The sequence below is a fragment of the Lissotriton vulgaris genome, chromosome 4_1 (genome assembly GCF_964263255.1).
Source record: "Lissotriton vulgaris chromosome 4_1, aLisVul1.2, whole genome shotgun sequence".
Classification (NCBI taxonomy): Eukaryota; Metazoa; Chordata; class Amphibia; order Caudata; family Salamandridae; genus Lissotriton; species Lissotriton vulgaris.
This window is the reverse complement of record NC_141691.1, coordinates 1608002452-1608579167: the sequence shown is the minus strand read 5'-3', so window position 1 is coordinate 1608579167 and position 576716 is coordinate 1608002452. Positions and strand designations below refer to the sequence as shown.

The 576716-nt window shown below is 42.9% G+C and overlaps 1 protein-coding gene across 9 annotated transcripts; it reads left to right on the top strand.

Annotated features, from left to right (window-relative positions):
• The first annotated feature begins 198250 nt into the window (after window positions 1-198250).
• On the top strand, window positions 198251-547555 carry EYA1 (EYA transcriptional coactivator and phosphatase 1). Of its 9 annotated transcripts, none has more exons than XM_086965869.1 (18): window positions 198251-198884; window positions 255148-255197; window positions 256916-257043; window positions 288062-288136; window positions 294380-294446; window positions 296860-297005; window positions 301078-301215; window positions 339209-339291; window positions 345670-345856; window positions 392761-392903; window positions 393304-393387; window positions 451055-451144; window positions 501868-501926; window positions 502047-502207; window positions 517635-517749; window positions 518322-518443; window positions 537275-537375; window positions 544919-547555. In XM_086965869.1, the coding sequence occupies exons 3-18, from the start codon at window positions 256920-256922 to the stop codon at window positions 544997-544999; spliced, it is 1776 nt and encodes a 591-aa protein (XP_086821995.1). In that variant the 5' UTR covers window positions 198251-198884; window positions 255148-255197; window positions 256916-256919; the 3' UTR covers window positions 545000-547555. The 9 variants fall into 9 exon arrangements, with proteins under 9 accessions (XP_086821995.1, XP_086821993.1, XP_086822001.1 ...); XM_086965875.1 differs by having other exon boundaries at window positions 198818-198884; window positions 296863-297005; window positions 301093-301215; XM_086965874.1 differs by having other exon boundaries at window positions 198818-198884; window positions 301093-301215.
• Window positions 547556-576716: the final 29161 nt, after the last annotated feature.

Below are 576716 nucleotides of genomic sequence, written 5' to 3'. Positions count from 1 at the left end.
AGGATCTTTTTTTAAATAAAAAACTATATATAGCACTCATAGACCGGAGATATCAATTTACCAGGCTATTGGGTCTCAGCTCGTGGTACCTCTGGTCGGATTTATACAACGTATTGCTCCACCAAGTAGTTCACAAGAGTTGGGTAACCAGAGACACGGAATAACTGGTCTCTATTAGTTGTATTTTCTAGATTTAAAGGAGAGAGGTAACTGTATCTCTGTTCTTTATAGTTAAAGAGGCACTTAGCCCCCCCTGTAGAAAAACAAACTGACAGGAAGGTACCTTCCGTGATGTTATACTGTCGATTGTTCTATTGTCTCTTCAAAACAGTCCTGTTGGTCAGGTTGGAGGTAGAGCCTGTCACGTCGCTATCTGTAGCGGCTTTAGCGATAAGGGGTAATCCTGTTAATAACAACGCACAGTGAAAAAAAACCATTAGTTGCACGAATACCCTTATTTTGTTCCGTAATCGACAAAACTTTTTTACCCTAGATCAATTACCTGCAAGCACTGATACTATGCCTTCAGTGCCGCGGGCGAGGTCGGAACAAAGAGTTTCGGTAGCTGGTAAAACAGGGAAACAGATACAAGGTTTTAAGCATGCGTAATCTTCTAAGGTTGTTGGTTTATTACTTTCAATATAGAGGGTGTTCCCCTCAGGGCCATAGCCTGGTTAGTTCGTAGTAAATAATCCCAATGGTTACATAGAATTGCCTGAGATTATGACAGGGGACCGATCATTACAGGTCCCAAGATGGAAGGGGTGTGAAATGTCCACTGTTTAGGGGATTGTGAGACCCTTTAAGCATGTCGAACAATCGTTCGAGGATACACAGTAGAAGGACATAAGGGGGATAGCTCTATTCGTCTAAAGAGGTAATTACCTTAAATAAACCGAGACGGGTTTTTTCATTGAAATTCCACCGACTCAGACGTGATCAAAAACGGGAACCGCTCACTCGTATTTCTAAGGGCGAACAAAGAATTACATATTGTCCGTTGCGTGGGGACATATACAAGAGCCGTATGAGATATAGTTACCTTGAGAGAACCGGGTCGGGCTTTTTAATTGGGGTTCCACCGACTCAGGCGTGGTCAGGACGGGATACCGCTCACGCGCATTTCTAAGAACGAACAAAAGAATTACATATTGTTCGTTATGTAGGGGCATATACAAGGTCCGTTCAAGGACTATGGAGGTTGCTTAGCTCTGCTTACCGTCAAGATGTCGGTCGTCGTCTTTCTATGGGGTTCCGCCGGCAGCCTCGGTCGGCCAATTGCATGATACAGGACACTCGCCTGTGCGCCCTTTGTTGACGTTTAACTAGGCATTTTTCCGCGCTTTTTTTTAAACTAATCCCAGCCGTGTCTCACATTTTAGAGAACACTAAAGAGGGACTTCTAGCTATAGGGAAACATTCCCCGCCATGTTGGTTAAGCTGTTTAATATTGACCGAGTTATTATTAGAGTATCTCCTCATTTACAAGGGCACCGGTTCCACCATCTTAAGAGTACCAGTGATTCTAGTTTTTTGAACTATCCCCAGCCATGTTTCCCATTTTAGAGAACACTAAACAGGGACTTATAGCTATAGGCGAACATTCACCGCCATGCTGGTTGAGCTATTTAATAGTGACCGAGTTACTGTTAGAGTCTCTCCTCATTTATAACGATACCGGTTCCACCATCTTAAGAGTACCAGTAATTCTAATTAGAAAAGAGTCTTATGGAAGTTGTTACGGCTAAGTGGTGAGGCCTTGCTATGCCAATCCAAACAAATAATATGTGGAATAAGATAAAATATAGGGGATGATTGCGCTCAGAACAAAGACATTCTGCGCTCAGAGCAAAGACATTCTACTCCCCACATCTGGGTATAGACGGTCTAGATGCGTAAGTTATGTCAAGGTCACCTCTCTATATTCTCACAAGATATTCAAGTAGGTATCAGGTTCATTCCTTTATATTCACACAAGTTATATGTATTAAAATTCAGCTTTCCAGCATGTTTTTACAGAATTGCTTGGTGCCAAGGGCATTCTTCGTTGAGTCCTTTTTCCACTGCATTTAGATAGAAAATCCAAAATACCTCCCGTTTTTTTCGGAGGTTTGTGGTGTTGGTTCCTGGACAGGTGTTTATTTTTTCTAAGATAAACCACCGAAGTTCTAACTCTGTGTGATTTTTCTCAACCCAGTGGGCTACCAATGGGGCTGTTCGCTTTTGGTTCCTGATATTGGATTTATGCTCTCCAACTCGTGCCCTACATTCCCTGCCAGTTTCTCCAACGTAAGGAAGATTGCACGGGCACAGTATCAGATAAATTATATTGCTGGTACGACAATTAGTCATGTTAGCATTACGTCGTACACATACTGTACGGGTATTTGTACTGACTGTATCTCCAGTAATGGCCTGTGGGCAGATATGACATGTCCCACATTTATGGTTGCCATATATTGGATCCAATCCAGTAATGGCTGTCTGGTTGTTTACAATTGTCTCTCTGATCTTACCTCGAACAAGATGGTTTTTAAGGTTGGGGTTCTTTTTAAACGCAAAGATGGGGCGATTTAGATGTGTCTTTTCATTCTCCAGATTCAGGATGTGCCAGCTAGAGTTGATAGCTTGTCTTATTTTGTGGTTCATCTCAGAATGACGGGTCACACATACAAGTTGCTTTAGTTTCTCCGGCTCTCTTTCCACAAACATAGCCTCCCGGTCGGTGTACCTCGCTCGTTTAAACGACTCTTTAATGAGTCTAGGTGGATACCCTCGGACACTGAGTTTTTCCTGTAAAATATCTGCCTGGATCAAAAAGTCATCCAGATATGTGCAGTTCCTTCTAATGCGAAGGAACTGACTGTATGGGATACTATCCCTTTGGCTCCGTGGATGGTAGCTGGCATATTGGAGTAGAGTGTTTCGTGCCGTTGGTTTAGTGTATAGTGAGACTTTGATGATGTTATCATGGTGCTCGATCCAAATGTCTAGGAATTCTATCTTGGTAGTGCTTAGGTGGCTAGTAAATCTCAAATTGGCATCCGCCGCATTGAGCCACTCAATGAATTCCTGAAGTTGTTCCGTGGCCCCCTTCCAAATAAAGAAAATATCATCAATAAACCGTTTCCAGCTTTTGACGTTTTCATAGAAGGGGGCCATTTCATTGAAAATGTTTGTTCTTTCAAACTCCCCCATGTACAGACAGGCAATGCTTGGGGCACAACTTGCTCCCATACTCACTCCAGATGCCTGCCTGTACATGGTGTCGTCGAATTCAAAGTAGTTCTCAAATAGAACTATCTCAAGACATTCCAAGATGAATTCCTTATTAGTGATCTCGGTGTTTCTGGAGATGACGGTTTCAATGGCATCATATGCTCCTTTTTGGGGGATATTGGAATACAATGCTTCCACATCTAATGTGACCATAACTTCAGAGTTCTCAAAAAATTGAGTGCCTTCCACCTGTTGAATAAAGTGTCCTGTATCACGCACATAAGATTTTAGCTCAATCACCATTGGATTTAAGAATTTATCAATATATTTGGACAGAGGCTCGGTAGCCGAGCCAATTGTCGAAACAATTGGTCGCAGGGGTGGATCCAAACTACACTTGTGGGTTTTAGGAAGCCCGTAAATTATGGGTATTTTAGTGTTGCTAGGAGTTAGGAATTCTGCCTCGTCTTCACAGATTTGATTCTGTGATACAGCTTTCTGGACCATTTTTAATATGCGCTTTTTTAAGGCGTTCTCAGGATTCCGGGTGATCCGTATATAATGGCCTGAAGAAGACAATAGCTCAGTCATTCTCCTTTTGTAGTCAGATGTGTCAAGTAATGTGATTCCTCCCCCTTTATCACACGGTTTTATTGTGATATTTGGGTTCGTTTCAAGTTCTTTGAGGGCTCTGTTCTCTATGGTGGGCATGTTGGCCTTAGGAATGGGAACGTACTTAGTTGTTTTGTTTATTTTTCGCATGACTGTTTTTTAAAAAATATTGACCTCAGGTCCCACCATTTCTAAGGTGGGAGTAAAGGACGAAGGTGGTTTGCAGCCTGATCTGTTATGGTCATTATCTGTAGGTGGCGCCTCTAGGAAGAATTTCTGAAGTCGAACCTTCCTGAAGAAAAGCTGGAGGTCTCTATTCAGTTCAAATTTACTGAAGTTTGCAGATGGAACAAAGGACAAACCCCTTGATAGGAGTTTAATGGCTGCTGGATCTATCTTCTCACTAGAGAGATTGAACACAGGGAGCCCCCTTATGTTCGCCAATATTGATGATGGCGGGTCTGCACATACATTTGCGGTTGACCTCGACCCTGATGGTAATTCCTCGTTTGTGGTGTTCTCGACGGGGGTCGGGAATTGCCCCGGCGGTTCCCTAAAAAACGGTTCTGTTGATGGTTGCGCTCAAACCCCCTTCGAACAGTAGCAACATTCCCCCCCAGCACCTTGAGACCCTCACTGGTATGTAGTGCACTTTGTAAATGCTATGATTGATTGATTGAATGTGTGCCTCAGTCCCTATTTGGGTGTGTCATAGAATATTTAAGGACGTATGTTGGAATATGACTGGCTGTCAGAGTGACTCTATGGGTCTATGTAAGGGTCTGGTTACTAGCGGAGTTCGAGAGTATTAAGAAATGTAACCCTGTGTAGAACTGACTTCATAAGGCCTACTTGCATAAGAGCTGTGTGTGTGTGTATGAGTGAATGTGGCTGTGTGAGTGCGTCTATCCATATGTAAACAGGTATGTGGGGGATTTGTTACTGGGGCCTCAGTACATATCAGTACATATCTGAATGTGTGCCTCAGTCCCTAATTGGGTATGCTGATATATGACCGGCTCTCAGAGTGACTCTATGGGCCCCTAAATGTGTATGAAAGTAGCTTAATGTATTGTTTACTGGATGTGTTAGTGAGTTTGGGGGTATTTACTGTGTGTGCAACTGTGTTTCTGTGTATGTGTGAGTGAATGTTTACCTGCCTTTGTCACTGTCTGGCTGACAGTATTAGTGGCTCTATCCTTTTACACATATGTATGTGAATTCTAGTATTGGTCGGAGACTGAATCTATACCTGCAGATATGGGTCTGTATGTGTGTATGCAACTCAATCAAACTTGAAACAACATGTATTATCTTTCCAGCTGATACCTCACATTCCTATAACCTACCTATACTTCTCACTATCTCAGGAGTGATTTGTTTATAGTAGGAAAGGAGTTTAAGGCTTAGCAACATGTTTTGTACATCAATTCGGCCTAGTAGATAACCACACATCAATTGGGACACCTCTTGGACCCTATTTTTTGTAATTGGGATACCATAGATATTGAACTTCCGGTACCAGTTATATGGTCTGACCATTTCCTTATCCCCTTCCAGGTTACTGATATAGTAGATAAAATATCAGAGGAGACGGGAAGTAAGAGGAGACAAAGGAAGTGGGCGAGGTTCTCATATGAGAAGTTTGAAAGGGCCATGATAGAAGGTGGTCCACTCAGGGAAATCAAGATGGACTCAGCATGCGAGGCATTGGATAGGCGTATTTTGGAGGCTCCTGACAGTACTGCCCCTTGGTCAGGTAAAAAGCCTGAGAGACATACTAAATCCGCTCCGTGGTTCTGTGCAGAGCTAAGGGAGGTGAAAGCAGCTTGCAAACGCCTCGAGAGATGTTGGAGGAAGGATTATTCGCCCATGGCGAGAATGGAATACAAATCCAGCCTGAGAGGCTACCATGCTCTGATTAGGAAAACTCGTACCTCCTACTACACAGCGAGGATAGAGAAGGCTGATAGCTCAATGAAGGAGATGTTCCTGGTTTACAAAGAGATATCCTCGCTGTCCACTATTGAAGTACCAGTAGTGGGCTCCGTGGCTTCTTGTAATCAAATAGCAGAATTTTTTGCTAATAAGGTGGAAAAGATCTACGCTACCTTTCCGGCGGACGTCAGGGAGGGGCTGAGTGGTGAAGGGACGATTAATAGTGACCTAACTGAGACGGAGTACCTGACTAGGTTTAGGGTGCCAGTGGGTGATATGCTGAACAAGATAGCTTCCAGCATTAAGTCTGGCTCACCTAAAGACCCTGCCCCTGCTAAAATTCTTCGAGGGGGCAGTGTGATTTTAGAACCTTTCATCAGTCATTTGCTTGAACTCTCGTTTGGTTCAGGCAAGGTACCTAAAACCTGGAAAGAGGCAGTGGTGCTCCCTTTGAAAAAAAACGAATGTTAGCATAGAGCACTTAAACAATTTGCATCCCATTTCCCTCCTGCCCTACTTTGCCAAGATTGCTGAGAAGATGGTCAATTTACAATTGACCGCACATATTGAAATGAACAAATTTCTCCATCCTACGCAATCGGGCTTTCGGGCTTCTTATTCCGCTGAGTCTGCCTTACTCTTTTCTACGGAAAGCCTTCGCAGACATGTGGATGGAGGTCAAACAGCGGAGCTAATTCTTCTTGACTTGAGTGCCACTTTTGACACTGTGGCACACCATACCTTGCTGCAGTGTCTTAGTAGAGGAGGAGTGGTAGGCATGGCATGGAAATGGCTGGAGTCTTTCCTCCAGGACCGCAAGTTCCAAGTGGCACAGGGGCCCTTCCATTCTGATGCCTTTGCTCTGAAGCAGGGGGTCCCTCAGGGGTCTAGCCGCAGCCCAACTCTTTTTAATCTTTATGTGGCACGGGTGGCCATGATCACCGAAAAATATGGGGTGGAAGTTGCGACATATACCGACAACACTCAGCTGGTGTGGCCCTTACACAGCCAGCAGAGAGTTCCGCCTGTAACTTCTCCTCCTGCCTTCAAGACCTGGCGGTCTGGATGGCTAATAACTGCCTCTGACTTAACGGTGATAAACCCGAGGTACTGATTGTGGGAAAGGCTCCCTCTGTCTGGACGTCTGCTTGGTGGCCTCTGACACTTGGGCCTCTCCCTGTACCCAGTGATCAAGTGAGGAACCTAAGGGTATGGATAGACTCCAGGATCTCATTTGATTATCATACCAGCCGTGTAGCGGGCATCTGTTTTTGCATCTTGCGGGGCCTAAGAAAGATCTTGAATTTACTCCCTATAACAGCTAGGAAATCATTGGTCCATGCTCTGGTAACTTCCTGACTGGACTATGGTAATGCCCTTTATTTGGGAGCCAACGTGAGATGCCTACAAAGGCTGCAGCAGATTCAAAATGCTGCCGCCCGGCTGGTTTTGAGGCTACCCAGGAGAGCTCCCTCACTCAATGCTTTGGAGATGTTACACTGGCTTTCAGTCACGAAGCGGGTACAGTTTAAAGCCTTATGCGTCATCCACCGGATTATTCAGGGGAAAGGCCCTCGCTTTCTTCTTAATCTTTTAACGCCCCACATCCCGACTCGGCAATTTAGATCCAGCGGGTCGGGCCTTGCTCAGGTGCCCAAAGTTCAAAAGGGCTGAATGGGGGGGGCGCTCATTCCAGTTTTTGGCTGCCCGATTGTGGAATGGACTGCCCCCTATGCTGCGGCTGGAAGCCTCGGAAATGGTATTCCATAAAGAATTAAAAACCTACATTTTCCCTAGAGGCTGCCTTTAAAGTTTGAGTATGTGGGGTGGGTCACCTTGGGATGTATGTGAGTCGACACACTAGCACGGGACACACTGTTAGTGTAACCAGGAGCTTTAGAAGCTCAGTTTACTTACTTACTTACTGTGTACACATGCTCTACTGTAGCAGGCCTGAGAAATGTTTAAAGGCCTATTTGTGTGGATGGGCAACTTGTTAGTGTCAGTGCTTATGTGGGTGTGTCAGTGGAAATGCAAGTAAGTATGTTGATATATGTCTGTGTCTGTTGGTTACTGTATGGGATTCTGGAGATATGTATCTGTACGCTCTACTGTAGCAGGCCCGAGACATGTTTAAAGGCCTATTTTTCTGAATGGATGATTTATTAGTGTCACTTCTTCACTACATACCCAAATGAGTGTCTCTGTGTCCATGTGAGTGTATCATTGTATATCTACTAAGTATGTTGATATATGTCTGAGTCTCTTAGTTAGTCTACGGGTCTCTCAATCTGTATGTAAGGATCTGCATGGATTGCTTGCTGATGATGATGATGAAGCAACTTCTATCGCGCGCAGCTACTCCTAAGAGTGTCCCAGTGTGGAGCTTCAGGCCTTACATAAGATCTAAAAAGATATTCATTTTGAACAAAAAGCCAGGTTTTTAGAAATGTTTTGAAGATTGCAGCATTGGTTAGAGCTCGAAACTCCATGGGTAGTGTATCCCATGCAACAGCTCCTTGATATGCAAGAGATCTTCCTCCTGCTCTAGTTTGTCGAATTTTAGGAATTGTCGCTAAGAGTTTATTAGCTGAATGCACAATTTTGTGTGGGTTAAAGAAGCAGATCCTAGCTCTGAGATAGACAGCCACCATCTGATGCAAGGCCCGTGTACCAGCACAAGAGCTTTAAAAAAGATTCTTTTCTTGATAGAAAACCAATGAAGATCTCGCAGATGGGGAGACATCCATGTTCTAATCAGCAGGTTAAGATGTAAAAGGGCTTCAGCATTTTGAACAACTTGAAGTTTGCCCAGCGACTGATCAGATAAACTCAAATACAAGTACACATTACTGTAGTCTAATCTGCAGGTGATCAAAGACTGAATCACCAGCTTCTTTGCTGAGAATGACAAAAAGTGTAAAGATTTCCTCAAGGAATGTAGCACCCCAAGGCAGGTGTGAGCTGCTTATCTAATTTGGGGTTTGAAAGACAAATTCTCATCAAATCTTGTCCCCAGGTTTTTCAGCTGTGCACTGAACACTTGCTTGCTGTGTGTTAACTGTGTTCATCTGCCTCCATTACTGCTGGATACAGAAGAGCTGTATGTATGTGAGTGAATGTTTCAGTGCATTTGTCACTGTGTGACTCGGTGTGTTAGTGACTCTATCCTTTTACACATAGGTATGTGAGTTCTAGTATGGGTAATAAGGGGATCTATAACTCGACATAGGAGTCTGCAAGCCAACCATCAAGCCATCCATGCAGCTTCTTACATATAGATTGAGATTCCCATAGAATAATTAAGACAGTCAGACTTGTACCAACACAGTTACGTACATTTCCAATGACACACCCACATAGGCACTAATACAATGATTAAGGTATGTATGAAGAGGAGTCTAAGGCTTAGCAACATGTTTTGAATGTCAAGTCAGCCTAGTAGGAGACCAGTGACTGTATAGATTGCTTACTTGCTCTGGTAGTGACATTTGGAATGTGTAAATATATGCTCAAGTAGCTCTGTTAGCACTAGATACATATGTGCTTTCTGAATGAGTAAATGAGTGTATAAATAGTTCTGGCAAGGATTCTAAAATATTTACCCTACCAAGCAGCAGGAATGCACACACAGGCTGTGCAGTAGCAAGCCTGAGACAAATGGCAACTTGACTGGATTGGTCACTTCAATATGCGAGCATTTGACTGCATATTTGAGTGAGTATACTATTTCCTGTGTGCATGTCTCACTGAATATGTAACTAACTCTGTCACAATATGAGTTGCTGGTTTAGAAACAATTTTAATTTTGAAATGTGCATGCACATAGTTGTTTAGATTGCTTGCTACCTCTGTTAGTGACTCTTGGGATGTATTATTATGCATACAAGTAGGTCTGTGACTGCTCTGTACGTAAGTACTATCACAGTCTATGAGTGAATGAGTAAATGCCCCTGTCACTGTCTGACTACATGTACAAATGGCTCTATAGTTTTCTAAATAGGTATCTCAGTGATGCATACATAGGCAAGTGATTGTACTACCACATATATTGCTCACTAAGAATCTTTCTAACTCATTAAAAATTCAAAGTACAAATGTTACCTTCCGACTCTATTATCTGCCTACAACTTACCTTACCGGCTATTTATAGTTATTAAATGGAACACGTAAGACTTTCAAATGCATTATAAATGTGAATTCGACATAGCAGATAAAACTGCAGACACAGGCTCTGGAGTAGCAGACCGTACACATATTTGAAATCCTTTTTCTCTGTGTTGCACAATCATACATACAATACATCTACTAGTAAATTAATTACAAATCCAAGCACACCTACAGCACTGAACTTCAGACTTCCAAACATTAAATATACAAATTGTGGATAAGATAACAAAACTATATGTAGAACAGAAAAATATTCACTTGATCACAAATTTTCCAATCAACTAATTCCAACTACATGACCCAGTATTTGTTACTGACTGTTACATTATCTAAAGGTTTTTTTGTCACACTGTTTTCACGTATATACTAGTTACTGTTCAAATGGTTTACTAGTTGCATGAGCACTTTACTTCATATATAATCAATTATTTTAGATTGCTTTAGATAAGTTATAGGATATGTAGCTGATATTCATACTTAATAACTCACTACATTTTTCTATAAACACATTGGGCCAGATGTATCAACATTGTACTTTGAGAATCCTTAATAGTGAATTTTACCGATTCGCTATTATGGACTCGCAAAATGCAATGTATGTCGGTTTCGCAAATAAAATTGTGATTCCTACACATTCCTTATTTGCAACTCGCAAATTGTGAGTCGCAAATAAGGAATGGCTTCCCATTCATTTCTATGGGCCTAGAGGCCCTTAGGAATGAATGGGAATAGCATGTAGCATGCGCAATTTGCTAGTACCCAATAGGTACTCGCAAATTATGCATGCAATTTCAAGGGTGCAAGGGGACCAAAGGACACCCTGTTGCACCCCTGAAATATGCATGTGTGCACATGTGGTGCACATACATACCACAAGTGCATATATATACGCCACACGGCACCTAGGAAAAAAGGGATTTTTTCTTGGACTTTGCAAATTACCCCAACTTAAAGTCCTTAAAGCCAGGTTGCAATATTTTTTTGTTTCCAGCATTGCATTTAACCCCTTCCGTGCGGCGCATGTTCAGCGGACGTAACGCGCACTACCTCGGTAGTGCTGCGCAAGTCCGCTGAACGTTGCGGCCCTGCCCGCGCAATAGAACGTCCGCACCAGCGCGGAGGGGTTAAGGAATCACAAATTGCGATTCCCTAAATGCATTAGCAAAATAGGTAATCGCAAAAAGTGCAATTCTCTATTTTGAGAAATGCCTTTTGTGATGATACATCCCAAAAGGCTTTTCGTCGTTCGCAAACGGGCCAATTCTGTGAATTGGCCCTTTTGCGAACGGTAAAAAACTTGATACATCTGGCCCATTATCAATATGCTAATTTTTAACATACCTCAGAATTTGCTTTGGAGGTCCTCAAATGTTAACATACTCTCACTTCAAATTCCTTCTCACGGAAAATGATAAGTACCACTCTCTGCAAGAACGAATCAGTAATGGCAATTCTTCCCTCTCTTTTTTACAGATGTATTTAGCAAATCAAAATGACCACTTAATATTTTCTTGTTCTTACTCCAGTTTCCATTGGTCATTTTTTTTAACCCTTTATTATTCTCCTCATAAGAAACCAAACATGGTACTGTCTGTGGGTAATTTTTCAACTTGGTTATGATGCCCAGCACTGCCCCCATGTACATTTGTAACTGAGTTACAAATTCATCTGGGAGTCCCAAAAGCATTTACAATACTACTACTACCATTTTTCAACTACAATTGACCTCCTATCATAGTACTGAATTAAAAAAAAATTGTATTTCACTAAATATACCATCTCTAAACTACTCTGCTTTGTGGTTTCAAACTACAGTGTATTTAGAACCTTTCCCCTACACTGCTTTATCTCTATTGACATAGCAACCTTCTATGAAACACTCCCCTGTACTAGTAAGTCAAAGGTTCAAAGCACTTTCTAGCAGCATCATGCCAGCTTCAAATTCAATTGTAGCAGGTGCCACTGACTGCTTGAAACAGCATATCCACAATAGCATAACTTCTCTTAAACTTATCCAGAGCCAATCACAAATCTACTTTCTTTCCCCGTCTAAGAGCCATCATATTACCAAACATTAAATAATTTTCATTTTTAGTTAATTTTTTCAGATTTGCGATGCTGTTTCAAAACCGCGAAGCAAAAGAACAAATGGAATGCATAACAGGACATTTAAGATGTATAACTCCCAGTTTGACTCTATGTATGTGACAATGACCTTGTACAATTTTGTGAGTGTCTAAGTGTGTGTGTGAGTGGGTGCATACATTTCTCAGTGGGTCTGTGAGTACATACATAACCTTGTGAGTGGGTGTGTGACTGGGTGCATAAGTGTCTCAGTGGGTCTGAGAATGAATGTGTCAGTGTCTGAGTGTATCTGGGAGTGGGCGCATAAGTATCTGAGTGAATCTGGAACTGGATGTATAAGTGTTTGAGTGGATCTGTGACTGGGTACGTGAGTGTCTCAGTGGCTCTGTGAGTTGATGCATCAGTAACTTAGTGGAAATCTAAAAGGTATATGACTGACTGAGTGGGTCTCTGAATGGGTGCATAAGTGTCTGAGTGGGTTTGGAAGTAGGGATATGAGTGTCCAACTGAGTGTGTGAGTGTCTGCATGAGCCTCTTAGTGGGAAAGTGAGTGGGTGCATTGCATGGGTGACTGAGTGGGTCTGTAAGTGGATGTGTAAGTGTCTGAATGAATGTGTGAGTAGGTGTGATAGTGTCTGAGTAGGTCTTTCACTGTCTTTGTGAGTCTCTGAGTGGGTATTTGAGTGGATGTGTGAGTGGATGTGTAAGTGTCTAAGTAGGTCTGTGACTGCATGAGTGTATGAGTGGGTCTGTTAGTGGCTGCATTAGCATCTGAGTAAGTCTGCGAGTGGGTGCATACGTCTGAGTGGGTTTATGAGAGGGCGCATGAGTGTCTCAGTGGGTTTGTGGGTGGTGGCCTGAGTGTCTCAGTGGGTCTGTCAGTGGGTGTATGGGTTTCTAAGTGGGTCTGTGAGTGGGTGCATGAGGGTTTGGGTCTGTGAGTGAGTATGAGTCTCTGAGTGGGTCTGTGAATGGGTGCATGAGTGTCTGAGTGGGTGTGTAATCTTTGAATGGGTTTATGAGAGGGTGCATGAGTATCTGAGGAGGTCTGCAAGTGTGTGCATGAGTGCCTGAGTAGGTCTTTGAGTGGGTACCTGAGTCCCTGAGTGGGTCTGTGAGTGGGTCTTTGAGTCTCTGAATGGATATATGAGTGGGTCTGTGAGTGGTTGTATGTGTTTTGAGTGGAACTATGAGTGGGTACTTTAATCTCTGTGTGGGTTTTTGAGAGGGTGCATGAGTGTCTGAAAGAGTCTTCGAGTGTATAAATGAGTATCTGAGTGTGTCTGTGAGGAGGCGTGTGAGTTTCTGAGTGGGTCTGTGAGTGGATGTGTTTGTCTCTGAGTGGGTCTGTGAGTGAGTGCATGAGTTTCTGAGTGGGTCTGTGAGTAGGAGTGTTACATGAGGGCCTGAATGGATCTCAGAGTGGGTGCATGTGTTTCTGAATAGATATATGAGTGGGTGTGTCAGTCTCTGAGTGGGTCTCTGAGTGCGTATGTAAGTGTCTGAGTGGGTCTGTGAGTGGGAGTATGACTAATGAGTAGATGATTGAGTAGATACAGGAGTCTTTGAGTGGCTCTCTGAATGAGCACATGAGTCTCTGAGTGGGTCTCTGAGGGCATGCATTAGTGTGTAAGTAGGTGAGTGAATATATATTTCTTTCAACAAGGTTTCCAACAACACTGCAGCAATTAATGGGGGGCTGTGCTGAGAATCACAATGTGTCTGCAACCCCCTACCACATGAAAAAAAATGGTTTGAGACATTTTCATACTCGCTAGAGGTTGCTCAGAGACCCCTACAATGCATCGATGGGGCCAGGGTACCCCCTATACAAACCCCTTCTATAAATTCCAACCTTTACTTCCATCCCATGGGCATGGTGCCGGTTTACAAAATGGTGGCTGCAACTTCCTGCACAGGTTGTGGCCAGACAATCACAGCACTCTTGGCATCGTGAAGGATCTGCCTCCCTATATATATACACATGTTGATTTGTTTTAATATGCCAAAAACTACTGAACTGATTTACACCAATTCAGAAGGTCACTTTTCGGACCAAGAGCAACCTTCCTGCCAAATTTGTTGTAATTCTGTTCAGCAGATCAGGCTACAGTCTAAAATCCCTATGGGAAATTGCATGGGGAGTATGATTTTTGGGACCCTGTCTTTTCTCTACCCTAACTTGTTGAATCACTGATGAGATCATCTACAGAACAACTCACACACCCACTCACACCCCCATACAAACTCTCATACATCCACTCCCACTCCCATACAACCACTCACATACCCATTCACAGACCCATACCAGTATTCACACACCCACTCCCAAGCATCCACTCCTCTATATATATATATATATATATATATATATATATATATATATATATATATATATATATATATATATATATATATACACCCACTGACTCACTGATGCAGCCACTAACACAACCAATCACTCACTCATGCAACAACTCATATTTCCAGTCACTAACACTGTACAGCTGCTCACAGAGCCACACACTCATCCATACAGGTACTCAGACACCTACCTATTTATCTAGACAGTCACTCACATATCCTCTAAATCATCCATACAGCCTCTTAACAAAGCCACTCACTCACCCAGAAAAACACTCACACACCCACACAACCACTTACATACTCTTTCACACATCCATACAAGCACTCACATCTGCTTATTCACGCATACAGCCATTCACACAAATACATATTCTCCAATACAGCTACTCACTCACCAACTCACTTAATCAAACACCCACTCAAAAAGCAACTCACTCACCCATACAGCCACTGACACAACAACTTACTCACAATACCACCAATCACACAGCATGTCACTCACCCACACTGCTACTCACATACCCACGTATATACCCATACTGCCATTGACACACATACACACAAGGATACATACATTCACTTAATATACATTAAAGTAGTATCACTCAGTAGTAGTGCACCTAGTATACGAATGTAACTTTTGTAGTAGTTTAGTATATAGATTTAACACCCATAAACACTTGAAAACCCTTAAAATTAATTGATGATGTCATGAGTGATGTAATTTGAGATGCCATGAGTGATGTAATCAGTGATGTCACTGACCATGTCATGAGTGATGTAATATGTGAGGTCATAAGCAGTGTATTGCGGGGGCGTAAGTTAAAGCTAGCTCAGGTTACTATACTGCTGAATTTCACTGGCTTGGACGAGTGAAATCCCTGCCTAACTATAACATCTGTGTAACCTTTGTTTTTTCAGTAAATAAATATATATATATATCCTGAACTCCGTTTGTCTCCAAGCTCGCGCAGCTCGCACAGCCAGCAAGCAGACTCCGGACACGGACCTCAAGGTGCTTCACAGATCTTTATTTAGCAGAAAGAGTCACAGACGTTTCGGCTCAGCGGAGCCTTGATCACAATATATATATATATTTATGCTCCAACTCCCGCTTCACCTCCAGGAAAAAATGATCGTGGCCCCGTGTATCGTGCAATATTTTTAGTTTACTGCCAGTCTCACATGACGCGTTTCGGGCGATCCCGCCCTTGATCACGTGACATATACATAGGTGCATGTGTGTGTGTGTGTATATATATATCCTTGGCATGCAGAGTCTTTGCAGCTATATAGTGTAAAAGGAGTTGTTTCAGGGGTTAGAGTCTTGATGCTGAAGATGAGCCATGAGGAACTGCTTGAAACATGTTGACACTTAGAAAGGTAGATACATGGTTATCTACACTGTCTTCTTACCTGTTTTTAACCATGCAAACTAGAGGCTAGAATAAATAATACTTTACCTACTAGGCAGCTATTGTTAATATTCACTTTCCAGATACACCACCCCCACTCCTATTTTTCATCATATAATATTCACCTATAAGTGCACCCCCAAAATTTGTAGGTCACAGCACTGTCCGTTCCACAGCGGAACAGGATGGACCCGATGATGACGCATGCCACCAAGGGGCAAGCCTGGTGGGTGAGGGTTATATAAGAAATGATAGCATTTTATTTACTTTGTGGAGGGTTAGTCCATAGAAAATGGATGGGCTACTTAAGGTTTTGATATTTATCAGTAGGAGGACGAGCTTCCCTCCCCTTCTATGTCCCTCTTTCTCCCCTTTATTTTGGAAGTAATGTGAGTTGCTATATACATTTTTGAGGACTTTGAAAAAATAAAGGGACAAAAACTGTAAATGAATTCCCCAATTGTTAGACCTGGCATCTTTTGGTGTGCTTCCCCCGGCTTTTTTCTTTCTCACCTCCTGTTTTGGATGGTATTCCGGACTTCATTTTTGCTGGTTTATTGTTTCCCCGCACTTTCGCACTGGCTATTCAGTGCTAAAGTACAAGTGCTCCTACTGTAAAATGTGTTATGATCGGTGTTCCATAATTGGCATATTTGATTTACCAGTACAGTGCACTGTGTGTTCCCAGGACCCGTAAATCAAATGCTACTGGTGGGCCTGTTGCACTGGTTGTGCTACCCACACAAGTAGCCTCTCAAGGGTGTTTCCGACCTGCCACAGCAGTATTTGCTTGCAATTTTCACTGCCATGTCAACCTGGCAAGGGTACACACTTCCCAGGCCTTTTCCTACATCTAAGTCACCTCTACAGTAGGTCCAAGGAACCTCTGTGGGCAGGGTACAATATGTGTGAAAGGTAGGACATATATATGTAGGCTTTACCTGTCCTGATAGTGAAATACTGCAGATTTTGTTTTTCACTATTGCACGGACTGGCTCTCCCATAGGCTATCATTGTAGACCTGCCTTTTAACCTCCTACAAGTCTAACTTTCAACTGTGAACAGCTAGAGATTTAGAGTTTTGGCCCCTAGAGCTCAGCATTAGTAAATCATCTTTTAGTAAAGGCGGTTGCTAAATTGTGCTTCTTTGTAAAATGCCACTTTAAGTAAGTGGGCATTTTCTTGTTTAACCATACTTTGGGCCTCTGTCAACTTATGTATTCAATGTCTGGCTTTAGATTGACAGGGGCTGTTTGTGCATTCACTTCAAACAGTCACAGGAAGGGAGCTCAGGCGTGCCCTGCACATGCTGATAGGCCATCCTGAGTTAGAGTCATGTAGGAATAAAAAGTTGTCCAAATAATCCACCACATCATCAGATGACACCAAATCCCTCTCTGCTCACTGCAGGAACCTACTGAATATCTTAAACGCCGAGCACACAATGGGGCACCCAATTGCCATGCATACATTAAAAATACTGCCCCTAAAATGTGAAACTAAGCAAGCGAGTATCATCCGGGTGTACAGGCAGAAGACGGAAGGCCACCTCTATGTCCGATATGGCCGTAAGGGCCCTGCTCCCTAGCCTCTGCAGTTTAGCAGTGGCCTTGTCAAAGGAAGAATACTACACTGTGCATAGCTTTTGGTCCAACCCATCGTTGAACCGACAACCCCCATAGAATAGGAGAGAATGTGTATCAAGTGGCATTTGCCTGGCTCAGCTTAGCAGTGGCCTTGTCAAAGGTAGAATACCACACTGTGCATAGCTTTTGGTCCAACCCATCGTTGAACCGACAACCCCCATGGAATAGGAGAGAATGTGTATCAAATGGAATTTGCCTGGCTCCGTTTTTAGGACCAGACCCAGTGGTGAGAAAACGAGGGAAGTGCAAGGATGGGAGCTGAATGCTCCCACTGGGAAACCACCTTAACAACGTGGTCAAAACACCGCACTACATTTACATTGCTGCTTTTACCACGACTTGCACTGGACGTAGGCTGGAGTTGGAATAGTAAATCATACTTTCCCTAAAACCAGCACCCTACAGCGCAATTCGTTGTAATGACTTGCATTGTAAAAACAGATGCAATGTACCTCAATCTAAATGATCGGGTTGTAACATCATACATCCCTCACGCTCACCTCTTTCATAATCTTTTCTCGTGCCACCTCAGGCTGTTGCAGCACTGACAATTGATTCTTGCGTGAGACTGAGGTAGGAGCAGCTTGGGAAGGAATGCAGAACCCATACCTAAACCCGCAGTACAGGGTGTGTGCATTCTTACCGTTTTTATATTGCTGAGGAGATGAGTCAGTACATTGAGGCATATAGGTGACTGGAGTTTTCTAGCATTAGTTGGACTGACGCCCTTTTGGGGTTGTTTACTATCTCTGTTTCCCATGTTTTTTAAGACAACTGACCTCTGGGTGCCCTTGAATCCTGCAGACGGAACAGATGTAATCAAACCTACATGCTGCCCCCTTGGTGCATTCCTTTTTGTTGTACTGACCTACATGCTGCCCCCTTGGTGCATTCCTTTTTATTGTACTGCCAGCAGGCCAGTTTTTTGTTCCCCCCCCCGCTTTTGTCAAAACGAAAAGACTGAACAGATTTTGCAGATGACGTAGACATGTTGAACTCAGCGTGCCAAATATTGATCTCCCTCTAGTCCCACGCTATCGCCGGCTTAATCACCTTCACCTGCCTAAACTTGTTGTAGTATTGCAGCCAAGCCAAACCCTGCAACTCAGAGGCTGCCACATGTATCAGGGACATGTATCCAAATAACGGTGGGGCCAATTCTGGGGATTTCTCCGTCAAAATTGATGCATAGATGGATAACACTGTCACCTAGTTCCTGAGGACCATTTCACCTACACTGTTTTAGGCTTCTGCTCACTCTCCTTCCCGGGCCTGAGCCTGTTTGAGACCACTCCTGCACTGATTAAGTTAAAGACATTAACAAATTCTCCTTCATTAATCTTCTCTCTTGTCTCTGTGGGCACATGCCATGTGATTTCTGAAGAGAAGGCCAGAGCCTGTGAAGTGGACCAGAAGATCAAAGGGGTCACCGTGTGTGGCCACTGCACTGTACCCGTCCCTAATATCACTGGTGCCACCACAGTCAGTGCCCACACTTCCGCCACCCCCTTTGCACCCCTGTCACAACTGCTGGTCCCACTGGTTCCACTTGCAGTCTGGTGGCACCCCCAACCACTATGGGGCCAGGGGGAAGATGTGCTCCCCACTGTTTTTTTAACTGTCAGCTCTACCCCTACCTGTGGCGAACCCACACTTGCTGCCATCGAGGCAATCATTTCTATGCTTTGCCCCACCATGCCCCCACTTGTGTTGAGTTCCCGACTCCCATGTGCCTGGTCTGTACTGCGGAGGCAGGTGCGGTTGACTCACACATGACTGGCTGTGCCATTTCTACTTGCAAGCTGGGCTTGTCCTGCTGACCATCCCTATAGCACACTGGTGCCTTCTTCTGCTGCTTAGATGTAGGCATGTCTGGCTGTTACTCTTTTTCCGGCTCACCTGCCAACCTTTGAGGTACCACCTCCATGCTGTGATGCTTTGCTGTTTTTCACAGCTCACAGAGGGCACAGAAATCTTCCTTCATCGCTGAATTCTGGTTTTGGCACAATGCTGCCACTACCTACTAAGGATGATATCATGAGATAGGTACCTGTCTCTGTTGATGCTAGCTGAAACAGAGGAAACCACATGTTACTGCATTGATAAACCACGTATTCTTGTTATATCTGCCATTGGTTTGCTGAATGCAGAATGTTGCTTTGGAGATGATCTCTGGGTGTTTGTTACTGCACACAGCTCCCTCCTACATATGCTCTGGCACCCCTGAGTAAAGTTTGCGCTATAGACTCATTCGTAAATACCACGTGCTGAGGGAAATTCATTGAGGGAAACTTCCTTACTGGCCCTACAATGCCCCGGAAATCACATTGTACTGCACTGGGCAAACAACCTTTACAACACGGTCATTACATCACACTACATTTACAATGCAGTCATTACATCACAACATCCTTTACATTGCATGTCACTACAACACATCCATTAAATTGCATGTCACTACAATGCATGACACTAAAACGCAAGACACTACAATGCAGGCATTACATCGCATGTCATTACAACGCATACCATTGCAAAGCATAGTACCCCTACACTATCCAACACTTACCCTACTGCTGCACCCCCTGGAGTTAGAATAGTAATTTTAATCCTACACTATCCAACACTTACCTTAAATGCAATGTAATGGTATGCATTGTAATGGTACGTGTTGTAACGGTATAATGCAATGTAAAGAAATGCGTTGTAAATGTTGTTTTAAAAAATTCGTTGTAGTGATATGCAATGTAAATGTATGCGTTGTAAAGGATTTCGCGATGTAAAAACTGTGTTGTAAAGGCATGCATTTTAAATGTATGCGTTGTAACGTCATACATTCACTGCACTGGCCCGAGACCCCAAACCCCTTTTGCTGAGGTCACTGTGGCTTAAGCACTCTCCACCCCGAGCATCCCATCAGCATTCCCCACTTGTTACTCAGTGGGCATCCATATTATTTCTGAGTAGACGCCACGTTGATGTTGTCTCAGCTTCCAGGTGGGATCCAAAGGGACGAAGATGGCACGGACCCTGGGGCACTTCCTTAATTGGCCCCCAGGTTCTCCCCATGACTCTTGATGACTTAACTTCCCCATCCCCATACCTGCACTTCCTGTGCCAGAAGGCGTTCAGGCCTTTGGCGCGACTAAGGGCGCCCCAACCCTAGGCGCCTGTTCAATATTGGAAACTCCCATTGTAATCAAAAAGCTGAGGAGAAAAACAAAAACAGCTCACACCATAAAGGTAATGAAAAAACAGAAATGGCACATTTGGTAAAAACGTCGCTTTACAAGCACTCAATCCGTTTACTTTTCAAAATATTATCATAAATCCCAATAGAAGATGTCCACAAAACAACACGGTAAAGCACATACTGTTTTTAGTGTGTTTAAGAGTTCCGCTGGAATCATGGAAGGACCTGTGGAGTTTTTGATTAAGTAAATACTGAAGTACACTTTCAGCACAGAATTGTTTATCCGGATTGCTATTCCGGAAGAAAGCCCTTCGCAAAGTGAAACATGGGCATCACATATTCTTTTAACCAATGCTGGCAGCGAGCTTGTTTGCACTGCACGGTCTGTTTGAGGTGTGATTGGCGGGGGAAACATTATTCCTGCAGTTATGTTTTTCCCTGTGCATGTCAGGAGAGGCTGTAAGTCGACTATAAGCCATACGAAAACAGATGGCTTCTTATTTAAGAATTGTAAATAAATATTCGCAGACGCTTTCTTTCACATATTTTTGAAGAACTTGAAATGCTTTCATTTCTTTATTTGTGTATATATTATTGTAATGTCCCTTCCACCCTAGGCAACAATGTTGTACTTTAAACTCCTTTTGCATTACAAGACTCCCATTTCAAATTAAAGGCAAGATTTGACCAATGGTTTCGTTCTCAACAACAAACGTAGTTTTCTAACAGGGTCTGTTAAAAGTCATTGGCCCCAATGTATCAAAGTCATAAATAAGAAATTGCAAAATGCAAATGATACTGATTCACAATTCGTGATTTCTTATTTTTAATTTATGAAATATATCTTCCAGTGATAACGAATCGTTGTGTTTTGCGTATTACAAATTAAGTAATCGGGAAAACAGAATTGCAAATTGTGAATGCCATTTGCAAATTGTGACTGTCACCCTGTCTATTAATGATGACATCAGCAATCCAGAAAGTAAAAGCCAGAGTATGCAGTAGACAGGCATGGAGTTTTGTCTTGTAGGTGTTTCGCTTCAAACTTTACAGGAAAATGGCATGAGAGGAAGGTTTGCAGGATGCCAGCTGAAAAATAAAGGGAAAGGTCAGCGAGGCTCAGGCTGATCTTGAAATCCTAGTTGAAGAGTGTGTGGCAGAAAAGGCTGAACTATTTGGAAAGGTTTCATTCAGTGTCCCATAGCCCACTTAAAAGTGTATGTGGACTCAAGTCAGGGACTGTATCAATGCGACTGGAGTCACAAAATGTACCGCAGAAGAATAAAGGAAGAGATGGTATGACCTCAGATTGCAAACTAAGGAGATGTTGGCATAATGACAAAGGGACGCAACTAGGACTGGAGGTGGTGCCAGTACTGAAACACTATCTACTGCGTTGGATGAACTCATTGCAGCAGCTTTTCTTACCAAATCTATCAGTGGAGTATCTATAATCTTCAATTCACACTTCTACCACTGGAGTCACTGGAAGTGTAATATATGACTGTCAGAAATGAAGTATTGAAATTTTCATATGTGTATAAAGAAAGACGAGCACTCACGGGGAGCAAATCCACATACAGGTTTATTCGTACTCTTTACAAATGCGTTTCGGTGTTTCGCCTTCTTCAGTGTCGGTAACCGCAGCGTCAGTGCCTCTTTTATTTCATACAGATCAACCACTTTCATTGGAGGTCAGGCAGTTACTACATCGCCATATTTGAATGGTGGTTCTTTAAAACAAATCTTATCATTTCTCATTTATTTATACCATTCTTGCAATGTCATAAAAGCAGGCAATTGTGTTATTCAAACGTAATGCATGATGCTCCCACTTTTAAAATGAATTACATTTCTACATGATTAAGATAGATCATCAATATTTCATGCAGGTTCCTGCCATATCATAGGAGTATATAATTGTCTCCTTTAGTGCATTGCCAGATCATCAATAATACATTCCACATTGGTCATCAAATGCCGAATTAAATAGCCAAAATTACCATTAATTCTGCCTTGAAAGGGCAAAGACCGCTGATTATTTCTATGCACATTAATCACTCCCACACAATTCTGCCCTGAATGGGTTATCAAAATCAGCCTAGTATAATCTATTATTACATTCACATAGACTAAATCTGGCTAACTCATAAGTCTGGTCATTCATCCTTATACTGCCCTCCTCCTTCTCAATTATAGGTGCATCCCATGTTCCTCCACAATATTCAGTCCTAAAAGTGAGTTAGTTACCATATTCAGTATGTATTGTGATTCTAATCTACGCAACTTTTTTCTCTTGCACCCCCTCTTATGTCTCTTGGTACGTGATCAACACAAAAATATTTAAGCAGGTTCCTATTTCTCTGATGATGAGTTTGAAAATGTCTTGCGACAGGGTAGCTGGGATCTTTATTATCAATCGCTCTTTGGTGCTCTAGAATGCGCATCTTTGCAGGATGAATCGTGGTCCCCACATATGTTAGGTTACATGGGCAAATTAAGCAATTTATTACAAAGGGTGTAATGCAATTCATAAACTTTGTAATGCAAACCGGGTCCCGTAGACCTCGCAACACATAAGAAGTGACTCTGTTACTGTTAGCACAGGCCTTGCATTTACTGCAAGGATAAAAGCCTGGTATTTGCTATAATCATTACTGCATTCTATCTGAAGGTAGATAGCTCCCTACTAACTGATCTTTTATAGAGAATGTCTTTCTGAAAGTCAGGGAGGGATAGGACGGTAAGTCTTTTCCGATCACTGAATCTGATTTTAATATGTGCCAGTTTGTCTGCATTATTTTTCTCACTTGAATGGCTGCATTCGAGAAGTTTTTGATCAGTTGAAAATTATCTTTCACATCAATCTTTTTAGTCTTAAACTCCTCTTTCAGAAGATAATATCTTTTTGTTTGCAGGTGAATGGTAATGGCAGAGACAAGTGGTGGTCATGGGCACCTGCTTCGCTCCCAGCTATGCAAACTTGTTTGTAGGCTGGTGGGAGAAGCACGTGGCCTGGGCCGAACAGAATGAGAAATGGTTAGAGAAAATTGCCCTATGGAAAAGTTTTATAGATGCCTTGTTTATGGTATGGTGGGGCACCCAGACTGAAGCTGAGGAATATATTAAGGTTTTAAATGAGAATGATTTGAATCTGAAATTCACCTGTGAAATGAGCAGAACAGAGGTACCGTTCTTAGATTAGACTGTGTTTGTTAATGACAACAAACTATGCACAAAACTGTTCAGAAAACCCACGGCAGGAAATGCTGTCCTGCATGCAAGAGTCAACATCCGAAGTGTTTGGTGAATAGTATACCTTATGGGGAACTCCTAAGATCTAGGTGAATCTATTTGTTAGCATCTGGATATGAAAATACAGAGAAAGAGGATTAGGCAAGATTTAGAGAGAGAGGCTTTTAAAGACTGCCAGTGAAAAAGCTTAGAGAAAGGACAAACAAGAACTTCTCATGTATGGAGGAATGAAGGAGAGGAGGGAAATTGAAGAGAATACTGAGAGAAGTCCAAGACTAATTATTTTTCTCGCGAGTGTAGAGAGGTGAGAGAAATAATTGAGAGGTATTGGGGGATTCGCCATACGAACTAGTTACTGGGGAAAGAATTGGACAAAAAGGCCAAATGTAACTTATAGGAAGAGTATATCTCTGAAAGACATTATGGTTCATAGTCATTTTCTGAAAAAATCTCCTCAAAATATGGAAGTCACAGGCTTTTATCCATACACTAAATGTAAACCTGTAGAAACAGAACAATAGTGAAGGAGTTTGAAGTGCCAGGCAGAAAAGAAAATCAAAAAATCACCAAATTACTAAATTGTAATTCGGATTTTGTAATCTACTGCCTGATTTGCACGTGTTAAGAAATATGTGGGAAGTACTGTTCATCAAGCAAAAAAGAGGGTTCTGGAGCCTATCAGAGCCATTAACAATCAGGATAGTACCAACCCAGTGGCAAGGCACTTTGCTGAATACCATGAATGCAAAGGAGATAAACTGAAATTCTTCTGCATAGATGAGTTACAACACAAAGAAAGAGGAGGAGATAAAGTCAGGACCCTAAGAAAAAAAGAATCTAGATTTATAGTAGACCTCCGCACCAGAATCCCAATAGGATTAAACACAGAGGAAGAGCTGTGGATACATGTGGGACGATGAGGAACCATTTGGGTCGTTACGGATTATATATATATATGTCTCATACCGCGTCCAACAGCAGAAAACGACTCCGCCCTGCCGGAAAGACACCTCGGAAACGGACCATCCAGTTAATGAAATTTTGTTCAATTGTTGCAGATATATGCCGCATGACAACTCGGCTCCATGGAGCCTTGCTCACCTGACAACGAAATTCTTGAAAGTGCTCATTTTTTTTTTTTTTATTTCAACAAGATTTTATTGAGAGAAATACGGATCCAAATAATAGTAGTCAAAATACAAAGAGGTGATACATTCCAATATGAGTAGAACGTGAAAAACAAACATGGATATCATTTGATCAGTAACTCAATTAGATGTAAATAAAATTGAAAAGAAGGGAATCAATATGGAGTTAATAATATAAGCCAATAATGGGTATATCGTTCAGAACGTGGAACATATCAGCCTCTGAGATGAGGGTAGGGGCAGGGGAAGAAAAAAGAGCAAAAGGCAGAAGGAAGGAAAGAAAGGAAAATAGCAGCGGAAAGAAAGAACGGGATGAGAGGACAGGAAAGAGGGAGAAAGAGAGAAGGAATCCCACAGGAATAACCCAATGTAACGTAACTAGCAGACAAAAATTAAGTAGACAGACCAACAGGAAATTGAGGGACTACACCTTGCGAGGAGAGTTCCATGTATTGATCCAGGGATGCCCAAACCCCATTCGAAATGGAAGGCGATAGGTGTGCTAGATCTACTCAGGTGTGAGCACTGCGTAAGAAGGAAACCCATGCCCACCACGTATGGTAGGAGACTGACGAGAAGATTTCCATTCCATAAGGATAACCTTGACCGCAATAGATAAAAGAAGATCTAACAGCTGTAATTGCAACAGATCAAGGGGAAGGGGCGTAGGAGCAGCCCAGGGACCTAATATAACTAGAGGAAAAGAGAGCTGGAGCTGAATGCCAAAGATAAGAGATAAATGTTGCTGAATAAGGTCCCAGAAAGGTTTAAGTAAGGAACAGTTATAGAACATATGAGGGAAATCCCCCGCCTCCAGGCCACAACTCCAGCAGAGATCATCTTCTTTAAGGTTGAGGGAATGAAGACGTACAGGTGTCCAGTGGAGTAGGTTAATCGAGAAAAACTTGGACTGTATTAGGGAAGGAGCTATTTTGTTACGGAGCGCAAATTTGCTAATGGATTGCCAAGCTTCAGATGATAAATGATCTGTAATATTGTGATCAAAATGACGCAGCCATTTTTGTTGTGCAACCGTCTGGTCAGGAAGCGAAGTAGAAGATAGAAACTTATATATGTGGGAGGCAACATGACCAGCTTTGAGCCAAATACAAAATAGCGAGATGGTAGGAGAGGAGGGGTTAAGACGAGTTTTTGAGATGGCAACCTTGATTTTAAGAAAGGTATAGAAGTCTAGATTAGTTAGAGAGTGTTTGAGCGCTAAGGTAGAAAAAGGTAAGGGCTCACCAGAGTCACTATACAGATGTTGTACAAGAGAGACACCTTTCGTAGCCCAATAAGACATGAGGGTGGGAGTGATATTAAGTTTAATTTTGGAATTACGCCAAATGGAAGACCATCTAGTTTTGTGCAGAGGAAATGCCAGCTTCCTGTCTACTCTCTTAATTGCGGCAATTGTATCAATAATTATAGAGCGGGAAAACAGAATGTGCAAAGTGGAAGTAGTACAGAGAGAGGCAATTGGTAGAGGTGCAGCTAAGTCCTGTTCTATGAGTAGCCATAAAGGAATATGATGGGATGGGGGAGAGAACCATAAGGCCCCCTGAGAGGCCAAAAAAGCCGTCTGGTATTTTTCCCAGTCCGGGAAATTACAACCCCCCATATCACAGGGTCTACGTAAATATTTATATGCTAATCGAGCGCGTTTGCCATTCCAAAGAAATTTGGCGGTGATACCATCGATTTCCCGAAAAAAAGAGTCGGATAATTTCATCGGAATCATGGATGAGACAAAATTGATAATTGGCGTGATCATCATTTTTAGGGTTTGTAGGCGACCCCACCACGAAATATGTTTCGGAGACCATGTATCCAGAAGACGACGAACTTTAGTAAGAGTTTGAGATTCATTATAGGCAACCGTGGTATGTAGCGTGGAACAGAAATAGATGCCCAGATATTTTAGATGGGTAGCTTGCCACTTAAAGCCAGCCGAACCCATATGAGCAGGAAAACAGTAGGCATTTAAAGGGAACATTTCTGTCTTATCTTTGTTTAGAGTGTATCCGGATACCTTAGAGAACAAAGAAATGGTGTCAGAGATAGCAGGGATGGCCAACGCTATATCATCTGAGAAAATGAGAACATCGTCAGCGTAGGCAGCAGTTTTAAGACAATGAGGGCCAAAAGAAAATCCTTTGATATCAGGGTGTAAATCAATCAGCCGAAGGAGAGGATCAATAGATAAGAGAAACAAGAGAGGGGATAAGGGACACCCTTGTCTCGTGCCCTGGGAAAGATTAAAAGTAGAGGATGTAGAACCATTAACCCTAATATTAGCTTTAGGTTGGGAATATAAAGACATTACCATGTTAATAAAAGAGTCCCCGAGGTTATGTGCACATAAGACAGCTCGAAGGAAAGGCCAAGAGACCTTATCGAAGGCCTTTTCCGCATCGAGGGCCAAGGCCGCGGCAGGTAGTTGGGATCGCTTAGCCGCTCCAATAATATGACAGAAAGTGCGGATATTGTCCCTTGCCAGTCTACCTTTAACAAAGCCAGTTTGAGAGGGATGAACTAGATTAGGAATAAAAGATTCTAGACGTTTAGCCAAGATTTTAGCAAAAATCTTCGCTTCCATATTAAGAAGCGAAATAGGGCGGAAATTCTTAGGATCTGAATGATCCTTACCTTCTTTCGGGATCACTACTATTGTGGCATCAGCAGCTGTACCAGAAACAGAACCATTACGAACAAAAGCGTCAAAAACAGCTTGTAGCTTAGGAACAAGTAACGGGAGAAAGGTTTTATAAAATAATATCGGGTATCCATCTGGACCAGGAGCTTTCCCCGAACGGGTGGCCTTGATAGCAGCCGCTATTTCCTCCGGTGAGATAGGAGCATTCAGAGTAGAGCGATCTTCTTCTGAGACTGATTGAATCGGAATTGATTTTAAAAAGTCTTGGCACTTGTCAAAAGAAGCCTGGTTAGAGGGGGTATATAATTTGTTATAGAAATCGCGAAAGACTTCAAGAATTTCCTCAGTTTGGAATTTGGTAGAGCCAGTGTGATCCTTAATAGAAGAGATCTGGGAGGACTTATAGGAAGAATCTTGGAATTTTAAGGTGGCAGCCAAGAGTTTCCCAGCGCGATTCTTTAAAAGTAACTTCTTGGACTTTGGCGCCTGGAAGCCAATATGAGCCCTTTTAGTGACAATGGTATTATATTTGTTTTTTAGGAGCTTAATTTGTTGTAGGGTAGTCGGATCTTTGGTATGTCTAAAGGAGGCCTCCAGAGCTTTGATGTTAGAAGATAAGTCAGTAAGTTCCCTCTTAATCGCCAAGTTACGTTTGGACATGCATGCTATAACTTGGCCCCGGAAAGTACACTTAAAAGAGTCCCATAAAGTTATTGGAGAAGAAACAGAATCCTCATTTTCACGGAAAAAAGTGTTTATATCCGTGGAAAATTTATCCACCTGGGAAGAGTCATGTAACACTTCCGTATTAAGTCTCCAGGAACGACCACGTGGTTTCGGCGCAAAGGTCGAGAGCGTAAAAGTGACCGCAGCATGATCAGAGATGACAATGGGATGAATCAGCGGAGAGGAGGAAGCTGAGACAAGAGAAGAGTGAACCAGGAGATAGTCAATACGAGAGAATGAGGAATGAGGGGAAGAAAAGAAAGAAAAGTCACTGCCAGTGGGATTATGGAGACGCCAAATATCCTGCAGTTGAGCAATGGAACACATGTTAATCATCTGTTTGTGTGCTTTAGGCGGACGAAACTGAAATGCAGAGTTCCTGTCCAATAAAGGATCCATTGGTAAGTTAAAATCGCCACCAACAATGAGATTGCCAGCATGAGGGGTGTCATGCAATTTTTTAGAAATGGATTTCCAAAAGGCTGGATTATCAACATTCGGGGCATATATATTCATAACAAACAAGTCATGTTGTCCATCCGACAATTTAGATAAAAGCCAGCGACCCTCAGAATCATGCTCAGAAGAGATAATTGATAACCCTGAATTCCTCGAAACTAACGTAAGCACACCATTGCGTTTACCAGAAGCATCCGAACAAGACACATCCGACACCCATTCTTTCTTTAAAAATAAAGCTTCTCTACTGGTAATCTTAGATTCTTGAAAGAGGACTAAGTCTGCCGAGAGCGACTTACAGTAATCCAAGATTTTAGATCGTTTCACTGGATGATTTAAACCCTTAACATTAAGGGATAATACATTTAAACCTGGCATGTAACAAAGGGGGATACAAACGGAGACAGCATTGATGACAGACAAAGAACAGGGTGCAAAAAAACAGTAGACCAGCCATTAAGCAAAATAGATGTTACGGGAGCAACCATGTGGGAGAACCAGGAAAAAAGAAAGGCCAGAAGAGAAGAAAGACAAGAAGAGAAAAAGAGAAGAGGCAGAGGGGGAGGTCTAAAAGAGACCCATATCATGCAAGGGAGAACGTGGAAAGGGCGAGTAGGGGAACCGTATTAAGAGCAAAAGTTGGTAAGGAGAAACAGCCCATTATTAGAAAAAACCTCATTAAGATAAATAAACAATATGAAGAAAAAGACGAAATCAGTAGAAATACATTTTGAAAATGAAGAGCTGAGTTGCTATAAGAGGAATAATACACTTCAGAGTAGACTAGCGATATCATAACGTGAACAAGAACATATAGTGAAGAACAATAGAATAAAAAAATGCAATAAAAGCCTAATTATGCAGTAAACAACCTAAATAATATGTTACATTCATAAATACAGTAACGAATATGTATCGAAATCGCACATTAATAATAACAACACTTACATATAACTATACTATAAAGTGGAATCGTAGAGGGAAAAAAGATAAGTGCAAGAGAGGAGCATGTAGAGACGAGGAAGAAACAGAGATGGAAGATGAAAAGGAGCAGAAACAGTCAGGAGAATTCTACCCGGCTATACTAGAACGATACCTAGTATAAGGTAAAGATGAGAAAAAAAAAGTGCTAGTGAAAAAAGAAAAAGTATATTAATTACAACCAAGAAATCTGCACCCAATAACTATAACAAGGCAAGTACCATGTAATTGGAAATAGCAACAGTATAAAGGAGACACACTGGAACCAAAATATGTAAGAGAAAGAAAGAAAGGAAAGGAGAAAGAGGTACAAAAATCTAAAGAGGCCAGATAAGTCGAGTATGAAAGAAATAAGAAAAAAATTGAAAGGAGATGAAAAAAAGTCTTCTCGAAGGATAGACCAGAAAAAGAGGTGGAGAGGTCGGATCTGAGAAGGAAGGAGAGATTCAAGAGTAGTATGGAGAAGAGAAAGAAAAGAAAGAAAGTACCATAGCAGAGGAGCAAATTAGCGTGTAAACACTACTAGAAAGAAAGAAGAGGAATCTATCTTGAAAACAGCAGAAGCATAAATATAGAGAGAAACAAATCAGGTCCCTGAGGCCCCAGGAGCCTGCGACGTTGCTCTTTGAATCTCCATTTCTATTTCCTCCTGGTTGTCTAAGAACGTTGTCAAGTCTGCCGGTTCATCGCAGATCCTGGGACGTCCTTTATAAGTGATGCGAAACTTGGATGGACCTGAAAAGGAAAAAGAAATGCCCAAGTCGGTGAGACGTTTCCGAAGGTTCAAGAAGCCTTTCCGTCTTATGACTGTGTCTCTGGCAAAGTCTTGAGAAATGGATATGCGATGACCCTCCCAGTTGAGTTGTTTAATCTTGCGCATATGAGACAGAATCAGCTCAGTGTGTTGATGTCGTAAGGGCTTAAAAATGATTGCTCTTGGCTGGGTGGCTGCCTTGGAACGAAACGTTGGAACACGGTGTGCTCTTTCAATCTCAAAATCTCTGTGGAAAGATAGCTGGAGTGTATCCGGAATCCAATGAGATGGAACTCAATCATAGAGGAGGATGATTTCTCTGAGTCCTCCGGTAGGCCAAAAATACGGAGATTGGATCTCCTATTACGGTCCTCCTGCTCCGTGAGGTCTCTGCGCATCGCCACCATAGAACGCTCCAGTTGAGAAAGGGACCTGGATTGCTTTTGCATCCCATCCTCTGCGGAACTTATTCGTGTTTCTGTCACTGATACACGAAGAGAAAGGGCTTTAAAATCATTCCTGATAGCAGACACTTCCACTTGTAGTAAGTCAGTGTTAGTTTTTGTTGACTGCGCAATTTCATGAACTTCATTCAGGCGCGCCAAAATGGTGTCCAATGTGGAGGCATTGTCTGCCTGATGAGATTCAGGCGTCGGAGAGACTGACTTAAGTCTTTTTAAAGATGCGCCCAGGTCCTTAGAGTCTTTGCTGTTCGAGGGCCGACTCATAATGACAATGACGTAGCAGGAGCCTGAGAGAATACACTGGAATAGGCTAGAACACCAAAGTTGCGCAAAATATGCAGACTCAGTGTGAAAAAGTGGCAGTTCACGCTCAAAACACGCAGAGCTAGAGTAGCTGTTCAAGTATGAGCAAAGTTGCGTAGGAAATCACCTCACTGAAGCGAAATGGACACCTCCATGAAGAATGTGAGAGAAAAAATAAAAGCGAGCAGCTCAAAAAACCAGCCAAGAAGCAAGAAAGTAACATCAAGAAAAAAGCATAAATGTTACCATTTCAGACGTCGTGTGTAGAAACCCTCAGCCGAGCGCTGAATACTGCAAGTTTGTATCCGCTGCGGCGCCTCAGAAGTCCGATGACAGGAACGTCATGCGCGACAAAATGGCGGTCGCTCTTCAGGAATGCGAGCGCCTGTGAGGGATAATTCAGGAAGCATATCCTCGGTGGCTGAGAGCGCGGAAAAAACAGCGTCGTGAAGGTCACCACATGTTCCGCTGCTGGTGAGTGATGTTTCAGGTCAGAAGGGCACGAAGGAGCGGAAAGAAACGCTCTACGGGACCAACTCACCCCGAAAGTGCTCATTTTTAAAGTGACAGTGCCAATTTGAATTTCACCACGTGACAATAGCATTGATAGATATGGAGGAAAGGTTACATTTTAACATCACAACACAATTGACTTGTGTGCTTTTTTGTTTAATAATCAATCACATTACTGAATATTGGTCTACAATGAATGGGTGATAAATATCTGTCCCAAAACATTAATGATCATGTTTTGTACATAAACATATTTCATTGTCATTACAGTAAAATACATAATATCAAGTCTGAGACTGGTTCATGATGAAACACTATAACCCTTTACATATTGGTTGTTGTAGCCACTAGTACATAAGATTAGCCATGGCACCATTGTTGACATTCAGATTTGGCTGACGACATTTGATTACGTATGCCACTCAAAGTACTATCCAAACATATTAACATATAAGCCTATACGGTATGTTCGTAAAATACTGAGCATAATCCTAAAATAATTCAAAATGCTTTTATATTAAAATTCAATTGAGCCATATCAGCACAGTATGCATAATAACAAATATCTGTTAGAATAGCACCAAGTGCATATTTTTTATATTTCAATGACTATCATATAAAGTGCAAAACGTGCCAAATAGTGCAAATATGCAATGTAAACGTAACATCTCAATACCCTTGATATTAAAAAGTAAATTATATACAGGCATAATGCATTACTTAATTCAGCTCATATAGATATCCTCCTACCTAGGTATATTGGATTGGATATCAATCATAAATATAAACTCAATAAGCTGACATATAATGTACAAAAATGCAAAGTAGTGCAAATGAGCAAAGAATGTACATATGTATTGTTCAGGTATCATACTCGCTCCCTGTTGCATACATTATCAGTGTAACATGAGATGGAGAAAATGCCATAGATTCCAAGATAAATACTCCAATGATTCATATGATTTTCATCTCAACATCTGACATAAAATATAATTCCAATTGTCAATAGATCACCCCTTTGAGAAATAGCAGCATGGATTAACTCCATATGTAATAGGCTTATATAAAGTACATATATGCCACCAGTTCTACAGCTACTGAAAAAATGGCCATGATGTAAACTTCAACTAATTTCATGTTATGGTTATGTTAAAACCTTCCTCCTAAAAAATAATCATAATTTAAAGTGCTCAACACCAGTGTGAAAATACATACATGAGATTAGAACACATCCCACCTAGTATACTCAAAAATAAATGAAAAACAAGAAGGAAACTAATATGTTTAAAATTGTGAAATCTCATCACATAGCAGCAACAGTAATTCAATCCTATATTTAAGAGGCTTTCTAAATTAATTTCTGTTTCAGTTTATCAATGTGTGCAAAAATGTCAAGGGATCCACTGTCCCCTGCTGAAATTGCTGGATTAGATCTTATGGAAACTCATTTCAGATAATGATACCCCCAGCCGGGGATACCAATTACTTGCAAGGGGATGGACTAGAAAGTAACTACTAGGTAGCTCAGACTAAATTATTTAAAACTCTAAATAAAGATCACTAAGGACAAGCCATCCTGCTGCCTTGCTAAACCTAAAAATCAGTTAATGTCCAACAACCTACCAGAGGATACTATAATCTAGGGTAAACATGTGTACATATCCTCAGTAACATTGAGACCTCCCGGAGACTTCGTATCAATTTTTAATATATATCTACTCTCCAACCTACGAAGTTTTGCCTCCCTGTCTCCTCCTTGTCTACTGGCTTTGACTGCATCAATAACAAAATATTTGAGGCTGGTATTATCACTCTGATGTACATCACAGAAATGTCTTGCAACCGGATACGTATTATCCTGGTTGGCTATTGCTCTCAGGTGTTGAAGTATGCGTTTATGGACAGCTAACTTCGTGCTCCCAACATACCTCAACAAACTTGGGCACTGTAATACATAAATAGCGTATTCCGTCTTGCAAGTTAAAATTTGGGTGATTTGATGTTCATGATTACTAAAACCATCGGTGTAGGTTTTTTTGTTAATCCCATGTACACACGATTTGCAGGTTTTGCATCTAAAAAAGCCACTGTTATTTTGCAGCCATGATGTTTTTTCAATAGTTTCGAGACAGGTGTCTACCAGTTGATCTTTCCATGAGGTGGCTCTGCTGAAGGTGAAAGAAGCTCTACATGGTAAGGTGGAGCCAATAACAGGATCATTTAGGATAGTTGGCCAATTTTTGTTGATAATTTTGTAAATAGCCTTATGTTGTCTACTATAGGGAAAGGAATGGTGGCAGTGGAATATTCAGAAAAGCCAGCACCTCCGCTAAGTTTGCGATAAAGTCCGTTTGTACCTCTTTTCTTTTACAGCGTGCTCTATGTCATCATACCATGCCACCCACAGTATCCCATAATATATAACGGACCTCTCCGAATACATTAATCAACTTAGAAAAATAGACAGAGAACAGCACCAAGTATAAAGACAGCTGATTGATCCCAACCAGCAAAATTATTTTAATACAAAATACATAGAGTAGTTTGTGTTCAGCCAGCAATCTTCATGACAGTTGTTTCTGTAGTTACAATATTGATACAGCCACAGCCGACACGTGTTTCGTCGCCATTCGTGACTTTTTCAAGGCTTCTAATGAAGTGTAGTCAGAGTTCAGATATCATTTCTAATTGGATGGATCAAAGCGCCAAAAGTCCGGATATGATGGTCCAGAACAAGAAGAGAATTATGGCCTGGTAATTGTGAATCCCGTCCACACGTAGTTTTTTTCGTATTCCGAAGTCGATATGGTTGCAAGGTGGGAAAGTTTCTTGTCGCAAAGTCCTCAAAGTCAATTTTGGGCATAAAGAACTGCCAAATACACGCTCTCATAAGCAGAATTGACACGGAATCAGCATCCAACAATTAAGAATTGAGTCTATCAGCAGGGCACCATACCGCTAAAAGAGCCCGACCGTCCACAAGTGTCCTGACTCCAGAAAGATGTGTAAGGTTCGGTCCCCACCGGCTATGTCGTGGGTGTATAGTGGCAGACTCCCTTTCAGAATGTACATCCTTCCTTTATTTATCCAGCAGATCTTGTCTATTGTGCCCCATAGATTTAATGCGGACACTTTCAATACCCTGTCCAGAATACCCCCTCTCTAGAAACCTGCACCTGCTAGTAAATTGGTCCGCTTCCAAATCCTGGGTGTCACTACAAACCCTCCTAATGCGCAGCATTTCCCCATAGGGAATGCTGGCAATTAGATGGGCAGGGTGCGCACTTCCCGCATATAAAATACTGTTTCCTGCAGTGCTCTTGCGGTACAGTTTAGTTTCCAATTTGCTATTTTTAACATAGACCTCAGTGTCTAGTAAGGTGACAGAGGTTTGGCTCAATGTTTCTGTAAAAGTTAAATTCAATTCATTAACATTAAAATCCTTAATGAACTCCTTGGCTAGTTGTTCACTACCTCTCCAGATCACAAATAAATCGTCAATAAAATGATACCATCCATTTACATTATTTTCAAAGACCTCACAATATTTGGTTTGGAGGACCAGTTCCTCCCAAGCTCCCATGTGAAGACACGCGAAGCTTGGAGAGAAACTGGCCCCCATTGCCTCTCCTTGTAGTTGTCGATACAAAGGATTGTTGTACATTAATACATTGTTCTTTAAGCAGTACTCAAGCATCTGCAACAACATACTGTTTTGTTCAAGAAAATGATCAGACCGTCATGAGAGATAATATTCCACTGCCACTAGATAGTAGTATGTACAATACTGGTGAAAAGTGCGGTGAAATCGAGTGCCATCATCCAATCTCCTTCTGCCCACTCTATTTGCTGTATTTTGATCAGAAAGTCCCCTGTATCTTGTACAAAAGAACTTAAAGAATGTACATAACCCTGAAGAAAATAATCTATATAAATAGATGTGCTTTCCAATACTCCAATAATCATTTGTTTGGCTTTCCATTTTGTTAGCTTATGATGGTACTCCGCTTTGATGGTTTTTAATGTTGCTGTATTGATTCTTTCAAAGCAACGTCGATCATTCAATTGGAGGTATGCCTCCTTGTCATAATTATTTCTTGTCATTAGGTCGAAATTACCTCCTGTGTCACTCCCACGTACGATATATATATATATACAACACGCCAGTAGGTAGTTATAGTTAGGAACATGTTTCCATAGGAAAAGTTTTTTGACTTGCCTATATCTTCGGCACCGTTTGATGAATCATAATGAAATTTTCCAAAGAAGTGCACCAGTGATTTTTGTTGCACATGGAAAGTTTTGGGGCGATCCGTCAAACAGGGCTCGAGAAAATGGGGATTTAAAAAAAAGTGCATTTCCATATTAATTTCCATAGAAGTTTTAAACACGACTACAGCCCAAACCGCTGGATGGAATTACACTGAATATGGCAAAATATAGATGTGGTTATGCAGATCTAGCTTTCACTTATTTGTTGTAAATGTGTTCAGTAGTTATTGAGAAATTTAAGGGAAAGCAAATAAGGATATCTGTGGCTGCGGCTAATTTGTGAATATTAATAAGCTCATGCAGGAAATGCAGAGCCTGATTGGCTGCCAACACTTCAACCAGGAAGTGTTAGCAGTCATTTTGGGACTTGGCTTCAGACGAGTCCTGCAAAAAAACTTGAAAAAAGAAAAGGGGGCAGGGTAGACCTAACCTGAACACCAAAGCTTGGTCTTGGGGTCCCCAAGGATTCACAGCTGGGCAAAAAAAAAGCATTTTCATTAAAACTCATGAATTTGTGGCATAAAAGAGAAAATATATAGGATTGGGCTCCCAAACTTGTTTTTAAATGGTCCCCCGGGTGGGCAAGTCCTGGGGCATTTTATTAAAAAGTGAGGGGGCATATGGGGCCCCCTCCTGAGGCTCTTTGAGCCCCAGGGACCACCACCTTTATTAATACAAAATGGTGATACACTTAAAAAAATGGGTGGGGGGCTGTGTGGTCCCCCTTGGGCCATGGGAACCACTACCTTCCCAGGGCGTATGATAGTATGGTGTGGGGGTGCCACACAGACCCCCCACACCTCAGAGACCACCATGTCCTCTGGGCCACCTTTTTGTTTTTTTAAGAAGGAGAGGTGTCTTGTGTGGCTCTCCTCCAGGTCCATTGTCAGCCCCGAGGACCACCACCTCCCCAAGAGAAGAGGGGGCTGCACCCCCCCCCCTGCCTGGAGCCATACAAGTCCCTGGGGACCTCCACCCCCCAAGGGCCGGCTCCTGCTCTTTCCCGGGATGCCCACCCTGGAAACACAACTATTTCCTTTCGCCCAGCTCCCTCCAAGTGAAAGCAAACACTCTGGGTCCAGCAGGCGGGAATTGTGAAAGTGCTCCTGCCTTCTGGAATCAGATGTTTCATCTCTTTCCTGTCAGCAGACATGCGGGCAGGGAAGGAGATGAAACACATTGCACCTGCGCAGAGGGAGCAGCAATGCTGGTTCCCGCAGGAGGCGAGCAACTGACTGTGACGGCTGGACCTTAAGGCTCTCCCCACGGTCCCGGTGAACAGAGTAGAAAGAGTCCAAATAAAAGTAAGAAACGAGCAGAAAGTAGCAGAATAAAGGTCAGAAACAATCAGAAAGAGGCAGATTGAAGGCCAGAAGGTAGTAGAAGGAGGCAGAATAAAGGTCAGAAGTGAGCAGAAAGAGGCAGATTAAAGGTCTGAAGGGAGCAGACAGAGGGGAAATGAAGGTCAGAAGCTAGCAGAAAGAGGCAGAATAGAGGTCTGAAACTAGCAACAATAGGCAAAATAGAGGTCACAAATAAGTAGCAAGAGGCAAAATAAAGGTCTGAAATTAACAAAAAGAGTCAGAATAAAGCTCGGAAACAAACAGAAGGAGGAAGAATAAAGTTCAGAAATTAGCAAAAAGAAGCAAAATAAAGATGAGAAACAAGCAAAAAGAGGCAGACTACAGATCAGAAATTATCAGAAAGAGGAAAAATAGAGGTCGGAAATGAGCAGCAAGAGGCAAAATGGAGGTCCAAAACGAGCAGAAAGCGACAAAATGAAGGTCATAAACAAGCAGAAAAGGGGAAAATAAAGGTCAGGAACCAGAAGCAAGAGACAAAATAAAGGTGAGCAACAAATAGAAAGAGGTAAAATAAAGGTCAGCAATGGGCAGAAAGAGGCAAAAAAAAGGTAAGAAAGCAGCAGAAAGTGGCAGAATAAAGGTTAGAAACGAGAAGAAAGAGGTCAAATTAAGGTTAGGAGCGAGCAAAAAGAGGTACAATAATGGGCACAATGAACAAAAAGAGGGAAAACAGAGGTCAGAAACGAGCAGCAGGAGGCAAAATAGAGGTCAGAATGAGCAGTAAGAGGCAGAAGAAAGGTCAGGATCGAGCAGAAACGGCAGAGTAAAGGTCAAGAACAAGCAGAATGAGGCTTAATACAGGTCAGAAACCAGCAGCAAGAGGCAGCATAGAGGGCAGGAGAGAAGAGGCATACAAATGTGAAGAAATTTAGCAGAGGAGGCACAGACTGAAGGCAACAGAGGGTAGCGAACTTCAGGCAGGCTGGACAGGAGGAAGGTCTCCTGTGTTCCCCCTCCCAGCACACTCCTTACAGACCTACTCATACGTTCATGCACCCACTCACACACTCATGTACCCACTCATAGAGCCAATCAAGCACTCATTCACCCATACACGGACCAAATGGGAGTCTCGCACATTCAGCCACAGACCCACTATGAGACTCATACACCTACTCACACACGCATGCACTCACAGTTCCACTCAGACACTCATGCACCCACTCACAGCCCCACTCAGAGACTCATACACCCACTCACTCCCCCATGCAGCCTCTCATATACCCACTCACACACCCATACATCTCACATACCCATTCACAAACCCATATAAATACTCATGCCCCTACTAACTTATGCATAGAGCCAATTACATACCCAATCACTCACTCATATAGCCACTGCCACAACAACTCCCTCACCTATGCAGGTAATCACACACACCCTCACTTACGCAAACAGATAATAAAAGATAATAACACATGTTCCCTCTCACTCACCTATACAAACACTCATGCACCTGCTCCTCACCCATACATGCATCCTCTCAATCAACATTTACAGCCACACCCACACTCACTCACCCATAGAACCACTCATGCACCCTGTCATTCACCATTTACAGCCACTTATACATACTAACTTACTTACTCACCCAAACAGCCACTCACTTACTCATGCAGCCACTGACACAGTGACTTGCTCACCCACACAAAACCTCACACACCAACTTGCTCAACCATACAGCCCCACTCACAGCCTTTCACTCAAACATATACCACTTACACACCCACCCACCCACTCACTCACCCATACAGGCACTCACACAGTTACTTACTCACTCATACAACTCCTCACACACCCACTTATTCACCGATACATCCACACATATACACACACTCGCACACAGATATACACAGATATTCACCTAATCTATGTTTTAAAATAGAATCACTCAGTAGAACACAAACTAAACTTAACTTTTTAGGTACCTTAGTATATATGTCTAACACTCAGAAACTTTCAGAAACATCTCACAATCACTGGATGATTCATTGGTGATGTAATTTCAGATATCATCAGTAATGTCATGAGTGATGTCACTGACCAGGTCATTAGTGGTGTAATTTGTGAGTTCATAGGCAGAGCATTGTGGGAGGCTTGTTATAGTCATGAGAGGTGACTCTAACTCCTGCATTTTTATGGTTTTGTATGAGTGAAATGCAAGCCAAATTATGACATTCCTGAAACCTTTGTTTTTTCAGTGCATATATTTATGGTTTCACTTAACTTAATACTTACTATGTGTGGTAAAGGCATCTGTGTGGTAAAGGCACTCATTGTATTGACATACATCGTGTTTATCCCATCAAAAAGCACAATTGCTGTACTGTGTATTTTCCGCCATGATGCTGTGCATGTCATGTTGCATATGTATGAAAAATAAGTAAAATGTGTGCTTAAGCTTGAATTCAAATATCCACAAAGTCCACGTAGCTAGTGAGGGGCTTAAAATCAGTTGACATCCAATACGATCGTCAACTTTTATAGAAAGATTCAGCTCAACGGAAGAGAAAGCTTGAAAAATATAACGTCAGGTTTTTCAAAGTAGTTTTAAACCTCAAAAACGGTCGTAGATGACGGGAGCTAGTAGCCACATGTAGTAAAACAGTCGTTAGCTTCAGAGAGTAAAGGCTCTGGTTCTGAAGGAGTAACACGTTCCTTTATTACAGCGAGGTGTTTCAACAGGACAATATCACCAAGCAGGCATGATTAGAGCACGTGACAGCCTCACCCTCATTAGCATGGCTCTTTTCTTCCAGGCATACATTTTTCATTCAGTTCTAATTTGCATAAAATGTATCATGAGGGAAGGAGATTGATATAATTGTATTTAAAGAGGCTCCATTGTTTTAAGTATCATTAGCAGCTCCTGCTAATCCAATTTATGAAATCTCATCAGACCCTTTCAGAAAGTCTTTGTGAACTCATCTGGAGGATGCATTTATTCCTAAGTGTCCTATATTGCATTACAACACAGGAGCCAGTCACATGCTGCTACAGATGTTTATGTGAAATGTAATTAACACGCTGGCAATTTAGCTGTTCTAGGCATACAATCAATGTTGATTCACTTTAAATCTGGAATGCTTTCTTTTATCGTGCGCTGTCTGTGCTGATTATATCCCTAAACAAATTACTTTTGTGTATTTACTAAATGGCAATGTTAGGCAGAGCCGTGGGAGAGAAAGGCGCGCGCAGATTGTAAATGAGGTATTGACGACGATGACAATTCACCGGAATGTTGTTCCCTGCAAAGGTTTCTGAGGAAAAAAAAAATATATATATATATATATTTCCGTCATCTTCACTGTAGAAGACGGAGTAGGTGAATTTTTTTCCGTCATCTTCACTGTTGAAGATGGAGCAGGTGGAGGTGTGTTTTACAATCGTTTTGATTGTTAATGTGCCACCTTGAAGCGCCCGATCTACCATTAGTATGGTTGTGCAGGCAGCGCTTTTTGGCAGTCTAGGGTATAACTTTCGAAACGTTTCTGCTTTCACAACAAATACTTCGCAACAATGTAGGGGTTATTTTCCAAGCCCCTTGCGCCACCGGTGCGTCACTTTTCCTATGTTAAAAATTACGCAAAAGTGGCGCAAGAGGTGTGTAAATAAGCCCGTAGGGCCTTATTTATGAAGGCCTTGCGCCACCGGTGCGTCACTTTTAAAATGGGAAAAAGTGACGCACCGGTGGCGCAATGTGGAATTTTAGTTTACGAGCTGAACATCATCTGCGCCAGCTTGTCACCCACGTACAACGTACACGACAGCCATTTTAGGTATCATGGTGTCCCTGTCCACGATCGATCGCCAGCGCGCTCCTCTGACCCTGCAGGCGTCCTCCGCGCACCCTGGCTCCCCCCTCCCTCCCTCACATGAGCATAACCCTTCTCCTCCTGCATGACCCTGTCCTTGGGAGTCACGCCCGCGCCTGACCAGCACCTCCTCTCCTTCCATGAATACCCCTCTGTTGATAAGCCATCCCTCCGCGTTCAATTGTCCACGCGGCATGAATACCACTCCTTTGATGACCCCTTCCCCCGAGTCCGACTGTCCACACAGGTCCGAGGCCATCGCCTAAGCCGGGAGATACCATTTACTGCCCCTTATTGTATGGAGTCGCTCCTCTTCAAAGGACCCACTATTGATCATGGCCTCCCCACCCCATGGGATACGATCAGGCGCACACATCCTAAGAATCGGCGGAACACTCAGCCGCGTGATAGCCCCCTCCTGTTATCAGCAGGGTGAAGACCTCTATTGTGGATGTATGTGGGGGTGGGCTTGACACGAGGATTATGGGGATGTCATTTCATGAGTTTAAAGAGTCCTTTATGCAATAAAGAATGCTCACATGTCATAAACCAGGGTATAAGAGGCCAGGCCTCAGAGAGGCTGTTAGAGCACCTCGAGACGATACCTTGTTGTCTGATCTGATGTGTTCTGCTCCGTCGGAATAAAACTTCTGTTTCCTGCCTTCTGGTCTCCGGCACCTGCCTCATTGCTTGGTAATTTGAATGGTACAAAGGCGGTTAGCGCCGGGCAAATCTTGAAGAAGGTCATAGCCCTACCCTTTTTCAACAGCAAGGCCTTCATAAATGAGGACCGTAGTATTTTAGCAATAGATTCACCATGGGCTCAGTTCTACTACTGCAAATTTACAGCTGTGGGCGTTTTAAATCTTGGACTTGTTTTTGGAACCCCCTGAAAATTCCAGGAGTCCTCTTGGAAATATGCTGTTTGCCAAGAACAATTCTGCAATTCTTTTGTGAATTCCAGTGGTGTATGTTAAAACCTTTTCACATTTGTAACTGCGGAAGTTGAACATTCTCCTTGCATAGATGTGACGATCTGAAGTGGTTGCACTTGTTAACTTATTTTTTTGAAACCACATGGAATGATTTATTTCCCTTGGATCCACTGCTTTTTCTGCACTCTCAGTCTTGATATTGATTTACTCCTATCCTTCACAAGAGTAAATCTATGACCATATGAAGCGTGCTAATGAGCCTTGAAAATGTTCAGTGAATACCCACAAATGTACATGTTTTACAACTGGTATCATTTCACCTGTGAGTAAATCACAGTGAAAGAGCATATTCACTTTTTTTGTCTTAAAATGTGAACTAATGCAAACCAGGGCCTATGAACACATGGGATGAAACTACTGCCAGGGATATAGGTGCACTTGTTCCAAGACCTCAAAACTGCATTGGTAGTTTATCCATTGAAAACTGTGAGCTAGTACTGCCAGCTTCTCACACTAATGTGTATAGATCGCATATGTAAACTTAAGTTGATGTATGTATGTCTTTAATAGTGATATCTATACAGCAGGTACAAGTAATATATGACTTACCTTTTGGAATCCCTACTCGGTTACCTTACCTCGTCACATTAAAAAATGTTTCTAATGGAATTATTATTAGTGCTAAATAAATACATAAAATGGCTTTCAATTTCTTTTTCCCAATTGGCAAGTGTGTGTTATGGCGAGGTACCGGAATTACATTGTCAGAATATCGCCTGGCAAAAATAATGTGTCCGTAATATGATTTACAAAAATATTGCCATGTTGGAGTTTGGAATAGAAAATCTACACCCAACTGGACAATATTTCTGTAACCGGTATTTGGGACACTATATTAAATAGCAAACAGTATTTCAGTATTAGAAATGACAGACAACTGTGTCTTATTCCTAAAATTGAGGCGGTAGGCACAGTTACATGGAGAGTACAGCACAGCATTGTCACAAAATATGAGCTGCCACTATAGCACGGTGGCATGTCTCACTAGATGCCGCTATCCAAAGTGCAGCAAGAAACATTCAATAGTTGTCAGAGGCTAGCCTTTCTTCCGTTGTCAGCAGATGTGTGCCTTGAAAGTAGAACCAAAACATTTCATATTTTATTCCTACACTAAATAAAATGGTGGAGTAAAATAATATATTGACGATATGTAGCACGACTCGTGGTACTGGGGGTTTTTTATTTCAGAAAATGTAGCTCTGATCAGAATAAAATGAACAAAAATGTTTTTTGTGTGATTTGTTGGAGTTTATGAAAAAATAAATAAAAAACAAATGATACTTAATTTTTCAAGTGTGATAGATGGTGCGAATTAGGTGCAAAAAAATTGTCCTTTCCTTATTATACAAGAGGTAAAAATGTGTATAATTTTCTATCTCCTTGTTAGCTTCCACGCAGACAGACTTGAAAGAGTAATTACCTGTGCTTTAGGAAGTTATCACGCTAAATAGGACCAGGGTGCCTTAATGTGACTAGAATGTTTCCGAAGACCCAGGATTTCTATTCTTAATTAGGCTAAACTGAAGAATCATGTCATGTGAAGGAAGAGTGTAAGTGGATTATATCAGATGGGGTTGACTGTGGAAAAGGCTGTTGAACCCAGGCTGAAGTGCAAATTGGAAACCTACTAGAATACCAAGAGTGTCATTTAGATACTGGAGACAGCTGAAGATCCTCAGGTTTGTGGATGAAACTCTGAACATGGAGAACTGTCTGAAGGTCCTCCGTTTGTGATTTAGATTTCACAAATGTTTGTTTCCCTCACATTAGTGCCACCATAATGTTCCCTTAAATACATTCCCTAGTCTTTTTCCTTTCTAGTGGAGCTGTGACCACACTATTTGCCCGAGGATATGATACTTTCAGTAATCTACAGAATATTGAATATCCATGCTCTTTTAATATTCCAGATGTTTATAGTGTTGCTTGTTTGATTTCTCATGCAATACCAGTACCATTATAAAGTAAATCAAACAGAACAGGTGATGATGTGTTTCACAAATCCTGTGATCAAACAATCCATGTTTGAATCAACTTTACAACCATATTATCCTTCATATAATGTTGCCTAAACCCTTTATCCTAGATACTACTAGAATTCTCTGTGTAGGTATCTAGCCTAAGTAGTCCACAAAAGTAATTATCTAGACATATCGTATCTAATGCATCTTTTAGGTTAATCAGAAACTGATTAGGCCATTTACATCTAGCAATAAGACTACCATATTGAATTTTGCTATTTATTTTAAATGCAAATTGCATGATGTTTGGGATCATGGCCACAGTCTAATTATTTAAAATCTGCAATACCTGACAATCTTTAGGTAATGTGATGTACACAAAGTAAAGTCTCATAATAAATTGTCATTTACTAGGGGTTGGCTGCTCCAAACACAATTGTCCATTCAAATAACAGGAGTTCAGGCCGTTAAAACAAAATCTCTGTTTTGAATAGAATATATTGGGCTGGAAATGTCCCAATTGCCATTCCCTTTGGTTTATGCTTCAGTAATATTCCAATCATAAGAGATGTTTGCATTAAATCTGCCTCAATAATACATAATAATTAAGGTGATCATTATGTGCAAATTCCATTATCATATTTAGATCTTTTGGCATGCTGATCGTTACTGACTTCAGGTTTAAAATACCAATGTTATCTAATTAAATTATCACCTAAAGAGTTATTCCCATAACTTTATTTGAGGTGTTTATTTGGTGTCACACTAGGTTCCCATAATTCTGTGACTGATAAATCTACCTTTGTGAGATTAACTGCAGTCATTAGGCAAAAACTAGCTGGACCTTTAGTAGAGGGAACATAATCACTAGTGTATATTTCATATTATTCCATAAGACTACATCCTCAGGCATTTTCTGTAGCATAATAAATGTGTAAGTATTAAAAAGAATCTAAACATCAGTTTTCTAACTAGTGTAAGCAACCTTCAGTAGTCCAAGAAACTATCATTCAAACTGCCACATTATTTAGACCATCCATAATGTAACTACCTTTGTAAACAGGCAGTCAATGAATCATCCAATGCCAAATCATCATATCTGTAGTATTCTAGTATAAGTGTATTTTTCCTTATGCCCACCTATTCAGTGCAGCACTCACACTCTAGTCTAGGACAACCACAAATACATTGTTTACTATCTGGTTTTGACAAAGGTCCACGTTCTCCAAGGATGTTGCTCTATTCGATGCAGTTGTCATTGACCAGTTGGGATCTGCCTCTTCCGTTTCATAATGAGAAATTTTTACTTCTTCAACTACTATGTATTGTAGAGTGGGTGTGTATTTTAAGGAGACCATTAGGGTAATAAACTATAATAATTGTAAGGTACACTAATCAACCATATATTCATCTTAGTTCACAATCTGAGGTGTAACCTTATTTCTCACATCAGAGGATATTTATTGAAATATTGTAACTGCATGCCTACACAACAAAAAGTGATACATGTGTCATGATGAAAGTGGCACTGTTCTCAAACTGTATAATTTTGAGTGACAGTCAGGATGGTGCCAAGACTTTCAATGTGCAACAACAAACACTGAGCAAGGTTCAGTTGGTAGAATGCTCCATATGTGACTTATAAAAGTCAGGTTGATTGTTGACACTGCTGTACGAATAGACAAACATTAGGGGGCAGATTTATCAAAAAGTCACTCAATGCAGCAGGACAACTTACAGCTCTGCATTGTATGACAGAAAGAGAGCAGAAATGCGCCATGTCTACAAAAATATGGTGCATGCCTCCTCTCTCACTGCATTGGGAATGCTTAGTGCCATTGTGCAAGGATGCCTTCAATATGGGCAGGAGTGCGCATGAAGGGACACCTTCCTGCACAAAAACAATCCTTAAATGCATTTTCCTTTTTCAACGTGTGCTGTAGAGAAAGGAAATAATGAGGAATCATGAAGATATTTCTCCTCATTATGGATCTGATGGGAAGGTGTCCTATTTTAACACTATTCCAGGTTTACTAACCTTAGTAAATCTGGGATTGTTTCAAAATCCATGGGTGGATCCATGGGAACACCCATGATCCACCCAGAGAATGCCTTCCCAATGCAGAGGAAGGCCAGGCAGTAATTTGCACTACTTTGCCTATTTTGGATTTTCTCACCCACGCAGAGCCATGAAAAGTGGCATTGGTTGCTTTAGTGAATCTCATAAGAGGGTTGCGTTGCCTTGCGTCACCTAGCGTGATGCAAGAGCAAGGCAAGCCTTTTGTGAATCTGTGCTTAAGGCTTTAATAGGGCATCTCAGATTCACAAGGAGAAAATACATGTCTGGACAGTTGATGACTAATCACTATGTGATTCATTATTTACCTATCTCTATGATCCTGTTCAATTAATGAAAATGTGTCTAAGGTCTGAAAACCCACCTCCTCCCCAATTCATACATCCACAGTGGCAAATTCATGAAGTGCCTTGATATTGGCAATAATTTGTTGTCATTTCTTGTGTCAGAAAGCACTAACCTTTAATACCAGATCCAACATTACCAAATCATGTTTCTACGCCTCTCTGAAGATGCCAATGAATATGTTGGTTAGCAGTAGACCCTGAGAATGGAAAATGGAATAAGCAAGAAAACATAGACACTGGATATCACCACTCTGACTAGTCATTCAGCTGGACACTGAATTACATTTTCTCTTGTCTTATTAAATGAATAGATCCAGATCTTTTTCTGATGTTAATTTCGTTAAATTGTTTAAGACTTCCTATCACAAAAGATATACCATCAGCCCAGCGCTGTGTTTCCTATTCTAAAAGTTCCGACAGAACTGAAACTAAAATGTTACATATGACACTAAGGTAAAAAGGTACTTGGAATTATATTACTTCTTTTACTAAACATGTAACTACCTTCTATATTAAGAGAACACACTCTGATTTGGAAGAAAAATCAAGTTTGTTTTCTCTAACTACATTGTAAAAATAATCATTCAAATGATGCTCTCTCCTTGGACAGTGATTGTTTACTTTGCTGGGCAAACATTCCCTTGACTCACCTAAAAGTTGATTCTGGGCCTGTAGGACCTTTTGAGCCCCTAACATCTATTCAGTGTAAGTATTATGCTGCCTTCCTGGAATATTTCTGTAACACTGCACAAAAATGTAGTTGCTCCCTTAGTTACATTGACTTTTGAAATAGCCTTACAGTCCAAAAACTAGGTCCTTTCTGTAATTCCAAAAGAACGTGATGTGTTTTTACATTTGTGAAGCTAGAACTTCTATTCAGACGCAAGCCAAATGTTTTGTGTGTGAATTCCCCAGCATTTATTGCTATTATTTATCACCACACTATCACTGTGAACTGTGACCACTTTATTTGCTGCAGACTGAAATATTCATGTATTTGTTATTCATAATAAATACTTATGTATTGGCTAATTTTGTTTTGAAACATTAATTTTCAATGGTTGTAAGTTGTGATTCCTAATGCAATATAATCCAGTCACAAAACATTGAAAAGTTGACAACTCCCAAGTTGGGATGGCAACCCTTCTCTCCTGTGAACCTTAAAAAAAAAAAGTTAATTGGAGAGCACGCAGTCATCCAGGGAACCACTGCTTACTCTCAAATAAGTGTGTTTTTTTTAGAAAAGAACAGCTTTCTAAACACCAGACAGTTTCCTATAACCCTACCATTGGTGGTATAGGTCAGTGGAGGGTTCCCTTTTTTTCCTAAAGGGCGGGGGAGATGCGGAATCGCTTCTGCGTCTGCTCCCGACTCCTGTCCCCCCTATCTGTGGCACCAGAGCACTGCAAGGTGTGCTAATATAACAGATTCCACACTGGAGCAGTGAAAAGACAGAGACAGGTGTTCTCTACTGCTCCTGTGGGGACAAAGGCCCGAAAAAGGCTTCCCCGTGTTATGCCACCAACATGATTGCAGATCATGTGGTGGCATGATACAAGGCAAACATGTGCTTTTCCCGAGTAATCCATTTACCTCTACGGGACTGTGTAAGGAATTGAGTGGCCTGTTTCTCGTTGTTGGCTTTCTCTTGGAATTCTTTTGTATTTGTAGGTGTGACTACTTTCTCCACACAATACAAAGGTGTACTTCACCTGAATAATTTGTCTACCCAGCTGGAACTGTTTGACTAACATTATACATTGGAGACTCGGTCTTGAAATATTATTGCACATATTGCTTAGAGGATACCTTTTTGAAAGTTCAACGATGCCATGGTTTCTAGGGAACTTTAGTCCAGTGACTTTTGTTCTGATGTAACCTGAAGAAAGCTATGGGTCGAAACATTAACATCCTCTCCCTAATGTTGCCTTCAAAACATATTATGATCCACAAAGAGATAACATATATGAACAGACAGGATCTCTGCTTACGTTTATTTGATGTAAAATCCTATGCAACCTTGGCATCTGTTCAAGGTGTTATTCTATGCTGTTGCATATAATTGTTCACTGTATGAACACTGCATCGTTTGCACTAATTTGGATATACAATGGAATGTATATTGTCTTTATACTAAAGAGGTAAAAACAAACATCATGCAAGATAGTGTGCCCTACACCCTTTTTTAGTAACATTGGTTATGATCCAAGCTACTAATTGAGTTCTCACACTTTCAAATTATAAGTAGAAGCGTCAGACATTTGTTTGCCTTATTGTTTTAGGGAAATTAGGCAGCATTCTCCAGCATGTTTGCCTTAGTTTCAAAGGTAGATGTGCTCACTCAGTTCAAGGAATGAGGCCTCGGAGACATACTCTGACCACCCACCACACTTGCATCCACAAACTAGAAGGAGTTGGATTTAGCACAGTCGGTGTGCTGAAGGTGTATGAAAGACACATTTTTTTGAGATTCAAGTAGCTAGCAATGGAAGGCATTTGTGTAGTTTTACTTGGAAAGTATGCAGGATTAGTCAGGACTCGGACGAGAACAGATACATGAATGGGTAAGGAAAGATTAGGCTAGGTGTGCTTTCGCAGGGATATTGCACGGGTAGATCGCTGATACTAAAGGTAGAAAGAGGTACACTTGCCATCACTTCACTTTCACCTACGGATTCAAACCCTTTGGCATTACACTCACCTGATACTGAATGACTTCCTCACTCAACTAAGCAGATGAATTCAAACCAAATAGAATGCAGCAAGCAGCCTCCTCCCTCAACATCCGAACATGCACACACCAGACACCTGACACCTGAAACAGCTTCACTGACTCCCAATCCACAACTCTTTTCAAACTCCTGAACACACACATTTAAAGTCTTGCACAGCACTGGACCAGCATACCACGATACCACCTCCGGTTTCAGATCCTTACAGACATCTTTGCTAGGCATAGGCAGTACCAGAACAAGGAGAATAGACTTCTCGTAATTGGCTCTAAAAGGACAGACTAACCCGCCTCTACACATACACTCCATCTCTAAAACGAGTGCATACTCCACGAAGCTGAACACTTGGCTCTTCAACTAGGTTACTCCATGGATCAGCCCTGACTGCTCTTGCTTCAGCGACAGGAAAACCTCTCCGTGATGGTCCTTTTTTTAAAAAAATCATAACATTACAGAGAACTCTGCACCCAACGCTACACATATGGAAACCGTATTTGTTCTGCTTGCCATATTCATCCTCTGTAAGAACTTAATATATGTTCAATTTACTGAATGAAATTTAAATTATAGTCACAGCACTGCACATAACAGTAGACATCGTATATGCTATGTGCTCACTTAGTACCTTATGTGCCAAAAACTACCATTCATCGTAGTTCATGAAATTCTCTTTAGGGAACTTAGCCAGAATTTCCCGGCATGTTTGCCTTAGTTTTAAAAGTAGATATACTCACTCAAAGATTGAGGTCTCAGAGACATACTCGGACACCCCAAGCTTGCATCTACAAACCGCAAGGACTTGGATTTAAGACAGTGAGTGTGCCTTCCTGAGCTCATGTGGCTGATATGGGAGACATTAGTAAAGGTTCACTAGGCATGCGTTCAGTAATGTTCTGAATGGAGGCAGTTACTTCACATGTGGTAAAAATATAATCAAACTATTCTTTTTATTTGTGATGCATTGTGACTGCATCAATTGTCAACATGTCTGAACATCAGTGGGAATTTCATACTGTGAAATATGAATTGGTATGGGCTCTTGCATGGTGGCAGTATGTTGATGTAAGTACACTGATCTGCCGGATTGGGCCCCTGTCCAGTGATATTAAAGTCTTGCAAAGGCATGGGCATACATTTCCACTCTGCTCACTGAATTTACAGAATTCAGGAACTCGGCGTTCCATGGAGCATGCAGAGTTCCCGATTAATTCTGCATTCCGCCTCGTAGCAGAATTTATTTTCGGTTAGTGCACTCGAGCTGGGATTTTGTGGACCCTGGTGAGCGTGATGTGTCTTGCCAGGTACTCATGAGTTCCGGCAAGAATTGCTGGCTTCCTATGAGCACCAGCGAGACTTGCCAGCCAGCCGTGAGTGCTTGTGAGACTTGCCAGCCATTAGCATGGCTTTAGGCCCTGCCTGCCGCATTCAGCAACTTTTTTTTGAAGACAGCGATCACAACAAGATGCGAGAGAGTGCCTGCGACCACAGCTTCATTCTCAAGCAGATTTTCTCCATGAGAAGTTACTAAATCTACTCAAAATTAAATTTTTAAGTTAACATTCTTCTCCAATGGACCATTCAATTTGTTTTTCAGTGCAAGAAGCCTTTTTTTTATTTTAGTTTTTTCCAACAAGAAGGAATTGCCCCAGAGACTCCAACTTCCTGTTCCTATCCAACAGGCTCCTCCCACAGCTTTGTCCATCTACTGGTGACTGTTCTTTTGGATTTGGAGCTGGAAATATCACTCTCTTTGTCTGCTGTATATACAACATTGGATTTAACAACTTTGTTTTTGTAATATTACAAGTAAGTTCATAAATTGTTGTCTAAGGAGGTTTTTTGTTTGATAGAGGGCATGCACCAGGATTTATTTGTACTTTTATGCAATTGTTTTAATTTATTGTAGTGGGTGGCCTGCAGTTGTAGTAGGGGCTTAGTTATTGTTTTCCAATACATTTTTCTTCTTTTGTAAAGGAAAATGTTGCACGGGTCACTTCATTTTCTCCTTTTTTTTTAATACATTTGCAATATTCATGTATTTTACCATGTGGCCTAGTCTGCTAATGGGCCACCCAGCCAGTAGACCCAAAAATAGTCATGGGTGCATGAAACAACTGTTTCTGTGGTGTTCGTTGAATTGAAACATCATTTAGGCCTGCGATGGCGTTGGATTACATTTAAAAAAATAATTTGTTTTAGGTATTTCAGAATTTTTTCTATAAAACTGTAATATATATTTGATGCCTTTGAAGGATGTGTGTTTTTGTAAAATGTTACACCTTAGTTCATTTTTTGTTTATAGCATTGCTGAATAAATGCTGTTTTTTTCCTGTTTCACAATGCCTCCTTTGTTTAACGAGTGTCTCAGTGTCTTTGCCATAGGCCACCATTTGTCTTCTTTCCCCATGTCATGTGGCCTGGGATGTATTTTATATAGTCAGTGTTCATAGGCCTGCATATGTTCTTTGTTTTCCATGGCTCCTTGCTTGTTGTTTGACCATGTGGCTGCCGACCATCATCAGGATCATTGGTTAATATATACATTTCTAGATTTAATAACAGTTTTGTATTACATGCTTAATGCACTTTTCACCTGCACCTCCTTGCCTTTCAATGGTATTCTCATAGTACACCCGCAATTATTTATTGCTAATATTCTTTCATTGACATTTTCTTTTTATATTGACCTTTTCTTTACATTTTTTAAATGATTTTTAGAGTTTGCCACCATTCAACCACCACCTAACCACCAACCGTACAATAGCATTCATTACTGAAGGATGTTTCCACTTTCCCATGGAAACCCTGCCTGTTATAGGTGCACAACACACAACAGCATTCATTTTGTAAGGACTCTTCAATTTTCCCCTGGATACCCTGCCTGCCATAGGTGCACAGCACACACTAGCATTCATTTTTTAAGGATAATTTCAATTTCCCATGCACCTGCCTGACTGCCTCCGGTTTCTCCTTTAGATACATGCTTTTTACACAAAACAAACATTTACATTGGTATTCTGATTGGAAATTAAATATTATGTTCTGGTGGTGTGGTTTGACTTAGAAATGCACAGTTGTTGTTGATTATTTTGGATAATAATGATAAATAACCACACTAAGGGGGTCATTAGGATGGCGGACGGACCTGTGTCCGTCCGCCACCCCAGAGGAAGAGGAACCGTCTGCATGGGCAGCGGCGGTCCCTCCATGCAAATTAGGATGTGACCGCCGCTAGTTTAAAAATGCATGTTTAACATTTACATGCACAAAGCGGCAGGCCCCGCTTTGTGCCTGCTGCTTTGTGCATGTAAATGGTGGGGGGTACCATAGGTACCCCCCATGTGTACCCCCCTACACCCTGGGGGCTCGCAACAGACCCCCAAACACCAAAGACCACATGCTTTTCCATGGCGGAAAACCCGCAGTGGAAAAGCATGTTTCCGCATGAATCCTAATATGGCTGGCGGTGTCTGACAGACACCGCCACCATATTAGAGCTTTTCCGCCGCGGGACCGCAGCGGAAAAGCGGCAGACGGTCTTCATGTCCGCAGATGACCCCCCTGCCATCCTAATCTGGCGGCGGGTCTTTGCAATCACTGCAGTGGTGAATCCGCATCCTCCGGCCCGGCGGTGGCTTCCGCCAGCCCGGAGGATGCGGATTCACCGCAATCCTAATCGGCCCCTAGATTTGTACTTGTTCAAAATGCAACTATGCTATGTTTCACTAAATGTGTTTCTTGCTTGTTTGCTTTTAGGTGCACAAGAGACATCACCCACAGTACTGCCAGTCATGTGAGTCTTTCAGTATTTTACACTACTGCAACTAAGTACAGCTGCCCACCGACAGCTTCAAAATGGCCCAAAGAAAGGTGCTGCCAAGAAAGTGGTCAGTGGGGAGGAGAAGAAGGAGATTCCCACCAGGTGCATGCCCACACAACCTTTTTTGTGAGATTTGTGTTTGCTGGAACGTCCTCCAGTGAGGAACCTGGGAGCAGCACTCCTGCATCAACTTCACCACCCCAACCTAAGCCCAGGCTAATGTCTCTCAGCAAAGCAGCCATAGCAACAATGTCAACGCTGATGAGCTGTGACATTGAATTGGATTTATCTCCTTCCCAAAGTAGTACCTGATAATCTCCGGAAAGTGGGTATCTCACTGAAGTAGGATAATGACAGGACAATAAGCCTACTGCTAAGCAAGAACATCCTCTTTCACAACCATTGATTTCCAGATCTCCTACAAGAAAAAGGAAGGGTACTCCACCATATTCTCTAAGTCCCCCTTCTGCTGATCTGGACACATATTGGACCCCAGGTGAGTCCGAGACACGCCAGGAGAGACTCAGGAAAAGGAAGCTTCCTTTAACCCTTTCACTTATGGAAGAGGGTAAGGATGACAATGAGCCGCTTATTGTGGAAGCTGGCACAGAGGATACTGACATTACCCCTCCTAAACAACCTGCTCCAAGGGATGTTGCACCACCACCCAGCCTGCGCCAGCTCCCATATTTGCAAGGCCCACAACAAGACCTGCATAGTCATCGGCACACCCATCTACCTCCAGTTCTTCAAGCATTGGCAGTGGCACCAGAAAAGGAACTCCTCCCCACTTTGGGTCTTTTTTAGGGTTAGCAAGCAGGAGGACAACATCGCAATCTGCTCCATTTGCAATGCTAGTGTTTGTTGAGGTAAGCTTGCTACAAACTATGGCACTGGAGGCCGAACTAACCATTTGAAAAGGCATCACACACTCTGCTACGAGGTGCACCTTAATAAACTTTCTGTACTAGTGATGGTCAAGGTGATGTCAGTGGGGTATCAGCTCTGAAGCCTCCCATCTGTGTGGGAGGTGTAGGTGGTGAGGAGGAAGAACAGTGTGACATCTTTATTCAAAGCAGCGATGTTCTCAGCTGCAAACCAGTTTCACCAACCTCATCATCAGCAACATTACAATGACACAAGAGTCAGAGGAGGATTCACAGAAGACAGTTGTGACTGTCCCAAGATGGGCATTGAGCCTGCCGTCTCCTGAGCTTCCTCAGAAGTTGACCGCATCATCAGCACCATCAACCCAAAAAATCCTGCCTACTTTTATGATCATGTTTAGGCAGGCGGGGCCTTAAGACCGGAACCACCCAATGGTATGTTTGTACAACAGCTAGCTCTGTAAAATGTTAGCAATGGACATCCTCCCTATTTCTTTTGTGGAAGCAGTGGGTTCTTTTCAGATTGTGGCAGCCTTCTGCCCAAAAGGGAAGGTTCCTATCAAGACCTACTTTGTCAAAGTGACTGTACCAGAGCTCCATCACGATGTGCTGGAATTGATTGGAAAAGCTTTGCGGCAGAGTGCTGTTCAGACTATCCACCTGACAACATACATGTGGACTAGTTTTCAAGCCACTGATTACATATGTATCCCTGCAGACTGGATCGCTTTTGTGGAACTTAGGCAACAGATATCTACAGATCTCAGCGCTGAAGGAACTTTTAAGAGCGTTCAGGGCATGCAACAGTAGCCATGTTCATCATGGAGAAATCCCATACAGCTGCAAACATCTTGGAAGACCTTAACAGCAAGTTGTTTGAATGGCTGCAACCAAGAGTTCTCAGAATTTGACATGGATAATGACAGTAATATAGTTAAGGCCATGGTAGATAGTGGCTATTTCTGAGTCCTGTGTTTGGTGCATTGCCTCAACATCATTGTGCAGGACTTTCTAAAAAAAGAAGACCTAGTCAGCAACTTACTGACCATCTGCAGAAGAATCTGTACTAATTTCTGCCATTCTTTTAAAACCAGTAAGCACTGGAGGAACATTCAGCGTGTTAATAAAGTACCAGTTAAAGCTCTCATACTGGAGGTGCCAAACAGTTGGAACTCAACCTATTACATGTTACAACATCTGTTTGAGCAGTACAAACCAATCAATGAGTATGTCATGCAAAGAGGAGGGGATGTAGCAAAAAACATTACCATTGGAATGGACAAATGGAAAGGAGTCAAATGCCTGACAGACATGCTAGTCAGCTAGGAGGACAGTATGATCAGTCAAGTTATCCAGCTGTTGTATCTGCTAAAGGGGTACAAATGGGGGTGGTGATGGACGGAGCATCTGAACCAATCAAACACTCACACCTAGTCAACAGATCTGGGTTTAATCCATCACCGTTCTTTAGCCTACTCTGCCACCCCAGTTCAGACATGGCCATATGCAAATCAGTCTCACCCTGTGCCTATTGGGAACAGTCAAGCCCGAACTGCCAAGCCATGCCTTCCCTGGACCGGAAACAAGCTTCCTAGGACCGGTTTCTGGCATTCTAGCTGTCTTCAGCCAGACTTGCTTGAATCCAGTGGCAAAGTGAGCAAGGGACTCACTTCTGATCATACGCTGCCAACTTATGGCAAACAAAGCGGTACAAAAGGGGGTGGTGTTGGACAAAGCATCTGAACCACTCAAACACTCACACCCAGTCAACAGATCTGGGTTTAATCCATCACCGTTCTTTAGCCCACTCTGCCACCACAGTTCAGACATGGCCATATGCAAATCAGTCTGAGACTGTGCCTTATGGGAACAGTTCAGCCCGAACTGTCAACCCATGCCTTCCCTTACCGGAAACAAGCTTCCTAGGACCGGTTTCTGGCATTCCAGCCGTCTTCAGCCAGGCTTGCTTGAATCCAATGGCAAAGTGGGCAACTGTCTCATGTCTGAGCATACCCTGCCAACTTATGGCGAACAAAGCGGTACAAAAGGGGGTGGCGATGGACGGAGCATCTGAACCAATCAAACAATCACACCCAGTCAACAGGTCAGGGTTTAATCCATCACCGTTCTTTAGTCCACTCTGCCACCCCAGTTCAGACATGGCCATATGCAAATCAGTCTGACCCTGTGCCTCATGGAAACAGTCCAGCCCGAACTGCCAAGCCATGCCTTCCCTGGACCGGAAACAAGCTTCCTAGGACCGGTTTCTGGTATTCCTGCCGTCTTCAGCCAGGCTTGCTTGAATACAGTGGCAAAGTGAGCAAGGGACTCATGTCTGAGCATACCCTGCCAACTTATGGCGAACAAAGCGGTACAAAAGGGGCTGGAGATGGATGGAGCATCTGAACCAATCAAGCACTCACACCCAGTCAACAGATCTGTGTTTAATCCATCACCGTTCTTTAGCCCACTCTGCCACCCCAGTTCAGACATGGCCTATGCAAATCAGTCTGACCCTGTGCCTCATGGGAACAGTCCAGCCCTAACTGCCAAGCCATGCCTTCCTTTACCGGAAACAAGCTTCCTAGGACCGGTTTCTGGCATTCCAGCCGTCTTCAGCCAGGCTTGCTTGAATCCAATGGCAAAGTGAGCAACGGTCTCATGTCTGAGCATACCCTGCCAACTTATGACGAACAAAGCGGTACAAAAGGGGGTGGCGATGGACGGAGCATCTGAACCAATCAAACACTCACACCCAGTCAACATATCTGGGTTTAATCCATCACCGTTCTTTAGACCACTCTGCCACCCCAGTTCAGACATGGCCATATGCAAATCAGTCTGACCCTGTGCCTCATGGAAACAGTCCAGCCCGAACTGCCAAGCCATGCCTTCCCTGGACCTGAAACAAGCTTCCTAGGACCGGTTTCTGGTATTCCAGCCGTCTTCAGCCAGGCTTGCTTGAATCCAGTGGCAAAGTGAGCAAGGGACTCACGACTGAGCATACCGTGCCAACTTATGGCGAACAAAGCGGTACAAAAGGGGGTGGTGATGGATGGAGCATCAGAACCAATCAAGCACTCACACCCAGTCAACAGATCTGGGTTTAATCCATCACCGTTCTTTAGCCCACTCTGCCACCCCAGTTCAGACATGGCCATATGCAAATCAGTCCGACCCTGTGCCTCATGGGAACAGTCCAGCCCGAACTGCCAAGCCATGCCTTCCCTGGACCGGAAATAGGCTTCCTAGGACCAGTTTCTGGCATTCCAGCCGTCTTCAGCCAGGCTTGCTTGAATCCAGTGGCAAAGTGAGCAAGGGACTCACGTCTGAGCATACCCTGCCAACTTATGGCGAACAAAGCGGTACAAAAGGGGGTGGTGATGGACGGAGCATCTGAACCAATCAAACACTCACACCCAGTCAACAGATCTGGGTTTAATCCATCACCTTTCTTTAGCCCACTCTGCCACCCCAGTTCAGACATGGCCATATGCAAAATAGTCTGACCCTGTGCCTCATGGGACCAGTCCAGCCCGAACTGCCAAGCCATGCCTTCCTTGGACCTGAAACAAGCTTCCTAGGACCGGTTTCTGGCATTCCAGCCATCTTCAGCCAGGCTTGCTTGAATCCAGTGGCAAAGTGAGCAAGGGACTCACGTCTGAGCATACCCTGCCAACTTATGGCGAACAAAGTGGTACAAAAGGGGGTGGTGATGAACGGAGCATCTGAACCAATCAAACACTCACACCCAGTCAACAGATCTGGGTTTAATCCATCACCGTTCTTTAGCCCACTCTGCCACCCCAGTTCAGACATGGCCATATGCAAATCCGTCGGACCCTGTGCCTCATGGGAACAGTCCAGCCCGAACTGCCAAGCCATGCCTTCCCTGGACCGGAAATAGCTTCCTAGGATCGGTTTCTGGCATTCCTGCCGTCTTCAGCCAGGCTTGCTTGAATCCAGTGGCAAGGTCAGCAAGTGACTCACGTCTGAGCATACCCTGCCAACTTATGGCGAACAAAGCGGTACAAAAGGGGGTGGTGATGGACGGAGCATCTGAACCAATCAAACACTCACACACAGTCAACAGATCTGGGTTTAATCCATCACCGTTCTTTAGCCCACTCTGCCACCCCAGTTCAGACATGGCCATATGCAAATCAGTCTGACCCTGTGCCTATTGGGACCAGCCCAGCCCGAACTGCCAAGCAATTCCTTCTCTGGACCGGAAACAAGCTTCCTTGGACCGGTTTCTGGCATGCAAGCCGTCTTCAGCCAGGTTTGCTTGCATCTAGTGGCAAAATGAGCAAGGGACTCACGTCTAAGCATACCCTGCCAACTTATGGCAAACAGAGCGGTAAAAAAGGGAGAGGTGATGGACGGAGCATCTGAACCAATCAAACACTCACACCCAGTCAACAGATCTGGGTTTAATCCATCACCGTTCTTTAGCCCACTGTGCCACCCCAGTTCAGACATGGCCATATGCAAATCAGTCTGATCCTGTGCCTCATGGGAACAGTTCAGCCCGAACTGCCAAGCCATGCCTTCCGTGGACCTGAAACAAGCTTCCTAGGACCGGTTTCTGGCATTCCAGCCGTCTTCAGCCAGGCTTGCTTGAATCCAGTAGCAAAGTGAGCAAGGGACTCACGTCTGAGCATACCCTGCCAATTTATGGGGAAGAAAGCGGTACAAAAGGGGGTGGTGATGAATGGAGCATCTGAACCAATCAAACACTCACACCCAGTCAACAGATCTGGGTATAATCCATCACCGTTCTTTAACCCACTCTGCCACCCCAGTTCAGACATGGCCATATGCAAATCCGTCTGACCCTGTGCCTCATGGGAACAGTCCAGCCCGAACTGCCAAGCCATGCCTTCCCTGGACCGGAAATAGCTTCCTAGGAAAGGTTTCTGGCATTCCTGCCGTCTTCAGCCAGGCTTGCTTGAATCCAGTGGCAAAGTCAGCAAGTGACTCACGTCTGAGCATACCCTGCCCACTTATGGCGAACAAAGCGGTACAAAAGGGGGTGGTGATGGACGGAGCATCTGAACCAATCAAACACTCACACCCAGTCAACAGATCTGGGTTTAATCCATCACCGTTCTTTAGCCCACTCTGCCACCCCAGTTCAGACATGGCCATATGCAAATCAGTCTGACCCTGTGCCTATTGGGAACAATCCAGCCCGAACTGCCAAGCCATGCCTTCACTGGACCGGAAACAAGCTTCCTAGGACCGGTTTCTGGCATTCCAGCCATCTTCAGGCAGGCTTGCTTGAATCCAGTGGCAACGTGAGCAAGGGTCTCACGTCTGAGCATACCCTGTCAACTTATGGCGAACAAAGAGGTACAAAAGGGGGTGGTGATGGATGGAGCATCTGAACCAATCAAACACCCACACCCAGTCAACAGATCTGGGTTTAATCCATCACCGTTCTTTAGCCCACTCTGCCACCCCAGTTCAGACATGGCCATATGTAAATCATTCTGACCCTGTGCCTCATGGGAACTGTCCAGCCTGAACTGCCCAGCCATGCCTTTCCTAGACTGGAAACAAGCTTCCTAGGACCGGTTTCTGGCATTCCAGCCGTCTTCAGCCAGGCTTGCTTGAATCCAGTGGCAAAGTGAGCAAGGGACTCACGTCTTAACATACCCTGCCAACTTATGGCGAACAAAGCGGTACAAAAGGGGGGGGTGCTGGACGGAGCATCTGAACCAATCAGACACTCATACCCAGTCAACAGATCTGCGTTTAATCCATCACCGTTCTTTAGCCCACTCTGCCACCCCAGTTCAGACATGGCCATATGCAAATCAGTCTGACCCTGTGCCCGAACTGCTAAAGGAGAAGTTAAAAAATGTGTCTGACAGTTTTACTGCCGTGGGTGATGAATATGAAGATGCATATACCTTGATTCAGAGCTTAATCCTCGGCTTGATGTACTGTTTGAATAACAAAATGTCTCTTTGCAACCTTGGAAAACAACTGTTTTAGCATATCGAGTACATTTTAATTCCGTACAAAAAGCAACATTGCTGACCCCATAATTTTTCTGCACAAAAGGCAATTTCCACATAACACCTCTGCTTACCTTACTGGACCAATTCAGCCAGGCTCCCATGATTGATGGACAATCTGAGAAGAATGCAGGTGCACCACCCTATTTGGCAATACAGTATAATTTTTCTTTTTAAAATCATTTTTTAGAACTGTGTCTCGTCACCTCACTCCTCTATAATTATTTTTCAAACCTAGCTGGCAGAACAGTTAGATATATAAATAGCTTGCGTTTCTGGGTCTGAAGGATGATTTCTGTTTCCAATGGATTTAAAGGAACTGTGTCATACTCATTCCTTCATATCCTTCCACAACAGATTGATGATGTGTGGCTCATTGCCCCAATGAATATTGAGTTGTTCTGTAGTCTTTGTCTTGGACACACCTTTCCCAAGCCAATCAAACACCTAACCCTCTTCCCTCAGGATGATTCTGTGTTTTTGAGCTTTCTGCAGCCCTGATGATGTCCGTTGCCGGGCGAAACGCGTTGGCTGTATTGTGATCTGTATACTGTATGCTTTTGGATTAATTTGGAACCTTTGATTTTGATGAAACGCTGTCGCCATCATTTGATGAACTTGACTTCAATAAAGAACTTTGGGAATCAACAATTTTGAACCTGCGAACATTTTTGAATAACACGATGCTCCTTCTGCTGTAATAGTGACTTTCTGGATTGTTAGGGGTCCTAACGGTAGATCCCTTGTGGTTGAGCGTATGAACTTTGTGAATTGGTGGACAATTACTAATATATACATTTATTTCTCTGTGCTTATCCTTTCACCTATACCGTTTCTTATATTGCCTTATTTCAAGGGGTGTTTAGCACAAGAACATTTTTTGTGATATTAAGATATTTGTTTGCTTTATTACAATGGATGATCACAGAAAAATTGGCGGCAGATTTGTTCAAGATGAGCAAAATGCCTGGTACTTTGGGCAAAAAAGATACACCTGCCAATAGCTTGAGAGATACATTTCTGAAACTAGAGAAACTTAAAAAATCTGAACTTTCCAAATGGTGGGACGGAATGACTTTGCAGAATTATTTAGAACTTAAAAGAATTCCTAGAGGTCTTTGAATTCTAATTTTTCCTACGTTCGATGACCTAGACGTAGATTTGTTGAAGGACTGGGAGGAGAACTTGTATGCCTCCTCTTTTAACATGATAAATATTCTGATTAAAAATGCTAATAGGAAGTGGATAAACTGAAGCAACAGATTGCAGATTTAGAAAAGGAGATGAAGGATATGAATTTACCTGAGCTTACTGAGAAGAATTATGCCATTGTCGAAGACGTCATAATAGATGCAAATCAAAGAAAAGAAGACGACCAAAATTTGACGGGAAGAGAGAGACTACACACAGGGTAGAATACTTACTTTCGCTAGGGGCTATGATGAACCAGCTAAACAGAAGGTTCCTGCAAGTACGGGGGACAAAGTGATTTAAATTCGGTGAATTATAGCAGTTCAAGTATTTCCTCAACTGAAGAGCTGTCTGGAGGAGGAGCGGAATTGGCTGTACCACCTAAGAACTCGTCTTTTTAGACGAAATAACACGTATCAAAAAAGGAAGAAGAAAGGGCCCAGTGTAAGCAGGCGGGGCAGGAAACACAGGAGGTACGAGGATGGGAACCAGGAGTCAGGACAGTCTCATGAAATAGGAGATGCATTACCTGGGGATGACACCGTTGAATTAGAGTTGATTAACCTTTCAGATAGGATACTTAATGACAATGAATTACACGTTTTGAAAAGAGGTTTATCTTTTTGCCCAATGTACAGATGTGACTTCACTGATTTGGAAATCAGTCTGTTTCAGTTTGATATCAAACTCAAATTGAAAAGTTTTTCCGTGGATCATGACAGGCCTGTTGGCATTGGTACTACTACCATTAAAGATTCTGAAATGTCAATTAATGACTTACGCAATACTCATTTACTATTGTCTATTACTGAGGGTGATGTATGTATGTATGTATAGGCATTTATATAGCGCACTACTTACCCGGAGGGTCCCAAGGCGCTTCGACCGCTGCGAAACCCTTCCTGGCTTCCCTGAGAGATGGTCCCTTAATGGGTATCTCCAGGGTGAGACCAGGCATCCCCGGCGGTCTGGTGGGGCCGTTAGTGAAGATGAGGCAAGCTAATGCCCAGAGTTGCCGAGTGTGATCGCTGATCAGAGTGGGCACCGAGGCGAGAGAATTATCGAGTCCGCTGACCCTGGTGCAGAAACCTGTCGCGCCGGGAATCGAACCCTGGTCCCGGGCCGTCCTCTGCTCTCGGGTCTGCCGCCTCTAACCGGTGAGCCACACTACTTCACAGGGTGAGGACTTGGGGGAAGATAAAGTTGCATCATTGTTGAATATAGCCACAGATTACAGTTGCTCTAGTGGCCTACACCCCAAGTCTAAATTAATCCCACAGGGAGCTCAATATACAGCAATTGATTTATACACTAAAAAAACTTTAGAAGAGTTTCATGAAGTGCAAGATCTCAGTCTCGGTAATAAACATAGGTTGTATGACAATTTGATGAGGGGAGAGCGTGCGGCAATATTTAATTTGAAATCAGATACCAGTATTTTGTTTTTGAAAGTGAAAAAGTTTTAATTGTTTCAGTTAATTAAAACCACAACAATACATTTTAAAAATTGACTAATGTGTTTAAAATTTCTTAATATATAGGTGCAATCTCTGTTAGTATATTCTATAACATTCTCTGTGTAATACCGAGTTTGTTATTTAAAATCAAATGAAGTATGATTAAAATGCAGTCTGTATAGCTTAGTTCTAAAGTTCTTGATTTTTTTTCCTCTTTTAATGTTCCGTAAATCTCACTCCCCGAGCTACCACAGTTGTTTTATCCCTTTGTTGACAGGGTGCCGCAGTGTATTTTAGCGCTTGAGAGTGGGCTGCAAGGAACTTTAGTAGTAGGCAGTTCAATCGCGTGTCTACTGGGTTCAAGGTTGCTATAATTGCAGATCTGCACGTTCTTATACCCCGCTCGTTCATAGACTTTTTTAAAAGAGAACTTCGAGCTTGAGCTAGATTCAGGCAGATACAGACAAGGTGAATGAAGTCCTCGTTGCTCCTCCCGCATAGTCTGCAGATTTTCGGTCCATCATGCACCCAGATTGGTTGGTCCATAATAGATGGAAATTTCCCAAAACGGAGTCCCATTAGTTTCTGTTTTCTGTGAGCTGAAAATGTGATTGTTAGGTATGGGGCTGCCACAAGTGTTTTGTAATTTGATATAACCATCCATGCGTGTTTTCTGGTACTAAACGTGGCTTTATCAAGTACGAGGGAATGGAATTTTGTTGACTTGTTTATAGCCTGTTTGAATGCTGGGTAAGGCAGGTTAAGTTCCCAAAGTTTTCTTGTTCCAGTCTCAGTTATGGACTTTTCAAGATACTGATTGTATGGGGACTTAGCGTCAGATCTTATTTCTTCCCATAGTGCTTGGTGCAATTCCGAGGCTGACGTGTTCTGTTTCAGTGTGTACCAGTACTTAATACTTGCGTACTTTCTTCCCACTGTTTCATTTACTGTTCCGAATTCTAACCTCGTCTGAGCTGGTGAGGCTCCCTGTTGTATTTGGAAGGTGGATTTAAAGATGGCTGTCTGCATTTTGTTAAGTAGGTCTGCATCTTTCCCATGCAGTCCTACACTGCCATATGACAGGGTTTGAAGAACTTTTGCTTTTATTGTTGCCAGTAGAGGTTTATATGATGGCCCTGTGAGCTTTTTGGCCAAAGATCTAAAAGCAAATGAGAGTGAATTTGATCTCTGGGTGATGTACGACATTTGCTGCTGAAGGCTGTGTCGATTATCAAAGTAGAAGCCCAAGTACTTGAAGTTGGACACAGCCTCTAGCTTTGTTCCCTCCAGATAGAGGCATGTGCTGGCTGTCCGCCGCCTGGTGATAAGCATTGTTTTTGTTTTTGTTGTGTTTATCTCCAGGTTGTTGTTTGTTATGAATTCTGCCAGCCCTACTAGTAACCTTTGGATGCCAGTCTGCGTTAGGTTCAACAGTACCACATCGTCCGCATAGGATAAATGTGTTAGCGGAATGGAGCCAAGTTCAGGTGGATGGGATGGGATCTTATTTAGACTTGATGTTAGGTCCGCCATAAAAAGGTTGAAAAGATGGGGGGCTAGAACACAGCCCTGCTTGAGACCTTTGCTGGTATTGATTTTTCTTGAGAGCCGTGTTCCGTTCCCCAATTTAACTTCCATCCAGGTGTTGGAATAAAGGAGTAAGATCCCCCTCAGGATTTTATCCGGGATGTTCCAACTGTGCAATTTCCTCCATAAGATGTTCAGATCCACACTATCGAATGCTGCCTTTAAGTCAATAAAACATAAGTGAAGGGGCTGTTTTCTTCGGAGATATTTGTCAGCTAGTACTGAGAGCGACATAATATTAGTTAGTGTCCCAGTTCCTTTCCTGAAGCCTGTTTGGTTCAGCGGTATTCTCTTTGTGTTGTCGGACCAATTTATTAGATCTTCCAGGACGAGGGATGCAAAGTATTCGCCTCCACATCTAGGAGGGCGATCAGTCTGTAATTAGCTGGGGATGTTCTGTCTCCTCCTTTAAAGATTGGTGAAATTATGGAGCCCTGCCAACTAGATGGTATTTGGTTTTCGCTTATTATTTCTTCAAATAATATTTTAAATTTTCTGCACCAAAAATCCGGATCGGTTTTATAGACTATTGGAGTGATCCCATTCGGCCCTGGTGCTCCGTTGCCATGTGACTTCCTTATGATTCTTCTTATGTCCTCCTCGCTATACCATGTTTGTTTGACCTTATTTGTTGCGTCCTTCTTCTCCCATAGGTTAACCGCGTCGCGGGGAAGCCTGAGAGTTCAGGATGCCTCCCTTTATTTTTTGGGACACTCCGTTGGTAGTTTGTTGGATTGCTCCTGGGTTGGGCTGATCTAATATTGTCTCTGCGAACCTCTCTGTTAATAATGCAACCCAGTCCGCTTCTTGGACATTGGATGATGTTGGATTTGAAGGGCGATTTAAGCTGTTAATAATCCTCCAAAATGCGTTTGAGTTGGTGTTCTTGGCGGAGCAGAGTAGTTTTGCCCAGAAGTCATCTTTCAGAGATCTTTTGTATTCCCACATTTTCTTTTTATATTCTTTCTTGAGGTTTTGTCTTTGGATCCAGTCTTTGGATGACGTAGTTGTCTTTTTTAGTACTCTGGCGTTTCTCCTTATCTCTGTTTTGAGTTTTGCCAAGTTCTTAGGCAGACAATTTTTGTTAGTGGGAGGATGTAATTTATTTGGAACTGACGTCGTTGCAACTAATTTTCCCGTAAAGCTCTCCCATTTTTGTATTTGGGTACCTGTTGTAACCTCACTTTCTATTTTTAGTCTCTGCACATTTGCCTGCAGCTCCTCGATGTTAGACGTTGTCCAGTTAAGTCGTTTCATATTAGTGGTCGGCGTGTTATCTCCCACTATGTTACAACTGTGGTATTTAGTCAGTTTTAAATTGAAGTAAATGTGCTGCTATGAATGATCGCTTTTTGAAGTATATTCTATTGAAAATTGCTCGATGAATGGCAATAGAGACTGCTGTGTAATCAAGCCTTGAGGCCGTCCAGGTTCCTAGATGGGTATACTGCGGTGGATTGTCACCTTTGATTCTCCCGTTAAGGAACCACAGCCCGAGGAATTCCACGCTTGTTACCAGTTTGCGCCCAATTGGATCGAATCGCTCTGTTTGCAGGTGAGTTTGTGGTTTGACATTCCAAAATTTGTTATCAGTTGCTATAATCTCATCATCCTCAGGCGTATAGATAAGATTTGAATTAAAATCACCTGTTACGATGATTTCCCAGGAAGGGTTATTGTTTCGAGTATCCGTGATTATGGATACTAGCTGATCCATTGCAACTTGTTTCTCTTTCACCTTTGGGGGTGTGTAGAAGTTAACAAGTAGTATCGGAGTTGGTCTGCCTGGCATTGATAGTTTTATTAGTTGCATGTTTGGTCCATATGGGGCTATTTGTTCTGAGTTAATCTTGATATCCAACGCAATATAAACTGATAAACCCCCTTTTGATCGACCATAAGGTAGCTCCTCTAATGCCCATGTTTCTTGGAGGGCAATGATGTTGCATGTTGTCCAGTTGTGTTGGGGGGAGCCGTCTTCCATCCATTTCCTGGATCCGGCTATGTTCCAGGACAATAGGTGGAAAATTTCTTGGGTACTATCCTTTTGAAGTTTTTTCCGAGGTCAATTATTTTTCTGTTTATTTAATGTGTCTGTTAGCCAGCGCCAATAGGCTGCGTCATCCTTGGCGTTTATTTGATTACCCGTTGTGGTTAGGGGATAAATTGTCGGTGGTGGGCTGTTCCCTCTAGCGTTCCATAGTACTGAAATTGCCTGATCCGTTTTTTCTGTCTGTTTTTCTTTTTTCTCTTTTGTCACAGGACGAGCTTCAAGTGAGCCTGGGTAGCGTGGTTTTACCGGCCTGGAAAGTCTTATGCCCCATGATTCGAACCTCTCTCTAAAGGATAGTATTAACTGGGAGGTTTCTGCTGTTCGCCATGTTGTTAATGTTTGTTCCAATTAATTATTTGTACCTTGTTTGCAGAATTTGACTGAGAGTAGATCCGTGTTAGTTAGGTGTTGAAGCCCTTCAATGTTGGCGTAAAGTTTAAACAAATTTCCCCTGTTGAGGATGTCATGTTGCCCCTGAGTTTCGTATTCCGGGGTAAAAAAGAGTTGTTTGAGATGTAAATTATCATTACTAGACCAGTTCTCAGGTCCTTTCCCTAGTTCTGGTGTGTTATCTGGGCTGATTTTACTATGAGGCCGGTCCCGGCGGATGTTTGTGTTCCATGAGTATCGATTGCCTGTACGCGCTGGGATATCGTAGTCATTATGGTCTGGTTACTCTCTTTTGTTGAGTCTCCGATCATGGCTATGTTAGTCTGGGGGGCTCTGATGTACTCAGGCTCTGTTCCCCTCCCTGGCGTCGCGTCCTCGTTGCAGTTCAAGTTTATATGACGGACTCCGTGCCTTAGTAGTATTTTTATACCCGCAGTGGGGGGTAAACTTTTTCCACCCCAGACACTGCTTTTCCAGTTTACGGTTCTTTCATTTATTATTGATGGTTCCCCCTGGTTGTTAGTAGGTATATCCTCTATTGTAGAATATCGTGATGTACCTTGAGACCTGCTTTGTCTTAGTATTGATTCTTTTCTGCCTTGTGGGCAGTTTTTGGTTCCTTCTTGATGATTTTCTTGGGTGACGTCCCGTTTTTGTCTGGCTGGTGTTAGTCTATTGTTCTCGAACGCCTCTTGGTATTTTTCGGTGATCTCCGAGGTTATAAGTAGGCCCTGGGGGAACGGTTGGTTTTGATGAGCTGCCGGTTTCTATGCAGCTTCCTTTTTCCACTGTGTCAATTTTCTGTGTTCCATTGCCCAAGACTAACCTCGGCTGGGCGTCTCTGCTGTTTGTTTCGCCTATGGCCGTTAATAATGTGCATATGCCAGTGTTGCTTATCGTTCTCTGCGCGAAGGGCCTCCCTTTCTTTTTTTGTTCGGAGCTTTTGTCCTGATGAGTTGTACATTTGATCAAATGAGTCGTCAGATTGTAATGTCGTATTTGATGTTTCCTCCTTATTTATAACTGAGGTGAATATGGGGAATATTTTGATACCTTCTTCCGCGTCTCCTGGTGGTTGTTTATTCCTTGCTTTTCTTTCCCATTTATTTTGTCGTCTTGTTAAGCAGGTTTTTTTATTTGGCGTTGTTATGTTTACTGCTTGACTTATTTCTGCCCTGTTCTTTCCTTTAGATGTGTCTGTTTCTTGGATCTTTACGATATTATGGTCAGTAATTTTTTTGGTCAATTTGACTGTTTCTGGGATGTTAGCGTGGTTGTGATCAGTAATTTTCCTGGTTGAGTTTCCATTCGACAGATGTTGGTCTGATTTTCCTACAACCAGTATTTGCCCTATTAGGTTGGGAAGGAGGTTTAGTTCGTCTATAATGGGACCGCAGGTGCAGGGACTCTGTTCTAGTGTATACTTTGATTGAGCTGTTATTATCAGGTTATTTAGTTTGTCCAGTTTATTGTCGATCCCCGCAATGTAGTGGGCTATAGTGTTCATTAAGTCGACTTGGATCTCCATTTTGTCGGATTGCCAGTTTAAAGCCTTTACTGTTGATTGAAGTGTTTCTATTGTAGAGAGTAACAACCCTGAGTTGCTTACACTAGCACTCTGTTCGTAGTTCAGATTGAGTGAGAAATCAGCACGTTCTTGGGCAAGTGAGGAGTTACCCAGTTTTGAAGTAACAGTTCTTCCATCTCTGGGGTATTCCACTGATTTTCCTTTGCTTTGCAGTTGAGTAGATTGCCCATCCTCGTTTGTGTTACCTGTTTTTTTGTCTGAGATTTCTTCCCTTTTGTAATTGGTTATGCTTGTATTTTGCCGCATTTCTTTGTTTATTGTTGGACTTGATGCGAGGCTTGCTGTGGGGCTTGATGATTTTATTTCCCCCATGTTTTCCCCCCTTTATTTTTGCTTATGTCTTGCATTAATTCATTGTTTGATATTGGGCTTGATGTAAAATTTAATGTCTTCGGCCATGACGTTTCTGAAGTGTTCTGACTAGTCAATTCCATTTGGGTTGTGTTTTGTTCCCTGTGTATCTGGACTTTGAGTATTTATTGAGTAATTTCTGTATTTGCGGTACTGTTGGGGGGTTTTGTGTATTGGTTTCTGAGAATTTTTTAAAAAAGGTTAGTGCTGCTATTGGTGTTTTAAGTTCTGCATTGAATGCTGATTTTCCTGTGCACGTCGATACTTCCTTCGTCCTCTTACTATCCATGGTGGCCTCTGTTGTAGTTCCAGTTGCCTGTGTTTTACTCAGATCCAGGACAAAATTATCTCCTGTACTGCGTTTTTGCAGCGGGGAGGTTTCCTGGTCGAGACCCTCTCCCAGTACATCCTGCGCGTGGGCCATTGCTATAAATTCATCCTGGTACCTGTTTTGGCGAGGATGGTTTGATGAATTCGCCCAAGTAACTGGGGAGTTAGTTGCATGAATATTGATGTTAGGCCTTTGTTGCAAGAGACCTTCTCGGGAGTTAAAGGCGTAGGTAGGCCCGGAAGAGATTGTTGGGTCGTAAGGAGAGTGGCTCCTGGATTTTTCAGAAAGAAGAAAGCTTTGTTTGCCTCTAGTTTCTCCCTCTCGCCCTGTTTTTTTCTGAACATTGATGCAATTGGAGAGATAAGCTGGGTGGGTAGCACTTCTGTTAGACCTTTTTTTATATTTGTTTTGTTTGGTGGTGTTTTTTCCTGATTTGCTTTGCACTGGTCAACTGATAGGGAATTCTTTGCCTTTGGTGTCCGTTTATTTTGCTTTGGTGTCCTCCTTATCCTGCCTGATCTCATCCTTTAGGGGCTGTGTGGATGATTTCCTAGTATCCTTGTAGCCCGTTGTCTATACCCCCTGTGCCGTTTGCCCCGCAACAGCCTTTGCCTCCCACTCCACTCCCTCCCAAGCCCGTCTGCCCCCACTGAGCAGGAGCAAGTGCTGTCAGGGAGGATGGTGAGGTGTAACTGCAGTACGAGGCTCGCTAGGAGCGGCTATGCTAGAGCCTGGCCTCTGCGATGGCGATGGCGTAGAGATTTTGATGAGGCAGGGGTGGTTCAGAGGAACCGTGCAAGATACAACAACTAATAGTTAGTAGTCAATGGGAGGTTGTGGCGTCGCTTTAAATAATTTATCACAGTTGGTGCGAGTTAATTACCCCCTCTGATCTCACTGTGATGCGCCATGCCCCCCTCCTGGCAAGTGGTATCCGCGAACAATGGGCAGCAGTGTAGGCTGACCTGGCAGGTCGAGAAGGAGGGGCTTTGCTTGGATCCTTGACCCCTGTCTCCAGCCTCTGCCCTTATAGCCTCAGCTTAGTTCTCCCTCTGCCACTACTGCCTCTCTCTGCTGCCAGCGCCTGCAACCAGCAGCCCCCCAATGCCCTAGACCTGCCTGCAGTCAGGCAGTCCGGGGGTCTCCAATGCGGCACCCACCTGCCAAGAAGCTGTCAGTCAATCGTGCCAATCCTGGGCTGTGGCTCAGACGCCTATCCAATGCGGGCTCTCTCCGACCTGATCCTCTGTCCTCTGTCCGCAGCCGCCACCACACGCTGCCTTGATGGGGAGTCGGACCTCGCGGACCTCGCAGCTCCTCCCTCTGCACTCCCTCTGCACTCCGCACTCCATACGGCCTTCTGGGGGCGGGGCAGAAGCAAGGCAGGAGCGGGGAGCGGGGGCAGGGATCCGGGGCCGGCCGGCGTCCGGTGCATCAGTATCTCGGGAGAAAGCGGAGCCTTTTTGTACACCAATAGGCTTTTGGTTTTAGGCTTCTCTGCAGATCCGACTTTTCGTCTTGCCGCCCCGCACCAGGGGCCAAGGACCAGGGGCCAAGGACCAGGGGGCCGGGGGAGCGGGGAGCTTTTGGCAGGTATGAATATGGCGACTGGTGGCTGGTAACTAGCGTTTTGCTTGCTCGCTCCTGCTTCGCTTCTGCCGCTGTGACTCTCTGCTGTCAGATGCTCTCTGCCGCTCTCTGCTGGCCAACTAGCCAATTGGAGAATGCAGTATTGTAATTCAGCCAGCTGACAAAGGTGGAAATATTGTTGTGATGAACAGTCTTGATTACAGTGGTGAAATTAAGCGACAGTTGCAAGATACAACTTGTTATGTGAAGTTACAGGGCAATCCAATAATTGAGGCCTCTGCACTGATTAATGACAGATTGTTTACATGGAAGGAGGAGGGGATGTTGGATGAGGCAGAATTTAAATATCTTAAGATTGTCAATCCCACTTTTCCTTTTATTTATGTTCTGCCTAAAGTTCACAAGTCTCAGACCAATCCACCGGGGAGATCAATTGTCTCCGGTATTGGAAGCATGACGGAAAGCTTGTCCGAGTTTGTTGATGCCTTTTTAAAACCCCTAGTGATCAATCTACCGTCCTACATTAGGGACACTATTGATGTCCTCAACAAACTGGAAGATGTGACTTGGGAGAAGGGATACACCATGGTAACTATGGATGTGGTAGGGCTTTATACATGTATACATCAGGAGCAGGGAATTCAAGCACTAAAACATTTTCTAGGCAGCAGGAGTTTGAGCCTTAAGGAACACTCTGATATGCTGGTAGAAATGGCTGGCTTGATTCTGACAAAAAAATGTTCTTATTTGAGGATTCTTGGTTTCATCAAATCAGGGGCACTGCAATGGGCTCTAGGTTTGCTCCCTCTTACTCCAACCTTTTTATGGGTTGGCTTGAGAGGGGGCATGCTTGGAGCTGGGGTGCCATTAATTGGACAGACCATATTTTATTTTGGACATGTTTTATTGACGATGTTCTAATGATTTGGAGAGGGTCACTTGATGAGTTACGGGATTACTTTGAGTATCTTAATTGTAATGAGTACAATGTGTCCCTGACACTAAATCATAGTGAGACCAGCATAGTATTCTTGAATGTGGAACTTTTTGTGGAAGGGGATACAATTTTGAGCAAACTGTATAGAAAACCCACTGCCACAAACTCTATTTTAAGAGCGGATAGTCATCACCCTACATCAGTTATTCGAGGGATTCCCTATGGGGAAATGGTCAGGACCAGGTGCAATTGCAGCAAGGATACTGACTTTTATTCAGAACTGGATGCTTTACAAATGATACTGGGTCAGAGAGGATATAAGCAACATGATCTTGCAAAGGCAAGATCTAGGATTGAGAATGTTAGTAGACAGGCAACTTTGGTTCAGAAACACAGGGATAAATCCAGGGAACGCCTGGCCTTCTGTGACTAAGTTTTGTGCTCAGAAGGATGGTATTTATAAAGCCTTAGGCAGGAATTGGAACATTCTGAAGAGGGGTCCATCTCTGATACCATTGTTAGGGGAACGACCTGAAGTGGTGCTCATGAAAAGCCCCACCTTCAAACAAATGATCACTAGTAACTACTTAGAACCCACAAATGCTGTGGAAACGAATTGGTTACCTAAAGCGCCCATGGGTTTCTTTGTCTGTGGATCCTGTAGTGTTTGCAGGTTAGGAGTGAATAGAACTTAAGATTTCAAATTCAACACTAGTCAGAGATATGTCATCAAAGAATGTATCAATTGCAACAGTGAAGCAGTAGTATATGCGGTAATTTGTGAATGCAACAAAGTCTACATAGGTAGTACTAAAAGGAAGTTAAAACTCAGAATTTAAGAACACAACAGGTCAATCATCAATCATGATGAGCGATCACCCCTGTATCAACATATGAAAGAGAAACATCACGTGCAAACTAAGATCAAGTTTCATGGTATTCAGAAAATTCAGCCACGGAAAATAGGTGGCGACTGGGAGTTATTCCTCAGACAGCAGGAAGACAAATGGATAAGCAGATGTAGAACAGTGCAGTTGGGTTTAAATACTGATAATGAGTTACATTATTTTATATGACACACTTGTGTATAAATGACTGGGGTGTAGTGTAGTCGCGTTCTGTAGGTTTATTCATACAGGTCTCACAGAAGGATTAGTTGTTGTTGAGCATATGTTCTTTTTCATGTCTGAATACGTCTGTGGATCTTTAGCTAGTAATAAAATGATCATATTAAGTAATTGGAGGTTTTCTCATGGTGAGCAACCGAGGGTTGACGCAAGTATTACTCTTATTAGTACTATAATCTTGGGTCGTATTGATTGTTGACACAATAGTGTGAGGAGCTGGGTTGAGCCTGTGGAAAGTTATAGTTCTGGCACTAGTACAGGGATTGTCAGCATAGCTATTTTCTATGAAACTGCATATAATCACGCAGTGATAATTGGGGAGTGAATAGTATTAATGTTTCATGCCTGTGTCCGTATATATACCAGTACGCAGACTTTATTCGGCGAATGCAAGTGAAAAATTAGTGTGGATTGATTGATCAAAATGGCTAGCCATTATCAGCATAATGGTCGGACGTTTTGGATTCGAAAAGCAAACAGATTTTAGCTTTAAATGTTATACATGGTACATCGTTGGTTCATACTGATAGGAAGCGCTGAAGTAACAGTGGGAGAATTTAGTCTAAGAGATTGGCCTTGAATGCGGCACTTCCTTAATGGAGAGGCTATGTGACAACACGCGGTTAACCAGATAGGGGACTGCGGTTTTGGATAATAGTGTGGTGATTGGCTGAAGCCTACACAGGAAACAAACTGGTTCAACCTTTCCCCTGTTTGGAAGGAAAAACTAGATTACTGTTATTGGTTTAGTTCAAACAGGAAATATATAGGTTTCATTTTGTCTCCGCTCTTCAAGTAGGTGGAGAGTAGTTGAGGACCATAGAGGGAACCGCTTGGCTTGGAATAGGAGTGTAGTGAGTGGCTAAGCCTACACAGGAAATTCAATTGCTTAACTTTTTATTGGACGCCAGGTAAAAAGGTTTCCTGGATGAATTTTTTTGGTTACCAAGACTGGCGGACCCAAGAGAAGACTGTGGTTGCTCTGCGAGGTGGCAATGATTTCCACCACTGATTGGACAGCCTTGTATTTAAAAGGAGCTCCCGTGACACAGACCAGTGCACATTGGATTTGGAAATGACCAGTGTCGCCGGTCTGGATCATGCTTGGGAGAATACCCGTTTGGAATAAGGTAATGGGAAGTGAGTACTAGTACAGGATTATACTTAGTCCGGGTGGACAATCATAGTCTATTGATGATTGTCGTTTTTGCATTTTTACAGGCACAGAAGAATATTGGCTTTTTTGAGGTAAATTGTAATGTGGGTGATTGTGGAACTTTGGGGATAAGCTGCATATGACTGACGGATCATTTCTATGATTACAGGAGATGTTTTGATAACCGTGATTTGAATTAAGTGCTGGGGCATTTTACTCTATACTTGTCTGAGTAGAGGTAAGCAAGATGCTTGAGTCTTATGATATATTGTGAGATGGCTAACTAGGCCAGTACTTGTTTTTAATTTAAGCAGAAGTATGTAGGTTTGTTCTCTTCACTCACAGATTCTACAGTTTAAAATAGAACTAATTTGTGTATCCAGGCCTGATAAGGGTTTACATTATCGAAATGAAGGTGAGACCTAGGTTTCATCTGGTTTACATTTGAGTAATCACAGTGCTCTGCTAGAGTGCACAATGCAGGGTGTTAACAGATTTGGAATGTATTGAATGGTTGCAATGGACTTTTTGGGTTGAGTGAAAAGGCCCACATAGTATGGCTTGAGACCTGGGGGTATAGAAAGGATATGAGGAGGAACTTGTGTCAAATAGTATTGGAATATTTGATATGTTAAATTAAGATCAGTATTCACCCCTTACGTTTATATTTCTTTGCAGAATTTATTGAACTGTTGAACATAAAACTGGCCTCCTTTCCACTGGGTCAAGTGTTTCTTTTTTAAGGTAGGCCCTACAGCAATGAAAGCCCTTTATAAAAGTAGTGTTTAATAATGGTTGCGCCATGTGCTAGACCCATGATAGTATAGTTGGTGACTGAGAGATTTTTCATTGAATTATGAGTAGTAACTTGATATATCAGACATATTTATATATTTTTTCTGCATATTTTTTACTGTTCTTATATCCAGTTGTTCACACTTTAATTGGGAGGCCGGAGGCAGCTGCTGTACAGTACAGTGATACAGATCGGCATTGATTCTACTCTTATACAGTTTTTGTTCTTGGAGGTAGGCCACCGTGATTCTCTTTTTAGATATTTCTAGGAGAACATGAGCTCTGATATGAATACATTTATTATCAGAGGTAAAGATGTGTTTTCAAGTTAATGATTTTAGATTTGATGTCTGAATAGCATGTTAAATAGGCAGGTGTATATGGATGTGATATCATCAATTCTGGCTGAGCTAGCAATGATTATGTTCTGTTAAAATTAAATGTTATTATGTTCGACTGATTCTGTGTATTTGAATTTTTGTTTCTGCAGCCCTGATGATATCCGTTGCCGGATGGCTTATCCTTTCACCTATACCGTTTTTCTTATATTGCCATAATATTTTACACAAAAGTGATAACATATTTTAGATATAGAAAAATATCATTCATCAATATTACCATTCAGGGCTTCTGTTGCATAAATGCTTAACATTGTCCACTCCTGACTCTGACTCAACTCCTCCTGACTCTAAGATTGTGCAACTTTTGTACTTTAGTTTTAAAAACTAGCTCTCCACTGCTCAGAAGAAGCTCCTATGGCCAGTTTTTGCAATATCAGTTCTTCATTGTCATGTCATGCTTGTAGTCTGGTCTAAGTCTTTCTAAAGTTATGATGATGATATAATAATTTATAACAAGGGTAGATGAGACTGGCACCGCTAGGTGTTTGCCAATGTGATCTGGAATGGTTAGTTCAATTGCGTGCTCCAGAGGAATCGCTGTCTGAACCTCACAGCGTGGATACATGTGGTTGATCTGGTGTCACCATGTAATTCACATTTCCAGCCGAGCCGAGCACTAGTGATCACGCTGTCTCTAACATCACCCGTTTTAAAATGGTATACAAGGGTTTTATGCATCATTAAAACCTTTAATGCACCTATACGCACCTGCACACACCCGACTTATTTAAACATACTGCACACAGGCATGATTACTGTATATTGCAGCGTAACACCACGCACTAACTTGCATCGTGTCTCCTTAACCGTTTAACACACCACCATTGACAGATTTTCACTTTCTTTACTGCAAACCCCTGATGAAGGGCTGCCAGAAAGCCTGACATGCATTGGGATAAATGAAATTATCTGGGCATCATTGAGATTACGAGGACCCACAGGTTTTGGTTATAACCATGAAAACAATGAGTTATATAACAAAAGAAATAAACAAAGACCAATGAAAAACAATAAAAAACTTTGAATCTATAATCATTGTGAACACTTTATCAAGTTTTGGATAAAAAGAATAAGACTACCAGTCTTTAAAGCGGTGCACGGAGGAGTCTTCCCCTCTCCCAGGGGAAGCTTTGTATTAGTCTCTGAGATAATAATTTATAACCCACTAACTTTGTGTTTTTTCTTTCAAACTAGTTGCCTGTGATGGATAATACTTTTATGAATCCTATAGTTGTATTTCACATAGGTGGAAGAGGGACCTCGCTTATGATTCCTTACATGTTAGTGCACTAGCCTGCTTCTACTGCTACCACCATAAGAAAGCACCTTAGGAAACCCTGCAGTAAAAGAGGTAGCAGCCCTCGCTTCATTTGTTGGGGTAAGAGATATATTGAGCATTGTTGTAATATAGGCAAGGGCAATGGCCCCTAGTTGTCAATACAGTTACAAAGGGTAGTAGGACTAGGCTACTGTATGGTATACACTTTTTTAAACACGTTTATAAAACAGGCATCACTAAAAGGCAACAGTACAAAGCAAAACACCCCAAAATATTTTGAGGCCTAAATAAAGTAAAATTTATATTTATTTCCTTTTTATAACAATAAAACCCACCCTTTCTACCCAGAACAGGCCCACCTCCCTCCCCAAACAAATACCCCCGTCCCCAACTAATGTCCAAAAAATGTTCAACGAAAAAGTCCAAAAAACAGTCTTGGTTCCAATTCACATCATTCCCAGCCTCTCGACCCAAAACAAGTTTTTTCGACCAAAACAAATAATTAAATAGGGGCTAAAGAAGAGGGCACTACACTACATGCGGTCAAGTAGCTGTTTAAGGTACCCCTCCATGCTCACCTGTCTGTTTTCAATGTGCACCAGCCTCATTAAGGTGCAGCATTAGAAAGTATCGTTTGAGTGCAAGGGCGGCAGCAGTAGTGGTGTGACAGGCAGCTGCCAGCAGCAATGCCTTTAATTCTTGCTGGAAAATGGGAGCTGGTGGAGGTTGGCTGGGACCCTAGTCAGCAGCATCTGCATTCTCCTCTTCCTCCTCAAGGCCCACCAGGTACTGAAATTCAGCCTTTGTGGCCTTCAGACTCTGCTGCCGCAGCCAGGATGATATCTCTTGCTTAGTAGGTTGTTGACCAGCACAATTAGCTATATCAAAAAAGAAAAAGGACAAATTCTAAATAATGCTCTGTGAAAAGCACTTCTTCAAAAGTATACAGTAGTACAGGAGCAGTAGATTACTAGTCCCCTAGGGCCATTGGAATTTGATGTCATTAGAGTCACAGCCATTTTTTACCGACAGATGCCTCATATAAGGCTGAAACTGACTAAAAGGAATTGAGGCAGAAGAACAGCACACCTGATTTAAAAAACTGTTCTTTCTTTTTTTTTAAAGGATTTCGTAGCAAACAAATAAACAGACACTTTGGGCTAGATGTAGGAGCCCTAATACTGGTCGGTAATGGCCGAATTCGGCCGTTACCGACCGGTATTAGGGTTTTCTAATGTAGGGGGCCTATTTTTACTGATGCAGTAAATTTACTGAATCGGTAAATTTACCGATTTGTTAAAATACCGAATCGGTATATTTACCGATTCGGTACATCCAGATGTAGCTGGCACTTCAAAGAGTGCCACAGGCCCTTTAGGAGTCAGTATTTACCACCCAATCCTATTGGGTGATAAAATACCGAATTCCAGTGTACATGCACATCTATGCATGTACACCTATGCCATGTGACACACAGACATGCCCTTAGGGAATGTATGTGTGCCACATGGCACACAAGCCTGCAATTGGGGTGCTACAGGGTGTCAAAGTGACACCCCGTTCCCCCTTGCCAGGATTCGGTATTTACCGATTCGGTAAATACCGATTCGGTATTTCCCATTGATTCCTATGGGCTTCAAGGCCCATAGGAATCAATGGCAAATACCGATTCGGTATTTACCGAATCGGTAAATACCGAATCTTACAGATTCGGTAATTGAAAAAGAAAAATTACCTACATCTGCCTACTTCCAATTTACCTACTCTTAAATACCGAATTGGTATGATTCAGTATTTAAGAGTAGGTAAATCGAGATTACCTACATCGGGCCCTTTGTGTGGAAAAATAAAAAGAAATGACCTCTCATTAATGATTAAGACATTAAGCACTCTGGAGTACCGGTATTCTTGTTGTGCCAAAATAATGGATGCATTCTAGCTAGTGCGCCGGTAGTAGCTACTCTACAGTCTGCAACTGCAGCAGCTGCAATGGACAATTATCTTATCCAATGGCTATGTGCTTCTCCAAAATGTCTTTTAATTTTACTGTAACTCCAAGGCAGATAAATAATAATGATAGAATGTCACACACGTCAGGTAAAAATTTAAATGTGGATATCCTATGCCGTAAGAGATGAGGAGAAACAATAAACTGCAGTTCAGGGAAAGGATTAGGCAGAGGGATATATAGATTTTATTTGGTACATTTGTTACAGACTATCACACCCACAAAAACACAAGGAACTTAGTCCCACTTTACACCTTTGCCTTGCCCTCCACAACAATTCATATTTATTTCCAACACATACATTTGCTTGCCAGTATGGAAAGGAAACTTATCTTACTCAAACCCAGGGTAAGTTAGAGAGATTAGGCTGGGTAAGTAAGTAGATGTTTTTGTACAAAATACTAGTGGAGTGTTTCTGAACGGGCGTAAATCTGTTATGAAAGCCAAGAAATATATAAATAACTTGGACAGAAAAATGTGCAACATCCCAAGAATGGATTTTACAATTTTGTGGCCAGGCTGAGACTGAACTTAGGAAAGAAATTTAATAATGGTGCGAAGTACTAGAAAGTAACTGAGTGGGCAGTGGGAGACAAATGAAACACACTTTGTTTTTGCTTTGCTTTGCATTGTAAACTTTGTAAATGCAACATTAACTGAAGCAGACACACATTGCACAGACACACTAGAATGCTTAACTGAACAACGCAGCATTGAGATCATGGGCGGCATTGTCGAAATGCCATGTGAAGGGATTTGATGGGTTGGATACATATTTTCCTCGCCTAAAAAATACAGTGAGTCAAGGGACTAGAAAGAAGGTAAGCTTTGATAAAACCATTCCAAGCAAGCAAAGTAGGTGGCCACACCCCTCTCCAGAAGAACTCCCTTGTTTTTCATCTCACCAATTATCTATTCATTATTTCATTGTTCTAGTATTATTCACCGTTTTATATCCACCATTAAGCTTTAAATTCTCATATCCAGTCTTTCAATATTATAAGCCATCCATCCATCCATTCATTAACTTATCCACTGCTCTCAATCATCCTTTCACTAATACATCCATTTACCCACTCACGCAACTTTTTACGCATCCTGCTTGAACCCACCCAAGAACTCCTTCTACCCATTATCCTTTCACCCACCCAGGAAGTCCTCCTTTCAAACATACATACATCCTTTGCCCACCCATGCATACCATCACTCACCTATGCATCCTTTCACCTTCATTAATCCATGCAGCCTTTCACTCCTACTATATTTCACCCATCCTTTCGCCTTTTATCCTTTTTTTCATCAACCCATCATTTTTAGCGTTTATTATTAGTTTTTGTCTGCTGTGTTGCAGATAGAAGAGGCCATTAACTCTGCCCCACTGTAGCTGCTAAAGCAGGTGGGACGTATGATGCCCTTGTAGTGAGTATACTAGTACTTGTCAATAATAAACCATTGTAACTTACCACCAACCATCCCTGCTGCTGCTGGGACTCCCCATTCGACCGCCGCCACTCCTTCTACGCTGGTACCAGCAATGTTCTCTGAGGCTAGAGAAATATTACATATTTCAGATGCGAGATACACCTCCCCTTATTATTTTTTTAGCAAAATTCAACCACATTGCATCGCTACAGCTCAGTTGCAGTGTCTTCTATCACAAATATCACGTTGGGCATTTGTTTGTTGGCAATGTTTGAAAAGCAAGGTAGTCAAGCCAGCCAAAAACATTTTGTAGTGGAGGGGCAGAGCTATGATTACTCTTGTGTCACTGACGGGCAATCAAGACGAAGAATATTGGTCAGTGAAGGACATACAGTCTTGGTTAGCAAATACAATGGGACCATCTCTAACTAGCTTCCAGCAATGCTGCACTGTCAATGAAACTGTTGGTATACTACTACTGTATAAATTAATACATAAAAAACTATGTGGTGGTACACCCATGACCATGGCCTAACTAGTTTCACTGTGTGAGCATGAGCAAGAAAAAAAGGAAGCACTCTCAACGAACATGCGTATAAAAAGAATATCTTACTTGGGCATGCAACCTTCTCAGTAGAGTACCTGTGTAAAAATCAGTTCGCTTAGCCTTACAGAACCAATGCACAAGATATAAAAGAAGAGAGGAAAAGCTTACTGACAAAGCAGAAGAAAGGAAGCTAAAGACAGGCTAGTACAGACAGGAGTAAGTAAACTACAGAAACTTTAAATATGGAAAATAACTAGGTTAATGTAAGGATAACAAGCATTTAACAAACAATAAATAGAAGTTGAAGACAGAGGAGTTGTGGAAAAATGAATTAGGAGACAGGCACAGTAAAAAAAAAAGGAAAAGGTATTCTAAATGTGGAGTGGTAAAATTTAGGGAATAATAATAATAATATTAACAGGTGGACTTACTGGGGCCAGGACATCTACTGGCCTCAGTTGCAGCACTGGCGTTAGTGGTGGAGGTGGGCCTTCCCCTCACCATGGCACTGGTGGTGACACACCCGCCTCTCTGGCCCGCCTCTGTGCCAATACTACTGCTACTCCTAATTTATTCAGTCCTATTCCAAATTTCTGAAACTACATTTTGGAACAACTAATTCATTTCAATAAATGATCTTTGCTTCTCAGTCTCAAACTTGTTCGATGGGTCAACTCAATCTCACTTGTTATTCAATGCACAGATGCATACTAAACTTCACTGGGATATTGCCTGTGACTGTATGAGCTACATAAAGAAGGGCACAGAGAACGATAACTCACTAATATTAATACTACTACCTCTATCTTAGTGATAGGAAAGAGGAGTCTGTATCAATTCGTAAATAATCAGCCCAAGCGAGCGCTAATGAGTACTATTAGGTACAGTACCTGGCTGGATCACATAATACTTGTAATGTAAACTTAGCTTAACTCTGAGTGTAAGAAGCATGCTATTTGGAAGAAAATAATAACATAAAAAGAACACAACAAATAAATAGTTACTCACTGAGCCCTACAACCTCCATGGCCAGCACGTCCTGTTCCCAGTCCAGGATGTTAGCCCACTGATGCGTTAACTACTACTTGGTGAGCTGGTCTACAGAGCTCTGACGCACACACTGCAGCACTCTCACCCAGAGCAGTCGACACTCCCAGAGGCTGTAAACACTGCCTGCCTGCTGCCAACATGGAGGGTAGGTGGCGCTACACATAAAAAACTAGTGCAGCCACCTTGGCTTCTCAGATAATGGTACGGGCTGAACCCCTTGGTTGAGCCGATGGCCGCAAGGTTTGTGGCTGAGAGCCACCCTGATGCCGCCACTCCCCCTCTTGCCCTGCTATGCTTGGTACTGGAAGGTCAAAACAAAACAAGAAGAAATATGAGAAGGAAGAAAGGAGAAAGTAAAGACTTAAAGGAAAAACTAAAAATAGTTGAAAAAGTCACAAAATCCACAAAATGACAAAAACATAAATTACATAAACACAAAAACAAACATTGTGACAATAAAGGAAATGAGGTGTGGAGGATTGAAAAGATTAATGGCAGGTTAAGAAACAGGCCTCACTAGCATGAACAGAAAATAATAAACAAAATGGCCACACCCATGTGAACCGCGTGGTGCCATTAATGCATGATTTTGAGCGCGAGAATGTGCATCCCACTGCTGAATGTTAAAAATGTAGTGCAAACAGGTGTGTTGAGCAGCTCTGCCCACTCAATGAATTCTGCAGAGTCTTGCTGAGTTTTTGGGGCGTTCCATTGAATTCTGCTTGGCAGAGCTCCTTGAGCTCTGCCCAGGCCTAGTCTTGAATATAGTGTTTGAATGGAGTGTGAATGGACCATAAACGGTTGGTGCCTTGACAAGACTTTTTGGCTCACCTTCAGTATTCTTCATTTCAATACTCAGATACTTTGATAAGTATTTGTGCTTTACAGCTAGCATTTCTGGAGGTGCTAAAACCAATCAGTGTAAATGGAGGATTAACTTTAAAAAGTTAGTACCAGATTTGTATCTGTGGTGGTAAGGATACTCCATCACAATAGCAACAGATTATTCTTACTGAAGATAATGGTCTGGCCGACTGATATGTATGTGGATGAAGGATTGGTGTAACCGTTGAGAAGACTGCTCCATCTATGGCAGGGTTGTACCCCTCCCATGTCCCGCTTGATTAAGGGCCATCTGTGACTGACCTCTGTGTCCACCCACCTAATTTAGATGTGCAGACATACAGCTCAGTTTTCACTGCCTGTCACCACTTGTAAAACCATGGTGGCAAGGGGCAGTAATAATTGTCTAATGACCCCCTTGCTATGGGAGATACCTCTCATGGTGAGAAGGGCTTTTTTTTCAAAAAGAAAATCTGGCTTTAGGGTTTTGTTTTTAATAATTTAAAAAAATGATGAACTGCTCTGTCATATTGATGGAGTAGTGTGTCAAATGTAAAAAGGCATTGACAGGAACCGCCATTTCGGCTGCTCCTGTCAATGCTTTTAAATTGACCGCCACCTTGGTGGTCATTTTGAATTTTGATGGATGGAATAGTCTCAGCGTGGCAGATGTTAAGTCATCTGCCAGGGTAATGGAGTGTCAGCCAAAATGTAAATATGGCCCTTACTAAGAACCCCTCGTTGTTTGTTTATTTTTTCAATGTGGGTAGCTGTGTATTTTGGGACCTAGCTCAGCTCGCTCCTAGGCAAACCTGCACATTTTTTAAACTAGACAACCAGGGGAGTTCAGCAATGCATGACGTGCATGACTCTCACCAGGAAGTTTTACTCAGAAGCCCTTGCAAATGACAAACTTTGATAAGAAACACCTATCTTCCTCATATGTCTGTGACAGATAGACCTGGAATCTGTGGAGAGCCAGAGATTTCCTACCACCCTGGGGTCCCACACCTCTCCTGATACGAATGGGCGGTACCTCAATTGTGTGGGAGGGCCAAGAGAAAACTACACAAAAGGCCCTAAATCACTATTTTCAGAGCTAGGCAATAGGGCTAAGTCCTGTATTCGGGGCCGTGTTGTGGCTCTACTCATGCAAAACTACAAACCAAAGACATTTTTGAAAAATAGACAACCAAGGGAGTCCAGGGTTGTGTGCCTTGCATGGATTCCACAAGGTTTTCTTACCCACAATGCTCTGCAATCCTCAAACTACCTGAAATCATGTATTTTCCTTCCAGTTCTGTGATGGAAACTTTTAGGATCCACAACATTCCTACCACTCTTCATTGCCCCACTTGTGCAGATAAAAAGGCAGCACCACTTTTGTGGCTGGGCCTGGTGCCTGCTACAAGAACTACACAAACCAAGGTGAATGGGAGAACTTGCCCGGTGGCTTCCATTGACCTTGGATTGATCCATTTCTTTCACGGGCACTAGGACTAGCCACATAAATGAGCTACTATGTTTTGTATCAGGAGACTTTGGGGAATGCTGGGAGGAGGGAAGTTTCTGGCTCCCCACAGATTCGAAACTTTCCATCACAGAATTGTGAGGAAAATGTGTTTTTTAAATCAAAGTTTGAGGTTTGCAAGTGATTCTGGGTAAAAAAAACTGTAAGAGTCATGCACATCACCAAGCCCTAGATATTCCAAGATGTTTAGGTTTAAAAAATGTACAGGTTTGCTAGGTTTCCCAAGGTGCTGACTGAGCTCAGGTCCAAAATCTACTGCTAACGACATTGGAATTAAAGGGCCAGTTTTCAGTTGAAAAATGTGATGCATCCGTGTTGTTTTGGGCTGTTTTCTGTCACAGACACTAGGCCTACCTAGAAAAGTGAGGTACCATTATTATCAGAAGGCTTGGGGAAATACTGGTGGATGGAAGTTTGTGGCTCCCCACTGATTCCAGAACTTTCCATCACAGAAATATGAGGAAAATGTGTTAGGCAACGTTTGAGGTTTGCAAGGGATTCGGGGTAAAACAAAAACAGTGGGGCCGATTCACAGAACTAATTTGAGACAAAATCCTAAACTTACTACTTCTGGTATTCACAGAAGGTACTTATGATTTTTGGTATTCACAGCAACCACTTACGAATCCTGGACCCGATTCACAAAAGTAATCTGAGACAAAATCCTAACTTTACACTTTCGGTATTCACATAAGGCATTTAGGAGTACTAAAGTTAGGATTCCTAACTTTACTACTCCTAAACTGGGAAAAATCAAAACTTTACGTCTTTCGGTATTCACATAAGGCATTTAGGAGTACTAAAGTTAGGATTCCTACCTTTACTATGCCTAAACTGAGAAAAATCCTATCTTTATGACTTTCGATATTCACAAAAGGCATTTTGGAGTAGTACATTTAGGACTTTAGTACTCCTAAATGCTACTGTGAATACTGAAAGTCGTAAACTTAGGATTTTTCTCAGTTTAGGAGTAGTAAAGTTAGGAATCCTAACTTTAGAACTCCTAAATGCCTTCTGTGAATACCGGAAGTCATAAAGTTAGGATTTTGTCTCAGATTACTTTTGTGAATCGGGCACAGTGAGAGTCACATATGTCCCCACATCCGGGATACCCCTAGGTGCCTAGTTTTAAAACATGTACAGACGTTTTAGGTTTCACTAGGTGCCGGTTGAGCTGGGGTTCCAAAATCTATGGCTATCCACATTGGAATAAAAGGGTCAGTTTTCAGTGTAAAAATGTGATGCGTCCATATTGTGTTTTGGCCCATTTCCTGTCATGGGCACCAGTATACTATATACTCAATAAATACATATTGTAAAAATCAGCTCAGATGTTGGCTCTGGGTAACTTGGTTCTTTGGAGAACCTACAAACCCTATTTATCCTCACAATAAGAAGGGTCTAGTAGACGTAATGGTATATTGGTTTTGTAATTTGGCCGTTGTGACAAAATGTTTCAGATGAAAATGTTGTAACAAATGGCAGTTTTTCTCCTACTGATTTTCAATATTTCTTTATTTGAACAGTCATTTTCTTTTTGAAAACCTTGAGGCATCTGCACATATGACTCTTTGCTGAATTCAGACTTTTGTCTGTCTGCTTTTCAGAATTATAGCTTTCCTGAATCACCCTTGGGTTTCACACCAGTTTTCACCACTAACTTGAAGTACATTGAGAGCACAAAAAATCGGCTAACTCTTGAAAAATGAAAATAATGTGATACAAAATTAGGTTTTTTGATTCAGCTCTTCAAGTACTTGAAAGCTGGGAAGATGGTGACTTTAGGACAGGACAAGGTTCATTAATGGCATTTTTTTGAGAAATAACAGACACTTTTATCCGGAGCGCTTCTTTCCTATTTTTCTTCAAAAACGTACAAATGTTGATATATTTTGACTATTTTCTTGGCACCCTCCGGGGAATCCAAAAACCGTAGTTACCTTTTAAATCCACAGGATGTCGGAAAAAATGGACGCAATTTTGGCATGGATACCTTATGTAGGAAAAAAGTTATGGAGCCCTAAATGCAAACTACCCCATATAGCCAAATAGGGTTCCGCACGCAGGGGCTTGAGGGGGGGGGCTGCAAGGCCCAGCAGCTAAGGAAATGGATTTTGCATTTTATTTAATGAATTTAAAGAGCGATCACAGACATGGTGATCGGCTGATCCCAGCAAACCACCATCTCTATGAAGGCCACCAATCCGATTGAGTCATAAATTGCAAATTACCTCATGAATAGTAATAAGGAAGGTTGGATGGCAGCATCAGCATAAATGTGACATTTGCAAACCTACTTATAATACACAAATTGCTTTTCAAATGCCAACTATGCAAGTGCAGAAACATTTACATAGTGTACAATGGAGGAGTGACATGAAAAATCATTACCATTTGTAGAGACAAAATACAGTGTATGGACAATTAAGATGTCCAATAGCAGTGTGTGATACATGGTAAATATTATCTGAATATTATGGGGCCTATTAGGATGGCGGGCGGACCTGAGTTTGCCCGCCCGCCGCCATCAAAATATGGTGGTGGGTAATTCATGTTACCATGGCGTGAAGGTCGCGATCGTTACACCATTGGAATCACTCCCTATGTATTGTTAGACCATGATCTATCCAGTTTCCAAAATTTTCTCACATTGAGACAAGCTAGTTTTATCCCACTTTGTATAAGTATCAAAGGGATTTATAAAGTGGAGAATTTAGTGGGGCTCATGTTGCAAATAAGGATGGGAGCAGCGATTCTTAATGAATATTTGATCAGAATACAATGTTCCCCATATACATATTAATCAGGACATGCAGAAAAACGTATCTTAGGATGGTATTGCTGGAGAAATTACAGCAGACAAATTTTATTCTGCACTGTCAAATGTTATTGGCAGAACTCTAACATTTGAAGGATAGACTTAAAATGAGTGAATCACAGTTCCTCATGTCCACCTCCTAACCGATATGTGCTGCGAGTCATGAGGAACCTGGGTTCAAATGGAGTCTAGGACTGAAGATCGTATTTATGGACTGATGTATTCTGCTATCATGTAGCACACAATAGACCAAGATGATATTATGCACCACTTCTGGAGAGCAGCGAAGCACCCTCATGTGTGATCGGAGCTCATGAAGTTTGATTTCAACCTACTAAATGTCTGTTCTGTGATGCCTTGTTTTGTGCTTGGTTGTATCTCTTGGTTGTATCTTAGTTGTGGTACAATGATTGATTCAATGGAAAGTAATAAGGGGATGTAGCTGAATTATCAGTGTAAAGAGATACATTATGTGTGTCCAATGTAAAAATCTGTCACATCCCACACAAATTCTACAAATGTTTCATGTGTGTGAGTGCAATCTGTACATCAAAATCACTAAACTGCTCTTGGGTGCTCAGGTGGCTTCCTCGTGATGCTCAAGCCATGAGGTAAGGACTGTGCAGTCCCATACATAGACCCACAGGTTGCTGAAAACTTATATGGCTGCTTTTTTTGGTGAATTCACTCTTATAAATCTCATAGTCAGAGCATTACAAACCATTATCACGATCTCCCAAGAGGACGATAAGCCACATTTTAGAGCCTCAGGAACACATATCAATGCAAGATCACTGATAAAAAACTATATTAGCATTTCTCGACCTTTTAGAAACATATAAGCTTAACATGGCCTTTGTCACAGAAACATAGGCATTTGCCTCTTCAGGCCTGGATCTACCCTTGGGCCTACCACTAGTATATAAAGTCCATAGAACAAACAGAGCATGGGAAAAGAGGTGGGGCCTAGCACGTATTCTTAGAAGCAGCCTTAAATCTCATTTCAAAGATACCCCTGAAGTCCTAGACTTTGAGGTCTATCCTTTAAGATTGCACTAACTAGCCATTACTCCTTTAATAGCATATTACTCAACCGTTCTCCTGGGACTAAAGCATCGTTTATTGACAATATCAGCCATCTCTTGGACCAGAATTTGGATCTCCCAAACTTTTGCATTTTAGGGGACTTCAATTTTCATACTGAAAACTCTTTGGACTCGGAGTTCGGAATTCTTCTAGATCAAATGATCAGTGCTGGCCTTACAAGATATCTGGGTCTAGTGGCTCAGTGGACTAATGCGTCCACTGCAGGGGCCTGTGTTCGACCTCATGGTCCCAGGTTCAAATCCCGGTAGGTCCAATCAACCTTTTATCCATCTGAGATTGATAAAACGAGTACCATTGAGTTGGGTAAATAAAAACATCTGTTATTCAGCGCCAAGATTCCTCTGGGTGAACGTGCGCATTACAAATACTTGTGTTCTGTTATAGTCCAGAGCCCTACCCTGTCTCAATGGAATCTTTACCGACAATACCAACTTAAAATGGCTGAACTCGCTCCTGTTAGCCTGGCTGGACCATAATGCCATTATGTTCAAAATAAAAGGCCTGTTCAAACCCCCCTCCAAGTATTCTGACAAAACTGTTCCCAGCCAACCTTGGAACAGGATTAGGGTCGACCAACTCAATATTTACCTCAGCCAGTCGATGTCCGATGTCTACTTACATCATGACCTTGCTGTTTCAAATTAACGCTCCTGGTGTGAGTCCACAATAAAGGAACTAGCCCCAATAAATAATCGTCATCAAGCCACATCTTCTCAACCTGAATCATGGTTTATTGACACACTAAGATCCCAGAAACAAATATGCCTAAGGCTTGAAAATAAATGGAGGCTAGACTACAATGCGGGTGACAAAGACAAATACAAAGTTTCCATACAAATGTATAGAAAGTTGATTCTGCCGGAAAAAAACGTAATACTACATTGAAAAAATGAAAGCTGCTTAAGGCTGACCCAAAGAATTATTCGCCACAGTTAAAAACGTATCTACAGTTGCAGAAACACAAAATCCCATGACAAGCCAACAATTCTGCAACTCCTATGCATATTTACTTTCAAGATCAGGTGAAATCTGTCCATGACCCATTGTACTAAACGGCAATCATTCAGCCCTGGCCTCCAATTAGCAGCCAATTGTACCCAAACATGCAATTATTAAGGAAGATCCTGTCACTACAATCAGGAATACCCACTCGACCTTCTCCACATTGACAAAAGATCAGACTCTTAAACTATTAACCCTAGTCGAATCTGGTTCCACACGGGATCTCTGTCCCTCAAAAATCTCACTTATGACCTCAGAGATCATAGTTACCTATCTTACCTCGCTGTTCAACGGAATGTTCACATCTGTATTCCTCCCTAATAATTGGAAGAAAGCCTCTATACTCCCACTTTTAAAAAAGCCCAACATGGACATCGGTGATTTTCTTAGTTATAGATCGATTTATAGACTCCCATTTCCATCCAAGGTGGTGGAGAAAGCCACTAGTATGGAACTGACCATCTTTATCACAAAAAATCTATCTTAGATCCATCTCAATTTGATGTTCAGAATCATCAGAGCACAGAATTCGCCCTTATCATTGCCACAGAGGAACTCAGACAAACATTGGACAATGGGGAAAATGCGGCCTGATCCTATTGGATAAATCGGCCCCATTTGATATGGTCAACCACGATCTCCTTGTCAACAGTTTATTCAATAGCCCACACTCTCATTGTCACTGACTGTCCAACGCTGTTTCTCAGAAAGTCGCGCCTAGACAACCCAGAGTATTAGTTGCGCTCTATAAATCTTCATTTCATTTAATTATTAATCTACTATTTTTATTTTAGTGGTCAGGCACTAAGTAACATGAATATGGAAGACTGTGTACAAATACTGATCAGTCAGCCATGTCGCCATAGTTCCCAGAATGCACCTATGCAGCAATCATTGAAAATGTAAAGACAAAGCTTAAATATGTCCTTTCAAAATAGTTTGCATACATATGGGTGATTTATTCCCAGGCAATGCAAATAGTTGGCAATTTATTGAGTGTCAGTAATGTCACTTGTGATAGAAATGTGCAGTGTATTGGGGTGGCTGTAGCTGAACGTGTCCACAGTTGATTACTCAAACATATGTGGGAATTGTGCATTGCCATTGCCTGTTATGAAGAGAGAACAGCACAGTAATGCACTGCTTCACATGGTTGTGAAGGCAGTGCAGGACATGTAGCTGGCATTTAGATTTATTATGCTGAGAGATGCCACCTTAAAAATCATCCAGTTGGCACGGTATATAGTGCTGCAAGTTATGGCCTAGGGTGGCATTGGAACACGCAGCTTGTAATATGAATTATGCCTTCCGTTCCTCCACCACTTAGGTCTTCAGCCTTTTCTGTAATAAGAGACACTTCTAGTTAATGAATCTCACCCTGGGCTACTAATACTCTTAATGTTGTCATGGTGATGCTATCAGACAGGTTTATTTTAGTGGCCTCCATATGCAAGTTTACCTGCACTGAAGACCTCCGTGTACCAGACGGCGTTGACAGCAGTAATGTAAACAATTATTTGTTAATTTGGATGTATGTCGTTACGACGCATACTTTTACAACGCATACCTTTACAACGCATTTTTTACACCGCAACATCCATTACAACGCATTCCATTACAACGCATGCCATTACAACTAATTCTATGAAACTACCTTTACATCGCATTCCACTACGACGCACACTACATTTACAACGCATACCATTACATTGCATACCATTACATTGCATGTATGGTAAGTATTGGATAGTGTAGGGGTAAAAATTACTATTCTAACTCCAGGGGGTGCAACAGTAGGGTAAGTGTTGGATAGTGTAGGGGTAAAAATTACTATTCAAACTCCAGGGGGTGCAACAGTAGGGTAAGTGTTGGATAGTGTAGGGGTAAAAATTACTATTCCAACTTCAGGGGGTGCAACAGTAGGGTAAGTATTGGATAGTGTAGGGGTAAAAATTTCTATTCTAACTCCAGGGGGTGCAACAGTAGGGTAAGTGTCGGATAATGTAGGTATGCGTTGTAATGGTATGCGTTGTAATGACTGTGAGGTAATGACATGCGTTGTAGTGGTATGCGTTGTAGTGACATTTGTTGTAATGGTTGCGTTGTAATGGCATGCGTTGTAATGGATGTTGCGTTGTAAAAGTTTTGTATTAAAGGCAGTGCGTTGTAAAAGTTGCGTTGTAAGTGTTGTTTCCCGTTAATTTAGAATGGCGTTGCATGAGTAATACATTACCAGTACAGCTCGAAATGCCCCTGGCATGAAAGCAATAATACTAGTTATAAGTGCTCCGGTGATACATTGTTTATCACTCAAATATTAGCTTTGAATATATTTTGGAAATTCAAAAAAAAATCTCCAAACATCAGCTTGTGCGTTCTGAAAATATATACATTTAATCTCAAATACACATTTTTAAATATTGTTGTACATGTAATAATTCAGCCAGAAAATCTTCAAAATGAGTGGATGGGGCTGCACAAAGAATAGCTACTTACTGGAGGGCTACAGTAGCTCATGAGCTGCTCGTTGGAGAAGCCTGCTGTGACCAGTGTCTTAGAATTCACACTTCCCCCTGCTGTTCACGCTAGCCTCTAATATTCTAGCTGAGGTGGTGTGCCTACACCCCAGCAGTGGCAGTTACCCTGCTGAGCTATTTGAGCTGCCATTCAGGGAACTTGCAGAGGCGTTGAGTGAAGCAGCGTCATGAGATAACATATTGGAAGGGCAATTCGTCAAGCACATAATAAAAATTCCTCAATGGCAAATCGTTTTCACTTTGTAGATCTTGCAATAGAAAGATATAACAAATTATATAAAGCCGAACATGTATATATTTTTTGTGATAAAAAAAATAAAGATATTTGATTTTTCCAATGGTGATTGACGGCGATAAACCAAAAACCTGATCACCTGTAACCGAGATAACTACTTAGGCAACAGGCTTCAGTATCCAAGTGTGGTTAAGTGCTTCTGGAGACTCGAGGCAGGAACCTCTCTTCTTTGGAAAAGGCCATTAATGGGTCCCGCATGACACAGCCATCAATTTTTTAGTAACAGATATACATGCTGCTTCCATTATAACTTCCACTGGAAGGAGGACTCCGTCTGACATTGTAGTAACTTTGCGTTTTGCTGATTTTAACTCCATCGGAGGATTAAAAGCAACTGAAATTGCCTAAAACCGAAATATCTACAGTATATTTTTTTAACTTTTAGAACTTGACATGCTAGTTAAATAACTAAAATCTAACAAAAACATCTGCATTGTTTCTTTTCACTTGAATATTTCCCAGATTGTTTAAATGTGCTTTGTAAGCACCGCTGAAGTGACAAGTTAACATTGATCTGCCCTTTCTTCCACATCATGGGGACGTATTCAATAATGCATGCCCCCAAGTGAATTACCCCTCTTAACTATTGTATTCCCAGACCATTAGCCAAATATAGCAACGCCAGCATCTTCAACCCCTGGAAACCGACTGGCTTCCGTTTAATTAAATTATCCCATTATGAAATGCAGATAATTAGATTAAGTTTAAATATTTATCAGGCACTTATTTGCACTGGGGAGATTATCAATTATGCATTATGCATAGGAGTGCTAAACATTGTTCAACCCATCACCTTTTCTGTTGAGAAAAAGTGCCAGATATTAAGTTTCATTTATGCACATGTCAGATCACTACAGGAAGTTTAAACTAAGACCCCTATGGCCCATCTGCGTCTATGTTTCACTTGCATTTGTAAGTGTATCGCAAACAATTAAAAATATTTCATTTAATGAAGATGTAGTAAATTCCTTACCAAAATGGTTTTATTACCTATGTTCTCTTTGCTTTAAAAATTTGATCAACATTGCAACCACTGTATGCAAATACAATTTTCTATATTTTGCAAAATCCTTGTTACTGTATTTTATTTCTAATTATACCAAGCGCCTTAAATGGAATGACGGTGTAAATCCCAAGTGATAGCGCTGTAATGTCCTTTGCAGCTTTCTCTGCAGCGACTCATGCTTGGAGTCTTCGAGGAAGGTGGGTCTCTTCCCCTCACAGATGTGATGCTAGGGGGGAAGTCAGACGAGTCTCAATCTTGCGCTCTGAATGGTGTAACTGAGGTTCAGGCTGTCAGGGGGATGTGGGGCTTCTATACATTTATTTATAATAGGAACCATTATTTTAGCGTTTTATTAATTATTAATTTCATTACTCTTTGGATATTTGCAATGAAATGTGACATTCTTAGATATTTTTACGATTTTTACGATAAACCTGTCTTCAATAGTTTTAATTCCAAACATAAATTAAGTATAGAATAATTATTTAAAATAAAGGTATTGCTAATTTAATTAAGGCATTGCACGTTACTTACCCCCACCCGTTGCATTCCAGCATTATTGATGCACACGATTGCTGCCTCATTCAACTTGCTCATCACAGTCCTAAGTAAATGTAAGCCGGCTCCTGCATGGAGCCTAAAAGTTACACCCATTCTCCTTCAGTGTGATTTTCGGACAGTTTCCAAATGAATTTTGCACTTTCACATGTCAATCTTGCTTTGACTGCATTCTTCCTTGCAAGAAGTTAATCTTACATGCGGCTGTTGTCCAGACATCAACATTGACACTGCACACCTATCTTTCTCACTGTCGCTTGACAATGCGGGTGATACATTTTTAGACAATTAATTTGATGACACTTGGCATCGTTCAGTTTTTATTTGCCTCAACTAATGTTGCCGCTTGGCCTTGTAGGCCTGGTTGGACCATTTGTGGAACATTCTGCCAACCATTTTGTTTTTTTGACGTGACGCACTTGATCATTCCTCCGCTTTGCAAACCATCACAAAATGGTTCTCTTTCCTGCAGCCTTTGCATATATGTCCAATGGCTGGACATTTACCTTCCTGTGGAAAGGAAAATCCAGATGGAAAACACAACTTCTTTTTCTTTGGAGACATTACTTTGTGGACTTCTACCTTGTGTTTCTGCTTACTTGTCACACTCATCACTAAATAATTTTGGGCTGTTTTGGCCTCCATGTTAGCAGCTTGTCTGCCAGCTCTTTCTTCTGCTTTAGCAGCCATGGGTACTCGTTCTAATCTGAGTGTCTCTTTCAGTATTCATCTGAACAAATCAGAGAGACAATCATCTATTACTCTGATATGCATGACCTCTTCATCGTTGAACTTGCAGTGCTTGATGAGCGAATCAAGTCTTTCTACAAACTCATTCATCGTTTCACCAGCTTTCTACCTTTCTTGGCTAAAAATCTACCTAACATTTGCCATTGGGTTGTACTTGGTGTTTAACATCTCTTTGATTTGATGGCAGCATCATAACCTGTGGGACTTTCTGCTGTCAAGAGCGGAGCTGGCTCCAGCAGTATCTGCTGCCCACTGGGACAGGCACCTTCATTAAGCACTAGCTGTGTGCTAATATTTGGGCTGTGGTGCCTGCTCTCTGGTTGTGAGGCGCTGTCTTCCTCTTTGACGTTGATTAGCAGGTTTTTTTTGGAACGGGGTCTTTACCAATTTCACCTCTTTGCATTGTACCTGGTTTCTACTGCCTTTAGCATTTTTTTACATCCGAAATGTTTCCGCTTTTAGCGCTTCTTTGAACTCAGCTATCACTGCTTTTAGTGCTTCTCTGTACCTAGTGATTGCTGCCTTGAGCGTTGTCATACCGTATGCACGATGGCTTGTGTTAGGCTGTGGTGCAGTATTTCCTGTCTTGACTTTACCAGCAAATTTCTAGTAGATGACAAACAAACTTTCTGTAAGTCCTTCACTTTCTTCACAGGCTGTGCACTGGCTGGAATGCCGCTTTGTCTCCACATACGCCAGCAGTTGATTTGTCAGTTAGACTGGGATACATATGAGGCACGCACATGTAGTTTGCTGGACCACAGCAAACTCGTCAGGAGAGCACTCTGAGTTCCTCGAGTTGCTGGGTTTACGTAATCACTTACATTGTTGCCAGTTGTAGCATCCTCTCCAGCCTGGGTAAACGTAAAGGATCACACCACGTCCTCATTCTTCAGACTGTAACCGATAACTGCCCATGTGATGTAATGAATTTTCTTAACTACACCCAATCACTTATGTCACTAATCTATAAAGTCCATCAGGGACCAGAGTGATCCCACTATCTATAACACACACTACACTACAGAACTCTTGCAGTGAATATGCTCACTCACTCCAGAATTTTTTACCACTGAAAATGAGTGAAAATTTGTTTTGAAAAGCAATGGGGTATATCTGTGAATATGCACAAATTTAGAGTTGTGTGCATGCTCACCGTGCTCGTACATACAACACCTTTTCCTCTCATGTGAATGCCCATTTTCTCACCGCTAATGTTATACCTACAAGGACGTAAAAACTAATAGTGAGAGAATTTAAATAATTTGAAAAGCTGTACAAAAAATCTTTCAAACCATGTTTCTGTGATACAGAATTTGTGAATTTCGACCCTATATAAAACAATTGCAAATTGCATAACGCTGCTTTTCATTTTATATACTATATGGTAGCTAAAAAAAGGCCATATGCGAGCAATTCTAGCTGAACACAATCGGGTCTGCTAAGTAATGTTGTAGCTAATTTCAACAATTGCTTAACATCTGCCTACTTCATCCATTGGTAAAGCGTGTTTACTGATTACGTGCAGGAAGCAGCAAAATGCCAAGATTGTGATGGGCATGGACTGGTGCGAGCATGAACTCTGCAGAGATCATGTAAAGGTTATGATGTAACTTAAGGTCAGACAGGGGGATTTACTGAGCAGACACGAGATCAATAGCATTGCCTAATCAATTTTATGCTAAGCTCGTAAAGGATTTACATCCTTCGTCTTTGTAAAGCAGAAACAGATTTGTCAGATTAAAGCTTCCTAAACAATTGGTTATAAAACCACCGTGCATAACTTCAACCATGAAATTTAACAGTACGTCATAATGTCGGCTCAAAGTTCCTCTTTTATCAGTCACAAAATACAAAGAAGTTGCTAAAATTAGGATTATTGCAAAACGTGAAAATGATGAAGCCACCCTACTGTTTCGTTATCCGTTATGTCTAGCATTACCTACTTTTTATGTGGTGTTTGTCCTATGGCAGCTTGAGACGGGACAGTCACTGACTCAACATATTATAAGAAGTTTATATTTTTCACAGTGATGACACCCTAAGAGGAAGAGACCTGCAGGGCTCACTCTCCGCCTTAGCCTGAAGGGAATCTTTAAGTCCTCTGTAGTGAAGCGGGAGAACATTGGACTCTTGCATGCGGGTTGCCTGTGCTCAAAATTGTAACGCAAACCTATGAGAGTAAATGGAAACATCAATAATAAGCATTGGCAACTGGGGAAGTTGTCTCTTTTCTGATGTTCCTAGATGTATCAAGTAAGGTTACACTCTCTCATCAAGACAGAAGACCAGCCCCCATAACCAAGGCCCTAAACTGGAGCGCCCATTCCCATATTCTTGTAGGAACCCTTCTGATTTCCGCACCTGAGAGGCGTCGTCCCATTGCTCTCAGAGCAGAGCAACAAGGAAAAATACAATGCTAATAACACATTGTTATTATTATTGAATTTTTTCTGCACAGAGTCAGGTTGAGTTGGTTCACAGGAGGAGTGGTATGAGCACTACTAAGTGCGTATGATGGTGTGGTCAGCTGTCTTGGGCCAGCCAAACTGTCATGCACACCTAGCATTTCTCCATTCAGCTGGGTGGAGAACTGTCCTAAGGCCCCCAGGCATTGCCTGAGTGCCCAAACAGGCCTCGCAGACCAATCACAATGCTGCTGTCATGATTCTGACAGAGGCGTCATGATTGGCTTAAAGTGAGAGAGAAGGGCAGAGGAGAGGAGGCAGCCTTAACCAGGAAAGTGATTTTTTTTATCTCTCTCTCCCTCATTCTTTCATCACCATTTCTATCTCTATAATGCCACACCACATCTTCCTCTCTCACCTCCATACTTGCCCCAGTCCCACTTCTATGTTCCATTCTTGCCGTGATCCTTCCCATTATTCTTCTCACAAAAGGGTGGCCGCCTCACTCCAGGTCATTCTGGACACTATCTCCATTCTTTAGCTTTTTTGCGTCTTAACATTTTATCCCGTGTCCTTGCTCAGCTCTCCTCTTTCCTCTGCATCATCTATTTTGCTACTTAACTCCACTTCTGTTCTTCAATTGCATCGTTCTCTTCTAATTTCCTGTTCACCTTCAAATGTACCTCTCTCATTATCATGCATTTGTTCCATGTTCCCTTTCACCTCTAGCTAGATTCTTCTATCTTTTTCACCATACATCTATATCTTATTCTCTCCTGTGTCTCTGTCCCTGCAGGTGTCTTGAAAAAAACCTGGCGGAACCAGAAGACCCCGGAAGCACATAACAAAAAGATTGCCATGAAGGACTACCACCAGCGTATAAGGGACACCAAAAGAACTTTCATCAGTGATAAGGTCAAGACATCCAACATGTAGGAGCTATTCAACATCATTCAGCAGTTGCTAACCCCTCCTGCGCAGCCACTGACATTGCACCCTCCCAGGAACTCTGCGACAAACTCAGCTCCTATTTCCACCTTAAGATCAAGGCCCTCTATGGCAATTTCAGGTAGCTGGCAGAAGACAGCACCACACTGCCCACCACCGCCGAGAAACCGACTATCACCTCCTGGGACACCGCGCCCGTCAAGCTCATCACCTCAACCATGAAGAAGACACACTCAGGAGCCCCAACGGACCCTTACGCCCTGCACATCTTCCACAGGGCCGCCACTGCCATCGCTTCCGAACTAGGCCATACTATCAACTCCTCCCTCACATCTGGCACCTGCGCCGACAACTGGAAACACGCAGAGGTGAAACCCCTCCTCAAGAAACCAACGACTGACCCTACCGACCTGAAGAACTACTGGCCTACCTCTTCTCACTTTCACAGCAAAAGTCACTGCAAGACTCGTGAACGCCCAGCTTACCGCCTTCATCGAAGAAAACTGCATTCTGGACAGCTCCCTGTCCGGTTTACGCAGCAACCACAGCACTGAAACCGCCCTCCTCGCTGCCAACGATGACATCCGCATGCTGCTCGACCAGGGACACACCGCAGCCCTCATCCTCTTAGACCTCTCCGCCACCTTCGACACCGTCTCACATCGCACACTAGCCGCCAGGCTCCACAACGGAGGAATACAGGGATCCGCCCTAGACTGGATACAATCCTTCCTCTACGACAGAACCCAGAGGGTGAGACTCCCCCCTTCCTCTCCGACCCCACTGACATCGTCTGCGGAGTACAACAAGCCCGATGCTCTTCAACATCTACATGCCCCCCATCGCCCCCATCGTCAGACACCATGGGCTCAGCATCGTATCCTATGCTGACGACACCCAACTCAACCTCTCCCTCACCAACAACCCAGAAATCACAAGACTCAGCTTCCAGGAAGGTATGAGAAACGTGGCAGCCTGGATGAAGGACAGCTGCCTAAAGCTCAACTCCGAGAAGACCCAGGTCCTCATCCTCGGACCCTGCACCTCCGCCTGGGACAACAATTGGTGGCTCTCTGCCCTCGGGAGCCCACCCACCCCTACTGACCCCGCTTGGTACCTCGGCATAATTCTCAGCTCCTCCCTCTCCATGAACAGCCAAATCAACGCTGTCTCCTCCGCCAGCTTCAACTGCCTTTCTCATCCTCCGTAAGACTTTCAAATGGATCCCTCCAACTACAGAAAGACTGTCACCCACACACTCATTACCAGCAGACTAGACTACGGCAACGCCCTCTACGCCGGAATCAAAAAAACTCTTCTACGTAAGCTCCATACCATCCAGAACGCTGCCGCCAGACTCGTCCTAGGGACATCGCGCCACAAACATATGACCCAACACCTGGGAGACATCCACTGGCTTCCCATCAAGAAGAGGGTCACCTACAAACTCCTCACCACGCCTACAAATCCCTCAACAACATTGGACCCAACTACCTCAACGACCGAGTATGTTTCCACGCACTCAAGAGGAACCTCTGTTCTGCCGACCTCGCCCTGGCTGAGGTCCCCCGCATCCACAGAAGCAGGACAGGTGAGAGGGCATTCTCCTACATCACAGCCAAGACCTGGAACACCCACTCTGTCAACATCAGACGCACCCCAACATTGCACACGTTCAGGAAAGACCTCAAAACCTGGCTTTTCGACTGATCCAGAGCAGGTTTTTTCCCCCCATGGGTGAGTAGCCGCTCTATAAACCACTGATTGATTGATTGATTGGTTGATTGATGAATTAAAGTGCATCAGTTCAGCACAAGAACTGAGATCATATTGCTGGTGTAACTCTGTCAGAATTAAGAACTTGGAGTTGTTAGAGAGAAAATATCTCCTTTTCCTGAAATTGACCAAGATAATAAGTCTTTTGTTAGATAACTCTGGCCAAACTGTCTCGTGGCAATACGATGTTGAAAAGTGAACTTCAAAAACAAATTCTTCTTGGAGTCCATACATTTAAAAGCCAGAATTTACTACTGACAGTAAAACAGAAATGATCAATTAAATTTATATATACTCGTTAGTGTCAAAACACGTAACGGTATTGAAGTAAACCTTGGCTGTTACCTTTGTTTCTGAGTGTGCATCATTTACCCTCTGCTGACTTTAAACAATACGAACCGGTGTGCGGGGTTCCTGCCGGCGGATGCACCACCTGGCTACGGGATGGATTTCGGAAGGACCCAAGTGGAATTTTGAATATATATCAATATTAAAGTGAACTTTAAGAAGCGGCAAATGGATCAAAAACAAAGAGAGTTTAACCAACTCATGGACAAAATTAGAAAAAATCCTGGGGTCATCGTCAAAAAATCAGACAAGGGCGGGAATATCATTCTGTGGCCTAAAGCAGATTATGAAAAGGAAGTGATGCGCCAACTCATGAATACAGAATGCTATGAAAAGACATCCATGAAGGCATATACTAAATCAAAAGACAATCTAAAAAAGGAACTCCTCAAGTGGAAAAGTGAGGGATTGATTACCTCAGAGGAATACAACTTCATGTACAATGCAAATCCTGAGATACCTTTCATATACCTATTACCCAAAATTCATAAGGGGAAAATGCCTATTCCATGACGTCCAATCATATCGGCCATCAACAGCATGACAGAACGTGTTGGCCAATATATTGATTTTTACCTTCAAGATCTGGTAAGAGCCCTGCCATCTTATATAAAAGATACTGGGGATTTTCTCAGACACATCAATGATTTCACCTGGTATAACGACTTAACCTTAGTGACTCTGGACATAGAGTCGTTATACACAAGCATTCAACACGACTGTGGCCTACAAGGGGTGGCACATTTTTTGGACACTAGATCTGCAGATTACCTAATGCACAATAGAATGTTATTGTCACTTACTGCCTGGTGTCTCAATAACAATTTTTTCTCCTATGGTATGGACATGTACAGACAGAAGCAGGGTGTGGCAATGGGGGCTTGCTTCTCCCCGAGCTACGCGTGCTTGCACCTTGGGCTCTGGGAGAAGCAAGTCCTCATGGGCAAGCATAAGGATATTTTTTAACAGAAGGTTATTGTTTGGTTACGTTTTATTGATGACGTTTTTATGATTTGGAAGGGTGACAGCAACAGTGCTGAAGAATTTATTGATCAAATCAATGTCAACGAGGGCAACCTACACTTCACATCTCACAGTAGTTCGACTACTCTGGACTTCCTGGATGTACGAATACAGGTAGTTTATGGGAGATTGAACACTAGCGCCTTTAGGAAGCCCACTGCAGGAAATGCATTATTGCATGTGACTAGTGCTCACCCCAAACATCTGATCGCTAGCATTCCCTTTGGGGAGTTGCTACGATTAAAACGAATATGTAGCACACAGTAAGAATATGAAAAAAGTAAAAATGAAACCTTAAATCGTTTCATAAGAAGAGGTTACACTGAAAACGTGCTAAGTAAGGCAGTAGACAAAGCCAATGCAAGACCCAGAGAATCCCTGCTTCCAAATAATCATGATAGTACATTGGAGGAAGGAAATGAGATGGGAACCCCAAGACTAGTGACCACCTATAGTATGCAGGAACGCAAGATCAAGGCAATTTTAACTAAGAATTGGCCCATAGTACTAACAGATAATGTCTTAAAATACAGATTACCTGATAAACCAACTGTGAGATTTCGAAGATGCAAAACCATGGAAGCACATTTATCTAAATCCATGGGAGAAGGGACCTTGGTTAAAACTTGGTTACCAGAAAAGCAAGGGTTTTTTAAGTGTGCAACCTGCAGAGCATGTAACTTTGGGGTCAACACTTCGAAATACAGCACCCCATTCAGGGAACAAGAACTTAAAATTAGAGGTAACTTTAATTGCCGAACGGATTATGCTGTGTATGTTCTCACGTGCACTTGTGGGCTCAGGTATGTGGGCAGTACGAAGAAACAAGTGCACGTGAGAATCCTGCAACACATAAGAGCTATTATCAATTGTGATCCGGCTTATCCGGTAGCACGGCATTTTAAATCCTTGCATAATAAGGACATTAACTGCCTAAAGTATTTTGTAATTGATCACGTCCCTATGCCCAGGAAGGGAGGTGACAGGGAAACTCTCTTGCGACAACTAGAGACTAAATATATTCTGAATCTTAACTCTAAGTTTCCCCAGGGCCTCAACAATACAGAGGATTTACACACATTTCTGTAAAACAATTTGTTTTTTAGTCCTGTATTTTTGTTATTATTTGTTTCTGGACTTACAGCCTTGTGACTACCACCTTCTCTTTATATTTACATTTTTACTCTTTTTAGAAATTCTGGAAAAACCAGTGTAAAAGAAAATTAAAAAAGAAAAAAGAGAGGAAAAGACAGTAAACAATAACAAGTTCTTATATATCCATACAAACTACACAACATGTTCAGCAGGATTGCAGAACTTTGACTGACTTGGATAAAACTGAGGAAATGAGCCACATAAAAATGACTGAGATCATAAGGATAGAAGCCTTACAAGTGATATGTAGATATCCATTTTTTTTAGCTCTTTCTGTTCACTTCTTATAGATAATGTGTTTTTGAATATATGTTTATTTTGATGGATTATAGATAAGGCATAATAAATCACACAGTTAGCTATATTCCATACATGTATACATTTTTAATACTGTATATTTTAGCATCAACTTACTTTTTTTGTACAGCACTTAGCACTTTATTTGACATAGGAATTGAAGTGAGCTCTGTATAACAACTGGGACCAGTTGTTAGGAATTTAAGATAATTGAATCTAGTAATGTTTTGCACATGGATATATGTATATGGATATGTTTGCACATTTTTGCTTATTTGCACATGTGTAACTGTATTTACGCAGGAGATTTGCACAAAAGATAGTACCGGGTAGAGCACTACAGAATACAAAATAGTGAAGTTTACAGAATGGCATAATTTTGCACATATTTAAAATAGCATTCATGCTGTTAGAATTCATAATTATTTATAATTATGTGTAATAGATGTGCATATATTTTTCTAGAAATAGTATAAATTTTTTATATAGATATACATATTTTTATACAGTTTTTAAGATGTACATAGTAAATGGTTTTAGATTTCCATTTTAGAATATTTACAATGTAATATCATATGCCAAATTAATTAATTCATGTAAATTTATATATATTGAGTCCAGGTTTACCGCAAATGCATTTATGCTGTTATTATGTGTATAAGCTTGAAACAACAAAGGTTTAAAAAGAAATATATTACAGAATGTGCTTTAAAATTAATGAAATAGCCATTTACCCTATTTTTTTAAAAGTGTGTTTTCACTTTCCATTAATCACGTGGTGTGCTTAGCCAAAAAGTTAAAAAAATGAGTATTTAAAGGTTCTCTGTACCAAGGTACCGTTATGTGATCAAGGGTAGTTTCTACCCGAAACGCGTCATGCCAGGGAGAAACAGAAGGAGATAATAAACTGACCTTTTGAACTGGGAAAGCTGTGTGGTGGTCCTTGTGTCCTGCATGCCGAGCTTGTAGAAGCAGGAAGGAGTGGTATATTTTATATATATATATATATATATTTTCGCTCCTCTGCACCTTTTGAAAACGTATCACTCACTGGCGGATGCCACTTACACGGCGGTACCCCGTGTCAATATCCTGCTCCAAAGACCCTCTCTCCCAGCCTGGAAGAAAAGCAGCAGCACTTGCAGGATTTGGTACCAAAACTGTTTTATTCTCTTGCGCTTCACAAACGCGTTTCGGGGTTTCCCTTCGTCAGTGTGTTTACAAACTGTGAACCGAGGCACCATTTTTAAATACCAGAGTTACAGGTAATGTAATGAAGGACAACGACGCCACATAGATCTTGGGCGCCATCTTGGAGTGTGTAAAGTCCGCATTTTGCCATAAAAAGAGTATTTACAATTAAATTTGTACAGGTTCACGTGTAATTCATCAACACAAGTAATGCAAATGTGTATATACAATATTTACAATGGAAATATTTACTCCAATCTACACGATCTGGTGTGTTGTCAAATTCATAATTCATTTGTCATTATGGTCTAAAACACTTTGTTTTCACAAATCTTTCGATGGATCCTCTATTGGCGGTTCCCGTGTACGGTACCGCCCTGTCCAACATAACGCTCGCTCATTCTCGCCGTATATCGGATTAATGACACCCACCTTTCTCAGTTAGTTCAGGAAATTTCAGAGTTTTACAGTTAAATTTTTATGGATTAGCTTTTATTTCATCACCTTCCTAGGTCCGTAGGTGTAAAGTCAACTCCTCACCACTGTCCAGTCCATTTGGAGTTTTGGTCTGTAAATCAATTATAAATCTTGCCTTCAATCTTCCTAATTTGAGCACTCTATCCCCACCTCTAATATGCAGTGGTACATTGTCTAACCCAAAATATTGGAGTAGATCCCTGTTACTGTTGTATTTAATAGCAAAGTGCCTCGCCACTGGATAACTCATGTACTTATTAGTAATCGCACGCAAGTGATCCAGAATCCTCACTTTTATACTATGTATAGTTCTACCAATGTATTTTAACTTACAAGAACACACTAGACAATAAACTACATGTGTTGTCTGACATGTCACAAATTTACTTATCATTTTGCGATTTCTCATCCCTGTGATCTCATAACTTAGAGCCCTTTTGCTAAATCTACAAGCTTTGCATTTACTGCAAGGGTAAAAGCCTTTCATATCAGTGAATGTGCCTTGTTTGGGTATAGGATTATCTAGGTGGCTGTGGACCAATTTGTCTCTGAGTGTCCTTGCTTTCTTACATGTTACTTGTAGAACCGGCGGGATATCCATCCAAATAATTAAATCTGTTTTTAGAACATGCCAGTCCCTACGAAGGATGTTTCTTATAGCATCTGTGTCCTCAGAGTAAGTAGTGATTAGGAGAAATAAAATTTGCCCCCATTGATTTTGTCTTTCTTGTTATCTCCTAACAGGCTTTCTCTTGATATTTTGTTAACCTTTCTCATAGTGTTTTCAACCGGGTCAGCGAGCGAATTGTGACCTAACGATGGAATCCTGAAGCCCGCAATCGGACAAAAAAGAAACTGGCATGTTTGTTACAGAGACGATGCAATGCAAGGCAATTTTTCCTTCCATTAATAGTGGCGAGCCCCATCGCGGAGAGGCACCAGCGTTATCATGCGGAATCTGTGTGGGCCAAGGCTATGGAACTAACACACACAGGGGTTTTCAACCGGGTCAGCGAGCGAATTGTGACCAAACAATGGAATCATGAAGCCCGCAATTGGGCGGAAAAGAAACTGGCCTGTGAACAAGGGCGATCAATAGCCCGAAATGCGTCAGGACCTTAAGGGTTAAAGTCATCAAGTGATTACACTGTTTGTGTTCCTGCTTCTGACAATAAAGTGAGTTGAAAAACGAGTGTATCTCCATGCAAGGCAACTTTTTCTTTCCATTAATAACGGCGAGCCCCGTCACGGAGAGGCACCAGCGTTATCATGCAGAATCTGTGTGGGCCAGGCTATGGATCTGCCACACACAGGGGTTTTCAACCGGGTAAGCGAGTGAATTGTGACCAAACGATGGATCCTGAAGCCCGCAATCGGGCGAAAAAGAAACTGCCATGTTTGTTACAGAGACAATGCAATGTGTATGCAGAACTATGAAACCCATAATTCACCACTGGAAAAGGAGGTGTACATACTCTGGACAAAAATGCTTTTAACCTACCTGTAAACAAGGGCGATCAATAGCTCGAAACGCGTAAGGACCTTAAGGGTTAAAGTCATCAAGTGATTGCACCGGTTGTGTTCCTGCCGCTGACAATTAAGTGAGTTGAAAAACGAGCGCATCTCCATGCAAGGCAACTTTTTCTTTCCATATATATATAACTTACATTTTGTAAAATACATGCCTGTAAAAAAGCTAGCAATAAGATCCATACCAACCATACCAATGACTGCAACATAGGCAAAACAATTGGGGACGTTCCAGCACCGCAAACCATGACGAACCTAGCACAACAAATGCCACTCGAACTCACTAGCATGACCCTTGACCCATTCAATCCCTCACGCACATCTGATATAACAAATCTTTTGGACACAGACACAAACGCAACACCACTAACTGGGTTTAGAGCCAAATCCAAGTTTGTCCCTATAGTCCCGAAGGATAACATTGATGTATTCAGCAATCTAGTGGCCCAAGACCTATTATCCCTGCTAGGAAGGAACCCAGGCAAGAGCAATTTAACTAAAGATCAGTGGGAGGCATGAATAATCTACAAAAAGATCAAAATATTATCATAAAACCTTCAGACAAAGGGGATAACGTTGTCAATATGACACGTGAAATGTACCTCAAAGAGGCACATCACCAACTGCAAGATAAAAACTGCTATGACAAAGTAGGAAAAAAGTGCCTTACCACCCTCAAAAGTACATAAATGACAAACTGACTACGCGGCACAAACAAGGGCTCCTATCTTGGGATGAAAGACAATTCCTTAAGAATGACACACCGACAACACCCACTCTATCTTCTACCCAAGATGCATAAGAGCAACACTGACCCGCCTGGGAGGCCCATAGTATCCTCCAAAAATAGTTTACTGGGGTATACGAGTACATATGTGGACCACTTTCTGTTCCCCTCTGTCAAGGACCTCAAATCCTACTTACGTGATACCACTGACTTTCTACACAAAATACATGACATCAGAATAAGTGACAGGGAATGGTTGGTATGTTTGGACGTAGAGGCACTCTACACGAGTATACGGCATGAAGACGGGCTTAAAGCCTGTCGCTTCTTTGTAAAAAAGCGCAAAGCCGAATACCTACAACACACTATCATGTTACTTGATATGATCTCTATGTGCCTTAAAGAAAATGTATTTATATTTAAGAATGTCCATTATAAACAACTGCAAAGCACTTCTATGGGCACTTGCTTAGCCCCCAGCTACGCCAACCTTATGGTAGACTGGTGGGAGAAGCAGGTGCTCTGGAATGATCAAACTGAAAAATGGGTCTACAATGTTTCTAAATGGCTACGGTACATAGATTAAAGAAGGGGACATATGTATGTACCTCCCTCGTGCACAGCTTTATGCCGCTCATTTAGCGTCGTCTTATGCGTCTTATCGAGTACCATATGAGAGTTTTTAGCACGGAGGCAACATTTTTAGCGTCACTGTTAAAAGCAAGCAACTTTCACACGGACATTGATTACATGCAAAAGATGAATAATTGCATTGTGGGGAACCGAGTTTTTCCAGTAGATACGGAGCGAGAAAAGTGTGTTAGTTAAAAACAACACTGAGCCAATAGGTAGTCAGAAGGAGGGGTCTCGTGAGAGTTAAATGGGAGTTTGAAACGGGTGCTTAACACTATGGGAGTAATGGAGAAGACGGGAGGTTGTGAAAACGCATGGCAGGTACGCTAAGTAATTTGAACCTTTAATGTGATAACTAAAGGGTGTTTGAGTGGTGATCTTAATCAAAGTAAATTCCTTGGACTGTTTACAAGACTGGGTTTAACACGGGGAATGTTTGAGCATTTACAAGCACATTAGAAGGATAAGGTTTGCAAGAAAACACGATGTTATTAACGGTTTGAGGGGTTCAATTAGCGTGGGTACAGAGCTGATGATCTCAAGGTTAGATGGAATTGAGACAGGGTGTTAGTGGCATTGGAAAATGAAGGTGAATATGGGTAATATGCTCAGTTAAGAAATTGTGTGAATAACCAAGGGGAAAGATGAATTAACCGGTCTGTAGAGCTTAATGAAAATGTTGTTTATTCAAACATGTGATTTATTTAAACACGTTTTTTTGCATATAAGGAAGTTCTATGGAACTTTATAAAACATGTACAATGCCTGTTGCTTTTTTAATGAAATGTTTTTCTATGAAATGTCATTCACAATAATGTTGCCAGTTGAGACCACATAAGTAATTGGTAAATGTTTTATCATTTCTAGTGACCCCCGAAGAAGGGCTCTGAGCAGCCCGAAATGCATTGGGTTTTTAAATGAATAAATGCTGCCTGTGACGAGCCTTGCATCATTCGTATTTATTCAAGAGGTCCGGTTGGGCACAGTTTAAATATTAGAAATTTGAAAATAGGCGACGAATTCCGCAAGTGGATGATAATCACAGAAAAATAAGTAGAAAATGCTGAATTAAGTGGATCAAACAAAAATGATGAATTGGATCAAACCTACACGCATAAGACGACGCTAAATGAGCGGCATAAAGCTGTGCACGAGGGAGGCACATACATATGTCCCCTTCTTTAGTCTTATTGAATTCGGTGGCACCAGGGCAAGCCATCGTACCTCGTTGCACGCATACAACGATAAAATTGGACATACGTCAAGTTTTAAGAAAGAATTAAATAATGGTGTGCATTCCATCTCTTCTGATCGTATATTTACAAATTGCCCAACTTTGGGATTGCACCCACTTGGAGAAACATGGAACAAGGTTGAGAACTAAAAGGAATCTGATAAATCCACATTGCAGGTGAAACATCAGGCTCACCACAGACATTTGAATTCGAGTACCATATGAGAGTTTTTAGCACGGAGGCAACATTTTTAGCGTCACTGTTAAAAGCAAGCAACTTTCACACGGACATTGATTACATGCAAAAGATGAATAATTGCATTGTGGGGAACCGAGTTTTTCCAGTAGATACGGAGCGAGAAAAGTGTGTTAGTTAAAAACAACACTGAGCCAATAGGTAGTCAGAAGGAGGGGTCTCGTGAGAGTTAAATGGGAGTTTGAAACGGGTGCTTAACACTATGGGAGTAATGGAGAAGACGGGAGGTTGTGAAAACGCATGGCAGGTACGCTAAGTAATTTGAACCTTTAATGTGATAACTAAAGGGTGTTTGAGTGGTGATCTTAATCAAAGTAAATTCCTTGGACTGTTTACAAGACTGGGTTTAACACGGGGAATGTTTGAGCATTTACAAGCACATTAGAAGGATAAGGTTTGCAAGAAAACACGATGTTATTAACGGTTTGAGGGGTTCAATTAGCGTGGGTACAGAGCTGATGATCTCAAGGTTAGATGGAATTGAGACAGGGTGTTAGTGGCATTGGAAAATGAAGGTGAATATGGGTAATATGCTCAGTTAAGAAATTGTGTGAATAACCAAGGGGAAAGATGAATTAACCGGTCTGTAGAGCTTAATGAAAATGTTGTTTATTCAAACATGTGATTTATTTAAACACGTTTTTTTGCATATAAGGAAGTTCTATGGAACTTTATAAAACATGTACAATGCCTGTTGCTTTTTTAATGAAATGTTTTTCTATGAAATGTCATTCACAATAATGTTGCCAGTTGAGACCACATAAGTAATTGGTAAATGTTTTATCATTTCTAGTGACCCCCGAAGAAGGGCTCTGAGCAGCCCGAAATGCATTGGGTTTTTAAATGAATAAATGCTGCCTGTGACGAGCCTTGCATCATTCGTATTTATTCAAGAGGTCCGGTTGGGCACAGTTTAAATATTAGAAATTTGAAAATAGGCGACGAATTCCGCAAGTGGATGATAATCACAGAAAAATAAGTAGAAAATGCTGAATTAAGTGGATCAAACAAAAATGATGAATTGGATCAAACCTACACGCATAAGACGACGCTAAATGAGCGGCATAAAGCTGTGCACGAGGGAGGTACATACATATGTCCCCTTCTTTAGTCTTATTGAATTCGGTGGCACCAGGGCAAGCCATCGTACCTCGTTGCACGCATACAACGATAAAATTGGACATACGTCAAGTTTTAAGAAAGAATTAAATGATGGTGTGCATTCCATCTCTTCTGTACGGTACATAGATGACATTTTCTTTGTATGGAGGGGAGGGGAACTTAATGATTACATTCACTGTTTGAATTGTAATGATGTCAACCTCAGGTTCACAAGACACTATAGCCAAAGTTCTGTAGAATTTCCGGATCTGAAACCCACAATAGAGAAAGGGAGGATAACTATGAACCTCTTCAGGAAAAGCACAGCTGGGAATTCCATCCTTCATTCCACCAGTTCCCACCCCCCCCCCCCCCCCACCTTCAGGTGGGGTATCCCCCATAGTGAATTCCTAAGAGCCAAGCATAACTGTAACTCTGAGGAAACTTTCACACGGGCCAAACAAGAAATGAAAATTAGTTTCAAAGACAGGGGGTACACTAAGAAAGTTGACTTTCCTGCAGAGAAAGATGAAATAAATCTAATCTAAACCTTGGGTCTGTGTATTGCTTCGAGTGCGCTTTATATTGTGGTTCGGCGGAATCACGAACTGGAGTCAAGGAGTTAATGGCGCACCCCACTGTGCGCAAAGCAAGCCCCAGCGACAACGAAGCGCAACGGCTGGTGGACTTGTGTTTCTGAATATATATATATATATATATATATATATATAGGAGGGAGCATGACCCACACGCTGCCGCCAGTCCTACAAAGGAAATGCCAATGAGGTAAAAAAAATGCTGGCAGCGCTGGAAGGGATTTGGTCGGGGATGACGCCCCAATCGTTTAGTTTACAGATGCGTGAAGTGTGAGCAAGGTGTTTATTCCCGCATTGGGCTGTGACAAGGAACCCTGCCTGATTACCACTGGGACTGTATTAATGTTTACAGATGCGTGAAGTGTGAGCAAGGTGTTTATTCCAGCATTGGGCTGTGACAAGGAACCCTGCCTGATTACCACTGGGACTGTATTAACTTTCACTATTGCAAATGCACAAGGGTGATGAACAGCGTATTCTGCTGACATAAAAGCACAAAGGATTTGCCAATACTTACCCATATGACATGGTGCATTCTGGAAGATGTGTGCAATAATCAGTCAGGTGACCGGAACCATTTTAAATTTGGAGGCACAGATGCTATTGGTGGATTCTTACCCGTGATCAAGGCTAAAGGGGGCCGAAACTAGTTGGGACATTAAGAAAGCTGTGCTGCAAGCTCCATTAAAGGCTTTCTGTTCACTGAAGTGGGCCTCTTGTTTGGTGCTTCTGTGTGTGGAAATCGCGGGTCTCTCCGTGCCCGTTTTGGAGAGGCCGCCCTGAAGGGTCAGAGGCTCCCCTATCGGAGGTTTATCCCTGGATGTTTCAAGAGGGAGCATAATCCACACGCTGCCGCCAGTCCTACAAAGGAAATGCCAATGAGGTAAAAAAATGCTGGCAGCACTGGAAGGGATTTGGTCAGGGATGACACCCCTGCCAATCGCTCAGTTTACAGATGCGTGAAGTGTGAGCAAGGTGTTTATTCCAGCATTGGGCTGTGACAAGGAACCCTGCCTGATGACCACTGGGACTGTATTAACTTTCACTATTGCAAATGCACAAGGGTGAGGAACAGCACATTCTGCTGACATAAAAGCACAAAGGAGTTGCCAATACTTACCCATATGACATGGTGCATTCTGGAAGATGTATGCAATAATCAGTGAGGTGACCGGAACCGTTTTAAATTTGGAGGCACAGATGCTTTTGGTGCGATTCTTACCCGTGATCAAGGCCAAAGGGTGCCGAAACTAGTTGGGATATTAAGAAAAGCTGTGCTGCAAGCTCCATTATATTTCTGTTCACTGAAGTGGGCCTCTTGTTGGGTGCTTCAGTGTGTGGAAATTGCCGGGTCTCTCCGTGCCCAGTTTAAAGAGGCCGCCCTGAAGCGTCGGGGGCTCCCCAATCGGAGGTTTTCCCCTGGATATATATATATATATATATATATATATATATATATATATATATATATATATATATATATATATATATATATATATATATATATATATATATATATATATATATATATATATATATATATATATATATATATATATATATATATATATATATATATATATATATATATATATATATATATCAGCGCCAGTGATGACCAGGTCAGTTTGCGTGCAGGGGCTTCTGTTGCACATCGATGACTAGCCGTGCAGTTTTATGCCACGAATACATTCTCCACAGAAAGTCAGAAGCCACAGTAGGGGAATACAACGGAGTCTCTTTATTGAGGTTGAAACAGACGAGCATGGGCGTATGCATTTCGGCCGTGTGGCCTCTTCAGCGCCCCAGGTGTAACAGGTGAGATTTGCCGCCCAACAGATCTGCCCCAACTCAAATAGTTCTAGTTGGCTCCACCCACAAGTGGAGATCAGTGTCACCTACTTCGATGTAACGGGGTGAAACAAACTACATGTCCCAGCATGCAGTGGTTCTTGCCAGGATTGTTGCCAGTATGCGTGTAGGGCAGAGTCTGCAAACAGCTTTCACCCGATGTCTCCCACTGTCTTTCCACAATGTTGAAGCTCCTTGCGTCCCCACCTGCACAACCACCACAAACAGGTAAACTTCCATGGGGGAAAAAAATGCGGCAGTGCACTTCTCCCAATGCAGAGTTGCACCACTTCTGTTCCTCCTGAATGCAGTGGTGAGCCTGGTTCTGGAGGAACAGAAGTCCCATAATCCTTTAAGCTCGAGTCCCCGAGTCTTATTTACAATCATAAATCACCATGCCGATTTACCACCCTTGTTTACATTCCGCCCCAGTGGGCTTAAACCAATATTGAACATATACCGTCTCAAATGCGTCTGACTTCGCACATTCTGCAGCGCCCGTATGCTGTCAGCGCTGCATTTCACCTCCTTTCGCCCAAGTGGGCGTTGGTTCACAGCGCAACATTATCCCTCAACATGTCTCTTGGGCTATTATTGTTGCTATTTCATACAATGTTCAAAAGAATATTCGATTTTGTCCAAAATTGACAGAAATAATACCAAATCACCCAAGTGGGCCAGTAAAAGTCAGTATATATAATTAGCTATTGGTGACTTATTCAACCATACTGTGTGAGGTATCACATATTGTAAGCATTACAAGTTTTCAGCGATGTTTGTATCTTCCTTGACCTGTAAATGAGAGAGCAACCCATTAAAATGTATACTTAAATCAGATCACGTATACCTTAGAGTAAACAATTACTTGGGTTATTATCTGGTGATACATTACAGCGCAAACGCCAAACTCACTTGAGAAACACTTTACGAGCCAAGACTACGAATACCATGAGGCTGCGGGGCAGCCACGCCCATTGAGGCAGGTACTGTTTAAATGTCGAGCTCACAATTGGCGTGTTTGCATAGCTGTTCAGAAGTCAGCCTAAGACAAAGGGCAGGAGCCCGAAACGCGTCGGCAAAAGACTTTGATAAGACGGTGTTGTTTGCTTTGAACCTGTGGAAGCTGCAGCCTCGATTAAAATGAGTACAGAAATTCTCACTCGTGTGGGCTCCATCATTCGAGGCAACTCTGTGTGATTTATATATATATATATATATATATATATATATATATATATATATATATATATATATATATAGGTAGTTATAGTTAGGACCTATTATGCATAGGAAATCTGCAACATTCTATTGCCAATAACTTTGGCGCCGATTGATGAATCTTCTCGCCATTTTACAAACTCATGGCCAGCTCAGTTGCGCTCCTTCCCTGAAAGTTTGGGCGTGATAAATCAAGCAGGGGCTGAGAAAAAAGGGGGGTCCCAAAACGTGTTTTCCCCATGCAAGTTTCCGTTAGGCCTTTAGCCATGGCTTCAGCCCGAAAGGCTGAACGGAATTAGTAGTCCTCAGTTCAGACTTGTGCCTTTTGCTTAAATGGTGTTAATCTGTTCACTAGTTACTGAGAAAATTACGGTTAAAATCATTTATATATCTATGGGCGCGGTGGATTCGCGGATTGTGCGAGGATTGGGATCGTAGCATAAGCGGACTGTCCCGATCACGCGCTCAATGGTAATTGGCTGTCAAGCAGTTGTAAACATTCGAAACCAGCAACTGTTGGCAGCCATTTTGTGCTTTGGTAGAAGAGAGTCTGAGGAAGTCAGTAGAATATGTGTGCAAAACGGAGAAAGGGGGCAGGGTAGAAATGATTTTACCCTCTAGACATGCTTAGAGGGTCCCAGAAGACTGTGTGGCCCCCTTCCTGGAGCACTCAAGGGCCCCGTTACCCCCGGGGCTACAAAAAAATATGGTTGGGGGGCTGTAAGGTCTCCAAAGCCCCGGGGAGCACCATTCCCCAGGGCATTATGTATTGTGGGAGGGCCGGCTCCTGCAGTGTCCAGGGGTGCCCATCCTGCCCTCCCATAGCAAGGAAATCTATTCTCTCTTTCAATATCTAAATGACATTGATTTTCTACATGGAGAGCTTCATGTTAGTAGCTCCTTATGTGGAAAAACAATGGCCGGCTACCAAACGCGTAGAAGTTGTGCACCATAGGCGGTGGATTCGTGCACCCTACAGGAGGAACGGTTCTATGATTTGCGAGGTCCTGGGCCAAAAGGGAATGCGCGAGGCCCCTCTAATTTACTTAAGGGAATGCGCGAGGCCCTCTAATTTATTGAAGTGACCCCTTGCAAAGCCTTCAGAGACACCGCAGGAAGCCCATTGTACAGGACTTTAGCACCCCTATAGTTTTAACTACCAGCCCACAAGGAATTCTCACACCTCCAGCCTGATAGGTGTAAGAAGTGCTTGTGGGCTGAGAGTTGACACTGTGTGGGCGCTAAAATCCTGTACAATTGGCCTCCCGCAGTGTCTCTAAATGGGTCTCCTTGCAATTGGGACTAGGGGAAGGGTCTCCCTCCCCTAGGCCTCCAGACACCATCCCTGAGAGGCTCAGGGAGAGACGGGCCTCCCCTGGACTCTAATTGCAAGGAGACAGGGAAACAACAGGGCACACGATCGGTTCGGGCCCCATGCTGGTGGGCTGAGCACGAGGCCCTGGGCAGCTGCCCACTGCCGGGGATAAAAAAATGGTTGTGGGGGGCTGCAAGGTGCCCAAAACCCCAGGGACCACCACTCCCAGGGCTTTATGTATTGTGGGAGGGCCGGTTCCTGCAGTGTCCTGGGGTGTCTATCCCGCCCTCCATAGCAAGGAAATCTTTTCTCTCTTTCAAAATGTAAATAAGATTGCTTTTTCAATAAGATTGCTTTTTCACATGGCGAGCTGCATGTTAGTAGGTCTCCATGTGGAAAAGCAATGCTGGCTCCCAAAGGCTTAGAAGTGGTGCACCAAAGGCGCTGGAGTCATGCACCCTACAGATTATGAATCCTGCATCCAGCGCGTGCACACCAGGGGGCCACACTGAGCTGGGTGCGTGACTTTTAATTTTACCGTAAAAAAATAGCCCATGTGAGTAATTTTTAATTTTCCCAAGGACCCTATCCCCCGGGTCTTATAAAAATGTTGGGGACCGTGGGGGAAGCCACAATGGCACCCCAGGGTCCCGCCGGCTTCCTGCGTTCTTAGGGAGCCGGCATTGCTTTTCTGCATGGGGAGATGCTATCTTGCATGTGGAAAAGCAATCTGGTTTGGATTTTGAAAGTGAGAACAGATTTCAATGTTGTGTCTTTCAAAATGCAAACTAAGTTTGCTATGGGAGGGCGGAAGGCGCAAGACTCACGCCTCTCATAGCAAACAGCAGTGTCCCGGGGGTAGGCACCCGGGGACACTGCAGGAGGGTCTTCGAGGGCTCTAGACATAGGGTCACACAGTCTGCCTCGCACAACACACTAAATCCTGAGGGGGTGGTTCCTGGGGATTGAGGGGGGTCGTTGAGGTTCCCACACTTTTACTTTGAAGGGGGGGCGTTGGAGCCCGCACAACCATTTATTTTATTGCCTCGGGTGGTGGCTCTCAGTCTTGTATAGGAAACAGCAATGTTGAGAAAATCTTCCGGTAAGATAACAAAGGAATTTTCAGTGTTTTTTTTTTACTTTGTAGGCGTTAAAGCGACGACAATTTTAACTCTGGCTTTGTAAATATGACACTAAGTTTTGTAATGCCAACAATCTCGTCTTTCATTTATTGAAGTTCATTGTGAATCGTGAAACAACACTGTCTAATTGTGATCGATAAAGAAGTGAATGAGTTGTGTACTTGTTTTGGTCGTAATGTGCATAGGGGTAGATTTACAAGTTCATTGCATTCCTATTGCATCAGTTTTAAGATGGGAAAAGTGACGCGAAAGTGGTGCAAGTGTGGAAAGTGAGCCCATATTAGTATCGATGCCCGGACGGCTGGCGCAAGTCGCCTCTTAGTTCCCATTCTGAATAGTTACCAAAATAAAGAGACAGGCGCTGGAAGCAGGAATCACAAGAACAGGATTTATTACTCATGAGGAGAGCCTGTCATTTCGGACACGAAACACAGTGTCTTTCGGGAGGTGCTCTAACAAGTGAGCTGAGACATCGTCTTTTATACCTTACAAAACACTTGGCATTACAATCACGATATTGTGAAACAAGGAAAAGACATCCCCATTATCCTCGTGTCAATCCTACCCCACATATGTTCACAATAGGGACCCTTGACCTGCTGATAAGAGGGGAGGGTAATCACGCAGCTGAGTGTTCCGCCAATTTTTAGGATGTGTGCGCCTGATTGTAGCCCAGGGGGTGGGGTGGCCAGGATCAATAGTGGGTCCTTTGAAGAGGAGTGACTCCATACAATAAGCAGTAAACAGTATCTCCTGGCTTAGGCGATGACCTCAGACATGTGTGGACAGTCAATCGCGGAGGGAGGGTTTACTAACAGAGGGGTTATTCATGAAAGGAAAGGAGGTGCCGGTCAGGCGCAGCCGTGACTCCCAAGGACAGGGTCTTGCAGAAGAAGAAGGTTTATGACTTGCCCGTGTGAGGGAGAAGGGGAGGGGGGGGAGAGCCAGGGTGTGCACAGGGACAGAGTCGCACAGAGAAAGAGGTCTTATGACCCGTACATGAGAGAGCGGGGGCAGTCAGGTGCAGCTGGGGAGGGCTATGTCAGCCGAGGCGAAGGATGCTTCTTCAAGAGGAAATGGGGGGTTTGCGTGGGTCAAGCAGGAGGGTTGCCTTTCAGGGCAGGGTCGCGCAGAGGGAGAGGGTTTCATGGTCTATGGATGTGAGAGGGGGGGGTGTTCAAATACGCGCAGAAGGGAAGCCGGTGACTCTAATGAGCGGGAAAAAGGCCAGGGTGCTTAGAATGGCTGTCATGTACATATGGGTACGGGCTTTTACTGGCGGAGTGATGCGGTCAATATTTTATGGTATTCATGGTGCTTACAGGGAGAGGAGTGGGAAAAGGGAAATGAACGTCGCTTATGTACATCAATTTTTCTAATTTTCCACAGTCGCCCCTTTTTACATAACAGAGTTCATTTTTGTAATTGATGGGGGTACACATAAACAGGCGCTGTTGAAGAATTAGCATATGTCAATACTAACATTTGGCATATAATCATGGACAGTTGATGTGATGGGCAGAATGCAGCACATAGGAAATTGCATTTGTCGAGTTCCTAACATTCAAACGCACTACACAGCATAAATGCCTCTGACTTTAAAATGTGACCAATGAGCATTTTGACCAAGTAGTTGATGGCGGAATTCAGTTCAATACACAAGATCTCTTCGTCACAGTGTCTTTTTAGCAGTGAGCCATCACTGGTAGGCTCTAGTCCGTATCCTTCAGTTGGCGCTGTTGAGCACCGGCGGTGGAGCTATAGGTCCAGCTCGTATTTAACCTTTCGCGTTGCAAGGTGCGGTCTGTCCTCTGCTGTTAGACCACAGTCCTATTCCCTAACCAATCCTTTTAGTGGCGCCTTATGCTCGGCACCTATATTTCCGTGGCAACACCCTATTCCCACCTGAATGCTGTTCTTCCTTTTGGCAAGAAGTCACATGGAAAAGAGGGTGTGTGGTTCAAATAGTCGATAGGAGAGAGAGCGGAGTAGGGTCAGATTTCCTGGGACACACCAAAGGGACCAAGGGAGCAAAGGATAACAAGCAGGCAGGCCCATCAATCGGGCTTGAAAAGGGGGACGGAGGCTTCAGGCACACGTGGGTTAGCAGACTGAGGGCTTCAGGGCTGCCCGTCAAGTTTCATTTTCCACGTTTGGAATTGCTGTCTCGTCCCGTATCTTGTTGCTCTGCAGCTCCACTTTTGGTCGAGGTCACATGTGTCTCAAGATCTGCAGCCAGGCTGTACGCCACGTTCGACCCTTCTCCTCCGGTGATCTTAAATCTTTGAATAGGTACAAAACAAGCTTTTAGAGAACTGGCAGAAGAAGACATTTATGCATGTGAATTCCTCCCTCAATCCTACGCACTTGGGAGTTACGCTCATCGGTCACAGTCAGAGGTTGGTTACCAAGCAGTGCATATGTCGGCATTCCTACTGAGTTCATGCCAAGTTTATTCATCGTCTATTTATAACTCAAATAGAGAGAAATAAGACTCCTATCAACTGCGCATTTCATCAAATTCAATCATTTCGGAACCTCCAGCGGAGACTCGTCTTTCTAACCCGAGCCTTAACAGTCTAACATTTCCCTTCAAGGCTGGCTAACCTTTTCAAACAGGGCGGGGGCGCTATCATCGAGAGTCAGGGTAAAACAGGTTTTTCTCGAGGGACGACAGTTACTCATGGTCATCATGTTCATATCCGGGACAGCAGCTGGGGTCAATCAAGTGGGGCGGGGATGCTTTGGCCATTCGCGCTTGGGTGCAAAGGAGGTGGGGCAATCCGGGCATTGGGGGTCAATCTAGACGTTGGCGTTCGTCTCTGATGAACTAAAAAATAAGGTGCCATTGACATACAGTTTCCCTATAAAAGGCCAGATTGGGGGACCTTAGTCGTCTTACCTGTCCTTTCCTTCTCAGCCAATTCGAGTTCATTCATTTTGCAGAAAGGAGAGGTAGTAATATGGCGAGATACGATCATTTTAGTTTCGGTCAATTTCGCTGAACACCTTCGCGTTCAATAAGTATCCAATCAGACTGGTGCCGGCGGGGCACAATTTTACCATAAAAAGGAAGAGGAAATAGGGAGACTCTCATAGAGAGTGAGAGTCGTCCGCAATCTAAACGAGCCATTCGGTACACTTATGACATGTAGAGAGAGAGGGAGAGAGAGAGAGAGAGAGATAGACAGAGACGTGTACGAAAATAGGTCATTTAGTGCGCTCACATCACAGAACAGCAGGGGGTCAGGTAACGGAGAGACGCAAACAGAGGGAGGACATAAACCCCTACAGTACACACACACAAACTCAGACGAAGGAAGACAGTACATGTATTACATATATAAGACATTCACGACAAAAACATAAAACAATTATTGGCCAAAAAGATCTATTTTTACATCCTGCGTATCTTTACTATCCTATTTACCTACGTGCTTAGCTCTTTTTACCTTTCCCTCCTTTTCCCTCTCGCTTGCTATCTTTGCGAGCGTTCTCAATTGCCAATACTTACACCTCGGTCAGCCGGTCAGAAATTAACCTGGTCGGGCTATTTACCCACGGTTGGATCTTAAACCATTTTTCAGTTTCTTCCTTTGGTGGGAAGTTCTCCAGGCTGAGGCAACGGCAGGTATTGATCGGGAGAACAGTCGGACAGCTTGGTTATATCTATAAGAGTGTGAGAAGGAGGCGGTACATTTTGAACATCAGCAACATTTCTAACTTCCCAGACGGGTGGTGCCTTGGTAACCCTTACCCCATCACTTTTCTTTGTCCTTTCCCTATCTAGTCAAACGTTTAGTTACATTATCTAACGTGCTATTTCTAGTCAATTTTCGTCATACAGTACTCGTCAAGTTTCTATGTCAGTCCATCCTCCCAGTCGCTACGTTCTAAGGAGGAACAGTCATGTCTAAGTCTACGTCTTTCAAAAACTCATCAACATAAGGACTATGCTCATATTCCCTTCTTTCCTTTTCGTCGGTTGTTCGATCATCGCTCTTCCATACTTCAGCCGACGTTCCGACGCGACCTGCAGAAGGGAGGAGAAAGAAGGGGATGGGGGCAGCATTCAAACCACATCAGCATGCAGTAGTCCGAAAATGTTTTTACCTACCACATACTCGACCTATCTCCACGTAGTGCATTTCTCTACCATCTCGGCGTTTAAGCCCAGAGGGACCAGTAGTGTCAGATAGATAATCATTGACGATCTGCGTATCTACATGAGTCACTTGGTCGCGACCCCTTTAGGTTGCGTGCAAGGGTGGCGGTCAGGTGGCATTTTTGTGGTGTCGTTTAAGGGCGTCTAAAACACTTTTCCGGCTGCCTGTGACACATAATGTAGCTGCTAAATATCGGGCCCTTTTTAACCTTCAGCCTTAATCATACTTATTCTTCGCTCACAGTAGTAATACATTCAAAACTCATTAATGCAACCGCTACAATTATACTTTCTTTTTCAAAATACCTTTAATAAAAAGTGTTGGTGTACAAATACGGGCCTACAACCCAGTGGACCGGCCACGGAGCAGACTGGAACTGTACATAAGAGGAACGAAGTTGGTGGCCGTTCATTGCATAAAGTGCAGCAGTGCAATAAAATCGTATCGAACTTTCCTACAGGGCAAGCATGATGCATGCCAAGAATTCAGTTTTTCAATTAATTCATTAATTCATCATCCAAATGCTCACTCAGTGCCTACATTACACCAATTCATTGCTCCCAATCATAATTAGTACCCACCCTAAATCAGTTCATTGTCCAAACACATGATCAATATCTGTCTTACATTGCTTTCTTCTCTAAGCACATAATCACTATCCATCTTATCGACTTTCATTGTCCAAAAAATGCATACATATCTCAGAGCATCAAGATTTGAGCAATCCGGGTGAACAGGGAGTTTGAAATTTTCATTTTGTATCGGCGCCATTTTGGGCGAGGTCAGGCAGGTTCAAGTATAGTCAGAATGTCTCCAATGACTCGTGGTTGGACCAGAACCTCTTTTGGCAGTTCAAAAAGTTTTCGTAATGGGGTGGCAGACTAACAATATGAATCATCAGTCAAAAAGTGGGGAGGGAGGCAACAATCTTTTCCTACCGGGTCATTCTGGTGTTCCACCGGAACTGAACAAATCTTTATCTTTGCAGGATTTTAGTCATTTCCAAACTGAGGCTGGCGCCGGCAGGAGTGCGCCGACGTCTCGTGGCTCCATCGGAGGACGGGGCGGGGGGCGCCTCGTGGAGAGGTCGGCCCCCCGGGCTCTTTTAGAATCTTCAAGGTCGTGGAGTACAGGGCGTGTGCCCGTCCCGGGCAAGGAAACCCGCTTTTTGATATGGACCCCTTCTTCAAGCAGGAGTGTTGGGGTGTCGCTGGAAGCCTCCACCTGGAGGGAGGTGGGGGAGGCTCGTTCGCGCCGCCTCCCCCTTCCAGCGACCCCGCGCCGTTCTCGGCTCCAGCGTTTTGGTACAGCCGTGCCAGGCAACGAAGATGGGGGGGGGGGTCGGTGGCTTGAGGCAAGACATCCCCCCCCTTGACATGTGGCGGGACTACCTGAAACTATCCAGGGGTGGCCGTGTGGCTGGACTACCTGTCACTCTCAGGCGTTTGACATGTGGCGGGGCTACGTGCAATTATCCCGGGCCGAGTGCAGTTGCAGCCATTATTGCGCAAAGAAGCGCCGCCGTCCTCGCCTTGGCTTCAGCCTTCGATGAGAGCCGGATCAGGCGAGAGAGGGGGGGGGGCCGGTGGCTGAGGCAAGACAGCCCCCCCGTGGCCTGCAGGGCAGCAGAAGAGGGGAAAAGGAGAGGTCATTACGATTTTTGGGCCGTCCGCCCCACAGCCTCCCCTTCCGACTGCGGCCAGGCGAGCCCTGCATGCATCGAGGCCTCGCCTTCCGGATGGGCGTAACCACGGACCTGTTGCACTTCGGGAGCTTCCGGAATGAGGGTAGGTACCCATTGATTTGTATCTATTTCATGTGACCGTTATTTGGGCGTGGTGGGCAATGAGGCAGACATGTTTGGAGCAGGAGTAGGCAGTGGAACCTAGCTACCTCGTGGCTGTCTTGCTGTCAAATTTTTCGCCATTTTATATTTCTTATTACGAACTGTTTCTAATGTTTCTTATTTTTAGTGAAGTCGAAAGCTCATCAGGGAGTTACTGACTTAGCCCGATTTCTTTTTATTTTTTCCTTCTTTTCCTTAGCGTGTTTCAAGCTAAAGTTTCTGTTAACAGGGTACGGTGATCACTTCATATTTTTATGCGTCCTTTTCATTAGGGGTACTTCTGGACGGACCAGATGAGTTACCTCCAATAAATGGTCCGGGGTGGAACTAGATTATCGATCAAGGGGGAACATATATTCCTTCATTAGGGTATCATCCTGGACGGACCAAATGATGTACCTCCAATTACTAGGGTAGCCTCTTGGACGGACCAGATGGCCTACCTCCAATAAATGGCCAATGAGTGGGGAGCATATGTCCCTCCATAAGGGTAGCCTCCTGGGCGGACCAGGTGAGCTACCCCCCAAATAAATAGTCAATCAGTGGGGAGTGGGTAGGACTGATGAATCATAAAGGGGCATAACCTACCCTTTACTACTTGCAAAGACTAGACAGAATATTTCTATTCCACGTTGTTTGCAAATAGAAAATACCTCAAACAAACAATTCCTGGAACAACAATGTCCAGTCAATCAATCAATCAGTGGGGAGAAAAACAGGCATGACGGATTACAACGGGGACAAACGTCTGTATTACCTGCCCTTCGCTATCTGCAAAGGAAGACAGAATATTTCTATTCGTCTCTGTTTGTAGACAGGGAAGATCTCAAAGAGCAACAATCGATTATTAATCGATTTCAAACAATCAGTGGGGAGAAAGGTAGGCCTGACGAAATCATAAAGGGGCATAACCTACCCTTCTCTATCTGCAAAGAGGGACGAACGTTCCTATTCACCGCTGTTTGCAAACAGAGAATGTCTCGTTCTCGAGAAGAGAACCAATATTTCAAGTAGCATCCAAAGCTAAATGAACCAATAACAACAATATCAGTATTCAAATACCGATTCCAATACAATCAATCAATCAATCAGGTGGATAAAACCACCCTACCAATCTTACCCGGACCGGACCATGCGGATAGTTCTTCGTCTTCCCCTTCCAGCGCCCGATCGTTCTCTTACTCTATGCAGCATTCCTGTGGGATTCCAGTCAGGACAGTAGGTCACTAAAGAGAGGTCCGTTCAGAATCGGTGAAGTTCATTCAATCGGCAGCCGGACGAGGGCCCTCTCAAGGCAGGTATACTCCGATCATTTAGATATTCACCTCATCGTCTGGATATCTCTTACTGGACCTCATGTCACTGATGGACCCCGCGTTGGGACGCCAATTGTGGAAAGTGAGCCCATATTAATATCGATGCCCGGACGGCTGGCGCAAGTCGCCTCTTAGTTCCCATTCTGAATAGTTACCAAAATAAAGAGACAGGCGCTGGAAGCAGGAATCACAAGAACAGGATTTATTACTCATGAGGAGAGCCTGTCATTTCGGACACGAAACACAGTGTCTTTCGGGAGGTGCTCTAACAAGTGAGCTGAGACATCGTCTTTTATACCTTACAAAACACTTGGCATTACAATCACGATATTGTGAAACAAGGAAAAGACATCCCCATAATCCTCGTGTCAATCCTACCCCACATATGTTCACAATAGGGACCCTTGACCTGCTGATAAGAGGGGAGGGTAATCACGCAGCTGAGTGTTCCGCCAATTTTTAGGATGTGTGCGCCTGATTGTAGCCCAGGGGGTGGGGTGGCCAGGATCAATAGTGGGTCCTTTGAAGAGGAGTGACTCCATACAATAAGCAGTAAACAGTATCTCCTGGCTTAGGCGATGACCTCAGACATGTGTGGACAGTCAATCGCGGAGGGAGGGTTTACTAACAGAGGGGTTATTCATGAAAGGAAAGGAGGTGCCGGTCAGGCGCGGCCGTGACTCCCAAGGACAGGGTCTTGCAGAAGAAGAAGGTTTATGACTTGCCCGTGTGAGGGAGAAGGGGAGGGGGGGAGAGCCAGGGTGTGCACAGGGACAGAGTCGCACAGAGAAAGAGGTCTTGTGACCCGTACATGAGAGAGCGGGGGCAGTCAGGTGCAGCTGGGGAGGGCTATGTCAGCCGAGGCGAAGGATGCTTCTTCAAGAGGAAATGGGGGGTTTGCGTGGGTCAAGCAGGAGGGTTGCCTTTCAGGGCAGGGTCGCGCAGAGGGAGAGGGTTTCATGGTCTATGCATGTGAGAGGGGGGGGGGTGTTCAAATACGCGCAGAAGGGAAGCCGGTGACTCTAATGAGCGGGAAAAAGGCCAGGGTGCTTAGAATGGCTGTCGTGTACATATGGGTACGGGCTTTTACTGGCGGAGTGATGCGGTCAATATTTTATGGTATTCATGGTGCTTACAGGGAGAGGAGTGGGAAAAGGGAAATGAACGTCGCTTATGTACATCAATTTTTCTAATTTTCCACACAAGGGTGTTGTAAATCTGGTTTGGATTTTGAAATAGAGAGTAGAGTGCATCAGTAGGGTAAGTGCGGTATCAATTACTATTCTAATACCAGGGGGGTGCATCTGTACGGAATGTGCTGGATAGTGTATGAGTAACAATTACTATTGCAAATCCAGGGGGTTGCATCTGTGGGGTATTTGCAGGATAGTGCATGAGTAACAATTACTATGAAAAAGAAAGGAGTTAAAGGAGAAGGAGACACGCACTTTCACGGTGAACGGGGAAGAAGAGAAAGTGACGAGAGATAATTTGTGACGTGTTAGGCTTGAGAGCCTGGATAATACTTAAATGGGGTCTGGCAGTGAAGTGCGTACTTATTCTGGAAGAAGTCTTTCGGGGTCTTGCGAAAGCAAGTCATCTTTAATAATTGCCTCTTGTTGCGTGTACTTGCAAGGTTATCTGATTTGCTCGTATGTTAAAAAGAGAAACTTTCTACACCTCTTTTTGATTGGTTATGAAGCATTGTAAGAAGACGTATTAGCCACCAATCCCTTTCCTTGCACAGATTTTGAAAAACATTTGATTGGCTGTTTTGTGGTTAAGTCTACCATCCTGATCGTAATGTTGATTGGCTTGTTTTTCTAGGTGGCGTTACGATACACTCACCATGTACGTAGCCCATTTTCTGACGCACTTTATTTTACTATGTGTTTCAAAAACTAGTTGTGGTACGGTGTTTTTAACTTAAACTGTGTACTGTGCTTATGAGTTTGTTGACTGTAAAGGTATTTAAAAATATTATTCTATTTTCTATTCTAGCATAATTGTGCTGACTTTTCTACTTTAGCGTGGAGTATTATGTTATTTTATAAAATGTTTAATTCTTCAAACCATCCTTGAAAGAAAAATGCTCATGTTTTCAAAATATGTTTATTGAGTCTTTTATATTCATCATATGGGTGAAATGCAAAAATTCTTTTACATTCATTGGTATCACGCATTGGACCACATTTATTTTATTTTATCATAGGCACTCATTCCTTATGCTTACATTATAAGAGTGTTGACCCATCATCTTTTTATAAATGTTTGGGCTTTTTTTATTTTCAGATAAAGTAGAATAGAAGTGCTACGACAAACACTCCCTCACTACTTCATCTTTCTTTTTTTATGTACATTTCATATCATTATTACATTTAACAATCATTTTTAAAAATGGAAAGAATTATTAACATTTGAAGCCACAATTATATTCCTTTTTTTCAAAAAAAGTGCTTGTGAAGATAATCCTCCTGTTCTTCACGAGTGAAAATTGGGAAAAGCACTAAATATAAATACTTTTAGCCCAGTTTCACTCTAGAAGATAAAGAGTATTCTTTTTTATTCCAAAGTATTTCGTTGTTTCGTCAATAGTTTATTTATAGTACATTTTTCAATAATTAAGAAATACTTGCATACTAAAAAAATATTATTTATTAATTAATGAAATTCTCGGTTGTAAGTCATCCAACTGCAGTTGAAGGATCATAAAGTTATATATAAATTAAAATATACATCAATAATATGATCCTTCTATGGAAATGAAAGATACATTGAAGATTATGACATCGCTCCTAATCATTACTTTGCACGTAGTAATTCCTTAAATAACCTATATTTCTTGCAATGGTTCTTTAGTGAACTCGTAATTATATTTTCTTTAAACATAATCATACCACGTTCTATAATCATTTAAATATTTTTGCTTTCTTTTTTAAATATATAAAACATATACCCATTAAGATAATTTACCTCTCTATTCGATATTCTTTCCTTCCTACGTCGAAATTCATCCAAATCCTCTGGAGGGGACATAATGTTTTATGTATTTTAAATATCCATTAACAATATGTTCCCTTTGAGAAAATGAAAGATATTGTCAAGATGCTTCCGCAGTCCCGAATCATTACCTTGCTCGTAGTTTCTTCGCCCATATTGATTCTCTTAAACTAAACTAATTATCCCATGGGTGTGGTTTATATGCTTTTTGGTTACTTAACAGTCTATGGGATTAATGTATTGCTTCTCCCACTTTTAAGTCACATTTTTCAGTTGACAGGTGTTCTCATTTGCACTGTTTTAGTGCGTCACGTGTTTATGTAAACGTGCCTCTTTCCATACTTTTTAACTTTCGTATAATTTCTAAAGGACTTGATTTAAATTTGTTTTTATAATTAAAAAGCATTTCTATAGGTTACTTTTTTTAATACGAGTATTAAGATTCATTACCCTTTTTCTAAAACTTATTTTTCTAGTAACTTCTATTTTTTTGTAAAACTATTTTTAATATTCGTCATTACCCTAAACCCCTATTTTCCCTACATCCCGTGCAAGAGATACTCTGTATTAAACTTTGAATATTCTAATTTATATCAGAGTATTAATTTATTTAATTCCATTACTACGAGTTTTAATACATTTATTTATCTAATATTTTTAATCTTTCTTTATACACTGCAAGGGATACTGTTACTGTTATTTGTGTAGAATAACACTATGAATCAGTGTCAATTTGGCAAAATTGAGAGAGATTGATTTGGTTGGTTGATGTGTTTGCAGTTACATAAGTATATATACTCTTGCAGCAAGCCAGGCTTTAGGGAATGCAGTGCTTCAAACTCCTATGCATTATGCATGTAGTTGGGTAACCACCTTCACATTTGTGCTTCAGGCCTACAATTCCCCAGTCAGTATCCATATACTCCAGCTAACACAGTGTGACTCCTGTTGCAATTTGAAAATGACTCTTTTGGTACCATGTAGTAATTCATTCAGTAAAGTAAAAGTGAACCAATTAAGAATTCACTCAGTGTCTTTACTTATATTAATGTAATCATTCGCTCAGTAAGCATGTACTCATGCAGTGAGGCAGGCTTTAGGGAATGCAGTGATTCAAAGTGCTATGCAGTATGCATGTAGTGGTGTAATAACCTTTATATTTATGGTTGAGGACTACAATTCCCCACTCACTATACATACCAAGGGTCTCCAACCAGTAGCTCGGGAGCTACTAGTAGCTCAGCCTCACCCTGAAAGTAGCTCTGAGAGGTGAAGCCAAACCAAACCAATCTCAGAGATTCGGTGTATATTAAAGAAGGTAGCACTGCTCATGTCACTACCCTTAAGAGTTACAGACAGCCAAAGCAATGGCAGGGCCTGTTTATAACACTCAAACACAAACTGTGGTGGCGTATGAGTTAATTAGGGAAGTATAGAGCTCACTATTCACCTGTGAGGGTTACCAGGCGCTGGGGGAGTATGTGGGGGGGGGGGGATTTGTGCAGCTTTAGTCAATTGAAAAGGCAGGTGTTATGGCTCTTTCTGAATGCTTTCAGTGTGGGTGTTCATCTGATGCAGAGGGGTAGTTCTTTCCAGGTCTTGGCCATGTTGTACGAGAAGGGTGTGCCTCCTGTCTGGTTATGTGAATACAGAGGATTTCGGTCAAGGCCTTGTGAGAGGATAAGTCTAGCTGCGGTGTTCTGGACAGTCTGAAGTTTGTGGAGTAGAGTTTTGTTGATTCCGACATAGAGGATGTTCCCGTAGTCCAGCCTGCTGGTGATGAATGCTTGTGTGATGGTCTTCTTTAATTCGGGGAGTGGGTCTATTTGAAGGTCTTGCTGAGTATGTGGAGGGTGTTGAAGCATGTGGAAGCTGCAGCGTTGGCCTATGGGTCTGTCACATGAAACATGTTTATGCACTTTAAATCTAAGTTGGGAAGACTTACTGTTGTGGTAATACCATTTGTGGCACACTGTTTGTGGTGATTTGAATTGTACTCGATTAGAAGCATTTAATATTGATAAACGTTTTCCTAGCATTCTGCTGATAACTTTATCTGGAATTTTTGGGTGATTACTACTGACAAATGTGCTTAGGGTGGAGATAGTGTAATGTTAATAGATACCCCCAGCACAACCCCTACACTTCACAAATTCCACTACACTATTGTAAACTCTAAACACTATCCCCAGCATGAACCTCTACAGTACATAAACACTACTGCACTACTCTAAACCATAAAACACTACCAACTACAGTAGAAGAACACTACTGGACTATCCTAAACCCTACAACACTACCTTCAGAACGCCCCCCTACACTACACAAACAGCAGTGTACTACCCTAAACGCTAAATGTACCACCAACACGACCCCCTAATTTAGACAAAGACCTATGCACTACTTTAAACCCTAAATCTGTCCCCAACACAACTCGTTCACTACACAAACAACCCTACACTACCCCAAACCCTAAAACACTACCCCTAACACTTATACAAACAGCACTTCATTTATTTATATAGATAGGAACTCATAGTTAGTGTTATAAAATCACTAATACAAGTATACAGTTATCTATACAGTTACTGATGCAATCACTGAGTCATATGTATACTTCTTTATATACAAGAAATGTCACATACGTTGCCTTTTATTTTTGTACTTAATTGCACATGTACCATTGGGAGATATATTTGCTAATCACCACACCTATAAAGATGTTAACTCACCCAAACAATTGTTATAACATGTAGTCTTAACGTCATATACTTACTGAATCAACTATTCACACATCTTTGGGCAGTCACACATCCCCCACAGAACCACACACACATTCATTCTCCCATACATATACTTAGTTAAGAAATCAGTAAGTAATATAGATTTTCACATAGCTAGTAACCAACTAGTGCAGCAGTTTACAGAACAACTGTGAAAGTAATACTGATATTCACATAGTTTAGTCACTATTCAATATATTTAATGAGACAATATAAATTAGTCAATTAAACAATCAATCACACTGCTACTAAACCCTTTATCCAGATTTTTTTATATCCAATCATTCTTTAATGCAGATTGTTATATACTTATAATACATATTTAAATAACAAACCAAACCACATTCACTGGATGTTGTCCTCAGTGATGTCATAAATGATGTCATATGAGATGTCATCAGTGATGTGATCAGTGATGTCATTAACCATGTCATGAATGAAGTAATATATATATATACGTAAAGAGCTGCATATGAAGGGGCCTTACTTCTAAGGAAAGGAAAAGACACGCAAAGTAACTTTTTCTCTCTTTGTAAATATGGAGGAGGCACCTGCGCAACCAGTATGTCACAAAAAGTGACGTACTGGTGGCAGAGATAGCTTGTAAATCTGCTGCAGAATTGTTTTCATTTCCGCTCATTTTTTTCTTCCAATATATGCTACAATGCACAGCATAGATTGTAGGAGAAAAATGCCTTCACTGATTGCTTTTGTACAGGAAGGTGTATCTTCCTGGACAAAAACAAACTCCACACGACACAGACATTCTTGCACCATGGTGCAAGGGTGCCTGTATCACCACATGCCTGCAGTTTAAGCAGCAGTGCAGAGGGAAGGACAGACTTACAACATATTTATGTACATATGTTGCACCTCTGTGCTTCGGAAGTAGCTCAGCATGCTGTAGCTAAAGAGCTTACAGTATCATGATATAGCACTTCCTTATAGTTCTACAGTTATACATTCACCATATACTACAAATGCATTCTATAGTCAATTGTGCAGTATGTATACATTTATGTAAACTTTCACACACTAGCATATAAATGTAGCTCTTTCTTTATCCAGAGTAGTTTTTCTGAAAATAACTCTTTTTTTTGTTTTTTGTACTTTTATATTTTTTTTGTTTTTTTGTTTTTTATGTTTTTTTTTAAAAGAAAAAAAGTCAACAGGATTAACAAAACCATGAACTTTGAGGGAATTAAAAAAAAACTAGCATTGATGGTTATCAATTGCTCTGCAAACTAGGTCTACTGATTGCTCCCCATAACAAATTAAACAAAAGCACTTCACGCAGTGCATTCTAACTTTCACAAATTGGGGACGTATGTCTCGTGGCGATGTTAAAGGTGATGCCACAGAGGTACTTGGTATTGCCGGTGGTTGAGGTGTATTTTGGCACAGTCTTCTACATTCTTCGTGAGCATAGTTCACAGGATGCTAGGATTGTAAATGCTTGCACATACCAGCAGTGCCACAGAAGTATTTCTTGTTTGGATCTCCTCTGAACAGCACTGCCTGGCAAATCTTGCATGTTACCTTGGTGGCATTACATTTCTTTTGTCCCTCCGGAAAAGAAAAAGATTTCCATACTATGGATGTGTATATTTTGGGAGGGTGGGGTTCTGGTAGAAATTGTTCAGTAAAAAAATCATCAGAATCAGATGGTTCTTGTAGTGATGTAGCCATTTTTGAATCCAAAAAAGAAGTTCAGGTTTCCAATGATGAAAAAGTGAGGTTTTTCTCAGAACAGGTCTTCTCTTAAGGAAAGTCTAAGAAGAGTGATTATAATGGGTGGGGTTCTTCCATAGTTAGAACAGTAAGTGTTATAAACCAATGAAATCTCTTTTTTTGGTCACATGGGATGCTCTTTGGGTGCGTACACGCAGCACGCATCTAACGCCACTTCTCAAAATTGCATTTAAAAGTAATATACGTTTATTAAAACTAAAAGAATATTATTTTTTTCTCCTTTAAATTTATATTAAGTATATATATATATTTTATTTATTTATTTCTTTATTTTGAAGGTCTTATACAACGCGAACAAGATCCTTGCGTATATCAGAGCGCTTTACATTCAATCAGGCAGGGTATACAACTGAATAACTGTAGGCACATCAATAACACAAAACACATAATGCAAAGTGAGGCATTAGGGTACAGGAACAACAAAAAACCGTTGAGTTATGTCGCGGTCAGCGTGCATACCTAGAAAGTCTGGAAGGCCCCTTATCAATGTAGGTGTTAATGGTAAGGGGGTACTTGGTCCCCGCAATACCTTGGACTATGGGTAGGTGAGTTTCGCCATGTGGAACGCTTTTGCTTTCTTTTTTAATGAAATGGTAGAGGCATTTAGTCTGGTTTCTGGGGAAAGTGAGTTCCAATTCCTGGGCGCCATCCCAGAGAAGGTTTGTTTATATGTTTTTTTCCTGTTGAATCTTTTGGGTTTTAGTAGCAGGTTTTCAGCATTTCTTGATGCTCTTGTCCCACCCAAGATCGTCAACTTCTGTGCGCGGTAGCTGGGTGTTTTGTGGTGTAAGACCTTTTGAGTCATGCATGCTTTTTTAAGGTGAATTCTGGCTACAAACGGTAGCCAGTTCAAGGCTTTTAAGTCTGGAGAAATATGGGAGCTTCACTTTGAATCAGTGATGAGTCTCGCTGCTGCATTGAATGAGGCTCTTAGGGGTGCTGTCGTTGCTTTAGGGAGGCCACACAAAGATACACTTCCGTACTCCACTCTTGGGATAACTAGCGCTTGAACTGCCAACTTGAAATCGTTTCCTGGCAAAAATGGTTTCAGCTTATTCAGGGTGTTTATCTGGAAGTTTGCTCCCTTCATTGCATTACTAATATGTTACTGCATGGTTAGGTTGCTGTCAAGAGTTATTCCCAAGGATTTATCTGAGTCTACAATGTTAGGTTGAACGTTGAATGCAGTAATATGTTTGACCAGGTCTTGCATCATGGGGACTTTGGCAGGTAGGGCTATAAGGAGGAATTCGGTTTTTTGGGCGTTCAATTTGAGATGGTTTTCTGCCAACCAAATCTGGGTGTTCCTGAGTATTGTATTGAGCACTTTAATGTCTTCTAAGGAATAAATCTTGAGATAGAGTTGTGTGTCGTCAGCATATATATCATATTGTATGCTAGACGCATGAAGCAATTCAGTGAGGGGTTCCAGGAAGAGGTTAAACAATGTTGGAGATAGTAAGGAGCCTTGTGGGACTCCTAACGTGACTGGTACTGGATAGGACAGAATGCTGTTGATATTGTATTTTTGCGTTTGGTTATGAAGGAAGGAGGTGAACCAGTTTAGTACTGATCCAGATAGCCCCATTCTATGTTTTAAAATATCTATCAGATTCTCATGTTTAAACATATCAAAGGCTGAGGATAGGTCTAGCAGGATGAGAAGACATGCTCTGTTCTGATGCAGGATTTGTAGCGCATCATCAATAATGTGTCATGGCTGATTTGGTGCTAAGACCTGCCCTAAAGCCTGATTGGTGTTTGTTAAGCAGGTTGAAGTGATCAATATGTTAAGTGAGTTGGTGATGAGCGTATTTTTCCAGTAGTTTGGCCAAGGTAGGAATATTGGAGGTAGGACGATAGTTGTTTAGGTCAGAAGGGTTAGCTGTGGGTTTCTTTAGTATGGGAGAAACCTGTCCGATTTTGAGGGTATCTGGGATGCAGCCTTGTTGGATAGAGATGTTAATAATTTTGGTCCAGAGGGGCAAAAGTCATGGGGTCAAGTCTTTAACAGCGTTTTGCAGGGAGAGGGTCGGTGCAGTGAATGGCCGGCTTTAGTGTGGAAAGAATTTTGTCTGAAGCTTCTTCCGAATATGTATCAAAGGATGACAAGGCTCCGTTGTTTTTTAAATGAAGCTTTGAAGTGATTTGGTGTGGTGCTGACGGGGGTGGAAGTGAGGTTTTCACCAGCGGTCTCGAGTGTAGTACTAGGTCATTTAGGAACTCCTTCTTTTCTTTTAAAAAAAAATATTTTTATCAAAAGTTTTTCACATTTTCTTCCAATGATTATACATCATAGCACAGCTTTATACAGTACATCCAAACCATAAAGATGTATATACAGTATAAATTAATTGCAATTGAGCGGCATTACAATATGTTATAATAATATAAACAACAACCTAAGCCAATCAGAGATGGATTGAGCATTCCAACCTGGAGACACTCTTGTTATAATAAGAAAGGCAAAGAAAATATAAAGATAACTAAGAAAAGAGGCAAAAGAGAGATAGACAAAAAAAGTATATACGATAAGCAACAGAGGATTCAGTTATTACAGACGCTCAGGGCACCTCCAATCCCTCCTTCCATCTCCTAACAGGATCCCAGATTCTCAACCCAAGCTGCCTCCCTCTCCTGCCTTTCCGTGCATAGATTTATTTTTCCAAATTAAAAGCAGCCAGAAGATTTGACAACCATAGTTGTAATACCGGAGGTCTTTTATCCAGCCAAGCCCTGGCTATACCTAATCTATACACTGCCATAGCTACGAACATAAATTCCCGCTGGGGAATGTCGGCATCTGGGCTGATCCCCAATAGTATCAGGGTTGGTGTAAGTGCTACTTGAATGCCTATAGATCTATCTAAGAATAACTCCAGATCTCTAATAAGTGTATGCAGTTGAGGGCAAGTAGCAAAGATGTGTACAATATCTGCTTCTGGGAAATTACATTGTGTACAGCAAGTCCCCACTGTGCTATCCTTGCTGGGGTAAAATATAAAGAATAAAGTGTTTTGTAGTGCTGTGCCTGCAAAGGGGCTGAACAGAGAATTGTACGACCCAGGTCTAATGACTCCTGAAACCAGTGTGTTTCGATACTCAATTTCTCAGCCCATTCAGCGCCATATTTACATAAGTCATCCGGTTTCCCTGCTGCTAAGCTTACATAGAAACTACGGATTATGCAGTCACCCCCTTTCCCTATTTTGTCCAAAATGTAATTATTACCAAACCCTGCAGGCCCACCCTGTTTAGTATTCAAAAGGCTCCTGACCTGTAGATATTTAAAAAAGCTCCTGGTGCCTATACCGTATTTGTTTGTTAATTCTGTGAACTGTACAACCCCAACCAAGTCCATGATATCCCCGATCTGTACTACCCCTTTATCAGCCCAGCCTGCCATAGTTGAGTCCGCGAAGATCGCCTTAGGGAAAGATCTATTTCTGTACAAAAGCGTATACTTATTATATCTACCCAGACCATATTTTTTCAAAAAGGCAGTCCAGATCTTGGCGCTAACCGTCTTGAACCTTGTCCTCTTATAGTATAAGAAATCAATGCAATTTGGAAAACAGTTTTCCACCTCAACCCCAAAAACCTTTACATACACATCTGTGGAATTGTTAGTAATCCTTTGATCAAACCCACCGCCCCAATCAAACCCTGCATATATTTTAGAGCCGCCGCCCAATAGTATAACTTAAAATCCGGGGCACCCCACCCACCTCTATCTCTTGGGAGGGAAATAAACCTATATGCCCTCCGTGTTTTACCATGAGCCCAAATAAATCTGTTCAAAATTGACTCTAGTATGTTAAACCACCTATCCTCAAAGTATAAAGGAATGGCTCTGAAAAAAAGAAAGATATTTAGGCAAAATTAACATCTTAATGACATTGGTGCAGCCCACTAGGGATAAATGCAAATTATTCATTCTTTCTAGGTCTACCCTTATTCTGGCCATTAGAGGAACCATATTGTTCTCCACTACCTTATCCAGATCTGCTGAGATCTCAACCCCCAAATACACTGCAGAACTAGTGACCCGTGTATCACTACAGCATATATGGGTGTTTTTCACAATCTGGGTCTTAGTTCTATTAAGTCTATAACCTGAGACCTGACCAAAATGGTGAGCTTCAACTTCCACCTCCGTGATAGATATAGTCGGATTGGATGTTAAAATGGCCACATCGTCCGCATAGGCCTATTTTTTTTTAATCTCCTTTTCATTTATCCTTAGTGGTGGAATATCAGGATTAGCTTCCAGGCTACGCAGCAAGGGGTCCATATAGAGTGCAAACAACAAGTGGGAAGAAGGACAACCGTGTCTAGTCCCCCTGCAGATCTTGACCGCAGTTGAATACCCTCTATTAACCCTGATCCTGGCTGTTGGCTGTTGGTTCTCTATGCAAGGTCTGAATAGCCTTTATGTAGCCTTCTCCTATACCATACCACCTCATTACTGTCCACAGGTAGTCCCAGGAGACCCTATCAAACGCCTTTTCTGCGTCTAAGAACAAGGCTGCCATAGGGTCTCCCGGGTCTCCCATCGCATCAAACATCATGACTACCTGTCTGACATGCTGAGTAGTACTCTTACCATGGATAAAACCATGCTGTGATGGCCGCTGACTGATTGCAACGGATAGTCGCAGCAAGCTCACTCTCCTCCTAGAGAGAAACCTGACCTCTGAGATGCTGTAATACCAGAATGATTGGAGTAATCGTGCTCTCTTACCTCACCCAGGAGTCAGTTCTGCTTCTCTGGCTGTGCAAAATTAACGTAGCACTCAGGAAAGCGGTTCCAGCATCCCTCTGGTTGGAGGCTCCGTCATCCCAGAGACAGCAATCCGATGGCACCGAAGGGCGTTAGGCTGCAGAAAGATGCGGACCCTCTGAAGCGCCCACCACCAGCGAGCAGAGATAAGGATGTTTCAGCAGCCGCAGCCGCAGCCGTAGCCTTACGTACTTCTGCCCAGCAGCGGAAAAATCTTGGAAAGCAACCGGAGTCTCGTGGCAATGGCGGTGGAGGTAGCGCTGGGGAGCAGCGCAACACAAAAGAAAAGACCAGGGACTCCGGTAAGGATAGCGCTAATGCTAGTGTCCCAGCAAAACAGATGGCAAGGATATCCAGGGACCCGAGAGACCCAGCACTGCGCCAACCAACCCTGAAAGAATCTTTTTTGAAAACCCCCGAGGCTCCGCCAGGACGCGAGGCATCTCCGGCTGGAGGCGCCGGGAAAGCGGTTGCCGGGCAACAGCCTCGGCAGGAGCAGGGGCAGAACAAGCATACTGTCGAGACACCAGCTCGAACATCTCAGGCTCCGACAGAGGAAAAGCAAGGGTCGATGATGGCTGGAATGCAAGTAAGGAGGCCGATAACACACAGAGCAATGGTCAAATTTGGGCGAACCACTCTGAGGGGGTAAATGAAGAACCCTTAAGAGAACAACACTCATCAGAGGGTAGTGATCAGTCGAAAAAAGGGGCAACTGCCGAAACTGATTTGGTGAAGGGGGATGGCAGTAATGCTCCTGCTTACGACAGAGAGGGGGTCCCTGGAACCCCTGATGGTGACTGCTCTTTTTCGCTAAATGAAGACTCTGACTCTTATCTCTCAAGTGAGGAGGGAGATGAGAGCCTGTCTATAAGTACGGACTCTGATCCTGCAGCAAAGTCATCTGTCCAGAAAACCCCGTCAGGTCACAAGAACTTCCAGAAAACACAAAAAAAGTCTAAATCTAAATCAAACCCCTCAAATAGCCCCTCAATACAAACTTCAAATACTAAATTATGCTGGGACTATTCGGCAACCTCTCTCCTATACCACAAGGTAGCCGACGGGGCTCGCAAACAGAGGGTGAGAAGGGGGGGGCCCGCCTCAAGCCACCTCACTGGAACTTGTATACACGACCCTGAAGTAGATGCAATCTGAGGCTCGATCAGAGAGTCGGCGAGCTAAACTGACTGCTAAAAAAATGCAGAGTTCTATGAGAAAAATTAACAAGCTATACGAAGAAATGTCATACAGGGTTACCCATGTGGAAGAGCGGACTAGGCTAGAAGATGATGTTACCCGCTGGCAGGAATTTAAAGGTGTGCAAGAGAAGATGTCCGCCGATATTCAATGGAAACTTGAAGATTTTGAAAATCGCCAGCGGCGAAACGATATAAGTCTCTTGGGGGTGGCGGAGGGACTGGAAGGCCATGACGTGAGGGCATATGTAATTAAATTACTGAAGGGAGCATTTCCGGACGCTACAACCTGGATTTGGGAGAGTGAAGGTCAGAGGGCACATCGCTTTCCGCTGGTTCAGAGGCAGAATTATGGGGCAGTACAAGACTCAAAACCCCGAGCAATCCTTGTATATATTGGTAACTTTTTGGCCAGGCATGACATCATGGACAAGGCAAGACCAGAGGCAAGACGTACATTTGAAGGGGTTACCTTCTTCGCGCGTCCATATTTTTGTCACGCTACAGTGGAGAGGAGGTGGAGGCACAGACAGCTGATTTCACCCTTACAAAATTTGTGGCACGAGGCATATTTACTCTATCCAGCAAGGCTTAAAACCATTGTGAGGGGGCATGTCAGGATGTTTACCTCTGAGTTGGCAGCGCAACAGTACATTAATGAGATGAGCGAGAAGAGGGGCGGTTAACTAGAGTGTGGTTCAGATGTATAGCATCTGTGTCGTTATATTCTCTTTAATGAGGTCAGGAGAATGAAGTTGTCCTGTAAGGCTTGCACGGGAGGAGGGGGGCTGCGACTACTGCATTCAACAGCCGTCACACATAGGTCATGAGTGACCTATTTCGCCGTAGGGGGGGTAGCGGGGTTGGGGGGAGGGACAGTGGGAGGAGGGGGGTTGAGGGGAGGGGGGTAGGGGAGGGGCACCACGCACAGTTTGCACAGCTTTCACAGTACACACAATGCAGTATAAGAATCTTTTTTCCCGTTTTGTTATGTTTAATGAGTTGTTTTTACTTGCAAGCAAGACATTTGATGTATTCTAATGACATGCAGAATTGCTTTGATTAACATATGTGGGCTCAATGATGTTAACAAAAGAGTTAGAGTTGCTCCACTGCTTAAAACACTTCGGTTGGACCTGGTCTGCTTACAAGAAACGCACATAGAGGGGGCGAAGGGGTATCTCTTGGAGCAACTGGGGTTCTCACTATTGGCAAACACCAAGCAGGGGTCAAGAACCAGGGGAGTAGCAGTGTTGGGTAAAAGTAGGGATGTGGTTGTTAATAGAAAGAAAGAGGATCAATGGGGTAGGTGGCTCTACTGAGGATGATCCCGATATTTTCCAATTCTTAGACACAGAGTTGGATCACTGTCCTGAACCCATTGTCTGTTGCGGTGATTTTAATGTTCATGACCCCGCTAGTTCATTCATACAAGTAGGGGGGCGCTATTTAGGGAGGAAAAAGAAAACATATAGAGCACTGTCATTGTACAGCATAATTCTTTGGTAAATCCATGCATCAAGCTACACCCGTATATAGATGGCAGCACATTCTTTTCGGCTCCCACAAAGTTATGGTTAGGTTGGACTATTTTTTGATATCCAGCTCTCTGGTTGCTGGTTCTCAAATCGAAAAACAGCCCCGGGTTATTTCAGATCATAGTCCATTGGTCTTAACGATTAAAGTAGGCCAGGCAAAAAGACCGGATACACAATGGACATTTGAGAGAGCATTGTTGAAAGATGAGGCATATATTAAATTTATGGATGTATGGATTAGGAATTTCTGGGAAATGAACAGATGGAAAGCATCTCCAGGTATGGTGTGGGATGCTTTCAAAGCTAGTATCAGGGGAGAGACACTGAGCTTTACTTCATATAAGCAGAAGAGGGAAAAGGCTAGGGCTGAGGAATTGAGTAAAAGTCTGCTTAAGGCGGAAGGAGAGTTAACCTTAGATATTCAGCAGCAACTCCCATTGGACCAACACTTACTTAAAATTGTTGCGCTTAAAGCGAAAGCCTCAGAGTGCATTGCCAATAAAGCCAATAAAGCCGCAGTGAATTACCTAACTAAGAAAGAAACTGCATATGAGCTAAGTGAGAGAGTCGGCCACATATTAGCCATCCGCACTAGACAGAGACTAGCCTCATCTGACATTAAGGAGATCATTGATGGGCAGGGCAATTGTGTTTCAGAGCCTGATAAGGTGAGAGAAGTGTTTAGGCAATTCTACATGGACCTATATACTTCGGAGAGTGGAAGGGGGTCGCCATATATAGCAGGGTACCTTAAGGACATCCATCCCCCGATCCTGCCAGAGGAAGAGAAGGCGGATTTAGATTTACCAATTTAGCTAGAGGAACTAATGTTAGCTCTGGGCAGCTTCCCTTTGGGTAAGGCTGCCGGCCCGGATCAGATCCTGGTAGAATTTTATAAAGTGTTCCAGGGAGTGCTGATCTCTGACATATTCCACATCATGATGCAGGCACAACAAGGGGAGTCGATTCCTAATTCATGGGGGGGGGGTGGGCGGACACCATAGTGATATTGAAGAAAGGGAACCCCCAGTTAGGACTGGGGTCATATAGATCAATCACATTAATGAATGCTGACGCAAAAAAAATCTAAAATATTAGCGAAAAGACTAGCTAGAATTATTGAGAGCTTGGTAGGAACTCCTTCTTGATGTTGTCAGTTTTCAAGTCAAAGAATTCTTCACAGTTGGGTTGCAAGCTGGCTAAGTCTTGAAGTCATGGTGGAACGTCCTTAGATTGGGTTTTGATGAGCTCAAGGAGTTCTTTTGGCCGATTTCTTGCTTGGTCTAGTTGGTGGCTAAAGAAGTCAGCTTTTGTGCGCTTGATATATCTATAGTACGTGTTTCTTTTTTCCTTAGTGACTTGAGGTTATACAAAGATGGGACTGTTCTCCAAATGCGTTCATGAGATCTGAGAGACCGTCTATCCTTGTTAAGAAGACCGTTTTACCAGGGCTTAGAATCTTTAGAGGAGGCTCTCTTTAGTTGAAGGGGGGCTACCTCATTAATTAACGAGGTCGTAGATTGGAAGTAGTGGTTGGTGAGATCATGTACGTCGTAGGAGCCTGCGGGGGGCAGAAGACGGTTGGAGCAGGCAGAGGGTAAAGTGTTGGGTTGAGTTTTTTTAGGTCTCTTTTCCAAATCTTTGGTTTTGTGGATTGAACAGAGATCAATTTCAGAGTTTCGTTGATAAAAAAGTTGGTAGTAAAATGGTCTGAGCAGCCACAGGGTTGGATCGAGACCAACTGAATGGCGTCACTTTTGGAGATAATTTAATCCAGGATTGACCCCTTTTTGTATGTAGGGCTATTATACATTTGGGTAAGGGTTAAGTTGACAAGGAAGTGTTTGAGACTATTAGCCACTGCTCCCTAGCTTAACCGCTATTGATCGCATGCTCCAAAAAACCATAGTGGTGGTGGCTAATGCCATTGAAAGCACCGAGCGCCCCCCCTACTCCCTGTAAATGTATCAATGTTCTCTACCAATTCCCAGGATTCGATACTAGCACCATCCTTTGTTGCTCTTCCAGGTGGTGGTAATCCTGTGTTGGTACAGAACCTAACCCCTCCGGAGGATAACTCATTTCTAGAGAGTACCCCTTCCCTTGCTAGATTATCATTGACCCCTCCCCTCTTCCAATACCACGCTACTGTTGATTCTTTATCCCAGGGTCGGGTCCTTACTGATAATGAGAACTGCAACACCCCTGTTAATATTAGTTCAACCTCTGACTCGCAGACAAGTGTAAGCAGTGTCACCGCATCTGCTTCGGAGTTTCAATGGAGAAGCTGATGCGGCGATACTGCCCACACTCACTGAAGTAATGCGATTGTGCATTTTCCTACAGCTGGCACACAGCACCCAACAGGACTTTCTGCCATTAAGCAAACAGAATTGATCCTGCTGGTGCCAGCAACCCCCAAAGTCCAGATGCTGAGCGCCCTCGCGCCTATAGTGAACCATTGATTCTCTGCCACCTTAGAATTGTAAAAAAGGTGCGATACATTATTATCAAGACAGCAATGCATTATTTGTTTGTCCTGAAGATGATGCCCTATATTTAATGTTGGCATTGAAACGTCGTCGACACCCAAACACCCTATGCACCAGACTCAAGCTATAACACATTGTGCAACTGTGTTAAATGATTAATTTGTGTCTGTCTATACTGAGTACAAGTGTACAGACCCATTTTGGCTTGCCTTTTGGCCAATTCTGTGTTCGTTGTTCTGTCTTGTGTTCTGTGGGTCACGGCTGTGCCCACTTGTCATCTGAATGTTTTATTTGATACTACTTTTGAAAAATATTATGAAAATAAATTCTTGTCCGGCTGGACAAAAGACATACATTCTATTCTAGTGTATGGTTATCTATCACACTGTATTCTCCCTGAATAGGGACCACTGTTCTCTATAACATGAAATTGCCCAAGGTCCCTGTCTAAATTTCCTTTGGGTTCCCTTGTTCTGTATAATAGCTCTGCCCTTTATAGCGCAGAGCTTTGGGGCACATCCAGCACAGATTCATTGACAAGGTCTGAGAATACATTTTTGAGGGGTATTATGTCACTTCCGCAGAGTACCCCAATGATACCTCTGTTGCTTGACCTAGGTTGTAAACCCATTAATGATTTGGCAAAACTTCGACCGTTGCTTCTATGGGCCAGACTGTGGCGAGTCCCTGAACTCGCTAAGTACGCTAAGGGGCTAGCGGAGGTGATGTCAATAGTGGGTCGGAAAAAAATAAAATGGCTTAAAGATGTCAAACATCTCCTCGGTAAGCTAGGCCTTAGCGAAGCCTGGGATAGCCGGTCCTCTCCCCCGAAAGCTACCATAAAGACCCTGTACTGGAACTGGGTCACCAATAGAGCCAGTACAGACCCAACTCTTGGCAGGCTAACAGAAGAGTTCCTTAGGCATAAGGATGCCCCATTCCGGGAACTTTATCTAGACCTGGTTTGGAAACCTTATGACAGGGCCCTGTACTTTAGGTTTAGGGTTGGGTCTCTTCCAGTTCGCGCCCTAACTGCCCACTGGAAGCCCCCGTCTCAGACCATTCCTTTCTGCCCCTTTTGTCAAACAAGTGTAGAGTCTGTATCCCACATTTTGCTTGTCTGTCCGGCCTATGTGCGTCCAAGGCAAGCATGGCTTAAACCAATATGTCGGACTATGGGCACTAGGCATTCAAGTGAAGCACTCCGTATTTTAAAATCGGATACCCGGCCTCTGTATGTCTGTGGCCTCTCAAATTTTTTATCCTAGACATGGTCCATTAGAGTTAAAAGGCTAGCATCTAATGTTTAATTGTTTTTTAATCGAAGGATTAACCTTGAATTTTAAACTTTTAATTCTCTTTTTACTCTTTTGATATTGTATTTTAAGATAGAATTTTTTTAAGATATCTAAGAAATAATGTCAAAATCAATGGCCTATTTTATATTTGTACAAGATGTTCTTTCTTTGTATTACTGTGATGGTTTTATGATTTTATCTATGGAAATAAAGCCTTTGAACTGAACTGAATTAACCACTGCGTCGCTGTGGTCGTCCCAATGAAGATTAAAGTTGCCCGGGAATATTTGGGTATTCTGCCACTCGGTGTTCCAGGAGATGATATCCATGAGGTGTTCGGTGAAAATGAGATTGTCTCCAGGTGGATGGTAAATGATGTGTAGCGAGCAAATTGTTTTTCCATTACTGCTAAGGTCGAGGCATAAGTATTCGCATGAGGTGAAAACAGGGGATATGGCTCTGTTTACAGTAATGTTGCTCCGATGTATGCAGGCGATGCCACCACCTATCTTGTCGATTCTGTCTAATCTCTTGATGTCATATTTGGGGGGAACTAGAATGTCGAGGAGTGGAGGATTCTGTTAGCTAGGTTTCAGAAATTATATAATCAAGTCTAACTCCTGTGAGATGATGAGGTCAGCTAGGTCTGCTGCATGTCTAGAGGCAGATCTACAATTTTGGAGTATGCATTTGAGACGGGGAGTGGTGAGGGAGGGGGTGGGATCTTGAATGATAGGGACTCTTCTAAGGTTATTATCGATGATGCCTCTCTTGTTTTGCATAGAGGACCTGTAAGGGTTAGGAGGGATGGTAGGAATGGGCATCTGAGTAGGAATTAAGGTGTTCGAGAGTTTGGGTTCGTATGAGTGAAGAAGAGATAGGAGAGCGCTCTCGGAGAGCGGGTTGGTGCAACGCGTTGGGCGTGTTACTGTGTTACGAAGGGGGACTGTTTTACAGCTGAGTAGGGTAGATTTCGATATTAGAGTAGGGTGTTTTGGGCGTTCTCTAGCAATCAGAGTTCTTGGAAGAGTAGTGTGCCTGGATTGTTTCGAGAGCACCTCCTTAAAAGATTGGAGTTCCATTTTGATTTGGTGCAGGACAATCATAATCTCATCTAGTCTAGGGTCTGGTGCGCTTATATATGAGGTTGGTGACAGTGTTATGCATGTGGAAGGCTGCGTAGTGATTGGGTTGAGTGAGTGGTCGAGTGTAGGTAGGCGTAGTGTTGAATGGAGAGTTGTCATAGTGGGTGGATGAGTTATGAGTGTGGATGGATGAGCTAAGAACTTTGATGGTTGCTTAGTGTTCGGGGTGGGAGTGTGACGAGGTGCACCAACGGGTGTTGGAGTGGCTGTTATGGGAGTGGATGGTAGTGTTGTAGAGGTAGATAGCTTAATTGTAAGGGTGGTTGTCTGAGGTGTGAATGTGGGAGGGGGAATTGGGAGAGGGGTGAGTACTGAGAGTGGCGAGTTTTCAGAGTTGCAAAGGGGTGTTCTTTTATCTGCCAGCAGATGACTAGCAGGGGAGTGGGCGAGATGGGGTGAGGAAGTGTAATCCGTAACATTATGGGCAAGGCTGAAGTAGTGGGAGAGATGATTCTAGGGGGGATGTGGTTATGGATGGGGGGCTAAGATCGTGGTCCAATGGTATTCCATATCGAGCGGGTGGATGTATGTTGAATCTGATGAGCTGACCGGCGGGGGGAGTCATTAGGAGGAGTGAAGTGCGGAGCTCAGATCGTGGTCTGAGGGGGTTCCATAGCCTCAGTGGGTGCGTAAGCTGTGTCCAATGAGCTGACCGGCGGGAGGTGTGCGTTCAGAGGTGTGAAGTGAAGTGGGTTGGAGGAAGGGGTAGACTGGGTGGAGGTAAAGTATGAGTCTGGTATGGGTAGAGGATGGGGTGGTGGGGTGGTTGGGGGCATGGTTCTCAGATGGGGTGGGAGATGTGGCATCTAGTGTGTTGGAGGTGAAAGTCGATTGGGTAGGGGATTGGGGAATGGACACTCGTCTTTTAATGATGGGAAAGATGTTGTCTAGGAGAGGCCTGAATGAGGATAATACCAGTATTGTAAATGGTGATAGTTGCAGTGGCTTGGAAGAGCTGGGAGAGGGAAATACAAATACCAAACCCATGTGCGGTTTTCCTCATGAAGGAGATGGAAAGTGCATCTAAGAAAGCTTTCCTCCATTGGGGTCTTTGTTTCGTGTGGAAAATGCTATTCATGGTTGTAATCCTGCTGTGCAGTGAGAAGTAAGGGTCAGCGAAGAGAGTTTCTGGGTGAAGTTTTATGAAATTGTGTTTGAATCGTTTGGCCGATTTTTTAGAGAGGGTGGGGGATCATTACAACAGATCCATTGACCAAATTGCCCCAGCCAAACTCAAAATACAAAAAAGCAAACTATCTAAATCCTGGTTCAATGCCAACCTTAACAATGAAAGGCGAGCCCTCAGACAAACCAAACGCACTTGGAGGCAACAGCCCTCCTCCTCTAACCTTACCATCCTCAGGGCCAGCTATAAAAAAACATATTTTTAACGAAAAAGCATCCTTCTTCCGTTCACAACTAGACTGGGCAACTATTTACCATTATTAAAATTCAAACTACTTCTGCCTCCCCAATCTTCCAGCTTCGTTTGAAAGATGTGAGGAAATCGCTAGCTTCTTCTCTGACAAAATCACAAAGATTGACCTATCCTTCGCCGCTCCACCACCCCAACAGAACCTACCTCCCCTCCCTAACTTTCTCCCTGTACCTCCTGCCTTTCCTTTCCCCCCCTCGGACTTGGCTCAACTTTCAAACACTATCCCCCACGTGGGACCCTACCACACTGCTCCCCAGTGAAAGAACAATGCTTCCTGGAGTAACTTTAGTCCTATCTCACAAAGAGATATCCTTAGAATCATCTCCAAGTTGAAACCATCCTCACATTCCAGAGATCCCATACCGGCTCATCTAGTTCAAGATCTAAAACACGTCATCGCCCTGTATTGGACCGCCATCATCAACTCCTCCCTCGCTTCCAGTTTGGTTCCTGCATTCCTCCAACTAGGTCAAATTACCCCCGTCTTGAAAAACGCTTTAGCTGACCCAACTGACTTAAATAACCTGCGCCCTATCTCCAACCTTCCGTTCCTACCCAAGGCCCTAGAAAAATGCGCCCTGAGCCAGCTGGACAAACACATCAACTCCTTCAACCTCTTAGACGCCTCACAATCAGGTTTTCGAAAGGGCTGTAGCACTGAAACAGCCATGCTCAAGATCAATGACGACATCCATCGATCCCTAGACAAAGGTGAAGCCTCCCTTCTTATTCTTCTTGACCTCTCCGCTGCCTTCGATACTGTTGGCCATGCTGCCCAACTCAACATACTCAAAAAACGTTTTGGCTTTGACGGTACTGCTCTTAAGTGGTTCACTTCCTATTTCCTACACAGAACACACCAAATCAAAATCAGCAATTGCCTCTCCAAACCTCTTCCTGTTGCCATGGGCGTCCCCCAGGGCTCCATTCTCTCTCCCACCTTATTCAACCTCTTCATGGAACCCCTCACCCTCATCCTTAAACAAGCTAAAATTGGTTACCACCTCTATGCTGACGACACCCAACTTTACTATAGGATCAAATCCCATGCTGACATCCTTCATCTCAATGATACCCTGACTAGATCCAAGTTTGGTTCCATCAAAATCACCTCAAACGTAACCCTAAAAAAACTGAAATCATTCTATTCTCTCCCAAAAACAACCCTCTGACCATTCATCACTGGATCTCTGACATCAAAGCCCTTAACTGCCGTCTCGCCATCTTTAACTCTGTCAAATCCCTCGGCATCAGCTTCGATCAGAACCTCAGCCTCACCCCCACTTAAAAAATTCAGCCAAAGGTGCTCTCTTTGTACTCCAGCACCTCAAAAAAATCAAACCCTTCATTCCAACCGATGACTTTAAATCGGTCGTGCAGTCACTGGTCCTATCAAGAATTGACTACGGTAATGCCACCCTCACAGGGTCTCCCAAAGTCCACCTTGCCCCTATCAAAGCTGTCCTCAACCTTGCTGCCAGGTTGATCACTGGCTGCAAACGATTCGACCGCATCTCCCCCGTCCTCAAGGACCTCAAATGGCTCCCGATTGAAGGCAGATCCGCCTACAAAATTGCCTGTATCACCTAAACACCCCTTCTTACCTCACTGAAAAACTCCACAAAGCGGGCTGCACTAGAACACTGAGGAGCACCAACGCTCTTTCCCTTGTCCCTTCTCTACTAAAAAAGAAAAACTAAACAATCTCAATCTTTCTCTAGAAGTGCACCCTCTGTCTGGAACGCTCTCCCTAAAGAACTACTCTGCAATCTCTCCTACTCCTGCTTCAAAAAAGAACTCAAGCTGCTTCTTCTTAACAAATACTGGAACTCTTAAGTACCTGTTCACTGATCACTCTGCCTATCCAACTACATCTTTTCCTTCCTCTACCACTCTATCCTCTATGATCTGTTGTTTAATCCTTGATCTTACGTGTTTTGTACATTTAATTTATGCGCCACATGTGCAAATTATGTACTGTTTTGTCTCATTTGTGCCTATGCTTCATTTCAATCTGAATCTTTAATTTAATATTGTAAACCTCTCTGATACTCCTGGGTCCAGCCAGCGCAATATAAAACCTTTTAAATAAATAAATAAAAAAATAAACACACAGTGGAAGGGGGGGATAGGGCGCAGGGTGGGATGTGGCGAGGAGAGAGGGGGTGTAGGGTAGGGTTGGTGAGGCAACAGGTGAGGGGGTGGTCAGAGAGACCTGTAGAGATGGGGAGTATCCTGGTGAATGCCGGTAGGCTGGGAAGGGATGGGTCGCAGGGTGGGTAAGAGCCTAGTGATGGTGCGTAGTGTAACGAGGAGCATTTGGAGTGTTAAGAGACTCTTAGGGGTATGTGAGATGTGGCGAGGAGAGAGGAGATGTAGGGTAGGGTGGGTGAGGAGAACAGGTGAGGAGGTGGTAAGAGAAACCTGTACGGATGGGGAGGGGTATCCTGGTGAATGGAAGTAGGGTGGGATGGGATAGGTGGCAGGGTGGGTATGAGCCTAGTGATGGTGCGTAGCATGACGAGGAGTGTTCGGGGTGCGAACGAAAGGATGAGGTGGGAGGGCAGGGCTGGGGGCACGAGGCTTGTAAAAGACTAAAGTGGAGAATATATATGTGGTATATAGAGGGATGAGTGAGAGGACGTTCTGACTGGGATGACGAGCTATATATTCCTTTGTTAGTGTTCCTTACATGTGTAAGAGATCCTGTGGTCCTATGTCTCTGTCACTTCCATTAGTGAGTAGCTGTGGACTATCCGATGAAGTCCTGTTTCACTGGCTAAAGGGAAGTTGTGGAAGAATAGTCCTATTTCCGTTGTGATGACTTGTAAACAGAGGAGATGATGTAACACATAGTTGGGATTGACCAGTGGCTGGGGGAGATCTCTTGTCTTGTTATTTTATGGCTTGGCTATTTTGGGAACGAGAAAGAAAAAAGAAATAAAAAGAACCCAAAGCAAGTCCATTTAAAAAAAAAAAGTAAAAGTACGATTGAATGCGGAGTAGCAGTAATATGATTAAAGTCTGTTGAAACCAGCTGTTGTTGGCTTTACACTGCAATTTAGGGTAGGGTAGTTTATGATACAGAATAGGTAGAGCCGGTAGTTTATGGTGGCAACAGGTAGAACAGCTCGTTAAAGCAGGGTCCCTTTGTTGCATGGGGTCCGTGAGTCGTGAGCGGTGAAAAATTTCGCAGAAGTCGTGCGCCCACCACGTTGAACACTTACATGACATCATGCTGAAACGCGCACGCACGGTGTGGTGTGATACGCATATGTTGTGTATGCGCTTGAAGTCACGTACGGGTCGCATAGCAATCACAAATGAAAATACGCATGTATCGCACACCCTATGCGCATCCTATAGAACAATTGTAAAATGTTGGCTACGTTCTGCGCAGCAATCGAGAGAGGTGTGCCATGGTCGCGGGACTGCTCAAAACATTATTTTAAAAAAATATAAAAATATTTTAATAAATATAAAATATATATATTACATTTTTTTTATATTAAAAATGTGTAATGTTATCTAAAAAAAGATATCTAAAATAAAATATATTTGAAAAAAATTGAAAATCAGTATCAAATAAATAAATATAGCAATTAATAGATTTAAAAATTGTTATTGAATAAATCTTTCAAAATCATTGAAAAAAACCTTGGGTTTCAAGCAGGTTATACTTTGGAATTATCATTTAAAAAACCTTTGAAATTCACTGAAAAAACCATAGGTTTCCAGCAGGTTATAGTTAGGAATTAGCATTTAAAAAAACCTTAGAAATTCCTTGAAAAAAACATAGGTTTTAGGGGTATTATAGTTAGCTGGACATTTCACTCATACAAAACCATTGAAATTCCTCTGTTATAGTTACTTGTACCAAGTATGACTCGCGCACCCGTAATCCACTGCTGATGATGTCACATATGACATCATTCATAACATGGTCAGTGACATTACTAATGACATCACTGATGACATCTCAAATGACATCACTGATGACATCACTGATGACATAATCCACGTGACAATCTAATACACCTCATCATACACTAGTATAACCTTTCATCACTCACTGTAAAATACAGAGTACCATATTTGAGTCCATTGACATACCAATACAAGTTTCTAAAAACCCACTCAGTGATTCCTAGATCTACACACACATCTAATCACTTACCTATGGATTCACTCATAGATACTGTCAATGATCAATAGAACACTATGAAATATACTGTACACCTATATCGACATTACACACAAGCACACATCCTATTCACTTATGCAGTCATCTTACTCACTTGGATCCTACTAACATTTACTCAGCAACACACTTATACAAACACCACTTCATGTATTCATATAGATAGTAGCTCATACTTACTGTGTTATAAAATCACTATTACAAGTATACAGTTATCCATACAGTCACTCATACAATCACTGAGTCGTATGTATACCTTTTTTATATAAAACAACTGTCACATGCACTGCCTTTTATTTTTCTAGTTTGTTGGACATGTACCATTGACAGATATATTTGCTCATCACCACACTCATAAAGATATTCACTCATCCAAACAATAGTCATAACATGTAGTCTTAACCTCATATACATGCTGAATCAACTATTCACACATCTTTCGGCAGTCACACACCCCCCACCGAACCACACACACATTCACTCTTCCATACAAATACTCAGTTAACTAATCAATAACTAATATAGACTTTCCCATAGCTAGTAACCAACTGGTGCAGCAGTTTGCAAAACAACTGACAAAGTGATACAGATATTCACACAGTTTAGTCACTATCCAATATATTTAGTGAGACACTATAAATTGGTCAAGTAAACAATCACACTGCTACTAAATCCTTCATCCAGATATTAATATTTATATCTCCAATCATTCTTCAATGCAGATTGCTCACGCTACAATTGGTGATTTGGCCCTATGGTTGATGAGGCGTTGGGGACTCGAGGCTGCACCCTGTGTTTCACTCTGCGGTTACAGACGCTTTGCAGCGCACCTTTCCCTCTGCTAATTGCTTGATTATCTCAAGACCGCTCCACAGCCATACTAACCTGGGCGCCACTGCTGCATCCTGGGAGATGGAGTCCGCTGATCTACACGGACCCTTCTATTCGAGGACTTTTGTGCTGAGGGGCGGAGCCAGGACACTGCACCTATCACTGGTGGGTTGGGTGCCTTACTAAGCTGCAGAACGCCAGGACTTCCGCTTTCACCACCGCAGGCGCTGACGAGGCCACACCGGCCGAAATGCATACGCCATTAGTCTGGAATAAAGGTGCTGCTGCTTCTCTTCCCCACTGAGGCTCCTGCTTCTTTCTTTTGAGAGGAGGTGGTTTTATATATATATATATATATATATATATATATATATATATATATATATATATATATATATATATATATATATATATATATATATATATATATATATATATATATATATATATATATATATATATAACATATTTAATTAACAAACCAAACCATATTCACTGGATGATGTCATCAGTGATGTCACAGTACTGGAGGGGGATCGCGATTGTCTATAAACAAGAAATTAATGTTACTGTGCTGGACGAGCTGTGCACCCCCAAGTTAGAACTCCTGATTTTTAAAATTAACATTTCATCTAAAAAGAGTAGAAAGGGAGCATTGGTCTACCGTCCCCCCGGTCCTTGCACCAATCTATCTGTCACGTTGGTAGAGTCATTGGCACCCCATGTACATGGCAATACCGACTTCCTACTCTTAGGAGACTTTAATGTCCACAGTGAGTTAGAAAATTGTAACGAGGTGCAAACATTAATGGCGGACCTTAACTCACTGGGTCTAAAGCAGATAAATATCGGCCCAACTCATCAGGCGGGACACACCTTAGACTTAGTCTTAACCAACTCCCTACAGGTCGAGTGTTTGCCCCCCTATCAAGTAGAATGGACAGACCATTTTGTCATTGAATTTTATACTCCCACTTCCATTTCGCATGGTACGGGACAGATTGCCTTACCCAGTAAAAGAAGACCATGGCATAAACTGACCCAGGAAGCCTTTAAAAAGAGATACGTAGCTCTTACTCCCAGCACTAGTGAGAGTATTGAAAACGCCCTAAGCAAATATGAAGGGATGGTACTCAAAACTATAGATGAGATCATTCCATTAAAAACCTTTAAGCCCAGCCCTGCACACAAACAGGAAATCTGGTTTTCGGAGCATCTAAGGTCGCTCAAACAGGCTACTAGGAAATTAGAGAAGAAATCGAGGGCTTCCCGTCAAGACAGAGACAAACAATTTTACAGGAACAGTATATCACAAAGCTATTCGCGCTGCGCGAAAAAATCATTTTGCATCACAATTATCGGCAGCTGGCAATAACCCGAAAGTACTGTATCAAATCTTACAGACATTCACGAAACCAGCAGCTTGTGAGAGTCCAGAAGTGGCATCACAGCAACTATGTGATGACACCTCTCTGTCCTGAACAAAAAAAATTGATGCAATTTATGACAAAATTGTTCATTCTAACCAAACCAGTAGGAATGATAATGTCCCATTTTTAAGTATGGAAGTACAATCTCCTGCTACTCACTCTCTCTCTGTATTCCCACCTATCTCAATTGAGGAAGTATTATCACTAATCACACAGATAAAGAGTGGCTGTCCAATGGACACTATTCCTGTGAGTATTATGCCTACACTTGCGAATGAATTGGGACCTGCGATCCAGAGGCTAGTAAACCTCTCGCTGCGTACAGGAGAGGTTCCGCTAGGAAGGAAGAAGGCGTTGGTTAGGCTGCTCAGGAAAAACACAGCTATCCCCTGGACTGAGCTAGCCAACCTTAGGCCTATATCCCTGCTCCCTTTTCTAGGCAAACTTATTGAAAAGTTTGTTAATAGACACCTGTCTAAATACATCGAATCTGCAGGAGGGCTAGACTATTCACAATCGGGCTTCAGGCCTAAACACAGTACCGAGACTACCCTGATGTCAGTCGCAGACGATCTACATATGTACCAGGATAAAGGCCACTCCATTATCCTGGTACTGTTGGATCTGTCTGCGGCATTCGACACCGTGTCACATTCCATCTTGACTGCCAGGCTAGCTAACATCGGCCTGAAGCACGAGGCACTGGCATGGTTGAGGAGTTTCCTAACAAACCGCACCCAGCGAGTGACAATGGGTGCTTACCGGTCAGAGGAGGTTGAAATCTCCAAAGGGGTGCCACAGGGCTCATGTTTGAGCCCTACGCTCTTTAACATCTATGTGGCACCCCTGGCTAACATCATGAGAACTTATGGATTCATCCCGGTATCCTACGCGGATGACACTCAACTCCTCTTTCCCTTCAAGTCCCTCACCACTGAGGTTAGGAACTCCTTTTCCCAGGGTATGAAAGCAGTGGCACACTGGATGTCGTCCAACTACCTGCAATGCAACGTTGGAAAGGCAGAAGTCATGCTGTTTGGTGAAGTTAAACTCCTCTGGACTCCGGACTGGTGGCCACAAGATCTGGGCCCAGTACCCGAGCCCAAACAAATAGTTAAAAATCTGGGAGTCCGATTAGATCAAGAACTTACACTCAAACAGCATGGCAACCAGGTGGTGGGAGCCTGCTTTCATGTTATTGGCATGTTACGAAAAATCTTTCCCTTACTACCGGATGCAACTAGAAGAACGTTGGTACAGGCACTGGTCCTGAGTCGAATAGACTATTGTAATGGCCTGCTCCTGTCTGCTAACAAGGGAGTCACGACAAGACTCCAGGTGGTTCAGAACACGGCAGCTCGCCTGGTTATGAACGTCCCCCCCTCGTACGCCCTCCAAACCACTGCCTGCAAAATTGCACTGGTTATCAGTCAAACAGAGGGCCAAGTTCAAAGTGTGCTGCACAATACACCAAAGCCTTAACGGGCTGGGTCCAGCATATCTGACTAAAAAGTTTGTTCCCTATGTACCTTCTCGGTCGAGCAAGCAAGGCCTCCTCTGTGTACCTAGTGCAAAAAAAGCCAGACATGGAACCAAAGCGTTATCAGTGGCAGGACCCTCCCTATGGAATAGTCTCCCAAAGTCTCTCAGGCTACGTGTAGATCTTCTCCCATTTAGAAAACAGCTGAAGACCTTCTTATTCCAACACTAGAACAGCTGCTAAACTGGTTCTTCCCCAAACATATGCTGTAGATGCCTAAAGGCGCGGAGATACTCCTTCGGGAGTCGAATCTAGCGCGGTACAAACCTGCAAATAAATAAATAAATAAATAAAATGAATGATGTCATATGTGACATCCGGAGCAGTGGATTGCGGGCGCGTGAGTTTTACTTAGTACAACTAACTATAACGGAGGAATTTTAATGGTTTTGTACGAGTGAAATGTCCAGCTAACTATAACACCCCTAAAACCTATGGTTTTTTTAGTGAACGTATATATATGCATGTAAATTTGGTTGTAACAAAACAAACTACACTACTCCATTCGATGATTTCCCGGTTTCCATTAAAGGCAGCTATAACTACAAAACAGAATATGCTGTATATGTTCTGACATGCACCTGTGGCCTTAACTACATTGGTAGTACGAAGATGCAGGTGCATGTCAGAATATTGCAGCATATTAGAGCCATCCTACATAGTGAGCCGGCTTACCCAGTGGCACGGCACTTCAAAAGCTGTCATGTGAATGACATTAATTGTCTAACCTATTACGTGGTCAGTGCCATTCCCGAAATCTCGAAGAGGTGGTAATAGGGAACGCCAACTTAGACAATTGGAAACAAAATTTAACCTTGAGTTCGACAGCAAGTGGCCACAGGGTTTAAATAACACAGAAGATACATAGTGTTTATTGCATAGTGATGGTTCAATTCTTTTAAATATGTGCTTTGATCCATAACATCTGCTGCTACACTACATGAGATTCCCTTTTTTTTAACTTTATTAGACCTGTTTTTATGTTTAATGATGTTTTAGCAAGCAATTTTCTTTTAATATGAATTTTAATAGTATTTTCCCGGGGTGGAATTTTACTGTTAATAATATTGATACACGTTTTGCAATTTAATTATACTAAAACTAGTCTTTTGTATATACATATTTTGTACTGCACTTTATACTTGCTTTTTTTGCACAGTTATGCATTATATTGCACATTGGAGACAGTATTCACTTTATAGCTGCTTATTCACCAATGCACTTTATTCTGGAGTCATATCTTGGATTTATCCAGAGAGACATATGTTTTTTACAAAATGACTATAAAAAATAGTTTAGAATGAAAATTTTCTTTACATGTAAAAATGTCATTTATGTACTTATACATTCACAGTTATTGTCAGTTTACATAGATTTCATGTTTTCTATGCACTGATATGAAGACTTTTTATTGGCAAAACATGTATACTTTCCGGGTAAGGTATAAATGATTTTACTAGGAAGGCTGTTTTTTGCAGCGAGTCTGTTTTCCATAACTATTGTCATGTGACTTGAGTAAAGTGAAGTGGGTGGTTACCAAACACACATTTGCACATATAAAAAAAGGAATGGCGCAGTACCTAACCGCATGTGAACAAGGGCTCTTGTGGCCCGAAACGCGTCATGCGTGGGCTGTAGTGGAAAATAAAATCATCTTTCCTGAAGAGCTGTGGGGTCTGAGTCTCCTTCTTCGCTGCCGAGTGTTGGAAGTAGCAGGAGTTGGACTTTGATGATATATATATATATATATATATATATGCGTGTAACAAGAGGGAGAGCGAGGACTAGGTAGCTAGTCCGAGTCCCCGAGGGTTTATATGTGATTAAACAAAGAGGACTAGCTTAAGTTGACCAAAGTGTTGCAGTACTCAAATTAGTTCTGTCACGGGCACCTTGTTGGTGTATTCATGAAGCCCTCACCTACCAACCTATTTGGTGGCATGCTTCATCATCGGGCCCACCCAGTGACACCTAGTATGTCCCGGGTGTGCTATGACGCCTAACTTAAGCTAGTCCTCTTTGTTTAATCACATATATATATATATATCATCAGTGATGTCCTTTGAGATGTCATCAGGGATGTCAATAGTGATATCACTGACCATCTCATGAGTGATGTAATATGTGACGTCATCAGCAGTGCATTACTGAGGTGCGAGTTATAGATGGCTGAATTAACTATACCGGGGGAATTTCTCTGGTTTTGTACGAGTGAAATGTCCAACTAACTATAATGCCACTGAAACCTATTGTTTTTTCAGTGGATTTCTAAAGATTTTTAAATGCTAATTTCTAATTATAACATGCCTGAAACCTATGTTTTTTAAGTGAATTTCAAAGGTTTCTTAAATGCTAATTTCTAACTATAACGTGCCTGAAACCTAAGGTTCTTTAAGTGAATTTCAAAGGTTTTTTAAATGCTAGTTTCTAACTATGCCTACAGAAGTAGTCCATGTGAAGAAAGAAAAAGAAACGCACAGAAAAAAGCAAAAGAAATGCAGAAAGAAGCAACAGAAGTCCACAAGACAAAGAAAAGTGCAGGAAGAAGCAAGACATGTGAAAGAACCAGCAGACGAGCAGAAAGAGGCCTTGTTGTAAAATCATCCTGTGCACACAACTTTTTCTGACGGGTACTGGTGGTAACTGACTCGGACTAACCAGGCCTAGAGCCAGTGCTATGCTAAAAGACACTTAGAATACAATGAAAACACCTACATACACTAGGGAACACTATGTGTTGGGGTACCCCTGTGATTAGCATGACCTCCTCAGTAAGGCCCTAGTACATAATAGGGCAGGGGGATTAAACCTACCTCTAAGTCAGAGGTGCAGAAATATGCTACTTTAACTATTAGTCGCGTTTGCAGAGTGGTGGAGAAAGGGTGCTGGGTGTCCAACCAATGATCAGGAATTCCGCTGTGTAGGACTAACAGGAGGTACCAGGAGGGATTCTTGGCCCCAAACTCCCTTAGGACTAAATTGGACTTCATCCCCCATCCCGTAGTCTGCCACGAGGCATGTTTGCAGAGTGGTAGAGAAAGAGGGCCATGGCCTCCGAAGACGTCTTAGAAAACCCACTGTGTGGGACTTACTAGAGGTAACATGAAGGGTAGTTGACCCCCAAGGACATCCTTGGGGGCTAACTTCCCACCTATTGCCTCCAGTCAGTCCCACACAGTAGCATTGGCAAGTACTCGTGCCAGGCCACTTAAAACGTGCCACAGGACTTGTTTGCACACATGTCACCCCAGGCCCCGCTCCCTCCCTTCACCACAGTGCAAACGCGCCCCGTGGCGCGTTTTAAGTTGGGGGATTAAGTCCCCTTGAATCCTGAGGAACCCTGTGGTCCAGCAAGCCCACCAGGTACCTCCATTAAGTGCCACAGAGCTGGATTGCAGAGAGGTGTAAAAAGGGAAGTGGCCTCTCAACACCTCTCTTCAACGCAGCTCCCTGGTGCATACTGGAGATACCTGGTGGGCGAGTTAGCCCAGAGGGACCCTCAGTGTTCAAGGGGAATTAATTCTTTAACATCCATGCGCCAGGGGGTGCGTTTGCTGAGTGCTGCAGGAAGAGGGTGGGGCCTACACGAGAGATCGCTATTTTTTATTTATATTTTTAAGAAGTGGGGCAGTGTGGTCGCCCTACTCTTTCCTTTTTTTGGGACCTGGAGACCACATCCCCCAGGGCCTTGCCCCTTTTTAAATAAAAAAAAATGTAAACGGGAAGGGGGCCGCATGGCCCCCCTCCCGAGGCATATTTCTGCCCGGGGACCCAATCTCCGGGGCTTGGCCATAATCTTTTTATTATTTTTAAATCTAGGAGGGGGGGTGCACGGCACCTCTCCCGAGGCCTCTATTATTAGCCCCGGAGACCCCATCCCCCGGGGCTGTGCCTCTTTTATTTATTTTTATTTTTTATGGAGGGGGCCCCCCTCCTCGGCCACTTCTGGCCTTAGAGGGGATAGAAGTGGCCAGGCCCAAGGAACCCCAGGAACCCCATCCCCCGGGGCCTGGCCATCCTTTTTTATTTTTGGGGGGAGGGGGGCCACAAGGCCCTCCTCCTCAGGCCAAATTTGGACCTGGAGACCCCATCCCCGGGCCTGGCCTCTCATTTTTTTTCTTATACACAGGGGAGGGGGCCCACTTCTGGCCCAGTGGACCCCATCCCCCAAGACCAGCCTTCTCCTTTGGGGACTGTGGGGGGAGCCCCAATGCCCCCACGGTCCCTGCCGGCTCCCCGTGTCCTGCAGGAGCCAGCATTGCTTTTCCACACGGGGAGCTGCTGACATGCAGCTTCCTGTGTGGAAAAGCAATGTGGTTTGGATTCTGAAAACAAAAGCAGGTTTCCTGCTCTTGCTTTCAAAACCCAAACCACAGTTTGCTATGACAGGGTGAGAGCTGCACGTCTCCCGCCCTGTCATAGCAAACAGCAGATCCCGTGGTGGGCACCCCGGGACACTGCAAGAGCTGGCCCTGGGGGGTGGCGGTCCCCAGGGCCATCTCAGACTCCAGGAGGGGTGCCACGCTCCCATCACATGCACAGCCCCGGGGAGGTGGTGGTCCCCAGGTCTTGGGGCGCTCAAACCCCCCCCGACACAGGTGTAGGTTTAAAAAATAAGAACCTCGGGTGGCAGTCCCTGGGGAAGCGGGGAGTCGAGTGCCCCCGCAAAATAAATAATGAAAGCCCTGGGGGTGGCAGTCCCTGGGTCTTGGGGGGGTCTTGGAGACCCCAACCCATTAAAAAAATGGCTCGGGGGTAGCGGTCCCCAGGGCTGCTGGGGCCTGCCTGGGCCCCCGCAATTTCAATTTTGCATGCCCCCAGGATTTGACCCACCAGGGGGCTAAATAATAACAAAGCGCGGGAGCCCGCGCTTTGTTTTGTTTTTTGGGCCAAAATTCACGCTGGGTGCGCTAATTTCGCTGATTTTTTAAAAAAATGTTTTTTTTTGCCCTTGGGATCCTTGTGGGACCCCCTGAGCAGGCCTAGGGGGTCAGGGTTTTTTAACCCTGCCTCCTTTTCTTTTTTTTCACCTTTGTTTTCCTGTTTTGAAGCATAAGATGGCTGCCAACACTTCCTGGTTGGCGTGTTGACAACCACTTAGAATGAAGCTCGTGGTCGGGAGGGTGCGTGGATTCTCTGTGCCTCTATATATCGAAACTTTTTTGATTTTCTCATCAACTACAGAAAGGATTTACACAATTTAAAAAAAAAGGCTGCTTTCTGAACCAAGCACTACCTTTTTGCCAAATTTGGTGTAATTTCGTTCAGCAGTTCAAGCTGTAGCCGTGTCTAAAGTTTCCTACGGGAAGTTCAATTTTCAACCTTTTTTGTTTTTAATTTCTCAGGAGCTACTGAACCGATTTACACCATTTCTCTTTCTCTTTCTCTTTCTGAACCAAGGGCTACATTTTTGCCAATGTTGGTGTAATTCCGTTCAGCAGATCGAGTTGTAGCCGTGTCTAAAGTTTCTTGGGGAAAATAACATGGGAAAAACACATTTTGGGACCCCCCTTTTTCTCGCCCCCTGCTTGGCAAATCACCCCGAAACTTTCAGGATAGGAGTTGACCGGAACAGGCCATAGGTTTTGAAAATTTTGCAAAGATTCGTTCACCGGCGCCAAAGTTATTGGGAAAACAAAAAATGATTTTCCCATGGAAACTAGGTACTAACTATAACTATCTACTGGCGACCGCCAGTCGACAATATATATATATAGATGGGTCTCTCTGCATCTCACTGAAATGTATGTCTGTTTTTGAGGGGTCCAATTGTGTCTGCGTTTGAAGCTCATATTCAGATGTGCATATATGTGAGAGAATTCTTTTTTTGCCATCTGCAAGTGTTATACGTTTTCAAAACTCAGCAAGTATGTATATGGAACGGGATGTATTTATGCATATGTCTCTCTGTGTGCCTCTGAGCATCACCTTCTGCCTCATTCCTCCTGGTTTATTAATTTAAATGAATTTAGTGCAATCGGCACCCTGCCAGTTTCCTGCCACTGCTACTCCTGTGGCCCGTTCCCCGAATGCAGCCACTGCACCCGCCTCCCTACCTCTAGTCCCGCCCCCTCCCCTACTTACTAGCAGTTGCTGGCACATCTGAGGCAAGCCCATCTGCACCCGTACACGAACCTGGATCCATGACCCTCCATCACTACGACTCCAATGCCCTCCTCGCACTGAACCCTGGAAGACTCAGAGACTGCCAACAGGCCTCAACAAACTCGACCCACTGCCAGTTCTGCTGCCTCCACTGCCATCAGACCTTCACCACCACCCCAACCTCCAGCCCCACTGACACCTGAGCCGAATACACCCTAAGATGCATCCTCCTCAATGTGCGCTCCGTACCCAATCACTCCATAGAGATCTGGAACCTACTCGCCCAACATTGCCTTCTTCACGGAGACTTGGACCAACGCCGCTCCCGACATCAACACCGCCATCCCATATGTATACAAGATCCAGAGGAAGGACCGCCCCAACCACCCGGGAGGGGGCCTCGCCATAGCCCACAAGAGCACCCTCTGCCTCACCACCTCCAGCGAAACATTCCCCTCTGCTGAACACCTGCACTTCCAGGTCCAGACCAGCCCTAACACCACACTCCCAGGAACCGTTGTCTACAGAACCCCTGGCCCCTGGACACCTATCACCACCACCATCAGAGACTTCATCGCACCCCACACCATCGCATCCATGAACTACATACTCATTGGAGACCTTAACTTCCACCTCAACAACTCCAGCGACCCCAACTTTATCATCCTCTGGGACAACCTCACCAACATCGGACTCAACTAACTCATCCCCACACCTACCCACAGAGTGGGACACACCCTCGACCCCATCTTCGCTGCAGGTAACAGCGTTCACTTCAGCCAGACAAAGCAACCACCATGGACTGACCACCACTGCGTTAACTTCACTATCAACAAACCTAAGGCACCAAAACCACCCCCGCTCCCGCCCACCATGAAGGAACTGGAGCAAGGTTACTGATGCGCAACTGAACTCCACCCTCACCCAAGACAACCCCACCTAGGCATCCGATGCAAACATCGCAACCAGAGGACTCCACACTTGGATCTCCAACTGCATAGACAAGCTCGCTCCACTACGCAACCCGGGCAAACACCCCCCCAGGAAAGCCGCCTAGTTCACCACCGATCTTCAAGAAGCCAGGCGCACCAGCAGACGCCTGGAGAAGAACTGGAGGAACACCAAGACAACCGACAGCTACTCCACCTACAAGGACGCCATGACGGACTACCACATCCAAATCAGAACAACCAAAAGGAACTTTGTCTGCAACAAAGTCCTCACCAACTCCACCAACTCCAAGGAACTCTTCAGTGTCATTCAGGAATTCACCAACCCACGCAGCGAAGCCACAGACATCACCCCATCCCAAGACCTCTGCAACAAGCTTGGAACCTACTTCCACCTCACGATCAGAACACTCTTAGACAACTTTGTCACCCACCTACAAGATGCCACAGCCGGCCCTTCACCCCCCAGAGACACCAGCCAGCACACCATCTCCAACTGGACACCAATCACGACCGAGGACACCGCCACAACCATGAAAGGCATCCACTTGGGGTACCCCACCGACCCCTGCACCGGCACATCTACCACAGGGCCTCAGACACCATTGCACCTGAACTGCAATGGACCATCCACACCACCGTCACAACAGGCACTTTCCCAAACGTCTGGAAGCGCGCAGAAGTCAGGCCCCTGCTCAAGAAGCCCACGGCCGACTCCACTGACCTTAAGAACTGCAGGCCCATCTGGCTCCTTCCCTTCGCAGCCAAAGTGGCAGAGAAAGCAGACAACAGGAAACTGACACGATTCATCGAAGTGAACGCCGTCCTTGACCCACCCCAATCCAGGTTCCGAAGCAACCACAGCACTGAGACAGCCCTACTCGCCGCCACAAACAATATCCGCACCCTCCTGGACCAAGGCCACTCCACAACCCTCATCCTCCTCAACCTGGGCTGGATTCAATTGTTCCTCACCGAAAGAAGCCAAAGAATCAAACTACCACCCTTCCTCTCCACCCCCACGAAAATCACCTGCGGAGTCCCACAGAGGTCATCACTGAGCCCGACCCGCTTTAACATCTACATGGCCCCCTCGCAGCCATTGTCTGACAACACAGCCTCAACATCGTATCCTAAGCCGACAACACCCAGCTCATCCTCTCCCTCACCAGAGACCCCACCACCACAAAACTCAACTTCCAGAGAGGAATGCAAGACGTCGCAGTCTGGATGACCAACAGCTGCCTAAAACTCATCGCTGAAAAGACAGAAGTCCTCTTCCTTGGAACCACCCCTTTAGCATGGGACAACACCTGGTGGCCCACCGCCCCCGGAAGCCCAACTACCCCCTCAGACCACGCCAAAAGCCTTGGCATCGTTCTCGATTGATCACTCGCATTGAACCGACAGGTCAACGCCGTCACCTCCAGCTGCTTCAACACCCTCTGCATCCTTCGAAAGACCTTCAAATGGATTTGAATTGAGGTCCATTACAAATTGTGTTGCAGATTCATGTGACCGATCCCACACAGCAAAAACATCGTCAATATATCGTAGCCACGATATAATTCTGCCACTGTCCTGTATCATGGGTCTGAGGACCAGCTCCTCCCACCTGCCCATATGAAGGCAGGCATAACTCGGGGAGAAGCTGGCCCCCATTGCCACACCTCTAATCTGCTGGTATAGGATGTTATTAAACATGAACACATTGTTTGTAAGACAATACATGGTCATATCAAGTAACATTTTCTTATGTTCCAAGTTGTGGTTCAACTCCTTGTCAAAGTAATATTCGATAGCAGTGATACCGTGACAGTGTCTTATGCTCGTATAGAGAGAGGATACATGAAGTGCCATCAGTTGGTAAGACTTTCTCCACTGTATGTCTTGTAGTTTTTTGATAAAATTACTCGTATCCCGTACATATGATGGCAATGCCTTGACATGGGTCTGTAGGAAATGTTATGTTAAAAAATATTTATACAGCCCACGGACACCAAGCGATTTCATGGCGCTAGGGGTGGAAGGGCAATAATGAGAGATGTTATTACTCATAGGCTTGCCGGAACAGATGGGTTTTCAGGAGTTTCCTGAATAGAGTGTAGCAGGATGTTGATCTGAGTTCGTTCGGGAGTGAATTCCATAACCTGGGGGCCAGAAATGAAAATCTGAGGCCACCATGTTTTTTCTGCTTGAAAGCTGGGATGGTAAGCAGGTTATGGTGTGAGGAGCGAAGATCGCGGGAGGGGGCATACCGATGGATCCTGAAGGTGATAAAGGCAGGGCCCTGATCAGATAGTGCCTTGAAGATGGTACAGCCAAGTTTGAAGATGCAACGTTTAGCCACCGGAAGCCAAAAAGGTTCCTCAACAGAGGAGAAACATGTTGATGTTTGGGCTGGCGAAAGTTAAGCCTGATGCTTGATTTTGTACCAGTTGCAGGCGGTGAAGCTGGTAGGCTGGGATGCCGCCATAAGGAGCATAGGCATAAACGATTTGAGAGGTGACCAGGGCCATGATGACAAGAGTGAGGGCCTCCATAGTCAGGAACCTGCAGATTTTCCGGATTCTGTGAAGATGGAAGAAGCATGAAGAGGTAACTGCACTGATCTTGGGTTTCATTGATAGGTCTTTGCACATAATGACACCAAGACTCTTCACGGAGTCTGCAGGATGGGGGTGAGTGCCCAAAGAGGGTGGCCAAAAGCTAGAATTCCAGGGGTTAGCAGGCCCCCCAGTTAAGACAAGCTCTGTTTTGTCTAGATTAAGTTTCCGTTGGCTATGATACATCCATTTGCTAATCGAAAGCATAGTAGATTGAAAATTAATACTGGATGCAGAGGTGGAATCAAGGTCAAATACAAGCTTAAGATCATCGGCGTAATTGAAAATAGTGACTGGACTATTGCAGAGGGAGACCATCATCGGTTGCATGTATAGGTTAAACAAAAGGGGCGATAAGGCGGAGCCCTGGGGGACTCCGCAAGTCAAACTGGTTTGTGTTGCTGAAAAGGTGGATAGATGAACCGCCTGAGAACGCTGATATAGAAAGGATCTGATCCACTTAAGCGCCAGGCCCTGAATGCCAGCGTTGTTGACACAGTCGATCAGAAGTTCGTGATCGACCGTGTCAAAGGCCGCCCATAGATCCAAAAGCACTAGTGCCTGGAAGATGTTCTTATCGGCTCCATTCCTAAGCTTGTCCATCACAGCCACAATGACAGTTTCAGTAGAGTGCACTGGCCTAAAGCCCACCGCTGAGAGTCAAGAAACTGGGAGTTCTCAATAAATGAGCTTAGGCAGTTTGTGACATGGGCCTCTAATATCTTACTAAGGTAAGGAAGCAAGGAGATAGGTCAGAAATTGCTTAATACTGAAGGGTCTGCATTAGGTTTTTTCAGGATAGGAACCACTGCGGCACGTTTGAAGGTGTCTGGTACAGTGCCTGTTGCCAGAGATTTATTAAGAAGTGCAAGCAGGGGGTCAGGGCAAGCAAGGAAGGCCTCCTTTAGGATCTGAGGGGGACAACAGTCAATAGGCGAGCCAGAGCTCACTTTATTCAGTAGGGTCAAAAAGGCTGCTTTAGTAATCAAAGGAAAATGATCCAGTAAAAATGAATTCTTACAAGGTGCGACCGGCATGGTAAGAGGAGTAGGGGTGGGAATATTATTTTTAATAGCAGCGATTTTATTGATAAAGTAGGAGTTGAGCGAGTCGCAGAGTGTTTGTGAAGGAGCTGATTTAATGATTACCCGGTCCGGTTGTGTGAGTTCGTTAACAATAGCAAAGATGTCTTTGGCCTTTGAAGATGAATCAATGATTTTTTGTGAGAAGTATGCTGTTTTTTTCTGGAGAATGGAATTTTTATATAGTTTTAGCGAGGCTAAGTATACAGTTTTCTCCTCGGGGCATATGTGCGCCGCCAACTGCGCTCAACCAGCCGAAGGGCCAATTTATCCTTTTTTAGCTGTTCGGAGAACCAGCATTGAGCATCATGAGGGCATTTAACTTTTATTTTTTTTAACGGAGCGATTTTGTCGCTAGCTGATTCTAACCAATATTCAAGGCGAGAAGCCTGGCAGGCGATGGAAGCCTGACCGCTGGGGGAGGAAATAGCCAGTAAGGTGTGGAATTCTTCCATATTAGCCCGTTTCCAATTTCGGGCTAAAAGGTTGCTGGCAGGAGTCGATGGGGTGAAGGGGATGTGAGCCAGAGAGAGAGAAATAAAAGAGTGGTCAGACCACAGACAGGGAAAGATTAGAGGGGGAGTGATATCAATATTTGAGGTCCATACTTGGTCCAAAATGTGTCCCTTAATATGGGTGGCTTCGTGGACATGTTGAGAGAAGTTCATGCCAAGAAGGAGATCTGAGAATTCCACCGAAAGGTTGCTTTCACGAGTATCTGTGGGCCAGTAGTTGAAATCCCCAATGAAGTTAATCCTGGCATGATTAATTACTAGTTGGGAAATTAGGTCGCCAAAGAGCTGGGGAAACAAATGCATATGGTCGGGCGGTAGAAGAGGGCACAAACAAAGGAAGACTTTGGGGAGGAGAATTTCAAAATAAGGCTGTCGACCCGAGGAAGATTGACCCTTTCTAGGATGGTGAATTTATATTGTTGGCGAATAATAGCTGCGACTCCACCACCTGATTTGCCATGGAGCCTGTTAGTTTGAAGTATGTGATACCTGACGGGAATTGCTGCTAGGATGTCGGGGTGGAGTCATCCGTCAGCCAGGTTTCCGACAGAAGAAGAATGTCGATGTTGTTGGCGTCTAGTAACTAAAAGATCTCCAGTTGGTGTTTCACCATAGAGCGAGTGTTGAGATAGGTGATAACAAGAGAGTCTATATCCGAAGATTTAGGGTAGGAGAGTAGCTGGAAGGGCTCATGAGGCAGGTAGGGGACGCGGGGCGCATATGTAATGGAAGGGACAGTACGAGGAACAAAAATGCCAGATTTTATAGCGGCCCACCTGGCGCTAGGGTTTATGGGCCCGTTATGCAGTATAGGTGTTCAATTGGGCATTATGACTGGCCCCTGGTCCCGGCTGGGCGCGGACAGGTGCAGACGGGCTTGCCTTTGGCGCGCCACCGGCATGCCCGCTGCGCCCATCCGCTGTGCCTCCGTCTAATCTCCATCTTAAATATTCCCAGTGAGGGAAAAAAACTGGTCGATATATTGGGAAGTATGTTCTAATAGGCTCCTGCGGGCGGATATAATGGGTCTTCCCGGAGGCGTGATCGGATCTTTGTGTGTCTTGGGCAGAAAATAAATAAGGGGGATTACAGGGTGTTCATTCTTTAAAAACTTGAATTCCTGTTTCGTGATGAGAACTTTCTTAAACCAGGTATTCAATTTAAGGTAGTAGTTGTACTGGATAGCTTTGATGTTGGTGCTGGCCATTCTAACATAACATTCTCTATCGTTGAGTTGCTGAAATGCTTCTTTATTGTATTCGTCTTTCTTCCAAATCACTATATTTCCTCCCTTATCCGAACTGCGCACAACCACAGATTTATTTTCATTTAGTTTCTTCATCAGTTCATTATACTTACGATCTTGCCATCGATATTTATCATGTTTACCAAGCATCTTGTAATTCAGTTTCTTAATCTGCTCCACTATCTGCTCGTGGAAACTGTCAATGCAGTCTCGCACTGCTATGGGATTGAATTTAGATTTAGGTTTGAAATTTGTCCTATGTTTGTTCATATCTTCCATAGGTTCCATAGATATAATCGTGTTGTCCTCAGGTTCAGATGCTGTATTTTGAGGTTGCAACCAAAGTTCCTCTAAATTATCCATGATGAGCCCATAATTTTGTGTAAGGTTGTCTGTGATTTCCTTGTTACTTGCAATTTCATCCTGCCTCTGGTTATGTTGTGCAAGTTTGTGAAATTTCTTTAACTTGAGCTTTCTAACTGTTTTATAGATGTCACATCTCGTTGTTGCATAATTAAAATTCACCCTAGGACAAATAGATAATCCCAATGTCAGTATACGTTTCTCCTCATTGTCGATCTCCACGCCAGCCAGATACATAATGGTTTGGTCATCCTTTTTCATGTTGTCAGTTTGTTCTACCAGCGTCCCCCTCTTTTTGAATATTTTTGGGGCATTTCCTGTTTGCTTGTCTCCTATTGCGTCTCCTGTAGTTGTTATATTTCCGTCGTTGCTTTTTGGCTTCCTCGGGCGTAAAGTTTGTCTTCTGTCCTGGTATAAAAAAGTCAATCTTGCACTAAAGAGTTGCCTTGCCCTTGTGTTGCTCCTGTCACGCCTTCAGGTTCATTTTCTGAGCCACTTTCTGCAGGGGAGCTGAAATCTGAGAGTGTGGAATTAGACCCAGTATTTACTCCTCTCATAGTGTTGACTTTGGGAACTGATGGTTTGTTTTTAGTTATGGACCTTATTGCCTTATATATTTTGGCGAACGTGAATATCTGTCCCTTTTCATAGTCCATTTTATCTCCGTTAAATTTGAACTTTTTGCAGGCTTTTATTGTTTTGCCAATTTCACATTCATCTTTTTACGCAATTTATTTCTTTCATCCTCTGATCCCATTGTATCTATTTCCTCATTAAGTTTGCTTATCTCCTCCAACAAAGTTGCCCTGTCGATATCAGCATACTTGATAAGTATCATGACCAGGCGTTTTGATGAGTCCAAGTTACATTCAGCCCATTCTTGCATCATATTCACATTGGGGTTCTCGTAGCTGGGTGCTAAAAATATGCGGAGACCTCGCGGTATTCTACCTACATCAATATACCTCTGGAGAGAGCGAGACTCGCACCATTTGCTCTGTTCCGCTCTGCTCTTTTTCTCTAGTAGCCTGATTTTTTCAATTAGAGTATTTGGGATCGTTTCTTTGACCTTTGTAGCACTGTCATTTCTGCTTGCCGGTTGTTCGTCATCAAAGACGTCTAACGCTGCCTTTTCTCTATTCCTCACCGTGTCGTCGACATGGCAATATGTCTGCTGATTATTAATTGCAAAGGGAAGCCTGGATGTCCGTTTATGTAAACTCGGCTTTCCCTCCCTCAAATGATCGCCATCTTAGTAGTTTTCAGGTTACTTTACACATTAGTATGCATAGTGGTTATTATCGTCATACATAGGTGTTTGTGTCAATACATTATGCTTTTTTACACATAAATAAGCTGATGCCCGATATTAAATTCATATATATTGCGTAACCGCATTACAACAAACAGAAGACAGCTGCCATTAAAACTTGTCGGAATCTTTACAGTTCATACGTTATTTCTGAAAATGTATAATTACATCATTACATACGATATATGTATTATCTTCTAATACCACCAATTGCAAAGTTCATATTTACGCCATAGGTTGGCTTTTGCTCACAACAATGGTTCAATTAATTTCCTCCTATAACCTGTCCTGAATTTATCTCGCAGTGGATCGGCTCAAGTCCCTCATCATGTGACGCACTGTTACAAATTACATTTTCTGAAATACTATACTTGATAAAAAAATTAAGGGGAATGAACACCTAGCATTCTCAACCTCATGCCATTTCATAATATGAAAATATATTTTACAATTTTTTATCATATATGTATTGAAACACTGGCCCACAGTTGTCACTTTCTCATAATCTAATGCCAATGGCAAATGTTCTCTAATATTATGGCCCAATGTGTGATGCTAGTTCCTTTCCACTATTTAATCCCTTAGGGAATTTTGTCATTAGATCTATAATATATTGTGACTCAAGTTTTCTCAACTTGCGTAGCCTGTCGTCTCCACGAACATTTGCAGAAACAGAATCCAGACCAAAATATTGCAACTGGTTTCTATCACTGCATGCTTTTCATAAAATTGGCGTGCTACAGGGTAAGCTGTATCATTCTTGTCTATAGCTCTTAGGTGCTCTAACACTCTGATTTTCAGTTGGTGGATCGTGATACCAATGTAGCGTAGCCCACACGGGCATTTCAGACAGTATACTGCGTATGCCGTACTACAAGTCAGAAATGTTTTAATTTGCTTAGGTATCCCTATCTCAGGTATTTCATGCGATAGGACCCCTTTGCTGTTTGTGCACACTTTACAGCGGTTACAGGGATAGAAATCCTATTGTATGAAATACCTGAGATAGGAATAACTGCCTGGCTGAAGACGGCTGGAATGCCAGAAACCGGTCCTAGGAAGCTTGTTTCCGGTCCAGGGAAGGCATGGCTTGGCAGTTCGGGCTGGACCGTTCCCATGAGGCACAGGGTCTGACTGATTTGCATATGGCCATGTCTGAACTGGGGTGGCAGAGTGGGCTAAAGAAAGGTGATGGATTAAACCCAGATCTGTTGATTGGGTGTGAGTGTTTGATTGGTTCAGATGCTCCATCCATCACCACCCCCTTTTGTACCGCTTTGTTCGCCATAAATTGGCTGGGTATACTCAGACGTGAGACCCTTTCTCACTTTGCCACTGAATTCAAGCAAGCCTGGCTGAAGACGGCTGGAATGCCAGAAACCGGTCCTAGGAATCTTGTTTCCAGTCCAGGGAAGGAATGGCTTTGCAGTTCGGGCTGGACTGTTCCCATGAGGCACACGGTCAGACAAATTTGCATATGGCCATATCTGAACTGAGGTGGCAGAGTGGGCTAAAGAACGGTGATGGATTTGTGAAAAATTAGTACAAGCTTGGTGAACATTATCTGCGCCATCTTGCCCCCTTTTCGAGCCCATTCGTGCGCGTAAGCGGCAGCCATTTTGAGCACCATGGCCTCCCTGCCCCTCGCTGATAGCCAACGCGTCTCTCTCTCTCTCTTAACCTCGCAAGCATCCCCCCGCACACTGACAACCCCCGCTCTCTCATGCCCTGGGTCATAAACCCCACTTCAGCGCAGCTTCACCACAGAATCCCATCCTGTTCCCAGCGCGACACCTCCCCTCATTCCTTTCATGGCCTCAGATCCTTTTGATACAAACCCCCTTTTCCTGTATCCCCCCGTTTGTCTTCCTTGTTCCCAGGCCGCCACCTGGCCTTGCGGATACTGTTTATTACCCCGTACAGTAGGAAGCTTCCCCTCCCCATCAAAAGACCCTCGAGCCGATCAAAGCCCCCACCCTATGAGATCCGATAAACCCCATGCATTCCGTGAATCGGCGGAATGCCCTGCTGTGCGACAACCATCACCTGTTGTGACCGGGGTGGGGAATCCAACTGTAAATGTATGTGGGAACGGGCCTGAAGGGGAGATTCCGAGGATGTTCTTTCAAATACTAAAGTGTTGCGAGAATGTGTTATGTGCAATAAAGGTCATAAAACCCTAGTATAAGAGGCCAGGCCTCAGAGATGTGGTTAGAGCACCTCGTGACGATACTTGCTGTCTGAATTGATGTGTTCTCCTCCGGAGAGAATAAAATCCTCGTTTCCTGCCTTCCCGTCTCCAGCGCCTGCTTCTTCATTGGTTAACATTAGTGGGTCATAGAGGCGATACCGCCGGGCAACATAAAAAGGGTCTTTGGTTACTGGTTGTCTCTGGAACCCTTTTTTACAATTGGCGTCCCAAACGTGGGGCCCATCAGCGACTCGTGGATCCAGTGGGAGAGGTCCTGACGACAGAGTGAACGACTGCAACGATCGGAAGGTACCCTGTCCGATAGACCCTCGTCTGACAGCCGATCATCCGAACTTCACTGGTTCCGAACAGACCTCTCTCGAGTGATCTGCGGTCCTGACTGGGAACCTTCAGGAGTGCCACGAGAAGTACGGAGAGAAGAGGACGATCGGGCGCTGGATTCGGAAGACAAGAAACTGTCCATGCGGTCCGGGTAAGGTCGTGTAAACACGACGAATCGCGAAAGTGATAGATAATTGAAAGTGATTGATAATTGTTGAGAAAATACTAGTATTACTTTTTGTTAATTTATTGGAGATTCACTGTCTACAAACGGAGAAACAACAGGCTCTCCCTTTATAAACAGCGAAGGATAGGTACGCACCCGTCGGACCTATTTTTCTCCCCTACTGAACAATTGCCCCCCCCCCCATTGATTAACTGTTATAGATTGTTTTCTGGAGATTCTCTGTCTGAAAACAGGGAAGATTAGGTCCCCTCTTTACAGATAGTGAAAGGGTAGGTGACGCGAACCTTAGCGAGCTTACTTATTCTCCCCATTGACCATATTGATTTTTTATTTTTGACCTAACATTGATTGCTCAGAATTTGGTTCATGAGGTATTCACTACGTGCAAACAACGTAGAATAGAAATATTCTGTCTAGTCTTTGCACGCAGTGATAAGATAGGTAGTGCTGACTATTATCCCATTGTGATCCGTCATGCCTGTCTTCTCCCCACTGGTTAGTAGCCTGTTTAACCCGGACCGCTTATTAGAGATGAACCATCCGGCTCCGCTGGAAGGCACCCCTAATAAGGACATGTTCATGAAACATGGATTGATCGCTATAGCCTATAGTGAGCTGTGGCATAAATATACGAAAAAGGATCGAGAAAGTCAGTGGCCACTGAGAGGATCCTTTGATCTTGACAAAATAGAGACGGTAGAAATAGCCCTTCGTAGGAATGAAACAACACCTATTATGCTCGATAGTCTCGGTATGTGGCGCAAAGAAGCCACCCGACGAAGGGAAGACGACGAATTTAGGAAAGGTGAAGGGCCAGCGATGGCGCAGTCCCGAGGAGTAGATATGAAAGGAGAACGGTGTAAAGGGGTGTGCCGACAAATCAACCCCGGAACACAACGACCCGAAGGTAATCCCCCGACACTACGCACAGGACGAATAGATTTAAAACAGAACCAATGTGCTTTCTGTAAACGTCTCGGGCACTGGAAAGCCCAATGCCCGACTTTGCAGAGCATAGGTAAGAACGGAGGGTCGACAGAAAGGACAGACCGACAGAAAGGGAAAAGGCGCGAAATAAAAACCAATCAGACTAGTGCGGACAGGACAGATAGAACCACACCGTTTGATTATGCTCGATGGCACAGATTTCGTCAGACCAATTTTAACGACATGTTAGAGTTTTGGGACTGATTGCTCTCTGTTGCTCCCCCACTCTGAAAACCAAACACAATTGCAGATCAGTGTAAACAACCCCCATTAGAGAAAGGACTCAAGGAAACCAAGCGTCTATTATATAACTTAGGATTTAATTACGGTAAAGAAAAACACACAACCAACAGTAAATAGAATAACTAGTAGAACTCTCTAAAAAGCAAACTTGACTAATAGGAAAAATACAAAACATGTTATGCTCACTCCGGAAGTCCTCGAAATGTAACAGTTCGATGGTCCCGCCCATCCGAAACACATAGCACGTGTGGGGCGGGGCCTGCCAGCAACCATGGGCCAAAAAGGAGATTGCTGGCGAGAAGGTCCTGGAGGCTCCACCAAGCAGGCAAATGAAATGGTCTTCCCATACTGCCCTTCCAGGGATGGCGTCCCCCGGGCCGCGAGTAGGGAGGGGGCGGCTGCAAATGACCCCCTCCCTCGTATCTCCTGGTCCGGCCATCACGAATTCCTCCAGCGAACGGATGCAGGGTGGGCAGGGAGGAAGAGGCGACGCGGACGAGCCTCTTCCACCTCCACAGATAGGAGGCTTCCCTGCCCTGGTCCGGCGCCGATGTCCTCCAGCCGGGCGACGGCCTGGTATATTTCCGCAGAACAGGACATGCAATGCCCGTCTGGTATACTTCCATAGCACAGGACACACAATGTCCGACGGGCATATTACGGAGCACCGGATGTACAGTGGTCCCCCAAGAGTCGGAATCAGGGGTGTAGGGTGGTCATCATGTGCGCCCCTGATTCCAAGGGGCGGCGTAGGATGCGCCGGGAGAGGAAGGCGGCACGAACGAGCCTCTCTCACCTCCCCAGACGAAGGCTCCATTGCTGCACCCTGGCGCCCCGAACCAAAATGTCCTGCTCCAGCAGCATGATGCTCTGTCCTTCGCCATCACAAGAAATTTCTTCCACTCCCGATGGATACGACAAAGGTGGCTGCCACAGGGTCTCAAAATGGCGTCTGGGCCCTCGAAAGGCGGATCTAGGCCGCTGGAGTAACTTTGTCCGAAATTGCAACTCGGGCACTTGCCCACCTGGGCGCAAGCCCCCACCATCGACAAACATCCCCTCGACTTTGAAGATTCTACCTAAGTCCCAAGAGCCCTCAGCCCCTTCAGGCTTCCGGAGGGGAACAGCTGCATTGATCACTAATGAAATAACCACGGCACAGCAACAAGATGGCGGTGCTCTCGTGTCTGCATCAGCTTCCGTCTGAACCACCCAGGAACATTATGGGCTAACGAACTCGAGTAAGTTCCGGCTGAGCATCAACGTGACCCGGTAAGAAAGACTCTACCCCCTCCCTCTCTTGATTGACGGTCCACACCACCAGCCCCTCTGTTAGCACAGTTTTCTTTTGAACTGCCGAAAGGGACCCTGGTCCAACCGCCAATCGTCGAGGATATTTTTCCTCTGGTGCTACTTCCGGACTAAGCCGGCCTCGCCCAAGATGGCGCCGGTATCAATGGAAACTAACGGACGCCTCGTGGTGTTCCTTAACTAATGAAACTTGATGTACTAAGATATATATACGAACCATTGTGCACTCGAGGGGAAAGGGAGGAGGGTTCACTTGGCGAACGTTTGAGAGGGGTTCCGTAAAAATGTTGATTTCAATGAACGATTTATTTTTTTTGATATTTATTGTAACTGGTACATGACGTCGCCTATGATGCACACCCACGGTTTACATCTAGGAAATACGATTCCTATGAGCTTGACTGTGTTTCCATTTATGAACTGGATTGCCCCTGATTCCCTCGTCACACAATGAAATATTTTTAGTTACTTGCAAATAATAAATTAGGCCTTTTTACATGTTCTTGTGTTATAAAATAACCCCCTACTGTATGTGCTTCCATCGATGACATGTCAGGCCAAATTATGATTGTGCTCTCACATTTTACATACTGAAGGATTATACAAATAAAGGTCTTAACAACTATGAATAAGCATCGCATACTTTTGTAAATGCGGGTATCGGTGGGAGGGTTTTTCTGCGCGCAACCGTTCTGCTCCTTTTTTTAAGGTTATCCGAGAAATGATTGTCCGGCCCCGGATTGATGATCGGATCCCAGGTATGATACGTTGCCTCCAAAATATGCGACTAAGCTCAGGGACTGACATATGAAGAAGGACCTCGACGTCTGAGAATGGGTAAAGTAAAGCGGCGTGATTGATGAAATGTTATAAAGATATGGTGGTCGAAGGTACTGAGGTACCGGGTTGAATGAAGAACTGATATGCCTTAGGACCTCACAGCTTTGGGAATGATTTAAGGATCCCGATGGCCAGATACATCTACAAAACCGGGTACCTCACGCTAGGCACCTCTGATTCCTTTTTTTAGCGTCCCCCTACACACGATCCTTCATGCCATCCTCGAACCCCCCATGAACCACCTATCACATTGCCCGCCCCCCTTGACTGCAGAGACAAAGACCCTAAGGATTATATCCCGAAGAGATGAGTACGAGTATGCAGTAAGTAAAGCACTTTTCGTGCCCGTACATTTGATGTGTTCGAACGTTGTTCCCCCACCTCCCCCTTTTTCCCTCCTTTTTCCCTCTGCAGATTACATTGGGGTCCCGATTAGGGTACCGTAAGGAATCTGGAGCCACGTCACGCCCGATGCATGAAAACGGACTACCGCTACAAGACGACACAAAAAGGACGCCCTACCCAATGCACGACCTTTTTATACCAGATCTAATGCTCTTCTGTCCCAAAACTGCATGCTCTCTACATCCTAACACAGACCCGAAACGTCTAACGTTGGGTAACGCACTGAATAGCCCAAACAATACACGGTCATTCTCCATGTCCCATGTGTACTGTTTGGCCTATTGTCTCTCCCTCTCTCTCCCTCTCTCTCTCTCTCTCTCTCTCTCTCTCTCTCTCTCTCTCTCTCTCTTTCTCTCTCTCTCTCTCTCTCTCTCTCTCTCTCACTCTTTCACCTCTCCACACTTTCCCTCTTCCTAGCGACTGGCACCTAATTGACGAACCTGGTGCACCTCCTGATTGGCCCCAAATACCATAAGTATTTGCACAAATTTGTCCAAAGTAAAATTGTATCGGTACCACGTTACTACCTCTCCTTTTCTGCTAAATATGGATGAAATTTAAATTGACCAAAAGGAAAGGGACAGGTAAGACGACTGAGGTTCCCTAAATTTGACCCACAGCCAGGGAACCATTTGTCAGTGGCTTCTATGATAAAATATGTCTGTGGTAATGCGACCATCCCCATTCCAAATTGCCTCTACACCCCGAACAGTAAGAAATGATCGAGACACCTCCGTCATCCCAAAATACCCCCAGTTTGGTGTCAGCTGCCCTGAACGAGAGCCTGAAAAACGCCCCCTGCTCTAATTTCACTGTGTCCCTAATTGTTTTCCATAAGATCCCTCCTTCCCCGAGGATAAGTTCAATAATTACCGCAAACCACCCCCCCCGAGTTTTTGTAGTAACCAGGTTGCGAGGATTTATATAGAAAGTTAGAAAGATGTGTGCAAAGTTGAAAATTAGATCGAAATCGAAAGAACTTGTTGCAGTAAGCCTTGTTGTAAATAAGATGTTTTTATGTAATGCAGACTTGTTTAGCCTATGTTCACCCCTCAGAAGGATGCTCATCAGACTGTGGTGAATAGCACGTTGCACTTTTTGTAAAATACAAGGCCCTGAAGGCCAGCCTAGCCTTGCAAGACTCGTACTAGGGAAATGGGCCTCTACCAGAAGAACTGACATCTACTATAATAGACGTATGCAATAAATGAGTACCAGACCTCGTACCTATTACAAATGAACGTAATAACCATCAAAGCGCCAAAGAATTAGCCAGCAAAAGGAAGTTGTAAGGAATCCAGCAAACCCATCATCAATTGTTTATACGTTAACCGCAAGAATCTCCAATGTAGCGAGTGCTTACCCCAGTTGCTTGGTGTTGGGAGAGAAATAGATTTATGTAATTACCTTCTTCTGCAATATCTCTAAAGACTGTCTTTTCAAAACTCATTTAAGGGTATCACGGTCGGAGGAGAAAGAGACCGGATGTGGGAGCACGCGGCCTGACTGCGGATTGTGGAACATCAGCGACGGAGGCCGAGGCGAGACCACAGCAGTAAGGAGACGCAGGACGGGGCACTGTTTCAGACAAAGCTAAGGAAAGGGCTGACCTGAAGCCCCTGCTCTATGATCAACGTGTGCCAAAAAGTCCCCGCTCTCTGAACATGGTTACGGACCCGCCTGTCGCAAACTCTCCGTCCCCCTGATCTGTTCCCGACCTGGCCTTGCTCCATCCCCCCCTCCTCCGACCTACCATAAGGACCGTTCACACCCGCACCTTTCCACCGGAACTCCCAAGTTCCTCCAGATCCTACTGAGCTACCCAGAGAAGAGTACTCCCTGCGTCAGAAGGGAGGGAGCTCCGACTAAGTAGACCACGAACTATGTTAATCTTAGAACGGTGACCTAGAACTCCACCAAGGGTCGCCTCTAAAGAAAAGATGAACGAAGTATGCGGTTCTACCCGCTGCTGAACGCCTTGAAGATGATGGAAGCGACTGGAAATGCTCACCACACAGATTCAAGAAACAAACAGATCTCACAATTCAGGAACAATCGCATTTTTTATTGCAAATCTATGCTCTGCGTTACAAAAGAAAGTGCACCTGCTCCAAAACCGTAGCGCATTTCTCCTATGGGGTCTGGCGAAACAAAACAAAATGTACCCCTGCCCGCAGACCTCCAAAGACTCAATCCACATGAACATTTCTGCTGATAGGTAATCCAGGTGCTCAACAGTGCCAACAGAAGACGGCCTAGACACTGAGAACTCTGATTTTTATTTTTATTATATCTCATTTCTCTCCCAATCATCATTGGACTGACTATGCTCCCGCCGAGTACAAAAAAAAGAAAAAAAGGACTTACTTATATGATAACTTACCAGCTCCTATTTCGAATGACTATAAGTACCTATGATCTGTACCCAACGCCCTCACTACGTAATTCTAGTCTGATATTGCATTACGATGATTTTTCCTACAACCAACTTAACAATGAACCCGTTTACTAGATGATGAGATTTTTCAATGTGATGTTTATAATATGATGTATATGCACAATTCCTTTGCCTAAGTCCCCTCTCCCTTACTTATGACCGCTGCAATAGGTATAGATAGGAAATAGGCCAGCAAGATGTCTTGGAAATGTTAAAGGGAGGACTGTGAAAAATTAGTACAAGCTTGGTGAACATTATCTGCGCCATCTTGCCCCCTTTTCGAGCCCATTCGTGCGCGTAAGCGGCAGCCATTTTGAGCACCATGGCCTCCCTGCCCCTCGCTGATAGCCAACGCGTCTCTCTCTCTCTCTTAACCTCGCAAGCATCCCCCCGCACACTGACAACCCCCGCTCTCTCATGCCCTGGGTCATAAACCCCACTTCAGCGCAGCTTCACCACAGAATCCCATCCTGTTCCCAGCGCGACACCTCCCCTCATTCCTTTCATGGCCTCAGATCCTTTTGATACAAACCCCCTTTTCCTGTATCCCCGTTTGTCTTCCTTGTTCCCAGGCCGCCACCTGGCCTTGCGGATACTGTTTATTACCCCGTACAGTAGGAAGCTTCCCCTCCCCATCAAAAGACCCTCGAGCCGATCAAAGCCCCCACCCTATGAGATCCAATAAACCCCATGCATTCCGTGAATCGGCGGAATGCCCTGCTGTGCGACAACCATCACCTGTTGTGACCGGGGTGGGGAATCCAACTGTAAATGTATGTGGGAACGGGCCTGAAGGGGAGATTCCGAGGATGTTCTTTCAAATACTAAAGTGTTGCGAGAATGTGTTATGTGCAATAAAGGTCATAAAACCCTAGTATAAGAGGCCAGGCCTCAGAGATGTGGTTAGAGCACCTCGTGACGATACTTGCTGTCTGAATTGATGTGTTCTCCTCCGGAGAGAATAAAATCCTCGTTTCCTGCCTTCCCGTCTCCAGCGCCTGCTTCTTCATTGGTTAACATTAGTGGGTCATAGAGGCGATACCGCCGGGCAACATAAAAAGGGTCTTTGGTTACTGGTTGTCTCTGGAACCCTTTTTTACAGATTAAACCCAGATCTGTTGACTGGGTGTGAGTGTTTGATTGGTTCAGATGCTCCATCCATCACCACCCCCTTTTGTACCACTTTGTTCGCCATAAGTTGGCAGGGTATGCTCAGACGTGAGTCCCTTGCTCACTTTGCCACAGGATTCAAGCAAACCTGGCTGAAGATGGCTGGAATGCCAGAAACAGGTCATAGGAAGCTTGTTTCCGGTTCAGGGAGGCATGGCTTCGCAGTTCGGGCTGGACTATTCCCATGAAGCACAGGGTCAGACTGATTTGCATATGGCCATGTCTGAACCTGGTTTGGTGTGGTGAGCAAAAAACAATGGATTTAGGCCCAGATCTCTGTACTGGGGTGAATGTATGACATTGTTCTGCATTCTGTCCATCAACTGTTGTTTTTGCATTTGTCAACCCGAGTGCGACGGGTATGCTCAGACGTGAGTCCCGTGCTCTCCACAACACTGGAGTCAAGCTATCCTGGCTGATGACGGCTGATAGCCAGAAACCGGTCCTAGGAGGCTTGATTCCGGTCCAGGGAAGACATGGCTTGGCAGTTCGGGCTGGACTGTTCCCATGAGGCACAGGGTCAAGGCTGATTTGCATATGGCTATGTCTGAACTGGTTTGGTGTGGTGAGCAAAAAAGCGATGGATTTAGGCCCAGATCTCTGTACTGGGGTGAATGTATGACATTGTTCTGCATTCTGTCCCATAACTGTTGTTTTGACCATAGAAGAGACAACACCGCCGTCAAGGAAGCTCTCGATTCTGAAATAAGTGACTGTGGCACCACCTAGTGGGCGTGTACTGCCAGCGCAATCAAGGACGAGTGGTTTCATTTGTGTCTCCTCAAGGCTGCTCAGCAAGAGACTGTTGCCCCCCACAAGAAGCCCAAAGGTACCCTGCCAAGAGAAGTGTAAAATGGCCATTTAAGGTCCAGCAAAGGGAATGGGACTGAAGGCAGCCAAGCACCAAACAAGCCCCACGAAAGGTACGTAAAGATTGTGCACAGAGTGTGCAACCCCCAGTGGCTGTCTGACACCACCACAAGCAAGGAGACTGCGCAACCCACCCTCAATGGTGAACAGACACCACCGAAAGCTACAAAACGGGCACACCAAGTGCAAGAATAGGGCGCCTACCAAGAGGACGAAGCACACATGGTTAGAGATGCTCAGAGGACTGCACCAGCGAACCTGACAGCACTGGCAGGTGCCCAGGAGAGAGAGACCTCTCCATGAAGAAGCCATGCTGAATACAGGAGGGAGGGCCTCTACATCTCAACTGCACCAGAGAAGCCCCGCAGTGGGACAAAGACAGCAAAGTGTAAATATTTCCCCTAGGACCCTCCTTCCCCTTGTGTTGTGTTGACAGCAAGCAAGGAGCATGTCACACGAAGATACTAAACCCGCCAAGCATGCCTGAACGGAGGCAGGAGCAGGCACCACGATGGTGCAGGCTTGAGGTACAAGCACAACACCCTCAAGTGAAGAAGTTGACCTGCCATCCTGGTAGAGGAGCACTGCTAAAAATCCCTGAAGAAGAAACACAGAAGACAAGTGGCTGGACGCTACTCAGGAGGAAGAAGAGATAAGAGCGACTGGAAGTCTCACCCACATGGTCTAGAGACCATTGAAGGTGTTAGGCCCTGTTGGCCGGTTTGGAAGAAGGTGCATGCTACTGCCCCTGGAGGCAGCACCGCCATGAAGTGTGATAATCTTGTCACCATGAAGAACCGGACGACTACAGGTGCCCTGGAGAGACCAAAGGGAGAAGAATGAGGACCCGCACTGCCACAAGACAAGAGCACACCCAGAGACACCAGACAGCCAGCAAGGCGGACGGATAGCCCTGGAGACAGCTCAATGGAAGGACCAAATGTAAGGCACAGCCAGCGCGAATTGCGTACCTCTCCGATACTTCCAAGTGCGATCATTCATCCCCGAGCGTCAGCAGTCTAAGTCAGACTACATCCCTGCTCCTGACCACAGATGCCACGAGTGAAGAACAGCCTCAGCAAGATAAGGATACCTGGCTGCAAAGTCGCTACAGACATCCAATTTCCCAGCAAGTCACCACCACATGTCATCCAAGTTCAATGGCAACCACATCCTCATTGCCATGTGCATGCAACCGCACCCAGCAAGAAATATGGAAGTGTGACTGGATGGTCTACACGAAGAATTTGATGACTGACCAAGTTCAGGAGGGGAAAATGTGAGTGGCCGGGTCTGACATTGAAGAAAAGTCAAGCTGCTAAAGGAACGCATCCCGACACACCAACAGCAAGTGAAGTAGTTGAGAACGTGAGAATGACCTGGTGATCGTCCAGCGGGAGACCCAGAGTAAGCCGCAAGCATGAACGAACAGAGGCTCTGCCTCACGTTTCACAGTTTGCCCATCACACCACTTTTACTGATAGCTCAGCAGCCCATGACATCTAAGCGCGTGGATGCACATGCCTCCCCAAAGAAAATGGAAGCGCCTGGCCACTCCCACTCCAGGTGATCGACTCAAGAAACGAAGGCCTGTACCCACCATGGCAAGTCATTACCACATGTCGTCCAGATTCCCCACATGGCTGGCCATTCCAACATGCCAGTCGGTGCCACGTGTGTCAAACAATACCATCTCTAGAGTTCTGAACCCGTGGAACAGAGTCCCACACTGTTGCCGTGCCAACTGAGATGAAGAACCAGAGACTGCCCGCTACCCTGACTCGCATCCGAATTATGGCAGAAAGAGCATGTCTTTAACCAAGATCTATCCATCCCTGAGGTTGTGCGAGCGACTAGGCACTGGCTCCTCTGTGATCTTGCAGCTGCACCCATGTGAGCACACACGCAGCCCCAGCATAGCCAACACTCAGACAACCAGACAAGGTACCACCCCAGGGCAGGAGAGTTGGACTTGACATTGCCCCACTGACGGACTCCAGGATGCATCTAATGAAGGCTTTAGTTGATCAGGTAACACATTTATGTACTTTTACCATGGACTCCAACCACACTCATGACGCACAGTGTTTATGAACTGCTATGAGCTACCACAGATCATCCTCAACGTCAGCGGAGTGGAACAACTTCAAACCAATGGACAAGTTTCCACTGGTAGGCTGCCAGAATGAAGTTGATATCTCTAAGCCAGCATTTGTGTCCTGAGCCACTCAGGTTAAATTATGAGAGCAAGCGAATATGTCCTGCTGCAGTCCAAGTCACCAGCCCCATGTCTGCTGTCTTCCCGCTTCACGATTTTAAAGGCTGATGGACCCTGTGGTGTTTATTTGATTGTTGTTTTCCCCCAGAGGTTGAACTAGTGTTTGTTTTGTTTTTCAATATTGGTTGGTTGGGGGCAATGTAGTGTCCTGCTGGACACGTTCTAGTGTCTCAGCAGGCACTGAGTTTACCAGCCACTCCCTAGAGGGCTGGCCACCCATACATCCAACACCCATCCATCACAGGTATCACGAATGAAGTGACCCTGTTAATGAAAGGGCCCGGGTGCACGTGCTTGTGGACAGTTAACCAACTATGCCTATGGTGCCTGTCGTGATTCAACTAGCATGTGAGCCCAGGGCCCTCAACACTACAATCACTTCACACCTCAAAGAGCTCCACTGGCTTCCTGTCCATAAACGTGCACTTTTCAAGCTCCTCAACCACGCATACAAATCCTCTCACAATCTAGGACCCTCTTACCTCAACTGCTGAATCAATTTCTACACCTCAACCAGAAAATCATGATCTGCTGGCCTCTTGCTCACTCACAGCTTCACTGAGCTGGCAGCGGCTCCTTCTTGTACCTAACACCTGAATCCTGGACAAGCCTCCCCCTGCACTTTAGAGCTGCATCCTGGGTTCTTGAATTCCACAAGAAACCGAAGACATGGCTCTTTACCGAGATGGCAGACTCGGCCAAGGCAACTCAGTAACCTCATAGATAAGATCCCCTCTCTACAAGTAGCCACAATAATAAATGAAGTTAGAATCCTAATGTATGGATTTTCACATGATGTAGAGGAAGCACATGATATTTTAAAAAGGAACTGAAAAGGAGAATGGAAAACATGCATCTGTGTCTATAACAATATGTACAGTGTTCTTTGCAGCTTTCAGTGAAAACGTCAGAACGCCTCGGAGAGAGCCGCCTGCTAATAGGGCTTTGGATCACGTCATCTTTGGATAATCAAACGTCAGATTTGTTTTCAAAAGTCTTCTTTTAATAATCAGAATTTCAAGGTGCTGCACTGAGACTTTAATAATAGACTTTACTAATATGTACTGTCTTTATTTAGGTCTTCCCATTCTGAAACAAGCATTTGCAATTCAATAGGTCTTCCATGTTAGGTACTTTGACCTATTGATATTGTAAAAGACAATGCCTTTTATTATTGCAGGTTTTTTAAACATATAAATAAAAGGCATTGTCATTTACAATGCCAATAGCTCAAAATCTCACAATAGCGAGAACTATTGCATTGCAAATGCTTGTTTTCCTTGCTACTTGCACGAGTGATGGTGAACTTAAAAACAGACGAAGACATGCCACTCAGTTGTGGATGCAAGATCAGTTTGTAAAGTCAACACGTGAAAATTATTTAAGCCAAGCCTCTAATTGTGTTGACCACGCTCCTTCAAGAGGTTTACCATGCCCCTTTTAGAGGCCTCCAGTTTTTTCATCCCACTTAAAACCCTGGTTATACGTACAATAAATCACTGCAAGTAATACAACTGTGGGAAGATGCTGGTTGGGCCAGTCTCTATCTAATGAAAACTCACAGTATAATTGCTACAATTTAGTGTTCTGTGCAAAAAGCAAGATGGAAGAACATGGAATTAACCAACTTGGCACTAAAGACAAAGATAGTCAGTTCAGAGTAACTCAATGACTGTGATAAGGGTTCACCATTGCCTTTCTCAGGTACGAATAGTACTGGCCTCTTCCTTTGCTGTACGGAGAGGAGCGACTCAGTGCCCTAAGTAACTATTGTCCGCTGAGCTTCCACAAGCTTTTACTTCATTGCAGAAAGCAAGCAAGCCTCTGATCTTCTAATACCACTTCCTGATCAACCGGGAACCGCAAAAGTTTTTTTTTCAGTAACAACATATACTAGAATACCTGGAGTGTCACACTCCCGAAGCCCAAGTAAGAAAAAACTCTCTTGGAGCTAATATACTTTATAACACATATCAATCATTCCCAGTCGAATCTTTAGAACTAAATGTTTCTTAATCGATCTCGCACACACCCAAACTGTGGGCCCCAACAAACAACTACAAGCACATTGGTGAACTACTCAATAAGTTTGTAAAATAAAAAAAATTTAAACTTTTTTTTTTAAACATATAGAAATAGGTTGATGTGATTAAAGATCGCAATTAAAAAATACAAATTACAGTGCATCTTATTTCTACTACAAAGTTGGGTGCTGTGGCGACTCTTAATATATATCTTTTTAGCGTCAGCTTAGAAAATGTGGTTTTCTTTTGATATAGATAAATGGGTTAAACCTAACCAGGATAAAACAGAGGAGGAATTCTCTGTGGGTTCACAACAGGTGATTTAATACACTCCTGTATTGTGATAAAGCATTTGTTAGCTTATTTGTACATATGAGTGTTCGAGTGGGTGTGTAAGTGTATGTGTGGATTGGTTGTATAAATTAAATTGTGGACCCTCATCAACAATTTAGCAATCACATTGTACATGTAGTGATCTAATTTGTTGGGTTGTTCATGTTATGTGTTATATATCAACTCTTGGATTGAATATAAGAATTTTTAAATGTATGTATAAATACTTGATTGTGATTCTATGCTTATGTTAGTGTTTCAATTAGGTTATGCAAATTTGCAACAGAAAATATCTATTAAAGAGTGACAGTTTATCAGAGCGACCCTTGACCCTTCCAGGTAGGTCGCTCCCCCTCCGCACAGCACCGCCTGTGCCTCCCTGCCCAGCTGCCGCTGCTGAGGAAGTTCGAGGCCCCCCTCCACCCGCAGGCTACCAACTGCGCCTCATCCCTGGTGGCCAGTGGTAGGCCGTAGGTTTGCTCATCCTCCATTGTATTGCCTGTATTTTCTTTCATTGCTCCCGTTGTAGTGACTGCATTTTCATTGTTGCGACTGACTGCTGTTGTATGTCTCCCCGCTGCCTGTACATGGTCTGTGCCCGTTCTCTCCCTCTGTTCCCCTCGCTGCCCCTGTGTCTCTCTCTGCCCGTTTTTGCCTTCTGTTGCTTAGCTACCTCTGCATTTCTGTGACATTTCTGCCTTCTGTGCCACTCGTTTCCCCCTTTTTTTGTGACCTTTCTGCCCTTTCTTGTGACCTTTATGCCTCTGTGCCACGCGTTTCCCCCTGTTTTTTGTGACCTTTCTGCCCTTTCTTGTGACCTTTCTGCCTTCTGTGCCATTCATTTCCCCCCGTTTTTTGTGACCTCTCTGCCCTTTCTTGGGAGCTTTCTGTCCTCTGTGCCACTCGTTTCCCCCCATTTTTTGTGACCTTTCTGCCCTTTCTTGGGACCTTTCTGCCCTCTGTGCCACTCGTTTCCCCCCGTTTTTTGTGACCTTTCTGCCCTTTCTTGGCACCTTTGTGCCTCTGTGCCACTCATTTCCCCCCGTTTTTTGTGACCTGTCTGCCCTTTCTTGGGACCTTTGTGCCTCTGTGCGACTCGTTTTCCCCTGGTTTTTGTGACCTTTCTGCCCTTTCTTGGGACCTTTGTGCCTCTGTGCGACTCGTTTCCCCCTGTTTTTTGTGAACTTTTGCCCTTTTTGTGACCTTTCTGCCTCTGTGCCACTCGTTTCCCAATGTATATTTGTGACCTTTTGCCCTTTTTGTGACCTTTCTGCCCTCTGTGCCACTAGTTGCCCCCCGTTTTTTGTGACCTTTCTGCCCTTTCTTGTGACCTTTGTTCCTCTGTGCATCTTGTTTCCCCCGTTTTTCCTGACCTTTCTTCCCTTTCTTGTGACCTTTGTGCCTCTGTGCCACTCGTTCCCCCCTGTTTTTTCTGACCTTTCTGCACTTTATTGGGACCTTTGTGCCTCTGTGCCACTCATTTCCCCCCGTTTTTTGTGACCTGTCTGCCCTTTCTTGGGACCTTTGTGCCTCTGTGCGACTCGTTTCCCCCTGTTTTTTGTGACCTTTCTGCCCTTTCTTGGGACCTTTGTGCCTCTGTGCCACTTGTTTCTCTTGTATATTTGTGACCTTTTGCCCTTTTTGGGACCTTTCTGCCTTCTGTGCCACTTGTTTCCCCTGTCTTCTATGCCACTCGTTTCCCCCTCAATTGTTGTGCCCTTTTGCCTTCTGTTTCCTTTGTCGCCCCTCGCCGCTGCGTCCCATGCGGCTCCGCCCCCCTGACTTCCCCTTTGCTACCCCCACTTCCTGCTTCCCAGCTGCTCCTCCCTCCCACCTCCCCATATAGGCCGGCCGCTGCGCAGTGAGGTGAGCGACCCTTGAATCTTCCAGGTAGGTCGCTCCCCCTCCGCACAGCACCTCCTGTGCCTCCCTGCCCAGCTGCCGCTGCTGAGGAAGTTTGAGGCCCTCCTCCACCCACAGGCTACCACCTACGCCTCATCCCTGGTGGCCAGTGGTAGGCCGTAGGTTTTCTCATCCTCTATTGTATTGCCTGTATTCTCTTTCATTGCTCCCGCTGTAGTGACTGCATTTTCATTGTTGTGTCTGTGACTGCTGTTGTCTGTCTCCCCCGCTGTACGTGGTCTGTGCCTGTTCTCTCCCTCTGTTCCCCTCGCTGCCCCGTGTCTCTCTGCCCGGTTTCCCTTCTGCTCCCCTCACTGCCCGTGTGTCTCTCTGCTCGGTTTTTCCTTCTGCTCCCCTCGCGGCCCCCGTGTCTCTCTGCCTGTTTTTGCCTTCTGTTGCTAAGCTGCCCCTGCATTTCTGTGACCTTTCTGCCTTCTGTGCCACTCGTTTCCCCCCGTTTTTTGTGACCTTTCTGCCCTTTCTTGTGACCTTTTGCCTTCTGTGCCACTCGTTTTCACCCGTTTTTCTGTGACCTTTTTGCCCTTCGTGTGATCTTTTGCCTTCTGTGCCACTCGTTTGCCCCTGTACTCTTGTGACCTTTTTGCCCTTTTTCTGACCTTTCTGCCATCTGTGCCACTCGTCCCCCTCAACTGTTGTGCCCTTTTGCCTTCTGTTTCCTTCGTCGACCCTCATCGCCCCCGCTGCTGCGTCCCCTGCGGCTCCGCCCCCTGACTGCCCATTTGCTGCCCCAGCCTGCCTCCTCCCAGCTGCTCCTCACTCTCACCTCTCCATACATGCCGGCCGCTGCGCAGTCGCACCGCTGGTGCGCGGCAAGCCTGTCTGCGCCCATCTGCGCCTGGACCGCGCCCAGCACCAGAACCCCTGCCCCCAGCACCCGCCATGACAACCGCCGCCACTACGACGCAGCACTCTGCACGCTCTCAACCCCGGATGGACCGACAACTGCTTCAAGGCCACCCCGAAACGCACACACGGTCCCTTCACCTGCTGGAACTTTAGCTACACTAGCCACAGAGCCGACGAACCACCCGCCAAGAAAGACCTCAACCACCTTGGATGCATACTACTGAACACCCGCTCCGCACGTAAACATGCCGTTGAGCTCTAGGACCAGCTCAACACAACCTCCCCAGGACGTCGCCTTCCTGTCGGAGACCTGGTTGAACAACTCCTCCGCACCCGACATCGCCATAGCCATCCCAGACAGCTACAAGATCACCCGCAGAGACCGCACCAACAGAGTTGGAGGAGGAATCGCCATCATCCACAAGAACAGCATCAGGGTCTCGACTAGCACCGACGACGCGCTCAGCACCGCTGAACACATGCATTTCCAGATCCACACAGATCCCAACTCCACCCTCAGAGGCACCCGAGTCTACTGGCCCCCCGGACCCTGCCCCCAGTTCAGCGACTCCATTGCCGACTTCATCCGCACGCATGCCCTGACCTCAAGCGACTACATCCTCCTCTGAGACCTGAACTTTCACCTTGAGAACAACAACAACAACAACAACAACTCCATAATGCTGATCGATAACCTCGCCAACCTCGGACTGAGACAACTCGTCACAACGCCGACCCCCTCTTCCGGCCACATGCTCGACCCCATCTTCTCCTGAAGCCGGCACGTTTCCGTCAGCCACACCACCGAAATCCACCGGACCGACCACCGCTGCATCCACTTCACCTTCCAGAAACCCATCACACACCACTGCACCTAACAGATCCCCGCCGCCGCTGGAGCAAAATCACCAAAGACCAACTACATGCAAACCTCGCTCTCAGCCCACCCACCAAACCCTCCAACACCTACGTCGCTGCCCACAACCTCACATGCTGGATCGAGGACTGCGCCAACATCCTCGCCCCACTGAAGAAACCCCCCACAGAGACACCAGCAAGAGTGCCAGCTGGTTCACCACAGAACTCCTAGATTCCAAGCAAGCCTGCCGGAAACTAGAGAAGAAATGGCACAGTGAACAAACTCCAGACAGCCACGCAGCACACAAGGACGCCGTCCACAACCACCACCACCTCATCAGGGCTGCCAAGAAGACCTCCTTCAAAGACCGCCTCGACAACAACGCACACGACAGCAAGGAGCTCTTCAACATCGTGAAGGAACTCTCCAACCCCAGCTCCAACACCAATGACATCCAGACCGTTGCAAGCCCTGTACGACTTCCTCGTCAACTTCTTCCACTGCAAGATAGCAGACATCCACAACAGCTTCAGCACCTAGACAGCCCCAACAGACAGCACCACAACAGACCCTCCACACACCATCGATCACGTCCCCTTGCTAGCGTGGACCAGCATGAGCATCGATGACACCATCAAGACCATGAGCACAATCCACTCCAGCTCTCCGTCAGACCAATTCCCGCACCACTTCTTCAACAATGCAAGCAGCTCCATCGCACCCCACCTATTCAACGTCATCAATCTCTCCCTTGAGACCGCGACCTTCCCAGAGAGATGGAAACACGCCAAGATCAACGCCCTACTAAAAAAACCCAAGGCAGACCCAAGAGACCTCAAGAACTTCCGACCCATCTCTCTGCTCCCCTACCCGGCCAAGGTCATCGAGAAAATCGTAACAGACAGCTAACCCGTTACCTCGAAGAGAACAGAATCCTGGACCCTTCCCAATCAGGATTCCACAGCAACCACAGCACCAAGACCGCCCTCATTGCCACCACCCACGACATCAGGGCCCTGCAAGACAACAGGGAGACTCCAGCACTCATCCTCCTAGACCTCTCCGCCTCCTTCGACACCGTCTGCCACCGTACACTATGCGCACGCCTCCATGCCGCAGGGATCCGAGACAAGGTTCTGGAATGGACCACCTCCATCCTCTCCGGCAGAACCCAGAGAGTCCGCCTCCCCCGTTCCGAAGCCTCCGAGATCATCTGCGGTGTGCCCCAAGGATCCTCCCTCAACGGACACTGTTCAACATTTACATGGCCCCGCTTGCACACGTCGCCCGACGCACGATCTCAACATAATCACCTCGCCGAGGACATTCAACTGATCCTCTCCCTCACCAAGACCCCATCACCGCCAAAGCCAACCTCCATGAAGGAATGAACGCCGTCACCGACTGGATGAAGATCAGCCATCTGCAGCTGAACTCGGACAAGACGGAGGTCCTCATCCTCAGCTCCAACCCGTCAGCCTGGGATGACTCCTAGTAGCCAACGGCACTGGGGGCAGCCCCGACCCCCACCGACCACACACGCAACCTGGGAATCATCCTCGACTCAGCGCTCTCAATGACCAAGCAAGTCAACGCCATCTCCTCCTCCTGCTTCAACACCCTCCCCATGCTCCGCAATATCTACAGATGGATCCCGACAGATACAAGAAAGACAGTCACCCAGGCCCTCGTCAGCAGCAGACTCGACTAAGGAAATGCCCTCTACGCGGGAGACTCAACCAAGCTTAGCAATCTACTACAACGCATCCAAAATGCCTCGGCATGACTGATCCTCGATGTACCACATCACCCCCCACCTGAGAAGCCTGCACTGGCTCCCCGTCAACAAGAGGATATCCTTCAAGCTCCCCATCCACGCACACAAGGTACTCCTCAAGACCGGCCCAGCCTACCTCAACAGACGGCTTTCCTTCTACACCCCGAACCGTCAGCTACGCTCCTCCGACCTCTCACTCACCACCGCCCCGCGCATCCGAAGAACAACCACCGGCAGGAGATCCTTCTCCCTCCTCACCGCCAAGACATGGAACATCCTCCCACTGAGCCTACGACAGACCCAAGACCTGCTGACCTTCAGGAGGACACTAAAGACCTGGCTGTTTGAACAGTAGTGGCCCCCACCCCCTCCCCCCAGCACCTTGAGACCCTCGCGGATATGTAGTGCGCCTAACAAATGACTGATTGATTGATTGATTGCTTGATTGATCATTCTAGTCCTGTTGAAGGTAGTCTCTGTATAATCTATTGCCACCAAAACGCGTTGACGCCCTTGTTTGGATTTTAGGTTATATTCACAGAACTTTCAATATCCTACTTTGAATTTCATTGTAGGATTTGTCTTAACACTGATTGATACTTATGAAATAACCACCATATGATGATTTGAATGTTCTTTCACATACTTGACTGTCTCTTGTGCACTGTAATTTATATTTGTTCATTGTGATCTTCAATCACATCAACGTATTTCTATATGTTTTTAAAAAAATATTTTTTAATAAACTTGTATTTTTACAAACGTATTGAGTAGTTCAACAGTGTGCTTGTAGTTGTTTGTAGGGGCCCACAGTTTGGGTGTGTCCGAGATCGATTAAGATACAGTTGTTTCTAAAGATTTGACTGGGAATGATTGATATGTGTTAAATAGTATATTAGCTCCAAGAGAGTTTTTTTCTTAATTATACTTTCTGTACCCTGTCTCTTGGTTAGTGGGGTTACTCCCTTTTTTTTACATACACTCCGAAGCCGCCATGTTTAGACTGTTGATGGTATAAAACTTGTTTAGGTAGAAGCTGCGAAAGACTCGCTGTGCCTACCCACATGTCAAACTTTTACTTTCTGCCCAGCCATCACCAGGCTGCTTCAGCGACCCATGCCTAATTAAAGTGAAAGCGCCGATTGCGCCCTCCGTTTACAAGTAGCATCTGCCATTGTCCCGTGAGTGCTGTGTGTGGGGAGGGGAGCCACTATTAAAGTGAAAGTGTGCATTGTGCACTACGTATACAAGTAGTGTCCGCCATTGTCCCACGAGTGCTGTGTGGGTGCATTGCAAATGCAAGCGCTGCCATTGTCCCACATTATTCATTAAATAAAAATAGTGCTCACACTCCTAAATAAGGTATTCCGTGTAACAACCGAAGTACAAGGGCCAGTCGTTATCGGCGGTAACAAATGCAGACAAGGCGGCACCAAGGAGGGACTAACAAGCCTACCTACGAATCAGAAGCAAGCATTTATGAAGGACAATGACACAACAAAATTAACAAGGAGGGGAGAGAGAGTATATAGATTGATTTGTTCCCTCTAGTCAGTAGTAAATAAACAAAAGGAATCCACTAAGGAAGTGTTTCCCTACTTTGGTTGGGAACACCCTGTGTTGTAAAATACCCCTCACACACCAAAAGGACCCTTGGTGTCATGCTTCATCATTGGGGTCTTCGCACCCCTCTACGGGATGTGGCGTGCTTCGACCAGTGACTACGCGGGAGCACTTTATAGACTATGTGTGGTGTGTGTGAAGGTATTTATGTGTGTGAGTGGTGAGGTTATACGGCGAGTGATGTTTAAAAAGAGCCTGGCTTGTGGGGTAAAAAACAATTTTAATCTGCCCCTGGGCAGGCGCTATTAAAAACGTGCAGAAAATGGAGGTGTATTATGCAAGACTATGTGCACTACCTCCCCTGTGTGTGTGTCAACATGTTTCGGAGACTAAGCTCCTTCTTCAGGACAGGGTACACAAATCCCCACCTTACTCACGTATCTCTAGTTGAAACATGTAGTTATTTACAAAAGTGAAATCTAGTGCAGGTCGTGATATGTACCTACAAGATGATTCAATAGTCGCAGAATGTCGACTGTTATGGGTCAAATCCAATGCCTCATGAGCCTCAGGAACGTTGGGGTACATGTGCAGATTCGCTAGGAAAGTCTAGGAGACACTGCTGCCTGACTGCCCATACGCGGCTCCGCTGAGAGTGGAGCCGCTTATGGGGCAGTCAAGCAGCAGTTTTTTAACTAGAGATATGTGAGTAAGTTGAGGATTTGCGTTTTTAATAGCGCCAGCCTGGGGGCAGATTAAAATAGTTTTTTACCCCACAAGCCAGGCTCTTTTTAAACATCACTTGCCGTATAACCTCACCACTCACGCACATAAATACCTTTCCACATACCACACATAGTCTATAAAGTGCTCCCGCGTAGTCACTGGTCGAAGCACGCCGCATCCCGTAGAAGGATGCGAAGACCCCAATGATGAAGCATGACACCAAGGGTCCTTTTGGTGTGTGAGGGGTATTTTACAACACAGGGTGTTCCCAACCAAAGCAGGACAATGACACAAGCAAATGACAAATATGGGCGGAGAGTGGGAGGGGATTCCAGTGCATACCTTACTGCAGCATGCCTTGCAAAGCGAGCAGCCCTTAGTCGCGACCTAAAAACCACACAAAACTCTTTTTAAGATTTTCGATTTGTGGGCTAGGGCCACCGTGATTTCTACATTCAGAACGGGGCATTAAACCTTCGTGCAGTTTTGACTATTTAAATTAAAATTTGCTACTTTTCTACTTGGAGTATTGAAATTATTTTTAACAGATGCATTTTATCCACTGCTTAATGGGCAAATGTTTGCTTGCAGATCTCGTTTGCTGTAGTTACATGTTACTTGGCCTTGTGGTCAATAACACATTAAAGACATACAGTAACAATACTTACTTCACAATTGGTAGTGCACATGGTTTGATGAACCACTTACAATACACCGGTTGTAGGGCACAACACAGAACAGAAACTGCATTGGTCGAGGTTGTCGATAATATCAGACTGGCGCTGGATAAGCACCAGTCAACTATCCTCGTCCTGCTTGATCTGTCTGCGGCCTTTGACACCATCTCCCACTGCATTCTAATTCAATGGCTGTGGGAGATTGGTGTCAGAGGAAACGCCCTAAAATGGTTTTCCAGTTACCTATCCAATCGTACAACAATGGTCCAAATCGATAAAATCAGAGCAGGTGAAAGACCTGTTAAACTGGGCATTCCTCAGGGCTCTATTTTGAGCCTGAGACTCTTCAATGTCTATATGGCTCCTTTGGCTAAAGTGATCAGAGCCCATGGTTTTGATGTTCTGTCTTACGCCGATGATACTCAGATCTTAGTTACTCTAGATCCCGATCCTAACGAAACCAAACAACGTTTCAAAAACTGCCTGATACAGGTTGAGGAATGAATGACCACGATCACCTCCAAGTAAATGGCAGTAAATCAAAAATTATGCTCTTCCGCAAAGCGGAAGCGCACTGGACAAATGACTGGTGGCCAACTAATTTGGGCAGCTGCCCAGTACCAAAGGAATCAGTCCGCAATCTGGGTTTCCAGATGGATAATAAACTGTCCATGAATAACCAAATTAACAACATCATTGGTACATGTTTCGGACTAATGCGTCATCTGAGGAAAATTTTTAAGTGGATCCCCATTCAGCCCGAAAACCCTTAGTACAGGGTCTAATAATAATTAGAATGGACTATGGAATTGCACTCTTAGCTGCCATAAATGAACATCAGCTGAGCAGGCTTCAGGTTCTTCAGAACACCGCAGCTCGGTTGGTTGTTAACCTCCCTCGAAGAACTCCATCTGCTGCCTGTTTAAAAAGCCTTCATTGGCTGCCGGTAAAAAAGCATATCCTCTTCAAAACGCTGTGCCTGACCCATAGACAGATGTATGAAAAAGGCCCCAAGTATTGGTCCAAAAAACTAAGATGGTATCGGCCCCAAAGAAAACTCAGATCCAGAAACGAACTCCTGCTGACGCCTTTAAGAATACGAACCTCCAGAAATTGTGGTCGTGCGTTTTCGTTTCTGGCTCCTGCTTCATGGAACAAAATTCCCTTTCATCTCCGTAGCACCCCTGAACATGGCTGTTTCCGTAAGAGGTTAAAGACCTGGCTTTTTGCAAACTAACTGCTCTATTTCCCTCTGTCAGAGACTGCTGCAAGCGCAATGAGACTCCTAGGATGTGATGTGTGCGCTATACAAATGTCCCTGACTTGACTTGACTTGTGATATTTTATAAAACTTTTGAACAGAGAAGTTATGCTCTCAATTGACTTGCTATTAAATCTGTTTACTTGCGAAGACAAGAAAATGCAGCAGAATGTGTGTTTAGGTTTTTACAAACATTTTGCAAATATGTGTCTGTTTCATTCATAATACAATTCACAAATTACCCACCAAAAAGCACTAGCCATCCCCTTGCAAGTGCTGAAAATGTTACTGTCCGGTTTTACTTCTCCACTGTTAGCACAAGTTCTCTAAAGCATGAGGCACGATTGCATCGCCAATGCAAAGGGAAACAAAAGGGGTCAAAAGCTTGTTTTCGCATGAATGTGTTTACTTTACGCTATCCAGGTTATCTTGTAGCGAGCACGGTGCAAATGAGTAAGTGCACATGCACGTGTGATCAATGTTTGTAATCTGTCTCCATCCTCGAAGCTCCTCTCAGCCTATATTTTCACAGGCCGCTCGTTAGGGAGGGTGCCAAGGCCGTGACTATTCCGGCTTCCCCCATGCAGCATTTGCCCTCATACAAATACATGCACACTTGCAGGCAGAGGATGAATGCACAGCCCGTGTCCCTGTGGGTGCCGGCGTGTCTTCACTTCCTGCTCTCAAACCTCTCTGACTGAGGAGAACCAGCCGATCCAGAGCTTGAGTGCGTGGGTGAAAAGGGAGGGGGGGGGGGGGGCGGTCATTGAACAGACTCCTGACCGGGGTTCGTGTGCCACCGGCCGCTCCCCAGTCAGACAGCAGCTCTGCCTTGTGATGGAAGAGGGGACGAGGCCTTGTACAGGCCGTGGCTCATGACGTGAAGTGCAGCTCTGAGGGGAGGGCGGAAGACTCCCCTGCACCGATTTAAGACAGATAACGCAGTCTTATTTATTCAACATTTACGGATCTGCAGTCAGAATTGCGCGACTGTCAGCACCAGCTATGACGTAACACTGACGTCATTGCAATCATAGGCCGAGGGCTAGAGCTGCCGATTCGAGACTGGGGAACCAGGTTCGAGTCCCGGAGTCAGCTCAGCACCCTGTGATTCTGGGCAAATCATTTAACCTCCCTGTGCCTAGAAAAAATAGCCTAACCTTGTGCACTGAAATCTGGTGTTCATGCAAAGCGCTCTAATAGCCTTGGGCAAAGTTCTAGCTATGCAATACTGCAAAATAAAAAAATAAAAATGTGTAACAGCCTGTATTTTCAGGGGTGTTATGGAGTAATAAAGTTACCGTTATCTGTGGCCATACATTCCCGTATATGTTTTAAATGGGCCGGTACTGTCTGGTACTTTTTTTATTTTGAGAGGGAGAGTATCGGCACTTCTCAGGGGTGACTTAATACTTTTAATTGGAGAGTATCGGCACTTCTCAGAAACCAGCAGGTATTCTGGTACCGAGTACCTGCACTTCTATTTTTCCATTTCAAGCACTTCGTAAAAGCATCAGGTTTACGCGTATGCAAAGTACAGTTTCTTCCCTGACACACGCGCCCTGTCTTTGCTGTTGGCTTCTGTGGTGCTTTGTTGTTGAATTTGCGCACCCTCCTCTCCCTGATAGAACAGTGCCTCTGCAGCCTGGAGTGGTGACATTTCCTTCTGTTTGTAATTACTGCAGCTTGCGTTTTTGCTGTAACGCAGCCGTGGCATCGGGAGGCAGTCTGTCCAACACCCTGGTGGCTGGGATCTGTTGCTAGGCAACCGCTTGTCGGTGTAAAATAAAACCTGCTCGGTGACTCTGGAAGATGCTATCTGCACAAGAGGATCCCGCGCGGATCCAGCAGCAGCTACAGGAGATCCGACAGCAAGGTTACACGTTTCCCTTCAGCAATCTCTTCACATATGAGGACGTGCTGCAAACTCTACTCCTTTCTCGTATTTTCTGATCACGAAAATGAAATAATTACAGTCAATTCGATCTGGTTTGATTTTATCCGGGTGTCCGGCCAGTTGTCTTTGCTGACCGTGAGGTGTGTGCTTTTCATTAATATTTCACATTTCGATGCGATTGGAAATCTCAAACTGCTCCCTTGTTTCTAGCACAGCGGGACTGTTGCTTAGAAATATGTTCTCCTGAGCTGTTTACCCACGTAAAAGAAAACAAACAAATGCACAGCAAAGCGAGATGCGTGCATGGTCAGGATATGTGCGTGCAGAGTCAGCAAACATGCTCTTTGCCGCCTCCAACTTTATTTCTCCAAGTCCCCAGTGGATGATGGATTGCATGGACGCTCTGTTCATTGTGCCACTGCGCGTGACTGCTAAAATACCTGATTATTTTTAGAGGCGTATTTCAGAGTAACTGCGCAAATTTAATGGGAACTGTCTCTAAAAATAGCCAGGGCGCCGTTTGAAACGAGGGATGCGCAATCCTTTTAGTTGATATTGCTGACTAAAAGAATAATGCTAAATTGGAAGCAAAGCCGCCTCGTGGGGCTTGAAAATATTGTGCGAGACTTTGGGAAACCGAGTTGGGCAGCACGTTAACATTTGAATGTGTCGTGTAAATAAATAGACTTTCACCAACACAAGCTGTAACATAGGCTGGACAGTTTGCCAAATCAGGTTGGCCCTCGAGTTTGGTGTAGTGGGGGGAGTGGCATTCCAGGCCTCTTAGTGGCTAAAAACTACATTTCACGTGACCTTCATGTTTTCACTACACTTCGTCGATTTGTTTATTGGTTTGGGAAACAGGGTTTGCGCGAGGTAACGTTACTAGTATCTTGGCTGTGTTTGGCCTGGAAATATGGTTCCTGTTTTTGTTTATTTAATTATCACCCCCTGTGGTGCACGGGCCACTCACGCAACGAGACCGCGTTTAGACCCCGTTAGGAGCGGGCCTAGGCGCTGGCTTGTTTGACCAGCTCTATGGTGGTCTGACTGAACATGTGTCCTTAAGTGTATACTGTCTGTTGCAAACCCTGCCTGTATAATATTCGGAATTTTCGTTTATTAAAAATCTTTGACCGGGAGGGGGTTGTGAAAAATGACACAGGATTTGCAGTTGTTTGTAGGAGACTTTGCCTTCTTTTTAGGTATGTCGTTAGCCGCCCTTTTTCAATTTAACTAAAACTATATATACTTTTTACTTACAGAAGCTTGTTCAGCCATCCCTCTTCATTCATTGGTCTGCTGTTGTGTAAGCCATATTTGCTTTCCTCACGCTACAGTACGGGTCAAAGGGTCAGCACACTTTAGGCATTGGCTAACTGCACTTTGAGAGACTGCACCAATGCCAGACTGTCTGGCTTTACCATTGCTAGTTACTAGTGCGTCTGCTAAACAATAATATAGACATGTTGTTGTTTGTGGTCGGTTGCTTGTGACTGGTGTCTTATTCGTCCTCCCTTCTGCTGCAGTGAGAAAACACCCAGTACCCACCCAGCTGCTCGCTCTTTTACAGCACTGGCAGCAGCCTCGGGCCCACTTGCCCCTCCCTACCCTAGAGTAGCCAGTAAACACTACATGGCAGGCTCCATATGCCAACGGCAGTATTTCTTCTCTTTCCTTCCCCTTCAGTGATTGAACATTTGGTGACATGAACAGTATTCTGAGTCGAATTCTCCTACACTTTAATAATGTGTTTTCGATTGTTATCAGTGATCTAAATACCAGCATTTGTTTTTAGAACGAAAAATATTTTTTTTTCAAGCAAAAGCATGCCCAAGGAGTCTTGAGGCCAAGAAATTTGTGAACACTCAATACACAAATATAAAATTAAGTAACATGAGGTAACATTATATGATCAAATACACCAATGCGGTTATACAAAGTGTTTAAAAATATAACAAACTCATGCCATTGAATTTACTACACGCAGGCCATCTCAGAGATATAGTCTCGGTTTTATGTAAATAATGTCGTTAAGATATGAAAGCAACGCACTACAAATCCTGAAGGAAACTGGAGTTTTCCGATTTTAAATTGTACATTGCATTGTGTTGAAGTTATTAGGGTTTTTTTAAGTAACTGTTCACTGACAAGCACAACAAAGTTTTTCTGTTGCTTCAGTTTTTTAAAACACAGTTTTGTTATTATTTATACACATTCAGTGATAACACACGTAAAAGCAAACCGAAATGCACCAACTTGTAAAAAGAAATTATGTGAACCAAAAGGACAAACAACCACAAATATAATATATATTTCTGTTTATCTGCATTTTTTTTGTTAGCACCCGAAACAAAGCTTTTTTCTAATGAAAATATTAAGTTCGCCTGTGAGTGAATCGGTGCAAGGTCTTCGGCCTTCTAGAAGGCTTCTTTCACACGCAGATATGTTGCTGCTTATTGAAGGACGCGCTTTCTAACAGCATTTTCATTTTTGGACATCTACCCACCTGAAATGGCGGAAGTTCCAGTCACACCCGGATTTGGTTAGTTAGAGTGTATTGGCGCCGGCTGTGTGCAGGTCTGGTATTGCCAGAGGACTCTATGTATTGGATCCGCACCACTTGGTTTCCAGTCCTCAGTTTCTGTTTAACACATCAGTGCATTCTGGGAGATGCCGTCTTTGATCAGTTAATTTAAACCAATGGGAGTGATACATCTGGACTCGATGAATTGTGAAGTACAATTCCAGGAATTAGAGTTGTATATCCCAGTGGCTCGGGTCAGCAAGGAACATTAACAGGAGAGCTTCATATTTAGGAAGAATACCGAGTTTTCCCTCTGTGCTTATATGGTCCGATGTCCAAATTTCCCTATGCTACAACTGCATATAGTGAAAACCATTAATAAATGTCCCAATGTAATTTGTGCTTGTATCTTGATTTGAAAAATAATTATGAAATATTCAGTCGCAGACCTCGGTCCTTCCAAGGTTAAGGTCATTTATGTCTACCAGGGCATTGGTAGCTTCGAAGGGTGGCGCCCGTAAAAGGCAGGTAGAATGCGCATGCGCAGCGGGAGGAGTCCACTGAATGATGAAGCTCAATTCGTCGGGCGCTAAAACAAGTTTAGTTAATTGATTTATAGTTTCCCTGCTCCTGCGTGTCCTGATTAGAATGCACATGGAATAAAAAACGTATTAATAGCTATTTGGTGTCGGCTGGGCGCTTGCTGGCGTCAACAGAGTGCACAATTTACAATTTACAATTTACACAGGGGCTGTTACCGAGGACACCAGCGGCTGATTTGATGCTTATTGCTAAAAGTGTGCTTCTGGCACACAGGAAGTTCGGGCCCCACGGGTGGTGATGCTGGCAGGGCACTGGGTGCTAAGGCTCCGGTTTGGGTTTGGCATGTTGGGTGAGGTTGATAGTCTGGTACTGTTGCTGAGATGTTTGGGAATGACAGGATTTTTTTTTTTACTTAATGTAGACCAGATGTTGGGGGTGACGGGTCCACTCGTTTGCCTAACAAGGTACTTGAAGGTTGACATAAGCCTTAAAAATGGACAGTGTGCGCTGACATAGTCTGTGGGTCCTACGAGGGCCCTTCCAAAGGCAATGTTGATTTGCCTAAAAAGATAACTGTGGGTTGCCATGACACTTGGACATGCGTAGTTGTGGGGCTGACAAGGTACTTCTGGCAGGGAGCGGGGGTCACTTGGTGGCGGAACTGACAGGGTGTGGGGAGTACGCATCTAACAGGGATTTTTTGGTCCAACATAATGTTCTGTGTTGACAAGGTGTGGCTGATAAGATGCGCAAGAGCTTAGAGGGCGAGGCTGCTCACGTGTCCCCAAAGCTGAGGCCTGGCACGAACAGGGCTATGGTTGTTACCCTGACATGGTGCTTGATCCTCATTGGATGCGTGGAGGCCCAGGGTGCACTGTGGCTGACAGGAATTGCTGTTCACGTGATAATAGGGTGACAGGGTGTGGGAACTGGCAGGGCCGGGGTTAACAGGGTGCTGTGGCTGGCAGGGTTGCCTGGGCATAGCAGGCTGTCTGAGGCTGACAGGGGACCAATGAGTGCTTATGATCGCCTGGTGATGAGCGAGGTGGGAAGGGGGAACTGAGGCGCGGTTGGTAGCTGATAGGGTGCATAGAGGTTGACAATGGTGCTGTGGCCAAACTATACATGGAGGCTGACGTGATTAGAGACTGGCGCGGTGCTGTGGCTGAAAGGGTGCTTGGAGGCTGCCAGGGTGTGGGAGTGAAAGATGCAGGGATGACAATTTGTTTGGAATCTGTCAGGTTGACAAAATGATTGGAAGCTGACAGTGAGCTGTTACTGACAAGTGCTGTGTGTGCAGGTGCTGGGCAGCCATGGTGCTATGCTGACAGGGTGCTGTTGGTGACAGAGTGCTGGTACTAGCAGGTGCTGACTGTGGCTGACAGGGTTTTATGGAGGCAGATGTGGGTGAGGGGCAGCCATTATGCTATGCTGTCAGGTTCTGTGGGTGACTGCTCTAAGACTGGCTGCTTGCTTGGAAGCTGACAATCGGGGCACTGACAGGGCGCTGTGGCTGACGGGATGTTGTGGACGCAGGTGCAGGTCAGTCGTTGTGCTTTGCTGATTGGGTACTCTGCTTGCAGGGTGCTGTTGCTAAAGGTGTTTTTTTTGGTGCAGGTGCGAGGCAGTCATTGTGCTCTGCTCACTAGGTACTGTCTGTGGGTGAGGAGTACGGGGCAGCCATGGTGCTCTGCTGACTGGCGGGGTGTTGTGGCTTCAAGCGTGGGGAATCATTAGCGCTATGCTGACTGGGTGCTCTGCTTGCAGGGTGCTGTGGCTGACGGAGTGTTGTAGGCGCAGGTGCGGGGGCAGTCACTGTGCCATGCTATGTGCTGTGGGTAGTCAGGTACGGGGCAGCCAGGGTGCTACGCTGACAGCGTGCTGTGAGTGGATGTGAGGCATCAGGGTGCCGTGCTTACTTGTTGCCTCAGCGGCGCGTGGCTGCCTGTCCTCGAGGACAGCTCCAGCCCTCCTCATCTACATAAACCGTCGCTCTGCATCCTCGAGGCGGACGGACTGCAGCGTTCTGGCGCGTGACTGTTAGACCAATAAGGTAAAGCATACAGCAAGGCTGCGGTTTGCAGCGAGAACACCCCCAATGAGCCTGGGGCTGCAAGACTCAGCAAACACCTCGGAGTGCAGGCGCTTCTTCAGCTGTGTTGTCCAGGTGGCAGATGCTTATCTGGCCTGTTGGAGGTGCCAAGGGCTGCTGGAAGCCGGGCCGTGAGCAGCGCGCGCGGCAGTGCGGGGCTGGCGCGAGCTGAAGCAGTCCGGTCTCTCTCCAGAGTGCAGCGCGAGCCGCGGTGACCTTCTACCGGGGGAAGCAGCTGTGCGCCGGCAGTGCGCGAGCCTCACGCGCAGAGAGGGAGCTGCCTCGGCCGGGCAGGAGCCCCCGGGCCGCGGAGGACCCTCCGTCTGTCACGGACACGCAGCGCTCCATGCTCTTCCAGCGGAGGCGGACCCTGTCATTTCCCTGCTGATAGGGAGCGCACTTTATCTGGGAATAAAACAATGCGAAGAATGAGGCGCCGCTAAAGCCGAACCTGAGAGGGAAACCCATACCGGCCATCCGGCGGGGCAGCAACCCGATCACTGTGAGTACCCGCCTGGCTGCAGCGCACAGAGGGCTGGCAACAGGGCTGACAGCAGGGCTGCCGCTGCTAGGGGGCCACGGATCCTTTCAAGGGGGGTTGCAGCTCCTAAGAGGCTGCTTTTCGTTCACTTTGAGGCTTTCTGATGCTGGCCCAATGACGGCTGCTTATCAACAATGCTGCATGACACACCACATGGTGCATGTGTACTCTGCTGCAGGGGAGATCGCGCGTGTGGTTTGTGCTGCAGGGCACATGCACCCCATGGTGCACGTGTACCGCGCTGCAGGGCACTCCACGTGCTACATGCGTGCTGTGCTGCAGGGTAGAACCCGTGTGTATTATGCTGCAGGTCACTCCACGTGCTGCATCTCTTCTGTGCTGCAAGGAAGCTCGCCTGGGCACTGTCCTGCTGCCGGTCACACCACCTGGTACATGCATACTGTGCTGCTGGGTAGATCGCATGTGTGTGCATGTGCATTGCGCTGTAGGGCACACAACGTGCATGCATACTGTGCTGTAGGGAAGATGTGTATTGTGCTGCAGGGCACACCATTTGCTGCATGCGTACTGTGCAGCAGGGCAGATGTGTATTGTGCTGCAGGGCACACCATTTGCTGCATGCGTACTGTGCTGCAGGGCAGATCTGTATTGTGCTGCAGGGCACACCATTTGCTGCATGCGTACTGTGCTGCAGGGCAGCGCGTACCATTATCCCAGAACAGGGTACCTGCTGCATGTGCAGGGTGCTAAATTTGCACTTGCAGAGCGCGTGCGGTGCTTTGTAGGTAGCAGTGGTTTTCTTTGACTGACATGATACGCGCAGAGCTGGGATAACGCGTGAGTTTTTGATTCCTCGCATGGCTCTTCTTTTGATACTGATAGTGAGAGTATGGTCTCTAAACTCAACCTCAGTTTCGATAATCCAATAATGTTTGCATTTGTCAGACCAGCACCTAGAGGTGTATTAATGGACAGAGCGCTGGACACTTGTTCTTTTGCCCCGGTGAAAGGTATCACAAAGCACCTCATAGAAAGGGCTACTACACCTAAGACACACAAAGCTGACACATACAAACCCGGGAGCGCAGTATCTCTCTCCTGCTCTGGCTCACCAAATGAAACCACAAAGATGCCTCCTGTGACCCCTGGGGGGCAGACCCCTCCACACACTGGAGCCCTGTGGTGGCCCTGTGTCTGGCTGTCTGTCTATGCCTCCTGCTCTGATGTCTCAGGGGTCTGAAGATTCGGAAGAGCTTCATGTCCCCCTCCACAAAACCTGAACTGCCCTCACGATTATTTCTAAGTCCTGCGCATCAGCAAATATAGCATTAAAGCAGGCAGTAGAATCCCCTTCTCTCTGTTAGAGCATGATAATCAGATGTGGTCTGCGAGGCTGCACGAGACCGCCCGTGGAGCGTGTATGTCAGTCGAAGGTGCTGCAGCTGCGCCTGTTTCGCGCTTTGACGTAGTTAGGTCTGTAACATAGCGCCATGTTAAAGTTATCACTCGTCTAGCATAGCTCACTCACCGTGTTGAATATTTCGCCAGTTCTTTAACCCTTTACCTGGTGTGTGGCAAGAACAGCGAGAGTGCAACAGATACAGGGAGGAAGAAACTAGTTGAAAGGCTAGGAGGCAATTGGTGACTGTTTTTGATGCAATTGGGGAAACGGGACACCCCTTTGTTCCAGATATCTGCTTTTAGGAAACTCGACGAGTCCCTCGGGAGAGCTCAAAAGTGGGCAGAATAAACATGTGCACAACTGCACCGCGTGACAGCGAGGTGCACTCCGTGGGGGCCTGGAACCAGCTAGCTGCACTCGGAAATGAAAAACGGAAAATATAAAGCGATTTACTATGACTCAGTTAATAGCGGATGAGGCATTTTAAATCATGATTGGGGCATTATTAGAATCACAGAGGGTGTACATTCTGCCCCATTTTTTATCAGCTCATCAAATTAATGGTGGCTTGTTTTCCATTTCAGAAAAGTACTTGGTGAAAATGCCACTTACCCAGTTGCACATGGTTTTGACTAAACACAGATGCAGCATAATATTTTTGGGACACTGGAATAAGCCTGTATAGTTCATAAAAGCAAAGGAAATTCTCCTAAATAAGAGGATACAACGACTCTAGTGAGGCCATTAGATACCAATCACCAAACGAGTCCCTGCGGAGACGTCCACACCTCTCCTAGTGCATGGGACCGGCACACCTCTCCTGGTGCATGTGGCCTCCACATCTCTCCTGGTGCATGTGGCCCCCACACCTCTCCTGGTGCATGTGGCCTTCACACCATTCTTGGTGCATGTGAACTCTATACCTCTCTTGGTGCATGTGGCCTTCACGCCTCTACTGGTGCATGTGGCCTCCACCTCTCCTGGTGCATGTAGCTTCCATACCACTCCTGATGATTGTGACCTTCATACCCCTCCTGGTGCATGTGGCCTCCACACCCCTCCTGGTGCATGTGACCTCTACACCCTCCTGGTGAATGTGGCCTCCACACCTCTCCTGGTGCATGTGATTTCCACACCTCTCCTGCTGCATGGGGCCTCTATGCCTCTCCTGGTGAATGTACCCCCACACCTCTCCTGGTGAATGTGGCCTCCACGCCCCTCCTGGTGAATCTGGCCTCCACACCTCTCCTGGTGCATGTGGCCTCCACACATTTACTGGTGCATGTGGCCTCCACACCTCTCATGGTGCATCTGGCCTCAACGCCTCTCCTGGTGCATCTGGCCTCCACACCTCTCATGGTGCATCTGGCCTCCACACCTCTCATGGTGCATCTGGCCTCAACGCCTCTCCTGGTGCATCGGGCCTCCACACCTCTCCTGGTGCATGTGGCCTCCACACCCCTCCTGGTGCATGTGATTTCCACACCTCTCCTGCTGCATGGGGCCTCTACGCCTCTCCTGGTGAATGCCCCCCACACCTCTCCTGGGGCATATGGCCTCCACACCCCTACTGGTGAATGTGGCCTCCACGCCCCTCCTGGTGCATCTGGCCTCCACACCTCTCCTGGTGAATATGGCCTCCACACCTCTCCTGGTGTATGTGGCCTTCACACCCCTACTGGTGAATGTAGCCTGCTTGTCTCACCTAGTGTATGTGGACTGCACCAATCTTGTGGAACATGCAGCTTTCTAGCTCTACTGAAGAACGTCGCTGGTACCCCCCAGCTTGGTCCATGTGGCCTGCATCCCTCTCGGGTGTATGTGGCCTGCTCACATGTTTTGGTTTGTGTCACCTGCATCCTTTTCCCGTTTTTGTGGACTGCACTCATTTTGGGGGGCGCGTGGTGTGTACTCTCTACTGAAGAATGCCTCCTGCTCCTCCACCTGCAGCATGTGGTTTGCACCTCACTCATCTTGTATGTAATGCCCATCCCCCCTTTTCTCTTACATGTGTCCTGGCCCACTTTCCTGGTGTATGTGGCCTGCCCCATATCCTGGAACATATGACCTGCCCCCTCTCCCGAAGTAAGAGATCTGCACACTTCTGTTGCATGTGGCCTGCACCCCTCTTTCTCGTGTGGACTGCTCACGTCTGGCGGTGGCAGAGAGAGGGGGTGGGGGACGAGCGGCGCTGACAGGCCGCAGCTTCTTAGCTCTCTTGAAGTGCCGCAGAACCGGTTTCTAAACCCAAACAATCCTTGACAACAACTGACGGAGCAACCGGCAGCTCTGTTGTGTAAACACAACTATTGTTGCGTGAAGGGGCCAGTCCCCTCTGAATATTGGGCACCAAAGGCCACTAGCCTGTTCTGCAGCACCGTGCGCTCGATAAATTGTATTTAGTTGCATCTGAAGCATCATGAACATAGGAAGAGTGTGCACTTTTTTGTCTCGCGACCTCGCCATACTTTTCATTGACATATTACTCTGTGACCGGAAAGCCGTGTTTATATGTGACTGAAGTGGTTAACTAATTTAGCCATTTACATTCTTCATACCATGAGTTAAAACAGACATACAATTTGTATTTAACTTTTTTTTTTATTATTTTGCTCTTTTTATTTTTATTTTTGTGTCCGGAGATCCACAACAAAAAAGGCAGTGCTCAGTTTTGACCGTGGTTTACTTCTAATTTTGTAGCCTAATATGAGCACAGTGCGTAATTTTGCTGCGGGTCTGCCCTGGTGTTACATTGTCTGGTTGGGTGGACTATTTTAAACATTTTGTTGAGACTTTTCGGGGATGTCGTGTAAACATTTTGTATGATGAAACAGACAAACACGTCAGGTAAATAAATAACGACATATTTCCAAGCAAATTAGTTCAAAACTCTTTCCAATCGAAAGAAAGTATTTTCATCCAGATCGTCAAAAATGCAAAATAAGCCTGGCCTGAAAAAACACTCTTGATTATTTACACACGAGTGATACTTTCGCTTTACAATAGGTCGTTTCGCCTGAAGGCAAATATGTAAAATTATAGCCATTTAATTTAAAAAAGTGGTTAGCGAGGGAAAAAAAAACACATTTCGAAACCCCATAATTTAGACAAGTAGCTCGGTTTTGTCTGCTCTCCACCACAGTGAAAGTCCTCGCATTTGCAGTGTACTTTTTTTCAGAACAATATTAACTGTCTGGCTTGGCTCGCGGTGTTTCTCACGTGCTTTTGATTTGTAAGACACAGTGCCGAAGTGGCGGGTCGCGAGCTCTGTCTGTGGTGAGCAGAGTGCGATCAAACGTCTTCCCGGATCCCGAGCGAGGCTCTCGGAGCCGGCTGCCCTTCTGGAAGTCATTGGCGGGCAAGAGCGCCCCGGCCACAAATTGAACGTGGCCCTGCACGGCCTCGGCTCGGACCCTGTCAGCTGCAGGCCAACGAGAGGGAGACAAATTGTGCCTCACCGACCTCATCTGCTAGGAATTAGACTTTTAATTAGAGAAAGGCCAGTTTAAAGACCTCATTAACTAATCATACACTGTTCTTACTGCTTTTGGGGTTTGCTCGAGGCCTTTCTTCGCTTTGCTGCGGCCGCAGTGTAGGCTATTAATACCGTTTAATGTTCTCATTCCCGCGGACGCTTGTGAACAACGAGAACCATTTGGGCGAACCTTCAATATTGCTGCCACGAAACCGCACTGCCGCTGCACAAATAAATGGAGAAAAATTAACACAGCCGTACAATGTTGTAATGTGGCACCGAAGAGTAATTTGATGCAACTTAGCCTCACCCATTAAATGTATGTACCGTCCCCCCAATACACGGGTTCAGAAGAAATAAAGAAACGAAACAACAATATCACCCGTGTAATATTGTCCTAAACGGCACTTTGGTGCAAATTAACACCATCCACATATTTTAAATACCACCCTGCCCCCAACGGCAATGTCCTCGGAAGCAACACAATCGAGATTGTACAACATAACACCTATGTAATAGTTGCTAAGTAAATAGCACCATGGTGCAGTTTAGCAGAATTAGTGACTATCAGATTTAATCTAAACTACAATAACAAAAGTGAAATAGAGGAAAATGTCAGACCATAAATATGTAATAGGGTGAGTGTTCCTACATACTTGAGTGTTCCCCCCTCCATACACTCACACAAAGATTCAAGGTGCGTTGAAATACAACCACGAAAGGTAGTGGCACTAGAGAGCTGTGTGTATGTACACCCCCGGTGGAAGTATATGCCATGTGGCGACCCGGAAAATCCGTAAATCACATCAGCGTTTCTTGGAGCTGTGCCTCTGTGCAAATACTGTATAGTGTGGTAATGCGAGGGCTCTTATAACCGCAGTGGCGTGGTCAGGCGACGCGACACATCTTATCAGTGTCGCGGACCGGGTGGACCCCTATCATGCAGCAAGTGGGGGGAGGTGGCTTTCCGAGGGACTGCCACCCGTTTATTTTTCTACCCGAGTGTCATCTTTGACCACAGTCCTACAAAAAGAAAAAAAAAGAAAGCACGTGAAGTGTAGCATTTTGTAAACTGTAACTAATTTCGCCCACATCTGTGTCTAATTGTTGTCTGCTTTCGCATTCTTGAGCGCGGATTTATTTTTCTTGCGCCACCATGTGGATTCAGCTGACCAGCCTAAGTGAGGATTAGTTGTTTTAGAGTTATTTTGATTAAAAAGTCGTCTTTTTTAATTAGGCAAACTCGGACCACATGTTCTACGTGATCCACCGGACACAGAGGAAACGTGTGTAGGACACAAAATGAAAATAAGGGGGACAACGCAAGCACACGTGTAGCGAGGCACAAAACCTGCCCTCGAGGACGCATTTAGGATGTATGTGAGGCAGACATGTATTGACTCAGAGTCTTAACAGAACATGTGGAAATAACAACCGCCGAATTAGCGTAAAACAACAACCTAACAGCAATAGATAACTATAGAAACATGACGACATGCAGGTTCGCGTGAGTATATTAGCAGATGGCATGAGGTGCTGCACCAGGCCAAATTAAGAAAACGATACGCACATATATGAATATGTGTTTGCGTATTAATATATGTTTGTACTTAAATGTGCACGCATAGGGGCTACCATACTTGAATGCATGCTTGGATACAACCACACAACAGTAAACACACACACACACACACACACACACAAACAAACACATAACTGCATACATGCACATTCGTAGACAAGAACCCATAAATGGACAGACGAGCTCACTCACATACACATCCGTATATCCACACACGAAGTCAAAATGCACCGTCTCACAGTGAGGCTCACATAAAAATACAGACCAGACGCACAGAACTACATACTGACATACCCGTCCAGGAAGACACACCCACATACGCACACAGCCAAATACATACCATGGAAGACACACACGCACGCACACACATACACACAGCAAGGTAGTGATGTTGGGAAGGATACAAGTTGGTATACGTCCTCTCCTGCAAGTGAGTGACGGCGAGCCCTGCCCTGTGAACTACAGGGATGGGCTTGAAGCTGCATCATCATTGTCTATGTATTCTGTAAGTCATTTTGCTGTTATTCCCTTGTCACACTTAATTCCGTTTCTCTCCAATTTTCTGGTTGTGCCAGGTCGTTTTTGCCCACTTCTGTGTGTGTTTTTAACATTTTATAAGGGTGTGGATTCTAATATAGTGTCGTGGGAATTAAACGAAGAGGTATGCATGGGAGCCAAAACAAGGTCTCATTGGTTAGTTTTAGAATGCGCGCCCTCCACTGAGGAGTGAGGGGCGTAGCTTCAAACTGATTGGCTGTACATAGTTGCCCATGGACAACATTCATTTGCCTACTGCACAACATCTGATCATCTTGTACTCACCACAGCTACCCTTCCAGTGTTTTAAACACTCGATAAATATATATGTGTGTGCATATATAAAATAAAACACAGTTACAGTCGCCACTGTGAAGGTATAGTTTAGTCAAAGATTCTACAGGGAGAATTCTTTTGGTTGGCTAATAACTGTAGGGCTGCTTGACGAATCTGCTTAAAATTTTCCAATAACAAAGTCCATTCACCTCAATTCCCTCATGGAAAATTTTGCGCTAACCCATCAAGCCAGGGCCAAGAAAAAGGCAGGGTCCCAAAATATTGATTTCCCACACTAATCTTTGAGGCACTTTGCTTGCTGATACAGAAAAAACGTCTAAATGGAATAAGACTAAGGAGCATAGTTACAATGCCATTGCATCACTTTTACGCCGCTGGAACATCACTTTTGTGATGCTCTGGAGGCGCAGTATGCAGGTACGTATTTACAAGTCCACACAAAGTCACCCTGCGTGGCTTTTCTTGCTTGGCCCTGTAAATATGGAGTAAGGCAATGCCCTACTCTGCGTGAAATGGGCGTTCCATGGGTATTGCTATGGGTGTTCCCAGGCAACATGTTTTTGGACACTGCCCCAGACTTACAACAAAGCGTTGATCTAGTGCAGTGGCAGCTGCAATTTAACAGGGGTGGCAGGGGGTGGGAAAGGTGGCGTGGGGTAAATGAAAAAAAAATCAATTGAAAAAAACATTTACCTGCAGGCCAGCCACTGAATCACAGTCCTATTCTGCTCCTCGGTTCACTGCAGGAGAAGGAAGCAGGAACCTGGAAACAATCAAAAATGCCGTAGCGGCATTGTGATTGGTCTGAGTGCCGTGGTTCGGTGCTTAGAAATGGACTGGGAAGCTGTGCATTATCTCCACCCAGGCTGTGCATTAGAGCCAGTGGAGAACATGCAAAGTGCTTATGACTGATTGGCCAGCCCAAGACGGCCTGTCAAACAGTCATGCACACTTAAGAGAATGCCCACAGCGCCTTCCCCCGTTCCTGTGACAGCCAGCCCTGCCACTGGCCAGCTGAGCCAAGACAGAAAAATAAAATGATAATAACATTGCATTATTATCATTTTATTTTTCCTTTTCCAACTATTCACAGAGTAGTGGGGCGACGCTCCTCTGCCTTATTGTAGGTGCCGTGCCTGATCTTGAGCAGTGCCAAAACTAACGCCTTTCCAAAGCACGGCAAATGAGAAGAAATGTTTACATTTTTTCTAGTTTTTTTCCACTTTCCACATGTGCTGCATTCTGCAGCACACTTACAACGAGGAAAATACCTCCTTTGATTGTTTTTGTGCAGGAAGCTGTCCCGTCCAGCTCAAAAACAATCATGCAAACAACACGGACACCCTTGCACCATGGTGCAAGGGTGCCGGCTTTGGTGCTCAGTGGCCGTTTGTACACTAGTGCTGGCAGAAAGGACAGGAATGAGCCGTATCTTGAAGAAATGGCACATTTCTGACATTTTCTTTTGACGTAGAGCAGAGCAGCTAGAGGGCTTGCGGCTTTGCCCGAGTATGAAACATTACAATGCGTACTAATACCACGCGTGCCATTACAACACAGGTATTACTACGTGAATAATTTTACCACGGCCTACCATCACAACGCAATCTTTTACCACGCATGCTATGCTATGCTATGAGTACTTATAATGCGCGCAGCTGCTCCAGCAAAGGAGCGTCCCGGCGCACGACAGGGTAAAACACAGCATCGCTGAACGCAAGGAATGAAAAAGGATACCGCTACAGGGCAGAATTAAAATAAGAAAGTTTTGATAGCCTTTCGAAACAGCAATAGATCCTCCATCAGACGGATTTCTACAGGAAGAGAATTCCAAAGCGCTGCGCTCTCATACGAAAAGATCGGCCCCCAGCACGACTAAGCTTAAACCGGGGAACCACAGCGAGAGCTTGGCCAAAGGATCTGAGAGAGCGGGTTGGAATATAGAGGGACAAGAGGTTGGTAAGGATCTGAGGAGCGGACCCTTTCAAAATTTTAAAGGCCACACATAAAACCTTAAACTGGATTCGCATCTTGACCGGCAGGCAGTGCAAGGAGCGTAGAGTGTTCGAGATGGAGCAGAACCTAGGAAGGCCAACTACCGCTCTGGCAGCAGCGTTTTGAACGCGCTGCAGGCGAGTGATTTCTGCCTGATTGGCCCCCAACAGTAAAGAGCTGGCGTAATCCAGCCGGGAGCTCACCGTCGCCTGAATCACCAACTGCCTGGTCGAGGCATCAAAAAATGTAAGGACCGGTCTCAAGCCCCGAAGAACACCAAAACAGCAGGCCGCAGTTCTCTTAGTATGGCCAGCGAAACTAAGGGAGGGGTCCAGCCAAACTCCCAGATTTCTTAATTCCGTAACCGGAGTCGGGGACGGCCCAAGTTCCGGAGCTTGGTAAAAGTGTCTAAGGAAAGTTACTCCCCTGACCCTACCCTTAAACACTGGAACAGGGATATGATCCACACAAACTTGATTTGGCAATGAAAAAAGGTAATAGTAAAAACAGACTAGAACTTCTTACTACGACTCCGAAGGGTCCCAAAAATAGATCCACAGCAATCGTCTCAGTGGGGGCTGAAGAAGCAAAATCTAACACAGACCCATGTAGGTTTATATCTACATATAGTAGGCAGTCCCACACTATACAAAAAATCATTAATACTCAATGGCCGATTGTTCTTACAGATGTTGTTCTTCATGGTGTACTTCTGAGCAAAACTAAATTTACCTATAGAAAAGCGCATTCTATGCGCAGTGATCTAGTCAAGACAAGTCCTGAAATCTATAATAATGGCAACTGGCTTTCCCCCCAAAAAGTTTTTTTTAAATGTAGTACATGCCGTGCATGTAAGTTTGGGGTGAATACATATACATAGACTACAGCCTTTACCGATGTCCCTATTAAATTGAATGGACATTTTACCTGTCGTACAGATCACGCCGTGTATGTGCTTAAATGTGTGTGCGGATTACAAGACGTTGGGAGCACAAAACTTCAGGTTCATGCTCGTATTCTGCAACACCTTAGAGCTACCATAAATTCAGATCCAACTTACCCAGTTGCCAGACACATAAAAGCAGAACATAATAACAATCTGAATGTTCTGCAATATTCTCTTTATTTATGAACTTTATTAAGTGCGTGGCTACCCCCAACGGGGGTGTCCCGGGGCTGAGGACAACAGCGGCAGAGACCCTGCGATACTAGTAACTGGAAAACAGCAATGTCTTCAAGTTGCACCTGAACTGGAGTTTTGATTCAATCAATCTGAGTTTTAATGGTAGGGAATTTCATATCTTTGCAGTGACCACCACAAAATATCTGCCTCCTTTTCTTGATCGATGGAAGTGGGGAGGGAGCAGGAGACGGAGGTGGTTGGATCTGAGAGCGCGAGATGAGTGGACTAGCTTCAGCCTACATCTGAGATACCCTGATCATTTCCCATCCAAAGCCCTGAAAGTCAGGACCAGGGCTTTAAACTGGATACGAGAAGATATCGGGAGCCAGTGAAGGTTCTTCAACTGAGGGGTGATGGAGTGGCGATAAGGGATGTTACATATCAGCCTGGCCGCAGCATTCTGAACAATCTGCAACCGATGTTGAAGATACACTGGAGCTCCCACGTATAGTCTATTAGAATAGTCTAGATGAGAGGTAATGAGGGCATGCACAATCGTCCTCATAGAATCCAAGGGCAGGTAGAGGGAGATCTTTTTTATCATGCGCAATTTGCCAAAGCAGGCAGAGGTGACTTTATGGATTTGGGCTTTGCATGATAGCTTGTTATCAATTTGAAATCTCAGATTCCAAGCAGATATAACGGGAGATGGGGGAGGGTTCAGCTCGGACGGCCACCACATCAATGGCAGCAATGGGGATTTTTGGTTGAAGAACAACACCTCGGTTTTGTCGGTGTTCAACTTCAGGGTATTAGAAGTCATCCACGATACAATGTTAGAGAGGCAGGCTTTGAAATTAGATAGTCCATTGTCAGAGTGGTCTCTGAATGAAAACATTAGCTGTGTATCATCAGCGTAGGAGACCACTCTGACTCCAAAGGCCTCTACTTCCCTCACCAGAGGTGCTAGATAAACATAAAAAAGGGGGTTAAGAGCCGACCCCTGAGGGACTCCACAACTGAGGTTTTTTTTATCTTTAGACAGATAGGGCCGACACCAAACCTGTTGCGTTCTGTCTGTTAGGAAAGATGTTATCCAGGCCAGGGGAGTGTCTCGTATCCCTATATTATGGAGTCTATCTAGCAGGTTGAGTGGGAGACGGTGTCGAAAGCCGCGGACAGATCGAGGAGCACCAGCAAAGCTACCTCGCCTCTGTGCACGCTCTCCCTAATTGTCTCAGTAACCTCTAATAATGCTGTCTCCGTACTATACCCGGATCTAAATCCGGATTGCGAATCATGGAGGAGATTTCTAGACTCTAAGCAGTCGGCCAGTTGTTCTTGCATGACCTTTTCCAATATCTTGGCTGGTTTGAGGAGGAGCGATATGGGCCGGTAGTTGATGTATACTAACGGATCAGCCTCTGCCTTCTTTAGAATGGGGATCAGCATGGCCTGTTTCCATAATGTAGGAAATTGCCCGATGATAAGGAGGAATTCCAGATTTCAATTAGAGGGGGGATGATAAGTGGGGCCAGGGTAGTGAACACCTGGGCAGGAACCGGGTCAAAAGGTGAACCTGATTTGCACCGCTGCATTTTCAGTAGGGCAGTATCCGGTAGGATTGCTTTGAAGGCACCACAGAACATCATTTCACTGGAGGGGGTAGAGTACCAGGAGGGAGTCCCCTCACCGGACCCCTCAGTAAGATTAAAGGAGGAGAAAATGTCAGTAATTTTTTTGTGGAAAAAGTCCGAAAGTCCATCACAGAGTTCTTGACTAGATTGCGTAAAGCAAGAAAGGGCTGTTGGTTTAGGGAAGTCCTTCACGATTTGATATAGGGCTTTGGCAGAATTGTACGCAGTATTAATTTTATTGGTAAAATATACTTTCATGGTGGCCTGCTTGAGTTTGTGGAATTTTTTTAAGGCAGCTCTGTATATGTCTTTAGCAGAAGGGTCATAGGTGAGTCGCCATAGATGTTCTACCTTCTTACATTTGCTTCTTTCTTCACGCAGAACTGGAGAGAACCAGGGGGCAGAGGGTTTTGTTCGGGCCTATGAAAGGGGATGTAAGGGGGCAATAGCATCTATAGCTGTGGAGAGGTTGGTGTTAAACTTCTTAACATCAGCGTTTAAGTCGTCCGAAGGTTGCCAGTTCAGGTTGGCCAGCGTGGGTTCGAGCGCGTCACAGGTAACTTTCTACCACTTTTTACCAAGGTTCTCTACTCTGCTGCAAGTGGCCAGTGGGGGAGGGTTAGTCAAGTTAAAAGGGATTAAGAAATGGTCCGACCAGGTCAGGGGAAACAGTGGCAGGGTTGTCAGGGCAGATAGATTTGTGAATATAAGGTCCAGGGTGTGACCCGCACAGTGAGTGGGACCGTGTATTCTCTGGTCCAGGTTTATGCCAGCCAGAGTTTCCACCAGAGACATCGCTTTAGAACAAGAGATGTCGTCAACATGTAGGTTGAGGTCGCCTAAGATGGTAAAGTGAGGGTGTTACAGGGATAGGTCTGCTAGGGTCACTAACAACTCTGTGAGATAAGAAGGCTGAGTGCTGGGGGATTGTAGATCAGTGCTCCCGCAAGGATCAGATGAGTTGAGTCTGAAAAACTGAAATACATTGCTTCAATAGGGCCAGTGTTTGCTAATTTCCTTGAAGTTATCTTCCATTGGGGCCGCAATGTTATGGCGATCCCTCCTCCCACTTTTGTACCAGGCCGACTGATCCCGACACAGTGGTAGACCAGGGAAATCGCCAGGGTGATATCTGGATTGGACGTATCTTTAACCCAGGTCTCGGTCAGGAACATCATGTCCCAGGAATGAGAGGTTAGGGAAAGCCAAATGTCGCCCACGTGCCGTGGGAGAGACCTGCAGTTAAGGAGACAGGCTTTTATCTCTCTAAGAGGCTCTATGTGTGGCTCATCTTTGCTACCTTCTCGAGGGCTATCTAATGGAGGGGCGAGAGAGTGGGAGCAGTCATTACACACAAAGTGATCAACAAGCAGCCGGGAAGGGTTGAACTTGGTATTACTACAACTGGTCACAGGCCTCAAAGCTAGTAATTGAAACCTCGACCAGCTGGTTCGCCATGTCGGAGGGCCACCGGCAGTATGCCTGGTGCTGGTCACGACACAGGCACGAAGGGGCGCAGACGGGCTTGCCTATGGCACGCCAGCGGCGCGCCCGCTGCGCGCGTCCGAAAGTGCATCTCCTTAAGTGGCTGACGTGCTGATATATAATTTGGCTATATAATTTGCATATAGCCAGGTTTTGAGCTGGGATGGTGCAGTGAGCTAAAAAACGGTGTTGGATCTAGCCCTGATCTCTTGACTGGGTGAGAGTATTCTGCCTAATTCAGAAACTCTGTCCATCACCACCCCTTGTAGTTAAATATTTTGTCCACCCTAAGCGTGGAAGGTTATACTCAGATGTGAGTCCCTTGCTCATTGCACCATCAGGATTCAAGCAAGCTGGGCCGACGACGGCTGAAATGCCAGAAACCGGTCCCCGGAAGCTTGTTTCCTTCCCAGTGTAAGAGTTGGCTTGGTAGTTTGGTTTGCCCTGTTCCCATCATGCACTGGGACAGGAACAGACTAATTTGCATATAGCCAGCTTCTGAGCTGGGATGGTGCAGTGAGCTAAAAAACGGTGTTGGATCTAGCCCTGATCTCTTGACTGGGTGAGAGTATTCTGCTTAATTCAGAAACTCTGTCCATCACCAACCCTTGTTGTTAAATATTTTGTCCACCCTAAGCGTGGAAGGGTATACTCAGATGTGAGTCCCTTGCTCATTGCACCATCAGGATTCAAGCAAGCCGGGCCGACGACGGCTGAAATGCCAGAAACCGGTCCCCGGAAGCTTGTTTCCTTCCCAGTATAAGAATTGGCTTGGTAGTTTGGTTTGCCCTGTTCCCATCATGCACTGGGACAGGAACAGACTAATTTGCATATAGACAGGTTCTGAGCTGGGATGGTGCAGTGAGCTAAAAAACGGTGTTGGATCTAGCCCTGATCTCTTGAATGGGTGAGAGTATTCTGCTTAATTCCGAAACTCTGTCCATAACCACCTCTTGTTGTTAAATATTTTGTCCACCCTAAGCGTTGAAGGGTATACTCAGATGTGAGTCCCTTGCTCATTGCAACATCAGGATTCAAGCAAGCAGGGCCGACGACGGTTGAAATGGCAGAAACCGGTCCCCGGAAGCTTGTTTCCTTCCCAGTGGAAGAATTGGCTTGGTAGTTTGGTTTGCCCTGTTCCCATCATGCACTGGGACAGGAACAGACTAATTTGCATATAGCCAGGTTCTGAGCTGGGATGGTGCAGTGAGCTAAAAAACGGTGTTGGATCTAGCCCTAATCTCTTGACTGGGTGAGAGTATTCTGCTTAATTCAGAAACTCTGTCCATCACCACCCCTTGTTGTTAAATATTTTGTCCACCCTATGCGTGGAAGGGTATACTCAGATGTGAGTCCCTTGCTCATTGCACCATCAGGATTCAAGCAAGCCGGGCCGACTACGGCTGAAATGCCAGAAACCGGTCCCCGGAAGCTTGTTTCCTTCCCAGTGTACGAATTGGCTTGGTAGTTTGGTTTGCCCTGTTCCCATCATGCACTGGGACAGGAACAGACTAATTTGCATATAGCCAGGTTCTGAGCTGGGATGGTGCAGTGAGCTAAAAAACGGTGTTGGATCTAGCCCTGATCTTTGGACTGGGTAAGAGTGGTCTGTTTAACTCAGACACTCTGTTCATCACCACCCCCTTTTCTAAATCGATTTTGGCCACTATAGGTGTGGCAGGGTATACTCAGACATGAGTCCCTTTCTCACTGCTCCATCAGGATTCAAGCAAGCCGGGCCGAAGAAGGCTGAAATGCCAGAAACCGGTCCCCGGTAGCTTGTCTCCTTTCTGGTGAAGAATTGGCTTGGTAGTTTAGTCTGCCCTGTTCCCATGATGCACTGGGCCAGGGACAGACTGATTTGCATATAGCCAGGTTCTGAGCTGGGATGGGGCAGTGAGATAAATAACGGTGATGGATCAAGCCCTGATCTTTGGACTGGGTAAGAGTGGTCTGTTTAACTCAGACACTCTGTTCATCACCACCCCCTTTTCTAAATCGATTTTGGCCACTATAGGTGTGGCAGGGTATACTCAGACATGAGTCCGTTTCTCACTGCTCCATCAGGATTCAAGCAAGCCGGGCCGAAGAAGGCTGAAATGCCAGAAACCGGTCCCCGGTAGCTTGTCTCCTTTCTGGTGAAGAATTGGCTTGGTAGTTTAGTCTGCCCTGTTCCCATGATGCACTGGGCCAGGGACAGACTGATTTGCATATAGCCAGGTTCTGAGCTGGGATGGGGCAGTGAGATAAATAACGGTGATGGATCAAGCCCTGATCTTTGGACTGGGTAAGAGTGGTCTGTTTAACTCAGACACTCTGTTCATCACCACCCCCTTTTCTAAATCGATTTTGGCCACTATAGGTGTGGCAGGGTATACTCAGACATGAGTCCCTTTCTCACTGCTCCATCAGGATTCAAGCAAGCCGGGCCGAAGAAGGCTGAAATGCCAGAAACCGGTCCCCGGTAGCTTGTCTCCTTTCTGGTGAAGAATTGGCTTGGTAGTTTAGTCTGCCCTGTTCCCATGATGCACTGGGCCAGGGACAGACTGATTTGCATATAGCCAGGTTCTGAGCTGGGATGGGGCAGTGAGATAAATAACGGTGATGGATCAAGCCCTGATCTTTGGACTGGGTAAGAGTGGTCTGTTTAACTCAGACACTCTGTTCATCACCACCCCCTTTTCTAAATCGATTTTGGCCACTATAGGTGTGGCAGGGTATACTCAGACATGAGTCCCTTTCTCACTGCTCCATCAGGATTCAAGCAAGCAGGGCCGAAGAAGGCTGAAATGCCAGAAACCGGTCCCCGGTAGCTTGTCTCCTTTCTGGTGAAGAATTGGCTTGGTAGTTTAGTCTGCCCTGTTCCCATGATGCACTGGGCCAGGGACAGACTGATTTGCATATAGCCAGGTTCTGAGCTGGGATGGGGCAGTGAGATAAATAACGGTGATGGATCAAGCCCTGATCTTTGGACTGGGTAAGAGTGGTCTGTTTAACTCAGACACTCTGTTCATCACCACCCCCTTTTCTAAATCGATATATAATTTGGCTATATAATTTGCATATAGCCAGGTTTTGAGCTGGGATGGTGCAGTGAGCTAAAAAACGGTGTTGGATCTAGCCCTGATCTCTTGACTGGGTGAGAGTATTCTGCCTAATTCAGAAACTCTGTCCATCACCACCCCTTGTAGTTAAATATTTTGTCCACCCTAAGCGTGGAAGGTTATACTCAGATGTGAGTCCCTTGCTCATTGCACCATCAGGATTCAAGCAAGCTGGGCCGACGACGGCTGAAATGCCAGAAACCGGTCCCCGGAAGCTTGTTTCCTTCCCAGTGTAAGAATTGGCTTGGTAGTTTTGGTTTGCCCTGTTCCCATCATGCACTGGGACAGGAACAGACTAATTTGCATATAGCCAGCTTCTGAGCTGGGATGGTGCAGTGAGCTAAAAAACGGTGTTGGATCTAGCCCTGATCTCTTGACTGGGTGAGAGTATTCTGCTTAATTCAGAAACTCTGTCCATCACCAACCCTTGTTGTTAAATATTTTGTCCACCCTAAGCGTGGAAGGGTATACTCAGATGTGAGTCCCTTGCTCATTGCACCATCAGGATTCAAGCAAGCCGGGCTGACGACGGCTGAAATGCCAGAAACCGGTCCCCGGAAGCTTGTTTCCTTCCCAGTATAAGAATTGGCTTGGTAGTTTGGTTTGCCCTGTTCCCATCATGCACTGGGACAGGAACAGACTAATTTGCATATAGACAGGTTCTGAGCTGGGATGGTGCAGTGAGCTAAAAAACGGTGTTGGATCTAGCCCTGATCTCTTGAATGGGTGAGAGTATTCTGCTTAATTCCGAAACTCTGTCCATAACCACCTCTTGTTGTTAAATATTTTGTCCACCCTAAGCGTTGAAGGGTATACTCAGATGTGAGTCCCTTGCTCATTGCAACATCAGGATTCAAGCAAGCAGGGCCGACGACGGTTGAAATGGCAGAAACCGGTCCCCGGAAGCTTGTTTCCTTCCCAGTGGAAGAATTGGCTTGGTAGTTTGGTTTGCCCTGTTCCCATCATGCACTGGGACAGGAACAGACTAATTTGCATATAGCCAGGTTCTGAGCTGGGATGGTGCAGTGAGCTAAAAAACGGTGTTGGATCTAGCCCTAATCTCTTGACTGGGTGAGAGTATTCTGCTTAATTCAGAAACTCTGTCCATCACCACCCCTTGTTGTTAAATATTTTGTCCACCCTATGCGTGGAAGGGTATACTCAGATGTGAGTCCCTTGCTCATTGCACCATCAGGATTCAAGCAAGCCGGGCCGACTACGGCTGAAATGCCAGAAACCGGTCCCCGGAAGCTTGTTTCCTTCCCAGTGTACGAATTGGCTTGGTAGTTTGGTTTGCCCTGTTCCCATCATGCACTGGGACAGGAACAGACTAATTTGCATATAGCCAGGTTCTGAGCTGGGATGGTGCAGTGAGCTAAAAAACGGTGTTGGATCTAGCCCTGATCTCTTGACTGGGTGAGAGTATTCTGCTTAGTTCAGAAACTCTGTCCATCACCACCCCTTGTTGTTAAATATGGTGCTGGTCACGACACAGGCACGGAGGGGCGCATACGGGCTTCCCTTTGGCGCGCCAGGGGCGCGCCCGCTGTGCGCGTCCGAAAGTGCATCTCCTTAAGTGGCTGACGATCTGACCCCTGACTCCACCCTCCCAGCGTCGTGAGTAGCGATTGGCCACCCTGCCTACCCTCCACAGCAATCAGGCAAGCCTGTGGAGGACCTGGGTAGGGACGGAAGTAGCTGGAGTTACGGGAAGCACAGAGGAGATCAGGCACAGAAAAGTTATTTAAACTAAAAGCAAGCAATTTTAAAAAGTATCAGGGCAAACGTTAAAAGAAAACACGACCTGTAGCAGCTAGCGCGACATGGTACTTGCGCGCGTCCACAGCAAACAGGTAACAGCCTTTTCTTAAGTGGCTGACGTGCTGACCCCTGACTCCACCCTTCCAGCATTGTGAGTAGCGATTGGCCGCCCTGCCTACCCTCCACAGCAATCCGGCAAGCCCGTGGTGGACCGGGGTAGGGGTGGAAGTAGCTGGAGTTACGGGAAGCACAGAGGAGATCAGGCACAGAAAAGTTATTTAAACTAAAAGCAAGCAATTTTAAAAAGTATCAGGGCAAACGTTAAAAGAAAACACGACCTGTAGCAGCTAGCGCGACATGGTACTAGCGCGCATCCACAGCAAACAGGTAACAGCCTTTCCTTAAGTGGCTGACGTGCTGACCCCTGACTCCACCGTCCCAGCGTCGTGAGTAGCGATTCGCCGCCCGGCCTACCCTCCACAGCAATCCGGCAAGCCCGTGGTGGACCGGGGTAGGGGTGGAAGTAGCTGGAGTTACGGGAAGCACAGAGGAGATCAGGCACAGAAAAGTTATTTAAACTAAAAGCAAGCAATTTTAAAAAGTATCAGGGCAAACGTTAAAAGAAAACACGACCTGTAGCAGCTAGCGCGACATGGTACTAGCGCGCATCCACAGCAAACAGGTAACAGCCTTTCCTTAAGTGGCTGACGTGCTGACCCCTGACTCCACCGTCCCAGCGTCGTGAGTAGCGATTCGCCGCCCGGCCTACCCTCCACAGCAAACGGGCAAACCCGTGGTGGACCGGGGTAAGGGCGGAAATAGCTGGAGTTACGGGAAGCACAGAGGAGATCAGGCACAGAAAAGGTATTTAAACTAAAAGCAAGCAATTTTAAAAAGTATCAGGGCAAACGTTAAAAGAAAACACGACCTGTAGCAGCAATCGCGAGCGAGCATCCACAGCAAACAGGTAACAGCCTTTCCTTAAGTGGCTGACGTGATGACCCCTGACTCCCCCCTCCCAGCGTCGTGAGTAGCGATTGGCTGCCCTGCCTACCCTCCACAGCAATCGGGCAAGCCCGTGGTGGCCCTGGGTAGGGGCGGAAGTAGCTGGAGTTACGGGAAGCACAGAGGAGATCAGGCACAGAAAAGGTATTTACACTAAAAGCAAGCAATTTTAAAAAGTATCAGGGCAAACGTTAAAAGAAAATACGACCTGTAGCAGCTAGCGTGACATGGTACTAGCGCGCGTCTACAGCAAACAGGTAACAGCCTGTAGCAATACTATGTCATTGACAAAGTCCCACAGAACAAAAATGGTGACAACAGGGAAAAAATTCTTAGACAGTTGGAAACTAAATACATCATTGAGCTCGACACCAAGCATCCCAGAGGGCTCAATTTATGCGAGGATTTGCACTATTATCTTTAATCACTGCAATAGGTAGCTCGGAACTCACAACTGATATGCACTTTGTAGTAAATGATGTCCAGAGACAGCAGTTGACTTTAGTAGGTTTCTTTATTGTAGATAAGAGGTAGAGTAAGAGCAGACCATCCACCGCAGCAGCAACCGGTAAACTGCCACAGAGTGGAACATACAGAGAGAAGACAGAGTAGAATATAGAATATGGAATATAAGGAGTAAGTATTCTTAAAAAGACTAGAATGACAACCAGCAAAGAACTAACAATGTACTACACATCTTCTCCCTTTCTGTTGTTTGAGAACAAAAAAAACAAATGAATAAAGGAAACTTAACAAACAAAATCTTGCAGGTAAGCAGGAGGCCGCCGAGGCCTAAGGGGATGTGCAGAACCAGAAGTACTTTGAACAGGAGCAAGACCCTGCAACAGAGCAGGGGCATCACCCCCACCAGGAATATTGACCTCATCTTGTACAAGAGGACTAAGAGACGCACCATAGGAGGCCAAGTGGCCATTGGTGTCATTTGCCAACAAGTAACCACTAGTAACAGAGTCATCAGCACAAGGAGTGGGAGAAACAGAACCATCGGTAGGCAAAGGAGGCAACGGCAAGGAAAAAGAAGAAGAAACCTTTTGTCTCTTGTAAAGGGCAACCCTCCTGAAGTTCCAGCATTCTACATTATTGAGAATGACGCAATGGTTGAGCACCTTCTTGACCTTAAATGGACCCTTGAACTTTGACAAGCCTTTCTGTAACCTCCCCAACTTGATCTTGACCAAATCTCCCACGAGAAAAGGAGAAGAAGAAATGGTATTGGAAGAAAATTCAGCAACACCTGTTTGAAGATCAACTGGAACATTACCCTGAGCCTGCAGAGTAACAACATCCCTCATCCAGGACGGAAACAACTTCAAACCAGGATCACGTCCTCTCATCAACTGAAATGGAGACAAATCTCCACAAGCCAAAGGGGTGGTACGATAGGCCCATAACATTTCGTTCACCATTTTCCTAACAATATGACCACCACTGGATGCCATCTGTATAATGCCCTTGACAACTTTGTTGGCCCTTTCGCAAACAGCATTGCCCTGAGGGTTATATAAGGATATACGGTGATGGGAGACACCACACTCCTTCAAGAAGATCTGCATGTCCTTGGACGTGAGTTGTGGACTATTATCTGTAATTAAGACAGAAGGCAAGCCCTCATCCTTAAAAAGATTCCCCAAAAACCTGATGGTATTGGGAGCAGTAATATCATTAGTAAAATGAACAACCAACCACTTGGTGAAGACATCAACAACAACAATGGCAAATCTGTCATTTTCCCCTAATTCACCCATTGGGCCAATGAAGTCAAGAGAAATAGTATGCCAGGGCAAATTTGGAGAAAGAATGTGTGCATCAGCAACTACCTTAGGACCAGTCTTTAACCGCTTCTCCCCTTCCCTGCAGAGAGAACAATTTTCGACCCAATCTACAACTTGGGAGTCAACCCCAGGCCACCAAAAATGATCCTTAACGCGTCTGTGGGTGAGGGTCTGGCCCATGTGCCCCTCATGTGCCAAAGCCAATAATTTGGTCCTCAACCCAAAGGGGGGTATAAACTTCTCACCTTTAAAGAGGATATCTCCAACAATAGAAAGTTCATCTAAGACCTTAATGTAAGGCCGAACAGAAACAGAAACAGAGCTCTCACGTCTAGACCCCAATCTGATAAGTTTGATGACCTCCTGAAGAGTGACATCAACAGACATCTCTCTGGACCAATCACTGGAAGAAAAAACACCCTCACCCACAAAAACAGCATCTTCAACTGAGGCCACAGCTACATCATCCAAGTCTAAAGAGACAACTGAATTGTGAGGAGAACGCCAGTCCATAGACAGTCTCGAAAGACAATCGACCTGAACATTTCTCCAACCTGGAATGTACTCCATGGAATACTGAAATTCTTGTAACCTGGCCGCCAGCTTCATGAGCCGGGCCGAACCCTTTCCCGCCCCACCAGGAGAAAGGACTTTGATGAGGGGCTTGTGGTCAGACCGCAGAGTGAACTTCATGCCCCACAAATAAGTGCGGAAATATTCAACGGCCCAAGAAGCAGCCAGTGCCTCCCTTTCGATAACAGAATAGTTCTTCTCTGTATCAGTAAGGGTCCTGGAGGCGAAAGCAATGGTGACTTCTGACCCCCCTTTCAATTGAGACAGCATAGCCCCCAGACCATGTGCACTAGCATCAACAGTGACAATTGACTTATTATGTACATCAAAATGAGATAACATTTTGGCATCACAAATTTCATTTTTGATATTTACAAAACATTCTTGTTGTTCAGGACCCCAAGTGAAACCCACACCCCGTTTAAGCAAAGCTCTTATGCAAACAGTCTTATCAGAAAAATTCAGTACAAACTTAGAGTAATACTCTATTAATCCCATGAAGGAACGTAGTTGATCTTTGTCACAAGGTGAAGGCGCAGAACGAATAGCCTCACACAAGTCCCTTTTGGGCTTTATGCCAGAGGAAGTGATAGTGTAGCCCAAATAGTCCACTTCACCCACCCCAAACAAACATTTGTCCTTGCGTAAAGTAAGACCAGCATCAGATAACTTTTCAAGGACAACACTGAGAGTAGAATTGTGCTGGCATTCAGTAAGGCCATAAATCAGGATGTCGTCCTGAAAATAGACCACCTTGGGCACACCTTCGAAGATACCCGACACCATGCGTTGAAAAACGCTAGCTGCTGACTTGAGGCCAAACGGCAGACGAGTAAACTGGTAGGTACCCCAAGGAGTGATGAAAGCTGTTAAGCATTTAGAGTCCTTATGTAAGTCAATTTGATGGTATGCACTCCTGAGGTCCAATTTAGAGAAGAATTTTGCCCCATTGAGAGTGGTAACTAACTCAGCTATGTTGGGTAGCGGGAAAGTGTCAGCAACAACACAGTGGTTAAGGGACCTGAGGTCGACACAGAAGCGGAGCTTGCCGTCCGACTTCTTGGTGACGACAATGGGCAAAACCCAAGGGGAGGCCTCTACAGGTTCAATGACCCCAGAAGCTAACATGTCGTCAAGGAGACCCTTGACCTCGTCCCTAATGATAATGGGGATACGTCTCACCGTGTGTTGGACAGGGATTGAATTGGGTTTGATTATTATCCTATGTGAATAGCCCTTGAGCCGACCCAAATTCTCACCAAAAACATTCTTAAACTTGGAGAGTAAAGAGAACAACTCAGAGTCCTCCACAACCATGACCTGAGGATCAGCTCGGGGGTTCACTACAATGGAGAGGTCGTATTGGTGTAGCCAACCAAGAATAGCAGGACCAGATTCTGAGACATACACTTTCCCAAAAATTTGTCTTCTAGAGAACACAATGTTAGCCTCAAAGTACCCAAGTATGTTTAGAGGTTCACGCTGATACCCACCAGGAGAAATGTCCTTAGGAAAGAGAGGACCCATACCCCACAAGTCGACAAAGAGCGAGTTGGGAATAATGGTGTAGCGCGAGCCAGTGTCCACCATCAAGTAAACACTTTTATCATTTATAATGAAAAGAGCCTTAGGTCTATTTTTGCGTTTGTGGTCTTCATGTTGAAGACCACAGTCATTACTAACCACCAAAATCTTATCTGTGTCATCCTTAACCTCTAAAATGTCACCAACACATGAGACAGAAGAGCGAGCTTTGCTTCTGCAGACACGAGCATAATGCCCCAATTTACCACATTTCATGCATTCCTGTTTAGCTTCAAAGCAAAATTTTGAGTCGGAAGCATGTGCAAAACTGCCACATCCAAGACATTGCCTAGAAGAAAGAGGTTTGACAGTGTTATTACTCTTCACATTAACTGTTTTTTTGTTGAAAAACTTCCTCTGCTTAAGAAGAGCAACGTCGTCTTGGTCATCATCTTCCTGATTTGGAAACATGTACGAATGACAAGACACCTCACCAATGTCACTAGAAGTAGCTCTCCTTTCTAGTTCTTTCATGCACCCCTGAGACTGTTCGACAACCTTTGCCAAATCAATTGCCGTTTCCAGATTGGGATTCTTTGCTGCCCAAAGACGTTCCTGGATTATTTTGTTGTTGCATTGTACAATAAGCTGATCCCTGATCAGCTCATCAGTCATGTTGCCAAATTTGCACTTCACTGACATTTCGCGCAATCTAGAAACAAAGTCATCTATGCTCTCCCCAGTTCTCTGACTTTTGGTGTAAAATTTATATCTGTTCATGACAAGGTTTTCCTCCTTGGCGTACCTGACCTCAAGACGAGAAACAGCCTCTTTATACTCATCCAAAGGAGCTTGTGCACCAGCTAAAAGAACTTGCGGCAAGAACCTGAAGACACGCTGTCCCTCCTTACCAAGGGAACCCGAAAGAAGTGCCTTCTTGCGCTTAGCGGAGAACTCTTGGGCATCCAATGCATCTAGGTAGTTCTCGAACATGGGAAACCAGTCTTCCCATGATATGCTGTGCTGACCAGCGGAGGAAAGAAAACTGGGCGGTAGAACAACAGAGCCAGTCTGAAAGGCTACCTGTTCAAACATATTATAAGTTGTGGTGAGGAACACAGGAAGAATCAGTAACGTATTGATTGCACAAAAGAAAAAAAAACAATGGAAAATGTTTGAAGAAATAAGTCAGCAGTCAGTGAGAGCAACACATTCCAGGATAATCGCTACAAACGGCAAACAAAATAAATATTTACTTGTTGTGAATGCGCAAAAGACGAGCGCATCGTCGTTGCGTTGCTGGAGTTGAATCGGTAACCACAGTAACTCATAATGGCCCCCAGCGTGATGACGTAGACACTGCAATACGCCGATTGTCTCAGAGACGCCGCGCGTTTCAATGAGTCACACAGAGAAGGAGGAGCGCAAGCAGACGTCACAGGCACAATCGCTAACTCCTGTTGAAGATTCTAATGCGTCATCATTAGTGAAGAGACGCAGCAGGAGAAGTAGACAGCCACAGAAGAGACGGCGGGAGGACCAAGTGCAAAGAACGGAGAGAGAAGCAGGTAAAAACTTGCCGATTCCGTTGTGCAGTCCAGTGTGAAGCCGTCGGATCTTCTTAGGCAGATTGTGATCGCGTAGAAAGGATAGTAGAGGATTCAGCTCAAATCGGTCTGCTCTTAACTCACGAGGTGGAGGAAAGTCCAGAGGTTCGAGAAAACGTCGCCAAAATATTGTAGTAAATGATGTCCAGAGACAGCAGTTGACTTTAGTAGGTTTCTTTATTGTAGATAAGAGGTAGAGTAAGAGCAGACCATCCACCGCAGCAGCAACCGGTAAACTGCCACAGAGTGGAACATACAGAGAGAAGACAGAGTAGAATATAGAATATGGAATATAAGGAGTAAGTATTCTTAAAAAGACTAGAATGACAACCAGCAAAGAACTAACAATGTACTACACACTTCAATTGAATATGAATTTTATCTTTGTAAATCATGCTCTTTTAATATGCTTTCAATATTTTTAGGTCTTTTTGCAATGTGATAAATGTATGTGTATTTTACTGCTTATTTATATATTTTTATGAATGAATGGTTTTATACTATTTATTGGCGCATTTGCACAGACTGAATAATCCAAAACATTAGCATGATTAAGTACAGTGGGATTGGTGACCAACAATGTGGTGCATTTTGTCATCAGTGATTCAATAATCAGTTCTTTAGGCACAGTTTTCAGTTGCACGTTTTAATAACAAGGGGGCTCTCTAGTTAATATTCTGTGCTTGTGTTGGTTCAAACAGCAATGATTTGAAGTTATTCATTTGCGTAAATGATTGAAATAATTGTATATAGCTCGATTGTGATTAGACATAGATTTAACAAGCCTGTTCTTTCTCCCTGCTCAACATCTTCAGATCACATTTACAATTCCCGGACGGGAGGTGTGAAACGTTAGATACTTGTTTTTATAATTTAGCACTTGCACTTTATTCACTTATCTGGTTGTTCACCTTTAGTAGAGCAATGTTTATATTGCGGTCATTTTAATTAGTATTCATGGCCTAGCCATACAACATTACTATTAAGCGATCTGCTGTGGTAACATTTAGGTTAATGGCAGGTTATGAAACGGATTGAAGAAATGCCTATTTGTAGATAACCCGTGTTTCAATTGAATTTACCATCTTTGTTTTTACAAACATATATGTACAAATGGGATTGCTTACAAAATGTATTTGTACAGATATAAAATGTTTCGGAATGTTCAAAACGTTTAAAAAATGTTCAGCCTGCACAAACTTTGCATGAAAATATAAATGAACATTGCCAGTGCACAGTGATGGACTAGTGGGACGTGGAAGTCTGTCCACTACGTCTATCATAGGTCAGGTGACAACCTGTCACGTGATGCTTTGGGTGTTTTAATGTCTGTTGGGTACATGGCACAAGGGTTTTAGTGAACAAGGCGACTGGGATAGCCGAAACGCATCTTTCTTGATTTGCACATGCATTTCACTTGAAAAAATCAAATAAATTATAACCTTCAACTAAAGCGTATTGGAGTGTCCGTTTCTCCTTTTACACCTGGAAAGCTGTTTGGAGTGTAACACAATATATATATGTATATGACCGCCCGTGTCCCTGTATATTTTTATATATATATATATATATGTCAACACTCCGAGTTTGTCCCAAACTTGAAAACGCACACCAACTCCCACTAATCACGGGTAAAAACAGAGGCAACATGCGGCAAGTTGCAGCGGCATTAGAGTCTTCCTGTCTGCTCAGTTCTTAACGCCTGATGCGTTTCAGTGCTTTCGCACTTCATCAGAGGCGTGGTCATCACACTTCACATGCCCACCATTTGAATGTTCTGCATCCAATCAGCGATTCGGTTGAGCCCAGATGGAATTCTGGGACATGTGGTTTCTGTTGCGGCATGTTGTTCTGATAACTATCCCTTGTGGCAGTTCCCATATTGAGGCTCTGTATTATCAGGAGTCCCATGGGCCCCACTTTAGCAGGGTGGTGCATTTTCTGCGGCTGGACCACCGCAATTTAGCAACGCTCCACTGTGTTTATTGCACAGTTATAGATTTTCTGCATTTGTCACATAATCCACAATCTGCTGCATAATCTGAAGATGTTAACAAAAAATAGTGTCTTGCTCAAACGGTTCAAAAGTTATTGAAAGTGTAGCAACACATGCTGTTGCGAAGTGAAAGACCCTTCACAAAGCTTGACTGGTTGCCTTTCTGTTGGTTATTACTATATTTGAGCGATAAACTGGAACAAATGAGGTGCAACTAATGCCAGTGCAAACATGTGCAAAAATGAAAAAAAATAATGAAATAATACTGTCATAAAATGTACTGCATTACTTTGTATAATTTGGCTTTTCTTGCCACATAATTTACTCAACCCTGTTCTATAATTTGGCTGTCCCCTGCCGCATAATTCAAGGCAATGTGTAGTGGGCAGTACTGATCCGACATGGACAGCTTAAGGATTGTCTCACCACATGGTAGAGAAAGGAATGGTTAATCATCATGTGCTGTTCCCAAAAGAAACATCTTCCCACTGTTCTCTCATGGTGAGAACAGGGCTTTCTCACAAGGAAAAAGTGCACCTCAATGGTTATCAATAATCAAGGGAGGGCCTAAATTATCATCAGAGATATGGGAGCTTTCAGCACTTTCAACTGCCTTGATTTCACTTCACTGGTCCCTTATCCACAGTGCCTACAAGGGTGTGGCATAGACAATCCACAGGGTATGTAATCCTAGCTGCTCTTTGGCCTGTGGCTGTGTTTCCTATCCCAGACGTAGAGAACAAAGGAGCTTCAAGTCGCGTCTGTAGGGGGGGGGGGCTACAAGCATCTTCTCATGTGCTTCTTCCACTCTCTGCCAGGCTACAGGGGTCCCCCAATGGCAGTAAAGGGCATTATTAAGGCATTATCTAATGAGCTTCTCAGGAAGCAGACATCTTGAGTGTAGGTAGGCTCCACACTCCTCTGTATGTTGTCTTAATGTGATGCATAGAGTTTCTTCACTTTGTCTTGGGAAGCATTTTTCTTTTTCAGAGATATTCAGTACGTGTATTTTTGTCATACTTCTGTATCCTGGTGGTGAAAAGGGAAAGACGCTCAGTTTTTATTCCACTGCTGTCTTTCTTCTGTCACATTGGGTGTAGATCCTGAACTCGCTGGCTTTCCATATTCATATTTGTTGAGCTCTTTTGATCTCCAGTTTGTTATACCACTTCAGGAACTTATAGGTGTCTTTCTGAGCTGTAGATTCTTGATATATGTGAGGTATTTTTCTGGGCTGTGGGGAAACAGTCTATGCACATAACCACGGCATTGTTCTGTATGTGCACCTTTCGGTGGGAGATAGATTGACTTTCTTGACCTATCTATACTTTCTGCAGTGTGGCCTACTTTTGAGCTGGTATATTTATTTGATAGGCTTGGTTGTATAATGCCACCGCCTGTTAATTTTACTACACATGGCTACAGATTGGTAGAACTGTGACTTTGTGTCACGTTTAACCAGATTGACCATATTATCACTCCTTTAATTGTTCTCATTCTTTGCTTTTGTCTCTCTCTCTTTCTACCTTCCTGGCCCTTCTATGGCACTGCTGCACCTAATCGCTCAATATTTATCTCCCTCTATGTCTCAATGTTTGCCTCTTTCCTGCTCTCTTACTCACTTTATTACTCTCTTACACTAACATTTCCCCTATTCATCATGTTCAATATTTCTTTTTCCCACCCTGACTTTATCCAATCAATTCTCTCTTTCACAAACCCCATTCCACCGGCTCACTTTCTCTCCTTCAATTTCCCCATATCTTTCACCATCTCTCTCATTTCCTTTTATTCATTCTCCCTTCTCCTTTTATCATTCAGCATCCCTTTCCTTTCTTCCGTGTTATTTTCTGTTTCTCCCACCTTTCTCTTCCTTTCTTCCTCTCCCACTCTCAACCTCTGTAAATGTTTTCTCTTTCTAACCTCTTTTTCAAACACACGCCTTCTCTCCCTCGCTCTCCGTCAATCTCTTTTTCTTCAGCTGTTTTCTCTGTCTTACTTGAAGAAAGATGGGTCTTTGGTCATAAAAGGCCATTTTGCCAGTGTTAAATTAAGTCTCCCCTACTGAGTCAAAAGATCAACCTGGCTGCCATATTATGAACAATCTGGCATCTGGTTAAAAGATGTATTGGTATTCCTACATACAGCAAAGTGTCGTTACGCAAGCAAGTAGAGAGAGAGAGAGAGAGAGTAAACAATGTTTATTTAGACCATAGTCTTTAAAACCATACACAAACTTGGATCCTCATAATATTAACGTAGTTAAAACACATTTCATTTTAACACCATTTACAAATGCATAAATCCATAAAATTCTGATTGTTGGGAGAACATTCTAAGAAGTTTTAAAAACAGCATCCCTCTTTTAATTTCTCCTTTACAAAGCCCTGTGTCGCTTTCAAAAACTTCCCCAAAGCAATTGTAATATCAAGAGATGACATATCCATAAAAAGACAAGCAGCTTGAGCACGTGAATTCACCGTATATTTTAAAAATATTGGACATAAAAATACTTTCCGTATTGGTAAAATTAATATGGAATCAAGCAATATGTGCAAAATATCATTTCTTACTCCTAGGTCACATTTACAAATCCCATCCGTTTGAATAAATGTTGCTTTTATTTTCCCTTCCGACTTCCACGGGTTAATGCCCACATGAACACGTAGGATTTTGTGTCTTAACCATTTATTGGGCAAAAAATCTAGATAAGGAAACCGATCCTCCTTTTCCCATGCGCTCCTTACCCAGTTAACTGATTTTTTCACCTTCAGATAATCAAGATCTTGTGATCTGGAGTATTGAAGCCCTTGATCCCTAAGCATTCTTTTTGTAAAGACTATGTCCAGGGAAGACGGAGAAAGGCTCAAATTTAGGTGCGCCGCTACAGTCTGGAGGGTTTTCCTTACCTCCCATGCCCAACTAAGGTTACTGGTTTAGATTTCCTTTCTGCACCATATTGAGACCTTTTGCGCTCCACCTGGTTCCTGGCGTTTCCAGAATCTTAATAGGGACATCTGGGACTTTATATTCCATGCTATTAACCCTACCTCCATTCTGATTGCCTGAATCATGGAACTATTGGGTAATGACAACAGCATTTTAAAGATTTTTCCTTCTGCACGATCCCACCCCCTTTTGCTGCTCAAATAGAGTACTTCTACGCCATACAGAACTTGCGGAGGGATCATAGCTTCAAATGCATTTAACACTGGTCTATGTGACATGTCGCCGAATTCTTTATTACAATTTTTCAGGCCGCAGACTAACGAGAAGGCCTTTGCAGCTTGTGCCTCTAGATGGGTGTCCCATATCAAGGCACTATCAAACCAAAGGCATAGGTATTTATATTCACTTACTATTTCTAGTTTATCTTGTCCTAAAAACCAATTAACATTTTTATTTTTAACTCTTTTCCCAAATCATAAGACCTTTGTTTTTTCCATACTAACAGTTAAAAACTTTTTATCACAATAATTTTTTAACATATTTAATTTCCTTTGGAGTCCCATTTCAGTTTGGTCAAGGATCACAATGTCGTCAGCGTATAAAAGACAGAGCACTTTGTTTCTATTCATACGCGGACTCGCACTTTTTTCAATTTCTAACACTACGGGGAGATCTGCAAGAAAGATTGAAATTAGCAGGGGTGGCAAAACGCACCCCTGTCTAAGACCATTCTTTACAGGTATTTTGTGCGTTAGTGACCCCTTTGTGTCTCTAATGACCTGGGCCCAGTTGTCACTGTGTAAATCTTTTAAAATATTCAAAATGCCCACTGGTAATCCATAATTTCCCAGGACTTCCCAGAGGCTATTACGGTCCACAGAGTCAAAAGCCGCTCGGAAGTCGACAAAGCAACAAAACAGTTTGCCATTTTGCTCTATCGATTTCCTGGCCAGTGCCCACAGTGCAAAGCAGTGATCTATAGTGGAGTGGCCTTCTTTAAACCCTCCTTGTTCAACTGGCACAATAGATCCCTGTTCAGCCCAATCTTTTAATTTACTTAATATTATTTTTGCAAAGATCTTTTCTCCTATATCTAACAGGTTAATAAGCCTGTAATTCTTTGGGGCATATACATCCCCTTTCTTGTGAATCGGCCTAATTATTGCACCCTTCCAATTTGTGGGGATCTTACCTAGATCTAAGATTATTAAAAACATCTTAGAGTAAAATTCTGCCCACCAGGTCTGGTTTGAATTTATTATCAGGGCTGGTAAGTTGTCTGGGCCAGCTGCTCTCGTTAAGTTCAAAGTCCTTATTGTACAAAGCACATTTGCTGATGAGCAGTTTGATTTTAAATTCTCTACTTGGCCGCCCCAATCCCTCAATCTATCCTCTCCAGTTTCCCTCCCCGGGGAATAGAGTTCCTGTAAATAATCTTCCCAAGCCCCCTCTTCCACTACACAGTTCATTGGGGCAACAGAAGATTCTGTAGCTGATTTTATTAGCATTCAGAACTGGTGAGTATTTTTAGATTCTATCGTCTCCAATAATTTTCCCAAACATATTTATTTGTGGGCCCTTTTAGCATTGCAAATTAGTGATGTATATTCTCTCTTTATTTTGTCGAGGTTTTCCGCCCTAGCCTGGTCAAAAGTTTTGCGTAGACGACGCTCTTCTCTCCTTAGTTCTCGTTTCATATTTAAGCAATCTAGATTAAGCCAATTTCCTTGTTTAGCCAGCATCCTTTCTTTATCCTTGGGCGCCCTTACATCTGTTCTTAAATCTATACTTATACATTTGACCGCTTGGTCTATTTTGTCAACATACATTAATAGATTATAGCCGCTCACACATCCTAACTTAACATTTTGTTGCAGTCTAGTTAACTTTTTTATAAATACATCCAAACCCCGAGTTGTTATCCGCTTTGGGTACACTATCTCTTGATAGATGACTCTGTCACAATCAGCCTGTGGGGATATTACCAGCTATAATTTTAGTATAATATGGTCACTACATTCTGAAGGGCTAATCCTAAAGTCTAATACTAGTTCAAAGTTCCATGCCAGCATGGAAACATAATCAATAGAATAATTTTGAGTCCCATATTTGAAGGTTTTCTTTGCCGGACAAGCTTGAGCTAGCCTGCCGTTTAAGCAGGAAAGACTTTTTGATGCTAGATAACTTCCAAGTTTAGTAGCATCAGTCGGTATTATATTTTCAAAGAACTCTGCTTTTTATGTCATATGAGTCCAGAATTTCAGTATACAAAAGGTCTAACAATTTTAGGTTTAATTTATGGTTAAAATCTCCCACCAACAAAATTAAATCAGTACCATACTTATCACAAAATTAACCCAAATCATTCTTAAACTTTCCCAGTTCAACCACATAGTCTTCTTGCAAGCCCCATTGCATATAAATGTTTAGGATCAACATATTTTCATATTTTTTGTCAACAAACGTTATTAGTATCCTACAGGCCAGAAGCCACTTACATGTCAACAATAACTGGGACACCCTAATCACTAGGTTTGTAGATAATAAATTCAATGAGCCACCTGCTGCACGACCAGAGCTAGATTTTATCGCTGAACGATGGATTTGTCGAAACCCTTCAACTACAGGGGGCTCTCCACAAAGCCAGGTCTCTTGTGTACATATGATCTTGTTGTTTTCGTGAGTTTTTTTAAAGAATTCCTGCTTTAGCTGTGTTCCGAGACCATTTGAATTCCAAGAGACCAATTTTATGCTGTGTGGCTGCCCATTTTCCCTATTCTACATCGCTCAGTGGGCCAAGAAGATCTGTTCCCTCCATATAACGCTGGGAAGGGCCTGCAAGGCTTGCACTATAACTCCAGGTCTTCCAAGCGTCCATCATGTCTGAGTTATTTACTACTATGTTGAAGTTTTCCAACCCACAGTCCACATTACTTCCTGGTAGTTTCACTTGTCTTTTTCTTACGTCCGCATGGAACCGTAGGAAGGTTTTCTGTTGCGGAGCATTGTATTCTGGTACAACCTCTTCTTTGGGCACTAGCCTAATCCCTTCTTTACGTATCTCCTTCTCTGCATTTATTATTGCAGATTTAACCAGGTCAGAATAAAGCTGTACCCTAGTAAACTCCTTACCATGACAGGATGCTTGAAATCCCACTTGCCGAAGATCTTTGGATCCTATTCCTTTTAAATTTGGGCAGTGGCCAAAGGAGTTAAGGAGGTGGGATCTTCTTCATTTTTTCCCCACCCCTTCCTATTTTCACTTGTTCAAAGTAGAGCCACTTGTTCCCTTTACCCTCCTCTCCTTCCCACCTAGGTCCCCTAAATAATGGTTGAATGTTAATTCTATCCCCTTCCTCTGAGCTAATAGGGGGGGCCATTGGACCAAGTGTTCTTACTGCCTTGAGAAGCATTTGGTTTATATTGTTTTACTCCGTATCCTGGTAGTTTTGCTTCCTATTACAGAGCCCCTTTTTTACTAGCATCCTTGCAGATTTCTCTACACTTATTTTTGTCATTCTAGTTTCTCTCACTAATTCAAATTCAAAATAGCTTTATTTCGATATAAACTATGATATCATAAAAGCATACATTTGTTAAAAAAGAAAAAGAAACATGAAACAAGACAAATATAAGTCAAAGGAAGCCAGTACATTGTCATTTTAAAAGAAACAGGGGGAATATAGAACACTCATTTATACATATATATATACAATCAGAGTTAAAAACTTATTTATTCTTAAAATCTTGTACACTTTAAAAATTTCTAAAATGCATATAAACAGTATATATATTACATCGAATTCCTAAATGTAACCAAAAATTAAAACTTTTTAGCTAAAATGTAGATCACTTCCAGGGTTTCCATCCTTTGTAGTCTAAAAAACGCATCTCTACATGATCGGAGACCCCACTCCCTAAGAATTGGTTTAAGAACGATCTTTCTAGGTACCTGATAAAATTAGCAAAATAAAGTGCAGTGCAGGTTAGATTGAGGGGCGAGATCATCACAGGGACAAGGCGACATTTCTCTCGACCAATCATTACAGTTTGGGAATGTAATTAGACGAAAAAAAGAACCCAATCTGAACCTTGAAAGAAGCATTCTGGCATAGCAGTTAGTGTCACTAACAAGGTACAATTGCAGGCCCTGTACCGTTGTAATTTGTTGATAGGCTAGGACTGATTTTTTCAGTTTTTCAGAGGTCCATCTTTTGTTCGCTAGGTGGTCCAAAGCCAATTTGCGTAATACTTTCCTTGATGTTGTTTCCATGCTGGATGGGTTTTAAAAAAACTCAGGATGGCCAATATCGTTCAACATTTTTTCCACCACACACAGCCATTTAATTCGCTTTACACCATCAAGTTGTAAACAGTCAGCTATGGTATTACGATTAAAGGCTGTCTCTGGGGTTAGCCATAGCTTATGCCATAACAGAATGGGTTCAGTCATTATAATGTCGGAGATGTAGGGGAGACCGAGTTCTATATGTATAAAATAGTTAGGTGTTGATTTAGGGACCCCCAGGAGGTATCTGAGGAAGCGATTCTCAGTTTGTTGAATAGAAATTGGAGAATCAATCCCCCATATACCAGAACCATAGGTGGCCGTGGTAACACATTTTGCCTTATAAATAACAATCAACTCCTTAACGGGTCTACCCCCAATTTTAATGGCAAAGTTCTGCAATGCTCCAATCGCTTTGGAAAATGCTAATCTTCTGGCTTTAATTGCATTTTACCAGGAGCATTTCCTGTGAAAACAGATCCCAAGATAGGGAAATTGATCTATTGTCTCTATCTTTCTGCCTTCTCTAAAAAATGGGGCAGGGTATTTTCTTTACTCCCTGTTGGCAGGACATGGAAAAAGATTTTTAAATATTAACCTTAAGTCCCTTTTCCCTCATAAAAAGTGTAAACTTTGAGACAGCCCTTTGTAGGCCCAGGCTGGTCTGGGACATAATCGCGGCATCGTCCGCATATAAAAGGATGGGGACAGGGCGGCCCTGGACTAAGGGGTAATCATAACGAAAGCTCTTGAGGTGATCGCCAATCGCATTTATATAGAGGGAGAAGAGTAGGAGGGCTAAAATGCACCCCTGTCTCACTCCCCTCTTGATGGAAAATCTTGGCGAGCACTCCCCTCGTTGACCAAAACGCACCCTTGCTCCTGCATCCATGTATATTTCCTTGATAAAATTAAGGATTGGAGGGTCCAGACCAAGATCCTTTAACGTGGCCCATAACTGATTGTGATCAACACAATCAAAGGCTGAGCTCAAGTCAATAAAAGTAATAAAAAGGTTCCCTTTTTTTGCTTCGATGTATTTGGAAATTAAAAAATATAAATTTAGACTCTGCTCAATCGTCCCCATGCCTTGTCGGAAACCATATTGAAAGATCGAAAGGATGTTTGCCTCCTCGATCCATAGTTGGACACGTTTTAAAATAATACATCCAGCTACCTTCATTAAGGCATCAATAAGAGAAATTGGGCGATAGCAGGATGGATCATGCCTGTCCCCCTTTTTGAATATGGGGGCTACTATCGCTTCTGACCACGTTGGTATTAATCAATGGGTATTGGCACAATTCATCACTATAGTTAATAAGGGGGCCCAGAGATCGATTTTGGCTTTAAAGACATCAATTGGTATTGCATCCGGGCCCTGTGCCTTGCCAGACTGACTTTCTCTTATGGCCAGACTCACCTCCTCGCAGGTAAAAACAATGTCCAATGGGAGATTTCTCAAGGAAGATCCGGTATTATAAGGAGGTGAAATGTAGCCCTTAGAAGATGTATAAGAGGGGTCTGAGTTACCATACAGATTTTGAAAATGGGCAACCCAAGTATCCCCATTTATTGCTATATCCAACATCTCCGGTTGTTTTCCTCGTGCAAAAGGCAGTTGGATCTTTATTTTTAGAAGAAAAAATTAAGGCTTCCCAGGCCTCTTGTTTCAAAGTTTTCTCCCTACTCTTAATCGCACCGCGATATTGGTGTCTGGCCTGTCTAATCGCCTTTGGGGATCTGGGGATGGCATGCAAAGCCTTTTTTAGGGATTTTAATGCAGAAGTACAATTCTTATCAAACCAACCTCTGGGTTTATTAGGTCCTGGTTTAAACTGATGGGACAATAAGAGTTTTAGAGACTCTTGTATCTTTGAAAAAGTGTCCAACATTTTTAAAGGATCTTCTGAAGGAGATAGACAAATGTTAATCTCTAACTTTCTTTTGGAAAGTAAAGTGTCAAGTAACACCTCAGGAACCACCTTATCCCATTTGAGAGTGTAGCCGTTGGTGCATCCAATGGAAATAGGTTGTTGGTAGATAATACTTTTTTCCCTAGTTGGCTGGTATACTATATGCTTATTTATATTAAATATTATAGCATAATGATCACCAAAGATATCATCCAAGATTTTCCATGATGAGAGTAAATAAGCATGTGATTTAGAAAACAAAGTGAAATCAATCACGGTGTTTGAACCTCTTCCATGGAAAGTTGGATGGAAAGGCACGGACGGTGAGCATAAGTCGTTTATATAATCCAAATTAAAATAAAAAAGAAAACTATTTAAAATATCCCCTGTTTTGGAATGAATAAAGTGGTTCAAGGTATCATCCATAGAAAAATCAAAACCACAAATTCCCTTTGGACCATGCTGGCAAATATTACAATTGAAATCACCCAGCCAGGCGAGCATACAATCCCTGCCTATAGATTCTTTTAATGTGACAATTGTATGACTTAATTCATGAAACATAAAATGGAATAACTGTTCACCAAGTCCAGCCATGATTGTGAAGCAATTTTTGTTACAAGAGCGGCCACATTCCAATTGAGTACCAAATTTGGGGAATAAACGGGTATAGGTGTAGAGTATTTGGGCAAACCCCTTTTTCCCCCCAATATTTGGAAGCACGTTTTTCAGGAGGTGATACCTTATCGTGACTATCATGGGTCCCAGCATTTCCCCCCAGATTAGCTTCCAGCTGTTTTTCAGGCGAACTTGGGGAATTTCCGATGTTAAGGTTAACAGAGATAGACAGCATAGCAATACTATTGTATGACAAATTACCCCCCACAAAACAATCATTAATTTGAGGAGGTAAACAAGTCGCCATATTTTGCAGTTTCGTTGGACTCAAAATTGCGTTGCAAGTCACATTCAAATCTAGTTTTGCTACACAGTGCTTCCCCTCTTATCTTGTAGTGGCTCAAGGGATCTACTCGTAGATATAGGAGTAACAGTAAAAAATTAATTTGGTGTGTTACAATTAATCGTACACTCTCGAGTGATTCCTACGTAAAAATTAGATAAAATGAATCATTCATTTACGTCTAGGCCAGAGAGGGGTTCGAATAAGTTGTGTAGTGGGATATTCCAGCACTCATTTGGATTTATAGATTGGTGATTATTACCAAACGGAAGGAAATACCTGTTTGGGCGTTGAGATGGAAAAAAAGGGGGAAGATTGTTAGTGTACTGTCTGGAGGAAGTAGAGTGTGGAATACGATGGACAACATTTTGAGGATCAAAGCTGCGGCAGGTTGGTGGGTGATTAGGGGGCATCATCAGAGCTTCAGGGTAAAAATAGCTCAGATTACGAGATGATACGCCGCCCTCACTTCTCCCTGGAAACCAATCACTGATGTACGTAACCACCCTATGATCCCTAAAATTTACTATCACCACATTCCCCTCAATGTCTTTAGGGCGAGGACCCACCCAATTGCACCGTCTTACAGATACTATGTCTCCATTTAGATGTAATGGGAGAGGTCTGTTGTTTCGCAGCCAGTAGATAACTTTATTTTTAAGGCTTGTATTAGGTTCTATGTTTCCTACTGGCACGACCGGGACTCCGGTTAGAATGATAACGTAATTGGATGATTCTGGGGGTAAATCTACGATATTTCTGAAGTTAGATTTTACTCTATTAGTTTTGGTTGCCTTCGTTGGGGGTCGTTTTCTGGTAGGAAGGACTTTCGGGGGACCTGGTTTAACCTTCTCTTTGTGTGTATCTCGCGTGGCCACCGGTTTAATAGAATTTGTGTGGACGAGCGTATTTTTAGATACGAGGTTGTCCTTTTCTGTCCTAGATGGTTTCTGTATTGCGTGTTTAATTGTTGAACAGATTTCCCTTGGGTTGGTTGGTTTAGGGTTTTCACTTAGATTGGAGGCTGCCAAAATACAATCCATTTTTCCCCCAACCTTTTAACTCTCTCTATAAGTGGAAGTAGGAGAGATTTTAAAAGACATTCAATTGCCTCCATTGTCTCTTTAATCGGCAAGGCTTCTGGACACAAAGTGATTTTTGTTGGGGGCCCTTTTAATGCATCCTTCCCTAGCTGGTTAGGTGACTTATTTATTGGGTCCACAGGAGGTGGTGGAATACATGGGATTTTTTCCCCTTTTCTGACCCCTCCCTTTCTCCTTCTTTTTTTAGGTGGAGAACGATGTACTCCCAGGTGCTTCTTAGTTTGTGACTTAACTTTAGTTCCACTAACTGCAATCGGCAGTTGTGTCTCCATGGATACTACAGCCTCTACTGAAGCACTAGAAACTGGAGATGAAGCATTTATGTTAAACTGAGAGACTGCGTCTAGGACTATAGGGGAGTTTAAGTCTATTAAAGAGTTAGAAGTAGCAGGTGGCCCATTAATAGTAAGATCATTAGGTATTTCAATAACAGGTAATGGTGGTGTCCTATCTTGGAAAATTAATGGGATATTTTCAGTGCTAAACAGCTCTGCATCTGCATCTACTAGCCTGTTATTATGTGTAGTAGGTGCAACCTTCTGGGGCGAGATTAGTGGCTTATTTTTTAAGAGTTTGATAGAGAAACGGCGCTCCGCACGTTTCTCAGCCAATGTAATCTCTTTGTCTATTTCTCTAGTGGCCCTAGCAAAATACTTATCTAAAGGCCCAAGTATAGAAACCCCTACAATAGAGGGTAAGGAGTTTGGTACACCTGCAGACATCCTGGGTCCTCAGACTGATAACAGAATGGATGGTATTCTAATATGGTCCGGACATATACAGGTACAAAATAAGCCTAGTGGCTATGGAGTTAACATAACAGCAAATAAGGGACAGACAGAACATGGCTTACTATCACATTCTTCCAGCTGAAGGATAAAGTCCAAAGCAAAAAGTTAGAAGGGGGGGCCCGGCCCAGCCTCCTGCAGCCCCTGACGGCCACAGACAGCCCGCCCTTTGCCCAAGCTTAGCCCAGCGACCGCCCGCGCGTGTCCCACGAGTCGGGAAAGGCAGCGTGATTTTAAGCGCCTCCAGGCACGATGTGGGCGTTAGCAAAGTAGAGGCTCATGGGAGATGTAGTTTGTTCCTCCACTCGGCGGCTGCGCCTGCTCACCAATGCAGCGACAGCGGGGAGAAACGATTGCAGGAGCCAAGAATCAGTATTGCAGCCAAAGGGTAGGTCAGTCTCGCAAATTGCACAAATGGTTTAGGCAGCCCACTCGACCGAAGAGGCAGCGTGATTTTAAGCGCCTTCGGGCGCGATGTGGCCGTTAGCAAAGTAGAGGCTCATGGGAGATGTAGTTTGTTCCTCCACTCGGCGGCCGCGCCTGCTCACTGAGGCAGCGACAGCGGGGAGAAACGATTGCAGGAGCCAAGAATCAGTATTGCAGCCAAAGGGTAGGTCAGTCTCGCAAATTGCACAAATGGTTTAGGCAGCCTCTCACTATTTCTAGTGGTTCAGACTTAGGCCCTTGATCAGATACTCCTAATCGTTCCTGCTGCTCCCTTCTCATTTTCCGTAGTCTTCTTTTACCCTTTCTTTGTGCATCTCATCCTGACAATCTCACTCGTTTTGGCAACCCATAACTTGTATAATCACCCCATCTTTTTACCAACATCGGCCATCTTGAAACATAGACTTCATGATTAGTTGTTGGAACATCAGCTTCATGGTTAGCCATCGGGGATTCGACATTTCCGACCTCCCCCTCCCCTTCCCTCATCGAACCTTTCAATAAGGAGTCTGAGACAGGTCTTAACATTGATGGCATTTGCCCCCTAATGCTGTGTAATTCTCCCTCGATTTTGGAGATGTGCATTTTCTGAGTTTTAAAATGTCATGATTTAGCATAGTCACTTCCAGCAAGTCTTGTAGTGATTTTTGCAACATTAACATTAACTCCAGCATTGAAGAGGCGGGGGTTTCCAAAGATTCCATATGTATCTCCAGGGATTGATTTTCACCACTAGTATCGCCAATTTTGTCCACTAGCACTGATCCCTTGGCTCCATGTAAAACCGGACTTTCCATTTCATTTACTCTTCCATCTGGGGTTTGGGCTACTTCATCAGACGGATCACTGAAAAAAGATAGAATACAAAAATATAGAGGAAAAAAATATCGAAGAAAAAATAAAGAAAGACAAAATATCGAAGTCCTATCTACAAACAGGTAAGTATAAAAATATTGATTCAAAAATATCGAGAAAAAAATATATACTTAGTCAAAATATCGAATTTATTTAAATATCTTAAAAGTAATTTGAAACTAATGAAATAATAACTATAATTAATTAAAACATACTAAAATATACTTAAATAACTTAAACATTATTAAAAGTAAAAATACAGTTTGTTTTCAAACACATATATATATATATATTAACATAATATTGATGAACAATATACAATATTTTTACTGTAGTATAGCAAGAGGTTAAAATTTACTATTACCACTCCAGCAACTGCAACAGTAGGGTAAACGTTGGATAGGGTAGGGGTAAAAATTACTATTCCCACTCCAGAGAGTGCAACAGTAGAGAAAGCGTTGGATAGCGTAGGGGTAAAAATAACTATTCCCACTCCAGAGAGTGCAACAGTAGGGAAAGCGTTGGATAGCGAAGGGGTAAAAATTACTATTCCCACTCCAGAGGGTGCAACAGTAGGGAAAGCGTTGGATAGCGTAGGGGTCAAAATTCGTATTCCCATTCCAGAGGGTGCAACAGTAGGGAAAGCGCTGGATAGCGTTTGGGTAAAGATTACTATTCCCACTCCAGAGGGTGCAATAGTAGGGAAAGCGTTGGATAGCATAGGGGGAAAAATTACTATTCCCACTCCAGAGAGTGCAACAGTAGGGAAAGCGTTGGATAACGTAGGGGTAAAAATTACTATTCCCACTCCAGAGGGTGCAACAGTAGGGAAAGCGTTTGATAGCATAGGGGTAAAGATTACTATTCCCACTCCAGAGAGTGCAACAGTAGGGAAAGCATTGGATAGCGTTGGGGTAAAAATTACTATTCCCACTTCAGAGAGTGCAACAGTAGGGAAAGCGTTGGATAGCGTAGGTGTAAAAATGTCTATTCCCACTCAGGAGGGTGCAACAGTAGGGAAAGCGTTGGATAGCGTAGGGGTAAAAATTACTATTCCCACTCCAGAGAGTGCAACAGTAGAGAAAGCGTTGGATAGCGTAGGGGTAAAAATAACTATTCCCACTCCAGAAAGTGCAACAGTAGGGAAAGCGTTGGATAGCGAAGGGGTAAAAATTACTATTCCCACTCCAGAGGGTGCAACAGTAGGGAAAGCGTTGGATAGCGTAGGGGTAAAAATTAGTATTCCCTTTCCAGAGGGTGCAACAGTAGGGAAAGCGCTGGATAGCGTAGGGGTAAAGATTACTATTCCCACTCCAGAGGGTGCAACAGTAGGGAAAGTGTTGGATAGCGTAGGGGGAAAATTACTATTCCCACTCCAGAGAGTGCAACAGTAGGGAAAGCGTTGGATAACGTAGGGGTAAAAATTACTATTCCCACTCCAGAGGGTGCAACAGTAGGGAAAACATTGGATAGCGTAGGGGTAAAGATTACTATTCCCACTCCAGAGAGTGCAACAGAAGGGAAAGCATTGGATAGCGTAGGGGTAAGAATTACTATTTCCACTTCAGAGAGTGCAATAGTAGTAAAAGCGTTGGATAGCGTAGGGGTAAAAATTTATATTCCCACTCCAGAGGGTGCAACAGTAAGGAAAGCGTTGGATAGCGTAGGGGTAAAAATTACTATTCCCACTCCAGAGAGTGCAACAGTAGGGAAAGCGTTGGATAGCATAGGGGTAAAAATTACTATTCCCACTCCAAAGAGTGCAACAGTAGGGAAAGAGTTGGCTAGCGTAGGGGTATAAATTACTATGCCCACTCTAGTAAATTTAACAGTAGGGAAAGTAAAAATGTAATACATTAATACAAATAAATTAAATATCAATACCAATTAAAAATTATTTAAACTAAATTACAAATGTAAAAATTATGTAAATAATTAATCAAATAAAAATACAAATAAATATTAGTTATTAAAATTAATTTCCTATTAATACAATTAATCACCAAATAAAAGTTAATTAACAATTAAAAAATAATTAATTACAAATTAATAAACAATAATTCAAAATAAATATCAATAAATAAAGTAACATACTTAATTAATTACAATTAAATTACTTTCCACCCTATTCCCCTATAAACCCGCAACCCGCTACAGAAAATAAATTAATTAAATTAACATAGTTATCAATTAACAAATTAATAAAAATGTATTACCAATTACAAATTAACTAATTGCCAATTGAAAATAAATTAACAATTAATTCTAAAACAATACCAATAAATAAATTAACAGATTTAATTAATTACAATTAAATTACTTCCCACCCTATTCCCTTAAAAACCCACAACCGGCTACGGAAAATAAATTAATACAATTAACATAATTTTCAATTAATCAATTAAGAAATATTAATTACCACTTTAAATTAATTAACAATTAAAAATGAATTAATTACAAATTAATAATTAATTAACAATTAATTCAAAATAAATACCAATAAATAAATTAACTGTTGTAATTAATTACAATTAAATTACTTCCCACCCTTTTCCCCTATAAACCCACAACCCTCTACAGAATTAAATTACACAAAAATTAAATAACATAAAAAATACACTTAAAAAATCGATAATATTAAAAATGTGACATATCTTTATTACTATATTATATTCTTCGATATTTTAACTTTCTATATTTTAAAAATCGATATTAAATTACTTACCTTCAAAACGATATTTTTGACCTCTATATTCTGTTCATTCGATGTTTTGTCCATTCTATATTTTTACTTAGGTATTTGTGCCATTCTATATTTTTTAATCGATATTATGTCTGTATACCCATCAGACTTCTGAAATAGCAGTTGCGGTGATGAGGAAAGACGTGGTGACATTATTGCCCCCTTATGACCTATCAAAGACTGTACCGATTGGTTAGCCAGATTTGCGGAGTCCAGTGTACATTCATCAAAAATTAGGGAGGAGCCCGCTTTCCATGATACATCACCATCTTCTGCAACCAGGGTTTTAGCAGGGAAAAAAGACCCTTTTAAAATGCTTTCCCACAATATCTTTAAGGGAGTTTGATTCTATACCTCCCTTGCTTCCTCCTTGTTGTGATTCCTTGGAGGCTTGTCCTTTTTTCCTTTGTATACGATGACCGCGTTTTGATTTTGGCTTTACACCTGGACAGATCTGATTCTCTCCAGAAATGTTTTGCTCTTCTACTGTGGCCTTTTCTTTCTGTGCAGGTGCCAATGTGCTTTTATTTCTCTGAGGGGCCATTTAAGCACATGTAATTTTAATAAGCACAAAGTATTAACCCCAAAACTACCCCTTGATTAGCAGCACAGGACGGAGGGGGGGGGGGGGGGGGGGGGGGGAGTGCGACGGGGGAGTGATAACTGCTTTAATTTTAAAAGAAAAACTTTTTCTGTCACTTACCTCTGCTGTGCCTTGTGCTTGTACTTATGCCGTGCACAGTGCCCTTCTTGACCCTATTCCCAACACACTAATCGGTAGACAAAGTTCCTCCTTTAGCACCCTCGCTAAATTACTGCTGAAACATTGGTGCAGTTATATGGAGTTTTTATGGAGTTTAATTATGCTGAACCGCTTTCCTCGCAAAAAACACAGTTGATGGACAGAATGCAGAACAATGTCTTACATTCACCCCAGTACCAAGATCTGGGCCTAAATCCATCGTTTGTTTTGCACTCCACACCACCCTAGGTCAGACAATGGCTCATATGCAAATCAGCCTTGACCCTGTGCCTCATGGGAACAGTCAAGCCCGAACTACCAAGCCATGTCTTTCCTAGACCGGAATCAAGCATCCAAGGACCGGTTTCTGGCTATCAGCCTTCTTCAGCCTGGATAGCTTGACTCCAGTGATGTGGAGTGCCTGAGACTCACATCTGAGCATACCAGCCCACTCGTGGTGAAAATTGCAAAAAACACAGTTGATGGAAGAATGCAGAACAATTTCTTACATTCACCCCAGTACAAAGATCTGGGCCTAAATCCATCGTTTTTTTGCACTCCACACCACCCTAGGTCAGACAATGGCTATATGCAAATCAGCCTTGACCCTGTGCCCATGGGAACAGTCCAGCCCGAACTACCAAGCCATGTCTTTCCTAGACCGGAATCAAGCATCCAAGGACCGGTTTCTGGCTATCAGCCTTCTTCAGCTTGGATAGCTTGACTCCATTGATGTGGAGTGCCTGGGACTTATGTCTGAGCATACCCAGCCCACTCGGGGTGAAAATTGCAAAAAACACAGTTAATGGACAGAATGCAGAACAATGTCTTACATTCACCCCAGTGCAAAGATCTGGGCCTAGATCCATCGTTTTTTTGCACTCCACACCACCCTAGGTCAGACAATGGCTATATGCAAATCAGCCTTGACCCTGTGCCTCATGGGAACAGTCCAGCCTGAACTACCAAGCCATGTCTTTCCTAGACCGAAATCAAGCATCCAAGGACCGGTTTCTGGCTATCAGCCTTCTTCAGCCTGGATAGCTTGACTCCAGTGATGTGGAGTGCCTGTGACTCACGTCTGAGCATACCCAGCCCACTCCAGCGTGATATTTTCACCTTCCCTTTCCACTTTCATCAGACTTAACCAGGCAAGGCTTCGCCTCTCCCCCTCCGACCTTCCTTTGTACCCGCCGAGCTACCGTCTCCCTGGGCGGATGCTCACACGGGTACTCTGTGCTAATGTAGCACGATGACCAAGCTTCTGTTGGGGGTGGTGGGTGGGTGGGCGGGCAGCGGATGCGGCAGCAGACGGCCGGCAGAGGAGACAAAAGCCGTTCGAGGCACTCGCCAAGGGTTTACTACAGGAGATCCCGCTCAGCAGACCCGCGTTCCTATTCCAGGCTCCAGCTCCAGCTCGCTCTCGCAGCGAAACGTATTACGTCAGGGTCACGGGATCACACAGTGCAACGGCATCAGCAACAACAGAGGCCAAGCAAGTAGTTACCGCAGTTTCCTGTACAAACTTTTGGGGCAGTTGATAAGTAAAAGAAGAAGAATATTCCTGAGTTTGTATTACCATAAAACAAGAAGTTGTGACCCTAGTAATTTGAGCAATCAAAGACAACTTAGAGTCAAATAGGACGCCAAAATGTTTGACTTTATCAAGTTGAACTTGGATTTCCCCCCCAAGCATCTGGCACTTAGAATTAGATCAGCTATATGGTTTGCTGCCTCCTTCGAAGACTACTATCTTCCTAGAGTTGAGCTAGAGCTTGTTTTTTCTTATCCATTATATAGCCTCAGACATACCGTTATGTACCTTTTCCTGATCCTGACCTGGGTAACCACAAGCTCGCACAATCAGCTGAATGGAGAAAGGAAGTAAAACCAAATGAGCTGTTTGAGAAATACCCATGACCTTAAACCCACTCCATTGGCTGATGCTCTGCAGTGCCTGATTTACACTCATTGAATGTATGTGACATTTGCTTGTGTAGTTTTCATTGAATTCACTGTTATGTGATAGGGTGGGCTTCACCCTCCATTCATCCTGGGGTGGGAATTTCTCAACCTTATGATAAAGCATGAGCCATGCTACTCTTCCCCTCTTTGGCCTCTTGCTAAGTTGTGAGTTTCCTCACTCTTCCAAGGTACATCACTAGGCTTCCAAGCAGGACCAGGTTGGAGGCAAGGATGTCAGATTTCAAAATAGATTTACAAAAGGGGGTGGTGATGAACAGAGTGTCTGAATTGAGCAGACCACTCTTACCCAGTCCAAAGATCAGGGCTTGATCCATCACCGTTATTTATCTCACTGCCCCATCCCAGCTCAGAACCTGGCTATATGCAAATCAGTCTGTCCCTGGCCCAGTGCATCATGGGAACAGGGCAGACTAAACTACCAAGCCAATTCTTTACCAGAAAGGAGACAAGCTACCGGGGACCGGTTTCTGGCATTTCAGCCTCTTCGGCCCGGCTTGCTTGAATCCTGATGGAGCAGTGAGAAAGGGACTCATGTCTGAGTATACCCTGCCACACCTATAGTGGCCAAAATCGATTTACAAAAGGGGGTGGTGATGAACAGAGTGTCTGAATTGAGCAGACCACTCTTACCCAGTCCAAAGATCAGGGCTTGATCCATCACCGTTATTTATCTCACTGCCCCATCCCAGCTCAGAACCTGGCTATATGCAAATCAGTCTGTCCCTGGCCCAGTGCATCATGGGAACAGGGCAGACTAAACTACCAAGCTAATTTGCATACAGCCAGGTTCTGAAACTGGGATGGTGCAGTGAGCTAAAAAACGGTGTTGGATATAGCCCTGATCTCTTGACTGGGTGAGAGTATTCTGTTTAATTCAGAGACTCTGTCCCTCACCACCCCTTGTTGTAAATATTTTTGTCCACCCTAAGCGTGGAAGGGTATACTCAGATGTGAGTCCCTTGCTCATTGCACCATCAGGATTCAAGCAAGCCGGGCCGAAGAGGCTGAAATGCCAGAAACCGGTCCCCGGTAGCTTGTTTCCTTCCCAGTGTAAGAATTGGCTTGTGTAGTTTGGTTTGCCCTGTTCCCATCATGCACTGGGACAGGAACAGACTAATTTGCATACAGCCAGGTTCTGAAACTGGGATGGTGCAGTGAGCTAAAAAACGGTGTTGGATCTAGCCCTGATCTCTTGACTGGGTGAGAGTATTCTGTTTAATTCAGAGACTCTGTCCCTCACCACCCCTTGTTGTAAAGATTTCAAAATAAGCATTAAGTATGTAAAATGTCCATCTAAACTAATTTGATCAAAAGTTGTGAAATATAAAATATGGATGTCCAGATAATCTGGCATGCAACAGGCCCTTCTGGACTTCCTTGTCACACTCCTGGGGTGCCGCTTCGTTGGCAAAGGACTCTGCCACTTTGCTTTTGATACTGCTGGGGGTGAGAGGATAGCACTGTTGAGGACTCTGCTGCCTTTCTTTGGACACTGCGGGGGTGAGAGGAGAGCGCTCCCGAAGGACTCGCAGTCTCAGGAGCCTGTGCATTGCTGTCACCTGTGCCCGAGGCCCGCCCACAGCCCCCCACAGCCACTATATAACTTCTCGTGGCACCCGCTGCATGGAACGCGCGCGCCGGGAGAAGCCCGGGACAAGGGCGGGCTGTCTAAGGCCGGAGGAGGCTGGGCTGGGCCACCCCTCTTGGATTTCGCACTCACAAGTATTTACAGTCTCTTATTGGACATGTTTTGCATTTAATTTTGTGTTGACATCTGTGCTATTGATATCCTAAGGTGAGCTGTTGGTACTAAAAATCAGGGCGCATTTGAACAAAGAAGAAAGAGGTCACTAATTGAGAGCCTTGCCTAAAATTATAATTGATTGGTGATTGTTTCTATAAGGGACTGGGGTGGAAAGGAGAAAGGGAGTATATTGCACTGTTTATATAAGTTATTCAGTGTAGACCAGTGAAGCATTTCCATTCTGCATACTTGGGGGCTCTGATATATTATATCATTATGAGCAAACAAAAATCTATAGCAGGGACTCTGGATAATTTTATTATAAGAGCAGAGTCACTTATTACGCATGAAATTGCCCTTGCAGAAAGGAGATTGTCCCTAGATCCATCTAAACTCCCAACTTATAAGGAATCTGGTAAACCAAATTCATCTGACACATTGCAAACATCAAGGAGTAATTGTACCATACTTACCTCACCCACCTTAGATGGCCCAGTAGCAGATTGCACTCTCAATGTCGATGTCCAGTCAGAGGTGGCTCCATCAACATCGTCCATAGCCATAAGGCTTTGAGGCCTAAGACAGGGGGGCTCAGTAAAAAATAAAACAAAGATTACATCTCAGGGGAAACGGAATACCAACAAAATGGAGAGCCGGGCGGGTAGATGGCCACTAGAAAGGGCATATGGAAATGGCAGAAAGTATGAGGCCCTCAAATAGATCCCTCAGAACCCAAACTGACATTGATCTCCCTTTGTACTGGAATAGAGCAGATAGTATGGGTGAAACACTAGAACACATTGTTGCAGATATTTTCAAAACCACCCTAGAATCTGTCCAGGCTAAAATAAATGACTGAGTGCTAGAATGAAGGATCTAGATGACAAAATTACTGCTATAAATAAGACGGTATCTAAATTAGATATTATGCTTGGGAAAGAGAGAGATAATATTGAAGAAGGGGTCAAATTACTTTAAGAGTGTAGGAATACCTATTACGGAAATAAAAATATGTGCCATGAAGGGAACAGTTCAGATCAACTGAGAATAGATCGAACAAATGGTACTGAAGATCCAGAAGGCATAGCACAACCCCTAAGAAAAGATGTATCCCAGAGCAAGAACAATTGTCCGGGGGAGAGAGGAGTAGACCAAAGTATAAAAAGACCAGAGCATCTTGTTATTGGAACATAAGGGCAGTAGCATCTGGTGTGGACCTAACTGATCGGATTCCAAATCAGGACAATTTAAATTTACCCCCAGATGTATGCCCGTAAGTTTTAGTATGAGCTGGCGTGTCGGCTTTAAGGAGGAACCAAACTGAGAAATGGATAAACCTCAGAAATAAGGTTGTGGATTGGCTCCAAAGGTTTAAAAGATTTAGTTCATACAAGATGAATGAAATCATAATGGTACGAAGGGTAGGGTGGGTCGGGGACCATAGTAAAAATATTGAAGGTGACTGTATAGTCGTTAATTTCAGGCGTCCACATATGGTCCGCAACTTAATAAGAATACAAGCGGAGAACCTGACACAGAATACTAATATCCATGCTCTCCCCTTAGGGTATTTTTATAGACTGGACAAGGAAGCTATGTGCAGGAATTAGGATAATTCCTTCCCTCTTCATATTTCGAACAGATTCCAGGAATTATTCTCCCTGGAAGCTGTTGATTGACTGAATCAACTAATATCCTTGGGTAATGGAACAAAGTTTGCTCCAACAGTAATAGTAAAAAAGTGAAGGGGCAAACGATGAATTGGTTACTGTACCCCAAATTAATGTGATGATAGTGCAGGAGGTAGATATAGCCAGGGCTGGGTTAGTGACTGGAAAAATTCTGTCGAACACGTGTGATGATGTAGCATTATTAGGAGAAAACATATGCTCAAGTGATACCCTGCCAGATGAATATCCTATAGCTATGAGTGGTAGTAACTGCCCAGGAATTAAAATTATTTTGTGGAACATAGCAGGGCTCAGGAAAAAGGTCAGCGACCAAGAGTGGAATGAGTATATTGAAACGAGTGACATCTGTCTCTTGCAGGAAACTTGGATGCTAAAGGCCCCACATAGAGTGGGTTATAGAACATTAAGGGGTCGATTCCGATTCGGGAAAAAACGCTCTGAATAGCCGTTCGGAGCATTTACCCGTACGAATCGTACCCTGCAACGAACGTACCCCATGTACGATCAGTGTACGAGCCGTACCCCATGTACGATCGGTGTACGAGCCGTACTCCATGTACGATCGGTGTACGAGCCGTACCCCATGTACGATGGGGGTACGGCTCGTTAACCGATCGTACATGGGGTACGGCTCGTACACCGATCGTACATGGGTTACGGCTCGTACACCGATCGTACATGGGGTACGGCTTGTACACCGATCGTACAATGGGGGTTCGGCTCGTACACCCCATGATCGCAGGGGTACGGTGCGTACCCCTGCGATCATGGGGTGTACGGACCGTACGGTGTGTATGTGTTTGTGTGCTTTTCCGTACGACTCGCCTTTACTTGACGTGGACCGTACGAATTGCGTCCTCATACCGCGGTCCGTATCGTACTTGTCGGGTCGTACGGCATGTGTACGAGTCGTACGGCATGTGTACGAGTCGTACGGTATGTGTATGAGTCGTACGGTTCACGGTTTCAGCCTTGCAATACGTATGGATCGTGACGATTCGGACGGATTCACGGATTACGGATCGTACTTCGCGACTCGGACGGACGGGTACGATTCGTACGGAGAGGGCTCCGGATACAAATCGTACGGACATTTTTTTTCCCGAATCGGAATCGACCCCTATATATTGACGCAGTTCCCTCTGTAAGAGGTAGAACTTCGGGGGGGCTTGTAATTTGGATAAAAGTAACCCTTGAGATTAAAATAACTATGTTAAATATCGATTCCTTGGATATACTGGGTATAAGAATGGTTACAAAGGATCGAAGGGTCCTATGTTTATTAAATGTGTATAATAGACCAGGCCTACCATCAAAAGAGTCACCAACATTGGAAAAATTGGATACATTTCTAAATAGTTTGGATGAGAAACCAGGTATAATATTAGGTGGCGATTTGAACTGCAGTTATGAGCCAATTATAGGGCTGGGAGATATTTTTGATGATGAGGACAGTGCCAACAATATCCCTATGCTATATAATGGCAATCTGGTCCCTTGTACAGTATTGGCAGTCCAAATTATGAGATTGACAGTCAACCATGGACTGAAAGCATGTAATGGAAGACTTCCCTCAGATCTACAAAAGGCCTTCACCTTTTCTAGGAATAACTGCCAAAGCAAAATTGATTTTGTCATGGTCTCTCTTGATATTTGGTCTTACGTAAATGACCTCGAAGTTATGTTTAGGATTGAAAGTGATCCTCGCCCGCTGCAATTGCTAGTTTCCAGTAGTTTATTGTCTAGTATAACTGTGCGCAACGAAATAGCTAGCACAACTGATGAAATCAATGATGTTATACTAGTTAAGAATAATCGCCGTTCATTAAAATGGGCCCATATATTGGAGCATGGTGATAGGCTAGCTGAAATTTACAGCTTATTAGCAGATGTATTTGCAAGCCATTTACTCCATTGGAAGGGATTGCTTTTGTAGATCTACACAATGGTTACTTTAAATTATTAATTTCACTGGTAACTAAAATGCCAAAAAAAGTTACTCCAATCTTAAAAAATATCATAAACAAGAAACCCTGGTATAATAAGGATTGCCGTAATGGCAATGTAAGATTACTACAAGCAATCAAAACTAAGAACTATACTGAGATAAAGGAGGCTAGAAGAGAATATAAGAAAATGCAGAAGAAGGCGAGGACAAATTGGGATGAAGAAAGTTGGTCAGATTTGCTTTTGGCAGCTAAGAATAAGGACCAAATAAGGTTCTGGAGACTGGTGGCAAAGGGGAATCGTACTGGAGGAGTGGTCAGGGACGTCTTTCTTGATGAAATTACCTGGGTGGAATACTTTACACAACTGTATAGGGCACCAGAAAATACTGGGATTCTGGATAAGGACAGATTATTGTTTGATAACAGTGTAGCAAAACTAGAGTTCGAATTGGAGGAAACAGAATTAGCTATTAACGCAGTCAAAAGTGGAAAGGCACCCGGACTAGATAAAGTTCTGGGTGACCTATTTGAGCATGAAATTAATGTTTGGGCACCCTACATTAATTGCTTATGTAATGCCTTAGCAGGAGGTATAGATTTTCCGGATAGCTGGAGAGGGGCGGAAATCGTTTTATTTTTAAAAAGGGCAGTAGGATTTAACCAGGGAACTATCGCCCCATTAGTTTGATGGATATTTTACAAAAAATGTACGCAAGGCACATTTTAACACATTTGAACATATGGATGGAAGATAACTCTATCCTTACGAAGTTTCAAACGGGTTTCAGACCCAGAATCAGTACCATAGATCAAGTTTTTACATTTTGTTGCATATGCTGGAAATATGTGAGTATAAGGAAAGGGCATTTGTATGTCGCATTTGTTGATCTCAGGGCCACCTTTGATCTTATCCCACGTGAATTGTTATGGTAATCATTACATTGTCAAGGGCTCCCTGATTGCCTTTTACAGCAGATTATAAGGCTGCATGAAAATACCTTCGCCAAAGTAAGACGAGGTCCAAATGGTGAACTAACAAACGCTATTCCAATTAAGAGGGGAGTCCGCCAAGGATGTGTGCTGGCTCCCACATTATTCTCAATGTTTGTTAATGATATCCCATCATACTTGGAAGGTTGTAATAATGATGCGCCGAAATTGAATGAAGAAAAAGTTTCTGCCCTTTTATTTTCAGACGATAATATATTGATATCTCAAACACCTAGAGGCCTGCAAGCTCTCTTGCATTCATTCCAAGCATATTGCAACAAGAAGGGCCTTGAAATTAATGTTAAAAAGACCAAATATATGGCCATAAATCCTCACAAATCCTTTAGGGGGAATTTGTTTCATAACGATCAAAAACTAGAATCTGTGCAGAATTTTACATACTTGGGCATTTCACTGGATTCGAAACGCTCGTGAAAGACCCAAGTAGAAAAAAGTAGACTGATACTAACACATTGCGAAAAAACATGGGGAGAGCCTTAGCAAGGCTGTCACCCCGGCACTTGAAGTTTTTAAGTTCAAGGCCCAGTCCGCAGCACTATATGGGGATAGAATATGGGTGCCAATGTATAGGAATACCTTTTCGAATAGTGAAAATAAAAGTTATAGGGCGCTCTTGAGACTGCCGAGAAGCATACCATTAATACCCCTAATGCTTGATTTGAGCATGAAAAGCACGGATCGCTATGCCATTTTGAGGCCACTGTCATTATGGGTAAGACTTTAGTGTACACCAGAGCTAGTTGATTATAAAAATGGTCTCGAAGAAATAATGAGATTAGACTCTAATAACACAACTGTTTGGCTGAAACACATGCGCACATGGTTAAAAAGAATTGGTTTGGTAGAATTTTGGGAAGAGCCTCTAACTTTGACCCAAAACTCGAAACAAATGTTGAAAACTTCATTCTGGGTATATATTGAACACAGTTTTACAAACAATCAAATAGGTAAAACGTTGATAAGTAATTTTCTGGTATTTAAAGATAGTCCCTACTTTGAACAGTTTTTGGATGAGGTTCAAGCTCCTCTGGCTAAAACACTATGCATGAAATTCAGGTATGGGATGATTCTCAAAATAAATAAGACTATAGCCAGGTGGACGTGCTTATCTCAAGAAAAGGCTAGTGACCTATGTAATATTTTCACATCAAATGCGATATTTATCAGAGTTCATGTTATGAGTATAAGAACAAGAGTCCAAAATCTCGTCCAATAGCCAGTCAGACACCAGAGTCTTGTAGTACGATGATCCGTATTTTTATTCCAGATTTCAAAGTTCAATCCAGATTTCCAAATTCAATATTCAATCAAAGTTCAATCCAGATTTCAAAGTTCAATATTCAAAAACATTCACTGCAGCCACCCTTATTTGAGTGACAAAATATAAACATAGAAAACCTTTATCAGCGCTGCGTATTATAAGATCTGGGTGGTCAGTTAATTGACGGAGTGCCTCCATTTCATCTATTTTTAAATTGTCTGGGAAAGGTTTCTTGCGTTGTCGTTCTTTTTTAATCAAATTGTCTATCTCTAAGGTAACAGATTTGTAAAAAGCATCCACAACATTACCAGTGGACAACTGAGGTGTCCATTTTGATTTTTCTTTAAATCCACTTCCGGATGCTAAACCAGGATTAATCTCTAGATCTCTTAAGAGAATTCATAGTGATGGGGTCATCTTCTGATTCAGTAAGAGATAACAAAAGTTTCGTGTCATGAAGGTCTTGAATAGTGATCTCAGTCAATATTGGTTTTGTTAATGGTTTTCACCCTAACATTGTCTTTTTGAGAAAAGAACTTTTTCAACTTCAACAAACGTACAAATTTATACAAATCAATTTTAGTGACATACCAATCAATATTCTTGGTAGGACAATATCCAAGACCCTTCTTAAGTACATTACTCATACTCTCAGATAATTCAATAGAAGAAAGATTGATCACTTCAATCTCTTTAGTCTTAATACTGACATAGGTTACACTTACCATTAGATTTGTGCCAGCTAACGCATGTAATTTAAAATACTGACTTTGTTTGAATTTAAAACGAAGTGCACATCAATGTGATAAACGCTCTTTCAGTGGAGAAGACTTTGAGGATTTTAAAATTCAAATAGCTAAAAAGTTTTAGGAAGTATTTCTAACACGGTGACATATGGTGACAGAGCTAAGAGCCTTCTTATATCATTCCAGACACAGTCATTTTTCTTGATAAATATCCCCTGGAAGGAATTTCATGTTTATTAGTCTTCTGTAGGAAGCAAAATCAATCCATAAAGGAAAGCAGGGCACTATGGTGTGTTTGTATGTGTAGCAATCTAAAAATATTATTGCATGTACCACATGGATTCAAAATGGGAAATTTCTCAGTGTTTCTGACTGTCTTGGTGTTGCCTGGTGTTGGCTGCTGAATAAAGACCAGAATTCCCTCAAATGAATATTTCGTTAAAAGCTCAACCAACAAATCCCGAAATACTCCAAGTGAAGTCTGCTTGGCTGGTGTGGGTGGCACTTACAATGCCTGATCTCCCCTGCTTTGTTGTGTGAGCCTCAAAGAGGAGTCCGTTCAGGTTGAATGGGAGGGGACATCAAAGCTTCTAATGCAGCCCTGAAGACAATGCCTGCCCTCTGCACAGAAGAGTGTGTTTGTGCTTTCAGGCCGGCAGCAGCAGTCTCTCCCCACCTGGTCTTTGTCACCTGCTGGTGATATGTGGTAGCCGCAGAGGGGGGGGAGGGGGGGTCATGTCACTGTGGGGAAATGTGTGCCACTGGGGTAACTCCCAGGAAGGTCTACAGATTGTTCATGGAGTCTGGACTCCCTTCATTATTATGAGGGAGTTGGAGCCCAGGGAGAAATCCAACGTGCCCAAGATCACATGATTCTCTAGCGGGTGTTGGAAATGCAATTAAATGCTTATGTTATATTTCCACTGTCTACGATTTCGGCACTAGAGCGCATGCCTTTCATAGTCCATCGCCTCTTCAGTACAGTGACGTCTAAGGCAGAGTGATGACATGCTTTAAAGGCTACACAACGACCAAGAACGAGGCTTCATTCTTTGAGCAATCTTCAAGTTGCTTCAGGCCACAGAAAGAGAGGGCAGACTCAAGTCCACACACCCTTACATACCTGCCCTCAAAAGCCCTAGTAAAACGACTGTGGGACATTAACCTGACTTTACTGACCCGTTTCTCACAGAAACACAACCTACATTATGAGTTGAGTTGCTGTCGATAAGAAGGGTGTATTTATTTTATTTTTATTATCTGACTGTTATAAAATACAGTGCCTCGTGTAGTGTGTCTCTAACCCAAAGCTATTCGATTACCTAAAAAACATGAAAGCGAGGCACTGCTTGCGTTTTTCCTGCCGCTCTATCGTGGTTTCTTTTCTGCTGTGCGATGTCGTAGCTGGCACTTTATATATTCAAACACGTGCAGGGCTGGTTTGATGATTTCCCCACCCCCGCATCACCACCCTTTCTCTTCCTCACCGTTTACCTACAGTGCATTCTGTAAGCTTTTTTAATGGTGTCCGAAGTACTTATCTTGCGAACATAGACCGTATGGACGTCATAACGAAAAACGCATAAAGTTACATTCAAGAAATAGTCAATGCATTTGGAGACACTGATGTAATAAAATTAAACATGCTTAACGCCCTAAGACATCTGGATGGGCATAAGGGGTCGGTGCACAAGGCATTACAATAAAATCCAGAGCGCTGCACGTTGAAGAGGTAAGCGCTGTGAAATAGTCCGACGGGAGGCCTCCAGAGGTGAGGGATCACGGCAGAGGGGGCCCCCCTCTCGGGCCACCTCGCTGTAACCTGTGAAGAGAGCCGTCTGAAGGCACCTTGTAAGCACCTCAGCCGCGCAGCTTTGCATGGGGGTCGGGGGAGGGGTAATGCAGTTTGCAGCTGTCATAGGCCAGCGATGAATCACGGCCCCTGTCATTCCTCCCCCCTGGCCCGGGGAGGAGGAGGGGGCAGACCTGCAGACAGAAGCCGCAGCTCCAACCTCCACTTAAAGACAATGTGCCCTGCACCGAGGCCGGGCCCGCTCCCTGCTATCCATCCACTGCCAGGCCACTGGGGCCCCGAGCGCGCGCGACCCTTGCTCCGTCTGAACCCCGGTCCTCTGGCGGAGTTAGGCGACCCTGAGCTTTGTTTGATATTTGTTTTTTAAATCGCAGGCGGACACGTCTCCACCCCGTTCCGATGCTGCTGTTTCTACGAGCTACAGGTAAGGACCCGTCTCTGTGTGGTACTGCTACGCGCGTGTTGCCTCACACCCACACTCCCGGACAAGCACGGGGGCCCTGTAGCGCTTATTGTGCAGTTATTACAGTGGGATAAACACCTCCCTTCTCCTGTATTGTGCCCGTTTAATCCTCACAGCACCTACTCAGCTCTTCAGCCTTCCACGGTAGATATAAACGAGTACCTTTGGATGATACCGTTTTTTGTTCAAGCGCACAGACTCCATTCCATTGTGTGGATTCTGCGAGATGAAACGGCCATTGTATTATTAAGTATACAGTGTTTATCTTGGTTATAAACAAATTAAACACCATCTGACAGTGTGTTAGCGAGTCTACCTGGGCAGTAATGTGTACAATTACATTGACAACAGACTTTTCTATCGCTGTACATATTCATTTGTATGAGTGCACAACACTTCAGAAATATCTGTCTGTGGTGGAAATGCAGTTTTCGATTTTTTTTGTTGAGAGCTATGGTACTACTTCTGTTTTGGCACCAGGTACCGTAGTTGTAGAGGCACCTGGTACCGTATAGTTGGTTGAGGACGCACCAGGTACCGTATAGTTTGTTGAGGAAGTACCGTATATTTGTAGGTGCTAAGCAGAGCGGGCCTGCGAATGACCCTACGTGTGAATGGCACGCGCTCCAGGCTGCGCCATTTGCCGTCTGTGAACCTCAGCGCCTTTTGCAGCGTCCAGTGGATTTAGTCCCTGCTGATCCCATAAGTGCTTAATGTCCGCGTGGTAGTTGGTCTGTGCGCGGACACAGCAGCCCTCTGGTGGGAGCCAGCGTCGCCTTGTGCCGCATGTAGCCCAGTGACAGCTGTGCAGCCGTAGTGCTAAGGCCGTCTAATGCCTGCATGCATCCCCGCTCCGCTGCCGCCCTCATCCCTTTTCAATTCGGCACGCTTTATATAATCCCGAAAGCAAACATAATAATGTTTTAATGCTGCATTTGTTTCAACGGAAACAGAGGAACAATTAAGTAGTTTGCCAGGGTAAACACATGCGGCAGGAGTGTCTGGTCGTGGGCTGTCAGTGGGCCGCAGGCCTCAACAATGCCTTCAAGTGCTGTGTTTGCTTAGCTGAACCATTCAAAGGCAGTTGTATTAGAAGGCAGGGTCTCGTGCGTAATGCTCTTTGTTACTGGTGGATATTGCCCCAAGTCCCTCCCCTCGCAGCACCACCGTGTGTAAAATAAATAGAGCAAAGAAGCATGCAGTTAAGAATCATGTATATATATCTATCTATCTATATATGTGTGTGTGTGTGTATGTGTGTAATATATGTGTATGTGCTTATATGACGTGACGTTCAATCTTTTAAAGAAGCATGCAGTTAAGAATCATGTGTGTGTGTGTATATATAAATATACACACACACACATATATATATATATATATATATATATATATATATATGTGTGTGTGTGTGTGTGTGTGTGTGTGTGTGTGTGTATGTGGATATATGGCGTTCAATCTATTACCAGTATATAATATATAGGTGGTGTATGTGTCAATATAGTGACGACTGAGCTAGATTTAGGACAAAACGGAACCGCTACACGCAAACATGGACGTCCGACTGGTCCTGCGTGTTTGTACCTATTCTAAAAAGTGCCTGGGCCTCAGAATGTGTGCGCGTCTGAAGGATTCTAATGCACGTGTGACAAGACTGACGCGGCTCTTCTTCTGCCCAGGTCTATGGAAATGCAGGATCTCGCCAGCCCGCATAGCCGACTGAGTGGGAGCAGCGAGTCGCCCAGCAGTTCCTCTCTGGAGAACTCCCATATATGTGCCAATCCCATGACACCGAATGGCACCGAAGGTGAGTGGCCTGCTGCCGCCTAGGGGGAGGGTGAGGAACTGCAGCTGCATGGGGCTCCCAGGCACCCGCGGTGGGCGTCCTCTGTGGAAGCTCTCATTAATATTCGCAATATTTCACTGCGGGAAACATTCTGCATGTATTACCTGCGATGCACGCTTTCGAAATGGCCTTGGTTGTTTAATTCATGTGATTTGCTTTCAGCCACATCTGTGCTGCCTGTGGGGCTTGTTTGTGTCACAGCGTTATGTAAAGCATATTCAATATTCCCTGCCGCCTGTCGACATCCACGGTAGACTGGTTTACAGTGACGAAGATTAGACCAAGGGCGACCTTTTAATCATCGCTTTTGCCAGCATTTGAGCAACTTTTTACAATATTTGCACAGTGGCATTCTGCGGGGATGTGTCTGGGAGTGACCAGGACCTGTGTGGGGCCTCGTGCATCAATGTAACACCATTCTGCGTTATTTCTACCTCTTTACCGAGTGTCGCGGCCCACACAGACACCACTTCCCCGGCAGCCCGAGGGGCGTGCAGTCTGTCCCAGTGGGTGACATATCTAAGGAATGGTGCAGCTCCCACATTTCCTGTAGCAGGTACAGCTGGTCAGTACTGGAACACGTCAGACAGTCACGTGGGTCTCGATCTGCCATGCAGTCCAACCCGGCTGCCTCTTACATGTCTGACTCCTTTAATTGATCACCACGTGGTCAAACGTTTCAAGTCATAACAACCCAGTTGTCATACATATGTCATACATATGTTTTGATTTCTAACATCACATGTCGATTCATGTTACAACACACATTTACAAAAACACACCATTTGAACTCACTACACTACATGAAATTCAGTTCATTCATGTGCATGTTTGCAGATTTAAAATAACTTCTCAGTGGGTTACTCTCCAGCCACCAGAGACCAGTATATTTGGGTGCAACAGAGAACTTTAACTCCATAAAATAGCTAAGGCTACTCTTTCAGGACAGATCTGAGCTTACTTTGTTTTCTGGTAAATTAACTGTCCTCGGTGGTGAGGCCTTAGGTGAAAGCAGATGTTTTGATGCTTATTGTTTTTAAAATGCCTTCTTTTTTTACGGATAATGGTATTTAGCTTAAAAATGCAATTGGATGCTGTGGACAGTTTTTATAGAAATTAGCAACCTGTTCTTTCAATGTTTGCAAAGGTTTTGCAATCACACAATCTTCACAATCTCTAGAGAGTAGTAGAAAACGACCTTTGTATCTTAGAAGTGTAGTTTGCTGTCATTTTGTGGAATATGGTGCAGTCAGGTCCAGCAATAGAGCATATATTGGGAACACATAGAACAGGGTGTTCATTATCATATAAACATCTGTTAAAGACTGTACTTCTCAAATATCAGCACACATAGTTGCTGTTCCTTTCAACACAGGTACATAAGCACATCTTTCTGATGTACTCTGCACTTTACTAAAAATATGGGAATGATATCCAGGCTTTGAATTTTTTAAATGAAGAAACATTTGCACATGCCTATTTTTATTTGCTTTGTTTCTAATTAAATTGATAATTCGCAAATTAAATATCTGCACTTATTTTAAACAAACTTTGCAAAAGTCAACTTCACTCCATTATATTGATATGGTGACATTGAAAGGTACAGTTTGTGTAAATCTACATAATCCGCTAAGTGTTCTGTCAAAAAAAATCCTTATATACGAATATAATTTGCAGTTTGTAGATTTCCACAGTTAACCGCCATACAACAGAAGTTGCTTTTTGTTGCTGTCAGGAGATACTGTAATATATTATTAATGACGTGAAGGAACTGAGATCAGAGCTTGCTTGGCTTACCTCAAAGGCTAGAGTTCTGGATCCCAACCTTGGCCACACTATTTTATTAGTCATCATTCATAAAGCCTGAATAGCAAATTTACTCAGAATAGCAACTTATATCATAGAATCATTACCAAGCAGGTAGTGACGAGGCCGATGTATGTTGGTGAAACAGGAGAATCTTAAGGGTTTCTTGCGAGAGTCACACCAGGCAAGGAGAAGGGGCTAACTCACTGGGGTGCTCTGTGAACAATCTTGTCCATAGCAGACAGTAAGAAATCCCTAAGCCATGAACACATACGCATCATGGCTGTCTACACATCAGAAACACATGAAAGACACCATGGGAATGAAGGCTACTCCATTACTCAAAGAGTCATTGACAAAGTAGGTCTGTGAAGGGTTCTCATTCCCTATTGTTGGGGTTGATTCACGCCACTTTTAGCCTTTGGCATAGTGTGCAGATAAAAACACCTGCAAGATATCTGTATACCTAAAGGGCAAGATGAAAGTTAGGTGTCCCTCTCAGACACTTCAAAAATTCAATTCAGGGAGCAGCATTCATAAGACATCTAATAGAAATGTGTCAAACTTGTACAGGTTAAAGCAGGCATTGGATTTTAAATCACTGAAGCAGATTAAAGTAACTTGTGCTGTTTTCAAAAATAGTGCATACATTATTAATTTTGTGGCCAGGATCCCGGGAATTTAAAGAATCTAAAAACATGAATTGTGGAAGACAAACTAATCTTGCATAGAAAACCTCATCACCGATTCAGCCAATTTTATGAAAAAGTTTGTCTCTGAGGCATAGTTTGTAAACATACTGACACACTTTCCTGTGCTTTCCATGACGAGTTGTTAATGACCTATTCATTTCAAAAGAACAAAAAAGAGGAGCATGAGACGCGGGAGAGTAACATGAAACTTCTTACAAAAGCTGGAGTTAATCACCGCAGGACTGAAAGCTGAACTGGTGGGAAAATACAAAAACATTGTGGTAGCTTGATGCAACCTAGAACTGTCCTGAGAAAGTGGAAGTGCAAGTATACCTGACTTATCAGGGCAATATCTAATGCACATGAACATCTGCATCCTCAAAAGAAGCAGAATGCAGTGTTAGTTCACACCTGGTAATTTATTTAGCAAGGCATTGGAGGACTTGCAAAATAGAATACAGAAGGGGGTTTCTTTAGATGTAATGAAAAATAAAATAAAGCCTTATTCCGGAGAATCATACACTGAGGTTTACAGTAACTACTGTCATATATAACACTAAAGAAAAAGAAAAAGAACTAGCAAGCAGTATACAAATATATTATTATTATTAGTAGTAGTAGAAGTAGTAGTATCAACATTATTATTCGGTCTGATGACATAGTTGAATACATGGGGGCTTGTTTGTTTGCATGACTGTTTACTGACTGAATACAAGTGAAGGAACATTATAATTAAATCTACAAACTAATTGCCTTTGATGTTGTGTAGTTATGGTCACCGCCTCTGCAATAATAACCTTATATTCATTGCTATTTTCATTAGTGGCCGACTATATGGGCAATATGGTTCTGGTGCTTATCACAACAGGCCGACTTCAGAAGAGGATAGTTTGTAAATCTACCCATAACGTTCCTTAAAATATGTTTTGTCATTGGATTCCTGAGGATTTTCATACAGTTGTATGTGTCTTAAAAAAGTCATGTATATAACATATAAAAAGCGCCTTTGTGAGAGTGAGTGACTGTGGAAATGTAATAAGCCCTCAAATACTGCCTAGATGACTTCAAACATTAGAAGTTCACAAACTTTTTTTTGTGATGTTGGTGAACTTTGATACGGAATGACACATTTATTGAGGTAAAAGAGGAGTGTTCCACCCCTGCTGTATGAACAATCAGGCCCTCCATGGCGATTATACACATGCCTTTCACCTTTCAGGCTAAGTTTCCATTTTCTTGCGGGGCAAAGTTCAAGGACTTTCTGAAAAGTATTTGAAATGTAAACATGGCTAATTATGAAAGTGTTAATTTCTAAACATCCAAAACATCTGACTATTTCTTATTAAGTTTGTAGATGTCAGTGAACCTTTCACCGTTCCAGCCCAAAATAAAATTAACGTTTTATTTAAACATACAGCAACAGTGTTAAACAGAAGGATCACCATAAAAAAAATAATCAAAGGAGGTAGTTTCCTCGCTGGGCAGGTCACACCTGGTGGCATTCGGTTGATTTGTTCTTGTCTGCCCTTTGTAAGTGATCAGCATTGAGATTTCTTATACAACCACCTTTCACTCTTCACACCCTTGACAAATCAAACACAAGTGCACACGTTCAAATAAATTGCATCATGCTTTTATTGTGAAATTTTATTATGATTGGTCAAGCTATGTTTCATTTTTCAAGGGAACTAGCTATGTATGCTTGAGATGGTTACTGCATTGGATTCAGCTCGTATAATAGCATTTTTTTGTAATCACTAATAATACGTTTGTCCACATATTATGCATCTATACGAAGCTTTTCAAAAAGAAACTGGCACCTGAGAGTGATAATGTATAGTTTTATGGAGATTGATTAGGAGAGGGATTGCTTGTAAGGTTGTCTAAAAATGTGCATTTACATTTCAAAATCCACTCGACTTTGTCTTTCTTGTAAAGCACAATACCGCTGAAGAAGACTACACCAAATAAGGCATGAAGAGAAAGCGAAGTCTTGCGTAACCCATCTGCCTGGTTTTGTGTAAATCGGTTCAGTATTTAAGACATCTGAAAAACATAATTTCTTTATAAATTAATTGTTTGATTAGTGATCAATTGAATTTGATCATATAATCTGACTGGCTGAGATTATTTTGATCACATTGGCTTCTTTGTGATTTGTTTATCATATCTCCACCTTCATGTATCATGTTGAGAAATAAAATGTTGCTTGGGCAATGTATGGGCATGGTCAACCCTAACCAACTTCGTGAGAAATGTATGCACACCAAGAGAGAACAAATGCCCTTTCCTAACAAAAAAGTCTACAGTTAGTTGCAGAGTTAATAAAGCAAACTGCCCAGTTCCTGAACCAATGAGTAATGAACTGTTGCTCCAGGTTTAACAACCTTCGTTGTGAATAAATGTTGCTGGAGACATGTGCAGGCAAGGTTAGCACACCCTAACACCAAGGTGATCCATTGGACACTCAAGAGGTGTGGAAAATGACTTTCATACCTAGAACAAACGAACAAAACGAAGGCAATGAGTTCACACCAAGGGTGTTAAAAATCTAAGAGGTGCTGCAATAGGAGAGGAAGACTGAATTGAAGATAAGGAATGTATGTAGTGGCAGGAACGGGGTTTGCACTTTAAGCATCCCTTGTTTTCAGAAAATGCTAGGTATTACTGTCAAAGTGGATGACTAAAAGCTTTCACTTGCTTTGGCATATACTGTGAGAGGGGTGCAGGGCACACCCTGGGCCTGCTGAATATAGACAGAGGCACTGCTCTGCAGGAACTGAACATGCCAGACTCTCAGAGGATATCTTGTTGCTGACTCTGGTTGTTACCTAATGTGATGTCATTGGTGATATAATATATGATGTAATCTGTGAATTTATGTGTGGAGTCATTAGTAATGCTTTGGTGGTATTATGGATGCGTAGCTAAAGTAATCTGGAAATGTAGGTGTTTAATGTTTTGGATTGCGATTATAATGTCCCTTTAAATAAATATTTTTCTGAAATTATATGATTAAAATGTAACAAATGAAAATCATTGAGAATCACCAGCTGTGGTGACCTGCACATTCATAAACCCTCTCCTGTATTGCTCATGATTTTGTTTCTCAAATGATGTAGCATATAATAGCACGAATTACATTTTTAATTACATCACTGGTGACATCACATTTCACAACACCATTAAAATAATTGATTATGCTACTTTAAATGAAAGGGAAGGGGACGTAGTAGTACTGGCATCAACTATATCCCTGTATAAAGTTTATATGTAGGAAACCTACTACTAATACATATTGTCATACACATTTATTGTAGTGATAAGGTTGGAGTACCACTGCCGTGCATATGTTCTTTAAATTGACTGCTATGAAAGCAAGGGCTCTATGTCCTTGACTTCATACATTTGTGAAATGAGCAATTCTGGTGCAAATATTTGTAGAGAATTCTGTGCTTCAGAATTGCCACTCCAAGTGGCCAGGACACATGAGAGATGGTGCCTCAAGAGTGTCATGATAACCACCTAATGCTTAGGTAACCCAGGTACCAGGGCGCTCAGCAAAGTATAAGGGAAGTTCCAATATGCAAGTATATTTCTGGTGCTACTAGGGGGGAAAGGTGTGGTTACCTACAACACCCGCCTCAACCCACAAAAGTAGGTTTAATATTATGAACAGATCTTCCCGAGCACTCCATATATATTGGAGTGCTCGGGGAGATCTGTTCATAGTGTCATGATAACCATCTCTTGTCTCCATTGTAGTAAATAGCATACAACTCATCGCTTGTCTGCATATATGGTTTATGTCATGTTTTTGCATTGTAGGAGTTATAAACAAAAGCATTTAACCAGGACTAGAAAAAAAGCGTTCTATTTAAGCAGTGATATAACATCTAAATATCAAGGCTTTGTGCGTGGCTTCCCAGTTGCTATCCTAGGTAAAATCACTGTAATGAATATTGTTCTCCAGCTAACCATGCATGCATATATGTATAATATCACACTGTTGCAAAAGGCTTATTTTATTGGGCCACATTTATTATCACTGGCGAGACATTCAAAGATGGCAAACGTTTTTTTGATTGAACACGTGGTTCATCATCATTGGTAATGAATAAGGTATTTATTTGTAGAAAGACATTGGAATCTGTCAATATATTCTGCAGGATTGTAATTTACTCCCAATTTCATGACTTTAATACCTTTTTGCATGTCTTATTTTTTAAGTACTTCGAATCACTGATAAAATAGGACCCTAATAATATAGGTACATTTGGTCATAAATGTAAGTTTAAAACCTAAGGTAACTTTTTATGCCTGGAAGAAATCTACAAAGAGATTCTAGGGACCTTGCACCATTTATGGGGGCAGGAAACTTTGCTACGTCTTTGGAGATCTTGATACCTGTAAATCTCACTCAAAGGGTGGGAAGTGCGTGCTTCTAGAAGTTGTTTCCCTTAGAAGTTTAGAAGTGCCCACAAACTTAAATGTTTGTTGGCATTCCCGAAGTCCTCTCCCTCCCTATTCCACTCTGGAAAAGATAATACATTTACATCCAAGGACTCGATTAACACTCCTTCCAGGGTGGGATGGAGAATGGATCAGTCCCTGATTAGCTGGGAGTGTTGGAGAAGTGCTTCCTAAAATCGAAAACATTAATTCCCTATGGCGAAATAAATCTATGTTTGCAGAGGGGATTACTTTCCTCCTGTGCAGACTTTTTTTGCTATGTAGAATAGGAAAATGTAAGAAAAGTACATGCAAACACACATTAAAAAAAGCAAGGTATAGCATACATACAATATGGTATGTGTCATAAAACGAATTTTGTAGCGTGCGCTACAAAATTAATTTTATTTAATACATTGTTTACTTACCTTCAATTATCCATATTCCGGTTTTTAGAACCCCCCACCCTGCCCCTCCGCGCCCCACCTTTCTGTCCTACCGGAGCTCCCTCCACAGGCCGCGGCTGTCAAGAGGAGAAGTTCCCACTAAACTTTATTCCAGTTGTTACTCAAACAATAAACACCAAATCATCCTCCTAATTCATAGTTAATGCATGTAAAGGGAAAGATGTTTTTGCTTTTTTGCACAGTTTGTGCGTTATATTTGTTTTTTAGTTGTAGTGTACTTCTTTCAGTAAACAACATAAATGATAAAATGATAGATGGTTTCTTAAAGTAAGTAGACTCATATATAAAATATGCTCTGTCTTCAAATTTACATGCTAATAGTCAATATAAATCTACCTATCGGAAACTGAGTCGCCATAAAAATATCTGGTTTTGATAGGGTAGGTGCAGCAGGCAACATTTAAGCGTTTTGGGTAAATTGATCATTATATGAATAAGAAATTGCGGTAATGGGGTGCGCTGTTCCTCTCTGTGCTGTGTGCTCACTCTCACTTATGATTGCCCAGCGCAGATGAGGACACTGCACCCAAATTTGGAAACAATACGCTCGCCCTAGTTCAGGAGAAAACTCTTACAGTTCGTGCTGAGGAGACCACATACATTAAAGGCAGAGATTCTGTTTAAAACTGTAGCTCTGTCTTTCCCTGCCTCTGGACCCAGCCACATTTTTAAAACAGGGCAGGAATCCCTTCAAAATATGGTTGCTGTGAGTGACTATACCTACCTGCAGAGGAATTTCCAGGGGGCCCTGGGACCAATAAGTCACCTTCTCAAGCGGTGTCTTTTTGGGGTGGGTTTACTCTGACTGCAACCCACCTCATCGGTGGTCCACAATTAATGCAACTCACCATAGCTTGTTTAGCCCCTGTACATGCACTGGTGATATGGCTTAAGAAAAAGGGCCAGATCTTCCCTCATTGGAGCCATACCCCATGCGATTGTGTGAATGACCCCTTGGAATTGCACCGCTTCACATTTTGCATTGGCATTGCCTGTATTATAATAGAGATCTGACCGGGAGCTGCAGTCCCCTCAGCTACATCAAAGTTTCCTCGAACAAAATGAGGGCTGAATGCCTATTATGACTCTGGGCACTACGTGAAATATGGCCCCTGATGTCTTGTATGTAAGCAATAACAACTGAGCCTTAGGGCCTTCACAGGAAACTTGATTGAGGTGGTTTTATAGGATGTAAGCTTCTTATCATCGGCACCAAAGTTGTTCCCAGTCTATAAATACCTTATTACGTTGAGCATCGTGGACAATCAAATCCTTCTAAAAACAGATCAGACATTTTGAAGTAAAACTGTATGATTCAGTTATAAGGACCATCTGCCCTCTGTAAGAATCACAATATGAACTAGTTCTTGCTTCTTTTAGAACAGCCTGACCTGAAGAGAGGGCAAATTCCTGTTTTTCAAGTTAGCAAATATACAACCCAGCAGTACGTCTACAGAGAATCGCTCTCTTGAGTTGCACCCTTCCTACAGTGCGGCCAGTACCTGGTCAGATGAAGTTCAGGTCAGCACACATGTTTAAGTTTAACACTCTTTTCTCCAAAGCTTCATATGGTATTTTAAAAAACACCTGTGAGATTTCAAAGGTAACACATTTAATTTATATTTCACCTCAGAAAGTACGGCTAAAGGAGCAAAATATACAAAGACTCTGACACACCTCAGAAAGTCCTTCTTTTTCCATGGACAGTTTATGCATATTTATACTTCATATATTTTCTTTCCAGCAAATGGAAAGGTTTGTATAAATAGATATTAATCAAATGTGCAAGAAAAATAACCGCACATGTAATTGGGGTTATGTTTAGAAAAAGATAAGATCTGCACGTTTTAGACTTTAAAAACAGTCCCAAATTTGTTGATGTTTTAGGTGAGTAGTAATAGTGATGCCTTACTGGCCAAACATTCTTGTTGGAAACATCATAAAATTATAGCTTTCATCTAATATAATATTTTAAATTAATTTATCGTACTGCTTCCTTACTTAAACGCATATCATTGCTTATAATTGATTTAGAATAATAGTCTATGTTGTGTTCCTTCATAGCCAAAGAAAGACTTTGAGAAAAGCCACGCTGTGTCGTTTGTTTATAAATTCTATTCAGGTGTGCACCACTGCTCAATACTACAGTTTGGTTAAACGGCAGCTCAATTTCAGTATAAACCAATATTTACTTATTCAGATTTTATCGATAGATGACTAAGTTATAATTGTTTATACAGTACAGGCATGCCATTAACAATTTGTTGTGTGTGTTACTTAGAAAAGTGCCTTTAACATGTTGTTTTCAAAATAAATTGAGTAGCAGAGCAATGGACCTGTGAGACCCTTCAGTTTAGGTGAAGCTGCTTTTCTCAGAATAAACATAGTGTTTTTGGCCCCTCCACTCTATCGAAATTAACAGTTACATGGGTGTATCCTGAAATGACATATTAACCCAGACATTTGAGAATCTAATATCCCTGACAGAGAGTCCAGATATGTTTAACTGATAGCCATGCTCTATAATATTGTCCCGCCAGCCTCCAAGGATGAGCTGCCATGTTTCTCACAAAAAGAAGATGCTTCACCTCTTATAATATAACGAAAGCATTTTTTTTAACAGAATGATTTCTTTGGCACATTGATGAAGGGCATGGTTATGTCTCGGAGAGAGATATTCTTCAAATGATATAACTATTTGATTCTCTTTGAAATCACATTAATTGGCAAATGTATGTTATGCTACAAATTCTGTTGCAGAGCAATTACATGTAGCCAGACAGCACCCCAGAGAAATATTTCCCATATTTAAAATATATATATAATTCATGAATATTGGCATATTTGATTGGCTTCAGTAATTACAAGCCTATGAATAATCATAGTTGTAGTGTCATAGTGCCATGGGTGATTATAGTTCTTCTATTCTTTTCTTAATGGTGTAAATGAGAGAAAATAGCTGAAAATATAGCTCTAGCGTCAGTACACTTGATATACGTTTTTTAAACAAACACTGTCTAAAAAAACATTAAAGCCACCAGGTTTAGTTTTCAACCACTTCTGGAATGGCACCAAAGAAGAAGCATATTTCAAAGTAAACAGTTTAATTAGGTTGCCTTCAAAACAGGCAAGGAACCATGCTCTTATCTTCTATCAACACAGCTTTATTTTACTTCAGACGGACAATGTATATACTGCATGAGACTGGTACAGCATACGCAGAGCCTTGTCCAAAATCTAACACAAAGATACATGCACATGGGGACTTACAGAAGCATGCATGTTCTCCATGGCCTGAACTCCACTTTCACCTCTTTTGAGTAGAATAAAGTTGAGAATAATCAACTCTCCCAACAAAAATCAGAAGCCTTAGCAGAAAATTTAAAATTTGTGCTAAGGAACCCTTTAGGTGTTAGGATGGGACCCAGAGAAGACATAGGTAGCAGCATGAGAGGTTTTTCATCCAGTAGAATTAAAGATTCATTTGAGATTTCACATTCTCCAGGTTTTCCCTATAACCAATGAACATGAGCCCATGATTCACCATGTTTTGCGAGTTGCTGGTATGCTGATGGAAATGACACAGGAACCTAACATGCAGGAAGCAACCTCCAGTTGTATCTCATTAGTTAATATATTGATGGCTCCATAGGGATGAATTAAATGAGGGAAGGTTGTGATGCTAGGTTTGAGTATCACAAGGAGGAGGACGAATGTTTCATTTGTGGCATTCAGCAGCCCCTCTTCCCAATCTTGTCCACTCTATTCACCATAGTGGATAACATGAGCAAGAGTTGCAGAACATATTTTCTGGCAGATGAATAGTGGTTGTATTGATGCTGTACATCAACTGAAGATTTGTTGGTAATGTCCACAAATTCCCTTTCAGTGGTTTTATCTGGAAACTACACAATTATTGTGGTAACACACAAACACACAGCTACTCTGAGGTAATTCTAGAACAGTTGAATCATGACTTACAACCATCAATACCTGGGGCACCAGTTTGAGGTTTCATGGATGGACAGAATACTCATCACAGTGGTGGTGTATGTCCTGTCTGCTGTATTACAAGTGTTTTATAGTCTATGGTACTTGAAATTTGGTGGATGGACTAGCCTTCTTTTTTTGGTCAGAGTATCCTGTCTGCCAATCTCTAAATTAGGGCTTTGGTATCTTGAGCCCACAGATGTAAGAAATGTTAGGCTATACACATGCAGGAAAAATGGTGTAATCTGTACTTTTGAAATAAACACACTTGTGACAGCTTGAAAATGAAACTTTTTTAAGTAGCGCAGTCACTTTAAGTTCATGTTGACTTCGTTGTTTAACATTTACAGTAAAATACACATGTATTTCATTCCTCCTGTAGAGAATTGCAGCACTGCACTAAATAAATACATACATTTCTCGTTTTAAATTAGTGATTCAGGCACTGAATTTCTGGTGCAAGGGAGCTGAAAAGCTAACCATCCATTCAATTCTTAAAGTTGTTTAAGCGGCAGTTAGTGTTCTGCTCAGAATTTTACAGTTCGCACTGTCTTCTGATCTGGCAACCAGCATCCCGATGCCACAATTTAACTGTCACAGATGGAATCTTTGCTAATTAACGAAAATTAGGCCAAAGACTAAATTGCTTTATAAGGCCATGTAATTCTGAGGTGAGCTTCAAAATCCTTTTAGCATTGTCAGGAGGGTATTTTATTGCTAGGAAATCATTGTCGCACCATGAACTTTCCCAAAAAAAGCTTCAATCCTTGGACTCTTGTTCTCTCATATGCATTTGCATTGTTGCCAATATGTGGAAAATGTGGGGAATAATTGGTGTGTAATTAAACTCACCTTTATACAGCTAGTGATTTGTTGCAAAAAATGTTATACGAAGTTCAATTTAAATCCCTTTTAAAATCGCTATTATTCATGAAAAGCTATTTCTGCTTTCCTGTAATGAACTACAACCCTGCAATAGTAAACATGCTGCCATAAATGGATACGGTCTCCTAAGGACTCTCCATTTCAGGAAAACAATTCAGAATAGGTGAAAAGCTAGTTCTTGTGTTCAATATTGAAACATCGGGTGTAATTATGTTCTATGACTTGTAATTCTCGTCCATGACTTTGTCTGCTGGTGCTTACAACAGACGTTGTGATATCACAGCTCACCTGTAATAAGTTATTACAGTTGATCAGCTTTGTCACTTTATTTCTTTTTACTAATGATCTCAGTAGGCAGTAATAAAATTAGAGAAACGTTTTTTTCAGGAATGAAGGCTTCCTTGTATTATAAATTGATGCAGCCGAGTAGTGAATATGTTTTCGTATTACAGACGAGAGGTGATGTCACATTCCAGTGGAAGTTCATATACCTTAGTACAGAATTCTACATATTATACATTTTTGTACATCATTAGCTCTAAGAATGTCCACAACGTGATTTTGCACCGATGAGTCCTTTGTTACCACTTAAAAAACGTTAACTATCAGGTTTACCATTTGAGTAAATTATTTGACGGTTCTTTAAGAGCATAGTAAACACGTATGCACTAAGTTGCATTAACTGAAAACGGCGAATGCAGAAAGTGGAAACTCATCTCCTGTATCCTGTATGAGGGTCAAAAGTTTGGGCTACATCTCAAATGAGTATGTATTCAATGGCGACTCACTGACAGATATACTACGCTTAAATCATTCTTTTTGTAGACAGGGTCTCAAAAATACCAAATCTTCTTTGCACTATGACAAAATAACATGCTTTACTACTGTACGGATACGCAGGCCTTCATAAGGTCACTAAAAAGTCTCCTTAATCTAAAATAAGCATTGGCAAAGCCAATATGTCTGGCTTACACCTTGAACCTTTTCTGAAATATTTCCAAAACACCTGCTGCAGTGATAAAAAATAAAATGCTTGCTTTCTGTATACATTGCACATATGAGACGCAAAATGTAATACACCATAATTCATTATACTTTTGAAATGTTAAATAGTCATTAATGCAATCCAATGTAAGATTTCCACATGAGGCAGAATGATACACAAACACTCCAATATCACAACGATTGAGAAAAGTACTTCTGTAGGTTTAGTTAGTGCCCACTCTATGTGTATTTTACAAAACTGGTAGCAACAGATCTTGCATATAGCTGACCTTCTAGGCAGACCTATAAACAGTAGGAGTATAGTGTTTTCAGTACTCAAAACAAGCATGTGGAAGTTTTATGTAGTACTTTTTACATTCATCGAAAATCAACTTGGCTTCAGGCGTTTGAATAAGATCTGACTATTTCTTGGTCACAAACTAGAGCTCTCCTCACCAGAAAATGCAGAGTAGCATTGTAAACCCTCGTTAGTTAATGTAAGTCTTTATAAACCTAATGCCAAAAGGTAGACATTGAGGCCCATTAACAAAGGTAAATTTGGTTGATAACATAGTACTTACCTTACTTACACCTACTTGGAATTCACAAATGCCTAAGCCTAATTAAGTGTGCCGAGATCTCATCCACCAATGCATGCTTCTCCATACCTGTAAGTTACACGCATTGGGGGGGGGGATAAGTGGTCATTTCAAGGTGTCAAGACGTAGTTAGCCTTGGAAAGTTTTGAACACTCACAAATTTGGCTGTTGGTCTTCAGACTTCTCTCTTTCCCTTTTCTTTCAAATTTTTATTTCAGGAAGTTGCCATAAAAGTATATAATTAAAACCACATCCATAAGTAATGAAAATCTGCACTATGGATTAAACAGATATATAATACATATATCAATCTAAAACCATAAAACAGATGTGTTAACTTCATTTCATTATGTCAAATATATGATCTATACAAACATCATGGTGAGACTACAGAAATCTTGGGTTGTACCCTCACTCAGATAAAATATTGTAATTTATGGCAAAAGGAAACATCTAGTGCACAGTCATTACATCATAAGTCCCTATTGTACTTCTGTCTAATTCTCCACATCAACAACATATAACACAAGACTGCAAAAACTGCACTGTCTGATGTCGGATTTCAGTATTCTTAATGCTTCCTTATGTCCCTTAACATCCAAGTTTCAACACAATGTTATAATACGTGCTTCACTGTTTCTTTAGACTCACCACAAGAGGGGCACGGCCAATCTACTATCCTGGAGTTGCTTGCCCACTTAGTAGTGAAAGATAGGAGTGGGTGGGACCCTTACTGAAATTATAGAAAGAGCTATCTGGCAGCTACATCTCATCTAAAAACTGCTGCTCTTCAAATTTGCCCTTCACCATAAGGAAGGCATCAGTTAGTGAACATAATGTAGACTGCCCCTGCATATTTCTCCTTCTATATTGCCAGTAATTCTCACTCCTATCCCATAAGAGATTGATCTGAGGCCCATTTTTAACCTTTGAGGGAGCAAGGGGGTACTAACAGGGAGGACCATCAATTGGCGTATGTATCGGGTTTTGACTTCAATCAGGGCAGTCACATCCCTATGGCCCCGCAGGTGTGCACCATATAGGGCTGCGCCTAGGGCCTGATAGTTGTAACTTTGGAGTGCTGGAGAGATAGGGCAAAATTGAGTGCCTCAATGCATTTTCACAATTTCTCCAGTAGATTGTTCAAGTTTAAGCCTACACTGTGTTATGTGAATATGCCAGTCCAGCTGCTCTGTTAGTGTGATCCCTAGATAATCAAAGGTATGCACACCCCCCACAGGGGTCTCACATAATGTGGGATTAGGATTTGCCAAATAACAAGGGTTTAAAACCATGTAGTTAGTTTTCCCTATGTTGATCTCCAAGCCCCTTAGTCTGCCGAAACAATCAAAATGATCTAGTATTTTTTGCAACCTCTTTGGAGATTTGAAGAGAAAAAGCATATTGGTAAAAATTAAAGCGGGATCCCTGGTGTTTGCCAGACTTGGTGCTTCATTCTCACATTGGTTGTGGTGGGCTACCAAATCCTTAACATATAGTGTAAATAGATTGGGGGCAAGGACACAGATAACTTCTCTTTCAACAGGGAATGGATCGGCCAATTCACCCAGTTTGGCCACATATAACTAGTGCATAATTATGTTCATGGAGCCTGATAATAATGTCCAAAAGACATTGGGGGACCTCCAACTTCAGCCAGCAGCTGCCAGAATAAGGATTTGGGAAGAAGGGCAAACAAAGAACGTAGGTCTATGAATTCTACGTGCCCCCTAGAACAACTGCTTTCCAGAATCAAATGATGCCGAACACGTGATCTATATATAGTGCTAGTGCATTCTCGAAAACCTGCTTGCAGAGGGGACAATATCTCATTCAATGTTAGCCAGTCCTGTAACCTGCCCATAGTGATCATAGTAAACAGTTTTTGAGAGCTTTTTATGAGGCATATTGGCCTTTAGGTAGTTGGAAGGGAATGTGAGCCCTTTTTGTAGATCAGTATTATTTCTGCCCCGGCCCAAGAAGGAGGGATGAGTGCCCCTTTCATAATAGCATTAAAGTACTGCGAGAAATATGGATTCCAGATTTCGATCTCATCTAGGTAGAGGTCTCCTAGCATCTTATCTATCCCTGGTATTTTATTGGGAACTGTTTTTTTGATAGCTTTACTTATTTCCAGTGTTGAAATGTAGGAAGTCTCCACACATTCATTCATCTGATTAAATCTTACTGCCTTTGCGTCTGGTAGATCACTTTGGGAAACATTAAGCTCACCCTGCATAGAGTACAAACTGGAGAAGTGTGCAACCCATCCTGGTGCGGCAATGTGATTCTCAATGGGGCAGAAAGCATCTCAACTCCTCGTGGACACAATGTTCAAAAAGCATTGGTGATCCCCACTTCTGGCTGCAACAAGCATCTCTTCCCATTTCCCATGCTCCCAAGCTCTTTTCACTTTTTAAACAATTCTTTTACATGCCTCTCTTATAGCTTGTATCAGCATTCTATCTTGCTGCTTTATAGTCTTTATACCATGGCGCTTCTACCTTGTTTGTTGTACCAGAAGGAAGGACTTTTCCATCCTACTACCTGCTTGGTCTCCACATAGAAGGGTTTCTATGGTCTCTGAAACATCTGAATATGTATGTTGTTAATCTTAATCCATAATCCAATGACAGATCCAAGAGGAGCAAACCTTCATTACTATCAGCTACTTGTTTGTAGATCGCCTCAATGATCATAACACTCCATTTTACTCTACGCTGACTATCGGTCATTCTCAGCCTTCTATCGAATGGCTCATGGCAATTCATTTGGCTAATCCAAACTGAGATCCCAAGGACAAGAGTTAGAGCATTATGATCACTGTCTTGTCGGGGTATTACAATTATATCAATTAGATATGGCCACATCTTTATATCCAACAGTATAGAGGTGATAAGGCTAGTACTTTGGATATGATTTCCCATCCTAGAAAGGTTCAGAGATTTACTTCAGCCATGTGCTAGTGAAAATCTCCTTCCTGAATGGGAAGAGGAATTGATTGCCTCAGATTTGTCGTGGGTGTAAAGAGGAAGAGATTCCTCCATAGATATAAAATATCTTCCCCACAGGGCAAAAAAATGTGTGTTTGCACGGGGCATCCTCCTGTGCTGAGATTTCCGCTATGAAGAGCTGTATACAGTAGGAATAGTATCCCCTGTGAATGACATATGACTTGTCCAAGAATACCCATGGAATATGCGCCTGGTGCAATTTTCTATGTATATTCCTAGGAATGTTTGTGAATTCCAGAAAGTCAGTCATACATTTACCCCTGAACATAGGTTTAAATCTATGAGTACAGATTTATTACTTTCTTTGTGAATCGGGCCCATTGGCTTTATTATTGCAGTTTGATATGGCATTTATACCATAGCTTTCCATTACAGTATGGATATACGAATGAATGAGGTTATTGCCCATTTGCCTTTGTGAGGACCACTTCACCAGTTTTGTCATCTGTCTTCTCGATTGCAAACAGCATGTGATCTCAGAAAATATGCACATTTGTCATATAATGTATTTAGATGAACTGTCACAGGTATTTTACGTTAATTGGGCGGAGTATGCTGTTGCGGTTATTTTGTTTTTAGATGCCACGTGTAATGTGTTCCGGTGGGGGGGGGGGCGCAACACAGGCCCCCCGCAGCCCCCACGGTGCGGGAGACCCCCAAGCTCCAGGAGGCCCCCTCAGCACAGTACTCTGGCTGCAGAGCTCCTAATTGAGCCCAGAGGGGGCCCCTCCACGTTCCTTGCAGGGAGCCACCTCGAGTTTCGTTATGCCAGTGTGTGCACATGAAAGTGCTATTGACTTCAGTGGCAGTCGCACTGTTTGTAACACCAATTAAGCTTACATGTAATTCTGCAACGCCATGTAACGTTCACCTGGAACTCTTAATTGCAAAGCATAGATTATGCCTACGAGGCAAAAAGACCCCTGTTAAATGAAGTTTCTCTCATGACGGAGCATTTTTATTTATAGTGAATAAACAGTGTTCCACCATCGGCGGGGGAAATAAGACCCTCCTGGATCACTGTATCACTCTATCCAGCGAACCAGCAGTACTTCAGCATCTGTGAGCAAGTTCTGATCCAGATGTGGGTGGCACAGATGTCAAAGGCTCAGAGGTGTCCTCCTCTGTATACCGCCCTTGCTCAAAAGACCCGCACTCACAGGGACAATAATAAAAGTAACATGTCCGATGGTTCCTTGGGTTCCAAAGGGAGGCCAAATGCACTGTCCCATTTTTTGAACATGAAGTTTATGAGCCAAATCTATCACAGACCCAAAAAATGACAAACATTTGTAAACAGTCACCAAGAAGAACTCATGATCCCTATTTCCCTCCTACTCATTGAGGATCATACTTCATAACTACCATCCCCCTTTCATATTCTCTTTAACCCCTTTAGTGCAAAGGCAATATTATAATTTCCCTTTAATTTCCATTGAAATGAATGGTAAGTGCATGACGAGTTACCTTTGTCATTAGCATCGAAGAGGTTAAGTCATTTCTTGTAGTGTTGCCATGTGCTTAAATTTGATTTTCCATTCTTCAAAGCCCGAAGCCATTTGCAGTTGTGCGATTACATTATGCAAGTTACGAAGAGGGACACATTTAGACCCAAATATTGCTAAAATGTCTTTTGTTCGTTTATTTATGTTCCTGTGGATCTGATTATAGAAAATCGTCAGTTTCCGCCACACTGATTTTTCTGTCAAAATTCAGTTAGCAAAGGGGAGTTTGAAAATATATATGTGTTACTGTCCTTGAATAAGCGCCTTCGTAAGACATCCTCATGAGCAGCAGTTAAATCAATCACCCCATAACTGTTTTGAAATATCAAGCCCATCAGACGACCATTTCTTTTTGTTATCCGATAAGTTCTCCTGAAGATTTTGTTTGCTACATGTTGAGATCTTATTTTGGCTGAAAAATACAATTCTAAACTATAGTTTGTAGCAAATCAGACGTATTAGAGTTTCTAATCTTGTTTATAGTTCCTTATTCGTACAGTTCCATATGCATCATGAGCACTGAATAATAATGTTGAGTGTTTTAGAATACATCAATACACCAGCATGGCATACTCAAAGATTCATCTCAGTTGTACTTCATTTTTGACATCTACTTACCGCCCAGTGACTGATTCTATCTAGTACGGTCAGCTTAACTTTCAGATTCTAGGTGCACATATTGGTAAACAATTTAAATCAGGCCTACATTGTCAAGCGGAGGAATTATTTTAATTGCTACTTGAGAGAAAACCTCCTCTCTCCACCAGTGGCTAAGCATGTTCAGTTGGTCTTGGTGATCTAGACCACACTGCACCCACTCCCCTCAAATTTCTTATCTCCCACGGATCAGCGCCTACTTCCATACATATTGTCCGCAACCTGGATGCTATATTCCCACTCAGTTTGCTTTCTCTTCTAAAATCAAAACAGTATTGGATGATACAGTTGTCATGCTCCAAAAAATCTCTGCTCCTCATAGCAAACACTCTGGTGAAGATGACCACATCAATAGTACTTTTTTATTAGAATAATGAAATGCACCGTAAAAAAGGCATACTACTACATGACCTGGGGCCGTCTTACATAAGGTGCCCCGGTGGGCGCAACAAGAGCTTGCGCGCCCCCAAGGCACTTTGGTTTTATAGAAGGGGACGTAGACGCTTGGGCGTCCCCGTCTATGATACCGATAGCGCTGGCGGACTTAAAGCGCCAGCGCCCTCAACAGAGGGTGCCCCCTCATTTGCTTTGGGGCGTGCCCCATGCAAATGAGGGAATTTCTTTGACTCTGCACCCGCGCCATATTACAGATGCGGGCGCAGAGTCAAAGAAGCTCTCAAGAGGCGCACTGACAGTGCACCGTATAAAAGGTGGCACACTGTCAGGGCACCTCCTGACATCAGCCCTCTGTAGAGGGAAAATAAATCTCCTTGCAGGCGGGTGCAGTCTTTGACTGAACCCGCCTGCAAGGGGATCTCTAAACCCCTTTGAAAGTGCAGGCGGATGCCACCTGCACTGTGAAAACACGGAGCGGCTGCTCCGTGTTTTCACATGAATGCGCTGCCCTAGGGCAGTGCGAGTTCACGGCTGCCCGAGGCAGCACATTAACAATAATGGGGCGCATAGGCATTGTTTATTCCTGGCACACTTTTTCACAGGTGCACCGGGCGCAAACAATGCCAATACGTAAAACGGCCCCAGGTAGACCCCTGCAGAACATGAAAAATCAAGCAGCTAGGCTAGCCTTTATAAAAAAAGAGCTGCATTAACCCTGCACAGTAAACACTCCACATGCGCCTGACAGTGTTAAGAACCAAGTTCACAATCCTACACAATATTCACCGGTTCTTATGGAACAGGGGCCCAGGGACTTTCTTAAGCTGCCCCCTCGACATGGGTAAAGAACCCTAGGCATAGAAGACCAAAAGCTATAGAACATTCTTTGTGCCCCCCTAGAAGCCCAATCAAAATACCTGATCTTGAGAAAAATTCTAAAAACTGAATTAATCAAAGAAATATGAAACGTGAAGAAGAAGCATTTTCATGCAGCGGTTTTCATGCCACAGCCAAAGGACAAGGATTGACTTGGCTTTCTATCCAATATTCTGCCCCATGCCCTCAATCCGACAACAACACTCCAGGAACCGCCAAAGAAATCCTTCTGAAGCCCCCACTTTAAGTCTTGAACAATCAATATTTAATGTCCCTATATTAGTCACATCCTCCTTTTTTAGGTCGAGCCCAGCGGAGAGGGCCTATTGGAATCACTCCAAACTTCCAAGAGACTTCTCCGTGTGAGTCGGCCTCCACCCACACATTTCATTGGCCTTTGCGTGTGGCTTTCAATAATGAAAGCACACAAATGGCCAAAGACGGGTGCATGTCCCGCCTTTCCTCTAAACTTTCACTCCCATGGCCTAGGGGTCTCGGGAGCGAGCAGCAGCGCGCGTTGTGCAAGCTGCATTCCTCTCTTATCGTTATCTTGGCTTTGACATCCGCGCTTGTTTACACTTTGGTGTTCTCCTCCTTCTTTGATGCTAAGAGCTTCTGCCACTTCAAAAGGTCCCTTAAAAAAACATAAACACTAAAATGTTTAATGCAAAGACCAGCGGTTCAATAAGGATCTGTCTACACGCGTGGGGCAGGCGGGACACTCTCTATTACCACCAAGTAACCTAAGCCAGGTTAGTGCTTTGAAGCGCTTTGTGTAACATGTTCACGTCATGCAGACTCTCCCTGGTATTGCGCAACTGCCAAGTGGTGCGCCTTAGAAAGCGGATGCTCGGAGCATGCGTTATATCCACCTGTCTAATGCAGCTTATGTACACGCTGAGCTGTCACCGGGGCTTCATCCCGTCGGTCCTCTTCTAGTGCTGTGCATTCATAGGGGTGAGTTTGTTGTAGTGTTTGAGCGGATTAAAGGCTGGTGGAAGCCTACAGCCTAGCCCCAAGTGTTATTATTGGGTGTTGTGCAGTTTGCTTACCCATGGAAGGGGTGATAACCCCCTGAGTTGGTGCGACGATTTCTTTCTGTAGGTCCTCTTCTAGCGCATGCATGGCCTGGTGACTTTCTGTCTAAGAGAGGAGCTCTGCACATATCTTCCAGGTTCCCATCCTGCAGTGACCCACCAGGTCGAGGTACGCGTACAAGTCACGAGGTGCTAGTGAATGTCATGCGGGACCCACCTTTTTCCTGCAAATGCTCCCTTGCCTTTGTAGTTTTTATATACATAAAAGCAATATGCGTTTAATTAGTTTGTGATCCTTGGAGCTCCACCTCATGGCATCTTACATAAATTAGATAAAACAAGATCTGTTACCTTGTATATCTCACCCGAGGGGGCAACTAGGTGGCGGAGAGCGAGCCTTATTACTTTTGGTGGACGGGTGGGGTGCAGCAGCTCCATTCCTTTGAGATGGTATTTAGCGCCAAGAGTTGAACCACTCTCTGCCCTCGTGTCTACCTCATCAGTGTTTCTATGCACCCTTTCTTAGGCGTGCTGTGCCCTCTTCCCCAACGTAGCCCGTGGTAAGATGCTTCTAGGCGCTGAAGCCAGGGAACTCTTTGGATAGAGCTATGCAAAGGAGGATTGGTGCGGGCAAGGAAAAAGAACATGGGAAAGAAACCTTTGTTGAGCGGGGGGGGGGGGGGTTGCCGGCACTCCCGGTGAAGTCCGTGCGGCGGGCTCGTGTGATGGGACTGTGGCCCTGGTCTTTAGGTGGGCTGGATAAAAGTCAGTGACACGCATGGGCCAGGCGTTTACTGGCTTGTTCTTGAGCACAGGTCAGGCCATAATGATGTACCTTAACTAGCACTGGGTGCGTTTTTCATACTGGTGCATACGTGGTTTCACCACCCCACACACGCAGACACTTTCAAGTGCCATCTTCCTCTAATACGGGGCAGGCCAGGGCCTCAGACTCTCACTACACACTCCTCGAAGCCTCAGGCAGGATTAAATATATTCAGGAAAAGAACTGAAGACTGAACAGTTCAAAAGAGGGATCCCTTCTCAAAACTACCGGGGCCACCCTGTCCAGTGCCCCTCTATTGGTCGGAGCTGAAAGCTTCGCATGAGGCTCAAATACTCCCTGTATAAGCAGGGGGTGGTGAAATCACAGCTGTCCAGACACAGACCCAACCTGTGCCACCACAGTCCCTTCAGAGTTCTCTTTGTTTTTTCCCCCAGGTCTCGGTCTGTTGGCTCATTGGACTAATGCCCCCACTATTTCCTAAGTCCTATGTTTGACCTCATGGTCACAGGTTCAAATGTGTGCATGTCCACTCAGCTTTTCATTCTTCTGAGGCCGATAAAATAAGTACCATTGAGCGGGTTAACATTAAACGTCTGTTGTTCAGCACCATGTAAAATCCGCTGTTTTGTAGTCCTGAAAAGCTGTAGTTTGTCTCCATACCCCTTACATCTCTGCAGAGGGTCGGAGGGGCTCACGTTGTTGCTCTGTGTAATGCGGGGCTAGTGGTAACGCCCTTCCAATAGTCTCTCTAGGTGCCCACACAGCCCTTTCATATTACACTTAGCGTCAATCCGTGATACATTGTATGTCATCTTCCCGTAGGTCTGTCTCCATGGGTTACAGATACCAGCACGATCTGACGTCTTTACTTTTTCTCATAGTGTCTATTACCGCACTTCAGCCCATTCTAACTGCTATAAAGATGCTGTGCTGTTACCGATAAGTGGCATTGTTGGGCCTCTGAAGTTGTTGAACGATTAACTCTTCACCAGACCTGCTGAGTCTGTAGCCACCTCCACATCAATGCACCACCACCAGTGCAGCCCCAGCTCAGCACCTGCACAGCCCCACAATGCAGCACCACTTCAGCATCAATACAGCAATACCTCAACACAGAACAAAAAAAAATCACTTAGCATCAAATAAGCACCAGTTCAGCTATACAATATTGGCATAACTCATCACCAAAACATCACTAAGCACCTGAGCATCAACTCCACCACTGCTCACAACAACCACAGCATTACACCAAAAACTTGCAGTCCGTAAAAAAGAACGGATCTGGAGATCTAACTATTCTAAGCAGGATAGGGAGAACTACCGCGCTGCTCGCAAAGAGTATCAAAAATCCATCTCGTCACAGAAAACCATTTATTTCTCTGAGCTTATTGCAAATTCGCAAAACAAAAGCAAAGATATCTTTAAGATGGTGAACGAGTTGTGTGACAGCAATAGAACTGTTCCTCCTGTTGTCCCCACTCAAGATATGTGCGACTCTTTAAACTCATTCTTTATCAATAAAATTCTGGATATAAAACAAGGCATTATCAACTCCCCGGTCCCTCCTTCACTGGAGGACGCTTTTTTCAATCCTCACACACTTGAAGTCTTCCCACCAATTGACAACAAATTGCTGTCCCAACTGCTTACCCGAGTTAAATTAGGCTCCCCTGAGGATGTTTGTCCTCCACATATATATAGAGAAATAGGACAAACCCTGCTTCAAACTATTCTATCTGTACTGAATTCCTCACTGGTGTGTGGCATGGTCCCCCCCCCCGATTCAAACAGGCCCTCCTTATTCCTCTATTGAAAAAACCTGGGGCTGATCCTCAAGCCTTGGTCACTATAGACCAATCTCTCTACTTCCATATTTGTCGAAGATATTGGAAGCGCACATCTCCACATCTTTTTCCAAATTTATAGAGGATAGTGACTACCTTGAAACTAACCAAGCAGGTTTCCGTCCCTGTCACTCGACGGAATCCGTCATTTTGGCCGTTCAAAACACATTAAGATCAAATGCGAATAAAGGCATCCACCAGGCACTGGTTCTCCTTGATTTGTCGGCCGCGTTCGACACGGTTGATTTTTCTATTCTAATTAGCCGTGTCGAGCAGGCCGGCCTCAGGGGCGCCACCCTTGAGTGGATCACTTCCTTTATCTCGAACCGCACTCAAGCGGTTCGCTTAGGGCCTTTCACTGCTTCAAGAACCATCTCCACTTGTGGGGTCCCACAGGGATCCTCACTTTCCCCTTTGCTTTTCAATTTGTGTCTGCGCCCTCTTCTTCACCTTCTAAAACAATTCAATGTCACAATCTTTAATTATGCTGACGATTTACAGCTAATTTTCCCTCTGAATACTCCTGATTCAGTCGCCCACTTCCACCAAACTATGCTTATGATACAACGCTGGATGAGCTTAAACCACCTTAAGCTCAACCCGGGTAAAACCGAGTTAATTCTTCCCGGGGACAGCAGTATCAGCTGGGGCCCTCATTATTGGCCTTTGAGCCTTGGTCCTGCCCCAGTCCCTGCTTCTTCAGTGAAGAGTTTGGGTGTTACACTTGCATTGGATCTTTCATTAAAAGCTCAAGTTGGAGCAGTTGTTTCTGCTAGTTTTTATCAGATTAGAAAAATAAAAAAGATTGCACAATTTCTGACATACTCAGCCCTTATCCAGGTTACCATCGCACTGGTACTTTCCAGGCTGGACTTTTCTAACAGTCTGTACCTGGGCCTTCCATCTGGCCTTTTAAAAAGACTCCAACTAGTGCAGAACCAGGCAGCCAGACTTGTTCTTAAACAACCTAGGCGGTGTTCCATCAGGCCTGGTCTAGAACAATTACACTGGCTGCCTGTATCTCAAAGAATCATGTTTAAGTCCGGTTGTATCATATACAAGAGTCTACAAAACACAGGGCCTCAGTTCATCAATCAGTTGGTCTCCAAATATAAGCCCACTCGCAATCTTAGATCCATCAATAAAGACTTGCTGGTTGTTCCCTCTTACAAGAGAAAGCGTCAGGGCGGCAGCTGTTTCCATTACTTAGCCGCTGTCCTATGGAACTCCCTACCACTTTCCCTTAGGCTCAGCCCAGAGTTTCTAACTTTTAGACGTTCTTATAAAACTTGGCTTTTCAGACAGGCTTATTTTCAGTAAGTTGTTGTGTTAGGTTCCTACTTCAACAGCGCCATGAAGCCCACGGGCGTACGTGCGCTTTACAAAAAAACCCTAACATAACATAACATAACCGCACAACTTCAGTTTGACATAAAATTGTGGCATGTCTTAATTCTACACAAATAACTCTCCACTACTCCTATCTAATTAAAGTACTATTTTACAACATCCACCCTCCTGTTGTTTATATCCCACACCTAACAATAAAAACTATAACAAAAATGTTTTAAAACAAGCAAGGAAAACTAGACAGCATTGCATAAACAGACAAACTACAACACACTTTTGGTGTTAATTCTGGTTTTTAGTAGGATACTACCGTTGTATATATTATTTTTTAGGGTATTTATAAGGTGCCAGAAATGGTTATAACACTAATTTTTATTATAACTTATATATTTTCAACAATCTGCACTACATTCACAATGCTCTACAACACATATTAAAAACATTAACAAAGCCATTAGCTCTATCTAAACACTTATAACGCCCCAAAGGCGAGACCTATTGGCTATGCCAATGCTTGTCCTAAATAGTTGTAACCACAGATGTAAGTGCCAAGGTGTGGTGCAAGTCAATATGCAGCACTATTGAAAACCCCACATATAACGAGTAAATAAAATTATAGGGAAATGAAGAACAATTTTCAGTAGTCAACATCCCAGAGGAAGATACCAAACAGGATACTTGCTTTTAAACAGCTTGAGGCTTGTTTTATTAGAGACATGCTTTCCTGACGATTTATTGTCATGAATGTTTTGTTGTAATCTAGTATTCGAAAAGTCCCTCACAATAAAACCAGGAACACAGGGCTAGAGTGATCATTTATTTTATCAGGCATTTTGCCAGGTGGGGGAAGAGCAAGCTGGAGCCTTTGGGGGCCTGCTTTTAAATGACAAAGGCTGGCTCCCCTGGGTTTATGGCAGCAGGCACAGGAGGCAAAAAGCGAAAAAAAGAAAAAGAGAACACGAGAGGGTGAGATAGTGGCATAACAAAAGCCCCCTCAGCCCCAGCGGAGTAGGGGAGCTGAGCTCTAGGGGACTGCCTCTGTACTGTACATGGGTGGTGGCCTGAAAGCTCCTGACAGCGCCCGGAGCATTGGGGGGCGCATCCATGAACTTTGCAGTTCGGCTCACTCAAGTTTCATTATGCCACTGGGAAGAGAGTGTGGGCTGGGCTGCTTTTAGTTCCAAAGCTGGCCCTGTATGGAAGGAAATACAATAATTGTTTGAAAGAAAATGTAAAGCTGTGCCCGAATATCTTTAGTTTTCTTGGGTAGCAATAAAAAAAGGTGTCCTCCAATTTTGACCAATCTCTATATACTACAAGGCATGCCCAACAAGATCACTGTAAAACAAAAAAAAAGCTAGTACTAAGGGCACTCATCTTTTAATCTCTGAAAGGTATTGCACTGCTGCCTAAAATAGTCTCCGCTTCAAGTCTTTATAATTTAATAAAAATCAATAAAGTAGTTTTATTCACATTATGATTTGTTCATGAAGAACTTACCCTGGGGTATCCAAAGACTTTCCTAAGAATGGACTCGGCCTGAAACTCCTATAATGAGGGGAGGGTGTACAAAATAGTTGGCCTCTGTTTTGTGGTCATTATGTGTCTCTACAATTTAGAGGGAGGCGTGTAAACAAAGGCTAACACTTATGTACCAACAACAGGAGAGAAAGGTATAGGAATCACTCTTCTTATTTATTTATTTTACTTATTACCAGAGTTATGTATAGCGCAAACTAGATCCTTGACAGATATCAGAGCGCTTCACATACATATGAGAAGAGGACAATAGGAGGGATACTCATCAACAAAAGAGTGACTTTTGGCGCAAAGAAAACAATAAAAGTAACAAAATTTACAACTAAAATGGGGGTGTGTGTATATGATGAAAAAAACCTCTGTTTTTTTAAAAAAACGCTCACTCACCAACCTAGTTGGTGACATGCTTCATCATCGGGTTCCCACCATGGAGACCGAATGTCTCCCCGGTGTGCTACAACGCCTGAGTTACAGCTGAGCGGGTTAATTCGGGACTGTGTGATAGTGCAAAAAGCTGGGTGTAGGTATTAAAAGATGGCAGGCTGCTCCCAGAACTAATTTTAATAAAAGGACAGCATGCAATCATTAAAATCAGGTGAGGCGGACACGTGTTGGTTTTTAAAGTGAACCAGCTGTATCCTCGGTTAAATGTGGAAAATGGTCGACATGTTTCTGCTTAAGACTGCTAATTTAGCAAAGCTTTCATCAGGACCAAAGGGACACCCCGGCGGTGTACGCACTCTAAGGCGTACCCTAACCTAGGGAGTGTTTGTATGTGCAGTAAAACTCATGGTTTTACCCAAAAAGGGGCGCTCCCGGAATTTCCAAAGGCCCTAATCTGAAAGAGAAAAATGCAAACAGGAAACATCATCAAGGCATCCATGCGTAAATATAATTTTCTCTTACGATTCTGTCGAGGTATATATTCATCAGTAACCCCGTGTTTTTGGGTCACATGTTTCACACTTTTTTTCCCCACCAGTGCTCGTATATTATAACACTAGTGATCAAACCCCTGTTATTTAATCATGCAAGTGGTTTAGTTGTACATTAACTTAATATGTGAATTTCTTGATTATTTTATGAGCGTTTCCCCTCAAATAAAAGCATGAAGTGACTTTCAAGCTACACACATCTCTCTGGCATAGGGTTGTGTGCACCTTAGCATTGAAGAATATCGGTAAGTTTTTAGGCGTCTTACATGAAGACTGAAATGGCTTCACGTCATGGGATCCGCGTCAGTGTTTTTTTTCGCCATGTAATTTCTTAAAATAAAGGGAGACAAAGAAAGCCTCTTCGGTCAAAAAAAGTTAAGTTTAAAGCACCGCACAAACACTCATACGTCAACGCACACTACTTATTTTTAGGGGGAAACCCCACGTGACCTACTGTGTACTCGTCCGGGGCCCAAATGTTGTTGACAGGGCGCTGCACGGTAACAGAAGTATGATGCTGCGGTCACGTGGGTATCACGTTGTAAGATGTGCGGAGTGACATGTGGTTTAATTTTAAAGGGCCAGGACGCTTTCATAAGCTGGAAACTTTATTGAGGCATTGCTTTTGACACGAAAGTTCACGCGCCATAACACCTAAATTATATGATGCTTCAGAAATACCGTTAATGTGCATATCTGCACTATCGTATTTATTAGGTTAAGATTACAAAGACATGGGGGATCTTTTTTTATAGAAAACACCACCATCCCAGAAAGTGGAAGAGGCAAAATGATCTTATGTTTATGTCCCAAACAATATGGCTTTTACAGAAATACCATTAAGGCGCATATGTGAGTAATCGTATTTCAGTACATAATTAAAAACCTCAGGAGGCGATCTCTAGTAGAAAACCAAAAATGCCCTAAATTTGTTAAGGCAAGAGAGTCTTACATTAGTATCAGTGAAAACATCATGGTGGTGCAACGGTGTAAAGATCTGATTAGCGTCGCATTAGAGTGCCCCATGGTATATTATCATTCAGCCCAAATTGGTAGGTGGACAAACGGTATATCCACTGTTGCTCCTTCTCAAAGAGTACATGTTGTGACCCTGTATTCGACTGAAGTTGCTCAATGATAGTCCACCTGATGTCATTGGGGTTGTGATTAAATTGCAAAAAACGTTCAGTCAGTTTTGTGGTATCTTTGCCGCATCTTATGTTAAACTTAGTTCTGGGATCAGCCTGCCATCTTTTAATACCTACACCCACCTTTTTGCACTATCACACAGTCCTAGTAAAACCCGCTCTGCTGTAACTCAAGGTGTTGTAGCACACCAGGGAGACATCCGGTCTCCCTGGTGGGAACCTGATGATGAAGCATGTCACCAACTAGGTTGGTGAGGGAGTTTTTTTTTTGGAAAAACAGGTTTTCTTTCATCACATACACAAAACTCCCCATTTTGGTTGCAAATTTTGTTACTTCACTTGTTTTCTTAGCTCCAAAAGTCACTCTTTTGTTGATGAGTAGTGTTTATTAGGGAAAGAAGAGTGATTCCTATACCTTTCTCTCCTGTTGTTGGTACATAAGTGTAACGCTGGCAGGAGGTGTTTGGCAGTATAGATGAGTGATATTTTGCCAAAACCTCACTTCTGAGTTATATGAACTTATAAAGGAACTTGACCTCAGGCTTCGTTTCTTCATATAGTCATGCAACTCCTCAGTGACTTTCAATATCCCTATAATATGTTGTGGGGCGTTCTTTATCCCATATATCTTTCTCTGGGGATTAATAAAAACATATTAGTATCTAAGATAAAAGTGCTGTTGCATTTATCTCAGCTCTGTGTGATACTAGATTAACACATGGTTTAATTTGGTCAGCATCACTTACTACCCTTTAACAATTGACAAAGCTACTTTGTACAACGCATGTATTGACTAATATATATTTAGTTTTTGCATTTATCATTTAAAAAAACTTCAGCACAGTTCACTAAACACGTGGTCCACGGTTTTCTCCAAGTACATGAACCACTGTAAATATGCTTTCATGAAGAACGCATTTTAATTGATGTGTGCACTGATTGCACCAAAAAATGCCTATTTCAAATACAAGAGAAATCGCAATTTATTCTGTATTTGCTATTGCCTAATTCCTGTTCTACACAACCACCACTACGTTGCTGAAAGAAAGCAATTAGATAGTGGGAGACATATTTTTCTGAGGGCAACCAAAAGCATAATTTAAGCTTGGTTGGTCACATCTATAGTATGTAAAAGTCTGTTACCCATAGATGAAATCTTTATGAGGTGCAGTCACTATCTGACTTTTTCCTCTATCATTCTCTTGCTATTTTAATCCAGATGTTTCAATTGTCGGAACATATATGATTTATAAACACTAGGATAGCTTCTAGCCTCTGTGAACTAAGAACAAAAAATAGTTCCAAATATGTGACTCTTACTTAAGGTTAGGTTCACATTGTACTCTCAACTCTTCAGGAATGGATTTTTAGCATCGTAAAAGCCTGCTGGTGTCAAGAATGGGAGGATATTGGTTAACATAATTTCTTGTCTAAAACAGGAATATCATCACATTTATGACTCTGGTATTGTGGCAGAGGTTAAAAGACTGTGCTAGAACCTGGTTGTCATTTTGAATTGTTGACAGCATATTTGTAGACATTTCATAGAATGGGGCAGTTGTTTCAGCAGTACATTGGGTGCTCTATTAGTTGTATGCAGCAATGCTTCTTTAGGGATTAAAGAAAAACCTACCTCACATCAGATGAATGAAGACCACTTCAGATGGAAACTAAATCTGAAGACCAGTTCAGATGGAAACTGAACCTGTTGGTCAAAAAACAAATGATGTAGGAGCACTGAAAATGACCAGCAGGTCAATAAATCACTTGTAATTATTGACGGGCATCTTATGGTCCTGTAGAAAAATTGAGCATCTAACATTCTTTGCTTAGTATATGAACAATTCTTTACGTCAACCAGTCTTTTCAAGAGTACACATTTGTTCATGGAAGGGTTAAAAGGTGCGAATTTATTTAATTATAATATAGGATTTTAGTTCTTGCTACAATATAAAACATTAAGTGATAAGAAAGTGCACACATTTTTACACTAACAAATATATCTAATATTTTTAGTGAAAACAGAACCAATGACCAGCAGTGAGATTTCCAGGTCAACAGAGGAAACGTTAGACAATTTCTCGGGCACAGGTAAGAACCATTGATAATATTTACAAATATCGGTCTAGTTTGTGGACGCTTCCTCTAGCACATACTAGCATATATAGTAAATTCCGACACAGTTGATAAAGTCTGCCTCATAAGGCTATCTCAATATATTTCAAAATAGATTCGTACTGTGTCACCTGCTTTGAGAGTGCTGTTGAATGTGCTATCTGGCATGCAGAAAACTGGAAAGAAAAAATGAGCTCTTCAGGATTCCCCTGAATCTGTACTCTGACAATGCTCACTTAAGAGTCATGCACATGATTCATCGCGATTAGATAACTACAATTCGTAATCTCCCTGCTCGCATGCATATTGGCATCTATTTAAGAAAACCATAAGCACTAAAACTGCAAGAAACAGAATAACTCAAAAATAAAAAGGAGAGTCATTTAGAAGTAGTATCATTAATGATCAATTAAAGTGCAATCCTTAAGCCAATGTTCATAAAGTCTGCAGTGGTGCAAAAACAGCTTTTGCAGCACGTGTTTTCCTTTAATATGGAATGGTGCACAGTTTTCTGTCCATTTTATATTACAGAAAGATTTTTGTATCAGGACAAATATGGAAAAAAGACTTGAAAAACCGTATCTGAGTCATTTACTTCTATTAAATAAATCGCACTTCATAATTATTCCTTTGATAATTATAAAATAAAGTAAGAAAGTGGTATTTATAGTTTTTACTACTTATGTGATAGTGCATGTAACACACTCATTTTACCTAACTATAGTTTTATCTTTCGCATTTGAAAAGTAGTGAAATGCATTTTCCCACTTATTATTGGGTAACATAAAACATATTCTGAAATTAGTTGTGCCATGTTTGTCCTCATGCAAATACTGCTTGGTTCATTCCGTGTTAAACAAACAGCAAAATATATGCAAATGGACTGGACGTTTTTGCATCAGTACAAATGTTGTGTTTTGTTGCCTGACACTTTGCCAGATGTAATCTAAGGCATTGATTCCCAGAGATTTGCTGGCATAAGTCTGATGTACAGCTAGAAAAATGTGTCTCATTTTCACGCCAGATTTAGCTTTTAACAAAAATTATAAAACAGGTCAAGATACAAGTACAAACACATGTGTAGTGTATGTGTATATTATGAACTGATAGCCTTAGATTCACTCAGTGTCTGTGTGTGGGATAGTCAATGCATATACGATGTCACAATCACAGTGTAAATATTGTGGATATTCGAAAATGTTATAGTATCCATACCCTCCCTTATGGTCATCTGAAATTATATGGGAACATTTCAGGTGTAAGTGCAGCTGTATGTGTAGAAATGTGCAACTTATTTTATGGATACCGCAAAGTAGATGTAGGAGAGGTAAGTATGCCAGTGAATCATTTTGATTAAAAAAGGAACAGACTCTTATTAAAAACACTAAGGGGCCAATTACGATCTTGTCGTAAAGCCTCCGACCTTAGGTCAGAGGCTTTATGACCGAGATCCTCGGCTTCAATTCCAACTGGCTGATTACAATATGGTTGGTTGGAATTGAAACTGGGTGGTCATTCCGGCTGGATTCCAACGGGCTCCAGGAGCCCATCGGCCAGTCGGAGACCAGCCCGTAATCCCAGAGGAAGGCGATGCTCAGTTTCCCACAGGCTTTCCATGCCGTGCTTTTTGACATGAAAAGCCTGTCAGAAAGTGAGTTAGGGGGCCGCTAGCCGGGCTCCCTTTTCCTTGTGACCTCGATTTTTCCCTGCATCTTTTGGCAGGCACCTTGAGGTGCCAGCAACAGGGTACAGGGATTAACACAATCTCCCATTTCTCTATTGGAGCTTGTGTTACAGCCGCAACATAAGCTCCCATAAGGAAATGGGAGAATGCAACCGTACCATGTGCGGTCGCATCATTATAGCAGTGTAGGGACCGTCGGCTGAAGCTCGGTCGGTCCTGAGACCATGACGGTGTCGGGCGGACTCAAGTCCACCATGCATCGTAATCGAGCCCATAATGTCACACATTTTCAATCCCAAGATTTCTTTGCTTATGCACATCACATTAGTTAAATGGGGCGAAGTCAGCAATGATAAATTCCAATATACATAAATCATGCGTGTGTAAGTTGGAAAACTCCTAAATTGCTAGCATGTGCAAAAATAAATTGAGTAGTTCTTAATTTGCATGTTTTGTTGAGATGCAATACTTATTATTTTCCTATATCAACTGCTTCACCAGTTCTGATTTGACACAGTTGGCAAAATAATAGTTTTTCACAAGAATTATGATGACACTGTCACTACCTTCTTACCCACTATAGCACACCTATAATGTTCTATGGTTATCTAAGGACCAAGTGATATTGCATCCAGTGTAACATGAGTCCATATACTCATAGAGAGTCATTTGCAATGGCCAACAGAACCTAAAATGCAGTAATCTTCCATTTTTAAGAGAGAGCTCCATGAATGAGGGAAGAGGGGATAATGTTGCTGCCTTATTGGGATACCTGTTTTTAAGGATCAAGTATGTCTGAGTTGGGGAGCATGGTAAAGAAAAATGTTTTGCCTTTGTTTCCCTCAATGCTTTTTTCTTGGTAATATTGTGCCCTCCATTTTTTTCGTAGAAGTGCTATAGAAGTGCCTACAGGGGATTTGATTGGTGAGGACTGGAAACCTACATACAAACATTATGTTATGCATGGTTTCTATTGAGAATTTAGGACTCTATTCTCTACCTCTCTACCATAATGGAAATTGACAGATTGTGTTTCCAGAATTATTACTTCACCATTTGCCAATAACAGTTATCTACCTTTCTGAAAGATGACTAGTAATTTCAGATTTTTAGGTCGAAGCCTACCAGACAGCACAGCAGCCTGGTTTGCTAATGGCCGCTTAGGGACATTTGGAAAGCTATCCTAGGAATGCATTCTACACATTACTTATTGGCTTTGTGGTTTGTAACTCACATTTGCTTTATTTCTATTTTCTATTCTATTTGCTTTAGGCTGTCCTGCTTGAGTTTGCCCCTTTCATTGCCCAAACCATTTTACTGTATTCTTCCACCAGTACTTGATTTCTGCAAAGAGGCATTTAACTCTTTTTCTTATCTTGTCACATTTGCTGTGCATTCAAAGACAAAGGTCAAATATCAGGGTCTGTTTTCCAGGGAGCTTGGTGTATACTTTTTTTTCTCTGACTTTAAAGTGAGAGGATTTATGTGACAATCATGCCGGCAATTGGGGGAGTGCTAGAGGAAATGTTATACATTTTTCTAGCACACAGCAAAATGTAAATCTCAAATTGACTTGTCCAGATATTTCATAATTAGAAATGCTCAAAAGAAGCACATTTTTGGTACTTCTGAGGTGTGATGAACCAAATATTTCTGTATGATCAACACAAGTCAATACACTAGGTGATGTTATTGTTTGTGCGCTGTATACTTTTATCAGTAAAACCTTGTGTCTGTGCTAGTGTGATGGTCATTTCAATATGTCTATAACAATGGCAGTGTGCTACTACATAAGGCATATTCCACTCTATGCCACTCCCCTCTTCTCTGCACCACTCCACACTACAATACTTCTCTCTACAAAGCCTCATTTGCACTCTATTCCACACCACTCTACTCAATGCAACTTCACTCTACAAAACTCTTCTCTAACCACTCTACTCTTTGCCAATGCACTGTACCCAACACAACTCTACTATGAACCACTGCACTCTTCACCACTTAACTCTGCACCCCTCCACTATATGCCACTCTACGCTGCAACACTGCACTCTATACCACTGCACTCTACACCAATTCTCTTTTCTCTGTACCACTCCACTCTATGCCAGGGTGCTCTTTGCCAATCTACCCTACACCAATCTAATCATCCCTGCACTCTATGCCACTGTACTCTACTGTGCACCTCTCTTCACTCTACTGTGAAACAATCTACTCTTTGCTATTGCAATCGGCACCACTGCACACAGTGCCATTGTACTCAGTGCCACTCCACTCAGCGCCACTCCACTCTACTCTGCGCCACTGCACTCTACACCAATGCAGTCTACACCACTTTACTCTAAGCCAATGTACTCTCTCTCACTGCACTCTATGCCACTAAACTCTGCTCTGCAATACTTCATGCTACTACATTCCAGATTTGGAGACATATTACATAAATGATGCATTGAGGGAATTCAAGGAATTTCAATTTGCATCATTTTTGCAGTTTCGGTATTAAAGAATTGAGTACGCGAACGTATCTCCAGTTTATATATTATATAATAGTTTTGGCACTGGTAAAACCTTGAGCAAAAGTATATTGTGCTATGTTTACTGTTAGCACAATAAGATTTTAAGATCATTGACAGTGCATCAAACTTTGGACGTATGATATGCTCAACAGCATTTACTTTCCATGTTCCTGGGGAAAACCAATACTTTGTCCAGGCTGAGTTTGGAGCAACATCTCTTTGTCTCATTCTCCATTATGCTAGGAGCATTTAATGAGTTGTGATTTTATTTTCCCGCACCAGTAAAAAACCTTACGTAATGTGCTGTGGCAGTCGGCCGTATTCAAAGTAACATCATGCATCTAATTCACAAAGACCATTAAAGAGTTGGAAATCAAAGCGAGTACGTGTCGATTTCGGGCCTTAAGGAACTCACAATTAATGCACCACATGCCCCTACAAACTTGCAACAATTGTAGATGCCCAGGAGTCCACTTCTACTCCACACATCGGCAGGTTGTTCACTAAGTGGACAATCAATAAGACTGGATGATATGTGTATTTGTACAATATATATTTTTTACCTTTTCACCACACAGACAGTGCTTTTCTGCCAGTGAAACCCAGTCCCCTATTACTTTATCAAGTCATTAATTTCCTGTTCCATCTAGAATACACAAAATTATTTCAATCTTTTTCTGAGTAGCTTCTCATGTGTTTCCTGAATGCAGATTGCTAGCACAATGTTTCGTGAATAATCACACGTTGATGGAAATGTGTTTGTCACATGCTTTATTTTTGCATCCAGCCGCCATAATCTCATTGTACTGCCCCTGATTATAAACATACAACCGAAAATCTGCCGATATAGTGGATTGCATGTCGTAAGTGCCCTTTATTGTTAGAAAATAAAACTCCTCATGAACGCTTGAATCAGAATGTGGAAATTAGAATAGTGAATGCCTTTTTATGACCTGGGCAACGCTTAGGTCTGCAACATCTTTTCTGTATGTAGTCCTTCCTTCATATTGTCACTACAATAAAGAAATTATAGAAGTAAAACATTATATAATTATACGTTCAGCAAATATTTGAGACACTTTTCACTTGGCTGTCACAATTTCGATTAGTTTTTCTAAAGTTATTATCACTGCATGGCAAGCCACTTAACATGGTTTTCCATGGGTTTCAAACAAATACATGACATTTTCTTCTCCAGTTCTATTGGGATTGAATCAGGTTTCCACGGTAGCTGTCACCGGGTTCCCCATTGCGACTGGATAGAGCTGACTTTTGATTAATGCCCCCACTAGATAATGCTTCCATATCATATTGCCATTCTTTTCCTCTCAGATGGAAAGCACGCCTTTTAATCCAGTGCACACGGAAGTGAAAAGCCTTTTTTGGAGGCAGACCTCGGCCTCCTCATTTTCATGGTGTTGTGTTACCTTTCTTGGATGGGTCATACATGGAACTAGGGATCCTGGGAGAATGCTACTTTCAGTCTAGCAGTTTCGAAGATATTGAAGTAGGATTCATGAAATGTTGAGTTAAGCTTCAAAAGCTACAACAACGTTTTCAGTTGCCAAAACCCTTGTGTTTCTTGGTATGTTCCTTTTCTACATTTCCAATGACTGAAGGCAGCAGCCCAATTTAGCTTTGACTTGAACGCAGGCCACTGTACAATAATCGCTAATGTTAAACTGTACTCTCCACTAATTTTTTTCAATAACTTACATTTTTGGAGATCCTGGAAAAAGTTTTCTGATATTGTTTAATTGTTTTGTCTGATTATGTTCAGAAAAGGAAAATGTTAGTTTTACAAAGAATCCTGCTCTGCGTTAATGTTTGGAATGTGTGGTTTTAAATCTATCAATTGCATTCTTTTTAATTCTTGGGCTCTTGCTGAGTAGACGCTGAGACTATTTTAAAAAAGCAATTGCTGTAAACCTGAATTAACGTAGGAATTTTTTGAGCAAACAATATTCTGTTCTCATATCCTTGTTTATGCTGGGATGTGCATTCTTTTTGCCTGTGCAGTGATTGGAAGCAGTGGCTTCAGCCCAAGACAAACCCACCCGTTCTCACCACAGATCTATCCTTCCAAGTAAGAGTTTTTTTACCTTTTAAAAAGTTATATGAAAATAAAGCTCCTTCATAAACATCTCCTATATCCTCAGGCTGGGCCATCTTTTAATCATATGAAAAATGTGTCATTTGTTGTAAGGGGTGTGTGAATTGGCTTTTGAATCTGTGCTGGTGGCGAATGTAAAAGTGTATCATCTTAAAAAGTAGCGTACCTTTCCAAAAATGTGTATTAACTTTAATATGTTGTGTAGTGATTGACGGTGATGGCAAAGAAGAACTGCAATCTTTGTTAATAACAGTCCCAACATACGTTTCAATAATGTTAGTCTCCTTTACTTGCTTCCTCTCCACATATATCCGTTTTCATTCGTTAAGATTTATTTGACTCTCACCCATGGATATCCCCAACTTTCTTTTACCTCTGTCATTTCCTCACATCATTTGTTTGGTGAACTCTTCTTGCTTATTTTCCATTTCTAGCATTGCATTTTTTTTATTCGCCAGCATTGCCACAGCGAACATTTTCTTTGTTTGTATTGATGCATTTCTGTAGTATGTTAACTGAAAGTATGGTTCTCTGAATAGTGTTCAAATTCCTTTGCAAATGTGTCTAATACATCAAAACTGTCTCTTTTGTCAAGTTTAATGTTTTCCTCATGCTATGAATAGCCCATTGAAATAGGTTCTATCACCACTCACATGCTCTAACCAACAAAGCTCTTAGTGAATCTGGAACCCTCCCCTCACTTATCTGTATTTGCAATAAACAGTGGCCTTGATTGTGCCACTTCCTCATCTCTTCCTCCTCCTTTATCTATGTCTCATGCTTTATATTACAGGCAAAACCAAAAGGCTATCGTATTTTAAAGTAAAATGGTTACCCTTGAAACACAATTTCTCCTGGGAAGTTGTCTGATGCTTGTCCTCTCACATCACAGTCAACACCCTATACTCGTTGGGTTTTCTCCCAAAGACAGCATCTGAAAACACAAACAGCAGGGCTTTCCTTGAGTAAACCATGCTACATGATTGCCCCAGGCAATATCTTGCTGTCCTTCTATGGCAGCTGCCATATGATCTACTAATAGGTTTTTGCAACCTATTCTTTTCACTAAATTTTCTGATTGCTTCTCTCTCCTATTATGCATACACTCCTTTTTTGGTTTAAAAAAATACAGATACATCTAGCTGGACATCACACGCCAAAGAAAACCTAATGATTCAATACTTCTCTCAGACAAATTAACTCTTATCAATCTCTTCCATTGTGCCATCACTGCTAAATCATAAGCATCATCATCTCTGCTCATTTTTGCCCAGTGGATTATTCTACACAGGGGACAACCCTTACTTTTTACAATTTCTATTCAGCAGAGCAATTATCTGGGTATCAGTGCTCAATTCCTGGTCAAAGCACTGGAAATGGTTATTACTACTTCTTAATTTGAGCTTTACATGAAACTTCACAATTTGCTTGGGTAACGCGGGAAATGCCTGTCCGGGTATCACTTACATAGAGAAGATTAAGGAAACAGAAAAAGGTGTACAGTGTGTCACAGAGCAAATATTTTTCTGAGTAGATGATAAAAAAGTAAATTGTTGAGTTAATGCGTCAGTGAGAGAATGAGAAAATAAGTACATATTTTTTGATGTGGACCCAATGTTGTGGAACTGTCTATTCTCAGGACTGCAAGCTGACATTAATCTACTCTATTTTAGGAAACGCCTTTAAACATATTCAATCTAAATTCTCTGCTAAGTACCCTCTAGTTTTGAGCTCTTGGATACATGCAGGTTTAAGCATTATATAGATCCTCATTTAATGTTATCATATATCATATTTCTTGATCTAAATCCAAGCACTGCAGAAGTTCCTTTGCTCTGATTTGTCATTCCGTTCTCTGTATTACATCATCTTACTTACTTATGTGTGCCATTGCAAGCTAACAGACACGGAGCCTCCTACATTACAATTTTCTAACTTGTTATGTTCATATTATCCTTGAACTGTTGACAATTAATTACATGGCTCTCCGTTTATAAAATTCATATTACCTATGATGCTACCAAAAGTCCAAGCTCACATGCCATGATTCACTTCTACTGAGTCCTCACACTGTACTAATTTCCTTTCCTATTTACTGTTCATTTATGCCACAACATAATTATTTACAAGTCTACGTTACTCAATGCAATCTTTCAAATATTTTTTAGAGCTTCAAATAAATCTCTTTCCCCATACTATACTTGAAATATTGAAACAAATTGTTTTACATAAAGGGCAGTGATTGATGTGTATGAACATATATATTTATATAGATATTGAATTTTGAGTCAGCTCAGCAGTACATTTACTGCATGCTTTTATACACGGTATTAAACATAATAATAATAAAGGCCCTTTTATTTATTTTCTTGTTTTGGGCAAATAGCAGAGCATATCCACATATACTCCCCACCCCATCATCGCAAACCATGGCTGCATATGGACAGACACAGTTTACAACAGGAATGCAACAAGCAACAGCATATGCATCATATCCACAGACTGGTCAACCCTATGGTATTCCCCCTTATGGTAAGCTTTAAAAATAATTCACATATATTGAGTAGCACAGTGAACGTTTCATTAGGCCTCGACTGAGTGCCAAAATTTGTCAGTCAATAATATTGTAACTTGTGTTTTATTTGGCTTCTTAGTTGTTGTTTGTAGTTCTATTATTTATGGCTGTTTATATTAGCATGCCCTTGACTGTTGAATTTGAAATAAATATGCACCATTTTTTATATTGTATACACAAAATGTGGTAACTTTAACTTTGCTTTTTGTCTGAAATTATCATTTAATGTGACCAATATTTTGCATTTGCGAAATCAAGTTAGTCAGCTTCTAAAATAGGCAAGCAAAGGAATTGTCTGGAAGGACATTATGAGTGCCACTTTTCAAAAAGTGTGCCAGAATTTTTTTAAATTAATAGATGCATCATGTTACTTCTTTTCCATGATCTTTCTCATTCAGTAGTAACAAAATATACTTCTGTGCTCATACAGAGTTATCCTTTGCTATAAAATGCCAAGATATATCACTTGTGCACTATAACACCTTACGATTTATTGTGTCGGGTTTTTTACACAAATTACTTGAACTAAGGTTGTAAGCCAAGCCAGGTAGAGACAAATTCCAACATAAAATATTCAATTAATATCCTTAGTCATAATAAATAATGCGATGCAAAACCTCTATTGGTATGGCTCTGGAATATCACACTCTAAATTTGTGATACCGTTATATTTAAGCAAAACTGTGGCAACAAAAATATCAACAGAGTAGCTATATATAGGTCAGTATAGATAAACTATACTTAAATCCTCATATATGTAAATTAACTATATATCTACATATATATCTTTAAGTAATTTATATGGGCAGGGGAGGTGACAACAGTAAATCTATACTTACCAATAAATTCTTCCCTCCTCGATATTTTGGTTGTCGATATTTTGGCAATGATATTATGGAATTACAATATTTGTATAGTCTATATTCTGATATACATCCTACTATTTTTGTTAGAGTTCTCCGTTAAAATAAATAAGATCCATGAAAGAAATATATTTATTGCATGGATATTGTTTCAATTAAAACAGATACAAAAAAATAAACTTCGTGAAATTACACAATAATACATTAATCCATGAAGTTATGAGCAATGAGAACTCCCCCTTCTGTAGTTCTGGAGAATTGGGCAATATGACAGTAAAATACATCACTACAATAAATAAATGCAATCAAATGCTCTGCGGAGGATCTAGCTCCCGTACATGATGTCAAAAAGAAGATGGACCATGAGATAACACATTTTATAGTTTTTTTAGACTGACGTGTCATGTCCAAATGAGGGCATTCTGTTTAGAAGTGTAATTCAGGATAGCCCTTCAAAAAGCAGCCTGAAGCAGTAGGACCAGTAACAAATTTCCCAGGCTACACAACCTAAGCAGTGGGGATACTGAAATGAAAGCTAAGACAAAGGGTCTGACTTTCACAAAGAAGACAACCCATAACAAAATCTGGGGTGGTACTAAAAAGGGCAGCTGGTCTCCCCAGGTATTGTGGCTTTAGCTTCCCCTAGATGACTCACATTTGGCATCATAAAATGAGTGATGCTCAGGGCAGTTTTACCCAGCACCAGTCTGACAAAAACAGACCGCATTCAAGCTAAACTGCTAGTTTTATGACCAAATCCATCACTCTCAATTTTGGTATCCTGTGAGTGCTTCAGAATTGAAACGTGGCATATAAATAGAAGGAGGGGTATGAAATATTGTAAGGTCCAAGAAATGTGCAAGAAATTAAATCAGTATTCATACCCCCCCTCTTCCTTAAGTGATGTAAGCGTAGAAATTGGACAATTTTAGAAGAGCTGCTTTTTTTGAGTGTGGGAGACACTTGCTTTAAAGGAAATAGATGTTTTAGTGGTCTCCAACTACAATAATGGCCAAGCACATACATAGATGTAAAGGGCCCTTAGGCTGCACAGGAATATCGTTAGACATATACACATATGTACCATTAGCCATTTTAGGGATCTGTCGGAATCTAGAATGCCATTACTAAGGTCTGATGGACAATTCTGTATTTCCAGATAATACTCCTGGGATCCTAAAAAGGGAAAAAGACATCCAAGCAGGAGTGTGTGGGGGGGGGGGTGTCCTAGAAGAGAGGGCGTGGCATAAATGTAACAACCTAACAAATTTAGGATCGCAGTCACAAAAATATTAGTGCCAATAAGTGATATATAGGGTTCAGGGAAGTTGAATTTACATTCACAGAGTCCAGTCATGAAGCAGAAAACCATGTTATTGTTTCTAAATTCCACATATGACAGGGAAAACTATTCCATTATGGCTGATTTTTTAGAGTCATTAGTCCTTGCTTTAAAAATGAGAACAGGAAGGGGTAGATGGCCATGCAACATGTTTAACACACAGAGTTACCAGCTTACATAAGAACTTTATGGTAAACTAAAATAAAGATACAAATACAAAGGAAGAGTTGTACATACTTCCAGGCATATAGAGGGTATGAAACACAACCACGTTTCATGGGAGTGTTGAGGAAAGGGTTTCTTCATTTTGAAATTATAATTTTTTGGTAAATGGAGATTACTTACAAAGTTACCTGCAATAATGCACACTCTCATTAATTGGCTAGCTTGTAGTTGATCCAGGATGAAGGTGAGGAAGGCTTAGAAATGTAGATTTCCATACATTCTCTTGCAGATTTTTGTGAAGCCTCAGAACCTCTGAAATGTATCTCATAATAATTTCAGTTCATTAAACCTTTCTCGACTGTAAGGATACCAGAAATTGAGCTGGTATAAAATTAAATAAACGAGAAAAGATTTACCTCGGATAGCAAAAATGTCTTGTTTCACAATGTATATTATGCGACTATTACTAAACTAATAAACAGTTTTATGTTGTGGAATAAATTAAAAACGCTGCTCTATAAGGTTTACTTTAACATTTTAAATCAAGTGAAATTGGTACTCTATTTTTAACTTTCACAATTTCTATGAAACATTGTGTTGCAAAATATCTGAATGTTGTGTGAACTGTAAGAAATTGAAATGAGTGCTAGCACTAGTGTCATGTATACAAAAAGAAAACATCTACCATATTGCCGTACTGCGATGTTTGGTGTCATTTGTTAAGTACATTCTCATGTGTGAGCATACATTTACAAATGCAACTGATTTGACATTGGTGGCACCTTTTTTTCGTAACCAGTTGGACAAAGAAGTTTCTATCCCGGGTTTTGTAGAGACTCTTATCTACATTTTACACTAGCATAAACATAATATATGTTCATTTACACTAGTCCCTCTCTTTTCCGAGCCAATAGCTTTTTTTGCATTCCTGCGTTTGCACCATCATACCAGGGATGGCTCCATTAACTACCATAAAGCCACGGCTAGCGTTGTTACCATTATACACAAATATAGCATTATTCCCACCATTAAGCCAGGGCTAGCATTATGACGGGGTGAACTCCATCATGTTATACAATTCCACAATGTTTGCCTGATCTGGTTTATTTGACTTGATTTTTATCACACTACTTTAACAAGGAAGGATCGATACCTTACACACCATGGACATTTATCTCCTGACAACACTAATTACACAAGGACTTTTATCCACTCCAGCTTCAATATATATATTCTGTCTACCTGTATTGATGGATAGTTAAAAATTCTGGATCAAAATATGAAGATTCAACACATGGCCGTAGGAATAGAGTCACCTATGGAATTACAGATCTAATATTATTTCTCCGTACTGTACTTCCTATTTTACATAATACACTGTTATGCTATACTGAATTTGTTTGTAATATTTACTTTGACTATTTTTAGTATGCTTTCCACTTTTCTATGTTGTAAACATTCTGGGACTTTGTACTCAAATTATGTTATATTGTGGTAAAAATAGAAGGCAGTAGTTTTGATATAATTTTCGGAAATATTTGTTAACCAAATGTATGCACATCTAATACATACAAATCTGTTTTCCAAATTGATGTTTGATATGATGTATGTCTATGTTTAAATATAATCAAATGGATCTGATATCACTAACTGATTTAGGTACATTGTGGGCAGGCATCAAGACAGAAGGTGGATTATCACAGTCACAGTCACCTGGACAGACAGGATTTCTCAGCTATGGGACGACCTTCAGTACACCACCACCCGGCCAGGCTCCCTATAGCTACCAAATGCAAGGTTGGTATTGGCATATACACACAAAAATGTATATTGGGTCCTTCTGAATTTTGTGACACATATTTTTTTTATTTATTTAGGTTCTTAACCCCTTCCATGCTCATGACGAGCTCAGCTCGTCATGAGGTAGCCTGGAGCTGTGCTCATGACGAGCTGAGCTCGTCATGACACCAGCAAAATGGCAATTCCCAGCACAGGAGGGGAATTGCCTTAGCAGTCATAGTGTTAATATAGTCAGTCAAGATCGCTTGCACAGTATAACAAAGCACTTTAGAAATAATGACTTAGAAATAACAGTGAACAGGCAATACAACGATAGTCAGAAACATATTGGTATCTTTGTAGTACAGTTTTGGTGAGACCACATATCATAGGTGTAATTTAATTATGAAAAGTGTTTTAGGAAGTGCTGTTAGAGGTATCTTTTATATGCCAAAATTGGGTCATAGTATTTACCATATAGTGATCCATGCAAGTGCCATTATTCATATCTCCACCCTTCATAGAAATAAAGCTGTTTACGTAATCAGTGTAAGATGGAGCTCTTATGAAAGAGCAATGTCTGCTTTCTTGAGACAAGTTCTTAATGCCCCAGTAAGTGTCCAAAAGAATATTTGGTGTGATATATCTTACAAAAACTTTATTTGGGAGAGTTAGCCCTTCTCAAAATATAAAATATTGTATTGACTTACACATTTTCTCTGGCCCAAATTAGATAATGTATCCTGAATGTTTGACATCTTCTAACTGCCAGATGATGTAATAATTTAGGTCCATTGAGATAATCGTAGCATGACATACATTATGTTTATTTTACCTGCTCAATAATTTATATAGTGAGGAAGCTAAGTAAGAAACAGTATGATAAAAGTTAAACCATGAGAATGTGAATATTTATGTTTTTCTTGTTGAAATATACATTTTATTGTATTCATTTTCATTACATTTGCAGCAATTAGTGAAAATATTTTATCATGTCTGTAAAATCTCATGTATTTTAAACTGGTTAAGTCAGTGTAAGGTACTCAATTTAATAAAATGTTTTTAAAAGTATCTCAAACATAGCTTTATATTCATCAGTGCATTGCAAGTCTGTCAAAATATGATTGGCCCGTAGCTTCAACTCCATAGGAAATAAAAAAAATGATGGAACAGTTAATATTCATGTTGTACTTTGAGTCATATATGAAGAACAACTATCTTCAAAAAGATTAACACGTTTTATTTGTCTGAGTTTAGAATGGATAGATGCTGCTCCTTAATCTTGTTTGCCTTGACCTTATGCTGAATGTTTGTGCTGCAGTATGAATGACATCTGCCCAGAGTTTGTAAGTGAGTAATTATGGTTTGTCTGTCTCACAGCTAGCAGAAGAAGTGAACAACTGTTTTTATGTTTGTATGTCCTGATACATATGGTGTTTACAAACTAGCATCTCACCATTACTGTTAAGTTATTGTTCATTTCTACCCTAAATATGTCTTAATAGAATGTAGGTGGCCTCATACGTTAAGAGTGCATGATTGAAAGACATTTTAAAATGTTCTTACAATTCTTTATCCTTTTTCACTATGACATTTCGGTTAAATATTTTCAATAAAATGTAACTTTCTTTCAACTTTCATTAGGAATATTCTGGGCCTATTCATTTTTATAATGCTATCACAATAATACTATTGAGAGATAATGTTTTGCTATTGGCTGTTCCTTCTCTAAACATGAATACATATATCAATACACTTCATACTACCATATATATTCCACATTTCAAAATTATACTGTATTTCCAATAAAGAGTAAGGGAGGTAAGGAGAGGTTTGGAGAGAGATAGGCTACTACAAAACACTCACCCACAGAAAAGGAAGCTCATTGCTATTCATAAACAATACTTCTAAATTCACTAACTTTCACTTAAAGTTGACAAAACAGTAGTAAATATACTTGGAGCCAGTCAAGTACCACCTATGGTCACTCACATGTACTGCAAAACACCATAGAAAATAATAGAGGCAGGCACTTAAAGTAACACACCATAAGAAATAATGTTAAATAAACAAAAACAAATGATGTTAAAACATACATAAATATAACATAATTATTATATTATGTTAACATGTAATACTAAACATAATTTCAAAATAAATGTACATTACCTTTTAAAAAGTTTACATTTAAAAAATGTTTTACATAATGTCTGCCATAACTTTTAACAAAATGTTTATAAGTTTATCATTAATACTTAAACTGTTAAATTTTATATAAAATATTTAAAATATGTTTTATAGAATAATACACTTTAATACTTTTCGCTGTACTGTCCCACATGAGGTTCTCTGCCTCTGTGGTGTAGAGCTCCCCTTACTTATGAAAAGATATTAGTCATAGCTTTACACATGTCAATTATGTTGTAGAAGGGGTTGGAGAGATGTACATCTACACTTAAATGTAAATCTACACTCAGAAATGGTGAATAGCAAAAAGTGTAGATATATGCTTTGGTGCAGGAGTAAATGTACGCATCTAAATTTGCCTTTGGGAATAGGCTCCATTGTCCTAAGTTGTAATATCTGAAATGTTTTCTAACTGACAAGACAATGCCTTTGCAATTTATGGTGGTGAATCAGATCATCAAATGTGGACTGCATAGACCTTTAGGAATTGGGATGATGGGATTCACTGTAGAGGAATAGCCATGCGATGTCTAGAATAATAAGTACCCAAAGTGTGTTTAGTCGCAGAACTGATGTTGTTGCATGTTGTGGCAGTAAACACACCTCTTCAGGTGCACTACATTGTGGTTCTCTTATAATCAAAATATTTTCTGAGTTTATGACAATATAATTCATCAAGATGTCAGTAGTAATTGATTAGGGCATTAATAACTCTGCTGCTTTTATTGGCTGTTTTCAAAAATATACTTCACCTAGACTTGTGGTATTATCTTCTGGGGAAATGTCCACACTTGATCAACTAGAAGAAGGGAAAAAACTCTCAAGCAAGCAAAGTATTTATTAACAAAATATCGAAAATACTACTGTCCAAATAATTCCAGTTATGCATTGGAATTATGAACCTTCTTGCTCTCAATTAGTTTAGGTGTTATCCCTTTTACTGGACAAAACCAGTACATTTAAATGTTAGGGTACATTTACTGGAATATCTTGGTGACAACTAAGGGAAATTGAAAGATTTTTAGACTTGTCCGTAGCTTTTGTTCAGTTAATGTGATGGCAAGAATGTGCACCTGATTTAAAGCCTGAGACAAAGTATTAGAATGGCTACAGTCATTTGTAGTTAACATCGTACATCAAAGATAGCTTTTTGCCTATTAGTCTAATCGATGCTTGATGGATGAACAAAGTCCTACCAATTCTATATTACTTTTTAATATCTATTTGTACCCAGTAACATGTGTTATCTGCAGATAAAGGGCATATATTAAATTGCATGTGGTAGACACAAAGCAATAACACCTCAACTAAGTGGTTAGGTGCACTTCTGTAATTAGAACAGGTACAGTTTCAGTTTGTCTATGATACCTAGTTTTGAATAAAGGATACCACCTGCCAGAAAACAGGGTAAAAATAGACTTCCTGTTTTGGGAATGTGGATTTAATTGCAGCATCATTTTGATGGTCTGCATGGCATGCTTTCGGCCATCCTCTCCTTGTCTTTCAAATTCCTCCCACATCTTGCTTCTAATCAAGGAATACAATTTGGGTGAGACCATTTATCAAAAAAAGTCCATTGGGTAAAGAATGTATTACTTGGTGAAAGTCTATAACTTTTTGCTCAACCTTTTGCTTGGTAAAGGACCACACTTTATGGCTCAGTTGCACTAAGATAGAATTACCGGAAACACGTGATACTGTGAACTAAGCAACAGCATATAAGAGAACAGTCCCAACTCTAATACAAAATGTTGATAATATGGGGGTACTCTTTTATCGAGACATATATATATATCTCCCAGAACCTCTGTGGCTCAAAATGCCAACTTTCAGTTTTCCATCATTTGAAAGACCCTGACACTCTTACAAACACACCACCAAGCTGACTTCACTAGCTCTCTAATATGTGACTTCTTCAACATTGTTCACAAACGCCTGCTGAAAACACTTATTAATAGTGTTCTGTGGGTAACAACTAAGTTAAACAGCCATCCTAAGCCTCGATTTAAAAACAATGAAGGAGTATGAAAGCCTACTAAAAATCACTGAACTGACTTCTCAGAGAGCATTTGGACTCGGTTATGTATACCCATTTAAGCAGATAAAACAGTATTCAAGTTAGAGCCTGGTGTATTACATTTTCTCCTAGAATTAAGAGCGTTTCTTAACTCTCAAGTTGATGGTTCTGCTCCCAGTCCTGGCTGTTTTTTGCAAGGTGGTCGTCGAATATTTGGATTTCTCTCTGTACAGCTATGTAACTTCCCAAAACGAGGCGACCAGGGCTTTCTCGGGTGGTGTTAAAAGCTCCCGTCTCTGTTCTGTGGTGTTGTCATTCAGATGGCTTTTCTTGGACCCAAGTTGTAAGGTGTTGGGTTCCACTCCTGTACTGGTTAAGGGGTGAGGTAGTTAACGCTAACATAAACATGATGATGATGATGACGGGGAGCGGCAAGCATCCTGAAAGCACCGGGAACCGTCCTCGCAGCCCTTGCTTAAATCGGAGGCTAACATGTTTTCCTTTTCGTAAAGATTAAGATAAACATGGGAACATAACGTACAGCATGCTTTAAAAGGCATTTGTAAAAGTGGCTTTTACTGCGCGGTTTTCATGACGTGTGCTGGACAGAAAAGCAGTGACAGACAACTGGAAAATGCTTGCAAAGTGTTTTTAAACAAGGCAGTAAAAGCAAGAGGGAACCGCCGCGGGTTTAAAGAGTCCATCTGGCTGTCATCGACTTCAAGGCCCCCTCCGCCTCCCGAGAGAGTCGCACTGACTCTTGCGGGGAATAGCCTTCCCTGGTGATGGACACAGCCCATGGCAAAGTGGCTCATGGCGGGGAGCAAATGGGCCCGAGTAGCAAAGCTACAATTAATCAATGTGTTGTGTTTAGTGCTGCATGCTGGAGCGGCCAGATACCAAGTGCTAACCAATTACAGCTGACTTAAGCGAGACAGGGGAAGTAAGTGGCCAGATCAGGAATAGATCACACAGGCTGTCAGTGGCATTTGGGACTGAAGCCCGGGAATGTTTCTCTCCACTTGCAAAGCCAGAGCCAAGAGGTAACTCGCCCTCTCCCTTCTCTGCCCGGAGCAGCGCCCAGCTGACAGGACAGGGGCTACAGAAGACTTCTGCCATGGGGCAGGACAGACTAGGCCCGCAGGTATCGGCATTCTTTCCGAAAGGTCCAACATTCCTCATAAATCCTTGTTCATTCCTCGCTGGACCTTTGACCTGCACATTTGTTTTTTTTATCGCGTTTTATGTCTTTTCCTCCACTGTGTCTTTTCTGTGTGAAACATGGAGGCTTCCTTATTCTCTGGATGACAGGCCTCATGCTGCCGAGTTTTCCTACGATTTTAATGCTAGCATTATTCATCTCAGAAACACAAATGGAAATGTCAAATAAAAGGCTTTCAGTGCCTTAACGCCAAATGCCAAAGTGGCCCACACAGCAGCATGTAAGAAACATGTTTCAGGTTTGCACTGAGAACTCCCAAGAGGCAGGGGTGACAGCAAAGGAAGAAGGAATGTGCTGGCCGCGGAGACTATTGCTGTACTTTCCTCGCTCATATAAATCATTAAGTTGCAAATTGTAGTTTGATTGCAAAACTTCCTGAAGTGAAAGATGTGTGCTAGTTTAGTAGATCTGAGCTAAATTCACAAAAAAGTTTAAATCAAAGATATGCATGCATAAACCTGTTTCCCGATTGGCCGCACTCAGACACGTTGCAATTTATAAAGCATGTTCCTATTGCTTGCACTACATACACAGCGATCTCAAATTTGCCCCTGATTTGCTTTCCTTGCAAACATTTTTTTTACTTGAGGAATCCATACAGGTTCAGTTACTAAAATGGTGGTGGCGGCGTTCGTGTCACTTTATAGAATAAAACGTATGAGTGTATTTAGGGCTGAAAAAATGTATTTTGAAATGTTTGTTAATACCCCAAGTGTTTTGGCCTTTGAGTGTACCCCTCATTTCCGCTGGTGGCTGTTTTACCCCCTCAGAATACTTAATTTGAGCCAGAGGTTGCAGGTGGGGTCCAACTGCACTCATTTTTGGGGACTAGCGCATTTCCTCTTCAGACTTAGACTGCGAGTGAGAGGAAAAATTACACAAAAGGGAATAAAGGACGAATTACAATATAAATAAACCATCACGAAGGTAGAAAGAAGAAACAGTGCGAGAGAGAGATAAAGGAGCAGGGTTTCTGCTAGTGGATTAAAGAGGTGTGATGTGGTTTCAAGACTAGCATTTGGCACACCCAGTTTTAATAACACTGGCAACAGGCATGTGAGGAGAGCTTTTGGCACTGGCACTCATTTATTTACAAATTTACCACTGCCCCCTCATTGGAACATCCACTTACCTACCCATGTTGCTTACTGCTAACAATGTGGAACATCCACCAGTCTGGCTGGTTTTCCACTGCATTAAGGAGAACCTCATAGGCAGAAACAAATTCACAAATCGAGGTTCCTTGATAGTAATTTCAGATATAGCCAACCTTGTGGGACAACTACGGGCCACACACGTTTTGTGACAGAGGACCTTTATGTTTTCATGCATCGGGTATTCAACTGGCAATTTCATTGTTCCTTGAATTAAGCTCTACTACAGCTTAAAATTGCACAATTAGCAGTCTAACAGTTTTATCTTTATAGAGTGAAAACTGTGGTATCTCAGAGAAGATGTAATCCAATAAATTAGTCACCAATCTCGCCCATTTCAATTCATTCATAATTTGACAGATACAGGAACTGAGTTAAAGGGAGGGGAAGGGATTGGCCCAGGACCTTATAAGGTATTCAACTGAAGAACTGAGGATTAGGAGGCAAGTGTCCTGGGTCAATAGGAAACACCAATATCAGATGTGTTTTATTGTTAAATGGTATGTCTGAGGATTATATAAGGCTTGTAGCCTTCCTGGTATCCAAAGGAAATCTGGTTAGGAAATCCCATTGTTGACCCCAGTATAAGAACAAACATGCATGAAAACTGGGCAAAATTGCAAAGCGTGCAGAGAGGCATTCGAAATCAGAGGATCACTCTATTTCAAACAACTGTTATCCCTCAGTTTAACTGAGTGGATATGCCAGGATGCGAGATTACTGGTATCACCTGTAAACGACTAGAAATAAGAAGAGATAGAGAACTACAAAGCCCCTAGGTATGCAGGGGGCTGTGATGAAGAACAATGTAAAGTTCAGACTGAGTAATACAATCTAAAGGTTTGGGTGTGGCGGTTAATTAAGAACTCGAATAATAGGTTAACCATTACATAGAATACTTCATTTAGCAGATTTGGAAGGTACTTGATCTAGTTTTTTAATGTCTGGCATACAAAAGTAATCTGAAATTTCAAGATCTCATCTGAAATAGGCTTTAACCAAAATGGGTACATGTAGAGGATGCATAATTTGAGCTGGTGGGTGCAGGTGTGGCCCACAGGCTGCCATTTTTGGGAACTGGCACTTTTTCATAACAGACATTGACCGAGAGCAAAAGAGAGAGAAACAAACATGGGAAAGAAGAAGAAAGACAAAGGCTGAAAAACCTTCACAAATGGAGAAAGAGGGAATCTGCAAGAGAGAGATATAGGGGCAGCTAGTGTCTCATAGTGGCTCAGAGGTATGTGGTGGATTCAGGATTACGCATTCAGCTCACCGACATTTATTAGCACGGGCTTTGGGCTTCTGAGCAGAAGTCTGGACACCAGCACTCATTCTTTGATCAATTAAGCACTGCTTGAAGGTGTCTGTTTCTGTTGAAATGCAACCAAATGTAGGTGCCATTTGTTTTTGAGATGGTGGTTGTAGGACCACTGTGGACATTGGCTTTGTTTGGACAAATCTGCAGTTCACACAATTTAGTTTTCACGTTAATAAATGATGATATTAGGCATTCCTTATTGCCTTATTAAGCTACAGTTGCAAAAAATGAACATCAAGAAAGTACTTCTAATATCTGGAGAATAGCCAATGGCGAGGCAGGGGTAGTGCTCTTACGATTGGGAATCGAAGTGAAATGTTTCAGGATGCCTGCTCTCAATTGTGGAATGATCACATGGTGCATTGCAGTGATGAAGGTCTTGCCGGCAAGTGATTGTCTTTCTTAAAAAGCAAAAGAAATGCAAATAAGGCAAACTCTATATATAACCAATTGCAGTAAAATACTGCAACTTAACATTGTATGCATAATTTAACATACCTGGTATATATTTTTTCCGCGCATAGGGGCTCATTAGGATGGGGAGTGGATCACCACCGCCAGCAGAGCAGGAGCGATCCACCCGCAATCCGTCCATGATTCACCCCGCCACATTAGGATGGAAAGGCATGCAGTCTTCGCTGTTGGGGGCCCATAACGAGCCCCCAGGATGTTGGGGGAGTGGGGATGCACATGGGGGTACCTATTGTACCCCCTACATTGGCATGGACAAGGTGGCAGGCACTGCACAGTGCCTGCCACCTGTGCATGCCAATGCACAACATGCATTCCCAGCATTGTGGCGGGCGTGCTGTGAGCACCACAATGCTGGGAACGGAGGATGCCACCACCACCGTGGCATCTTAATTGCAGGTGCGGGACTTCCGCACTCCTGGCGGACGGTCCCGCATTCCGTTAAAGTCCACCCGCCATCGTAATTAACCCCTTAGTTTGGTTCAAACAAAACTCAAAATTCAACTATAAAACAAAGTAACTTCATTACTATCCTATGAAACATTTGACATCCCGATCACGAAGTGCCAATGTACCTAGCTCTAAAAAACAGTGCCAGACATGCGTCTTTAAATCTCTGCTTCGTTAAGAAAAAAGTAGAATGACGTGGTCAGAAAACATGTCTTTGGTAAAATCTACATTTTAGTCAGGACTAAAGAGGAGTCATGCAGAGAAACTCGTGTAACGAGGAATTAGGAGTGTATCAAAGGGAGGAATGTCCTGAAAAAAAACTGTGGCAGTGTTTACATACTTTGTGGCATGTACATTTGAAAACATTAATTATGCATCTTATTTTATGAGATCTTAAAAAAATCTTTTTTAAATAAATGTAAATGTACATGTATTTATATAGCGCAAATCGCCCACATCTATGCGCTTGCTTAGGGAACCCGTCCTGGTATTCCAGGGTATCCACAAGGTGAAAGCCAGGCATCCCGCCGCGAGGGGCCGTTGTGGAGATTAAGCAAGCTATTGCCCAGAGTCGCAGAGTGTGAACCCGTGAGTCGAGTAGGCCCCGGAGCAAGAATTATCGAGTCCGTGGAATTATTGAGCCCAACCCCCGTCAGGGCAGGGAATTGAACCCTGGTCCGGGGCCGATTTCAGTTTCCGGGTCTGCTGCCTCTAACCCCTGAGCCACACTTTTCCACAAGAACTAGGTACAGATTTTGGTCCTATTGGTTTCACCTTTTCTCAAATTATATTTGGGTCTTTTTTGTTCTGTGTGGATCTTCCACGTAGCCGAATGAGGCAAAATTAGATTTTAAATATTGTTTTCCATTTCTGCAATGTTACACCGGTGTGCAAAGAAAGAACCCAAAAGCATAGAAACATTACTTTTCACTACTGCCTGGTTCCCTGTAGCAAAGACCACAACTACCACCCAACACTCTTTCTATTTCTACTCTGGAAATAACAGTGCTGTTAGAAGTATCATTAATACCAGTAGCATAAGTAGTAGTAAAAGAGGGCTAGTAGAATGAATGGTAGTAACATGAGTAGCAGTTGTAATCGTCCTACCAGTAGTAATATTAGAGTTAGTAAATGAGTACTAGAAAAAGTAGTAGTATTACCAATGCCAGCAGGTATAAAAATGGTAGCTGATGATGTTAGTAGTAAGTTTATTGATGTAATAATGCACTTAATGTTGCAGTAGTAGTAGTCGTAATAGGGGTAGCATTGAAATATTAGTAGTGCTAGTCGTGTTATAACAACTAAGGTTAATGGTGTTAGTACTACAACTTATTTGTGATAGTTGAAGGAATGATGGTTCAGATAGTGCTACACTAGTGTTATTTTTAGCATGGGTATATCAGTAACCTCTTAGTAGTAACAATGGCAGTTATCCTAGCTATAGTAGTAGAACCAATCACGGTATTACAAGCAAACCTTAAGTCTCATAGGTAATTGAGAATGAGTAACTAAGTCAGTGCAGAGGGACAGATACCCTGAAAAGCAGGTGTTCAGCGAAATACAACATAGACTTGGCAGTATATTATCACACAGCTGTATAGTTCCATTTAGCATATGAACACACAGGGGGTTACTGAGCTTTCATTCTTCTGAGGTTTTAATATTCAATTTAAATGGGTAATAGCTGCTGTTACTACCAAAAGTTGGTAGAAGGACACATCAGGGTAAATTACTATACAAATAAATAGTAATAAAATGACTACATATAAATTAGTGGTAATGGCAATAAAGCATGCGTTCCAATTGTGCCACATATCCACTGATCCATGCATCCCATTAAAAGGTTAATTTGGTAAATTATGTCTAATACATCTAAAAAACCAAGCAGATGAAATCAAACTAAGCAAGATTCTAGAAGGTCTATTGTTGATGATAGTTAACAATGCAGGACTGCTTAAAGATAATATTTTTCCTTTACACTGGATGGCCTCTTTAACCTCCCCAAAAGCACAGAAATACAGGCAAAACCAACTCTGCCTTCAAAAGAATCTCAGCTGCCAGCAACACTCCACATATTCTGTTGAAGGAGCAATAGTCAACTAGAGTAGGTTACTTTGCTACATTGTTGAACTAGACCAAATCATATGCAACACCTTCAATGGCCTCACAGCTTCAAGTCTACTGAAGGAGAAGTCTAGGGTTAACAAGGCGGAGTGGAATGAATGTCTGCATTAGGTGAGTAGGTTTTTCCTTTAACAGTACCTGCTGGTGAATAGATGTTGGGCAGTGTCAGTTGGTGTCAAATGATGAGTGACATATGTGGAAGCTGAAAATCTCTGAATAGGCACAAGGATAATCACAGGCTGCAGAATGCTTGGTTACCCTCACATGATAAGCATTTGAGCTGGTGGATCCCTAGAGTCATGCGCAGCACTGAGGTGGGATGGACCATTAGTAACAGGAAACAACTCACAAAGGGTTTTTTCTACCTATTGCCCATTTTCGACATTGTTTAATGAGAAAATAAGGTTTTATCACCCATACATACAAATGAACAAATAATGCTTTATGAAAATATAATTTAATACACGGTTCAATAAATGCTTCAATGTTTTAGAATTTAAATTGATCTAGACATTTACTCTAGGGATTCACACACGCCATTTTTTAGGGCAATAGCAGGCAAATTGAAATGGGATGGCGTCTATATTTTGCAAAGCAGTGAGCATAATCTTTGCTGATCAATTAGATTCTTAATACAGTGAGACTAGAAGAAGTCAAAGATGGCTAGAGCATGCGATGGATAGGTACCCTGATGAGGGAAAATATTACATTGTCTAGAACCTGAGATTCCTAAAAGGCTGCCATGTGCCATATTTAATTTTTCTTTTTCATGTAAATCACAGTCTTATAAACTTCCTAGTACTGGGATATGTTCTGCTAAGTGCATAGTAATGAATTGTCAGTTCAGTGGTGGAATTAACACGTTATTTGGAATAACCAAGTTTACCATTTTTATGAAAGATTCGAAAGGATTCTTCTTGTTGTAATGGTATGTTCAAAGATTTCCAAAGACCCACCACCTGGGCCCGTAAAACTCTGCCTTTGTTTATTAATTCTGACGACGCCAGTTCGGAAGGAGGCATTTCTCATCAGAATATAGATTCTGGGGGCTGTTAGAGCTAGAATGTATTATCCTGCTCAACCACCTGTCTTCAACACAACATTGAATATCCTGAAAATCTTCTTGCGTGCTGGAGGTTGTTTAATTAAGGACTTGACGAAGTTACACCACATGAAATTAAGAAATGCAAGAGGAAAATGACCAGAAGATAGTCCTAGTCCAACTCTGCACCCAGGAACAGTAACCTACAATATCAAATTTGCTCCGCATCTGTAATTCAGAAAAAAAGAAGTCACTTCTTTCCAAAGAACTTTAACGCCCAACACCAAACGCAACCTGCAGTCTTCTTGCTTTTTTAAACATCCTTGAAGCATATCCATGTATGTTTGGCCATGTACAGTGCTCGCTTGCCTCCTAGCTAGTTAGAAACACCAGACTAATCTCTCACATGGCCTTTGACATGACAAAAAAAGTTGTGAACTCAATTTATTTCTACACTGCAAACCAAGGCAGGTTCATCAATGCCAGTGTAATATGATCTCACTAGTTGTTGATAATCAACCTGACTGCCACATTCTGTATGTGTGGTAACTACTGAAATAAGGTATTAGGTAAGCTACGATACAATCTATTACCACTGAGTCTAAAATGAAAGCCCATTGGGCCTTAGGAATATAGGGTGAGAATCTGAGAATGATCCTCAACTGGCCATGGAATTTATTTGAGGGACACGTTTTATTATTCAACCACACATCAGAATTAGTATTATTGGTAGAGGAGATGGCAACGCAAGTGTATGTCAGGCCAGGAAGTTCCACTACAGAAGGAATTGCTTTAATTTAGAAAAAAGGCTCTCTTGTAATCCCATTATGCTGCATGTAGTTGCTGAATTTTCAATGGGCCACCAATTCCAAGCAGGATTGCAATAAAATGTAAGCTAATGGATTAACAGAGTCAATTCATAACTTTAACCTTGCTCATCCACTTAGACAATGAGCCAAAATTGAAAATCAGCTTTTCAAGAGGTCTCATGAATATGTTGATATGTTGACTAAGAAAGAGCCCAAGGAAGAACTTTGTGGAAAACCCTCAAATGATATTCTGGGGAGCAGTTCGAAATTGTACTAGGGTCATCTCCCTGTGTAAGCAAATATCAAGGATCAATGTTATTCAGTGCAGAGGGCTGCTTCTAGGATCTGTTTCTTGAAGATATTCCAGGAGTACCAGGTGAACCATCCTATTAACTGCTGCTGGCAAAAGATATATGATTGTTGCTGAAGAAACCACCCCTGTTTTGGCAATTTTCGCAGATTATCTAGGCAAGCGTGATTAACGCTTCAGTGTTCCATGGGATTGACGCCATTTATTCCTTCAAACCATTGGAGTTGTTTAGTGAGTACTGTCTCCAGCGCTTTGACCACATATGGCAGGTTCTAGATTGGGGGGAACATTATCTAGATCCAAAGAATGCAGAGACTTTTAATGTGTTTGCACAAAATTGCAAAGCCAACATTTTGTATAATACTAGCATCAAAGCATACATTACTAATTGGCTAGTAAACAAATCTGCGGGACTTAGTTAGAGCCGTGGAGTAACATTTGTGTCCCGTAAACAAATCACATTTTAGGTTTTCCATTCACCAAGGGACCCGCAGTTCTAGCAAGTTGATTGTTTCTCAAGACGAGCAGTCAGTGTGGGAAGAGAAGGAGGGATAGGTTTAGGTGCACTATGGTATGAAATATACAGTTTAGCTAGTGCAATTCTTGTAGGTTTTAGAGTGCATATTGGTGTTAGAAGTCACTCAAGTTCAATCAATTTTCTACAATTTCCCTCTTCTAGAAGCAACACACGATTATCAGACACACAGACACATTGCCCAGACATCAAAAGCAGAAATGGAGGGAAATAAGTTATCGCACTTTCATTTGAGACCACCTTAAAGAAGGATCATCTATTCCTGTCGTCACGAGGGGCAAGCTACAATGTAAAATATATTAAAGCCTGAAGTATATTAAATAAAAAAACGTTTGCTCACTTTCCACTGCATGTATACATAGCGAGTCAAACTCAGTTCCATAATGAATATAACAACAAAACTATTGCACTGAAAAAAAGAAAGCCAATTGCCTCAAGGGATTAAAAATGCGACCAAGAAGGAAGACATATAAAAGCATCAGCATAGTTAATTCATTGTTTCTGTAGCTTGTCTTTACCCTCAATTCTTTCCCTTGCAGACACTATTATTTACGTCATGCAGGCATGCCTGTTATTAAGTCATTAGGTGAATGTGGTTTGCATGCATCTCTTGGTACTATTGGTATAAATTACATTTATTTATATCTGTCAACGGCGCCGAGACCCCTCTTTCCTCTCCAGTTTGTCTTTTAAGGAAGGAAAGCATTTCATCCATTATAGCATTTTCTTATTCCTGTTACAGCATTTTCATGTATTTTAAGAAATCTTAAAACATTGAAAACAATTAGATTTTATAATGTATTAATATAATTGATATTATCTCAAGATCGCACCAATATGGTTAAATTGCATCAATGCTTCTCCTCAACGTGGCTGACTCCAGGAGTCTCTTAAAATCAGTAATATAAGACCTCTTTCAAAGAAGGGAGGAGCAGAATCCTCAAAAAGAGAAAAGTTCCAATCAATAATCCGTCTCTCCTTTATGTTGAAGCTGCTGGAAAAATGTGTTGCTTACAAATATTTGCACATATTAACAAAAACAAACTGTTAGGACCTCCCTATTTAGGCATTAGAACAGTCATAGCACTGAATCCAGTTTGCTTAAGGTAGTAGACGACTCTCCAACTCTTTGACCAGGGAAAATCCTGTTGCCTTGTTTGCCCTGAAGGATCTTTCCTCATCATTTGATACAATTGATCACTACACCTTTCTATTCATTCTCTTAGAATGAATGGGCATTGATGGAACTGTCCTAAATTTGTTGAAATCATGTCTCTCTAATCTGTTCTACCAAATTAGAGTAGGCAACTTTATTTCCAAAATCATCTCCATCACCATTTGGAGTGCTACTTGGTTCTGTTTTAGATCCTATCTTATTTAATCTATATGCTTATCCTCTGAGATTCTACCTACACAAACATGGTGTTTCCTTCTGTTAATACGCTAATGGCACATAGATTTGTATGCAAGTGCAACGTTACAATAGCCCCAAAAACTACCTATTGGCCTCTCCGAAATCAAGGTTAGATGAATAAGATAAATCTGAAACTGAATGCTAAAGAAATTGGAATAATTCTTTCTCTGTTCCAAATCCTGCTATGCCTGCCTACCAACAGAGCAGATCAAAACTCTCATTGACATAGGAATTTATCCCGCAAGGATCACTTCAGCAGAGTCTATGTGTGTCTCATTGGACTTGCAGCTTAATTTGGCTTCACATATCAGGGCACTTGTCAAAGTTGCTGTGGAAAAATTGATTATTAGTTCGGTTCGAGTGGATGGTAGTCCACAACAGGTAATAATGTAACTATTCTTGTTACATCCAGTAAAGGTTACATGATTTGAAACCTGAGCTCAACCTTAAGTGGCACAAAGCGGACAGGCTTAACTTAAGAGAATGTGTCAAGCATTTAGAAGTACCAAAATAGTTAAAAAGTCAAAAACACAACACAAAAAAAATCCTACTCGAATTAAGAAAATAGAGAATATTTTAATTTTAAAAAAAGGCACCAAAATGACAGGAATCCAACAACAGGAACTGAAGACATGTTTTTTTAAGTTTTAAAATAAAATAAAAATAGCGACAAAAAGTGCAAAGTGCCACTGGGCAAACGTTTTCAAGAAGGTCCTCAGTGAGGCAAGGCTGCAGACTGATGTGAAGATGGGCTCGTCGATGATGGGATGACAAAGGATGACATCTTGGTGAAGACATCAACACAGGCGGGAAAAACTCAGACCGGGAAAAGTCTGGAGTTTGCGCCAAGGTAGTCATCAACATGGATCGGATGCTGCTCTTCATCAGGCTTGGTGAAGATTTTTACATTCGGCCTTTGACTCCTTTCTGGAAGTCAAATTACTTTAGTGAAGCAAGGCTGCAGGCTGTAGCCGAAGGGGGCTCAATATCGTCAGAGGATGGTTTGCATTGGGCCTGATCAATCAGATTTGCTGCTTGTTATACTTGGCATGAATAGCGTGTTTTCTTCCCTAAATGTTTGCCTTCAAACCTTCTGTTTTGCTGACTTAGGGCCCGATGTAGGTCACCAAATACCTGTCGGTAACGGCCGAATTCGGCCGTTACCGACCGGTATTTGGTGATTGAGATGTAGGGGCCATTATTTTACAGAATCAGTAAATTTACCGAATCTGTAAATTTACTGATTCTGTAAAATACCGAATCAGTAATTTTACCGATTCGGTAAATCCCAGATGTAGGTAGCACTGTTTAGAGTGCTACAGGCCTTCAGAATTCGGTATTTTATCACCCAATACAATTGGGTGGTAAAATACCGAATTCAGGTGTACATGCACATCTGTGCATGTACACCTGTGCCATGTGACACACAGACATGCCCTTAGGGCATGTATGTGTGCCACATGGCACACACGCCTGGAATTGGGGTGCTACAGGGTGTCAAAGTGACACCCCGTTCAACCTTGCAGGATTCGGTATTTACTGATTCGGTAAATACCGAATCGGTATTTCCCATTGATTCCTATGGGCTTCAAAGCCCATAGGAATCAATAGGAAATACCGATTCGGTATTTACTGAATCGGTAAATACCGAATGTTACAGATTCGGTAATTCTAAAATAAGAATTACCTACACCTGCCCCCTTCCTATTTACCTACTCTTAAATACCGAATCGGTATGATTCGGTATTTAAGAGTAGGTAAATAGGAATTACCTACATCGGGCCCATAGTTTTGCTCCGTAGAACTCTGCACACTTTACCACTGCTAACCAATGCTAAGATGCTTGGGCTCTCCCCCTAAATCCTTGTAGAATTGGTGTATATCCAATTGGCATATTTAATACTACTTGCAAGTTCCTAGTAAAGTGGCACTACCTGTGCCCAGGGCCTGCAAATTAAATGATTCTAGTGGACCTGCAGCACTGATTGTGCCACCACTTAACTAGCCCGCTACAATGTTTCAGGTCTGCCATTGCAGCCTGTGTGTGCAGTTTAAACTGCAAGTTCGACCTGGCAAAACAAACTTTTAGCCAGGTCAAACCTTCCTTTTTAATACATATAAGTCTCCACTGGGGTAGACCCTTGTCAGTCTAGAGGGCAGAGTGTAGTTAAAAACTTGGACATGTACTTTTAAGTTTACATGTCCTGGTAGTAACAACTCTCAAATTCTTTTTTCACTACTGTAAGGCCTACCTCTCCCATAGGATAACATTGGAGTTAACTTATGACATTTAGTAAGCCGTAACTTCCAAATGGAAACAGGAAACCAGTTTATATTTTGTGTTTTTGGCATTGTAATGAAAACCCTTCCCTTATGGTGGAGTTGGGATTTTAATTTACCATTTTGAAAATGACACTTTTTGAAAGTTTGCATTTTTCTGCCATAGCCATTTAGTTTCTGAAGCCTGTCTCTGGATCACATGACTAGGTGTAGTTGACAGTTATGCTGTGTACATTCCCCCTAGACAGCCACACACACTAGAGAACTTAGGTGTTCCCGGATAGGCCATCATTCAATGGCAGGATGGGAGGGTAAAGCTGGGCCCAGCCCTACTTACAAGTGAATAGGCTGTGTCCTGCCTCCACGCAAAGGGCTGCATACTCTCAGTAGTTAGTCTGGGGCCAGGGCAGGGAAAGCAGTAAAACGGTGCACGTAACAGGGAGCCTATGGAAACTTATCCTACTTAAAAGGAAAGCCATGTAAAAATATTGGACCTCACACACCAACTCTGTAATACACTACTAGATCTGTGGATACCCTGGCAGTAAGAAGGGCTGTTACACTGCTGAAAGGACTGCCACTCTGATGGACCTTTGCTCTGAAGGACTGCTGCCATGCCGTGCTGGCCTGCTGCCTGCTGCCCTCTTTCCTTGGTGAGAAGGGCTAAACAAGCATCTGTTCATCCCAGGACCCCAAAGTGACTCCAAAAGATAGTTGGCTGGCCTCCTGACTAGATCCTCAGTGACAGACAACTTCAACAATCTTTTTTTTTTTTGGAAAACCTTTATTGAACAGCATGTGCAGACAATTACGGGCCTACAACCCTCAGGCCGGCCTCGACACAAATGGGCACATCAGCAAGTAATGTCACCTCTCAGCGACAAAGCAATAGATCCACATATATGCCAGATTACGTTAAACACAATCGTGCCGCTAGGCGACAGGATGATGAGGTTTAATTTTAAAATAAAGTTCTAAAATGAGTCCATAGCAACAGGTCTGGAAGGAGATGAATCAGAGCAATGCAGTTAGGACTTATACTGGGCAGCGATCACAAGGAGGAACAGCAAGCATTATCCACGAGGTAAGCGATCGCACTCAATGTGACCAGGATAGTTAAGAAGCATATCAAATGGCGATCCCCAAACGCTACCCATAAGCACCCACTCTCCCCACAGACCCAAGAAAGAAGTAATGAAAGAGCTAGCCAGAAGAATGAGTGTAGAAAGGGAGAAGAGAGAAAGAAAGAAGAAAGAAAGAAAAAAGGAGGCCCATAGAAAGAAAAAACCAACAAGAAAATATACCCCCCACCCTACACGCATGCAGAGGCTACGGCCTACCCCCCCCCCCTAGCAGTGTGTCTGTCGCCCCAGAAGAGTACCCGAAATATAGATGAAGAGGAAGAGAAAGCTAAGGAAAGAAATAGAATGTCACGGTTGATCGGAGGAGGGCCAAGGATTCATGTAAGCAAACAAAATCGATACCCGCGGTCACCCAACCCCCGGCCCCAACCTAACACCCATGCAACTTGTACCTCCAACAATCACAAGTCCCAGTCCCAGTCTTATATGTTCCAGTGTGCAACAAGAGAGTCCCCATCCTCAGCCTTGACCCCTTCGAATCCGCAGTCCAATCGAAACCAGTATCAGTGCAGCCAGTGTGGACGAAATGGGCCACCATGGAGACCACCGTAAAAGTTGGGGTGCAGGAGACAAGGCAAACTGGAGCGTTGCTTGACTGTAAAGAACCAGAGGACGCATCATTGCTAAGCCACGGCTAGAGCAACAGGGAGTAGAACGGTGTATAGGTTCCAAAACAGCAGCCGGCCGGTGCACAGAGAGCAAGTCCAGGAGGGCGCTCGGCAACATGGCACCCAAGAACAAAGGAGATGGGCGAGGCGGCGACGGGGACCCGTGCCCCGGCCGCACCAAAGAAGCAATATCGTCAGACTCCTCCAGAGAAGGACCGAGGAGTACCGCTGCGGGACCTGGGACACGTCCCTCCGCCACCGATCCGCACCCCAGTTCGGGTAATCCACCGACAGTCGGCTTAGGGTATGGCTTAACGCGCCGCACTGGAGAGTCATCCTGGCCAGCCAACAGGGCCCCATCAAGCCGGGCCCCCAATTCGGTAGCAAAATCACGGAAGGCCAATCGCAGGTCCCCCAGTGCAGCCAGGATGTCGCAGAGCCTCAGCGGTGGATCGAGGATGGAGGGTGCTGCTGTGTCCGCCATCTTAGGTAAACTGCCATTGAGCGCCCAAGGAATCAAGCCCCCGGCACCAGCCATCGATATCAGGTGAATAATGAAACCTCTGCGAGGCCCCGATGTTGCAGGAAACGTGGAGGCAGCCGGACGAGAAGAGGCTGCAAGGCTAGGAGCAACTGTAACGCAGGGAGACCCACCGGCAAGATCAGGGCGTCCGTCGCAGAAGATGGCGACCGCTGCTACAAATCGCAACAAAGAAACAATCCCGGACCCCTTCTGCCGGGCCGGGATACATGAAGCAGGAGCCGGATACAATGTTGCGATCGAGTCGCGCTGGGCTGCTGTCAGGGAGAAGGCTGCTGTGAGAGATCCACCAGCGCCGAGCTCCAAGTCTGGTGCCTCGGCTCCTCCCTCTCCGCAGCGGCCGCCGCTGTCGTGGTCGTCTCCGGCCGTCCCCACCAACAATGGCCCGGCTACTCCCTCTGCAGAAGGCCGGAATGGTGAGCGGGGCTTAACTCCGCCGTGGCAGCTCCGATTCCGACCGGGGACACTGCATCGTGATCAGGAGTGCAGCGGCGGGAAGCGTGATGCCAGGAGGCACAGGATTTCGAACAGGATCTCGGCGAAGGGCGCCAGGGCCGACGGAGCAGAGGAGCTAGGCGGCCATCTCGGCTGCAGGCTAGGCTCCTCAACTTCAACAATCTTGATCCCAGCACCTGGACTCTGACAATTGAGTCCTACCCTGCCAAGTGGTGCCACTCCAGTCCTGGACCATAGGAATTGAACCTCAACGTGCTCTGCCAGCCCATATGTGGATCCTGCAGAACCAACACACCTCTTCTGCTGTATAATGAAACCCCAACTAGAACTGCTGAATGAATTCTTCCAGTGCAAGGACTCCACATCGACCTTGCAGCCTGCATCGGAGCCACTGCTGCACAACACCTCCCTGGCAAGGCCCTCACATCACTAATCTCTCATGGATGGAAGCCTTGACAACTACACAGGTTCTCGCATTGCAGCCTCAAAGCTCATTGGAACCGAGGCAATGTGTCAGCTGCACGGCACATCTTCAATGCCGGACTTTTCATCACAAGCCATCATCAACAAGATCCTTGACGACAAAATACAACCTTGCATCACAGCTTTGTAGCTCCTTGGAACCACAGCATGGCCTCAGCTATGCTATGCGTCCTCGACAAGTGACCTCACAACACTCCTCAATCAAGATTTAAGGCACTCTTGTTCAGCTGGTCTAGATGGGTCTCTCTAGCCAGCCAACGCTCATCACTAGAGCGACCAGATTTCTACATGTGACAATGTATGCCTTATGGTGCTATTTTCACTAAAATCATTAAACCTGCATATCTCTGAATCTACTGATTACATTTTTATGTTAGTTTTGGTCTTTATTTATTTATTTAAAGGTACACTATTGTTCTAAGTTGATGAAGGGTTTTTCTTGTGATGTGTTTCCACTTTTTCACTTTTGAAGTGCTGTGTAAATACTTTACACATTGCTGCTAAGCTTGACTGCTCTGTGGCTAGCTGCCAGAGGGTTGAGCACAGGTTAATTAGGGGTCTGCTTGTACCTCACCCTGACAAGGATTGTGGTTAGTGCTTGTATAGGGTTTCATAATGCTCATCAAGTAACACAAATTCTTAAACTGCTGCAGAAAAGCTAGAGCTACGACAAAGTTGGTCCACCATGATGCACCCTCGGCAAATCGGCTTGACAGGCTGGCCCCAGTCTTCTGTCGGTTCTCCGGGCAAAAAGTCTGGAAAAGATTTCTAAGTCCCAAGTTTCAGGTTTAGGCAGGCGGAGTACACACTTACTCAAACCAAGGGTTCCAGGTCCACTGGAACAGCACTTGGGGGTCATGAGTCACTCCAACAGAAACCGCCAGTAGAGTCCAGTGCAGGTCCGGTTGAAAGTGGTTAGATGAGCTTTTTCAGTAGGGTGGGTCTGTTGCACACTTTTTCGTGTCCCTAAACCTTAACCCCTTTGATGCGGGTGACAAAGCCAGCTCGTCATGGGCGTTACCTGCGCTGCACACATGACGAGCTGGCTTTGTCACGTAACACGGGTTTTTTTAATTTTCAGCGCGCAGCGGGAAAACCCGCTAGCGCGCATGCGGTTAACAGTAGATAAGCCAAGTGGGAGCATGTCTACCTGTTTGGGTTCTCCTCACAGATTTCAACAGCAGATGCTGTCCTTCTTCTGGCTTCCACAGTCCAGGAATGTCCTAAAGAGGATGCATAGTGTGCCACATTAATGCTTGACACTAGCCTGTGGGTGGGGGTTACTCCTGGCCCCTCCATAACAAATAATTGAAAATGTTTCCAAGGGTAACCCTACCTACATTTTCAGCAGTTACAGTGCGCCCTACTGCAAACAGACCCACAGTGCCCTTCTTTTCTCTGCTTATTCTAGAGATGTGGCCAGGGACATATACAACCCTTCCTCCGTGGTCTCATAAAACTAGTTATAGTGTCAGCTCCTCTCCCACTGGGAATGTTGCCTGACTGGCTAACATAACAAAAGAAGAGCTAGACCTAGATGGTTCATAGCAATTTGTTATGTCGGGCTAATGTTTAGGTACTGCTGTAAATAAAAGTAATATTATTGTTTTATATATGAGTGCATGCACATCACTCCTAGTGCAGACACGTGAGGAGAACTAAGACAGTAATAAATTATTAATATCACAATCTCCAGATGTTAGATACATCTGCCTGTGATGGGTAGGCTTCTTTGAAGAGAGGTTCCTGGGCACTGCCCAGATGGTTATTCTGTCACGGGAATAGAACACCTCTCCCCACCCAAGAACTTAGTCACAGCTTTGGGAGCATTTTCACACCTCATGAAGGAGCTATTCAGCCTCTGGGTGAAAGTTGGAAGCTCATGCAAATGGGCTTCAAGAGGCTTTGGTCAGATGAAAAGTGACTTTTCAAAAGTGTTTTTTAAAAATATTTAGTATAAATCTGACATTACAAATAAACTCGATTTTTAATAAATATTTACAAAGTCTAAGATTTAACTTATCAGCAGATTCCTACGTGACGATAACTTTATTTAATTTCATTGTACTCCTAATGCGTTCCTATGTAATGGCTAACCCCGGTACAGTGACAATAGTTTTGGGTGCTGTAAGTGCATGCATTAAACCTTTACATGTCCTACTTTTAAATATCATGTACCCTGGCCTATTAGGCATTATGGCATTAATGCTTACTTAGAGGTGACTATTCATATTTAAAATGAGGGTTGTATAACCCTTTCGATGCTGATGACGAGCTCAGCTCGTCATGATGCACGGTTGAGCTGTGCTGATGACGAGCTGAGCTCGTCATGAAACAATGGGAAATGGGCATCATCCAGCACCGGAGGGGAAAACACCTAGCAGCGAAGGTGATAACTACACAGTTGTGACCGCTACTGTGCAACATATGTAGCCAATTTGCAACAGTCATCTTCTGACAAAATGATAGTTAATTTTTTCTGTTGCTAGAAAGCGACAAACTTATATAATGACATTGATCAAAACAGCGCACCTTACTGTATCTGATATGATGATAAATAGTACTTTACTGGATATTAGCATCACCATTTCTTTTTATTGTAAATTTCTTTATCAAGATGTGTTCAGCTTATCCACCAGTACTGTACTACAAAGCATGAGCAGGAGAGTACTTACATTTAGGATACATCGACAGGGTATGCATGTCCCGTCCCTCCTGCGACCTAAGGAATCCGTGTGACATGTGTCTCTCTCTCCAGCTTCACGAATCACTCCATTTCATCTCCTTTTGAAATGTACACAGTACAACAGGTACCAACATTAACATGCAGAAACTGTGGAAATCTAAGCAGCTGTTGCAGATAAACATTAGTGATTACGCAGCCAAGGACTCTCATGTCAGCTCCCGAGGGAGGAGTGGACGGTCCCAACTCCATATGTATTGTATTAATAGTGACCGCACACCAATGAGCTGCGTATTGTAACATTAATACTGTGCAATACATTTCCAGATCTGGAACGCCAGTCTCTTGTGTTCTGGGTATAATTTCAAAATGTCTAATTTACTCTACATATTTTGCCCGCCCACGCTAGGGGCACCAGAAGGTTATTTAATTTAGTGGATGTGGACCTTGGGATGCTACAAAGTGAGTTTTGCAAAGTATATAAGCATCTAGAGAGCAGTACCATTTTGCTCAGGGCCACCCTGCCCATCACAGACACTGGCAATGATTTCCAGAACCGGATAGAGGCTCCTAGGTTTTCAACCACTTTACCCATATTGATATCGATCCTCTGAGGAGTGCGTTATTTGGATCCCCAGATAACAGAAATTACCCCGCTGTCACAATAGTTCTTTCATGGGGAGATCAGCAGGGGGCCCGCCTCTCCAGACCTGACAGTGGGAAGAGCACTGTTTTATGCTTATTTATGTGCAGCCCCAATGTCCTACCAAAATATTCCTTAATCTCCAGTAAGAGTTTCACTGACATGTCTGGGTTTGTGACAAATACAACTATGTCATCTGCACATAGCAAGACATGAGTGCTCTCACTTTCCCTGTTAACCCACTAAACCATATCCAGCTGGAGCCTTATTTCCAAGGGCTCCATTGCCAAGGCAAAAAGAAGTGGAGACTGGGTCATCCCTGTCTCGTGCCCCTCTCAACTGATTTGCAATCGGAGACCTTGTTTTTGGTATGAAACCTCGCCACGGGCTGAGTATTAAGTAGTTGTACCCAGGATAAGGAGAGCTTCCCCATTCCCATGCTCCCCAACACCTCCCAAAGAAATTCCCAGTTTAACATGTTAAAAGCTTTTTTGATATCTAACGCCATTAATGCAGCCTCCAAGTCAGTACCCACCATTGAGTGTAGCACATGGGATAGTCTTTTAAGATTTATATGTGTACTATGCAGGTATAAAGCCACACTGGTCCTCATGCACGAGGTGTGTTGCCACCCTGCTCAATCTGGCCTCCAGGGCCTTTAACTGTATTGTTTTGTCTAATATACCATATAGAGAATGTAGCGGACCATAGGGTGCCGCACCTAACCCATTTTCCAATATTGTAATTTATCAAACATTCAATTTACTAGATGTGTGCACTCACTACAAGCACCTGCTGCCATGGTGCAGTCTTTGAGAAAGTTAGAACAGTAATACAAAGTCTAGCGATGCACCACTTCAAAAGTAAACAAACAATTCCCTATCACATGTGTGAATTGTATGCAAATCTTGTCTTTATTTTCTTGTTCATAAAAGCATCACACATGTATAGTGAAGACAGCCAATGCGCTTCTCAGATGCAACTTCTTCAGGGTACAGTAGATGTAAGATTATAACTTCCGGAAGTTGAGTACGTCAAATAAAAAAATTGGTATCCAGTCCTCCACTATTACTTGGTTAGTCAGTCCCAGTACATCCCCCAAGTTGGGAGTCAACTACATTTAAGATCTGGGCCAGTATGTCCAAAGAAGATAGTACAATTGGTGCCGTGAGCCATCCATACAAACCCACCCATTTCATGAAACTGTGAAGCAGAATTGTGAGGAAAACAAGTATTTTTGTGTCTACTCTTAGCATAAACAGTGGCCTATTGCAGCCAGGTTCCATTGGGTCCCTGTCCGGTTTAAGGATCATCAGAATCAGGGATTCCCTCATGGACGGTTGGAGCACCCCCATGCGCAATGCCTCCTGTTGAGTCTCCAGCAGGCGGGGGGCCAGTAAGTCAGAAAATGTCTGGTAATACTCCACCTGGTGGCAATCCAGTACTAGCATCTGTCAGTGCGCCATGTCCTATACAGCTTCCTTCAACTCCCTAGCCCGGATTTCCTCCTCCAAACCTTCACATTGCTCTGTGCTAAGACAAGGATGCTTAAGATGGTCTAGAAAACCCCAAATGCCCACTGGCAGGGTCCAAGCCAAATCACTATGAACCGCCAACAAGTACTTCCGCAGAAAGAAATTAATGCTCAATTGTGTCCTCACCACAGTCCTGTCTCACCACTTTCAAGACAGAATCCTCGGAAGAGAACGCCCCCTTTTGAGTAGCCATTCTAGGAGCCACCCAGTCTTATCTCCCTCCCTCTGTAGACCCTGCCTATATTCACACGCTACATGGCAATCCAATCAGTCCCACATCTCCCCATCCTCTTCTGGGCCCCTAGCAGCTCCTTCTTGCCCCAGCCACATATGCATCACTCTAAAGGTTGGCTAGCTCCCCTTTCTCCTCTGCCAATTCAACCTCAAGTCGGTGTCTTGCACCACTGACTTTAGAGATACATTCTACCTGCATCACAACTTTTAAGGCATTTCATTCTGTCACCCTCTGAGTTGTGTTCCAGCTAGTGCCAAAGTATCCATCAGTAGTAGTACCTCCCAGAGTTTACTCTGGAACGGGGCATCCCCCTGCACCTCCGGGGCGAAGTTGCCACAAGGGCACCCTTGACCTGCACCCCTCCCGTGCCACACTCCAACAGCAGATGCACATGATCGAAGAGGAATGTCCCCAGAAACTGCACAACTAGCACATCAGTTATCTCTCCCGCTACTAGAAACCTATCATTGTGATTATATGCATCATGCATCAGAGTGTAACAGAAACATTCCCTCATGCCTGGGTATGTCTCCCACCATATGTTTTTGCAATTCACCCGTTCCATTATTTCCCTTAATTTGGCCATCATATTGGGCTTAGCAGGCAGTCTTGAGGGGTATCTGGCCATCCGCCCATGTAGTGTGCACTTAAAATCACCCGCCCAGCAAAGCGGGACACCCAAATATGGAAGCAATTCCTGCTCTATCTCAAGGAAGAACACCCCATCGATGGTGTTATGGGCATACACATTCAGGAGGCACATCTCCACCCCATTTAGTAATCCATGCACCATCAATGTTTCAATATCTGCATTAAAACCCCCGACCTCGAATGGGAGCTGCGGGCAATCCAGATCAAAACACCCCTAACATAGAGTATGTGGAGGAGTGCAGTTGCCCCCTCCATCAGGTATGTCTCTTGCAACATATATTCCCTGTCAACTGAGGTATATTTGGACTCTGTATCTTTTGACATATAAAATGAGGCCGCAAACGTTCCATATCACCAGTCTAGTATGTCTAGGCATAGTTGTCCCACTCACATCCCACCCCCTAACCCAATCCCCTCTCCACCCAGAATCCCAGGGCCCTGCCCGACCACACAATCCTCAGTCCACCACAATAGGGGGGGCACATTACTGATGCTTTGTACTGTAAATTAGCAAAACAACTCTCCCACCCTTCGGATAAAGACATAGATGAGCAATTGTTGCCTCCCCAACTAGTATCACAAGGTATCCCCCACCTCTTAATCTAATGCCACCCCTGCGTGCAGAAGTTCAGTTTAGGGCAGGGGCCTAATGTTGCTTCCCAGTGTATTACCTTGTTTCATATGTGGGGAGGCGGTGTCACCCTGTGTCAGCCACTAACGTAGATGCCTCAGTGCTTAGCATGTCCCAAACCTACCCATGCCAGCACACATTGCAGACAATCCAAACACCCTTCTAATATGGCCATGACACCTTGTTGCTAGTCGAGTCCAGTGTGTACTCTGAGTCCAATCTTGGGTCTCAAGAGGCATTGGCACAGATATTCGGCTATCACCTCGTACTTACAAAACCCAACAGCCTCAGGTGTAGTAAAGAAGTGCATCCAACCCTTGTGGATTGTTTTAATCTATGCTGGGTAGAGTAACATGTATCATAATCATGTATCATAATCCTGGTGCTTTCAATTTTTCTTTTTCTCACCCAAACGTCTGACGCCTTTGCTGCACTCGGTGCGTGTAATCAGAGAAGATTCAGATCACTTGTTTCTCAAAGTTAGGAATATTCAGATCACTTGTTTCTCAAAGTTAGGATCACCAGTTTGCCTGGCAGCTTTCAGGATTGCCTCTGTCTCTGTACTTGAGGATTTTCGTGAGCACAGTTCGAGGCAATGCCCCCATGGATGGCCATGGCACTAGGTCCTGGTGCTCCGTCTCAAGCAACAAGAGCTTTGCAGTAGGTATTGTGGATTTAACCGAGCACTCCAAGAATAGATCTGGCATCTGGCTGTTCACTTCCTCCAGGTAGCCAACAGAGCAGAGATTAAAAGCACCACAAACAACCCTGTTTATCCTCCACTCTAATCTCAAACCCTAGGGTCCACACCGAGAGATCAGTCACCATGGTCTTGAGGACAGCCAGCTCCTCCTGGAGCTTGCTGACATGTTCAGTGGCCAGCAATCACCCTGCAACCTTCCGGAGGTGAACTTGCCGCAACCTGACATTGTGCTAGGCCACTTCAATCTTATCCTGCACATTTGCACTTGACATTTTGATGGCATTCAGTATTTGAGCACCAGTGCAACCCTGAGAATCATGAAGTGCCCCCCCCCCTTTCAATCAAGGTGGGCCCCCTCCGGCACCTGTCCCCGGAGCGATAAATTGATGCATTTTGTTCTGCTAAGCACTGCGGTCTGTCCGTCCCCATGTTTATGCACCCACGAGGGAGGGGCACATTGTGCTCCAAAGTGAGCAAGGGTCTGCTGCTTTCTCCACTGCATTGTCGTCCCACTCTGCTGTCCCTGCAAGAGACTGAGGCACTGCACCAGCTAACTCCCCTCGTGTGCCGGGAGCATCTCAGCATGCCGCCACTACGCCAGCCACTCAGGGAGAGACCCTCCTGCTGCATCCGTCTGCTCAAGACCTGCTGGCAAGGATTGTTAAACGCCTTCAGGGTCTATGGGGGGGCCATACCCCTGCCCCCTCACCTACAGTCCATCCTCTGAGGTGAGCATCAACAGGCCCAAACAAGCAGCAGGTCACTGACCAAAGTCCCATAGCCTATATGTGGGACACTCTGCCACTGCAGGGCGCCCATCCAGTCACCACTCCCCGGCGGACTCAACCAACTTCAAAGATGCCCAGAGTCCAGCCAGTGGCTGTTTCTTGATGCCCACACTCGCCATGCCAACTCAAGCACACTTTGGCTTCTCTGTCGATCCACCATCTCCAGGGCCAAGAGGAAGTGGCCGCCAGGTTCAACATAGTTAGGATCTTGCTGCACACGGAAAAAGGGAGCCTCCTGTCTTACGGGGCACTGCAAAACACTGGTCTCAGGCTCGCCTCCATGCTCAGTCAGCCGTTGGCCTTCCTTAGCTCCATCAAGGTCCCGCTGGGGTCACAGGTCTAGCAGCTCACTTTTCCCTCAGTCTGGGCAGGTAGCAGCCTCCCGGGCCACAAATGCTGCATGGAGCCTCACTGAATTAGAATACAAACGTTTCGGTTGGGTGCTAAGATTATATTTCTTGAGACAGTAAGGTTACTCAAAAGGACTATGTAAACAATGAAGATTCAATTGTAATATGCACATAAACCAAAAAGGGTATTGAAGAGCTTTTATAAATTGCTTCATTTATGGAAAATACCCAAATTTACATTTGCAAGGCTGTCATAGAATATATACATTGTGACAAGTAATATGTGACAAAGGTGACATTGGTGCTCAGTGCTGTGGTGACTGTGTAATATATACAAGGTGATTGGGGAAGGGAGGCTAGGGGCCGTGGCCAGAAATATACTATTTTCACAGTTCACTGCGGACTTAATTAATGAGCCGCTCGCAGCTGTTTGTTGCCTGCCGTGACTCTGCTTTGCATCTCCGTGAGGAAAGGAGATAAGCTGCTTCTACTGTGACCGCGTTTGGAGGCTGCTCGTCAGAGGTCGGGACTGCGAGACCCAGGGTTCTGCGCGTGAAGACCGGAGCGCACCTGGAGTCTCTTCCCGCCTCTGTTCCGCCCTGATTGCTTGGCTGCCTGCTTTGATCTGATTCGCCAGCTTCAGTATTTACAGCTCGCGGCCCCCGCTCCGCGGGTGCCGCTCGCAGCTGTTTGTTGCCTGCCGTGACTCTGCTTTGCATCTCCGTGAGGAAAGGAGATAAGCTGCTTCTACTGTGACCGCGTTTGGAGGCTGCTCGTCAGAGGTCGGGACTGCGAGACCCAGGGTTCTGCGCGTGAAGACCGGAGCGCACCTGGAGTCTCTTCCCGCCTCTGTTCCGCCTATTTAAGACACACCCTCCATGCTAAGCGGGACGCGTGCGGGACGCCGGGCTAAGCCCGGGCAAAGGGCGGGCCGTCTGTGGCCGTCCGTGGACGACCGAGGACGGGACGGGCCACCCTATTAACTATCATCATATCAAGTGCCTGGTATTTTCTCAGTTCTCTTATCCGTAAATAGTCATATTTGTCTATTGTGAGTTCATCGGGGATTTCAGCTCCTCGAAAGCTCCTCTCTAACATAACAATCCCCAACAGCACTAGAGTCGATAAAAGGGATTTATCACCCCTGTCAACAACTGGTGCACAAATGGGCTTTAAGAAACTGAGATCTCGGACAGTTTATATGAAAAGAATGGGAACCGATAATGCAGTACGAATCACCACGGATAAAGCTATTAAACAAGGTCGTTTAACCCATACACCAGCTATTACAGCTTATTTTTCTACACTCTTACCTAAAGAGATCCAAGATATACAATTGTTAAGCAACGACACTAACCCTGAAGTAAAAGTCTCCGCTGGGGAGACAAAAAAACTCATAACAACATCTACCCCAATGAAATGTAGCTCACAATCAAAGGAGGGATGTTTGGAATTAGACCTAAGTAACAAACTATCAAGCACTCCGAAAGACTTTCTTCTGTCATTTCTTGAAACGAGTGACCTGAAAACTGTAACTCCTATAAAAAACAGTGGGGGTGCAAATTTATTCAACGATTTAAACATTAGCAAACAAATTATTGCAATAGAGAATAAGGATCTAGGAATAACTAATAATACCCAGTCAAATACCTCTTCACCTATTGTTTTGCTTGATCCCTCTCTTGACTGCTTCGATCGTAATAACAAGAATAATACTGCTGATAATGTCCCTCCAATATCTAGAGCTTTATTCTCTCTACAAGAGATACTGGAATCTGTTCTTTCATTTCTCGGTAACATTCTTGCAAACTCTGATCAAACATTGGATGTCCAAATAGGTATTTTAAAGCATTTGGTAGAAGAAAAAAAGAACAAAGATTCCCACGCAGCACAAAAAATCAATACGTCACACAAAACTCATCTTGAGCCGCAGAGAACTCTGAAGGACTGCGAAAAAACTCTAGAGAAAAAAACGCGTGACCAGAATACTCAAACCGTAGACATCCAAAAGCAAGAAAAACAAATAATCGACAACTCAAATGACTCAGTAATATACTCTTTGAAAAACTTATTTAAAGAAAAACATCAGCAGAAATTAAAACACTTCCCAATATTTTCAAAGACCCTGGCAGAGAATAAGTCAATGAATACTATCGTTCCTGAAATGCAGGAATCAAGAATAAGCATTACTAATGCAATGAGTGAAGGAAATGAAGAAAAACAAACTAACAAGAACCTAGAAAAGAATATGGCATCTGGGACAAAAAATAGAAGGAAGCCTTTGAGAAGGATCCAAAAACGGAAAAATCGTAAATTAAAATTTCAAAAACCCGCAATTTTTAATGAAACCAAGGAAAAACAATGCGATATTAAAAGAGAGTCGCAAGACGATGAAAAACCAGTTGCAACCAGTAACAACAGTGAAAAGGTGATGCCTCAACTAGACCCGACAGTAAAAGAATACATCCCTACTAAAGATTTCAAGCAATCAGATCGAAGTAAAAATATCTACACAGAAGAAAACAACAGCTACTTAAGAAAGGGGGAAGGACCTTCTACCAAAACTCTACAAATTGAGGAACTCTTTCCCATTGATGCGGCACCGCTTAATAGAGGAAGGATTTTAAACCTACTACGACATATAAGGGCGCTAGATACAATGACTAGCAATGAAATCCATCTTGTGTCCTTTCCAAAAAAACAAAATAACAAATTGACACTGGTTACCTTTTGGTCAACAGTTCTCCCAGGTATAATATTAAAGGAGAAAGAAATATTACATAAACACGGTTACGATGTAGTGGAAGCAGAAGAACCAACGGACTTTAATACCCTTAATGGGTATAATGCTCAAATACAGGCTATTACCAACTCTCTAGTCAATAAATACCAGCGTACAAACAACATGACCGAAGATCGAGATATTTCAAATCTTAAAATATTGGTGAACAAAGGCCATAGGGCAGTATGGTACAAAACTGACAAGAGATCTGAAGAGCATACAACTACTGAGTCCTGGGCTTGGGTCTCTGAGACTCTAAACAGCAACAAAATTTCTAACTTCGGTCAATACTCTGTTTAGCACGGGACTAAGGATAATATCTTGGAATATCGCTGGCAGAACTACAAACAAATTATCCTTGGTTATGAGAAACCTCCCAGACATATTGCTTCTACAAGAAACATGGGATACTGCATCTTTCATACTTAAAGGGTACTTTGTATATGAAAACTTAGCACTGTCAATTAACCGAGGTCACGCAAAAGGAGGATTAGCTTTACTGCTAAGGGAAGATTATCTGTGGGACCAAGAAATAATAGACACAAAATCTAACAACCTGCAGTGCATTCAGATATCTGTAAAAAAACACAACACTGCTCCACCACAGGCAATCTTACTCTTCAATGTCTACGCTCCTCCCGGGAAAGAAAACGACAACACCTTTCTGGATATAATAGAAACGATTTCGCACATTATGGAGATCTATACTGACTCATCTTTTTTTATTGCGGGGGATTTCAACAGTAAAATCTCCGATTCTGAATTCAATAGGTGGGCAAGTTTGTATGCAGAAGTAGGTCAAGACATCATAATCCCACAATTCCCTGAAGGCATATCAACCAATAAAAGAGGTAGACTGTTATTATCGGCAATAACAAATCTCAATGGACTAATATTGAATGGAGCAATTGAGGGAGATACTCCTGCAAAGTTTACCAGGCAAGGCAATGGGTCTCCATCCATTATAGATTACATCATAAGCAGTAGGGACCTGTTTGATACTGCCTTGTTATTATCTAATCAATTTTGTCTGGAGAGTGATCACGCAATTATGCAATTAACAGTTGATTGGATACCTAAAAATTCCGAACCTAGCCATATGATTCACATCGAAAGTACTGTATTAATGGAAAGTGAACGGAGATGTATCTATTGGAATTCCTCGACTATTGAAAAAATCATGATAAAAATTGATCACTCTAAACTTTTAGAACAAAGATTCTCCAAAAATCCTATAGAAAATTTCGAAATTATAATTAAGGATTTTAAGAAACTTATCCAAAGTATGATACCGCCAGGAGCCAAAAGCAAAATCAAAAAGAAAGAGGGAAAAAATGGATATTCCCACAAGAACTCCGAAGTAAAAAAACAATTAAACAAACTCATCCGTGCCCAATACATGAAATTTTCATTAAACGTTAAGAAAGAAATAAACAGATTAAAGAACCAACTGAGGCGGGAGAACCAAAAGGAAAGAAGAGCTATTGAGGATCGTAATTGGGTGGAAATTCAGACTGCTGCAAGTACATACAATCAACGTAAATACTGGTCCTTAATCGCGAAAATAACTGGTACAAAGAAAAAATTACAATCCATCCCGGTTCCCCCGAATGACTGGGAACTATACCTTTCAGATCTCTATAAAGCAAACCCAACAAAACTGGAAGCAAGCTGTAAAGAAATGAAATACGAAAATGCCGAGAGCTTTGTAATACGAACTACAATCATTTCGGTTGAATACAATATACGCAAAGCAAGATCTACAGGCGCATCTGGTCCAGATGAAATCCCGATAAAGGCGCTACAAGTTGCACCGAAGAATGGAGCAAACTATTATGCCCTCTCTTCAATTACATCTTTGAGACTGGACAAATTCCAAACTCCTGGCAGGGGAGCATAATTATCCCTATTCATAAAAAGGGAAGTAGAACCCAAGCTGGAAACTATAGACAGATCGCGCTCATGGATGCAGTTGGCAAAGTGTTCGCGGCAGAGGTGCTAGATCGCCTGAAAGAATGGGCCTTTTCGTCAGGACTGATACCCATGTGTCAAGCGGGCTTTAGGCCTAAGCATTCGGTTATAGATAACATAGCAGTAATTCAGGTAATCTTCGATAAATACATTACCCTGAAATCCCAGGTAGTCTATGCCGCATTTATTGATTACTCAACGGCATTTGATCGGGTTGATCGACCTACCCTATGGAAAAAACTTAGGGGGCTTGGAATTCAAGAACAACTGTTGCAAGCAATAATAAATCTACATACAACTACCTGGTGCCAAGTCCAGATGGGGGGAGAAAAAGGATTTACAAAAAGAATCCAAACGGAGAATGGATTAAAACAAGGGTGCCTTCTAGCCCCGCTCCTTTTTTCCCTCTACTTAAGTGACCTGCCTAACCAATTGCAAACTGGTTCTAATTTACCGCCAAAGATCGCCCAGCAAAGTGTAATTTCATTACTGTATGCTGACGATATAGTATTATTAGATCTAACCCCTTTCGGACTGCAGGCATCATTGGACATTCTGTTTCAATATTCGAAGGAAAACTATCTCATACCAAACATAAAAAAAACCAAAGTGATAGCTTTCTCAGGAAGAAAACGTAGCGCCAAGTATCCCTGGAAGATCGGGGAAGAAAAGATAGAAGAAGTAGTTAACTATCCTTATCTCGGGAGGATTCTCTCCAAAAATCTAACAAACATAACCCAGGTAACTAACTTGCAAAAGAAAGCTGATATACATGTCTCTGCTCTTTTGAAACTATACAGTGCAACAGGGAATCGACACTTCTCTGCACTGTTGGGGACATATAGAGTAAAAATACCACCTGTGTTAACTTATGCGACGGAATACATTCCCATAAAGCAATGGGCTTTCATGGATCAAAAAGAGGGGAAAATTCTAAGAAGGATCATGAAAGTTTCCGATGCTGTACCTGTGCAGGCACTGAGACTAGAACTATCAGTAACAAGCTCATACGCAATAGCTATCGCCAACGTAATAAGATGGGCCTACAACTTGATTCATGCAAAAGAGAACACTCTAAGGTCTATCTTGAAAAAAGAGACTTTTGGTGCAGAGCCGAAAAAGCAAGTGTTTCTGGAAAATTTGGATATGGCATTTCGGCTGGCACACATTAATATTGAAATGTTGAGCACTTGGACTCCAGCGCAACTAAAATTGTTCTTAAAAACTTTTACCCCTAAACTGAGCTACGAACTGGACTGCTCACACTGTAACAAATTGACTATTTACAAGCCATTTGTGGAAAGGCTTGAATATAAGCAGCCCCAAACCTATATTGGATTCACCCTGACACATGGAGTAAGAAGAGCAATCACAATGTATCGGTTGGGCATTCTACCTGTTTTAGCATTTACTTCCAGATGGCTCCCAGGAGGATCCCCTATGTGTACCTTGTGCACAGGTGGTGATCAAACTATAGAACATTTGTTGCTTGTGTGTCCTAACCATAAAGTAACCCTAGCTCGTACTAGATATCTTAATCCAATATTTCGCTCTTGCAGAATTACTAGGGGGAGAGAACTTTTGGACATATGTGGAAAACCTTTGAATGAATTTATTTGTTATAATTTGTATACATTTTTAAAACAATTTTTATCTTTGTACTAATTGTGCAGCATTTTCGTTTATGAAATGTAAAATTTTATTGTGGTCCTCTGTTGAGTACCAACACAAATAAATTTTTGACTTTTTGACTTTTTTGACTTTAATTAATGAGTCTCATCGCAGGGTATCTCAACTGGTCCACGATTCAGATTGTTGACTTTTCAACCCTAAATCTGCACTAATGGTGTGTCAGTGCGGGTCTTCATCAGGACTTTGACAGAAAATGGACAGCCTAATTATGCACAGGTGGGCTCAAGGGGTGCCAGTGTGGTCACTCTCAATGGTAGGGCTGTAATCCTAGCAGGAGCCCGAAGTCTCCTTCACTCAGTCAGACTAAATTCAAATGGTGCAGAGGCTGTATGTATCAGGTCTCATCAATTTGATCATGATTTAGATTTAAGTTCAAATGGTGTGGATGCTGTGTGGTTCACGTCTCCACACGTCTCCAAACTTGGTCAGGATCTGCTTAAAATTCAGATTGTGACTTGAAATCTCTTCCTGCCGCTGCAGGCTGTGTATATCAGGTCTCATCAATCGATCATCATTAAGGTCTTAGTTCAGAAAGTGTTGGGTCTGTGTGATTAACGTCTCAACACTTGCTCAGGATCTGCCTAAAATCAGATTGAGGCTGTGGATCTCTTCCTGCCGCTGCAGCACTTAATTCCGCTGTGTCACTGGCACCACAACCTCCCTCCATCACCAGGCTGCCGTCACTCCTCAAGGCCATTGTGCTGCTACAGCGGTGTCCAGCCAGTCGCCCATCAGGCGGTCCTCCTCCACAACGCGGTACAAACGGGGGTGGTGATGGACGGAGCATCTGTACCAAACAAACCCTCACACCCAGTCAACAGATCTGGGTTTACTCCATCCCCGTTCCTTAGCCCACTCTGCCACCCCAGTTCAGACACTGCCATATGCAAATCAGTCTGACCCTGTGCCTCATGGGAACAGTCCAGCCCGAACTGCCAAGCCATGCCTTCCCTGGACCGGAAACTAGCTTCCTAGGACCAGTTTCTGGCATTACAGCCGTCTTCAGCCAGGCTTGTTTGAATCCAATGGCAAAGTGAGTAAGGGACTCACGTCTGAGCATACCCTGCCAACTTATGGCAAACAAAGCGGTACAAAAGGGGGTGGTGATGAACGGAGCATCTGAACTAATCAAACACTCACACCCAGTCAACAGATCTGGGTTTAATCCATCACCGTTCTTTAGCCCACTCCTCCACAACGCCTATCCAGTCAGCAAAGTGTCTCCCCTCATCTTGGGGAGATGCAGCAAGCAAATGTCAGTGCCTCGGGGTGGATCTGGGACCACATCAGCTTGAGGCCCAGAGCAGGCTCGCACAGTCCTGTTGCACTTTCAGTCCCTTACTAGGCCACCGTGAGGCAAACCGCAGGTCGCATCGGCTCCCCTCGATGCCAGTTGGGCCTCAGCATTTCACAGCACCTTGGATGTCGTCCATGGCTGTCCCCACAAAATTCTTGCCTTTCAGGCCATTTTCCAGATAGCAGGCGTATCGAATTATCAGGATTTAGACAGCCCAGGACGGGATCCACGAAAAGTACGCCCTGGCGGCCATTTTTCCAGGCAACGACCCAGCATGTTATGTTATGTTATGTTAAAATTCTTGTAAAGCGCACATACACCCAATGGTTTCTTGGCGCTATGGGCAAAAGGAGACGGACAGAAAGAAGTGAGGGCAACAGAGAGGGGGAAAGGAAGGAGCCTAATCATGTGCTTTGCGGAACAGATAGGTTTTCAAAAGAGACCTAAAGTAGACATAAGAGGTGGTAAGTCTGAACTCCAAAGGAAAAGCATTCCAGAAGGAAGGAGCAAGAAACGAGAATCTGAGCCCGCCATACTTCTTGCGTCACCTTGATTATATAATCTCGCTGTTGCTCTTTCAAAGGATAGGTCTGATTCCATTGGATTCTGAAACCTTTTTTCTATCCTTGGCTACTGTAAGTTTGATATTGGATAACAAAGGTAGGTTTGTGCATGTGTGTGTTAGCAATAAAATGGAATCTATTTGAAGAAACGCGGCTGGCAAAACAGTACTCGCTTTGTGAGATCTGCTCAACTGCTATAGAAGTATCATTTATTATTTCATAGCTTGCCTAGCTCAATATTTAAGTACTCCTAATAAAAGAAGAAATAAATATGTGATTGTATGACAAAACGATGTGTCTTGATCCGTTTTGTAGTTGGGTCTTTCGCGCCGTCCTTTTATAAGTTCCATACTGCACAGAAAGTTTTTCATTTAAATGTACTTAACACCGGTACAGTTATATAGCATGAAACATTTAATAATAAAGGTGAAGTGCAAGATCACACATGGAGACTTTATTGCCGTCATTTGTTATATTGCAGGAATGGCACAAACCATACACATAAATGAAAACAGATGATTTACAAACCTTGTATGCTAACACGTGTTAAAAACAGGCCCGCCTCTAGTTACCTTAATTGTGCGTTTACGCGCTCTGTATTTGTGCTTGTTGGCGTTTCTGCATGTGTATGCAACTTTGTCTGTGGATGAGCTGTGTTTATGTGCGCCCGCATGCAGTGGAATACGAAAAAGGACCTCACGCGTTGGCCAGCTGTTGCATGCCCATCCGCAGGGCAGAGAGCGGGAGAGTTTTTAAGAGCGTCAACATTTATTTCCCCAGCCTTTTTAAAGTTGGTAAGAACAACACCTAATGAAGTGGAAAAGGAATTAACTCTGCAGGCCTTGACGGTCTCCTTACGATAGGAAGTAGTTCCATACGGTAATTGATGTTTAATTCAGAACATTTTCCATTTCATTTCAGGAAGTAATTTCACCACGACTTCTGGAATATATGCAGGGAGCAATTCGCTTACAAATTCGACTGGATTTAATAGCTCCCAGCAGGTACATGTGCTGTAGAAATGTGGATTTAAAATGCATGAATCAGTATTTCCATTTTTTTCTATTCCCTTTATCTATGTTCTTTCCTTTCTAAACTCTTCCAGAATAAAAAACAAAAAAATGAGTTTGCACAACATAATCTGAAATTTGTGATGCGAATTTTCTTCGCGTTTCTGGCTAGTGTGATTTTCCCTCATACTCACGTATTTGTAGGAAAATCGGTACCTTTTCGAAGCGTTCATTTTATATTCCATTGCGTTGTTAGTTGTGTAGTGCTCTAGTCTTGAGCTATTTAAGCACCCCAACTATCAGTCTTCATTTTTCAATCTATTCGATTGGTGGCTGGTTATCAGTTCCAGATTTGAGGACTCGAGATGGAGACGGTTCTTCTTTCATTTCTTTCTGTTGAATCTAGGGGCTCACGCTAGCAGCGTTCTAGATGGTTCATAGTCATTTGTTATGCCAGGCTAATGTGTTGGTGCTGCTGTCAATGAAAGCGATATTAATAATCGTTTTATATATGCGTGCATGTTCATCACTCATGGTGCAGACACTCAGGGGAAACCAAGTCAGTAGTAATATCACGTTATTCAAGCTGCCTGCCTTAGGCCACCAAATTGAATGCCACTTTTTCCATTCTGAAATGAAGACACACGATAAAGCCATTCTAGTTGCAGTTTTAGGGTTTATTGCATATATATTCAAAAGCTTAAATTCTAAGATTATATTTGTCTGAGCAGAATGTTTTCTCTGTCCTGTGAGACTGGAACTGCTGAGTGTCAGGGTTGCGGAATACCAAGGCTGTCTAGTTTTGATTCACTCTCATACCAGTCAAGACTAGTGGAGAAGTGTGGCTCAATGGTTAGAGCGGCAGACCCTGATGCAGAGGTCTGGCCCGGGACCAGGGTTCAATTCCCTGCCTCGGCAGGTCTTGGGCTCAAAATTCCACAGACCTGATAATTCTCGCCTCGGTGCCTATTCTAATCATGGGTCCCACTCTGCAACTCTGGGCAATAGCTTGCTTAATCTCCACAACGGCCCCCACAACGCTAAGGATGCCTGGCCTCCACCTTGGGGGTGCCCAGGAGTGGACGCCTCACAAGGAAAGCCAGAATGGGTTCCACAGCGGTATTCGTACAAGCGCCTTGAGACCCTTGCGGGTGAGTAGTGCGCTATACAAGTATCAATTTACATATTTATTTTTACATTTACTTTCATCCACCGCCTCCACTCCCTGCCACTTGATCTCACTCTTATAGGTTATTTTTCATCCCCGCTTTCTCCGTATTTCACTATTCTATAATTTTCTTCCTTCTCTTTTCCCTTATTCTGCTTTTCTCTCTCTCGTTCTGGGTCAAAGTGTGATGAATTAAAAATAGGTTCCCCGGACCCCAACATGAGTGTTGGTGTACACTGCCAGCAACCTACAGCTCAAATTAAGTGCTGGATATGGAAGACATCCCACATTAGTATTTACAAACACTTTGTAATATCTATAACATGAGAGATCACAGTATTAGGGACAACAAACGCAGCTTGTTATTAGGGTTGTGCCTTCACCAAGTTTTCAGTGCATGCATTATTTGCACAGTCTTGTCATGAATGGCACTTAATACAGATCAAATTGAATTGCCCTGCTTCTCCAGTTGTTTGAACAACATGTGATGGAAGTACAGCTGTCTATTGTACAGCACAGCAGAAGACTGGGGATTTGATGTCTGAGCTTCCAGGGATTGTGCGTGTGTGGTATTTCCACCGCATACATCATACATAAAGATCTGAAGACACACCTCTTTAATTAGCACTAGATCACGATGAATTAACAGGTCATCTATGATTAACAGGTCACCTCACACCACATCATCATGGACACTGTCTCCAGTCCTGAACTTTTCGCATATGAATAATCGTTTTCAGGGGTGTGTGCTAGTTTAATTACTTTGATGAAAATAAAAAGAAGACTGCCACACACCGAATGCATTAGTCTAGCACACAAAGAACCAGGACTGGCAAAAGTGTTTATAATGACCATGAAGGAGGCTGGCCACCCTAATCCGTCCAGTCACCATTTTACTCTATCGTTGGATTTGACCCTTTGCAGTGTTCTGATGATATTTAGCTATCTTAATATATATATATACACACACACACACACACACACATAAATGCATATGTATTTATATACCCAATAACATAAAACATTTAAAAAACATAACAATTTCATTACAAATAAAAAAGAAACAATATAAAAATGTAAATTTACTAAAAATACATGATATTCTAAAAACATTACTGATTAAAAATATTATATTTTACGTAGACACAAACATAATAATATATATTTCTTTAATAAATCCTACACTCTAAAAGTCCACAAGTAAAACATATAGTATAGCCACTCCAATTTATTAAACAGTACCAACAAAAATTAAAGTCAGGAAAAGTACAAATTACTATTCCCACAACAATAAATGCAACAGTAGGGAAAGAGTTTAATTGCTCAGGGGTAAAATGTACTGTTACTACTCCATTCAGTCTAATAGTAGGGAAAGTGTTGGATTTTCAGAGGGGTAAAATTTGCTATTCCCACTCCAGTCAGTTTAAAAGTAGGGAAAGTGTAGGATTATGGAGGAGTAACATTTACTATTCCCTCTCCAATAAGTGCAACAGTAGAGAAAATGCTGGATTGCGGAGTGGTAACATTTACTATTCCCATTCCAGTCAGTGCAATAGTAGGGAAAATGTTGGATTGCGGAGGGGTTAAAGTTACTATTTCCACTTCAGACATAACAACAGTAGGGAAAGTGCTGGATGTTGGAGGGGTAAAATTACTATTCGCCCACCAGTCAGTGCAACAGTAGGGAAAATATTGAATTGCTAAAGGGTAAAATGCACTATTTCCACACCAGTCAGAGCAGCAATGGGGAAAGTGTTGGATTACGAAGGGGTACATTTTGCTGTTCTCATGCCAGTCAGCATAAAAGTAGAGAAAGTGTTGGATTCCGGAGTGGTAAAATTGACTATTCTCACTCCAGTCGATGCAACCGTAGGGAAAGTGTTGGATTTGCAGAAGAGTACACTTTATTATCCCCACTCCACTCAGTGCAACTGTAGGGAAAGTGTTGGATTGCGGAGAGGTTACATTTACTATTGCCACTCCAGTCAGTGCAACAGTAGTGAAAGTATTGTATTGCAGAAAGGTAAAATATACTATTCCAACTCCAGTCAGTACAACAGTAGGAAAAGTGTTTGTTGGATTGCAGAGGGGTTACATTTGCTATTCCTTCTCCAATCAGTGCAACAGTAGGGGAAATGGTGAGTTGAGGAGGGGGTAAAATGTACTATTCACACTCCAGTCAGTGCAACAGTAGGGAAAGTGTTGGATTGTGGATGGGTAAAATTTACTATTCCCACTCCAGTTAGTGCAACAGTATGGAAAGTGTTGGATTGCGGAAGGGAAACATTTACTATTCCCTCTCCAGTAAGTGCAACAGTACAGAAAATTCTGGATTGCGGAGGGGTAAAATTTACTATTCACACTCCAATCAGTGCAATAGTAGGGAAAATGTTGGATTGCGGAGGGGTTAAAGTTACTATTTCCACTTCAGACATAACAACAGTAGGGAAAACCCACAACCTGCATATACAACTTAAATTAAAACGCAAATGTAATCATGCAATAAAAATAAATATTGACAATGAAATTATTTATATTAATTAAAAATTAATTGTTAATTATACCCTTACCCTTATACCCTTACAAAACCCACAACCCACACCTACAACATAATAAAACATTAATAATTATACAATTAACATAAATAGCTATCAATTAAATAATTGTTATTATTAATGAAAAATGAATTATTTATTAATTATAATTAACTTGCTTCCTGCCCTGTACCCCTATAAATCCCACAACCCGATACAGTACTAAAAATAACAAAAAATTATTAAATTACATGTTAAAAGTACTAAAAATCCACAAACTATAGTAAAAAACATTAACAATATTTATACAAAAAAGCATTACTTATACAATTTGAAATATATAGTACAATGCAAAAAAAATATAAATATTATTAACTACAATATTTTTAACATCGATATTAACAACATAGATATTTTTGTAATCGATATTAACACTTTATACATTTCTAAGATTGATATTATTCACTTTAAAATCGATATTCTTGTCAATGATATTCTTGCTGACATTATGTCTACCTGATGATATTTCCAACTCAATATTTCTGTAGGTCGATATTGAAATTTCGATATTTTGTCTGAATACCTATTTTTTCACATGATATTTTTGCATAGTTTAGATACCAACTTTTGTCAGGGCTCAGATTGAGCCCCCAAAGTCTCTTTCTTCCTACCTTTTCATGGCGGGTTACCAGCCATGGAAAGGAGGGCGGAAAGGGACATTGTAATCCCTACGGCGGTGCCTGGCCTTCACCGTCATCATGGTAGGCAATACAATCCCCTCAGCAGCACCAGCCGGCTCAAGCAGCCCGTCAGATGCATGGCAGTCGGTCTTGCTGACTGCCAACCATCCACCCGCCATTGAAATATGGCGGGCAGATATGACGGTTCTGATGGCGGTGCGGCCGCCACTGATGGGCTGTCAGTGGCGGTTCCACCGTCATCAAAATCAGCCCCTAAGCTATCATTGTTAGTGACATCATAAATAGGCTGGTAGTGCAGCAGCAAAAGAATGACCAATGCTGGCAGTACTGGTACCATTGAGCTCAGGGAAAGTCCAGAAATTTACGAGGTGGACCCTGAGGAATTGGTAGAAATACGGATTTAACGGGTAAATCAGAAATTTAAGTACTAATTTCTCATTGTACCTCAGACTTTCACCTAAAGGTTTTGATTGCTGAATTTTCAGGGGAAAGTGAACAAAAGAGTGGTGTTCCAGCTGATCTCATAATTCTGACGGGGACTCTCCCATTATTCTCCCTATTGGAATAAAGTGGCCACTCATGATGAGGGCCTGAAATAAATCCACACCGGTACTGTGCTGTAAACAGGAAAGTGGCAAATTAGTTGTAAATGCTCGTACCATAGCCTTTAACTGCTGAACTAAGGCCACATGATTCATGGAAAGAGGTCACTTGAGTGATCCTGTTGTTAACATTTTCAAGGCATAAGGCAATGTATTATTTATAACTGTGCCCTTGTGCTACCCAATTGCGTCATCATATTGAAAGTCAGTCTTGTATGGTATCTAGTCACCGGTTGTAAATAAAATCTGCTTTTTGCATGAGGCCCGCACCATCTGGTTGAACCCAGTAACCGAGATTAAACTTCTTGATAAACAAATGCTATGGAGTTATGTGGTGCGTTGATCATCACCAGAAAATATTTTATTCTTCTGCTCCTTACCGAGTATATGTACTTCCAACTTTTTAATAATCTGTAAGCTTGCAGTTTCTTGCTGCTAGCTACCCTTCGAACTTTGTAACTTTCCAAACGTGTCAGTGATGACACTTGTTAGCCTCTTACAGGTCTGCTCATGTCTATGATTGTTGAACATCTGTGAATGATAAATGTCTTTTAATGACAAAGTTATGTTAAAATAGACAATGCCTAGGCAGTACATATGACTTCATTCCAACCTTTGAATTGGAACTATTGATGCTTATTAAGAAAGCATACCCCAGTGGGCATTTACATCTTGTATTAGATTTTACTGTATGGTTGAAACCCCGAAGAAAGTTTTCTGTGAGGTCAAATGGGCGTGTAGCAAGTAGACTTTAACTGAGAAAAGTTGTACTCTACTGCACTTTTACTCAGAATTTATTTTTCCTGAAATCTTTCTGTCACCATAAGATGCCAGGTATTACCCCGCTATGGTTTACTGCTGTCAAATGTCTGCTACATCACACTGGTGAAGCAAAGCAGAAGGTTAATGGTAATATGAGCTGAGCAGATCATAATGTGAATGTTCATGTGTAATTTCTGTCTGAATGAGCTTCGTCACTGAGAGCACAATGGTCAAACAATAGGCATCTGGGTACCTTTAACATCAAAGAATGTCAACACACCTATCCCCACAGACTTATACAAAGTTGCATTTCCCGCAAAGCAATTTCTATTTATTGATAATAGAGCACGAAATATTTTAGATAACCCACGCACTACGATCTAAAGATTATAAAGTTGGCATTTATATTTATTGTATGATGATTGCGTTTCACCCTTCTCAATATGCTAGAAGTATTTTTAAATTATAGTATAACTGTGGACATTTTCTGTATACAAAACAGTACTAGAAACATAGTATGACTTATGTTTCTAATTATGCTTTGGAATGTATAGAAGGAAGCAGCATGATGCTTGACTACTCTTCTGTTGCTTTTTGCACGGTAGGATTATCCTTCATATCCCAACTTCGGCCAGGGCCAGTACGCGCAATATTACAATAGCTCGCCGTATCCCTCCCATTACATGAGCAGCAATAGCACCAGCCCAACGACACCTTCCACGACGGCGACATATCAGCTCCAGGAACCACCATCTGGGATTGCAAGTCAAGCAGTCACAGACCCTGCTGCAGGTAATTGCCTGTATTTTATGAGTCCTCCTGATTATATTTCTTGTGGCTGAAATGCACTGTATTTTGCAACAAACTAATACCTAAATCAGGGCTGAATTCAGCTTTTCATTGTTGAAAATACATGAATATATTTTAATATAGTTATGGTGTGCTTTCCCTGCCTTTTTATATTACCTAATAAGTAAGCAATTGATGAGACTGCATAGCACTGGCAATATTAATGGTTTACAACTGTGTGACAATTGCACAACAAATTAATCAGGTTACAGTGTGAGTACCAACAGATGTATCCTAATGTCCACAAATTAGCAAATGACATGTGATTTGGGAAGGCAACAGAGCTACTAGTTAGGGTTTAGTATTTCCTGGATGCCCTATCTTGGATTGGAGATAAAGATTTTCCCTGTTCGAGTTGCTTCATACAAACCAATGGATCTTTTACACTCACAAATTCCCTAGGGATTGTGACAATAGTGCTGTATTGTCACACTCTTTGTAATCCATATTCTCACACTATTTGTAATCCATATTCTCATGCAGAGATAATGCACGAGGGTTTGGCCAAAATTGAAATTACAGCTGCTCCTGGAATGAGGACCTGAGTGAGAACATACAGTTCCTAAATCCTTTTTCTGTGTTTGGCTTAACTGTACACCTTACTGCATTTTACAAGCCTTGGTTAATTTCTTTAGGCGTTTGGCATGCGGTGTGGGGTTATGCAAAGGCAGACGAAATAGGATTAGCTTTAAGGGTAGAGGTGAGCGGTGAACTCCGCTCTGCTGGCGGAGCTTGCAAAGTTTTTCCCTCTCCATGCTCCGCTTGGAGCTCGGAGTTTGGCAAAAAACTCTGCCTACCGCATAGTTTAGTGGAGTTTACTGGAGCCGACTCACCCAAGTGAAGATGAAGAGAATACTAACTCTATTACTAAGCAATACAGTCCAACTCTGAACAAAGGAACTGTAAAACGAAGTGAGATTTCCGAGAACAGCTGTGTGGCATACTGCCCCCAGAGAGTAGCCGTTGTATTATTGGTACTGGGAGGAAAGTTAGCATCAGCGGTTTCAGCTGCCCATGTGTAGTATAATGGCTGCTAGTTTTAACCATGTTGAGTTGCTACCCCCCTCTTGGATTATCTGGGAGCGTTCTTTTGTTCCTGTGCAAGTTAAGCAGCCATCCTTTTGGCGTCCTGTTCCTTAGTAAGATGGCCACTCCAGGGGTCTGGGAAGCTGCTGACCCTCCCATTTTCCCATCTGCCCCAGAACAGCTCTGGCTAGCGTGCCGCTCAAGCACCTCTGGTGTGCTCGCTTGTAGCAGTGTGAAAGGTTCACAAATTTCCTGGCAGTAGTGATGCCAGCTGAGGCTTCCAGGTGAGTGTTCGCTAAGTATTTCCCCAAAAGACCTTCTTTCTGTTTCCGAAGAGACACCATCTCAGTCCCCGTAGCGGTGGTTAAATAATGCACGGGTGTCAGCAGAACCTGCATCCCACCCATTCCCATGCTAGCTAGCAGTCAACATGACCACTAACCAAACAAAGCACTATGTATGTGGTTCTAGCAGCACAAGTAGTTAATTGGTAAACAATGTCAGTAACCAGTCTCCCCATTATTTAAAAAACTTGTCACAAATGAAACAGTATCAGTAGCAGTAGCATTGCCAGGCACCCATTGCCATCCCCTCCTATCAACAGCCCATTGTTCACAGCAAGAGCAATACCACATTGCCTGGCCAACAAGCTATTGGCATTTGGCATATGTCATGTCACTGTTGTGGTGTTGCAACGCCTTTGACTCCACAGAATTCCACAGAGTTTTTCTGCAACTCCACATAATTTTGCGTAGTACAACTTCATGAGCTCCACGAGCACCGCTCACCAGATACCACAGGAGACCTGGATGGGGATGGGTTGTGCACCAAAGGCTTTGACTAGATTAAGATGCTAACATGGACAGGCATTTTAGCATGAAGGCTGTCTCCAGGGCTGGACTGAGGGATTAAAATCAGACCTGGCAAAAGAGTCAACCCAGCCACCCCTCCCTTCATCTCCTCACACTCGTTTTTTCTATTCATCAATTCTCTCACTCTCTTCTTTCTCTCTCTCTCTCTCTCTCTCTCGCTCTCTTTATATACATATATCTCTTCCTCTACTCGCTCTCACTTCTCCCTCTCTGTTCACCTTCCCTCTCACTCCTCTTTCTTTCACTTAAATGTCCCTTGTGGGTTTTGCAAATAACCTCAGGGAGCCTCCGAAAGTGACAGAGGCAATGTGAGTGGCCCTGAGCTTTCAAAACCGGCCTCCAGGGGAACCAACCTATCGAGGTTGTGGAATAAAAAGCCTATCTAGTCCTGGCTGCCTCGCAACTCTTCCTGTTGCAGGTGTGAGGCATGCTCTAGTAGTACTAAGCAGCTAGTTTTGAGTATATATCTCTTTTCAGGGTGAGCGTGAGCCAGCGCGCAAGTGCTGCTCTGCGAAGAGCTGTGGTCATTCTGTACAGAGAGAAGCTTCTCCCACTCCCACCCTTATTTTTCATTGGCTTGTGTGTTTGTCCTTTGTAAATGCTGTCTTCTGATTCATAATGAGACTTGTTAGTCCTCCTTAGTACCGCATGTTGTCATTTGTACCCTCCCATGGCTACTGGCCCCTTTACTTGGTTTTTACATGGAGCATGTACTATTTCCTTTATTAAGTTTCTCCATTAGGTGGAAGACGTGCTTCGCTTATTTCTTAGGGATTTGATGAATGCCTGGTTGAGTAATGGTTAGTGCTGGTTAATGTGAAAGTAACATTAGTTTCATCATTCTCCTATCTGTGTATATAGATGGATGTGCTGAAGCATTTTACTGTTTTTTATTGAGCTATTTGGTTGGTTCTCCATTCATAGCCTTTTTTATGCAGATTGCTTTCTAGACAATATCGTCCTCCAGCTCAAAACCTGCAATGCGATATTTGTATGAGGGTGTGGAAATGAATGGTGTCTGAATGGTTTGGAGGTCTGTGTTGCTGGTGTGCTGCAGGGGTAGCCTGCTGAGATGTCTTGGCTTTGCCAACTATAGGGCGGTAATGCTATGTTGTGCACAAGGGTGTCTGGGTCTGACTGTAGCGCTCTGTTTTAGAAGAGTGACTTATAAGTTTGATAGAAACAGTGTTGCATTGCGCAGTAGGTACCTTGTGTGTACGCAGGCAGCTGGTTATCGTGTGGCAGAAAGGTGTTCATTTTTATTGTAAGTTTACTTATTGAATGCTTCGGTGTTGTGTTAATCATCTTGATGACAATGTGTCGTTTAGTGATGGGCAATTGTAAACCATATGTTAAGCTTCTACTGTGCTCAACATAAAAGTTACAACAGAAGAAGTAACAGGGAAGTTAGTTAGGCTGGCTGTTAAAAAGAGCAGGGGATGGGTGGTGTGGCGTGTAATTTTTTCTTCAACGGGGCACGAGTCCTTTCGAAATGTAAATGAAGTGGCGTTTGCTAGAGTTGTGAGGGTTGACAACATCCCTGCACAGGTACAGCAGGTCGATACTTCTTCCTCAGGAGTTGGAGCAAGTTCTGGTGCCTGCCGTCCCATTCCTGACTTCTGAGAGTACAGAGGTGCGGGAGTTGGAGGACTGTTCCCCGCGATGCTTAAGAGCACGCTCTGACACTCATCTATTTTAAGGTAGCATGGACTTGGCCACCAGACTGTATGTGGCTGCTGAAAGTAAGGCTTTGTGGCTCGATGCGAGAATGCACTCTTGTTTGGAACGAGTGGATGGACATGAGGCGCAGACCCCCGATCATTTCGCTTTAGGATTTCTGAATTGGACTGCACGGGGAGAGAAAGAGAATGGCGTGTGCGCATGATTAGGGGACGGAGAAGGGGGAGGGGGTAGGATTGAGCACACAAGCATTTTTAAAGTGTGTATGAATTAATGGGTGAATGAGCTGAATGTGTGCAATGTGTCTGTGAGATCAGGTATAGTAGGAAGAGTGAAAGTAAGCTAGAGTGCCTTTATGAGGGAGCACATAAGACCATGTTACAACAGTAATTACAGCATTAATACTGTTCCTCCTTCTCACCAAATTCTAAAACATTTTTGTTTTTCTGCATGTGCTTATTTTATGCCTGGGAGATGTGGTATTTTCAGTTGGCAGGCCAAGTCTGAAAACATTATGATACTTGTTTTAAAGGATTTTCTGATGCTTTGTATTTCGTGTAATAGTAAACGTGTATCCAAAATATACTACAGGTTCCATTGAGAATCAGAAGAATTCCATATAGAAAATACTCTAGATTAAGAGATGTTATAATACCCAATAATTGAGTGGAATATTAGCACACCTTTGTGTCCTCAATGTGCAACCTGCTTCCCTGCAGGCTCTAATTAGGTCGTAGCGAAATCTGTTATGCCGCATAATTTCGGTTATTTCGTTTTTCTCTTGGTAAGTAAAATCACACTGATAAGTAATATTGCATAATTGTTAGCAGTGTGCAGCAATCATTTAGCATGGGAACAACGAGAATGGCTAAAATGCTAGAAGCCGCTGTTTGGGGCACTTTTTTTGCGCTGTTTTTTAGGGATCACTGAAATAATATCGAGGGACAAAATATCGACTTGCCAAAATATCGTGGACAAAATATCGACAGTCAAAATATCGAGTTTGTATCTACAAACAGGTAAGTACAAAAATATCGAGTACAAAATATCGTTAACAATAATATAGATGTAAAAAATATCGACTTTATTAAAAACAGTGTTAAATTAAATTAATATTAAATTTTAATTACTAAAATATACTTAAAAATACTTAAATTAAATTATAATAATTAAATAATAAATGAAAATAATAAAAATAATTTTTTACAATCTTATTTGTTGACCCTGAACCCTAAAAATACCCCTTTACCCAAAAACCCAAAACTGACCCTGAACCCTAAAAATGCCCCTTTACCCAAAAACTGAAAACTGACCCTGAACCCTAAAAATACCCCTTTACCCAAGAACTGAAAACTGACCCTGAACCCTAAAAATAGCCCTTTACCCATGAACTGAAAACTGACCCTGAACCCTGAAAATACCCCTTTACCCTAAAACTGAAAACTGACCCTGAACCCTAAAAATGCCCCTTTACCCAAAAACTGAAAACTGACCCTGAACCCCAAAAATACCCCTTTACCCTAAAACTGAAAACTGACCCTGAACCCTAAAAATGCTCCTTTACCCAAAATGTATCAATATTATTTAATTACCAATTAATTATTAATTAACAATAACAATAAAGTAAATATATTAGCACATTAGCTGTAATTATTTTAATAATTAATATTATTTGTTCCCAATTAATTACTTAAAAATAACACAAAATTATAAAAATAAAAAATTTACTCTAATTAATGTAATTAACTAATTACAATTAATTAATTACCAATTAATTACTAATACAAAATATGTTCAAAATTATATTAATTAATTAACTAATTAATATTAATTAATTATCAATTATTTATTAATTAAAAACATTAACAAACATATATTAATTAATTAATTATTATTAAATTACTTCCCACACTATTCCCTTATAAACCCACAACCCGCTACAGAATTACATTACGCAATTATTATAAAAACAAAATTCATTTAATAAAATATTTTATAACATTAAGACAACCTTTTCACACATATTATTACATAAAAATACACTATAAAATATTATATATTATTAAAAATTCGATATTTTTGCTATCTATATTTTATACAGTCGATATTACTTCACTTACCTGAAAAACGATATTTTTGTAGTCGATATTATGTCCAGTCGATATTTTGTCCAGTCTATATTTAAAACTCGATATTATGTCCAGTCGATATTTTGGAGTCGATATTTTGTCTGTACACCGTTTTTTAGCACACAATACAGCACCAAATGATGGACGTGAAGTTACTTTTGTATGGACAAGACATTTATTTATTTAAACTGACATGCTCCAGCACAGCATGAAGTAGGACTGCAGAATTGCAGCAAACAAGCGGCTGTCGCGGTAGCAATGTATGGGAAATTGCCAGCTGGACCCTTTCAGAACAAGCATTTGCAATGCAATAGGTCTCGCATTTACGCGAGTTTGAGCTATTGGCATTGTAAATGACAATGCTTTTAATTTAGGTTTTAAAAACCAAAACGCAAATAAAAGGCATTGTCCTTTACAATGCCAATAGCTCAAATTTGCATAAATGCGAGACTTATTGCACTGCAAATGCTTGTTTCTATACTCATTGATTCAAGTGGTCTCCCGTTTCTCTCGTTACGCCTCAGTGAAGTGTAAGTGAATTAGAACTACTCAGGTTCGGGGATTCCTCACATGATGGGCTTTATGTAAATAATAATGGCCTACAATGTTCCACTTGATCACACATAGGCTTTATCGAGACGCACAAACAAGTTTTGAGAAATCGACCACTATTATGGTGTCTTAATTAAAATCCCAGTTCTGTTACTTTTCCTAGCGTGTATTGGCAAAAATGTGTTATTAAGATCATGGAAATTATAATTGATCTACATAAAATGGAAGCTTAGTTTACCTCAACAGGGTAGGCCTACATGTTTATATTTTGCTCTTGGGAACTAAACTTGTATGTATTTTTAGATTGAGCCTAGACAGCGCATGCTCTGTCGCAAGACCTGTAGTAAACAGAATATGGAGGGTAATTTCTCCTGCCGATTGCCATTGGTTAATTCTGCCATTGCTCTTCTTATCTGGATTATTGTTGGCTTGCAATCCGATACGTCACTTCCATTTTGCTTTCTTTTTGCAAGAAGCAGCGCTGACCAACTACAGTTTAGTTCCGTTGCTGGGCTGTAATCTTTTCATTTAGGGACTACTTCCTTACTTACCAAGCGCCCTGTTGTGCGCTTTCATGTAATGATGGACGCGCCACTTTGTTTTTTAACAAGCGCCTGTTGGGCGCTTTTGTGTAATGGCGGACGTGCCACTTTGTTTTTTACCAAGTGCCCAGTTGTGTGCTTTCATTTAATGGCGGCCGTGCAACTTTGTTTGCACGCTGGTCCGTTATCTTACTTTGTTTTTTTAACAAGGGCCCGTTGTGCCATTCACATAATGGCAGCTGTGCAATTTGTTTACAAACACGGGTCGTCGAAAGAAAAGTGCTGGCCGCTATTAAAATGATGGACCCATGCACAATTCCACTGTCAGGTTTCAGGGTCACGGAGGATCATCTTTCCAGCATCTTGGAGTTGGTAAGGGGGTGTTGCAGGGAGAACCCGGGTGAGGAGTCAGCCTTTAGCATGTCCATGGGTTACAGTTATTAACGAGCGCACGCAAAGTCACCAGCAAACACAGGACCCTGCAGCGCGCCGGGCAATAAGAGCCTCTTCCGGGGAAAGGCTGATGGACATTGGAGGTTGGTACCATTCTGTGCGCCTGCTCTTTCTCTGCCTACACTTGACTTCACTGTTACTGACTGAACACCACTGCTGCGTGGATCAAACTACTCAGCTTTGTAACCGACTGATCTGCAAGGAAATACCCATGACTGTTGTGGGAATGACTGACTACCGTGTTACTGAGGTTATGCGAGTGCTCTGTGAGTAACTTTGTTTTCACTGACTGAGTGCACACACTGCTATTTGCTGCTCTAGACCTGGCACTCTGTGTCCCCTCTCACTGCAGCTCCCTCTCTGTTGCTGGCTGCGGATTGACTGCTAGCTCTGTGGCTGACTGCACACTGCTGCTTCTCCTGCGTGCTTGTGATTGTGTGCACATGAATGCACTGTCTCTGCGAACATACAACAGCTCTGACAGTGCTTGCACACAAATGCTCTGCCACGTCCCCCTTAGCAGCCCCTATTGTTTAAAGCCATAAATCCATAAAGTTTACTTAGAACCCTTCCCTTGGTTAAGATAGCACAAGCATTTACAATGCATTAGGTCTAGCATTTATGCGAGTTTGAGCTATTGGCATAGTAAATGACAATGCCTTTTATTTATGTTTTGGTTTTTAAAACATAAATAAAAGGCATTGTCATTTACAATGCCAATAGCTTAAATTCGTGTAAATGCGAGAACTATTACATTGCTTTATTTCGTTGTATTTTGTAATGCATCTTGGAATTTTGTAAAACAGTCGAAATTTCAGATTGCAACGAGTCCTTTCTTTACAAATGACGCTGCAACTATATTTTCCCAAGCTCTAAGTGTGATGCAGGCATTAATCATTTTGCAAGCTACCTACAGAGTTGGAAGAGCCTGCTTCTTTTCCTGCCATTACTCTGTTCTCGGAGGACTCCGTTTGAAATACAACATCGAGCCTTTGTATGTTTTCTCAAGAAATCCTAAAGCCCTGTGTAGCGCAGGGCCAAGAAACGTATAACTAATGAAAAATGACAGTTTGGGATTTTCAGTCGTTTGCTTCTGATAGCAAGAAAGCCATTAACAACTACTGTATTACCCGTAGATAAATACATAAAAAATGTGTCTGACCTCTGAAATTTCTCTGACGCTTTTGGAGAACTCATGGGCAGTCGATCAGAAGATTAGCCCACTATTCTGTCAGAAACATATTATTTGAATTTTAGAAGCGAGGGCGGTGATGGCCTTGCAGTCCTTAGGATCCCAATTGATAGGCGTCTGATATTTTAAAAACTGTGCTTTGAAAAATATTTGCCAAAAAATATTCAGAATTTTGACACATATCCTAGTAATTGGCATACTACATTCTTTTAGATCTTGTGATGCCACGGAAGCCAACAAATGGTGGAACATTGCTCAAGCAAGTAAAATTCGAGTGGCTTTGAGGAAATTCCAACTGTAACCTCAGCATTTACCTGCCTGGCAGTTGTTGCTGAAGTGGGAGGAACCACCATGCCTGGTTCGCATCCTTCATATTCCTCTGACAAAGCAGATCAAACTAGGCACTATCCTATCTGAATTCAATCTCTTTAATGTGAAAGCCCATAATTTGCTACTACCTAAATCAGTATTCAATTATCTCTGTGGCTACGTGTCCAATATTTTAGAATTCCACAGCAGAGGACAATACACCTCCATTCGCTTGTCAACATTGCCCTTAATGTATTACTGACTATTTTGTATTTTGCACACCTCTTTGCACACCTCTGACGATACCCGCCTGTAAGTGCGGGACCACCATTTTCAATAGTTGCTGCACCAGTCTTTCTGGGTGGGGGAGGTACTATAAATGAGCAGAATGACGTGGCTGCACAGTGGACGCATGTAGCTGCCTACTGATGGCACGCAAAAAGTGTGGCAAAGTTAAGTTCGTCTGTGCCCGGATCACACTGAGCACCAGGACTCACACTGAGCACCAGGACCCCTGGTCCGTTTGCTCCAAAAAAGCAGTTTACTCTTCAGTATTCCAGGGAAGGGCTTCTAGCCTTCAATACACGCGGTAGGAATGACCTGTACTACTCTTGAGCCGCATCTTGGCCTGGTCATGGCTCCAAATGTACTCTGACTCTTACTAATGCTACAATTCAGAATATACACTGTGTAAGACCTGACGCAGCTTCTCGTACCACCCAGCTTGTAAAGCACTACACCTTCAGAGGTGTACGGACATACTGCCCCCTGGCAGTACAGCATCATTTGTACCAAGCCTAAGCACATTATTAAAATCTAAATCTGCAGGACTTTAATTACCATCTCAAAACAAACAAGGATAAAGACATTGGCTTTCTGATCAACAAAATGTCTAGTCTAGGTTTATATCAGCTTGTCAGATTTCCCACGCATTCAGCAGGGCATACACTGGATAGTAACTTTCCTAGCAATTCATAGCTCCAGGTAACAAACTTGCTATCACTATTGTGATCAGATCATAAAGCTGTGATATTTAGTATTACTTCGGTCCCTGCTTAACAGGGGCATAAACACCCAAAGCACCAAGGTATTCCGCGTGGATTGGAAGGGCAATTAACACTCCAGCGCCATAAAAGACCTTCAGCAATCACAGAAAAACTCCTTCAGAACCTTGGTTCTCCGAGAAACTGAGAGCTCAGAAACAGAGGAGTAGAAGGCAAGAGCGAATATGGAAATACAACTATGATCCACACGACAGAGAGATTTACAAGTAATCTATTGCTGGGAATAAAAAGTTTTTACTAGAGAAAAAAAACAAATACTTTTCCAGCAAGATTATACAATGTAACCACTCTACTAAGGAGCTCTTCAACACCGTGAAAAGCCTTGCAAAAATGTCTTTGACTAGCAACAGTAACTGCGGTCAAGGGTTTTGTAACATTCTAGGTAATTTTTTTCAGACAAAAGTACAAGACGTTTTTGACACTTTCTCAACCAATAATCAACATCACCCACATCCCCTTCAGACAGTAGTTGGGCGATCCTCACCTGCCGTTTTTGATTCGTTGTCATTGCTCTGTATAGAATGGGTTTTTAACCCCTTCCATGCTGATGACGGTCCCCAGCCGTCATGCACCACAGTGCTCGTGTGCTGATGACGGCTGGGGGCCGTCATAAACCCGCCCACTCGCGATTCTGCCGCACAGGCGCAGAATCGCGGCCGCATGGAAGGGGTTAACCTAATGAAATCTACTAAATCATGATCCCCATTAGACCATGCCCCCCAAAAATCATGCATCTCGTCCCAGAAATCCTAAGCATTCAACTGAGGTCTACCTTTAACAAAATTATTCCCCTTTGAGTGAAAGAAGGCTTCCATTTTACCTTTGTAAAAAGAAACCAACTAGATCCAATTGAGCCTAGTAGTTATAGGCCAATTTCCATGCTTCCTTTTCCAGCTAAGCTACTGGAGATAGACCTGAATGTTATGTTATGTTATGTTAGTAAGCCCTTATAAAGCGCACGTACACCCTTTGGTTTCATGGCGCTGAATACTGAAGGCTATTGCAGCCGAGTTACTAGGCGTAGGCTTGCTCAAATAGCCATGTCTTCAGAGACTTTCTGAAGCTGAGGAGGTTGTTACAGCTTCTGATTGCCGGAGGGACGGAGTTCCAGAATCTGGGGGCCAGGTGGGAAAAGCGGCAGCCTGCCTGACGTTTCCGTCTAAAAGACGAGGTGGTGAGCAGGAAGTGGTGGGCTGAATGGAGACTGCGCCGCAGGGTATATTTGGTGACCATGCAGTTTATGGATCTGGGGCTTATGCTGTGCAGAGCCTTAAAGGCTAAGCAGCCAGTCTTGAAGGATACTCTATGAGCTATCAGGAGCCAGTGAAGTTATGCTAAGCAAGGTCTGGCTGACAACCACTTAGGTTGTTTATGAATCAGTCTGGCTACCTGATTTTGGACCATTTGAAGCCTTTTTTGCAGACCGACAGGTAGGCCGAGATAGATAGAATTTGAGAAATCGAGCTGTGAGAGTATTTAGTGCTATCACCACCTGAATTAAAGCAGAATGGGTCAGCAGTTGTGCGATTTTCCTGATTTTCCGTAGTTGGTGGACACTAGAAGAGATCCCGGCACCCACCTGCCCGTGAAGCGAGAGGCCGGCGTTGATGGTGATGCCTAGGCTTTTCACAGAGGGAGAGGGGGTGGGAGGGGCCGAGTTCTGGCGGCCAGAATTGCGTGCCCCAGCTATTCTTTCTGTTCCCAGGCAGGACCAGCTCTGTCTTGCCTGGGTTAAGTTTCAGATGGTTAACATCCATCCAACGCTGGATGTGAAGCATGGTGGATTGAAACTCCCTCACGGCGTTGGAGGAGCAGAGAGGGAAAATGATCTGAAGATCATCAGCATAATTGAAGACAGTGATGTTTCTATTTTTTAGTGAGCGAATCAGTGGTCTCATGTAGAGATTGAAGAGCAACGGGGACAAAGAGGAGCCCTGTGGTACCCTACTGGTGGAGGTGAGAACGGGGGCAGTAAAGTTTCAAAGCCTGACTGCCTGAATGCGGTCGGCGAGGAAGGATTTAATCCATTCCAGTGTGGGGCCTCGCAGGCCTGCTTGCTCGGCACGGTTCAGTAAGATGGTATGGTCGACCGTGTCAAACACAGCCGACAAATCCAGGAGCACCAGAGCTTGATGGTCGCCCCTGTCTGCGTTAGCTCTGAGAGTGTCCAGAACTGCCAAGATCACAGCCTCCGTAGAATGCGCCGGAAGGAAACCGGCTTGGTTTGGCTCTAAGTAGTCCGAGCATTCGATGAAGTTAGACACGCAGCTGGCTATGTGGGCCTCCAAGATTTTTATTTCAAACAACAGGAGAGTGTTAAATATAAACATTCAACATAATAGGCTGATAAACAAACAATACTATGTCCAGCACTAGTAAACAGTTTAAAGAAGAATGTTAATAAAGAAAGAAGACAGAGTGCACGTGCTCAAAGTACTGGCTAAAAAGAACCCTCAGGCCCCAGTGAACCACTGGTAGCCGGTTGTCTTCATTGGGTTCTTATGATTAGCTAGACAGAGTGAAAGTGAATTAAAAAGAGTGTGGACTACTCCTCGAAGTAATTTTAATAAGAGGGTAGCTCTAACTCTGTTAAAACCAGAAAATAGAAAATATGATGGTTTTTGGACTATTGCGAGGTTATGTGAATTTGAACCAAACAGTCCCTTAGTAAGGTGAAAAAGACAGAATTAAGAGAGTGGTCAACATGTTTCTGCTATGTGAGCCCTACTCCGCTCAGCATTCATCAGGACCAGAATATGATATCACTCACTGGTCCGGGCACTCTAAAAGTGCTCTGACCCAGTGGTGGAGACTAGGAAACATACGACCTGAAAGTGTCGAAGCTCCTGTGGGAAGTTTTCCCAGAACGGATTCAATCCTTGTTGCAGTTGAATCTGTACAAGTGAAAAAAAGACATCCAAAATATGGACCTTTGTGAATATGCATTGCATTGGTGGGCTGTTCAGCCTGCGCACTCGACTATGTTGAACAATTATTCCGTGTAAAACATAAACAATTATGTATCCCTTCTAGATGCTAAATTCAGAGGAAGGGTATTTTAATCTGAGCTACCATTGTAGTTATACACTATAACACACATCGTTATGTTTGTGTATGGTGCTTCCTATATTTTTATCAGCGGTGAAAAATTTGCTTAAAAACAGTGCTCGGACGACCAAACAATTAAGTGGGAACAGGGTGTATTCATTCCTAAAAAACCTCTACAAGAAGCAAAACAGGCATAGTCGACCTCCAGGAAGAGAGAGTCAGCTCAACTTACTTAAAAACACGGGGTCAAGTGCCCCATGGGCAAGACGGCAGGAGGAAATCTTCACGTTTGGGTTCTCTAAACGTTTGAAAAGAAGAACAACAGGCAGGCGTTTCAATAAATAATACGCCGTGTCGTTATAAAAGTGTAGTAAGGATACAGAGAAGGCAAGGTTGGACTTACATTGCTCCAAACGACTCCCTGCGCGGTAACCTACAAGCAGCCACGTCCGCCGCCCGTAGTGAACGAAGCGGAGACGAGCCGCGGATAAAATACACCGGCAGGACGTGTCTGACGCTGCGTGCAGTCACGTGGTTGAGGTGTTCTAAATCTTAAAGGGGCTCGTCTATTTACCGACGTTGTAGTGTACTGGGAAAACGAGTGGCTGGAATAAACGTACTCAGTGTAAAAGACGGGTCAAGTGTAAGTGTACACCGTGGTCAAGAGGCTATCTAGAGGGCGGAAATGTGTGCCACATGCAACCTCTAAAAAGGGGACACATCGAATGTCAATACACTCGGCTTTGCAGACACGCACAAGGATAGGGTATGTATAAGGAAAATGCTCCCTATAGAGGACAGTGTATCAGAACGAAGATCATATTGCTGTCAGTTGTGACCCTTAGTATGGGGAGTCAAATTATAATCCTTGCTTAGCTGCTCTTAAGATAAATGGTCTAAGGTGTTTACATACTAAATGATAGGCATGGATGGGTAACTATTTATCTACGCATGACTGATCCCCAAGGGATGTCGTCATTTAGGCCATTTTGGTGGGTAGAAAGGCGGTATACCCATCGCTGCTCCTTTTCGTATAGAGTACCCTCATTTTTAGTACTTAGTTGTTCAATTATGACCCAAATAACATCGTTGGCACAATGACCCCGGTCCAGGAAGTGGGAAGTTAGTTTGGTGGTGTTCCTGCCACATCTAATGTTACTTCGGTGTTCTCCAATCCTTGTCTTGATTTTTCTGGTGGTCATCCCTACGTATCTGAGGCCACACGTCTTGCCCATGGGGCACTTGACCCCGTGTTTTTAAGTAAGTTGAGCTGACTCTCTCTTCCTGGAGGTCGACTATGCCTGTTTTGCTTCTTGTAGAGGTTTTTTAGGAATGAATACACCCTGTTCCCACTTAATTGTTTGGTCGTCCGAGCACTGTTTTTAAGCAAATTTTTCACCGCTGATAAAAATATAGGAAGCACCATACACAAACATAACGATGTGTGTTATAGTGTATAACTACAATGGTATCTCAGATTAAAATACCCTTCCTCTGAATTTAGCATCTAGAAGGGATACATAATTGTTTATGTTTTACACGGAATAATTGTTCAACATAGTCGAGTGCGCAGGCTGAACAGCCCACCAATGCAATGCATATTCACAAAGGTCCATATTTTGGATGTCTTTTTTTCACTTGTACAGATTCAACTGCAACAAGGATTGAATCCGTTCTGGGAAAACTTCCCACAGGAGCTTCGACACTTTCAGGTCGTATGTTTCCTAGTCTCCACCACTGGGTCAGAGCACTTTTAGAGTGCCCGGACCAGTGAGTGATATCATATTCTGGTCCTGATGAATGCTGAGCGGAGTAGGGCTCACATAGCAGAAACATGTTGACCACTCTCTTAATTCTGTCTTTTTCACCTTACTAAGGGACTGTTTGGTTCAAATTCACATAACCTCGCAATAGTCCAAAAACCATCATATTTTCTATTTTCTGGTTTTAACAGAGTTAGAGCTACCCTCTTATTAAAATTACTTCGAGGAGTAGTCCACACTCTTTTTAATTCACTTTCACTCTGTCTAGCTAATCATAAGAACCCAATGAAGACAACCGGCTACCAGTGGTTCACTGGGGCCTGAGGGTTCTTTTTAGCCAGTACTTTGAGCACGTGCACTCTGTCTTCTTTCTTTATTAACATTCTTCTTTAAACTGTTTACTAGTGCTGGACATAGTATTGTTTGTTTATCAGCCTATTATGTTGAATGTTTATATTTAACACTCTCCTGTTGTTTGAAATATTGATTTGATGAGGGGCATGGGAGTGTCTATTTAGACCCTTACTCTCCTGTTGTTTTGTATTATTCCTCCAAGATTTTTGCCTGAAAGGGGAGGAGGGGAAATAGGGCGGTAGTTAGCAGGGTTGCTGGGATCCACCCATGGTTTTTAATGAGGGGAACTACCGTGGCATGCTTGAAAGCGCTGGGGACCTTGCCTTGGGCCAGTGACTCATCGAGAAAAGGAAGCATGCTCTGAGGCAGGGCGGTAAATATATCTTTAGAAACATGCGGGGGACAGCAGTCGTCGGGATCCAGATTTGACACGGGTCATAAGTGCTAATAGGGTATTAGGACATATAGGTTGGAGGGTGTCTAGAATGCTTTGTTTTTTAGAGATATCAGTGGTTCCCAGTTGGTAGTGTTGGGAAGGCTAGCTTTAATGTAGGAGATTTAATCAAGGAAGAAGTGATTTAAAGATTTACAGAGTTCTTGGGTGGGGATCTGCATCAGCGAGGTTCTAGTGTTGTTACATAAATCATTTACAATTTTGAAAATTTCTTTGGATTTATTGTGGGCGTTAAGTAGTTTTGTGGAGAAGTAGGCTGATTTAGTGGTCGAGATAGCTATTTTGTAATCTCTGCGGGCGGTGACAAAATGTTCTCTGTCTTTGACTGAGTATCTTAATCTCCATTTCCTCTCGGTTTGGCGCAGATCGAGTCTTTGTTGTTTAAGGTCAGTGGAAAACCATTTGTGCGCCTCAGAATAACGGGCACGAGAAAATGTAACTATAGGGGCGTGAATGTTGCTTGCTGATAATAGCCATTCTGTGACTTTTCCCTCCATGGAATTGACGTCGCGGCAGACGGTTGGTGCCGAGTTCTCCAGGGTTTTGATAAAGTCAGATTTGTTTCAAGATTTCCACTTCCTGGTTTCACCCCCTCCAAGGGGGTGAGCTTTTTGTGGACGCTGGATGAAATAGTGAATTGTATCAGATGATGATCTGACCAAATGCACAGGGAAATATGTAGGGTAGAAAGTGAGATATTATGGGTACAAATGTGGTCCAAAATGCGTCCCTTTTCATGAGTGGGATTGTGTACATGTTGGACCAAGTTTAGATTTGATAGAAGTTCAGATGATTCGGCTGCATGTGGTCCCCCGGAGGCATTGTTAAACCATTAGTTCAGGTCCCCAGCCAGGAGCACCTTGGCGTGGTTTATCACTAGTGTGGCCATTTGTTCACTTAAGGTCATGGGAAAGGTAGGCATTGCCTGGGGGGGGGGGGGCGATAGATAAGGATAAGCACCAAGGAGCCAGTATCCGTGTTTAGTTTTATGACCACATTTTCTGCTTCTGAGAGTACAAGGGGTGTCAAGGCAGGGAATTTAAAGTTTTTGTTGATTATGGCAGCGACTCCTCCTCCCCTTCCCTGGTATCCGGTTTGCCGACAAGATGTAATAGTCGGACGGGAGAGCTGCTAAGATGTCAGGCAGAGAGTCCTGGGTGAGTCAGGTTTCGGTAAGGAGGAGGACATCTGGTTTGTCCGACGTGATCAGCAGAAAGATGTCTAGTTGATGTCTTGCCAGGGAACGCGTGTTGAGATAAATAAAATGGGGGTGGTTTGCTTGATGTCAGTGATATTGGTAGCTGCAGGGGAGTGTAAGGTAGGGATCGTGGGAATACCGCAGTCTGTGTGGGGTGTTGAAATGCTGTTTATTGTGATTCGGCCGTGGGTGGTAGGGGCTAAAGGAGGGCAGGATTCCCCTAACGGTCTGAGTGATTTTAGCACTTCAGTGGTATAGCTAACAATTTGGCCATAATCCGTGGCCCCTGGACCCGGCCGGGCACGGATGGGCGCAGACGGGCTTGCCTTTGGCGCGCCGCTGGTGTGCCTGCTGCGCACGTCCGCTGCGCGTTCTGGGTATAAGCCGATTTTTATACCCCAGTGAGGCAGAAGGGGGCGTGGCTGAGGGAGGCATGGCAGGATGGGCGTGTCTCGCTCTACCGGTCCGCCCTCCACACAAACAGTAATCAGCTGTGGTGGACCGGGGGTCGGAGCGGGAGGCGTGCGGCGAAGAAGTGAGATGAGGCAGCTTCTAACACGAGTGTCAGGTACTTTTTAAAACAATTCTCAAAATTAAATTAAAGATTTTAAAAGTGAAAAGAGCAACACACAATGCAGGGCGCAGCCTGCAGTAACACGACTCGCAGAGCTTCAGTCGCGCGTCCCTTGGCTGAGTCCCTGTTGTATGGTTCTGACAGGGGGGCGTGTCTCGCTCTACCGGTCTGCCCTCCACACAAACAGCAATCAGCTGCGGTGGACCGGGGTCGGAGCGGGAGGCGTGCGGCGAAGAAGTGAGCTGAGGCAGCTTCTAACACGAGTGTCAATTAGTTTTTAAAACAATTCTCAAAATGAAATTAAAGATTTTAAAAGTGAAAAGAGCAACACACAACCCAGGGCGCTGCCGGCAGTAACGCGACTCACAGAGCTTCAGTCGCGCATCCCTGGGCTGATTCCCTTTTGTATGGTTCTGACAGTGGGCGTGTCTCGCTCTACCGGTCCGCCCTCCACACAAACAGCAATCAGCTGCGGTGGACCGGGGTCGGAGCGGGAGGCATGCAGCGAAGAAGTGAGCTGTGGCAGCTTGTAACACAAGTGTCAGGTAGTTTTTAAAACAATTCTCAAAATGAAATTAAAGATTTTAAAAGTGAAAAGAGCAACACACAACGCAGGGCGCAGCCGGCAGTAACGCGACTCGCAGAGCTTCAGTCGCGCGTCCCTGGGCTGATTCCCTTTTGTATGGTTCTGACAGGGGGCGTGCCTCGCTCTATCGGTCTGCCCTCCACACAAACAGCAATCAGCTGCGGTGCACCGGGGTCGGAGCGGGAGGCATGCGGCGAAGAAGTGAGCAGAGGCAGCTTGTAACACAAGTGTCAGGTAGTTTTTAAAACAATTCTCAAAATGAAATTAAAGATTTTAAAAGTGAAAAGAGCAACACAACGCAGGGCGCAGGCGGCAGTAACGGCAGTCGCGCATCCCTGGGCTTAGTCCCTTTTGTATGGTTCTGACAGGGGGGCGTGTCTCGCTCTACCAGTCCGCCCTCCACACAAACAGCAATCAGCTGCGGTGGACCGGGGTCGGAGCGGGAGGCGTGCGGCAAAGAAGTGAGCTAAGGCAGCTTCTAACACGAGAATACAGAACTTACGTCTTTCATAAACACCAACATTTAATTAACCTGTATCAATCCATCTATGTAATTGAAGCTTTTTTGTAATGTTTTTCATTTGTTTTATCCTAAATTTTCAATAAAAATGATTTGAAATAATAAATAAATAAATAATTAAACATCAACAGCTTGCTGGACAGTACACGATATGGGTTTAGAAGGACTCACAGCATGGAGACTGCGCTGATAGCTGCATCAGAGGAGTTGAGGTCCATTTTTGATTTAGGTGGCAAGGCTGCACTAATATTATTATACCTCTCAGTGGCCTTCGAAACAGTCAATCATACCATCTTGATTGACCGGCTTGCTGAGTTGGAAATAGGTGGTATTCCTCTCAGCTTTATCAAATCCTTCCTAACGGAAAGAGTGCAACATGTTGCCATGGGGGAATTCATTTCTGACCAATTCTTTTTGCCATGTGGGGTGCCACAGGGCTCCTCGCTGAGCCCTACTCTTTTCAACCTGCACGTCACCACACTGGCAAGACTTATCAAATCATTTGGATTTTCGGTTGTGTCATATGCCGACGATACCCAAATAGTACTATCAGTATCCTGCAACCCAGAAGGCAGTACCTCAAGATTCAGCTCCTGTATGTACCAGATAGGTAGCTGGATGAGGCTAAACTGTCTAACGCTATATTCTGGAAAATCAGAGGTCCTTTTCCTTGGCAAAGATAAATAATTTTGGTCACCAAGCTGGTGGTCTCAGGAAATGGGGGACGCTTCCTTCACCAGTGTGGAAAGTGAAAAATGTGGGGATTGTTCTTGACTCCAAATTGCATTATGAAGATCAGGTAAACACTTTGGTTTCATGAGTATTCTTTACCTAAAAAAAATTAGGAAAATCTGTATTTTCATTTCCACTGACCTCCAAAAAACGGTGGTTACCACTCTTGCCCCTGCCAAATTGGATTATGGCAATGTCCTATCCATAGCCATCCAGAAAAGCCTTTTCCATAAACTTCAGATGCTACGGAACGCTCCGGCCTGGCTTTTGATGGAAATACTAAAATATCAGTCTGGATACTTTCAATGCCGCATTGTACTGTTTGCCATAACCTGGTTGCTCCTGGAGTGGGACTTCGTTCCCCAGGATTATGTTGGCCAAGGAGGCGCGGCTCTCTGCAACCAAAGCACATTAAAGCGCCTCAAGGCCCCGGCAGCATGGGTCACGTCCGGGCTAAGACCAGGCCAAGAGCAGGCCTGTCTGTGCCCATCCGCATCCGGAAGAGGTTGGGCTGGACCAGGGCTCTTGACTTGGTGTGAGGGAACCACTTTGACACCCGGCATGAAATGGGTAAGTACAAACTGTAACTTCTGCAGCTACCAAATGCCGGTCAGTGGGGTCTATCACAAGTCGTCTAAATACTGCCACAAATGTTATCAACTTCGAAATAGTGACCGTAGAACGACTAGGCACTGTAAAGAAGTTGCTATCACTCACAACTGGTTCCGAACAGGCAGGTACTGCTTTAGTCACGACTACACCTCTTTATTATCACTTTGGTGGACCTTCAAGTGATTTTGGAAGTAACTTAAGTCCTGTGCCAAACAATATGCCAAGTAACCCGCGTGTATCTCATGAGATTCTTGCAGTATTAGTCATCATCTCTGGCATGGTAAGGGTTGTACAAACTCCACGTTTCTGAGTCTCTCCTGCAAAATATATATATTTTTAAAGCGTGCGCCCATCTAGAGCCGCAAAATCAATAGTCAATAAAATCCCTGTGTGTGTTCAAGTGGACCTTGAAGAGAGAGGCTCAATTTGTGATACAGAATTAACCAAGCAGGGTCAGTCATTGAACATAGGGGTTGTTGGTTTAACAGATGTGGTTACTCTACACTTCAGTTGCATCCAATTGGAAACAATACTTGCCAAAGTTCTTAATCCTGTGGTGACGGCTCTCCAGAAAATTAGTGAGACTTTGTCCGACCTATAGCTGGCAAAAAAGATCTACTCCCCCAGCACAGTAGGCAATGTTATCCAGTCTGGCCCGCCAAAAATATAGTTCTGCTGGCTGGTCATTTTTTGGATACTATGATAGAGGGCTGTAATGGACATGCTACACCATCTGTCAAGGTCCACTCTGCAACAATTAAGGTAGCTTCATCATCTCAGCCTGCCCAACCATTTTTAGACACCTGAGACCCCAAACTTTGCAGCTGCCTCCCGAATGTGCACCTTAGGTCGCTATACTAAAGAATGTTCCACCCCTGCGTGCACCTCAAAGTGAGCGGGCTTACCAACTGAAAAAGAAAGTGGTGCATTAGATGTCTTCAGCCATTGGGACTATTAATAGTGATGTTTTTGCTAAAATTATCATAGGTGTTCGCAGAGTTCAGTGGATTGGGAAACAACCCAAAAAATCATTTGGTGAGTGTATTGTAGTAAATTTTCGAGATCCTGAGTTGGTGCAATTTATTTTAAACAGGTCTTGGAGCACTCATGGGCCCTATTCAGGGATATTTATAGTTCCATTGACCCATTTCTATAGTCCTAATATGCTTCTTAAGTTAAACCTCTCGCATGACACCACATGGTCACAGGTATTTACAGTGCTAACACAGAACCACTATGCTGCCCTTGATGGGGTTGACTGACTACTGGACGTAATGTTGCACCAGCTAACCACAGTCCTATGGCAGCACCTAGCCCCTCTGCTTCACTTTATAGCTTAACAAACTGTCCAATTAGTAGTAGTATCAAGGGTAACTCAGATTATCACCCGCCCAGCTAATGTACATATGAGGGATACTACTCTCATGGATCAGTAAAATTAGTGGTGCTATGCAGGGCAATGACCCACTATTAGATGGTAATTCAAACTTATCTGTAACTGAGTGTTGCAATCCCAGCAACATAGTGCATGTACTCTATTTGAACATTTCAGGGATTAGGAACAAATTGACTGATGATAATTGGGTCAGGTGTGTGTTAAAATATCAGGTGGCCTGCTTTCAGGAGATTTGGTCCCCCATGAATGTGCACATTAATGTTTTTTTACTCAGTATACACTTCAGCGACCCCATCATCCTCAGGATGAGACAGAGGTTGTTAGAAATAAGGGTATCGATTTTTACAGAGGTAGGTACCTTTGTCCAAATAGGGAGGGGCCCTTGCTTCTAGTCAGGGTAAGGGGGATACACACTTTAGATAACCCCCGCTTACCCCCTGGGTAGCTTGGCATGAGCAGACAGACTTATCCCAAAGGCAATGTGTAAAGTATTTGTACTCAAAGCACACAGTAATACAGTGGTAACACCACAAATAAACACCACACCAGTTTAGAAAAATAAAGTATCAATATCTAAACTCAACAAAACCAAAACGACAAAAATCCAACATACATGTAATAAGAATATGACTATTCAAAGATTTCAAACAACAGGGTCCATAGAAAACTATGGATGCGTGATTTCTCACAAAGTACCTGTACATATGTCAAAATTCACAAGGCCAAACAGCGGCAGAGATGGAAAGCGTTGAATAACAAAGAGATGCATCAGTTCCTGAGACCATGGGGAGACGATGTGACAGTTCGACTGCACGCAGGAGAAGTGATCGAATCTGGCCTGTAGGGGGAGGCGATGCATCGATTCCGTGATGTTTCTGGTCCGCGGGCGATGCGTTGGGAAAACTTGCAGCACAGGTACGATGCATGGAAATCTGGGATGCATCGGCGATCGATGCGGTGGTGTCGTGCAGTGCTGTGTCGGTTTCTTCAGCCGCGATCCCTCGCCTCGATGTGTCAGATCTTGCAGCGGCGACAGGCATCGGTTTAGGCAGCAGCACGGCTGTGCTTGGAGATTCTTCTCTCCCAGCGGAGCTGCGTCGGAAAAACAGCCACAAGAAGAGCTATGCATCAGTTTCATCAGTTCTTTGGGTTTCTTCCAGCTCCCAGCAGCAGGCACAACCTCCAGAGGCCCAGAACTGGAAAAGGCATCGCCTGGCAGGTCAGAACTCTCTGCAGCAGAGGTCAGGGGAGCTGGGGGTGAAGTATTTGTGAAGTCTTTGTGTCCCTGAGACTTCAGAACAGGAGGCCAGCACACACAGGCCCTTGGAGCTCTTATTCAAGCAGGTTCAAAGCAAAGTTCCAATCTTTGTCCTCTCCTTGGCAGAAACAGTAACTGCAGGCCAACCCCACATAGCACACAGCAATGGGCAGTACTACTCCTCACAGCTCTTCAGCTCTTCTCCTTGGTAAAGGTTCCTCTTGAGTCCAGAAGTAAACTAAAGTTATGGGGTTTCAGTTGTAATACTTTTGCAGTTATACTTTCTAAAAGTGGCATTTTCAAACACACAATTTAAAAATCATCTATAATAAAAGATGTGTTATTAAATTCTGAGTTCAGAGATGTTAATCTTCATTTCTCTATCTTGTCCCACTGGGAAGTTATGCTTGTAAAATGTTACATAGCATTTCCCATTCTATCCTATGGGGCAAGATAGCCTTTCAATAGTGAAAAACGAAATTGGCAGTATTTCACTACCAGGACATGTCACACACACCAGTACATGTCCTAGCTTTCACATACACTGCACCCTGCCCAGGGCGGTAGCTTGGGCCTACCATAGGGGTGCTTCACATGTAAGGAAAGAGAAGGTTAGTGCCTTGCAAGTGGGTTCATTTGCCAAGTCGACATGGCAGTTAACAACTGCGCACAGACACTGCAGTGGTAAGTCTGAGGTACCATTTCAGGGCTACTCATGTGGGTGGCACAATCAGTGCTGCTGGCCCACTAGTAGCATTTGATTTGCAGGTCCTGGCAAACCTCAGTGCACTTTACTAGGGACTTACCAGTAAATCAAATATGCCAATCATGGAGAACCAATTGTAACAACAATTTACACAGGGAGCACTTGCACGTTGACACTGATCAGCAATGGCAAAGTGCCCAAAGCATCTAAGCCAGCATAGAAAATACAGGAGGTAGAGGCAAAAAGTCAGAGGAAATCATGCCAAAGATGCAAAGTCTAACAATGGTGGTCTACTAACCCTAGTGAGCTCCCCTTTTCTGGCCAAAATTAGGAAAGTTTATTTAAACTCTGCTTTAAAACAAAAGGTTTCCCTTATAATTGTGTGATTGCCTTCCATAGTCCTGATACATTTTTATAATAACAATTGTGACTAAAATAATGTCTCTGTTATTGACTCTCCTAAAAATGCTATTGATGTGACTTTTACTGAGCTGGTAGTAGATGATGTTATAATATTGTGGGGGAATTTTCATCACAGACTATGTGCTGTTTTGAATGATAAGGTATGTGGAGTGGGGATAGAAGACTCTTGTGATCACTCCCACTTTGAGGATAAACTTTGTCATTCTCATGAACAATTTGCTAACAATGTATGACCTCCTTATTTCGATAGATTTGGCACCCCAAAAGATCCTTGAGCAGGTCACATTCACAGGCCGAGGCAATGGTGCTATGATCAATTTTATCAGAATTAATAACTTTTGGGCTGGGGGGGAGTGCAAGTTTACTATTAAGGAATATCCAATAAGTGATCACAACCTGTTGGAACTCTGTCTTAGTGTAAAGTTGCCTATGGCGACTTCCAGTCACAGGGTCGCCCGATCGAATACTCTGCAAACAAGGGTCTTAGTCTCAAATGGAGTGTTTTTGGTTCAGATGTATTTCTAGTATCACTACTGAGGAATGAAAGGGAGCTCTTCGAGCTATGCTTAAGTATGGGCCCTGCACCTTGCTCTTGTACTGAAGTTGTTTTGTGGAATATGTAAAAAAGCTGTTAAACTACTCACAGTAGATAAAAAACAACGAGCTCCTAGGAGCATGAACTGGTTCAATGCAGCCTGTTCTCACGCACATAGAAATGTGTTACTTGCCCTAAAATCCTGCCCGAGAGATATAGGGAAGATTAGAAAGCTTAGAAAGCTTTACAAAGAAACAGTGGATGCAAGGAAAGAAGAGGTCAGAACGGAGGCCTGGGAAAAACAAAGTGCTACCAGTGCTAAGAAAGATACAACTACATTTTGGGAAGAAGTAAATGCCCCTTTCTTCTCAAACAGCCACGCAACTAAGATAGATGTGACAATGGCTTAAAATGCCTGAGTGGAGCACTTTTCAGCAGCATATGACTCTTATATTTCACAAAAGGCCTCTTATGCTGTCTCACACTTTGGGCCCTGGTCCTCCGAAGTCCTGGTCTTGAAGTGAAATTGTCCCGATTTTCAAAAAGGGTGACTCTAAATGCTATCACTCTAATTCCTTAATTGATTCTACTGCTAAGGTATTGGGGTGCATAATATTGGATCATCTGGAGGTATGGCCAAGCGAAAATTTTATTTTAACACCTGCTCAGTTTGACTGTAGACAATGCCTTGGGACAAATGACCAGTGTCTGAAATTACTCCTGTTAATTAATAAATATGTGATAGTGAAGTAAGGATGCTTATTTTTGGCATTAATGGATCTCACTGCGGCTTTTGAAAATGTTATAAGGGGAAGGCTGTGGGGCATGCTAATTAAAAATGGTGCTGCCCCAGGGATAGTACAGCTGCTTGCCCAACTCCATGAGGATGTGAAGGCATGTAAGGATTGGAGCTGGGGGAGATACTCAGATTCTTTAAAATTAGGAAAGGAGTTAGGCAGGGGTGTGTGCTGGCTTCTTTACTCTTTAGCTTCTACATTAATGGGCCCTGCAGGAAGTCTGCTAGCGATAGAAGCAGATTCTCTGCAATGGGAGTGATGTCCCTGCCAGTGCTAATGTGCGCTGATGATTGTGTCTTAATGGCCAGAACAGGACAGAGGCTCTAAAAACTGTTGGACAGATTTGTTAGTTTTATGTCCGAATTGGGACTTTCTACAAACAAATCTAAATCTTTTGTCATGGTGTGTGGTCAACCCCAGATACCTTTTTCCATATCACAGGGATCCCACTTAAGTGTGTCTCCACTTTTACATTTCTTGGTATTCTGTTTTACAAAGTTAGTTTCTGCAAACATCTGGCAGATGTTCAGGCAGTACAATTAGACAAATCACTTGCTGCTCTATTCAAATTTGCTGCTAAGCTGAGATCTTTGCAATTAGACACCGCTATCGCTGTTTATAAAGCTACATCTACCTCCGTTGCCACTTACGGTGCAGGGTTATGGGGATTCCTCAACTGTTCATTCCTTCAGACCATGGAGAACAGTTTTTTTAAGAAGTGCTTTCCCTCCCTAACTCTAGCCCTTCAATTATAGCGCATGAAGAACTGAGGATAGGCTAAAAATAGCTTTAGTCCTTTTATGGTTGTCTGTCTTCGCAAAGCCAGAGGTGGCACTGATTGCCTTAAATTGAGATGGGTGAGAAAATTAGGTGATTTGCACATGTTAAGAACAACCTGTGGGTGATGATCGCTATTTGTTTAATTATTTACAAAACAAAAGGTACTGCAACCAGAAAGGGACTTTATTTGACTAAAATCCCACTATATCAGAGGTTCTACCTGGTTAGATTCAGACTTGGTATCGATCCTTTTTTTGTGTCTTACCCTTCAAATGTTTACAGAAGTAAAGATATGCTACCTTGCCCTTGTGATTCAGTGTTATTTCAATCACAATTACATCTATTTTTCTTCTGCGACCTTTAAGAGAAGCAGAGTCTCACAACTTAAAGCCTTTATTGAGTAACCTAAATATTAGGAAATCCAGACAAGCCCTGTTTTATATAAAATTGCTTCAGACTGAGGCACTCTGCATTACTGTTTATAGGTTTACCGCCTCAGTGGTGCGTTGTCGGAAAATTGTAGGCAAATGTCCCAGGAATATCTGCAAAGTGATGATGGGTGACATAAAAGAAGGGATGGTTTCTGGCAAAGTAATCTCTTCCTATGTTGGTCAAGCAGGTTGTGGGTAGCTTATGTATTTAAGTCTGTATCCTAACTTATTTTATATTTGCACCTTTTAGGTCTGTTTTATACTGTGGATGTTTAATATTGTGGCATTGCATGTAATTATTTTATAGCGCATCCTGTTTTTATCTTTATTAACTTCTTTCATATCACTTGCACTGTTTCTTGATGGGATTATTGTTTTGATATATCATTGAAATGCTTTTTTAAATTAGTGTTTTTATGGTTTGTTTTAAATCGAATAAAGCTTGTTTGACCTGACCTGACCAGTCTGTGTCTCAGGTCTTGATTAAGATATACTGGCTTCCAGTGATCAAGATGATAGAATTTAAGGCTCTCTGTATAGCTTTCAAGGCACCGCATAACATCAGCCTGGACTGTATTCAGGACAATTTTATCTGGTGACACCCCTTTCCCGGAAGCTCAGATCCTTGGAAGCCAAGTGCCTAGTGCTACCCAGGGCCAAACGAGCATCTTGGGGAGTTAGACGTTTCTTTCTCTGTGCAGCCAAATTGTGTAAGTCTCTCCCCATGATTATAAAGAAATTGCCAGATCTACTGACCTACAGGAAATCTCTTAAGACCTGGCTCTTTAGACACTAGTTTAGCTTTCTTCTTTATCTCCCCGCTCTAGCCACAGTATCAGCAGTGCCAAGATGCCCCAGGACATTCTAGCGCTTTGTAAAATTGAAAATCAAATCACAAGCACACAAACAACCCTCCAAATTACCTCTAGTTGGAAGAGAAATACGGAAAATGAAATCATATGCCTGCCTGGCTTTACACTGCCTCCCAGTTAAAGAGACCAAGTATCTAAATTGCAAGGCACCACTTACTGCATTTTTAGTGACCACTGTGCAGTTTCAAAGACAACTATACATAAGATTTCACATAAAATACAAGTTGAAGAACGTGTCACTGTCTACTTTGGGAAGGTCTAAACAACGGAAAACGTATTTTTTTCTGGGAATCGGAAACTTTTAACAACAAATCACCAGAAAAGGGGCACAAGATGGCCAAGAAAATGACATAGGAAAACAAATAGGAGAAAAGTGTCAGGGTTAACACAAAGGAGAATGGTCAAGACATTAGGCTGTAGGCAATTGTAGAGTTCTAGGGTATAGGCATGCGTGCAGGTATTAGAGTATAGATAGGGGAAAATGTTCTAGGATATAGATGTGCGTATGTGCACCTGGTCAAAGGCATGGGTTGAGGTACATATAGAGGTAGATATTCTGGGTGACAGGTGAGGTTGGAAGCACTATGGCATAGGAAGAAAGAAGTAGCGATTAAAGGGTAATGGCAGTGGTAACTGTATTTGGGTTTAGGTAGGGATTAAGGTACTGTGCTATAATTAGCAGTAGAATTACCAGAGTACTGGTATGAGGGAGTGATGAGATATAGACAGGGTTAAAGGTACAGGGTGAAAGCAATAGGTAGATAAATCAAGGTGCATGCAGGATAGAGGTACTAGAGATCGTAAAATGATGGAAGGGGCAGATGTAGAGACAAGCATAAACACATGGTTGAGGGAGAAGGGAATGGAACAACCAGGATGCATGAAGACCTTAGAAGAACGGAAGAATGAAACAAGAGTAGTGAGAGAGAACCAGATATTATGTATTAACAGTAGTTCAATGTTGTGGAAGGGTAAACCGGAGTTACTAAATAAGGAAATAAGTTATAAAGGTACAGTATTAACAGTGGAGTGACACAATTAGGTGAGAAAGCACATGTAATATGGGCACAGTTCAGTCAAGGTTCATTGGTTGCACAGTTATGTACTAACGAGATATTTACAGTATTTACAGTGAAGTGACATAATTAAAAGAGAAAGCACATACAGTATGGGCACAGTTCAGTGAAGGTCCATTGGTTGCACAGTTATAGTAGCGAGGTCCAATCCTCAAGGCGATTAAGGTCATTGTGTATGCTATCAGTTATAAGTATCCATTTAAGCAATTGGTTAATGTCAGCACCCCTTTAGGGAGGTTTGATTAGGCTGATGATTGTTCATGTGAAATTCAATTTGTTATGTCCAAATTCCATTCGGAGTCTTGCAGCGGATCCTGCTGCGGTGCTGTCCAATCCGTAGAATGACCTTTTGAGTTGTCTGTCCCACATATATTTTAGAACAGGGACAAAAATTAGCATACACAACATTTGCAGTGTTACAATTCGAGAAATACCTCCTTTCAAGCTTTATGTTTTTGAAGGTGAAATCTTTGCCTTCCACGGTGGTGTCACATGCAATACATTTTCCACATCTAGCATGGCCCGAGAGGCATGGGAGACCCCATAGGTCACTGAGGGTGTTCTTAGGGGCATTGGTTGGCAGAGCTGCCCTTACCAAGTGGTCCTTAATGTTTTTCACTCGCTTAAATGCAAACATGGGCCGTTCAATGTTAAAACCCCTGCATTTAGCACTTTCCTATTTTCAGGACACTCTTTCGTATGGAATTGGATGCAGTTGTTAGAGAAGTAACACATACCAATCTGTCCTGGGCTTTTTTGGGTTTAGGTACCAATAGGACGTCCCTGGGGCAATACCAGGCCCTTTTTAATGAGCAGCAAACCAATTTGTGTCGGTATCCACGGCAACACAGCTTATCACTTAATGTTTTTGCTTCACAGAAGTAGGTCTCTTTATGATAGCAGTTCCTTCTAATTCGAAGAAATTGTGAACAGGGAAGTGAGTCACGTAAGGCACGGGGATGGTGACTGCTATACCTAAGTATTGTGTTGCGCTCAGTAGGTTTGCGGTCAGACTAGTAGTGAGTTGACCATCATGGTGTTCGATTTTTAGATTAAGGAAGGCAATGCTAGACTTACTCTCTGATAGAGTGAATTTGAGTCTGCTACAATTATTATCAAGCCAGTGGAGAAACTGCAATAATGCCTCAGCCGAAAGATTCCAAATCATGAATATGCCGTCTATATAACGCTTCCACAGGGCAATGCCACTGTGGAAGGGGTTATCTGAGTTAAGGACGCATCTCATTTCGAGGTCGTCCATGTACAGGATAGCTAGATTGGGAGCAATACCGGCTCCCATTGAAGTACCCCAGACCAGGCCGTTGAACTTCTCATGAATAAAAAGATTTTTTTAGTATGGCAGATTTCTAGGAGTTGTAGAATAAATAGAGTGGGTAATGCAAGTGGACGGGGGCGCTGATTGAGTACTCGTTTGATGACTAACATTGACTCAATTTGTGGGATGTTGGTGTACAATGACTGTACATCCAACATGCACATTGTGTTGGATGTAGCTTCAAAGGGGTATTCCTCAATCATGTTGATCATAGACATACTGTCTCTTATGTAACATTCAGCCGGGAGTACAACATCTTTAATGAAATGGTCAATGTACTGCCCTAATGGCTCCAAAATGGAGCCACAGCCAGAGACAATAGGTCGTCCTGGTGGTGCTTCTCCATTTTTGTGAGTTTTGGGCAAACAATATATTACAGGAATTCTGGGGGATTTAATGTTTAGGAACTGGTGTTCCTTCTTACTAAGAAATCCTGCTCCTAATCTTTCATTGGTGATTTGTACAATGAGTTTTTGGATTTCTTTGGTAGGGTTAAATGGCAGTGTGCAATAATGATCGGTGTTACTTAACTGTCTAAGGATCTCATTTTTTATTTGTCTATGACTTGAATAACAATCCCCCCACCCTTATCTACGGGTTTGATGACCAGAGCTTGGGTAGTGTTTAGCGCGGAGAGAGCTTGTTTCTCCAGTAGAGAGATGTTATAAAGTATAAATGACCTTTGCTTTTCTAGATTAGTTATGTCATGCATGACAAGTTTCTCAAAGGTGAGAATTTCTCCTGGGATCATGCCCGCGGTGAGAGAAAAGGTAGACGGTGGTCTGAATGGAGTGTTGGTGTCTCTGGTTGGTGTGGGATTAAGAGGAAATAGCTGTGCAGTCTCACTTTTCTAAAGAACCTGAGCAGTTCAGTCTGCGCATCTAAGAAATTTGGGCGAATAGTTGGTACAAATGAAAGCCCTTTATTGAGAAAAGATAGTTCATTATCTGACAGATGGTAATCTGTGAGATTGAAGATGGGAAATAGAGAGTCATTGAGTCTGGATGTATTTTCTGGGGTGTCTATTACAATAGGTAATGTTGTCGGTGTGTGAATCGTTCGCCTGAAGGGTTGGGCCATCGCTGTTTTCCTTCTCCTCGCCTCTGGCTAAAAAAGTGTTTCTGTTAGAGGTACTAGGTCCTTCTCCTTGATCTGAGCTTTCTGAAGATTCAGCCGAACGATCAGAGAAGCCTACCAGGTTTTGGCGTTTGTTAAAGCGACCCCAGGGTCTGTGATTCTGAGGACCGCTGTATGAGCGATTGGTGTAGTAGTCTTTGTTCAGATAAGGGTATGCTCGTTCCTTGTAAATCACTAATCCAAAGAATCTTAAAATAAGCCAGAACAGCACCTCCCACTGCCATAGCCACTATGTAATAAGACCTCACCGGCTTACACGCGCCTTGTGATCTGTGCAAGAATTGAAGTATTGTGACATTTTCTCGCAAGTAACCATTACTGCTCTTCTTCAATAGTTTTTTTATTCTATTGAGGCGTCAGGTATCACCTATTACTCCTTTATAGGCCCTTATTCTATTTCTCACTTGTTTTAAATTTAGTGCCACCTACAAAGCTTATGATCAGGCCTCAATCGTTATACAGGCAACTTGTAATGCACATGTATGAAATTGTCACCTATTCCTTATTTGTTTTAAATTTAGCACCACCTACAAAGCGTATGATCAGGCCTCAATTGTTATACAGGCAACTTGAAATGTTGAAAATGTCACCAATGCTTTCAACACTGCGCCGCAATCTTTCTATTTTCTCACAATAGTCACAGGTAACTGTAAATTCAAATATATGGTCTGCCTTTACATGCTCTTATTCATTTTCACTTCTCTCCCCTTTTTTACCCTTACTGTAATTTTGTACTTATTGTTACCCAATAATTGACCTTACTTATTGATACTCTGTAAGTGACAAACATGAATGACAATGTTTGCACAAAGGCAGGTTTATTTTCACTGTCCTGAAGATGATCCCATGAATATCCCCTAAGGGAACGAAACGTCGTCGACCCTATATGTACCATATGTGTCTTATCGCTCTGAATCACAAAATGCAACGGTACTCTTCTGTAAATCAAGTCTAAAATACTACTGTACATAGACTTCGTGCTCATGCCTGAAACTTTTCCCCGCCCCTTTCCTTATATGTTTCCCGTGTTTGCTCCTATGTTGGATGCACGGCTCGCCCCACTTGTATAGTTCTTTTGTTTAATACTTATTTATGAATAAATGCTGTCCGGCTGGACAAAGAACATACTGTCTTTTTAGCGTATGTTAATCAAGTGAAAAAACTATCTTGTTCCTAGGGACCACTGCCTTTAGTAAAAATCTATACACCCAAGGTCCCTAACCTATTGCCTTTGGGTTCACTTGCCCTGTTTTAATACAGCGATGGAGGATAGCAATTGAGGAGAGCTCAAGTAGTGCGCAGGCCCAGGAAGGGTGCTACTTGGGAGCTGCCAGTGTCCCAACGAGGAGGTTGAGAAAGCAGGTTTGTCTGGTCTCAATAATTGATGGTGGAGCAGAGGACCACCGGTGAATGGTACAATACCAGTGGGAGGTGCCAGAACGGCTGAAGGGAGTTGATGACCAAGTGGGGCTGGATGGGCATGTTAGGTGACCCCATCACTGGAAGAGCTCACAGGGGGTGCTACTGAGCTTGGAGGACTGAGAAGAGACATCGCCTGCTCAGCTGGTGGGCCTGGTGGAGCGAAGAGAACGTGGGGAGCTGGGAGTGGAGATGGCTGGAGACACGGGACAGCGACCCCAGAGTGAGGAGACCGGGGCAATGGTGCTGTAAGGCGGTGTAGCTAGAGGTACTGGCAGGGGGAGCACTTGAGTAGTTGGTGCTAATTTGAGGCTGGGCTGCAAGCTTGGCAGGAGGGAGCACAGATGTGAGGCAAGACTCTAAGCAGACAGGAAGGGCGCCGCAGCTGAAGACTGCTGGCCTGGAATGGGCCTCTTGGATGAAAGAGTGCCTTTGATTTTCTGCCGGAGAGGGGTCCTCCTGGGGGGGCTGAAACCGCGGTGTGGGAAGGCCTGATTGGGCCTGGAAGACGACCCTGACGGGTTGAGTGCGTCTGCGGAGGGTGAAGAACAGCGCATTGGGGCAACTATACTGTTTGAGGCGCGGAAACACTGTGGGCATCCGAGAAGAGGAGGTGCACCACAGAGAGAGCCCGACAATATAAAGGTTCCTGAGACCCGCGGAACCATGGGGAAGCTGAGAGGGAAGCAAGTGGGGGCACCGGCGAAACAGGAGGACGACACGGCCACCACAGAGGCGTGAGAGGGATCGCAACAGCGCCAGGAGGGGATGCTCCAACAACAGGTCGATCAAATACTGCAAGCCATAACAGACACTAGGGAAGCCTTGTAAAAGGACGTCGGGCATGTGACGCAAGGTCTTGGACTGCTCCGAGCAGACCACGCAAAATTGGCCGACAGGGTGAAACAAACAGAAGTAGCCATAGAGGTCCTGGAACCGGCTCAAAAGTCGATGGCAGCGCTGATGGTTGATTTTCAAAATAGGCTGCAGACCCTGGAGAGGCGGGTGGAGGATGCAGAAGGGAGAACCCGAAGAAACAACATCCGAGTGGTGGGACTGCCTGAAGGGGTGGAAGGCCTCAACATGGTGGAGTACCTGGAAGAATGACTAAAGGGGACCCTAGCTCCAGCAGGACTGACGTCCTTCTTCACTTTGGAGAGAGCTCACAGAGTGCCAGCCAGGCCACTGGCCCCCGGAAGACCGCCGAGGCCGGTGGTGGCCAGGCTTCTTAACTACAGGGATCGAGATCTCCTGCTGAACCCGGCCAGGATGGCGGGCACATACAGGGTAGACAACAGCAAGGTGACACTGTTCCCGGATTACACGCTTGAGGTCTAGCGCCGCAGAGTATCCTTCGTGGCAGTCAAAAGGGCACTTCGAGATGAGGGCATTCAATACTCTCTGATGTTTCTGGCACGCCTGAAGATAATGTTGGATGACAAGACGTCGTTCCACGACAGTCCTGAGGGGGCCCGGGACTGGCTGGAGATGTATAAAGCAGGAATTGGAGAAGCAGGAAGTAGCGTGAATGCAGGCGCAATGGGACCTCGGCCGCGCAGACTACGGCTCAACCGCGTCATCACCCAGCGGCCCGGAGGGCAACCGAGTCACAAACGGAGAAGGAGCGAGCGGCCACTTTGCAGGCCATCACGGCTCTCTCGCAATATGGAGGGGGCTCACATCCAGAAGGGACGGAATCAGAAAGGGGGTCCTTGGAAGAGGAAATGAACAATCGGATCCTGGAAGCCAGAAGCTACCCCTTGTGACGGCTGGGGCGGCGGACAAGATCGTAGATGGGTGATGTAGACTTTGGCTGGACACGAATCGAATACCAAGTGAGGGTGGGTCAGGGAGGGGGGCTAACCTTGGACTTGGTTGGTTGATAACTGGCTATTCAGAGATACAGAGTAGGTGGGGGCTGTGGAACATATGTAGCAGAGGTCTCGCAGATACACGGCTCCGAAAGGGGCTGGATCAGTAATAAGGGGGATAGGCGCAGGAAAGCGGACAACCAGGAGTCTGACTCTCTGAAGCTTAGGGCTTACCTCCCGTAAGTTTGTGTGGGTGTACCTCCTTTGGAACATTGTAAGTGTATTTGGGATCTAATGTTGTAGCGCCTGTTCTGGGGGGAGGGAGTTGGGGAGGGGTTGGGAGGAGGTTATGGGGAACTTAATGACACCTGTGTGCTCTTGGATGTGGGCTGGGCGAGAAAGGGGAAATGCTTGACCAATGGGGACGTTACATGAGCTGAAGTGTATTACATGGAATGTTCGGGGGCTTCGTACAATGCAAAGGCTGCACAAGGTGCATGCACACCTGGTACGATGAGGGGTGCATATAGCTCACCTTCAAGAAACGCATCTTAACTGAACTGAGGGAATGCCTCTGAAAAAGAAATGGTGGGAGCAATTATTTTACACAACCTAGTCAGTGTTGGCCAGAGTTACTTTGGTGTGGGTTAGAGCGGGGTCCCATTTCAACCAATGCAGCACTTGGTTGACCCAGAGGGAGGATTTGTGGTAGTAATGGGGTGACTCAATAGAGTGGACGTAACGTTATGCAGTGTGTATGCCCCCAATGTAGACCAACCTTCTTTTTTTGAGAGATTGTCGGGGAGCCTAGTGCTATTTAACTACTGCAACACTAATGGAGGGAGACTTTAACTCAATAAAAAATGTGGAGCGAGACAGGTCCCACCCCCCGCTATCTGGTGCCTCAGTGCATAGTATCGCCAAGGTGAGAAGTGCCTGGCAAACTAATTGGGGGCCGATTGACATGTGGCGTGCCCAGCATCTGGAAGAGAGGGATTATTCTTATTACTCTGGCCTCCATGACCTGCATGTGAGGTTAGATGCAATATTATGCGCCCCTGAGGTTCACTCCAAGGTGAGGGTAGCGAGTATCTGGCTAGAACGATATCGGATCATAACCCATTGCTAGTGCGGATCCATTGGAGTCGAGAGAGGGCGGTCATACCGAGCTGGAAGCTCAGACCGGGGGCACTGGAGGACCCGGTCTTCAGTGAGGAGCAGGGGACGAGCATTGCACAGTACTTTGAGGAGAACGAGGGGACGGCGACGTCAGCAGCAATTGAGTGGGATACGTTTAAGGTTGTGACCATGGGTATATGTTTTAGTAAGATGACGGGGTACGGAAAACGATTTTGGCTGACCTAGAGAAAGCGGAAGGTCGGTTGCGGGATATGGAGCAGGACCGACCTGGGAACCCGGGGGTGCAGGCCGTGGTCTTGGAAGCTAGGGAGGCAGTAGCAGTTCAGGTGGAGAGATTGCGCTCCTTTGATTATAAGAGCTACAGATAAGGATGCACACAGAGGGGGACAAATCGAGCGCACTGCTGGCATGGTTGGCTAATCCAATCCACGAGGAGTGGCAATATTGGACCTGGTAGCACCTTCAGGGGAGATGGTGAGCACTTAATCGGGAATAAACAACTTGTTCCTGAAGTATTATACAGGACTCTACAGGAGCCAACTGACACATAAAAATTGCTTTTATGAAATATAGGCTAGGACTGCTCCCTTGTGCCGAGCATCTCCCTCCCTGGGTTCGGATCCAAGCTGGCTCTGCATGCCGTCTATGTGGATCGGCTCAGGAAGACATGCTGCACCTACTATGCTCCTGTAGAGAACTTACAATAGAACGAAAGAAATTTCTGAAAAAACCTTTCAATCAATGAGGGATCCGCACCAGGAGGCAAGCTCTGCTAGCATGTTTCGAACCGAGCGACCAACAATTGAACTGCAGAACAGTAAAATATCTGAGACTGTGCGGCAGCAAGATGCCAGAAATGCAGACACAAGGAACCTAACCAGAAATATCACTTGTATAAGTGTAAGGAGTCTGCGAACACTCTGAGTATATGATTTGGGAACTCAGACTATGTCTTTTTAAATACAAGAGTTTTATTTATGTACATGACAGTTTTTAAATGAGTATTTTTTTGTATTGCAATAGTTTTATTTAACTATGCAAATAAATTAAACTTGAAACTAGATGGTCGGTGACCTGTATGAGGAGGGAGCTCTCTTGCCTTAACCGACACTGCAGGACAGATACGGCTTGCCCACTGGTGACTTTTTGCTGCATGCCGCTCTGGTGTCAGTGATTCAGAAACACTGGGGGGAAGGGCTGCTAGAACCACAAACATCCCTGACATGCCAATATGTAGTAATGGGAGCAGGGACAGTAAAGGCAGTAACGTGCCTGTATAGGCGAATGGTAGAGGAGGGACTTCAGCCACTTTCTCAGCTGCGAGGAAAATCGGAGGTGGACTTGGACAAGGATATACCTGAATCGACTTGGGCTAAACTAGTGGAAAGGGCGTGGAAGGGTACGCGGAATGCTAGATTCCAACGTATTCGTTTCTAGAACATACACAGGGCGTACTTAACCCCAGAGCAGATAAATGAATACTTTAATGTGGATTCGGCATGCTGCCCTAGATGTCATTTGACTGCAGCAGACTTCCAGCATATGATGTGGAGTTGTCCACAGCTCGGAACGTACTGGGAGGTGGTGGTTGAGGTCCTCTTCAGGGGACGGATAGGCAGATAGAACCCAACATGGGGGCATGCATACTGCTCTGGTTTCCTCATACAGAACAAACTAAGGTAACAAGCAAACCATGGACCTGCGGTTGCTATTGGCCAAACAGGAACTAACGAGAAAGTGGAAATCCAAGCAGTGGAGTGATGGAAGACGGAATGCACGAGCTGGACGGTTACTGAGAGTATGGTCAGGTTCCAAAAGGCCAGGAGAGCGAATAATGAAATGGCGATGGAAACTGCACAGGAATGGGAGGCCCTCGTGGCACTGCTGAAATTGCCAGAATTGGACTCGGACTATGACTCTTCAGAGGCTTCTCAGGAGAATGTTAGAGCACACAGAATATAGATAGGCTTGAGGTGGCTGTTGGGGAAAGGAAGCAAGGTCGGACATAGCAGGAATTGGAAAACAACCCAAACACAATAGGAAACTGGCACACCCTGGCGCGAAGATGATGATTGAAAATCCTGGTTCAGTATACTTAGAGCACACCGGTGGAAGTGGTCATGCGGGGGTGGAGGAAGAGGCAAATATCTGCAGGAGCACCAAGTTGGGCTTCCATTATATTGTCGGTGAATTTGGATACATGTAATGATTTTGATAATGGTATACGGAGTGGACCTTGGAAGCTTATAGCGATACTGATTCTGAAATGACTTCAAGCTCAACTGTGGAAAATGACTTTATACAATGTATCCAGTAAATTGCCCCAGCTGAAGATGAGCATTGTATGGCAGAAGTCTGGTTTACCAATAACCCCTGCGACTTTCATGTGATAGAGGAAGATAAAGTGAGTTTTGTATAAATTAGTGTTTTGGCAATTGAATTAGTGTTTTGGCAATTGAGTTTGTAGATGGATTAATAGACACTGGTGTTTTTTGGTGTCCTTTGGTACACTCACGAGAGGTGGCATGATTAAAGCTTTTACACTGGGTTGATATTGGAGGACCACTATTGTTGTCTTAACACCTTGGCTGCCAAGGGGTTTCCCCCCCCCCCGGTGCTGCATTCCCAGATTTACCATTGTTCATGACATGGTCAGCTCGTCATAAGCACAGCGCAGGTAACGCCCATGACGGACTGATCTTGTCATGAGCAAGGAAGGGGTTAAGTGTGGAGCAGCCAATATCTTTTTGTATAGGGTCGCCCTATTTTATTTCTAGATTGTATGGGGGGGGCTCTGTTTGGGTTGAAAATCAATAAAATACTTTTTTTTTAAATGAAAGGCGTTCATTAGGAAGAATCTAACTCCTTGGGAATTCCATTCATTATAAAAATGAGGAAACAGTTTGATGTTCTAGAACACATTTCCTTAAACGTGTTTTTCTCTAGAAGTCCATAGAACCTTTACAAACAGATTTGAGAAATCCATCACCCTGAACCTTTTGGCCACCAATTCACTCAATGTAAATTCTTCAGTGACACCAAAGGTATCAATTTAGACATTTCTGATTATAAATTTAGTAAAAGCATTTCAATTAATAGATACAATTTTAATAACACGTGTTTTTGTTATATTTGGAATGGATTAACATTCTCAATACAACAGTATGATTGCATAGAAGAGAAACCACTTGTTTACTATGTTTTTTACATCATGATGCAATGTGATGATGAAGTTGTGATTTCACTTCACTACTCATTTTTTCTAAATTATCAACAAAATACATGCTCTAAATATTCAATTGTGAAATTCTTACATTTTAAAGCGTGTTTACTTGAGTATCTAATTTACTAATCATCAGAAGCCTACAATCTGATATTACGTAGTTCATCCTAAAATCATTTCGATTTCATGGACATATTTAGTGAGCTCATATATAACTAAGCTATACAGGTATGTATTATTACTGCTAGACCAAATCACCCTGAGAAATTCAGTCGAACTACAATCATACAAACCAATAATTTAGTTAGAGCTATACAGACTGGTAGCATTAGAATCTGAAGACCAGAGATCTCTCTGTTTGAATTCCCATCCCTCATGAATGCTCAAATGGAATGCACAATCAATAGTTGGAGATGAATCATAAAGCATCAGGAACAGTGTTAAGGATAATTAGATTTTATTAGTATATTTAACAAGAGTAGATACATCCATATCAGGCTTTGATTTAGGAGTGCAAAATAATCAAATTTTGTTCTTGTGGGCCATCAATTTCCAAAACTCTAGGAGAGTTTGGGAAAGGGCGGGATCCATATCAGCTCAAAGGTTCTCTCCCATGGGGGAAAGGAGTCTGGGAATATTGCACACAGCATTATGCATCAGTCATGGAAAACCAGTAGAGTCCGCATGGAAAATGAATGATGTATATCAGTCCGCAAAGATATTATATCGCCACAAAGAAGGAAAAGAAGATGGAGTCTCTCTACTCTCCCCATACACAACGTAAATTATATCCCTTAAATTCCGGGGTGACACCTCCTGGGTCACCTCATCTGGTCAGACAACTCAGTCAATAGGTCAGTTCATATAGGGTGATTGTCATGCAACATAAGAAAGACACATTTTGTAGATATATAGGTGGTGCAGAACACATAAACTATCAGGCCATCCCATAGGAATATTCCTCTTAAACAAAGATTCTTTAGCAAAGGCACATGAGCAAAATCGAAAGAGCTGTTTCTCAGGCAGATATTACCAAAGTAACGGAAATCATGTCAAATAGTCCACGTATGCGAGTAGGAACTCTCGAAATAAAACATAGTTTCAATTCACTTTTCAATTTCAGGACATTCTGCTACGATAACGAAGTCGAGCAACAAAGAAAAATGCATTCACGCAGGCAGGCCTGTATTGAATTTAGGCTAATATAAGCAAAATATTAAGTATTGAAATATACATTTTCATTGAGAAATATGACATTCAGATATTGTTTCAGCTTAATTGCTCTTAGAAAGTAGGTTAATTTCATTGTAAATTGCATGTGTAACTATAGCGTATTACTGCATTTTTAAAGTACCCACATATAAAATTCTTTCACACTATAAATTAATAATCTCGTATCTAGTAATTCTCTTTAGTACATATATGAAGATTATTCTCTCAAAGTTTCAGAACATTTGGAATTAGTACAAATGTGCCACATTATTTTTTCTTTTCTTACTTGGTGCACATTTTAACATGAACCAAGATAGAGTTAAAACACTACTCTTCAATAAACATTCTGGTATCATCGAATTTGCATTTATTTTCATTAGTTCTTCGCATACATTATTATTTAACCCCTTGGGCGCGGCCGCAATTCTGCGCCTGTGTGGTGTTTTCCGTGGATGTATGACGTTACAACGCATGCTTTTACCACGCCTTTACAACGCAGTTTTTACAACGCATGCCTTTACAACGCATAGTGCTTTGGGGTGCTGGATAGTGAATAGTTTAATTTACTATTCCAACTCCAGTCCCCGTGGATAGTAGGGAAGGTGTTGGATAGTAAATTAAACCTATTCCCTATCCTAGAGCGCCCCCCAGCGCAATGCGTTGTAATGGTTTGCGTTGTAAAAGTTGCGTTGTAAAGACACTGCGTGGTAAAAGTTGCGTTGTAAAGGATGTTTCCCGTTTTCCGTAGTGGGCGGGTTCATGACGGCCCCCAGCCGTCATCAGCACACGCCCACCGTAATGCATGTCGGCTGGGGGCCGTCATCAGCATCGAAGGGGTTAAAGAGAATGATTAATGAAACCACGATACTCACATTTCTAGTACATGTTAAAAGGATACACCAATGCAGTTTAGTAAAACATCAACCTATGTTATTCAAACAAACATTTTCGCCTAGTCTTCACTCCATAGCATGGTTTTACAATGTAGTTGATATTTGTTTTCCATGATTTCATCAGCATATAGTTAGCATTACGTACTTTTGTCATTTTCTCCCAAAAGTGTCAAAAATCGGTTTTATGTGTCAACTAAGGAGTTCAGCAGTTTATCTGCTTCTTCACTTGTGACTCCCAGTTTAGTTCTACATTAGCTTCAAAACCAAAATCCAACAAAGTCAATCTAGTCTGTCCCGTAAAGAAACATAGTATTCCTACGCCCGCATTTCCTTCTGGTACAAATTATCTCTTTTACCCCATGTTTAATAGTGTTTTACAAACTTTCTGCAGCCAAAAGGGCTCCACATGTCAAGATCAGTTGCAGCGAGTATCTCCCAAGATTTCCCAGATTACATCAAGGAAAAACAATGAAAAGCCTTTTATGTCCCTGAAGCATGATAAGAAACAGACAGGAAAGGAGGTGTACAAGGGAAATCAAATGTTCGCCTACTGATGCACCGTGGTTCCTTTAGTTTCTGTGAAGGTAAACAATGAATATTATTAAACCAAGTTCAGAACTCACACTTTTGAATTTGGTTGAGAAAGGTGTTGGCCTTTTATTTCCAAGAGAACGCAATTTTATTCAAATGACACATGACTGATTTCTACCTCATGTTAGGTACGGGTATTTAGGAGGGAATATGTGCCACTAGATTCAACTTTCAGAAAATAAACCCCGCACACTAGAGTGTTATATTGTGTATCTGGCAGACAGGACGGTACCAAATCTGAAAGCAGTGCAGAGCCTTTTTATTAACCCAGTAATAAACCATTTGGCGTACAGGGCTCAAAACAACACTGAATAGTAATATGCTCCATCTGTGCTCTGGCGCACTTAGTAACTACAGACCTGCTTGTGCAGCTGCTTTACTCGCTGGACAGTCCCTTATGGCAAAGACCAGGCATGCTCCCCCCCCCCCCCTCCTTCCATCACCATTTTAAACACCACCTACCGCGAAATGCATCAGTTGGCCTGAATAATCTTTTACCCAGAAGGTTGTCTGATGTGCTTTTACAGTGTTCACACTCGCGTGCCTCGGGCTCTGCATCCTAGATCCAGTTTGCACATCCAGTGCCTTCTCTCTGAAATAGATGCTTGAATACATCTTATCTCTTGGGGGTTTAAAGTTCATAAAAAATAATTTAAGATGTAGTTTTTAAGTGGAACTCATGGGCAGAGGTACCAACAAATGAACGGAAATGCATTACTTGTATTTGTTTACTTGGATGCAAAACGTGCCCTAATAAAGGGACACATTAGATGAAATTATTTCCTTGTTTGCAAGCTCTGTTATGACGCTTTTTGTTATGAATACATTACCAACAGGAAGGCTCTGTCTTAAACCATAGGTTTTGTTTGGTGTCTTATTCGATAAATCTTCACTTATGCGTTTCAGTTTCTCTATGTTTTTATTTTTGTTACATCTTTGATAGCCTGACTAAATACCTAGGAGATGCCAAAGTTAAGTAGTGGATTACATGCATTCGGCAGTAACTCCTCTCACTCGATATCTGTGCATAAAGCAGCGTCCATGATAAATAGAATTCTGACTAAAGAAACAACACGGTGTTTAGTTTGTGCACAGGCAGTGTGAAGTAATGGCATCATTTACTGTGATAGACCATTTGGGCACCTCGGCTTTCACATAGTTGTGTGTGTGTGGATGGTAGATGCATCCTCCGAGGGCTGGGATGGTATAAGAGTCTAATCATGTATGTTTCTTGAGGAGTTTTCAGGTGTTGTATGGTTATTGTTGTTAGAAATTGTTCGAACTCCTTGAATGTAATACTACATTATTTGACCTAAAATGTAAATTGAGAAAATAGAAATGGAAATCTTGAGCATCTCAATTTTGCGTGTAGAGAGACTAGAAATTGGAAACTCCAGTATGACCAATATACTTATGCTTGAAAAAAAGGAAATTCAAAATAGCGGACTCTAAAGAAATTCTGTTTCATATTAGTATAAATTTGACTCTTTTAGTGGATTCACCAGTAATGAATAATTGATGGGTGGAAATTCCAAGATGCTTTAAAACAGTAGCGGCCTGTGGTGGGAGAGCTGCCGGGCGCTGACGTGGAGAGGTGGAGGGGCAGGGTGGGGTGTAGTAAACCATGGATTACGGCCGATTAAAGGTAAGTACACATATAAATAAATAAAACAAATGTTGTGTGCGCTGTATCACCAAATGCCAAATTTGTTGTATTTATCTATATATGTATTTACCTCTAATCGGCCATAATCCGTAGTTTACTACCCACCACCCTGCCCCTCCCCCTCTTCACGTCAGGGCCCGGCAGCACTCCCACCACGGGCCGCTGCTGCTTTCAAAACTGATATCCCTTTCCTCTGCCAATTTATAACCCTGGGGCTATTACATCTTCTACAAATATACTGCTATCATTCATCCTGGATTGCACTAGGCACATGGATATTTCTATTATTATGTTAGATTAAATGAAAGATTAATGCACTTTTATTTTCATGGATGTAGTGTACTATTTACCTTTTTCCCCTAATGGCACTCCTTATTGTCTGGGTTACCTATCAGCCAGCAACAGAGATCATGCTACACTGTGTAATAGTTACTAAATGATCAGCCTCCCTTTGACCTCTAATTCAGCCCACGCTCCAACGTATCAACAAGCCCTTGCTCCAAACACATGGCAATGCTTCAAAAAATAAAGGTTATCACAGTTATTAATATATTATATGTATATATTGTCCTCTCCAATCCATCCATCCTGTGGCTAAACCCCCACAGTGGTTGAAATGCAAAAGCCAGGTAATGATAGACCTTTGCAATGGTTTGGCTCTTTCTTAATTGAGGAAACACTTATAATGCCAGGTAATGCTCTTTAGTAGTGTTAAATGCACCACTGCAAATGCCTTGTGTCCTGATGATATTGATAAACATGTCTCATGACAGGCTGATGAAATAGTGAGGATGGAAATTCATTGCATTGGTGAGGTTTCTTGTTTTTTTTGTTTGCTTTTGAGGGGAACAACCCCAGATCTCCCATCATCCTCCACCTCTTCCAGCCAGATACTGAACCCCCTTGTTGTACTACCATCAACTACCAGATGTATTGACATACCATGTGCTACATCAGTGATGTCATCAATTATGTCATTTGAGGTGTCATCAGTGATGTCACATAACATGTAGTGAGTAATGTAATATGTGAGGTCATAAGCAGTGGATTGCGGGGGTGCAAGTTATAGTTAGCTCTGCTCTCTGAAATTGTGAATGTATGTGTTTTATTGGTACAAAACATTAATGTTATCAATGACATATTCACCTAACAATATCATCACTGTAACCTATGTTTTTTCAGTGAATTTCTAAGGGTTTAAAAGCAAAACCAGATCTATTAATCCAACCTAACTATAATATTACTTTAGCCTTTTCAGTGATTTGCCAGGTTATTTTTAACTAAAAGTAATATTTTATTACGATACGTAAAACCAGTAGCCACAGTGCACAGCCATAAACCGTGCACAGCAGGGGGTTGGCTGCAGCACCTGGCCTGTGGCCAGGCCTAGTGGACAATCCACCTGGAGGCAGTCAACCCCCCTGCAGGCAGCAACTCCATGCTGCGCAAGCCGTTTCTTTGCTCACAGTGTTGTGTTGGGTAGGTCGCATGGCCTGGCTCACAGTGAGGCCTTGCGTCCAACTCCTCACAAGCAGCCAGCCCCATTCTTTATCTAGCCTTTGGCTGTGTGCGGTGGTGTGTTCACCACAGGGCTTAGCCTGCCTGCGGGCCCTGTGGCCAAACCCCTAGCAAACTGCAAACCCTACACCATGCACCATGCGGAGCGTAGGGTTGGCCTTCGAACCCCGGGCACCCCATCCCCTGGGGCAAAACATATATATTAAGGGGAGAGGAGTGTAGAGCCCCCTCCCTGACCCCAAATTGGCCACTGGGACAACATCTCCAGGGATAGTTCCAATAAAAAGAGTAGCGGGCCATGTGGCCTCCCTCTCAAAACCTTAAAAGGCTCTGGGGACCCTATTCCCCAGAGCCAAATACAATTAAACAGGGAAGAAGGGAATGCAACTCTCTATCCCGAGCCTTCATAGGCCCCAGCAACCCAATCCCCAAGAGTTGTTCATTATTTAAAAAGGAGAGGGAGGCTACAGGACCCCTTTCACAAGTCTCTTTTCGCCCTGTAGAACCCATTCCCCGGGGCGACCCATTTTTTTAAAAGTGGAGGAGAGTCAGGTGGACCCCTTCCCAAGCCTTATGAGGCCCCAGGGACACTATCTCCCAGAGCAGCGTTGCATTATAAATAACACCCTGTTTCCCGTTTGTAAAGATTTTTACAGATAAATACAGACAGGAAAATATTTATTTTCTTGTCTGTATTTATTTTTTAAATGTGGATAAAAACGGAAATTGGGTGCTTTTTCAGTGATTCTAATCACACTTTGCCATGACAGCAAGGCCAAAAACGGTGAGGATTGGTAGGTAAGGGCATACAAAAAGAAAGGTATTTTAGTGAAGAGGCTTAAACAGCAGTAGATATGCACAAGGCTGATTCTGAAATGTGTATATTTTCATATAAGTGCATTGGTTTATCTTCTACGGGTGTTCATATCACTGAAACCTGGCAGTCATTCAAACATGGCTGCCGTTTTTTTATTGGTTAAATAAATGTGGAAATATTCCAGTTTCAGTTTTATTTATTCATAAAACCTATATTAAATATGTATAAATACAGATAAAATTGACAAAAAGTAAGTATGGATAAATACAGACAGAAAGGTCAAAAAATAAATACCATAACACCGGAGGCCCTAAGTATAAAGGGGAGGGGCACAGAGCCCTCTCCCAAAGACTCATTTGGCTCCAGGGTCCCCATCGTATGGGGCCATGTAATTAATAAAAGAAGTGGGCATGCAGGCTCTCTCCTTGAACCTAATTAGGCCCTAGGGACCCTATCCACTGAGGCCCAATTTACTTACTTAGGGGAGGGTGTGCATTATTTTACATAGTTTCAATGACATTCAGCAGGCACTATTGTCACTGTAACACAGACATTTTGTACCAAAAAGATGGTAACATAAATGTACTGTCATTGCTCTTTCCTGTTGCATGTTTCTTTATATGAAATAGGTTATTGCCAGCAGTGTATTTTTGTCGCCAAATTAATCATTGTTAGAAGGAATATTGTTTACACCTATGTATTATTTCTTTTTTCTGCAAAGCCAATAAAAAACACAGATGTGGCGGATTTTGTAAAAGTGTTATCTATTTCTGACACAGAACATGTTGCTCATTAGTTGTAGATTTGGAAAAACAGAAAGGTTTAGATGAATGAAAGAAGGACCTAAGCATTCATACCCATTTCATGAGCTAAATGAATAGCATAATATAATAATTCCATTATTGTTATTCTGCCATCTATAGTAACCAGGCATTTTAATGCTGGCAATAGGCACCCCCCATATAGGTAGGAGTTGCATTCTTCATATTGGAATATTATAGCCTGTCCTGGGAAATGGACACTTTAATTATAGAACATTATATCATGGTTATGAATGTTTTAAATGTTTTATATTGTATAGTATGTGCAGTAATGTCTGACAATTCTACCTTGGATAAACAGTCCCCTTGTAGTGATTTAGTGTGTATCCACTTTCCCACTCTTCCCTATGCACATAGTGTAGCCCTGCAGTGCTTAATTTGTAAAAGAATAAGTGTGGGCCCAAAGTTTTCTTCACAAGCCCGCAGTCAGGGCTGGTAAATACCTGGATTGTAGAATACCAAGACTGTACAGTCTTAATTCCGCCTCCTGGCTCTTTAATCCACCACCAGGCACTCTTTGCCCCTTTAACTCACTTTTGCAGGTACTTTTTCATCCCTGCCTTCTCCTTTTATCACAGTTTCCCCTTCGCTATCTTCTCCCCCTTTGAGTTTTTCTCCCTCTTGTTCTGGATCAAAGGCTGTTGAAAAAAAAATAAATGCAGGTTTAAAAAAGTAAGTGACAGTAGGCCTCACCTGCAACCACTGGTTCAAATTAATCCCTGTAAGCCTTATTGGTACATTTCTAGCTAGAGAAAAATGTGGCATATGCATGTCTACATTTCCACATGTTAAGTGTATAAGTGGTACTCTGACCAGAACAGAACTTACACATCAGAAAATAAATACAATAATGGTAAGAGAATGTTCTAAATCTTTGCATGTTTTTTGTACGTATTGTCTACAGTAAGCCCAAGCAGATTTGAAAAATAGGTGCAAATACACAATATATGTGAGTTACCTGCAGTACCTCACATACGTTGAAATTTAGAACAATTGTCAATGAAAATATGTATTGCTGAATAGTGAAAGATTTGTAGACTATGCACGCACACAGACGTACATTAATCCTGGCCTAGGTTAGACAAGTAAACTCCTACCTTGGTCAATACAGCTCAACATGTCTGGGGATTTTGGTTTTGCACACTAGCAATTCTGATTTGATAGATTGTATGTTGCTGTTTGTATTATTTTCATTTTATTCTGCACCAAATGCATATGCAGTGAGGTTATACATTTGCAAAGAAAACTACAGAACAACTGTAAAGTTAAAATGCTAACTCAAGTTGTTTTTCTTAAAAACGTGAAACAGTGTATCTATTTTTCTCAAAGCTGAGTATAGTACAATTCACAGTCCATCAACGCCCATTAAAGATTCAGATTCAGATCGATTGCGTCGCACATCAGATGGAAAATCACGTGGCAGAGGAAGAAGGAACAACAACCCGTCACCACCTCCAGACTCTGACCTTGAGGTACTGTAGGCTTTACCAAAGTCGTTATAAGGAATAATTACATCCAAAATACATGTCCGTAGTTAATCAGTTTAACAAACTGGGATCTCTGATATCTCGAGCAAAAGCTGCATTGTTCATTGCCATATATTTTTGGGGGATTGGAGGTGTCTAAAAAGACAACTTTAGCCCTCATTGTGTCAAACTTCAATTTTGTTTGCTTGCAATTTGCTGAAGGGAAGCGGCTGATTGTATGACTCTGATATGGTTCAGTGTGAAAATTGTTGTGGGAATGATGCAGAAATCATTGTTTCACTAGAAAGACATCTTTATCCTTTTTGCTCATCAATTGATTAATAGAAGGATCACCTATCCACATGCAGAGAGACACATATTGATTCTGGGCTCTCCTTTCCTGCAGAGAGTATTCATTTGGGATTTGGATGAAACCATCATCGTTTTCCATTCCTTGCTTACAGGATCCTATGCTAACCGATATGGACGGGTGAGTAACAAATGTAAAGAGCAATATTTTATCCTGTATGCCAAGTCTTGTATTTATAAGAAAAGTCAAAGTTTAATGAACCAAAATTATTTAAATTTTACTTGCATGTGTCACTAGACATATGTATTCAAAGTAATCTCAAAGAAGAAATTAACACTATTTCTTCTGCACTTTGTTTACAGTATGAAAGTCATATGTTTGTTTTTGTGTTTGCTAAGAAATGGAATAGGAATATTTTTGGAGATAAGATTCTGATGAACTTATTCAATGATCTAAGTGTTAATAACAAAATAACAACATTTAAAGGGATGTTATTATTGGTGTGCTATTTTCAGCAAAAAGTGGTAACAGTTTTTTAATTGTGGAGCGGAAGCACATTTTAACCTTCACATGAGTAATGTTGAATAGTATCTTATTTCGTTAAGCATTTCTTTCTTTCTTTCTTTCTGTGCAATGAAAGATGTATTCAGGGTTTTTAGTTACAATTGAAATATTTATGTTGCAGTGATGTTTTATTATTTTCTGCTCGATGAAACAGTATGGAAGGGTGTGTGTAAATAAAGAAGCTCTTAATAAATTGGTGATTAATACAATCCATTCACAATTCGTATTTATTTCCCGGTTTGAAATGCAGCTTCAAAGACCCAAGTTGAGTTACAAAGGTATCTAAAGATTACCACTTTCAATGTCATTCCTTTCTCTAGTTTATAACAATGTATATCTAACTTAAGAGGATGAGGTTTGAGCTGCGGATAATGTTGTGTCTGTATTTTCTATCAAGAGTAGAGTGCAATATGAAATGCAATCCTGTGATCCACCCCCAGTCAATATGAAGGATTTGTTTTTGCAATTTTTATTGGGATCGATATGGCACTGTTTGTGGCACTTATATTAGAAGAAGCCCACTCATGGCCGAGATCTCTCTAAACATAAGCGGGTTGACGCCTGCCATGGTGTCTGGATGGACTGACCTCTACAACATGGCCAGAAGAAAGATTTTCTAAATGTTAGTATTGTATGAAAATGGGATAATTCATATGACACCTAAAAGTAGTAAAAAAACACAAAATGGCAATTTTGCTAAATGTTTCACATTTGCAGAAACACTGAAGCGTTTCTACGATAATACAATTCTAGAGGCATGTCGCAGGCAATCCTGTTTCCTCCAGTCCACTCCTAAAGCTGCATCCACGCTCGTGCGGCCCTGCATTCCCCCCCTTCTGCACCGCTTGTTGTGACCAGCGGCGGCGACCAGTTGAGGTGAGGAACAACCGACGTGAGGGAAAGGGAAAGGGAGCTGCGGGCGAGGCAACCCGCAACCCGCGAGCGCGGCCGCCGTTAGAGGCTGCCGCAGAGTAAGAGCCCGGAGGGTTGACTGGGAGGCGGTCAGACTAGGTCCGGCTTGCCCGCGGTCCTCCCCGTGAGCTCCGCTCGCTACCACAACCACTGTGAGCCCCTGGTGAGCCCCTAGACTCTCCTCCGTCACTAACTGACAAGCGATCAAGAGACAAAGCATAGTACAATCAAGATCAAGACAACGTAGGAAACGCACAGGAACATACAGGATATCGAAAAACAAGAAAAGTGAAGGATTAGTGAAGTGAAGGAGAAGCCCTTCTCGACCAACCATGCGAACAAGGAGTTGCACACAATCACAAAGCACTCACCGCCCCCACAAGAGTGCTAAACAGCTGAAGACCAAACTGCTCTATTCCGAAGTGGGAGGCCGAGGGTGTCAGCCACCTCTGTATCCTCCGCAATCCCTTGGTGCAGTCGAGGCAGATGGACCCCACTTTGAGGGGAAAAATATGCAAATGAACTTTCCAGCACAGCCACGTAAATGGAAAAACAATCATCCCAGTGACATCAGGAGTCACTTTACTCGGATGGATCAGCTGAATAAAAGTGGTCCCCACCAGTTGCTATATAATATTACAAGCCCCCATAACCAAACTGCAACAGTCTCTACTTCTCCTCACATGGCACCTCTATTCCCCGAAATAATTATTCGTGATAAGGTCTCAGTCACTACTGCATCTCCTTCCAGTTTACATTTTCCCTCCCTTTTACCAAACCAGCAACTATCACACCAAAGGTCAGACGATCTGCAAAAAACAAAGTCTGCCTCTGCTCTGCCACCATCACCAATTACACTGACCTCTCTCAGAGCCGATCACGAATCAAAACCTGAGCCAAAAATCACGACCCCCAAAAAAAGAAAAACTAAAACTCGAGTGCAAGAACCACCTCGAAAATCACCAGAATCCATAATATGGATCTCGTCGACGCACTCTCCTACACAAGCTCTACAGCTTTTGGCCCTCCAAAGCTTGCGCCCAATGACGAAAAACCTATTCAACCCAATGGACCATTGGAAGACCATATCCAAAAACTGAGTTTTGACTTTCCCTCGTTAACATCTACCCCGTACCCAGCTGTTGGACAGCACTCCCCCTCTACTGGGGCCAATGACCTAAGCCAGTACAAGATTAAGGGTAGTGCTCCCAACGTCTCTTTAACAAATGCCAATAGCTGCAAGGCGGAAATAAAAACTTGCAACTCTTACCAAGATCTAAACAAAACCCCCCAAATGAATAAACTTGTGTCAAGCAAATTAGACACCAACAAGTCCCATCACTACTCATCTGGAAAAAAAGTTCTCTCCACTAGAACCTAGCCAAGTGGATCTGTTTGATATTCCAGGCATGCTCAAAGTTGAGACCCTTCTCTCAGTCACTAATCAAGCCCTGAACTCAGTGGCTAATGCTGCTCATATGCATGCTGACAAACTAGATGCGCAGATTAATATATTACATTTAGGAGCTGACTCAATAGTGGAAATAGACTCAAAGCTCGAGAAATTCAACTCTCTGATACGGAGAGCCCAAAACAATGTGGAACAAAACCAAATGCTAAGTTCAAACCGAATCTTGAACTCAAATGAAACTAACCCCAACACAGACCCACAATGGCTGCAATTGTAACCCACTCCTGAAAAAATTAGAATCACTCCCGGAAATAATGTCTACCTTGATTGAAGACTTGAAGAACGCGGCTTAGGCCACACCGCAGAAAACTACTATTTCCTTGCACCCTGAAGCTCAGAATAAGTCCCCCGGAACAAACGCCCATTCAACCAATGTCGAGCAATTGAGCAGCAATATAAATGACAAAAGAACAAAACATTCACCTCATGGCTCTAACCCAAGCAGCCAACTAAATCACCTCCTCGCTGCCGCTCAAGAGCAGGCACTAGGCACCCAGGAAAGTGATTATCACTCCAACCATCTATCCGCTTCAAATTTGCCAACATCGAAACCCCAGATAAAATAACTCTAACTAACATCGAATCTGTCTTAGCCAACTCCCAGAGTCGCACCAGGCCCTTAAACACGACCCTTCAAACCACGAAGGAAGGTAATCCTATATCCAGGAAGAACAAGAAAAAACTAAAGAAATTAAATGAAGCGAAAAAAAAGGGTAACGCATTACTACAGTGGTTAGGAACAGACAAGAGCAAACTAAAAACCAGCCTACCACCGTTAACGGAAACATCTGTTCATCACAAAGAAGAGTTTACAGGAACTCTCGTCGTAATTCCAACCAAAGCTACCAACGTCTATAATCATCCGTTAGACGAAGCTAAGAATTCGACAAATCCTATGGACAAAAGAGAAATCGCAGAGAATAATAAAAACAAAAAACTGCACACTACTTTTACCAAGGCCAGGGAAAACTTTACTAATCCATCTAACAAAAGCACTACGCACACTGAGCGAGCACAAAAACTTATTGACCAGAACCTAAAGCTTAAAACAGTAACCTATCACAATGAACTCTCCTTGTCTAAAATAGAGGATGAAGTAACAAACACAGAAAAAACTGCAGAAGCGCCATCAATTCAAGGTAAAATGAGAGATGAGAAGGGAAAAAAAAGCCAACAGACAATTCCCTCGACCCAGTTCACTCCAAAAAAAACGAGAGAACGTGTCCACCTCAAGGACACCGGCCCTCCAACCCCTAAATTAAACAGTCTAGACGATTTAGAGCTCTCAATCACTGAGAACCAATACACAGAGAAATTAGTGTTTCTCCCTAAACAACAAAACTTGAACAACCCAAACCCGAATTCTCGAGAGCCGTATAATCTCTCCCAAGAATACATAAAAATATTGCTCTACCCAGAATATGTACCCCAAGGAAAACGGGACATTTTAAATAGAGGAAACAGCTTACAATTATGCTTGCATCTCCTTGGATTAGAAAATATAAAATCAACGGATATTGAAACTGTGGCCTTCTTGGAGCTAGAACAGGGCCAGAAAAATGAATCAACGGTGGTAACCTTCTCCAACAAAGATCAGGCCACAATCTTAATGAACAACAAAGCTCAACTGAGTAACTGGGGTGTCCAGGTCAGCTTTCCTACCAGCATTAAATACCCAGACTTCCTAAAAGATAACATACGGAATTCACCAATGTCTGACAATAACAAACTATTGTTAAATCAGGGCAAGCAGATCCAACAGCCTTCTTTGCATTCAAGTGCCCCAAGACCCAGAATAAAATCAGGGCCCTGGATTGAGAATCCGCTCCAAATAATAGCGTCTAAAGTGGGTTGCCCACGTAAATGTGTCCTCATGCCACATAAATCACAAGATTGGTCTTGGCTCTCTCAGGCCTTAGGGTAAAACACAGCAAATAAGGAACGATGAAAGAACGACCTATGACAAAATGCAATACCTTAATATCTGCTCCTGGAATATTCGAGGTCTAACAAAAGAGAAAAACAGACAGCTAACCAAAAGCCTCCTGAAGACTCAGGATATAATTGCTCTTCAAGAAACCTGGGCCCTGGATAACACTGTTTGGGAAGATTTTACTGTTATTGAATCCCATCCTATCCCTTCAGCCATAGGTGGCTATGCCTCCGGAGGTGTGCTGATCGTCGTAAAGAACACATTAGTCGCAAAGGTACCACTGCTCTCTATGGGCCAGGGTGATTACATTTTTATCAGCATTGAGATTCAGTGCCACGAAAAAGAAAAATGGAGACGGCGAAAAATCATCCTCAGCAGCGTCTACTTGCATCTGTCCAAAGTAAGAAGAGAGGTGACACTGAGCAAAATGCTCCCTGATATAATCAACTTTGAGGCTCATCACCCAAACGACATATGGCTGATAATGGGTGACTTCAACAGCAATCTAATGGAGGTAGCACCCACTCTCTCTTCTCAAATATCCTTAACCGATGAAATGTGGTCTATTCCAGAGATAAAATCTCAGTTCCAAAGGAAGGAAGAAAAAGGGATAAAACTGTCAACGCATCCAAACCAACTAGGCCATCGCATTTTAAATAGAAGAATTGATTCAGATCATCCGGTGGCATATACTCACTCATCTTACTTCCGAATGGCCACCCTGGATTATATATGGATCTCTGTAACTCACTTCCAGTTAGTACAGCAGTTTTTGGTAACCCCCTCATTCGAAAGCGATCACGCAACTCTCACGTGTAAAATTGACATTATGCATTCCCACCGCCCGAAAATTGCCTTGATTGGAAAATAATCTAATCTAGAGATCACCAAAAAACTAAGATGGTCTGAGGACGATCGGGAAACAATGGAAGCAAAGGTGGATGATCTATTGAGTAAATGGGTACCAGACTCCAATTGTCATCTGACAGTTCCATCATGGGAAATCTTTGTGGCGGAGTTAAGAGACCAACTAGCCTTAAAGTTGACAAAAACTCAAGGTAAAGGCCTTCCGGTTTCATCTTCCATCTACAAGCAAAAACGCTTTATAATTAGCATCAAACATGAACTAAATAGGCTACAGCATAACAACGTCAACAAGGAAAGTGCACACAAATCTCTCCGGGGCGAAATAACAGTTGCCCGTAAAGAATACAGGAAGGCCAGGTTCATTCTAAAGAGACTGGAAGAAGAACATCATTGGGTGGCTGCCCACGAGATCATAAAAACAAAAGATCAAAGAAAGTTCTGGAGTTGGATAAACAAGGCTGCTAAAGTCACTAAACTACCAAGCACAACAAACATCTTTCCAACCGACTGGGAGGTTTATATCAAAGCACTTTACACAGAACCGAGTGACATAACAATGCCAATAGCTGCAAGGCGGAAATAAAAACTTGCAACTCTTACCAAGATCTAAACAAAACCCCCCAAATGAATAAACTTGTGTCAAGCAAATTAGACACCAACAAGTCCCATCACTACTCATCTGGAAAAAAAGTTCTCTCCACTAGAACCTAGCCAAGTGGATCTGTTTGATATTCCAGGCATGCTCAAAGTTGAGACCCTTCTCTCAGTCACTAATCAAGCCCTGAACTCAGTGGCTAATGCTGCTCATATGCATGCTGACAAACTAGATGCGCAGATTAATATATTACATTTAGGAGCTGACTCAATAGTGGAAATAGACTCAAAGCTCGAGAAATTCAACTCTCTGATACGGAGAGCCCAAAACAATGTGGAACAAAACCAAATGCTAAGTTCAAACCGAATCTTGAACTCAAATGAAACTAACCCCAACACAGACCCACAATGGCTGCAATTGTAACCCACTCCTGAAAAAATTAGAATCACTCCCGGAAATAATGTCTACCTTGATTGAAGACTTGAAGAACGCGGCTCAGGCCACACCGCAGAAAACTACTATTTCCTTGCACCCTGAAGCTCAGAATAAGTCCCCCGGAACAAACGCCCATTCAACCAATGTCGAGCAATTGAGCAGCAATATAAATGACAAAAGAACAAAACATTCACCTCATGGCTCTAACCCAAGCAGCCAACTAAATCACCTCCTCGCTGCCGCTCAAGAGCAGGCACTAGGCACCCAGGAAAGTGATTATCACTCCAACCATCTATCCGCTTCAAATTTGCCAACATCGAAACCCCAGATAAAATAACTCTAACTAACATCGAATCTGTCTTAGCCAACTCCCAGAGTCGCACCAGGCCCTTAAACACGACCCTTCAAACCACGAAGGAAGGTAATCCTATATCCAGGAAGAACAAGAAAAAACTAAAGAAATTAAATGAAGCGAAAAAAAAGGGTAACGCATTACTACAGTGGTTAGGAACAGACAAGAGCAAACTAAAAACCAGCCTACCACCGTTAACGGAAACATCTGTTCATCACAAAGAAGAGTTTACAGGAACTCTCGTCGTAATTCCAACCAAAGCTACCAACGTCTATAATCATCCGTTAGACGAAGCTAAGAATTCGACAAATCCTATGGACAAAAGAGAAATCGCAGAGAATAATAAAAACAAAAAACTGCACACTACTTTTACCAAGGCCAGGGAAAACTTTACTAATCCATCTAACAAAAGCACTACGCACACTGAGCGAGCACAAAAACTTATTGACCAGAACCTAAAGCTTAAAACAGTAACCTATCACAATGAACTCTCCTTGTCTAAAATAGAGGATGAAGTAACAAACACAGAAAAAACTGCAGAAGCGCCATCAATTCAAGGTAAAATGAGAGATGAGAAGGGAAAAAAAAGCCAACAGACAATTCCCTCGACCCAGTTCACTCCAAAAAAAACGAGAGAACGTGTCCACCTCAAGGACACCGGCCCTCCAACCCCTAAATTAAACAGTCTAGACGATTTAGAGCTCTCAATCACTGAGAACCAATACACAGAGAAATTAGTGTTTCTCCCTAAACAACAAAACTTGAACAACCCAAACCCGAATTCTCGAGAGCCGTATAATCTCTCCCAAGAATACATAAAAATATTGCTCTACCCAGAATATGTACCCCAAGGAAAACGGGACATTTTAAATAGAGGAAACAGCTTACAATTATGCTTGCATCTCCTTGGATTAGAAAATATAAAATCAACGGATATTGAAACTGTGGCCTTCTTGGAGCTAGAACAGGGCCAGAAAAATGAATCAACGGTGGTAACCTTCTCCAACAAAGATCAGGCCACAATGTTAATGAACAACAAAGCTCAACTGAGTAACTGGGGTGTCCAGGTCAGCTTTCCTACCAGCATTAAATACCCAGACTTCCTAAAAGATAACATACGGAATTCACCAATGTCTGACAATAACAAACTATTGTTAAATCAGGGCAAGCAGATCCAACAGCCTTCTTTGCATTCAAGTGCCCCAAGACCCAGAATAAAATCAGGGCCCTGGATTGAGAATCCGCTCCAAATAATAGCGTCTAAAGTGGGTGGCCCACGTAAATGTGTCCTCATGCCACATAAATCACAAGATTGGTCTTGGCTCTCTCAGGCCTTAGGGTAAAACACAGCAAATAAGGAACGATGAAAGAACGACCTATGACAAAATGCAATACCTTAATATCTGCTCCTGGAATATTCGAGGTCTAACAAAAGAGAAAAACAGACAGCTAACCAAAAGCCTCCTGAAGACTCAGGATATAATTGCTCTTCAAGAAACCTGGGCCCTGGATAACACTGTTTGGGAAGATTTTACTGTTATTGAATCCCATCCTATCCCTTCAGCCATAGGTGGCTATGCCTCCGGAGGTGTGCTGATCGCCGTAAAGAACACATTAGTCGCAGAGGTACCACTGCTCTCTATGGGCCAGGGTGATTACATTTTTATCAGCATTGAGATTCAGTGCCACGAAAAAGAAAAATGGAGACGGCGAAAAATCATCCTCAGCAGCGTCTACTTGCATCTGTCCAAAGTAAGAAGAGAGGTGACACTGAGCAAAATGCTCCCTGATATAATCAACTTTGAGGCTCATCACCCAAACGACATATGGCTGATAATGGGTGACTTCAACAGCAATCTAATGGAGGTAGCACCCACTCTCTCTTCTCAAATATCCTTAACCGATGAAATGTAGTCTATTCCAGAGATAAAATCTCAGTTCCAAAGGAAGGAAGAAAAAGGGATAAAACTGTCAACGCATCCAAACCAACTAGGCCATCGCATTTTAAATAGAAGAATTGATTCAGATCATCCGGTGGCATATACTCACTCATCTTACTTCCGAATGGCCACCCTGGATTATATATGGATCTCTGTAACTCACTTCCAGTTAGTACAGCAGTTTTTGGTAACCCCCTCATTCGAAAGCGATCACGCAACTCTCACGTGTAAAATTGACATTATGCATTCCCACCGCCCGAAAATTGCCTTGATTGGAAAATAATCTAATCTAGAGATCACCAAAAAACTAAGATGGTCTGAGGACGATCGGGAAACAATGGAAGCAAAGGTGGATGATCTATTGAGTAAATGGGTACCAGACTCCAATTGTCATCTGACAGTTCCATCATGGGAAATCTTTGTGGCGGAGTTAAGAGACCAACTAGCCTTAAAGTTGACAAAAACTCAAGGTAAAGGCCTTCCGGTTTCATCTTCCATCTACAAGCAAAAACGCTTTATAATTAGCATCAAACATGAACTAAATAGGCTACAGCATAACAACGTCAACAAGGAAAGTGCACACAAATCTCTCCGGGGCGAAATAACAGTTGCCCGTAAAGAATACAGGAAGGCCAGGTTCATTCTAAAGAGACTGGAAGAAGAACATCATTGGGTGGCTGCCCACGAGATCATAAAAACAAAAGATCAAAGAAAGTTCTGGAGTTGGATAAACAAGGCTGCTAAAGTCACTAAACTACCAAGCACAACAAACATCTTTCCAACCGACTGGGAGGTTTATATCAAAGCACTTTACACAGAACCGAGTGACATAACCTGTAACAGCCTCTCCATCCTTCCCCCACTTCAGCTCCCTCGACAATAAGACGCCAACTACCAAGATAACCCCAAATCAAGTTGCACTCATAATAAAGAAAATGCGCTCAGGGGTTGCCCCAGGCCCAAACAGCATTCCCACCCAAGTATACAAAGCCTCCACTCAGAAATGGGCCAACCAGTTGGCTCCTCTTTTCGAAACAGCCATACTGGGCGGGCCCACCCGGCCTCCTGGCAAGGATCGTTGCTTGTCCCCATCCATAAAAAAGGCTCTCGCTCCAGCCCAGACAACTACCGGATGATAGCCCTCCTCGACGTAGACGGAAAGGCGTATGCGAGTGTCCTTTTATCAGAACTGACAACCTGGGTCGAAAATTGTAATTTAATTCCCTCTGCACAAACTGGCTTCCAAAAGGATTGTCACATTGAAGACAATTTAATCTGTCTATCTCATATGATCGAATCCACACTGGCCTCGAAAGACAAATCATTATACCTGGGCTTTATTGACTTTCGAAAGGCTTTCGACAGTGTGATTCGCCCCAAATTGTGGGAAAAATTTGCAAAATGGGGCATCCCTCAGCCCTTATTGAAAGCTCTCATTGCGCTACATACAGATACCTGGGTGAAAATAAGAGTCACCTCGAGATGGACATCAACCAACAAAATCTTCACCAACAGAGGCCTAAAACAAGGATGTATCCTTGCACCCCTACTTTTCAATCTGTATCTATCAGACCTCCCTAAATGGCTAGCCGGATGTCGAGCTTTACCCCACGAATCGAACTAACAAAGATCCAAACCTTGCAGTATGCTGATGATACCATCTTACTCGTTCAGACACAGGTGGGCCATGAAAGATTATTCAACTCCCTCGTGCAGTATTGTAACATCAACATACTGGAGATTAACATCGCCAAAACGAAAGTGATGATAGCTTCATCCTTGGAAACAAGAAAGAGCACTTGGTTTATTGAGGGTAAGGCACTGGAATCAGTCTCTGCATACAAAAATGTGGGTGTTTGGATAGACCATAAGGGGAGACCGACCACGCACATTACCGCAATGCAGAGTGTCGCCCGAAGTTTGGAGGGAGCTTTCATTAGAACAAAGAGCGCCCTCCACTCCTGATCTCGCCCCACTAATAAGACTGATAAGCGCAAAACTTCTGCCGACAATAGCTTTCGGTGCTATAACCTACAAAGACAAAATGTCCTGCTGGCTAGATAGAGCTCAGTCAGCATGTTTTCGCAGAGTGTTTATACTACCAAACTCGACCTCCCATGCTCAAATCTGAATGGAATTTTCTTCGTCCTCCCAACACTGGGTAATGAGTGCAAGGTTAATTGCTTATAGTCTAAAGACAAAACTAGCTCGCCCCCATACTTTTAAGAGCACCATATGGTCATTACTCAGCAATCCGGATACATCTTGGAACAAATATTTGTCATATTGCTTGGACTCGCTAAAATACCAAGATATATGGTCAGCTTCGCTACCCATAGAGATGACATCAAAACTCTTGACCAAACAAGCAAAAATTCTGTCTTAGGAAAACGATGCCCAATCAGTATTAAAGCTCTTTCACAGCAGTTGGGCCTCTAAACTCTATGCTCCCAAAATATTACCGCTCTACCTCTCATCATCAAGCACCAATTAATGCGGTTTCGGTTTGGCCTAATTCCACTAACGGCGTACAAGTATGGACAAGGATATAAAAAAGGAATTTCTACAAAATGCCGTTTTTGCAATCTAGAGGAAGAAAATCGAATTCACATCCTGTGCATTTGTAGACCTTTGATTGCCCTACGAGTCTTCTGGCTTTGTCCGATCTGGCTTTCTTTCAACATTAGGACATGTCATGAAGCATTAGAACTGTTTATAAGGGGTGACTCACCTCAGATGGCCACTCGTTTTGTAAAATTTATGTTAGGAATCAAAAATTTATTATCCCAAGAATTAACTTTAATCCCCGAAAATTATCTCCCCCTTCTTTTATGGGCTCACAGTTTCTTCTTTTAATGGCAACTATTGTCTGTACAAATTGCAATGATTTTAATTAATTATGCAAATAAAATACTTACTTACTTACTTACTGAAGCTATGGGGCCAGTGGCATTACCAAATTCACGGTTAATGTAACATCAGACATTTGGAGGTTGCTTCTTCATTCATAAAAATGATTCAAACAAATAATTACTCTTAAAAAGACATACAAACCAAAACAGTTTATTTTAAAAACAAGAGTCTGTATTATAACAATAATATGTGAGTCTACAGGCAATAACAAGAAATTACAGCATACCTTTGGTCTAGTGAACATGTTAGTGACAAAATTAAGAACTCAAATCTATTAATTGGCAAAAATAGAATGTGCATTAACAAAATATCTGATCTGATGTCATAAATATATTGAGGCATGTAATACAGGAAGATTTATAGCACTGCCCAATAGTTTTTCATCACATTACTCAGTTTAAATGCGCCGTTTAATAATAGGATAGTCTTATTCCAATGTGTACAATAGTATTCTTCACCTAAAGCTAAGTGCTAAATCTTACTGTATAATCAAAGTAAAGTAAATATTTTTCCTGAAACCATAATGATGAGTGTATTTCCCATTCAAGGCAGTCACATGCGCTCGGTAATAAATCTAATATACAGATTTATTCTAACGACTGTGTGGAGCTTTCTGATAAATATTTTCTGTGATCTCACATTTTGTTTCAATAGCTAGTAATTTTGAAATGCTAACATGAACTTCAAGTTTTGAACAAATTCAGGAAGGAACAAAGCATGTCTTTTAAAAAAAGGAAAGCATTTAGAATGTCTGAAGCATTTATTTATTGTGGAATGATTTTTAAATGACAATCAACTCAATTATTAAAGAGGAAAACCAAGAAAGATAATAGTGTTTCCAAAGTAAACATGACTGGGTGGGATCCTTAAAAGAAGTCTAGAATGCTTTCCTAGAAGACATCCCTACCAGGCCCTCTAAAAGCAATGACAAAACTGGTATGCATAATGCCCACTACTGGCTATAGTGGAAAGTTCAAGTGATCATCCCGATTTACACACTTTTTTGAGCATCTAATTTTAAACTAAAAATTCAAAAATGAAAAATGTGGGCATACCGACACACCAACTCTTTTTCAGAATTAGGATATTACTATTGCACATTAAACGTAATGCTGCTAACATTAGTGGCCCTGAATACAGAATGGGTAGACACTATTACCATGAGTGCCTGTGAAGTGTCCATTAAGGTGCAGCTGCCCTGGCGGCAGTGCATTCACTGAAATATGGAGCAGCTGTTTATAAGCAGCTCTGTGTTTCACAGTGCAGAAGAGTGACTGCACCCAACTGCAGGTAGATGTCTGAAGGGGGCCATGGGTCCCTCTTTGCCTCTTCCAGAGACCTGCCCTCAGGCAACACCAGTAGCGAGCGCTGCATCGAATTTCGCACTGCAGCGCGCACAATGAAATTCGTTATATTTATTTATTTGTTTACTTACCTCTTTTCGGCTGTTTGCCATAGTTTACTACCCCCAACCTGCTCCTCCCCCGCCCCGCCACCCCACAGCACTCCCACCACGAGTCGCTATTGGGCAGCACGCTAACAATGCACCATTATTTGGTAGTGCACTGTCAGTACACCTCCTAAGGACCTGTTTGCCTCTCTGCACCTGTATTCGTAGCAGGGCATGGGTTCAGAGTCAAAGTGATTGCCTCTTTTGTATGGGGCCATGCCTCTATGCAAATGAGGAAATGCTCTCCCAATATTGCGCTGGTGCTCCATGTGCACCATTGCTAAATGTATTACAAAAGGGGCTGCACAAGCATCTGCAGCCCTTTTGGTAATACCACATTGTTCCAGGAGCCCATGAGTGATTGCGGATTTTCAGCAGTAAAAGGTTTAGAAGAAGGTGTGTGAGTTAAGTGGTTGCTGTATGGTGCTTCCATTCGTAATGCTTGACGTACCAACAAACATCTATGGGTTCTGTCCTGTAAACATATGTAAAATTATTCTTGCATCTCTAAATGTATTCCCAAGAGTGGAAAAGTGAAGGAAACACCCCTACAAGGGGAAGTACAGAAATGAGTAAGTATATTCTCCTGTTAAAATAAGATATTAGGGAGCTTATTTACAAAATAATGTATTACTATTGGAAGTAGTAAAGCAGGAGTACTATTTTGCTTACTTTTACATACCTTTTTTAATCAGGCCTTAGACATCCAACTGTCTATTAACAAAAGTGCTAAAGGACACATACTTTTCTATTTATACTATTAGTATATGAATATGACCCAAATATTCACATTTTATTCACATTTATTTTTTTGCGCTGTTTTTCAAAGACATGTAAAAGTGTGTGAAAGAATCCTACATGAGTGCTCATGCCTTTATGAATTGGCCCTGAAATATTCATAAATCACAAAATGTGCACCTTGCTGATGATCTTCAGGAGTAGGTTCAGCTGCAAATTAGACATTAAAATATATGATTTGCAAACATTTTCATACATACTCCACTGAATCTTTTTGATCCCATTAAAGGTTAAAATTACATGAATATCATAAGCAGAAATCTATGGTTCATAGGTTTCGTACTGCCTACTACACTACTACAAACATACAGCAAGAGATGGATATCACAATGTGGAAGTCATTTTCTAGGCTCCTGAATTTTTTATTTAAATTGACCGAAATGCTAATATTCTTCTGTAGTTCTGAACATAATTCAAAGGTGAGCATCATTTTGATAAATCATAGTTTTTGGCATTGCTGTTGTTTATGTAATTTCAAAAGCCCAACTTATGAATTGATTTTTTTAAATTATCAACATGATAATGATAATAACGTACATCAGTGTTTTAGTATTGATACATTTAATATATATATATATATATATATATTATCATTATTGTCATGGCTATTGATAACACAATAATGATTAGCAGAATGATTTTTATTTTTAAAAAAAATATAACAGACTATCTAAAACAAATGGAAGAGATTAATTCTTAAATTCTTGCTGAACCCTACAGAAAGCTAAAGCACCTCTGCCTGGCCTGAAAGGGCACACAAGGGAAAATGCCCCATCAGTCTCAAGTCAATAATTGAGTACCATTGCAGGGCCTTAGAACGAGATGTTTGCTGTGCCCCACTTTTCAGAATATTCTCCTAATAAATATTTACGTATGATAATTCAAAAGAGAACTTATTCACAAAGCGGGTATTTGGAAAAAACTTTGCTTTAAATATATGTTTTATTACTTATTCATTTATTTAGACTGCTGAATAGTACACGTTGCCAAATAAGTTAGGAGTACCTCTAGAAATAACCTGTATGAATATTGAGATACTGTCTATTCAGAATTCCAAAATGTGCATTTAATTAACATGCAAAATATTTTCGTCTTAGTTTATCAGATTATTTCAATGCATTGAGAGCAATTAAGTAAAAGTGATAGTTTTTAAAAACGAACTTTGAAAATGTCATGCTTTCCCCAACCCTTACAAAAATCCCTTTAGTGAATCAAGAGGCGTGTGCCATGTGCACCCCTTTGGTGGCTTAGTTTATTATTGAACATGGAACAACATTATAGAAAAGTTCTAGTTCAGTGAAGTCCCTGAACTAATGTAATTTATGGACCTCTCAAATGTGGTAATGAAGAAAAAGGATGCACAGTGTAATAAAACAACTGCCTATGTTCACACAGTTTGGTCAAGTGTGGAAGCTGCCTTTATCCCAGGTTTTATGCTTTTACACTATTCAGTTCAGCCAGTAGATGGGTATCTCTTTTCCTCTCTTTTTATACATCCAAATGCAAAGCTTTGTCTATGATTCTTGGCGCAGAAGCTGAGAGGGTGGGTGGCAGATACAAGCCACATCAATGTTCAGATGATTTTCGCTTGAGGCTCCAAGAGAATCTGGGGCTGAGTCAGGCATCTGTGGCTATATCACATAATGGCAATAACGAGGACAAGGGCAGAGGAAACATATGATTTGACTATCATTAACAATTCAAAGCAAAAACGCCACAGTGCAGGTCTTCTTATTTAAACAATCATAAGTTTCTCACTACATAATTTTTAGTGAGTATATTATGAGACTGGGTGTTCTCTTCCCCATGGCAAAAACAGTTCTGTTTTTCATATCATATACTTAGTTCCAGAGTTTAGTTTAATTTAAGTTTTTTCTATCTTTGTTAAAAAAGGAGCAAAGAAATATTTTCAGAAATCAAAAACCCAAAAGAGCACAATTTGTCAAAATGGGAAGCAGATTAATACAAGAACATGTTTTATGGTTCCATTGTTTCGATCTTGCCCATTACCCAACAACTGAGGTGTGAGTGGTTCTGATGGTGAGACTTGTGGACTACTCTCCCCAAGGAGACGCCACTGTGCAGTATAACCTACCCATATTTTAAATCCAGAGTTCAGAACCAGTATATTTTGACAAAGTGGTAAAGACAGGTTTAAATGCTGTGCATCCTATAGACACAGCTAAAACTTTCCCACTGTCTCATGTCGAGTGGGAGGTTGGCTATTTGTGCCTTCCCACCTCATAAAAGTGTGCACCTTCTTGGGGGAATCTTTGTCAAGAATATTTTAGAGCACTCACTACCTTAACTGAACCTGTTTCTGAGCACTCCTAATGTTTACAGACAAGAGACGAAAGGAATAAGGCAATTGTGAGACCAAAGATTCTATTTCAATCCATTTAATATTAAATCTCTTCCTTTGTACACGTGACTCACCAAATATAGTGATAGGCAGCAGTGAAGACTTACCCTAGTGGGCAATGGAGGGACACTGACTCATATACAGCATAACACAATATTGTCAAATCCATTACTCTTCCAGACACCAGAGGTTTAACTGAGTGTGAAGTAAGGGATGAACCCTCAAAACACTCCACGACACACTGTCCACACTATTTACATGCTTTGCTTCCCCTACATCAACCTTTACCTCCCCCACAGCACCTCCTGACCCATGTGGCTCTCCGTCATGCCACAGACCATCATTTTTGGCTCCAGTGAAAATATTTGTGAATAGTCCTGTACTTGTTTGGAGATGAAAAAATGACCAATTTGCTTCTGCTGGGTAATTGGCAGTGAGTACCTTGAAGTTAATGCAGAAACGTTAAGGACTCATTCAACCAGTCCAAACTTGATACGCTAAAATAATCTCCAATTCCAGATTTGAGTTGTGTGGTGACGGTCTAGCGTTCTGCATACCGAACCGGAAGGGCAAACAGGAAGCGGAAGGTGGCCATTTTGTGTTTGTTGGCGCCGACCGCGTAAGGGAGTTGAAGTGTTTCCCGGCGCTCCGGTAATAAACCAAACTTAAACATATTTGGGTCTCTGTGTGGTGAATGTGCACTTCCACAATGGCGACGAGGTCTGGGATATGAACTCCTGCCCCACCCACGGCGAAATTATACATTAAATCGAACTGAGCCTAAGTACAAGCCGGAGCATGGCAGTGGACACGAGGCAGTCCCCACATAAGGACACCGCGCACAAGCTGAGCAGGACAACCATGAAAACAACAAAGGTACGCCCGACCATAAGCAATAACACGGGGGAAGCACTGCAGTCTAGAAGCCATACGGGACAGCAGGAAAAGGGCACTAATGCACCAGGGAGCCCGGCTCAAGACGCAGCACATTGACCTCTGACCAGAGGCCCACTCAGCACGCTGGTGGCGCGGCATAAACACGGAGAAGGGTCAAGCACTGCAGACACAGAGCAAAGGGCAGTCTACAAGAACTCCCAGCCATTGAGAGAGCGGTGAACAGCAGAGCAACCGACAGCAAACATAGTGACGAAGACGCAGACACGCAACCACCACCAGGGAGCCCACCAGGCAAGCGCATTCCGGATCAAGCAGGCCCCAGAGGCGGCAACAAGATGGCTGCCCAGTCCACCTCCCTCACTCAAATGGCACCATTTCTTTCGAAAAGCGGGGAGCCAGAAATGCAGTGGGAGGACTGGAAACAATACTTCCTCGACTATTTGGAAGCCTTGGAGGAAGAGGGTGAAGCACCATTCTCGTGTACGATACCATAGTCAAGGGCACGAGAGATGCAGCAGACACAGATGTGTTCAGTCACGCCATCGCTGACCTCGACGCACACTACCGGCCGGTGGTATGCGTAGCGATCGACAGACATAACTTCTTCCAGAGGAAGCAGAAGAGTGGAGAGTCGGTGGACGAATACCTGGTGGCACTACAGAAATTAGCTTTGACGTGTAAGTTTGGCACGCTACATGACGACTTAATAAGAGACCAGATCATTGTGCACACGTCCAACACTCATATCCAGGAGAAACTGTGGGTTAATGGGGATGCCCCCCTAAAAGAAGTCTGGGCCTTAGTGAAGAAGGCAGAGATGTCGAAGCGATGTGCGCAAGCTGCCAGAAAAGAGGCAGGAGGAACACAAACCGTCTGCAAAATCATGACGCCGGCAAAAGGTGAAAGGGCGAAGCCGAGAGACCAACAAAGGGGCCAAGATGTTACGCGGACCTCCCATACCAGCCACACAGACCAGAGGACAGGTAGAGGTGGACGCCCGAGCTGTTACAGGTGTGGAAGCACGTCGCACTTAGGTAACGACAAGGCGTGCCCGGCCTTCAGGGCGAAGTGCTCATTCTGCAGAGTGTTCAGGCACTATGAGAAAGTGTGCCGCCGAAAACCCAAGGGAGCCATGATCAGATATGTGGACCAAGAACAACGAGAAGAAGCAGGGAGCCACGAGGAAGAAGAGGACGTAGAGGAAATCCTCTACATTGATGTACAAGTATTGGAGATGGAAGGTGCTGAAACAGACAAACCTAAGCTGGACATGCACATAGGAGGTGTGCCCATAGAGATGATCGCCGACAGTGGTGCACCCATTACCATAATTCAGAGAAAGGTATGGGAAGAGAAGTTTGGGTCACAAAGAGGAGACGAATTGCGTCCGATGGACTTGAGACCGGTAACGTACACGGGGCAAAGGATCCCAATGTTAGGGTACTGCCCATTACTGTTTGAATTCAGAGGTCGCCAAGCAAATTGCAAATTGTACATTGCCGAAAAGGGACCGTCAGTGCTCAGCTGGAAGGACCAGGGGGCGCTGGGAATACTGTTGAACCCAGGAGGAGTAGAGAAAATCTTGCTCATGGACATAGAGGGAAGGGACAACGGTGAATCCTGGGACAAGGCATACCCCAAAGTGTTTAGTGGACAAATTGGAGAACTAACCAAGTACAAACACCTCATCAAACTGAAGGAGGGAGTGAAACCAGTGGTCCACAAAGTAAGGAATATCCCCTTCCGGTGTAGAGAAGCGGTGCAGGCAGAACTCGATAGACTGGAAGGAGAAGGGGTGATAAGAGCAATAGTGAGTGCAGAGTGGCTTTCGCCCCTGGTGGTAGCACAGAAGCCTAATGGGAAAGTGAGGCTGTGTGTCGACCTCAGAGAGCTCAACAAAAACATCCTGGTCGACAAGTTTCCCCTACCCCGCATCAGTGAGATGCTAGCAAAAACAAAAGGCATACAGTGGTTCTCCGCCATAGACTTGTCATCTGCCTACCACCAAATTAAGTTACAACCATCATGCAGTCACCTCACGTCGTTCATCGCATCCTTTGGCTGTTATGAGTTCGTAAGGATGCCGTTTGGCCTGGCCTCAGCGCCAACTTCTGAAGGAAAGGAATGGGTTTCAGTGGAACCAGGATGAACAAGAGGAGTTTGACACTTTGATAAGGGAGATGAATGAAGCCATACCTCTGAAGGGGTATTGACCCGGATACGGAGTCCATTCTGACGACTGATGCCAGTGACCAGGGTCTGGGAGCAGTGCTCATGCAGCGGTCAGAGACAGGGGAGATGTCGACGGTTAGCTTTGCTTCAAGGTCCTTAGCGCCCAACGAAGAAAAGTTTAGGGTCATAGAAAAAGAAATGCTGGCTGTGGTATGGGCCATGGAGAGGTTCAGGCAGTATCTTTGGGGGGCAAAGTTCTTGGTGAAGACAGACCACAAGCCTTTAGTCAAGGTGTTAACATCAAGTGGGCATGCGCATGCCACCCCAAGGATTGCCAAAATGACACTACGCCTACTGGACTTCGTGTACGAGTTCGAACACTTACCGGGACCGCAGAACAAAGTAGCCGATTTTTGAGTCGAGCAGCAGCCATGGAGGACGCAGACAAGCAAGAGCGCCCAAGGTGGGAAGGATATGTGGTAGCCACCATTCAGGACACGGAAAGGGTGATTAGTGCACAAGAATGGGAAGAAGCCTACAAAGCAGATGATGAACTGGAAGCGGTTAAGGGATATGTGGTCCATGGGTGGCCAGAGAAGAGACACCTCAAGGATGCTCTAAGACGATACTGGGAGGTGAGAGAGGAACTGTTACTAGCGGAGAATCCCATGTTCCTCCTGAGAGGAGACAAAGTGGTTCCACCGCAAGGCGTAATCGAACATTTGATGGTACTACTACACGAAGGGCACCAGGGAATCACTAAAACCAAGGCCCGCCCTGGCCAGGCAAGCGTACTGGTGGCTGGCCATCGATGCCCAAGTAGAACGACATGTGAGATCATGTGAGTCGTGTGCCAAGGCAGACAAGTCCCAGAGCATGTTGAGACCACCTTTAGGGAAATTCCGAGTACCCGAGGGACCATGGGAAATGGCGTCTATTGACATATTGGGACCCATCCTCAACAAGGAAGGAGTACAAAAGTATGCCCTCGTCCTCATTGACAAGTATTCCAAATGGCCAGAGGTAGAAGTAAGAGAGAATGTGGATACAGACGCAGTGGTGAACTTCCTGCGCAACATATTCGTCATGGAAGGAATTCCAAAAATCATCACATGCGACAATGGACCGCAGTTCATCTCGGCGAAATGGGAGGCGTTTACAACCAGGAATGGCATAGAGGTCAAACACACCCCCATTTACCACCCGTCGGGAAACGGACAAGTTGAACGATTTAACCGGGTGATAATGGGCACCATTCAAGCGGCCATCAACGATGGACTGGACTGGGAGAGAGAGTTACTGAAGATGATATGGGCCTACCATATCACCCCGGGTAGCACCGGGTACAGTCCCTTCAAGGTACTGAGGGGAAGAGATGCCTTCACAAAGGACAACATGGCATGGAGGAAAATGGTGGTGCAAAGTAAATGGTCACCGGCGGTGGTCAGGAAGAACCTGGAGAAAGCGCAGGAGGTGTACACCGAACACTTTAATAAAAGACACAATGTACAAGGAGTGGAGCTGGAGAAGGGCGACTGGGTAAGGGTGAAGTTAGCAATCCTCAAAAGGAAAGGGGAGAGCAAGTTCTCACCACCCCTACGAGTAATTGAGCCTTATGCCCCATCAGCCCTACTCAGTGATGGAAAGGTGTGGTCGCAGGACAGAATGGCAAAATGCAGCAAGATCCTGAAGTGGGGAGAAGAGACGGAGGACAGTACGGAGTATGTGGAAGAGGGAGAAGAAGGAAGTAGCAGAACATACAGAGAGAAAGTAGAAGAAGGTACGCAGCAAGTAATAGAGGGGAATGAAGAAGGAAAGGAAGGAGTCATGGTGGAAGAAAGAGGGAGAGGCTGGAGCAAGGAAGGATCGGACAAGGACATGGTGAGAATGGACATAGAAAGCGCAAGCGAGAGGAGTGAAGGAATGGAACAGAGCGGCGAAGGAAGAGATGGAGTGACAAAGACGAGAGCGGGGAGAATAGTAAAGGTTCCGATGAGATTCAAGGACTTTGTTATGAACTGCAAGTAAGGACTAGAATTTATGTTGGTCATTGCATAAAGGGGGGAGATATGTGGTGACGGTCTAGCGTTCCGCATACCGGAACCGGAAGGGCGGGACAGGAAGCGGAAGGCGGCCATTTTGTGTTGTTGGCGCCAACCGCGTAAGGGAGTGGAAGTGATTCCCAGCACTCTGGTAATAAACCAAACTTAAACATATTTGGGTCTCCGTGTGGTGAATGTGCACTTCCACAAGTTGTTGGCACGGAGTATTATATTCAAACTGATTTACAAGAAAGAGTTGCTTGGTTTTGAGAATTGTCTTGTGCACCACAAAGCAAATTTTAAACATCACTCTCTGACCTACGTGTGAGCCATGATAGAACTATCAAGTCATGATTAAATCTATGGTTACAGTGTTATGAAAATGTTGTAACTGAATCTATATACATTATGACAGTCTTTATTGTAACCCATAGCATATTCAAGTCATCAAGAGAAAACTGCAGTATTAACTGCCCTCTGTATGGGTGAGGTCTACGAGGAAGCATTTATCCCAGAATTAAAAGCTGACAGTGGCATGATTCAGAACTCCAATGATTTTGGGGTTATGAATGAGAACAAAGTATGAAAAAACTGAAACACTATGTTTTGAATAATTGGAAAAGGAGTAGAAGGAACCAACATGGATTTTCACCAGACATTAGGTGCTCAAAGTTTTTGTCACCAAACATGAGTACTTCAGTTTATTGCTATGTAGCGTTCTGCAATGATACAATAGAATAAATGTTAAAATGTAATCCCTGCACAGTTCAGAATTTATCAATTTGTTTGTGACACCTAGGTGTGGTCTACATACCTCATCATTTGTAGAGATCACTGATGAAGAAACACTTCTTTTGTCTAGACAATTCTTAGGGTAGAAAATTTGACCCAGGCAGACACGATTCTGTGCCTGGATGTGATTGCATCTTGGAATGAATACAAGACTTCGCCTTCAGCTTACTAATGATGCACTCTTGGTGTGCAGATAAAGAGCTGAGCTATTTTATTTTTGTAGAACGTGAAGCCAGAGATCATGTGGTCACCTCTGCATCACCAGTCACTCGGTCATGGAACCACCTGATGCACATCAATCAAGTTAGCAAGTACTTAAAAAGAAATAGACATAATTGAATGTTAACTACTAGGTTGCCTCAGACGAACTATAGCTACAACAACTGATACGTAGGGCCCATCTAGAGTAATTGTATTAATAGTATGTCGGAGCAACAAAGGGGACAGCATCTGCTTTTGCCAATAAAGCAGATACCCAGATGCGTCTTACTAATTGTGTGGTAGTTGATTTCACAACCCATCTCACCAAGTGTGTGCCACTACTTTAATTTGAAACTGTAGAATTAATAAGCTCTACCTCTGATGTTTCTTGCCTGGCCATCCAAGATTTATCAGTCTGTAGTGGTGTAGGCTTGTCTTCTATATTTTGACAGTTATGATTTGAAACTCTTGCTAATTAGCCTTATTACAGAGCCCGACATCCTTTACCTCCAGAAACATACTCAGATCATTCTAGTTTAACTAAATAATTTTGCTCAGCCATTTTGTATTCCAGTACTGACCACGTTGATCAACAAGGGCCAGAAAATTACCAGATGGTCGTGGTAACCAGACAGTGCAATGAGGGGGGGACGGGCAGAGGACAATGCAAAAAACATTTGAAAAAGAGGCAGGGTGAGGCAGGAAACAGGGGACAACAAAGACAAAATAATACAAAATTTAACTTACTAGTTGCTGTATCTCGTTGCGCTTGTCCACTTACCTACACTGCTGCAGGCATGCACAAGCTGCCAGCTGGCCCTGTAGCCAATCCTGAAGCTGCTCTCACATGAGAGCAGCTTCGGGATTGGCCTGAGTGCCAATAATGTGCCTCCAGGACAGACTGGGAGTCTGTGCCTGCTCTCTCCAGCTCCAGCAATGCAGCTGGGATTGGAGAGGGGTCACTGAGCAAGTGGTATTTGGCATGCCTGAGACCACTGGCCAAAAACCACATGGGTAGTGTAGGTAGATCCTACCACCCCCCTCTCCAGCCTATCGTAACCCTGGCCCTGCCCCCAACCCATGGCACAAAAGAAAATCGGGTTTTATTTTTAGATTTTTTTAACTGCTGCCGGGGGGGGGGGGGGTGACGCTCCTCTGCCATAGTGCAGAAACTGCTGCTGTTTATAGATAAGTGACCAATAAATAAATAAACTAATTCTTAATTTTTCGACTTGTTGACTTTACATACCTTAGAGTGGAGAAAGTACAATAAGTTATATATAGCTGCACTTTCGAATTCAGACTATTTTACACACTTTATCATTTTCCCCCTAACTTTAAGGCATTGATTTATTTATTAAAAGTAGAACACTCATTACCATAGATTAATCTTTCTCTAAAAACATACTTAAAGAATTTTAGGCAATACTTTAAAGTGGTGTGCCTTTATAAATATATCCAACTGCGAGTTCAAGCTTATACATTACATAGGAGTGCTCTGTGAATTGTAATCTCCTTGTTTTGGGAAATCAGGTGTTAATTAGAAGTGTGTTCTGATTATTATGTCTTGGTGATTTATATTATTAACAATATTACTAGCAGTAGTTGTAGTGGCTATATTAGCATTATTATTGTTTTAATTTTAAAGTTATGAAATGGAGAGCTCATTGTGCATACAAATAGCAATCTACCGGATGCCTGAGTAAAGCACTTGTTTAGTTGAGCAAAGGAAGCACCGCCAAAGTTCAACTATACAGTGGTGAAAACTAATGTTCACAGCTAGGTCTGAACAAGGCTTCTTTAACCCATTAGAAAGTTATTTGCTAGAGTTGCATTGGGGTGGAGGGGTAAAGGTATTTTGCACGTGGGGAATTTGTTTGACACGGGTGGTTCCCTTATGAAGCGTTGTCTAGACAGTAAAACTTGTGTAGATCTCAATGTTTTACATTTCTCCAAGTTCGAGATTTTATTAGTAGTTGAGGCTATTAAGCGACAGGATAAAATTGGGGTGGTTTAAAAGCTATCATTGTCACATAGAAGTGATGATCTAGATAAGCATAATGCTAAATGGTCTATGATATTGGGGGTAGACAACATATCTATAAAAGATGTTATTACAAGATCTATGGAAGCTCTGTTCTCCGTCAATTTAAAAATGCAATGCTTAAAAATGGTCTTTAATTTGTATTATACACAGGCACGTATGCTTAAGTGGGGGACAGGGCAAGATGGTAAATGTTTTCAATGTGGGGGGGTCAATGCAGATATTTTGCATATTTTTTTCAGTTGTGGCCAATTGACAAATTATATAGTTAGTATAGTGAAATTTTTGTCTAGGATTATTGGGATCCCGATGGGTATAACAGACAGCTTTCCAAACTTTTCATGTTAGTGAAGCACCTTTTTGTGAAAAATTGTTCAGGGACACGGTAACACGAGCGAGTGAGCCCGAACCACCTACACAAAACCCCACACACACATACAACCCCCCACACACACAACCCCACACACACACACACGCAACCCAACACATCCCTACACACAGCTCCCACACACACACACACCCACACACACACACACACAACCACATGCACACACTCACACAACCCCGCACATACACACAACTCAACATACACACAACCCCCACACACACAACCCACACACAAATACACCCCCCCACACACACACACACCCACACACACACACACACACACACACACACACTCACACACACACACCCACACACACACACTTTCAGGGGGTAAAAATCAATATAACAGAGAGACACTCAACAGCAGTTCATAAAACCTTTGGGACCTTTGGGACTGCCCACCTCAACAAGGAACAAGGCCTGTTGTGCACAGTTTGACCATCGTCAAGGTTAACAGCTGCTTACAAGGAAAAACAGAACCCTACTTTTAGCATTCAAACCTTCAGCCATCCAAACATGGGCTGCTGATGGCAAAACGTGCATCTTTACTCTTTACCAGTGCTACAGGATTGTTGGGCCTGTTTGGAATTGGATTAAAAAACCTGGGGGCAAATCATTTGCTCCACATTTGTGAATCAGGACACTATAGGTCTGCTGTTTATCAGTTTCACTTGCCTTTTTTCGCCACTCCTAAATTCCAAGTGCAAATATGCTGATTGCCTGTTCACCTCCCCCGTTCACTAAACTCGATCAGCTTTCATCCAGTTTGCACACATGTAGATGTGAAAACTGTAAGTTTTGAAAAGTGCACATTTTGGTTGTGCCCGATTTGTGCATTTTTTATTATTTCAAATCCATTAGGGAACTAGCCGTTGGTGTGATCTTGGGCGAAGCATTTAGGTCTCAGTGCCTCCGTCGTCCTATTAGCCGAAGTTATCAGTGCTTAGAAACAAGCTAAGAATAGGCGCTATGTAAAACACAGGTCGTTACTTTTACATGCAACTCTTGGCCTTCAGGCCCCACACACCCACTTTGTTTCCTGGCTGTAATATACTGAAATGAGAGCCAGGTGTCACGTCGAAGGTACCCACTGGGGCTGTCTCTGCTAGGGGCAAAGCTTTCCTACACACTCTGCTTCCAAGCTCTGTCTAAGGTACACAATGTTTCATATTTATTATATATTCAGGTGTAGGCCCCAGTGGGAGTGATGGGTGGGAAGGATTTGTATCGCAAGAGTTTCATCAGGAGGCAAGAGCAGAGCTGGAAATCAATACTGTTTGTGTTGCATATGCAGCTTAAACTCAGCAGAGGGCGTTTAAAATACAGAGATTTAGTGGTTTAAAAGTGCCCCAAACTCGTCCAAGCCTCACTACTTACCAACCGTGTGTCTGAGATGGTTGGACAGAGGCGGCTCCGATACAATTACTTCCCAGCAAGGCAGCGCGCTCAGGGCCGTGAGCAGCTTCGTAGCATTCCCGGGGGGAGGGGGGGGGCAGTGGGTGCAATATTCACTTGAGCTCCTGTCCACGAGGCTCCGCTCTGCAACTACTCTGCCTTCCGCCTTGCACGTCGCGTGCACATCGCGATCACTGACTGAGGGGGCTCGAGTCCATTCCCCTAATAATGGCCGGCCCGCAGACGTCATCGCGTCGCATCGCGCAACACACCTAGGTGTTGGTCGCGACACAGTAACGTGTTGCGCCACACAGTTTGGAAAGCTGTGGTATAACACCTGCAATTATGCTTTTGGGCATGGGGCCTGAACTTGAGAAGGATACCCCCTGTTTAAACATGGATACTTGATTTTTATAGCTATGACGGCTGCCCGGCTGCCCGACTTTGCATTGCGGCTGAAGGGCTACAAGCTGACCCTCCTCCTTTTGAACGTTGGCGGGCAAAGATGTATAATTTATTTAATTTAGAATTAAATTTGTATTCAGTTAAAGGGGCGAAGAAACGTAAAATGGGTTTAGGCATTTGGGGGTTGTTTTCTGATCATATGAATATATGAATTAATGACAAATGTATGTTTAAGTAATTTGAGTTACTGTGGAATAAATAAATAAAAAATAAAAAAATGAAAGTTACCTGCATATGACCTTTGTACATTACTTTTCCTGTAGGCAAAATGTTTTTCTTTGAAATTTGTTTAGATGACAAAAAAATAACGTGCACTATATGTGTGCCTATGGATGTGTACTTTATTAACCACATGCTGCTATGTCAAGTATATATTGACATTTTTACGAAGTGCAGGCCAAGTGGGAGACACATCATAATCTAATTTCATGAAAATACAGTTAGACACTAGTTAATTAAAAATAAGACAACAATAGTGGGGAAAGAAATTACACCACCATCCTATGCAAAACGTAAAATAGTTGTAGAACTTGAAAGCATCTCATTGCATTTATCAGGAGCACAATTTAAACAAGTTTTCATTTTTTTGTCTTGGAGGCAATCACTTGTTTTTATTATTCTGAAAAATAAATTAATTGGATTCTACAAAGGCTTGTTTGAAGTGGACTAGAAAAATACACCTTAGGACTATCACTGTTTAATAGTTTTTGCTTTAAAATAGATAAGTCTGCCATAAATAACTCGCACAGCAGCATAAATGACCTTTAAGTGAATAGAAAGGGGCCCTGGGTCCAAGGGCACTTTTAGTGTCCTGGACAATAATTTTATGAGAAGTTTGGCAAGGGTCCCGAGAGGTACTCCCTTAGTGCCCCTTCAATTTGACCTAAACATTAACAGAACTGATCACCACATCATAATACGCCCATTGTTGCTGTGGGTTAGACAATGGCGGGTACCTGAATTACAAAACTACAGGGACGGGCTAAAAGAAATTATGGAGCTTGATAATTTAAAAGTTATCCCGTGGTTCAAACATGTTAAAACTTGGTTTATTAAAATAGGTCTGGAACATTTTTGGGAGAACCCGGACCAACTACCACCCAACTCGAAACTAATTTTAAAAAGGGCCTTCTGGAGCTTTATTGTTAACATGATCACAAGTGCACCAACTGGTGGGACGTTAGTAACAAAATTCCTCACTTTTAAGGACGCACCATCATTTGAGACTTTCATGGATGAAATAGAGCCCCCTCTTGCCAAAACGTTATTTTTAAAATTTAGATATGGAAATCTCTTAATAAAGACAACTTTGGCACGTTGGGCTATGGATGTGTACTTTATTAACCACATGCTGCTATGTCAAGTATATATTGACATTTTTACGAAGTGCAAGCCAAGTGGGAGACACATCATAATCTAATTTCATGAAAATACAGTTAGACACTAGTTAATTAAAAATAAGACAACAATAGTGGGGAAAGAAATTACACCACCATCCTATGCAACACGTAAAATAGTTGTAGAACTTGAAAGCATCTCATTGCATTTATCAGGAGCACAATTTAAACAAGTTTTCATTTTTTTGTCTTGGAGGCAATCACTTGTTTTTATTATTCTGAAAAATAAATTAATTGGATTCTACAAAGGCTTGTTTGAAGTGGACTAGAAAAATACACCTTAGGACTATCACTGTTTAATAGTTTTTGCTTTAAAATAGATAAGTCTGCCATAAATAACTCTCACAGCAGCATAAATGACCTTTAAGTGAATAGAAAGGGGCCCTGGGTCCAAGGGCACTTTTAGTGTCCTGGACAATAATTTTATGAGAAGTTTGGCAAGGGTCCCGAGAGGTACTCTCTTAGTGCCCCTTCAATTTGACCTAAACATTAACAGAACTGATCACCACATCATAATACGCCCATTGTTGCTGTGGGTTAGACAATGGCGATTACCTGAATTACAAGACTACAGGGACGGGCTAAAAGAAATTATGGAGCTTGATAATTTAAAAGTTATCCCGTGGTTCAAACATGTTAAAACTTGGTTTATTAAAATAGGTCTGGAACATTTTTGGGAGAACCCGGACCAACTACCACCCAACTCGAAACTAATTTTAAAAAGGGCCTTCTGGAGCTTTATTGTTAACATGATCACAAGTGCACCAACTGGTGGGACCTTAGTAACAAAATTCCTCACTTTTAAGGACGCACCATCATTTGAGACTTTCATGGATGAAATAGAGCCCCGTCTTGCCAAAACTTTATTTTTAAAATTTAGATATGGAAATCTCTTAATAAAGACAACTTTGGCACGTTGGGCTAGGGGCCCTAACACTTCATCCATAGTGATAGATGAATTTTGCCCCATGTGCGAATGCCACCAGATAGAAAATGAGCAACATATCCTCTTTTTTTGTCCTGTGTATGCACAGGCCAGGAAAAGATGGATTAAACCAATATGCCTATTGCTAGGCGTGAGATCATGCACACAGGCTTTGAGAATTCTTACAACTAACACAACTCAACCAATAATATTTAGTGTTAGTAGATTTTTACATTCTATTTTTTTCCAAAGGAAAAAACTGGGACACCAATTGTAATTGGGGTCAACTCTAGAGATAAAATTGGTCTATCTTTTAGTAATTAGTGGGGGGTCCTTCACAGAATTTTATTGTTGTCTGTTTATTGATTGTCTCTAATATGAAATGTATTGCTTTTAGCTAATGGTTTTAAAGTTCCATGCTGTATTGCTTCTATCCCCCTCTTTTTTTTTAATTGTAATGTATATGCATGTTTCTTTTATGGCAACAAAGCTGAAATAAAGAATTTTGAAATGAAATGAATAGAAAGGAGTAGGGGTAAAAATAAGAGTTGTGATGTGGCAGAATTAAATATCACTTTGAGCTGATGCAGGTCTGTAGAAGGCATTCAGCACTGCCTTAATGGGAAGAGACAGGACCAAAGCCGTCCCACCAAGAAAAGATCCCATTGTTCAATTTGAGCAGCACATGGACCTGGGCATCACAACAAAAGCACGTTGCCGGTTTAGAAAGCATAGCAAACTCAGAATTGTGAGAAACAAGCTTACATACATGAAGTGACAAGCCAGTTGGCATGGAAAAGTAAGCATATACGTCATTTCAGTTTCTTTGAGACATGCCTTTCTTACAGTACTTTCAAATGGAGGCTGGGAAAGAACACAAAGACTAATGACTACAACTCACGTTAGGCGCTACAGTCAGTCACAGCACTATGGAGTCATTTAGCATTCAATCACAGGATTCTGTATTCAAAAGGTCCAAAATAGCATTGATTACGATCCAATAAACCATTATGTATCAGCCACCTGAACAAAAGCATAAAGAGAAAAATAGGGGCATGATAAATCTTTTGCAATCTTATCTGATGTATGATATGGTTAGGCTTCTGATGCATGATATGGTTAGGTTTTTGCTAATGATTTTAACACCAGGCATTGCTCAAAATTCAAACTTCGGTGTGATAGACAAAAGATAGTGCATTTTAATATTAAAATGCTTACTGAAGAGGGTGATACATGCATCACACTAAGAAGACATAGTGCTGCGAAGTAGCATACGAGTAGGAGGACAGATTCATACATTGGCTTTGCTTCAGTGAACAAGCATTATAAATTCTTATGCTTGTGAACGGAGACAACTTCCATAAAAAGCAAAACGTGTTGCTGGTACTTTGACCCTAAATGCTTAGATTCTTAAAAAGTGCACACTAGAGTTATGGAAGATTTAAAAACAGGTCAACGTTATTTTGACCTTTGCTAGAGTTTCAAACCATTGCAAGACTATGTGTTTTAGTTTTAAATCCTGTAATTGTTTTAATGAAGTTGCAATATTTAACACATTGAATATACTCATAGAAATGCCTTCTTATTGTACTAGTTCTAGTGCATTTGTTCACTGGTGCTGCTGTTAAACGTAATCCCTAACACTCTACTGGTTCAATATTAGTACCTATTTTAATTATCTCTTTATTTGTGGTCTGGAAGAATTAAGTCTTTAGTTATCTTGCATAATGTGCACCTTCAGCTCATTTCTCACTCTTAGATGTGATAAGACAGTTCTGATGTTCAAGGGGAAGTGGGTCTAGATCCTGGGGCTAGAGACGAGTAAGCTTGTCCTCTGGTTTCCTCTTTTTTTTGCAGTAGTGGGTAGTTATTTTTTCAGGCAGGTATGGAGGAGTAAACGCTTTTGTATGTGATGCAGTATGTCTTGAAGATGATGCTGGTTTGGAGGGGGAACAAATGTAGTTCTATAAGTGTAAATGTGATATATTCAAACCTCTTTTGACCTATGAGGTGTGTTGTGGCATGGAGAATGATTTTCAGAGGAGTCTGTGTGGTGTCAGGGAGGTCCCAGAACAAGGCATTGCTTCTATCGATGTGTGAGAGGACTTGGGATTCTGGGAGGAATAGGTGTCTTGGTGTTCTTAGTAGTATGTACTCTGAAGGAGAATTCAGTGTCAAGAGTCGAACAAGTGATATTACACTCAGTGTGAGTAAGGGTGAATAATTGTATCAAGTTCATTTCAGGCCCCCATGCTGAAGTTTTGATTATGTTACTACTGGTGAACACATGTTATACTATTTTCTTGAATTCACTTTTAGATAGGTGCTGAACATTCCCTTCTATATGAGATTAATGCAGGTTTTAACTTAAGCGGTTTTGGGAGGGGTGCTGATTTTCACTTGTTGAGTTGAGTGTTATCAGTGAAGTGATGGATCTGATGCTGCTCTTGGTACAGGGTCCCAGGGGTTGAAGATGATGGAAGATGACATGGAGCCCTGATGCACACCTTAGCAGATGTCTTGCTCTGTGATATTTAGGTTCCTATATGGACAAATTGGTGGCTGTTGGTGCGGCAGTACCTTTACCCTTATAAGACCATGTCAGAGAAATCTATCAAATATGCAGCTTGTCGATTAGTAGTTGTGATTGACTGTTTATTCTCTTTTCAGTAAATCATTGAAATATGTTTCTAAAACCTCAACTGATCCTAGCCCTTGTTTTTTCCCATGTTGGCATTTTTTGGATGGTTTCATTTTGTTTGATGATGTTTTTCTTTTTTCCATTTTGGTGCATCTCATTGTATGGCTTATTGAATTTATGGCTTGTTTCATTGTATACATGCGTTTGTGCAATATCCACTTAACAAATAAAAAATAATTGTACTGTAACGATTACGTTTTTCTGTTACTGAGAATATAATTGGCATTAAACAGTTGTTTTGGATTAAAAGTGTTCACAGTTTTTAAACATGCAATTTGACCATACGTGTTGGAAATGTATTGAGCATGAGACGATCAGACATCTCCTTTTAAAACATTACTAATTCAAACATTTGCATTCAGTTGCAAGTCAGAGATGATACATTTAAGGCAAAAGTTATATCAGGAAGTATTTGCATATGTTACACTTATTCTTCTTTCAGTGAATTATTATAACAGGGAATGTAGCCCTAACCACATTGTCCTCTCTCACATTTTGAAAGTCGTTTTGAACAAAAGGAGTTCCCCAATTTTGTATGAAAAATAAAATGTATTGGATTGTTAAATGTTGTAGCTTACTATGAGCAGGAAAGAATGAAGTTTGTCCGGCTTATGGCTCCCTTGTCGAGAACTTGAAACAAAACAACATAACTGGATATACAATTCTTAATGTCGTGTGTGTGAGAGAAATTTTCTTTCTGCATTGTTTCTGGGTAGTTCGTGTGTTGCGGGGCTTGTTAATATATATAGTATGTGCAGGCCATCAGATGTTCCCAAAGACAAAGTTCTTAACAGCATATTTATTGGCTCCTCACACTTCTCCTAATTATTGTCTACCATGGTTGGCTTTGGAAGTCATTTATTCCTAAGATTTTAAGCATTTAGGTATGAAGATTTCACATTAGTAAAACATCTGTTTAACTCTGAATTTAAATACCTGAATGCATACCTTTTGTGCCTCCTGTACCATCTCTTTGTCATCTCAGTAAATACTGTGAATACGTAATGGTTATCAATTGAGTGCAAGTAATGATCTTTGCTCAACATATCCAACCTTTCTACTAGAATGATGATTGTTACAACCATAAACAGTTGCCTCATGCTCACAACCAAATGTCAACATTTTATTTACAAAATAATTTCGACTGTCCAAACAGATACATTTCCTCTTTCAGATGGACAAATAAACAGTAAGGAAAGATGTAAGATGCCAAAATTCAATTGGAAGACCATCAGCTCCACAGGGTTTTGCTCCTGAAATAGATTGTATTACATTCAAATTTTTTTCTTTAGATATATCTAGCAAGAGCTTTTACACCATAGGCCCTGAAAGAATGGGGAGCTCGACCCCATCAAAATAGTTGTCTATTTGAGTTGCTCCAATTGCATATCTACTGGTGTATTACTGAGAGTAATGGTCAAGAAAGACTTGAGCTATCTCCTCTTTACCCGTTAAAGACAATGTCGTTTTGGGGTCAATAATTTCTGTGATGGTGGCTGCCTCCTGTTTAGTTTTAATACCACCAGTGAGCATCATGTCAACCATCTGACTCTCCTCATATACTCGCTGTACATATGTTCTGGAGCTGGCAATCTCTTCCGAAGTAAAGAAAACCTTTAACTCGTATTTGGCCCTATCTAGCTTTGATTTACCGTCCCCCATCCCTTCAGACTGTACATATCTAAATTTTGTTGCTTGTACTACTGCCTGCTGAAGTTTCAAAATGTTTTCTTTCCTAAATTTAACTTGAGATGCGGATAGTGCAATCATTCACCCGCAAAGGGCAGACGTAATCCCCCCAAACTGAAAAAATTTCTGCTGTGTTCTCATTGATCTTGAAAAATTCCACAATCCAATCTTTTGTGTCAGCCACCCATTGCTGGTCCTGCAGAAGGAGTTGATCCATCTGCCACCTGGATCTTGGCCTCCTGCTTACCCCTATTTCTATATTAGGTTTAATAAGAGAATGGTCAGAGAATGGATTAATGTCTATATCAGAGGTAGTACTACCCAGGGTTTGTGATATGAAAAAAAATCAATTCGAGAAGCCATATGGAATTGATTCGAATAGAATGAAAATTCCAATTTCGATGGACTGGCAACGCGCCAGGGATCCATCAACATTTGCTCCTGTCTTTTTTTATGTTTGTTTGAGGTGTCTTTCTTTAAGTCCTGAATGAAGTTAAAATCACCTCCCATAACTAATTTCCCGGGGACCCCCCTTATAGCTCACTAATTCTGCATAGGGCAGTGGTGTCATCCACAATAGGGCCATAGAAGTTGATAAAATGCGATATCATGCCATTTAATTTAGCCTCAACCCATATCCATCTCCCCTGGGGATCTCTCTTCACTTGGCCAAACTCCCTTGGGAGCCCCCTGCAGAAATATATCGCAACTCCTCTTTTAGCCAGTCCTGCAGAAGCAAAAAAGGCATGCGAGTACCATCTTGGGAGGAATATTCTAGGACAATTAGTTTTAAATGTGCCTCCTGTAGAAATAGTTCTTTGGGTGAAAAGGAAGCTAACCATCTAATTAGAGCTACATATTTTTTGTTCAAGATCCCATTCACTTAAGCGAAATAATACTGCACTTACTTGACATTTATGATCCTATATCTATAACCATACTAATTAAAATACTTCGCATACTAATGACCCTTTTATCAATCCAAATCCTGTTACTGCTCATTTTACAAATGCTTTCAACCCCCCCTTGACCCCTCCCATCTTCCCTAATGTGGTCTCCTCAGATCCCGCAAGCCACATTTTCCCCTTTCTCTTAGTGGGGTGCCTTGACCCTGCCTCCTCAGTGACCGGCTCCACCCAAACCCACAGACAGATACATGTTTCCACAATAATCAAGCATTACAAAGAAACACATCTCAACACGGAAAATTCTTTCAGAAAATCTTGGGCTTCTTCTACCCGTGTAAACAAGTAAAATTTCCCTTTAACCAGCACCTTGAGTTTAGACTGCTGTGCAATGGATGCTTGTGCCTCCTGAGCTTTGAATAACAATAACAATTTTACAAATGATTTCGCCTTCGTGCCACCCCCACTGACATATCTGGAAAAAAACGACAATTAGATGTCTCATCATTAGGAATTTATCTCATTTGAATGGCATTTATTAGCACATTTTCTTTCATCCTGAAATCAGAGAAATTAACTAGAATTGTCAGTGGATATTTAGAATTTGGAAAGGGGTGGGATGGAACCCGGTGAGCTCTTGTAAGCGAGAGATCCCCCACCTGGCCGGGGAGCACCTTTTGTCTAATAAAAGTTTTCACCTAACGGAGAGAATTAGTCGCTTCACTCCACTCAGGGACTCCTACTATCCGAAGATTAGACCTGCATGAGTAATTCTCCAAATCCTCTATTTTAGACTCCAGGGAGATCTTATCTGCAGTTGCCTCATTCACTTTCCGCATAGTGGAGATCATCTGCTCCTCCAGGTGAGCAATCCTACATTCTGCTTCGTCGAGCCTGATAGGGAAGCCAGCAGTAGATGCCTTAATTTTCTCCAGCTTTAAATGTTAGTAGCAGTCTCTAGCGCCTGGGATTTTTTCATTTCTCTAATTTCCTCCAGTATTAGATTCAAGAGATCTTTTACTTCCATCTGGGGCACACAGGCATCGGAGGAAGGAACAGCAGACTTCTCAAGGCAGCTTTCCTTTCTATGCCTTGTTGGTTCCCCACCATTCTCTACTGCTGCTACCAACATATCTTGACAAATCTGCCCAGACTCTGCATCCTGCTGTCTTGTGGCATTTATCATAGTTAGATCTGATTCGAAGTAAGGGCTGCTGAGTGAGTGACGTCTTGATTTAAGGGTGTGAGCACAACTCCTTCCACTAGATCGGCTTGAGCTAATGATGTTACTGAAGAAATTGCAGAAGATTTTCCAGAGGGAGACACACCCATTTGCATAGCCACATGGGAAGGAGTGATGTGCAATCCCTAAAAAAGAATGAGGGTTGCATCATCTCGGGGGGCTGCTGGGGAGACCGGGCTGGTTAACACTGGTCCCTGGGTTGCAGGAGGCTGGTTGATTTTTTTTGCAAACAGGGGAATCGTTGCACTCCCAGTTGCTCCCTTTATCGAACCCTTCGGGATCTCCACACCACTTTTGGATACTAGGTTGGTATTTTCCTCCTGAGATGGCAATAGATCTTGCGAGGGGAGTGTTACTGGATGTAACCCCATATGATCTTCAGTCGAGTTCTCTGACCTAGAGCTTACTTCGGATTGGTTCGCAGACAAAGGGGTTTTTACTGTGGAAGAGGCCCCCTTTACTTGAACAGGGCGCTTTCTGGCTTTCATTCCAGTGGCTGCCTCTACACTGGCCACCATGCTTGCCTGCTTTTGATGTCTTCCCACGTTAATCCCAATTTATAAGGCTCTTAAACTTTTTGGAGAGAGCTGAACCTATTTTTGGTAAACCTTCTTAATAATATTGTAGGAAGGGGGAGGCTCTAGTTGGCGCAGTGTAGCACTAGCGACAAGCAGGGACTCTCTCTTCCTCGTCAGGGCTGAGGGTTACCTTCCAGACAACGTCTGCTTACCCTCTAGGTAGTGTGGCTTAAGCAGTCTTAGGCTAATCTTTGGGGCACATAGGGTTAAACATTTGCAATATCATACCATCACAACCAACCCACCACACAATGACACCAAACTGTATTTGTAAAAATATATATCTTTATATAGATTTCAAGCAGGCTTGTAAATACAGTTATCAAACTTTCAATATCGGTTCCAGGTTACTTGAGTTCAGGTTGCCACAGTTCTCGTTTAGCAATACGCAATCTGTTGGGCCTTCTGCCCAGGTTCGACAAGGTTCAGTGTCTCGTAGCGCCCCAATGCGGGGGCCGGGCGCCGTGCGAGCCTCGGTTTCGGAGTAGGCTCGTGTTAGGAGTAGAGGGCGCGGTGCGAGCTCGGATTGCAGGACGCTCGCACCGTGAGGATACAACACAGTACCTTTCGATTCTTTTGGAGTGGTCGACTTCCAGGGGAGCTGTCCCACGTCGTGTTGCTTTTCCGGGGTCGCTGTTCGCTGCGGCTCTCAGCCGGGCAGGTCACACAGTCGCTTTCTTCAGGATGTAGCGCCCACTGGTCCTGGGGCGCTGGTCAGGGGTCAAGTTCAACAGCAAGCCCTTGGAGATCTCTTCAGCAGGGTTTGGCACAAAGTTTCACAAAGCAAAAGTCTCTTGTAGTCTTTCCTTTTCCTCTCCTTCGGCAGCAAGGCACCAGACACAGGCAAGAGTCAGCACTCTTCCTTGTCCTTCCCGGTCCTTCTCGTCGGGCAGAGTTCCTTCTGTAGCACAAACAGGATCTAATTTACAAGGAGCAGGGCTCCTTCTTTTATACTGCATTTCTTTTTGTTCTCGCAGGCCAGGGGGGCCTTCGCATAGCCACTTTCAGTCCTTGAGTACTCTGGTGGGTGTACTCCGGCTTCTGCTTTCAGTGTGAGGGGCAGGCGCATCAGACGCCCCACAGGAGGTGGAGCCACCATTGTGTGGACAGGGGCAGCCAGAAGTACCTTGTTGATGGGGCTTCGCCCTTCCTGGGCCAGGTGTCGGCTGAGTCATCAGTCGCTCCCCAGGAGGGTGGAGCCAGCATTGTGGTGGCAGAGCACAGCAAGATTCAGAGTCAAGAGCCACTCCTACCTCCCACTAAGGTGTAATCTGCGCATTCACCACCTGTCATCCCCCAGCCCTGTCACTCACACATCCCAGACAGTCAGATACACATACCAGCAGAGGCGGGCTGAAATGGTTAAGCAAGCAAATGCTAACTTTCTAAAAGTAGCATTTGCAAACACAGGATATTAAAATAAACTTTACTAAAAGGAATATTTTATTATTCTGAGTTCAGGCATACTAAACACGACTCTCTACCGTGCTCCCTGAGCCGGCTGGGATTATAGGGTGTAATAATTCCAGCCGCTTGTTCTGGCCTAAAGGAAGCAGGTAGCCTTACAATAGTGAAATACGAATTTAGTTGTAATTCACTACTAGGACATGCCACGCACATCAGGGCTTGTCCTACCTTACACTTACAATGCACCCTGCCCTCGGGCCTACCATAGGGGTGACTAACATGAAGTTAAGGGAAGGTTTGGCGGCTGGCAAGTGGGTGCACTTGCCCAGCCAGCGTGACAGTACGCGACTGCACGCGGGGTCTGCAATGGCGGACCCCAGACACATCTTACGGCTGCTTCGGTGGGTGGCGCAGCCAGCGCTGCAGGCCCACCAGCAGTATTGGCATCCACAAGCCCTGGCACTCCTAGTGCACTTTACTAGGGACTAACAGTAAATCCAATGAACCAATCATGGACATCAATCACATGTACACTTTTCAGTAGGGAGAGCATATGCACTTTAGCACTGGTCAGCAGTGGTAAAGTGCCCAGAGTCATTAAACCAAACAAAATAGGTCAGAGAGAGCATTGGAGGAAGGCAAAAAGTTTAGGGATGACCCTGCCAAGAGGCCCAGGTCCAACACAACCCCCTTCCAGCCAAAACGCAGGGTAGACCAATCACCACTGTGATGGGCTTCCCTGCTTGGGGCGATAGAACATGGACCTGGCCCGCAACAGCAGGGGCACATTCCAGTTCTACGCCAATCAGAACCTATTTGAAATCCTCTGTACATACTCTCAGGGTCCACCCAGCTACTCCATGGGGCACCCTTCTCTTCCTCTGTGGACACCACCTGTGCAGCCTCTAACCTTAACTTGCTCACAGGTGTGTCCCAACAGACAGTCATCAAATCACCGTGGCCACTGACAGTAGTCAGGGCTGAGACCCAGGCCTCAGGCCTCTCAGGGCTCCCAAACCTCTGTGGCCTCAGAGAGTGGGGGGCAGTAGCCCCAGGTGCTTGGCACCCTTTGTCCACTCTCCCTCCTGTCAGGTCAGGTATGTCTTCCTGGCACTGACCCACCAGCTCCAGGCCTGTACCTGGCAGCTGAACCAAAAACTGGGGTGGGCTCTCCCACACCCGGTCCTCCTCCTTGGGGCTCTGTACCCTCCCACCTGGAGTGGTACCCCCTTCCAGAATTGTCAGCGCACCTGTGGCAGGTGATCTGCACAATTCGCCCACCAGTTCAGGGGTGCTATCCTGCAACTGGGGCACCAGGTCAGGGGGGACACCCTGCACCTGGCCCTTAAACCTAGGGTCTAGACCCTCTAGTTGAACCGGGGTCAGAGGCGAGGACTTCCTCCCTCTGCACCCCCTTCCAGAGTACTGCCCACTCCCAACTGGAGTGGTACCCCTAGAAGTGAAATGGGCCAGGACACTGATTACAGTGGTCCTGCCCTCCAGGTAAGACAACACCTGAACCTGGCTCTCCAACTCAGGGACCCAACCCTGCAGTTGAACTCTTGCCTGGCGCACCAGGACTTCCCGGGGAGCACGCATGCCCCCCCTGAGGGTGGCCCATAGCTCATGTGCCGTGCGACAGTCTGCCTGGCGCAGATCTCCCAACCCCTGTCCATCTGACAGTGCGGGAAGATCCCCCAGGACATAAGTGGTGTCCCCATGGTCATTGACTGGGGACGCAGCCCTGCTGGCTGGCCCCTGACCCACTGGTTCTTCCACTGGGGACTCTTTCCCCCTCTCGCCCCTCCTTCTGGACTTCTGCACCCTCCCAACTGGAGTGGTACTGCCAGACACCAGAACTACTGGAGCTCTGTTTACAGAGCCTCCACGTTCTCTAGCCACTGGGGGATCCCCCTCAGCGGGTGACTCATCCGGACAGCCTAGGCTCCCCACCTGGTGTTCCCTTAAAGAACCATCCAGGCTCTGAGACTGAGGTTGGGCACTACCGGGACAAAACCCATTCTCACTCCTTCCCCTCAAGGACAGGACGTGAGGCCCTACACCCCTCTCACTACTACAGGACCTAGCTGGGCTACTCTGCGCCACTTCCACCACTCTGGGCTGGAAGATACCTGAGCCACTCCCTACAGGATCACACCCCAATGCCTCTCCAGACCCACTGGAATCCACCACAAGGTCTGCCTCCAATGTGAGCTCCCTGGGGTCAGAGAACTCACTCTCAAACAGGTGTTGGCATAGCTCTGGAAAACTGGGAGTTAAAGTATGCTCTTCCACAATTGGATTACACAGCCCCCTAGCAGGGTTAACCAAACTATCCTTCACCTCACCCTCCAGCACCTCACACACATACTCCACACCATCCTTCTGAGACTGGCCAGACAGTAGCGGACTGTCTCTGTCACACAACCCACACTCTTCCGGGCGGTCTTTACACTCACCCACCAGGACCTCAACCATGGGGGAATCCCTCCCACCACTAGGACCATGAACTCCTACGCCAGCTACCCTATTCCCTTCAGGGACGCTGCGCACTACTGGAGCTACCTCATGCCCTTGAACCTCCTGATGTAAGTTAACCCCCTCCAAGTCAGGTGCCTTATCTCTAGGTGCGCGCACTATGCTGTCAGCACTGGATACCTTAATGTTGCTGCCACCATCTGAGCTGGACTCCACCTCCAACTCAGCAAAGCTCAATCTCTGAGCTACACACCTTTCTTGTTGCTGGGCTGAAGCCCTCCTGGCCTCAAGCCCCTCGAGCTCCAAGTCAAGTTTCCTCATTCTTAAGTCATGCGCAAGCTCCATTTTCATTTCCTACAGGGCTAACTTCCTAGATTCTAGCTCCAGTTGGCAATTCAGCTCCGCCAACTTCATTTCATGTTCTCGGGTGGCCTGTCTGTCCGCCAGCTCCTCTGGTGACAAACCTCGGCCAGAAACACTGCTACCCAATGGGGAGGTTGCACCCCTCCACTCTGGAGTCAGGGGTCCCTCCAGCTGCTGTTCTGCATCCTCAAATTCAAAATCCTTTCCAGGGGCATTCCTTGCCTTGACCCAGGCCCTCAGCACCTCTTGGAACTGCTCCCTTCTGGAGAGTCCGGTCATGGAAATGTTCAAATTTTTGCAGAAGCTCTTGAGCTGTTTCCCGGTATAGTTTTCTAGTTTCTCCCAATCACAGTCAATAGAAGAAATGGATGGTGCCTTTTCCATTTTCACTGACACAGGCATGACTTCAAAAACACATGGAGATCTTCTCTTGGCAAAATTACAATAAAACCTGTGGCTAAGTAACTGGACTGTACTCACTGTGCAATGGTCAGAAGTTAAGGTATAAACACTGCAAATGTAAATTCGAAAATCCTCACCGCTGCGTCCAATGTAGGAAGGGGGAGGCTCTAGTTGGCGCAGTGTAGCACTAGCGACAAGCAGGGACTCTCTCTTCCTCGTCAGGGCTGAGGGTTACCTTCCAGACAACCTTTGCTTACCCTCTAGGTAGTGTGACTTAAGCAGTCTTAGGCTAATCTTTGGGGCACATAGGGTTAAACATTTGCAATATCATACCATCACAACCAACCCACCACACAATGACACCAAACTGTATTTGTAAAAATATATATCTTTATATAGATTTCAAGCAGGCTTGTAAATACAGTTATCAAACTTTCAATATCGGTTCCAGGTTACTTGAGTTCAGGTTGCCACAGTTCTCGTTTAGCAATACGCAATCTGTTGGGCCTTCTGCCCAGGTTCGACAAGGTTCAGTGTCTCGTAGCGCCCCAATGCGCTCTCCCCGTGGGCCCCGGGGGCCGGGCGCCGTGCGAGCCTCGGTTTCGGAGTAGGCTCGTGTTGGGAGTAGAGGGCGCGGTGCGAGCTCGGATTGCAGGACGCTCGCACCGTGAGGATACAACACAGTACCTTTCGATTCTTTTGGAGCGGTCGACTTCCAGGGGAGCTGTCCCACGTCGCGTTGCTTTTCCGGGGTCGCTGTTCGCTGCGGCTCTCAGCCGGGCAGGTCACGGGTCATCCGGGGCGGCGGTGTTCTGTGGCGGCAGGGTCCTTCCTTCGACGTTCGCTCCGATCTTGGAGTCGGCGGCTGTGTGGTGGCGGCAAGTGGCAGTATGGTCCCCAAGTGCAGGACGTACCCAGCCAAGTGCCGGTTGCAGCTGTGCGCTCACAGCTGAGCTGTCGGGCAGGATACCGACCAGAGGGGGGGTTTATCATAGGCAGCTGTCCGTCTTCGCAGGTGGTTTGACGCAGTCAATCCGGGAGCTTGGACCGGACGGGTCCTCCTTTACTTTGCTCTCGGGCTCCCAGTGCAGGTGCAGTCACGGTGTTCGGGCCAGCGGCGGCTGGACCTCACGTTGCTCTCGCTGTTGCTTTGGGCCCCGGTCACGGTGCTTGGGGGATGTCGATGCCTTGGATACGGGGAGTGTGGCAGGCTTGCCCAGCGCTCCCAGACCCTTCTGTCAGTACTGCAGCGATAAGCAGCACACACAGTCGCTTTCTTCAGGATGTAGCGCCCACTGGTCCTGGGGCGCTGGTCAGGGGTCAAGTTCAACAGCAAGCCCTTGGAGATCTCTTCAGCAGGGTTTGGCACAAAGTTTCACAAAGCAAAAGTCTCTTGTAGTCTTTCCTTTTCCTCTCCTTCGGCAGCAAGGCACCAGACACAGGCAAGAGTCAGCACTCTTCCTTGTCCTTCCCGGTCCTTCTCGTCGGGCAGAGTTCCTTCTGTAGCACAAACAGGATCTAATTTACAAGGAGCAGGGCTCCTTCTTTTATACTGCATTTCTTTTTTGTTCTCGCAGGCCAGGGGGGCCTTCGCATAGCCACTTTCAGTCCTTGAGTACTCTGGTGGGTGTACTCCGGCTTCTGCTTTCAGTGTGAGGGGCAGGCGCATCAGACGCCCCACAGGAGGTGGAGCCACCATTGTGTGGACAGGGGCAGCCAGAAGTACCTTGTTGATGGGGCTTCGCCCTTCCTGGGCCAGGTGTCGGCTGAGTCATCAGTCGCTCCCCAGGAGGGTGGAGCCAGCATTGTGGTGGCAGAGCACAGCAAGATTCAGAGTCAAGAGCCACTCCTACCTCCCACTAAGGTGTAATCTGCGCATTCACCACCTGTCATCCCCCAGCCCTGTCACTCACCCATCCCAGACAGTCAGATACACATACCAGCAGAGGCGGGCTGAAATGGTTAAGCAAGCAAATGCTAACTTTCTAAAAGTAGCATTTGCAAACACAGGATATTAAAATAAACTTTACTAAAAGGAATATTTTATTATTCTGAGTTCAGGCATACTAAACACGACTCTCTACCGTGCTCCCTGAGCCGGCTGGGATTATAGGGTGTAATAATTCCAGCCGCTCGTTCTGGCCTAAAGGAAGCAGGTAGCCTTACAATAGTGAAATACGAATTTAGTTGTAATTCACTACTAGGACATGCCACGCACATCAGGACTTGTCCTACCTTACACTTACAATGCACCCTGCCCTCGGGCCTACCATAGGGGTGACTAACATGAAGTTAAGGGAAGGTTTGGCGGCTGGCAAGTGGGTGCACTTGCCCAGCCAGCGTGACAGTACGCGACTGCACGTGGGGTCTGCAATGGCGGACCCCAGACACATCTTACGGCTGCTTCGGTGGGTGGCGCAACCAGCGCTGCAGGCCCACCAGCAGTATTGGCATCTACAAGCCCTGGCACTCCTAGTGCACTTTACTAGGGACTAACAGTAAATCCAATGAACCAATCATGGACATCAATCACATGTACACTTTTCAGTAGGGAGAGCATATGCACTTTAGCACTGGTCAGCAGTGGTAAAGTGCCCAGAGTCATTAAACCAAACAAAATAGGTCAGAGAGAGCATTGGAGGAAGGCAAAAAGTTTAGGGATGACCCTGCCAAGAGGCCCAGGTCCAACAAATATCACTTAGGGAGGCTATGTTCCCCCTAGCTTTAAGGAATCCATTCTGGTTATCTTTGACAAACAGGGGAAACATGGCAAATACATTAATTTGTATAGGCCTTTCAGTCTTCCTAATGCAGATTTTCTTAATATTAACCCCTTCCACGCTGAGCTGGGCTCGTCATGGCGTAGCCTCCTCGCACGCTGATGACGAGCCCAGCTCGTCACTTAACATGCGCTTTTAAAAATCTCAGCGTACGAGCGCATGAGGTTAATCAAAAATTGGTCACAACGTTTTACTCCCTTCGCCCAGGAGTTAATTCACTATGATCAAACCGGGTACGTAGCGGGAAGGTCCATGTCTTCTAATACCTGGTTTTTAATTCAAGCCCTTGACTATGTGACAAATAATAAAATACCTACTTTTATCACCATGGTTAATGCCAAAAAGGCATTCAACCGGGTAAACTGAGACACACTGTTTTTTGGTTTTGGTAAATTCGGCATCCCGGTGCAAGTCTTAAATATGCTGAAAAATATTTACCAAGGTGCTCAAGCCCGGGTGATAGTTAATGGGGACTCAATAGGGACCATGGACATAAACCGCGGCACTAGACAAGGGTGTCCGATATCACCCCTACTTTTTACTTTTTTCATCGAACACCTAGCTGTGAGAATCCGCGGAAATCCCCTAATTAAAGCTCCATGCAAAGGTATGTCGAAGTTAAAATTATTAGCGGACGATATAATGATGTATCTCCGCCCGGATAAACAGATCGTAGAAGAAGCTCTTGTAGAATTTAGTAAGCACAAACAAATAGGAGGCTATAAAATAAACCAAAACAAAACTGAGATTTTAGTGCTTAATACGAACTGCAACTTTTTTTACCCATGATCTTAAGAACCCAGGCCCTGAAAGAAGAGCCTGTTAGATATTTGGGTATGTCTCGAGCCACATAGATCAATTATTTGCCTTGAACTATCTAGCTGTACGAAATAAAAGTAAAACCCTATTGGACAAGTGGTCCCTTCTACCACTGACTTTGATTGGTTGTGTATCACTTTTAAAAATGTAAATTCTTCCACTTTTAATATTTTTGTTTGTTAATGTACCCTTAAAAATCAATGCTAAATATTTCAAGGAGATTGACTCAATGTTTAGGGAATTTGTTTGGAATAAAAAGTTGTCAAGGGTTTAAACTGCCCATACTACAACTAGTGACACATCAAGGGGGTCTAGCCTTACCAAATATCCGTACCTACTACGAGGCAGCATTACTAGATCTTACAGCACATCTATTGGAACCCAACGACCAGATGGACACATATTTTTTTTAAAGAATGATCGACGAGTCCGGCACACAAATTCCAGTTTTTCTAAAGACATCTAAGCTACCCAAAAAGTCCTGTTATAAGACTGTTTGTAACTATTCCGATCGACTCTAGTCCTTTTTCAAACAAGCGAACTTGTCTGGGTTTGCTTTTTTAAAATTGGAGGAACATTGGGGGTTTGGCCTGCAAATTCATTCCAGTCGTCTTAGGAGATGGAAGGACATTGGCTTCGAAAATCTGGATCATTTTTTAATTGTAAATACAGTGATTTCCTGGGAAGGAGTACTAGGCAGAGCAGGGAACCCCATTAAGCCAGGGTTCTTGGAATATATGCGGATTATTAACTTTATTGGTACTCCTCAATTATGAAACAAATGGTACTCCCCCTGGTTGATGAATTTTTTGGGAAAAATAACTCGGGAGACTACCTGTTCCTTCACTCATCAGGAATGGCAGGCTATAGCCCGGGTAGGAAGCAAGGCTCTGAAAGCAGCACATTTTAAAAGGATGGCCTTCTTGTCACGGTGGCTGGCCTGTTACACTCCAAAAAGCCTAAACAAATGTCATGCGGAAGTGGATAATAAATGCTTTTGATGTCTCTCACATGGTAAGGGAGACTGGCTTCATATATTTTTTACCTGCCCGAAGCTTGAAGCCTTCTGGAGAAACATTTTTTTAGCAATGAGCCAGTCTACTAAAAAAAGATGGACCCCGAGGCAGAAGTGGCTCTCTTCGGGCTCTCTAAAGTTGGGCCAGATTTGACTAAAGCCGAAGAGACAAACATCTCAATCTGCTCTACAGTAGCACGCTCATTAATGCTCCAAAATTGGAGGTCGGAAGAGATTCCATCTTATCCTAAATGGATAAATAAAATGTCAAGAATAAGGAGATTTGAGGACGTTTATGCTAAACTGGTTTCCACATCAAAAAAGTTTGCTGTGGTCTGGAAGTTTTTTTCATAATTTGGCTGTATTGTTGGAATCTTAACACTTTAGCACATTGCACTTTAGAAAACTTAGCGCTTTAATGCACTGCACTTTAAGTCCCTAATCGGGGGAAAAGAAAAGGAAAGAGAAGAAGAAAAAGTACTGTATTAAAGCCAACATTTTGCACATGAAATAAAAGCTGTAGATAATCCAAATGATTTTTGTTGTAATCTTGATGATTATGTGGCACAAGACACTTTAGGGTATTTTAGGATGGGGAAGGTGCAATCGGTCTTTTGAAGTTGATGTAAATCAACATATGTTCGGTGAGCATTGATTGGGAGTCAAGCATCTGAGAACCAAAACTAATGTTCTACCTGCTGAGCATGAGCAGGAACTGCCTTGTTTATTGTACACTCTCCAGATTCTCTAGGGCTCTATGCACTCGGTTTTTCAGGACGTTATTTAAATAAAAGAATAATTTTATAGGCATCTAATTTAAGTATGGGCGTAAAATCTGTTCCGCTCACGGAATTTGCGAATTTTTGGCAATTTTGCGATCTGCGAATCTCGCAAAATTGCCTAAAAATCTGCAAATCTGCTCGCGGGCGGATTTTTTTTTTTGCACATGCCCGATTTGAAGCTCAAATTCAGTAACGTTCAGCCCAAAAAATTAGTGAGCACAGTCGAGGCTAGCAGGTGTGCTTTCTCCCTATATCTACCGTCTACAATTAGATGTAATCCTTGATGGAGGTCTTTGCATCCAAGAGTTTCTCGAGCCCAATCACTGTGTACTTCCTGTGACCAGGAGGCTGCTTCCTTCTCATCTGCTGCTCTGATCGGTCTCTGACCCTTTATAAACAAGAGGCATGTGAACTCGCATGGAAGCCCCGCCCATTTGGCCCCGCCTCACACACACTAGGGTATGCAACGTCTTCGCGCCCTTTCCTCACTATGATGGACAGCTCAATCGAGGGACCTCGGCGCCTTTCGTCGCGGTGGCAAAGGTACAGAAACACGTGGTCACATATATTTGTGCAAATCCGCAAGTTCGCGGATTTTCCTGCGAACTCGTGGATTTTCTTGCCGTTTCGCGAGATTTTGCGGCCCGCAAATCCGCAAAATTACTTAATTATAATTCCAATAGTACTGCGCAGAAGTCCGCAAATAACTGGTTTCAGGAAACAAAATTATTCAATATTCCTCTGTACAAGTAGACTCCTCTTTATGTAACATTATGCCGCAAACCTCACTTTAGGCTTGTCTGCATCTCACCTACTCTCTCTCCCTTTTCCGCCTTCTCCCAATTCCTGCTGGCCCTTACTTTGTTACCAAGACCACATTTGCAACCTATCATCATACTGTTGTAAGTGCCTTGTACTACATTGCCCTGTTATACTTTGAAGCCAGGTGTATGCTGTATGAATAGAGGAAATAAAATAATCAAAATAAGTATTTTTCAGTTTCTCACTTGAGTTCTCTGTTTATTCGCAAACCTTATAACTCAATTAGAAGAGCCTTTGCTCCTCTCAAGGGATGTGCTAATAATGAGATCAAATGTATTTGATTATATTCATAGATGGAAAGGAAAGCAATCGTTGTCCTTGTCTCAAAACAGAATCTAAATTGTTTCTATATATGACTTTAGCATGTTTTGTTTGTTAAAAAATGGATCAACCAAAATACATATTTTCTGAAGAAGGAAGTACGGTTTAATGCAATTAACGATTCGGATTTCATTTAAAGCAACTGCTAAAAATAGCTGAAAAATTATGTCAGCCTGCATCGGTTATCATTAAAGTTAAATGTCATCATGGAGAGCGTGGCCTCATTAACCTGATGTTTCGAGGCAGCTGCCTGGCGATTGGGTCTTGGACGCTGGGAAAGCGTTGACACCCTGATGATGCCGCTGACGAACGAGACAGGTGGATAAACTGTCAGTGCAGGGTACACTCCGGGCTCTTGCTTACTTTCAACTGGAATGTTTTCTAACAGATGTTTAATTAGGCATGCATTTTATTGTGGACGCCATCTTGCAGTTTATTTTTGTTTACAAATAAGACACTTGACCCATGTAAACCTGTGCAGTCATGGAAAAATTGCTCTATTAAGCTATTATAAGACTAAACGATCGCAGTTGAGCGGCAGCTATCGTTTCATTGCCTATTGCGAACAGCAAATGAACTGTGCTTTAAACATGAATTATATTGCTGCTGTATGAAAACTATTACAGTCATTTTACAAAATATACTTTCTGGGCAATGAACTGCAAGTAGAAAGCGCTTTTTTAGGTTGACATTTAAAGATTTTAAATAACTTTTGTTCAGGAAAAAGGCCAATGATTTGCGATTTGGTTGTTAAAGTCTGGCAAAGACACGAGCTCGAAAGAGCCACGTGCGTTCGGAAAACAGAGAGAGTGAGTGGAAAAGGTTATGCACATTCGGCCAGAGTAACTGTGCCATTACAACATGGCGAGCTTTTATAAAGTGAACACCATTGCTACCTTCACTTGGCGTACTATGGGCATAAACTACTTACTAGTCACGGTCGCAAGTGCCCTAAACCAAGAACGAAAATGAAAAACACCAAGATATAGATGTAGACTACAGCATCTTTTCGAGGTGCATGCTGTGAAGAATTATACATAAAGGATTAGGAAGAGCAGTAGAGCATGTGCATACATTCATTTAACATCCTTCTGTGGTTTACTCAGTTAATTTTAAAATGTCTCAATTGTGTTAATAACCACAAGGAGACTGATCCCAAGAGTGTGGAGAGAGATAGAAATGACACTGCACAACGTCCAAGTTCTGTCAGAGATGTCTGTCTCTACATGCTTCAGTATTGCTGAACATTAAATAATTCAAAGAAGCACCAACAATCTCTATTCGCTTTTTGTAGCCAACCTACGCAGATTTATCTGGCACTACTTCTTTAAAGATAAAAAAGAAATCCAGAGGAAACTGCCTATATTCTAATAATCCTGACGAAGTGTCAGTAGAGTAGCGAAATGAGTTTAAATAACACCATCCTACAATATTGACCCAATACTAAGTTTATTGCCAGAAAAATCTTGTCACCTTGGATTTTACTGCAGAAATAACTCCCCTCTTTTTAAATTGAATGTTTTACAGTATGAAAGAGAAGATCAGGGTTGTGTTTTAAAAAGTCTGCAAAAGAACATCACTAACAAATATGAGAATTCACTGGCGTTTTAAGTGCTTGACTAGCATGGACCTCTTCCCTTACTCAGGGAGGCATTGGAAACCTTAGTGAATAGGCCCATACCAAGACTGAATGGTCTACAGATGACCACCCTAACTAGCAGCTATCTTCCAGCTCAGAATAAGTTCATGTCCATCCATTAAAGCTATAACAGTAATCTTTGCATTTATTGCTTTGTATCAATATCCAGTTGCACATTGGGAATTATCAGGAGATACTTCACTTCAGGTAAATCCCCTGCTAAATTTTGTTTGTTTTGTCACTAATCACAACCACCTCTGTGTAATGGAGACCACAGGTCTGAGAGTGCACAGAAAGAAGGGTGTGGGAAGTAATGCTCACTACAATAGAACTGCCTCCGATGAATATAGAGTGCAGTGGAGCAACATGGCTTGCTTATCATGATGAATTCATCATGTGGTGTTCACCGAGCTCTAAATCCAGTCACTTTCAGATACCTTCAAACCTACTTCCTCATGGTTCTTGATCATCTTCTGCTTCTGGTCCTTGTACCATTTTTACAACACTCCCTTGTAGCTTCTGAAGCACAATTTTAATGATGAATCAACCCTTGAAAGTTGGTTATGGTACCTGTGTTTCATGGTCTACCTTCTTTCTCTCTTTAAATTAAAAACGTATATCTTTGCAGTTTAGAAATTTAAAACATATACACTATTGATGCCAAAAATCAAGTTTTACTTGAGAGATAAATTCTGTGCCTAGTGCTACATATGGACCACTCCTAGACTATGAGGTAAATTAACAATTTCCTGCTATAGTTGCTGACTTGGAGCTGGAAATCCTAAAATCAGACATATTTGAATATTTTGTAGGTTTTCTTAGTTCTGCGATCCACAAACTCTCTGGTACTTGGCAACACACGGTATTCAGTTGGAGTATATTTTGGTACGTTTGCAAGAAGTACTGAAGCCCGCAATCTAATTATAGCTCAGTCTCTTCAATATGGAGGTTTACTGTGCTCACGGTGTAATAAATCTCTGTTTCATTTTGTTGATTTTTATTATTTGACTCAACTTAAAGGACTATCTACGGGACATGTTAAGGTCTTAGTATATGAAGTTTTGTTGTTTGCTATGAAAATACCAAACAATGATATTTCTCATGTGCCTGGAGTAGCAGGCACCACTGAAATCGTTATACATGAATGTGGTGCATAATAGTCACATATGCTTGTTACCACACACTATGCAGGTAAATAATTGTGAGTAGTGTGAGCATTAAAGGAGACCGTGAGAGAAATAAACTCAAGAGGGATCTTTGCGTTGTACCTCAAACCCGGTCAAACAATGGGAAATTGCCAAATATCGGCTCAAAGGTGCTGCGCCTTTGGAAAAACCACTTAAAATAGCCATGCACTCTTGACAGATGTTAAAAAGCAAATTTACATTCCACCCTACTCTTTTTTGGGGACCATCAAGAACAGAAATATGTTTAACATCAAAGAGTTACAAACAGGGTAAAATGCCTAAATAAACCCGGAGAAAACTTAGTGTACTTGCGTCCATCAAATCGCCATCTTTTCAAACACAAGAATTTAGCCAGGGGTGAATGGGAAAATATATTTATGTGTAATTCAAATAAGTAATATTCTTTAAAAAGGGAGTAAAACTTTAACATAAGTGAATCCATACTTTACCTAAAAAACATTCACCCCGTCTAAATTGTTTGCAGGGACATCAAACTCTTGAGCCATGAGTGGTTTACAACTATAGGTTCTAGTCTTGATGCCTAACTTTGAATATAATAGTTTAAGATGTGATTGATTGCATTTACCACTTCCTGAAAATCCAGAGGGTGAATGGTTGCGTCTGTTAATCTTTGAAGCACTTCTTTGCTATTAGGTCAGGGCGTCTTTGAGCAGCGTGCATCCCCAGACATGTGTTTGGAAAGCTCGGGAATCCTGCTGAAAGGTCATTAACGTGATGGATGTGGGGTAAACGGGAAGATTATGAAACTGTTGCAGTTCTGACTTGCATTTTTCTTGCCAATAGAACATTATATGAAAATTGCGGACAGTTTTCAATACCGTTTTCATCGACATAGAATGCAATAGGACATTACAGCGCTTGGTGATCTAGCATCGGAAATACAAGCACTTTCTTCCAGATGAGAAAATAAATGCGTTCAACCTAACTTTTGCCCTGTAATATATACAAATACTTTGGGTGACTGACTGTGACATTAAAATATATTCAGGTTTTATTGCTTTTTCCAAATAGAAAACATAATATAAATCAAAACAAGGCAAACATCTGCAAAGCATTTAGTAACCGCAGCTCTTTGAATTTATTAGTTTTGTAAGGAGCACATTAGTATGGCAATTTCTGTAGTGGGCTTAAGTGTCTTATATGTTAATAACAAGCTATAGATTTGTTCTCTCTACATGGGTGGGCAGTGATAAAATGTATCCATTGGTAATATATGGATCTGCGGCTAGACTTGCAGATATAAATAATAAGTAACACACATGTGATTTCAGGGCTTTATAAGAGCCAAGAATTCTGAAGTAACAATTTATCGTCCCATTCCTTATACGCCAAAGTTCAGTGTGATCTAACATAGAGAGCACACAGAGTGGTTTTCTGTTTCTTGCTAGGTGAATTCAGTGCAGCTAGTAAATAAAATGAGAAAGGACTGCCAAGTAGGCCATGTCTGCAATTTCCTTGGAGGTTGAGTGGACAAATACGTCCACTTTAGTGATCTGTGCTGGATCTCATAGTCACAGGTTAAAATCCCTGTTCATCCACTCAGCATATAGTCCTACTATGGGTGATTCAATTATTACCAATGAGTTGGGTTACAATAAACAACTGATAATCGCCACAGCGGTGGCCCAACAGGTGAACATGTGTTTTATAAATACACATATTATGTTAAAGAGGGGCCCCACATAAACAATGCCATCATTTTCCTCGTTGGCCCGTGCACTCTGAAGTTGATATTATGTATACATACTATTTTTCCACCTGGGACAAAATTATTTAAACTCCTATCAGAGGGATTTGATAATATCTGAGAAGTAAGAGTGAAACATTATTTGTATTTATTTCACAGAGTTATATGTATATGTACTTAGCACAAGCCTAGCTGGGCCGCACTGGGTGAAGCTTGTCTGGGGGGTATGGGCATCAGTGTCACGGTGCAAGTATCGGATACAGGAATGAGAGACCATGCTAAGACTACACTTCATACTTAACATGGATTCTGACTTTGCTCATTTCACCAACATATGCTTGAATTTAGACGGCATGTCCTCACACCCCACATATATTAGAAGTGTGCAACAAGCACCCACCACTGTGTTTGTGCCAACCCACTTTGTAACGTAATTCCAGATTAATCAGTTGATCCTCCTCTCATAATCACTTGCAGAAATGTGTTTTTTGTTTTTTTTATTCAGAGTATAACAGCGAGGTTACTGCATGGCTTTATAATTTTCCATTATGTCATGCAGTTCCCTCCCAGTGATGTCCTTGCTTCCCCATGCCTCCACTTCACAGTGTTACATATAGACCCTATTAAAAATCCATTATCCATCAGTGGTCTGCCCAGGACTCCCGAACAGTTATATTCAGTACGTGCAGAGAAGCTGAGTTGGCCATTTCTTACTCCTGCTCAGAAGTACGGCTTCACTTGCAGTACAATTCAGTCTCAGTTCAGTTGAAATTACTTTATTCGATTAAAAAAGAATCATAAAAGTATACTATTAAAAATATCAAATAATATACATACAAATCACAAATGGTATTTCAATTTCCAAAATTCACCGACGAATAACAATATACAAAGAATCAAATTACTATTCATAATTCAGTCTCGCTACTGCACTAGGGGATGGATTTATGTAACCGAGTAAGTGCAATCTCTTCAGCATTTCATATGCTTGCAAACTAATGACCTCCCCTCATGTTTATGCATATGAATTTGTTTTGGTGTGACACTGTTCTGTAAACGTACAACTCAAACTTGTCTTTATGGTGATTGGCAAATGGGAATAGGGCCTTGCCTGTTCCCCCTCCCCTTTATGAACATTAATTTTCCAAAATGCTGCTGTATTTTGGAAAAACGTTACTCTGCTGTTGTAACTAAACTGTGTCTGTATGTTCACAGTATGCATTTTCAGTGTAACAGTCAATATAACAGTGCATTTGCAAGACTATGAATGGTTCCAAGAATTACCTTTTTAGCAGGCATGAAGGAAGCCTATTGTGCAAATTCCACAATTAACTTGCAAATGTTTTCCAAAGGTTGATTTTTCAAAAAGCACTCTACTAATGTGGAGTGAGGATTCATAAAGTGAGATGAAATGTACATTTCCATGTAGAAGTGGGCAACAAATACACATTTAAGTGCCAGCATCTATAACTCCGATGATTTCCTGTGCATGCGCTCTGTAACTTTACAATTCTTGTTTTTTACATGAATAATTCTTTCTAGGAACATGACTAGTTCTCTTGCTTGTTTGATTTTAAAAACAGACCTGATGATTGCTGATTGTGCATGAAAAATGTAGAGAAAACTTCAATTAACTAACACTTATGTATACAAGGGCTTGATGTATGGCAGACGCTAGCAAGGTAACCACATTGTGTATACTCCCCTCTACTCCACCTCAGCGGTAGACCACACATTACTTTGCAAAAAGAAAAACAGTCAGAAGCTAATTTTAATTTGGGGTTGGGTGTGTAGAATAAGCATAACTTGTCTCTTTCTATCGTTTGCTGCACTGTATGATGGATTACAGTCTGGGGAAAGCTAACTAGGAAAAGCTTAAATGATTCCCAACTAGTTTCGTTCTACAAGAGGTACTTTACATACATTTACACAGTTTAATGGATTCTTTGCAACAAAAAAAAACAAAACAATCACTGTTAATACCTCTGCATTTTGAGACAGCCGCATTACCATAGAATAGCTTCTCTTCACTGCTTTCTGATTTAGAATTTGAAAATGTAGATGGTTGCTGAGTTCCCACTTTTACCCTACAATCATGGTCCTTTCTAACCAGAGCTGCTGCAAGAGCCTTTTCCACCCATGTGGCAGTGGCCTTTTATTCCCCTTAAACCTCAGCACCTTGGCAAATGTTATGCCTACAAGAGTAATCTGGCACCGCTTGAGATGGACCTCTAGTACCGCCACTGGTCTTATTTTATTTTTCTGTTTTACAAATTAGTTTCGGGTCTATTCTTACATGAGGAATGGGTATGCCAATTCAGAAACAGTCAAAAAGTATGCACTACTTTAACAGCAGAAGTTCAACAATAACAAATGGTTTAAGTTCATTTCTTTTAATTCTCCTCCAGGTGAGAGTTATTTTTGGATCCAAATTATGTGAATATTCTGCAAACAAAATGTGTATCTATATACTTGCATTGGTTTGAAAACGTAGCAGTTTTTGATAGCGATATCATGTGAAAAAATACAATTTACAACACGAGTGTTTAAGTTCATCTTTAAATGGACATGGAAAGTGTTTTTTACTACTACATCGTAGATCCACTATGTTAAATTCATAGCTAGGTTGTTGTATTTCTTTTGTGAACATATTCTGATTCGAGTGAGGTCACTGGTGGCCTTGTCATATCCATTTGCATTGTTAAAATCCACCTTTTGGTCAGTGGGTTGTGGTGACAAGCAGCTGGTGGCTGGGAGGGTAAACTGTGCTTTCCCCAGTGCTGCATTGTGAGTTTTGTGTGCTATAATGTGACTACGATGGAGAGGTGGTATGTTAGGGCTCTGGTTTTGTGTGTCAGAGCAGGCACTCCACTTTTACTAGAAAGGTAGACCCTCTTCTCTGGAATGTATACTCTGCTGTCCAACTCCTTCTAGCCCTGCAAGATGGTCGAACTTTTGTTGTAACTCATGACACTGCCCTCAAGGTGTCACTATGCATCTATATGGTAAGCTACAGAGCCAATGCCAATGTGGCTATTAATAATTGTTATTTCCTCAAAAGATAAGCCGTCAGAACCATACAAAAATAATAATAGGAACGCATAGCTATTTTGAATATGTGGGATGAGCATCTGTCGAACTACATGCTCATTTACAAACATAAATGCACTTCTCACGCTGTCACCTCTCAAACACACTCATGCAGAACATCTCCACTGAAATGCAAATACATATATAAATAAATCAAATGAATGACTTGCCATTGCAGTGTGTGCAATGTCATTCATTTGATTTATTTATATATGTACTTACCTCCATTCGGCCTTATGCCGGTGTTTACTACCCCCCAACCTGACCCTCCCCCACCCCACAGCCCTGCAGCACTCCCTCCAGGAGCCGCTACTGATCTAAGGTCTATTTAGATGCACAGAAGTGTCATCTGCAAGCACAAGTGTCAGATTTTGATTTGTAGAATCTAGTTTTGTTGACACACTCGTAAACGGAACTTCTAACCATGATAGGCTTTCCATGGTTGTAAGAGTTGGATGAGGGTAAGGGAACATGGAGGTGTCACAGGAGAGTCCATGGTTGGCAACTGGGAAGCTGGTGAACACTCACAAAACCTGCATTTTCAAAGATTTTGTGCAACTACACTTAGTGGCACAGTTATAAGTGAGTGGCAATCACGGTAGTGACACACTTTTTTAGCAGTATAATATTTTCAAGGGGTGCAGTGGCTAGGTATTCATGAAAAATATTTAAGGTGCATTGAACCTTCCATAACTGGAAAAAAAGTTTAATCGATTTTGTTGCAAAGTCTTTGGGTATTTGTAAATCTCAAAGAGATGAAACTTTATGAAAGTGTAGATTTAAACCCATCACTGTTTAGTGTGTAGCACTAACAGACTAGTATGTTTTGCATGGATCTTTAACAAGGATGCATGCCCTATGCAAATGAGTCCCATCAACTTCCTCTGACTGCAGTGCAATCCATTTCAGAATTACACTGCTAGCTTGCTAGCTGAAGATGGACAAATAAAGTGCAGGAAAAATCACCATTTGGATGACGTTTTAGAGTGTCACCTGGCGGTAGTTCCCGATACCTATATGGATGTAGAGGGAGGCTTTAGAAGGCCCCTAGGGAAGGGGCTCCAGAGGCACCCTCCATCAGAATTCAATAGTAGAGTGTACTCAGGAAACCATTTTTATCACAATTCAAGTTCATTCGTTCAATAATGTGAGTTCAAGGTATCAAGTTGAGATGCCAGTCTCAAAATTCCTATTATTCCAAGGTATCACAAAATTATATAATAATTTCATTGTCAGTCAATGCATTTAGTCCCGTCAAGACTTCCTCAAGGCTAAAATCAGTAAACAAATGTACATAAATTACACAACCACATTAATTGAAAAATATTTTAAAACACGTCTCATAACTGTTCTGCAGCTCTCATAGCACACAGAGAAAAAAATTATTAGTCCTTCTGTTCCAGAAGTCAGATTTACATCCTGAATGACATTCCAACTTCATATCATACACAGTTATTGGTCATAGACAGTCATTAAATCACTTTTGTTAATGTAATTACTATCACATATACTGTGTGATTCATTTTATCTAATTAATATAATATTATATGTTGTTCCTCATATATTATTTTGTAATGTATCCTAAACCACGACCAGGAAGCTAGTCATTCAATTTCTCCCAACCATTATCTTGTTGCATTATTTATTTATTCTTTGGGGTATTGCATCCTCCAGGAGAGCATGGCATATATTTTCTCTCTGTTTGGCAGTAAGATTTCTGACCAGCATTTCACAATTCTACCACTCAATAATCAACACATTAAGCTCTCTCAGTCATCCACAAACTTAAAATCAACTATCAATAACCATCACCCTGAAGCATTAACCCCTTCGCTGCGGATGACAAAGCCAGCTCGTCATGGGCGTTACCTGCGCTGCGCGCATGACGAGCTGGCTTTGTCACGAAAGCCGCGATTTTTACATTTCAGCGCACAGCGGGAAAACCCGCTAGCACGCATGCGGTTAACATTCCCCTTTCTCTTTTTTTGAATACTTGTACTGCCCTTAAGGTGAGGAACGCTGCTAATTCCTTCCCTCAAGTATTAAACTTTCCAGAATGCATTAAGCTATAACACCATCATAACATCTTAGAAACTGTATCATGAGGTTCAACCCCAAAATTCTGCTCAGCAACAAACACCTTTATAATGTTCTTGCTACTTTTTAAAGTAATTCATATATGCTGCAGTCTAATTAGTAGGATAGCTCTGCCCCTACAGCAGAGAATGTTTTGCAGCATACATGTTACAGATACGACACTTCTAACAGAACCGGTTTTGTTGTGACATAAATGTGGTATTCATGATATTTCTTATGAGTGCTCCAAGATTTCGATGAGTTAGTACTATAGGGACTTGAGCTTTTTGGGAATGTCACTGATGTTTCAGTAACGTTGTTACTTAAATAAAATTGATAGGAAGTTAAAACTTAAATTCAAGGTGCTTGAGACAGCTACATTAGTCTATAACAATTCGTTAGCCCTTTTTCCTAATTCATTATCTTGTATGCATGAAAGAAACAATTACAGTGTTTCACAATTGTTGTTTCTACTTATAGATTAAATACTGCCAATAAATCCACTTATTGAAATCTCTAATTTCTTTCTTAAGGACCCCCCTTCTTCTGTTTCGCTTGGCCTTCGAATGGAAGAGATGATATTCAATTTGGCTGACACGCATCTGTTTTTTAATGACTTAGAAGTAAGTAAAACTTGCTTTGATTGACCTGCTGAACTTCCATAATTTAAGCTGGTAACTATGGCAGTGAGATGAACATGAACTGCACAGATTGTAACTACTTGTAAAATACTACATTGGAGACAGATGAGTGCACTGGTAGAGTCTTTTAAATGCCAGTACTCAAAGATGTCTGCATAAAAATTTTGTAAATGTGGCATATGCGATTTTTAAAGTGCATATCAGTGTCAGCAACACACACTGAAGTTTGATACCCTGCACAGAGCATTAAATATTGAATGATGGTTTGTCTGCACTGTGAGTAGTATGGAACACATTTTTTTCTTTTCCACCCAGCAGTGGGGACTTATCACCTGAGAACCTGAACACCCGAGCATGCTCATGAATTTTGCATATGTCCTTCTCAGTAACTTATTGCATTAGACTCTGGGACTTTATTACTGGAGGACACGAGCTGAAGCATCCTGCAATATTGTTTTGGAATACATGTGGCCTCACAGGATGTTACTGTGCATGTTGTGGTCCACTTCATGGACAGGAGGTTAGCATGTATAGAGCAGAATAGGCAGTAGATAGTAACAAGCCATTTTTCGAATTTGAGTTTTACCTACTTATCTATGAAAAACGTAGGTCCACCACCTGTCTTTCCGCATGTGAAATGAGAGGAAGAGAAAGTCTTGCTGAGGGCAGGGACTAGTATAATACAGTGAAGTGAACATTTGATGCAACAGAGTTCTTGTAGAAAATGCCGGTGTTTTTAAAGGGACTGAGCTTACATATGATGATTTTTTAAAGGTAATTGAGAGACATGCAATTAATTGGAGAATTTAAGCAATAACACATACAGTTTATTTACGAAGTTTGTTGAAAGGTGCTGGACTTTGTGACTAAAGCAAACTTCTTAATAGAATGTTCGCAGATGTACCAATTAATAGGATTTCTTTCTGAGATATATTTATTTCAGACTTTTATATAGCACAACATGATTCGTCCGAGTTTCAGAGTGCTGTGCAAATAGAAATTGAGTCATACATAATGGGAAAGGAGAAAAGCAAACAACAATCTGAGAGAAATGTATGTGCTTACAGGCATATGCATCAAAGTAAATACCGGTCGCAAATGGGCGGATTCTCAGAATCTGCTCCTTTGCTCCCGGTATTTTTACATTTGAGATGCATCATCCCAAATGCAAAAATCGCAATTTAAGGAATCTGTAAATTGAGATTATTTAAATTGCAATTGCATTTAAGGAATCCCAAATTGAGATTCCTATTATGCAATTCATGAAAGTAAAAAAATAGAGAATTCTCTAATAGGAGTAGCAAATCACCATGAAGTTGAACTTCATGGTAATTTGCTAAAACTTTGAAAAAAGCACTTTTGTGCATTTTTCAAAGTTTCATGTTGCGCACACACATGCCCTTAGGGCATGTGTCTGTGCAATATATGTGCAGAGATCAATTTCAAGGGTGCAACAGGGTGTCATTTTGACACACTTGCACCCTCGAAATTGCATGAGCAATTTGCGAGTAGCTACTGGTACTTGCAAATTGCTCATGCAATCTCCAATTCATTCCTATGGGCCTTTAGGCCCATAGGAATGAATGGGACAGCATTCCTTAATTGCGACTTGCAATTTGCGACTTGCAATTAAGGAGCGATTCCTACATGCATAGGCTTTTGCTATTCCTAACTAGCGATTCCTTAAAAATCGCTATTTAGGAATAGCAAAAGGCTACGTTGATGCATCTGCCAGTTAGTGTTTAAAGTAGCTTAGATCATTGGTGGTGTAATGCATTGCTTCTTATTTGATTATCATCAGTTTTATGTTTGCAATAGCTGTATTATGCACCCCGGAGTGTGTGTTTTTTTCCGTGATTTTATGTTTTATAAGAAAACATACATTTTATATTTTGGTTAAAATTGTTTTGCTTTTTATTGCTCTTTATAGCAGAACGTCCTGTCATTTACTATATGTGTTAAGATATAATCTGAATGCTTTAAATTATATGGTTTGTTTATTAAAATAAAATGATTAATACAAAAACAAGGCATTTTGTTGCTCTGATGGAAAGCCAGATGGTGGAGAGATACTCTGAGGACCACACTAGTATCTTTTCCCTTAGAAATAAATACCAAGTGTAAGAAATTGGGTTATTGTTTGAGTGGAATGGAAGCCCCACCCAAATAATAAACACAACCCTCATCGGAGTACAACATAAAAGTCACAAAATAAACATGTGCTTAACCCACTGTTAGTTTGCTACAAAAGCAGTCAAGCTTAACTTAGAGGCAATGTGTAAATTATTTATGCAGCATTCAAACAATAATAAAGTGAAAAACCCAAAGAAAAATCCCATACCAATTCAGCAAAACAGTTATTTATTATAAATAACGTGACTTCAAAACAACAAAAAGTCAACCTTTTAGGTGAACTTATTGTCGAAAAGCACTTAGAACTTCTTATTGTATGCTTCAGGCAGGGTTCTTTGAAGTGTAATCAGCAGGATACAGCTCCTCCTCAGTTGTGCCGTCAAAAAGACCCACTCCCCTCACACCTACATCTCTTTGACTCCTATGTATGGAAAGAATACAAAACCCAATTATCAGTAGTGTGTACCATGCCACTGACACAAAGACACAGTTTGTTTGAAAAGAAAATTGGCAAGTTTCTAAATGTGGCAATGTCAGAATAGTAACTTAAAATCTGACTTTACCATTAAAGGGGATTTCAAAGTAAAATGGACTCATTTCTTTATCTGGTCCCAAACTAAAGTAATCACTTATTAAGTGTAATAAGCTAACCCAGTTTTAGTCTGTGGGAGAGAGAGCCTTATAGCTGTGAAAAAGGACTTTTGGAGTTTTTCCGTGCCAAGACATGTAAAACTCAGGAACACATGTCCTACTTTTTAAATACCATGCACCTTTTCATATGAGGATTTAGAGCCTACCTCAGGGACAGTAGTGTGCAGCAGGGCAGTGGGGCGGGGCGGAGGAGGTTTCAGGGTGGGGGGTAATAAACTCCAGCATACGGCCGAACTGAGGTAACTAAAGAAATAAATAAATACAACTAATTACATTGCACTCACTGCAACCCCATTTGGTGTTGAGCGATGCGCAATGTAATTCGTTTTTATGTATTTCTTTACTTACCTCCGTTTGGCCTTACGTCTGAGTTTACTTCCGTCCACCCTGCCCCTCCCCCACCCCACCTCCCCTCAGCACTCCCTCGAGGAGCCGCTACTGCTTAGGGATGACTTATTCGTAGCAAAAAGAAAGGTTAAGGCCTGGCAAGAGATTTATTTTGTAATGTCAAAATGGCAGTTTAAAGCTGCCCCACAGTCTAGAATGGCAGGTCAGAGACAACTGCTTATTTTGGAAAAGAATGAGTGCCAGTGCCCAAAGCTCTGCCCAGAAGCTCAGCTAGTACAAATAATGTTCTGCACGGAATACCATGGCTGCACCGTTTTCAATCAACCTGATAACATTACCAGACACTCCCCATCCTATTATCTCTCTCTAATTGGTTTCTAGTTTTTCCCTTTGCAACAGGTTTTCTGCCTTTCTCTTCCTCTGCCTTTCTGATATGTTCCTTTTTCCCTATGTTGCTATTGGTAAATGTTTGATGTGAAAAAATAAGTGCTGTTCCCAAAAATGCATACCTTGTGGACCCCACAGGCTCAAATTAAGCAAAACTTGAGACATATTTTGCAGAGTTACTTTAGTGGGTGGCACAAAAGAGGCTGCCGTCTACTTGTAGCATTTAATTTACAGGCTCTGGGTACATGTAGTACCATTTACTACTATATATAATTAGAATAAATGTTTTAGGAAGAGAGACAATTACTTTACCACTCTTTAGCAGGGGAATACTACGCCAAGGATGTCAGATCGAACACCAAGAAGAAAAGAAAATAGAGAGGAAAAGCAGAGTTGAGTCAATGGGAAAGGAAGAACGCACTGGAGAATACTGTAGCATGTTAGAAAGGGGGTTTGGAATAATCAGTAGCACTAAAAACCAGGAGTTGCTTGTGGAAGATGAAGAGCTGCCAAACCCTGCAGACAGTGATTTTGGCAAACAGAAGTCAGCTGATTGTTTTCATGCAGCAAGGTTGCCAAGATGAGTTAAAAGAACATGGGACTTGAGCTGAGGAGTGAGCACGGGTTGAGGGTAGGAGTCACAAGAAGAGTATGGGGCCTTGAACAGTCATTCTGAAGCCACTTTTTTTTATTAAATGTTTTCAGTTTCTTTAGATTTGAGAGCTGGTACCACGTTTCTTTGTTTTTTGGCTCTGTGTTTCTTGAGGGTGAGGCTGATAACCACGGTGAAAGCAAATGACTTGGCATTTGGTGAATATTGGTGTTTGAAGCTGTCAAGGTGTATGTGTAAATAAAATCAGGTTATTATGGTTTCTTGTGTGCTTTTGCCGGCAAAACACAGGTTCCAGGTCTGGATAATGTATAGTGTTTTGTAGGATTAGATGTCTGAAGGAGAAGAGCCTTTCAAGGACAGTTGTGCATCAATGGCATATTGGTGAATCTTAATGCTGTTATATATGAGTCGAACAATAAGCAGCTCAATGTAAATGTTGAAGATGTCAGTAAGGAACCCATTGATACGATCTTGAAGTTAAACACAAAATTACTTTTTAATGATCTTGCTGATGAATGGTATGTGAGTGAAGGGACGGTAGTTTGCAATGTCTTCAGGTTCTAGTTTAGGTATCTTTAGAAGTAGTACAATCTGGCCGGTCATGAGAGCTTCAGGAAAGATTCCTTGGGATAGGGAGTCACTGGCAATGGTGAGTAGGGGTGAGAAAGTGCCCCCAGAGAAAGCTTTGAGGACAGATGGGTCTAAGACATCATCTTCGTAAGAAGTTGTTGTGAGGGATTTAAGTATTTCAATGAGATCTGAGAGTAATAGGGTTGTAAAGGCTAACCACTGCGGAATTCTATGGGTAAGTGTGGGTGCGTAAGAGATGAAGGAGGCTTGGTGTTGTTGATATGCTGTTAGATTTGCTGTATTTTTTCACCTTTCCTCGAGATGTAAAATGCTGCAACACATGCCTTACTGTCTTGAATGGTAACGCTGATACTATAAATAAACAGCCTCACACTACTAGCACAACCATACAAGACACCCTTACATAGCCTCCAGGTGAAACATGTTTTAGTTGCAATGATGTGCTGAGGACTGATTGAAATGCCACATGTTGGAATTAGTCAATCAGCACAATATGTGATAAATGAATATATATTGCCAGTAACAATTATAGCAGTGCCACTAAAGGTTGTTTGCCTTATTGCTGGAATCATAGTAATGTCCTTTCATATAAAAAGCTTGTGTTCATTCCATGATCTCGCTCTGCAGCCCTGCACATGTCACATAAGGGGGCTGTGCGCTGGCTCCTAGAAAATGAAACGGTCTTCTTCACATACACGGATAGAGTAACTAGACAAGTTAATGAATAGCAAACCCCACTTTGATGTTGTTTTATTTAAGATATTATATTAAGTTAAAGGTTTTATGTTCAGAGTTTTTGTTGAGATCCTGTTTGATTTTCTGGGATTCTTTGCCTATTGGCATGGATGACACGTAGACCACAGGTACTGTTTGATGGCTTTAAGTTGCCAAAATGAGTCACATTGTCAGTGTAATTGATGACGATTGAAATAACTCACCTTTTTAGGTGTACATTCTATGAATGTTTATTTCAGTTTATTGGAGAAATAATAAACATGCTACTGAGTTGGGGCCTTTAGGACTGTCAGTAGATACTTACGATGTATGCATTGCCAAATCAGTGGTCTGTACTTGTGGCTATTAGTATACTATGTTTCATTGTGTTTTCTTGGTACCACAGTGATGGTTCTTTAAACATTTGAAGCTACCAATTCCATTTTTCTTGTGACTTTGTGTGACTTGCTGGCTCAAGTGGTGAAATAGCTCTACAAGTATGTCTATGTGCTGTAAACACTGCAGTTTCTTAGAAGACTAGCACAAGGCCATCTTCTGCATATGGTTAGGAACAGGAGATGGTGTGTATGCTCACATGCCAATTTACTGTTGGAACATTTGTAGCACAGTTATACAATTCCACCCCTCAACAATGTTCCTACAGTGCAGCTACTAAACTGTTCATATTTGTGAGAACTAGGAGACCAGGACGTGTATTATTATTGTCCTTAGACATCTCCACCATCTTGCCTCAGAATAGAATAATTGTAAACAGAGGTCCAATTCTGTTGACCTCCCTGGACTCTTCTAGAGGAGCACATCAAAGGGCAGTCAATATATTATTCTTGGTTTTGTGTTGAGACCTGTGCAGCTAATAACACTTCTCTTTTGGTATCTAAAACACTGGCCACAATGTTACAGTAGGGTACTTAAGATTCAACACCAAAATAGACCAAAAGGTATTGAATTCATAATTACGAAAAAGTATAGAATTCTAGCAGGGTAAAAATGACACTTTTCAAACGAAGGTAAAGGACATTAAACTGACTCCAAACAACACTTCCTTTCCTGGTTCCCAAAACGCATATTTATCACAAACGAGTCAGCAGAGAGAATTTTCAGAAAATCCAAAAATATTGCAAAATATGTGTAAGAAAAGAATGATTTATGTTTCCTTATTAAATGTATAAATGTAAATTCTTTTTGACAGGATTTGGCTTTTTTGTGGTTTTCCTATAATAATTGTGCTTATAGGGGTAGAACATGTTTTGATGAAAAGAAAGAGAATAAGTATGAAGATCTTTTTTATCACTTTGAATATACTTCTTTTTTCTACTGCATGCAAAAGTGAAAAAAAAGAAACTGGGTAAAACATTTTGAAAGCTGCAGTACTGCAGTAGATATTTTTATTTTTGGTTTCGCTGACGAATAATAATTTTGTCTGCACTTACCTTACTGGTTAAAGTGGATACTTATGTTTGTAGAGTGTACATTTTCCACAAAATCACTTCATGATTCATTTAAATTAATTTAGGTGTTGTGAAAGGGGCTAGATCGAAGCTCTAGAAACCCAACGTATTCACAGTAGTAAAAGATAAATCAAAACTCCGTGTGCCTAGAGTATGATTAAGAGGAACAATAATTACTTTAGATCCGATGTTCATTCGGTCTTTGTCCTCTGTTTTGAGACTATCAGTAAAAGTGCCACTTTTAGTCCAATTGGTATATGAGTCGATGTGCACAGTAGACACATGGCACAAAATCACCAACTCTTTTTATATGGGCTACTGAACAAGTTGCCAGATGTTAAATTGTGTGATTATTACTAATTTGTGTCCTGTTTGAACTGGATACCTATTTGTCAAATGCTGTGCTACTCACAGTCAAACGTGAAGACTGTTTGGAGATCTTCTAATGGAGACTGGTTAGTGTATTCTCATGGGCTATTTATTCTAAGTGATTGGTATAACCCTTGATTGACTTACCGCTAGTTATACAGTCACTTGCTTTCATATTTTGCATGAATAAAAATAGAAGTCACATATAACGCCCACTGAAATATAGACCGCTGTTTATTTTAAATCTGACTGCTAAGCAAGCTTGTGGTAGGGCTGCCAACAGGCATTAATCATCACCATGCTGTTTTCTTGGGTTTCGCAAATATGTGTTATTTCAGACAGGCGATGGATTCTGAAAGATTCGAATACAACTTTTGCTGATCAAAGTTAATTGGTAGCAATTGGCCTTAAATAGTTCCTGATGTTTCCATTTTGAAAATCAAGGGAAAAGCACCTTATTTAACAGATGAGCCAAAATCATGAGAAAATGCCATCGTATGACAGGCTTTAAATGTGGTTAGCTCAACATCTGTCCTATATTTTCCTTTCTTTTCATTTGCAAAGAAACCATACAGACAAAATATCAGCTTAAAGATGGAAAGTTTCAGCCATTTCTTAGCAAGGAAAGTTTTGTAACATATTTCCTATTTATTTTTGTATTTAACAATTTTGTTGAGTACTTTAAAACTATACACAACACATAAACGCCTATAAGCATTTGCTACAAATTAAAATGTTTTACAAAATGTATTGGCTCCTTTAATGTAAGAAATGTAATCATTCATTTACATTTGTGCACTTGTAGTTATTTTTTTTATTTTCATTAGTTAATCCTTGCGCAGCATGTATGGAATTATAGAAAAACGCTTTTAATACATTTGACGATAATTTTCATATATCATTTGTCAGAGATGTGAAAGGAACAACCACAGAAAGTTGCTGTGTTGTGCTTTTTCAAAGTAGTTTGCTTCAGTTAACAAACAGCTTTGCCCATTAAACGATAAAATCTGCAAACTGTTGCAAACAAATCTAATCGGGTTCCTGTTTTTCTAAGTTGCTTAACTTAAAAACAGTGAAAAACATCCCGCATGCTGCATGTTCTGTTTTTTTACGAACTTCATGTTACGATTTTAAAGTTATTGCTGTTCTTTCATGAGTTAATCGAAACTAGGTTGAGAATGCACAACTATAGGACAGAGAGAACCTTTTCAGTATTAATGCGATAGCTACATTTACAAATTCTGGTGTCAAAAACCAAGCCTAATTTAAAAAGGGATATGTTTAGTAATTCAACCAGTTATATAATTAATCAGTCAACTCATTAAAAAAATGAGCGTATTAAAATAGCGATTTGCATTTCCAAGTCACCTGGGTCTGCTATCAGTTTTTAGCTTTTCGCTTGAAATTCACAGTGGTAAGGGTTTGTCTGGACTGGAGTGGTAATTTAGACATGCTGACGTTTCTCAAGCTCTCCAAGTTAGTGGGTTACCTTTAAGGCTGGAATGCCTGCCATGGTTCATAATAAGAGCAATCCCTTTGACTAGCTACATCTTCCTGCCAGTGCCCCGCCTAACCAAGTGACCTGGAGCGCAAGGCTTGCTTGGTCTCCCCACTCCAGTAAAAATGTAAACTTTGCACAGTAAGACTGCATTGTGGTCTGCCATCTATAACTGTGGTGAGCAGCTAGCTCGAGGTATGGCTGCAGGAGATGGATTCTGCATATCAAAGCCAAAGCCTGAAATACCATTGTTGCCAATGCCTGGTAAAGGAGGATGACGAGAGAAGAGGCAGTGGTGTTTAAAATAAAAACTACTTTAGATATTAGGGACATTTAGTCCCTGTCATGATTGTGGTGCTGTGCTTTACCGGATAGTGTAGATTCTGGCTATACAAACTGTGATGATATGCATGCTTGCATGTAGCAGTGCATTGCAAAAGTCAAAGCAATGTCGATTCTGGCATGAAAGTGGTGCTTTATATACAATCTGGATTCTCCAGCATCAAAGGTGCTGTATATATCGAAGTCATCTCCATTATACCATAATCATGGCAATTTACATCTGGGCCAATCTGAAGGGAGGCAAGGGAGTGTTTCATGTGGTGTGGTCTTGCCTACATCGTAAATAGAGAAACTCTCATGACAGTATTTGTTTGGGGATTTTTGGGCAATGGGGATAATGTCATCCTGTTTGCAGTGATAACCTTGTTTGAAAAGAATGGAGACAAGCACTCTATTGTGGTATATACTATCCAGTTTATAATTCTTTAGCTCATGAATAAAGCACTAAATATATATGTTCTTGTTATTGTGTTCTTTTATTTGTGCCATCTATTCTGGAATCTCAGATCAACTGACACAAGTTTCACTATGCTGTAACCTATTTCAAGGCAAAATTGTCATAATGGTGGAGTTAAGAAGTCTGCCCTGTTCCTAAGGGCATCGAATGCCACTGTTGTTGCACGCAGTATTTTTTTACTACTTTTGTAGCAGTCAGTCTTGACTCAGTAATCTATTAACATATTTTAAGTATGAAAATCTTGTTGAAGAATTATAGCATAATGCGTGTCAAGACTCTTTACAGTCATGAAGTATGGATGACTGAACAGGGATCAAACTGCTTTCCCAAGTAAGTCCTGTTTGCAATCAAATGGCAAGACACAACACAAATTCTTGTCAGAAAAATTCAGAAGTGTTCTCAAACCAAGATCAATTGGCTCCATTAATGCATGTTTCTTTGAGTTGCGTCTCTTGAGTGATAATTCCAAATTGCTGTTGAGTGTCTCTACCTTCTCAAAACTGGTTCACATTGCGCTTTAAAAATAACTTGTGTATTTTCTTTCAGTTAGTGTAAATTCTCTTGCGTACCATCTTAATATGTCATTTCAAAACATCCTTGCATAGGTACAGCACCACTAATAATGACGCTAATGACCTAGTGTGGCCTTTCTGCAGCTGCCAATGATTGGCAATAAGCATTGTCTAATTGGTCCAATATGGAAGGGATTACTCTTCTGCACAACACCCCGGTGTTTTAATGTGTTAGAGTAATTAATCGTCAGCAGCGTTTCCCCTTTTCTTTCTTGTTGCCATCTAAGCTGCCTATTAGAAAAAAAGAAATGCTGCATTACAAATCAGTAATGTGCACACACTAACCGTACAGAATGGGACTTTGGCGTATTTTGAAATTCTTGAACAGCCATTTAAGTATTGTCCTGGTTTGTCAGGAAAAGCTTGTGTCCAGTTCAAGGCTTCCATTACTCACAAAAGAAGAGTCTGAAATAGGCCCTTCTTTGACTCACTCTGAAGATGTGAAGGCATTTTGTACTACCACTTGCATTGTTAGCCTAATTGATTCCTAACTACACATTTCTTCTGCGAAGTGAATATACTGCAATATTTTTGTGGCATGTGGGAATAGAGGAAGCTGTGGTGCTCATTGTTTATTACAGAAGATGCCAACAGTTTGAGGGTAGTTCTCCTTGACATCTCATATCCCAGTCTGAGGAAACTTCCTGAAGAGAGCCCCAAATCTGCTGCAGCATTTGAGAAGTAGCTTTGTGTATCTGATGTATCGTTGATGGTCATCTAGTTGTTCAATTACCTTATAGTTATTTGAGTGATTCGGATGAGAAGTGTAAGCAATTGTCTACTGTTCTATGTACATTTCCAATGGCATCATTGAGAAACATTGTGTAGTTCTTTCTGACACTGGATCCGTAGGCAGATCTCAGCAATCTAACTCACAAGTTGCAGTGACCTGCCTTACCAAGCAGGCCACCAATCACACTTTTACACCCATCACACTTCAATTGAGCTAGCACTGGAGCCACTTGTTCCAGCATGATTGAGCAAACTGGTGTATTTGGTTTTAGGACCAGCAGTTAAAGATGGTGAACCTGTTTTTTCATTGGTCAAGTATTTCCATGTGCTTCCTGCAGGGATTTGCTGGTGCCTTGTCCCCATGGAACACACGATAACAAGTTTCTTCCCCTGTTAACTATCAAAAGGGTTCATCATCTTCTCAATGAACTTGTACACAATGCTTTCTGGTTTGTTGTGACATCACCTACTTTCTGCTATATCCACACGCAAAACATTGGCAGGTAATACAGTGACCGTAAACACTGCCATGTGGTAACTCTCAGAATTGACTCTCTAGTCCGGTGATAGCATGCATATTCAGATGAAGAGAAATTCCTGATCTTTTTCATTACCTTAAGAAATGAAAGCAAGGGATTTGAGAGACAAGTGAGTTCATATTGAAAGAGGGCTGCTATTTTCGAAATTGTGAGAGCCAAGCATATATTTCAATCTGCTCCCAAGATATAATTTATTGATAAGGTATTCACCCTTAGTCACTCCAATCCGTGGACATAGTGTATATGTCGATCCAGGTAGTGCGTCTTATATTTCTACAATGCTGTATATCTGGGTCATGTTTATTGGGTTTTCAGCCTAAAATTAACATGCAAATGTGTTGGTGTATGCATACTGATGGACTCATCTTTTAGTTCCTCTAATGAGGTGTTGTTTCCGGATTTGAATGCTAACATTTTTACAATTTGATGACATTAAATCATCTGAATGCTGTTCATACAGTAGTTTCCAATATTTCTCTAACATCTCCATTTAGAAGAAGCACTTGGTGAAAGAAAACGTTTCTGCCTCAAAGCAAAATGCAGGAGCACATACTCCTGAAAAGATATACACGCACATTCAGTGTTCTGTTCCCATCTACTAAAGGACAAAACCTCAGGAAAATGCCTGAGGGGTGTATAGTAGGTAGGAATGATCAGAAAATTGTTATTTATTTTAAACATTATAGAAAAGGAATCAGGTTAATAGATTGCACAGGCACTGCTGCAGTTTCATACCAGTATTTCAAATAGCATAGACTGTACCGGTAACATTACAATTTTGCCCTGACATTTGCACCATCATCCACCAGGGGAAATTGTTTTCTTTTTATACTGAACAATCATTAGATTTGGAAAGAAATTTGCAGCATATACCTGCATATCAAGCATCCCTAGTGCAACTATTGTGATTGCCTCTAACAAGAAAAGCAAATTAGCCCAAATTCTTCTGGGTTTTCTGCTTCAGGTATGCCTGACATCTACTCATGTCCTTTATATCATATAAAAGGTAATGAAACTAAAAAGCATGACAATGTGGCAAAGATACCATTCCTCTTACTCTGTTTCATTACTGTCTTCCAATCCAACATCGAACCAAAGAAATCGGGCCGCAGGACCAGGTGCCTACTGAATTGTCTACTACATAGTATGTGTAGCCTCCCACCCCTCACAATCAACACATGCAGTGCCATAACATAAAGGCATTCTACATCATTTCATCAAAACACTTTCCTTCAAACAAAGTATTGTTTCTTTGACAGCAGAAATTATCCACTCAGAATCAGCGACTTCTAACATATGAACTTCTGTATCTGTCTTAAGCTGACGAGGAAACAATGTCTATTAACAATAAATAGTTTAGCCATACCCTGAACCTTGTTTTCTAGTAGAATAAATTAAATGAATGGTGAACAATCAAACCCTGTGACCATTTTATGGGAAAAGCCTCAGAAACTTTTCAGAATGTAATTGTAGTCTGGATCAATGTAAACCTCAAAACATAGGGTCCCTCAGACTACTGAATAGATTTCTCTTGATAATGTCATCTAATGACTTCTTATCCCAGTGACTATCACAGTGTATCAGGGAAAGTAGTAGAAGCCAATTGGTTTGATAATACCAATTTTCATACTTACTTCCTGCGTCTTTGTTTCACAATATCCACTTTGTCTCTCAGAAAGTTAGTCTTTGCAAGAAGCATTTTTCCAAAAATGCAATGTTCTACGTTCACTTTTCAGGATATCTTTGTCCTATTCATATATTTTTAGATGTCATCTCTTTGGATGAGCGGTTATTTTTATGATAAAGCTTGTTACATAGGAAGGACCCCAGCGGGGCCCCCGCTGGTGGCCTGGAGGGGAGTATTCAGTAAATGGGGGGTATCAGAGGAGGAGACACTAAGACTCGAATAAGTCTGGGGCACCCATAAGCACCACACATCTATGTAGTGGGCACATTACTACACGCCTTCAAACAAGAGGTGACAAATGTACAACCTTTCCAGACTACTCCACCTCCCCTCTCAAATCTCGCGTGAGGAAAAGCGCCTGAGTAATGCACCAGATGACCCCCAGGCGATATCTAGCTCGCAAAGGGTGGACACCAGGCAGACATAAATAACAGAGGATGTACACAATGTAGACAAATGTTCTTTTTATCATAACACACCCTTTTTAAATCATTTTTTAAGCAAGAGGTGTAACAGTACAGTAATAACTGTTTATAATGTCTGCGGTTGAAACGATAATATGCTAAATTGCATGTACAAACTCATATGTTCCCTATTTAACAGTCAATGAAGTTGTCTGTAACCTGTATACAACAAAGTGGAAATAAAACGAATTTATAAAAATAAAAACTTGTTACAGATGGCACACACTACATGTTACATGGGGAGTTTATCATGACAACATGTCAATTTCTTTTAGAAGAAATTATGCTAATGAGTTATGGTAAATTGCTAGTGTGTTCATATTTATTGTTTTTAATGTTATAATATTGTCTTCTTTTTCTTTCATATTCAAAGATTCTCCTTAATATGTTCTGACACAAGCAATATCAATCTATGTAGCAATAGTTTTGATTGATATTGTTGTACATATTTCTGAAAATTAATATAAATATCAGCATGCTAGATGGCATTTCAAAAAAAATAAGTAAGGCTGATACTGCCTTCAAAGGGTACTCGAGGATAACTGAAAAGACATGTTGTATGATATTTTTTAATGTTAGACTCATTACATTGTTTGCAAAGTAGTAGAGAGGAGTTTTTCTTTTTTAAATAGTTCCAAAGTTGTAGGTTTTATATTTCATATGTATCTGCACGTATAAAAATAAAGCTAACTGTTTATATTATAATAAAAGGAAGGCATCTTCAAAACTATTGAAATAGGTTGAAATTAGCAGTGGTTAGTCTTTCTAACAAACAACCTGAAATTCAATGTCTTCAATATCTCTAACACTGAGTCTCAATGTTTTCATTTTCACTAATTCACACAGTGTTTTGGGTTAGTTACAGAAATTGTGTATGTTGATGGCTGTAACTGTTCAGTGGTTTTAACACAGAGTAAAAACGGTTGAAGACTATCCTGAAACATAATGAACATAAAACTTTTAATTGGTGGAAAGTTCAAATGAGATGAACCCTTCAAATATCACCTCAACCGATTCAGCACATCAGGTTCTATGTCAGTGCCTTCATCCTTATATGGTTCATTGTAGAAGCATTTCAACTGCAAGCTGAGGATTTTTAGTGCAGCTGGCTAGTTTGTTTCGAATATTTGTGTTCAGATGCCGTGCTGGACCCACTTTGTCTTGCCAGCAATAGAGTACTAATTTATTGACGGCATACTGTAGAGGTAGGCGCAGAGCTCAGGTTTTGTGGACTCACATTGTTGAACTAGGCAGGGTTACAGCAGTAGGAATGTTATTAAATATATTACTCTGAACATGTTGTACTTGTTTATTCAGAAAGTAAACATAATCTGATTTAAACTCCTCTATAAAAACCCACTAAGATAAAGAATTAATGCCAACAACTAGTTACTTAATCTTTTCTTCTGGGTTGTCTAAACATTTTATGAGTGTAACCCAAAGTGTACGATTCAAATACTAAATCAACTTTTGCAAACATTTCTACAAAATGCTTAGCTATCTTTAAAGCATTCGACAGTCATTATAAATGCCACCTGTTTCAATTACAGTCCAGTGAGTAGTGAGGCAGATTGGGCTAGTGGAAAAAGAACACAGTAGAGTTCCCTCTTGGGGCATGCACAGAAGATGGGAAATGGAACACATCAACAATAAAACATGAAATATGGGGTACAAAGCAGACCTAGAAGAACCAACAGACACCTCTTTTTAGTAAAGGGTGAAAAGCTTTATACAATTCTTCAAGATCTGTGGCCTCTTTTTTCATACATATTGTAAGCAGACCTTAATCAATGTCTTCGACAAAGAGATGTACAAAGGTATTTGGACATATTTCCATTTGATATTTCTAAAAATGTGCTCATCCTCACAACGGTCCACATCAGTCCTTGCTTAGCCCCTCGGTGCTTGGTCAAGGAATAATTCATACACGTGATTTGTATCCAGGAGGCTGACATCCCTCTTGTATGCTATGGCAATGACTAATAATTTCTGTTATTTGGAAGTAACAGTATACAAATTATATTGTGTAGGCTAGATCTTACTTCAGGGAGGACACAGGGGTACACGACCATTCTCCAGATATGTGAAAATACACTGCTTCCATACTCCACTTTTTCCCACAGTCACAATTGTAATGTTGAAGTATAAAACGCATAACAGTCATACTAAGAAGCACTGAACTATGAAGGGCTCACCTAATAAACATGCAGGGGCTCTGTGTCATTTGGGAAGCAGTTTTTCGAGCCCCCGCAAGGCCGCTTTTAATTCCTTGGTTGGTCATGCGCAAAGAGTCCGATGGAATGAAGTGGATTTAAGAACTCCCTTTGTTCACTACATCCTGTTCCTGGCCCACAGGTAATCTGCACCTTTCTTCTTCTGCACAGAATAATTGTTGTGGGAAAGAAGTGGAAACGAGGAGGTCACAAAGTGCACGCCAGACAGAGATGACAGGTTCTGCCAATTGACTGCCACTGTGGAGAACCTGTGAACTGGAGGCTTTGCCTTTTCACATGGATTTATCACAAATGTAGCTTCCCGTGATGAGCGATTGGTTGTTTAGGGACTATTTTAGACTGGTATAAAAGCACCCTAGCTGTAGAGGTGGCACCTTCTCTCGTTGCAGAGAAACCATATTGTTTGCTGCTGCTGAAATTTGTCGCATACAGAATAGAATACCTTGTTGTAACTTCACTTTGCCCACATTTAATAGTAATCAATCTTGAGGCAATATTTTTGACTTTTAAGAAACAATATAAAAGGAAACAAACTAATTAAATAAAACCAAACTAAATAGGTGAAAATCAAATTGCGAAGTTTGCATTAACCGACAGGGTGTTGTTTAGAATATTACTGTTGTAAGTGAACTTTTTTATGTTCCAAACTAAAAGATACGTGGATTCAGTTGTGTGCATCTAAGAGGTAGGAAAGCACTATAGAAATGCAGCAGTACCATTCAGTACATTGTATAAAATGAAGTCATGCATAATGGATAAATAGCATTTACTTTGCCTCTTAACAGAACCTCGTAACTGGACAATAAAAAAAACGTTTGCGTATGTTTACAAACAATATTAAAAAATGTCCTTATCTCCTGCAAAACTAAAGATGCATAAACCAATGCAATGCAAGTAATAATGCAAAAACATTAAACACATACAACACAAGTTATGTTGTGATTTTAAGGCGCTAACTGTATGAGAAGGTCCCTTAATATAGACATAGACAGTGGCGGCTCCTCGAGGGAATGCTGCAGCGTGGTGGGGCGGGGGGGGCAGAGTGGGAGGTAGTAAACTCCGGCATACCGCCGAACTGAGTTAAGTACATAACTAAATAAATCAAATGAATTACATTGCGCGCGCTGCATCGCCGATTGGGTTGCAGCGCGCGCAATGTAATTTGTTTTATTTATTTATTTATGTACTCAACTCAGTTCGGCCTTATGCCGGAGTTTACTATCTCCATCCTGCCCCTCACAGCCCCGCCCCACTGCCTCGCAGCACTCCCTTGAGGAGCCGCCACTGGACGTAGATACAATTATATCCATACATTTTTAGCTGAGTCCAAAGTGAAGATTATGAATGATGAAAAATAGGTAGTCTAAAATTAACTGCTGCCATTTTTGGCTGTCTATTTGCCAATTTTAGATGAGCACCGTCAACACATGCAAGAATAGAACAACGAATAAGACATCTGCATTACCACAAGTCCCTGAGATATCAAAGGCACAATTCACAGAGTTGTTCCTTTGCATAAGTGTGACACGTGGAAAAGTATTACATCACACGTCTATGATTTAGTGAAAACTGATTGTGCACATGGGGTTTTTAAAACCTGACATACGCTAAACACATATGTGAACACCTTACATTTCCCTACAAAATTTCTGGTACTCGCAGATTATTTACATTGACGCCTGTAATTTTTATGAATGAAGAGAGCAGTCACGCATCTCCTCGGTGCCTAGGAGCATCCATGCTCTCCAGAAATAACGACTGCATGGTGAATCAGCTCCTACAAGAGTAGACGTCGACCCTACGTGCAATACACCTCTTTCTTGTTTCGCTTCCCGCAATATAAATTAAATAAACTTTGTGAATCCCAAACACTCTGAGTGATAGAGGATCAGCCACAATTGTCCTTAATATAAATGGCTGCAGTTCATTCTTTCCTCAATGCTGTACTGGTTCTCACAGCGATATGGCCGAATCTCCCCATTGTTCCGCCTTGAAAACAAAGCACTGGAAGTAATTGCCTAATGACAGATTTGAGGAGAACAGAGAATGCACTGATCACTTCTTGTGAGCTGGCGCGGTTCCAGCTGCGCTCAATGGACCAGCTGAGGTAAAGAATACGTGAAAATTGCTGGTTCGGGAGGTTTCTTCTTCTCCACCCTTGCTTTCGCAAACAAGGTATTGAAATGATTTCTTGACAGCACGGTGTTCGTTTTCTCACGGTGATTTAGGCAAATTAAGGAAATGTCGAAAAGAGCTTTTAGCTGTAGTACAGAGATTTGGAATGCTGTCACATCCCCGTGGTCTTTGTCTCAACACTGTACAAGTCCACAATGAGAACGATCACGTACCGGATTTCATGTTATACTACATCTGTTTTGAAACTCGGATGGCACGTAAGTGCAGTGCATATGTGTGCTGTGTTCCGCTTGCCTCTGCGCAGAGAAAAAAAATACATTTCAAATTACCTAATTTCTAAATTTAAGATTAGATTGCAAAACATATTATTGATGTCTATGGCACAGATGCATTTAAGCCATGTCTCTCCTTTATAAACCCGGGTTTTCAACCTTTAAATTGCCTTTCAAAATTGTCAGACAAAGTCGATGTTGAGATGTTTCGGCAGTAAACTGGAACATTTAGGCCTGCTATTCAAATCAGAAAGTGTAGGGTTCATCGATAAGGTGGTGTGTCCATTTTTGATTTCCATAATGTTTAAATCCTTGTCCTTAGAGAGCTATGAATCCCCCCTCAGGATTTTAACCCCTTCCAGGCTAATGACGGAACCGTTCCGTCACGGCTCGCGGGTGAGCTGTGCTCATGACGGAACGGTTCCGTCACGGCCCGGCCGCCGCGCCTGCGAGGCACCGATTTCGCGCCGCGTTTAATTGAGCGGGTGGGGCCGTGACGGAACCGTCCGTCATGAGCACAGCTCACCCGTGAGCCGTGACGGAACGGTTCTGTCACCCGCGGAGCTCACCCGCACGCCCCCACGACCGTTAGCGCTGCGGCGGAATAGCCGCCGCAGCGAAAGAGTTAACATCACTGTCAGCGAACGTCTTTCCAGCTGCAACTCTTTTCTTCATGCATTACCTCTCCAAACCTGCATATATATATATATATATATATATATATATATATATATATATATATATATATATATATATATATATATATATATATATATATATATATATATATATATATATACTCCTGTGTGGGCCTTTCCATGACGGGCGAAGTTTTGAGTGGATTAAATCGGCTGCTGTGACGGTAAACAATGGTGGTTACAAGGTGTGTTGCGCTGCAGGACTTGAGCCACACAGATCCACTTGGAATTAACTTTGCGGTAACATTGCTGTGATGCGGCAACTCACTGGAGTAGAACATAGGCACTGCAAGGACCACAAAGCCACGGAGTGGCCAAGCCCAGATGGGCGGGAACTGTGAGATATAAGTAGATGCCTAAAGAACTGCCGGTCTTTCACGAGCAACCAGTAAGCCTTTGGAACCCATGAATAAGTGCTCTTTAGCACGAAACGCGTCGGGTTTGGGACTTTGATTCATGTGAGGCTTAATCCTGTAATGACAACTCAACTACCATTAAAATTTGTGGCAATACTTACTCCTGTGTGGGACTTTCCATGACGGGCGAAGTTTGGAGTGGATATATATATATATATATATATATATATATATATATATATATATATATATATATATATATAATGAAAACTCCCAGCCGTCTGTTGCTCAACGGGACAACCCAAGTACGGAACACTTCCACGCTGAAGTAATGCACAACTCCAATAGTTCCTTTTCCACAGTGCTGTGCTTTATTGCACTTAAATTATAAACTCCACTGCTGCTCAGGCATAGTGCTTGCCATGACACGTTTCGATTGCATAACGTGATCTTGATCACATGACCCGCCACATGACAGGGAACAAATTAAATAGAATATGTGCACTATTGACTATAGAAAGTTGAAGCCAAGTTGGTGGAGAACGAAAACAGACTGTTACTACACTCGTAAAAATCATATTCTTTTCCATGTCTATATCAATGTATAAATACAATAAATAGATCAATTAAATACAATATTGTAAAACCACATAAAAAATCCTAAATTCTGGTAGCAGATTTCAAGCCTTAAAGAAACGAAACGTGTGAAATGTATACTGGTAGTCGTAAATTGGTTCTTGCAGAATCGCTACACTTATTATAAATATTATTTTTATCATTCTATGATGGATTTGAGGTGCTGTTGCTAGTAAAAGAAACTCAATATTTCTCAAATACCACAACATTATATATATGTTCTCTCCAAGTATAATAGTAATATTAAGGTGCTAGTGCTTGCAGTTTACCTCAATCTTTCCATCTAGCTAGAACATTATTATTTATAAATTATAAACAATATAGCGAAACAAAAGGACATTAGACTAAACCATATTAACCTTGATTAGTAACTGCTTCGGTGAGCCAGCACGTTTAGAGTTTGACATTTTGTTGGCCTACCAAAAACCAATTGCTTATGTCTATACAGTCTATCCTATACTGAAAGTGCTGTGCTCATGTGCAAAAAAACATTTACCTAGTGCAAACATACCCTGGAAATACTATGAATATATCTTGGCGGACAAGCCATAATCTACATTCCAAAGCTAAACATTAGTAAAGTGCAAGTGCTAATTCCATAATCGCTTAAAGCAGAGTGAGCCTTGTTATTGGCAGGAACAAATGTATTCTCTCACTAACTTTGTACAAAATTTAGACTGAATAACTATACATGTTAAGAAATTCATCACAAGACTAAAAAACTTCAAGAGCATTGTCACCCTCAGAGCATATCATGATGTAAACAAACGACTTCCTGACTGAGATAAGAGTGTGCTCGAATGGCCTAGAAGAAGTTGTGCATATCCACACTTGCGTTTAAACCATTCAGCATCTTGGGGTCAAGTGCCAGAATAAAACGAGTTTCATGTTGGCGAAGGCTCTTTTCATGATTCGGGGTATGGTTTGCCCCTAACACAGAATATTCCAAATCCGTAAACGTATTCTGGTGCACCAGCTTGAAATCTCTTATAACAGGGTAATTAGGGTCAGAATTTACAATTGGCGTTATGTGTTTCAAAATCTGTTTATGTACTGGGAGCTGAGTGCTCCCAATGTACTGAAGCCCACAAGTACAACGTAATACATATATGGCAAACTCAGTGCAACATGTTAAATGATCCTTTATAGGGATCGGTTTTGTACTGAGCGCTGTCAGATAATATGTTAAATGAGTGCCAAATGTACACGCACGGCACAAGTTGCACCTGTAAAATCCTGGTTTAGTTAGTCAAGTAGTCTTGGATGTTAATTCAGGGCTAGTCTTAACTAAGGCGTCCCTCATTGAAGGAGGCCTCCTGAATGTAATGGCAGGGAAGCATGACAAGATTGGCTTGAGGCTCATATCGGTTAGTATTATGGGACATTGTGAATAGATGATTTGCCGGATTCTACGTTCTTCTATATATTCAGTGAAAAAGCCATAGGTTTCAGGGACGTTATAGTTAGAAATTAGCAATTAAAAAACCTTGGAAATTCACTGAAAAAAACCACATGTTTCAGGGATGTTATAGTTAGTTGGCCATTTCACTCGTACAAAACCAGAAACATTAGCCATTATAAGTAGTTGTGTTTGCAGAGTGGTGCAGAAAAGGGACTGGGCCTCCGACCAGCATTCCGGAATTCCTCTGTGTTGGACTTACTGGAGGTACCAGGAGGGCTACTTGGCCCCCAAAGTCCCTCAGAAGTAAAGTGGACTTCATCAGTAATATTTTATTTTTACATAAAATGTGCAAAGGCCAGCCCCAGACGACGGAGGCCTCCTTTCTCCAATACTGTGCAATTGCGCCTCTTGGCACACTGCTGGTGGGGGGGGGGTGAATGCCCCCTGCCTCCTGAAGGTCTGAGGACTAGAGGGGACTTCTTCCCCATAGCAGCTGTGCACCAGGAGGTGTTTTTGCACAGTGGAGGAGAAAGGGGCGTGGCATCTGACAACCTCTTAGCAATCCACATCTGTGGGACTAACAGGAGGGGTAATTGCCCCCCAGGGACAGTCAAGACCCAAGGGGACTTCATCCTCCAACTAGTAGTAAGCCAGGAAGTGTGTTTGCAGAGTGGTGGAGAAAGGGGCATGGCCACCGAAAACATCTCAGCTTTCCTACTGTTTGGGACTTACTGGAGGTAACACCTACAGAGACACTCAGAAAACCATACATGTCCTCAGACAACCAATCACTCACAAATACAGCCACTCACATACTCACTCACACACCCATACAGCCACCTAGACACCAACTGACAGACTGATGCAGACATTCGCACAACCAGTCACTTACCCATACATTTACTAAAACACCTGATCACCCACTCACACAGTCAGTCACACACCCACTGAATCATCCATACAGGCACCCATACACCCACTGATTCACCAATACAACTTGGTATATATATGGAACACCAGCTCCAATTCCCCAGTAGAAACCAGACACCAAGGCTCGAATTTAATTTCTCACGTTTATTTTCTTGCTGTTATGCGTTTCGGCTTCTCTGCCTTGCTCACACAATAAGCGTCACCTCTACCCACACAATAAATGCCAGAACTACCGGTCACATAATTTTTTTGTTACAACAAATATAGAAAACATACTTCAAGAAAGTCCGATAATAGGAAGTTAAAAAACGTTTAATCTTACAGATGAACCAAATACATTTCATAAAAAACTCCTTACTTATTATACTTTTTTTAAAACTTTTTTTTATATTCTCCTCTTTTTGTATTCTTTTCTGTTTTTATACTTCTTGCAATACACTGAATAAACATGGAGGAATGTCGGTTCGAGTAGTTTCAATATCTCCATGGAAACAATCCAATACAGCGTTATCTATTGGTTTCACTGACTGAAATGAAGTGCAAGTGCTTTAATAATATTATTTGTTTTTGATGTAAAAAGACATATATAAAAAGATATCTATATAAATCCTCATATATATTCTTTACTGTACCACAAGATGAAAGTAGGTGTAAAAAATGCATTATTTCTAAAATTCGAATCACGTTGAATCTTGAGCACAAGAACCACCGCTAAAACAACACCAGGGTTAATGCCAGTGCCTTGCTTACATAGATTGCACCTTCACACCACACCACAGCACCAGTTCTTGTTCTTTCTACAAATGGTGATTGCTCGATAAAAATATCCTGTAAATAAATAAAGTGCAAGTGCTTGATATTTACTGATAGTTACCATTCAAATAAAGTGCAAGGGCTTTAATATATATATATATATATATATATGTACATATATATATCAAAGAAAGCTGCTTTCCACCGCCACTCCAGTCTTCTAAACAGCAAGCAGACACGGACCCAAAATAATTGCTTAAGATAATCGTTTATTCTCCGCCATGCCATGCCATGCCACGCCATGTATGTATATATATATATATATATATATATATAAACACAAAATTTGTGGCTGTTCCCGAGCCTCTAGTTTCGGCAGGCTCATGGCAGGGGTAGCCACCCCCGTAAATCCAACACGTCAAGAACCGGCGTAATCCTTCCTTAGACCTCGGACAAGGAATCACACAGGAGCCGTGGCCTCTATCAAAGTGCAGGTTTATTCCAGACACAACGTCCTACGTGTTTCGGAGTAAAATTACTCCTTCATCACGGGCAAACTTTGTGCATTTCAACATTGCTAATAAAATAAAATAGTGTGTCACGTGATACAACAACATAAACAAAATACTATGTCATATTGCTTTCTTCATATGAACGTTCGTATTTACACATTATTAAAGTGTTCGTATTGCATTTACTAGACGGGTGATGATAAACACAGCATTATTTCCAAAATGTTCCCATCCCATTTTCCAACTCAAATATATTAGTTATACATATTTTAACATCATAGTTTCTTCCTGTGTAAACAAAATTACTCATTACACGAAGTTTTGCTCAATTAAAGTAATCGAAATTAAACACATTTAAGTTTTGTCCATGTGAACAAAATTAGTATGCTCAATGCACAATGTTTTGCACATTAAAAACAATATGAAATTAAACACATCCGAATATGCACCTGTGAGACTCGAACCTATGGTCTCAAAAGACAAAACTGTTTCGTTTGTGTGTTTAGACAATCGAGCTACGCGCAATTACTGGGCTCAGCCGTGAAAATGGCATCATTTCTGAAAATGGCATCATTTCTTCAGAACTGCTCATCGAGCACATTTAGACTGTGCACAATTACTAGGCTCAACTATCAAAATAGCATTATTACGTGTTCACTGGAAACAAATATGACTGGAAGAACTCAACAAATAAAAGTAACGCCCTAGTGGGCCAGAACTACTTTTCGAGCACAAAATAATCCAAAAGTCCGAATTGTGGTTGGGACTGTCAAGATAATGCCCCAGTGGGCGAATGTTCATCAGTGTAGTTATTTCATCACTCTCTCTTGTGTATGCATCTTTATATATATATATGCTAACTATAACTGGTGACTTTCTGTGGTTTTTTTATATTCAAAACTTTATGTTGCTGTTGACATATTCACCTAACTTTAACATATACGGTTACGGTGATACTATAGTTAGGTGAATTTGCCAGTGGCAAAAGAACATTTTGAACTAAACAAAACACAGAAATTCACCCAATTATAACTTGCGCCCTGCCTTGCACTACTTATGACCTCTCATAGTACAACTCTCATGACAATTTTCTATCACATCGTTTATGACATCACTGATGACATCTCAAATGGCAACAATGATGAGATCACTGACAACAATCATATTACTTCTCTACATAATTTTGCCCAGCCTGTGTCCAGATAATGCGTGTAAGTGTTTACAAAACACATGTGCCCCTAATGCATCATGAGTGTGTGGAGGCATTGAACACACTATAAATATCTGTATTTAGGAGTAAGTCTGTATGTAGCTGACAGTTTTATGACTTGTGCCATAGTCCCCCTCTGCTTTGTCATTTCAGCCCAGGAGGATGGGGTGCCTGAGGCCTAGCAAGGCCGGAGAGGGGGTTGCACACCCCCTCCCTTTATTTAATGCATTGGGTCATGGGGGAAGGGTCACTGTGCCTGCCATTGGTTCAGAGGGGGCTGGGTGCCCTCCTCCCTTTACTTATAGAATCCAGTAATAGGGGATAAGATCCCAGGGCCTAAAATGAACTCAGGGAGGTGAGCCCTGATCACTCCACCCCCCCAAATGTATGGAAAAATGGATGTCATTTTCTTTTCCTTTCTTGCCACAATCCATCTGGAATCCAATGGAATCATATCAAAACCCACCTAATTTTTTTTTTACTATGGCCCAAGAGTCTCCCTCTAGGCGCCCTCCCACTGGGCCTAGGGGGTTAACGTATCCCTCTCTGCCCTCTTATATTATTTTTACTTATTAACTTCTGGATGATGGACTAAGCCCCCAAAGTCCTGTAATGGCTGCTTGCAACATTTTTCTCATGTGGCTGGCAGCTAATCAGAGCGCTGCTCCCATGGGAGTCTGAATGCAGGAGATCAAATTGGCCAAAAGGAAAAAAAGTTCTCAGGGCCAATCAGAAGGCTCTATTTTCTTTAATTTGGTTAAAGGGACTCTTGTGAGAGTCCCTCTAACCCATTTTTCAGCTCTACATATATTTTGTAATCTTCATTTCTCAAAAACTACTGAACTGAATTACACCAAATTACAAAACAAAAATATCAATCTAGGAACCAAGATCTAGCTTCCTGCCAAATTTGGTGTAATTCCATTCATTAATTTTTTGAAGCAGTGCTTCTTAAAGAAGTCTATGGAAAATGCATGTTGATTTTGTGTTTAGGGACCCCCCTTTTATCTCGGCTCCCACATGGCAGATTACCTCAAAACTTTCCATACACAAACTAGACAAAACAGAAATAGTCTTGTGGAGCTGTGTCAAATGGCACCAAAGTTTTAGCAAGACAAAAAGCATTTCCTATGGACGCTTACCCAGGTATAACTACCCATTGGCGACCGCCCTTAGTATGTATGTGTGTGTATATACATATATATATATGTGTGTGTGTGTGTGTGTGTATACATATATAACAACAAAACTCCCACTACGCCTCTTTTTTCTCTCCACCACAGCAGGAATCACACAACACCACAATCATAGAGTTCAATACTTTATTTTGGTTTTTTTCACTGACAGTGCATTAAAACAGGGGACAGGTGATGTATTTTGGCATTTGCCTTCCACAGGACCATAGAATACCACCGTCTGATTTCATCAGCGATGACATTTGAGATGTCATGATTGATGTCATGATTGATGCCACTGACCATGTCATGAGTGATGTGTCATAAGATGTGCATTGGAGGGGCGTATGTTATAGGTAGCCCAGGTAACTATAACTGCTGAATGTCACTAGTTTTGTATGAGTGAAATCTGAGCCTAACTATAGCGTCTCTGTAACCTTTGTTTTTTCAGTGAATTTCTAAGTTTTTTTTAACGTTAAGTAAAATGGCCATTGCAATGCATGGCGGTGGGGAATTGGACGCAGTACCTGACATGGCACTGTGCTGGCCCCACCCAAGCTTGCTACTCCTGCCCTCCATCCTCCTTGCCATCCACTGTCCAAGTCCATGCCCTCCTCCCTCATTACAGCCTGTTTGGACGATGTTCTCCCACTGCCCTTCTTGCCTGCCTAGCATTGTCAGATACATGTCACCTGTTCCTGACACCTCCACCCTGCCTGTCCGAGATCCATGCCCCATCCCCTCCCTTCTGTCCTCCATGGACCATTTTGCTGCCATGCCTTTCTGCCCTCCATGCTCTGTTATTCTGCAACTGCTGCACCTTCCTGCCTTGCGTGGTGTGTTGCAAAGCCCCTTTCCCTGTACTCTCTTGTCTGTGTCCAGACCCTGCCCCTCCCTTCTGTCCTCCATGGTCCTTTGTACATGTCCTGCCCCCTCCCTCTTGCCCACCATGGCCGTTGTGCTGCCACTAACCCTCCTGGTTGCCATGCATGATCTTCTCTGCTGCCACAGACCCTCCTACCTGCCCTGTGTGGCCAGCTTGCTGCCCTTGACCCCTTCCCACCTTCCCTGTTGTCTGTGTGTATTCCATTATAGTCTCACTGTTACCCTCCATGGTATGTTGTGCTTCCAGTGCCCATCCTGCCTGACCCCCATGGTCAGCTTGCTGCTTCGTCCCCAAGCCCTTTCCCCCAGCTCTCTGTTTTCCATGTGCAGACCCCTACCCCTTACTCCTGCCTTGTCTGGTCCATTGTTATACCCCTGCCCTCTCCCTCCTGCCCTTCATGATCTGTTATGCTGCAACTGTCCCTCCTGTCTGTCCGGCATGGTAAGTGTGCTGCCCTTGCCTCTTTCCCCTCTTCTCTCTGTTGTCCGTGTGAATGACCCTGCCCCCACTCTATTGCTTCACTTGATCTGTTGTGCTGCACTGCCATCCTTCTTACCATGTTTGGTGTATTGTGTACTGCAACCCCTGAAGCCTGCCCTATAAGGTTAGTTTGTTTCCCCTGCCCTGCTCCCTACTGCCCTCTGTTATCCAAGTCCATGCCCCTGTCCTATTCCTCCTGCCCTCCATGATCCAACGTGCTATACTTGCCAAGAGTGTGAACTTGGTTTTAGGGAAATTTTGGAGAAAAAAATCCTGGGGAATTGATTCTCCCTATTAACTTACATTGAAAAAGAGGAGATGTTATGCAGGAGCCATATAAAATAAAGCCCTTTTGGGCTTAAAAACATTGGGAGTCTCCTGCCTGAATCGGGTCTATTGACATGTATGGGATCCTGCCACAGCCTCTTCCTTCTGCCCTCAAGGGTCTGTTATATTGCTACAGCCTCTCTTCCCTGTCCTGCATAGTTGGCTTGGTTCCCCTGACCCCCTTTCCTGTACCCTCAATTGTGCTTTGTGCTGCCACTGCCCCTCCCTCTGCTCAGTGTGGACAACTTGTTGCCTCTAAACCCTCTTCCCTGCCCTCAATTTTCCGACTCCATGTCCCTGACATCTGCCTCCCAACTGTATTCTAATGAAAAACTAGATTGCTAATATTCTATATTTATTACAAAAGTGTGGCACACCTGACATCATCTTGATGTAACCAAACAGTAATACCTAAAGCATTTCCTTTAGAAATTATAAAAACAAGAGGGTCTTATTCCCATCGAAATGATGGTTAGTGTTTTGGAAAACTAAAATCAGGACATATTTTCTAAGTTCTCAAATAGCAACAAAGCACCTTTAAATTATTTGCTATCTTTAGGCTTTTCTATCCAGTTGATCACTTGATTATATGTTACACTTTGGGTAGAGGATGTGGCGTTATGTCTGGAGCTGCAGACTTTGCAACTAGGTATCCAGGCACGAGTTTTGACATCAGCTCAACATACTGCGGTTCCGGGCAGATTTTTTTCCCCATGCCCAAAATTAAAATTAATGTCATGGTGTTCGGATTTGCCACACTTCTGGCATAAATTTAGAATGCTATCACTCTAGTTGCTCTTTACAACACTGTAATAAAGCTGCTGATCATCGGGCAGTTAACTGGCTGTCTGCTGCTGGTGCAAAAGTGCATGTTTCAGTTTACATGTCAGAATGTTTTAATGAAATAGAATGAGGAAGATATTTAAGAACTCACTTAAAAGGTGTCCTAATCTTTCTTTCTACAGCACTAACCATAATTTCCTTGACAAAATGAACCCCCTCCTTTTGATTTTTTCTAAATTAAATATTTTAAGTCTTACCAGTTTGATTCAATCAAGATGGCTTCAGGTGGGCCACACTTTTGTCATAAGTAAGACATTTCGTGCTCTAGTTGTTCTTTAGAACACTCTGTGAGGCTGCAAGAGAACACAATGTAATCAACTGGCAGGCTGCTCCTCTAGGAAGTAAGTTTTACTGAGAATGTCAGATTTCATTCTTATATGTCTGAGAAAGATAGTTCGGATTTACAGAAAATATACTCCCATTTTAGCTTCTGGAGCACCTTGCATAACCTCTATGAGAAAATCATGAGAAAACATGATTCCTTAAATCCCAGCAGGAGGCTTTTTCCTAGGGTAAAATCACCAAAGAACACACCACAATTCCTAAAATTAGTATTGTACCATCAACAAATTATATATATTGTAACTAAAATCTGTTGTCACCCTTTATACTTTCTCCTTTTTGTCACCCTCAAAACCTTCCATTAACTAAAATGTATTTCAATGAGGTTTTATCATGTATATTGGTCCCAAGATGCCTGACAGAACTTCTTGGTTGAAGTACTGACAGCCAATCAGATCTCATCGTGAGATCCGTGCTCAGGCTCAGCCCAGATATACATTTTTCTTTTGCTTTAATATCTTAAAAACTATTGAATGGATTTGCACCAAATAACGGAAAGGTCGCTGCTTTCAGAGCCAAGTGCATAGCTAGCCGGGGCTTCAAGTGTACATCCTTAATCTCTGGAGCTATAGCTTGGATCAACAAATGAGTATAAAGCCATGTTTTGAGAATTTTCCTAAACTTAATGTCATTAGGTTCAGTTCTAACTTTCGTTGGCATAGCATTCGATAGTCTGGGGGGTAAATCGGAAAATGATCTGCCACCCCATCTGGTTCTTTGATGTGCGGAACTCTATAATATATAATTTTACAGTCAGATGGTCACCATGACATTTTGCAGAAAGCTAGATCTTTACCCAGAAAGTGTCCTATTAGTAATTTGGTGTAAATATGTTCAGTAATTTTGGAGAAATTACGGTTAAAACGATAGTGATATATTAATAGTTGGTTGCTCGGGATTTCTTTGCAAGTCCGTGTGACTCTGAATTAAAAAAACATAAGGTGCTGTAATTGACCGAGCTGGCTCTTTTTCTCATCAGTTATTTCGTACCCCAGTGAGCGAATTCCGATTGGCGGGCTCCAATATCAGAAGGAGACTTTCAACCACCATTACAGGACATGTGGTCCCCATATCCAGAAAATGTTTAATGAACACCATATAAGGGAGCAGGGAAGGGGTACTGTGACACCCTGGCCCTTGTGGTAGGGTCCCAGAGGGACACCCTTGGGCCGAAAAATAAATAAAAGTACCTTTTTGCGGTGGCCACCGCGATCCAGCAGGACGTCTGAAAAACATTAAGAATAAATTACAAAAAAAGAGGGGTGTGTCCATAGTGGGAGAGGGAGTTGGCCAACCACAGGAGGTTGGGTGCAGGGCCTTTGACCATGTGTGGGGTTTGTCATCTGCAGAGGGTTGGGTCCTGCGTCCAACCAACGCTATGCATGGCGAAAGGCCATGCAGTATGGGTGTTTGGCTGCATGAGGGGAGGTGAGGGCAGTGTCTGGTTACAACCCTCAGCCCTTCCTTACAATTCATATGGCCAAAGGCTGTCCAAGGCGTAGAGTTGGCTACCCGCGGGGGACCTGGTACTGGGCCAGCAACCAACTCCAAGCCGCATGGTTGCAAGCAGTTCACGGGTGGGGTTGTCTCCCCATAGGTGGTTCAGTATAGTAAGATAAGAAGTTTAAAGTGAAATCATAGTTAGATATGTTAATGATATCTTACTTTTCATTAAAAAAAACTCAGAAATTCACTGAAAATAAAACAAAGATTAAAGAGGAGAAATACATATGTTTTGTAAAAGAATCCGTAGGTTTAGTTTCATATACTAAGGAGCCACATCTATGACCGCACTCTGATATGAAAACTCCAACTGACAAGTACAGGCCGGGGAGCGTTCCTTATAGAAGCAGGCACAAACATGAAACTCCTGCAAATAACAATAAGATTGAACAAACCCAGGTCTGGGCACGCGGTAGTGCATGACGATGCACTTACAAATGTGAACACTGCACACGTCAGGGCACTCGGCCAATTTAATACAATGAGTACATGTTACAGTGACATTATAGTTTTGTGAAAATTTAACGTTTTAAACTAAAAAACACTGTAATTCACCAGTTATGGTTTGCTAAGCTAACTAGAACGTGTTCCCCCACCATCCTCTGCTTATAACGTCACAAATTGCATCACTCATGACATGGACAAAGGCATCATTGATTAAATTAGTGGGCATGGTGGTGACACACTTGCCAATATTTCACGATGGCTTGTGGAAGACTGGGCCAAACAATGTTTTATTTATGCCAAAATATGTTATTTACTTGAAGTCATTTTGTGTAATCCCATAATTTGATTCCTGGGTGCCTTCAAGTCATTTTGTGTAATTCTGTAATTTGGTTCCTGGCTGCCTTCAAGACCTTTGTTTGCCTGGAAATATAGTTGTTTGCAAGTAAACTATACAAAAACACAAACTTCTTTTATAAATTAATTTATAATAAGAACGAAAGCCCAGGCAGGAGGTGAACACATGCCATTAAAGATAAGAGACAATTGTGAATTTATTATGGTGAATTAAACGCCAGATGTATGGTTAGGGAGCGATCACCTCAATTCTTAACTTTTTACTGTGTGCTTATTTCTGTTTATCTGTCTTATGGACAAGGCTCATTAAGAGCTTTTTTACCTATCAATTTCAATCTATGGTTCTAGAATTATCCCACTCCACTATTTTGTCTTATTCATAAGAGAATTATTGATTTTTTCTTCAATTGCCAATTTATCAATGTTAACAAAAGAAAACACAAAAACTGCAGAGTTAGCAACAGATTGGAAAGCCATTTCCAGGAAGTAGATGAAAGATTGTATACAGCCAAAAACGGAAATGTGAAATCAATATAATGATTTGGAAACGTACTGAAAGGGACAGTTCTGGCAAGTGTTGCACAGAGATGGTGATAGGAACAGGGAGATAAAGGATATGATTTAATTATATTTCTGTGTTTTCAATTATCTTCTTTGATTGTGTTGCAATACCTGTTGTCTTTCATTTTTGCCAGCATAGTAGCACTAATAAAGTCCATTTGTCATCTTGGATTGATTTGCTTATATGCACCTCATGGCATAGTGGGAATATATATCAATTTTATTTTTCATGTTCAAAAATAAAAAATAAATCATATATGTAGTCAGTACTTTTGAGGGGCGATTGCGAAATGGAAAACTGTGTAACATGATTCTTTTGTATTTTGTCTATTAAAGGGAATTAGGTTCCTTTCTTCTGTGTAACATTTTCATTCATAAATTAATAATTCTCATCACTTAACCTGCCTGTGCCTAAATTGTAAATATTTTAAATATAATAATATTTAAATGTGTACGTCTCGACTTAGTATATGCAGTCTTGTATCATATCTGATCAGACCTTTAATTTAGAGCTCACTGTTGCTAAACAAACTGGTTCCCGCTATGTAAATACCAATATACACATACACATTGTTATGCCCTGGTAACCCCAACACCACTGGTCAAGCATTGCTCTGTTTACAACCACAGCACAAGTAATGGTTCCCAATTGGATCTTGCATTCAAGGCAGTTTGTAGTGGGATGGTTCCACTCCCAAACTCCTCATATGTATTCCTTAAGTGTCAGAAGGGACCCATGCACAATCATCCATACAGTGAAAGATCTGCTTAGGATTTGCCTCCTGGTAGGGCTATAATCAGAGGGACCACTTTCTTATAACTGAATCTTGTGCATCTACAATGTAATACCCTTTGTACTGATAGATGGGAAGCAGTAGAAATAAGGATGATAGCTGGAATTGTACAACTGCTTTGTGACTGCTAGGTTGTGGTAGTGTTGGAAGATCTAAAGAGATGCATGGAAAGTCTACCAGCCATTGCCGATATTAAACCCAATGTCTTCATATTTTTTAATATACAAATAGCTTTTGCAATATTAACTTAATACTTATAAATAGCATAACATGGGCCAGGTGTGCAAATCCCTTTTGCAGTTGCATACCTTGCAATTTGCTAAAGTACATGGTTTGAGACCTCATAAGGGACAATGTACAAAAGCCCAATTCGGAGTCTAAAATTCTTTTGACTCATAAAAAAAGTTTTTGCACCTGGTCCCCAACTTCAAATAGGATGGGGAGTGAAATTACTCTTCTCCTTCTATGTGCGATTCAGTAAGGCATGTATCAATGGTTTGGAAACCATTTATCAGTTACAGACCCTTCATTTGCAGTGGTAACTGATTCAGAAAAGGGAATCTGTCCCCATTGGGTTAGCTTCCTTTTCGGTATTAATACTGGTGGCCTTGGAGGAGCAGACAATGGTCTTGTCTTCCGAAAAAGGAAACATTTTTGTTAAACAGCATCTGTCCCTTTAGTGAACAGGTTTACAGTTTCAGGAACAAAGGTGTGTTGACTCTTGCAAGCCTTCATCCCTGAATTAGCAGCAAGTCACAGCGGATTGAAAATTCAGAACAGGTTAATTAATGGGCAGACTATGGTATGACCCCCTGCAAATGATAAATTTCCAATGCAAACTTATAATACTAAGGTCGCATCACAATTGTTCTCCCATTCACAAACCAGTTGGTGTGCTAATTGCACATCTAGTGTTTGTGAATAGGTGTGCATGCATAGGGACACACATGCTTTAAAGCAATGGATAATTCAATATTTTAAAATAAGTTTACAGACAGTGTAAATTAGATGTATTGCTCATTCGATGAGATGAATGCATGAAGATTCCTAAACAGTCATGAGCACCCTAAAGCGCATGTGCCTACATTTAAAACTTTAACAGCCTACTACCAAATGGAAGTCTTTAGAGAATGTACAATATAAGCAGATGGACAGTATTTCCTTCAGGTATCTAATATCCCTTTAAAAACAACTATATTGCATTCGTAAATATTATTTAAAGTACAATGACAAATATTTTGTTCTTCAAAATGTATGCTATCCTTATGAAATGTGACACTGACGATTGAATTGTACTTTCACTGTACTGTTATAAAATGTTAAAGCATATCTCTTTGTGTTCTGTCCCAGTGCAAATAAAATCCGAACTAGTCAAGTATGTCTTAAAAGATGAAAGGGTGCATAGGAAGAGGAAACAGGTTTGATCTCAAACTGAAAAGCCATTATTAAACAAGCATTGGAAATGCAATAGGTCTCGCATTAGAAGAGTTGGAGTTATTGTTCTTGTAAATGACATATGTTATTAATTTGTTGGTTTTTAAAATTGCTAAATTGATGGCTTTGTCATTTACAATGCCAATAGTTATAACTTTTGCGAATGTGACACCTATAGCATTTGGAATGCAACATGTTTTGTATTTACGTGACTTAGATGGCAGCTCTGGTCGTTAGGCCACATCTCTAGAGAGCAGGAGAGTGCAGCAGGGGAGAGAAGCACAGCAATGCAATAGGTCTCGCATTAGGAAAGTTTGAGCTATTGGTATTGTAAAGGACACATTTTTTATTTATGTGCTTGTTTTGAAAATAGCGAATTAATAGCTTTGTTATTTACAATGCCAATATTTTTATCTTTCGCAAATGTGACACCTATTGTAACACAATATGTGTTGTGAGGGTGAGTGAGGGTGAGGGTGAGGGGTTGAGGGTGAGGGGTTGAGGGTGAGGGGTTGAGGGTGAGTGAGGGTGAGGGGTTGAGGGTGAGTGAGGGTGAGTGAGGGTGAGTGAGGGTGAGGGGTTGAGGGGGAGGGGTCGAGGGTGAGGGGTTGAGGGTGAGTGAGGGTGAGGGGTTGAGGGTGAGTGAGGGTGAGTGAGGGTGAGGGTTGAGGGTGAGGGTGAGTGAGGGTGAGGGTGAGTGAGGGTGAGGCTGAAGGGTTGAGGTTGTTTGAGGGTGAGTGAGAGTGAGGGTGAGTGAGAGTGAAGGTGAGTGAGAGTGAGGGTGAGCGAGAGAGAGGGTGAGTGAGAGTGAGGGTGAGTGAGGGGATGGAGGGTGAGTGAGGGGTTGAGGGTGAGTGAGGGTGAGGGTGAGTGAGGGTGAGGGGTTGAGGGTGAGTGAGGGTGAGGGGTTGAGGGTGAGTGAGGGTGAGGGGTTGAGGGTGAGTGAGGGTGAGTGAGGGTGAGGGTGAGTGAGGATGAGTGAGGGTGAGTGAGGGTGAGTGAGGGTGAGTGAGGGTGAGTGAGGGTGGGTGAGGGTGAGTGAGGGTGAGTGAGGGTGAGTGAGTGAGGGTGAGTGAGGGAAGTGTTGCACAATATACGTGTTATAAATTGCGGACTAGTGCTTTATGTTTTGATAGGACGAGAATAATCTTAGGCAAATAATTAGCATCTCAAACTCAAATGGTAAACTATTTTAAACGCGAAAGGGTCTTATCGAGGTCTATATGTAGTCATCAGTTTTCCACAACGGGCTAAAAATAATACCCGCAGATGCAACCATTACACACAAAAGAGCATATGCCTGGCTGTTGCAGTAAAGAAAAGTTATTTTTTTCGATCTTCATGTTGTAGAAGTATAAAAAGCACAAAAACAGTATACAATGGCGGCCTGCAGCCACTACAAAAAGAAGGTGTCATCACTGAATTTACCCACCCCCATTTAGAAACTGCTTGTAACGTCTAATACAAGCACCATCTGGCCAGCGACTAAAGTGTCAGCGGCTACAGTACTAAAATAGATTTAAGCCACTAATTCTAGTAGCCCTAATGCTGACATTTCACTTGTGCAAAACTATCATGTATCTTTAAGGGATTTTGAATCTTTTAATGCATGTATCTTATAACATTTTATTCGGGACTACATAAAGGGCAAGGAGAGGTTTAGAAAATCGAACACTCGGTGATACTATGTCCTGATGGTGCTTAAGCCAGAAGTAGTATCCTAAACGTGAACCGTATGAGCGAGGTCATGTTCTCAGCAACAATGTTAAACAAAGGCATGCAACAGCTTGTGTTTAGAAGTTGAGCATATCGAGGGGAAAAACACCAGAACCCACACATGTGAGTCCAGGTAGGCTTTACCGGAATAGTAGAGCAGACTGTCCTTAAGAGTAGATTTTGAATGACGGAGTGGTAGGCTAAGACAGCAGGGAGGCAGGAGTGAGATGGATGCATAGAAGAGTTGAAGAGAAATTCGAAGGAGTGGAATGAGTGGTACGAGTGGTAATGGGGAGGACAAGCACACGGAGGAGAAGCTCGCAAAGAGCGGATTATTAACTAGATACGAGGGGCTGAGGACGAACGCTTCTGAGTACCACCAAAGGGTCATTAATAAAAGGATTGCACCGGACCGGATACAAGCCAGCACAACCTGGCGGGTGTCAGTATGGCAGCACGTCTGTTCTTGGGCTGACGGGGAAAGGCGCAAACTGCAAGCAACGCAGTCTTTAAACCAGACATGGGTGTGCGATAAGGGTAAGATTATTTAAACCTACCACACAAGCCAATCACCACGAGAACTACCAACTTAAACAAGAGCTAAGCCTTGGCAATTCTTCAGCCCACTGAGGGTGCATGGGGAGGGGGGAGGAGGGAGGAGAAATGCGTCTCGGCCGGAGCAGGGAGAGCGGCTTTTAACACAATTAAGGATCTACATAAAGGGCAAGGAGAGGTTTAGAAAATCGAACACTCGGTGATACTATGTCCTGATGGTGGTTAAGCCAGAAGTAGTATCCTAAACGTGAACCGTATGAGCGAGGTCATGTTCTCAGCAACAATGTTAAACAAAGGCATGCAACAGCTTGTGTTTAGAAGTTGAACATATCGAGGGGAAAAACACCAGAACCCACACATGTGAGTGGGGGGAGGAGGGAGGAGAAATGCGTCTCGGCCGGAGCAGGGGGCGGAGCAGGGAGAGCGGGCTTTGAAATGCACTTCACATGGCCGGCCGGTCGTGAAACTGAAAGCATGGCTGGCCGGCCGTGAAAGCCTTTGATGCCGCAGGGGGTGGAGCGGCACCAGCTGGGAGAGTAGGCAAGGCAGGCGGCTGGGGGCATGTGCACGCGCTTTTAAGCTCAATGCGCATGCGCATTGAGCTTAAATTTCTCGTGCACTGCAAGGAATCGCCACGATTCCTTGCAAGTTGGATAAAGAGTGGATAAGCCCCCATAGTCTCGCTTGCTCGATGCGCATGCGCATCGACAGGCGAGACCTAAAAATAAATTGGCCACTTTCCAGGTAATGGGCAGCTTACTGTTGTTGAAGCTTACTTGCTCCCATTTTGCATTTATCTGATTAATTCCATATAAATAATAGTGTGGGGACTCCATCTGCCCTGAAAACCCAGAAACATTTTACTTGACCTCGTGCCTTCTTCAGACCTTAACTGAGGGCCCAATTCTGACTTGGACCCTAATTTGTTCACTGACATGCTCAGTGAGATAGGGTCAATGGCTGCCTTAGTTGCCAAATCAGACTATACCCAGCGATTGACCACTAAAGGGCCTATTAGTTTAATAATAATCTAATAGGCTAGCTTCATGCCCCCAAATTTGTCGGCCATAGCCAGTCAGCCCCACTGATTTCTTCATTCATCCAGTTTTCTACATTACCAATAATTGTACCAGAAGTCTCCAATCAAAATGATTAAATGTATATTTACCACTTACATGTTCATTGTGGCTATTCTGAAAATCTGACTGAATTCAAAGATTTTGAGAAAAGACAAGTTAAAGCCTAAAAACAGTACTAATAGTTAAAGCGAGAATGTATTTCTGAATTACAGGCTCCGTTTTTGTTTATCATATATTAAGGCTGTCTTCCGTATCACACTTCTTCGCTGCAGAGTGATGCTTTTCACTCTCTCAATTATCCAGAACATAATCCACCTGACTCAGGGCGTGTTCTACATTAAGAACATTGTAGCTGATGGAGCCCCATTAAATGCATTTCTTTACAGTGGCGCATTTCTGGATTGAAAAGGTTCAAATAAAGGTTCAAGCCTGCTCCTACTCTCTATATTTGCATGAATATTAAGACTGCACTTGGGTGGCCATAAAGATGTGCTATATTCTGTGGGTCAGAGGGCGCACGGGTAAGGGCCAACACTACTGAATGTGAATCCTACAAGCCCCTTCCTGGAAGATGCCATCAGTGATTGCAGTCCTTCCCTCAATGTCAAGGGCGTCCAAATATTCACGATAACAATATGACTTTTGTGCGACACTGCAAGTCATCTTTGTGAAGGGCATGCAAGTTTAATGTGTGTCAGCCATGACAGTTCACTAGCACAGAATACAGCACACAGGGCTCGAGTCGGGGTACCACGCCAGTGGACGGCGTCCCCCCACTTATTTTACCAGGAGCTCAATTCCTGAAGCAAATGGAACCACACATTCACTCTTTGGCCTCTCTGGGGCGAGATCGGAGCTCATTCAGAACGCTGCTCACATGCTGGCTTCTCTGATGCAATCGCAGCGAGGGGAGGCAATGAGTCTGATGGTGCAAGTCACCTTTCGTGACGCCACTTCCTGTCGTGACATCAGCGTCCCCCCACTTCTTTTTTTAGGACTTGTGCCCTGACAGCACACACTGCAATGAACAGAAATGCTGAGGTACACTTCATTCATTTTATTCCTGTGCATAATTACTTATGATACAATCTGTGTGATAGACCCTTAAGTGCTTACTTTATGTTGTTTTGTAGTATAGGAAAAGGTGTGTTAATACTAAAGGGCTTATCGCACCCTATGTATAAAGAACAGGTTACAACTGGGGCATGTAAACTGAATCAAAACAAGCAGTTTGCATTCCTGCAATAATTTAACATGTGTGAAGATGGGGGGGGGGTCATCTAATTTAATAAAACGTGTAATTAAAACCAGTACAAGGTAATTGCTATCCGTTTTCTACACTCAATTCACATTGTATGGGAGGATGGTGTTTCCATGTAAGTGCTTATATCCGTGCCTGGCTGATTACTGTTCATCTCTAGCGTTGTATAACTCGTGAATGCATTACAAGTCTTCTTTTATGCATTTTACCACAACTAGGAGGTAATATGCACATACCATCTTTCTCAAAACCTTACAAAATGGAAATTTGTAGAAAAAAATTGAACAAAGTTCAGCCAAACACTTTTTATTGCCATTGTCTTTTTTTTACATCCTGCTTCTTTAACGATTGACTATATCAACCAGCACGGGTTCGTTTTTTTTTTTTTTTTTTTTTTTTAATAGAAGAAATCGTTGCAATTTAGTTTGTCGGAGTTTCTCAAAACCGGTCGAATTTTGGTACAGCTTTAAAAGCATCAGTGTTGGCATCAAGCATGGATACTGCATGCAACAGCGAACTGTAAAAAGTCAAAATAAGTGTGTGTTGAAGAAGAGTGTGTTTTCCAGCTAAAATCACGGAAAGCCATTAACGTTCATTTAAAAAAGGGGTTGAGTCTGATTGGAGAAAGAAAATTGCTTTGCAATCAGTTTCGTTGCCAACCACCTATCGGCCAGTGCCCGGCGTACTTCAAGTTCATAATGACGGGATTGTGCGATTTGAAGTCTTGACACTTGTTGACACTTACTTATGCAAAACTGAGATAATGCACAATGCTCCTAATTAATAATCGCCTCTATGGGTGAACAAAGAGGCTCAAGTCACTCAAGTGGAGAAAAACAAATACAGGATGTTTGAGAAGCCGGGGCACAATAGGTTAATTAAGAGCCTGGAAGGGAGTAATTTTGAGCTTTTTAGTTAGAACTGGAGAGACTTGTTCCCGCAGGAACTGACAAGTTTTTATCACGGTTGCTTAGAACCTCGCGCATGTAAGTAACATATGTACCCAGGTTCTATGGGAGTGCATGAAAACATAGGGGATCGGCCAAAAAAGGACCAGTCTATTCATGTTTGTAGTGTTTTTATTTGCTTTCCCATGTTAAGTTCTCTTTTTTTTAAAGATTGTTTTCAGTCAAACATGTGAACCTCTATATTTTAAAGATGTTTGATTGAAGTGGAGCGGTATTTTCACTGCATGGATTGGTCGTCTACTCCCTAAACAGTTCTGGCGCCAGTCAGTTATGATTGCATTGTCGAGTGATATTTTTAGATCAATCCCATGCCTTGGACATGCACACATTTTTGTGGCACTGATCGCACGCTAATATGGATTAGGCGCTGAGGTGTGTGGTATGAGTTGCAGCTTTTATGGTGGTTTGCAATTCAGATAACCAAAACTGTACGGCAAAGATAATCAGTGCTAAACCTACAGGAAGTGTGATATTGCTTTTTGGATCCCAAACGTCGTTCAAAAAAGGTCTGTAAGGTTTGCTGAACTTTGTCCTCAAGTGACACAATGAGTTTTCAAATGTTACATTTGCAGCATGGGCTGAGGCCTCGAATACTTTCTTGTTCTCTTATCTTAGCGTTGGACCTCAGGAGAGGCAGAGGGGGTTACAGGGTCAAAGTCTTTTCCTCCTTGGATCTTGCTGCTTGCTGGGAGGGGAGTGGCTGAAAAATGGATGTTTAAGAGCAGAGGTTGAGGGTCATGATTTTAATTCTGTTAGGGAACAGCTGTTTTGAGTTTCCGTGCACTTCGATCCTCACCCCCTTCGCTTGCAAACCCAAGGAGCGCAGCGAAAAGCCTTCTCCGGGATGCTACAATATTCTCAGTATTGTTCCTGCTTTTGGATACTTTTCAGAACCTTTACATTTTGTTCCGTTTTGTTTTAACAAGCATTAGAATCCTTCATCCAAATTGATTCACTATACATTTAAAGAGCTGCAGCCCACTCTTGTACATTCTGAATTAACTGATTTTCTTTCCAAAAAAGTACACATTTTTAAGTCGATAAATCTAAGCACACAGAACGCAAATATGCTAGACTCTTAACGATTTTTTCTTGCTTTGGGATTTAAAAAATACCCTGCAGGGCATCAGAGTAATTTATTTGTACGCATTTTTTCTGAAACATGGTTTTCCCACCTTCCGCTTTTTACCCAGAAATAAATACCCCCGTCAGGGTGTGTTCATTGAATTCTTCAATTGTTTTGACTGTCCTTCTGTCAATACTGATTACTTTACGAACTCAATATCAAATTAACACTTTCCCAAACACTTAACACCAACACATAATACTTTCAACCAAGTCCTGCAACTGCCACAGATGGAAATATCAAAGTCACTTTGCACACCCTCCACTATACAAATTAGTAACCAAAAGATCATGGATGGTGGTTTCTCTATGTATTTCTTTCTTTGTGTTTCTTAGTGTATCAACAAGAAATTCTGACCATTAGAAAGATGGAACATAATTTACATCAGAGTGTCTGTCAACTGCTTTATTTTACTTTACATGTGGTCTTCCTGTTGTTAAGACCTACTTTACATTGTTGGCTTTTCAACCAGCTTATCTCGGTGACTGCCTTTCAGTAACTTTGCAATATTCATTGTGTCTACATTATATATAGAATTTACCTAGTTATAACTATCTCTAATTGTCTCTGCTTTGAAGAGTGTCCCTAATGGTCATGAGATTTAGGTCAGGTCTGTCATAACAAGTTACAATCCCCATAGAAAACGAAAGTCATGTTCCATGACTTGCTGGTTATGTTTACCTATGCCCCTAAGAAATACATTCTAGTCTCATCACTTCCATGTGTTCTCTTTCTCCTGGTAAATTTAAACAAAGTAACCATGCCATGTTCTGAAAGATGGTACAAATACACTATTCGCTCAGCAATCACGGGCTGCGAACATTAGTTTGAAATATGAAAAAAATAAACTGCTTCGCTTTTGATTTCTCCCACTATTTCCTCTTCACCTTTTTTTTAACTTTTGAAGCCCATACCTGATACTCCTTTTTATCAACATACGCTGGTACCTAGGTGTTTTGTGCAATGTTCTTAAAATTGCTCACCTTTATTGAATATAAATACCAACATCTTGATTCTATAACATTGCAACATCTGCCTAATAATATAAAAACAATTCTGTTTATATCGTGCTCTGTGCAAATTCTTTTTGTGGTATTATTTTTGTGCTGCCTGCATTTTTCTTATCATTTAGTTTCTAATACTTACTGGCGCTATGAGTGAATCATTGCTCACTAGTCACTGTTTAATTTGTTAGCACAAATGTCTAATTAACAAATTGTTATAAAATATTTTCCTAAAAGACAGAAATTCAAGGAGATGGACAGATGTAAATTGGCATTGGCATATGCAATTGTGAAAGTCTTCTGCCTGTCATTGGGCCAAACATGTTCTGTAACATTTAGGGCCAAGATTGAATGTGTTTATAAGCAAAACCTGAAAGAAATTGAAGTACACAACACATTTTATTCATGCTTTACAGTACATTATGATATAGTACTTAGGACAGAGACAGTGATCTGATTAAAAGCTGAGTCTGGGATTATTTCTTTTTTCATACGATGAATGATAGGAATTTAACTTCAATTACAATCGAAAATCTAAAGTCCTGTTGTGCAATGCTAGTCATTCAAATTATTGTGTGTGTTATCTTGTTAGAAATAGTATGATGCTTGATGCAGCTTGTTTATAAAGCTTGAATGATATTAACATAATGGAAGGCAGCAAGTTTATGGGTCTGTTGAAACAAAGTCAGATGATTTTGTACAGCCATAATAGCCTATATGTTGGCTACACAATGCATCAAAGTATCTCCTCAGACTTTTTCTGCTCACCATGAACTGTCTCCGTTCTAATCAGCAGTGTGCTGTACGATTTATAACAACAACATTGTTTTATGGTACCAATTGGTTTGTGCTACACAAGATTCCCCTATTTTGTAAAATATATATAGGTTTTCCAAATCCCAGTGGCTTAAACTGAAAACAATGACTTTGTGTAGAATTCCTCTACAGAGAGCAAAATAGTATTAAAAAATTGCTACAATGTTCTCTGAATCAGATGGCGGGAAATCTCTGTTTCTCTTGACCGGTAGACACGACTAGTGAACAACACTGACATCTGGTCTTCGTCCCCTTTTGTTTTGCTTCATGAATCTGTCTAAAGCCATCTTTCCCTTTATCACAGCACACAGTAACAGCCTCACTTCCATGCTGTGTGAACTCACATCCTATAATCAGGGCCACTGGAATGATGCGATTCAGCGCATGCTGCGCTTTCCGGTTAACTATGGATTTGCCGCATTTGCCACTGAATCCATCGCCTGCTGCATAATCTGCAGATTTTTTCAAATAGATTTTGTTTGTAGCTTAATTGGATCAAAAGTTACAAAAAATGTGGCGACATGTTGTCCAGTGCAGTGAAAAACCCTTCTTTAAGGCTCACTGTTCATCTTTCAGTTGATTATCATTGTATTTGGCTGTCAAACTTGTACTAATGAGTTTAAATCATTGCCCAGGCAGTGTTACCATGTGTAAAATGCGCAAAATAATGAATCAATGCTTTCACAAAATGTGCCGCATTATGCCGCATAATTTGCCTTTTCTTGACACATATTTTAGTGAACCCTGCTGGATAATTTTGTCTTCCCTTGCCGCATAATTCCAGTAGCCCTGCCTATAGTGATACAATATATCAACATATTTTCTATGCATCCGTAAAACACTTAATTAGTGAATTAATCTGTTTCAATCCATCTAGAGTGTTCTACAATTTTCAACATTCTTTATCATAAGAACATTTTTCCATTGTTACTGGGTAAAGGGTTCCTTATAGATAAATGTGAGACTAAGATTTCCTTTCCTGAGCAGAGGGTAGTCCAGGAGTCGGCTGCATGCACGTGCTGTTCTTTATCATCTATCATTGAAAAGTTAAGCCTGGAGTTCAATCATTTTTTGAAATGTGAGCACAGAGAGCTGAATTACCTAGCAGGTTTGCTCAAAAGATAAACACTTGGGGGCAGATTTACAATAACTGGCGCATCCCCAGGGACGCACCAGTTATTGTGCGCCGCAGCTCCTCCACCCTTTACAATGCAGCGCACCATGGGGCAAAAATGGCACAGATGCATGACGCATCTGTGCCGTAAAGGCGGCGCATTGCTGGAGTTGCGTCGCAAGCTCCAGCAAGGCTCGGGGTGCCCTATCTGTCCAATGCTGCATCAAGCCTTACGCCTGCTTCAAGCAGGCGCAGGGTTATCACGCAGCATTGGCCTAAAAGTGACTGAGTGAAATCTTGTAGATTTCACTCAGCCACTTTTAGGAGGTGTTCCTGCGCAGGAAAGCTCCCCCTGCGCCAGAACGCCTCCTTGCGGCGCAGGGCTTTACAACGTGACGCATCTCCCAGATGCATCACGTTGTAAATACCCCGCACCATGACGCATCTTTTCCGCCACCGCTGCGTCACAAAAGCGTAAAAGAGGTGCAAGGGGCTTGTAAATCTGTCCCTAGCTCTTTTGCCAATTTATGGTGCTTGCAAGCTTTTTTACACAATGCAAAAAACGAGAGGGAAAAACGTATGTTTTTCTTTCACATTCCCAAGACAAATCTGCTAACTGGCGTGCATTTTTAGTGGTCAGTATGGCAACGCACTACAAAATGCTATTTACTTTCAGAGCGTGTAGTAGCAAAGCTGTAAAAAACGCATCGCAGAGGTCCACCAATGTTTGGTTTGCCTATTTTTGTTTGGCATTTGCAGTGTCTGTGCATGCTGGTTTCTCGAAGGAAGACAAAATAAATACAAGTCTTCAATGGGAGGCAAACGAGGAACAGATTTCTTTGTCTGCGCTCCTCGGGAACACTGCCCTCGGGCTGTGTTGGTGTGTGGCTCGACAGCAATCAGAGGTCATAATTTCATTGGCGGGTTGCATCGAGTTTAATTTTTGTAGCATGTTATATTTCCCAAAATGTCTGGTTTCGGTTATGCGGCGCGCTGACTGGCGCAGCCCAGAGCAGCATGAGATTCTGAAGTACCTGAAAGCCCGGAGAAGCCTTTATGGAATACACATGCTAATTGTTTTCAACCACTTTCCGTTTCAAACACTTAAGTGTGCTCTCAGGGAAATCTCATATCCCAGAGGCCTATTGTGACAAGACACATTTCTTTTACACCGCAAGATAAAAAGCAGTGGGTGGTAAGACTGGGCATAGCGAGACTGCCTCACAGGGTCATAAACAAGGCTGTCAACTCACGCAACGTCAAGAGAGTGCCTTACTGCTCTTGCAGTTTTCCCAGTAACAGCACTAAGCATGCCAGAACCTGTTGTTTCACTTTCTCATTACCAGGGCTTTGAATGGAAAAAAATAAGTGCAGGTACTCACCAAATTGAGATGTGGACTAGGGAGCGGAGTTTGGGGCGGGGCTATGGGGTGGGGCTACTGGAAATGATAAGGGACCCGGTCAGAGGCACACATTTAATTTGAGAGAGTTTCAATTGATGCGCAGATGTGCAGAATTATATTGAGATGCAAAACATACATTTAGCCGAGCCACTCAATGCAAATTTGCTTCTACTTTAGCCTGAGAACAATTGGATTTCGCTTCACTAAATAGACCAACAATCTTCACAGCAGCTAAGTCTACTCACAAAACCCAGCAAAAGTGAGGAAAGCAGATTAAATCGGAGTAATTGTCCTATTACAGGGTCGCCCCTTAGACTGCAGTGTCAGTGCCTTCTCAGAAGAAAAAGAGTGGGTGCCAAAAATAATACTGTTGGACTACAGCACTCGGTTTTCACCATCTCTGTGCAAGTCACAGGGGAATTTTGGGGACCAAAGAGATGCACCAGCTTGGCCAAAATATCAATGAAGCTTCTTGTACTGAAAAAGTTCACAAAAACGAAGTACAGAATTTAGGTCAATAAAATACTTCTTTAGAACACCTAAATTACTTTGGTTTAAGATGCTAGGTTCTTTCCTAGATCAGGTGGCCTTGTGAGTTCTAGAGCTTTAAGGTACAGACTGCCATCTCATGGTCTTAGAGAACTTAACATATTCAGTGGTCGGAGAAAAACAATTCACAAAGTGCTCAGTAGTACGGTTTGATCATTATTGAGGTAAAGTGGTTAGTTTCTCTTCAACTAAAGCACAGGGCTGGACTGAGAACCAAAACCGGCCCTGGCACAGTGCTCGGCCGGAACCCCCACCCCGAGGGGGGTTAGGGGTGCGACCGCGCTCGTTGCCAGGGCCGGTTTTCGTCCGATTTTGTTACAGGGCCGTATTTGCAGCAACGCTGCAAAAACGGCCCTGTAACAAAAACGGCCCCCTGGGGCCCAAAACCGGCCCCCACCCTTGCAGCGCACCGGGGGATTGCCCGGTACCTGCAACAGCCAGTCCGGGCCTGCTAGAGCATTAAACCTTAAAATCAATTACCCAACAAATATCTAAACATTTGCTTTAGGCAACACACTTGACACACAAATGAAGAAAACCTATTTACTGGTTCACTCACAGAGAAATATTGCTGTACTTCTGAACACAACCTATTTTCCCACAAAGCAAACTTCACTCTTAATTTCAGATTGGAGTATTTCTACCCTTCACAACCAACGAACATAACAAAAGACCATCAGCCTGATTCATCATAGTGCCGTTTTGCGAGTTTGAAATAGCGATTCATAAGGAATCGCTATTCCAAACTCGCAAAACGGCATTCATGTAGGAATCGCAAAAACAAAAGCGATTCCTGCATATTCCTTATTTGCGATTAGCAAATTGCTAATCGCAAATAAGGAATAACTCCCCATTCATTCCTATGGGCCAAAAGGCCCATAGGAATGAATGGGGAGTATTCCTTATTTGCGATTAGCAATTTGCTAATCGCAAATAAGATAGCGATTTAAAGGGTGCCAGGGGTGTCCAAAGGACACCCTGTAGCACCCCTTAAAAGTAAATACGAACAGGTGTTGCACACACACATGTCCAAAGGGCATGTGTGTGCAACATGCAACTTAGAAAAATGCCTTTAAAAGCATTTTTCTAAGTTTTCGCTATTTACCACGAGGTTTGACCTCGCGGTAAATAGCGGGCCGAAATTGCGATTTCGCATTTTTAAAATGGATGATGAATTGCATTTAAGGAATCTCAAATTGAGATTCCTTAAATGTAATTCCTCGCAAAATAGCGAAATCGCTATTACCGATTTTTGCATTTGGGATGATGAATCCCAAATGCAAAAATAGAGCTCGCAAAGGGCCAGATTCTCAGGATCTGGCCCTTTGCGAGCCCATTTCGGCTTGATGAATCAGGCTGAATATCTCAAATGTTCCACGACTCTCCGGGGACTTGCATTTTGGGAATTTCTCTTAATAAGCTCTTCATGTTTGATTCTATCTCAACCTGCTGGGCGAGCAGGAAATCCTCACAGTGTAGCTAACAGAAAGGGTGACAGAAATCTGCATCCTAGGCTGGGGGCCGCTCGCACATCAGTCCTATCGATGACGTGCCTCCATCAGAGTTTAAGCACTATTCAATACATATTCAGATCAACTAGCAATTTTTTTGTTGACCTCCAAATCTCAGCTGGGGTACTTAGCTAAGCTGGAGTCTGATGCGATCCAACGCACATCCCATTTTATATGTGTTTAGCCATGGTGGATAATTGTGCCTTTGTGATCATGATGAGACATCATTCACCGATTTGAAGCTTCTAAATGATGCCGTGTTTTACATACATTTGAACATGTACTCGTGCAGTAGCAATGCATCAGCAATAACACTAGTATTGTGAAGTGAGGCGTGTGTTTTATTTCTTTTCTCCACATAGCCAGTGTCTTGTGTTAATAAATATGCAATTGCTAAAAAACACCAGTGCAAATGACAAGCATCCAGTAGTCCTTCTCCTAAAGCCCATAGCAGAGCTGTTGTTGTTTGTTTATTTCAGCAAGTTTACAGCCCCGTGTTTATGTCCTGAGAAATTGATTCAGCCTAATAAAACTACCAAAAGCAGGCACATACGCTCCTTTCAAATGCAAGCGAAGCAATAAACACAAACCATTTGTCAGGACAAGGGCCAGGGGGGCCTGTAACAGATCAAAGGTTTTGCTTTTCCAAATCAATCGAAATTTAGCATATACAAGAAGAAGCACGACACAGCTGACGAGTTGATCAGTTTTTCTGAAGCACTCTGATCGAGTGCTAATCTCCCCCCTGCTGGCATAGCAGAATACGGCAGCATTTGTTTGAAGTCCGATAAAGAGTCTGCCCACATTACTAAGCCTTGATTCCCACCGAATACAGCGTCACTACCTATCACCACCTTCCTCCTTTATCGGAGTCCAAACAAATGCTGCTGTATTCTGCTATGCCAGCAGGAGGGGAGATTAGCACTCGATCAGAGTTCTTCACGGAAATTGACCAACTCATCACTTGTGCTGCGCTTCTTTTTTGTATATGCAAAATTTCACTGAGCTAGGCTTGCCCCATGAGTACAGGTACTCTCTCTGTACAAAGAAAAGTTCCGGTACTCAAGGCCCGAAAATGTAGAAGTGCCGGTACTCAGTACCGGTGAGTACCGGCCCATTTAAAGCACTGCTCATTACGAGTATGGACTACAGCTTCCAAGTGTCTACTACTATCAGCTTGAAACTAAGACTAGCTGAAAGTCACTCTCATAGCTCTGCTCAAGTTCACAGTGATGCAGCGTTATCTGGGCCCGCTTGTTTACCATTGCTCCTCTGATATACCCTTTAAACCCGACTGAGAGGTGATGAGAGTTAGTCTTTGCATATAATCAAATTTCAAATAACAGTAAAACCCATTTGGCTACACAATGAGGACTAGGAATTGGTAGCCAAGTTCAAAAAGGTTTATTACAAATTAACAATCAATTCCAAATACACTACTCTTAAAATCAAACTGTAACAGTACGAAATAAAAACTGGAGGTCTCAGTCTCCTGAAGAAACTGAGGTGGACTAGTATTAAACAAACAAGCAGTGTGATTGTGATACAGAAAGTAGCATCAATACATGGTGGTCAGAAAATAATCTAAGATTCTCTCGCCTATACATCAGTAACTAGAATTTCAAAGTCTAGATGGTGATTAGGTAATAAAGAAACTTCACAAATGAGGAATGTCCATTTCGGAGGTCAGGACAAGACAACTGGAAATCAAGCAAGAAAGTGTTAGCATCTTAGAAGCTCAGTCAAGAGTCTTCTATGGGTGAGGAATACGTGTTAGCATAAGCCACAAAATCAAAGAAAAGCATTGAGGTCTAAACCTCATTAGGCCCATTCAGGATGAAAGGGAATCAGGGAAGGTGTCTGGAAGGAATCCATCAGTGAGATGTGCATAGAGTCTAGAGATAAGGTTCAGCAAGGCAGTCCAGCAAAAATCAGGTAGGAATCTGGCAAGGGGTTCTGCATGAAATCAGGAAAGAAGTCGTCTGAGCCTCTGGTGTTGTGAACACTATATTATAATGTACAAAGTGCATAAGTCACACCCCTTGATCACTCCTTCAGGGGTCCATTGTTCTCGTCAAGTTCCCAGGCTGCAGACTGCAACATCAATAGATTATCCCACATTGGACAGGGGAACAACATCTCTTTCTCAGGCACACGTGGATTGAAACATTTGCTCAATAAACCTTTCAGATGACACTCTGTTTCTCCATGTACCTTCATCAAGGTCTTCTTCTCAGGCTCCTTTCCCTATCACTAGTACAGCGATGTATCTGTTCTAAACTAACAAAGCATGTAAATACCTGCAATAAATGTCGTGTTAAAAGAAAATTTAAACACAATATTTTATGGAATGCAGCATGGTGAAATATAGGCCTAACGTGTTAAAACAAGTTAAACATAAATTCAATGGAGCACATTTAATATGTGTGGGCACATTGAAACATAAGTGAATATAAGTTTCTAGTATGTCATTAAATTCATACTACATGTGGCACACAATAAATCAAGAGTAAGTATGACTAAGAACTACATTTTTATGGACATATCTGTAACAACATTGCACACACATTACATATACTTTGTTGTTTCTAATAATATCACAGTCTACATATATGAGGATGGTTTTAATCAGTATCAAGTTGTATGTGTTAATCATACATTGTAGCACATGTTTAGGAAAGTTGGATGTCTTCAGAGTAGGTACATACAGGTACATGCATCATTGTAGTCATTAGCGATTTCTTAATTGTGATTTTTAAGGAATCGCAATTAAGAAATCGCAAATGCCTATGCATGTAGAAATCGCTGAAAAGTTTGCGATTTCTAAACATCCCTTAATTGCGACTCGCAAATTGCGAGTCGCAATTAAGGAATCCCTCCCCATTCATTCCTATCGGCCTGGAGGCCTATAGGAATGAATGGGAAGACATTCTCCTTTTGCGCATCGCAATTACCGATTCGCAAATGGAGAATGCGATTTCAAGGGTGCAGGGGTGTCCAAAGGACACCCTGTTGCACCCCTGAAATTGATATGAGCACCCATGTTACGCACACACATGCCCTAGGGACATGTGTGTGCGTAACATGAGACTTTGAAAAATGCACTTTGATGCTTTTTTCAAGAAAATCGCAATTTACCATCACCTTACATGTGATGGTAAATTGCGATTGTCAATTGCGAAATCGCAAATCTTTTTACTTTCTTGCATTGCATTTAAGGAATCGCAAATTGCGATTCCTTAAATGCAATCACAATTTAAGAAATCGCAAATTTTGCGATTTCTTAAATTGCGAGTGGCTTCTTGTTTCATGCATTCCAAAAGCAATTTTTGCGATCGCAAATGGCCGATTTTTGCGATTCGCACCGTTTGCGTTCGCAAAATGCTTTGATGCATGTGCCTGATTATCTGTTAAATGAGTATGGTTTTATTTCATCAAGACTTCATTAAAATAACTTAATTACATGGTTAAACACACATTTGTAAGTAGCTTCTCCAATCCAGCAATAAATGCATTCTCTAATAGTAATGTTGAGTGAAATATTTTCATTAATCATTGTAAGAAACATCTGCTAGGTGCACGTTAATGTCATGTATCTGTTATCATTTTCTGTTGTATTTTGTGACGTGTAAAGAGTGGGCAACCTCACAGCTTTGCATAGTCAAAAGGTTTCCCACTGTAAGGTGATTAAATATATTTTTTCTTAGTAAGAGCCTTTAAAAAGTAAAACGAAATCCATTTGCTTTCTGTAGGAATGTGACCAGGTTCATATTGATGATGTTTCGTCAGATGACAATGGTCAGGATTTGAGGTAAGGAAACAGACCCAAATACTAGTTTCATTTAGAAGTGACTTTTGTCAGAATTCCAACATAATGGTTTAAATATTTGTTCATAGCAACTTACCTTTTTCTCTTGTCTAATGAAACTAGCACATATAACTTTGGGACAGATGGCTTCCCTGCAGCAGCAACCAGTGCAAACCTGTGTTTGGCAACCGGTGTTCGCGGAGGTGTGGACTGGATGAGAAAGCTTGCTTTCCGGTACAGACGAGTAAAAGAAATTTACAATACCTACAAAAATAATGTTGGAGGCAAGTAATAAGCACAAATATGTTTGTGTGTAATGTATATTAGAATTTGTTGTCCTTGAGTCAGAGGTATTAAAAGATTGAAAAGTATTTAAATAAAAAAATGCAAGGTTTAGCTTGGTTTTGCTGATTTGTTTGAAATATGAAACAACATTTCAAGTGCCACAATACTTTACAAATATGTACCTTTCATAATTTGAAGAACAGAGTGAACAATGTAAATTTATCAACTGGCAGACATGATATTAGCTGCTTTCATTTGGTGATGTCTGCTCCTGTAGCAGACAAGGGCACTCTGGGAGATTCATTCTTTTTCCTCCCATCTCTGGGAACTCTCACCTTCTGCCATTTAAGTTAGGATGCACAATAGGCAGTTCATAGAGGGTTTAATACCAGTAGCGGCAGGTTTCATGGTAAAGTGGCAGGGCGGAAGGAGGGTATCCAGGATGAACATAACAAAAATAATAATAAAATAACTTACCTGTTCGATGCTCCAACGCTCCTCTCTGACTCTGTCACCGTGCGCTGCAGGCACAGGCTCCCGGAATCCCGTGGGGCAATCCTTATGCTGCATGAAAGCATCTTCAGGATTGGCCTGAGCGCTGATGATTTGCACGTCCAGGGAGACTAGGAGCCTGTGCCTGTTGGTCTCTACAACCCAGCAACGAAGCTGGATTGGAGAGAGCTTCAGTGCGCATGAGGGTTTGGCCAGCCCGAGATGACCGGTCAAATCCTCATGCACACTGCCAACCAGTGCACCTACAACTCCACCTCTGCCTGTCATCTCCATACCCCTACCCATAGGCAACACTATGGAAAACTATAAAAAATAAAAAAACACAGGTTCATTATCATTTTATTTTTCATTTTTTGGCTGCTGTTGGGAGGGCAGGCGATGCTCCTCAATCGGAGGAGCCGCCTCTGTTTAATACAGAGGCACCAGCTCTGCTACATGATTCTACACCTGCCAAACCCAAAAGTAATTGGGCTGATGTAGCTGGGTTCCATCAGACAATGTCACTCAAGTACTCTATTGTGTTTCATCCACTCTATTTTCACTATGGTAAAAACCAGATTTTGGCTGAGATTCAATCAGTGGAAGGCGGAGGAGTGGCGCCCCACTGTCTTCAAGCAGGAAAAGAAAGGAAAAGATAAAATCATAATAACAGAGTGTTATTATTATCTTATTTCCTCCTCCTGCTGCGGCAACTTGTGTGAGTGGGTGGTGTGGGGCTGAAGAGCAGGGGAGGAGTGGTACATCCCTCCTAAGTGTGCAATGACTGTTTGGTCAGCCCTATTGGGCCACCCCAACCAGTTATGCGCACTTTCCCCGTTCTCCTTGCAGGCTGCTTTACAGTCTGCATGGAGAACATGGCCCTGGCTGAGCGATGTGTCACAGCGCTCAGAACAATGCAGCATTGTGATTGGTCAGGGGAGCTTATGTGCTGGGAGCTTCCTGTTCCTGTAGTCGATGAGAGAAGGAGCAAAGATCGGGGCCCTGCAGGAAGGTAAGTGTTTCTCTAAAAATGTGATCCGCGTTCCCCCCTAGTCCCCATCGCCCCCCCCTCCTGCGCCCTCCACGCCACCAGCCAGCTGTGTCTGCCCCACTGGATAAAATATTGAACTTCAGCCTCCTCATGGAGCTCAGTAAATATCAATATCTCAAGCACTGAATATGTCAAATATATGCCTATAGGCGCACTTGATAACCAGATAGTAAAAATTCTCTTAAGGTGCTTATTAAGCCCCATTATAGAACAAAATTAACGTGATTAACTGCATGCTACCCAGAGTCTTACCTACAGTTTCAGAGAAAAGTATGAATTACAGTTACCATCTTCCATGCACACATGCATTGGTACATTTACAATACAATTAGCCAAACGCCAATTTCTACTGGCTGTACTCTTTATTGCAGTGTGTTGGAGGGTGCCACTGGAAAGTACATGTTTGTCTCCCATGGGCCACATCATGCTGGGAGAATGGATTTCCATCTGTTATCAATACTCATGTTCTACTGTGGCATGATTGCCCCCCAATGGGACCATCAGATACATAAAAATGTTAACCTGAACAATAAAGATAAGTTAAGTTGTAAAATTCCCCTTCTCAGATGAACACTCCATATCTAGGATTCTCCTATTGGGGTCAAGCATCCATGGGAGGTCTTCTGCTCACAAACCTTAGTTATACAAATGTACTTTTTTGTGGCATCCACTACCAGTGACTAGCCTAACCTCTTTAAAGAAACATGAACTTGATTTTACACTGTGCTCAACATGAATAATACCATTCTTCCCACAGCAAACGTTGTGCTGCTACTGTACCATATAGAGCTTCCATTCCAAAAGTCAACAGAGTATTGAAGTTCCACATTTTATAATGGCTAACTTTTATGTCTTTATCACTGGATGGTTCCATAATTTGATGACCACCATCTATTCCATATGACTCTCAAGACATGTCTATTCCCACCCAAAATCTCTCTTCCTATCTATTTCCTTATATATGCCTTGATGTCCAAGTCATGTTAATCCTGAGTCAAGTCTCTAACCTTACAACAATGTTTACAGTCAACTGTTTCTTGTTATCTAACACACCTCCCTATGGTTTCAATTGACAGAGGTGTGTTTGCACCCGTAACCAGAACTCATGGGCGCATATTTCTTCATCTGTGAATATAAAATCTTTTTTGGTATTTGCTACGTGTGAATCCGTACTTGCACATGAACATATTCACACAAATAGTACACTGTTATAGTATAGTTCAATGTAGGGGGTTTGGGCCAGCCCTCTCCCCAGCAGCTCTGCCTCACTGCTGCAGCCTTGAGTCCCCAGCAGGTCAGGATTCATACCAGCAGCCCGCCCAGCCTTCTGGTGATTTTAGTATTTGTGTTTAACCTCACTGTGACTGTATTTTACCTCCGCATTTACAGGAACAGTATTTTTATCTCCACTTCCGCAGGACTCTCTGACTCTTACTTTCTTTATCTCTGCATTTTGTTGAGCCCGTTTGATAGCCACTGCTGCCCCTGCACCTCCTCCCACCCCAACACAGTCCCTGCTCTCGCCTCCCTACTACTGGTCCCGCCCCTCCCCTATTTAATGGCGACCGCTGCAGGGAGCACGTGTGAAGCATAGACCTTCGGTCCAGGCCAGCACTCTCCGCCTCACCGCCACAGCCTCGAGACCCCCGCAGGTCAGGGTTCGCTCCAACAGCCCACCCAGTCCACTGGTGATTCTAGTATTTGTGTTTAACCTCACTGAGACTGCATTTTACCTCTGCATTTAAAGGAACTGTATTTTTATCCCACTTCCGCAGGACTCTCTGAGTCTTATTTTCCTAATCTCTGCATTTTGTTGAGCCTGTTTTGACCGCCGCTTCTGCCCCTGCGGCCCCTCCCACCCCGACACAGTCCCTGCTACCGCCTCCCTACCATTGGTCCCGCCCCCTCCCCTACTTAATGGTGACCGCTGCACAGTCCCGCCAAAGCCGTGCCTAAGACAAACCTGTCTGTGCCCGTCCGCGACCTGACCGCAACCAGTAACAAGAACCCTAGCTTTTCCAGGCCACCTCGCTAGGATTCTACCACCCTCCATGCACTCAACATGCGTAAGATCCTCGCCGAACACCACCCATGGACAGTTCTCCTGCAGACCATGCAGCAGATCCTTCACCATCTACAACACCCCCACTACCACCAAAAACCCGCCTGATGTGCGCACCACCAATACCCTGACATGCATCCTCCTCAATGTGCACTCCCTGCAACGACAAGCCGTAGAGATCTCGGACCTGATCGACACCCTCTCGCCTGACATCGCATTCTTCACGGAAACCTGGACCAACGCACCTCCGCCACTGCCATCCCAGACGGCTACAAGATCCAGAGAAAGGACTGCCCCCACCGCCCAGAAGGAGGACTCGCCATCGAACACAAGACCCCCTCCGACTCTCCACTCCATTTCACTCCCAGCAAGGGTGACCCCCCACTCTAACAAAGAACACCTCAATTTCCAGATCCAGACCATCGAAGGACCACGCTACGCAGCACCCTCATCTACAGACCACTGGGACCTCGCACCCAGTCCGCAACCACCACCGCCAAGCTCGCCGCACCGCACACAATCACCTCCACAGACTACATTCTTCTCCTGAACTTCCATCTCGACAACCACAACGACCCGACTCCATCATGCTCCTCGACAACCTCGGACTGAAGCAGCTGGTCAACATGCCCAAACACAGAGCTGGACAGACCCTTGACCCAATCTTCATGGGAGGAACAAACATCTGTTTAAGCCACACCACCCAGCCCCTCTGGACGGACCACCACGGCAAGGTCACTGAGGAACTCATCATCATTACCCTTCACCAAGACCCCCCCAGCGCCACGACCGTCACCAACTCCACAGCCACAGAAGATGGATCTCCCACTGCGCTGACATGCTCGCACCCCTCTGCCACCCTGCCAAACAACGCCCTCTGGTTCACCACAGAAGTACATGAAACCAGGCGCTCCTGCAGATGCCTAGAGAAAACCTGGCGAAACCAGAAAACCACAGAAGCATGAAACAACCACAGGAATGCCCTAAAGGAATACCACTAGCGCATAATAGACACCAAACAGACCTTCATAAGAGACAATATCCAGACCAACGCCACGGAACTGCTCAACGTCACACAGCAGTTCACAAAACCCCCCAGCTAAGCCATGGACGACACATCATCCCAGGAACTCTGCGACAAGCTCAGCTCACACTTCCATCTGAAGTTCAAGACCCTCTATGACAATTTCAGTGAACTGACGCCGAACACCACCCCCCAATGCTGCCACTAAACCTACCATCACGACCTGGAACCCCGCCACCATTGCACACATCACCACCACCATGAAGAAAATCCACTCAGTAGCCCCTATGGTCCCCTGTCCACCGCACCGCACCAACAATACAATGTTGCATGCAATCTTTTCAACAAATCCAAACCCAGCAGGTTCTCACCACAACCAGTTGTCAAAATAAGTGAAGTATCCAATTCATAAGGTCCAATCGAAACAGGCAAGGGACAAGAAACCGGATTACAAACAGGGGCGCCAGAAAATCCCACAGAAGTATTTATTAAGCCAGACAAAGGTGCCCAGGGAGTTTAGAATGAATGATAGAACTTCTCATCGCAAAAGTATCCAAAAGAAATGGTTCTGAAGCACCCATAGCATTGACAGTGACATACGGTCGTTTTTGATTTACCGGAATCAACACAACTCCCTTACTTCGTCCATGGCTGTCCTATTCGATATGAAAATCATCAGCACTATCTTCAATACGGTAATCATCATTATAATACTGCATAGACTGAACACTCTGTTGATCAAAATAATTTGCGGCAGGTGGAGCAAAAGAACGCTGCTCCTGAGAGGACACACCTCGTCCTCTACCTCTAGATCCTGATTGAAAATTACCACGAGCTCGTGGAACAGACATCCCAATATTACGCTGTAATAAAACCGGACAATTATTCTTGAAATGTCCCTCTTCCCTACAATATGCACATTGATTAGGACCCAACGAAGATCGCGGTACAAAAGACTCAGGCTTCTGAAAAATCTTCTGAAACTGTGGGGGTTGAGAAAACTGAGGCTGCACAGGACGTGGAGGATAAGCCTGCTGCAAAAGAACTTTCGTTTTCAAATCTTTATTCTTTTTATCTTGTTTCTCCTTCTCTTCCTTATCTCTGTTCTCGTAATACTGTGCAGTAGCCAATATTTTAGCAGGGGAAGAAACAGCCCATGCACTTTCAGAACTCTTAATTTATTTGACAATTCGGGGAGTAAGTTATATACAAACTTATCCATGAACAACCGCTGACCACCCTCTATCCTCAAATCTTTACCACTATGGTCAATAAACGTCTCCTCAAAACAAGTGAAGAAATCTGAGACGCTTTCGTTATTCTTTTGCTTGCATGTGGCCAGCTTATTCCAATTTACCCGTACTGCAGTCATCATTGTCTTCATTAATTCAATTATTCTGCCCGGTAAGGCCGTAATCAGATCATCGGGTTTCGCACCGCCCACTTGACCCGCATCCGCGGCTCTAATAGCAGCCCAGTCACCACCTAATTCACCAACATGATCAAATTCGTGCCCATAATGCTTGCGAAACAACATTTCCAAATAACATGTCAATATCAGCCAAATTCATAATACAAGCCTCGACTGTTTGAGACAATTCTTTATAATATCCAGCAGGATATTTACGGGGGTCCGGAAGAGTCTGTTTAGGTGCCAATACTTCAGACCTTTTCCATGGTTCGTGAACCCATATGCGCTGGAAATGAGCAGGGATAGGAGGTGGACCAATCACCGCTTCTATCCATACGGGAGGAACTTCACGCATCGGATAATTTTTAATGCCCTTTTTATAAACAGAATCAGTTTCGGAAATAGTCAGGGACAAAAACATTGCCCGAAACGCAACGAGTTTATTCACTGCGTCTGCAACATGTGGTCCTACAATAAAACCCCTATCAAAATCAGCAGCTCCGAAGGAACTGAATCAAACTCCATATCTTCCCATTGCCTAATAAGAGTTTGACACATGACATTAAAAACATATCTCTGAGTGGGCTCCATCCACTGATGAAAAGAACTCATAATATCCTCTGTACTATACTGTAATCATTTCTCAATTCATTTACGAGCAAGGGATCCCAAAACAACTTTCTCATCCGTAAGAGGAAGTTGACAACGAGATTGTCGTCTAGAAAAATCTGGGGACAAATTTTAAAGACCCAAGAAGAGGAGAAAAGAAGTTTGAAACAGCATCTGCTATTTTCCTTTGCGAAGTAGGAGAATCCCTTAAAAGAATGGGAGGCATTGCAGATGTAGAAGGCGACGGGGACTGAGACGTAGCTGGCTGAGGAACAGGAACGGAGGACTGTAGGGGAGGTGGGGCAGAACTATAGGATGAGGGATCGGAGCAGGAGCAGGCAAAGGAGCGTTAATAGGCTGAGCCAGTTGCTGAACGAGCGGTAATTGAGCAACAACTGGCTGGGCAATAGGAGGGGGTAACGGAGGTGCATTAGCATTTTGGGCATAGGGCGGAGGTGATTTCAATAAACAGGACATTAGGGAATCTTCTTCTAACTCCTTACTTTTATCTGGAGAGGAAATAGGCAACATCGGATAACATCTATCTATCGCCATACGATGTTGTCTTTCCAGTATCTCATTTGCGCCGTCTACTTCATTATTTTTAAACTGCTGAGCAGCTTGTACAATTGACATATCTTGCGCTTTCTTATCTTTTTTTTGCTTGCTTAATTTCTTTCTGTTTGGCTTCCTTACGCCAAAGACGGAAAGAGTCAAACATTGCCGGCCGGGCTTTTCTTCTGAACAGAATCGTTTCCAAATGATCTAATATGGCGGGGCCAAAACTACCATTTTGGGGCCATCTTAAAACTCCACTATTTTTCGTATATCGAACCCATGTCTCGTTAAAGGTAAAGGGACCAATACCATGTTTTGAATAGAGCTCATAAGTGGGAGTTCCAACTGGAGGAATCAGACATGAATCCTCCAACTGGGAATCCCTAGTACAACCTAAACAACAAATTCTTCTAAACTTACTCAGTCCAGGCATTGTTACTTCTCTAGACTCCTCACAAACAACAAGGGGTACGAATTAATAAAGCAGCACAAATGTACTTACCCCTTGGCTTCAGGTATTGCAATAACTGAATAAAAACCAAAAACAAAACAAAGTTTGTGGGAGCGACCCACCAAAGACTTAACTAAGAATCGTCCTACACCAGCGAAGGTCCGTCTATCGTCTCGCTTTACCAAACGTCATCAAAGGGTCCAAGGCAGGGTGACAGTCAGGGCAGCAGTCTTCAGCAGCCGTCAGAAAGGAGTAGCTGCGCCGTCAAAGACCTTCGGTCCGCTTTCGACATACAGGGGTCGATCACGTGGTGCGCTTCCTCCGGAGTTTTCCTGCGGGGCTCCTCATGACCCTCGGGCTCAACTGCTACCGCTGAAGTCGCCCCACGTTGGGCGGCAGTTGGAGAACCGTAGCCTTAAAGCCTGGTGGCGCAGGGTACGCCTGAAATCCCCGGTATTCACCTGCCTTGTCAAATACAGAGACACAGACTCTTCGTCTGGCGTAGAAGATTGTATTTATTAGCTGCAGCTAGTACAGTGGTCTTAGAAGTCGTTGGTATAACGAGGTTCAAAAGAGACTGCCACTTAACTCCGTGGCGCACAGGTTTATATACGTTATAATACAATGTAAAATGCAATCACACAAGAACATGAGACATAGGCAAACGCTACAAACAATGCTTTAAGTCCTAAGCAACTCAAGTTCCCGGTTCATGTTTATCATTAGACCCCTTAAGCAAATTACAAACAAATCCACACAATTCAGTTTACGAGTAGAGAAAACACAGCTGTATATTTTAGAAGGACAGTTGTGAAACAAGAGAATGCATGAGACGTGTAGCGAAGGACAACAGATAAGATAACTTAAAGGAAAGAATGGTGTGAACCAACAAATAGTCCGGACGGGGATTAATCATCTCAGACAGGAATTAGTGTACTCGGCCAGACCCTGACACTCGTTAGTAATCATAGGCAAGGAAGCCACCTGATGCGTAAATGCAGAAACGACAGAAACATCGCGCTCGCCGTGCTGCCTGAGTGAGGGCAACACAAAATGGCGGCATCTACAAAACGGAGGCTGAGCACGAATAAATTCGTAATTTACAGAACCTCACACAGGGAAGAGTTTAGAAAGGTTTGTTTTAGGGGATCGGTATAGTAAAAGAGGAGTCAGATGATGCAAGGAGAGGTAGAGTAGGAGAGAGTCCAGAAAGGGTTATTTTGGCAATCATAGTAGTGGTATGGGGTTTGGGATAAATGAGAGAGTGGATGTAGCTGATATTGATAGATGTATAGGATGAGAGAGAGGGTATTGTATTGGAAGGAGAAGTAGAAGAAGTTTGAGATAAGTTAGAAGGTTGGTCTAGAGGATATATTGAGCGAAGTCAAGGCTGAGAAATATGGTAGTGCATTGGAAATGATAAATTAGAACAAAGTGATAAATATATAGATCCATAATTACATTGAAAGTATATATATACATAAAGGAGGTAAGCATATGTAGATTAAAGATATTGATAGAGGCACAGGATGAGAAATAGGGTAGTGCATTGGATATGCTTTTTCAGGCGAAAAGTAACAGACACACAGATACAAGTACATGGAAGGTACATGGATGTTTCATATGCAAGAGTAGTCTGGCAGCCGATTTCTGAATCCGTTGTAGTCTTTTCATGGTCGTTAAAGGTGATCCGTGGTAGAAACTATTGGCGTAATCGAGTTTGGACAGAACAAGGGAGATGGTAGCTTGGACCTTGTGTGGAAATCCCAAACGAGGGACGTTTGTTGCAGCGTTTTTATAGTGACAAAGCTTTATCTTGCTAGTTTATCCACTTGGGCATTCATCAACAGCTTGGAGTCCATGGTAATTCCGAGGTTTCTTACTTCCTTTGATACTTTAGGCAGTGATCCCAGTTCATCAATGAGAAAAAGGGCAGCATTTCTGGCCCTAGTCCCGACCAGTCTCGAACAGGTTCAAACAGGCAGCAGCCCTTGTCCTCTCCACCCTTAACAGGCTCAAACAGGCAGCAGCCCTTGTCCTCTCTGCCCATAACAGGCTAAAACAGGCAGCAGCCCTTGTCCTCTCTGCCCTTAGCCTTGACGCCCGGGCTGAGACGCCCTAAGCCTGGCCTTTTATAGCCCTAGTAATAAGGTGAACCCTTCAGTCAATGGGAACCCTAGCGCTAACACTATCCAATCACAACACTAGCCCTAAAATCTAGAACCAATAGGAGACCAGGACCTTACAGCCAATCTTAGCCCTAGTCCAAACACCCAATCAGTTCAAAAACCCTGATCTCTACGTCCAATAAAGGCCATAGCCCTACCAGTAGTCCCAAAACAAGTCCATGCAACCAATGGCACAGGTAGTCCTAGTTCATACTTCCAATAGAAAGCCTAACCCTACTCTAAGTCCCACACCTAGTCCAGCAACCAATCACACCAGAAGCCCTAATCACTGCTTCCAATTAAAGGTCTAACCCTAGCCCTAGTCCCACCCTACTCCCAACAACCAATAACATAGGAAGCCCTAGTCCCTACTTCCAATAGAAATCCTAACCCTAGCCCTAGTCCCAACCCTACAATGATTGAATCACAGACCAGGAAACCAATCAGAACCCTCAAATACCCAATCAATGAGGACATTAACCCTAATCCAATAGAAACACCAGATACAACCACCAATCAGTGTAGACATATGCCAACCACTAGCAGACCATATAAGGTTCCAGCAACCTCAGACAAGATTTGCTGACCAGGGATTTGGAAGCTGCTTCTCCTGTTCAGAATCACCTAGGAGACAGACAGGCTCAATCCACACTTTGGACTTCAGCAGGTAAGGGCATCACTAACTTGAACTCTAACAATACTGTTTGAATAAAACTTTACTCCCTCTGCTGGCCAAAAAACGAAGTGCACAGGCCCTAGTAAACACATTTTAAACAGCTCACAGAAGCACCCTCTGATGTAGAAAATCCCTGTTGCTGGGGGGGCGAGGCAGGGGGCTGGTTTTACTAGCTTGTGAACACAAAATGGTGTCTGGGAGTGCACTGTATTAACATACAGGTCTTAGCACAGGGCAAAGGAGAAATTTGGAGGGAAAACAGAATTGTCACCAAGGAATGAGAGGGACAAACTACAGAGGTTGGACTGCAAATCCCACAATTCAACACGGTAAATGGGAATAATAATGGGCAGGGAAAACCCCAAGTTCAAAACACAACACAGGTGATAAAATATGCAATCACAGGCAGGCTAAAACTACAATTTTAAACTGTAACAACCACAGGCAAAGACAGTAAACACAGAAAGTGAAAATCGTTTTTTAAACAACTTATTGTCTTGGGAAGAGACAACCCTAGTCTGTCTCCTTACCACTTCCTGGACTCTGCTCACTGCAATCTGGGGCACAGGTAGGCTGTAACTCACAAGTTTGTGACTCTTAAAAAAAAATACCCCTTTCACAGATCTTAGTAATGCTTATTTAGCTGTCTCATATTTCCAGAATGGAAACATTTTCAATTCTTATGGCAAAGTCGTTGTTGTTACTCATTTCACCAATACTGGTAACAAGCATTGACAAAACCAAAGGATCTGGGCTGTTTTTGGTATATTTGTTGTGTGAAATGTTTTGATGTAACAGCAGAACACTCTCTGAGAGGAATCCAGATAGAAGTCTGGTAGCACGTGGTGCCACAGATGAGTGACATGTTTAAACCACGCATGTAAAGTGTGAGCATCTCTCAGGTACAGCTTGTGTGCGGATTCAGAATTCTTTTGAGATATAAAATAGTCCCTAATACATTAAGGGCATTCCACAGAAGGCGGGATGATACACCAAACAATACCAGGAGGTGAGAGAGTGTTTGTCCTCTGGAAGGTGCCAAAGCACATTTTATTATATTCTAAAGAATCTGTAAGGATATATTTTGCAGATGTGCCCTGTGGAGCCCCAGACTAAAGAGCAGGAACTCAATGAACTAGGATTCTGCAGAAAGATGAAAATGGAAGGAACTGATCTTGCACTGTGCATGCCGTCCTCTCTGGGCACCTATTTGTCACAGTGACCACCCATGTATTATGCTGGCAGCCAACCCCAACCGCCCTGTGCCCCCTGCATCCCCCCCTAGGTCAACAGCCTGCATGACAGCAGCCTGGTGCTGAGGCAGGAAAGAAATGGCGGGATATTAAGTTGGCCTGACAAGTGGCGTCAGAGCCCTCCCCGATCCCTTCGGGGGCCCCTCCCTGCCCCATCACCGTCAGTGCACAACCAGACCTGATCAGTGCATTCACAACCCTCCCCCACCTCTCGGCTTCGCTACATGCTTCCAGGCTCTTCCTCCGCTGTTCAGGCACGAGGACAAGTGAGCACTATCGAAGGTGTGATTGTGTGTGTGGTTGCACGTTTGTGGTTGCACTTGTGTGGTTGCACTTGTTCACCACTGCCTGGGAATCCAGTCTGTAACAGAGGTTGCCTCGACTCTACGGTAGCTGTGGGAAGAGTATTGTAGACGTAGGGGAAAGGAGATGGTGTGAAGGTTGACTCTGGGTACAGTACAACACCATCACCGTAGGTGCGGGTACAGGTTCACTACCCCCGGACACTGGGCATAGAGTCTGTGACGGAGGCGGGCCTCGACTCTACGGTCGCTGAGGAAGAGTAGTGTAGGCATAGGAGAAAGGAGGCGATGTGAAGGTTGACTTTGGGTAGAGTACAACATCACGGTAGGTGTGGGTGCAGGTTCACTACCCCCAGACACTGCACCTCAAGTCTGTGATGGAGTCTGGCCTCGACACTACGGTCGCTGAGGAAGAGTAGTGTAGGAGAAAGGAGGTGCCCTGTGCAAAGCAGGTCGCGAGACCTAAAAAAAAAGATGAGAAAGACGAATGGAGAGACAAAGTGATACAAAGACAGAAAGCAAGAAAAGGAGGCAGAAAGACGCCATCAAAATATGAAGAGGAAACTATAAAAAGAAAACAAATGATCGAAAAATCAAGAGGCAGCCGGGGACAGTCGAAGACACCTATTCACACATGCGTACCTGTAAACAGACACACAAAAACACAAAGATTGATACGAAGAAAAATATATTCAGCACCATAACGAATTTCACATCAACAGGAGGCAGGAAATGACCAGTACAATACTCATGATACATCTGTCCCAACATAGATAGGAACAGCAGCCAAGCTCTAAACCTCACCAGTTGATTCATACAACTAAATCCGTCAACTATCGAGAGAATGCTGAAAAATGTTGTAACATTAAATCGTGGACATGCAGAAACTATCTCGCCTGGTATTTTCAGTCATATATGTTGTATGCATGCACCAGTGAAGTAAATGGCCAAGATTCATGCACACAACCAGAAATACTTAAAAAAAAATCATTGATAAGAAACATCAGGTTAATATGTGCAGGCTACACAAATGCTTTTTAAATTTGCATAGGTCGATCAGAAGGGCGTGACGCGTCAAGGTCCGGTGCGCAATCGATTGCTGGCACTCCACACCGGCACAGGTGAAATGCTTTAAAAACACTACCTGGCATTGCTCTGGAATATTCTAGGAGTATAAAGCAGCTCAAAAAAGAAGGCGTCAGTTCTGTTCTTCCTACGCCCCAATATAATCAGAAGTGCTAAAGTGTATCATCAGACACCTCCAATAAATCGTGCACCCACCTCGCAGCCCATTTCTGCAGCAACCACCATTTACCCGTCCTTTCACCCAGACAATAACAAGGGCGAGGGATTCCGGCTAGGTGCGTTGACGGTCGCGTCCTCTCCGCCCTGTGCAATGAGGGAGCCCGGGAACTGGCACCCCGTCAAAGCAACACCTGCCTGCGAACCTGTTTATCCGGCTGTAGAGGCAGCGCTGCCTGACTCCCTGCCCCTCAGGGGAGAAAGGCAGGAGCACAATGCGAGAGTAACTCCCACAGGCAGCTGATGAGAGCACGGCTCCAGCAGGCTCCCAAGGGACATGCCGCATACACCAGTCAACCCCCTGGGACACCCAGATACCCGAGCCTGGGAGGGGACGGAGAGGCCTGGAAATGGAGAGCTGCAAGCCTGGCCGCCGATAGCTCACCCCTGGCCTGTGAAGGGAGTTTAGGCCTTTGTGGACCCAAGCCTGCAAGACCTGGAAAAGGGGAGCTGCAAGGACTGATCGCCGAGATGTCGCACAACCCAGGTACCCAAGGAGAGTTTAGGCCTTTATGGACACAAGCCTACAAGGGATAAACAGGCCTGGAAACAGATACAGAGAATCATAAAAAGATGTAACAGACTTAAATTAAAAGGAAGTAAACAGAAGCTTGCGAGAGGTGCGCGCGTACCACAGTGAGACGTGCTTTCAATTATCGCGCCCGAGTCTGAGCACGATAATTGAAACCACATGACGGCCTATTGGTGTCTATAACGCGCACCAAGTGCCTAATAGACACCAATAGGCCGTGGGCAGAGCTATGCGCCCGTCTTTGGCCAATTGCGTGCAGTCTTTTATAAAAAAAATGCACGCAAAGGCCAATCACGTAGCAAAAAAGGAATCGCACACGCGTAAGCGTGTGCGATTCCTAGGTCAGCTATCCAAACCCCGTTTTTCCCTTACTAAAGTTCTCTCGACCTGCGCGAGTACTGCTGTGCAGTGCAACGCAGGTCGCGAGACCTAAAAAGTGGAAATGATTGCACAAGGGACTGCCTTCTATATGGTAAAAATGTCCAGAGGTACTTCTGGAACGTTTGTAAGGTCACAGTTTCCCAGGACTACCCATAGAATTTCCTGTAAATTAAAAAACGTTTTACGTTGACTTAAAGTGATGCGCAGGAGTAAGGCTACAGGAGTAGATTTCCTTTTTTTTCCTTCAAAGAATCAGTCCTTGAAAATCAAGCACAATCAGCTGTGACACATTCCTCATGAAATGATTGTAAGACGTCTGGCTTCCATCCCCAATGTGCAACTCTTCTTGTAAACCATGCATTTCAGAGACAATGCAGGAATGTGCCACATCTTCTCTACCCTCTTTAGGCTACATCACACTTAAGGCACAGATTTTATTTTTCTAAAAGTCATGACAAAAAATGCTTCCTCCTTTGCCAATCATACTTGGCAAGTGCACCAATTCTGCTCAATATTTGTGTAAATGTTAACTTTAATGGTTAGAATTATATATTATATAATGACAAGGCAAGAAAGGAGGTGTATACTGAAATGCAACAAATGAAGAGTTTATGGTTGGGATGTTCTCCCAAAAGTGTTTATTAACATGGAATGGGATACAGTAATTTTCAAGTGAATGTGTGACCTGTAGCGTGCCATATTTCTAGGAAGCTTGCTAACATTTGATTTTGAAATTTTGAATTATTTATTAATATGATATTTACATTCATAATTGCCGAGCTGTATTTATGATGATCTTCTATCTTTAATGGACGCAAAAAATGTCAAACATTGGGCATATTTCTTTAATATATTCACCAAGCTACTTGGCTTGTACTCCTTAAACAGCCTTTATTTTAAAGAAAGGGCCTATTCACAATCAGAACTTTGTTATACAAGATAAAAAAAGTGGTATTCGCAATTAATATTATTATAATTTTGCAAAGTTGTTAAACTGGTTCCTAATATTAATGCATCTGAATACATTTTGAATAAAAACACATTTCAAATCCTAATGTCATCAGTTGGAAATTGTAGGCTAACATGACAGTATTAAGCGAACCTTAACCTACGCTAGGCATCAATTACTATCTCAATTTTTTTACTCTCCACAGGTCTGCTCGGTCCTGCAAAAAGAGAAGCATGGTTGCAGCTAAGAGCAGAAATAGAAGCGCTTACCGATTCATGGTTAACGTTAGCACTTAAAGCACTCACACTCATCCATTCTAGGTAATTATGCAATTTTATGTGTATTTTTGTAAAAAAGGAGAAAATGAGGCATTGTACATACATACGTAGTGGGCCCAATTCATATATGTTTTCGCACAACTAAGTTGAATTTAGAGCACAAATACATAATTTTCCAAACAAAAATTCCACAGTCTGATTCATGGAATGTGGATTATGGGTAACTTTCATTTGCAGTTGGCTCAGACAAATTTTTTAATTCCACTATTATTGGGGAGTTGTCCAATTCTCACTTTTAGTGACTTAGTGTTAGGTTTGAAGGCATAAGACAGGAAGTTGAATGTTGGTGGTGCACACTTGTGTCAAATAATTTGTGGAGAACCAATGGAAATCACACTTATTTTCCACGATAAATGTTCACATATGCTGAAAAGTACAGTAAGCGACAATTGTGCAATTGTTAATTCTCTTTATTAATTGGCATATTGTGGACATTTGCTCAATTTACAATTGTGCATTAACAATTGCGTATTGGATGTGGCCCATTGGTTTTACTTCTCATGTAAATCGAACATACCGTATGCATATTTAATTATTAATTTCTTTCTTAACAGGGCAAACTGTGTGAATATACTAGTCACAACAACACAGCTTATTCCGGCCTTGGCAAAAGTTTTGCTATATGGATTAGGGATTGTTTTTCCAATTGAAAATATTTACAGTGCAACAAAAATAGGTGAGTCTCCACTACAATTTGTTCCTACATGTTTCAACTGTGAAGAGATTAAGCAATACTTATTTCTATGATCCTCACTGTTCAGCTACACAGAACAAACTATTTGTTCACATAAAATCTCAGATATCAAGTGGCGTGTTAATGTCACAAGCACACATTGACGGTGTAGGTACAGAATATCATTTACTGAATATCAAGTTATGTTAATTCCATGACCAAGATACAAAGGATCAAAATAACAAAAGATAAATATAAAATATATAATCTGTACTAGGATCATATTTGTTACCAAATTGCTAATAAATGTTTAAGAAAGGGCAATCCACGATTAGATATGTAATAAAACATATAAAACTCTTTACTATGAAAAATAACACCTCCGAACAACTGCACTTAGATCCCTAGCAGAGTGATAACAATCAATTTTAAATAGCCACAAAACAGGGATTAGATATCCTGGACCTTGCTTCTCTCTTTGATTTCTCAGGGCCTGATTTAGATCATGGTGGATGGGCTACTCTGTTCCAATGGTGGCGGATATCTTGTTTGCCAAAAAATAAATCCCTTTATGTCCTATGGGATTTATATTTCGGCAGACTGGCTATCTGTCACCGTTGTGACAAAGTAACCCGTCCGTCAAGATCTAAATCAGGCCCTAAGACTAATTGTGGGCTCTTAATAGCATACACAGGAGACTGATACATACATGTATTCTTTTTCATAATTGTTGAAGTAGAGTTTACATTATTTTATATTCATATTATAGGCATGCCAAAGAAAATAGCTTGTGTAAAGTATTAATGAAAGACTAGGTCATTCACTCGTTCTAGTAACTCTATCTTTGACCATGAACATGAATTAGTGTTGAATGTGGGATTGTTTTTAACACAATTAATTTTCTTGAAATAAATGCAAGGGACCAGCATGTATGTCATATAATGTCTATTCACCAGGTTTCTCTGTACTTTGAGTCTCTCTTTATTGCTACACCACAGCATACTCTTCATGACAGTTTGAAACCTAGTTCAAGGAGAAATGCCCAGAGCTAAAATACTCTGCAGCCACTTTGCTTTCTTGTTATAATTATTTACTGGATTGCAGATCTGTCAGTGACTGAATTGGCCTTCCCAGGAATAACGGCTGCAGCTAGCAATGTGCATGTGTTACCTTAGTGTCATCGTACAATAATGGATTTTGTTGTTAACCTAAGTGCTCTGTAAAGGAATGTGTTCTCTACAACTGTAGGCTTCCTGATACAACATGGCAGCTACGACTTGTGTCTCATTTTATATCTGTTGGAGCAGCTCGTTTCAGGGAAGAGAGGGGGAGGGGGCTGGTGGACAATGGAGACAAATATATATTTTTTATAGGTCTTACCTACCGCCGTTCAGGATTGCGCAAATTATCCTTACACTCGCAAACTGATAGGTGAAAATGTTCGCCTTTTCAAAGGGAGGGGTTTTGAAATGGATTTTCAAATGAATGCTTTTTAATGTGATTCAAGGTTGTTTAGTTGCTAGAACCTGCAGGCCCCTTTCAGTTCTTGTAGTGTTTATGCCTGGTACAGGTGGCGAAAGAATGTGGATACCATACTAGTTCCCTTGTGACCAAGTCAAAGGATTTAGATGTCTTTCAAGTTCTGTACAGTGCGCTAGGGAATCTCTGGCCCTTATAATATAAATTTCACTGCAGCATAATATCATAATAACTACATATCAATAGGCTTCTAGTTAATGGTTTGGTATGCCAAAATGAAAGAGATTTGCTGTTGTTTTAAAAGTAGTTGCTTGGGGCTACAGAATGCAACATTACCAATGTATGTTGCATAGAATCGTTTTGGCAGAAAAAACATCTTTAACTTCTTAGTTTTTCAGAGGCAGCAGTGTGAACACTTTTCTACAGCTAACATAAAAATTGGGTCATAAGGACTGATGAAATTAATACTCCAAAATGAACAAATGAGTAGCAGAACTTACCTACCAAGAGAGTATAACTGTTTCAGCTTTTCCTGCCACTCCTCCGTTAATGAGATGAATTAAAGCATTTTGTCCATGACTTTTTTGGTACACTTCTATGGCATTCCTCATATGACATCCTACTTAAACAAACATTTTAAAAATAATTTTGATACTGTATATCAGCTGTTCCATCATGAACCACAGCTACGTTTTTTAGCTACTGGCCTAAACAAAATACATAATGGGTAACAGAATCATATGGTCCAATATTGCAACAGAAGGGCTCTGTTGACATTATAAACCACGAGCATCGACAGAACCCTGAGATGACTGTATGTGACTATGTTACAGATATTACCATTATGTATTTTTGATGTTTAGTTTGTAGTTTGCTTGAAATATGTTTCGCAAACAGTAGAAAGTATGTTGAAAATAGTAAGTGTAAGAAATTGGGTTATTGGCTGAGAGGGTTGGAAGCCCCACTTAAGCAACAAACACACTCTATTTCAGACTAAGTCCCAAAAGTCACTACAGTAACGTGTGCTTAAACGTCTGGCAGCTTGGCACAAATAAGCAAGGCTTAACTTAGAGGCAATGTATTACGTAAACATTTCATTAAGTGAAAGTACAACACAAAGAAAAATCCAAACTAATTTAGAAAAATAGAGTACATTTAAAAAATAAAATGATACCAAAGTGACAAAAATGCTGAAACGTGTTTCAGGCATGTCCTGGCAGGTATAGTAGGTACTGGGCAGGTGGGAAGTTGCAGGGAGGCCTCTGGAAGTTTGTTGTGTGCCCTGTAGCTCACATGGGAGGTTAGCCAGCTGCCCCTTGGAGTCTCTCTAGAAAGGCTGGAATCAAGGCAAACAGGGACATTTTCTTTCTTCTAACAGCAAAGCTGTCCTTTTTGCTGCAGGGCAGTCCTTCTCTATCTTCTGCAGGTCCAGGAGTGTCCGAAAGAGTGGTTCTGAAGGTTCTCTTTGTATACCTGGCACCAGCATTCGTTTGATGGAAATTCCCTCACTTAGCCCCAAAACGTATTCTAGTCGCTCCTTCTCCTTCCCCTGGTCCTGTTCCAAACTGTCTAGGGAGACAAAAGGCCTGGTGTCAGGTTCCTTTGTGTGTACTGCAGGTTGGGCCTTTTAAAATGTAATCAGGGCATGGGTCAGCCCCTCCCCAGCCATCCCGTTAGGAAGACATTCTCCTGTCACACCAGTTTCTTTTGCTTCACTGTCTGGAAGCAATAAACACACCCCAACATAGAAGCCACTCATAGTCAGGTGACAAGGGACACTGGCAGAAAGGCACAATTGGTTTGGACAAAAAATACCAACTTTATAAAAGGGCAAATTTTTTACTGGCAATTGATATTCATTTGAGTGTAAATAGCATGAAAAGCATATCTCTATCTGCACTCAATCTAAAGTTAGCACTTCTTATGTGTAATAAGGCAACCCAGTCTAAGTCTGTGGGAGAGATACATGGCTTAGTTTTTCCACTGTCTGTAGCGTTATCCTAATCGAGGGTAACGTCCCCAAACTCACACAGTAAGATGAAAATTGTCGAACAATTGTAGTTCGGTTTCAACAAAAAAAGTTTTATTCAAAAATCATTGTTTGTCTTCATTCTTTAGTATTTTCATTTGTTTACAATGTTGTCATTACATCCAAACATTATTTCAAATTTTATATTCATTTGCCCAATGCATTTCGGGCACTTGGCCCTTCTTCAGGGGCTCAATCTCTGTTCCAAAAAAGGAAATACATCACTATTCATAGAAAAAACATATCTCCAATCAAACTAATTTACAGTAATTTTGTGCCTCACCTCTGTTGGTTTACACCAGCTTTAGAACCTTATAACCTTCCAGGTGCCTGATGAGGTGTTTTATGTTATGACTCAAAAAACGTGCATACTTATAGAACACTTAAAATGTGCCTGACATGTGCATGCCTGATACTCAAAGGTTGACGGTCTAAGCATAGAAGAAACATGCGGGATAAAAAGCGTGACTCAAATAAGTGAATATCACATTGAGGTGTTGTAGTGAAGTAATACCTTCAAAAACGGGTAAATCGATCTTGTATGCAAGAGCGTAGTATTCATTCCAAATACGTATCTAAAGAAACAGTAAGTATCGATGAAGAAACATAGATCGTAAAGAGATTTTTAACGCCGCTATCTGGCAAATCATACACATTATCGAAAATACCTTAATGTACGCTCTGGGTAGTTACGTCGTAAATGAAGGTGGGTGAACCCTTCCGGATTCTGTGGGGGTAGAAACGAAAAATCATCTCGGTAAACGTGTCATAATGCGTAAAGAAATGCAAATAATAAGTAATAAGAGGGCTCCGCGTCTTACCGAACTCAAGAGTCTCGCGCCATCGTAGCGTCAGGGTGAGCGTGACCCAGAAGTACACGCTGATAGGTAGTGGTGCGTCTAAATTCGTCCTGTGAGAAAAGATATAGACGGCAGACTACGCGAGTGGAGTGCCCGCACCGAAAAATAGACTAAAACGTAACAATCGGAATACACGAAAAACAAAAGTGTAATCATGTGAAAGAGTGTGTAATTAACTAAGGATATCGCACTAAGAGGCACGTGGTCGCTGTATGTGTACTAGGTGAACTAAAAAAATATAGTTCACAGGCCATTCATGGAGATATAGGCTCTACTTGAAAAAGGTTTATCAATTGTCTAGGCATCATTATAAAGCAGCTGGGTACAAGTCAAATATGTTAAAATACATGATAACATGTGTATAACTCGATTAATAGTTCACAAGAATGGTCATGATGGTCAGAGTAAAAGTTAGCACCATAGTTGAGAAAACCTTATAAAAAGCAATTCAAATCACACCAATCATTTAATCCTTTCGGTTGTGTTGTGTTACGGAAGGTCATCCAAAATATCTCCCATCTTAACAAATGTTGACAATTGTCTCTGCCTGGTAAGATTGATGGTTGTTCCAAAATTAAAAATCTTACTTGACTGGCTGTGTGGTTGTGGGTATTGAAATGTGCTGCCAAAGGAGATTTGACACTTTTTGTTTGAATATTACTTTTATGTTCAATCAATCTGGTCTTGATTTTTCTTTCAGTTTTGCCTACATATGCCAGGCCACATGGGCACTTGATCATATATATGACATTTTGACTGTCACAGGTGGCATTGACTTTTAATTTGATTAATGTTCCTTGGCTCGGATGTCGAAACTTCTTTAATTTAATGATGGCATTGCAATTCCCACAGTTGTGGCAAGGTAACATCCCTCTGTATACTTGTGTTTGAGAATTTTCTTGTTGATTCAACAGTTCTTTAATATTTTTGGTACGTTGGTAAGCAAATCTGGGTGGTGAAGAAAATATACCATTGAAGTCTTCTTCCAGGGAAAGTAATGGCCAATGTTTCAATAAAATTCTTTTGATATGAAAACTCTCAGTGGAATATTTGGAGATGAAAACCATCCTTTCTTGACTGGTAGATTTGTCTTTTGTTTTTAGTAAGCCTGTTCTGTCGACTTTGGTTATTTTTTCAACTGCTTCTTGAAGGATGCCATTACGATATCCTCGCTCTCGGAATTTATCAATAGTAGTTGTCATGTCTTTTTGGAATGTATTCTCGGTGGATGAAATTCGTTTGATACGGAGTAGTTGTGAATAAGGTAGATGTTTTTTTAGAGAATGCTGGTGGAAACTTTGAAAGTGGAGTAAGTTATTTCTATCCGTTGTTTTGGTGAATACACTTGTTTCAAGTTTTCCTTGATCATTGGTGATCATTACATCCAAAAGGGATATTTGTTTGGTTTGTATCGAATGGGTAAATTGAATCCTGTCGTTAACTTTATTCAATTGTGATATTGCCTGTAGTAGTAGCTGTTCTGATCCCTTCCATAGAATGAAGATATCATCTATGCGAGGATATCCTAATGGCATCCTTCAAGAAGCAGTTGAAAAAATAACCAAAGTCGACAGAACAGGCTTACTAAAAACAAAAGACAAATCTACCAGTCAAGAAAGGATGGTTTTCATCTCCAAATATTCCACTGAGAGTTTTCATTTCAGAAGAATTTTGTTGAAACATTGGCCATTACTTTCCCTAGAAGAAGACTTCAATGGTATATTTTCTTCACCACCCAGATTTGCTTACCAACGTACCAAAAATATTAAAGAACTGTTGAACCAACAAGAAAATTCTCAAACACAAGTATACAAAGGGACGTTACCTTGCCACAAAAAATGTCTTCAGTGTATTGCCAAAGTTAGTTATTTGTCAGACTGACAAATAACTAACTTTGGAAATAACCACACAATTAACTGTGGACTACTTTCCTACATCAAATTTTAAATATATGTCCTAGTGATCTGATAATAAATATTTTTGGGATACACTGAAGACATTTTTTAATCCCCTCAGTACAATATAATTTACTTTCACTGCACGCCCAAACTCACAAAACCTGCTCCGCAGTAGACCTGGCGTTGAAGCACACTAAAGATGCACTCTGCCTCTTTAGTGGGGCCCAATGATGAAGCATGTCACCACTAGGTGGTGAGTGAGGGCTTTCTTAACTGATCTAAGTGAGGCCAGTTTTTTGTTCTACTGCTCCTGTTTGTGGTCTTTCAGACACTAGAGGACACTATGAATGTATTCAATAAACACAACTGGAGAGCATTGTTGGTGTCTGCGACTGGTCCTGCTGGACATATTTGGATTCACTGGCAGGGGCAGCTCCTCTGCTAATGTGGTGGCCCATTGCCCCACAGCTCGCAGAGTAGAAAAAAATAAAAATGAAATGATAATAAGCTTGTTATTATCAGTTTCTTTTATTTTTTGCTATGGGCTCGGTTAGGGTGGGATGGGGCTGGGTTCACAGGGAGAGGAGTGGTTTGCACACACCAAGTGCGCATGACCACTTGACCGACGGCATTAAGTGTGCCAAACATTCATGAGCATGTTACATGTTTCCCGCCAGGCTGTAATGCACAGCTTGGTGAGAAACATGCACAGGCTCCCTGTCCCCGTCTGAGCGCTGAACCATGGCACTCAGACCAATCACATTGCTGCATTGTAGCGTTGTGATTGACTATGGGGAGCCTGGATGCTTCCTGGTATGGACCTCACCTAGAAGATCAGCAATATGATGGGGAGACGCCAGCCATTTGAAAAGGTAAGTGTTTTCTTTGGAGGGGGGTTTGCAACCCCGCCACCCCCGTTCTCTGACAGCTACCACTGTTAACTGAATTTTTGGATACTAGACAATGCAAAAACAGCTTCTATCAGGGGAGTAGTAATAATGTGTAGGGCAAATACTTAAAACTGTTAGCAGTTGTTAATCAATGAAAGGAGCCATTTGGTGATTGTAAAGACAGTTAACCAACAAGTAGAAAGAATTCTTTATACATTCAGTTTATAGTTCAAAACTTGATAATCCAAAGATATTTGCATCCTGTTTATGCAAATACAAAAGTGGGTAACCCCTTACGTAGGACCTGATTCACAAAGGCCCTCTGCACTTGTGGCGTATGTCTCGCAGTTGTGGGCGAGTCACCCCACTCGGGACAGAATCTCCACAATGAGAATTCTCATTTCTGAGATTCCGCCTGAGTGTGAAATCTCTGCAAAGAGAATTCTCATTGCAGAGATTCCGCCCGAGTGTGGAGACTCCCCAATAACTGTAGGGCCTCCACCACGAGTGCAGAGACACATTGTGAATCAGGCCCATAATTACTTAGGATTTTAATGTCTTATTTAACCCTCATTTGGATAGCTCTACTTAAAAGGGCTCAATAAGATGCTGAAAGTTAGAGCAACTACCACTCAAATCATGAAAGCACTGGTTTTAATAGATGTCTGGAGAGTGATAAAGGATTTTACATGGTGTTGTCTTTGGAACTTCTTCCGTTTCTTTTATAGCTGTTCAATAAAATAGGAGACGAAGGCTGTATGTCTAGTGATATGATAGAAGTGGTATGCATGGCATATTTTAAGTATAATGAGAAATCAAGAATACATCTGTGGTCATGCCCTTTGTAGAAGGTAAATATAATTCACATTTATGCAACCTAAACAACAGGTGTTACCAAACATTGTGTGTGGCCTCAATTTTTTTTTTTTTAAAGGTAGGATAGATATGGTCATTCTTCACACAAGAAGTTGTAGTTGTTCCTAACCACAGGGAAAGAATCACTTACTACAACCCTTCGTCACTGCTTACTATAGAGGAGTGAGCTGTGAACATCCTAGTAGAATGAGTGAAAACCCCTTTCTCGTGATGTAATGTCAGCTGTGGGTGGCCACAAAATATTACTTTATACCAAGCAGAGACAATACTTCTTATAATATTGTTGCTATGTTTATCTTTGGTATGGCTGCAGTAGAAGGGGATCAGACCAGAATCATCTTTTGGAAGCTGAAAAATCATTTGACAGGGTTTCCTGGCCCTTCTTCTGAGCAGTTTTGGAAAGGTTTGGATTTGGCACTTGCTCTGTGAAGATGATCCTTGTGCTTCATCAGGAACAGACTGTCCATGGAATTTTTATGTGCTCTGGTTTCTCAAGCTTCCTGGTTTGCAGCGAATTAAGGCATGGAATGCCATTAGTAACCCATGATTTTTGCTTTCTGTAGCAAACCTCTCATGGTACAGTTTGCTAATCTTTTACAATCAATGGGCTGGAAAGGTAAATTGCTGCATATGGGAGTGATGTAGTCAAGCTTTCCTCTTGACCCACAGCTGCCAATCTAAACATATAGATGGAGGCCCTATTACATGGCTCATCCAGGGGTTATTCACTAAGTATGGGTACAATTCAAATAGACGTGAAGATAACAGACCCTAGGGTAGTCAGTTTCGCTACTTAGTGGAAGACATTATAGACTTTACCTATAGGCATCTGATTAAAAAAAAGCATAAGGCCCTAGAAAGATGGGACTGGCCTTCGATAAGCTTGTTGGGTTACTGTAACATTGTAGAGATGATGATTCTTCTGAGGTTGTTTACATTTATTTCATTCAATGACACTACTTGTTAGTGCCAATTAAAAAAAAAAGTCAAATCTGCCTTATTTAGCTTTTTATTTAGGAGACCAAGTCACACAATATATATATATTTTTAATTGTCATTAAACTTTGGGGGTTGGGTTTTAACAGACTTGATGTTTTATCACTGGGCAGCAATATGTACTTAATTTATTTTATCTCTTATAAGATCGACACCTGGGGGATCGCTCTCTTAACGGTTTCGGTAAATCCTGCAAAATGATGTGCTAACCCATCGTTTAGAATCTTCTGACCACAAGAAGGTGCAATATTAGACACTAGGCAACTGCTTGTATATATGGAAATCATTATGTTTTTAAAACATACCTAAAATTAGTCAATGCTCACCATTATAGAGCATCCCACATCTGCCCGAGGTTTTCCATGATTCGTGTTCCTTTATGTGGCAGAGTGTCCTTACAACAATTGGTCCATCTTTTTGATCCCTACTTTTTTACCATTACAGACTTAGGGGCTTATTAAAATGCCGGTTGGAGTTTGATCAGACTGACACTGTGGCGGAAACAGGACCAACCGACCTTCTGTAAGCTGTCCCGACCGCCTAATTTTATTGCGACCGCACATGGTGTGATCGCATTCCCACATTTCCTTATGGGAGCTTCTGTTATGCCCGTAAAGTGGACGCAACACAAAGTCCCATAGAGAAATGGAAGATTGTGTTAATCTGGATTACAGGCCGGTTCCAACTGGCCGACGGGCTCCTGGATCCCATCGTAATCCAGCCGGAATAACCGTCCGGCTTGAATTCCGACCAGATGTAATGTAATCAGCTGGTCGGAATTAAAACCGAAAATTTCGATCAAAAAGTCTCTGACCGGAGGCTTTCCGATCAACATCGTAATGGGCCCCTAAGTATGGCATCTACGAACATTGATTCTTTAAAAATCTGTCAATATGGGATTTTATAATTTGCAAACCTGACGTTTGCATTAAGAAGTCTTTCCACTATTACTAATAATGCTTCTTGATAAGGTAAACCTGAGTATAAGCAGACCTTATAAGCTTATCTGCTGGAAGTTAGACATGACTTGATCACTAGGGCACCTAAATGGCCTATATTCTTGACAGTCCGAAGAGATACCAATGTATTTCTAGCTCTGTAATTGAAAGACATAAGCTTGTTAACACTGCTAATTTAAAGATGCAATAAGAGTGTAATGGCTTTCATATGCCCAGGAAGAGCTACACCTGGGGACTTCTTTCTGAGTTTACCTGTCCCCTTTGTGGACAGTTATATGCAAATATAGTTCAATGTTCGGAAATGGGTGTATTTGGAGCAATTTTGGGTAAGGAATTTTATTGAGCTCAAGATAACAACTGAGGTTGAAATTACTCCTTTGGCAAAGATTGTAATGCTGTGTGCAATGGATCGTGTATTACCTGAGTTTAAAGGTGTTCTTTGGTGTGGCTATCTGAATTGGGCGCCGTATCCACCTGTGGTTGTGCTCCATTACTGGTACAGTACATTTATGTATTTTTCTGTTATAGAATTAGCCATTTTGGAAATAGTAGACAAGAGTAAACATCTCAGAAGGTTAAGGGGCTTGCTGGCATCTGGCTTAAAAGGTGCACATATGCACAGCTATTACAAAAACAATGCTTTTTTATATCCATCAGTTTTTTTAATATCAGGGAGCTTTGCTACCCAGTATTTTTTGGGATGAATAAATATTGCAATATATTTTGATACTCCTTTTCTAATGTTAATTTTAAAAGGGGAAGTGCCTTTCCTGGTTTGATGTAAATACTTTCATTCGGCAGCCAGGCCCTACATTCAACCCCTGCAGCCAACTATTGGTGCAGGTAACTATCAGTTCAAAAAGTAATGTATGTTAAAAAAAAAAACCTTACACATTCACTGAACAAAACCCTGTAAAAGTGAAATTACGGATAAAAAAACCTAAAAAACAAAAACCAAATATGCCAGTTATGATTGGGAACGTATAAATAACCCACACCGCAGCATTGCACTGCTTATGACCTCACATGTGACATCACTCATGATATGTTAAATGTCATTTTAGAGGAGTCACTGATGAGATCTCATATGACCTCATTGATGACATCTAAATGAAGCAAACTAAAGTGGCTAGTGGTATAATGTTAGTGCAACAAGGAGTTACAACTGCGTTTAACGAAATCATTCTCATTAGGACTGTCACCTAGAAGGCACCGCATTATCAGCGCTCTATATTGGGGTTTAATGTTCACAAGTGTATTTGTTTTCATTGGTTGTGATGAATTTTCCTTAATGCACTCTTCCTCTCGAATGAGTTTTGGGGAGTTACAGGGAGGCTTAAAGGGAACATAATTCGTGACTTATTTGGAAAAATATTGAAAATTATACTATTTAATAAAGGCTTCTTGGCTGGAAAGAATAAATCTGTTTCGATAAGGAACATATATGTTTCTGTCGTGAATATTGCAGTATAAATCATAGTACGCAGGCGTTTCATTTTGCTTTGGTTATGAAAGGAAATTGCTGTCAAAGAATGGAAATATGAACAGAAGTTAATTACTTGAATCAACATCAACAAGGCAAACATTTTTCAGAGCTTGTCAAACATATTATTCTCTTCTTTGCATTACTGTTTCAAACGTATTTGACTGCAGGCTTTTCTTGTTTATATCAGAACATCCACATTTTTGGCACAACATTTAGCTGTTTTGAACTTAAACCAAGAGCCATAAAAGAAAAATATTTGTTTAAATAACAAAAGCATACTTTTGAAAAGCATCAAGCATGTGCCTAGGCGAAGTCCGAGCTCTAACTGCACTAGAGTTAATATCGAAGGCAATCCAACAAGCTTGAAACAGCTGCCCCCGCCTGGCGTTTTACAACTTGGAGCATTGACAGCCATGTAAATGTAAATGTAAATGTATAGGCATTTATATAGCGCACTACTTACCCGGAGGGTCCCAAGGCGCTTCGACCGCTGCGAAACCCTTCCTGGCTTCCCTGAGAGATGGTCCCTTAATGGGTATCTCCAGGGTGAGACCAGGCATCCCCGGCGGTCTGGTGGGGCCGTTAGTGAAGATGAGGCAAGCTAATGCCCAGAGTTGCCGAGTGTGATCGCTGATCAGAGTGGGCACCGAGGCGAGAGAATTATCGAGTCCGCTGACTCTGGTCCAGAAACCTGCCGCGCCGGGAATCGAACCCTGGTCCCGGGCCGTCCTCTGCTCTCGGGTCTGCCGCCTCTAACCAGTGAGCCACACATGAGACGGGGCCATGCATTATACCAGCATACCAAAATAAGACAGGTGCAATTACATAATTTATAGTCTCCGTTTTGAATAATGGCGTTGATTGGAACATGTCTTCTTAATGCTGTTAACTTATCACATTTGCAAAGACAGTGACGTAGGCAATATATGTCAGAGCAATTCAGCACCAAATCCCTCTTTGCTCATAGTCAAGCAACTAACGCTCTACTCACTGTTAGTAACACAATTTTTTCTTTTTCTCCAAAATAAGACAAAATAAAAACACAAAAACAAAATTTAGATGCAGACAATTTCAAAGCATACACATTTTAACACCATTATAACCGTTTATAGGCGTTTTTTGTTATAGCATAGGCTAGTTCCAAAGAGCAATAAAGCCCTTTAGAAAGGACATTTTTATTGGGGTAGACACAGCTCACATTCTAGTTAAACAAGATCTTCAATTGGAAACGCCAGAGAAAATCAGGACATACTGGCTTTTTCCCACCAAACAAGCAATATCCTTTTGAAATCCAAAAAACGGTTCGCATATAACTCGTGCCAGTTGCAATGCAACGAGGTTTGATTAACGGCAAGTTAATTTCTGTTCATTCTATGTAGAATGCAAATCAGCTTTTATCAAAGCTAGGGAATAACATTTCTAAGCCATTGTTTTTGATGCAAACAACTTAACTATTAACTGTTTCCTTGGATTAGGGGTTTGATGTCCAATCGAATACCAGCAGGTCTCATAATGCTCTCAAATAACTTTTTCAATAATCTAATTTCCATCTTCACCAGCACAAATACTGCTATAAGAGAGACAATAACCTCCACCACCACCCTACAGACTATGGCTATGAGACAAACACCAGAAACCATCTAGTCTATACCTCTCTTGTGTTCCACCGAATCACTGAAGACGACATAAGAAAAAATTCTGAGGCCCTTCAAAGACTCCTTCTTATCATCGGATACATGCAAATGCTAAACTTCATTGCAGTGTTGCCTCTCACACCCAGTCTAACCTCTATTGAGGATCCACCCTCTAGCTCTCAAGCACACTAAGATCATCTCTGTCCTAAAGATACATTCACGAGGCCCTGACATACTTTCCAGCTACTCTCCTGATTTTCAGGACTTTCTTGATTTTCAAAGGCACCTACAACTCTAGTCACTCTACATATATCCTCTTACTTGAACAGCTTTCTCTGCGACTTTCAAATGAATTTCAAACCTCCCAGCAGCACGGAGCCAACATTACTAAATTTCAATGAAGAACTTCTCATTACCGTGAAATTTCACATATCCAATGCCTGATTTTATTAGAACTCGGCTGCATTTGATACCATTGACCACTAGCTCTTCAACAGACTGTCATATTCAGCAGTCATTAGCAGCATAGAATTTCTTGGTTTAACTCCTTCCTACAAAACTGCATCTACCTGCTCAAACTGGGACTATTTATTTTCAGATTTGTAAACATTATGATACCCAAAGGCTTGGCACTGTCACCAATTAATTCTCCACTTTTAACCATCATGGACTCAAATACTATTGGCTATTATAGGTGCATAAATGACACTAGCTCCATCTCAGACTTTAAGATAACTCTGACAACCTTCTGAATATGTTGAACTTTCTAAAGTACATTCGCCTTTGGCATAGAAAAATGGGTTGAGCCTAAACAGCAAGAAAATAGAAATACTAATTGTGAGACCTGTCAATCCTCTTGGCCTCTGACTGTGTCTTGACCTGAATCCCTGAAATCACACCCACATCCAGATATAAAAACTGCAAAACTTGGCTTGTTGTTTGACAACAAGTTATCCTTCAAATCTAAATAAGCGCTATCTCAAAATCTGCGTTTCACCACATAATTCTGCTTAAAGGCTTTTTCGATTCCTTTATGACTCAGAAAACTGCCTTAATCCACATTGTGGTTAAGCCCTACCTCATTATTGCAATATCCTGTACAATGGCCTATCCTAAAATCAATTTTCAACTTGAAAAGAGTCCAAAGCCATGCTGTACATCATCTGTTTGAACAGAACACCATGACCACAACACATCTGCTCTGGATCTCTTTAGTGACTCATAGTAAAGGAAGGAGTGAATTTCAGATCCATCTGTTTTGTCCTTTTATTGTGTCAGACGTATATTGGCTGTGTGAATAAAAGTGGTAAGAGAGAGACAGTGTGAAGTGATTTACGAAGCTGATGACTTAACTGAATTGGTAGATTGTTATATTACATGTATTCACTGATATGGCCTAGCTGACATGGGATGGGTGCCCTTGTCAGAGGTAGGATGTATGAAGAGAGAAAAGGATAGTGATTAGGCAAACCGTAAGAAGGGAAGCAGTTCCAAGCATGATGCAAAGATCAATCAGTAACATCATACTGTGGATGATATGTAGTAGCGAAGCTTGTCGAAAGCCCTCCTAAAAATAGTGTGGGAAGTGTATGTATGATTTCAGAGGGAAGAAAAGGTCATCTGAATTTGAGAAGATGGATGAACTGTGCTGGAAGAGGAACTTGGTGAAGTAGTGGTAAGCATGGTAAAACATCAGAGGGAGCATAGATTCAATTTAGTGATATTTTTGAGGTGGATAATGGCAAAATGGAACCTGTGTGAGGTAAAATGCATGGCAGGATGTCACAAGAGTTGGAAACATATAATAGCAGTTTTTCATTTGGCCGATAAAGTAAAACGATAAACCCAAGTAGTGTGAGAAAATCATCTTGGTGTTCTTTTAATTAAATGAGATGGATTGAAATGGATGGGAAAAATGACCTGATCTACAGATTTGGTTTTAACCTGGCCTTAGTTATAGAAATTATTATTTTGCATACGACATCACAAACACAACCTGTAGTTTTTTTTTCCTCTGAAACATTTTCTGAATTAACATTTTGGTGAAGTGAATGCAAGAAAAGGCGGTATAAACTAATTTGGGTCATGTGGAGTTGCATACTCAACATGGCCCACATGAGTTTGCACCGCCTTCAGTTCTTGAATTTCTCTAAGAAGCGTCTTTTATTATATGAAGTAGAATTATCATAAAAAACAAAGTTAGGGAACAATACACTTTTTTCTAATCTTAGCATGTAGAATACACAAGAGTTTCCCACCCCACCGAAGTACTGAAAAAAATTAATAAATACATGTAAAACATTTCAGGATATGTACACATAAATTCAAGCTTCGATGTAGTCACCCCACACAACGATCGTTCCTGAAATACTGCCTGTGCCTGCCTAAAATGACGGCCGGAACAAACCCTCCTGCGTCTCCTGACCTCATCCCTCTCCTCCCCTACCCCCTACCCAGCCACGGTCCGTGGAGGAAGTTTCGGTGGGGCGGAGAGGCGGGGCGGGGCAGGGGCAGGGTGGGGGTTGCTAAAAACTGGAGTATGGAAAATTGAAGGTAAGTAAACAATTTAATTATTAAAATGAATTTCGTAGCGCGCCCTGCATCGCAAAATGCGATGCAACCACAATTCCTGTCAGGATGAAACACAAGTAATCACGAAAATAACCTGTTCCTAACCCGTTGGTAGCCTGGTATAAAGCAGTCAGGCTTAACTTAGAGGCAATGTGCAAAGTATTTGTACAGCCCTCAAACAGTAATAAAGTGAAAACTCAACACCAGAAGAAATACCGCAATAATTTAGAAAAATAGAGTAAAATGCAATACATTATTTCACACCCAAACAACAAAAATTCAATCGGTAGGACACGAGATTTGAAATTTATAAAATGTAGGTAAAAATAGTGTTTAAAAGCATACAGTGACAACTGTGGTTATTGGTCGCATTGGACCGGGATAAAGTTCCAAGTTTAAGCCAACCAGGATGGAGCATCGGCTGGATACAGTAACCAACTTAGACCACTGAACATAGTATCTTAAATGCTGGTTGTGAAATACTGCACGATCCCGCATTGAGGATGTGCAAGATCCCACATTGAGGATATGTCACTCAGCGTTGGTTCTGATGGGTTGTGGGCTGTGATGCAAGGTCCTGCATCATAAATGCACCATGCAGCGGTGATTTCAGGTAGCTGTGGGTCCCTGATGTGAGGTCCTGTGTCGAGGATGCATCACACAGTTTCGGTTCTGAGGAGTTGCGGGTCTGCAATGCAAGGTCCTACATTAAGGATGCATCATGACCTGACGGTTCCGAAGAGCTGCAGGGTCCTGTGTTGGGGATGCATCACGCAGCGATAAATCTGATGTAGAGGTGCGAGGTAATGCATCACGCTGCATCACTTCTGCCCAAAAGACCACAGCTATGCTGGCAGAGCACCTTCAAGCCCACTTCCAAGGTTACAGGAGTGGGCGGGCACCACTTTGGGTTAGGACTCACAGAAATCAAAGTTCAGGTGCAAGTTTCATGATGGTTGGAGTCTTTTCTGTCTCAGAGACTCTGATTAGCCACACTAGTGATCCTGGATTCAGGGTGCAGGTCCAGTCCTTCTCACACAAGCAGCAAGGCAACAGAATAGAAGGGCAGCTGAGTAGTAGTCATTCTTGCAGCAGCGTAGCATAGCAGTCCTTCTGACTCTTCCACAGGTCCAGAGGTAAACAGAAGAGTTGGGTCTGAAGGTCCAATACTTATACTTGGTGACTGCTTTGAAGTGGTAGGAGCTTCTAGATTTCGCCCCTACAGAGGTGTCTGGAATTTTCTAAATTGTGATTTAAAATCCAACTTTACAATTAAAGAAGGTTTTGAATGACCATTCTTTAGAAACCAAACTCAACATTCCTACCTGCTCCCAATTGAAAGCTATGTAAACCTGGGACAGCACCAAACCTTACACCTCCCTAGAGCATGCGTAATGAGGAGAAATGTTAATGCTCTGAGTGTCCCAGTAGAATGATCGGAAACCGCTTACTCGTGGTGTTTATTGACCTGATGCCAGCTGCTAAATATTACAGTTTTACATGGGCAGGTTCTGTGCTGACGTTTTAGGGGGGAGAGTTTTATATAGGGCAAACTTGACCTGAAGGTATCAGAATGCTTTACACGTACACTAGTTGTGTTACACAAGGACACATTCATTTTGTGGTATGCATGGGGAGAGTAAGTGATTTTCCCAGAATCACAGGATGTTGAGCGTCCCTGTCAAGACTCGAACCCCGTTCCCCAGCTTCGAGGTCGACTGCTGTAGCCGTAAGGCCACATCCTCTCCCAATTAAAAGGACGTGTGTGTGTAGACTCAGTAGTTTACAAACTGTGAAAGTATCCTTAATAAAAAATAAATATTTTACAGCAAGTGAAATGAGTTGGCAATTACATTCCAGTAGACCACAAAGTGGAAGATTGGGAAAACATGCCTACCCTTTAAAATCTAGTATGAAGCTCATTACTTCGACTGTACTCAGTATAAGTGCCCAAACTAATGTGTACCTGAACAATGACCACGTGCCTAAGGAATGGCAGGTGTTATCAATTCCTTCTGTATAGCATCTTGCATAAGTTTCAGGTGCATGCACACTGCAGTGGATGCCTACTTGAAGGACGCTAAAATGTTCAGGTAGTGTGCCCATTGGGTGAGTGATGCTGACATTCCAAGGAGAGGGGGAACTTCCTTCCGCTCTGTAATAGCCTGCCTAGGGCTCATGGCCTTTCTAGGGCTCCAGAGAGATCATGGCTCTTCTAAATCAGCAGAAGTGTAGAGTGATGGGAAGTTTCAAGACGTTTTCACAACATTACAAATTAAAATCGATTTTCCTGAAAGAGGCATTGAGTTAAGGGAAACATAGGGCAGCCAATCTGATGAGAGCTAGTTAAGCCACACGTATAGCTTAATGTGCTGAACCTTGGCTTTTGGAGCAAAGCTGTTATCAGCAGGCCATGAGTTTGCATCCCAGCAAGGCCAGTTCAGGTGCCCCCACTCTCAAAGGTAGGTACATTGAATACCTTCAGTAAGTAATAGTAACATCTCTTATTTACATTGTTTAGAAATGGCAGAAGTGCAGTATGGAATGCTATACCAAAAAAATATATTATTAAGTGTACCAAAATGTGACATACATGTCAAAAAATAGACTTGGCTATAACTGCTTGCAGCAAATGTCTATGGGATTGTATGGTTAATGGGTTGCTGTCAAACAAAATTGAAAGGGCATACTTGTTCAAGTCGCGGTTTAAAAAATGTTCTAAAATAGTATTTCTTCCCTGCAGCAACAAAACACTGAGATCTTTACTATGCTATAAAATACATGACACAGTCTCTATTTTAAATATGTGCTGTCCAATTATGAAACGGATGAGTGTGGTGAGATGTTGTATATGAGGTAAGACTAGCATGATGTATGTCATCTCATTCATATGTTCCTGTGCCAGTCGTCTAACACCATGTTTCTACTGTCCTTATGATATTTCATATAGAATTCTCTTAACGATGAACAGGTGTGTGGTATATGTATCCCTAGCAAGAAAATAAGTCAGGGCAAGAGAGTTAGCGAATTTTGCATGGAGGCCACCCGATCTTACAAAGCGAATAATCACCCATACAATGCATAAATCTACAAGTGTTTGCAAGTTTCCACCAGTGAAATGGGCTATCCTTTTAAATTGTCTAACTTTTTTTTCAGGAAAGGAAAGTTGCTTTGAACGAATAATTCAAAGATTTGGAAGAAAGGTGGTTTACGTTGTTATAGGTGATGGGGTGGAAGAAGAACAGGGAGCAAAAAAGGTAATTGTTCTTTCTTGCCTTAGGTTGTCTTATTTAAGTTATGATGTGGGCTGTGTTCGGTCAAGTCACTGATGGTGAAAATCGAGCCACTTTTCAAAATGACCAAAATATTCATATAATCTGGACTGAAATGGACTCTGTATATATTTTCATAAACATTTCCATTGTTGATATCTTAGAGACCTATCAGCATCTTACATTTCGGTGGCTTGATAAGCTCAACCCAGGCTGTGTTTAAGTTAAGACGGGGCTATGCATTTATTTCCGTTTGTATCTTTTTGATGCTTTCGATCTTTCATTGCTGCATGCTTTATGCTTTATTATCCTGCTGACAGACACTCCCTCTGTGCTGACTGCCTTGATACTTTTGTTGTCCATTTGATTTACTAAGAAAGGACAGACTTGTATCTTTTTATTAAAAAAAAACATATCAGAAGGTGTTTTTGTTGTAGAAGGACGTGGGTGCTGAATTTGGGAAGAAAGTTAAGAAACAATTCAAAGATCACCACATAGTGGAACAAAACACTCTGGGTCAAATTTACAAATATTTTATACATATAAGTTCAACATAGATATGCAAAAAGCTGGATTTGGTTTTGCAGTTTTCAAAGTCTGATTCCCAGAATTATAATTGAATATTTGTCAACTTCAAGTTGCGCTTACTTCATTGGAAATCCAGTCATGGTAGACCTGGCAACCTCTGCATGGTTCCCCCTGACTTTTTGTCTTCTGACTTCCTGTTTTACTGACTTAATTTTTGCTGGCTTCAGGATTTTAGGCACTTTACCACTGCTGAACAGTGATAAACTGAATGTGCTCTTTCCCTAAAACATGGTACCATTGACTTATCCTGAATTGGCATACTTAATTTACGTATAAGTCCTTAGTAAAGTGCACTACCTGTGCCAAGGGCCTGTAATTGAAATCGTACTAGCGGGCCTCAAGCACTGATTGTGCTGTCTTCTTCAGTAGCCCTTTAAACATGGCCAAGGCCTGCCATTTTAGAGACTGTGGGTGCAGTTTTAAACTGCCACTTCGACCTGGCAAGTTAACTCTCTTGCCAAACCCCAAGGGCAGGATGCAGTGTATTTAAAAAGTTAGACATGTACTTTTTAGTTTTACATGTCCAGATAGTGAAAAACTCCTAAATTCGTTTTTCACTACTGCAAGGCTTATCTCTTGCATAGGTTAACAATGGAATTACCTTATTATATTTTATACGTGTAATTTCCAATTGAGAAAAGATAGATATTTTGAGTTTGGTGTCTCTGGTCTCACGATTTGAAATCATAACTTATGGTAAAGGTGGATTTTAGGTTGCAAGTCTGAAAATGCCACTTTTAGAAAGTTAACATTTTCTTACTTTATTGATTGTGTGCCTCTGCCTGTCTCTGGCTGCACTTCTAGGGTGGGTGACACCAAGGCTTTGTGCATTCCTTCTAGACAGCCACACATAAAGAGAGCTTAGGTGTGCCTGAGGAGCCATCCACATCCTGATGAGCCATTAACACCCTGATGGGACATCCTGGGCAGGATGGGAGGGAGGAGCTGAATCATGTACCTAAATGCACTGTGTCTGTCCCCAAACAAAGAGCTGCATACCCCGAGTGAGTCTGGAGCCAGAGCAGGAAGGGCAGGGACCTTGTGCACTTCAAAGGCCTCTCTTTATAGTCTCCCCCACTTCGAAGGCACAACAGGGAACAAGAACTGGGCCCCTGACATCACCAACTCAGTACACTTCTGGGTTTGAGGTCCTTCTGCCAGGATAAAGGAATGCTGTGCTGTTGAAAGGACTGTCACTCTGCTGAAATTTGCTGGACTTTTCTTGACTCCTGCTTTTCTGTGCCTACCCTACTGCCTGCTCTCCTCCTTGCCTAGGAGGACTTGACTTGCATCTCTACATTCCCAAAACCAAAGTACCTGATGGCTTGCCTCTTGTTCTGTAGTCTCGGGAATATGAAAGACTTCCAACAACAGTGCTACAGCCTCTGGACTCTGCCAACTATGAGCCCTGCCCTGCTAAGTGGTGCCAATCCAGTCATGTACCCTTAGAAGTGGGTTTTCTGAATGTTTTTTTCTCTCAAGAGGCTCACCAACATTAAGTTTGTAAGTGCTCGCGAGAGAAAAACCATGCACTAGATCTCCTCCTGGCGAGATTTCTCAATGCAGGCGGTCGAAGCAGGTTGTGACCGCTCATGTTGAGAAATCTGCACTCGCTTTGAGGAAACTGCCCCTCAAGTAGAAAGTCTACACAAGCAGCAGAAAGTAGCAGCACCCTCTGGTGCTTCATGTAGTTCCATTAGCGCTTTAAAACAAGCAAACTCCGGGGGCGCTAAAAATCAGTGCGAGCAGCATGACTTAAGAGACTCCGCTGCTGGCAGAACTCTGCGGGGTGTGACTGGGTTTTTCCAGCACTTAGCGGAGTTCCATGTAGTAAAACTCCACCCACCTCTAATGAAAATCCAATAGTAATCATTCTCTTACAGACTCCTATTTATATCTAAGAACTGACAGGTTTCACTATAGAACACAACAGTATTTGTCCAGTTCATGTGAACAAAAGAGCCTCCATTTTCTTTCTCACATGAATTCTCCGTGAGAATCCTACATAGAATTGAAAACAAAATCTTTAGCACTTTGAATGATTAATTAACTTTATGAAGCTATTTGTAGTCACTACCAAAAAGGACACCAGTAAATGAACTTGATGATCACTAGCACAATTGGAATGTCCAGTGAGTCACAAGTGTGCAAGTGGTAACAGGGAAGACAGTTTGGCCTTCATTATGCGTTGCCCTCATTTGACCCTAGTAAGTCTTCTTCTTCACCCCCCGAATTACTATTACCACTATATCTGGTGGGCAGCTGCGTTAGTAGGGAATAAAGGTGAAACAAAACAGATCTGTGGTGCTCCCTGGAATATCACAATTCCGGTATGGCTTGGGTTACTGACCCCATCAAAATGTAAAGGCCATTCATAATAGGGTCATTGCTGTCTCGTTGTATCCAGTGGTATATCTGTGGTCCTTAGCACAACATTTGAAATGCAGAAAATATTGCATTTATTAACAGGTGTTTTTTCAGGTTTTCTTGGATATACGTTGGGATTTTGGGGTCTTGCTGGACTGTGCAGCAATAATACAAATGTTCTAAAGTGTGACTGCGGTCTTCTTTTTATTTGGTGTTAATTTAGCTCTTTTTGCTTCATTGACGTTTGCGCCCCATCCTGTGATACCATTATGACTAGTTTATCTTATGTCTATGGAGTGGGCAGAGTTGAATATATCTTTGTATTCGTTTTTATGTACTTAAAGTTTAGTGTGAATTTTAAACATTAACTTGCATTTGTTTGGGGTCTTATTTTTCTGAATCAGTCTAATATTCAAGAATCTTATGCTTAAGAGTCCCTGTCATCTTCGTTTGTGTTTCTGACACTGCACGGTGCTGTATTGCAAATTCTGTGTGGAAATTATTTGCCAAAGGACTCACATCTGCATTCAATGTGTGCCTTAGTTGTATTATTGAAAACTTCCAAATTAATATTTAATAGTGAAACCCATTTATTTTTATGTTTGTTTTGGCATTTGTGGAGTTTGTTTAGATTTTGAAATGGTATTTGAGATGGAGCTTAGATGTTGCAGAAAGTGTGTTGTGACCTTCATGGATTTCACAAGCGTTATTTTGTATTTCTCGGGGTGTGTGTCTAACCACCGACCATGGTGAATAGAAATATTTAGAGCTCCCAATCCCGAGCCCCGGAATCCTCCAATATCCGTGTCACACTGCAGATGCTCCGCACAAGTCCCTGTGTCAAAAATGAATAATGCATTGTCTATAATTTCGTTATAAATCTGCGTAATCCTAGGCTTTGAAGTATTTCTTGAGCACTTTGTATTGCTATTTACCCATTGAAGATAGATGTCTAATTATAGCAGAAACAAAGAGAAAGCAGTCCAAATATATAGAGGCTAAAGGTATTCTGAGTGGTTTTAAACCTTGTGCTGAAGCTTGAAGCATTACTTGGACACGTTAGAATGTTGGTTACTTCATTTTGTACATTGTGAAGCACCAAAGATGGAATCTGATATTTCTTGTGGTCTCCTCCTCTTCATTTGTATGGGTTCATAAGGATTCACAATTACAGGAGGAATCCTGCCTCATGACTGTTGATGAAGCAGGATTGCTATGAATCCTTGCGAGTTGACTCTGTGCCCGATTGTGACACCCAACCCAGTGCACATGACCGAGCGGGTCACATGGAAGACGCTAGGTGCACGGGGTGCTGTGATGCAGCCTAGCCACGAATACCTGTGTCTGTGGTGTTTCCCATCATTCTGCTGGGGCGCATCAAAGACGAGAATCCACACTAAAGGACGTTATTATAAGCTGACCCTTTTTATTACATTATTTCTGAGACTAATTCTGATTGAGAGACATTCTCCATGGGAAAGGGCTATCTTTTGCAGCACAACTCATTCTTAGGTCTGACTTTTCCCATCACTTCGCAGTTATACTGAGTTTAACGCTTCGATATGGACCAAAATTAAACACTACCCGAAATAAAGGAATTTTCTCAGTTTTTTTTAATACTTTCTTGATTAGTAAACAGCTGGCAGCATCCTTGAAAACAAGAAAAGAAGGGCGAGGAAGTACATTAGAGTAAGAGAATGCACTCCTATCTATCAGTCAAACTGGAAAGGCTTGGAAAAATAAACAGGGTTAAGGAGGCTTTTATCAGCAAAGAGCCATCTGCCAGCGCCCAGCCTGCACCTGAGCAAGCACTCCAAACCCACGGCATTCTGGGCTGCCAGATGGCCCGGCCTAGTGAGATGTCCATAATACACGTTTATTTTTCTAAGATTTACCAGCGTGATTACCGCAAGAAAGCAGAAGATTAAAGTAAAGTTCAAGAATTAGGAAAGGCAGGAATCAGGGCTGTTGTAATGCTGCATTCATTCAGCCTGTTTAAGTGTGGCCTCAGAGACGGAGAACAGTGATGTATCAAAAATCGATGTTTTTAAATGTAGTGCTAGATATCGAACTTCTGCCATTTTGACAATCTGTAAATAGCATACCTTACTAATACTTAGTATATGGGGCTAGCTTTGCTGACCTCAGAAAATGGAAGGCTGAGTCGACATTAAAGAGATTCAGACCATGATCTCCAGAACACCACATTAAACTCATTGACCCACCTTCCCAGCATTCTTAAGTTGAAAGCTCAGACTTAAGAGAATGAGCGCTAAAGCAATGCCTCTGGCAGTCTTTGAAGGCTATTGGCTGATCATGAAGTACGGGTATTTATTCTTACAGGTTGATGTTTCGCAGGGTCCTCTGCTCTCGCTTTACTTGTTCATCCCTCTGAATACTAAGGCACCCTGCCCACATGCAAGGTGCTTACTTGCAGACACACCAAACATCACCATCAAGCTGGCCTCCTTAAGGAAATCCCTTTTGTATTGCTGGTAACAATACGCAGTAAAGCACAGACATGCACTTACACCTTGACAGGCTAAATCTGCCTTTAGTATATCCTTACACAAGTTGTGGTGTAATTTTACACTTGCTATTTACATTTGCTGCCCACTTCATTTATATTTAGCCCTAGCTCGACATTATCGGGCAGGATAGAAGGGAGTAATCAGTTTACTTGTCTTGCACACTTCCAAGCGTCTCTAGTAATTACCAAGCCCTGCAGTGGTAAAACCTGGAGATAACCTGGAAACCAGTGCCAGATGTCCAATTAAACAAGAAATCCAGCGTTTGCGGTAAGGGCGCACACTTTCATAGTGTGTATTTGTATGCCACTGAGTGCAGTGCTGCATCAGAAGTGGCATGTTTACCAACCACTCCATTCCTTGAGCTGCAGACCTGTTTGTTCAGCCTCTGCAGCAGGCATGCAATCCTTATACCCTAACTAAAGGCAATTGCGTGGTGCTCATGCACAGATTCCATTCACGTGACACAATCTGCATAAACAGATTTTGTGCATGACACCCAGCCTGATTTTAAAAAGGATTCTTACTTGCATCAATGCTTTGGTGATAGACCCTGAGCCACTCTCTCTCAGCGGCCTGCACCCCCCTGTGCATGCTTTCAGAGTGGGAGACTATGTAGCTGAAAAGAATGATTACCATATTTCCTTGAGATTCACCCCCTGAAAATTGAAATAATACTCTCTGAGAATGTGAAGAAACTAGATCAGTGTCAGCACATTTTGATCCAGATCAATTAAAGGACTGTGCAGTTACAGATGAAATAATGGGCTTGCCGTACCAAGTGGTGCAAATTTCAGAATCGATCAATTTTCCAGTATGAAAGATTTTGGTGCTGAAAGCTGGACCTTGTGCAGCGTTCAATGCAAATATATCACTCTTATGTGGCTGACCCATATGCTATTATTTTTATGTAGGAATTTGTATTGGAGGATTTACCTCGAGTATAAATCTTGAGGTAGACATGTTGAGTCGTGTTTGGGCTATAAGGAATTTTGAATTTGAATGCAGATTTGTAAAGCGCATAGCTACCCTGAGGCATCCCAGCGCTGTCAATCGACCTGTAGTTCCGGAGGGGGGAAGAAGAGGTGAAGTATTATGGGAAGAGCCATGTTTTTAGTTGCCTACGAAAGGCAAGTAGGTTGTGTTCTCTTCGGATGGAGAGTGGAAGGGAGTTCCACAGTTTTGGAGCATTGTAGGAGAACAATCGCCCCCCAGAGCGGGCCTTTTTTATTCTGAGGACGCTGGCCAGGGAGAGGGAGTCTGATCTGAGTTGTGTGTTAGACTGATGGGGTTTGACGAGGGATCTCAGAATCGGCGGGCCTCTGCCTTGCATTATTTTGTGTGATCCTTTTCTTAATCGGGAGCCCGTGTAAGTTTTTGAGGGCTGGTTTGGCAGAGCATCTAGATTTGGTCCCGGTTAAGAGTCTGACGGCGGCGTTTGGGGCGCATTGCAGCCATGCGTCACTCCCAACAACAATTGTAAGCATGAGGCTGGGCAAGTGTTTGCAAATCTGCATGCTTTGTTGTTGTAGGTGCAATGCAACTCTGCAAGTTTTCTTGCACCCCCGCCACCGCATTGATTAAAGATATCAAATATGGACCAGTCTATTACAGAACACACGTGTCCTCTTCAGTAATACCAATGTGTTTCACCAAAGTGCACAAAGCACTGGTGTCTTTTGCAGTAGAGGCACACATTGTGAGGCAATGCCCTATGTTATATAGAAACACTGACATGTCCTCCCCACTTGATAGGTGGTTGTACAGTCGAAGTCTAAAATGAGGCAAGTACCTAGGTGATCTTTTTAGCATGTAACAATACACTATTAATGAGTTTATGTGGTATTCCAATACTTCACCCAGCTGTACCTCTTCCTGCAAAAAGGAACACCCTCTTTCATACTGTGTTTTTTTTTAAAATGTGAATGTTTTTGTGTTTATCAAACCAGAACCTTAGTCTTCACCTACTTGTCTGTCTTGTACTAGAACAGTTACTCTGGATTTCGACCTCCATTTAATTGTTTTTTTCTGTTTTGTGTTGACAGCATTCTATGCCTTTTTGGAGGATCTCGAGCCACTCTGATCTCATGGCCCTACATCACGCCTTAGAATTGGAGTACTTATAGCAGCGTTGCAGCACTTTGAAGCCTCATAACCTTCTCCTGCCCCTGGACTATGTACAGTACTCCCTTTGTCTGCTGTCAGCATTGGACTATTGAACTTTAATAGCATGTTGACATACTGCTGCAATTTGTCTTAACCTTTGACTTTTCAGTAAACGCAGGAGCCGGTGCTTCGTTTCAGAACAGCTGTTGACTCCAGTACTGTGAAGCAGAAGAAAACAAGGCAGGCGAAGAACTCAGTGCCCTGTCTTTACCAAATAACCCCGAAAAAGGTTCACACCTGTGAAGAAAGGAGGGACCTGCACATGCTCTCCGTATTTTTGAATTTCCACCAAGCAGGACAAGTCCTTCAACACAGCAAGCCTGATTGCACACTGAAAACTAAGACTTAAAGAAGAAAAAAGAACAATCTCTTTAAATGTTGTTGTAAAGAAGATTTATTTTTTGGTTTATCGCGCCCATTTATTTATGAACAGACTGTTCTAAGTCATACTAAATGAAGTTCAACAAGATGGCACATATTGGCTTTTACTGGCCTTCACCGGGACTCAGCAACAATAGACTGATTTTTAGCACACCAGGAAAAGAAGTCTGAAGTAATGCCTAACTTAAACAAAATGTGTACATCACTGAGACAATCATGTACAGGAAGATTTTTTGTGTAAATTTGTAATAATTGCTCATTCTTTTACTTATTGTTTAGTTAAGAGCATTGCGCCTTTTAGGTGAAGTGGAGAGGCAACGTTTGCACAATATTGTGCTGTGCCTTAAAAAAGTGTTAGGTATAAATATGTAGATAAAAGTTTTTTAAGATACATTTGTTAAGACCATATCATGGATGTCAAATGTCAATAACGATTTCCTTTTGGCTCTTCTTCAAATGTTTTTTTTCTCGCAGACCTTCTGGATAAAATGCATTGTTTGTAGATGTCCCACTAGACATGAATGAGAGACCTCTCAGATCATTTGAGAAGCCCTTTGAGAAATTTCATTTTTATATTAAAGCTGATGTACTATAGCTACTTGAAAAAAGAAACAGGCCTTGAAGATACATCCTTTCCTACAGAGAGAATGTTGAAGATAAAACATATATTTTTTATTATAAATGATTTATTTGAGATGAAGATTAGAAAGCCTATTTAAAGGAAGATATACTGTACTAGTACTTGCATTCCCCATTCCTAGAGGTGGGCGTGCCGCTGAAAGTTTGAACCAGGCTCGAGCCTGAAGCAAGACTCTAACTCAGCTTGAGATCCTTTGCAACATCGAGCCAATAAAGAACCAATCTTTCATATGGCTTCTGCCTTCCACCCGCGCTCTACCATTGTGCACAAACATTAGAAATCAAACCATTAAGGTACCCATTTTGTGGCTGATTTGTACAAAGTGAAACCAGAAAACCAGGATTAATTGCTGTGTAACCAAATTGTGTAGCCTTAGGCAAATAATTTATTTTATCTGTCCTCCTTTTTCTTCACAACCGAATACCAACGCACCTTCAAATACATGACTTCAGCAAATCAGCTTTTCAAAAGCTTATTGTCTTTGATTTTATACTCTATTACAATCTGGGCACATACAGAGATCATATGACAACTGTCTTGCTTCTTAATTCACCAATGGCATTGTCACCTGAGTGGGAACAGGGGCAGGAATGATTCAAAGGGCATGTTTAAAAACTATCACTTTTAATAAGTACTTTTTGGTGCAGTGCTATAATGAGATGTATCAATTCCAAATCGTCCGCATGCTAAAGAAATACACTTTGGGAGTTTTGAAGAGACTTTATCATTTGTTGCATGATGTATGTGGCAAACATTTTCAGGGCTCAACTTGTGCAGTAGCTCTAAGAACCAAGTAAGGCCATTTGCTCAGCTCTGGCTCAGCTCGCCCTGTTAATTTGTTGGCTTGCCCACCTCTACCTGTTCCCCAAAATTGAATAGTACGAATAGAATCGCATTATATAATTTGAACGGTACTGCAGTGTATAAATCTGTATCTTCCTCACCACAGGACAAAGGTCAAACACAAACTTAAGACTTTAACAAACTTGAAAATCGATTACTAATATTGGTCAAGTATTTTATCAATGTGATCTTGCACCTGAATTTTGAATCTTGGTTTTAATGCTAATGCAAATAGCTATGAGACAACTCCAAAAATTCTTAACCATTTTGCATATACGTTTAATTACAGCGATCACACATCTACAAAGGAAAAGCAGAGGTTTATTAAGGTTATTGCTTTCTGTGATGAGTTATTGATGTTGCTGCTGAAATAGTCATTTGTGAGTGCGACGCATTTTTTACTCCAACTGTTGGACTCAAATAATTTCACCACTTTTCTTCAGGCAAAGTACTGTGCAAATCACCAATTATTTGGATGTTTTGCATTTTTACAATACGTATAGTCAATAGGAGACTGAAAAAAATACACAAAAAGCAATTTATCTCGGCCTTATTGTGAAAAAAGTGTGTTGCATCCACACATGTACATAGTATTTCTTCATTCAGTCTGTGTGTAAATTAATAAAAAAAATATTTGTGAATTATCACACAATACTTTTCTTGATTGTTACTAAAATGCATTAGCTATAACATCCTCAATTGGTTCAATTGGCTGTAAAATGCCACCGGTCTTTCTCTTCCCCAAAATGTATTATTAGTTTTTCTTATTTTGAGGTCATCTTATGTCTTTAGGGAGAGGTTCAGGCACCCCAATATTCGGCAAGGCCACATACGAAAGCCATTTAAATGTGGACAGCAAAATCTGTTCACCATTCTATTTTCCTACCATGTTCAGAGCATTCTTTCTCTGTAGCCTTGCCTCTTATTTATGCTTCTCTTTAGTGTCGTAAATAATTGTTGAAGATGTGTTTTTAAAAATACATTTATTCTGTGTATCTATGCACATGTATGCCCTTGTAGTCAGTGCCCCTACTGAGACATAACATTTAGAAATGTTGGTAACATTTTGCATATAATTCGGATATTCTTCAGCTGTCACAAATCCCCTCGTACACTAAGAGCAACCATAGATTTGATTATTAGGTACTTAATGTTGTGAGCCAGTTAGGTTGCTTTACTCTGTTCAATTAGGAACATTTCAGCAACCACTTTCAGATTTCTCAGTTTTGAATCTTTGCAGAAGATGTGCCTTGTCCATTTCAGGTCAAGGAAAAATGCAGGTTAAAACCTGGTTTCAGGCTTCATACCTAAACTTCACTCTCTCTGGCATTTCGCTTGGTGACAGGTCCCCAACTATGGAGAAAAGTGAGGCTTGATGAGAGTTATCTGATTAGACACATATTGGAATACAATTTTACTGATCAGTTGGTGAGATACTGGCATCATCCTGATATGTGGGTCATAATGTTTTAACAATTTTCTATCATTTTCCAAAGCCTTGTTCAATGTAGTGCCATGCACTGCTCCAGAAATCTTGAAAGAGCAAACCGTGTTTCACCAGGAACTACTTTCTAGATTCAATCTCATTCAGTGACTTACTTACCGGCTAAATTAACCCTAACGTACTGCAAACTGACTGAGGATTGACTATGACAAGGTAGGACACATTTACTAAGGGTTTGCTCCAGGTCAAAATCATGAAAAGTAACAAAAGTGGTGCAAACTCTAGCAAGGGTAATTACTTTCAAGCCCGAAACATATTTTACACAGGAAAGGAGTGCTTTTCTCAATGCAAAAAGCTCTTTATGTTGTTTTGTGCCACATCTGCAAAACTCTAAATAAGGCTCAATGTTACAAAGGATATAGCTGTTAAGTTGTAGAAACCACCTGTGGTGATTGTCTTGTTGTGTTATGTTATTTGAGTTTATAAGGCACCCAGCTACCCCAAGGGGTTTCCCGGCACCAGCCTGAAAAAGGAATTGAAAGGAAAACTACAAATTAAACAACCAAGTTTTTAGCTGTTTACGAAAATTAACATAATCAGTATCTTTACGCAGAGAAATGGGAAGAGATTTCAACAAGGTGGGTCCTAAATATGAAAAAGAGCGACCGTGCATACGCTTGAATCTGATTTTTGGAACGTTAAATTTACATTGAGTAGTGGAGCACAAAGTACGGGAAGGGAACATAGGGTTGGACTAAGGACTGCAAGTATTGAGGGGATAAGCCAACTTTGATCTTAAACGGGTAACTCAAGGCTTTGAATTTAGCAGGATTCTCCACCTAACTCAGTGAAGGTTGCGAAGAAACCCTGAAGTAGAGGCAATATTAGGAGCCTGGCAGAGCAATCTGGCAGCCTCATTTTGCACTATCTGCAGTCTATGCATCACCTCCTTATTGCAACCCAGATACAAGACATTGCAGTAGTCCAGCCTAGATGTTATAAGGGCCTCGACCACAGTTCTCTGAGTAGGAAGGGGCAGCATCCAAAGAATCTTCTTCAGCCATTTAAGAATGGTAAAAAAGATAGAGGCCACCTTCCCAACTTGCTGTTTCATAGATAACTGTGCGTCAATAATCACCCCAAGATTACGTACTTGACAAACAGGTTGGGGTAAAGCGCGGATCTCCAAGGGCCAATGCTGAGGACCCCAAAGTTCTTGTTTTTTCCCTGGGTTCAGAACTTCAGTTTTATCTCCATTTAGCTTGAGTAGATTGTCCTGCATCCAGGATGCAATCTTCCTCAAGCCGGACTGGAGAATAGAATATTCAGATCCCTTAGCTTTTGAAAGGGAGAAAATTAGCTGGGTGTTATTAGCATACAATAATATGGACAGCACTGCCTCTGAAGCAATATCTGCAAATGGACAAGCATAGATATTGAACAGAAGAGGACTTAAAACGAGCCCTGGCGCACTCCATACGGAGAATGATGAGTTTTAGAGCAGGCCGTGGTGGAAAAGACCTGAAACGTGCGGTTGTTAAGAAAAGAGTCAATCCATTGGAGAGCACGGCCCTCAATACCCAGGGATTGCAGCACTTTCAGTAACACAGTGAGAAACACCGTGTCAAATGCTGCAGGCAGATCGAGAAGAATGAGGGTCACTGTGTCACCAATGTCCATATGATGTCGTAACATTTCCGTCATTCCTAGCAAAGTAGTTTCAGTAGAAAAACCTGCTCTGAAACCAGATTGTGAAGGATGTAAAAAGTTGTGGGCCTCAACAAAAGAGGAGAGTTGACAATTAACGTGTTTCTCCAGAATCTTAGAAAAAGCCAGAAGAAGATAAATAGGTCTAAAATTAGAAGGCTGAGAAGGATCAGCATTAGTCTTCTTTAAGAGTGTCAGAACCATGGCATGCTTCTATTCAGGCGGAACTATTCCCTCTCATAACAAGGCATTGATAAGGTCCATAAGTAGCAGAAGTAAAGGAGATTCAAGTTGCCTCAGTACAGAGATAGGGCGCAGGTCACATGGGGAGCCAGATTTCAGCTTTGCCAGAATCAAATTAAAGCAACTTGAAGACCAAGATACAATGTTATTGATGGATATAGAATTATTCCAATACTCTTGTCTTGTGTTAGTAACTGCATTCGCAAGGGCTCAGGCTGGCTGTGCAGTATTGGTCAGGCTATCCCCTGTCATTGTGGAATTTATATTTTTTACTTTATTCATAAAAAAGTGGGTGAGATCTTTAAACTAAGTTTCATTTAGAATTAATGGGGTGGACTGACTTTCGGCTCCAGATAGTTCCTTGACCACCTTAAACAAGGTTTTAGAGCAATTTTAGGCTTGAGAAATTGTGGAGGAGACATATTCAGCACAAGCTGCTTTAAAAAGAGAGTGATACTCCCTTATCGCCTTTTTATAGGTCAATTTAGCATTGGGCGTTGAGGCGCTCTAACAGCTTAACATAGACAATGCAAACCTCCTGCAGTGCACTCGCAGCTTCAGTGTCATTAGATGCCTTTTTCTCCAGTGGGCCTAACCTTCACTCCAATTGAGCGATCTCCCTCTCAGCTAACCTCTTAGCTCCCACTACAGTGTTAATGGAGGACCCCCAAACCACAACCTTAAAAGCCTCCCCCTCCAGTAGTGGAGAAGAGGCAATGCCCTTGTTCCCCGAGAAATACATGTCGACGGTAGCGACTCTCTGAAAACAATGTCCACCAGGATGGTCAGCAGCACGTTCCATGATCCTCTGCAACAGCAGCTTCTCAAAGCGGGAAGTTTCCAACTACTGCTTCGCAGTGATTGTTAGCATTTGGTGAACTGGTGTTGTTGATTATTAACTTAGTTTCTCTTGATGAAGCAGCATTTAGTGCCAGAGACAGTAGGGATAGTACATATTCCCACTAAAATGTCAGAAACGTTCAAACATGCAAAGAGTCACCCTAATTTATATGGACCAAGGGGTCTCAAGAGTATAGATATGACAGTTGGACATCCAAGCCATTTACAATGGACAGAGGAAAGGCGAATGGTGAAGTAATGCTTAGTTGGAGCACGTTAGTGGGGCAGCCCCTGGGAACAGTTAATACAGTCATCAATGGCAATCCTCCCATGTCCAAGCGAGAAGTTCAGCCTGCTCCATCAATACATTGCTCTTAAATGTCCGGTCTCCAACCACCTCTAGTGAGTCTCAAGTTGAGGGAATATATCCTTTATATGGAGCAAGCTTGCTTCCATCACAGGACACTTTCTCTGCCCTTAAATTCGCTCTGCAAAAAGCTGTGAGAAACCGCCAAATCCCCTATTTGATCTAAAAGGTCAAAAATTTGTACCAGGGGAAAGTAATGAGAATCAAACAAAATGGGGCAGATATTATCAGACTTAACCCTTGACACTTCATGTGCAGCCCAGAGGCCCCAAGTGGAAATTAGATTTCAAGGTGCTACTCCTCGCCAGGAAGCTTCCAGGATACAGCTGGCACTGGACGTCCAGCTAACTGAGGCCATAGTGGGTGACATCACCGCTTCCAGTGAGCGCACAGGGAAGACTTTGAGTACCATCCGTCTGGAAGAAACACTTCATGTGATCCTTGGTGAAATCAGGGAAATGAAAAATGCACAGCATAAAGCCCAAAGAGAAGTTTAATTACAGTTAGATAAGATTAATGAAAACCTGTCTCATTTGAACTCAAGGCTGTCACAAGCAGAACAGCAGATTTCAGATCTCAAGGATCTCCAGAAGAAGCTGGACTTGCGGAGTGCCAAGCAGGTTCAAGGGATGTCAGCAATTCAGATGATTTTTTTATATCAAAGACGAGGGACAGGGAGGGCTTGTTCGGGGGTCCAGCGTACGTGCCCAAGAACTGTGGAGACAAAGAGCGGTACGCAGTTCCCCAGGGGAGGGAGGAGTATATTTCCGGGAGGCTGCACTGGTCAGTGGTGATCCCAGAGAGCTAACTAAGGGTAGGAGGTAGGGAGGGGGGCCCTCCCTTTCGGGACCTAAAACCCTCACACACCCAGCAAGCTAGGTGTCATGCTTCATCATATGGGTTTTTGCTCCTCGTCAAGCTGGCGGTGCAATGCCTGACGGGCACCCAAATGGGGCTCTTTGTCGGAGATCTTCTGTCCCTGTCAGTTGATCTAGGACAGTCCACTCTACCATGTGACAGGTTTGTGTAAGGTCAACATGTTTCTTGCTAATGTTCCTAAGGATACAGCGAAATTCGTCAGGACCTAAGGGAAATTCATAACTATACACTATCTACACGTTGTGGATGGCGCAACTGTTACCTACTCCACACGAAACCGACTGGTAGGCTGGAGGTCCTACCACGTCATAGTGCAATCTGGCAAAAGAAAGGAAAAACAGTAACAATACATTGTATATTACAGGGCTTCATATGTCAGCGTGGCTCGTAGGAAACATACATAGTAGGAAGGGGCAAGGCTTTGACACAGTTGTCCTGCTGATCCCAAAGTGAATGTGGGCTCAAAGGCCAGGGTTTAAAAAAACACAAATATGCAGGTAAAATATCATTAAAAACAAGTACAACAGAGGTATTCTCAGGCTACACGTCCCAGAGGTGAACGTGTCTAGTTACAATTGAGGAATGAAGGGTAAGAATGGTGAGCCTTACACTAGTGAGGGGGGAGCTATGCATCAACGGTCTCCTCCTGTTACATGTACTTAGGGGTCTAGGGAGAGAGAAAAGACACACAGGGTCGGCATGGAGTGAACTAAGACAGCCCCCACTCGCACTGGAGGGGCGTAAAGGCAGTGTCGGCTGTCCCTCCTCACAGGGGAGCGCCGCTTGTGTTGGTCCATACACTGCCCCCGTTACTCAACTGACTAGCGGTGCCTGCGTCGTGACTAATGTGGTGGGAGACACGGTGCGCAGCGGGTGCCGGCTACCGCCGGTGACCAAGTAAGGCTCCGTGGTGTCGAAGGCCATGTGGCCGGGTACGGGGAGGTGGCTCCAATGGTGCCAAAGTCCCCGTACAAAACACATATACTCGACGACCCCCATCGGAGCGTCACTGCGGGCTCCTGCTCCCGGTATAAACAATCGTGGCATTATACACATCGTCGGCACTCGCAAGTAGTGCTGCATATCACGAGGAGCTGGTTGGGGCAGGGAAAACACCTTCCATTAGATTTGAAAAGTGAAGTGGGCTGTGCACGGGCGAATCGTACTCTGAGGGGGAGTCGCCGCGGCAGCGATTTCCCACACTTACCTTCATCCGCCGAGCGTTGCACCGTCAACCTACCTAGGCGTTAGACCAACGGGGGGAGCCGGACAACCTCGGACACTCGCTGCGTGGATTTTAAGGCGGAAGTCGTCTCGGGACTGTGACCCGCCCCGTCACGTCAGCGCCTGGGAGAAGATCGCCGCGCATGCGTCGACCAATTGGGAAGTGCCTGTCTGCGGGTCTGTTTACTGATTGTCAGTTCACTGCAGCGGCCCTCTTGGGAAGGGAAGGAGCGGTGGCGATGTAGTGGTATAGCCAGCTCGATGGACCTGCCAAGCCCTAGATGATTATATCGACAGTCACCATCATGTGATCTGACTAGGGGGAGCATGTGAGGTACATTACCAGGGGGTGAGGTTTTCAACACTGTTCGCAATACAAGGAGGGACTACAATCAGATGTTAAGTGTAAGAGTGCCCACTCAAGGATGTGTAGCATGTTCACAATGTCCTGCCCGGAAGTTGCAGCCGGCCACTAAGAGGTAGACTCGTGTGTGCAGAGTGTTATTCACGGGGTTTCTTGAAAGTATGGCAGTTATAGACAACAAAGTATTGTACATGGTGAGCAGTGTGCGCCTGGTTAAGGATTCAACTCAATTCTGTGATAAGTACTGTACTATTATGTACATGGTCATGGGTTTGTTACGTGGATGCTAGTCTGGGCTGGTCGTCATGAGTACTGGTGTGTAACAGGTACCCAGTGTGAGTATATAAAGCCTGGGTGGCCAGTGTTACCCCCACGCCGGCTAGCCAGGACATTATTAGGCTGTCAGTGATGTCCAGGGAATAGCATCATTAAGCCCAGTGATCAGTCCCGAGACGGTGTATCCATCTTTGCTTGGTCTTGAACAGGGCTTGTTGTGTGATGCATGGATGGGACTCCAGTATTAGCCAAGTAAGGATTTCAGCTGGATGTTGCATTTCTTTGTAGTGGGCATAGAGCCTGGTGTTGTCTTTGAACACCTAATGTTGCTTTTGTGTTCTGTAATGCGTAGTTTAACCTGTCTCATGGTCATGCCAACATAGCGTTGCGAACAAGGACAGGTCAGGAGATAGATACATCGCTGGGTGTTACAATTGGAATGTCTTTTTATCTGCCAAGAAAAAGTATCCAGCAGTTTAATTTCTTTGACTACCCTTGTTTGGTCACAGACCGCACAGCCCCCACATGGATAATGCCCAGTAACTCTTGGGTGGTCCCATAATGTCCTCTGGGTTCCCACCTCTCTTTTTCGGGGCCTGGTGTGTACCAAGGCATCTTTAAGGTTAGCCATTCGTTTGAATGCAAACCTTGGTGAGGTCAGATTGAGGTCGCCTGAATTTACAATACTCCAATGTTTTAATCTTGCCTGTTTAATCAAGGTGGAGTTCTTAGTGAAGGTGGTTACACAGGTAAGTATATCGGTTGTGTCCTTGTTCCTAGGTTCGAGAAGGGCTTCTCTGGGGTTGTGCATTGCCCTCTTGAAGGAATCACGGACATGTCTGGTGGAGTAACCTCTATCCAGGAGTTTGTTCTGAAGTTGCATGCCCTCTCTCTTGTAATCTGCTATATCGGAGCAGTTCCTCCGGGTCCTGAGGAATTGCCCAAACGGCAGATTATCCCTAAGGATTTTAGGGTGGTGGCTGTCGTACAGAAGGAGACTGTTCCTATCGGTAGCCTTTGTATGAAGATTAGTAATCATGCCCGTGTCATCTAGTCTTATCTTCAAATCCAAAAAGGCGACCTCAGTAGTAGAGCTGGAGCTCGTGAACCTTAAGTAGGGGTTCTGTTCGTTCAACCACATACAAAAGGCGTTGCAGGTCTCTAGATTACCCTTCCAGAGGATCAGGATATCGTCGATGTAGCAACGCCACAGTGTCAGGTTGTCTCTAAAGGGATTGGTACAGGTGTTGACAATTGTTTCTTCGAAGTGTGACATATAGATGCTTGCCAAACTAGGAGCAAACGTACTCCCCATCGACGTACCTTGTACTTGGTGGAATGAGTCTGTTTCAAATTGAAAGAAGTTTTCTGTGAGTGCTATGGCAGCACAGGACATGATGAAGGAGACAGGGGCAGGTGAAGTCCACTCTTTCCTTCGCAGGCTAGTTTCCACCACCTCTAGGGTGGCTCTTTGTGGTATGTTCGTGTAGAGTGCTTCTACATCTAAGGTGACCAGTAGGTCAACCCCTGTCCTTCTCTCAATGGAGTTGAGTAGTCTCAGTACATCTCTTGTGTCTTGGAGAAATGACTGTATTTTTCTCACTAATGGCTGCAAAAAATTATCGCAGAATTTTGATAGTGGTTCGAGCAGGGACCCGATGCCAGAGACAAAAGGTCTCCCAGGAACAGGTGTTGTCCCTTTATGTATCTTTGACAAGGTATAGAAATAGGGGGTTCTCGGGTTAGTAGTAACGAGGAATTGAGCCTCATTCTTGCTCAGCCATTCATTGGTTTCTCCTTCCAGAACTAGTGCTGTTATCTCGTTTTTTAGTCTAGAGGTAGGGCCTTCAGTGAGAGGCACATTATATCGTGTATCAGAGAGTTGGCATCTACATTCTACAGTGTAGTCGTGTAGTGTCTGGATAACAGTGGCGCCCCCTTTATCTGTTTGTTTGATCACTATTGTCTGGTCTCCTGCCAGGGTCTCTACAGCATGTTTTTCAAAGGTACTAAGGTTATAAAAGGGCTTGTTCCTTGGTATCTCCTCAATACTTTTAAGGACCGCGGTTTCAAAGGCCAGAACTGCTGGTGGTGTCATGCTGTTAGTGGGAGTAAAAGTGAAGGGTTCCGTAGGCCACTATCAGTCCTCTCGATATCTGGGGTATCTTGGAAGAATGCTTTCAGGCGGAGTTTCCTGAAAATTTTTTCGATCTCACAGGTCTCAATGAACCTGTCTGGGGTTGGAGTAGGCACAAAGCCCAGGCCTTTCTCTAGGACTTTTAATTCAGTGGAGTAAGGACCCCGGGGGATAAGTTCACAACTAAACTCTCCTGCCCCGCGCGGTGTTCCTGGTTTCTCTCATTGGGGTTGGTTGGTCCTGCCATTGGACACTTTTCTGTCCTCCTCTTCAGGGCCCTCTTCCTTTGCCCCTACCTCTGTCTTAAAAAGGCCGGCCACTGGGAGGGAAGTATTGAGGAGGGCCATGGGGGTAAAAGGGGTATTGCCACGGTAGTAATGGCTGATGTGGATGCAAATGTCCTTGATACATAGGACTAAGTATGGGCGGAAAATCCGTTACGCTCGCGGATTTTGCGGATTTTCGGTAAATTCGCAATCCGCGAGATTTGCGAATTTCCCGCAAAATCCGCAAATTCGCACGCAGCGGATTTTTTTTTTCTTGGTGATACAATTTTGCGGCGCGCGGCGTTTATCATCGTTTGCCGAGTTATTTTTCTTGATATTTTGCGAGTGCTGCGCCATTTTGGATCTTGCTGCGGGATCCCGCGGGAATTTGGCAAGCGCGATTACATAATCGCGGCTTGCCAACTAACGCGAGTACGCCGTGATCACGTATCGCGGTACTTCGCAATTGCGAGCTTTGAGATGCGGCGAGCAGCAACAATCTCGCACACGCGAAAATATAAAATTTGCAATTCTGCACAAGAAATCCACCAGCAAGCAGCATAAACCTTCTTGAAATGATGATTTTTATCTGAATAACTCCTTAGGTTGACATTTGCCTGCACTTTTTTTGCGAGGAGTCCATTTTGGGGAGGGGGGGGGTGGGAGGAAGGAAGTGCCCCACAGTCTTCAACTTCCTGTTCCTGTCCAGCAGGCTCCTCCCAGTGCTTTGTCCATCTCCTGGTCACTTTTCATTTAGATCTGGAGCTGGAAGGATTACTTTTTGTGGTTGCTGCTGGATATTTGGATTTGAGGCCTTTTTGACTTTCTTTGGATCACTTTTGGATTAGAAATTTCACAAGTAAGTTTGTTTGGGGCATTACAGTTGCTGCAACTACAATTTTGGAATTTTCGATTTTTGGGCTGTTTTGGGGCCTTTTGCCCAGGGGTACTCAGTGGTGGGTGGACTGAGTCTTTCTGTGGGGTGTCTTGAACTTAAACATCATGGAGGGCATGGATGGAATAGGATTGTGCTGATTTTTCAGTGATTTTCGTTTTTTGGGGCTGTACTTGTGGCCTTTTCACCAGGGGTATTGAGTCTAGCATGGGCCTAGTCTTTCTGTGGGGTGTCTTGAACTTAAACATCATGGAGGGCATGGATGGAATGGGATTGTGCTGATTTTTCAGTGATTTTCGTTTTTTGGGGCTGTACTTGTGGCCTTTTCACCAGGGGTATTGAGTTTTGCATGGGCCTAGTCTTTCTGTGGGGTGTCTTGAACTTAAACAACATGGAGGGCATGGATGGAATGGGATTGTGCTGATTTTTCAGTGATTTTCGTTTTTTGGGGCTGTACTTGTGGCCTTTTCACCAGGGGTATTGAGTCTTGCATGGGCCTAGTCTTTCTGTGGGGTGTCTTGAACTTAAACATCATGGAGGGCATGGATGGAATGGGATTGTGCTGATTTTTCAGTGTTTTTCGATTTTTCGGGGGTGTTCATGGGGAGGGACAGGCCATGTGGCTGGGGGCCATTTTGAGTGCTGCTACAGGCCCTGGCCATGTGCTGGGAGGCAAGTGGCCATTTTGAATGCAGGCATTGTTGTTAGGCCTGCAACCATTTTGCCTACGTTTTAACCTTTATGCCCAGGGGTAGTGAGTCTTGCATGGGCCTAGTCTTTCTGTGGGGTGTCTTGAACTTAAACATCATGGAGGGCATGGATGGAATGGGATTGCGCTGATTTTTCAGTGATTTTCGTTTTTTGGGGCTGTACTTGTGGCCTTTTCACCAGGGGTATTGAGTCTAGCATGGGCCTAGTCTTTCTGTGGGGTGTCTTGAACTTAAACATCATGGAGGGCATGGATGGAATGGGATTGTGCTGATTTTTCAGTGATTTTCGATTTTTGGGGGTGTTCATGGGGAGGGACAGGCCATGTGGCTGGGGGCCATTTTGAGTGCTGCTACAGGCCCTGGCCATGTGCTGGGAGGCAAGTGGCCATTTTGAATGCAGGCATTGTTGTTAGGCCTGCAACCATTTTGCCTACTTTTCAAACTTTATGCCCAGGGGTAGTGAGTCTTGCATGGGCCTGGTCTTTCTGTGGGGTGTCTTGAATTTAAACATCATGGAGGGCATGGATGGAATGGGATTGTGCTGATTTTTCAGTGATTTTCGTTTTTTTGGGGCTGTACTTGTGGCCTTTTCACCAGGGGTATTGAGTCTTGCATGGGCCTAGTCTTTCTGTGGGGTGTCTCGAACTTAAACATCATGGAGGGCATGGATGGAATGGGATTGTGCTGATTTTTCAGTGATTTTCGTTTTTTGGGGCTGTACTTGTGGCCTTTTCACCAGGGGTATTGAGTCTTGCATGGGCCTACTCTTTCTGTGGGGTGTCTTGAACTTAAACATCATGGAGGGCATGGATGGAATGGGATTGTGCTGATTTTTCTGTTTTTTTTCAATTTTTTTGGGGTGTATAACTGAACTGATGTTCCTCTATCTTCCATTGCTTTTAGGTGCACAAGACTCAAGAGAACCACCAGTGCCAGGAAGAAGTCCTGCAGCGGTGTGTGTGTGCAGCATAACGTCACGCGACGTCACGTCTGGCCTCAGACAACTCTACAATTCGTGCAACTGCGACCTGCTGTCTGACCTGCTCTGAAGAAGATGGCCCCAAAAAAAGGTCTCCGTAGCTCCTCTAGCAAGAAAGTTGCTAGTAAGGAGCAGAAGAAGCAAGTTACCAAGGAGGCTGGTGTGCCGCCCGCCGTGTTTTTTGGGAGCAAAAAAAAAGTACGCCTGCAGCAGCAGCAGGATCTGCTGGGGACCAAGCTGGGAGCAGCACCCCCGCTCCATTGGGTTCAGTGCCTCCACCACCACGCCAACTTAAGTCAAAGCCCTTGAGTGCTTCAGAGGCAGTCAGTGTACTTCTCCAATCACCATCGACCAGTGATGTTGGCTCATCGCAAGAAAGTAGCAGCAATGTCCCTGAATCAACACAGGTTGTTGTAAGTCATCTGACAAGTGTTGAACAACCACAGCCGCAACAACAACACCATGTGCAAGTCCAAGCCCAAGTACATGTGGAAGGAGAGGCAGCGCAAGGAGATGCTCAAGCAGAGGTGCATGGAGGGTCACAAGTGCCCACAATAGTTGTTCCTCCCGACGTAGGGGCACATCAGGAAATCGACAATCAAGGCGAGGTATCATTTGAGGAAGGAGCCACTCCTCCTGATGATCATTCATTGTCTTCCACACCCCTAGCAAGGAAGAGATCAAGGGTGAGGTCTACATCTTCTTCAAGCACACCTCCTTCTGATGATCGGGATGAAGATTGGGAACCACCAAGGCTGTCTGAGAGTGAGGCACACCATGATCTGACAAAGATACCTTAGCGTAAAAGGAAGGTCGTCGAAAAACTCATAGCTATGGAGTGTGATGAGGCTCAACAAGAAGTGACGCATACTGCTGCTGATGAAGCCCTTCACGACGATGATCCAGTCATCATAATGGTCACTGCAGCCCCAGCGGGCATGCAGCAAAGAGACATTTTGACCCTATCCCGAGAAGCTGCTGAGCGTGATGATGATGTCGACGAGGAAACACAACAATCATTGGATTTGGAGTTTACTAGTACACCAACACCTACCACTTCCATATTTCTTCCTCGCAAGAAGGGACCTCCATCCAACTCGACCTCAATTAGTGGTGGTGAAAGTGCAAAACGTACTGAAGTTTGGCAATCCACATCCTCCACTTCATCTGACATTAGCAGCAGGACCACCACCACCAGTATCGCCGCCTCCTCCGGCCCCCAAAGACATTTCAAGTCTCCAGTTTGGGACTTCTTTAGTGTTTGCCCAAAAAAGGAAAACGTAGCCATTTGTAGCATTTGTAAGCTTCGAGTTAGTCGTGGTAAGTTTGGTACCAACTATGGTACCGGAGGCCAGAGAGGTCATCTTAGGAGAGCGCACCCTGTCCAATGGTTTGCGCACCTAGAGGCGGTCAAGGAAGCCCGAATTGCACGCAATGAAAACGTTGATTTTTCATCTGATGATGACGAGGAGGAAGAAGACGATTCAAACACTTCACTTACACCCAGTACCCCTGTCAGCAGCACACCCCATGTGAGCCACACTAAGAGTGTGGGAGAGAGTGAGACATCAATGCGAAAAAGTTCATCAGCGAGCGTAACTGGGTCGAAGATATCATCATCATCCCGTAAATCCTTGGTCCAGGGCAACATTAAAAAGATGTAGTTTACAGAAGCGCAATATGAACGCAACCACCCACTGATGCGTCTGTATAACACTAAGCTGGCTAAAATGCTAGCTCTGGACCTTCTCCCTTTTTCTTTTGTAGAAGGGGTTGGTTTTCTAGAATTAGTGGCAGCGCTCTGCCCTAAATGGAAGGTTCCTAGCCGGTTCTATTTTGCCTGAGTTGCGGTTCCAGCACTACATGAAGATGTTCTGAAGGTGATTGGGGCAGCTTTGCAGAAGAGTGCTGTTCACACTATACATCTGACAACAGACATGTGGACCAGTGGCGCAGGCGCTGATTACATGTGCATCACTGCACACTGGGTCTCTTTTTCAGGGGCTAAAGCAAAGCTAAACGCAGGTGTTGACCTGGACATTGTTTTTAAAGCTGCTCGGAAACATGCAACACTAGCCATGTTTGGTTTGGAGAAACGTCACACAGCAGAAAACATTTTGGATGTCTTTAACACAATGGTCCTTAACTGGCTGTCCCCAAAAAACGCCAGGTTGGTTATGTTTCCACGGACAATGGTGCCAATATAGTTAAGGCCATGAGGCTGGGTGACTATTTCAGAGTGCCGTGTTTGGCGCACTGTATAAACCTGGTTGTCCAAAAATTCTTGGGTAATAAAGACAGTGCAGCGTACAGAGTATTGGACACCTGCCGAAAAATGTGCAACCATTTCAGCCATTCTTTTAAGGCCCGGAAGCAGCTGAGGAGCCTGCTATATCAACGTCAAATGCCAGTGAAAGCACTCATCCAGGAGGTGGTAACACGTTGGAACTCAACCTTCTACATGCTTGAGCGTCTGTATGAGCAGTATACGGTACTCGATCACTATTTCTTAACACAGGGTACAGCTCAGAAGGAGGACCTGAGGATGGGTGCGGCGCAATGGAACATAGTTAAAAGCCTGACATGCATGCTTCATCCTTTTGAGTTCTTCACGCGTGCAGTCAGCAAGGAGGACTGTAATTTGGGAAAAGCTATCCCATTGTTGTACATGCTGGAGCACCAACTGAAGGAGGTGTGTTCTGTGTTTGAAAAAGATGAAAAAAACCAAGACTCTTTTGTTCTGGCTGAGAAATTATTAGAGCACCTACAAGGTGATGAACGTCTTAAAATGATCCACTCAGACCAACATTACATTTGTGCTACTATTCTGGATCCACGCTACAAAAAGGCGCTGGCAGGCCAAGCATTCTTTCCTTTTGCTGATGAAGATGTTACAAGTTACAAACCGTGGATAGCCTCCTCAGCCAAGAGGTTTGAAAGAGAACGGCAGCAAATTGAAGGAGAAGGCAGTACATCAGCATCAGCAGGCCATCCCCAGTCACAACAATCCTCTTCTGTACCTGTGGCTGCGGCACAAGTGACCTCTCAGCCGTTAAAGAGACCGGCAACCGGATCATCTGCACCACCAGACGCAACAGTAACATTGGAGGCTGAAGAGGATTGGCTAGCTCGGCTTGAGTTTGGTTCTCAAAAGGTCACAGCAACAGCTAAGCAAAGAGGAGGAACCTTGGAGGAGAACCTTGATTCGATGGTCAAGGACTATCTGAAGGACTCAACAGAGGTCTATGTTAATGCTGACCCATTGGCGTATTGGCATGGGAAAAAAGAATTGTGGCCACAGCTCACCAACCTGGCTTTAAACTACTTGTCTTGCCCACTCGCAAGCGTGTCTTCTGAACGTGTTTTCAGTGCTGCTGGTGGCATTGTAACTTCCAAACGGAGCCGCCTCTCGCCCAAAAATGTGGAGAGGTTAACAATGATCAAGATGAATCAGCACCTCATACCACCAGATTTCAGAGTACGAGAAAGCGCACCAGATGAAGACGAGGTGGCCAGCAACATAGATGAGGGAATTTCTACTCTGTCAGGTGACACTGAGCTCACCCTGCCTGAATTCGCAGAGTATGATGACGAAGCCTTATTCTCATTCCTGGACCGTGATACCGAGCCCTGAAAATGAGACAACGAATCAATCACTTTCTTTTTCGTCCTTATTCACTTTTATTCCTGTGTGTCTGTCTTTCTTTGTTGTGCACAGTTAATATAATTCAAACTTTAATCAGATAATCACAAAAACAAGCCCATCAGCAGAACTGTCTTCACTTGTTTGCTAATTGATTTGAAGGTGCCGCAGTCTGCATTCCTCAGGTTCACAAGTTCAGAAGAACATGCTCCCCTATCCTCCTCCTCCAGACTCCGATTTCCATCAAAGCAGAGGGCTGGTTTACGCCCAATGAAGAAAGACTCAGCACTTGTGGGGGTGTTGTTCTACCTCTTTGCAGGTGAGTTGACGGCTCTGGGGCCATTGCTGGGAAGCTCTAAAAGTGGTTTGGACCAAATCCGAGGCGCAAATTTTTTTGTGTTTTTGATGACTTGCTTGCCTTTGAGGTGCTCTTAGGGGGGGTTCCGTCTGTTTGTGGGTGAGTTTCTGGGTCTGTCAGCACTGCTGGGACACTCTTATCTTGATTGCATTTGCTTTTCAGGAAATCCGTGGTGGCAAAACGGACTTATGGCCAAGCTACGCAGCGCGTTTGGACCGAAGGCCGAGAAATATTGTAAGTAGGAGATGTTGCTTTTGGCCTGTTTGGGGGTGTTATGCTTTTTGGTGGGTGGGTTGGCGGGTCTTGGGCCATTCCTGGGAAGGTCTAATACCGGGTGGAAGTGGTTGAGACAAAATCCAGGCCGATTTTTTTGTTGCTATTTCTGACATTTTGCTCAATGTGGCGTTTTCGGGGGCCGGTTTGGGGGGCTTCCTGGTGTTTGTGGGTGGGTTTCGGGGTCTGGGAGCACTGCTGGCTATGGATACTTTACTTTGCAAGAGGTTTGAAGAAAATCCATGGTGGCAGAGGGGAGTTAGGGCCTAGCTGCAGAGCGCGCGCGGAGTGATTTGGGAAATTTGGGAAAAAATAACTAAGTCCCCATTTTTGTACTTTTGCTCTTTGGCTGTTTGGGGGTCTTCTACTCATTTTCTCTTGGGTTGACGGCTCTGGGGCCATTGTTGGGAAGCTCTAATACCGGATAAAAGTGGTTTGGACCAAATCCGAGGCGCAAATTTTTTAGTGTTTTTGCTGACTTGCTTGCATTTGAGGTGCTCTTAGGGGGGGTTCCGTCTGTTTGTGGGTGAGTTTCGGGGTCTGTCAGCACTGCTGGGACACTCTAATCTTGATTGCATTTGCTTTTCAGGAAATCCGTGGTGGCAAAACGGACTTATGGCCAAGCTAAGCAGCGCGTTTGGACCGAAGGCCGAGAAATATTGTAAGTAGGAGATGTTGCTTTTGGCCTGTTTGGGGGTGTTATGCTTTTTGGCGGGTCTTGGGCCATTCCTGGGAAGGTCTAATACCGGGTGGAAGTGGCTGAGACAAAATCCAGGCCGATTTTTTTTGCTATTTCTGACATTTTGCTCAATGTAGCGTTTTCGGGGGCCGGTTTGGGGGGCTTCCTGGTGTTTGTGGGTGGGTTTCAGGGTCTGGGAGCACTGCTGGCTATGGATACTTTACTTTGCAAGAGGTTTGAAGCAAATCCATGGTGGCAGAGGGGAGTTAGGGCCTAGCTGCAGAGCGCGCGCGGAGTGATTTGGGAAATTTGGGAAAAAATGACTAAGTCCCCATTTTTGTACTTTTGCTCTTTGGCTGTTTGGGGGTCTTCTACTCGTTTTCTCTTGGGTTGACGGCTCTGGGGCCATTGTTGGGAAGCTCTAATACCGGATAAAAGTGGTTTGGACCAAATCCGAGGCGCAAATTTTTTAGTGTTTTTGCTGACATGCTTGCCTTTGAGGTGCTCTTAGGGGGGGTTCCGTCTGTTTGTGGGTGAGTTTCGGGGTCTGTCAGCATTGCTGGGACACTCTAATCTTGATTGCATTTGCTTTTCAGGAAATCCGTGGTGGCAAAACGGACTTATGGCCAAGCTACGCAGCGCGTTTGGACCGAAGGCCGAGAAATATTTTAAGTAGGAGATGTTGCTTTTGGCCTGTTTGGGGGTGTTATGCTTTTTGGCGGGTGGGTTGGCGGGTCTTGGGCCATTCCTGGGAAGGTCTAATACCGGGTGGAAGTGGTTGAGACAAAATCCAGGCCGATTTTTTTTTGCTATTTCTGACATTTTGCTCAATGTAGCGTTTTCGGGGGCCGGTTTGGGGGGCTTCCTGGTGTTTGTGGGTGGGTTTCCGGGTCTGGGAGCACTGCTGGCTAGGGATACTTTACTTTGCAAGAGGTTTGAAGCAAATCCATGGTGGCAGAGGGGAGTTAGGGCCTACCTGCAGAGCGCGCGCGGAGTGATTTGGGAAATTTGGGAAAAAATGACTAAGTCCCCATTTTTGTACTTTTGCTCTTTGGCTGTTTGGGGGTCTTCTACTCGTTTTCTCTTGGGTTGACAGCTCTGGGGCCATTGTTGGTAAGCTCTAATACCGGATAAAAGTGGTTTGGACCAAATCCGAGGCGCAAATTTTTTAGTGTTTTTGCTGACATGCTTGCCTTTGAGGTGCTCTTAGGGGGGGTTCCGTCTGTTTGTGGGTGAGTTTCGGGGTCTGTCAGCACTGCTGGGACACTCCAATCTTGATTGCATTTGCTTTTCAGGAAATCCGTGGTGGCAAACTGACTTATGGCCAAGCTACGCAGCGCGTTTGGACCGAAGGCCGAGAAATATTGGAAGTAGGAGATGTTGCTTTTGGCCTGTTTGGGGGTGTTATGCTTTTTGGCGGGTGGGTTGGCGGGTCTTGGGCCATTCCTGGGAAGGTCTAATACCGGGTGGAAGTGGTTGGGACAAAATCCACGCCGAAAAGCCTTTTGGCACTTTTTGTAACTTAGGGTTCGTTAGCCCTAGCAGCAGGATTGCATGTGTTTCGGGGTGTTCTACATTTTTGCAACTGAGTTCTGGGGTCTTAGAGCACTCGTGAGAATGTGTAATTTTGGTTGCAAGTCATTTGAAGAAAATCCATGGTGGGAAAGGGGGGATTTGGTATAGTTAAAGAAAGCCTTTGCCACTATTCTTAACTTAGGGTTTGTTAGGGTTAGCAGTATTTCGATTGCATGTGTTTGGGTGGGGGGGTTTTCGAGTCTTGGAGCGATGCTGGCTATGGATACTTTTGCTTGGTTGCTTGCAAGTGGTTTGAATGCAATCCACGGTGGGTAAGGGGGTATTTGGGCCTACTTTTACTTTCAAAGTACGTTTTGTTACCAGTTTTCTGCTAGGCCTCGTTTTTTGCGATTTGATTGGGAGTCTTCTACATTTTTGCTACTGGCTTTAGTAAGGGTCTGGGTGGGAGCACTGCTGGGAAGATCTAATTTTGTTCTAAAACACAGTTTACAGTACACCTAGCTTGAAGGGAAAGATACGCTACATTAATTTGCCCATACTTATTTATCCTTCAAAAGGTGACTCAGACAGAGTACGCACTGTCAAAAATATTGTACTGTCTACTAGGAAAATCAAAGTGTGAGTTTTTGCACTCCACAGCCTACATACCTTATATTTATTTATCAGTGGTGTTGTAATATTATATCACTTCCTGTTTTTCGTTGAATAATTACAGGCCGGGTTTCAGTCTGTGCAATGGGGAAAAAAGGATGGAGTCAGGCTTCACATTAGCGAGCCGCAATTCAGCATCCGCCAGGCAGGGAGTGGACAGGGTGTCTTCTGGTCACCAACATCGATGGACAAAGCGTCAGATGGAATGGAGGAGTGCCGCTAATAAGAGTATTTTTTTTCTGCATGCAACTTACTTACCAAATTCAACAGGACAACTACAACAACATACAGATACAGTATCCATTGTGTTTTTATAGGACTGTGACTGCATTTCTTGGATCTCTCTCTGCTTCTAAATTGATCCTTTAACACATCACTTAGTCCACTCCACTATCACATCTGCGCCACACATAGTCATTTGTAAGTGCTCCTACGTAATTCGCAAGTCGCAGCACGCCCCAGCCCGTAGAGGACTGGGATGGCCCCAATGATGAAGCATGTCACCAAGGGGCAACCCTGGTGAGTGAGGGGACACCTAGAAAAAGAGCAATTTCTCCTTTTCTATCTACTACACCTTCCAGACCAACCCCATTGAGTGTTGTGAATGGATTTATAGTGACCAGCAAGGCTCTCAGGTATCTGGCAACAGAGACCTTATGTTGAATATAGTTATCAATAATTCCACACATGCCCTGTACTGTCGCATTCTTTCTTCCACAGTTGTCGAAAGTACTACTTACTTTTCACTGACATGCATGCAGTAGTGCATGCACTTTCAAAGATTGATGGATAGGTTTGTACCCAAAGATTTGTTTATGTTCACAATTGTTTGTCCATGCTGTGCTATTTTTTCTTGTCTCCCAAAACCTTTCCCAAAAACCCCGTACCCATCCATTTTTCAAACCCTAACCCTCTTTCCCCGGGCTGTGTGGTTTTGATTGATGTGTGACTAAATTACAGCAATAAATCCACACACTTGCTGGGGAGGATAAGGTGATAGCAACAGGCTGGTGAAGAAATCCGAGGATATATTCTTACTCTGCTTGACAAAGACCCATGGCTAATGTCAAAGAACTTCAACCGAATTAGTAGTTATACTTTACTATTTGTTAGGCTACAATGTGGCACTGTTCTAGTGTACTGTCACCTGCTATATTCTCTATTGTACCGTTGTATTGCTCAGGAGGACAAACCATATTTCATTTTCTTTTTTTTCATAGGCATGCAACTGCCACTGTGTCACACCACTAGTACCACCGCTATGAGGAAATTTTATCCGCCCAGGATCGCCAACCTTATTCGCTGTTTCCCCTGGGTCTAGCCCTACTTTAAAACACAAATTACAGGTAAGATAAGCGTTTGGTGGGAGGGAGTACAATGGAGTATTAGGAGAGACGAGAGACTGACGGTAGTACTACTAAAGTCCTAGGACTCTTGAATTCACTTCACTTACTCTGTGAGAGGCACTTTGTTCTATTTCTGTTACAAGGGCTACTGCTTAATTAATTTAACTTTCACCCTACAGTGCAAATGAGTACTAGAAATGGAAAATGAAGAAGATAAATAATATGATTACCTATCACCTCACATGGGATGTTTTTGCTTACATATGGGATGACTTTAGGTGCTTTGCTTTTTATTGAGTGACCAGTGATACATCCACACATGAATGACTGAGTACTACTAAACTTATTAAGAGAGGTAGGGAGTGGCCACCGTAATAACCAGATCTATGCTGTGCTTGCAATACAAACTACTGCTACTATTGATGGTAGTATTTGGACAAAATTACAACTTCTTTTCCTTGCCTTTCCTACACTGGAACGGGCGTGCGGGTGCAGTGTTACATGCTCTTCAAAGTTACACTTAGTTCATCCACTGACCGTCTTCTCTCTCTAGATCATGGGTACTCACAAACTTTCTCTCAGGGGCTAAATTTACAGTGTAGTTTGTGGCCGGGGGCCGCACTGGTGGGGGCGGAGTCAGAGGGGGTGGGGCTAAAGCAAAACGAAAACTTGTGACCATGAGGTTGCACACAGGACCCTGCAGCAGATGCCTTCATCCACTGAGCCACCAGACCCAGCATTTACATACATCTCTCTCCCTCCTGCTCTCCCTCCTGCCCTCCCTCTCCATCTCTCTCTCCCTCCTGCCCTCCCTCTCCCTCCCCCTCTGTCATCTCACTGTGTGTGTGTCTGTCTGTGTCAGCCTTCAGCCCGGGCTGAGCCAGCTTCCTCAACGCGCACACACAGACAGCCACACCAAAGTACTTAACAGGTCTTTAAAAGACCATTAACATATTATTGAGGCTTTGTTTGTTGTAGCGCCCCTGCATCTCCACCCTGACAATCACTGCTTGTCCGGCCCCACAGAGCAGAGGCTTTGTTCTATTTCACCTCTTTGTGGCCCTGCATCTCCACTCTGCTCTGTGGGGGCCAGGGGAGCAGTGATTGTCAGAGTGGAGATGCAGGGGCGCTAACAGGTGAAATACAACAAAGCCTCTGCTCTGTGGGGGCCGGGGGAGCAGTGATTGTCTGCAAGGTCTGTGCACGCCAAGGAAGGCTTGCCGGGCCGCCACCGGCCCATGGGCCGTACTATCAGTACCCCTGCTCTAGATACACATATGCTATCTAAGAGTCAGATAGTAGCATGATCCAGGTATATTATGGACACATACAGTTTCTGTGTCACCCACCCAGGCTGTTGTCCTTCCACCAATCATTGCTTCATCATTCACCCAGCCATGCATCTCATATTCTTTCCTTCCGAGCCACTTCTTCAATCTCAATAAGTAAGGAATATATAAGAGCTTACCTCTGCCCACCACCACCACCGTCTGAACTCTCACAGCCGGCACTGGAACCGCCGCATCCTCCCCTGAGGAATTGCCCTCCGCCTCCGTGTCGAGCACCACCACCTCCGCGTTGGCCCCGCCACCAGATGTTCCACCTGCAAAGTACATTTAAGAATGTTAGAATAAACCACTCACTAGTATTTGGTCTAGGAATGAAGACATGTGAAAACAATGTAATTTGTTACTGTGTACTCTAAAGTAAAAAAAAATGTCCCTTTTTCCTGGGAAGGGTGTTGTCTTGCTGCACTTTTTGGCACAACTGATGAAGGCTGGCTTTTTAACACGCACCATTTTTCTCCACACAGACAGAAGATGGACTTCTAACAACAAGATCAAGTTGAAACAAGGTGAGAGCTCAGCTCGACCACAAGAAATGTCTTCAATTAATCGTCAGCACTAACCACTTTTCCAGTCTCAGTTAAACGTTTAGTTTTTTTATTATGACTTCATTTTAATAAATGTGTTTACTTTTAATAAAGCTTTTAAACTTAAATAGACTCTGTGTTTTTTGGTCCAGACTAGAGTGACTGAGCGAAAGGTTTTGCAATTTTTGCAAGCATGAGTCCGTGCCTCTGACACTTCTTGACTCTGACTCCGAGTCCGTACTCTTGAGCTACGTTGGATAATCATGATTGGGGATCAATAATCAATGAATTTGGGAGGTAAATGACTGTGCCACACTATGTAGTCAGTCAGTAAGGACATTGGGGGTTCAAAGTCTGTTATCACAGAGGTATGTGGAAACTCTAACAGCGCCTATTATAATTGATAAGCAATGCACTATTTATTGTCCATAGTTCTGTTTCTGCAGAAGAATTGTCCCCGCAACAGTAGTGGTATGGATTGTCCTCCTATCCAAACCAAAAGGTAGTATCTTATTCTTTCTTGGTGGTCATGCACATTTTATAGTTGGGAATTTTCAAAGCAGATAGAACACTTCAAAAGACATTATGGACAATCCCAGAGGACTGCACTAAGTTGATAGAGCTATTGCTGACTAGAATGGGAGTTTCGCCAACCGTGCAATCTTAGTTAGCTACACAGACAGACTAATAAGAATAATCTAGTAATACCACAGGGAGTCATAGTAGAGGCAGGATAAGAATTTAGATACAGTCTACAAGAAGATCAAAGACAATTTTGAAAAAATCAAATGAGGAACGCTAGGAAAAGTAGGTACTAGTCTAAAATGAAAACTTACTGGGGCCAGCAAAGGAGCCCTCGCCTGCCCGATCCTGGCCCTGTTCAACAGCATCCGCCTGCTGCTCCTGTGTCCTCCCCTCGCCCCTGGGGGGAGCTGACGTACAACATGAAAGAAAGAACAGAAAACATGGATGATTGTTGCTTGTCAATGTCAACCAAATCAAACATTTCAAAACAACAATAATAAAATATTTCCGCGAAATTATATTGATTAGGGTTAGTTTTCATTGATTTGCGGACCTGCGACTTCGAAAGTCACGTAACTCACTAAACAAAGTACTGAAAGGTTCACCTAGGACTGGCAGGCAGCAGTCCGCAGGCAAGACGCAAAGTGACAGACAAACTCCATTGTGATTTCAGTCAGATCAGTGACAACACTAACAGTTGCCTGCTACATAACCAGTCATTTAAATAGTCAAACTATCAATCCACCGCCACTATTTTTCTTATTGTCAGGGGTACAAAGGAAGGGGCAGATTTAAGCCCCTTGCGGCTCTTTTGCTCCGTTCTTGCGTGACTTTTGTGACGCAGCAGCTAAACAAAAGAGGCGCCATGGTGCGGCGTATAATATTATAACAACGTGATGCATTTGGGAGATGCATCCCGTTATAAAGCCCTGCGCCATCAGGGGGCGTTCCGGCGCAAGGGAGGGCATTCCTGCGCTGGAACACATCCTAAAAGTGGCTGAGGGAAATCTACCAGTGGAAGGTAAACCAGAGCTCAGATCTACCCATTTCCCAAGACGAGATAGGTCTGCCTGAAGTTCTCTGTGCAAATTGGGACAAATCACTTTAGCCGTAACGAGATACTGATTGCTCCATTTCGATGAAAAATATTTGCTTCAGATAATATCACATTTTTATGTTGATTATTTAATACGTTTGTTTGATAATTTATTTGTGCTTTTACATCATTCCAGACCTATCAAAAGTTACTCACCAGAAAAATAATTTGCCCTCTGCCATTTTAGCAAACCCTTTCTGAGTTTCCTTTATGCATTGTTTGATAACTGGGCAGCCAACTAAAATATGACTGAAAGGCATCTTGAAACTAGGTGCTTATGTTGTAGAAAATAAACTGTACCTTCTAGTATCACAAATGAACTATAGAAAATATAGAAATGTACCTGTTAAGATTTAAGAGTAGTGCAGAATTCATCTTTTCCAGGTATTTATTTATCTAGGAGCAGTTCAAATCAATACTCTTTTTATCTCAATTTCCTCAACAGCAGATTCTTGAAAATTGTTCTTTGGAGAGTGCACAGTCCTCTATATACATATTGTAGGAAGCTGGCTTATTATGTTGTTTACCAAAAGCAGGTACATTATGTAGAAAGTCCAGACAACCCTTATTAGTTTACAGGGATTACATTTGTAATATCAACTGTTCTCTTTTGTGGTAGAATGGGTGAGCAGTTTAGGCGTATCAGAGTCAAAAATGAAGGCACACACTCAAGAAAAAGCTCAAGAACAAGTTAGAAAAATAACAAGTATTTTTGAATATATTCTAACACCAAGAACTTTGCAATTGGGTGAGCACTTTGTGAGTTATACATTTGTACAGGTAAGTAAAACTGTTTACAAAAATGCGTTGTTACGTGTCAACGCTTTTCTATGGAGAAAGAAACATATACTGCATACAGGTACTTGCAAGCATATTCCAGGGGTCCCCTTGAGGATTTAAGGTGCAATGGCACCAAGGTTCAAAGTACCACCAGCAGTTCGAGTTTACCTGCCCTGGTGTGTTTGAGTGCACAGGTGCTGGATGGGTTCGTAGCCTTGCATGCTACACCATAGACAAAGAGGGGGCCACCTAGAAGCAGACTGCAGAGGAGGACTTGGTGACAAGTCTAGGAGCTCGCAAAGGGTGGTTCGGTTCATGATGGCCCTGGGCCAGGGTGTACAGTCTGTTGTTGTGGACCCGGGCTGGGAAGCTCGGGTGCAGAGAGCTTTGGTTGGCTGGCGCGTGCATCATAGACACTCATGGTTCTTCGTTAGACCTGCAGAGGGGGAAAAATCTGGACAGCTGGGCCACTCTCAGTGCTGGCCCCTGAGGTGCTGACTACCTCGTTGGCTGGTCAGCCTTTGCAGCATCTAGATTGGACGTAAACATAGCTTTGTTTTCTACTTGGGGTTCTGTAACCCGGAAATTGGTGCAGTGCGGCTCTGGTTAGTCATGGCCTCTTCACACTTGGTGGGGAGATCTGACCCCCTGGAGTATTGTGACCCTCTCCAGGGATGTGTCTCCTCCACTTCAAAGGAGATGTTGATGGCTTTGTGAAGTGCTGGAGGCCCTTTGAGGTTTTTGGATAATGCACAGCTGCAGGACAAGGCAGATTGTCTCTACTATCGGAACAGGAGTAGGCAGGGTTTGGCACCAAATTTCACCAGTAGTCAAGTGTTCTCGCTTCTTTAGCTATTCTTGATTCTCCATCCTATTTTCTCAGGTGAATCTGAGTTCCTGGTGTTGGGGGCCACCTAAATACTACATTTAGGGGTGTTAAGGGGAGTGACGGGTAGTAGCCAACGGGCTACTCGCCCTTTGGGTCACCACACCCCCTATATAGCCACTTCATGTGAGGTGTGGGCATTACCCTGTTCCAGAGTTTCTAATTCCACCAAAAACAAGATGGTAGAATGCTTCATTTTCAGGGCACCTCAGGCAGCCCGCCTTAGGAGTTTGACTATGTTATGTTATGTTATATTTATTTATATGGCGCACGGCTGCCCCAGCAAAGGGGCGTCCCGGCGCAAGCTGATCGTATCAAGAAGGTGGTAGCTGCTGATGGAATTTTAAAGAAAACATAACATGACTAACAGAAGAGGTGAGTTTTTATGACCTTTCTGAAGGACAGCAAGTTGTTAAGTCCACAAATCTGGGCTGGAAGTTTATTCCAAAGCCTTGTTGCTAGGTATCTATAAGAACGACCGCCCATCCGGGCAAGTTTAACGCGGGGGACAATGGCCAGGTACTGTCCTTCCGACCGTAGAGCGCGTCGGGGAGTATAGACTGAAAGGAGTGAGCATAGCATAGGGGGGGAGGCAGATTTCAGGATTTTAAAAGCGAGGCACAGAGTTTTGAAAAGGATCCTCTTCTCCACTGGGAGCCAGTGAAGTTTCATGAGGGTGTTAGTTATTGACTTGTGGCGGGGAGGGCCAGTAAGTGCTCTTGCAGCGGCGTCTGGACTCGTTGCAGTCTAGCCTTCTCTGCAACGTTCGTCCCTAACAACAGGGAGCTGGCATAGTCTAGCCGTGAGAGAATGGCTGACTGTACCACTAGTTGGCGACTTTGGTGGTCAAAGTATTTTAGGATAGGTCTTAGGTTACGTAAAATCCTGAAACAGTTTGCCGCTACTTTTTTTGTGTGATGGGTAAAATTCAAGGCAGAATCCACCCATACTCCTAAGTTTTTTACTACATTTTTGGGCTCAGGTGGTTGCCCCAATGCCTCAGGCCACCAGTTGTTCCCCCAGGCGGTAGTATCTTTGCCTACCAGCAAGACCTCCGTCTTGCTGGCATTGAGCTGGAGATAGTTTAATGTCATCTAGCTAGTGATGTCGGCGAGAGTCTGTTTAAACTTTTGCGCCCCCAAACCGTTCTCATCTTTCAATGCCACCACCAGCTGGGTGTCGTCAGCGTATGATACTAACGACAACCCGTGTTTCCTGGCTACCTCTGCCAAAGGTTGCACGTAAACATTGAACAAGGTGGGGCTGAGAGCCGACCCTTGGGGCACTCCTTGCTCAATGGGGTATTCTTTGGAGAGAAACGGCGGGGTAGAGGCCCTAAAGGATCTGCCCGACAGAAAAGACTTGAACCAGTTGAGGGCCAGTCCAGATACCCCTGCTTCCTCCAGTCTAAACAGCAGCACCTCATGGGAGACCGTGTCAAAGGCAGCACTGAGATCCAAAAGGATCAGTGCTGCCGTTCCTCCTGAGTCAAGGATGGTTCGAAGATGTTCTATCACACTCAGGAGGGCTGTTTCGGTGCTGTGTCCGGCCCGGAAGCCATGTTGGGACCTGTCTAGTATGGAGTTAGACGTCAGAAACTTGGTCAGAATGGAGTTAACATGAGCTTCCACTACTTTGGCTGGCCAGGGGAGCAGAGATATAGGTCTGAAATTATAGGGAAGGTTAGGGTCTAGCGTGGGTTTCTTTATAATGGGGGAGACCCATGCTTGCTTCCAGCTGGCGGGAACATTAGCTGTCTGAAGAGACAGGTTAATAATTTTTCAGAGGGGGCAAAGAACTGTCTCATCTGCTTCTCTGAAATGTTCGGGTTTAAGGGGGTCTGCTGGTGAACCTGACTTAATTTTATTGCAGAGAGTCGAAAAATGTTCTTGGCTAAGTGCCGGAATGGAATACAATTTGGGCCTATTAAGGTCAGCTTTGGACATAAGTTGTGGACTGGCCGGAAAGGCATTATAGATTTTCTGGATTTTGTCCGAGAAGAAAGTAGCCAAATTATCGCACAGTGTGGATGAGGTGTTGGCTTTGCCAACTGATTTTTTGGCACTAAGCTCTTTCAGTATCCTAAAAATAGTTTTGGAAGCATTGTGGCTATTGTTGATCTCTTTGGTGTAGAAAGCTGCTCGAGCCCTACAGATGTTACGGTGATTGCTCTTTTGAGACTGGACATAATGGGTCTTGAGAACAGGATTGTAGTCTTTTCTCCATCTGCGTTCTGTTTTTTTAGCTCATCGTTAAACCATGGACTGGATACGTGAGAGCGTGCCTTGATCCATTTGGCAGGGATCAGAGCATCTAAGGCCCTATTAATCCATTCACAAAATCTAGCATACCCTAAGTTAGGGTCATCGCTGAGTGTAGGAGGGTCAGCTGTGAGGAGAGCGTGGAATTCCTCTAGACAGAGTTTTCTCCACGGCCTTTTTCGTACCTGTTGGGGGGGATTTATATTAGGCCTGGTAGTGCACTATGCTTACTTGCCTAGCTAATTTCCATTCTGTCCTGGTGCCAGATGGGCTTCAGGAGAGGAGGTGGCATCTCCCAGGTCTAGGGAAAACTGGGATCACAGATCAAAGGTGGCAGAGACTTTCAAGCCTCTGGCCTTGGTCTGCAGATTCACTAGCCATCCTGCTGGAGGAGATGTAAAGACCACCTGCCAGAGCGGGCACTGTTTCCGACCTATGGGAGCATGGGTCCTCACCTCCAGGGGGTCAGAAACTCATAAAGACCAGTGCCCAGTACATATACTTAATATGGCTTCCCTGTTCACTTGTGCTAACTAGCAGTAGAACTAGACAGCACAGGGACATACCTACTCATGCAGATAGGTCCTCATATGTCATATAATACACATTGCCTTAGGGCTATAAGGCCTGTTGTAGGGGTTTCTTACTTGTATTGCATTCAGTGTCTGTGGGCATGGCACACAGGGTGGTGCTATATTGTGTTTTCACATTTGTCTGAACCATTTCAGGCAGGCTGCAATGTCAGGCTGCATGAGTTTGATGGTGGGTCTCTTAGGGTAGCACAATACATGCTGCAACCCTTCAAACCCTTCTTTAGTACCCATGCCCTAGATACCAGAGATACCATTTACTAAGGACTTACAGAGGTTCTAAAGGTCTGGCCAGTTGGGGGAACAATTGCACAGTTACCTGGTTTTAGGGAAAGAACACTGACACTGGGGTCCTGGTTAGCAAGAACCCAGTGCACTTCAGACAAAATTGCATCAAAACCATGCAAAGGTTGGGGGTGACCATTTCAACAAGGGGCACGTTCCTACACACACCTTCCTTTATATTTCTCTTAATGACTCATGTATTAACAGTTTTAGAAAAAAATCACCCTGAAGGATTTATTATGGCCCTTAAAAGCTTTGGCAGGAGATATTTCCTTGCTCATTTGAACCTCCTGAAAATGTATATCCGTTTGTCAATTTGTATGTTACAAAGGTATGGGTAATCATATAGTATAGTCTTGGTTCTTTGGGTCCCATTTACATCAGTGATGACAAGGGAGTTGAGTGTTTATTGGTGGCATTGTGTGGGCCAAAAGGGCCTGCGTTGTCAGTTGGTCTGCTATGAGACACTGTGCTCAGCGAATTGCTGAACCACTCTGGTATCACCTTGCTCATGGCCACTCGAAAGAGTGTTTGTAAATTTGTTTTGGGCTTGCGAATGGCGGCAGTTCCTTTACAGAAATGAAAAAGGGATTTGCTCTGAGGTGGGTGGGAGATGGAATTTAAAGAATGTGTGACTTGTACCTTGTCACTGGTAACATTTAATAATATCAGATTTAAAAAAAGCAAGAGGACACATTTG

Excerpts from the sequence above, each read along its gene's own strand:
- EYA1 (XM_086965867.1), top strand. The coding sequence starts at position 256,920 with ATGGAAATGCAGGATCTCGCCAGCCCGCATAGCCGACTGAGTGGGAGC. Across the intron at positions 288,137-294,379 it reads AGACAATTTCTCGGGCACAG|TGATTGGAAGCAGTGGCTTC; the intron begins GTAAGAACCATT and ends TTGCCTGTGCAG. Across the intron at positions 392,904-393,303 it reads CTCCAGACTCTGACCTTGAG|AGAGTATTCATTTGGGATTT; the intron begins GTACTGTAGGCT and ends CCTTTCCTGCAG.